The following is a 553,330-nucleotide window of genomic DNA, read 5'->3' on the forward strand; positions in this document are numbered from 1 at the left end:
GAGGCCATCCTTTTAACTACTCTCAGATACTGTCTCGTTCTTAGAGTATATCACTTGCACCAGCTCAAGACTTCTTTAAACCGAGAAAGTGTGGAAAGGCAGCAATGGCAAAGGAGCAGGGCGCTAAGGTAAACTGCCAGACTCTTGTGTCATCTGAAATCCCAGCCAGATCACATTTGCCTTCTGTAAGCCACATTTTTCCCCATCCCTTACAGTCCTCTTTGGACTCACTGCGTATGTATGTATGTATGTATGTATGTATTAAAAATTTTGTTACCTTTTTGTTTTCTTCTATTAGTTTTTCCTATTTTGGGGCTATCTTCTTGCACATTTGACTCCAAGCGGACTTTGCAGGCCCGCCTATTTCCTGTTTTTCCCCCGTAGGGGCGGGGCAAGGCGGGGCGAACCTGCGCAGTAGCGGCCTCAGAGCCGCCCCTTGACTCCCGACTGCGCTTGTCCCATCCGGCTTGCCGTCCTCGCGACCATGGCGGCTGCCGCGCTTTCCGCGTGGCTGACCCTGCAGCCGGGGACCAGGACCCTGCGTGCTTTCTGTACCTCCGTGTCTCCGGCCACCCGCTCCGCGATACCAAGCCCTCGTGAGTGTCTGTCGCATCCCCTCCGGGCTTTGCGGGAGGTGAGAGGGCGGAACACCGAATCCATGCTAGCCGCCGCGGTGGCGGAGTCCGCACCGCCTTGGGGAAGCCGGTACGTCCTTTGCTCCCGGTAGCAAAGCCGCAGGTGTGGGTCTCTTTTCTGTACCCCTGTCATCGGATTTTTAGTCGCTGATTTCTGCTTCTGGATGGGCTGGACGTTGCGAGCTTTCTGCCCCCAGCCCCTTACAGTGACCCGCGCTTTCTGGTCCTCCCTTTGCGCGGCCACTGGCACAGGGTCACGCTAGGTACTGGTGCCGGGTGATGTTTGTTGGGCAGTGCTGAACCATGGGTTTTCTCGAACGTTAAGAGAAGCATACAGCTCTCGTGGGACAAATTGCCGCTCTGAATTCCAGCCCTAGGTAGGCCACCAAATGGGATGACCTTCATTCAACAGACATCATTGAGATGACCTTCATTCAAGACACTTGTTCTTACTTGGAAGAATCTGTGGAAAAGACAGATCTGTTAACGGAGTCACACCATATGCAGTGTGAGGTGCTGTAATGGAAGCGTGAATAGAGTAACGGGCATTGAGGAAGAGCCCTCGGGAGGGAATCGGGAAAAGCTATGTCAAAGAGGGGGCGTGTCCAGTCATTCACCAGGTGCTGTCCAAGCTACCGTCTGTACAATCGCTAATCTTTGTATTACCAAGAGTTCAGTCTAGGCCACCATCTCTCACTTCTACAGTAGTTTCTTTACTGGCCCCTATTTCTGCTCATGCTCTCCTACCTTGAATTCTCATAACTAGAGTGAAGTATTCACACTTGATCTTAGCCAAAAGGCTGAGAAGCGATAGAGTCAAGTATTCAAAAAGCGAATCTTACCTTGCCACTCCCTTGTTCAAAATCTGTGAATGATTCCTCATTGCTTTAAGATAGGATAAATTCCTTAACTTGTCAGAGTGGCCCTTTATCGTCTTAATGATTGTGTCTTGTAAGTTTTTTATTCGTTCTGTAAATACTTAACTCCTACTGTGTGCTGGGTAGTGTTCTCGATAATGGGATATAGCAAGGTCTCTCACCTCATGAAGTTTATATTGTTTTGGGTAAGTCAGAGTATAAACAAAACAATGTCAGTACAGTGTCAGGTGGTGATTAGGGCTTTGAAGGAAAATAAAGCAGGGTATTGAAAATGATAGATTGGAGGAGTACTGGCTATAGGGTAGATAAAATTTGAGTAGTTAGGAAAGACCTCCTTGAGGAAGTGACATTTGAGCAGAGCTCATGGCATGGTATCATGCCAAGATCTGGGGCGAATAGCATTGTTGACATAGGGATCTGCAAGTGCAAAAGCCAGGAATTGAGAACAAGCTTAGGGGTGTGATCAAGGAAGAGAAAGAAAGTCAATGAGGTAAATGAACATAGGTAAGTGGTAGTCTTAAGATGTCAGAAAGAGGGCGCCTGGGTGGCTCAGTGGGTTGAGCCTCTGCCTTCGGCTTAGGTCATGATCTCAGGGTCCTGGGATCGAGTACTGCATCAGGCTCTCTGCTTGGCAGGGAGCCTGCTTCCTCCTCTCTCTTTGCCTACTTGTGATCTCTGTCTGTCAAATAAATAAATAAAATCTTTAAAAAACAAAAAAGATGTTAGAAAGATAAGTAATGATCTGATCTTGCACGGCTTTTAGGATTTTATTTTAAGTTTGGGATTATACTGGAGGGTTTTGAACATGGAAGTGATATAATTATTTATTTCAGGAGAGGAGGAGCAGAGGGAGAAGGACAAGCCGACTGCTGAATGTGGAGCCTGACGCAGAGATTGATCTCATGACCCTGACTGAGATCATGACCTGAGCCGAAATCAAGAGTCAGATGCTTAACCAGCTGAGCCATTCAGGCACCCCTGATTTATACTTTTAGAAGATCACTGACCCCTGGGGCACCTCGGTCGCTCACTCAGTTAAGCATCTTCCTTCTTTGACTTGTATCATGATCCTGGCGTCCTGGGATCAAGCCCCGCATCAGGCTCCCTGCTTGGTGGGGAACCTACTTCTCCCTCTGCCCACTGCTCCCGCTGCTTGGCCGCGCTCTCGCTCTCTCTCTCTCTCTGTCAGGTAAATAAATAAAATATTTTTAAAAAATCACTGTGTGAAGAACCAACTTTAGTGGGCTAAAAGTGGAACGGCTAGGAGGACTTAACTGATGGATTTGATATGGGGCATAAGAATAAGTCTCGGGAAGCAGGTTAGATTCTTATCCTGAGTAATCGGATTATTGGCAGTATCATTTACAGGGGTCAGGAAGTCTGGAAGAAGAAAATTAAGAGCTCTCTTAATGATGTATTGTAGTTGAGGTGCTTATTAAATATTTCCAACTTCTTTTCTTAATGTCCTTTCTGTTCTAGTCTTAAATTTCAGCTATCTTGAACTATTCCCATTGATTTTACATTTCCTTTTCTGTGTAGAAACTTTCTCACTTGCCTGTTCCCAGCGCTACCTCTTGCTCATCCTTAAGGTTTAGGCTTAAAATCCAGCTCTTCAGGGCAGTTCTCTCCAACTAACTAAGTTTTGTCTTCTGCTATAATAGTATGACTATTTATTGAAATCACTTGTTAAATATCTTATTTGACAGACCACATTCTGTGAAAGCAAGGTCTGTGTTTCTTTTGCTCATTGCTGCCTTCTCCGTTTCTGATTGAGTGAATAAATGAATTACTATCAAGGGATGAATAAAAATGTGTCAGATAAAGAAATGAGATGGGGAGGCAGAAGGGGTCAGAAACCAGACAGGTGGAAGGGATGCACATTCCAGGCAGAGGGGCCAGTAAGTTTGGAGAAAGTCCACAGGCTCTGGTACTGGAAGTGTAGTTTAGCTGCGGGACCTTGTGAAGGGAGATAAAGCTAGAGATAGAAGTGGTTCAGAGTGTGGAGAGTCCTATATGCAATCCTGTTGTCACCCTAACTCTTTTTCTCGGCTCTAAATGACCTCTAAGGATAATAATAGTACTTCCAGTTATTGTGAACAATAAGATTAAGTGAGATAATGAAAAGCATGTAGCATAGTGCCTGGCATGTGAAAGTGCTACATAATTATAGCACTGTATGCTGTGATGAAGCAGAACATTTAGAGAGACGAAAGCTATATACTGTATGTAAATAACTTACTGTCTTCTATAGTTATATGATTTATTAGGAATGGCCATGATTTTTGTTTTTACTGGCATTACTGTAACATTGGCTAATATGTTCTAATATGCAATACAGAAGGAAAAACAAAGGTTTTTGTTTTTGTTTTTGTTTGGTGGAACCAAATAATGCCAAATATGAGCAAGTATATTTATAGTTAAAACATTTCCATTCAAATATCTTTAAAGATGTAAAGTTCTTATTTCTAACTAGATATTTTAATTGGGAAAGTGAGTTTGATGATGAACCTTAACATTTATTAAAAATATTTCTTTAGGTGATTAATTCACTATATCATCAGTCACAATACATTTTTTATTTAAATAACTGGACTTTGGGGCACCTGGGTGACTCAGTGGGTTACGCCTCTGCCTTCCGCTCAGGTCCTGATCTCAGGGTCCTGGGATCGAGCCCCACATCGGGCTCTCTGCTCAGCAGGGAGCCTGCTTCCTCCCTCTCTCTCTGCCTGCCTCTCTGCCTACTTGTGATTTCTGTCTGTCAAATAAATAAAATCTTAAAAAAAATAGTAACTGGACTTTTCTTAACTATTTCTGACTTTTCATTAAGATGATTTAGTCCCAGAGCTTACAGAAAATGGATTATTGTTTCATTTTCATGAATACCTGAAATAATCTCAGAGTTTTGGGATCATGATCATTGTTGAACAACTGTACATATTCAGTTCTCTATAACTACTGTGTTGTCTTTTAGGTACAGCAGGCAGAACACCCAGATATGAAAGACCACTGAGAAGAAAGGTAAACAATGTGCTCTACTACATATTATCTTTACGATCTCTGAAGTTCTAAAGTGAGGCAGATATTGATGATCAGGCAGAAGAATGCTGCCCGAGAAGGCTTCACAAGGGGATGCGTACTTGGTTGGTGACTGCCAGAGCTTTGGCTCTATTCTTTGACTGGTTTTTGTCAGTACCCCAAGAAATGGATCATCTTTGAGAAATAGACTCACATATTCCTGGGAAATAGGTATATAAACTAGAATATAGAATTATTTTTGATGGTGCTTTTAATAATTATGAAGCCTGGGATGTGTGTATTAATCTCACCAGTTTGGTCTTACGCTGTAGGCAAGTCTATAAAAGAATCCGAATCCTAAGGTCACTTGTTGAGGATGGAGTCAGAACAGAGACAAATTATTAGATGGAAGTTAACTGGTACCAAATTATAATTATCTAGAGTAGTTATTTTCACAGGAATATTACCTTCTTCCAAGGCGTACACTACCGTAGTTTTGGTATTGCATTATTGGGCATTGCCAGATTTTGCTTCTTTAAAACCCTACTTTTATATGCCAGCCGTCCCCTTCTAATGAATACAGTTTTTTAAAAAATACGTGTATGTTAATGTGATTGACTAAACTGTCACATAGCTGTTCTCTGAAACTAGGAGACATATAATCTCTCATTATATATGTATTCAGTTAGTTTAACCTACTTACTTCTTTCCAAGTTCATATTATTTATTTCTTATTTCCTCTAGTTCTCAGTTATCAGTGTCTTCTCCTGTACTGACTTCCATCAATAAAGTTTTGAAAACTATTTTAACTTGGGAAACATTCACCACCTTACACTGGTTCAGCTTATAATTTTTCAACTTTATAGTGGTGAGAAAGCAGTACACATTCAGTAGAAACTGTTCTGGGAATTTTGAATTTTGATCATTTCCTAGGCTAGCATTATGCGGTATGAGCTTGTGCGATGCTGGGCAGTGTCAGTTAGGTATAGCCACAGAGTCATGAGGATAAATAACCAATATACTTAACAACCAGTCTGTACCTTATAACTATTCTTTTTTTTTTGTAACTTTCAGTACAGTATTCAATAAATTATATGACATATTCAACACTTTATTATAAAATAGGCTTTGTTTTAGAAGATTTTGCTCAAATGTAAGCTAATGTAAGTGTTCTGAGCACATTTAAGGCAGGCTAGGCTAAGGTATGCTGTTTGGTAGGTTAGGTGTATTAAAAGCGTTTTTAACTTATGGTGTTTTCAACTTAAACACTGAGTGTCCAATAAACCCATCATAAGTTGAGGAAGATCTGTATTTCAAAATACATTGTTACTCTTCAACAAAATGTAAAAAATTTGCTAAAAGTCTAAATCCACAGAAATTTTTAGTGAAGGAAGTGTGCTATTAAAGAAGATCCTTACCAGAAGCTTTGCAGAAACAGTGCAAAAATATTAGGTAGATTTGGTGTTTTTCATTTGAATAGCAGCAGCTTTATAAGAGGTCAGATTTTACATCAGTTGCAATTGTGCTTGTGTTTCTTTTTTTGTAGGTTTTTTGCTTTAAAATTAAAGATCATATTCATATTTAAAATACTAAACCATTTTATGTTCTATAGGCACTACCTCCTAGGACAGAGACAATGACTGTTGACCAAGATTGGCCTAGTGTTTATCCTGTTGCAGCACCATTTAAACCTTCTGCTGTACCTCTTCCCATTCGAATGGGCTATCCGGTAAAAAGGGGGGTGCCCATGGCAAAGGAGGGAAATCTAGAACTATTAAAGGTAAGGCCAATTGCTGATTCATTGGCTAAGAATTATTTCTAAAGAAATGCTGGTCCTCTTCCCACTCCTACCCTGCCTTGTACTTGAGGGTTCAGTATGTAGCAGCAGGTATTGTATTTTAGTTTAAACTTTTTTTCAGGTAATAATGGATGATACATTCTGATGGTCCATGGTTGAGAAGACTCAAAGAGTCCTGAGCATTTAAGAATATAACCAGTTGATCCTATGGCTTCCTTTCTGGCTTTTTCTTTTCTGTTGTATTTTTTCTACCTATATCTTTCAAGTGGAACTCAGAAAAATGAAATGACCTAATTTGAGATTGAGAATTGTGACTGAAATTTACCTTTTTTTTTTTGGTAAGATTTTATTTATTTATTTGAGAGAGAGAGGGTGAGGAACCATGCACACAAGAGAACACCAACGGGGCAAGAGGCAGAGGGTGCAGGGCTTGATCACGGGGATCATGACCTTAGCTGAACAGAGGCGCCTAAACAGCTGAGCCACTGAGGTGTCCCTGAAATCTACTTTTAAAGATTTTTATTTATTTTTGACACAGAGAGAGAGAGCACAAGTAGGCAGAGAGGCAGGCAGAGACAGAGGGGAAAGCAGGCTCTCCACCGAGCAGAGAGCCCAATGCAGAGTTCAATCCCAGAACCCTGAGATCATGAGCCGAGCCGACGGCAGCGGCTTAACCCATGGAGCCACCCAGACACCCTTGAAATCTACTTTTAAAGAGATTCTAAAACTTTCTGCCCAGAAAAGTAGAATATCATTTAATATTGTTATAGTCCTTCAACTTCTTTATTTCGTGAAGCAAAATATGTCATATTCAATGCTTCAGTTGGTAGCATCTATAATGATTTATGAACTATAAGCTTTTTGTTGAAGATTTTATTTATTTATTTTTGCAAGATAGAGAGAGCATGAACACGTGGGAGCATGAGCAGGGGGAGGGGAGGAGCAGAAGGAAAAGAAGACTCCCCACTGAGCAGGGAGCCCAATGCAGGGCTCAATCCCAGGATGACCTGAGCCGAACACACACACTTAACCAACTGAGCCACCCAGGTGCCATGAACTATAACCTTTTTAAAGAAAATATGAATATGTTTTGCCTGAGAAGGCATATCTTAGATGGTTCATGTTATATACGGTAAAATTGTCATAAACTGTGTTCTCCACTATATGAGAATCTTTTTCTTCTTTTTTTTAATTGGAAGTATAGTTAACACACAATTTTACATTAGTTTCAGGTATACAACGTAGTGGTTTCACAAGTTTTTGTGCTATACGGTGCTCACTACAAATGTAGCTAGCATCTGTCACCATACAGCCCTATTACAATATCATTGACTATATTTTCTGTGCTCTACCTTTTGTCCCTATGATTTACTTACTCCATAACTGGAAGCCTTTATCTCCCACTCCTCTTCACCCATTTCTCCCATCCCTCCATGTCCCTTCCCCTCCAGCCACTAGTTTGTTCTCTGAATTTAAGGGTCTGTTTCTGCTTTTTGTTCATTATGTTTTTAGATTCCACATGTAAGTGAAATCATATGGTATTTTCTTTTTCTGACTTACTTCACTTAGCATATGTATGCTACTTTTATATGCTACTTTTTTTTTTTTTTTTTTTTTTTTTAAAGATTTTATTTATTTATTTGTAAGAGAGAGAGTGAGAGCGAGCACAGGCAGACAGAGTGGCAGGCAGAGTCAGAGGGAGAAGCAGGCTCCCTGCGGAGCAAGGAGCCCGATGTGGGACTCGATCCCAGGACGCTGGGATCATGACCTGAGCCGAAGGCAGCTGCTTAACCAACTGAGCCACCCAGGCGTCCCTATATGCTACTTTTATATACATCGCATATATATATGTTTAGTATTGAAAAACCGAAAAACAAAAAATAATTTGCTAAAAGATGGTGGTTAAAAAATGAGATGGTAATATGGAGAAGGAGTTGACTGCTGCTAGAGAGGGGTAAATGAAATTTGGAAATCTGAATGTTTCAAGGGATAAAAGAAAACACACATTGAAGAAATTTATCATTTCTTTAAATGAAAGAAGGGAACTTAGTTTAGGGGTGTTTGGATAGCACAGTGGTTGAGTGACTCCTGATTTTGGGTGAGGTCATGATTTCAAGGTCGTGCGATCGAGCCCCACATTGGGCTTCGCAGTCAATGCGGAGTCTGCTTGAGATTCTTCTTCCTCTCCCTCTGCCCCTCCCAGCTGTGTGCACACATGTGCACGTTCTCTCTGTCTCAAATAAGTAAATCTTTAAAAAGCAGTTTCTACTGAGGGTTGCTGGGGGGAGGGGGTTTGGGAGAGGGGGGTGGGATTATGGACATTGGGGAGGGTATGTGCTTTGGTGAGTGCTGTGAAGTGTGTAAACCTGGTGATTCACAGACCTGTACCCCTGGGGATAAAAATATATGTTTATAAAATGGTTTCCCCTTGGAAAAAAAAAAAACATAGACAAAAAAAAAAAAAAGCAGTTTCTAGAACAGTATGAATCCATTTATGTAAAGTCATATACATGTATCTGTTTTTTAAAGAGATGTCTAGAAGGATGTTAACCAAAGTGTTAAGACTGTAGAACCTTGAATAATTTGTAGTCTTTTTGTATTCCAGGGAAATTAAGATGATTAAACAATAATCTCTGTCCTTGAGTGCTTTTAGTTTTACAACTAAAATATGTGTACCTGTAGATTTTTGGCAGGAAGAGTACTATAAAAACAGCATTTTTTCCCCCCACAACGGCCAGTCATCATAAGATACATCATGAATCTATATTTCCCAGAATTCATTTATTGAATTCATAACACATGTGACATAGAATTAATATTATAAAAACTAGATTTTATTTATTACAAGGTTTCTTGTGCTTAGGATTTAGTTTTATGAAATTTTTATTTTATGTTTTTGAGGTAGTAAGTGAATTTATCCTTTAAATTTCTCTATTTTAGATCCCCAATTTTCTGCATTTAACTCCTGTAGCAATTAAAAAGCACTGTGAAGCTCTTAAAGGTAAGTGATTGTTTCAGTATATGAACTTAACAATAACTTTGAACATAAAAATTTCATTTCTAATGATAAAGGGGTCAGTTCATCAAGAAGATATAACATTTGTTTATGCACCTAAATTTACGCATCTTAGTTTATGCACCTAAGATAGGAATACCTAAGTATATAAAGCACATATTAACAGAACTGAAGGGAGAAACAGATGGCAGTATAGCAATAGGAGACTTCAGTATACCATTTCCAACAATAAATGGATCAGTCAGAAAATCAGTAAGGAAACACTGAATATAAACTATATGTTAGACTGGATGGGTTTAGCAGATGTTTACTGAACGTTGCATCCAAAAGAAGCAGAATACAGATTCTTCTCAAGCACATATGAAACATGCTCCAGAACAGATCATATGTTAGACCAAAAGACAAGTCTCAACAAATTTTAAAATACTGAAGTCATATCAGGCACCCTTTCTGATCACAGTGGTATAAAACTAGAACTCTATTACAAGAAAAACCCAGAAAGTCTTCAACAAAATATTACTTAATCAAATTCAACAGTACATTAAAAGGATCATGTCAGATCAAATGGTATTTATTTCAGGAATGCAAGTATGGTCCAACATAAAAATCAGTCAGAATGATGTATCACATTAACAAAACAAAATTAGAAGAAAACATAGGCAGTAAGCTCTTTGACGTGAGTTTTGGCAATGATTTTTGGATTCGATACCAATAGCAAAGGCAACACAAGCAAAAATAAACAGGTGGGACTATACCAAACTATAAAGCTATAGCACAGCAAAGAAAACCATTGACAAAAGGAAAGGGCAGTCTACAGAATGGGAGAAAATATTTGCAAACTTCGGGTCAGAGGTTAATATCCAAAATATATAAAGAATTCATACAACTCAATAATAAAAAATCCCAGACAACTCAATTTAAAAATAAATAGAGGATTGGAAGAATTAATATTGTTAAAGTGTTCATACTACCCAAAACAAAGTACAGATTGAATATAATCCCTATAAAATACCAACAGCATTTTTCACAGAACTAGAAAGAAGCATCCAAAAAATTTGTATGGACCCACAAAAGTCCCTGAATAACCAAGAGTCTTGAGCAAGACCAAAGGTGCAGATATCACAGTCTCAGATTTCAGGATATACAATAAGCTACAGTAATCAAAACAGTATGATATCAGGACAAAAGTAGACATATAGATCAATGGAACGGGATAGAGAGTCCAGAAATAAGCACATGCTTCTATGGTAAATTCAGCTGTGACAAAGGAGGCAAGAATATGCAATGGGGAAAAGACAGTCTCTAATAAATGATGCTGGGAAAATGGGACAGCTGTATGCAAAAGAATGAAACTGGACCACTGGCTTAAGTCACACACAAAAATAAACTCAGAATGGATTAAAGTCATAAATGTGGACCTGAAATCATAAAACTGCTTAAGGAAAACATGGGCATTTCTTCGACATTGATCTTAGCACTATTTTTCTTGATATGTCTCTTTGGAAAGGGAAATAAAAGCAGAAATAAACTTTTGAGACCACCAAAATAAAAAGCTTTTGCGCAATGAAGGAAACCATCAACAAAATGAAAAGGCAACCTACTGAATGGGAGAAGGTATTTGCAAGTGATATATCTAATAAGGGTTATATAAAATATATAAAAAACTTACACAACTCAACACCAAAATATCCCAAATAATTTGATTAAAAAATGGGCAGAGAACCTGAATAGATGTCTTTCCAAGGAAGACATACAAATCATCAGTGGACAAGTGAAAAGATGCTCAGTATAACTAATTGTGGAAAGATTAGTGCAAATCGAAGCCACAAGGAGCTGTTGCCTCTCACCTGCTAGAAATAGTTACCACCCAGAAGGCAAGGGATACCAAATGTTGGTGAAGGTGTGGAAAAAAGGGAAACCCTATTGTACTAATGGCTAGGGATGTAAATTGATATAGCCAGTATGGAATATAGTATGTAGGTCCCTTAAAAAATTAGAACTCCCATGTGATCCAGCAATCACACTTCTGGATATATATATATGTATGTGTGTGTGTATGTGTATATGTGTGTGTATATATATATATATATATATATATATATGTTTTTTTTTTTTTTTTTTTCAAAAGAAAAGGAAACATGGTATTGAAGAGATATCTGTACTCTTCTGTTCACTGCAGCATTATTTACCACAACCAAAAAATGGAAACAACCTAAGTGGGGAGTGCCTGGGTAGCTCAGTCATTAAGCGTCTGCCTTCAGCTCAGGTTATGGTCTTAGGGTCTTGGGACTGAGCACTGCATTGGGCTCCTTGCTCAGTGGGAAGCCTGCTTCTCCCTCCCCCACTTCCTCTGCTTATGTTCCCTCTCTCAGTCTCTCTTTCTGTCAAATAAATAAATTAAAACCTTAAAAAAAAAAGTGGGGTGTGTGTTTGATATTATTTAGTTATGAGAAGGAAGGACATCCTGCCATCTGTCACAACATAGATGGCCTTGAGGGCATTGTACTAAATGAAATAAGACAGAGAAAAACAATTGGATTATTATTTCACTTACATGTGAAATTTGAGAAGGCTGAACTCAGAAGAGTAGGGGCTACGTGGGGGAGGGAGATGTTGGTCAAAGAATACAAACTTCCAGTTTTATGATAAGTTCTGGGAATCTAACATACAGAATAGTGATTATAGTTACTAATACTGTGTTCTCTACCTGGAATTTGCTGAGAGCAGATCATAAATATTCTTAACACAAGAAGAAATGGTAATTACGTGACACTGTGTTAGTGTTGTGAATGTAATCATGTTGCAACATATATTAAGTGCATCTAGTCAATATACCGTGTACCTTAAACTTACACAATGTTTTATGTCAACTATATCTCAATAAAAACGGAAGAACAAAACCTCATTTTTATTGTATTAAATTGTCTTATATTCATTGCTAGTTTCTCCTTTTTTTAGAAAAATTTTCAAGTTTTCAGTGAATTGTTAAGATGTCAAATCTGCAAGTTCCTTTTTTTTTTTTTTTTTTTTTTTTTTGCAGACTACTCTGCAAGTAGCTATGAATAATAAATAGAACCGGAAATTGTAGTCCTTGTTCAGGTAGACTAGGGACTTAATTGTTGCATTATAGATAGCACATACATAAAGTGATGGAAGAAAATATTGCAGAGTGTTGCCTATAGATAGAAGTCAGTATAATCCAAACTGAAGATAATGTAGAAAGATGCCAAGTCAATAGTTAGTAGAGTCAGTAATGGGATACTTTGCAGAGAGTTATCTTGAAGAAATTGTTTAAAATAAGAACTTCATAGTGATACATAGATGTGGTAACATCAAGTAGCAGAAAAACTGATGATGAAAAGCAGTAGTCTTTTATTTCTCCTTTCCCCTCAGCCCCTCATTTTAGAAGTGTTCTCTTTTAGTCATTGTTTAGGTCTGATAATTACTTGCTGAGAGTATATTTGCTTATTTTTTCCACATAGTCTCATATTTATGTATGTATGTATGTATGTATGTATGTATTTGACAGAGAGATCATAGGCAGAGAGGCAGGCAAAGAGAGAGGAGAAAGCAGGCTCCCCGCTGAGCAGAGAGCCGATAGGGGGCTCGATCCCAGGACCCTGAGATCGTGACCCCAGCTGAAGGCAGAGGCTTAACCCACTGAGCCACCCAGGTGCCCCATATAGTCTCTTTCTATACAGTATTTATTATATATTCTTTCTCTGTATATTTTATATATGTATAGTTATGTTAGTATATATATTTTTCATTATACATACGTAAAATGGAAGTAATCACCAGACCATGATTATATTGCCAGTTCTAAATTTATTGAATTTGAACAATATTTATTGATTCCTAGATATTGGCAGAGAGAGCATGCAGAGGGGACGGAGAGAGGAAGAGGGAAAGAGAATCTGAAGCAGAGGGTCACCTGGGTGGCTCAGTAGGTTAAAGCCTCTGCCTTTGGCTCAGGTCATGATCCCAGGGTCCTGGGATTGAGCCCCACATCGGGCTCTCTGCTCAGCAGGGAGCCTGCTTCCTCCTCTCTGCCTGCTTCTCTGCCTACTTGTGATCTCTGTCTGTCAAATAAATAAATAAATAAATAAATAATCTTAAAAAAAAAAAAGAATGTGAAGCAGACTCCTTGCTGAGTACAGAGCCTCACAGGGGACTCAGTCTCATGATTTTGAGATCGTGACCTGAACCAAACCAAGAGTCGGCTTAACTGACTGCACCACCCAGATAGCCCTCACTCACTTATTCTTTTTCCTTCCCACATGCACGGAGGTAAAGGCAAAGAATTTTTTTTTCATAGTTTTATGCATGTTTTCATATATACATAGACTCAATTTCTCATCTCATTTGCATTGGACTACATACAGAAGGACATTGGAATTGTTTTAGGTTCACAGTTGTTAGTGATTGGTTGTGTAGTTTAATTCAAGAGTTAGTACCTTTGAATGAATTCTTCATGCTAATTAAAAAGGAGATATATAAATGCTCAGTACACTTGTTAAGGCTTTTCAGAAAAGAAATGAAATGTAAAAGGAGATATATAAATGCTCAGTACACTTGTTAAGGCTTTTCAGAAAAGAAATGAAATGTAAAAGCTCTTCACAGGCTGGAAGGAGAAATAGTATAGTGATCATGATTATGATATAATTTGAGCTTTTGGAAGGGCCTTTTATTGAGAAATGTAAGGAAGAAATAAAGAAGTCAAAAAGTAGGAAGAATGACTTTACTCTTACATGAAGGAAGAACAGTTTCTCCTATCTTCTTTCATGTATGTGGTCTTTCTGGGATAGTAGAATGCATTTCTATCCTTTTAGTATGTTTCTGTTTATATTGGTGCCTAGTGATAGACTGTCACTGATCATTATTCCAGATTTGTTCCTTGTTTGGCACAAACCATGTAGCACTTTTTGATCCTTTGTGAAGCCAGTTAAGGAATGTTCTGCACTGTGATAAATCTCATTTTTTTCCTTTTTAAACATTATTTTGGAATGTGCATTTATAATCTAGAAATGGGTTTTTAAATGAGGTACTTCTAAAATACTTCATAATTCTTAAATGAATGGTTTTCATATAGCACATTCAGAAAAGTTGCATTCTATTTTAAGTGTTTAATCTTTCTTTGATTTTGTCTTTACACTTTTGCCAGCTTCTAGATTTAGCTTGTATCTTCCAAATAACTCAAAAGCTTTTAAAATATTTCTTCTCAATTTTCTTTTAAAGTAGGTCAGTTCAGATTTTATATCTAACTTGCAAGTGGAAACTCTGAAGCACAGGAAAGTTAGGTAATTTACCCAAACTTTAATAATCAGTGGTAGAAGTTAAGTAAAAACCAAGGTCTTTCGAAGTCTAGTCTATTGCTCTACCTATCAGATGAATAGGGGTCTATTATGTACTTTCCAGTTGGCTGTATTTTTTAGACATATAATCCGGTAATTTAAAAGTTGTAATTATCATCTGGTTATTGAAATGACTTATTCAAAGTTATAAAAAATAAAAGAGTCAGTACAAACCCAAGAACTCATAAAATTCTCCAAACTAGTCTCTTATAAAGTGCTTGGCAGTGTGGCATCTTAGAGTGCAGGATATTGGAATTGTTCCATGATGGGAATAAAATTTAACTTCAGTAATCATGCTCTTTCCATTTTATTTAAATGTCAGAATTGTGGAGCTACTTCTTTCCCCTCAAGTGTGTGAGTATTGCTCTCTTAAGCAGGGTGTTCAGGGAATGGTGTGAGCTATACTTAATTTGTTACCATATATTTAGTTATAAATCTTGGAGAGTCTTTGTGGCATTTTGCTGACTGGTATTAAAGCCTATAAAGGGAGCTAAATATAGTACCTACTATAAGAAAATTGTTAACTAGGGTAAAGCCTCTGCCTTCGGCTCAGGTCATGATCCACGGTTCTGGGATCGAGCCCCACATCGGGCTCTCTGCTCAGCAGGGAGCCTGCTTCCCTTCCTCTCTCTCTGCCTGCCTCTCTGCCTACTTGTGATCTCTGTCTGTCAAATAAATAAATAAAATCTTAAAAAAAAAAAAAAGAAAGAAAATTGTTAACTATAGGAAATGTTATTGACAAAGTACCTTTCACTGTCCCTTAAATCGTCACGTGGAAGGGTTCCCACATATGCCTGTGCTTGTGACCAGCCTCTCCTGCAGTCATGCTTTTTGGAGAAAGCACAGACCCCCTGAGATTTAATAGGTTTGACCTAAGAAACCAATTACTTTTAGGTATTCTTCGAATGAATGAAGATTCTTAGAATGCAGTGAAATTTCCATGGAGGGGAGGCTGATAGTGCCAGAAGTACATCTCAAGCTGAGAGCCCTCTACCTCACTAACTTTATAGGAATAGGGCAAAATGAAATCAGCTACCTTCTTATGGAGTCCCTCAATCCAGATAGCTGTAGGACATGCCAGGAGCTCTTTTTCTTTTCAGCCCCCTCTCCCCTATTCCCCACCCCTCCACTGAAGGCCTGAGTTTGTATGTGCTGTGGAGATGTGTGCTGTGGAGATAGACGGTGCACCACATTTTTGTCACGGTGCTTGAAACTTCCCATTGTGGCCCACTTCTCACAGCCAGTCCCATCTCCCCTTTAGGCTAGTTGTGTTGCCTGAATCTGAGGACAAGTCTGTTCCTTTTTCCATTTAGCTTCATTGGCACAGAAGTCACCTAGAGGAAACATGAGTTACTGTAAGGATCTATTTAATAATGCCCTAGACTGTACCTGTTCAGTTTGAGGCCCTATTCAGCTCAGTTTCTGAGAGAATGGAAACCATATCTCTCTTCTAAGAGCTCTTTCAGAGCCTTTTTCAGTTCCCCTCAGAACTTTAGTAACTTTCATTTGGGAATGAATTACTATTAACTGTTGCTTTTCTCAAAAATAATTAACACTCTGAGCACTATGAACTGTTTGCTTTTAGTTGGTGAGTGAGGGGGGATTAAACTGCCCCATAACTGGGTATGTGCAAAGCTATAATAAGCTTCTATCAAGTCATAGCTTCCTTTTAACAAAGCTTACTGCTCCTCACCAAACCCAAGTTATCTGAGTCTTTCATTTAATCACATTCCCTAACTAGGATTCATCTGAGAAGAAAAGGGGTGAAGGATGATGATGTGTTTGTGAGGTGCAGAAGAGAGTCTGCTCTTTCATTCCATGTAGCTCGAGAGTCATCTCCCTCAGTGATTTGGTCTGGTAGCGCACATTGCAACGAGAATGTACTTGGTGAAACTATACTTGAGATTATTTTTCTTAATTCTCAGATTTCTGCACTGAGTGGCCAGCTGCTCTGGACAGTGATGAAAAATGTGAGAAGCATTTTCCCATTGAAGTGGACACAACTGATTATGTTTCAGCAGGACCATCTATCCGAAACCCCAAAGCACGAGTAGTAACCTTAAGGGTAAGGAATATTTTTCTAAAAATAAGAATTATTATAATACATTAATTCAAAATAACATTTTGTATATAGAAAACTGATACTGTAGAAAATTTGGAAAACAGTGAAAATTTTAAAGTATTAAATAGAATTGCCTCTAATTCTACTACTTATAAATAACCTTGACTACTGGAATTCATTTTAGTATATATATAGTCAACCTTTGTGTATGTTAATAGGATGATACTATATTTGATTAGTTATTTGCTCTTTTTTATTTAACAATGTGAATTAAAATTTTTCCAAGGTTATTAAACATTCTTTAATTTTTTTATTGAAGTATAGTTGACATACATTATTATATTAATACCAGGTGTACAAGCTAGTGATGATTATATACATTACAAAATACTCACTATGATAAGTGCGGTTACCATCTGTTAGCATACGAAGTTAACACTCTTTAATATTATTTTTTTATTTTATTTTTAAGTTATCTCCATACCCAAGGTGGGGCTTGAACTCAAAACCCCAAGATCAAGAGTCACATCCTCTACTGACTGAGCCAGCCAAATGCCCCTCTTTAATATATTATTCATGGCTACATAGAATATAACGTAAATCAGGGTCTTTTCTATGCTAAGAGAGTGTTTGAGGCTGAACACTGATATATAATAAGAGACCAAAATCTGAATATTTGGGCTTTTTGTTTACTCTTTCAGAGATTTCTTAGGAAATAAGTGATAAATAAGAGTGGTTTTAATTCTCCTTTTTAAATATCTATGCCTTGTTTTTATCTTTTCTTTTTGTCTTTTTCATTAGGTGAAACTTCTAAAATAATGTTTATGTAGTCCTTTATGCTGTTCTATACAATGGATGTGCCTCTGGCTTTTAGCTTCTAAGTATACACTGGTATTCAGTTTGAGATAATAGCCTCTATTATGTTAACGATGTGTCCTAGTCCTATAGCATTTTTGAAATGATCTCCTTTGAATTAATGTAGTAATGAATTATATTGTTGTATTTACACTTACTGAAGTGTTCTGAACCCTGATTATTTCATAGTACATCATTCTTTTGCCTTACTATGGATCTGCTCTGTTAGCATTTTATTTAGGATCGTTTGTTGCTTGGAGAAACATTAAATCCCTGCTCTTACCCATCAGAGCATGTCACATACTATTGCAGTTCCAAGTGTCTTGCTGTAGTAACTTCCAAGTTAGTATTTGAAACCACTGTTTTCTCCGGTAAGAGTCTTGATCCACATGGCATAGCTTTCTCACACAGCAGTCACAGAGCAGTTACCTGATGGGTTTTTGTTTTTTGTTTTTTTTTTTTACTAAAAAAATTTAGATTTATGGAAAACTTTCAAGGATAGTTCACAGAATCCTCCTATATTTCACACCAAATTTCTTATGTTGTTAACATTTTTACTATTGTGGTACATTTATTACAACGAGCCAATATTGATACATTATTAATTAAAGTTCATACTTTATTCAGATTTTCTTTTTAAAGATTTTATTTCTTTATTTGAGAAACAGCACTCATGAGACAGAACATGAGTTGGAGGGCATGGGAGAGGGAGAGGCAGGCTTGCCGCTGAGCAGGAAGCCCTGTTGACACCAGGCTCTGTCTCAGGACCCTGGGATCATGCTCTGAGCCAAAGGCAGATGCTTAACAGACTGAGCCACCCAGGTGCCCCTATTCAGATTTCTTTAGGCACCTCTTGACTGTGGTGGTTTCTCAGAATTTACTTGTTTTTAGTGACCTTGACAGTTTTGAGAAGTACTAGTTATGTATTTTGTGGAATGTACTTCATTTTAGATTTGTTTGATTTTCTTCTCATGCTTAGACTGGTATGTATTTTGGGGAGGAAAACCTCACCAGTAAAGTGCCATTTCATCATATCATAGCAAAGGTAGAGACTCCTTTTTTTTTTTTTTACACTCAAAAAATTAGATTTTGTACTCCATGTAGTTTTTATTTTAAATCAGAACAGTCCATGTTTGGGGTGCCTAAGTGGCTCAGACAGTTAAGCGGCTACCTTTGGCCAGGGTCATGATCACAGGGTTCTGTGCTTTGGGCTCCTTGCTCAGCTGGGAGCCTGCTTCTCCCTCTACCCCTCCCCCTGCTCATGTGTGCTCTCTCTCTCCCTCCCTCCCCTTCTCTCTTTGTCTCTTTGTCAAATAAATAAAATCTTTTTAAAAAATGAAAAAGAAAGGGCTCCTGGGTGGCTCAGTGGGTTAAAGCCTCTGCCTTTGGCTCAGGTCATGATGCCAGGGTCCTGGGTTCAAGCCCCATATCGGGCTCTGCTCAGCGGGGAGCCTGCTTCCCCCTCTCTCTCTGCCTGCTTCTCTGCCTACTTGTGATCTCTGTCTGTCAAATAAAGTCTTAAAAAAAAAATGAAAAAGAACATTCCATGTGGACTGCAAAGATATGTTGACAGTCTCGCAACCATTTTTACACTATAAGGTAACAAGTAGATAAACTTTAATTTCTAGAAATATTATTAGAGGTACATCCATGTTTGATTTGTAATTTTCTTTCTTTGAAAGGTTTTGGTATCAGATTGTGCCTTCTTTATGAAATAAATTTACAAAGCTCGTCAGCCTTTTTTTCCCCCCTAGAATAGTTTAAATATCATAGCATTATATTTATATGTTTGGAGAAATTGAAAATATTAAAATCACAAAAGACAATACATGTTTACTGTATAAATTTTAGAAAATCTAGATAAAGGGGGGGGAAACCTTAAAATTATGCTTGGCCAACATTCCACAGGTTAATATAAATTACCTAGGGAGTAAGGCGCCTGGCTGGTTCAGTCAGAGGAGCATGTGACTCTGGATCTCAGGGATGTGAGTTTGAGCCCCATGTTGGGTATAGAGATTACCTAAAAATGTTTTTAAAAAATTTTTTAAAAAGTACCTAGGGGTAATTAATACCTGATATATTTTTAATAATTTAGTAAATGTTGCCTCTTTTTAATAATAATGATGATAATAACAACCAGCTGTTGTCAAGCTCCATGTTAAGTGATTTAAAAAATCTCTGAACTCAGAATCAGGAAATCTAGAATTTTGCCTTACTTTTTGTGGGCCTTAATCTTCAGTACCAGAATAGACATCTGGTTCCCTACTTGTTCTGTTTGTTTATTTTATTTTACATAAAAATAATCCGACTGCATTATTTGAAGTATCCCACAAGATACCACTTACCTATCAGGCCGCCATCCACTTTTGTCTCCTTTTTTTTAAGATTTTTTTTTAAAGATTTTATTTATTTATTTATTTGACAGACAGATAGAGAGAGAGATCACAAGTAGGCAGAGAGGCAGGCAGAAAGAAAAGGGGAAGCACTCTCCCGCTAAGTGGAGAGCCCAAAGTGGGGCTTGATCCCAGGACCCTGAGATCATGACCTGAGCCAAAAGCAGAGGCCCAACCCACTGAGCCACCCAGGGGCCTCCTGTCTCCTTTTTGTCTTATACCACCATGTGAAACCTTCATCACTTCTTTGTGTTCTTTTCCTAACTCACATCTGCCCTTCTCGAACTCTTTTCACTCTACCCACTGACAGTTGAAGCTCAGTGGTGGTGTCCTGAATGGTATTATGTAGTTCAAGGGTAAAAGTAGGTAAAACAGTGGGACTAAAGCATGTGCATTCCTGTGTGACTTATTTTTTTATTTTATTTATTTTTGGGGGGGAGAACATGAGAGAGAATCTGAGTTCACTTTGGGGGTATAGGGAGGGAGGGAGAGAGAATCCCATGCAGTCTTCTTGCCCAGTGCAGAGCCCAGTGTGGGGCTTGATCTCACAACCCCAAGATCATGACCAAAATCAAGAGTCAGATAGATATTTAACCAGGTGTCGCCTGGCATGATTTAAAGTAATATTGTGAAGCCAGTCAAATAGTATAAAGTACTATGTTAAGAGATACTCGGGGCCACTGGGTGGCTCAGTGGTTAAAGCCTTTGCCTTCGGCTTAGGTCATGATCTCAGGGTCCTGGGATCGGGTCCCGCATCGGGCTCTCTGCTCAGTGGGGAGCTTGCTTCCCCCTCTCCCTCTGCCTGCTTCTCTGCCTACTTGTGATCTCTCTCACTCTGTCAAATAAATAAATAAAATCTTTAAAAAAAAAAAGATACTCAAATTTTTAAATTCAGAGAAAGAAAGATGGTATCATATTTTTCTTGATAGTTATAAAGGTAGTGCTGAATTAAAAACAATATTTGTGTAGGACTTTTCTTTAAAAATGGCTTTCTTCTATTTATTCTCATTTATTCCTGACAAAAATCCTGTGAGTACTTTGTTTTGTAAATGAGGAAACAGTAAGATCAAGTGATTTAAGGTCACTTAGCAAATAAAGTTGCAAATCTAGAAATCAAACCCAGGTCTTGTCTTTTGTATATAACTATAGTTCTTTAACTGACGTACTGTGCTTCTAAATAGAGAAGGTACTTCACACAATTAGGTTTATTTCTCAATTTATGTAACTCTTAAATATGGGCATTTGAAAGTATATACATAAAACCATGATCTCCTATGATTTGAAATGTCAGTGTTGTTTTGTGGGATAATGTTAATACAGTATTGATGCTTTAAAATGTAGCAAAAGAAAAGTCCAAGCATTCTTGGAATTTTGGAAAAAGAATGGTAATGATTGCTGCTCAATTTCAGAGTCAGACTGTTCATCTAGTTTAATGACTACAATTTTGCAGTGCCTTTGAGTGCTAGCAGGTGGCGTGAGTGTACCACATAGCTCTAAAATATTTTGAGTTTCTGGCATAAACGCTGTATAATTTTTGAACATTCAAAGTGTTAATGTGAATGTTAGTTTTAAAGCAGTTACAATAATCAGCATTGGTGCCATTTTTTTTTTTACTACTTCTTACATAAAAAGCTAGAACACTTAAATTTTTTAAATTGTGAATTTTTAAATTTATTGTTGAAAATGATTACATTGAAGGGAGTTTTAAAAGGAAAAAAATCATTCCATTCTCTTATTCTAACGTAAAAACTATTCTTTGTACTGTATCTGTATGTATGCATTTGTACAAGTATGTTAATAATTAGGGGTACATTCATTTGACTATTTCCTTTTAAGTAATTCTTATTGTTAATAATCAGAATTATATTTCTTATACCTCAAGCTGATAACCTGGTTGTTGATACGTATTCTTTCCAGGGGACTGTGGTAATTTGCACTGCCTGCACATAGGACCATTCTGTAGGTTGATATTTAATAGTCAATGTTTTTCCTGCATTTATTCTTTAAAAGTATATTTTTATTTATTTATTTCCTATATTTTCTTAGTTCAAATAAAAATTCACAGTGCTTAAAAAAAACATGTATCCTTTCTTTTTTTCATTTATGTGTTCATTCAACAAATACATGTCATATGTTCTTTAAGTGCTAGGCCATCACCAAAAATGGGACTGATACCGTTCTTACCCTGGAGAGTTTGCAGGCTAGTGGGAAAAATGGAAAAATAAATAAGCTCTCCTGCTATAATGTCTTGAGGGAAGTGCAGGGTTATTGAAGCTAACGAGAAGTAGATGTGATTGTAAAATCTTATTGAGCCTTTTTTTCTCTTCATATAGTTATGAATTTTTCTTATTCTTAATGCCGTCCATGGAAAAACAGTGTGTGGCTTACCTTACTTAACTGTATTCTAGTATCTAACCTATTTTTCTATGTCAAGTCTAGTTTTCTTTTAGATACCTTCAATCCATGCCATAATTCTCTCCAAATTAAAAACTGTTCATGTAGTCCAGTGTTTCCCAAAATATGTTTTAAGGAAGACTAATTCCATGAACTGTCCCTTGAAAAATAGAATATGAGGTCAGATAAATCTGGAAATTGTTACATAAGAACCCTGCGTCTTGAAATTTCAGAATGCTCATTAGCATATTATCACTTCTAAGAAGTCCTTCTATAAAGAACCCAGTTTAACTCTGTATTATCTGAATATATTCAACAAAAATAGCCTTTTTAGAGAAATAATTCTTTGTTTTTTTTTAATATTTTATTTATTTATTTAACAGCCAGAGAACACAAGTAGGCAGAGAGGCAGGCAGAGAGAGAGGAGGAAGCAGGCTCCCTGCTGAGCAGAGAGCCCGATGTGGGGCTCGAGCCCAGGACCCTGGGATCATGACCTGAGCGGAAGGCAGAGGCTTTAACCCACTGAGCCACCCAGGCGCCCCGAGAAATAATTCTACTTAACAGCCTCTGGGACTAGTATTAACATTTTGAGAAATGTTGAGCTGAATTTCAAATGTCTTGATCCTTCATGAATGCTCTATACCATCTTCCATGAGATACCTGGACCTTTTAAAATAAATACCCCTAAGCAAGTTGCAATGATAAAAGTCTCATAATTGCATGGTGGAAATATCTTAAAGCATTTTTGTTTTATCCCAGTATTCTTATATTCCAGCTTTACTAATACTAATTGAGTTTAATTCTTAGTGCTACTCATAAGCTGTAATATCATTTATTTAAGAGACTTATTGGTTTTAACAGGAAAGGTGCTAATGCCCAGAACTTTCAACTCAAAACAGTTTCCTCCTCCTCCTTTTTTTTTTTTCCCCATGAGTAAGATCAGGCTTCATAATGCATGCCGTTTGCTAACTCTACATAGACAACGGTACAGGTTGCAAAAGTTTCTTTTTGGTTAGTTTAACATTAAATGATATTGTTACTGGGTTTTGGGGTTTTCTTTTCACTAAACAAAGTATCTGAAATAATTCTTTTCAAATAACTTTTTCTTGTATTTTTAAGGTTAAACTTTCCAGTTTGAATTTAGATGATCATGCAAAGAAGAAACTCATTAAACTTGTGGGAGAGCGATACTGCAAGACTACAGATGTACTTACCATCAAAACAGACAGGTAAAGAAAAGTTCAGCCAATTGGTCATTGTGTTGTTTTTATTGGTCATTGTGTTGTTTTATTATCTTCCAGTCTTCTGGCAGTCCTTTCCTTAAGAAATGACATTGAAAATCGGGGTATACATAAACAATGAATTCTGGTACACTGAAAAGAAATTAAAACAGTAAAAAAAAATCGGGGTAGCCTTATACATCAACATAAACTAACGTATTAGGTCAGTGAAGCTGTCCCATTCATGTGTTTATTTATTTTATTTTTTTCTTAAAGATTTCATTTATTTGACAGAGAGAGACACAGTGAGAGAGGGAACACAAGCAGGGGGAGTGGAAGAGGGAGAAGCAGGCTTCCCACCAAGTAGGGACCTGGGATCCTAGGACCCTGGGATCATCACCTGAGCCAAAGGCAAACATTTAACAACTGAGCCACCCAGCCACCTACATTTCATGTGTTTAATATCTTCACACTAGTCTACTGTTGCTGTCCTCTTTATGGACATGGAGAGGCTTGCCTAACTGCCTAGTTAAATTATTATTGTTATTTTTCAGTCTGGATTCTAATATATCCATGTGAATAAGACTCAGGGAAGATGTTAGAAGAGAACAAAAGTGTGATTTGCTAGTGATTAAGGTTTAAACTGATTTTTACAAAGTCAAAGATCTTTCAGTTCAAAATTTAAATGATTAAATACAGAAATTTAATTTACCCAGGCAATTTTGTAAATAAGAATTTTAGTGAATTTGCTTCATAAAAACAGTATTAAATTTACCTCATATGAATTTATAAATTGTGTTATTTGAGGTGAAGAAGGGTTATTGGTATGTTTTTACAAAAGGGTTATTTTATTTCTGTTTCTGGAAGGCGGGGAAGGGTAGAAGGAAAGGGGGAGAGAGAGAATCTTAAACAGGCTCCATGCCCACCACAGAGCCCAACACGGGGCATGATCTTGTGACCCCAAGATCGTGACCTGAGCAAAATCAAGAGTCAGACACTTAACTGACTGAGCCCCCAGGTGCCCCGGGATTATTTTATTTTTATCTTACCATATTTGGCTGTTTCTGAATTATGTCAAAATATAAAGACCTGCCTTTAGAGAAAAGCAAGTGGGGAGATATCTTCTCTCCCTTCCCATTCTAGTTTCAAAGCTCTTGGAAGTCATTTAAGTTTTATGTCCTCCTTCTTAATGGTGAGAAGAAGTAGTATGGCATATATAAATGAAGGCAATAATGAGGGGTGGAAAAAACTTGGGAACCCTGGTTTTAGAGTATTATAGTATGGGGGAAAATAGATTTGAGATATATTAGTAATATTCTTTTTTACTGTCTTTAGAAAATGTAAAATAAGGTTGAGTTTTTAGTTTGTGCAGCTTAAAAAATTACTTTTAAAGTGTTGCTCTTTGAAATTCTGTAAGTATCTGACAGAGTTTTTCCCTAAGTTTTCCAGTGTTGGTGGGTGTGGGTGTGTGTTTATGGTAGCAACTATTTAGAGAACTATTAAACCTAAATATGTAGAATAAGCAGAGTACTGTTAAAGTCACTTGTCATGTGATGGTTTTGTTTTTTTTTTTAAGATTTTATTTATTTAATTGACAGAAAGAGGGAGAGAGTGAGTCCAAGCAGGGGGAGCAGCAGGCAGAGGGAGAAGCAGGCTCCCCACTGAGCAGAGTCCAACATGGGACTCCATCCCAGGACCCTGGGATCATGACCTGAGCCAAAGGCAGATGCTTAACTTACTGAGCCACCGATATGCTCCTGTCAAATGATGATTTTATTTTATATTTAAAGAAATTGGAATTAATGATTTCCAAAAGCTTAATTTGTTATCTCATATTTATATAGAAGTTTTATCTAGTTTTAGGTCATTAATTCTATTTTAAATACAACAACTTCAGTATAGCATTGAATAGCATAGCTTATTTTTTAAAAACTTGGCTCTGGAGAAATCAAGATGAACGTTTTGATTAGCCACTGTCTTTAGTCTATCTCTATTTTTAAAATGAACTCAGTAGATACACTCACACTGTCCAGCAGACTCTTAGCCCCAAGATTGTGAAGGGCACTTGGATTGGACACAGTCATATTAAAAATAGTGTAAAACTATTATCAGATACAAATAACTCCCATTAGTGATGAAAACAAAGAGAAATAAAAGGTAGGATATTCCCTGAATATAGAGAATACCTGAATATAAGTTATCCTTTGTATTTAGTGTTTGTATATTTTGCAAATTATTTTATGTACTGAATTTTTAAAATTTTGACTTATTCTCTCTCTTTCTCTTACAGGTGCCCTTTAAAGAGACAGAATTATGATTATGCACTCTATCTGCTAACAGTTTTATACCATGAGTCTTGGGTAAGTGATTGTGTGTGAATGTTTAATAATTTTGTCAGTATAATTTAGATGGTGTTAACATTTCAAAACAGTCTGTGACAGGTAGTCAGTTGAGGATTTAATGAACCACTAAACTACAGATGAAATGTTATAAATAATTTCTACTGACATTGAAATTGAGGACCTTGAAATAGATTATGCAGTCCGTCTCAGTTCCATCTTACAGAAATCAGATGACCAAATACTAAATGCCTTTAAAATTCAGAGTTTCTGTCTTCGTTTAGAAGATCTGAATTTTTTTTTTTCTTTTGTTTGACTTTGGCTGAAAGTTATCAAAGTTATAGAAGGGAGTTCATCTGTATAACTCAAGAATTTAGAATGCATCCTGCTGTTCAAATAAACTTCATAACAAAGCCCCAAAACTTTATAGAAAGGTATTTTAAATATTTATTAAAATTTTTAGTTAACACATAGCCTTTTGTGTGAACATTTCACTAGTTTACATTAGGGACAATTAAGGGCAATTATTTATTTAACTTTAGTATTAAAAATAGTCTTGTGTCTGAGTTTTTTGAGATTTAATACAGGCATACACATTTATTTATAAGGAAGTTTTTGCTTGAGCATCAACTTACTACTTTAAAGTTGGTATCTAATAGTTTGGGTAACTCAAAGTTTTAAATATTATTTTTAAAAATTAAAATAATTTAAAATATGCATAAATTAATTTTTTTGCAGCTTGCCTAACAGACATGGGACTCAGTAGTATTTTCTATTAGGAACATATGAAGGAATGGAGATAGGAGAGTGTCATTCTCTTTAGATGTTTGAAGGACTTCATATTAAAGAAAGGTTAGATTTGTTTTTCATGACTTTTAGGTATTACAACAAGGTAAAAGCAATAGAGAAACAGACTTTCTCACTGAGTACAAACTTTCTAAGAGAGTCCTCTAAAGATGGAGTGTGCTACTTTTAATTGGTAGAGAACATTCCATCCTTTGGCTACTTAATGGAGATATGGTGGTGAAAGGATCACTCTCTGTGGATAGATAGTTGGATTAGATGCCCTTGGGAATCTCCTGCCATCCCTGAGTTGTTGTAATTGAGTAAACACATGCAACCATTCTCCAGACTGCTCACAGCATTCTCTTCATAATAACAGTAAAACTGTAGCACAAGAGCTTAAGTGGAAAATAAAAGAAAAGGAAATTTTGTTGCCAGGTTAGTAAAGAACAAAAAGTAGCTGGTAGCTTTTCTCTTCTGAGGTATTCTAATTATCATAATTTATCTGGATTTTCTAGTTCCTGGCTTCAGGAGCAACATCATAATAGCAGTTAATCTCTCTTTCCTGTCAGTTGATTTTATAAATGCCTTTGGCTTAATGTAATTAAGTTCTCTTTTGAACCAGCAACATGGTTGAATTAGCTATAGCTCTATGGCTGATCCTGAAAGAGTTAATACCAAACAATAAAAACTGACCAGTTTTGAGTCTCTTTTGCCAGCAGCCTGTAAAATGAATTTGCCCCAAAGGAAATGACAGGCATAAATAAATTCAGTGAAAGTTGACTTACTGGATTCTTTCTGTGGTTCCATGACATAGAATCCAAACAAGTTTGTATTCTGGATTCACACAAGTAGCCTTTGATCTTTAATGCTAATTACTTTGATGCCAGAATAAGTGGCCACATACATCTGTCCTAAACAGATATAATTAAATAATTTCTGTATTAAACTTGGCTCTTAATCCTTTCTAAATAAGTACCATCAATGAAGAAGCTTTAAGAGAATGCAGATGAGCCGTGAAATTTTGCGGAGCTGGTGGAACAGAATTTTTATTGAATTGAAGTTCTTTTTTCCTTCACTTTCCTTCCTTTCTGGAATTCAGACTTGAAATTGATGTTACCAAACTGGTATTTAATCAGATATTTAGAGAACCCCCTTTTAATCCGTTTCTTTATTTTTTAACTAGTTTCGGAGTATTTAATACCTAAAAGTAAGCTGCTCTTAATTTTCTGGCTTTTTAACCTTTTTGTGGAGGTTACCTCTAAGTGTTGAGGGGAAAGTAGTTGATTTTATGTAGCACACAGTTCGGAAACTTATATGAAAACGTGTTCATCTAGACTTGAGGATAAAGAAATTTACTACTGTATGCTATTCAAACAGTTTAACTTTGGAAGTATCAAAGTAAATGTTGAAAAGCATAGATTTCACATACCGTAGACTTCAAGCAGTGAGTTAAAGAATGGTTATGGCAGTGCTAGGAGGTGATGAGACATGCTTTAGACCATTTATCCTTCCACAGTTCAAAGAAGGAAAGAGAGTTGTAGAAATTTGTTTCAGTCTTTCAGTATGACATGTTGTTAGCATAGGAGTGAATTAACTTTTATCCTTTGGAACCTGATTGACCTGGATTTGAATTCCATTACTTCTTATGTAGCTTTGGCCAGCTATTTGGCCTCCTAGGTTCACTTTTCTTCTAAGTGTTTTCGGGTAGAATTTGCATGAAATGTCTGGCAGGTAGCAGGCTCTCAGTAAATGGTGGCTATTAAAATTATTGTTAATACTAAAAGGAAGAAAGATTTGTCTTTGGATTTCAAATTAATTTATTCCCATTTAGCTTGACAGAGACTTTATATAGGTAATCAGATCTGTACCCTGTTGTATTTGAATTTTTAGAACAGGTATCCTTCTCAGCATTCTGACATGCTGATAATAACAAAACTTCCTAGATTTTAACTTCGTGCCATGATATTCTTTAAAGCTTCCACAAGTAATCTGGTTAAGAAATGATCAGATGAAACATTTTGTAAAATGATTTGCACAAAAGATAGACACTGGAGGAAGAAAAAAACACTTACTTTCTAGAGATCTGAAATCAAATTCCAAGGATTCTTGAATAATTTGATATTTAATTACTAATAGTTCCTTTTTTAAATTTGAATTTTCAACTGTCTTATGTGGATTCCATGATAGTCTTATTGCTAGTCAAAAATACATCTAGCTTTATACTAAATTGGTTCTGGAAAGCCACATACCAAACTTCTGAGTCGGGTAATTTCAGACTCAGAGTTCATTTTTTTTTTTTTAAGATTTTATTTATTTATTTGACAGAGAAAGATCACAAGCAGGCAGAGAGACAAGCAGAGAGAGAGAGGAGGAAGCAGGCTTCCCACTGAGCAGAGAGCCCAATGTGGGGCTCGACCCCAGGACCCTGGGATCATGACCTGAGCCGAAGGCAGAGGCTTTAACCCATTGAGCCACCCAGGCACCCCTCAGAGTTCATTTTTAAAGAGTTCATTTTTGAAGTAAAGAGTTCATGTTAAAGTAAGAAGTTCAGGGGCAGTGGGGTGGCTCAGTTGGTTAAGCATCTCTTTTCAGCTCAGGTCATGATCCCAGGGTCCTGGGATTGAGCCCCATGTTAGGCTCCCTGCTCTGTGGGGATCCTGCTTCTCCCTTTCACTCTATCTCAAATAATAAAATCTTTTTAAAAAAAAGTTCATTTTTAAAGCAGACCTTATCGCAGATATATCTGATAATGAAGAGTCCTTTTGCAGCTCCATCATCACCATTTAATGTTTGGTCTGTGAGTTCCTTATGATGTGTGGAATACATGGAATGCACATATATTTCCAGGTGATAGTAAAGAACTCTTGAATGATGTTTGTAATGTTGTGTACTCTTTCCTGCATTCAGCAGTAATTTTGTCTTGTGTACCAGGTACAGTGCTAGGTATTGCTCAGACTATGAAAGTGAAAGAGCTCTGCCTTTAGGTACCTTTATTTCTGGAGAGAACCAGGAAGTTATAACGTAGTCTGTTTCACTCAGTAACGGAGGTAGGAACACGGTGCTGTGAGAGCCACCGATGAGTATTAATTCTCCCTGGAAGCTTCACAAGAACTGGTGACTGGTTCTGGAAGATAAATAGGAAGATGCAGTAGAGCAGTGGGTGAAGGACTCTGGCCTTGTGGATGTAGAGAGCCGGCGGAAGTTGGGTGTGGCCGGGGTGTAAGGCTGATAGGGCAGAGGTAAGGAGTTGAGACCAGGAAAACAAGTCAGAGCCAGGTTGTGAACAGGTTGTATGGCTTATTTACAGAGTGTAAAATTGTATCCAGAGGGCAAAATTGAGCCGAGGTAGCATTTTACTAGTTGTTTAAGAAAGTACCCCTTTCACTTTTTCAATGTTTATGAAGTAGTAAACCATCCGTATAGCAAATGTCAGGTGTGCTTTCATTAAAATGAACTGTTTATTGATTGATGGGGTAAAAGTTTACTGGTTGCCTATTACTTGCTTGGTGTTGTTGCATATGGGGTTTAATATATAAGGAGGAAGACTTTGTCTTTTCCATTGAGGAACACTAGTAGAAACAAGGTTTAGTAGTAAATATTACAAAAGTGTTGTTATATAGTTTACGATGTTGTATAGTTTACTATTTAATTTTTAATTTTTTCTACTTATTGTATATCCTTCAACACTTCAATTGATACCTGCTTTGAGCCTATTTTTTATGATATAATTGATGTATAATATTATATTTGTTTCAGGTGGTAAAGTGTAATGCTTCCATAACATATGTTATGAAATGATCACATTATGTCTAGTTAACATTCATCCACTCATCACTGCATATAGTTACAAATGTTTTTTTCTTGTGATGAGAACTTTTGAAATTTACTCTTAGTAACTTTCAAATATGCAGTACAGTATTATTAACTGTAGTCACCATGGTGTACATGACATCCCCATGATTTGCTTTCTAACTGGAAGTTTGTACCTATTAACCATCTTCACTCACTTTGCTCAACCCTAGCCTCTAGCAGCCACCAATTTGTTCTGTTGCTATACGTTGAGGTTTTTTAGATTCCACACATAAATGAGATCATATGTTATATATCTTTCTCTGACTTTTTTTCACTTAGCTTAATGCCTTCAAGAGCCATTCATGTTGTCACAGATGGTAGGAGTTCCTTTTTTTGGCTGAATAATAGTCCATAGTGTATATGTACGTATGCTTGCATACATACACTCTTAACTCTTTATCGGTTTATCCATCATTGTACACAGAGATTGTTTCCATGTCTTGGCTATTGTAAATAATGTTGCAGTGAACTTGAGGGTGCGGGTATTTTTTCAAGTTAATGTTCCTTTTCTTTGGATGTATACCCAGAAGTGGAGTTGCTTGATCTTGTGATAGTTATATTTTTAATTTCTTGAGGAGCTTCTGTACTGTTTTCCACAGTGGCTGTACCAATTTACATTCCCACCAGCAGTGCACAGAGTTCTGTTTTCTCCGTATCCTTATCAATACTTGTTATTTCTTGTCTTTTTGAGAATAACCATTGTAACAGGTGTGAAGTGTTCTTTCATTGTCTTTCATTGTCCTTTTGATTTGCATTTCACTGGTGACTGATGTGGAACATCTTTTCATGTGTCTTTTAGGCCATCTGTATGTCTTTGGAAAAATGGGTATTTAGATCTTCTCATTCTCAAATTGTTTTTCTGCTTGAGTTGTTATGAGTTCTTCATATGTTTTGGATATTAATTCAACAGATGAATTTGAGCCTTTTATTCTTTGCGTAACTCCTATCTCACATAAATAGCAAGTTATACTGTCTCATCTATATTGGTTAATAGGGCCCTTGACCACAGGCAGTTTTGCCATGTATGACTGGAAACAGTTGACTGTTTCCCATGTGTGTTTTTGTTATTCCATATATGTTTTGTCTTTCTGACTGATCATAAGGTCCTCATTAGCATATATCCAACCTTACTGTATTTTGTTCTTCATAGTATCTAGGTCAGTGCTATATAAGAACACCGAATGTTTAATAATAGTTGTCCATTCTTTTAGATTTCCATAGACCTTTTTTTTTTTTTTTAAGATTTTATTTATTTATTTGACAGGCAGAGATCACAAGTAGGCAGAGAGGCAGGCAGAGAGAGAGAGGAGGAAGCAGGCTCCCTGCGGAGCAGAGAACCCAATGCAGGGCTTGATCCCAGGACCCTGGGATCATGACCTGAGCTGAAGGCAGAGGCTTTAACCCACTGAGCCATCCAGGTGCCCGATTTTCATAGCCTTTTGAAGTAGAAGTCTTCAAAAGTAAGGTGACAAAGTATCAAACTCCCTTTTTAGTAAAAACGTAGCATACTTGTTAGATGTTAGCAATGATTAGCTTACTGTTCTAGCTTAATGATCTATTGATAAAATTGTTAATAATCAGCAATCATAATTGTGCCCAGTTTATAAAAAATATCTTTGCAACAGTTTGAGATACTTAATTTTCATGGATGTATGATTTATGTGTAGATTAGGTTTGCTTTTCATTTGATTATGTTTTCTCAAATATTTACAAAGTATTCTTAATTCCTTATTGTTTTGGAAGTTTTCCACAAACATTTGCTTCTATGAGTTTATTTCCTGATGCTAATTTATATTTGACTATGTTAGTATCCTCTGTATTATAGAAAAATAATGGCTGCTGTAACAGGGTACATCTTTTCAATGTGAAATGTATTTATGCATAAACTTCTGAGTAATCTAATTATGCATAAACTAATATTACAGTGTTTATTAAAGAAAAAAATAACTAAATACATTAATTGGATTCCCATGATGAGTCTGAGCATTTGTAGTAGAGCAGTAACAATAAAGAGTGCTTACTTGCTACCTTTTCCTTGATTCCAGGCAAATAGCACATCTGGCCTTTATTTAATTTATTTTTATTTTTATTATTGTTATTGTTATTTTTAGAGAGGGAGCAGAGAGGAGAGAAAGAATCTTTTTTTTTTCTTTTTCTTTTTTATAAACATTGAATGTATTTTTATCCCCAGGGGTACAGGTCTGTGAATCGCCAGGTTTACACAGTTCACAGCACTCACCATAGCACATACCCTCCCCAATGTCCATAAACCCACCCCCCTTTCCGAAACCCCCTCCCCCCAGCAACCTTCAGTTTGTTTTGTGAGATTAAGAGTCACTTATGGTTTGTCTCCCTCCCAATCCCATCTTGTTTCATTCATTCTAGGAAAGAAAGAATCTTAAGCAGGCTCCAAATCTAGCACCCAGCCAGATGTGGGGCTTGGTATCACAGTCCTGAGATCATGACCTGAGCCAAAATCAAGAGTTCGACACTTAACTGACTGAGCCACCTAGGCTCCCCTTGGCTTTCGTTTTAAAAGAAATTTTTACTCTTGCTCCAGGAGTCACCTGTGTCTCTTTCTTTTTTACCTTTGCTTTCCAAATGATCACCCTGGATAAAAATAAAAAGGAAACCAAAAAGGGGATGAGGAGTGAGAGAGGAGCTCCATTTTTTTTTTTTTTAAGATTTTATTTATTTATTTGACAGAGAGAAATAGTGAGAGATGAGCATGAAGAGCAGGGGAGAGAGGGAGAAGCAGTTTCCCGCTGAGCAGGGAGCCGCATGCCGGTCTCCATACGAGGATCCTGGGATCTTGACTTGAGCCGAAGGCAGACGCTTATCTGATTGAGCTGCCCAGGTGCTCTGAGGAACTCCATTTTTAAAAAGTGCTTTAAAATGGTGTCTTTTTTCTGAACACAATAGTGTTTAGTGTGTCCATCCATTTTAAATTAGTACTGACTTTGAAGATCGGGAATCAGATTTATCTGTTACAACCTCTTCATGATATAAATTGAGAAATCAAGATTTAGAGAGATACATAGTTTTTCTCAAGTTTACAGAGTTTGTTGGCTGAGGGACTCGAGACTTGAACTGCAGCTTCAAAGTTCATATTCTTCCCATGGTATCATATTTAGTGTTATTCAACTTTGACTTCCATTAAAACAGATTATTAAATAAGAGATGAAATCAAATCTGCACTTTAGCTGCTAGCTTACTATGTTCTCAAACTGAACAATTGACAGTTGAAAATTTATTTCCAGGGCACCTGGGTGGCTCAGTTGGTTAAGCTTCTGGCTTCAGCTCAGGTCATGATCCCAGTGTCCTGGGATGGAAAGCCCTCTATTAGGCGCCCTGCTCAGGGGGGAGCCTACTTTTCCCTCTCCCTTGGCCTCTCCCCCTGCTTGTGCTCTTTCTCTCAAATAAATAAAATCTTTTTAAAAAAAAGAAAAAAGAAAGAAAATTTATCCCCTAACCTGTTTTCAGGTAGGGGTTGCATTAGACTCACCTGGGAAGCTTTTTTTAAATTACGGATCCGTGAACTCTACATAATTAACATCTCTAGTGGTGAAACTCAGGAAGGTTTCATTTTAAAGTCTCCACAGAGGAGTCTGATATAAGTTCTGATTGTGAATAATTTCCCCAATCTTTGAATCTTCTTAATAAAGAAACTACACAGAAGGCTGGTATATCTCTTTTAAGATGGTTTTGTATATGTGTCTAGTATCAGTTAGTTGAGTGACTGCCTTCAGCTCAGGTCATGATCCTGGAGTCCCAGCTCCACAGGGAGTCCGCTTCTCCCTCTGACCATCTACCCTACCATCTACCCTCTCATGCTCTCTCTTACTTGCTCTCTCTCTCAAATAAATAAATAAGATCATTAAAAAAAAAGAAGAAGGGCAAAAAAATTTGTCCATGATACAGACTTTTTTGACTTGATGTGTTAGGCAATAGGCAGCTGTTCTGTATTCTTGGATGATGGCACAATTAAGGTGACACTTCTCTTTGCTGTCAGGGAAAACATCATATTACATCCTTTAAAAATATTTTCTCTTCCTGTTGCCTACTGCTACCACCCTGAGTCTTCATCATCTTTTAACTATAATAGCCTTATTGATTTTCCCATCCCGTCTATCTTCTGGATTTCTGTTAAAGTAATTGTTTCTAAAAAGCAAATCTATTGTGTCATATTGCTTTATAAAGTCCTTCAGTGAGTGGTTCCCTATTACCCAGGATAAAATCTAACCTACATAGCCTGTCTGTTCACAACAGTTTGCCACCTCATTACCAGTTCTCAGGAAATATAAGCTATGTATTCTGTATCTCAGCCGTAATGAACATAATGTGTTCTTTTATAACTTTACATATGCTGTTCTTTCTGCTTATGATCCCTTTTTCAAATTGATCAGCCTTGCCGATTCATATGAATCTTTTAATACACTTCAGATGTAGCCCGTCCTAGAAGTTATCAGTGTATCCTTTCCTCCTCCTCCTGTTAGCATTATTCTTATTGCTTCTATGGTAATTGTCTGACTGACCCTGTTAGACTGTGAGATTACTGAGGAGAAGGACGTATCTTTCATTTATTGTTGCATTCCCAACCCCGAGTACAATGTCTGACAAAATAGCATTCAGTAAATTTTTAAAAAACCAATCTGGGGGCGCCTGGGTGGCTCAGTGGATTAAGCCGCTGCCTTCAGCTCAGGTCATGATCTCAGGGTCCTGGGATCGAGTCCCACATCGGGCTCTCTGCTCAGCGGGGAGCCTGCTTCCCTCTCTCTCTCTCTCTCTGCCTGCCTCTCCAACTACTTGTGATTTCTCTCTGTCAAATAAATAAATAAAATCTTTAAAAAAAAAAAAACAATCTGAATTAAATTGAGTTCCTTGACATACTCAGTTAAACATTTGGCCATGGTAACTGAAAGAATTGGCAGTAATCTTTCTTTTTTTTAAAAATCCACTATGGATATTTACCTCTTCTTATTTTTTATGATTTTCAAATAACTTGAATTTTCTTCTAATGCTTAAACTGTTTTTTCCTCATGTAGCACAATGCCTTACTTATAATCATGAGAAGTGGAATATTACTGTGATTCATGTTCTAGGCAAAGGGAGCTGTAAATAAGATGGTAAAAGGTGACAACTTTGTGTGTTCAGTGGAACAGCTATTTCTTTGCCTTCTGTTACATCAGAATACACTGACCAATGCATGGAATGCAGTGTTTTTCTGTGTATTGAATTTATGCTTACAAGAGGACAAAAAGGTGATAGATGCAATTAAATTATTCTTTTGTTCTTTATATTCTTTTTTACAGTGTATCTGTGTTCCTTGGAATATGTTGTTCTGCCACTAAAAAGCAGTATGATTTAGCAAATTATTTAATGGGTCTGGGCTTCAGTTTTTGGTCTATAAAGCAGATAGTAATAGTACTACCTCATAGGGTTGTTGTGGAAGTTAAGTGAATTATTGTATGTATGGTGCTGACATACATAGTAAGTATTCTAAAGTAAGTATTCTAATAGCTATATTCATCCCATGCTGCTTTCCTCACCTTGGCCTCCATTCAGTTCCGTGATTATACTGAGGTCTTTGCTATCTCCAGGTCTTTCTGGATGCTCTTTTCTCTGCTGGGATTGCAGTCTTCCATTTGATTGGCTCCTACTCAACTCCAGGTTTCCTACTAGACTGGCAATTGCAGGACAGCACAGTGTGTGCCTGGCAGGGTAGTTGTGCAATAAAGATTTATTGAGCAAATGAATAATTGAGGCTTTGTAGAAAGGAGAACAGATCTGTAGAATGAAAGGTTGCTTCCTCTAGGGTTGTAGTCAGAGCCGGTTCTCTCGTTGTAGGCAGGGAAGAAAAAAGAGAGCCCAGATATGTGTATATGTATTATATACACACTCATACAAATTAAATGCTAAAATTATAAATGTTTAGTGGTTGAAGTATTAAAATAGGAGTCTATAGGTTAATCAAACTCTGCCTAAATGGTGATCAATTTAAGCTTAGTGATATTTTTAATTGCCACCCAGTAATTTGAAGATGATATTATTTATACTTTAAAATTAATATATTGCAGCTACACTTCAAAAGAAGAAACTCTTGGGGGCGCCTGGGTGGCTCAGTGGGTTAAGCCGCTGCCTTCGGCTCAGGTCATGATCTCAGGGTCCTGGGATCGAGTCCCGCATCGGGCTCTCTGCTCAGCAGGGAGTCTGCTTCCTCCTCTTCTCTCTCTCTGCCTGCCTCTCTGCCTACTTGTGATCTCTCTCTGTCAAATAAATAAATAAAATCTTTTAAAAAAAAAAAGAAAAGAAAAGAAAAAGAAACTCTTGGGGTGCCTGGGTGGCTCAGTTGGTTAAGCATCTCCCTTCAGCTCAGGTCATCATCCCCGAGTCCTGGGATCAAGCCCTGCATTGGGTTCCCTGCTCAGCCAGGAGTCTGCTTCTCTCCCTGCCCCTTACCCCACTCATGCTCTCTAACTCTTTTGCTCTTTCTCTTGCTGTCTTTCAAATAAATAAACAAAATATTTGGGGGTGCGGTGGAGAGAGACTGGTTGATGAGTACGTGAGAGTTTATATAGTGCTATCTCTTTTGTATGTGTTTGAAATTTTCTGTAATAGACTCCTTTAAATCACAAAAACAAAATGTATTTAGCCTCATAGAAAATGATTAACTTAGAGGTGCCTGGGTGGTTCAGTCAATTGAGTGTTGGACTCTTGATTTTTGGCTCAGGTCATGATTTCAGGGTCATAGGATCAAGCCCCCAGTTGGGCTCTGTGCACAGCACTAAGTTGGCTTGTCCCTCTTCCTCTGCTCCTCCCCCTGCTAGCATGTGCCCTTTCTCTCTAAAAAAAGAAAGAAAGAATTAGGAAAAAAAGAAAAGAAAAGAATTAGCTTATAAATTGGATTTTGGGGGCGCCTGGGTGGCTCAGTGGGTTAAAACCTCTGCCTTCGGCTTAGGTCATGATCTCAGGGTCCTGGGATCAAGCCCTGCAACAGGCTCCTTGCTCGGCGGGGACCTGCTTCTCTCTCTGCCTGCCTCTGCCTACCTGTGATCTCTGTCTGTCAAATAAATAAATAAAATCTTTTTTAAAAAATTGGATTTTGTTCCACTACATTATTATTGTATTTGAATAATGAGGATTTTTTTTTCTGTTTTTTATTTCATCAGCAGATGCCTAATACGAACAAGCATAGGTACCCTTTTTCTAAAATACTTGGATATGAAAACATTCATTTTTAGCCAGAGTACCTAGAGACATCCTGCTTCTCCCCGTACTGCCTAGCACATGGTGGGTTCTCAGGAAATGTTTTGTGAAAGAGTATGCAGGAGCAGTCACAGACCGAAAGGGAGTTTTGTCTGTTGAGCTCTTTCCTTGCAATTTATTTGTTGAAGAAATCTTGGGCTCTTGTTTGCTGTGGGCTTTCCCATCATTTGAATTCTGCTGATTGTATCACCATACTATAATTTTTTAAGTTGATAGTTGTATCTAGAGCTTCATCAGATTCTATTTTGACATTTTAAAAACTACTGTATAATTAGTATTGTGCTCTTCCATCAGGAAGTCTATGGTATCAGATTATTTTTGTGAAATTTAACACTATTAGTTCTTTAAGTTTGAAGTTATGGAAAAATTATGTTTTAGATGGTGAACATTATAGGCTTTTAAATAAACTTATTTGGGGCGCCTGGGTGGCTCAGTGGGTTAAAGCCTCTGCCTTCGGCTCAGGTCATGATCCCAGAGTCCTGGGATCGAGCCCCGCATCGGGCTCTCTGCTCAGCGGGGAGCCTGCTTCCTCCTCTCTCTCTGTCTGCCTCTCTGCCTGCTTGTGATCTGTCAAATAAATAAATAAAATCTTTTTAAAAATAATAAATAAATAAATAAACTTATTTAAGAAAATTGATCCAGACTAAATTTCCCAAAATTTGTTATTGCAAACTTAAAAAATAAGTTTTGATTTTTATTTGTATAAGACATTGTCTTATTCCATTTAGGTTGCTATAACACAGTACCACAGACTGGTCTGTTTATAAACAAAAGAAATTTGTTTCTTGTTTTTTTGAAGTTTGAGATATCTAAGATCAAAGCATTGGCAGGTCGGGTGTCTAGTGAGGGCTCACTTCCTGTTTCATAAACAGCTGTCGTTTTGCTGTCTCCTCACATGGCAGAAGGGGCAAGGGTTTTCTCTGGAAGCTCTTTCACAAGGGTGTTAATCTCATTCATGAGGGCTCCACCTCATGACCTATGCATCTCCCAAAGACTCCACCTCCAATGCCACCATTTGGGAGTTCCATTCCAACAAGAATTGAGGGTGGGCATGGGGGGGCGGAGACCCAAGCATTCAGTCTATAAGAAATATGTTAAGAGTTATCCTCCAAAGATTTGTTGGAACTTGTTAAGTAGAATCATTGGGAATCTTGGAGTTATATCATAAAATATAAAAAGATTTCAGAATCTCATAGTTATAATCCCATAGTACAGATCTGATATGTATAGCAATGTAGTTTTGTGTTGGTCTGTTTTGGCATTCATTAATTCTGACTTCTGCTCTATCTAGACTGTTATTAATCCTATCCAGCTCTTCCTTAGGCATAGCCATCAAGGCTTTTGATTGGGAACTTGGTTAATCAACTTCTATATCTGCTGTAGAGTCATTTGTACTTTTCAGAAGTTTTGAGCTTAGCTTGGTAACCTCTAACCTTGAAACAGAATCTGGTAGATGTTTTAAAAGGGTGATTGGGGTAGGGGGTGCCTGGGTGGCTCAGAGGGTTAAGCCTCTGCCTTCAGCTCAGGTCATGATCTCAGGGTCCTGTGATCAAGTCCCACATCGGGCTGTCTGCTTGGCAGGGAGTCTGTTTCCCCTTCTCTCTCTCTGCCTGCCTCTCTGCCTACTTGTGATCTCTGTCAAATAAATAAATAAAATCTTAAAAAAAAAAAAAGGGTGATTGGTTGTGCATTTAAAACACACTTCTTCCTTCTAGTGCGACTTTGTCTCCTAAACATTCTGAGATTATGGGGGATTTTACTTTGCTTTTTAGAGGTGTGATTATGATTTCCTAACTTCTCCATAAGTAACCCCAGAACTAAAACCAGTCATGTTTGGGATTCTTCAGTTCCAGTCTGTTTTATAGAGCCCTGTGTAACAGCTCAAATTTCACGTATTCCTCTATACCCAAGAAGAATCCTGCATTTGCCAAGTGCCAGTCTTGTACAGAATTGGAAAATGCCCTCAGGAAAGAAAATGTTTAAGGATTTTCAGAAGGATCCTTCTCACATCCTTGCAGCCTGGAATTCACATTCGTCTAGTCATCACTGATTCTGTAACTCTGATATCTTTTTTTTTTTTTTTTTAAGATTTTAAAATTTATTTTAGAGAAAGAGTGAGAGTGGGGGAGGGGCAGAAAGAGAGGGATTCCCAAGTAGACTCCCTGCTGAGGAGGAAGCCCTACTGGGGGCTCCATCCCAGGACCCTAAGATCATCACCCGAGTTGAAATCAAGAGTTGGGCGTTTAACTGACTGAGTCACCCAGGTGCCCCAAGGATTTTATATTTATACCTCTTAGAAATGAAAAATATTCTAACGTGACAAGTAGTATGGACAGTATTACTGCCTTTATATCATTGACAAAGATTAAGATGTTTTAGAATAGCTTCCTAATATATCATTTATAGAACAGCATCTCTTTTAGTTAGTTCTGTTCTCTCTTCACTGACAAGCTCTATTTGGTTGTTACTCATCTGTGAAAGCTTATACATTAATGAGTAGTAAAGATTTCCCTCTAAAAGTAAATATATTGATAATAATTAGCTTTTACTTTTCCTGCTTGAAAAACAGAGACATTCTAAAGATGCTGTAAAGATATTTTCTTCCATTTAACTCAGGACTTCAAAAAAGTAAATTTCTTTTTCTTGACAAGAATGCTATTTTGTGTGCGTGTGTGTGTGTCTGTGTTTTCTAATCTACATCTGATTAGACATAAAATGCCTATATCCAAAGGAGACTGCAGGAAAACTGGAGATAACTTAGTAAGAATAGGCAATTAATTGGGAAAATTTAATCAGTGATAGCATTTATCAAGAAGACATGAAGTTACAAGAATCACGAAAAACATTACCTTTATATCAGGGATAAGAAATAAAGACCTCTTGTTTCTTTAACTATTTTATCTAAACATTATAAAAATAATGATACAATTTTGTGAGTGGGAATAATTGCAGAACATTCGAACAATTTGGTTTGTGTTTATATTTACACTGAAAGTTTCTATTTATTGTTTGATGGGGGGGTAGTGATGCCCTTGACATAGAAACACATTTTGTAGGTAGGCTAACAAGGATTTGAATCCCACTCTCTTTCATTCATCTTCATAAGCTATGTTTTATTCGTAGCAAGCATTTATTTAGTGTTTACTCTGAGCTGGTTGCTCTAAGTGCATGGATATTCCTTACCTATTTTATTTTATTTTTATTCCTTACCTCTTTTAATTCACAGAACAGCCCTTGGAATCACTTCTTCTGTAACACAAGTCTGTCACAGTAGTAAGTGATGAAGCTAGGATGTAAACTGAGTTCCGTAAAACACCAAAGCCCATATTAAATATTGTGTCATACCACCTCCCTGTGCGATCCTGAGCAAATCACACACACACACACCCTAACTCTGTAACCCCCAAAGCTTTGGAAATTGCTAGTTTTTTCATAACTTATTTGGTGGCAAAATGAGACTTGAATGGATGAAAAACATTTATAGCCTTTGTTTATCCCATTTAGTGTGACTGCATACACGTTGCTGCAAAAATGGTGATGTATTTGATTTAGGGTGTCCTGTGGTTGATCTTCTCTGGAAATGTTAACAAAATATATGGTTTATGCACTGTATTAATTTTCTAATATGTAAAAAATTCTGAAATCAGAAACACTCCCAGGTGGCTATGGCCCCTATTTAACTTCCATATTACTTTATTTTCTTTCTGTAGAGATGTTAACATCAAACCCAGTAGGTTTTAATAAGAATTAGATGAAATAATTAATGTATGTAAGCATTTAAGGTCCGTGGCATATAAGTATTTAATTTATTGGTATTGTTACTATCATTATCTTGGAATTTATATTCAACTGTGCAGAGTTTGGATCCTAAAGTTATTAGAATTGTTGAAAACATGAGTTTTGTTTAGCTTGCAGCTGAAGCCCAACACTGCTTTGTGTCTGTGTAGGATTAGTAGGAAACTACTACTTACCACTGGCTATTTAACACAGTATGATTTTCTCCTGTAAGTGTTTGTTATCCCTTAGTGCAGTATTTCCTAACCTTTTTTGTGTCGCTGCACAGAGAAAAGTCTTTCCTGAGATCAGTGAAGGAAGAGGGTGCTTGTGCACCGCTGCTCCAGGGTCTCCTGGCCACCTGAGGGCCGAGGGAATCAATAGCATGGCACACTGTAACACTTTGACAAAGCAGCCTAGAATTGTGTACACCAAACATAAGCGGAAGATAAATGAAATGATGAAGATTACAGTGAATTTACTTTTGTTACCTCTTTTTTTTTTTTTTTTTTAAAGATTTTATTTATTTATTTGACAGAGAGAGATTACAAGTAGGCAGAGAGAGAGAGGAGGAAGCAGGCTCCCTGCTGAACAGAGAGCCCGATGCGGGACTCGATCCCAGGACCCTGAGATCATGACCCGAGCCGAAGGCAGTGGCTTAATCCACTGAGCCACCCAGGCGCCCCACTTTTGTTACCTCTTTAAGTATCTATTTCAGAATAGGTGAAAAAATCCACATAAAACTAGGTGAAAGTTATAATTTTTTAAATTGTTCATCTCTTAATTGTCTTCTAGCAGTCAAGAATGAAGTAGATTAGAATTTTTTTTTAAAAAGAGGTAGATTGACTGTTTTACATAGTGCTTTATATAATGTATTTGTTGGAATCTTAAGGATACTCATTTGTAAGTTAGAATTATGAAGAAACTATGACACTGTTTCATCATTTAAAGCACTTCTACGAGTAGATAGGACCAAAGAAACATTTAATTTAGGGCATTTGTTGTTTTTTGTTTTTTGTTTTTTTTAGATTTTATTTATTTATTTGACAGAGAGAAATCACAAGTAGACAGAGAGGCAGGCAGAGAGAGAGAGGAGGAAGCAGGCTCCCCGCTGAGCAGAGAGCCCAATGCGGGACTTGATTCCAGGACCCTGAGATCATGACCTGAGCCGAAGGCAGCGGCTTAACCCACTGAGCCACCCAGGTGCCCCGAGGGCATTTGTTTTTTTTAAGGGTCTGACATTTATTTTTTCCCCAAATATTACAGTAAAACGTAGGTAGGGTAGGATGATTTTGTCAGTTTTCTTTTTAATGTAAAATTCAGAGTTTGGCTGTTAGAAGTTATTTGCAACAGGCTTGTATGCACAGGATACAAGAAGTTGTTTCACATTATTCACCCACCCCGCCCCTTTGCCAAGCCTATGGGGTGAATCACAGCCAGATTAAAAAAGGAGTGTAGAGTTAATTCTCAACCAGATAATATGTTTCTAGAATGTTAGTTGAGATGTTTTCCTCAGCTATAAATTCAGGATAGGGAGGTGGGGCAAACAGTATATAGGGAGTTGTGAGTATAGCCCCTTTGGCTAAGGAATTTGAGGGTCAGGGAGACACTCCACATCCTATTGGTTTATCTTGAAGGAAAGGTTATTTAGTTTGAAGGATATAAACAGGATTTCTTTTTCTTGTGGTTCTTTGTGGAGGAGACTCTTTCCTTGCCTTCAGTTAACCCAAATGGGGTTAGCTGAGTCCATGGCATATCCAGGGGCCTATTTGCAGTTGGTGGGGCTCCTCTTTACCTTTTGAGGGATGCATTTCCTGTGCTTTTTCTCTTTTCCTTTTTTGTTTCTTAAGATTTTTTAAAACTTTTATTTATTTGATAGACAGAGATCACAAGTAGGCAGAGAGGCAAACAGAGAGAGAGAGAGGAGGAAGCAGGCTCCCTGCTGAGCAGAGAGCCTAATGCCCCAGGACCCTGGGATCATGACCTGAGCGGAAGGCAGAGGCTTTAACCCACTGAGCCACCCAGGCACCCCTCTTGTGCTTCTTCTTTTTTCATGGACTCGAATAGTGAGGTTGGGGACAGGAGGGAGGCAGAAGTGGAAACCGACTCCTTGGTACTCACTTAATTCTGAACAGACTTGGAGCTCTGTCTGCTCAAGTTGGGGTCTTTTTCAAGAGGAGTTTTCAGAGATAAAATAATTTTGACAGCCTTACAAATCTTTCTTTTAATACTTCAGAAATGTTCTAATTTGCGGGGTTTACCACCTTCAAAAGCTTTAAGAATATTGGATGATTCTGGGGCGCCTGGGTGGCTCAGTGGGTTAAGCCGCTGCCTTCGGCTCGGGTCATGATCTCGGGGTCCTGGGATCGGGTCCCACATCGGGCTCTCTGCTCAGCAGGGAGCCTGTTTCCTCCTCTCTCTCTCTGCCTGCCTCTCTGCCTACTTGTGATCTCTCTCTGTCAAATAAATAAATGAAATCTTTAAAAAAAAAAAAAAAAAAAATATTGGATGATTCTATAATAGTATATAGCTCAGAATATGTTATTTTGGAAATAAATATTGTTAATATGTTATATTATGTTAGAATATGTTAGTTTGAAAAGAATGTGGCTGGCATTCAGCACTTCATTGAACCAGGGCTTATTATTTATCAGCTGCGTTCCTTGATTTTTCACAGAATGTTACATCTTCATCTAAATCACGAATCTGAATTATATTACTATAAAACCTAACAGTGTTCCCTAAGATAGCATAGTAGTAACTTTTGTAAGAAAAAACATGTTAGTGGGGAGCCTGGGTGGTTCAGTTGTTAAGCCTCTGCCTTCAGCTCAGGTCATGATCCCAGAGTCCTGGGATTGAACCCTGTATCGGGCTCCCTGCTCCAAGGGAAGCCTGCTTTTCCCTCACCCGCTCCCCCCTGCTTCCCCTCTCTCACTGTGTCTCTCTCTGTCAAATAAATAAATAAAATCTTTAAAAAAAAAAAAGAAAAAGAAAGAAGAAAAGAGAAAACAAGTAGTAACAAAAATTGTTTCCCTTAGAGGAATAGAAAATAAAGATAATAACAAAATAAAATTCCAGAATATATGAAGTCATTAGGACTAAAAATCATGTATTACACATGTATTTTATATTTTTTATTTTATTGTAATGATTGGTATTCCTTGTCATCCCCACAGGCATGTTACAAAGATAAATACAGTCTTTTCTCAACTCTTTATTATTAACCTCAGAAATGTGAAGTGTTGATGTGTTAAGAGTTTAGGGATTAGAAAGCTGCAAAAAATGAGTTTTCTGTCTCTTTTGGGAAATAGTGTTGCTTTGTGAGTGGAATTTGCAAGCCAGATAAATTCTGTAGAGTTAGTGAGTGGTAATGTAGTAGTCACATCATAGAGTGTGGGGTCCTGAAACAGTTGGCGCAGGTGGATAGCAGTGCTGTAAGGGAGGGAAGTCGAAGTTCACATACAAAGTATCCATAGGGACTCCACATTTTGCAGATTCTCTTTCCCTAAAACAAAAACAAAACTTTGTTTTTGGATCGTATTTCTCAGATTTCAGAACTCATTTTTTTCCTTTCAGAAAACTGAAGAATGGGAGAAAGATAAGACTGAAGCAGACATGGAAGAGTATGTATGGAACAATAGCTCCTCTGAAAAAAATATTCTGGAAACACTTCTCCAAATCAAAGCTGCTGAGAAAAATCTGGATGTAAATAAAGAAGAGCTCCTTGCTACGAAAGAAGTTGAAGAGTACAAAAAGTCTGTAGTTAGTCTTAAGAATGAAGGGGACAATGAAAATACCCTTTCTCAGTACAAAGAATCAGTGAAGAAACTATTAAATCTAATGTGATTTATTTAGAAAAATCTCCTTGATTTAATTTTTATTTTATGATTTTTAAAAATCTCCTTGATTTAAAATCTCCATGATATAATTTTATAATTATCTCACTTTATATAAATTTGAAAATGCTAAAAAAAAAAAACCGTTTTTACACATTTCAGATTTTTTTTATTAGTTTCAGAGGCTTAGTGATTATTATTAGTTTAGTGATTCATCAGTTGCATATAACATACCCAGTGCTCATTCCATCAGTTTCCCTTTTTAATACCCATCCCCCAGTTACCTCATCACCCCACCCACCTCCCCTACAGCAACCCTCAGTGTGTTTCCTAGAGTTCAATGTCTCTTACATTTTGCCTTCCTGTCAATTTTCATCTTATTTTATTTTTCCTTACCTTCTCCTGTGTTCATCTCTTTTATTTCTTAAATTCCACATATGAATGAAATCATAAGGTATTTGTCTTTCTCTGACTTACTTATTTTGCTTAGCATAATACTCTAATTCTATCCACATTGTTGAAAATGATAAGATTTAATTCTTTCTGAATAAAAATACTACTGTGTATATATACCTCATCTTTATCCATTCATCTGTCAGTGGACATGTGGACGCTTTCCATATTTTGGCTGTGGTGGACGTTGCTACTCTAAACATTGGGGTGAGATGCCCCTTTGGATCACTGCATTTGTATCTTTGGGGTAAATACCCAGTAATGCAGTTGCTGGTTCATAGGGTAGCTCTGTTTTCAACTTTCTGAGGAACCTCCAAACTGTTTTCCAGAGCGGCTCACCAGTTTGCATTCCTACTAACAGTGTAAGAGGGTTCCCCTTTCTCCACATCTTCACCAACATCTGTTGTTCCTGACTTGTTAATTTTAGCCATTTTGACTGGTGTGAGATGGTTTCTCATTATGGTTTTGATTTGTATTTCCCTCATGCTGTGTCTGCAAGCCATTTGTATGTTTTCTTTGGGGTAAAGTCTGTTGGCGTCTTCTGCCCATTTCTTGACTGGATTTTTTGATTTTTGGGTGTTGACTTTAATAAGTTTCTTTATAGATTTTGGATACTGGCCCCCTTTTTTTTTTTTTAATTTTATTTACTTGACAGACAGAGATCACAAGTAGGCAGAGAGGCAGGCAGAGAGAAAGGGGAAAGCAGGCTCCCCGCTGAGCAGAGAGCCCGATGCGGGGCTCGATCCCAGGACCCTGAGATCATGACCTGAGCCGAAGGCAGAGGCTTTAACCCACCGAGCCACCCAGGTGCCCCAGATACTGGCCCTTTATCTGATAAGCCATTTGCAAATATATTCTCCCATTCCATAGGTTGCCTTTTAATTTTGTCAGCTATTTGCTGTGCAAAAGCTTTTTATCTTGATGAAGTCTCAATAGTACATTTTTGCTTTTGTTTCCCTTGTCTTTGGAGACATATCTAGCAAGAAGTTGTTGCAGCTGAGGTAAGGTTGCTGCCTATATTTTCTTCTAGGATTTTGACAGACTCCTATCTCATGTTTAGGTCTTTCATCCATTTTGAGTCTGTTTTTGTGATGGTGTAAGGAAATGGTCCGGTTTCATTCTTCTGCATGTGGCTGTCTAATTTTTTCAGCACCATTTGTTGAAGACACTGTCTTCTTTCCATTGGACATTCTTTCCTGCTTTGTTGAAGATTAGTTGACCATAGAGTTGAGGGTCCATATCTGCTCTGTTCTGTTCCATTGATCTATGTGTCTGTTTTTGTGCCAGTACCATGCTGTGTTGCTGATTACAGCTTTGTAGTAGATTTTGGCTTTATTTGCTGCTCTTTTCCCAGCTCCTTTAGGTCTAAGGTTAGGTTGTGTATTTGGGACTTCTCTTGTTTCTTTCTTTCTTTCTTTCTTTTTTTAAAGATTTTATTTATTTATTTGACAGAGAGAGAGAGTGAGATCACAAGAAGGCAGAGAGGCAGGCAGAGAGAGGGGGAAGCAGACTCCCCACTGAGCAGAGAACCTGATGTGGGGCTCGATCCCAGGACCCTGTGATCATGACCCAAGCCGAAGGCAGAGGGTTTAACCCACTGAGCCACCCAGGCACCCTACTTCTCTTATTTCTTGAGAAAGGCTTATGTTACTATATACTTCCCTCTTAGGACCACCTTTGCTGTATCCCAAAGGTTCAGAACTATCCTGTTTTCACATTTGTTTCCGTGTATATTTTGAGTTCTTCTCTAATTTCCTGATTGATTCTTTAATAAGGTGCTCTTTAACCAACATGTATTTGTGTTCCTTCCAATTTTTCTCTTGTGATTGAGTTCAGGTTTTAAAGCATGGTGGTCTAAAAATTTGCATGGTATGATCTCAGTCTTTCTGTACCAGTTGAGGCCTGATTTTTGATGCAGTATGTGATCTGTTCAGGGGAATGTTCCATGTACACTCAAGAAGAATGTGTATTCTGTTGCTTTAAGATGAAATGCTCTAAATATATCTCTTAAGTCCATCTGGTCTGGTGTGTCATTCAAAGCCCTTGTTTCCCTTTTCATCTGCTTAGATGATCTGTCCATTGCAGTGAGTGGGGTGTTGAAGTCTCCAACTATGATTGTATTATTATCAGTGTGTTTCTTTAATTTTATTAATTGGTTTGTATAATTGGCTGCTCCCAAGTTAGGGGCATAAATATTTACAGTTGTTAGATCTTCTTGTTGGGTAGACCCTTTTATTATGATACTGTGTCCTTTTTCATCTCCTATTATAGTCTTTGGTTTAAAAAGTCTAGTTTGATGTAAGGATGGCTACTCCAGCTTTCTTTTGATATTCATTAGCATGATAAATGGTTCTCCACCCCCTCATGCTCAATTTGGAGGTATCTTTGGGTCTAAAATGAGTCTCTTATAGACAGCATATCAATGGGTCTTGTTTTTTATCCACTCTGATATCATGTGTCTTTTGATTGGAACATTTAGTCCATTTACATTCAAAGTAATTACGTACGAAGTTATACCGTTGTATTTTCAGTCAAGTCACTGTTTCTGTAGATTGTCACTGTTCCTTTCTGCTGTTTGTTACTTTTGGGTTCTCTTCCCTCAAAGGATCCCCTTTAATATTTCTTACAGGGCTAGTGTAGTGGTCAAAAATTCCTTTAGTTTTTGTCTAACCTGGAAACTCTTTATCTCTCCTTCTATTCTGAATGACAACCTTGCTGGATAAAAGTATTCTTGGTTGCATATTTTTCTCATTTGGTACCCTGAATATATCATGCCAGTCCTTACTGGCCTTCCAGGTCTCTGGGCAAGTCCGCTGTCAGCTTTATGTTTCTACCATTGTAGGTTATGGACCTCTTGTCCTAAGCTGCTTTCAGGTTTTTCTCTTTATCTGAAATTTGCAAGCTTCTTTATTGTATGTCCAAACACAACTCCAAACTGAGAGTAAGGGGTTAGAGAACCATTTGTCATTACCTCGATCTTTTTATTGATTTTGGGGGGATGTCTCTGTCCCTCCTGGATTAAATGCCTATTTCCTTCCCTAGATTAGGGAAGTTCCCAGCTGTAATTTGTTCAAATAAACATTCTGCCCTCCCTCCTTCCCCTTCATCTTCTGGGACTCCTATTATCTGGATATTATTTTGCTTTATGGAATCACCGATTTCTGGAAGCTTTCCTTCGTGATTAAGTAGTTGTGTCTCTTCGGCTTACTTATTTTCCATTATTTTGTCTTCTATATTACTGACTCTCCTGTGCCTTATTTATTGTCACTTTCAGAGCCTCCATTTTTTACCGCATCTCAGTAATAGCATTTTTAATTTTGGCATGACTGTATTTTAGTTCTTTTATTTCTACAGTAAGGGATTCTTTAGTATCTTGAATGCTTTTTTCAAGCCCAACTTGTATCTTTATAATCATTGTTTCAAGTTCTAGTTCAGACATCTTACTTATATCCATATTAACTCCTGTTCTTCTTTCTTTTGTTATTAAGTTTCTCCATCTTGTTATTATGTCCAGAAAAGAAAAGAAGAAAGAGAGAGTAAAGACGACAATATTTCTAAGAAGTGGCCACTTTTCTCTTTGTAGCATTGCAGCATTTCTTTTATCAGATCTCTGGTTGAAAATGCAAGTGTTCAGAGTGATTTGATAACTATCTAGCTGAATTCCAGGGATAAGACTAACATAGGGTCCTTACTACTCCACCATGTTAACTCTAGAAGCCACATCACATTTAAAATATTTTCTCATACTAATGCATCATGGCAATGATTATTCAGCAGTTTTCTTATTTGTATGGCGTGGCAGTAGAACTGATTAGACGACCTGTGTGATTCCTTCTGGTTTGAAAGTATTTTAATTTTATTTCTGCCATCACTTTAATATTCATGTATATACATATGTTGTTATTTTATCTCCTATTTCTTTTTATACAAATTAGCACCTATTGGTTGCTTTTAAATCCAGATCTTCCTCAACTTAGGATGGGGTTATGTCCCAATAAATCCATCTTAAGATGAAAATATATTTAATACACCTAACCTACCAAGCATCATAGCTTAGTTCAACCTACCTTAAACGTGCTCAGAACACTTAACATTAGCGTACAGTTGGCCAGAATCATCTATCACAGAGCCTATTTTATAATTAAGTGTTAAATATCTCATGAAGTCTATTGAATACTGTACTGAAAGTTAAAGAATGGTTTTATGGGTACAAAGTGGTTGTCATTATACAGGTTGTTTACCCTTAGGATCACATGGCTGGATAGGAGCTTTGGCTGCTGCTGCCCAGTATCATGAAAATGTATCATCATATATCACTAGTCTGGGAAAAGATCAAAATTCAAAATCTGAAGTATGGTTTCCTCAGTATGTTACTGCTTTCACACCATTATAAATTCAAAAAATCGTGAGTCAAAATAAGTCAGGACCAGCTGTAATGACTTTGGTTATTTAGGAGGCTAAGTCCAGAATCTACTTCCCTGTATATAGTTCAGTGCTTTTTTTTTTTACATAACTACTGTCCACCCAATGCCTTTTCTACAGATGCCAATTCTGATTAGAAACAGGTTCTTGGAAGTATTTTTCTAATCTGAAAAGTTTGCTCCATTCCTCTCTTTTGGGCTCACTTTATGTTAATTCAACTCTGCTTAGCATCCTTCTTTCTGTTTTCTGGGGCTCACTTCTCCAAGCCAATGCTTGCAGAAAAGTGGAAATGGAGGTTAACTGGTATTCATCTCTTTAGATTCCCCAGTTAGAGTTTCTGCAGCTCAGAAAAGAGATGAGGTGTAAGACCTTGAAATTAATTGGAGTAAATGACAAAGTAAGACTTGTCCTATGAAACATTCCATTCAATTTAACTGTCAATTCAGTATTTTTATCTATTATGTCTACCACTTCCAAAGTTGTAAGTGGTTAAGTTAATTAAAATAGAATTTTATTTTCTATTGAGTTTAATTACTTGGAATTAATGAGTTTGTTACTTGTCCAAAACTTACTTTGCCTAACAGAATTAGAGAACATAAATGAAAGCCAAAAAAGAATTTGAAAACAGTTACCCAAAGGATTTATATGAAATGAAGGTATGATTTAGTATTAGCAAGTTCAAGAATCTGTATGTTATTAAGTATGATAAGATGACCTTGACTGCAAAAAGAGAGATACATTGTAACCCACTGCATAGAAATAGTAAATTAGGGTGCTTGGGTGGCTCAGTGGGTTAAGCCGCTGCCTTTGGCTCAGGTCATGATCTCAGGGTCCTGGGATTGAGTCCTGAATTGGGCTCTCCGCTTGGCAGGGAGCCTGCTCCCCCAACCCCCGACCCCCCCGCCTGTATCTCTGCCTGCCTGTGATCTCTCTCTGTCAAATAAATAAATAAAACCTTTTTTAAAAAAATAAAAATAAATAAATAATAAAAGTAAAAAATTTTTTATTAAAAAAATAAAAATTAAAAAATAAATTAAAATTAAAATTAAAAATTAAAAGCATACTTTAAGTGTATTGAAATGTTATATTTCTTAGAGATTCATGGAGTTTAAGGAATTTCAGATGCAGAAACAGTATTGAAGAAGGGAACATTTTGAAAATAGAGGTTGAGGAGAAATCCTTTGGGAACATGTAAAGAGATGGTAGGTTAGGGTCATCCATCTTTTGAAATAATACTATAATAATCGATAAAACAGAGGAGGTAATGCTGTGTAATAAAAAAATCTGACCTGGCCCAAGGGAGGTCTGGCCTTTGCTTGCAGCTTCTAGGAGGTAATCTATGTCATACCTCATAGGAATATCTTTGTTTAGGGTGAGAGCCAGTCACAATGGATTTTAGGGTGGGGCTGGCCACAACTGACAGTCTTAGCCATGCCGGCAAAACCACATGATTTAGAGGAAGGGGCATTAAGTCACCTGGGATCAGTCCACTTGGCAGCTGAGATCAACCACCCAGGCAATCACTCGGTCATACCCATGCAATAGAGCCTCTATAAAATCTTTGAACTGCTAAAGTTTGGGCAGGTTTCCCTGGCTGGCAGTACTCTGGGCATATTACCATACACTGGTGCAGGAAAAGTAACATATCTTGCCTCTAGGGGCAGACACCAGAAACTATAACTTTGGAACCCTCTGTGACTTCATTCTATGTGCTTCTTTCCTTGGCTGACTTTAATCCATATCCTTTCTCTGTGATAAACCATAACCATGAGTATAACAGCTTTCCTTGAGTTCTGTGAATTATTCTAGTGTATTACCAAACCTGAGGGTGGTTTTTCAGACAGACCTCCCCGCTCCAAATTTATACTTGGTGTCTCACAGAGCACTGTACCCTCTAGCCTTTGCAGTTTGGGTATCTCCAGGCAACTGATCTGAAGATAGGCTGTAGCACTGACACCTAATGGCAAAATCTTAGAGCTGTGAGATTAATACAGAACTGCCTCAGATAGAAAGCAGTTACGATCATTATAATTTTAGCAATAATTAAACTACTGTTTTTCATTAATCGGATCTTTACCCATCCTTTAAGATATTAATTGAGCCAATATATACAAGGAACATCATATTTATCCTTTAACCAAGTCTAAGGGATATTTGCTACATTGATAACACATTGACTGCTGACATCAAACTTAAAATTATATAACTCAGAAGTTGCTTAAACACATAGGCAACTAAGAAGTAGGATAAATCTGTTCCCTTAATTGTGACATGCTTTAGTTCTTTCTTTGCATATGTCTTCCCCAACAGTGGTAAGTATTTCATAATACTGGACAGTTACAGACTTTTTAAAAGAGGTCTGGCTAGTTACAATGTTGGGAGGATTTCAGTATTATCATTACTTTGCAATTGAGTTTAACAATCTTGGCCTTGGTTGTTGACTGGTTGTTGGCCTTGAGAATCTTTTATTGTTTCTTAAGAAAGTTTTAAATTCTATTCAGAAGTTCTCTTTTGGTCCTTGTGGCTTCCAGGAAGGACATGGTTTCTAGGCTCGGCGATTTTTGCTTCCTGGCTGACACTGGCCTGGTTGCATCTGCAGTCTAATAAATGTCTTCAGTTTATCTGATGGTCACAGATAGTGGCTGAAGAAGAGGAGTATGAGTTTGGTTTCTTACAAATGTAAATATGTTTTCTCAAATTATGGTCATTTTTATAAAACTACCAATTTTAGGAAATGAGCAAATTCTAAGAAACCCCAAGGAAGAGAAATGTTTTTCTAGCACCCCTGGTTTTTTGGAAACCTTTAAAAGCTTGTATGTAAAAAATAAAATAAGGTAAATTAAAAACTTGCATATATTTTAAAGAAAAATAATCTTTTAAAAGATTGTATAAATAATTTTTAAAGACTGCTTCCTGAGTTATTTATTGAAATATAATTTTAGGGTAATTTAAGTCTTTATATCCTCCCTATGTAATATGAATAATTTTTTTCCTAATGAATTGGTAAAGAAATTGATAAAATTTAATATTTAATATCATGACTAGTAAATAAGGGTAAGTTGATGACATTTTTAAAATCAGATTTTTATTTGTAGCTAATATTCCACTGATAGAGATTTTTTATATTTCTTCCTTATATTAAAAAAAGAAACAGGCATTTTTCCCCCACATAGTATCAACACTAGGGAAAGAAACAGAAACACCTCTTAAGCCACTGGACAGTTTGTTTTAACATAAGAGAGAACAATAATTTTTATTAATCCTGTAATAGGGCTTTCTTTTATCTATTCTTGCTTATTGGCTGTCTTTTAGTATCTCTCCTCACATTTAAAAAGAGTTTCAAGGGTTAGATTAAGGGTCTAAAGCTTAAAATCATTGGAGACTTGATTGAATTAAAGTGTCTGCACTTCAGGGTGGGGGTGGGGGTAGATCTGGTGTAAGATTTGGACAGAGCTCAAATACCTACAGCTAATGTTGGCACCTGGGAAAACACTACATACACGTGAGGGCTGTAAACTAAAACTCCCAAACTTTATTCAACAGAGATCAACACAATTCCAGTACCAGAGTTAAAGGCATGTCAACTTTAAAAAATGAAGATGGTTTAGGATTAAGAAGAATTAATCAATCGAACATCAAAACTAAATTTTTTTAAAAGGCAGCATTTGCACATGTGTTAGTAACTGTAATAATAGCACTTTTCTATCCAATCCACTAAAAGATTTTATTAACATACATGACAATTATTTGACCTTGACAGGAAACATATGATATTATGGTGTTTTCCTCTCTGTATTTTTTTTTTCCATGTTTTTTGGAGGCTTTTAAACTAACAGTGATTTCCAGCATGAACTTTTGAACCAGATATCTATTAAATCCTGCCCTCCCTAATATTAAGCTATGTGACTTTAGGGAAGATAGCCTCTCTCTTCTCATTTTCCTCATCTGTAAAATGTGATAATAATACTATAGTCATTTTAAAAAGTATATCTAATTCATAAAATTATATCCATGGGGGAATACATGTATAGCACTTAGAAGCATATCTCTCACACTGTGCTAAACAAGTGCAGGGGTCAGAATTTTGGAACTTTGGCAAAGGGTAGACTATTCACAAAATAGAAATGATCAAAGCAGTTAAATTTATGAAGATTATGGCCTTGCAATCCTGTGCAATATTTATTTTTTTTAAACAAACAGCCCTTGTCTTACAAAAAAACTAAAAACGATACCCTTGAAAGCTTACAATCTTGTAACTTTTACTATTAAGAGTTCTTCTTTAGAGTGTTAACTTTTTGACATGCCTGGATCCTGCCTTTCTCTGCCCTGGCTTATACTGGCCCTGCTGCTTTCTCCAGCATCCAGATGCTAGGATGATCATACAACAGCAAAGAAAGATGACAGAGGTACAGAGGGCCACTGGAGCCAGCCACATCTTTGAAGTCACAGATGCCCCATCAGGTGTCATGTCTTCATTCTCAGCTGTGTGGTTTCTGCTGTTGGACCCCTTGGTTTTATTTAGTAATTGCTTGCTACTGTTGAGTCGGGATGGAATAGGCCTATGAAAAGCTTTTGTGTCTATGGGAACAAAGAAAGGAGAAATAGTCTTGTTATCTGGATTATTGATGAAATCAGTGCTGTGTGACACCATATTTACCTCTGTGGTAATGGAGTTATTCAGGGAAATGAGTTTTGCCCAAGAATCTGTGGTTAACTCCTTGGAATACCTAGTACTGTTTGTGTTGACAACCAAATCTTGATGTGTGGTTGATGACGGCATCTCTGTTGATGGTAGCATTTGGTTTATCACTGTGGTTTGTTGTTCATCTAAATGCGTAGCTTTTAAAATCCTTAGTCTGTCCCGTGTGTTAGATGAGGAACGAGTATTTAGATATGTGGGACGTGATTGTTCAAAAACCAGCAAATCTGGATCTATACCTGAAAGATAAATAAGGCATCATTCATTTTATTTTTTATTTCAAGGAGAGAATATCAAAGCACAGCTTGGAGAAGTCTTGGGTTTGCCACCAAGTTAGTGAACTGAGCTTAAGTTCAAGTTCTACTATTGCATATTTCTGGAAGGCTTAGAAACGTACTGGCCACATTTGAATTTATCTTAACTTTCAAGAACACTTTCTGTTACAAACAGCTGGCTCCATCATGGAGGATTCTTTGTGTCTGCCAGGGCTTCTGGGTAACAATAGCCAATGTTAGTGCAAGAATTGCAAAAAAAAAAAAAAAAAACAGTAACCATTTGAGATATGTAGCATCTTAAAGTTTTAAAAAAATAAATAATACAGAAGTATAACTGTATTCAAAATCATGAGCAAAGCCCTCTGTCTCCTCCCTTCCCAGTTCCTGAAGGTAATGACTTTGTCTTCAGTATTTTCTCTCTTGTAAAGGAACTCCTTTCCCTCTGACTTCAGACACAAGCAAATATTGCTCTGTCTATAAAGGGGAGGGGAAAAAACTTCTCAACAGCTTTTCAGTTGTCTCTCCTATCAGTTTCTGTCTCTCTGCCTCTCTCCCTCTCAACATAACGATATCCATTTCCTATCTTTGTTGTTTGCCTTCTGCCATCTTGTTCCATCCACACTATTCTGTCAGAATTATGCTTCTGAGATAATCAGTAGTTTCCATATTTCCTGGCCACCTCATTGTTCTGACTTCTCTTTTACCCTCAATCCTGCTGGCCATCCTTTCCCTAAAATTCTCCTCTTGTGACTCCCTGGAATGCAGACTCTCTTGACACTTTATCTCAGATTGCCTGTTTCTCATTTTTTCTTTCTTTAGCTGGTTCTCTCCTTGGTTCAAACTGGTTGTGTGCTTTCCACAATCTTTAGTCTGTTGTCTTCTGCTGAGTTTTCCCTTCATCTCACCCCTTCACCACACACACACACACACACACGAGTATCCTCATCGGCTGTCACCATTATGTCAGTGGCACTGAAATCCGCATCACCTGTTATTTCCTCTTTCTCGGTCCCTGGTCTCATTGCTCCTGTGGTCTACTGAAGGTTCCCACCTAGACATCTCATGTCATCACTGAACAGTCCCAAAGCCAAAATCATTTTGTCTGGCTCTCTATCCCTTTCGGTGACCTCACCAATCTTCCATCACCCAAGCTGGAATCTATGTACTGCGGAGCAATCTTTGACTCCACTCTCTTCTTTTCCTTCATCCAAAAAGTGGTTCCTATCTGGTTCCCTCCCAATGTGCTGGTAATCATCCCTCCTCTTCATTGCAGTTACGGTCACCTTCTCCAGATCTAATGCTTCCCTGACTAGATATTCTAATTCGCATCCTGCATATTATTTTTCCAGACTAAAGGCAATCACACTCATCACTTTAATGATGACGTTCTCTCACTAAATTCCTTTGCTGGTTCTCTGTTGCTGACAAAGTCAAGTCCAAACACTGCTTTGTCCAAAACACTTTTGTAACCTGGCCTACCCTATCCTTACCCAGATTTTCATTGCAACCCCGAAAGTGCCCCTTTTGTAGCCAGATCTGTTTTCTACTCTCCCGTCGTGTGATACAGAACTCCTTGTCTTGCCTCTGCCTGGCCTCTTCCACGAAGCTGCCTCTGAACATAGGTTTCTTTAGTCTCCTCTTCTTTTGAGTGCTTGTACTTGAGGCAGTATCACACATTTTTGTATTTAATTAGGTTCTACACTAATTGTGAGCCTTGTCATATCAACTAGATTGTAAGAAACTCGAGGGCAGACATACAGCTGCCATCTTCTGCAATGCTGCTCCTGGACTGAATTAGGTGTTCAGTAAATACAACCAATGACGAAATTTAGCGCCTTTGTATCCGGATGGCAAAAATCTATTCTTTCACATTTACCAATTTGTACCATGTGTTTGTATACATGGGCAAGGCACGCTTAAATGTGTATTTATCTAAAATAATGGTTATCTTGGGACCATTGGTAGGCTAATGTATGTTAGTAAGTGCATTTCCTTGTCCTTGACATCAATCTTTGTAGAAGCCTTGTATACAGTGTCTGTCCATAGACCTCAAAACTGCCACTAAGCATTGTCTTTGTTCCTAGTAGTATGCTTAGCCCCTCCAGTAGGAATGCCTTCTTTTTTTTTTTTTTAATTTACTTATTTTTTTCAGCGTAACAGTATTCACTATTAGGAGTGCCTTTTGGGGCTTTTGCTAGGGGCTCCTGGAATATAGGAAATGCTTAAGCTCTTCTTTGATCACATACAATTTGTTATCATCTGGAATGAATTCATCAGTGCTGAGCATGCCAAACTAGAGCAAATTTATTTGTAGTTTTCTGCCCTGGATGCCCAAAACTTTTCCAGATAGAGATCATGGGAAAATAGTGGTTCAGGTTGTTACCAGCCAGTTTCTAGGTTATACATCTCTACTAGAGCGTTACCAACATTCTTCAGCATAAACACAAAATGCACAAATCATTACCTTCTGTTACGTTGTATAAAATGGCACTGGTTCCAGGCTCTAATATGCAGCTCTCCAGTGTGGGGCAGTGAACATGGAGGCAGTTGACATTGTCATGCATGGGATCATGGTAGAAGACAGCCACGTTACAGGAAACTGAAAGGAAAAGTGCATCTGCAGGTGGTTTTGGTTTCTCCCAGCTGGAAGAGCTCTGAGTAGCTTCTATTTCTTCCAAGAACATGGCATTCACACCAGTATATTGCAGGGCTATGTTCAGACATCTCACAGAACATGGTGAACTACAGTAACTGTTTCTATGAATGTGGAAAATGCCCTTTTAAAAGAAACTGTCCATGGATTTTTCTCTAATCTTTCACACATTCCATTCCACACAGGATTACCTGGAATCATTTTCCAATCCCAGGATTTTATGTTCATGAAAAGTTCAGTTGGCTACAGAAGCCCCTGGGGCTTATCAGATTTCTAGTTGCAGTGCCCTCTCAGAATGCTAATGCACCGGAGTTCACCAGAGAAAGAAAAACAAAAATCAAGTGACAGATGTTGTAACAAAAGAGGGAGTCATGGGAAGGCAAACACTGCAATTACTGGGAGAGGCCCAGATGGTAGAAAGGCAGCAGGCCAGGTGAACGCTACCCTGACCCTGATTATAGGGGAGCACTAGCCCCATTTGCAAATCACACATCCAACGGAAAGCCCATTCAATGTCCTTTAAAGAGGAAGAGAGTCCACTGACAAGGATGTGAACATATGGAATTCTAGTGGGTGGGGGTACGTCACTGATGCTATCCCCCTTCTCCTAAATAACTTTGCTCCATAAAATGCATCATGTTATTTCTGGAAACCCTTAAGTCTGATTTGCTGAGTGCCAGTATCCAGTCTGTCCTCCCTAAAGTGCAAAACAGACTTTCCTCCTGCTGCAGTGTAGTAGGAACCGTGCGCTGGGAAATATCCATTGACCAAAGGTATCAACTTCTTTAATAAAATAAGATTACAGAGGGATAGCATACAATTACCAGACCTCAGAGTATCCCTAAAGCTGTTGTGGAACTGTGGTTGGCCAAACCTTTGCTGCTTCTGTGTAAGGTTAACTGTGGGGAGCTCTCTCCCACCCCTCCCCCGTTACCTCTGGACCAGCCAGGAGGATAAAGAAGAGGGCAGAATTCAATGAATAATACATTGCTAATACATTTTAGACTACAAATGCATTCCTTAAAGATTGGACTGTCAAGTTTAAGGGAAAGGATTAAAAAATATTCAAATTTAGACATTTAAATTTTTGATAAGAAAGTACTTGATGCTGTAAAGAGAACAATTTTTAAAGAAGTTTTATATTCCTCTTCGTGTACATTTTAGAGTTCCAGCTCTGAACAGGTTAGTTATTGCAGGACTGTGGCTTTTTAAAGTTCTGGCTTCCAGCTAAAAACAGACGTGTGTTCGTGCCCTTTCTTCTGGAGGAAGAAAACCACAACTTGGAAGCTACAGAGGCTCTAAAATCATGGAATTCTACTGGATGCTTAAAGTATCCCTGGAAGTCCAGAGGACACAGTTTCCCTGCGATGGACAGTCAGGTAAATTGATACCATGGGAAAATGCTGAAAGGCACAACCCCCCCCCCCCACACACACACACACACCTTCCCTTCAGGCTTATGGGAGTTAGAAGCATCTTTAAGGTGAGAATCTAGATTGGCAACCTTTTCAAAAAAATTTCCCTTTGGGGCACCTGGGTGCCTCAGTCAGTTAAGCGTCTGCCTTTGGCTCAGCTCATGATCCCGGGTCCTGGGATCAAGCCCTGCATTGGGCTCCCTGCTAGACGGGAAGTCTGTTTCTCCTTTCCCTCTGCTGTTGCCTCTGCTTGTACTCTCTCACACACACACTCTCTCTCTCTCTCTCTCTCTCTCTCAAATAAATAAATTCTGTAAAAAAAAAAAAAATTCCCTTTAAAAAATTAATTGCTCTCTTGTGTGCCTGATTAACTTTCTAGGGCTTAGCCCGGGACAGCTTCTCACACTGTGGTCAGTTTACACCCTTGGGTAGCCTCAGTACACATCCCAGAAATCTGCCATGTGTACTTGGATAGGAGGCACTGGCAATTAATAAGTCAGTATCAAACCATGGAAAGAAAGTGTAGAAGAACCAAGAGAATTATTTTAACGTATTGTGTTGCTTTTGCTATTTCTTTCCAAGTAGCTTTAAAATCTTGGAAAAATGAAAAACAAATGAAAGTAGTCTTTAGACAATTATAACTGGAAATTCTGCAATAATGAAATGTTTTCCTTATTATAAACCTTGATCATATTACATGGGTGATGCTTAACTCTGATTCTGGATTTCAGACAAAAAAATCAGAATATTTAAAATATATATTTATTTTCTTTCTTTTTGCTAGTTGACATATATCTACCTATGTCCTTCAAAACATCTAAACAATCTAAATTCTTGCTCAATGCAACCCACATTTGCTCAACACAAACAAGCACATTTCAAAAATTTGAAATATTGAGATCACCAAAAGAAGTTTGAAAAAGAAATTATTGTATTATTTTTTGAAGCCAAATATGCCATTTTGGGGGGATGTGGAAATATTGTTAGTTAACCCTCGAGGAAATAGTTTCATTTAGCACTTTAGTGAAGAAAAGAAGATTCTGTGTTACCTGTGGGTTCCATGGCACTCTGGATCATCACCAGATTTGTAAACTGAGCCAGAACTGATCCAAATGGCAAAGTCAGTCTCAATCTCTCTCCTGCCTCCCCCATCCCCTTGTCTCTCCCTCATCTTCCCTAGTCCTGATCATCTGTTCCCTGCAACCTCTGCCTAGAGCTCCTTACTTAGGTCTTCATTTTCTAAGTTTCTCCTGATTTTTGCTCAGGCATATCATTGATACTTACCATCCTTCCTAAGGCAGCAGCTCCTGCTACATTTCTGGCCGGTACTTTCAGAATAATACTTCAGGAACTGAGCTCCCAGCTTCTGAGACTCCTCCAGGTCAATCAGAAGACCTGGAAAGCGACGGATCCAACAGTCTCTATAAAAAATGGTGGGTGAGCAGAGAGAGTCTGAGGTCCACCCCATGCTCAGCAGCAGCACCAAGGCTGTTTCCACCACTGCCACGTGCATTTCCGTGGTAGGAAGATCGGGCAAGAAGTCTGAGATCCAGACAGACGCCGAAGCTGACCATCAGGGTTGAGGACAGGTTCTGGAATTTCAAAGCTGTTGCTAAGGGACTCTCCTAGAGAGTCACCTTCTAGAAAAGTGAAGCCATTCTTTGACTGTATATTGATTTTTCTGAGCTGAGCCCTAGGTGAACATTTGACTTTCTGATGTTAATTCTGAACATTTTCCAGGCCATTTTGATACTCTGTCCCTTACCCTCTTGAAGATGTGGATTCTCTCCTCTGCTTTTCTTCTTTCTCTGAAAGTGAATAGTCACAGACACCTCTTCCTAAGTAAATATAAAGACAAGTGGAAATCCTAGCCCAGAGTCTTTCTGAGGAAAACAATAATTTAGTCACTTGACGTCAGATAAAGGAAGGATCCATTACACCAGAAACAAGACATGGTTTGTAAGGGGACTGTTGTATGGTTTTAAAGAAACCTGTGACTGCAGACTTTTAATTTTTAAATTTTTTTAATTTTTTTTAAAGATTTTATTTATTTATTTGGCAGAGAGAGAGAGAGAGAGATCACAAGTAGGCAGAGAGGCAGGCAGAGAGAGAGGAGGAAGCAGGCTCCCCACCAAGCAGAGAGTCTGAGGTGGGGCTCGATCCCAGGACTCTGGGATCATGACCCAAGCCAAAGGCAGAGGCTTAACCCACTGAGCCACCCAGGCGCCCCAACTGCAGACTTAAAAAAAAAAAATTTTCCCCCTATGATTTAAGTTCTGGTATTTACATTCACCAGAAAACCAGTTTGTGCCCTGGTTTAAATTTTTTGTTTTTATTAACAAAATAACAACAACAAAACCTTGAAAGTAAATGAAAACTGAAAATGAAAAAAAATTAATTTTGCAGTGATTTTGAAAACATTGAATGTGGATATGTGGATCCTGGTCACTTCTTGGAGCTAGGCATTCCCCACCCCCTCAAAGGTCAACCACAGACTTTCTTTAAAAAGAGAAAATAAAACATAACAGTGAAAATTGTGAAGAAGTTCAAAAAGTGGAAGGGGGGGGCACCTGGGCGGCTCAGTCATTAAGCATATGCCTTCCTCTTGGTTCCTGATCCCAGTGTCCTGGGATTGAGCCCCCATTGGGCTCCCTGCTCAAGCGGAAGCCTACTTCTCGCTTTCCCACTCCCCCTGCTTGTGTTCCCTCGCTCGCTCTCTGTCAAATAAATAAATAAAATCTTTAAAAAAAAAAAGTTCAAAATGGGGGCTTGTTTGCAAGTTATAAAAGATACTTCTTTGTGAAGCATATACAAAAATGCATAGTATCTCTGACTAAAGCAGGGACAGTTTCTAAGAAATGTGTATTAGGGAAATGAAATGGTTTTAAATTTCTAAGTTTTAATAAAAATCACTTCAATTGCAAGGCTAAAACATTCGAAAAGATACTAAAGGAGGCAAAAAATGGCCTCTCACTTTTGTGAAGGTTGTAGTTTCCATATCCCATGATGATGTCCACGTTGACAACGTAGTTCAAAATATGAAACTGTTGGGCTTTTATCCTATTTTTATACCAAGCATAAGTGAAAATCAGCCTTTCGCATAAAGTACGGCTGAACTGCTCTTTTAAAAAAAAAAAAAAAAGATAAAGCTTTTTCTATCCTGTGATCTCAGTTTCTTTCGTACCTTTTGCACAATGACTCATTCACTTACTTGGCACAAAAATGTTAACATTCTTTGAATTTTCATTTCTCTACCTGTTTTGTAATAATAGCCTATCACATATGCTTTAATTTTTAGAAATATATGATTTAATCATCAATAATAAGCAAATAATCAAAGGGCTGAATAACTTTAAAAACAAAACATTTTACTTTCTCCTAAGCAAAAATTATAACATGGATTAACTCCTAACCCTGCATAAGCCACCTAAAATATACTAAAAATGATTAATGTGTTATTCTATTGAACTTCTCATAGAAAACAAGTTTCAGTTGCTTACCTGCAAATAATCCGACCATTCTGTCTGTTCCAAGGAGAAAGGGAAGAGAGGTTTCCTGATGGCAAAGTAAGCGACAGGCGAGGAACAAAAAGATTACTCCCTTTTTCTCCATGAGGTTCCATAGATACAGCAATTAGTTCATGCCCCGGGGACATAAACCAGAAAGTCAGCTTTCTAACCTTCTACCCTCAGTGTCTTTCAATCACATTAAATGCAGTTTCTTTTGTGTGATATAGAATTCCTTGAAGTTCTCATGTATCCTGCAGGGATAATGGAACAACCCATAATTGCTTAATCCTTTTGCTGTCAATTGGTGTTCAAGTAAAGATCAAAGTTGCATTTTTTTAAAGAATCTCCAAATTCCAATGTAAAAGCATGCTTTAAAATTTTTTAAACTTTTTTTTTTTTTTTTTTTTTTTTTGTGATTGCATAAACATTCAGTTGGGAAACCAGGAACTTCTTGGAGCCAAATATTTTGAAAAGGAGAGATAGAAACTGGACTGCAGGGGCAGAGGGAGGAATCCACAATGGGCTGAGATATGTGGCCCAGAAACATCTAGTCTCAAAATTGTCCATGTGAGATGAAATTACAGAAACCAGAAAGCAATTCCAACTCTGAATAAAAAATTGCTATATAGGCTTTTATAGATTTTATCAAATATTGAGAACTGTTACACTATTGCAATGCAGTGATATATTGTATTTATTTCCAACTGAGTGCTCTTAAGAAGGGTTCAAAGATTGTATTCTTACCTTAAAAACCACATTTTTCTTCCAAGAGCCTGATTCAGTTGTTCTAGTCTGGGAACCAGAATTCTTAAAAGCGTCCCAGGTGATTTACTAAGATGTTTGGAAAACACTGACATAACACTGACTGCAAAAAAAATGGAAGTTTTACTTACATTAAGATGCTCAATCGGAATTAAATATGAACGATTTTTATTTTTTTTTAATATTTATTTGAGAGAGAGAGAGTGCACACATGGGGGGGGGTCAAGGTGGGGGTAGAGAGTGAGGGGGAGGAAAAACAGACTCCCTGCTGAGCAGGGAGCCTGACCTGATGGGGGTGGTATAAAGATGAAATGGGTTGGATCTCTTGTCCCTTCCCAGAGATCATGACCTGAGCTAAAGCCAAAAGTTGGATAGCCAATACACGGAGAATCACCCAAGAGACCCTGAGCCATTTTTAAAGAACTGTACTACTTTAAAGTCATTTAAATTGTCCCACATGCTTGCATGAAAGGAAAATATTTCAGTTTTGCTTGTTAAAAAAGAAAAGGAAATAATCTTTATTAAAATGTTTTGCTTTTTATTAAATTGATATATTTTTCACTTTAAATACCCAAACTTTTGGGGCACCTGGGTGGCTCAGTTGTTCAACATCTACCTTCGGCTCAGGTTGTGATCCCAGGGTCCTGGGATTGAGCCCCACATCGGGCTCCCTGCTCCATGGGAAGCCTGCTTCTCCCTCTCCCACTCCCCCTGCTTGTGTTCCCTTTCGTGCTGTGTCTCTCTCTGTCAAATAAATAAATAAAAATCTCTAAAAAATTTTAAAAAATAAAAATAAAATAAAAACCCAAACTTACAGAAAAGCACAAAAAGGAATAAAAACTACAGTCCTATAGTCTTAACACTTTCATTAACATCCTTCTAGACATCTCTATAGAAAATAGATATATATATGCCATTGTACGTAAATGGATTCATGCTGTTCCAGAAACTGTTTTTTAAAGATTTATTTATTTATTTATTTTAGAGACAGAGAACATGAGTGGGAAGGGCAGAGGGGAGGGAGAGAGAATCTTAAGCAGACTGCACACTGAGCATGGACCCCACTCAGGGCTCAATCCCACGACCCCGAGGTCACGACCTGACTTGAAACCAAGAACCTGATGCATAACTGACTCTGCCACCCATTTGTCCCTCCAGAAACTGTTTTCTAAATACCCAGGGTAAAATTATATTTTTCAGGGTTTCTAAAGAAGGATCTACATGTTTATCCTAAGTTGTAATGGCTCTCCAGTATTTCATTCTACGAATGTACCAAAATTTACTCTGTACTTCAGCTTCCTCAGCTATGAAGCAAAATAAAAAATTATATTGTAATCTACAAAATCACTGACAATAGTGCTTGGCATATAATAAATACTCAATAAATGCTGGCTACTATTACTATTATACGTTATGTTTTCTAATTTTTTATTATTAAAAGCAACAATGTAATAAACATCTTGTACTTAAATATTTTTTTTCTTCTCAGTCATTAAGGTTGTATTTTCCAGAAATTCTTAAAGAAACAGCCTGTGTCTGACACTTACTGTAGTCTTTTGTAAAAAGATCATAAAATATAAAGTGTCTGAAGTGAGTCATAGTACCACAAAGGCCAGTCTTTATTATTCATTGTTCAGTCAATAACAGATCTATAAAATTATACCACCAACTATATATGAGCAATATTTTCATAAGGCTTAGAAATAATATTTTAGATCTTTTATAAATGAGTTTATATTGCTTTGACTTTGCATTTCTAGCTCAACAGAAAGCTTACTGTGTAAATTATAAAAATGATTTGATCTTTTAAGATACTTCAAATCCTAAGTGACATTATTATCATTCTCAGGGTCAAAAAGCTTACAGGTTCAGTGCCTGGTATTGTCAGACTCACACCCCAGATTCCCTGCCCAAGCTAATCTTACTCTGATAATATTACTGTGCGTGAATTGCCTTTCTGATGTGCATCATTCTTTGAGTGTGATCTTTTTGGGTCTCTTTTTAGAAGGCAAGAAAATACCAGTCTGAGGCATATCCATGACGTTTGGAAACAAAAGCATCCATTGGTGAAAGATTCTAAGAGGACATGGAAGAGACTAAGAGCCTGTTCTTCTTGGCTGACCCACTGAATCTGGCATTGTTGCCAGTGGAGGCACAAATAAATCCCAAGTCCAAGCCTCTTTAATAGAGGATGTGCCTCCCAGCAAAATTTGCCAGTTTAGGGCCTAATACTAGAGGTGGCGCTTTACTTTCCCAAAGCGGTTGCTAAAGTCATGGTTGCCTACACCCAAGAAACTTAGAATGTCTTGACTGCACCCTTATTGAGAACAGAAGTGTGAGAAGTTGCTTGAGAATCATTACTTTTATCAGTAATGATTTAAAGTCCAAGAAACAAGGCGAAAAGATAAAGTTCACAGATTTAAAAACAAAAAACAAAAAACAGATGAATAAGGCAAGTCATAGATCCATCCTTGTCTCCTTCACTTTTCCCAGGGAGGCCAGAATCTACTAGAATTTTTTTCTATGTCTTTAATATGTTAGTTCCTTATCCATGGTGTTTTATAGAGAAGATAATGGAGGACAACTCACCACGAGGCAGTTAAGTTACATAGTGAGAAGAACAAATTAACCAAAAAGGTGCTGAAATGATTTCATGCTTTACCAATCTTTCTTCTCTGGTTTTTAATGCTTCCCCCCTTGCTAAGGTAAAATGTTAATCCGGTTGTAGGAGATAACTTGTTTCAAAAAGCGGAAATGTATTTATGAAGAAGGTGTCATTTAACAACTTGCCATTCCAGAAGACAGATGAAGCTTGTCCCCAAATACATCTCCTCCCCAAGTTGAGGACTATTACGGAAGAATCTTGGTCTGGGAAAAATTTCAAATTTTTTTTGTTTTTGTTTTTTGTTTGTTTTGTTTTTTAGGATAGGGTGCCAGTTCCCTCCCAATCCTTATCCCTCCATCTACCCAAAGATAACCTAACAGTATCCCTCTCACTCCCTTCTAAGATTAATTCATATCTCATGAACAACACGAGGTCTTCATTATTTGGCCTGAGCTTTTTACTCATCTCTTTGCAACGTCCAGTGAGAGAAGACCGGGAAGTTGCCCCTCCTTCATAGTCCTCATGGGCTGGGGAACATAGGGTGGCAAGAAAAGCCACTCGGTAGGCCAGTATGACTAAAGGCGGCCAGATCTTCTGCTCAGACCATCTGTCATGGCTAGCCCAACCAAATTGAAATAGGAAAAGCAATAACTTTTCGACGAGGTTTTAAAAGAAGTCACGTGTCCTCACTTAAATTGTCTTTCTTTTAATAGTATAAAAAGACTTAACGGGCCCCAGCAGCAAATACAAGCTCCTCTGCTTCCCGACCCGTTTCATCTGCTGTACTGTGCACCCCAGCGAGCCCTGCAGAACCTGCTGCCATCTGCCTGGACCTTCTTTCTGCAAGATGGCTCCTACACGATGACCCTGGCGAAGAATCAGCTCTAGGTGTCACCTGCGTGTGTAGGGACGGCCTATGTGCCTCAGGCCCCGGGACACTATGCCGGATTGGGCTAGATGGGCGATCCCAGATGTGATGTCATTTTGACTCCCAGGACCCCCGACTCCCATCATCCCGGCCCCCCCACGCCTGTTTCTTCTTCTCTTCTCTGTCTCCCCGCTCGTAAAGCAGCGCGGAAGAAACAGCGGACTGGCTTCACCTCGCCTCCAGTCCCCCTCCCAACCCGCGCGTCGCTGCGGAGCCCGCAGGCCGCAGAGCCGCTGCGCCGGGCGTGCGGGGGAGGCTGCGGGGACGTGGCCGCAGCCGGAGCGCCCGGGGCCGCAGCCGGAGCGCCCGGGGCCGCAGCCGGAGCGCCGGGGGCCGCAGCCGCAGCGCCGGGGCCCGCAGCCGTCCCCGAAAGCCGGATCGGCTCGCAGGTCTGGCGGGCGGCAGGGGTCCTGCGGGCGGAAGTGAGAAGCGAGGCGTGGCAGGAGGCTGCAGGCTGGGGGCTGGGATCCCCTCGGCGGCGGACGCGGCCCGGACAACCCGGACGAGGACGGCGGCCGCCTCCCGACGCCCGGCGCGCGGCCACCCGGCCTTTTTTGGCGTTGAGGCAGAGCAGACCGGCAGGGCGGCCGCTCCGGGGGAGCGAGGCTGAGCCGCCGCCCCCGGGACCAGGAGGAGGGGCTGCCTCGGGGGCGCCGCCGCGACCCAGATAGGCCAGGCGGACGCGGGAGCGGGCGGCGGCCCGTCGCCTCCCTCCTCCTCCGCGGCGCCATCCCTCGGCGCGCCCAACCCGGAACCCGGCGAGCGCGTGGGGGCGGGGAGGCGAGCGCGCAGAGCTGGCGGGCACCCCCGCGGCCCCCGGCCCCCCAGCCATGTCGGCCGAGGAGATGGTGCAGATCCGCCTGGAGGACCGCTGCTACCCGGTGAGCAAGAGGAAGCTTATCGAGCAGAGCGACTATTTCCGCGCCCTCTACCGCTCCGGCATGCGCGAGGCCCTGAGCCAGGAGGCCGGCGGCCCCGAGGTGCAGCAGCTGCGCGGCCTCAGCGCCCCGGGCCTGCGCCTGGTGCTGGACTTCATCAACGCCGGCGGGGCCCGCGAAGGCTGGCTCCTGGGCCCGCAGGCGGAGAAGGGCGGCGGGGTGGAGGAGGAAGAGGAGATGGACGAGGTGAGCCTGCTGGCGGAGCTGGTGGAAGCGGCCTCCTTCCTTCAGGTCACGTCTCTGCTGCAGCTGCTGCTGTCCCAGGTGCGGCTCACCAACTGCCTGGAGCTGTACCGCCTGGCGCAGGTGTACGGGCTGCCCGACCTGCAGGAGGCCTGCCTGCGCTTCATGGTCGTCCACTTCCACGAGGTGCTGTGCAAGCCCCAGTTCCACCTCCTGGGGGCTCCTCCTCAGGCCCCCGGGGATGTCAGCCTGAAGCAGAGGCTGAGAGAGGCCCGGCTGACCGGGACTCCGGTTCTTGTAGCCCTGGGGGATTTCCTGGGGGGCCCCCTGGCCCCACACCCCTACCAAGGGGAGCCCCCGTCCATGCTCAGGTATGAGGAGATGACCGAACGTTGGTTCCCGCTGGCCAACAACCTTCCTCCCGACCTGGTGAACGTCAGGGGTTACGGGTCTGCCATCCTGGACAACTACCTCTTCATAGTGGGCGGGTATAGGATCACTAGCCAGGAAATCTCGGCTGCGCACTCCTACAACCCCAGCACCAATGAGTGGCTCCAGGTGGCCTCCATGAACCAGAAGAGGTAAGCGCCCAGCGGGGCTGCTTCTGCTTCTTTTCCCGTTCCATTCATTCACTTGCTCACTAGTTCGTTCATTCCCTTGATGTTTGCTGGGCAATCGCAGGAGATTTTGCTGAAGTGGGAATGACATCTTCAGGAGTGTCGCTGGCCTGGACTCTGGCAGAGTTCCCAAGGAACTGAGAACTTGCGAGGAAGAAGTGGCCCCCGCCAGGTCAACTAACCGAGTACTTTCCTTGCAGGTCTCGCTCTTTCAGGCAAACTGCCTTTTTGCCTCTTTCCCAGTTGGGGGGTGTGGGGGTGGGGGATGTCTGTGGTTTCCCGGAAGGATACTGTAAAGGAAAACTTTTTTTAAGTTTGCTTTCATTTTTATCTTCTTTTTTTTTTTTTTTTTTAATTTTTTAGGCTCTAATCCTGATTACAGTGACAGACCGGGCTGTGACCTGTAATGCGGTCTTGGGAGGATTTTTGTTGTTGTTATTGACTTTGAAGCTTTCCACACTGGGGCCCCAATCTGTAATCAGATTACCATTAGAATTGTACCTTGGATTGTCTTTTTTATTTTGTATCCTCTCTTTTGCATCTCCCTTCCTTCCCAGACAGTTTCGTCTTTGTTCTAAAATTTGAGCCTGGCAGTGGTCACCTACAAAATTAGAACGTTTCAGTGCACCCAACCTTCCCCCTCCCATCCTCAAATCCCTCCCAACATGCCCTTGGGTGACATGAAGACAGGTAAAGGAGGAGGGGAGGCGAGGGAGAGTAGGGAATCGAGGTGGGAAAGGAGAAGGAAGAAGAAGGAAAAAAAAAAGAGCAGAGCAGATACAGGAAGAGATGGTAGGAAAGAAAGATGGAAGGACTCAAGATGGCCCAGAGCCATTCACACTTAAGTGGGGAGAAGAATCAGTATCATCCACGAAAGGACAGGAATACCCTTTTTTCTGCTACACTTGTATCCATCTCAACCCCCACATGGGCCCTACCCTGAAGTGTGGAACGCGTAGTGGAACGCGTAGTTGGGGGACTCACCACCAGGCAAAGAAAGTTGTAACTGGAATGGGAAGACCATTATACATACATACTTGACTTAAGGGTACCCCAGCCTAGGGGGGTGGGGGGAACAGTGGCTTTATTTCTACTCTAACATGAAATTCCTTTTGGAAAGTGTTCTTTTTTTTCTGGTGATAAAAATAATACATACTTATTTTAGAAAAGTGGAAAATGGAAAAGAATCAAGAAATAGAAAGACTATCACTCCTGCTCCCTCCCTCACAGAGGCAATACTGTGTAGAGATTGGCATGTTTTCTTCCAAGCCCTTTTTAGTGTATTATTTATACCACTGAGATGATACTGTATTTAAGGTTTGGTATCAGAAGTGTTATTTTTAGGCAAATTCTACAAGCTTTAATTGAGGTAACAAAGGGACATTCAGTGGTTACGAATGGTGCTCAGATTTGGGGTGGAAGGCCCAGCCGGTTGTCTGTCACCTCTACACACGTGTGTCCAGCTGTATCAACTGCTGCTCAACAGAACCCCTCCACCGCCAATCCAGCTTGAGCTCTAACATAACACCTCACAGAATTCTTATTTTTTTAGAGAAGCGGGGAAGGCCACAGGGGGAGAGAGAATCCTAAGCAGGCTCCGTGTCCAGCACAGAGCCTGACGTAGGGTTTGATCTCATGATGCTGGCATCATGACCTGAGCCAAAATCAAGTCAGATCCTTAACCAACTGAGTCACTCCAGTGCCCCCTGTTCTTTCTTTACAAATCCTTGATAGTCGTTTTTCTTTTTTCTTTTTCTTTTTAGGAATATTCTTTATGTCCTCCAGGGGAAAAAAAAAAAGGTATTCAAGTAATTCGTAAATACATGCTTAGAAAAATTACAGATGACACGAGAAACCACAGAGTGGAAGATATGTGTATCTACTGATATATATTTATATATTATACATTTGTAAATATATGTTATAAATATAAACATAAGTATGTTAATAATTGTTAGGGGAAAATGTTTGTATGTGTGTACATGTAGGGGTGTGTGTTCATCTTATATATATTTTTACCATAGGTTGATTAGGCTGTGCTGATTATTATGACAATTCCACTTGGAGAGTTTTTTCTGTATCAACAAATATCAATATACATAGAGCTGTCTCACTCATTAAGAGCTGTATTCTAGCCTTTGGCTGTATGGTAATGTAATCAGCCCATCCCAGTGAGCATTTAAGTTGCTTGTATTTGCCATTATAAACAATGCTATAATGGGATGCCTGGGTGGCTCAGTCGGTTAAGCATCTGCCTTTGGCTCAGGTCATGATCCCAGGGCCCTGGAATGGGTCCCATGTTAGGCTCCCTGCTCCTCAGGGAGTCTGCTTCTCCCTCTCCCTCTGCCCCTCCCCACACTTGTGCTCTCTCACTCGCTCACTCTCTCTTTCGAATACATAAGATCTTTTTAAAAAATGCTATGTTGAACATCTTGGCATAGATGTGCCTCTCTTAGCAGGCATTTTTCAGTAGTCCTAAATAACAAATTCCTGGAATCCCTGGATAGGTGGGCCAAAGTATATATAAGTTTTAAATTTTGGTAGCCCCTGCCAAATTGCCCATCAGAACATTGTTCAGATCTCCTCTCCTATCAACAGTGTCTGAGCTTGCCAGTTCCTGTACTCCTGCCAAGACAGGATATTATCATCATTTTATATTTTTACCAATCCAGTTGGCAAACACTGATGTGAATCTTTCTGCTTGGGAGAGAAATTTTTCCTCTCAGATGTTTATTGGCACTTTGTATATGTTTTATAAGTGGCCTTTGCCAATGAAAAATAAAATTGGTTTATCTTTTTCCTATTCAGTTTAGAAATTCTGTTTACATACGTAGAATCAATCTCTTGTCTCTTAGGTAATGTTGCACTGTTTCCCCCCTGCCTTTATTTTACTGGAAGGCCTCAAAAATAAAAATCCACAAAGTGACTAGGCTGGTGAAGTCAATGAGTAGAGGGGTGGGTTGGAGTGATGATGAATCGGAGAGCTGTCACCCCACCGCAAGAGGGCCCCACCCCTGTCACCCACAGCTTGTTGCTATCTCCAAGTATAGGAAGCATTGCCAGATAGCCAGATGCCCTGATTTTTAAAGACTGGCAACTTACTGCATTGAAAAAACCAACATCAACAATAACAGAAACCTTGCAGACCAAACAAACTGTAGGACAACACTGGCATTGTGAGCCTCCAATTTTGGACATCAGGTTTATCATGTATTCTTTTTTTTTTTTTTTAAATTTTAAATCTTTAATATGTAATACCTAATCTTCATTATAATCTTAAAAAGATCTCTTTATACAAATGTATCACGTATTCTTACATGAGGAAATTTAAATTTTGGGGGAGTCAAATTTGTCCTATATACTATTAGCTTTTTTTATTTTATTTTTTTTAAAGATTTTATTTATTTACTTGAGAGAGAGATAGTGAGAGAGAGCATGAACGAGGAGAAGGTCAGAGAGAGAAGCAGACTCCCCATGGAGCTGGGAGTCCGATGTGGGACTCGATCCCAGGACTCCAGGATCATGACCTGAGCCGAAGGCAGTCGTCTAACCAACTGAGCCACCCAGGCGTCCCTACTATTAGCTTTTAATCTTGCACAGGAAAGGTGTCTACAAGTTAAGAATATACAAATATTCATCTGTCTTATAATCTATTTTATGGTTTTGCCTTTTTACATTTATATTTGAATGTGTTTGGGATTTATTTTTATGTAAAGTATAATGTAAGGTTATAGCATGTTTCCTAAATGTCTCAGTGGCCTCAGTCCTCACTGTGATTTGCACAACCAGTTATCAGATGATAATTTTCCTGTTTCCATATTGACATATTGGCTTTTCCTTTACCAATAGCATACTTTTATTTATATTTATTTATTTATTTTTTCCAATAGCATACTTTTAAATTATTGCAGCTTGGTAAACTATTCTGTTGTCTCGTGGAATAGAGACCCATTTTTTTCTGTTTTTGTTTTTGTTTTTTTAAGATTTTATTTATTTATTTGACAGAGAGAGAGAGAGAGACATCACAAGTAGGCAGATCAGCAGGCAGAGAGGGGGGGAAGCAGGCTCCCTGCTGAGCAGAGAGCCCAATGCTGGACTCGATCCCAGGACCCTGAGATCATGACCTGAGCCAAAGGCAGAGGATTAACCCACTGAGCCACCCAGGCACCCCTTTTTGGTTTTATTTTTATTCTCTTAGCTATTCTTTGTACATTTTCCCCTTCAGAGAAACTTTAGAATCCAATTGTCAAGTTCTGTTGGAGTTTTGATTGATATTTATCAGTTAAGTTGGAGGAGGATTAATAGTTTCATAATACTTTGCAGATAGAAAAATTGTTTTTCCATGTATTTAGGTCTTTTGGTCTTTCAGGAAAGGTTTATGATCTTTGTATAGTCTGTATATTTTTTGCAGTTATTCTCAGGAATTTTCTAGTTTTTTTTTTAAACTTTTGTTTATTTATTTCTTTTTTAAGTAAGTTCTGGGCGAAGGTGGGGCTTGAACTCAAAACCCTGAGATTAAGAGTTGCGTGCTCCACTGACTGAGCGAGCCAGGCAACCCCGAGCTACTGTTTTTTTTCTACACAGATACTTTTTTCTTTTCTTTTCTTTTTTTTTTTTTTTTTTTTAAGATTTTATTTATTTATTTGACAGACAGAGATCACAAGTAGGCAGAGAGGCAGACAGAAAGAGAGATGGGGGAAGCAGACTCACCGCTGAGCAGAGAGCCCGATGTGGGGCTCGATCCCAGAACCTGGGGATCATGACCTGAGCCGAAGGCAGAGGCTTTAACCCACTGAGCCACCCAGGTGCCCCGACACAGATACTTTTTTCCACCAAATTTTAAAATTGGGTGCCATGTTGGAATTTGTAACCTTCTTTATCTCTCTCATACTTTGACTCAGATTTGAGGGTCAGCTCAATTGGATGTCCCTTTCTGAACTCTGAGTTAGGTTAAATATTCAAATTCTTTGTTTCTCTAGAACACTTTCCACCTCGAATTGAAGTTTTCTGCTTATGTTTGCTTCTCTCCCTTCCAGTCAGGTCCAGTTCATTGCTTCTGTGTGCCCCTACTGCTAATGTGGTATCCAATAATTCATAGATGCTCAAAATGCACCATTGTTTTTGAATTATGAACTATATCATATATTATTGTAATAAAAGTGACTATATTATTTTATTTTTTTAAATGTAATATTGTGAATATTTTTATCTTGTAACAGTCACTATCGTTATTTAGAATAGCAGAAAAATAATATTAGGTAACATTTAACTGAACATTTACTCTGTGCTAGGTACTGTTCTTACTGCTTTGCATGTATTATCTCACTTATTCTTCACAAAGACTGTATCAGGCAGGTTCCCATTTTACAGAGTCAGAAACCAAGGCATAGAAAGTCAAGTAATTTGCTAAGGTGTGTAGTAAGTAGAGTAACCAAAATGTAAATATCCATTGAATAGATATAACCATTTAGAGTATTTACAGTTTGGCTTATAGACTGGCAGTGACCATCTTCATGTGCATTTTTTAATTTTCTTAAAAATTATTTTCTTCAGATGGGCGCCTGGGTGGCTCAGTGGGTTAAGCCGCTGCCTTCGGCTCAGGTCATGATCTCAGAGTCCTTGGATAGAGTCCCGCATCGGGCTCTCTTCTCAGCAGAGAGCCTGCTTCCCTCTCTCTCTCTCTGCCTGCCTCTCCATCTACTTGTGATTTCTCTCTGTCAAATAAATAAATAAAATCTTTAAAAAAAAATTATTTTCTTCAGAGAAGTGGAGCACAGATGCTTTGTGCTGCTTTTAAAAATTTCATTACATGTGTTTGAGCTTCACCACAGCCTTCATTCATTTCTAGCGTCTTTCTAGTCACTATTGGGCAAACAACAAAGACAACATGGTTCCTGTCCTCAAGGAATTTAGATGATGAAACAAGTAAAAATGAAACTTAGAATGGGATTGTTTCTGGATAATGTATCTAATACAGTTTCTGGAAACACCAGAGGAAACTTAGAACCTTGAGGAAAAGCAGATTTCAGCCCCTGTGATTACACAGCATTTCACATCTGGCTTGATTCACTGCCTCTGTGATGTACCTTTACATCACAGTACCTTTACTGTTTTACTTTGACAAAGTGGTCAAATGCAAAGCAGCCCACATTCCTCAGCAACTGAATAGGGTGGTGATCTCAGAATCTTAAATAGTATGGCACAGGCAGGAACCCTAGCTTGAGAGATTCTGTAAAGCCCTTTGCACCCTGGATAAAATGGTGCATGTGACCAGTAGTGTTCCCCATCCCCACCCCCCGCCCAAAAAGGAAGAAAGAGATGTTAGTGTTGTGCTGGCACACTTGAAAATGGCAGTGTGAGTACACAGCAGAGCAGAGAGGCTGCTTTGAAGTCCAGGGATGCCCCACTGCCCAGTGGTCTGCATGTGGGTTTGATCTCAGGAGTTGTCAGGACATCTGTGCGAAAGTCTGTGTACCCACAACATTGCTTGCCCTCCCTCCTTGCTTCCATTGGTGATAACTTGCAGGAACTGGCCACTGTTGCAGCAATCCTGGTCGTTCATTTCTCCGTCTCTACCGTCTCTAGTCTCTCTGATTGCCCTGTACTTTTGCTCTGCAGTAGTTCTGTGTGTGAATACAAAGCCGGGAGAGAGTTAAACAAGTTTCCTGGCTGAGACGGAATTACTGTCATCAGCCTTAGCTATTCCCTTTTTCTCTGGGCCAAAGTTTAGTATTTGAGGGCATTTCTGGTCTCCTTTCTGGTTAAGGTTGCAGCCCGAGAATAGTGGGAAGGAAAGAAAACTATGTGTCTGTTCATCCCCCACTCATTGTGATTTTGTCCAGTAGTTGCTTCGTGTGCTCCAGTCTCTCAGACACCTAGTAGGTAGCGACCTGCTGGTCCCCAGGGGAGGTTAATCCATAGGGAAGTGGCAGAAGGTAGGCAAGAGGAGGAGGAGGAGGGGGCACAAGGACCTGAGTGCTCCACAAACTATATGTCTTTTCTGTGTGGTTGAGAAAAGATCTTGCCATTTATCTCTGATGTTTACTCCAATGGCAACAAACTTTTCTATGTAGCAAACCTTGACAATGGTTCCTATTTCTTGAGCTCTTAACTCTGGGCTACATGTTGTAGACACTGTTTTAGATGTCACTTCCTATTTCACACTCACAGCATCTCTTTGGAGTAGTCTCTTTTTAGATCTTTTTAATCTCTTTTTAGTAGTATTGGCTCCATCTTCCCAAGGGGAAATTGAGGATGAGTTTCATAAGTTTGCATGGTTACAGGGCCAGCACTCGAAGCCGCTCCCACCTCTGTGTCACCGGCCGCCCTACAGCTGTATACAGCTACTGTTGATCTGTGTAGCAGGGTTCAGCATGTTTCATGTCACTTAGTTTTTAAGGATTTGCTGAGCTCTTTATTTCCTTGAGGTGAAGTAGTAATTAAATCAGCATTTTTTCCCCTTTATTTCTATTTCTAAGTCAGTCAAGGATGTAGCTACAACACATCATTATTTGGTTTAAAAATTATTCTTTTTACCCCCTGAAGGTAGTATGTCAGGGATCAATATTAAGAAAACACTAGAGATGAATTTTTTTTTTTAAAGCCGTAGCTTGGATTCATACTTTCACCCTTCCAGTAGGTGAAGAGTGAAAGAGTTACTTTCAAAGAGTAGGAAATGAGGTGCTTCATGGTGAGAATTTATGGATGAGAGAGCACTTTGTATGTAATTCCAGAATACATTCCAGCCGGTGACTGTTGCAGTTAACAAATGACAAAGAGATCCTCTCAGAATTAAGAAATTTAGTCTTATGACACCCAGAAAAAGCATTCCCTCTTGTGACCCCTTTCTGCAGGTGTTCCCCTTTTCAACTCTCCCTGTGTGATATATGTTCCTTTCTCCACTTCACAGGTGGGGAAACTGAGGATGAGATGAACTGAAATTTAGTGACTTATCTAAGGTCACACAGCCATTGAGTGGTGGAGCTAAGATGTCCCCATGTGAGCCTGGGCTCTCAATCCTCAGCAGGACGCGTGTTCACTAAGTGGTCCGCGTTGGGGTGGCAGTTTTATCTTCAACTCAATATTGAAAAGCGTCTTCTCTTCAAGTGAATTTGAGCATGCTGGGTCTGGAGAGATGGAATTGTTTACTTTTAACTGCTTACTCATTCAGCCCTTACATGTTTACTTAGGACAAATGCTTATGCTGGATGAATATTAAAAACTGTTTTGATCTTAGAAAATTTACTATCTGTGTACCTTTGGGGAGCAAAAACAAATTGCAGACTGGTAAAATTTAGTCCTTATTTGCAAGCTTTATTTCCTTTGGTTCCCCAAATTTGCACACACAGAGAGGGCATCATGGTCAGATTTTAAGGACCATTGGCAGCAGGAAAAGTAAGCAACATGAAGTAGAGACCCCCCCGGTGGCTGCCACCCCAGTGAAGTCGGTTGGCATAAAATGTGACTGGCTGGCTAGGTGTAATGGACAATGTGAGGTTCTTGCTGAAGAGTACTCTGTTCACTTTGTCATTTGAAAAACAAAACAAAGACTCATTTAAACGGACACGTTGCAGGCACCTTTGAAAACATCTTACTGTTTTAGTAGGTGTAGGTGGCTATTACCCACAGGTCCTATGTCATGGTACATCAGTGTTGATTAGACTCCTGCTAGGAGATCACACATGGGCAACTTGTTCCCTGTTTCTTCCTCATCTACCCTCTTACCTGCATTTTTCAAATGTGGGTCTCCCCATTCTTTCTTAGGATATTGTTAATTTTGAAGACATTGTTGTATTAGTGGTAGATGTGGTCTCTAAATTTACATGGTCTACTTTATTGCAAACACTAGAAAACTAAGAAATTATAATGGTAGTATCTTATCTCAGTGTGGTACTTCCTGAGAAACTGTTGCCTGTAATGTCTTGACCATCCTGTGATGAGTATTATCCCCATACCAGCAATGGTGAATTGGTGTGTTTGGACTAGGGTCAGAGAGCTGCTTCAGGTCTTTCTGTTGCATTGTGCTCTGCTCACACTCCTGTAAACTTGAGACCAAGCACCAATCTGGGAGACTGACCCAAATGTGTATCCCATCTGGCCTTCAAGGAGTCATTAATTTCTGTGCGCTACACTGGAACAAATTAGTTTTTTCTTTTCAATTCAGAAGTTAAAAGTTACAAGACTTTTATGTAGCATCTGAAGCTGATGAGCAGTATTTGATTGTATTACTGAATATGGGGCTTAAAACCAGTGTCTTCTCCTTTTAAAATTATCTTATTTATTTGAGAGAGACAGAGATAGTGAGAGAGAGCATGAGCAGGAAGGAGAGGGAGAAGCAGACTCCCAGAACCCTGGAATCATGACCTGAGCCAAAGGCTGACGCTCAACCAGCTGAGCCACCCGGGTGCCCCTAAAATTATTTTCTATTATGATAAATGAGCATTTGTTGATTTAAGTATTTGTTAACATACGGAAGCCCCCCGTAAGGGTGCTGTATCAAAATATGTTTAGTTTGGTGCTTATGTAGCCCTTTGTATTGTGTTGTGAAACAGTATATAAGATGCCCTCGGATGGAGCGGTGGGATGGGGGGGCGAGAGATCTGCCAGGAGCACTTGTGGTAAAGGGGTCTTTGAACCACCCTCTAGCACCCACCCTTAGCATATGCACCATAGAAGGTGCTAGTGTGTACCTAACATGGAGCCTCCTCAATGGGGAGGAAGAATTGGAAACATGCTGAGTAGAGAGACAAGGGAGGTTATGCGTTCCTCCCTTAACACTTGCTCCCGCTGTTGAAAGAAATATTAAAATATTAAATATTAATATAAATTATTATTTAATGTTAATATTAATAAATTAATATTAATATTAAAATATCTTTGGTTCTTGGCATAAGGCTAAGCAAGACTACTCTTGGTTATATTGAGTTGCTTATCTCTAATTGCTAAGATTTGAAAAATGCTTCATTCTTGTGAATTCTGAGATAGGAGTGAAATTTGAGGTGTCATTTGGCCATTCCTCTGTCCCCAGGCAGAATGGCACCCAGCTTGGAGAGCTAATTTTCTTTAGATCTCCAGCACATTCCTCAGTCTGCTTTAGCAGTTCATGCCATTGCCTTCTTAATGGTTAAGAAAACTGACTCTCTGGGCCTTTGTATCTCTCTTTCAGGTCTAACTTCAAACTTGTGGCTGTTAATTCAAAACTCTATGCCATTGGTGGGCAGGCCGTTTCTAATGTTGAGTGTTACAATCCCGAGCAGGATGCCTGGAATTTTGTGGCACCCTTACCAAACCCTCTGGCCGAGTTCTCTGCGTGTGAGTGTAAGGGGAAAATTTATGTCATTGGAGGATACACGACCAGAGGTAAGTGAAGGGGCCAAGTAAGTGATCCTCTTCCACGTGAGCTTGGGCAGCCTGGGGAAATGCTCTGATGTACATATTGTAATTTCATACATTATATACTGGACATTTGCATATCTGGGAGGAAGAGAGTTGAGTATTACAAGGGTACTTTGGACAGAAGGGACCTTTGATCCCTTTGTGTGAGCATGAAAATTGAATGGGGTAGAGGATGTGATGAAGAGAATACGTATTTTCTTTCTGCTCTGGAAGCCCAGCCTTGTGAGCAGCTGTCTTGTGACTGGACTGGGTAAGTGCCATCCTTCTTCCAAACACATTTAACACTATGGAATTTAGGACCAGAACATCCTTGTGGATCTGTGTTTTCACTTTCTTCGTTCTTGAGCACAAACCTATCAGACAGTTTCCAGAAGCTCAGCTCAAGGCTGTTGTTCACATAGTGTAAGAGGATTACAAAAGACAACAATATAAGAGAACTTTTTCCTGACCAGAGGTGGGAGGTGGTTGTGCTTTTTATTAAGCTGTACTGTTTTTGGTGGGCATTTGGCATTGATAATTGGGAAATAAGTTTTCCCAATAGGTTTTTTACTGCTGTTCTTGGTAGATAGCATCTCACATGATAATGACAAACTTGGTTGTGTTAGGAGGCGGTGGGGGCCCACCAGATAGAAGTGTGTCTTGCCTTTTATCTCTCTCCCCCACTTGTGTCCGAGTTACCTCTTGGCCAAAGAAATTTATTTATTTTTTATTTTTTAAAAAAGATTTGGGAACCCTGGGTGGCTCAGTTGGTTAAGCAGCTGCCTTCGGCTCAGGTCATGATCCCAGCGTCCTGGGATCGAGTCCCACATCTGGCTCCTTGCTCGGCAGGGAGCCTGCTTCTCCCTCTGCCTCTGCCTGCCATTCTGTCTGCCTTTGCTCGCTCTCTCCCCCTTTCTCTCTCTGATAAATAAATAAAATCTTTAAAAAAAAAAAAAAAAGATTTGATTTATTTATTTGACAGGAATAGAAAGCGCATATCTTTTAGGGAGCCACTGTTGAACTCAGTACAGGTCCTGTGTTTATGCATCTAAGGGGAGAGAGGCAGTGACCAAGAGAAATGCATGGGACACAGTGAACTTTTTTGTTTTTTAATGCCCTCAATTTTTATCCCCGTGGAGCTAGTCCCAGTGCCTCTCCCTCATGACTTTCCAGTAAAGATAGGATGATTGCCAGCTTTTTGGGGTAATAAATAATTGAAAAAAGAGAGAGAGAGACCTAGCAACCATTTCTTTTACCTTCTACATTGGTGTTTGGGTACGGTGGTCAACTTCATGTGTTTAATGAAAACAAATGTTCTTACAAAGAACATTTGTTGTAAAGGCCTGTAAAATACATTGTTTGAATTTTAGAGATAAACCTCATATCTGTCAAGCAGGTTTATATAACTTGAAAAGTAAGCACAAATATGTAAGCAAGTCTGAAGAAAATGATTTTGTTTTGCTGGTGGCACACATATTTTTTCTCTCATTGGGATCCTACTGAGTAAAAAATTGACATGGGGTGGGCAATAAAATTTACGTTAATCTGTCCAATTCTGTGTGTGGAGAAAGCTGAATGCTCTCTATGTATGCTTGGTAAGTTTTCACCACAGTCTGGCCCATTATGACATCTTTGATTGTAGAATATGAGTATCTAAGGTAACAGTTGTCTAGTGCAACTAGCTGAACTTTGTGGGTTTCAAGGTTGAGCGGTTCACTTGAAGGAGTTGTTTTAGTTTTGGATATTATGATAATGGGAATCCCAAAATGTTTTGGTTATTTCGGTTAGCGTGTGTCTGGCAAGTGCGGTCATTCGAAGCTTAAGATCACAGCAAAGGTAGGACCTTCCAGGGACCACTTCCATTTTGCTCTCAGTCCTTTTGATGTATAATGGGCCTCCTCTAACCCCAGCCCCATGTGTGTGACAAAAAGTGGAGAACCTGGTCGTAGTTTAACATGTAGCTAATAGCGTCATAGCATATTTGACACCATAATGAAGAGGAGATAATGAAATATTTCCTGTTTTTAAGCACTTTGACTTGCTTTCTGAGATGTAGCATGATAACCCCAATGAATATTTCAAATTCTGTTTCTTACAAAGAACATTTGTTGTAAAGGCCTGTAAAATACATTGTTTGAATTTTAGAGATAAACCTCATGCCTGTCAAGCAGGTTTATATAACTTGAAAAGTAAGCACAAATATGTAAGCAAGTCTGAAGAAAATGATTTTGTTTTGCTGGTACGGCACACATATTTTTTCTCTCATTGGGATCCTACTGAGTGAAAAATTGACATGGGGTGGGCAATAAAATTTACGTTAATCTGTCCAATTCTGTGTGTGGAGAAAGCTGAATGCTCTCTATGTATGCTTGGTAAGTTTTCACCACAGTCTGGCCCATTATGACATCATTGATTGTAGAATATGAGTATCTAAGGTAACAGTTGTCTAGTGCAACTAGCTGAACTTTGTGGGTTTCAAGGTTGAGCGGTTCACTTGAAGGAGTTGTTTTAGTTTTGGATATTATGATAATGGGAATCCCAAAATGTTTTGGTTATTTCAGTTAGCGTGTGTCTGGCAGCTGCGGTCATTCGAAGCTTAAGATCACAGCAAAGGTAGGACCTTCCAGGGACCACTTCCATTTTGCTCTCAGTCCTTTTGATGTATAATGGGCCTCCTCTAACCCCAGCCCCATGTGTGTGACAAAAAGTGGAGAACCTGGTCGTAGTTTAACATGTAGCTAATAGCGTCATAGCATATTTGACACCATAATGAAGAGGAGATAATGAAATATTTCCTGTTTTTAAGCACTTTGACTTGCTTTCTGAGATGTAGCATGATAACCCCAATGAATATTTCAAATTCTAATTCTTACAAAGAACATTTGTTGTAAAGGCCTGTAAAATACATTGTTTGAATTTTAGAGATAAACCTCATGCCTGTCAAGCAGGTTTATATAACTTGAAAAGTAAGCACAAATATGTAAGCAAGTCTGAAGAAAATGATTTTGTTTTGCTGGTGGCACACATATTTTTTCTCTCATTGGGATCCTACTGAGTAAAAAATTGACATGGGGTGGGCAATAAAATTTACGTTAATCTGTCCAATTCTGTGTGTGGAGAAAGCTGAATGCTCTCTATGTATGCTTGGTAAGTTTTCACCACAGTCTGGCCCATTATGACATCTTTGATTGTAGAATATGAGTATCTAAGGTAACAGTTGTCTAGTGCAACTAGCTGAACTTTGTGGGTTTCAAGGTTGAGCGGTTCACTTGAAGGAGTTGTTTTAGTTTTGGATATTATGATAATGGGAATCCCAAAATGTTTTGGTTATTTCGGTTAGCGTGTGTCTGGCAAGTGCGGTCATTCGAAGCTTAAGATCACAGCAAAGGTAGGACCTTCCAGGGACCACTTCCATTTTGCTCTCAGTCCTTTTGATGTATAATGGGCCTCCTCTAACCCCAGCCCCATGTGTGTGACAAAAAGTGGAGAACCTGGTCGTAGTTTAACATGTAGCTAATAGCGTCATAGCATATTTGACACCATAATGAAGAGGAGATAATGAAATATTTCCTGTTTTTAAGCACTTTGACTTGCTTTCTGAGATGTAGCATGATAACCCCAATGAATATTTCAAATTCTAATTCTTACAAAGAACATTTGTTGTAAAGGCCTGTAAAATACATTGTTTGAATTTTAGAGATAAACCTCATGCCTGTCAAGCAGGTTTATATAACTTGAAAAGTAAGCACAAATATGTAAGCAAGTCTGAAGAAAATGATTTTGTTTTGCTGGTGGCACACATATTTTTTCTCTCATTGGGATCCTACTGAGTAAAAAATTGACATGGGGTGGGCAATAAAATTTACGTTAATCTGTCCAATTCTGTGTGTGGAGAAAGCTGAATGCTCTCTATGTATGCTTGGTAAGTTTTCACCACAGTCTGGCCCATTATGACATCTTTGATTGTAGAATATGAGTATCTAAGGTAACAGTTGTCTAGTGCAACTAGCTGAACTTTGTGGGTTTCAAGGTTGAGCGGTTCACTTGAAGGAGTTGTTTTAGTTTTGGATATTATGATAATGGGAATCCCAAAATGTTTTGGTTATTTCGGTTAGCGTGTGTCTGGCAAGTGCGGTCATTCGAAGCTTAAGATCACAGCAAAGGTAGGACCTTCCAGGGACCACTTCCATTTTGCTCTCAGTCCTTTTGATGTATAATGGGCCTCCTCTAACCCCAGCCCCATGTGGGTGACAAAAAGTGGAGAACCTGGTCGTAGTTTAACATGTAGCTAATAGCGTCATAGCATATATGACACCATAATGAAGAGGAGATAATGAAATATTTCCTGTTTTTAAGCACTTTGACTTGCTTTCTGAGATGTAGCATGATAACCCCAATGAATATTTCAAATTCTGTTTCTTACAAAGAACATTTGTTGTAAAGGCCTGTAAAATACATTGTTTGAATTTTAGAGATAAACCTCATGCCTGTCAAACAGGTTTATATAACTTGAAAAGTAAGCACAAATATGTAAGCAAGTCTGAAGAAAATGATTTTGTTTTGCTGGTACGGCTCACATATTTTTTCTCTCATTGGGATCCTACTGAGTGAAAAATTGACATGGGGTGGGCAATAAAATTTACGTTAATCTGTCCAATTCTGTGTGTGGAGAAAGCTGAATGCTCTCTATGTATGCTTGGTAAGTTTTCACCACAGTCTGGCCCATTATGACATCTTTGATTGTAGAATATGAGTATCTAAGGTAACAGTTGTCTAGTGCAACTAGCTGAACTTTGTGGGTTTCAAGGTTGAGCGGTTCACTTGAAGGAGTTGTTTTAGTTTTGGATATTATGATAATGGGAACCCCAAAATATTTTGGTTATTTCGGTTAGCGTGTGTCTGGCAAGTGCGGTCATTCGAAGCTTAAGATCACAGCAAAGGTAGGACCTTCCAGAGACCACTTCCATTTTGCTCTCAGTCCTTTTGATGTATAATGGGCCTCCTCTAACCCCAGCCCCATGTGTGTGACAAAAAGTGGAGAACCTGGTCGTAGTTTAACATGTAGCTAATAGCGTCATAGCATATTTGACACCATAATGAAGAGGAGATAATGAAATATTTCCTGTTTTTAAGCACTTTGACTTGCTTTCTGAGATGTAGCATGATAACCCCAATGAATATTTCAAATTCTGTTTCTTACAAAGAACATTTGTTGTAAAGGCCTGTAAAATACATTGTTTGAATTTTAGAGATAAACCTCATACCTGTCAAGCAGGTTTATATAACACTGAAAAGTAAGCACAAATATGTAAGCAAGTCTGAAGAAAATGATTTTGTTTTGCTGGTACGGCACACATATTTTTTCTCTCATTGGGATCCTACTGAGTGAAAAATTGACATGGGGTGGGCAATAAAATTTACGTTAATCTGTCCAATTCTGTGTGTGGAGAAAGCTGAATGCTCTCTATGTATGCTTGGTAAGTTTTCACCACAGTCTGGCCCATTATGACATCTTTGATTGTAGAATATGAGTATCTAAGGTAACAGTTGTCTAGTGCCACTAGCTGAACTTTGTGGGTTTCAAGGTTGAGCGGTTCACTTGAAGGAGTTGTTTTAGTTTTGGATATTATGATAATGGGAATCCCAAAATGTTTTGGTTATTTCGGTTAGCGTGTGTCTGGCAAGTGCGGTCATTCGAAGCTTAAGATCACAGCAAAGGTAGGACCTTCCAGGGACCACTTCCATTTTGCTCTCAGTCCTTTTGATGTATAATGGGCCTCCTCTAACCCCAGCCCCATGTGGGTGACAAAAAGTGGAGAACCTGGTCGTAGTTTAACATGTAGCTAATAGCGTCATAGCATATTTGACACCATAATGAAGAGGAGATAATGTAATATTTCCTGTTTTTAAGCACTTTGACTTGCTTTCTGAGATGTAGCATGATAACCCCAATGAATATTTCAAATTCTGTTTCTTACAAAGAACATTTGTTGTAAAGGCCTGTAAAATACATTGTTTGAATTTTAGAGATAAACCTCATGCCTGTCACGCAGGTTTATATAACACTGAAAAGTAAGCACAAATATGTAAGCCATCTTGCTAATGAACAGGGCCTCTAATTCACCGTGAGCTGTCTTTCCAAGTAGCTCATTTCGGTTGAGTTTTTCTTAGAGCTTGACTTAATTACTAGAGAAAGAGTTAAAATAACAGAGTTCTGGTTGCTAGTGCCATGAAAGTAGGAGATGTCATCTTTTAGACAGATCATCCTTTTAGCCTAAAGCAATCAACACTAAGGCTTCTTGTATATTTGTTGAATGGACATTCCAGATTAGTCCCTAAACTCCCCTGGGGTTTGGTTTCTCAGTCTGTGGGTCACCACCTCTCTTGACCTTCCATGGATTTCTTTTCACTTCCTGTCTGTTCCCTTTCCATCCCCATACCTGCTCTTAACTCTGTTCGCCCTAACTTTTAACATAAAGAATAGCAACTCTAAGCTGTTGTATTTCACTTAAAAAAAAAAAAAAAACTATATAGGAAAAAGTTGAAAGAAATAAGATATATTCAAATCATTTAAAAAGTTTTATAGAGACAGACGGCTCTGTACCAGACACTGTGTTAGGATCCTCCAATAAAAAGGAACTAAAAGTCAGTAGGTCAAGTAGTTATGTAAGGAGAGCTGAAAAGTACAAGTTACCGGGGGGCGGGGGTGGCAGGATGGGGGCCTGGGGGACGGCTTGGAAGGATGTGGTCAGCTTAAGCCAGAAGGATCATTCTGGGCCTCATAGTAACTCGAGAGTTTGGAGTCTTTAAGGACGAATTCCCCAGGCAGTGGGCGGACTCGAAAAGGCAGTGGGGGGAATTCTTCAGGAATGGAGAAAGTAATTCCTGTGTTTTGTGTGTTGGCCCTTAGGAAAAACACGAGTCTCCTTTGCGGAATGTGGTGAGTATGGATTGAAAGAAGATCTGGAAAGGGCAAGGCTTTGTGATTGCTGCTAGATGCGATGGCTATGGTACAGTTGGGGAAGGAGGGGCCTGGGCTGGATCTGGAAAGAAGGGACCAAAACTCTTGAACAGGTGCGGTAATGGGACTCAAAGTCCTTGCCAAGTCAGAGGTGAAGGTGGGGGAGGGTGTTGGAGGGAGCCAGTCAAAGGGAAATGCTCTTAGAGAGTTGGATAAAGTGAGGAGTCTGCCTGTGAAGAAGCTCAGGACGTGACCGTGAGTGTATTGCTAAGAAAGCCCTGTTGTTTGAGGTCTTCCCTCCCATCGTACTGTCTGTTATTCTTCGGGCAATATCATCCCCACTGTGTCTCACATGTAACCAGTCATGTAACCAGGACTGCACACACTCACATGTAACCAGGACTGCACACTTAATGCCACACCAGTTTATCCAGCAGCTTCAAGTCCTCCACCTTAAACTAACTCAAGCAACCTCAGACACGAAACTTTTAACAATTGACTTCCTCATGTTGAATTATTTTTTAGTAATCAGTATGTACCTCATACAAACTTATCACCTGTAACCTGTTCTGGTTGAATGTTTACATGGCTTTCTTTCTTGATCAATGAGCCACCTGAGCCCCAAGGATTGAGTGTCTGTTTTTGTAATTTAGAAGAGTATCTGGCACTTCTTTGTGCTAAATATTTGTGGAAGGAAGGAAGAGAAGAAAGGAGAAAAGGGAATTGAAGTTGAGGAAAGGGAGGAATTTGAGACCAAAGACTCCGATGCTTTAGGCACCTGAACTCTGCAGGTCAAAAGCTGAAGGAAGGCTCTTGGGTAAGCCTGTGGGTGGTTACGGAGGATGGTAATGGTTGTGGGGAGGGGAGTTGATATCAGTAAGAGGAAGAGGTCAGGGCAAAAGGGTGAGAGGTGAGTACATTCTTCCTTAAAGAAGCTGAAATTTAGAGGGAAGTTTGCCATTTGTAAAGGAATTTCAGAAGACATGGTGGGGAACGGACTGGGAGAGGACTTGCTTGAGTCAAGATCTGCAGAAACCTGTAACTTTGGGTAAATATTGCTTCTGTGGGGGAAATACTTCAATGTGAATTACTCTTAAACTCTCCCTCTGGGATGTCCCTTGGATCTGGTTTTCTGGGGAGATCCTCCCTAGAAGCCATAGCAGCAGCAACAATGAAATTATCATTATCTCGTTCATTCTCCAACAATCCTGTGAGGTTCGTATTATTATCTTCCCTATCTTCTGAACGAGGAGGGTTAAACTTGGAGTGGTTAAGTTGCATTCCTAATCCTCACATTCCTCCCAAGTGAGCCACTCATTCTAGCCACTGCAGCACTCACTAGAACCAGTCAAGTCTCCTGGGAACATCGGATCTACCGTCTGAACTCCTGAAACGCTGCCAACTGAAATCTGCTTCCTGAGTGACTCAGTATCTCGGCCACTTGGTCGAGCCATAGAAGTTCAACCAAAACCACACTACCATCTTGGGAATCTGTTGGTTTATACTACTGCCTTCTGACAATGGGCATTTGGGTTAATATTAAGATGTATTAAGATGTAATATTAAGATATATTAATATTAAGATGAATATTAAGATGAAAATGTATAAAAATAGAGTAAAATACAGTAAGAAGGGAGGAGGAGGAGGAGACCAAGAATGCCTTCAAATTAGGAACGCTAATACTGCTTAAAATTCGCAGAGAATATATTTCAGACTTCCAGACAACATACAAACTTTCAGCCCGAGTCAAGATGGTGGGTTGGAAGAGGAAGACATGACTAATATAAGAGTATGTGTTATATTTATTAGAAAACAATTAACTCATGGAGATTGTAGAATGGGGGCTGTCAAATGGTTAAAAAATCTGGCGATAGAGGGTGTCCTAATTCGAGGGAGTCTTGAGGTTGGATTCTCTTGCTTCTGTGAGAGAGTCTTTTCTTTCGTGCCAACTTATGAGGGCTCTCAGTGGCCTCCTTGTGGTGTGGTCTCCTGAGAAGTGAGGAGAGGACTTGCTGCCTTAGCCAGAGGAAGACCCACCTGAAGTTCACACAGGAGAGGGCCCATGTCCTGGAATGAGTGTCCTCCTTTTCCGGCTGACCTGATGAGACTGAGGAGGTCTCTACAGTGCTTGTCATTTGGTTGGCAGTTGACTGGTTTATCATCTGCCAAGAAAATGAAGGAGTTAAATATACAAATCCTGGATAACAATCTGGCTAATATTTACCACTTATAGAGTTCAAATCCTTCTATCAAAAATAATCCAACTGTAGGGGTGCCTGGGTGGCTCAGTGGGTTAAGGCCTCTGTCTTCTGCTTAGGTTATGATCCCAGGGTCCTGGGATCAAGCCTTGCATCAGGCTCTCTGCTCAGCAGGGAGCCTGTTTCTTCCTCTCTCTCTGCCTCCTCTCTGCCTACTTGTGATCTCTGTCTGTCAAATAAATTAAAAATCTTTAAAAAAAAATCCAACTGTAAATGCAAAATTTTAATACTTCAACACACATGGGGCGGGCGCAGTATCATAACTTTTCTTAACTTCCCTATCCTCTCTTCTCCTTCAGTGCTCCTCAGGATTTTCCCTTCAGCTCCACCCTGACCCCTTTCCTTCCTTTTTCCCTCACTCTCCTGCCACGTCAGGCGCTGAGGGAGGCTGACCTTGGTTTAAAGCAGGGAATAATGCTCCATGCATCATTTCAAACTGCCCCCCCCCACCACCAACCAGGTCCATCTCCTTTTTGCCTGTGAGGCATCTCTCTGCTCACCTCAGCAAGTTCATGTTCCCGAAGTCTTGGTGGAATCTGTGGAAACTGAATGATGCCTTCATGCTGGCAGGCGTAGGAGAAGTCCTGACAAGTATCATGTTCTTGATGACTGACCTGAGCTATGTCTAGAGGGGAGCTGCCAAACAACTGGGAATCTTCCTCCTGGGCAGATCCAGGGAATGCAGAGTCATCATCTTTGTCATCTTTCTGATTTTCTAGAAATGTCTCAAGCTTTTGTACAAGACTGTCTAGCTTACTGATAGTCAGTTTTCTGTTCTCTTCAGGGTACTTGTTGATCCACTGATTGCTTCCAGTTAGGTCCCAACTAGCTACGGACTAATTTATTTTAGAGAGAGAGAGTGAGCAAGTACGGTGGGGTGGAGTTGGGGCAGCAGAGGGAGAAGGAGAGGGAATCTTCAGCAGCGTCCCCACTGAGTGTGGAGCCTGACTTAAGGACATGGGGCTTGATCTCACGACCCTGAGATATGACCTGAGTCAAAATCAAGAGTTGGATGTTTAACCAGCTGAGCCACTCACGTGCCCTAAGGTGAAGTAGAAAATTACAAAAATTTTTCTAAATCCTAATACATATATTTCCCTGAGATAAGAGGTCAGTTCTCTCTTTTTTTTTTTTTTCTATAGCCAAGGGTCCTTTTTTCCTTCCTGTGCTCCCACCAGAGTGAATAACTTCTGAACTGGGAGTTTCTCACAGGTGAAGGTCCTTGGTCAGCTTAGGGATCGCTGCTGTGTTTTTACAAGTCTCTTTGAGAAAGGCATCTCTTCAGGGAATTCTCATGTGGAATTGGAGCAAACATACATGTCTTTACTCCACCTGACCTCTTGGTGTTTTAAAAAAAAAAAAAAGATTTAAAAATGAGAGTCATTTTCTCTGCCATCCTCATGAGGGATGGATTTCTTGGCAGAAACCGTTTTTTTTTTTTTTTTTTTTTTTTTTAACCTCTTGTCTTTTTGACTCTAGCTATTCTGACAGGTGTAAGGTGGTATCTCTTTGTGGTTTTGATTTGCATTTCCTTGATGATCAGGGATGTTGAGCTGCTTTTCACGTACCTGTTGGCCATCTGTATGTCTTCTCTGGAAAAAATTTTTGGCCATAAAATCAGATTTTTTTCTTTTTGCTATTCGGCTGTATGATTTTATGTATTTTGGATATTAACCTCTTATCAGATACATGATTTGCAAATGTTTTCTCCTCTTCTCTAGGTTACCTTTCCTGTGTGGGAGCTTTTTGGTTTGATGTAGTCCCACTGGTTTAATTTTGCTTTTATTGCCTGGGGGATTATTAAAAAAATTATGAGATGAGAAGACGGCAGCCAGACTGGAATGGGGAGAGGGTGAAGCAGTAGGTAGGGACCATTCATTTCAAGAGTCAGAGCTAGGTCTGTAACTTACGAAGAGCAGAGGGAAGGATTTGGGAATTTTTTACGTGTTGGTTTTGGTTAGGATTTTTAGGTCCGGAAGATTGTCAACATTTTATTGGCTGAGCACAAGGGAATAGGTGAATGAAGATAGAAAGGAAGGAGGCAGTAGTTGTTTAAAAGGCTGGGATAAGATCAATAAAGGTGGCAAGTTTTCTCTATTTTTTTTTTTAAGGTTTTATTTATTGATTTGAGAGAGAGACAGAGTGAGCACGAGCAGGGGATGGGGGAGAGGGTGAAGCAGACTCCTGTTGACCGTAGGTGGCAAGTTTTCTTAAGACAGGAGGCAGGAACAGGCAAGTAAGGTAGAGGAGAGCTCCCTGGGATTCTCTGTACGTAGGGTATGAGGTAATCTACTGAGATGAAGTGTGGCAGCACTAGGAATAGATTAGGGGAGGATTTTGTAGGGATTCTTAGAGTTTGCCATTGTGAAGAATGCGATAGGAACTAATGATGAAGACTGGGACAGCTGAGTAACACGAAGTGCCCATCAAGACAAGTAGCGGACAGTGGCAGCTGAACCAGCCCAGCTTTCTCTAGCAGTGCTTGCTACAGCCAAGTCCACACAACAGGGAGTTCCATAAGGGAAAAGGTGTTTTGGATACTATATTACTTTCCAACAGAAGGCAGGACTTGAGGCATCCTGAGATTCAGATAACTTAAAGACATTCAGTGTACATGGTATAAAGAGCAAAAATGTAAAAACCAAGTATATTGTTTCTTTGCCTTGTTTTTAAACTCAAGCAAGCACCGTATTCCCCCAGTCATTTAGAATATTCAAGTTTGGGCATGCCAGTTGAAAATAAGACAGATGCTAGAGAAAAAGGCTCTGTCTCTGGCAGGTGGGCTCACTTAACCAGGTCTGTGAGATGGGCTTTATTGTTCATGTGTGTTCATGTAAATGACGATGCCTCGGTGGCTGCGACAGTTCCTGGCACGTGGTGGGGATGTGATAAATATTCTTTCAATAAACATCTGTCTGTATGAATGAATGTCTGAGTTTATCCATCTGATTTTGAAGCAGTAGCTTTACCTGACATAGTAAAATATGAAAAATCCTGATTATATTGGTCATTTGGTAGCCCTGCCCTCATCCTTCAATGTATAGCTCTTTCTATCTTGATGGGTATGTGTTGCCAGAACTTTTAATAAAGTGAAAAGAAAATCTGCGTTGATGATCTAGGATACAGAAGTGCCGAGCAAGTCTATTAATGTACCCTACTTTCCCAGTGCGGTTCCCTATAGCATGTGTGGTGGTGACTCATGAATAATTTTGTGTTGATGGGTATAAATGGTTGTTCACTTATTTATCAAATCTTTACTTGAGCACTGTGTCCTGAGCTAAGTTTGGTAGAAAGGATTAAGAGTGGTAGCTTAGCTCTTGAAAAGCACAGTCGAGTAGTAATAACATTCCATGGCCTTAACTTAAGTGAGCTTGCCTGCCAAGTATAGCATCTAGTAAGATAACCCTGTGGTTCCATATGGTACCTGGTAGTAAAGGTTTAAAAAACAAAACAAAACAAAACAAAAACCAAAAAAGTGCTGTGGGAGTGTTTGATGCCATGATCGTGGATTTTTTTTTTTTTTTTTTTTTAAAGATTTTATTTATTTATTTATTTGACAGAGAGAGATCACAGGTAGGTAGAGAGACTGGCAGAGAGAGAGAGAGAGAGAGCGGGAAGCAGGCTCCCTGCTGAGCAGAGAGCCCGACGTGGGACTCGATCCCAGGACCCTGAGATCATGACCTGAGCCGAAGGCAGCGGCTTAACCCACTGAGCCACCCAGGCGCCCCCATGATCGTGGATTTTGCTCAGTAATCCTCCATGACCTACAGCTTTCATGTACAAGATCCAGGTATTTCATTAGGCTTTAGTGTAAAGGACAGCAGGTGATGACTCTCCGTGGGTGATGATTTTGTAGTTCTTGCTTCTTTCTCCTTTGGTGGATAGTAGAACTACTTGTCATGTTCAGGGTTGGGAGTGAGCAGGTTACACACCTCTAAATACACACTCCGTCCTTCTACAGAGTAGGCCACAGCGCTTGAGTCTTTTCTTTTTCCCGAACACCATTATTAAATTGTGGTAGTTTTCTAAAGATTTTATATATTTATTTGACAGAGAGATCACAAGTAGACAGAGAGGCAGGCAGAGAGAGAGAGGAGGAAGCAGGCTCCCTGCCAGGCAAAGAGCCCTGTGTGGGACTCTGAGATCATGACCTGAGCCGAAGGCAGAGGCTTTAACCCACTGAGCCACTCAGGCGCCCCCAAGACTTGGGCATTTGATTCTGCGTAAATTCAACCCCCACTGCCCCCTCCATCCCTCTCAAATACAGACTAAATGAAGCTCTCCCTCCTCTTGGCCTTTGTACATTTCTACACCTTGTTTGTTTCTATGTGGAAGCTCTTCCCTGTACTGTACATTCATGTGACTTTTCCCCTCACCTTTTACCAGGCTTTGACCAGTATCACTTTTATCATCGGGGTCTTCCCTTATTATTACATTAAAATTGTGACTCCCTGCCATTTGTTTTCTGCACAAAGAGCCATCACAGTGCATGATTACGAGCATGGGCTTTGGAATCGGGCTCTCTGGCTCCAAATCCTTTTTCTAGCTCTATGACTTGGATGCCCTTTCTATGGCTCAGTTTTATCACTTATAAAATGGTAAGTATTGTGTCGATAGGGTTATTGAGAGGATTTGATAGATTAGTGCATGAAGAGCACTTACAACAGTGCCTGGTACATAGTAAGTTAATGTTAACTTAATTCTCTTTCCTTGCTTTGTTTTTCCCATATGTCATGTACTATACATTTAAACTGTGTGTGGTTTCTTGCCGTCAGAAGTACAACTTTTCTTCTACTCATTTTTCTTTTTCTTTACTACTATATCCTCATCACTTAATTATGCCTGATATATAATAGGTACTTAAATATTCAATCAGTGAATGAATGAGCAAATGGGAGAGGGTTCTGTGGACTTCCAGGAGGCCATGGGATGGATTGGGCAGGGGTTGGTACACTTTTTCTGCAAAGGGCCAGATGGGAGATACTTTAGGTTTTGTGAGTTACAACTACTCAGATCTGCTGCTGGACAAGAAAGCAGCACAGATGATACATAAATGAAAGAGTGTGACTCTAATGAGACTTTATTGACAAAAACAGGCAGTGAGCCAGAGTTGGCTTATGGGCTGCCATTTCCCAGCTCTTGGGTTGGGAAATAATTCTTCATCTTGCTTTCCTGATTCTCTTTATACTTCCCCTAAGACATCTCCCACTGCAGCAATTAGTGCTGCACTGGGTCTTACAGAACTGATATAGAAGTAGTTTGCAAAGCACTGTATTACCCATTAATACTCAGCCTTCATTAACTGTACAAAATTTCCATAGGTCTTTTTAATATTTTCATAGTGCATAATGATGTTAAGAATATATTTTGTACTTTCAATGGTGTCATTTCAGGTCTCTGGTTTTGATGTTCTTTTTCCTCCAGCAGCCGAGGACACATATCTGTACTGCTGATAATGGCCAGAAGCATATATGCTATTAGTGAACAAGGGGGCATTCCACTTACTGAACAGCCAGTGCTATGACTAACTCCTCATCGAAACAGAAACCAACAGAAATTATCCACTAGATAGTTTAGTTTTTAAGAATTATGCTAGAGTCTTATTTTACCACAAAACTGTTGCCTGGCCCATAATTTTTACCACTCTTCCCAATCAATTTGGTATGCTGGTGGGTCCTTCCATTTTTAAGTACAGTACAATGTTGGCCATGTTGAATGAGTGACAGACTATGACATGTTAGCGTGAACCGCATAGACTTGATTGCTGTAATGAAAACACAGTGGATCGGAAATTATGTGTTCTGCTGCTGTGATGCATTGTAACTAGACGTTTAAGGTGAAATATAGGACTGCCATTGGTGGAAATTTTATGTAAGCAAAATGTTTCTTATTTCACTTCTTCTGACTTTAATCATATGTCATTGTCAGCGCTAACGGTTTTCCACTTGCTGTTTAACTATTTTCACCATGGGACATGTGTGCAGAGAGAACCTGAACCATACTCCCCAGGTGTTAGGGTTCTCCTGCCTCCTGTGTTGTCTCCTCTCTGTCTGTGACCCAGTGCTGCAGCCTCCAGTCAAAGTACGGTGTTCACACTCCCAAGACAACTGCTCCCTGTGTCCTCCAGAGTGGTGTCCAGCCACCTCTGGTAAAGGACCAGGTTTTTTGTCCTGCCTTGTTTCCAGTTCATCATGGATTGATGCTTTCTGTAAAATCCAATTTTAAAAAATCGGGCAGGCCAGCAACATGATCATTAATTGGATATCATGATAAGACCAAGTTACTATCAAATTTTCTGAATAATTTCTATATTTCACTCATAGTAGACCAGTAATAGTGAACCAGTTCACAGACCATATTTTATTTATTTTGTTTTTTAAAATTGTTTTTATTTTTAAAGTTTTTGTTTATTTGAGAGAGACAGAGGGAGAGAAAGAGTGGTAGGGAGGGTCAGAGGGAGAGAGAGAAAGCTATAGAGAGAGATGCGACTCCCCACTGAACAGGAAGCCCGACCTGGGACTTGGGGCTCTATCCCAGGACCCAGAGACCACCACCTGAGCTGAAGGCAGATGCTCAGCTGACTGAGCCACCTAGGTATCCCCACAGACCACATTTTAAGCCACACTACTTTAGAGCAATGTTTCTCAAATGGATTGACCTAGTGTGGGAACACTTTCTTGGGGTGCCTGGGTGGCTCAGTTGGTTAAACGTCTGCCTTTGGCTCAGGTCATGATCCCAGGGTCCTGGGATCGACTCCCAGGTCAGGCTCCTTGCTCATCATGGAGGCTGCTTCTCCCTCTGCCCCTCCCTAGCTTGTGCGCTCCCTCTCTTTCTCTCTTTCTCTCTCTCTCCCTCTCCCCTTCTCTCAGATAAATAAAAAATCTGTTAAAAAATATACTTTCTCACATCAAGATGCAATACATATGGATACCTCCCCCCCCACCTCCCCACCATATTGAAACCTCAGGAATGTCAGCTACCTAAGGGCAGAGATATTTTTCTTCTTTTTCCTTGTCTTTTTCACTGTTCTGTCTCCCATACCTGGCATGTGGTAGGCCTTCAGTCACTATTTATTGCATGCAGATGTGTGTGTATATCTAACTGAATTAAAAGTTTCACAAAACAGTTCTTAACCTTCTGGTCCACGAGACTCTCTGCTATTTTTGTTTTGTTCAAATACACATTGCCTTGCAGTCTGCTAAATTTATTTCACTGCCTTCTGATCTTGGGGTCATGACCCCCAGCTGATCAAATACTCCTTTAGAGAGTTTGTATAGAAGATGACTTGTCCTTTCCCTTCCTTTCCCCTTCCTTTTAGAGCTTTGAGTAGCGGGGACCCACCCTGCCCTCTGTAGGCCACAGTCTGGATCTTAAAGATTCCAGAACTGCTGACCTCTTACCAGCTCAAGCTAGGTTGGTAGACCTGGCAGGAAACTGGGAGACATGGGAGTTCCCAGGTTTCTAAGAGCTAAAAAGAAGAGATGGGTGGGGGTTAGGGTTAGAGTACATGGAAAAATCAGAAGTTAAAACCTGCTCAAGACCCCCTAATATTCCTCTATTGGGAACTAAGTTTGCAGACTCCTATAAATAACATCATCACAATGGATTTGGTTCACCTGCATTTTGAAGAGTGTGAAAATTTATATTGTAAGATTGTAGGTGAGAGCAACAGTCTCTTTCATCCCAAGTTATCTTAAAAATCAGGATGAAGAGACCAGTTTTTGACATATGCAGCTGAGAAGAAGGTCATACTATTCTATATGAATATGTTTATATATTCTATATATAAAGAATATATATAGGAATCTGGGAGCTAGAATCCTTCTGACAAAGATGTGCCTGTTTGAGGAGCCCCTGAAACACAGCTGTGCCGCAAGCATTCTTTCTACCCCATGAGATACGGAGAATGCGGACGTCACAAGTCCCCATTGTCACGGAGCTCACAGCTTAGTCAAGGAGACACATACTACAAAATTAGGGCTCTCCTGGACTCAGGCCCAGGGCACTCTAAGAGAGGGGCAAGAAGGCTGGGCGGCAAGGATGCCTGAGCTGAGTCTTGAAAGTAAGTGTCCTGGCTGGGGGATGAGGTCACTGGGTGATGGGCATTAAGGAAGGCACTTGATGGAATGAGCTCTCGGTGTTATTTGCAACTGAATCGACACGTTCTACCTCTGAAACTAATAATATACTATATATACTGGTGTGTTATAGTATATGATAATATACTATATGTTAATTAAATTTAGATAAAATTATTGTTTTAAAAAAGGAAGTGTCCCAGGGCATCTGAGGGTGGTCCAGACAGAGAAGGAGCAGCTCTCATGACCACACAGAGGAAAGAGAGCAGGTGCATGCTCAGGGAAGGATCTGCTGTACGGCAAGACAGGCAGGGATGGGTCCCTTGGAGGTAGTAGTTAAGTTGGGTAGAAGCTCATGAGAAGGGTCAAGGTTGGTGGTGCCGGTCAGGGCTGACTGGCTGGCTGATAAATCCCTATTGAGAACAACATGGATTCGGGGCTCAGATCTTACTTCTTGAGTGACCTTGGACAAATTGGTAACTTTTTGCAGTCATAATAGCTAATAATAGTAGATAAGGAGAGATGGGAGTTCTTTCACTTTCTCACAAGATCTGCAGATTTACTGAGACTTAAGACAGCCCGTTTTTCAAATAGCAGCAGCCCCCTTTTATTCAAGAAGTAAAGGATCTTGGCTTATTGTATGCACCTTTTTATCAATTCCCTTAAGGTTATCATTCCTAAATATTAATAGCATGGTGCTGAGAAGCTCATTTCCTTTTATCCTCTCCTGTTTTCCCTGGCTGTTTCATTTATCTGAGTACTTGCCAACTTTGCCCCACCATCTTTTGTGGGGCCTCATTTTAGCGAGCAAGAGAAGTAACTTTCACTAAGGTGCAGTCATTAATACTTCCTCTTTGATGCTCTGCCTTACAAATTCTCTGTCTGTGAGAGGCTGTTTCTGACTGTGTGTTTTTGTTTTTGCAGGTCGTTAAAATAAGTATTTTCTTATTGGCTTTGTAAATATTTGGTGAGTCCTCGTTGTGTTTGAGGTCATGATAGAAAAATAGAATATCTAAGACAACATACCAGGTTCAAGGGTGTTTGAAAATCCTACTGTCTAAAGATACGGATGAAGGACTTTAAGTATTTGATTATGGAAAATCTCAAATATATAAAAGTGTACAAAGAATAGTCTAATGTTACCACACATACTTATCACCCACCTTCGACAATGATCAAATCGTGGCTAATCATGTTTCATCTATATCGTTACTCTTATTCCCTTCCCCTTTATTGTCTTAAAGCAAATTACAGATGTATCATTTTATTAGGGAATATTTTGCTAGCAATCTTTAAAAAAAAGAAAACTCTAATATCATCAAATAGTGTTCAAACTTTCAATTATATCATCAATATTGCACCTACTTTATAGTTTGACAGATTTAAAAATGTATGTTGTAACATCAGGTATCACCCCTGCTGCCAGTAGCCTGGTCTCTCCTGTTTTCACCCACTTCCCATGCACCTTGACCTCCACTTCTTACCATGTTGCCTTTTCAAGTGATTCTGAATTAATTTTCTAGGGATGTTAGAGCGGATTGGAGATGAAAAGGATTTGAACTAATAGAGTAGAGAGGAGAAAGTATGTGATGACAGATACATAGCAGAGAACCAGAAAGCGGGGAGCATTACGTCAGAATCAGAAAATGTTGTGGACATAAGGACTTAGTAGTTGAAGTTTAAAGGGAAAGAGTTTTCCGGTTGAAACCTGAATTGCTTATTCAGAGCTGTTATTTTGGGATCAAAAGAAGCAGTGACTGGGGAGAGGAGTTCTATCCTTGTTTACCTTGGTAACCAGTTCCAACCTTGTCTTGGGTGGAGCTTGTTGGCCTCTTATGCTCTAGCACAGTGATTGAGTGCACAGCACGATCATCTGGACAGCTTGTAAAAACCCAGGTTGCTGGGCCCTGCCCTAGAGTTTCTCATTCAGTAAGTTTTGGTGGAGCCCAAGGATTTGCCTGCTATCTCGCTTCCAGGTGATGCTGCTGCTGATCCAGGAGCCACACCTTGAGAACCACTGATAGTTCCAACTCCTCTCCTTTGCTCTTTGCATTTTTAAAGTCATGTTATCTTTGCTGAGACTTTATTGCTGCATGCATTGGGAATCAGTGAATGTCTTGGGAGGGGGGGATTGATGAGAAGTCTGTGGGTAATTTATGTGAAAATACATTGTTTTCATAATGACCACATAATAATATGGCACTACCAGTCTGGTGGAATGTTTGTAAACATTCTCTCAGATAGAAATATTTCTTCTTTTAAGTGAGTTGTATTTGTTTCTAGGTATGAAGTTAGAAGTTCTCTTTCAACCTAAACATTTTAGTTAAGGAAAGCTGAGAAAGCTAGGACAGATGTCGTTTTTGCCCAGGTTTAGAACAAACTTACTAGTTTTCTTAGTCTGTCTTTCTTTCTTTCTTTCTTTCTTTCTTCATTCCTTCCTTCCTTCCTTCCTTCCTTCCTTCCTTTACAGAGAGACTGGGCAGCTAGCCTGCCTGAAAACATCACTCCGTTAGCAACCCAGGAAAAAACTGTGGTTTTCTGCCAACCCGTTAGCTACCACGCCCATTGTTGGAACTTTCCTTAATATTTTATCCTGTTCAAATCTACTCTAAATGAGTCCTGACCAAACTTGAAATGTACCCAAAACATACTTCTTTTTCTGTTGGGTCTTTCTTTTTTCCTTTAATATATGATATATGAATGTTATCCCCAGGAGATAGCTTTTCTAAGACTTCTCTAAACTTAGTTTTACTGAGCCATTGGAATAGGAAACCGCCAGACTGAGGACTCTTGCAAACAGAGCTGATCTCTGTTTAAATTACCCAACAAATAGGGTTTTCTTGAGTTTGAGCTATGACCTTAAACCCAAACCCCACTCGTTTGTTGTGGTAGTTGTATTTTCTGGTACTTTTTCCCTTCAGCAAGTCATTCAAAGTAGTAAATTATTAACCATTTAGAATTCAGAAATGAATTTGCTATCGTATGAGAATTATTGGCTGTTGAAGGTTTAATTTTCTAAATGATTTTGTGTACCCAGAAGACCGAGTTATAATCAGGAGGTTTCTGGGTAAGCAAAGAATTAGAACAAAGGGACTTGGATATTCTGAGTCTTTTATTTTGGACCTCAAGTCTATAATTGGTAGTTATTCATTATCCTTGATCTGTAACATCATTATAAGTCCATGCATTTCCTACTTATATTAATCCACTACAATTTTAGTTTTAATAATCTTCATCCCTAATTTTTTAAAAATTTCAGATGAAGTATATACATAGTGAAATGCACACATCTGAAGTGTATAGTTTGAGGAGTTTTGACAAATGTATAAACTTGTGTAACCAACTACTCAATCAACATATGGAACAGGAGGTCCTCCAGGATCATTTGCCACTTCCTGCAAAACCGTTTCCTATTTTCTATCACTATAGATTGCCTGTTCTTGATTCAGACAAAAGGAATTATATAGTACATCGTTGTTTAAGTCTGGCTTCTTTCGTTCAGCATAATGTTGCATGTGTCAGTAGTTCAGTCTTTTTTAATGTGGAGTAACATTCCTCTCAGTGTATTTGGAGTAATATTGTATTGAGTATGTAAGGATTCCAGGGAAATCTTCCTCTCAGAAATGGTTTTGGGATATAGGAAAATCTTTTTAGAGCATAGGATTTTCTGAAGCCTTTCCATTTTGCCTTTCTATTTTTAAAAATACTTCGATCCAGGCATGAAAGTTGACATAGTTTTATCAACACAGATGCTCGTTAAATTAAGCTGCCTCTGAAGTAACAAACGTGGAAATTCTATTTTAACATTAGTACTTTACCACTTCAGTTTGCTGTTTTTACTCCTCTGTGTAGTTCTTTGAAGTCCATTTGGAATTTATTGAGACTTTGTTGCCTTTCGGATGTGGAATATCTTGAGGAATATAACATGTGGACTTGAAAAGTATGTATGTCCTGCATTTGGGTCTTTCCTTATATAAATCAAATTAGATCAGGATGATTGATGCTGTTGTTCAAATCTTCTGTGTTATTGCTGATTATTTTTTTTCCTACCTTGTATCTGCCTTTGCTCTCCTGAAAGAGGGTTGAAAATGATTGGTGGGACAAAACAAAACCAGAAAAAGGACAGGACCATACACTTAAATCTAACCATATCAAAAATTACATCAAATATAAATGACTTATGTGATTCTCCTTTAATTGTGTTGGATTTTGCCTTATATATTTGGAAGCTCTGTTATTAGTTGCAAAAACATTTGCAGTTGTTGGGGCACCTGGGTGGCTCAGTGGGTTCAAGCCTCTTCCTTCGGCCCTCGTCATGATCCCTCCTGGGATAGAGCCCCTCATCGGGCTCTCTGCTCGGCAGGGAGCCTGCTTCCTCCTCTCTCTCTCTCTGCCTGCCTCTCTGCCTACTTGTGATCTCTCTCTGTCAAATAAATAAAATCTTTAAGAAAAAAAAATGCAGTTGTTATGACTTCCTGATGAGTTGATCATTGTTATAAACTCTGACTCTTCCTGGTAATACTTCTCAATTGAAAGCCATTTTTCTTATATTGATAAAGCTATGCTTTGGGCTTACTGTGTATATGGTATTTCATTTTGCATTCTTTTATTTTCTATTTCTTTATATTTAAAGTATAGCTCTGTTAACAGCATATTGTTAGTGGTTTTTGTTTGTTTTAGCTAGTCTGACAATCTCTGGCTTTTAATAGTGTTCATTCTGTTTATATTTAATATAATTATTTATATGAATTTAAATCTACCATCGTGCCATTTGATTTCTGTTTCTCCCATCTCCTCATTGTTCCATTATTGCCTTCTTTTGGATTGAGGATTTTATTAGTAATTCATTTAACCTAATTGGCTTTTTACTAATATCTCTCTATTTTGTAATTTTAATGGATTGCATTGTATATTCTTGTCACTGTCTACCATGAATTAGTATTAAACAGCTTTGTGTATAATGTAAGAGGTTTATCCCTTTCTTCCCTTTGAGCCAATAAGATTTTGATAGTCTTCATGATCCTAGCTACTCTCCATCCAATGGACTGGGAAGTGCCCACAGATAAAAGAGGTATAAAAATGAATCTCACTCATTATGGTTCCCTTTACTCAAGTGCTGAATTCCCTCCAGTTTCTACCAGCTTTTGTTCACTCTCCAGTTTCTTCAAAACCGTTTTTATATTTTATCCAGTGCTTTGTATTGCTATTTGTGGGGTAGTTTGTCCAATTAATCTACTCTACCATTATCCGAAGTGGAATTCTCATTTTGTCATGTTTAATAAACTAAGCACTTTTCTGAACCCATTACCTAACTCAAAAACTTGAACAGTAACCTTTATTTAACTATGTAACTCTTCCTCTCAGTCTGTTCCCCCATATCCCTGACTTGAGGTACCATATCCTGAATTTCATGTTACTATTTCCTCTTTTTTGTTTGCATTTATAGTTTTGTTGAATCTTACGTGTATTTCTAAAATATATTTAAATTTATATTGTTTTAACTCCTAAAAGTCTCACTGAATTTATTGGAGACTTATTTTTATTTGCTGTTATACTGCATAGATTTATTCACACCACACATATATTGTTTTAGTTAGCTTTGACAACTGTATGTAATTCCATTGTGTAAATATACCAGTTTATTCGTCTCTTGTGTTGGTTTGTATCCATGTTTTTGGCCTTGCAAAGAGTCCTACCATGAACATTTGTGTGTGTTCATGATTATGTACCTTGGAGTAAATACTGTTATCGCGAAAAAGAATATGTTGAAGTTTAGATGACAATGCGAAACTGTTATTCCAAGTGGTTAAGCCATTTTACATTTCCACCGCCATTCTGTAAGAGATTTTTTGAATCCACATCCTCTGTAATACTTGGTAGTGTCAGGTTTTTTTTTTTTTCCCCAGTTGACTAAGTATAAAATGGTATCACATTGTTGTCTAAAATTTCTTGTATATTTTTAAAATATATATATTTTTTAAAGATTTTATTTATTTATTAGAGATCACAAGTAGGCAGAGAGGCAGGCAGAGAGAGAGAGGTGGAAGCAGGCTCCCTGCTGAGCAGAGAGCTCCATGCAGGGCTCCATCCTAGGACCCTGGGATCATGACCTGAGCTGAAGGCAGAGGCTTTAACCCACTGAGCCACCACAGCGCCCCTAAAATTTCTTGTACTAATGACATTAAGCCTCTAAGTGTTTATTGGCTGGAGATAATTTCTATTATATATCTGTTCATGTCCTCACTTCTCCCTTTTTAAAATCAGTTTGTAGGAATTCTATCCTTTGACTACCACTGAAGCAGACCACCTATACTATTTTTAATTTATTAGAGATCATAGGCCTTTGAATCCATCATTCTCCCAGACCTACCCCATGTAGTTTGTAAACCCTTCTATACTCTTGACCCCCTTTTCCTGCTCCATTTTTCCCTTTAGCACCTACCTCATTTACAGTATTAAATACATTTTTTATTGACTGTTTAACTATTCCATGCAGGCTGTTACATGATAAGTAGAGAGATTGAGATAAACATCCATAAACATTTATTGCAATTTATTTATTTTAATTTTTCTTTTTTAGAAAGATTTTACTTGTTTATTTACTTGAGAGAGAGAATGAGAGAGGGCATGACCAGGGGGAGGGTCATTGAGAGAAGCAGACTCCTTGCAGAGCAGGGAGCCGGATGTGGGACTCAATCCTGGGACTCTAGGATCATGACCTGAGCTAAGGGCAGTTGCTTAACCAACTGAGCCACCCAGGCACCCCTCCTTATTGCAATTTAATATTGTCACTTATTAAACAAGTGCTTGGAAATTTAAAAAAACAATGGTTCTTCACCACTCTGAAAACCATGGTCTAGGTTCTCATACCTCCGTGTCAGAGCATTTGAAAGGCTCGTTGAATGGAACAGAGAAGAAATACATAACTATCTGTTGTCTGTGAAAAGTGTTCATGCTGCACATAAATACAGTTGCTAACAAAGATGAATATTTGTTTTTCTAATTCAGTGAGGTGGTGAGAGTTTTTCTAATATGAGCATTACTTTGTTTTATTAGCCATCGTTATAGCTGAGCCTGGCTTGAATTTCTTTGTGTTATTTTTATGTTTATCGTAGTATCTGGAGCTCTTGGAAGTGCTACTTTTAAAATGACAGGGAATGCAAGCCACTTAATTACATGAAATTCAGGGACTGCATGGTCTTCCGCTTGAACCTCTATGTTCTCAGTTGTCACTGAGTTTTGAGTTTTCATCCTGAACTGTGACTATTAAATTTGCTCCCCACCTCTCTGGACTGTGCAAGTAAATTTTTGAGAACTAGCTAAGTTCATAACCTTGCTTTGTTAACTCCTAATTGCTGGGTGATTGTAAACCCCTGCCTTGAGTACTTGTGTGCTATAGTTTTTCTACATAAAATGGTAGTGATACTTTACAACTTCTGAAGTTGACTAAAGTTCTGAGAAATCTGCAACGAAATCTCTAAAAATTATGAAATCAAAGCAATGCTTCATGATGATAGGGCATTTTATCAGAATGAATGCAGAGTAGAAAATTGATCCAAGAAGCTGTTTATCAGAACTGTAAATGTGTTCATAAAAATAAAGTGGTGAGATCTGGCTGCTTGGAAACAGTGGGCAAAGTTTTCTTTTAAACAGCGTATCCTTTATTTCCCAGACATTTGCTATACCACAGTATCTGCAAAGTAGCTAGGGCCCTATTTAGTCCTTTTAGGAGAATTCACATGGATGCTTAGTCTGGTATTTGAAGCACATTAATTAATATTGGAAATCACATAGTCTTGACTTTTTCTTGCTCATAATTAAACTTTTTGCAAGAATAATTCCAATATATTTTTTAACAGGTGAAAGAATGAGTAGATTATGTCATAATTTCAGCATATGCCTATTTTTCAGTTAAGATAAACAGAAATTTAATATGTATCATAGTGGAAGTCAGACAGACCTAGGTTAAAACCTATCTTTACTATATGTTTATTTGCTGTGTTTCTGTACAAAAATCAACAAACATCATTGATATCACCTATCTAATGGAGACAAATGTATCCATTTTATTGGGCTGTTGTCATGATTAGGGCTTATGAATAATTTGTGTCTATGTATAAGGACCACTATAGACACTTGTACATGGTAGTTGTTGTTGTATTACAAAATACCAGTGGTTTTGTGTGTGTGTGTTCTGTGTGTTTGCTAGTAAACCCTTTTGACAAGTCCTGTGGTAAATCCATCTACAGAAAAAAAAACAAAACAGAAACAAAGGCAAACTGAAAGAACAGAAATTGGGTGGGGCTGGTGCAGGAAGAAAGAAATCTCCTCTACTGAGCATTCTTCATGGCCCTCAGGAAGTTTCCACAGCCATCCCTGGTGCCTTCCACCGAGGCCTCGAGTTCTGTAGAGGACATCATGGAAACCATTCTACTGGACTTTCAACACCTTGCGTGCAAGATCTGAAACTCATTTTATTAACTGGTGGAGTGTGTGGTCTTGCAGTTAGGTAGACAGTCGGCCACTGCGTGTTAAGTGACTGAGGTAATTCAGCTCTGCCAGTTCAGAAAATTTCTCTTCCCTAGCTGACGTCTAAGTGGGGTTGTAATTTGGCCTTGAGCTGTCACACCTGCTTGGAAGCATGTGGCATTTAAAAGGATATAATGATAACATCATTGTTTTTTCAGATCTAGGTTGGAATTTGCCCTTGACAAACACAAAATGATGAGTGACGGAAGTGATATGTTGGCTACGGCGTTGGAGCAGATGGATGGGCTTATAGCAGGTAATCTGCGTCCTCTGAAAGATGGAATCATGACATTTACTCTGCACTTTTGGCTTTTTCATTCCAACTCTTTTATTACCTTTTCCACTTTATTTTCATTTATTGGTTGCCTTTAGATTCCTCGTGGTTTCACGTTAGCCCCTCTTCTCCATTTTATACCAATATCATTCTCAAACTTTGAAAATGTCTAATTCCATTTCCATACTGTGGTTCTGACTCAAGGAGAAAGAAAGTACTTCTCGGGCAACGCTCTCAGGTTCCCTTCCTCCTCGGGAGCTTTGTACTATCTGTACTTTACTGTACTCCCAATAAACCTTGCTTTGCTGCCCACCCCCCCCCCCAAAAAAAAAGTAAGTAAGTAAGTACATCTCATGGGATTTCGGTGCAGGTAGCAGCTGTAGGTCACACTTTGAAAGATACTGCTCTACCTAGGATCCATGGATATTCTGATCTATTCCCTTGAATTCGACATTTATTTTGCCACCAGTAACTCTCACTTCTATTTACTTTCTCAATTCTCTGCTAAGCTTTGGGTCTCTAACTGCCAATCAAATACCTCCTTTGAAATAGCCTATATGCATATCCATGTCATCACAGAAAGCTTTGAAGTCTTTTTCTTTTCTCAGAAGCCTTTCTAGTAGTCTTTATCTTATCTAGTTTCATAATCGTCCATCCACGCAGTTTTCTACCTAGAAATTTAAGTCACATTAGACCTTTGTCCCTCAGAGCCCCTGCTTAGTCAAGTTCTGTCACTTCTATCTCCCTTTAAAAATTCAGCTATTCCAGGCACCTGGGTGGCTCAGTGGGTTAAGCCTTTGCCTTCGGCTCAGGTCATGATCTCAGGGTCCTGGGATCGAGTCCCACATCAGGCTCTCTGCTCCGAGGGGAGCCTGCTTTCTCCTCTCTCTCTCTCTGCCTGCCTCTCTGCCTACTTGTGATCTCTGTCTGTCAAATAAGTAAAATTTTAAATTCAGCTATTCTTTTTTTTTTTTTTTTTTTTTTAATTGAGAGAAGGAACACAAGCAGGGGAGTGGGAGAGGGAGAAACAGGCTTTCCGCTCAGCAGGGAGCCCGATGTGGGGCTTGATCCCAGGACTCTGGGTCCATGACCTGAGCCAAAGGCAAACGCTTAATGACTGAGCCACCCACGTGCCCCTTAGCCATTCCTTTTTTTCCCCTCTGAAGTGTGTCCTGTCTGTGCTCTGCCGTGCTTTGTCCTGGCAACCCTCTCCCTTGATGTTCTTGGCACTCTTGCTTTCCCGCTGTAGTTCCTCATTCTCTAGACCACCAGAATTTTCTTTCTGAAACACAGATCTGGTCGTATTCCTCCCTTATTATGAATCTTGAGTGATTCTCTGTTATGGAAGTAGAGCAAAAACAGTGTAGATCATGACCTGCTTGTTTTCTCATCATGACCAGAGGGACTGAACAGTAGGTAAACCCTTTCAGATGCTTGTGCTCTCCTAGGGGTAGTGGCTCCTTAAGGTCTCATGTCACATTCTGTGTTTTGTCACAGGAGAAGTACCTTTATGTATTTAGGAACCCATGGTCATGAAGAAAGGTTGAAGGGGCCAGTGGGTGGGGTTGTCATCGATCTGATGGTCTGATGGTCAGGGTCGAGATGTGGGTAGCATCTACTGCTCCTCCATTCTAGCTACCTAGCCCCTGTTGCTTATCTTTTCTGGTCATAAATTTGACCCTACTCTGTTTCAGTGGTTTGAAGAAACCACAGGTGTTTTCATTGTCAGAGGTTCTTCCCTTGAATGCCATGGCAAGTCAAAGTTTGGCCTCCTTTGTTCTACTTGTATATCCCGAGACCAGATTTTAATTTGACCTCCTTTGTAGATTAGACCACATCTTGTGTACTGTGTTTAGTTCTTGGAATATCCGTTTCAAAGAGGTTATTGGTAAAACTTAAGAGGAGGTGACCGTGAAGGCGAAGAAACAACTTCATCTGGTAAGGAAGGAACTGGTTAAGTGTAACTGGGAAAGTATATTCTTGCTCAGGGCATGATAGATACTTTCACACAGTTGAAGGACTATTACGTGGAAAAGAGATTGGACTTACTGTGTCACAGTTTCGGAAAATATAACCAGAGCCAGATCCTAGGCTGTTATCAGAGGTTATAACCTCAAATTCTTAGTGGAACTCCGTAGGCAAGACAAGTGATGTTTCTGGACAGTAGTTGAGGACTGACGTTTTACATACTCTACTAGATGAGTATATTTGTTCCTTAGCCCTGGCAGGGCTTCAGGACCAACATGAGAGTTATTCGGAAAATCAAGACTTCCTGGGTCTCAGCTCACACTGACGCAGTCAGGAGCTTTTTGGGTAGGACCTGACTTTATTTTCTCAAATTACTATCAGTAGCTCTCCACCTAAGGTAGAGGGAGATGTGATTGCAAATATTTGAGGAGTTTTTCTAAATATGCATTTCTCCCCTATCCCTCACCTTGTTTTGTGATGGAGACTTAAAAGAGTAGAAGGTTATTGTGGGTACATCTATTGTGAATAGTATTATCAGGTGATTGTAGTGCTTTAAACTACTGGCATAGGACACGATAGCCTGTTTTGTTTTTAAAATGCTCTACTGTTCCTCCCTTTCCCGGACATACTCTCCTCAATTTCTATTTTTCTGGATTTTCCTCTCAGCCTTATATGGTTCCTGAGGGGAAGATCATGGGAAGTATTTAACATTGGGCCTAGCAGATCAGTGGTTACCATTTGGCAGATTACAGTTTGGCAGATTTGGGTCCTCATCATTTGGTCTAGTTCTTTGGAAGGTCAGTGGAATGGACTAACTGAAGGAAAATGCCTCTCTCTATGGTTGGAATTGATCAAGCTATGTGGCAACTGGAGAGAGAATTTACACATTGGTTCACACTTTTCTTCCCTTTATAAGACCCTCAGATTAATGAGGTGGTAGTCAAAATATCATAATTATTGACACTTAAAGTTAGTACTTCTAATTAATATGTATATTTGATAGACCAGAAAATAAAAATCAAAGAGATGAAGAGGTATATATGAGTGATTTCTGAGCAGGCAATGGGTTAGTTATGTACATTCAAGTCATAAAACGCTTTCCCTTATAAGTAATAGGGAAAGAAAGGCTGTAAAACTATTTTTTAAAGCTGATATTAGCAAGAGTTTTTGATGCTAGGCTGCAAACAAAATCATGGGATAAAATGTTAACACACACACACACTCCTGTACATACACAAATGTATACATGTAATTCATTGAAATTCTCCAAAGATTAAATTCTGGTAAATTAACCGGAAGCCAGTCCTGTTACCCTTGACATTATGCTATGCGGTTTCCACCAAATTGTGCAACTTCTTTTACAGGGAATTTCTCAAAATCTTATGGTACCTAAATTTATATTTTGGGGAGTACTTGGCTCTATCCACACTGCTCTCTACCTTCTTAGCCCTTATTTCCATGAGGTCAGCACATCTTTCACCAAAGTCCATTCATTATGTTCTTACCGTAATACACAGTTGACGTCCCTGTTAGGTATTTGGTGATTGATATTTACCATCAATTATATGGATTTTATTTTTGCACCGAATCACTATGACTTGGAGAGATTCGCACGACTCCTTTATTTTCTTTTCCTTTTTGCTTATTTTGATTATTCCTCACTGTGACTGGACTTGCTTGCCACCCTCAGCTTTAGGACATTATGTAATATAAACCCTGTTGTTCTCTCTGTGATTTTTTTTTTTAAAACTTAGGTTCTAAGGCCCTGGAATATTCCAATGGAATTTTTGATTGCCAGTCTCCCACCTCCCCGGGATTCATGGGAAGCCTGCGAGCTCTGCACCTTGTGGAAGACCTGCGTGGCTTGTTGGAGGTGATGGACACAGATGAGAAGGAAGGTTTGAGATGCCAGATCCCAGATTCAACAGCGGAAACACTCGTCAAATGGCTTCAGAGTCAAATGGTAGATAATGGCACATTACAGATCCTGCGCTCGGAATCTCTTGTGGCTTATTCCAAAATTTAGAACATAGAGTAGCTGATTAGAGCAACAACAACAAAAAAGTACAGGGCAGCAGGTTCACTGTGATTTTTATCCCTTAATGCATCCCAGTTCCCTTTAAGGATAATGTTAGTGTACATTTCATGGGCTCCAGCCCACCACCTGATTTTGCCTCTGAAGGTGGACTCGCTTTCTTGGATGACCTGCTGTGGCCTAGAACAAATAGTCCTGTAAAGGAAAGAACCTTGCACGTAATAGATGCTTTCTCAGTACTATTGGAAAATTTACTGTAAAAGGACCAAGAGCAATTCAGATAGGAAGCAGAGTGAATAGAACCTCCAAAGGCAGCGAGGCAGAGGTCTGCAGTATCTGATAGGAAGTGCCATCTAGTGATCTGTGGGGTCATGTCAGTTCTAGGGTGTGAGGGAAGCTATAGAATTGGGCTTCCAATCGCGTTCTTCTTCCCAGAACAGTGAAGCCCCTTTCTAGGCATCCGTCTCAAAAACAGATGGCGTGGAGGATCTGCCCTTTCCCTGAACACATTGGTATATACCATGGTTTTAATACATTTGGAACAAATAAAATCTAAAGAATGCCACTAAAAATATTGAGAGAAGAAGATAGAAAAAGTGTTCTTTCTGTAATACGAGTAATGCCACTGAACTATATGCTTAAGAATCGTAAAAGTGACAAATTTTCTGGGTATATCTTACCACCACCCAAAATGAGAACATTAATACTGTGATAAAACTGATGGTTGGATTGTATCTTGGCATTTCCCAGTGCAGGTGCTGGAGACAACAGACCTGAATTTCAATTTGGGGGCTGATTCTTAGAAGCTTGCATGATTTGGGGGAGATGTTTTAAGCTGTTTGTCTCGTTTCCTCGTTTGTGAAACAGGGACAATAGCTTCTGCCGCATGGGAGTGTGAGTTCCGGGAGCGAACTTATGAGTGCTTGTCGGTGCGCCTGGTAGACGAGTCGAAAATACAACACTGAAGAGATTGTAGAGGATGGAGGGGAAACTACGGGGTCCATCTGCAAAGAGGGAAAGAAAGTGTTGGCTCCAGTTCCGTGTCACTCCTACATGGTTCACTTTTTTACAAGACTACAGACATTTTTCAGACTATGGAGAAGCTTTTACAATATTTTAGAGACTTATTCTCAGTTACATAATTAAGATTTCATTTATGTTTAATGATAGCCACCTTGGGAGTCCATGTCCTTAAGACTGATATCGATCTTCTCATTAATGCCACTGGCCCTTTGCAGTTCTAATTACTTTGTCTGGGCCAGGAGACCCCCTGGTTTCCTGTCGGGTGTCGCGTCTTCCTTCCCTACTGATTTCTGCTGTATCATTCTTTCATATGATCAGAAGCTGGTTCAGAAGAAAGAAAATAGTCACATTAATAGTTTGTTACTTGTGAGGGGATATTAAATCACTAAGAATGAATTTGTTTGAATAAAGTAGCTATAGCTGTAACCTTCTAAACACTGACAAGTTTAAGACTCCGAAGTTCCTCTCCTGTGGTTAAAACAAAACAAAAACCCAAATCTGTTGAGTATGCCGTATTTGGTCAAGTACTGAGATAGAAGTATTTTCCTGTTAATAGAGATATTAATGGTGGAGAATTACATGCTTTATCAAGCTCTAAGTTCAAGAGGGCAAACAGAAAAATATGTCAAATTATTTGAGCCAAGCAAGCAGTTTCTGTTTGCTTTAGGTCTAACTCTATGAGTTGCCTAGAACATTCATACTAAGCTTTTCCCAATGGAAGACGTTGAGGATCATGACCTTGATCAGGGCATAAAATCCCACAAGTGACCAGTTACTTAGCAGCTTTAGTATGAGGCATTCGCAAAATCAGCAGAAATGACAAAAGTGCAGTTTTTGACAAAGTGAGTGGAACTGCGATGATAGAACTTCAAATCGGCATCGTGGCCGATAAGATAAATTGAAGTGTGCCTCACTGGCTTCTGACCTGATAAGTCACAATACATTTCCATCGTATTCCTACATTTAAAAAATAGGTCCTATTAATTGCAAGTGTATCTTCTAAAAAAGTTTTTAGAACAAGTTTCATAAAAATAAAAATACTCATGACTTCAGACGTGGGGCACATTCTCTCCAGTCCCTGACTCTCCGCCACATGACCCATTCTAGGCCTGCCGTCCCCAGAATCCCCCACTGCTCTCTGCCCAGCTTCCCTTTTCATGTGTGTCTCCAGGGAATGTTTGTTCCAGCTTTGGCAAACAAGGCCCATCTTAAGATTGGGTCACAGGGTCACAGATCATCTGAGTTCAGCAGTGTCTCACTGAGACATCCTAGCTCACGTGAAAGCTTCTCACCCCCAGAACACTTGTTTCTTGCTCCCGTTGGCTATTGAGTGAAGAAGAAGTGTTCTATTTCTGGAAAACAAACACTGAGAAAAATTACAACCCAGAAATAAAAGCCATATTTCTGATTTTCCCCACATCTGCTCTCTTGACTTGGAAAGTACAGGAGGTACTCAGGCTTATCCTGAGCTTCGGGCTTTGAAGCACTTTCTGGCGACTTTGAATAAACAGGCATCTTTTTCTAGGAGAGGGTCATGAGTGGGCTTTTTGGGTGTGACGCTGTATATGTGAGATGGATTTCTCCCTTTGGATTTCTTTTTGAGCAGACCTGATGAGATTTTGGAAGAAATAGACATCTTCCTGGAAAGATTGTCCGTATTGCCCCGGGTTCGTATTTATTTTTTAGAGTCATAACAGAAATTTCAGAGGAGACAATAAATGGTGTGTTTCAAGATTGATGGAGGCAGACCTGCTAGTACATAGCGTCATCAGCCAATCAGTGGGGACACTCCAGTGGGGACGCTCCAGTAGCTCCCAGTGGCAGTGCTGTTGCCCTGAGATCATTATGCACGGCACAAGGTGAGAGCCTCACCGCCCTGATTCCATCACACTTGGAGAGAGGACAGGGGAGTGGAGTATTGTTGCCTGGTGGTTTGACTTCCAGTGCTCTTGCCATCACGTTCATTTATTCTTTGGACAACAGTGTATGAGATTCCTTCTTGTGCTGGTAGGCCCTGGTGAAATGTGACTGTGGTGTTCGTGGCCTTCCTGTCTTTCTCCGTTTCTCCTCCTACTCCAGTATCTGGTAGAGAGCAGGCAAACAAATGTCTGCACGCAGCGGTAGAGAGGTAATGCTGGTTAGGGTGCACGAGGCCCTGGTGTGAGAGGGTTCTTTGAGTGGCTGGAGATAAATTTAACCAAAGGAGATTTAGAGGGCTGCGCCTTCCTTTTTTTTCCTTGATACAGAATTTTGAAAAATGTCATCATGAAATAAAAAACTGGATGGCAGTTTTTAAAACTAATTTAAAAAATAAGTGTATTGAGGGGCGCCTGAGTGGCTCAGTGGGTTAAGCCTCTACCTTTGGCTCAGATCATGATCTTAGGGTCCTGGGATCGAGCCCCACATTGGGCTCTCTGCACAGTGGCGAGACTGCTTCTTCCTCTCTCTCTGCCTGCCTCTCTGCCTACTTGTGATCTCTCTCTCTGTGTCAAATAAATAAATAAAATCTTAAAAAAAAAATAAGTGTATTGACTTTGGTGGAGACTGTGTATCTGTGTGTGTGTGTGTGTGTGTGTGTGTGTGTCTGTGTTATAGCAGCAGTCCAACTGTTTCTTAACATTTGTTGTCCTTATAAAATGGAACTGATTTTCTTTTCCATATTGTCATTTAGCTACTCAGCACTCTGATTTGGGAATGTTCTATTCAAACTGAGTTCTGTGTTAGAACAGAAGTTAAGTGTAATTGTGGCAAATCACTGCTTGCTTGTTGGTTTGGGATTTAGACAGGACAGCAGAGCTCTGGAAAGAACAAAGCAAAACGAAGCTGGGGAGAGAGGGTAGTCAACTGGAGACCAGTGCAAACCAACAGAACTAAGAAAATTAAAGGAAAATATAGCACGATACTTTAAGTGAACATAGCAGGCAAAACATTCCTGCCTACCTTGAAGTAGTAACCGTTGATATTGTTGTGTGATGGGTACTTAAGGTCTCTACTTTCAGATACAAATGAAATTTTGTATAATAAAACAGTTTTTGAAAGGGGGGCATGGGAAGCAAGATGCTAACATTTATTACATCTTTATACTTGATCGTGGGTCTACTTGACCATTAAAAGGAAAATAATATAAATAGAAGAGCTTCTATCTAGATGACTGTGGGTAAGGTATATTGTGCCTTTAGCATTATATGGAGCATCTGCTCCATGAATTCAGACAACTCATATTCCCAGGGGTGGTTGCTGGCTAACTTTTGGATTCTATAATTCTGTAAGGAATAGAGCCATTTAGACATTTTACCCGTCGTGCCAGGAATATCCGGCAAACACCTCAAGTTCCTTAATTAAAGTATCACTGTTGCATTCGAGCTGGATCCCTTGCCTTGCTTTTCCCTCCCAAGTGTCCCATACCCTCCTCCACATGCACTGTTAGTTGGCTACAATACTATTGAAATCCCCAAGCTGATGCTGATTTTGACTTAAACTTTCAGTTGTATCGAATGTGGTCAGGATGGAGTAGGAAGAGTTATTTTGAAGGCATCTCTGGGATTTTGAGTAAAGTAATTTGAGCTGGTGTTCAGTGCTTTGGATGTCAAATAGACTCAACAAGAGTTGATACTCAATGTATTTTTAATTCTCTGCCCATGATTTTATAAGAATCTTGGGAGAATCAAAAGAAATGTAAGGTAGTTTTGCCTTGAGGGACCATTAAGGAGAATAAGTGACCAACTCTTGTAAGGTCATGAGGAAGCCATCCATGGCAGAATATGGTGAAAAGCTAAGTGGTGAAGGACAAGACAAGACAGAGAAGGGAAACCAGTGTAGGGGCAGAAGAGAGTATGGCATAAGGTAAGAAGGAGGAGGTGAGAACTGGCTAAGAAAAATGGATTTGTAGAGGCCGAGAGGAATGATGAGTGAGTATAGTGGTGGACACACAGCCTTGGAGTAGATGTTGGAATGGCCAGTGGAAGAAAGTTCACTAGGAGGAAGAAACTGAGAATAGTATGGGTAGAGGTGGTAATTGTAAGTCTCAGGGAAGCAGGAAATTAAGGATCCAAAGGTTATGTGGAATAATGAGCTTTGAGCAGGAAGTAAGACTCAATTCCCCCAAGATGGCGGAAGAAAGGGAAGATGTCGGAGGCCATATATACTCTGCTTTGGAGAAGATAGTATGTAAGGGAGTTCATGCAAGATAGTCTCAAGTATAGTCCATTAAAAAGGCTCTGAAAACACCTCCTAAACATGGTAGCAAGAGGGAGTACAGGCTTCAGGTCAACCACGGAGTGAGAAGTGAGAGGGCCAACTTGCAACCAAGTGTTCATTCATCCTGTATTCATCTGATGGTTATTGAACACCTATCATTCGTTATTCATTCCATAGTCATTTGGTTTGAACTCACTGTGTGCCAGGTGCAAAGGCAAACCTACTCACAAAGAAGGCAGTTTGTTGGAAGAGGGGAACATATATGTAGCCACGTCTAACCTCATCTGTTCAGTGTGTTGCCTGCCACGATGAGGATTCCACGATCTGGAATCTCTAACTGGCCTATGAGTGAACAGGTAACTCAAGGAACACTTCACAGGCCAAGCCCAGGTTGAGCTGGACTTTACAGAGCGAGGAAAGATGAGGAAAGGGTGGGAAATACGGCCCGCGCCAAAGGAATAGAATTCGAGAGTGCATGCCACGTGGGGAGGTTTTGAGTGGTCAGGTTGGTGAAGCTTGGGAGTTGGAGGAAAAACAGAGGTGGTAAGGTATTTGCCTAATGGAATTTACCTCCTGCAAGGATTCTTAAGTCAAAGGTAACAGAATTGGCAGAAATAGAAATAAATGTGTGAAGAGACTAGACTTTCACCTGCTTGACTAGGTCAGTGCACTCCTTTAAAAGTATTTAACTACTCCATTGGTGATTCTTAACTTTGGCTTTGTTTTGCTGTGGTGACCTGTGGTCCTTTAAAAAAAGAACTCCTTGAGCATTATGAACTCTTGTAAATATCACTAGTCTCGAGAAGTGTGAGTATGTATGCTCATAGTGAGTCAGTTTTTAATATTTTGATTCTAAGATTGTTTTGTGATACTGATTTTGGAACATCTGATTTCCATTTCAAATGCAGTAGCTTCGTGAAACCCTTCTAGAACTTGCTATAGCAGCATTTCTAATCTTTCCATCGGAAGAAATAACAACTTTTACTTTTTATCCTCAGTGAACAGAAACCTTTTTTTTTTTTCTACCTCATGAAATGTATCTGTTTATAAAAGCACGTGGGGTTTTAAAAGCAGATGCCTGCTAACATTCATCATCAGAATGAGGAATTCAAAGCTGTAGAAGGCCAGTCTGAGTACTGCTTCAGATTGAGAACGTGTATCATACATCCTGGCTCTGTTCCAAAAAACTGTCCTTAAGAAATTATGTAAATTTCATTTTCATGGCAGTCCCTGGGGTTGGAAGTCTTTCAGGCCACAACTTGTAATGTATTTGGATACTTCGGTTTACAATATGACCAGAATTATGCAATGGTTATAGGGCAGGTATGTGGTCAAGCTGATGTTAAAAAACTTTATCCACTCTAAATACATGTTGCAGCCTTCCTCAATTAGCTTCTGATTCTTTTGTGGCCTCATGGGCAATGTATCCAGTGCATCTAAGTTTTTAGAAGCAACATGCTGCAATTTCCTTTTTTGTTAGCATGTGCATGTACGCGTGTGTGTGCGTGCGCTCAACACATGCCTTTTATTACTTCCAGAATTTATATGGGAAACTGCATTATTTGGAAAGGTAGTATAAGAATACCAGTTAATTCTGGAAAATAATAGATGTCACATCTGCTGTGTTCTTGGACGATAAGGTTGAGTTTGTGTTTCTCTGGTTTAAACCTGAAGTTATTTGCTCTTTTTTTTTTTTTTTAAGATTTTATTTATTTCAGAGAGAGAAAAAATGAGAGAGCATGCACAGGGAGGAGAGGCAGAAGCGGACTCCCTGCTGAGCAGGGAGCCTGATGTAGGACCCCATCCCAGGACCCTGGGATCATGACCTGAGCTGAAGGCAGATGCTTAACCAACTGAGCCTGCCAGGCGCCCCTGAAGTTATTTGCTTTCTTCATTGACCTCTGGATGGCCCTATCTAACTAATTTGAGCTCCAGTGGCTTTTATTTCTGTTGTAGTTGAATGAGGAATCAGGAAATTCTATTGGGATTACCCGTCATATGATTATGAGCTACTTACAGGAGATAACAAGGGACATATCAGATATACTGCTGTATTTCAAAATGATGTTTTTATATTGTGTGCTCTCCGTGAGTCTTTTTGTGTATCTCCTTAATGGCTTTTATATATGAGACAGCTGAGAAAAAGAAAAATGTGACTCGCTTTCCCAATCGGTGTTTCCTTCAGCATTTACACCATGCACAGACATGTCCGAATCTGATAAAAACGTGCGGGGCTGGAGGGAGGTGAAGAAAGTGAGCACGAATCTAAGCAGAGCCCCAGGCCAGTGCTGTGGTTGCAGGATGATACCTGTTTCCAGGCTCTGCAGGAGCTTGGCGTAACCTAATAGAGTTGAGCAAAGTCACAAAGAGTGAAGTCAGAATGGGAGCTAATAAAGTTCCTGGTAAGGTGTGGATGGGGACGGTTGGGGGAAGTAGTTGTGGACTGCTTCCTAAGCTTTCAGGGGAAGGAAGAAAGGCTTCAAAGACAAAGGGAAGGCTTGCCCTGAGATTTGGTCCTGAGTAACAGGGAGGAAGCTGATATGAGCTGCCCCCAAGGCCTCCTCTGTAAAGACAGGCGTTTGCAGTTCTGGGTTTGCAACTTGGGAGGAGAGGGGAGGCACATAAGGGCAGCCCAGGACATTCCCAGTGCCCCCACCCAGAAATAGCACAGATCATTCAGGCGGCATAAGTAATTTCTGCCTGACCACACACTCGCGAAACTTCGTATGACCCAGCTATGCGTCCCTGCGAGCATGTTAGTAACCACTGTTCCTTTTAGGTCATGATTTTTCTGCTTGATGGGAACTTGTCTGGTTTGGTGATAACATGCCTACCATGCCCATTTTACCTATTTTGAGGCAAATGGACCAAGTTTTAGACTCGTGTTTTCTAGCAGTGGTGGCAGCAGCTGGCTGAATTCTATTCAGGTTCCTTGGATTAAGAATGTATGCCATTTTATTTGCTCACAGTCGTTTCAGTTTTAAAGAGAGTCAAGCCTTACACATACTCCTTCATCTTTTCAGACAAATGGACACCTGCCCGGAAATGGAGAGGTGTATCAAGAAAGGCTAGCACGTTTAGAGAATGATAAAGAATCTCTCGTTCTTCAGGCAAGTGATTTTTAACAATGCTATTCTTCCTCCACAACATATTTACAAAGACCATTTTAAATTGGGATGGCATATTCAGATGCTTGGGAGCCAGATTGCTGATAGAAATAAGTGCTGATAGAAATAAGTACGTACACACAATAGGGAGTGGTGAGGACTGTGGTAGCACCAAAGTGTGCCTCCCCGGTCTAGAGTGAGCAGCCTCGGCTCCTCTGATGACAGCTACAGTGTCATCTAAGCTGACTTTCTGATCTGATCTGTCATCTTAGTTGATCTGGTGTTTTTAATTTACAGCATAAATTGCAATTTTATACCACAGATTTTCATAAACCTGAATGTTTTTGAATCTGAATCTATTTAATTTTCAATTTTAAAAATGATCCTGTGAGCTGAACAGAACAGAAGTGAGTAGTGGACTCTGGTTTAGTGGCTAAATTTGAGTTTTCTTCTTAATGTTTTAAATGCAAGAAAAACATTTTTATTTTGGTATTTTGAGTTAAGTAAATTGCAGTGTATTTATGGGATTGGTGATCGTGGGGAAAGACTCGCGTGTAGTCCTTGACAGCTTCTCTTTCAAACATAACTCCATTTCCTCTCTTAATCTCTAATACTACTTCCCACTCCCATTCCAACCTCCCCAAAATGATGATCTATGCACATACCCTCTCGCATAAAATGGTTGAAATGAAGTTAACCTATAACTACAAGGTATTGCATATCCCCAATCAGCCCTGACCTCCTTAAAAATTGGGAGTCTGCAGGTCAAGAAGCATCACTTAGATAGGATTGTAAAGGACTGCTGTCTTATTGACAGTTTTTTTTTTCCCCTTACAACAAATGGGTAGTGACATCATTCCAGTTTTTGTTCTATTTAGAGAAATAAAGTTTGTAGTGGGACCCAAATCCTTCCTAATCTATTGCAGTATTTTGCTCTATATACAGGTAAGTGTGTTAACAGACCAGGTGGATGCTCAGGGGGAGAAGATTCGAGATTTGGAATTTTGTCTTGAAGAGCACCGGGAGAAGCTGAATGCCACAGAGGAAATGCTGCAGCAGGTATGATCAGAAGCCGTCACTGAGGTGGGGTTTTCTTGCTCGCCTGTTTGAAGTTCTGCACTTGTTTGTTGTGTCCCCTCGGACGCAGCATTGAAGTTCATGATTCACCGAGACTGGCATATTTTAAGCAAAAACCGAGGGTAACAGGGTCTCAAAACACATGCATAACATAGAAAGCGTTCATGTAATTAGAATCTGGAATAAAATACTGATAGGATTATAGGTAGTTTTAATGTTCTTCTTTAAATTTGCATATGGTTTCCTAACCCCCAGATATGAGCATATATTTTATGATTAAGAAAAAAGATACGTACCATATGTGACTTTTATGGGGAAAAGAAAACAAACCCAAACTTGTAATACACCACACACACACACACACACACACACACACAGTGCTCGTAGACGAGAGGACCTATAATATAGCGGGTAGGGTACGTACTGGAGGGAGACTGTTTCAGTTTGAGTCCTTGCTCTGCCACATCCTTGCTGTATGACCTTTGGCAGGTTTTCAGCCTCTCTGTTCCTCACCTTCCTCATTTGTTGAACAAAGATAATTCCTGAGTTATCTTTAGTAGGAGTTTCTGCTTTAGAAAGTTGTTTTGAGGATCGAACCACATCAGAACAGTGCCTAACGCAGAGCGACCCTGTCAGCATCAGTGTTCTCATCAGGCTTTGAAGCCGTTAAGATTTCTGCATATCTAGAGCATGTACGTCTCCCCAGGAAGTAAGCGCACACTTAGTTCTGCTCCATGAAGGTTCACAGAAGCAGATAATATTTTCAAATTTTATCTGTTTAGTGATTAATCTTTACCACATTCCCGACTTGATAGGTACTGCTTTGCAGGGTAAGACACAATCATATGTGGTGATTTGTAATAAAACAAGTTTTGAGTGTATCTCTTAAATTCCAATAGGAGCTTCTGAGTAGGACATCCCTAGAAACTCAGAAGTTGGATCTGATGGCTGAAATATCTAACTTGAAGCTTAAACTGACCGCTGTGGAGAAGGATAGATTGGATTATGAAGACAGGTTCAGAGACACGGAGGTAAGTGATACCCTCCCCCTTAACATACATATGCGTGTGCATCTGTATATGTCATACACATATTTCCAGAGCAAGTTGAAATTCCTTGTAGGCGTGAGGGGGAGGTAGTTAATTGCTACGTGCTCTCGTTCATCCGTGCTCCTTTTTAGGAATAATCTTTAATTACATTGGCTTTTTTTACATTGACTTTTTAATCACTAAATGCTCATGGCAATATTTATTGTGAGACTTTTTGTTGTTCATACCTTTTTTTAAATTGTGAGACTTTTGATATGAAAGTTTAATGCTTTCATTAGTCTTTAGAAAGAACTTTTCACTTTGTGACATTTGGAGCTTCTCTCTTCGTCTGCCTGTCTGTCCTCCTGTCCGTCCTCCTGTCCATCTGTAGTGGTTTTCTTCATTATGGAAATAATGGGTTTAAGTGTATCACTTTACTAATAGCCATTTTTAAATTTTACTGATTATTTTCTATATAATAAGTAGGTTTGAAAATATGTACAGAGAACATGCTTTTATTATATAATCATAAAAATCAGATTTTTAGAGTTTATTTAGTTTGGCCTTCTACTTTTGGTCTCTTCCACACATAAATCATACCAATTAAATAAAGCTCACTATACTTTTGTGAAATTTGGGATAGATTCTACAACTTGAAGTACCCATTTTTGTGGCTAAACATGTTTTGTTCTTTGGACTGTTTTATTGTTAATCTGGGTCTTTTATTTGCTTATTATTTGTTGTTGGGAAAAGAGAGCATATCCGTTTGAAATCTGTTTATTTGGAAAAAATTTGAAGATCTGCAGGACTCCCTTATCTCCCAGGGAATCTCTTCCTTTCTCTCTCTTTTGTTTCCTCGGTTGGAGTATGGAAAGTTGTCATACTGCATTAGAAACTGCGTCCCAAGAAGCGGAGAGGAGAACTCATTTAAGTATTCTTCCCCCTCTGTTTTCTTTGCACACGTTTCTTTGAAGCCAACTCTGTACCATCATGATAACGGGGTCCCTTAGGTATGTTACTAGCTGTGGGCAAGTCCCACATAGACTGGCTTTAGTGAGATTTACTCCATTGCTATTTTCCAAATTCAATTTTCTGCCAAAATGGAACTGTAATGGAAGGTCTTGGCGTATGTGTTACTTCCTCAACAGCAAAAGGAAATCCCCAATTTAGTTCACGTTCAATCTTCAAAAGTTCTTTGTCAGTCACCTATATGAGCATGTTCCTCACTTGATTGAGGCTGGCGCTCTTAGAACAGAGCTGAGAAAGTCATCCAGTTTCTCTAAAATTGTCCCTTTTGTGCTTTCTTGAAAACCATTTGGATATTTTCCTCTATTTCCTCTCTGTCGTTCCCTGACTCCACACTTGCTGCATAACATGACAGAGTTCAGTCAACAGATGGACTGCGTGCCATGGAGGTTACTCTGGTGCAGGGAAAGACGTCGCAGTGTTCTGGTCAAGAGTTGGCCCTTTCCCTTGTGTCCATAAAGCTGAGGGGGAGTCATCCTGCATGACTGGTTAATTTGGATCGGGGATGTTAACCAAGCATTGGGACTAAATAGAAGTGGATGTGTTAGGATTTTTTGGTAAGACTCCAGAGCAGTAGTCACATCTCTTGAGTTTGTCTGCGTTTTTTTAAAAAAGATTTTATTTAGTTGAGAGAAAAAGAGCATGTGAGCGGGGGGAGGGGCAGGGGGAGAAGGTGAGGGAGAATCTCAAGAGACTTTGTGCTGAGTGAGGAGCCTGTCGTGGGGCTCGATCCCATAACCCTGAGCCGAAGATCAAGTCAGAGATGTAAGCGATTGAGCCACCCAGGTGCCGTGTCTGCATTTTTTTATTTTTTAATAAAACTTTTTTTTTTTTTCCTGGTGCTTCCTTCCTTTACTCATGCATTTTCAATCATAAACAAAGTGATCCTGTCATCAGACTTTCAGTAAACTCAATCCTTGATTTTTTTCTAAGATATTTAACACTATTGGTAAAATACCACATGCATATCTAGAGATTATAAACTATAATCTGATCAACCTCATTACATATAACAACAAATAAAATAGTCCTCAAAATTAAAACCGAATTGAATATGCTCTTTCCTATTTTTGTTCCCTTAATAAAATGTTTGGTGGGGGCGCCTGGTTGGCTCAGTCAGTAGAGTGTGCAACTCTTTTGATTTCAGGGTCATGAGTTCAAGCCCCATATTGGATCTGGAGCCTCCTTTAAAAACAAACAAAAGTTTCCCTGGCTGTTTCATGAATCCAAAATTCCTTAACTTTGTCTTAGAATTTTAGATTATTTGGAGATTAATTTCTAAGAAAATATTGGAGTGGGGAAGAAATACAGGCACTTCTGAAAGATTAAGGGTAAAAGTCTTGAAATCCTGGAATTTTGAAGACTTGCCTGGAATGGCTGATAGGAGATGCTTAACACTATTCAACAGTGCCCCCTTCTGGTAAGAGTACAGATGCCAGAAATTACGTTTCTGCGCAGCCTGAAGTTTCTCGGAGAGGGAAAAGGGACTAGTAACAGGGGTTTTCTTTTTATAAAGAACTGAATTGGAAATAATTTGAATTCCATTATTTTAAAGTCTTATATTGAGCTATTTCCAGATTTTCCAGCTTGAGTGACTGTGGATAAACAGGACTTCTTTCAGGTTGGAGATTTACATTCATACTTAGTGTTGCCAGAAGGGAAATTTGGGTAGGGTTTGTTTGTTTTTTAACAGAAAAATTATCTCAATTTATAATTGTGGTTTTTTTAGTTACTTCTTTTTGCAAGTTGTCACTGTTTCTAAAAGAAGAGTTAAAATAAGACAATACCAAATAGGAATTCAAAGCTGCTAGCCATGAAAAAGTGGCAAGATATATATTAAAAAGACCAGGAGATGAAGGAAGGTCACTAAGAATTCTAGTATGCAAGAATGATTAATAAATGGGGGATAAATAAATGGGAGAAACTGACTTTTTCCTTAGACTTGAATTCCGAACCTGTAGATAAGGAATCACAGCTAAAATGTTATTAAATGATGTCAAACAGTTCCCTTACTGAGGTACTGTACTAATAACAACTGTACTAGGGGCACCTAGGTGGCCCTGTCAGTTAAACCTCTGACTTGAATTTTGGCTCAGGTCAGAATCTCATTGAGCCTTGCCTAGGACTCCATGCTTAGCGGGAGTCTGCTTGAAACGTGTCTCCTTCTTCCCCCCTCTTTAGGAAAAAAAAAAAAAAAGAAAAAAGAATTATAATAATAACTAATGAGTAATTATTATATAGTACTGTTAAGTAATTTAGGAAAGGCATCCCTCTCCCCATGTGTGAATCATTACTCATAGGAGTTTAGTAAGAAAGTTTTATTTCTTATTGTATTGCTTCTTTTTTATGGCATTTTTGTATAGTTCTGTCATCTGTTTATTTGTGGCTCAGGAGTAGAGGACTTGTAAAATGAGGAATAAAAACATGTTAAGCATTGGTGGAGTCTTGATGGTTTGTAATAAAAAAAGAAATCCTTTCCACAGTATTTGAAGTTGGTATTGTATGGCATTCTGATTCCCTTTTCCTACTGTCTGGGCTCTAGACAAAAATATGTTACTGTTTCTTAGAACACTTAGACAAGTTTTGCAAGCAAATTAGTTTTTGTTTTGTTTTGTTTTTTTAATGTGAAAGAGAAAAGCTTCTGGCTGTATTTGTATTATGAAAACCTTAGGATTATTTTCTTTTTTCTGTTCCAAATGTAACATTCATGTTATGACAATGTATTTGTAAATTACAGGGCCCTCATCCACCCTCAAGCTGAGAATCCTTGGTTTAAAAGGTTTACATTTCAAAAAAAACAATAAAAGGATTTAAATTCCATTCCATTCTCCCAGACTGGGTTGATGAACAATCTATAGTTTTGTTAGACAAAGGAAGAAATTGTAAAAATATTTTTACAAATAATCCACAGATCACTGAAAAGGCCCTAAAAGTAATGGCTTTACTAAAGAAAAATTTTCTAGTTAATTTTTTAAAGTTGGAATCTATATGGTGATTTTTAGTCCAGAAATAGCTGATGATTGATGTATGCGATTGGCTACCTTTGTTAATCAAAATTGAAAGTCACCTTTTAACTCTTAAGCATAGGAGACAAACTGAGGGTTGCTGGAGGGGTGGGGGTGGGGGGATGGGGTAACGGGGATGGGCATTAAGGAGAGCAGTGATGTGAAGAGACTGGGTGTTGGGCGCCTGGGTGGCTCAGTGGGTTAGGCCGCTGCCTTCGGCTCAGGTCATGATCTCAGGGTCCTGGGATCGAGTCCCACATCGGGCTCTCTGCTCAGCAGGGAGCCTGTTTCCCTCTCTCTCTCTCTGCCTGCCTCTCCATCTACTTGTGATTCCTCTCTGTCAAATAAATAAATAAAATCTTTAAAAAAAAATAAAAAAATAAAAAAAATAAAAAAAAGAGAGACTGGGTGTTATATAAGACTAATGAATCACTGACCTCTACCTCTGAAACTAATGATACATTATATGTTAATTATTTGAATTTAATTTTTAAAGAATTACCTTTGATTTCCATAATCTCATGATTGTGGGCCAGATGCATGGAGAATTTAAAATAGTGTTTTAACTAGAAAGATGCTTTGGGCCTCAGGGAGATACATTTATTTCCATTTGTCTGATCCAATTCATACAACCCAAACCCAGGGGCTTGTTGACTAGGTTTCCAAGCTGCTATTTTGGCCTACATAGGTGTGTTGTTGCTTTCCTGATATGTTTCATTGTTCCTCCTTTGACAGGGGCTAATGCAAGAGATCAATGATTTGAGGTTAAGAGTCAGTGAAATGGACAATGAAAGACTTCAGTATGAAAAAAAGCTGAAATCAACCAAGGTAAGCTTTCTCAATGGCAAAAATGTGTAAACAGCCTGACTCACTTACCTATGATCCATAATACAAGTTCTCAACTCAATAGATGATAAAGAAGTTATCTTACAAGTGAATGAAATTTCCCCCCAAGCTGGAGACTTTCTTGAATTTGAACACCACTATTCTGAATTTTTAAAAATTGGGGCTTTAACTAATCTAGTGAAACATAACCTGTTATTTCTGTTAGTTAACCTAACCTCCTTTATAAACCGATACTATTTTCTTGGATATTTAGGCTTGTCTTTTTCTATCTGTGGTTTCTTTCACACCTCTGTCTCTCTACCAGTCTTTAATGGCCAAACTTTCTAGCATGAAAATCAAGGTGGGTCAGATGCAGTATGAAAAGCAGCGGATGGAACAAAAATGGGAGTCCCTGAAGGTGTAGTAGACTTTGGGTAATGGGGTCCTGGGCCTGTTTGCTTTCTGGCTTGCGCTGTTTTGCCGTGATAGTGTTTTTTAGTAGCATGTGCATTCATCGTGTGTGTGTCCTCTGTTTTTTTAAAAATACATTTAAAAAAGCTGATGGAAGGGCCAGTGCGATCCCTGATGTTGTTTTCAGAAACATATGAAATAATTAATGAAAAATAATAAATGGGCAAAATAAAAATATTCATTTAGAAATTTGATCTCATCCTCTTAGAGTATCTGAGATCCAAGCTTGGTAAAATAGTTGTAAAAATGAACCTGGAAAAAAATATCCACTTTGCATCAGACTGCTTCTTCCTTTGGGACTTTCTTACAGGTTAACTGTATCGTGACAGTGAGTTGAAATTACTGCTGTAAAGAAGCTTTTTGCCAGTGCTACTGAAAATTCCTTGTACTTGGGATCCATGCCTATCATAAGTAAAAAGTATAGGGCCAGCTTTCTTGCTTCTTTGGAGATCTTCTCATAGTACTAAACACAATACCTACCTTAAGAGACTGAAAATAAAATGTTTATCAGTTATAAAAATACACTTATTAGCACTGCAGAGCTTTATTTTCTGTGCTAAAATACAGCCAGCAAAATTTCAGTTTGCTAAAGCTAATTCTTCACCAAAATTAAACTGAAAATTTAACATTAGTAAATAGAATATTGGACTTGGAATCTTTAATAGCTACATAGTAGACAAGAAGGGGGGGATTTAAAATCTGTTAAATCTTTTTTCCATTGTTGTGGGAGACTCTGTCCTTCTATTTTGGTGATGAAGATGAATTAGTTAGTCCCATGATTTGGCTAACATTGTTCATCACTTGCTACCTTACCCATCAATTAAGCTCTGCCTTGTTCATGCTCAGGGAACATGAATGCCATCTTGAAATACTAAATAAATCTCAGTCAAGTCTTGATATATATTTTCCAATTTGCATTTTATTTTGCTTTTATGACACTCGGGGTCTAATTCGATTATCATCCTGGATTAACTGGGGGAGGGTTTTTTTTTGTTTGTATAACATAAGCTTTAAAACTTAGGGCTACTCAGGTCCTAATTACACTTTAAAGCATTTTGTTTTAATTTGGTCACACAGAAACTTGAAACACTTATTCCAGAATTATTAGACATCGACCTTCATTAATTGTCTTGCTTCCTGCTTCCTCTTGCCACTGTCTGGTTTCTGAAGTCTGCATCTAGATTCCTATCGTTTTTTGTTTCATTCCCAAAAACTCATTATTGACTTAAGAGTTAACATGCTCCCTGAATATTCTCCTTTAGTCATAATTCCCTGTTGTAAAACGAGCTTATCATTTGTAGGACGAACTGGCATCTTTAAAAGAACAGCTGGAAGAGAAGGAATCTGAAGTAAAAAGGCTACAGGAAAAACTGGTGTGCAAGATGAAAGGGGAAGGAGTGGAAATTCTCGATCGAGGTGGGCACATACATTTGACATTTGTTCTCTTACTTTCTTAGAAACCTCCCTGTGCAGCCCTCCCTTCCTCCCCACACCTGCAAAAGAACCCCATGTCAGTGGTGAGTCCTTTCAGAGAAAGGAGAAGGGTGGCGGAAACCAGCTGAGGCCAGGACAGCAGGGCCTCCTCCGAAACTCTTCCCTGTGCCTGGGGATCTAGTAGCTTCCTCTTCAGCAGCTGGAGGAGAGCAACTCTGTACTTCATGCGGTGTTTATTATGCATTACTAAGTTGTGAATTCTGTTGAGACAGTTCTTGTTCTGATGGCAGTACAAGGAAGGGATAGAAAGCATTAAAAGGGAACATTATCATGTCCCAGGTTTAATCTCCCTCTGAACTGAACTTGAAACAGCACGAACTAAGAGATTTAGAAACCGTTCCTACACTTTTGAGAGAAGAGAGGAAAGGACTTTGCATCTTTGGAAGATCAAGGAAAATTTCTTATGGTGGACTGAGCCCTCAACCTGCTAGAAAGCAAAAATAATCCTCTTTTTTGAAAACGTGTGTGAATTTATCAAAAATTTTTCTCATAACTGAGGAAGTTTGTCTTGAATATTGTATGGACTGTCATTTTTAATACACGTTATATGTGATAGAAAATAACTTGAATGAAATGTGTTTTTTATGTTATATTTGGAAATATAAATGCACAGAACACCTGACAACACTAGGTTTGATTTAACCTTTCTTTGCTATTATAAATCACTGTGGCATGCAAACTACAAAGCAACTTCTGACTCTTGAAACTAAAAATTCCATTGAGTGTAGCTTTAGTACATTTTTATGTGAGCATCGGTAACCTCACTGTCTGAATAATGAAGGGCTTCAGTTAGGTTACCTATAATGTCTTTCTTGGTTCTAGAATACCCTGGCTTTATATCCCTGTAGTTGTAATTCCCTATGGATCAGAAAGCTAACTCATCAACCATTGAAGGATTTTCCCCCCCTTGTGTATTTTGGCATATAATAGAATTCTGGCGTTGTGTTTTTTTGTTTTTTAAGGAAGCTCTACACTCAACATGGGGTTGGAACTCACCTCCCTGAGATCAAAAATCACATACTATATACTGACTGAACGAACCAACAAGGCATTCCTAGATTTGTGTAGTCTTTAAAGGACGTTCACAGATAGGTCATGCCTTTAGGGTTTTAAGAATAAAATGGAATCATGTTGTGGGCTAGAGGACGTGTTGGAGTAGTGGTTCCCAAAGACGGACACCGGTCTATGAACTGCTTATCGCCAACACACAGCCCGATAAACACAAGAGTCGGGAGCAATGTTTAGAAACTTCATAGCAATCTGATGTTGGCATAAGATCTCACTGCGTGATCAGTGGACTCATCTCATTGAACGGGAGGTAGACCATGTCAGAGTCATTGAATTTGAGTGGTGAGGTTCATGTGTCCTAAGCCAAGTGCTGGGCACATTCAGGAAAGCCATGTGCTGACCCGTAATGGAAACATCACTAATGGTGTTTTCACCCCGTAGAGTATAAGGACTGCTTGTATTCCACAGACCTAACTTTAATATGCCAGGAAATCAGGGTTCACAGAGAAGAAGTGACAGAGGTAGGAACTCAAATCTAGGTCTTTGGATGAATTATATTCTCTTTCTAACCTTACACAGAGCATCATGCATTGCAGTACCATTCCTAAAGCCACAAAATAGTGTTTAATATTCAGTTTTTATAGGGTTAGCTTCTTTATCTTAGGCAAAAGACTAAATAATAGTACTTTTAAAATATTTATTGTTGTAATGTATATACTAACTTCCAATTCGATGGGTTTTCCTGCACAGATGAAAATTTTAAAAAGAAGCTCAAAGACAAAAGTAAAGTAAAGTACAAAAGTAAAGTACTACTTGGACTGTTCTTTGCATGTGTTTTAAAAACATTTATCTCACCAAAGATGTGAAGTTGCTTCATCGATAAGCTCTCCATTTCTTCAGAGTGCACAAAATAGAGCGTATATAAACAAACAGTAAAAACAAGGAGTAAAAGGTCATTTTGCTGATCCCCCCCCCCCCCCCCCGATTCAGCCCTTTTGCTCCACAGGGTATAGCAGAACACCCAGAGTAACAGAGGGGAGGAAGAATTTTTTTTGTAGTTCGGGAGACAGAGTATCAGAGGAGAAAATTACTTTTCAAGGTTTTGTAGCCCACTTCTTCCCTGAGATCTACATTAGGAACTAAACATACCCTGTTGGTGTTAGACAAGAGATTGTACCCAGGCTGATTAACAGAACCCAGATTATCTAATGCATCATCGAGATAAATCATTAATTAATAGACTCTTTCCTCCAGATGTTGAATTCTTACACCCAGAGAATTGGGCATCAAAAAAAAAAAAAGGCAATTTCTACAGAATATACCTTCATATTGAAAGTGTTGTATCAGTGATGAATGATGCATTTTAAAACTTACCTTAAGTAGTAGTTTGTTTGTTTGTTTTTCTCAGAAGCAGGTAACCTTAGCTCAATTTTTTTTTCTGTTTGAATTTTTTAAATTTGTGATTTCGTTTTAGGTTGACATTTCATCTTAAAATATTGGTTCTTTTATTATTAAAGTAATGTGCTTTTGTATTTGACTGTCAAATTTTAAGGAAAATCACATTTACCTTTTAAAATAGTGTCAGAAATGATGTTTATAGATGAAGCAAAGTACTTATCCTTCTGTATGGAACCTACAACCAACTTCATAGCATGACTGCTATAGATGCCACATTCCATCAGGCTCTTGCCATTCATGCCTCCATCTTGGTTAAAACTGAGTATCCTGTCCTCTGCTTATGTCATTGTGTACACCGTCCATCGCTTTCGCCCACTGCTTTCTAGGTTTCTTGTTTCTTTTTTTTTTTTTTAATTGAAAAGCTGTGTTTTCATGGTTGTAGCACTGAAATTTCACCTTCCGTGTTCTCGTGAGGATTTTGTTATTGCTTCGAGAGAGGGTAGTTAGCTCTGACCCATATTGTTTGCTTTCTGGAGTGATAACTATTCAGGCGACATGGAAGGTGTTCATTTTTCAGATTTTCCCCAAAAGAGGATATGGACGGTAAACATTTCATTAAAACACTTCAGTCTGAAGAGTCAGCCCCTTGTTATTGTCACACACCTTAACAAAACTGACTTCTGACGTGTTCTTGTGATATTTTCAGATATTGAAGTGCAAAAAATGAAAAAGGCTATGGAATCTTTGATGGCAGCAAATGAAGAAAAGGTATCTAGATGAAATTAAAGTATTTATGTGGGTGTGTACCACCATTTTGATCATTCCATGAGTTTTCTTGAGATATGCCAGGTTGGAAGAACCCTACACACTACTGATGTTGAGGGACAGCCGTTCTGCCTTTCTACCTTCATGTGCCTGCTCTCGGTGATGGCAGTTGTCATTGTGACTGTGTGGGTAGAGTGGTGACCGGCAGCACTGGGTTCACTTAGATCTCCCTCTCCCACCTCCCTGTGAATCTGGAAAAATGTTCAAGCCCTCAGATCATTTCTTTATATTCAGGTGGGAAATGAGAGAAAGGATACAGTCCATAGTGCATCCTTTCTGGGCTCGCATGAACTCTGAAAGGGGTGGTCCCTGACAACTGTTAGCTTCCCAATGAGGTTAATTTTCTTCATATCATTTTCTTCACACTCCTGGATTCTTTCACATGAGGGATTGTCTCTGTTCTCCTGAGAGGTGAGATACGAGAACAGAGGCATCAGTACCATGAAATAAAATATGGCCCTAGGCTGTCTTTTAGCTTTGTTGGCCAAATGCCAGGGACTCCAGAGTCTTCTTTCCTGTTGCTTCACTGATTTCATTCTGATGAGAGCAGGGAAACAGTGTCCTCTAAAGCAAGGTGTTTTTTCATGGCCTACCTGATCAGCCATATACCCAGCGGACAGCAACAGTCGGGTTCAGCTCGCATCATCAGAACTACTCTTACACCTCATGTTACTCAATGAATAGAACAAGGAGGCATTTTCCCAAGAAAAGAGTCATTTCAAGGAAGTAAAAAAACAAGCAACTGCCAAAGAACTTTGCCTTGATCTTTTTGTCTCATCTTGTTTCTTTCTCTAATTCTTGTGTTCTCTGTTTTACTCTATAGTTTTGCCGTTCATTCTCTTTATTTGCTCTTTATTAGGAAATAAACTCATTGCCCTCTCCACCCACCTATATTTAGGTTTCTTTTTGCTAGTCTTTACCACTGTGGAATAAAAAGGAAAGTCATTAGCAAGGGGCCCATGTAGTTTTTACTTTATGTTTTTTTTTTAAGATTTTATTTATTTGAGAGAAAAACAGCGAACAGGGAGCTTGATATGGGGCTTGATCCCAGGACTCTGGGATCACTACCTGAGCCAAAGGTAGACGCATAACTGACTGAGTCCCCTCGGTGCCCCCATAGCTTTTACTTTTAAAAAAGTAATCACAAATTCATTTAGTCTTAATTTCTCTCTCTCAAAAAGCATCAATAACAAACAGATCTCCCAGTGTTGACTGAGGGCTTACTAGACATTCAAACTGCTTTAGGAGCACCAACGCTGACATAAGTTTTTAGTAGTTCCAGAAGGCTTCAAAGAGGTTGCATTTGAGCAAAATCTGAGGAAAGGCAAGAGTTGTTTATCAGGAAAACGAAAGCTGCTAAGGAGAGTATCTATGAACTAAACATGTCTCAAAAGCCCAGACTTGGCACAGCCTAGTGCATGTTGGGAAAGTTCAGAATGAGATAAGGTAGAGGGGTATATGAAGCTAACATTTACACAGGTTGACAGGGTTTTTGAAAACCTTATTTTGGATTTGAGGGCTCCTGGGTGGCTCAGTTGGTTAAGCACCTACCTTTGGTCAGGTTACGACCACAGGGTCCTGGGATTGAGCTCCACATCAGGTTCCCTGTGGGAGCCTGCTTCTCCCTCTCCCTCTGCCCCTTCCTCCTGCTTCTTCTTCTCTCACTCTCACCCTCTTTTTGTCTCGAGTAAGTAAAAGTCTTTGAAGTAATTTTTTTGGGGGGGATTTGAGAACAAGTTTCTAGTTTGAGTAATGAGGTGAATGATAGTGCCCTCAAAGAGTTAAGGGAATCTAAGCTCAAGTACCAGGGGCAAATAATGAGCTTAATTTTAGAGACATTCACTTCGATGTGCTCATGGGACTTTTCAAAGGAGATTTCTCATAGAAAGTTGGAAAATGAATCTAAATTTGGGGGTTAATGTATAATTATAGATGGGGTAGGGAATGAACCCAGTCCATTTTAGGAAAAATACAGAATTATAGATTTTCGGAGACTAAGCTATAGTTGATATGTAAATTAGCTTTTGCTCCATGACAAATCACATTTATTATTTCTCATACTTCTGATGGTTGATTAGTGGGTTCTCCTGGTCTGGGCTGGCTTTGTTGATCTCTGCAGTTAGCTGGTGGGTGGGATGGGGCTGGATGGTCTAGGCTGGTGTGACTCACATGTCTAGTGGTTAACATCCTTGCGTAGATTGGGCCCATCTGGGATGTCTCTTTTCCAAATGATATCTCGTCTTCCATTAGACTAGCCTGTGCTTCTTCACATAGTGAAGGTTCCCTGGAGCAGAGAGAGAGGGCAAACCCTAACCACATTTGTTGATATCTCTTATTGACCAAAGCAAGTCACATGGCCAGGCCCAAAACCAGTGAGAGAAGAGCTAGGGAGCCCATTTTTTTAGGATCCACCAGAGTGGGGATAAAGGACAAAATCTTAAAGCACTAACATTTTATAGACTGGGCTGGGTAGATAGTGGAAGTAGAATATCTATCTGGTCAAGGAATTAAGAAATCAAAATAGAAGAAAAGAAAGAGTGGAAAGAAAAGTGAAGGAAAAAGGAGGAAAGAGTGGGGTCAGTCAAGTATCAGAGGTCAAATTAGAAAAAGGATGAAAAGTTCTCTTATTTTTAGTAAATATGAAGTCTCTGATGACTCTGATGACTAATTGGTACAACTTTGGCTGAGTGTTTTGAGAAGAGAAAGGCCAGATTATGATTGATGACAGCAGGTAAAGACAACAGGTGTAGTAGATCTTTCTTTCAAGACCTGCCCATAAGTTGGAGAGGAGAATAATTAAAGTTGATTTTTTTCTTGTTTTGTTTTTGTTTTTGTTTTGTATCTTATTACCTTGTTTTGTTTTTGTTTTTAAAGATGGCAGCTGAAGGATAGGATCTCTAAATTTAGAGGTACTTTTTCTCTATCTCTGATGTACGTAGGAAAACTGGTAAAATGTAGATATTACCAGTTTTACTAAAGTTTAGAAATATTCCTTGAATAATGTAAATAATTCATGTCTCCCTATTCTTTGTGTTGCAATTACTTTTACTGTTTAAAGTCATAGTTTAAAGATGACAATTTATTTTATTAATAGGATCGGAAAATAGAAGATCTTCGACAGTGCCTGAATAGGTACAAGAAGATGCAAGATACAGTGATACTGACCCAAGGTAAAAAAGGTACTGTAGCTCTATAGGTTTTTCTACTTTACTTGATTTTAAGTGGCTATGAACTTTAACATTTGTTTTCATTTTCCTGGAATATCCATTATTCCAAAATAGTTTGTTTATTCATTTATTCAACAATATCATTAGGAAACAATATCACACACTTTCTTGGTGAGTAGGCCAAAGAGAATACTGTGGACTGGTTGGTCAAGGAGAACCTCTGTGTGGAGTTCATCAGATAGCATTCTAGACAGAACAGTGTGTTCTAGAGCCTGTGGGGAGGGGCATCTGGGTGGCTCAGTGGGTTAAGCATCTGCCTTCAGCTCAGGTCATGATCCCAGGGTCCTGGGATCGAGTCCTGCATTGGCCTCCCAGATCAGCAAACAGTCTGCTTCTCCCTCTACCCTTCCCTCCTGCTTATGCTTTCTCTCTCTCTCTCAAAAATTAATAAGTAAATTTTATTCATTCATTCATTTATTTATTAAAAGAGCCTATGGGGAAAATGGGCTCGGTGTATTTAAGAAGTAAAAAGACCGTTGTGACTGACTGGAAGGAAGTGATCAGGGGGAGAATGAGAGGAGATGAGCCGAGCGGATAGAAGTTAGCGTTGGCCAGGTCAGGCAATGTGAGGCATTCAGCTCTGTGAGCCCAGAGGGATCCACTGAAGGGTTTTTACAAGTCTGCGGCATTTTCGTAACAAATGGACCATATTGGGAGGAGGGAGCAGTATCAGAAGAAGAGAAGCCAGTCAAGAGGCTCTTGCAGGATTCCAAATGGAATGTTAATAATGGTACTGATTAGAAACACATTTTGGTGTTCGAACTAACACAGTGGTGTGACGAATTAGATGAGAGTGAAGAAGAGGAAAGAATCAAGAAAGACTGATGTTTTTGACTAAAGCGACCGGGGTGGGGGGGTGATGATTCCATTTACCAAGGTAGCGAAGCCTAGTGAGGGCGCACTGAAATGATTAAGGGGGGTTGTGTTCAGCTTTGAATGTGTTAAGTTAAAACATAAAATAAAACCAAAACCATAAGACATCTAAGTAAAAATAGTCACGCTTTGATGGGGATTAAGGAGTGCACTTGTTGGGATGAGCACAGGGTGATGTTGGGAAGTTTTGAATTACTATATTGTATACCTGAGACTAGTATTACACTGTATGTTAATTAGAATTAAAAACTTAATAAAATAGTTATGCCTTTTGATGTGGTATTATTTTATAGGTGCATGGTTCAGTTGGCCATCCTCAAATGTGGAAAATCTCTGGGGGTCATTTAAAACAAAAGTGTTAAGAACTTTGGAAGTTTTCTCATTCATTAGCAATGCAAGGTGGGGTTATTTGCTCTAAAAGTAAACATGAGTAATAAATTTTTTCAGAGATACTTGTGAAATACTCAGATTTTGGAATTTCAATTTCGATGAGTTCAAAAAGAAAGAAAATCCTACTTCAGACGAGGATTTCTGAGAGGAGAAAAAAAATGGATCTTCATCTTATTTTCCACAGGACTTAGTGTATGTTAAAATTTTAAATACCCAAATGAGCAAGCAAATGAACCTCTGTCAGTGTTCTTATAGCGATTCTCATCACTCAGCATTTTCTCTGCCTTCAAGAGAGTGTCTCTTTTTAGACAGTATTGCAAATTAACAAGTGATTAATTTTTACGTAGTCATAACATTCATTTTTTTTTAAAGATTTTATTTATTTATTTGACAAAGAGAAAGATCACAAATAGGCAAAGAGGCAGGCTGAAAGAGGGGAAAGCAGGCTCCCTGCTGAGCAGAGGACCCTGAGATCATGACCTGAGCCGAAAGCAGAGGCTCAACCCACTGAGCCACCCAGGCACCCCTGTAGTCATAACATTTAAAAAAGTATTTGATTTTATAGAATCTCAATACTGTAGTTTTTATATTTAAAAATCAAAGGAAAACATTAATTTCTATAATTATGAAACATAAGAAAATCAAGAAAAGAGGTATTCTTCATAATTGCACTGACATGATCATTTTTGTCAGTTTCGTGGGGTTTTTTGTTGTTGTTGTTGTTGTTTGTTTAATCTGGTTTTGTTTTAAAATAGACTCCATGACCAGCATGGAGCCCAACATAGGGCTTGAACTCACGACCTGGAGATCAAGACCTGAGCAGAGATTGAGTCTGACGTTTGGAGCACCTGGGTGGCTCAGTTTGTTAAGCGTCCGACTCTTGCTTTCAGCTCAGCTCATGATCTTATGGGTCGTGAGATCAGGCCTTACCTTGGCTCTGCACTCAGGTGGAGGCTACTTGAAGATTCTTTCCTTCTGTCCCTCCCCTGGCCTGTGCGTGCATGCAATGCTCTCTCTCTCTCAAATAAGTAAATAAAGCTTAAAAAAAAAAAAAAGAGAGAGAGAGAGAGACACTTAACCAACTGAGATACCCAGGCACCCCTCCTGTACTTTTTTTCATCTTTTTTAATGCATATAAAATGTGTAGAAAAAGGAGGTTGTTTTTCGTTTTCTTTTCCAAAGTTAATTGTATTATTTTACATTGCCAACAGCAATGTATCACTTGCCAACACTTGGTATGGTATTTGAAACTTCACAATCCTGTACATTTGATATGATTTTGATTTAATTGGTTTAGTGTTTAAGTATTCTCATCACAAGTCCCTCATGATGAAAAGTATTGGACATCTTATCATGTACTTACTGACATTTGTATATTAAAAAGAGGGAGTTTTTAACCACCATTGAAAATTATGTCCTGTTCTAATGAATAGTTTATAAACAGTGATTTCTAACTAGTATTTGCATTTACTTAGTCCTTAGAGAATGCGAATAATACCTACATTTTAATGAAATTAGAATAAATGCCTAATAAAAATATAAGAAGGTAAGTCTAGTTAACAGCTTTAAATGAGTTTAGGATTTTGTACTATTCAGAGAATAGTGTTTTAAGCATCATTTTTTGGTTTTAAAAAAGAATATCTGACATAGTTGTTCAGCAGCTAATCCTTTTCATTGCTGAAGATGTAGAAGTAGTTCTCAAAGTTGGCCGCTTTCCTGGGTATGTGGTTGCATTTGTCCGTAAGGCTGTTCTTTCTTCTTTAAAATAAATGGCACAGAAGGATCATCTTAAGGAATCAGAAGATTGCCTATTGTTGTTTTTTCTTCTTTATATGTATGTGGTTTTTGTTTTGTTTTGTTTTGTTTTGCTTTAAGAACACAGAAATGATGATGTGAGTGCTGTGAAATGTGTAAACCTGGCAATTCACAGACCTGTACCTCTGGAGATAAAAATACATTATTAGTTTATTAAAAATTAATAAAAAAATAACGACACAGAAATGATGAATGATGAATATTGAGTTTCTCATGGTGACTGTGTTGCTGTTCAGAATTAGTTTGTTGTACCACCGATATTGTCCAGCTTGGTTGTTTCTGAACTGAAATTTGTAAAGCCCCAAATTCTGAAATAGCTATTAATACCACCCTCAGGCTCCAGGTGCTCATAGTTTAACATTTCTCCTAGAGGTCCTCTTGTTATTTTTCTAAGGATTTCAAAGGAAACTCACTTTTGATTTTTGAGGATGGGAAAAATTTTTATATTCAGTTGGTATTCTTCCTCCAAAAATGAAATGTAAATGAAAAGCTGCCATTCTTCTCCTTTTCCTAGACCAAGATGGCGACTTTGACGGTCTGCTCACTTCTGGTTCCGTCTCCACTTTGCTGGATGCGCAGGGTTTTAGTGACCTGGAGAAAAGTGTATCATCTACACCAGTCACGGGATCTCCCAGTCGTGACCCATTTAACACAAGTGTTCCAGAAGAGGTATTTACAGACTCTCAACATTATCTTTGTAGTGAAGAGACTGTGTCATTGAAGGTTAAAATGCTGTTGACAGCAGGAAAGACCTGGGATCTTTTCTCAGTGTGGCTACTGACTGAGTCTTAGCAATTTTCATGTCAAAACTCAGTCTCCTAGGACTTTATTTGAAAGATTGTTTTTTTCCCCCCTCTTTAATAAATAAATACCTTGGGCAATGTCAAAATTGCTTAAATAATTCAGGAAGAACATGGAAGAAAGATGTCATCCTAAATAGATTACAATCTACACAATAATAATCTTTATTAGTAAAGAACAAGTAGGGAATAAATGAAGAGGGATAACGTGAGATTATATAAAGAAGTTGGTTTTAGTCACTTCCAATGTTGTCTCTGAAAAATTCTGGTCTAAAATCTTCCCTGACTTCTTTAGACTTGGAAAAAAGCAGCTGGACAGGAATATTTTGTCTTGAACTCATTTACTTTTCTTTCACACATCAGACTGGTGCCAAAATCTGTTTCCATTACCTATTGCAAACCACCCCAAAAATTTGTGGCTTGAATGACAGCACTTGTTTTGCTAACAAATGTGTGATGTGGGTAAGGCTCAGCAGGAGCATTTCTTCTTCGCTCCACTGGGCAATAGTTGGAATGGTGTGAAGGCTGGAGGCTTGAGTCATCCGAAGGCTACCCATTTTTATATCACATGGTTGGTTGGTACTACTGTTGGACAGGACCTCAGCTGAGGCCCTAGCTGGAAATACCTGTGACTCCCTGGCTTTCTTCTAGCAGAGCGTTTAGATCCTAAGGATGAGCATCCCAATAAGAGGACTGGGCATATTTATATCATCTTTTATGCTATGACTCGGAAACCCTGTGGCATCTCTTCTCCTGTAGTCACAGGCCCACACACATTCACAGAGAGGAAACAAAGACCCTACCTCTTGATGGACAAGTAATATCACATTTGAGAAGAACACATGGGATGGCATATACCCCTACGACCATATTCGACCAGTACAACTGCCCTCCACTCTCTGGCTACAATCATTTATATCCCTCCCCCATGCAAAATGTCCTCATCCCCTCGTCAAAGACCTCTTGGTCTTATTCCAGTCAGGCTTCCGCATCCCAAGACCTTGTCATCCAGACCCGGTCAAGATGTAGGTGCAGCTGCTCAGGTTTGGCTTCTCGAATAGCACTCCATTCCATGTAAAGAACCAGGAAATTCAAGGTCAAGTCATTTGTCCCCTACACACCTGACATGCAGTGGTGGAATGGGCATAGTAACTACTGGGCATTCCCATTCAAGAAGAGGGAACATAGACATGGAAGACACCCACGTATCATTAGTCAGTAGCAGTTCCCAAATCCAGCCAGGCTCGTGTGGCCAGTTCCTTGACAGGGCCCAGACCTTTGGGCTCTTGGTTGTTCCTTGGGAGTCATCTTTCCATTTCCAGGAGAAAGAACCTGTAATTGCAGATGAGTTGTTTTCTGCAAAAGTATCTATACGGGTCTAGGGCCTTCTGCCTTCTACTATCTCTGTCCCTCTTGGTTCTGTTTGGTATAATATTTTATTCATTTGGCATTTCTTATGAATCAATTTATAATCCACTCCGTCAGGTAAAGGATATCCACAATTATCTTCACCATAAGACTTTCTCTATCTTAAGTTTTCTGTATGGCTGCTATGGAATATCCCTCTGTTTTTAGAGTTGTCGAACTTTTTGAAGGTTTCAATGAGACAGCTGTACCTTAAGTCTTCCTGAGGTCTTAACCTAGGCACACCCGTGGCTTCCTGACAGCACCTCCCTCTTTGCCCTAGAACTTTTAATTTTAGTGCAGTGTACTGTCTAGAGAAACTGGGAATGGGAAAAATTGTTTTTGTTATTGTTGTTTTTGTTTTTTAACTAAATAGTCTTGACTACCTTATGTTTTCCAATTCCCCCTTTGGTCGTCTTTCCTTTAACATATTACTGTATTCAGTGAAAAAAAAACCAAGTGGCATCTTTTCTTTTCCTATCTATTCCTGCTGATTACCTAATGAGAAAATGAAATTTGAATTGCATGAAAATGAATTCAAGGAGGAAACATTTCTCTCTTCACTATAGGAGAGGGCTAAAAGATGTCAGTCATAAGGATTACTGGGTAGGGGAAATTGGAAGGTGGTGATCAAAAGGTACGGACTTCCAGTTATAAGACAAGTGTGCTGGGGGTATAAGGTACAACGTGATGACTATAGTTAACACTGCTGTCTGTCTGGTATGCTGGAAGGTTGCTAAGACTGTAGATCCGAAAAGTTCTCATTGCAAGGAAAAAAATGTGGTTTTTTTTCCTTTCCTTTTCTTTTTTCTTTTTAATTTATACGGTACTGCATGTCAGTGATATCCCAATAAAATTGGAAAAAAGAGGCAAAGGATTAGTTAAGGAATAAAAAATATTTTAGAGGGGGAAATAAAAAATATGTTAGAGGGGAAAATCCCCTAATTGCTAATTATATTTCTACTGAAGGGAAAAATAACATTTGACAGTCAATGAGTATGCTTGCTGCCTATTTACAGAATGGCAGATGTTACATGTAAGATTTGCCCAGATAGTCTCTTTAAAAAAAGTCTTTCCTATGTGAACTGTACTTTAATGAGATTTTTCGTTTGGAACCAGAATGATTTGATGAGGATTGAGTGTGTTCAGCCACATTGTTAAAGAAGAGCTAGGAGGGAGATTGGAGTTGGGAGTTAAAGTCCTAAGTTCAAAACGAAATCAAGGAAATGGATCAGTTTGTTAGTGGGCCATTTCCTTCCCCATGTTAGGAACCCGGGGAGCTACTGTGAACTTGACAACACAAGGGATGATGGCTCAATAATTCGCCTAGAACTAATCATAAAGATTCAAATTAAAAAAAAAAAAAGAAAAAAGATAGTGAAGTAATCTCCTATTTTACAGCAATAGGACTTCTTAAAGAACAAAATTCAGGGGCGCCTGGGTGGCTCAGTAGGTTAAGCCTCTGCCTTCGGCTCAGTTTATGATCTCAGGGTCCTGGGATCAATCAAGTCCCACATTGGGCTCTCTGCTCAGCAGGGAGCCTGCTTCCTCCTCTCTCTCTCTCTCTCTCTCTCTCTCTCTCTGCCTACTTGTGATCTCTCTCTGTCAAATAAATAAATAAAATCTTTAAAAAAAAAATTCAGCTGAGAAAATTTTTAACACAGGGATGATGGCTCTGTAAATTGCCCAGAACTAATCATAAAGATTCCAAAAAAAAAAAAAAAAAAAAAATCGCGAAGCAACAAGATCGGACTTGTTGTTAAAGAACAAACTTCAACTGAGTAAATTTGCAACATCTTACTGGCTTTATTCAGCAATTTATGAATCAGGCAATGTCCGTTTTAGCAGATGGAAAGGAACTCTACGGATCTGTACAAAATGAAGGGCTTTTTTAGGCCGAAGGAAGCAGGAGCAGAGGATCAGGCTGGTCATTTGCTGGTTGGTTAAGTAGGGTTACTTTCCTTAATGTGCAGCAAAGAGAAGTCTCGGGGCGGGGTGGGTCAGGTAACTTACTAAGGGCAGGCAAGTGCCGATTGGTTGACCTAGGTCTGCCTTTTCTGGGAGTGCCGAGCACGGAAACTTAGCTAAGCTTGGGTTTACTGACATGGAGCTTAACACGAACCACTCCGTCTTGGGCCCAATCAGATTATTTCAACAGACTTCACATGTTATAACCTCTTAGTGTCAAGGAATGAGACCACCGCTCAGTAACTGGACAAAAAACCACAGAGCTAAATGTATTGCTTATTTAGTTACCTCGGTGAACTTTGTTGGTCAGGGACAGTCTCTTTGATCATATGTGGGGCATGTGGGGTTGCTTGGAGCTCAGGGATTGAGGGACTCTCAGAGGCTAGAGAGAGTTGACATCCGCTGTGGATGTGTGGTTACAGAAGTGAGACTGTCATTGATTGATTGGCATCTAGAAGTGTGTTCCAGGTTGTAAGTCCCTACCTTCCTGGCTGACTTCAGAAGGAGGGACGGTCACTGATTGGTTGGTTGACTGGCAGACTGAATTCACTGAGGAAAATTTTATTTTTTTATCACAATATTTTTTAAGTGATTCATGTATTGTAGTTTATGATGGGCTCTTACACCATACTGCTCTACAGTCATCGAAAATTATTTAACCCCAGAGTATAAAATTTCTTCCATAGATTCCATCCTTAGGGTACACAAAGCATTTGTTTAGGAAGGTGTTTTTAGGCATTTTTGTTGTTGCTGCTGTAGTATTATTAAGCCAAGTGTTTTAAGTGGTATCCACAAAGAACTGGTTTGGGGGGTGCCTAGGTGGCTCAGTCGTTAAGTGTCTGCCTTCTGCTCAGGTCGTGATCCAAGGGTTCTGGGATGGAGCCCCTCATCAGGCTCCCTGCTCAGGGAAGTGGGAAGCCTGCTTCTCCCTCTCCCACTCCTCCTCCTTGTGTTCCCTCTCACCATGTCTCTCTCTGTCAAATAAATAAAATCTTAAAAAAAAAAATCTGGTTTGAACAACATTCTATATTAGACTAGTGATAGAAAATAAAGTGAAAACAGGTGTGTTTACAAAGCACTTTACCCAAATCTCATCTCAAATCATGACAACCCTGTCAGGTAGGCATTGCCATTCTCATGTTACAGAGGAGAAAACTGGTGCCCAGTTAAGTGACTTGCATAAGGTTAGAACCAAAGTTTTTACTAGGGCTTAAAGTTGTCAGGATCAACTATTGACTTACTTGATGGTATTATGTTTTATTCAGAACCAAGTTCAAAAATGACCTTCCTTGGGGCACCTGGGTGGCTCAGTGGGTTAAGCCTCTGCCTTCAGCTCAGGTCATGATCTCAGGGTCCTGGGATCGAGCCCTACATCGGGATCTCTGCTAAGCAGGGACCTGGACCTGCTTCCCCCCTCTCTCTGCCTGCCTCTCTGCCTACTTGTGATCACTCTCTCTCTGTCAAATAAATAAATAAAAACTTTAAAAAAAAAATGACCTTCCTCCAGAATGTTTTCTCTGACTTTAACAGTCATTGATGTTTATATCCAGAGACCATTTTATAAATAGAAGAATAGTGTTTTTAAACATAGGTGTATGAAATTTTTTTGATGGACCATGTAATTGTCTCCGTTATTTTTATTTTATCTCTGTGACTTCTGTCTTATTTATTGGATTTTTTACTTTCTCTAATTACATTACAGTTCCACACCAGCATCTTGCAAGTTTCAATCCCTTCATTACTGCCAACATCTAAGGGCCTGGAAACGTCTGAAAGCGCAAAATTGCCTCCTCAACCAGAGACTTCATTCGAAGAAAGGTATGTCATTTATGACCCAACATTGCAATATAAATGTTCAGCAGAGTAGATCAAGCAAACACAAGAGTGCATTGCAATTTATTTACAGACACAGGTTTTACTGTGAGAGGCAAGAAACTGTAAGGCATGTGCCAGGGGACCAGTGTAAATCAATCACTACAGTCAGTTCTGGATTATTGAAATAAAGGGTGTGAAGCAAGAAGTCCTAGGGCAGGAGTCCAGGGAGGTGTGGTGTTCAGGTTAGAGAGAGATTTTAGGGGACTCAAGTTTTATGTCCTAAGTCATGGGGAGCCGCCAGTGGGTCCCAAGCCCCATAGCAATGGTCATGTGGCCCAGGCTGTTCGGAAGAAGGATTTGGGACAGGGATACAGTAGTTTCTCCATTAACAAGTAGAATTTTGAGGGAGCATGTTCTCAATTACTTAACCTTATAATGAGACCAAATAAAAGAAAATATAATAGAATATTTTAGGGGCACCTGGATGGCTCAGTGGGTTAAGCCTCTGCCTTTGGCTCAGGTCATGATCCCAGGGTCCTGGGATCGAGCCCCACATAGGGCTCTCTGCTCGGCAGGGAGCCTGCTTCCTCTTCTCTCTCTGCCTGCTTCTCTGCCTACTTGTGATTTCTCTGTCAGATAAATAAGTAAAATATTTTTTTAACCAAAGAAAATATAGTAGAAAATTTTAAAAGAGAGGGGCAGCTGGGAATCCTCAGTAAATTCAGCAGCTGACTCGATCTCAGCTCAGGTCTTAATCTCAGGGTTGTGGGTTCAAGCCCCATGCTGGGCATGGAGCCTGTGTTTAAAAACAAAACAAAACAAAACACACATGACTGTTTTAAAAGAGAAATTGCTTCCCCAGCACAATTTTTTGTTTTTTTGACAGTTCTGCTTACTTAGAATATATATGGTCTTTTACTTGTGAAGCACACACATTCCATTTTTTTTTTCCTTTTCTTTTCTTTCTTCTTTTAGTGATGGAAAAATAATCCTTGGTGCTTCTGTTGAAACCCAGCCGTGCGATAGTCTTTCGTAAGTCATGTTCTTGAATGTGGAAAATGTCATTGATACCTGGGAGAGAGAAAGCTTCTGACAAACTCACAGTGACCACTGTGAGAAGCGGATGACTGAGGCCTGAATACATTAATGCAGGTGTGGTGGTTGGATGTCAGGGAAAGGGGAGGTTGTGAGTTAACAAAGAGATACTTGCTCATGGACTGTTATCCATTATCTCGTGCCAAGTGTTTGCACGGCTTTAGCCTTCCTTCATCAGTTTTCATGTGAAGTGCAGTGCTTTGAATTTCAGGTTTGCACTGGCTTGCATTTTGACCCTAGCAGAAAAGAGTCACAGAGAATGATGTAATGGCTGGAAAGGCTGCAGTAGTTTTTTGCATTCTCCATGTAGTAAACCGGTCCATTATCTATGTTTATCCAAGTTCAAGTCTGAATTAGGAAAATCTCTTACCAGAGCAGTATTCAAAGATGAGATCTTCTCTTTTCTCACCAATATCTTTTACTTTATTTGATACTGGACAAGTCTAGTAACTTATGTACACATGAGTACATGAGAATTGCCTTTTAAAAGTTTGTGTATGTGTGTTACTCTGCTTCTTAGAGCTTTTTTCTCTCTCTAAACTGGTCACCTGTTCCTGACTTCCATTTTTGAAAAGACAGCCCTGTACACTTGAATGCTAGTTATGTGAAAGGGAAAAAAATCTCTGGATGTTTACAGTGTCACTTCGCCTTTGCAAGGATAGCAAACAAATTATTATGGTCAGCCAGAGGGATTTTTCTTGTATGCCTCGATCAGAACTGTAAAATGAACTACTTGGCCAGATTCAGAAAATGGATTCCTTTGTGAATTGAAAAGTAACACTTCTGTCCTTTATTTTAATTACAAGGATTATATATAAATAGTATGTGAGTGTTTTAGAAGTTCCCTGGTATATTAACTAAAATTTAAATAAAAATAAAAAATAAAAAAGTTCCTGGTCTAAATGTATACATAAAAGGATACACCACTGGTCCATGGAAAAATGCTGGTTTATTTTCAAATGTTGACATCACAAGGAGAGTCCTAAGTGTTTTTCCAGCTATTCTAACATGTGTGGGACATTTAGAGTTATTGGCAGGACAGTTAACCACCTCTGCTTTTAAAAGAACTCAATGTTATAATTTAGTAAAGCACATAAGTGACTGCCTGAATCCGGATTTTCTTTTATGACCAGGATTCAACCCACACACAGTTTTAGTTTCTTTCCAAGATATTCTCCTAAGAAACAGTGGCACCAGAGCCACTTATTATTAATCCTAATTACTATTATTGTTATTTTTAGAACTTCAAGTCGGCAAAAGTCCAGCAGCCTGGGCAATCTGAAGAAAGAGTCATCAGATGGGGTTGGTTCTGTGTTGTTTCTCTGTCTATTACCCTGAGACGCAAATATTTAGGGATCCTCACATTTTCCCATTTTCCAAAGAAAACTCTCAAGAAGAGTTTGAGGTTTCTCTAATGCAGATTTATTAGATACCACAGTTAATGGTAAATATTAAGAAGGGTGAATATGAACAGTTGAAACTAGTGTATATAATCACAACTGAAGACTAATTAGCCATTATTGGAAATAAATGGAACTGAGATTGTATAGCTTAGAAGTAGATAAAAGTTTATTTTAATTTCTAGAATTGTGTGTAACAGTTTGTGAATATATGAAGCCATTCCTATAACAATCTAAAATATTATTGTTTTGAACAGGAAAAGGAGTCTGTTCAGAAGCCTCCAGAGGTAATTTTTATGTCCAGATTACAATGGAAAAATGTTTGTGATGTCTGATACATGGGATTGCTTAACTGTCTCCAAAAAACCCAAACTCAGAACCTCCAAAACATGTTATATGAAAGAAGCCAGATACGAAAGATCAGATAGTCCACGATTCCATTTATGTGAAGTATGTAGAGTAGATAAATCCATAGAGACAGAACACAGTTTGGCGGTTGCCAGAGATGGAGAGGGAGGAACGGAGAGAAACTGCTTCCAGGGGGAGGGGTTTAATTCAAAATGATGGAAATGTTTGGGAGCTAGGTGGAGGTGGCAGTTATATAACACCGTGAGTGTACTTAATGTCCCCTAATTGTTCAGTTACTTTTTATGTTTCACCTCAATAAACTGTTGGGGAGGTACAAAAAACAGACAAAACCCCCAACTCTCAATCAGGCTAGTGATATTCTTAATTATCATATTTGGGCTTCCTAAGACCTCACAAAACATCCTTAGGTCACCCGCCCGAGAACAGCTGTTTATTTAATATAACCACTGTGTATACAGCAAACATTTTGGTGTTCTGTTTTTTTGTCTTTTTTTTTTAAAGACCTCATCAACAAGGGCTCTCGTTCTTCCTCCAATTTTCAATCATTAACTCTGTAAAGGCTACCTTCTGGTAGGCCACTTCCAGATGCACTCCCTTGACTGCTGGCTCTGAATGCCTTGAGTTGTAATGTAGGTGTCCCCGATAAGGCACGGACTGTGCACACAGCTGTAATTACAGGCATCCTTTGTCCTTTTTTGTCTTGCCAATTCAATAAATGATTAAATGATTTTGACTTCTGTGGTGAGACATAGGTAATAGTTGCACTAAACTGTGGCATCTATAAACTTGTAGTTACGATGAGCAATAAATTCAGAGGATAATATAACCACCTTCAAAGCTTGTGTCCCCTCTCCCCTTTCTCTACCTCTGCAAAAACAAAAACAGAGGGCAGGAGATGTTAGAGGAATGAGGGCATGCAAATCAAAGCATCTTTGGATCCTACTAAAACAATATAATAGATCATGTTACTGGAACTGCTAATTCAAATAACGAGAAAGCTAAAAAATCAACAGTACTTAGAAGTATAACTTAATTACAGTTAAGTTTCGCGATAAAGACCTTGACCTATTAGAGACAGCCAAAGAATCTTCTGAATCGATGAAGAAAAATTTAATTATAACAAGTTTAGTTTTGGTGTTAAGTGTATCAAGCATGTCATAGCGTTTGAAAATTGGTGATCCATGTCGGGTAACTTGCAGGCAAGGTAATGAATATGTCTCAGAACACCCTCTCAAAAACAAAATGTTTAACGGTCACTGGTTGTGTCCTCATTTGACTAGTAATTCCTTGAGTAGAATATTTAAATAACGAGTAGAATCTCTTTCTGCTGCTGGTGTAGAAGCTTGGAGATAACGCCTACTTTGCACAGTGATTATATTACGCTGGGCTTCTGATGCAGTTACGGTACAAAGACTGTGAACTGCATTGTAGCCTAGTCCATGTCATAACCATTCGAAAAATAGGAAGCCTGCTGGTATTCTGGTTATGCAGTACCTTATTTCCATGTCATTGGGGGAATGAGGCAAATAAAATAAAGCTTGAGAATTTCTATGTCCTAAATACTTCACATCTGAAGCATGCCGGTTATAGGTCAGTGATGAACATGTTTTTGTTGCTGCTCTTGCTTCCTAAGTAGCTTTCAGAACTGACTTTCTAAATTGTAATATGGTGCTTGGTGTTCATAATCAACTTACCAGTTCTGTGATTCTTTTAAATAAAATCACATGTGTAACAGATCAGGTGTTGTGCCCAGCGTGTACTCCTAATTGTGCACAGCCACGCTGTGTTCCATTTATTATTACTTGTCTTTTAGGATAAAGCTCCTGTAGAAAGCAGCCCATTCAGGGGCCTCCCTCCGAAAGCTCCGGGGCGTGATGCATCCGTGGACGACAGCCCCTTTGGCACTCGGAAAGCCAGATCATTCTTTGGGCGTGGCTTTTTTAAAATAAAAAGTAACAAGAGGACAGCAAGTGCACCAAACTTGGGTACGTATGGCCAGCGTGCTTTTGCTTTAATTCACTCAGGACGAGGACAAGGTCAATCCCCTCCCTTCCCTGGTTCATTGATCTGTGTGTTTCTCGTTCTCAGAAATGAAGGTGAATGAGCTGGGGGAAAAGTTTGCAAGAAACTGCCCCCTTGGGTTTAATTCGGTGGTAAAGATAGCTCTGTGCAGGCCATCACCCTGCTCTTCTTGTTGGAGTATAAGGAAAGACCAAAACCCTTGACACTCTCTGACTTCATTGTAAACAGCTTCTCATCTGTTTCGAAAGTGGACCAATTAACCCCATATTGTTCCTGCTAATGGAGTCTGCGATGTTGGAAGCACAGCGCAGTGCTTGCCTTTCCTCCCCCTGTGTGTATTTTGTGAGTAGGACTTTGAGCTGTGTTTCATTTTGTCATTCTCCTGTGTTCTCTCCATTGGGCTGCGTGTGATTGTGTGCGTTGTTGGGATATCTGAAGATCGTAAACGAAGTGCCAGTGCACCCACCCTAGGTATCGTACCCCTGCATGCCAGCCTTCGCCAGTGCTGTCCTCCAGGCTGACTAATCCTTGCTCTTGGCATCTGCGATCTCTAGAAAGCAAGCTGGCAGCGATCAGAAAATGTTGTCCTCGACTCCAGAGAGTTCCTTCCAACTGCTGCTAAAGTGAACTCTCTGGAGAGCCTTTGCTTCCCAGCCTACGTGCTGTTTTAACCCCTGCTAATGACACCTTGCCAGGAGCTCTGGGAGGACCCAGAAGCGCACGGCACCCTCAGAGTCCAGGGCAGGACTCTCCTGCCTCGTACCTTCCAGCTTTCTCACCCTTCCAGTGCATCCTGTCTCACACTAACTCCCAGGTCCTGACAGTTCCTTCTCCATGTCTCCATTATCCCCAGAGAGCAATGTTTTCAGCCAAATCGAGAAGTCTGTAGAAGACATTGCAAATGATTGCTTTAGACTGACTTTTCTTAAGGGAATGTTCTTCTGACATTTATTGCTTTGAAGATGGAAGTGGCATTTAGTGACACTGGAGGAAGATTTCTGGGATATTTAAGGAGCCTCCCCCAGAGTGATTTTAGGAGAGGGGAAACTCCGTTTTCCTTTTTAAAAGTGTGGGGCATGGGAGGGAGGAAACATCCTCAAAACAAAAAAATGAAAACAGGATGCTTTTAGAATGAGGGTGAGTTAGGCAACATTTTCTGGTATACCCGTACCCATGATGGCTTTGGGGTTTGGATGGAAAGGTTCCTTTGGATTTTCCCTGAGATACCCATACACCAACTCATGTGGGTCAGCACAGGTTACTTTTCTCCCTTTGCAGTCTTACATTTCTAGAATACACATGGGATAAATAAAATCCAGACAACATTTTCAAATGTTTTTGCATCTTTCTTAGAAGAAATACATTGATAATGCTAAGAGCCCAGTGCTGCTTATTATAACCTATAATCACAGCTGTGCTTCGTAGAAAAGTCAACCTCTGCAACTTTTGTATCTTGCTGAAACACCATTTCTGTGATTTTTGTACAACTTTTTCTTTCCCGTAAAAGTGTCGTCTCACACTGAGGAAACAGTACTGCTTGTGTTTGTTAGTGGGGGATCATGTCTTAAGGGGCAGGTAAAAGAATTAAGAAATAGAGAATGCTGGGAGAACTGGGCGTAGCAAATTTGGATGTTACTCTTTCAAGGCAGAATCAACAGACACTGATTTTATATCAAAAGAAAAATGTGTGCATATCCAGTACAGTCTTTTCTCAGTAGGACATAGCAAGTTATAAATAGGAATAACTCTCTTGAAAAAAGACTGCCAGGGCTTGGTGACTAGGATCTGATGTAAATGCCAAAGGAGAGGAGGGAGTGAAAAGAAAATGCCAAAGAGTGTGAATGGGAGTAACAGGAAGAATATTAATTAGTATCAAGGGAATATTGAATAAGAAAATCTAAGAGAATTCTTCTGAGAATTGGATGGATTTGTTGAGTCTAAGATGTTCCTGGCACAGCACATTGGGAATATCCATAAACGTTCAGATCCTGAGTCTGGGGAGAGAGATTAGGACCAGAGATTGTGATACTGGCTGCTTATGAATGAGGGAAGCCATCATTTTGTGCCAGGCACGGAGTGGGTGAACTTGTTCAGAGATCCTGCTGGCAGGAGCCTAGAACAGAATCTCGGAGTGGAAGAAGAGGAGAAAACAGGTCCTATAGCAGAGAAGAAACGATCAGATGACAGATCTGGGAGATTGTCCTAACAAGATGAAGGAGATGATGTTTTTGAAGAATGTGGGAAGAATGTCAGCAGTACCAAGTGCTGCAGAAAAATCGAGATTAATTTAAGTGATCTCAGATCACTTAAAGAATGTGGCAATCCTATCCCACCTTTGAACTTCAAAGAGGTGGTAATTTGTGAGTTAATGAATTTAGGCACAATATCATATGCGATATTATACACATCATTCACTGATACACAGCAGACGGTAAAGCAGAACATAAATTTGTGTTCCATCTGTAATATTTGTAGGGTGCTCTTTACAGACCAACAGAAGAAGAATTTGTGAACAGTTGCTAAAGTTAAGAAGGGTAGCATCTAGTCATGTTCATTCCGTACTTTAAAACTCACCAAGTATGTATTCTGTTCTTGGAATAGCTGAAACAGAGAAGGAGACAGCTGAGCACCTAGATCTGGCTGGTAGATCTTCCCAGCCGAAAAATTCGCAGATATCTCCACCATCGCCGGATTCCAAAAAGAAATCCAGAGGTATCATGAAACTCTTTGGAAAGTAAGTAACACAGCAGACAACCGGAGGGGGCTTTGTGTTGTGTGTTGCTCAAATGTAGGAATAAATGGAAGATTGCCTAGAAACAAGTATGCAGTTGTAAGGCTTTGCTGTTCCTTTGATGGAAGGAAGATTGTGATCTGGGATGCACTGACTCACTGGGTCTCAGTTAAAGTGTAAATCCAGACGTCTTTTCTGACCATACATAAGCAATGTTCTCATTAACTTTAAAGTCCTAAGGTCTCCTCAGGTCTCTACAAGGCAATGTGATGTTGTTTCTTCTATTCAGACTTAGGAGAAGTCAGTCAACTACATTCAACCCAGATGACCTGTCTGAGCCTGAATTTAAAAGAGGAGGGACAAGGGCAACTGCAGGGCCACGACTGGGTTGGTCTCGAGATTTGGGACAATCTAACAGGTGAGAAAAAATGAACGAATGGACTTTGACATCTCTACCCACATGTCCAGGCTATGAGCACTTGCAATGTTAGTATTGTCCCTGGGCTGAGCAGTAGAATCCCTTGCTTACCCCTTTGCCTGGCAGAGGGGTCCGTCATCTTTAGCGCAGTGCGGGTTGGCAGTGGTTGGTGAAAATCATGCAGAAGATGAGGGCTACGTGAGCCAGGGGAGGAACCAAAGCTAAAGTGTCAGCAACATCTGTGTAAGAATGATTCTTTTGACTTCAATCTGACTGAGAAAATAGTTACCCCAAGTACTCTAAAGCATAGCTCTAGAGAGATGGGCTAACATAGCGGTTAAGAGTAGGTTCTAGAGACAGACTGCTTGGATCTGATTGCTGGCTTGGCTGCTTCCTGTAACCTGGGTGACCTTTGAGCAACTACATCCATACTCTATGCCTCCGTGTCCCCTGGTATGAATTAGTCTAATTATGAAGATTAAAGGAGTTAATATGCTTTGAGTATCTGGTAAATAGTAACTGTTCAGTGAACGTTAATGACTAATGGATTCTGTGAACGCACCTACATAAATTCATTAAGACACAAATTCTAACGGAATTTAATCAGGATTAAATAATCCTGAATTTATCAGGACTATGTAATGCTTTATCTGTTAAGACTCTAGGAACTTTTCCTACACCCTTACCACAATTGAGGGCTGTTTTGAAATTACTGTACTGACCTACTGAGCATGAGAAGGATGGGGTTGGCAAACATCTAGCACAAACCATTACACTTAGTCTTTGGAACATGGTCTCTCCTACCCTCGCAGAAGACTGGCCACAGGTTTTATCAAGGAGGAAACCCTGGCTTTCTCCAAACATATGAAGGTCTCATTTGCCATGTGTTCTCTTTATACACAGTAGAGGATCTCCTTGTGCTGTTTTAAAAAAAATAAAGAAAATTTTTGTTTATCTACATTTTTTCCCCCCAAAGAGGAACATGATTTACATGTCAAAGTAGAAAATTTGACCCAGAAATTACTGTGATTATGTTTCCCTGTACTCAGTGATGGCATGTTGCGCTCTTCTCACTGATAACCATTTGGAGAGAAACCATAATTCTGCTACAGTTCAAGTTAGACTTGATTTCTTTCCATCTAACCTAGTGTTTTCTGTTTAGAAATTCAGTCTTCAAACCACGTTGACTGAAACTAGTACAGTGACTTGACTTGTTGGTTCAACTTGTTTTTCTTCCACAAATATGTTTCTTGCTCAATCATATTGAATCTTTTGTGGTTTCATTTGAAATGAAAGCTGTGGTCCTTTTGAGGTAACTTTCAATGCCAGTACCACCTCCCCTAAACATGGACTGAAAAGTAAGCTTTTCACGGTCAAATAGGGCATTACTAGGGAATTTCTACATTAATTCAGTATAAGTTGGTCAACCTTGAGAAGCCACAGGGCTGGCTTGGAATTGTTCTTCACACAGTTGTTCGTTTTCTTATAGTGACTTGGATATGCCATTTGCCAAATGGACCAAGGAGCAGGTTTGCGATTGGCTTGTGGAGCAGGGCTTGGGGTCCTACGTGAATTCAGGCAAGCACTGGATTGCATCTGGCCAAACACTTCTGCAGGCTTCTCAGCAAGATCTGGAGAAGGTGACTGCTTCTCTGTTTTGTTTAGACAATGGCTACTGAGAAAGAGAATATGATTGTAGAATTGTTTTATACTCCAGAAAGGGTCGTGGGGGGAGCCAGTCAGTACTCTTGAAAAACTGTGTTTTCTGCTTCACACTTTTTTTTTTTTAATTTAATCGCATGGATTTAACAAGAAGGACCTGATCTTAATGATTCCTTATGAAACATGTAAGCCACTGGCTATTTTAATGAGAAATAATTGTATAGACATAATAATAAACCTTAAGCTCATATTTCTCAGAATCTTTGTGAGGCTTTAGCATTGGCCCAACTTCTCAGTGTAATGTATGCAATTCAACTTTACTTTGCAAAAAGGAAAAGGAAAGAGCCCTACATCTTACGTCAAATTATTTAACATATTTCCTAATTGTTTAACCTTTTGTACAGAAAGAATAGAATTCCAGTCTGGCTGAGGAAGGGGCCTACTAGGGAATGGAACATCCCACTAAACTAGTTGCTGTGGTCTTGGCTTTCTAGGGGCCTTTTGTTCAGCAACATTTCACCAACTTGACTTGGCATGCTGACTGAACAGGATTGTCGGGTCTTTAACACTGGCTTCGTTTGGGGGGAGCTGGCATCTTTTGCCAGTGGCATCTAGCCCATAGTGACAGAATGGTCAAACCAGTGTTTCTGCTTATTATTTCAGGAACTTGGGATTAAGCATTCACTTCATCGAAAGAAGCTCCAGCTGGCACTGCAAGCCGTGGGGTCTGAAGAAGAAACCAACCATGGAAAGCTGGATTTCAACTGGGTTACTAGTAAGAGATTTTAAATTCACTCATTCATGAATGAGTAAATGAGTGACTGACTGAATGAATGAATAAATGAATGAAGCTGCTTTTTCTTTTGAATCACAAGTACAGGTGTTGCGTGGCTTACTAACAACACTGATTTCTCTCCTATAGGGTGGTTGGATGACATTGGTCTCCCCCAGTACAAGACCCAGTTTGACGAAGGACGGGTAGATGGTCGAATGCTCCATTACATGACTATTGTAAGTGATTGGTTCCTGGGAGTTGGGGAAGGGGAGTGTCAAATTGCTTTTCTCTGGAAAGACACAGAAATAGTGAGCAAAATACATTGTTTTCACAATGATTCCACCAGAGTTTCAGGGTGTTGCCTTAACTTGAGAAGAGCCAGAAGAGTTTCTGTTAAGTTGAAGTCAGAGGATTTGGTGATTGCAGTACCGTTGGGAAATTTAAAACTTGGATTTAAGCTGTATGAAGGCTAATCTAAACTCAGCTCTCCAGGAAGATGGTTTTATGTATATTCGACAATGTAGACACTGAAGTGCACGCTTTGAAGGGGTAAATTTTCGCATAATTTTATATGCGAATTATATGTTATGAAGATGCTTTGTTTTATTTTATTTTAGATTTTATTCATTTATTTGAGAGAGAGAGTAAGATAGAGCACGAGCCCGGAGAGGGTCAGAGAGAGGAGGAGACTTTCACTAAGAAGGGAGCCTGATGTGAGGTTTGGTCCCGGGACTCTGGGATCATGACCTGAGCCAAAGGCAGCCACTTAACTGACTGAGCCACCAAGGCGCCCCTCTCCTAACGATGTTTAAAAAATAGAGTGTAGAGTGTCGAAGCCCTGGGGGTTTCTGAGTTACACATTCCTATATGCAGTGACTGCTCAGAAGAGACCACCCTTTTGACCTGACATCTAGAGACCCGTCTCCTCTCCTCCCTTCTGCTTTGGAGAATGTTACCCAAAACCTGCCTCCTTTCTCTCTTTAGCCCCGTTCCACTAGGGGAGTAATCGCAGAGGCAAGAAGTAGGCTGAGGTGGACTCTCTGATTCCTGCATTACTGTTCCGTATTTTTATCCTTCCATCTAAGAGGTAGAAGGACTTTACAACAGTGGAAGAGACGGTTTCCAGGAGAACTTGTTCTAGATTCCGCAGTCCTGTTAGTGCACTGCTGCTTTAGATTCTTTTCTTTAAAAGGCCTTTTGTGAGCTACGCTCTGGAACCAACCCCGAGAAGTATCTTCTTTAAGTTTGTTGAAAATTTGGGGCATCTGGGTGGCTCAGTGCGTTAAGCCTCCGCCTTCAGCTCAGACCATGATCTCAGGGTCCTGGGATTGAGCCCCGCATCGGGCTCTCTGCTCAGCAGGGAGCCTGCTTCCTCCTCTCTCTCTCTGCCTGCCTCCCTGCCTACTTGTGATCTCTGTCTGTCAAACAAATAAATCTTTTTTTAAAAAAAAAGCTGTTGAAAATTTCAAACAGCTTATTTTTCAATGTCAAAATTGTGGGGTTCCTTTCATGGGATTCATTTTCTTCTCTGTCATTGAACCAAAGTCCGTACCTTGGTGGGCACCTGCTTGTAATAACACGAGCGCGTGGCACATTGCATGTATACTGTGTGCCAGACACTCTTCCAAGCTCCGTACTCCTATGAATACTCCAGTTTCAGCAAGCCTTGAGGTGACATTCTTGTTATCCCCCAGTGTTTAGGTGAGGGAATGAGAAACTTGAGAAATGGGGTAGCTCAACCAAGTTTCCACAGCCAGAAAGCAGTCAGAAGTCACAGGGTGTTTGAACCTAAGATGTTTCCAGATTCCTCCTCTTAATAGCTCAGCCTGCAACAAATTCAGTAAATACTTGCCTGCTTGTCTAGGTAGGTATGCTTCTGCACGAACGTGAGTAGATTCAGGCTTAAAACCACAAGAAAAGTGCACATAAATTTTGTGACTATAAAAGAGTAAATCATCTTAGACAATTAGACCTCAAAAGTTCTGAGTCACAAAAATACCTATTTGAACATGGTATCCTGGGCTGGATCCTGGAATAGAGAAAGGACCTAGTGGAAAAACTGGTGAAATCTGAGTAAAGTCTGTAGTTTTAATTACCATTTTTTTGTTTATGTTAATTCCTCAGTTTTGATGACTACATTATGGTTATAGAAGGTGTTAACCATTAGGGAAAGCTGAGTGAAGGATATATGGAACTATTATCTCTCTTTGGCAACTCTTTGGTAAATTAAAATTACCTAAAAGATTTTTTTAGGGGCACCTGGGTGGCTCAGTGGGTTAAGCCCCTGCCTTCGGCTCAGGTTATGATCTCAGGGTCCTGGGATCGAGCCCTGCATCAGGCTCTCTGTTTAGCAGGGAGCCTGCTTCTCCCTCTCTCTCTATGCCTGCCTCTCTCCCACTTATGATCTCTCTCTCTCTGTCAAATAAATAAATAAAATCTTAAAAAAAAAAAAAAAAAGAAGAAGAAGAAGGCGGCGGCACCTGGGTGGCTCAGTGGGCTAAGCCCCTGCCTTCGGCTCACGTCATGATCTCAGGGTCCTGGGATTGAGTCCGGCGTCGGGCTCTGCTTAGCAGGGAGCCTGCTTCCTCCTCTCTCTCTCTGCCTGCCTCTCTGCCTACTTGTGATCTTGCTCTGTCAAATAAATAAATAAAAATCTTTTAAAAAACAAAAGATTTGTTAAAAAATCTAAAAATAGTATCTGTTTTGATTTAAAACAGCCCTCTAAAAAAAATCTCTCAAGCTAAAATAATTTGCATTGTATTTACATTGTAATCACGTATTTAGATTTTTTTAAATCTGAAAAACTTGAATTAGTTGAAACTGACCCACGTGGAAATGTTTTGAATGGGTGTCTCAATCTTAGATTAAAATGTGTTGAATGCCTTCTAACTTACCATAAGGAAGTGCCTTAAAGAAATTGATCCAAAAAAAATTCAGGAAATAATTTTGCTGAGTAGCTTTAAGAATTTAAGCTGATTGTCCAATATTTTTATTTAAAAACTATTTCTATAATAGATTATCACCCCCCCCCCACCAACAAATGTGTTTATCAGTAAGGTGTGTCTAAAATGGATATTTTTCTTGTTTTATTTTCTGGGTGTGTTTGGAAATAGACTGGTGCTTATCTTGACACTGCCCTCCACATCACCTTCTGAAATAATTTGTTTTGGTGTGTTTGGTATGTTTGAAATGTTCCCAATAACCACAGACAGGAAAGTTACACCTGGAAGGAACTGATGGTGATACATGTTGCTACTAATAACTTCTTCCTGTCTCCTTTCTCTTTAACTCTCACCAAAACCTTCTCATCGATCAACATAATTTTCCCAAAATTATTCACAGACTCTGCTGGATAGAGCATAATAATCAAGAACTAGAGATTCCTTGAGGCTTGGGGAATACTATAACAGAGATACTTTTCTGATTTTCTCCCAAATGGTGATGTGCCTTAGTTCAGCAAACCTAGTTCTGCTGTCCTCACTGAACATCATGTGCTCTTAGCTCTTTGCTTTATCACACCAAATCAAAGTGTAACCCAGCCAATTCCTTTCCAACTGTGCTCTACAGAGCTGTGGGGTCTCACGATCCTGTTTCAAAGTGTCTGGAAGAGAAACAGGTGAAACTTGGCTTCTGTTGATACAAGACTAATTTTTTGGTTGTTGTTTTTAATTTGGGGTCCTGGAGAGGATTTTGTTGGGAACAGGAAAAAAAGTGTTCTGTTACCAAATAAAGGGTTTGAAAATACAAGCGCTCGAGGCCTGTTGGTAGAGGGGTTTCCTAGTCTTACTTGTTTTCTGAAATTTCCCTGAGAAGGTCCTCCTGCTCTAGGCCAGCTCAGTGAACTCCTCTTGTTGTTGTTGTTGTTCTTTTTTTTTTTTTCAGGATGACTTACTGTCTTTGAAGGTCGTGAGTGCGCTACATCATCTCAGTATCAAAAGGGCTATCCAGGTCCTGAGGATCAATAACTTTGAACCGAACTGTCTGCGGAGGCGGCCGTCTGACGAGGTAGCACCTGAGGTTGAGATTCCCGCTGCATGCGCTCTCCATGCACGGGACAGCTGTGCGGGCAAAACAGACACATGAGTCTTCATGGGCGGCAGGGAAGGCTTCTGCCATCCTCAGAGCCTCAAGTCCAGCCTCATTACCTTCTCGGGCTTTATTTTCCTATATCCCCCCCATTGTGATGGCTCTACCTGTGTAACCACAAAGATTGTGTTTTAATTTCCCTCCCTCCTTTTCTCGGGTGTCTCTTATTTTCTTGCCTCCTTAAGCCACAGAGTTAAATATCACTCTAGAGACTTGTATTCCTAAAGCACTGCTTCATGAGTTTGTGAAAAAAGCTTGGAACACTGGCACGGATGCCTCAAAACAAAACTGAGATTAGCAGACCCCTTTTCACCTTTTCTGTAAATACTTAGTGGGATGTCGAGGGAATTGTGCTCTAGAAGGCAGACTTTGTAGAAGGTGCAGTTTGAGTGTTTGGGATCCCACAGTCAATGGACTAACGCTCCTTTTATTTTGTTTTACTTTTTTCATAAAAAAGAAAATGTTCCAGATTTCATTGTTTATGCACCACACCCAGTGTTCCATGCAATACGTGCCCTCCTTAATACCCACCACCAGGCTCACCCAACCTCCTAGCCCCCTCCCCTCCAAAACCCTCTGTGTGTTTCTCAGAGCCCACAGTCTCTCATGACTGAAGCTCCTGGTGGTTGTTTGTTCTCACAGAACAGCGTCACCCCGTCCGAAGTTCAGCAGTGGACCAATCACCGGGTGATGGAGTGGCTGCGCTCCGTGGACTTGGCAGAATATGCCCCCAATCTCAGAGGCAGTGGTGTCCATGGTGGGCTCATGGTAAAACTCTCTTTTAATTGAAAAACTGACTTCTCATTTTGTTTCCATCAGTCAAATGAGTTAGGACATTATCAGTTTGCTTGTCATAATCCTAGCACCATCAAAGTGAGCCCTCCTGTAACCATTTCTAGGGAGTCTTTACTTTCCGAGTATTTTTCCCCATCATGTATTTGTATCATGTAGGGTTAGATCAGATTTCAATCCATTGTTTCTTATCTTATGTGACCATCTGGCCACTGGTTCTCATGTGAGGCGCAGCACCAAAGGCGTGAAACACCTGCCACATCCAGATTCTATTTCTGCACAGTGATATAAGGAGTCGCCTTCCAAAGGCTCCACTTTGGGGAGCTACAAGCCCTAACTTTGGAATGCATGGATGTTGGGAACGGCTCTACTTCTCACTGGCTTAGGCAAAATAAAGATCTATAGCTTGAAAATCAAAGTCCATGCTCGGTCTCTCTGGGCTGTTGCGGGATCATTGGTGATGACTAAATGAAGGAACTTTGCCAATTACAAAGCGCAGGGCAGACATGCATGATACACAGTGCCTTAAATGACTTTTTTTTTTTATAGGTTCTAGAACCTCGTTTTAATGTAGAAACAATGGCTCAGCTGTTGAACATCCCACCAAGTAAGACCCTCTTGCGAAGACATTTGGCTACTCATTTCAACCTTCTGATCGGGGCCGAGGCCCAGCACCAAAAGCGTGATGCCATGGAGTTACCAGATTATGTACTCCTGACAGCCACGGCCAAAGTGAAGGTTGGTTTAGGCTTCTGTCTTCTAATAACTGGTTAAAGCAAAAACTAAAGCTGGGGCTTGGTTTTGACCTGACTGTCCCATTTTCTGGAGTTTACTGAGTCTTGTGGATAGGTTAATGGTCTGTGCATCTTTAAGAGTAATTAAGAAAATGCATTTTTGCAAGTGTCTTTCTGGGGGAACCTTTGCTCACGTTTATTCTATTAGAGTTAACAGTGATGAAGAGGATGACGTTGGGATGCAGTCAGTGTATTGCCAATGCAGAGTCCATGACTTGGGCTCAAACATTGATTGCAGTTGTTCTATGGATAAATCCAGCAGAAGAGGAAGATTTCTCACACAGATTCAACTTGTCTGGCTTGCAATGAACCAATCTTGCAAGTTAGAAAAAGATACTTAAGAAATGACTCAAGGTAGACCAACAGAGAATGGCTGTTTCCGGGTATACCCAGATTCATGGGTCATACCAAATTCAGATTACATTTTCTTCTTTTTAATCATTTCTCTGTGAACTCTTATGAGTCTGTTATCTCAACCAACTTAATGTGGAGATAGAGTTTATCAGCTCTTCTGCAAATTTGTACTAAGTTCTTTGTATATAGAAATATAGATATTTCTCTCTCTCTCTCTTTTACCTCCTCTACCTGCCTGACACTTTCTCATTAGCTCCCTTTCTCTCTTAAGAGATCTGCCAGATTTGAAACTGCTCAAAGACTCTGTTCTATTTAAATTCTCACCATCAGCCTGATCACCGTGTGCTGAACTGATAGTCTCAGGGACTATGCAGTGACTCAGATGGAGTTTCTCTTCCAAGTATCATTAGAAATTCTCTCTCCAAACAAGCGAGGATTCCTTTAGCAACCTCAGTTCTGTTATGGAAGCATAGCGGGCATACAGGATAATCATAGCTTCCCCTGAAAAGAAAACACAGTTAGGACCATTCTCTTTTCCTGATCTGAGATGGGAAAACCTTGCAAAACTGGATTCATCCCTGAGAAATATCATTGCATTAAGTCCTGTTTAATCAAAAACTAAGGCTCTTGGCATTTTTTTGCGTATCACCGTGACTGCGCAGCTAATTGGGGTGAATAAGTAGAACAAGCTTAATCTTCTGAGATTCATAATCTGGATCATTTATTATATTTGGGCACATCAATCATACACACACAGGGTGCTTTTATTTTTGTCACACCAATTTAATCATCCAATTGCTTTTCTCTGTAAATGGAGTGAATATTTGAATCATGCATATTCTCAATTCTCTGCCATATGAGTTTTATTAAATCCCTGGATGTTTGCTTTTCTTTTAAAGCCAAGGAAACTTACCTTCGGCAATTTTTGGAATCTGAGAAGGAAGAGACAGGAAGATAGGGAAGAATATATTTGTCCTATGGAACTGGGACATCCATCAGGAAGTACCTCTAAACCTGGATTGGACATGCGTCTGTATGACGAAGATGATTTGGACCGGTTGGAGCAGGTAAAGGCAATAGGACATGCCTGTTTTCTTTCAAGTTCCTCCAGCCATGAAACACTAAATGGAAACTTGATGCACTGTGTCTACTAATCAGTTTTTTCTCTAATATCTGAAAATATAATAAGAAAATAATAGTCAATAGCTTCCCAGTTGCTTGCTATGTCCCAGGCACTATCCTCAGCAGTTAACGTATGTCAGCTTTCACTGACAGAGCCTTGTCATCCTCAGTGTAGGGGGAAGGAAACCGAGGCACGGAGAGGCTGAGTAACTCACCTGAGATAGAAGAGCAGCTTGAAGACCTGGGCTTCCAAGCTGCCAGGCTGGGCTGCTCACTGATGTTATACTGTCTCTGGGTTATGGAAATCTGTGTATTAAGTCAAGTGGAAATACACAGCTCATGTAGTCTTTTTCAATGCAAAGTCCTGGATTTGAGTATTGCCCCCTAGTCACCAATCCTTTGATGTCATTGTCAATATCAGAGCATTAGGCTAGAGGTGCCAGGAAAGGGACATTTTGGCTCATTCTTAGCCTCTGGTTGCTGTAACGAAAGGAGGTATCCCCAGAAGTGTTCTGTTGCTCCCAGCCCGTTTCATATCACTTGCATTATTTCTTCTTCGACTTCTCATTTTGCTGTCCTTTCTTTGAAATGATGCAACCGAGTAGGTCACGTGATGGGTGTGTTCTTTACAGATGGAGGATTCAGAAGGCACAGTGAGACAGATAGGGGTGTTCTCCGAAGGCATCAACAATCTAACGGTAAGTCTGTAAAACGAAGTTATAATGTTATTCTACTGGGGCACCTGGCTGGCTCCGTTGGTGGAGCGTGCGATTCTTGATCCCTGGGGTTGTGACTTCGAGCCCTACGTTGGGGGTAGAGATTACTTAAGATATGAGGAAGTGGTGATGCAACATGGAGGCTTAAGTGGGTAGAAGAATAAATGAAACAAGATGGGATTGGGAGGGAGACAAACCATAAGTGACTCTTAATCTCACAAAACAAACTGAGGGTTGCCGGGGGGAGGGGGTTGGGGAGAAGGGGGTGGGATTATGGACATTGGGGAGGGTATGTGATTTGGTGAGTGCTGTGAAGTGTGTAAACCTGGTGATTCACAGACCTGGGGATAAAAATATATGTATATAAAAAATATATGTTTATAAAAAATAAAAAATAAAAAAAAAAAAAATGAGAAGAAGTTTAAAATAAAAATGTTATTCTAAAAAGATATTTAAAATAACCCCAAAGGACTGCATGTTTTAACGGAGCGTGTGTCGTGCCGAGCTCCTGCTTCCTGTTTCATGACCCCATCCCCTTGTTTTCCAGCACATGTTAAAGGAGGACGACATGTTTCGGGATTTTGCCGCCCGTTCCCCCAGTGCCAGCATCACTGACGAGGACTCCAATGTTTAATCTGAGCACTTGGACGAGCATGAGGAGCCCCTTGGCTTTCCTCCACCTGATTTTTCAAACAACTCAAAGAATCTAGAACAAACAACAGATTATATACAATTGATCATTCCACCTTCTCGGAAATGGACACGGAGGCCTGGGTTGCGGGGGACAGCGTGTGCCTATTCCGAGGACGCCATGAAAAATGAGACACTGGTGAATGAGAGTGTAGTGGTCTGTCCTCTATTTAATGTAAAAATCTGTGATATATTTAAAGTGTTGCATTTAATATGAGTGTTTTACTGTAGCGTTTCACGTTCCCATTCAACAGTACCCAGGATTTGGGGATCAGGAAGCAGTGCGTGGATGATCTCGTCACGTCAGTGTGACAACACTGTAGCTGTCAGCATAGGACATTACATGCTTTCAAAATCCGTGTGTGGAATTTCCTCAAGTGTTCCACGTGCCTGCTAAATGCCAGCGGCCACCTCCACTTGCCACCTCTTGTCCTATTTTATATATTTTTCTAAATACGTGTATATATTTAGTACATAGAAAATAGAACTTTTATTTTGTGACATACAGGAGATGATGAAAAGCAAATGCAGTGCTCCAAACAGTCATATACCAACTGGTCCTCGAAAGGTTGGGATGATCTCTCCTTCTCCAAACTGAATTTTAATGATATTAAAAATGATGTTAATATTGATCATCCCAACTAAATTAGGGTATATGAAATGCCCCTTCTCTGATGACACATCACCCAGTTAATTGTTGAAGAGTTGAAAGTTTCAGCCTTCATCTTGGATCCTTTAGCCTCAAAAGGAAGAACACCAGGGACATTTGAATACTATTAACTCAAATGAATTCAGAAGTTCCCCCCCAAATTTGTAGAAATTTCTGAAGAAATCAGACCCAAACAAAAACCTTCACAGTATTAAGCTGCTTATTTTCCTTCTTGCTGAGTATCTCATGACATCAAAATACTAACCATCTACCTACTGTTATTAATTGTATATTTCTCAGGCTATCAGTGGATGGGATTTTGTTAAGCTGAATATGCATCTGAACATTTCGTCTCAGAGTTCAGTAACGCTGAGGCTGCACAATGAGTTTTAGAATGGCTATATATTGATGAGAAAACGTAATTCATGTTTTTAGCACAGGGCCCAGATGACATTTATTTCTAAAGGAAATAGCGGTGGCAAAAACTTACTGTGTTTATCATTATTTTTAGGGGTAGTCGAAAAAATAACCTATTTTTTATTCACTACTACATCACTTCCCACGATAGCCAACATGGTAAAGACACGTCACAAATTGGTGTGGGGAGAGGCAGTTCAGTATGTGCCCATGGATTTGCTTATAAATTCTATTTGAATATCAGTGGTGTGATCTTGCAAGTTCTTAGCAGGTTACCAAGCTTTTCAGCAAGGGCCTATAATACCAAATTACTGTTTATTCGTGACTAAAATGATCTGATGCTAATAATAATCCTTTACTCTCTACTATTCATTGTCTGGTAACTGTATTGGACTCTTACATACTAGTATTTTTTTTAATGTGAACATATGTCACCATTTGAAAAACAATTTCTTATTCAGACCTGGTTAAAAAAAATATGCCAGAAGACTGTTAGAGATGCCAAATATTCTTTATTCAGGGCAGTGTAACATAACTGATGATATGTGATAAAGTTAAATTTTTTTTTGATGAGATATATTTTATTTACAAAACATTGTGCACTGCTGGTTTTAACATATGAAAAGAAATAAAGTCAGTTGATAATTGTCTCCTGTTTTTATGCTCTGTGACTTTATTTTCCTTTGTGCAGAATACCCAGTAGGCTTTATTTCTGACCTATTAGAACAGTGACACAGATGCTTTATCATTTGCAAACTCCCATAAATTTCATGGGGGAGGGTTATAGCATATATTGACAGGTAGAAATTTGAGGGCTCTGAGGAATTTCTGTACAAAAGGAAATAGGCAGCTGGACTGGGTGGGGCGTAAGGAATCCTAGCAGAGGGGTTATTAGAAAAGCAAAGGGAAATGACTCGCCATCAAAGTTGAAGAAGTTCGTTTTAGAGGGAGATGTATATTCCTTTAAAGAACTAAATACTGTCTTTAAGTAAAATTTGAAAAGCGGAAACCTATCTTGGAAGAGATTGCCCAATATTAGAAGTGGAGTGAACATCGCTAGAGAAGAACAGATGTTTTGGTGAGAGTTAATCATCTCTAACTTAATAAACCAGCAGGAATGTGTGAATACAACACACCTCATTGGCAAACAGAGAGACCGGGCATGTTTGTTTAGCTGTGTGTCTATGTGCTCAGCTACGCCACGTCAATGCTGAGTCGGAAAACTGGGACTGCATTACCAGACATGACTTCACTGTAAAACACTGTAAAACTTCTCCGAAGAAGTCATTCTGCATGAGCTTCATACGTTTGATCTTCGGAAGCAGTATTGATCAGGTGCAGAGGAAATATGGGGCAAAACTCATCGCAACAGTTGCCTCCGAAGGACAGCAAAGAGGATTCCAGCATCTGTGAGGTTGTCAGCGAGGCTATAGTCCATGCAGCTCGGAAAGTGAGGGAGTATCTTGGATTCGAAGATCCTCTGAGCAATCTGTGCCCAGCTTCCAACACTCTGAACGAGATCTTCTTAATCCACTTCATCACTTTCTGCCAAGACAAGGGAGTGGATGAATGGCTCACCACCACCAAGATGACCAAGCACCAAGCTGTACTGTTCGGGGCAGACTGGATTTGGACTTTCTGGGGAGCCGACAAACAGATCAGGCTTCAGCTGGCAGTGCAAACTCTGCAGATGTCTTCCCTCCCTCCTGTGGCATCTCAGCCCTGTGACATGTCCCCTCCAGAATCCAGGGCAGGGGGGTCTTCCAGGAAGAGAAGTCGATTTGATAAGCTTGAAGAATTCTGTCACTTGATAGGAGATGACTGTCTGGGCTTGTTTATCATCTTTGGGGTGCCAGGTAAGCCCAAAGACATCAGAGGAGTAGTCCTGGACAGTGTCAAAAGTGAGACCGTGCGGGGCCAGTTGCCAGGACGGAAGGCCGTGGCACAGTTTGTCCTGGAAACGGAAGAGTGTGTGCCCATCAGAAAGCTGCTGGGGAACTGTCTGAGTAAGAAAGATGGGCTGAGAGAGGTGGGCAAGGTTTATATTAGCATCATCTGAACTGGACGTGGGCAAAGAGACTAAGGCAAAAAGGAAAAAGTATTTCAGCGAGCTCATCCACATGCATCATCCCAGCATGGGATTTTTTTTTTTTTCTCTACCCACCCTCCATTGCAAGAAAATAATCACCTGGATCAAAGCATATAATGTCATGACAACAGGGGGGAAAAAACCCTGCTCATATTGCAGGGAAAATTAATTTATTCAATAATAAAAATGAGAGGAGAGAATAAAGTCAGCCTTGAAGTTTGATTTGCTAAGAAAAAGTCTTTAATTGTTTAATAAGTCTAGAACTGTAAAGTGTAAAATGTATTTTTACTGCTTGGGTGGGAGGTGGCAGGGTGGGGGATAAGCTGGTCCGTGAGACTACAGAATGGGATTAATTACACTGACAGCACCAGTTCGATTCAGGACTCCTAAACAAAACCTCATTCCCTCTCTTCCTGTGAGCTCTGCCCTTGATCCCATCTCCTCCCCAGCTGCTTTCTCCGCGCACAGAGACTCTTGGTAGGATTCACTTTGGGACTTGCTTGAAGTGTCCACTTTCCCTATGCGTTAAACACAGTGACCCCTGAGGTGCCTGGGTGGCTCAGATGATTAAGCATCTGCCATCAACTCAGGTCATGATCTCAGGGTCCTGGAATTGAGACCCACATCAGGCTCCCCGCTTCTGCCTCTCCCTCTACTACTCTGTCTGCTTGTGCTCTCTCACCCGCCCTGTCAAATAAATAAAACATTTAAAATAAATAAACAGTGACCCCTATAGCAATCCCTCGTAATGATGATTAACATGTATCCACTTATAAAAAGCATCTTTGCTTAAAAGCCTGGGTGGAATTGTAACAGTAGTAAAAGAGAGGAAAACTAAGTGAAGCAAAAAGTGCTTAGGAATGTAAATGAAAGATTCATTCACATGATTGGTAAATGCCTAGTTTTATGTCAGGTGTTGTCCTACACCCTTCCAATCCAGTAGTAAGAACAAAGTCCCTACTCTTAGCGATTTCTCTTTTAATGATGGAAGACTGACAATTGACAAATATATGATTATATAAAATGCATCTTAAAAATATATCTAGTGTTATGTGAAAGCACGGATAAAGGGATAGAGAGTGAAGGGGGTACTACTATATATGGGATTTAGGTTAAGGAAGACCTCTGAGAAGGGATAATTGACCAGAGATCTGAATGAAAAGGGAGAGCATTAGTACAGAGAGATCTGGGAAAGAATGTTCTAGGGTTAGAGTACTGCAAAGGCAGAGCCTGAAATGGGAGCAAAGTCAATGTGTGTAAAGCAAAGCAGAGGCGGCTGGTATGAATGGAGTCCAGGGAGCCCGGGAGAGAGTGATAGGAATTGAAATTGAAGTACCCAGCAAATGAAGCAAGCAAATCACCCTTGTGAGGACCCAATTTTATTGTGAGTGATAAAGGGACAGACAGACATGCCTTGATCACATTGATCAGACTTACTCTTCAAAAAAAATTTCACTTAGGCACCTGGGTGGCTCAGCTGGTTAAGCCACTGCCTTCGGCTCAAGTCATGATCCCGAGTCCCCGGGTGGAGTCCCGCATTGGGCTCCTAGCTATGCGGGGATTCTGCTTCTCCCTCTGACCTCTTCCCCTCTCATGCTCTCTCTCACTCTCTCTCTCAGATAAATAAATAAAATCTTTAAAACAAAAAACAACACCTCACTTGATTACTGGGTGGCGACTAGGCTGTAAGGAGGAAAGAGTGAAATCCGAGCCCATGGGAGCAGCTGGGAAGCTGTTAAAAGAGTTGAAGGTAAAGCATACAGCGTTTGCTGATGATTGGATGTAGGGATGAAATCTACCACAATTAATGCTGTATTTCCAAACATCTTAAATATTAAGGATGCAAGGGAAGAAATAAAGGCACACACTTTGAATGAGCCTGGAAGCTACCCTGACACTCAAGTAATGTTTCCTTGGCATATGTGGACCCTATCTGTAGCAATGCTGTGTCAAGGAAACTATCAAGAAGATGGTTAGGGTAGTAAAAACAACATTCAGTTTGAAATCAGAGGTGGGTTTGAGTTGAATTATCTTAAAAGCAGAGTCTGGTAACTTAACTCTTCATTTTCTTATCTGTAAATGGGGATGAGTTCAATTAATTTGAAGGAGATGATGCTTGTGATAACATTTTTCCATACTAAATTATAAGCTAACAATAATTTTGGGAACTCTAGTACAAATTGTAAATATTCGTGTTCTAAACAACTGGAAGATATAAATCAAAGACTTACCATGTCTTCTTTTTTTCGTGAAAATAAAAATGTGAAGGTTTTGCTGATTTAAAAAATATTGTATTTTTTAAAAATCTGCATTCTGCTGTAAAAAAGTATGGAAATACAGAAAGTTAAGCCTTCAGGAGTCTCACCCTCTCTCCATACCCACTCTCTCCAGTTTGCTGGAGAGTTAACATTAAGAATATTGCTTAATTAACAATTCTGCTTAATTAAGAATTTGCTTAAGAAATTTGCATAATTAAGAATTAAGAATTTTGCTATTAACTAAGACGTTTTGAAGAAGTTTTAACTAAAAGTAGCTCTCTGACAGAAAGTCACTGGATTAATCTGGGTTTTAGATATAATAAAACCCCATTATAAAAATCCTTAATATTTAAAATTATTCCACGCAGCATTGGCTATAATTTGCAGGGCCATAATTTGGTAAGAAAGCTGAACAAAAAGTTTTTATCCTAAGTGAGCAACTGCACTTTTAAGAATTCTTCCAACTGAAAAATTATGTAAATCTTAGTGACTCCTAGGTACATGTGTTACTGTTTACACTGCATGAAACATATTATTGCCTGCTGACAGGATTGCAAATGAGTTCTTTTAATTCAGAAGGAACCTTACTGTACTTGATGTCTGGGAAAACAGTAAGTATTTTTCTAGGTCCTCTAACTCTGGTCATGTCTGTCCACTAACGTCTTAGGGAGATAGTAAGACAAAAAGAAAACACAGGAGGGCAGGGCGAGGACAGGAGTCTCAACTTCCTGCTCAGAAACCGAGAGATCCCTGAATATAAAGTAATTCTGTAAAGATTCCTAATTCTTTTGTCCCTAAATTTGTATGGTATAGGTCTTGTAATTAATTCACTGTACTAGAACATACAAACTGGAGAGTACAAAAATCACAGCTGTATTGACCATGAGCTTAATTCCAATGACCACCATTTATTTATTTTAAGATTTTATTTATTTATTTAGCAGAGAGAGATCACAAGTAGGTAGAGAAGCAGGCAGAGAGGGAAGCAGGCTCCGTGCTGAGCAGAGAGCCAGATGCGGGACTCAATCCCAGGGCCCTGGGATCATGACCTGAGCTAAAGGCAGAGGCTTAACCCACTGAGCCACCCAGAGGCCCCATGACCACCATTTATACTCTGCCTTCTGCAACATAACTACTTAAATCACAACAGCTCTGAGGAAGATCTTACGGTTCCATTTTCCACGAAACTGAAGCTCAGAGATGTTAGATAGATTTTCTCCAGAACACAAAAAAAACAGAGCCTGGATTCAAACCCCATACCCATCTGACCAAAAGGCTGTACTTTTAATCTTAAAAACAGAGGAGACGGTAGCTCACCATGTGAAGACAGAAGCAGGGATTGGAGCCATATATCTACAAGCTCCTGCAAACCATCAGAAGTGAGCAGAGAGGCATAAACAGATTCTCAGAACTTCCAGAAGGAACTGTTAATCTTAAAACTGTCAATTATTTTACCAGCAAAAATGAGTTTACTGGGGATTAGCAGAGACTTGCAGTTTAGGACATGAATGCTACAGCAAAACCATTGGCATGTATGGAGAACAAATGAGAGGACTGCTTTGTTACAAAGAAGGGAGTTGGGAGGGGCTGTTATGGATGAAAAGTCCTAGAGAGTAAACTGGGAGTTTGTTGAGGCATGTTGCCTTTTCGTTAGCTAATCGTGACAGTCTCTTACTGACTGGGCTGTTGCTGGGGTAGGAGAACAACTGTCTTTTCCTGCGGGGCTTAGTAAACTGGTATCCACTGGCAAGACTTGCAAGGTGCTCTCTGTTCCTGGTGGGGTCTGTACTTGCTGGCTAGTGGTAGGATGTGAGAGCTCCCTCATCTGGCCTCTAGACTTCATTTTAAATGATATTTCCTTTTATTGGATATTTTCTTTTATTAATTTTCCTTTTATTAATTTCCCCTGCTAACACCTGGATTTGGGGTTTTTCGCATCTAGAACTGGTGAGAGAATAAATGTTATTTTAAGTCACTCAATTTGTGGTACTTTCTTAGGGCAGCCCTAGGAAACTAGTACATTTAACACACTGTACTTCTGCTTTGGAACAGTTATGGGATGGTAAAAGGCCAGGAAAGATAAGAATGGTGATTATCACGAATACTTGTCCCTATCTGCCAATTACCCTCCCCCACCCCCCAACAATACTGATTGATGTCCATAGCACAAGGAATGCTTGCACACACACTACTCTGGGACACCTGCACCCCCCTGCTCTACTTGGTATGCTTACCAAGAGTCAGTCGTGTTGGTTCCCAGTTATTCCTGTTACTGTAATTTTGTACTTTGGTTAAATATTATAGTACCTATTAAAAACAATAGAGGATAATTTTTTAATGGTTGTACATTAATCCATCCTAGGGTTGTCAAAATAGGTTTCAATCCAAGATGCCTCGAGGCAGGAAGACCTTGAACTCACCTCCTTTACAGACACACAAATCTACAACTTTTTATTGAAATAGAGGAGGGCAGAAAAAAAAAAAATCTCATTTTAAAAATGACCATTATTGGGGCGCCTGCGTGGCTCAGTCATTAAGTGTCTGTCTTTCTCTCAGATCATGATCCCAGGGTTTTGGGATTGAGTCTCCAGCCCCGCTTGGGGCTCCCTGCTCAGCAGGGAGCCTGCTTCTCCTGCTCCCCCTGCTCATGCTCCCTCTTGTGCTCTGTCAAATAAACTTTTTAAAAAAATCCTTAAAAAAAAGAAAGAATGACCATTATTTTTGAGGTCTTGATGAGGTCTTTTTGTAATTCTAACCTGATCTACAAAGGAGCTAACGAAATCATTAATAACAGTCACAGCCTATGCACACAGGGCGCTCACTGTAGGCTAACAGTTCACCCAGAGCTTTCGCTATATTTACTTGATTAGGATCAACCCAGCCAAGAAAAAATGAAGTCAAGTTTTAAACAGAAGTAGTTTGGCTAGAGGCCATCCTTTTAACTACTCTCAGATACTGTCTCGTTCTTAGAGTATATCACTTGCACCAGCTCAAGACTTCTTTAAACCGAGAAAGTGTGGAAAGGCAGCAATGGCAAAGGAGCAGGGCGCTAAGGTAAACTGCCAGACTCTTGTGTCATCTGAAATCCCAGCCAGATCACATTTGCCTTCTGTAAGCCACATTTTTCCCCATCCCTTACAGTCCTCTTTGGACTCACTGCGTATGTATGTATGTATGTATGTATGTATTAAAAATTTTGTTACCTTTTTGTTTTCTTCTATTAGTTTTTCCTATTTTGGGGCTATCTTCTTGCACATTTGACTCCAAGCGGACTTTGCAGGCCCGCCTATTTCCTGTTTTTCCCCCGTAGGGGCGGGGCAAGGCGGGGCGAACCTGCGCAGTAGCGGCCTCAGAGCCGCCCCTTGACTCCCGACTGCGCTTGTCCCATCCGGCTTGCCGTCCTCGCGACCATGGCGGCTGCCGCGCTTTCCGCGTGGCTGACCCTGCAGCCGGGGACCAGGACCCTGCGTGCTTTCTGTACCTCCGTGTCTCCGGCCACCCGCTCCGCGATACCAAGCCCTCGTGAGTGTCTGTCGCATCCCCTCCGGGCTTTGCGGGAGGTGAGAGGGCGGAACACCGAATCCATGCTAGCCGCCGCGGTGGCGGAGTTCGCACCGCCTTGGGGAAGCCGGTACGTCCTTTGCTCCCGGTAGCAAAGCCGCAGGTGTGGGTCTCTTTTCTGTACCCCTGTCATCGGATTTTTAGTCGCTGATTTCTGCTTCTGGATGGGCTGGACGTTGCGAGCTTTCTGCCCCCAGCCCCTTACAGTGACCCGCGCTTTCTGGTCCTCCCTTTGCGCGGCCACTGGCACAGGGTCACGCTAGGTACTGGTGCCGGGTGATGTTTGTTGGGCAGTGCTGAACCATGGGTTTTCTCGAACGTTAAGAGAAGCATACAGCTCTCGTGGGACAAATTGCCGCTCTGAATTCCAGCCCTAGGTAGGCCACCAAATGGGATGACCTTCATTCAACAGACATCATTGAGATGACCTTCATTCAAGACACTTGTTCTTACTTGGAAGAATCTGTGGAAAAGACAGATCTGTTAACGGAGTCACACCATATGCAGTGTGAGGTGCTGTAATGGAAGCGTGAATAGAGTAACGGGCATTGAGGAAGAGCCCTCGGGAGGGAATCGGGAAAAGCTATGTCAAAGAGGGGGCGTGTCCAGTCATTCACCAGGTGCTGTCCAAGCTACCGTCTGTACAATCGCTAATCTTTGTATTACCAAGAGTTCAGTCTAGGCCACCATCTCTCACTTCTACAGTAGTTTCTTTACTGGCCCCTATTTCTGCTCATGCTCTCCTACCTTGAATTCTCATAACTAGAGTGAAGTATTCACACTTGATCTTAGCCAAAAGGCTGAGAAGCGATAGAGTCAAGTATTCAAAAAGCGAATCTTACCTTGCCACTCCCTTGTTCAAAATCTGTGAATGATTCCTCATTGCTTTAAGATAGGATAAATTCCTTAACTTGTCAGAGTGGCCCTTTATCGTCTTAATGATTGTGTCTTGTAAGTTTTTTATTCGTTCTGTAAATACTTAACTCCTACTGTGTGCTGGGTAGTGTTCTCGATAATGGGATATAGCAAGGTCTCTCACCTCATGAAGTTTATATTGTTTTGGGTAAGTCAGAGTATAAACAAAACAATGTCAGTACAGTGTCAGGTGGTGATTAGGGCTTTGAAGGAAAATAAAGCAGGGTATTGAAAATGATAGATTGGAGGAGTACTGGCTATAGGGTAGATAAAATTTGAGTAGTTAGGAAAGACCTCCTTGAGGAAGTGACATTTGAGCAGAGCTCATGGCATGGTATCATGCCAAGATCTGGGGCGAATAGCATTGTTGACATAGGGATCTGCAAGTGCAAAAGCCAGGAATTGAGAACAAGCTTAGGGGTGTGATCAAGGAAGAGAAAGAAAGTCAATGAGGTAAATGAACATAGGTAAGTGGTAGTCTTAAGATGTCAGAAAGAGGGCGCCTGGGTGGCTCAGTGGGTTGAGCCTCTGCCTTCGGCTTAGGTCATGATCTCAGGGTCCTGGGATCGAGTACTGCATCAGGCTCTCTGCTTGGCAGGGAGCCTGCTTCCTCCTCTCTCTTTGCCTACTTGTGATCTCTGTCTGTCAAATAAATAAATAAAATCTTTAAAAAACAAAAAAGATGTTAGAAAGATAAGTAATGATCTGATCTTGCACGGCTTTTAGGATTTTATTTTAAGTTTGGGATTATACTGGAGGGTTTTGAACATGGAAGTGATATAATTATTTATTTCAGGAGAGGAGGAGCAGAGGGAGAAGGACAAGCCGACTGCTGAATGTGGAGCCTGACGCAGAGATTGATCTCATGACCCTGACTGAGATCATGACCTGAGCCGAAATCAAGAGTCAGATGCTTAACCAGCTGAGCCATTCAGGCACCCCTGATTTATACTTTTAGAAGATCACTGACCCCTGGGGCACCTCGGTCGCTCACTCAGTTAAGCATCTTCCTTCTTTGACTTGTATCATGATCCTGGCGTCCTGGGATCAAGCCCCGCATCAGGCTCCCTGCTTGGTGGGGAACCTACTTCTCCCTCTGCCCACTGCTCCCGCTGCTTGGCCGCGCTCTCGCTCTCTCTCTCTCTCTGTCAGGTAAATAAATAAAATATTTTTAAAAAATCACTGTGTGAAGAACCAACTTTAGTGGGCTAAAAGTGGAACGGCTAGGAGGACTTAACTGATGGATTTGATATGGGGCATAAGAATAAGTCTCGGGAAGCAGGTTAGATTCTTATCCTGAGTAATCGGATTATTGGCAGTATCATTTACAGGGGTCAGGAAGTCTGGAAGAAGAAAATTAAGAGCTCTCTTAATGATGTATTGTAGTTGAGGTGCTTATTAAATATTTCCAACTTCTTTTCTTAATGTCCTTTCTGTTCTAGTCTTAAATTTCAGCTATCTTGAACTATTCCCATTGATTTTACATTTCCTTTTCTGTGTAGAAACTTTCTCACTTGCCTGTTCCCAGCGCTACCTCTTGCTCATCCTTAAGGTTTAGGCTTAAAATCCAGCTCTTCAGGGCAGTTCTCTCCAACTAACTAAGTTTTGTCTTCTGCTATAATAGTATGACTATTTATTGAAATCACTTGTTAAATATCTTATTTGACAGACCACATTCTGTGAAAGCAAGGTCTGTGTTTCTTTTGCTCATTGCTGCCTTCTCCGTTTCTGATTGAGTGAATAAATGAATTACTATCAAGGGATGAATAAAAATGTGTCAGATAAAGAAATGAGATGGGGAGGCAGAAGGGGTCAGAAACCAGACAGGTGGAAGGGATGCACATTCCAGGCAGAGGGGCCAGTAAGTTTGGAGAAAGTCCACAGGCTCTGGTACTGGAAGTGTAGTTTAGCTGCGGGACCTTGTGAAGGGAGATAAAGCTAGAGATAGAAGTGGTTCAGAGTGTGGAGAGTCCTATATGCAATCCTGTTGTCACCCTAACTCTTTTTCTCGGCTCTAAATGACCTCTAAGGATAATAATAGTACTTCCAGTTATTGTGAACAATAAGATTAAGTGAGATAATGAAAAGCATGTAGCATAGTGCCTGGCATGTGAAAGTGCTACATAATTATAGCACTGTATGCTGTGATGAAGCAGAACATTTAGAGAGACGAAAGCTATATACTGTATGTAAATAACTTACTGTCTTCTATAGTTATATGATTTATTAGGAATGGCCATGATTTTTGTTTTTACTGGCATTACTGTAACATTGGCTAATATGTTCTAATATGCAATACAGAAGGAAAAACAAAGGTTTTTGTTTTTGTTTTTGTTTGGTGGAACCAAATAATGCCAAATATGAGCAAGTATATTTATAGTTAAAACATTTCCATTCAAATATCTTTAAAGATGTAAAGTTCTTATTTCTAACTAGATATTTTAATTGGGAAAGTGAGTTTGATGATGAACCTTAACATTTATTAAAAATATTTCTTTAGGTGATTAATTCACTATATCATCAGTCACAATACATTTTTTATTTAAATAACTGGACTTTGGGGCACCTGGGTGACTCAGTGGGTTACGCCTCTGCCTTCCGCTCAGGTCCTGATCTCAGGGTCCTGGGATCGAGCCCCACATCGGGCTCTCTGCTCAGCAGGGAGCCTGCTTCCTCCCTCTCTCTCTGCCTGCCTCTCTGCCTACTTGTGATTTCTGTCTGTCAAATAAATAAAATCTTAAAAAAAATAGTAACTGGACTTTTCTTAACTATTTCTGACTTTTCATTAAGATGATTTAGTCCCAGAGCTTACAGAAAATGGATTATTGTTTCATTTTCATGAATACCTGAAATAATCTCAGAGTTTTGGGATCATGATCATTGTTGAACAACTGTACATATTCAGTTCTCTATAACTACTGTGTTGTCTTTTAGGTACAGCAGGCAGAACACCCAGATATGAAAGACCACTGAGAAGAAAGGTAAACAATGTGCTCTACTACATATTATCTTTACGATCTCTGAAGTTCTAAAGTGAGGCAGATATTGATGATCAGGCAGAAGAATGCTGCCCGAGAAGGCTTCACAAGGGGATGCGTACTTGGTTGGTGACTGCCAGAGCTTTGGCTCTATTCTTTGACTGGTTTTTGTCAGTACCCCAAGAAATGGATCATCTTTGAGAAATAGACTCACATATTCCTGGGAAATAGGTATATAAACTAGAATATAGAATTATTTTTGATGGTGCTTTTAATAATTATGAAGCCTGGGATGTGTGTATTAATCTCACCAGTTTGGTCTTACGCTGTAGGCAAGTCTATAAAAGAATCCGAATCCTAAGGTCACTTGTTGAGGATGGAGTCAGAACAGAGACAAATTATTAGATGGAAGTTAACTGGTACCAAATTATAATTATCTAGAGTAGTTATTTTCACAGGAATATTACCTTCTTCCAAGGCGTACACTACCGTAGTTTTGGTATTGCATTATTGGGCATTGCCAGATTTTGCTTCTTTAAAACCCTACTTTTATATGCCAGCCGTCCCCTTCTAATGAATACAGTTTTTTAAAAAATACGTGTATGTTAATGTGATTGACTAAACTGTCACATAGCTGTTCTCTGAAACTAGGAGACATATAATCTCTCATTATATATGTATTCAGTTAGTTTAACCTACTTACTTCTTTCCAAGTTCATATTATTTATTTCTTATTTCCTCTAGTTCTCAGTTATCAGTGTCTTCTCCTGTACTGACTTCCATCAATAAAGTTTTGAAAACTATTTTAACTTGGGAAACATTCACCACCTTACACTGGTTCAGCTTATAATTTTTCAACTTTATAGTGGTGAGAAAGCAGTACACATTCAGTAGAAACTGTTCTGGGAATTTTGAATTTTGATCATTTCCTAGGCTAGCATTATGCGGTATGAGCTTGTGCGATGCTGGGCAGTGTCAGTTAGGTATAGCCACAGAGTCATGAGGATAAATAACCAATATACTTAACAACCAGTCTGTACCTTATAACTATTCTTTTTTTTTTGTAACTTTCAGTACAGTATTCAATAAATTATATGACATATTCAACACTTTATTATAAAATAGGCTTTGTTTTAGAAGATTTTGCTCAAATGTAAGCTAATGTAAGTGTTCTGAGCACATTTAAGGCAGGCTAGGCTAAGGTATGCTGTTTGGTAGGTTAGGTGTATTAAAAGCGTTTTTAACTTATGGTGTTTTCAACTTAAACACTGAGTGTCCAATAAACCCATCATAAGTTGAGGAAGATCTGTATTTCAAAATACATTGTTACTCTTCAACAAAATGTAAAAAATTTGCTAAAAGTCTAAATCCACAGAAATTTTTAGTGAAGGAAGTGTGCTATTAAAGAAGATCCTTACCAGAAGCTTTGCAGAAACAGTGCAAAAATATTAGGTAGATTTGGTGTTTTTCATTTGAATAGCAGCAGCTTTATAAGAGGTCAGATTTTACATCAGTTGCAATTGTGCTTGTGTTTCTTTTTTTGTAGGTTTTTTGCTTTAAAATTAAAGATCATATTCATATTTAAAATACTAAACCATTTTATGTTCTATAGGCACTACCTCCTAGGACAGAGACAATGACTGTTGACCAAGATTGGCCTAGTGTTTATCCTGTTGCAGCACCATTTAAACCTTCTGCTGTACCTCTTCCCATTCGAATGGGCTATCCGGTAAAAAGGGGGGTGCCCATGGCAAAGGAGGGAAATCTAGAACTATTAAAGGTAAGGCCAATTGCTGATTCATTGGCTAAGAATTATTTCTAAAGAAATGCTGGTCCTCTTCCCACTCCTACCCTGCCTTGTACTTGAGGGTTCAGTATGTAGCAGCAGGTATTGTATTTTAGTTTAAACTTTTTTTCAGGTAATAATGGATGATACATTCTGATGGTCCATGGTTGAGAAGACTCAAAGAGTCCTGAGCATTTAAGAATATAACCAGTTGATCCTATGGCTTCCTTTCTGGCTTTTTCTTTTCTGTTGTATTTTTTCTACCTATATCTTTCAAGTGGAACTCAGAAAAATGAAATGACCTAATTTGAGATTGAGAATTGTGACTGAAATTTACCTTTTTTTTTTTGGTAAGATTTTATTTATTTATTTGAGAGAGAGAGGGTGAGGAACCATGCACACAAGAGAACACCAACGGGGCAAGAGGCAGAGGGTGCAGGGCTTGATCACGGGGATCATGACCTTAGCTGAACAGAGGCGCCTAAACAGCTGAGCCACTGAGGTGTCCCTGAAATCTACTTTTAAAGATTTTTATTTATTTTTGACACAGAGAGAGAGAGCACAAGTAGGCAGAGAGGCAGGCAGAGACAGAGGGGAAAGCAGGCTCTCCACCGAGCAGAGAGCCCAATGCAGAGTTCAATCCCAGAACCCTGAGATCATGAGCCGAGCCGACGGCAGCGGCTTAACCCATGGAGCCACCCAGACACCCTTGAAATCTACTTTTAAAGAGATTCTAAAACTTTCTGCCCAGAAAAGTAGAATATCATTTAATATTGTTATAGTCCTTCAACTTCTTTATTTCGTGAAGCAAAATATGTCATATTCAATGCTTCAGTTGGTAGCATCTATAATGATTTATGAACTATAAGCTTTTTGTTGAAGATTTTATTTATTTATTTTTGCAAGATAGAGAGAGCATGAACACGTGGGAGCATGAGCAGGGGGAGGGGAGGAGCAGAAGGAAAAGAAGACTCCCCACTGAGCAGGGAGCCCAATGCAGGGCTCAATCCCAGGATGACCTGAGCCGAACACACACACTTAACCAACTGAGCCACCCAGGTGCCATGAACTATAACCTTTTTAAAGAAAATATGAATATGTTTTGCCTGAGAAGGCATATCTTAGATGGTTCATGTTATATACGGTAAAATTGTCATAAACTGTGTTCTCCACTATATGAGAATCTTTTTCTTCTTTTTTTTAATTGGAAGTATAGTTAACACACAATTTTACATTAGTTTCAGGTATACAACGTAGTGGTTTCACAAGTTTTTGTGCTATACGGTGCTCACTACAAATGTAGCTAGCATCTGTCACCATACAGCCCTATTACAATATCATTGACTATATTTTCTGTGCTCTACCTTTTGTCCCTATGATTTACTTACTCCATAACTGGAAGCCTTTATCTCCCACTCCTCTTCACCCATTTCTCCCATCCCTCCATGTCCCTTCCCCTCCAGCCACTAGTTTGTTCTCTGAATTTAAGGGTCTGTTTCTGCTTTTTGTTCATTATGTTTTTAGATTCCACATGTAAGTGAAATCATATGGTATTTTCTTTTTCTGACTTACTTCACTTAGCATATGTATGCTACTTTTATATGCTACTTTTTTTTTTTTTTTTTTTTTTTTTAAAGATTTTATTTATTTATTTGTAAGAGAGAGAGTGAGAGCGAGCACAGGCAGACAGAGTGGCAGGCAGAGTCAGAGGGAGAAGCAGGCTCCCTGCGGAGCAAGGAGCCCGATGTGGGACTCGATCCCAGGACGCTGGGATCATGACCTGAGCCGAAGGCAGCTGCTTAACCAACTGAGCCACCCAGGCGTCCCTATATGCTACTTTTATATACATCGCATATATATATGTTTAGTATTGAAAAACCGAAAAACAAAAAATAATTTGCTAAAAGATGGTGGTTAAAAAATGAGATGGTAATATGGAGAAGGAGTTGACTGCTGCTAGAGAGGGGTAAATGAAATTTGGAAATCTGAATGTTTCAAGGGATAAAAGAAAACACACATTGAAGAAATTTATCATTTCTTTAAATGAAAGAAGGGAACTTAGTTTAGGGGTGTTTGGATAGCACAGTGGTTGAGTGACTCCTGATTTTGGGTGAGGTCATGATTTCAAGGTCGTGCGATCGAGCCCCACATTGGGCTTCGCAGTCAATGCGGAGTCTGCTTGAGATTCTTCTTCCTCTCCCTCTGCCCCTCCCAGCTGTGTGCACACATGTGCACGTTCTCTCTGTCTCAAATAAGTAAATCTTTAAAAAGCAGTTTCTACTGAGGGTTGCTGGGGGGAGGGGGTTTGGGAGAGGGGGGTGGGATTATGGACATTGGGGAGGGTATGTGCTTTGGTGAGTGCTGTGAAGTGTGTAAACCTGGTGATTCACAGACCTGTACCCCTGGGGATAAAAATATATGTTTATAAAATGGTTTCCCCTTGGAAAAAAAAAAAACATAGACAAAAAAAAAAAAAAGCAGTTTCTAGAACAGTATGAATCCATTTATGTAAAGTCATATACATGTATCTGTTTTTTAAAGAGATGTCTAGAAGGATGTTAACCAAAGTGTTAAGACTGTAGAACCTTGAATAATTTGTAGTCTTTTTGTATTCCAGGGAAATTAAGATGATTAAACAATAATCTCTGTCCTTGAGTGCTTTTAGTTTTACAACTAAAATATGTGTACCTGTAGATTTTTGGCAGGAAGAGTACTATAAAAACAGCATTTTTTCCCCCCACAACGGCCAGTCATCATAAGATACATCATGAATCTATATTTCCCAGAATTCATTTATTGAATTCATAACACATGTGACATAGAATTAATATTATAAAAACTAGATTTTATTTATTACAAGGTTTCTTGTGCTTAGGATTTAGTTTTATGAAATTTTTATTTTATGTTTTTGAGGTAGTAAGTGAATTTATCCTTTAAATTTCTCTATTTTAGATCCCCAATTTTCTGCATTTAACTCCTGTAGCAATTAAAAAGCACTGTGAAGCTCTTAAAGGTAAGTGATTGTTTCAGTATATGAACTTAACAATAACTTTGAACATAAAAATTTCATTTCTAATGATAAAGGGGTCAGTTCATCAAGAAGATATAACATTTGTTTATGCACCTAAATTTACGCATCTTAGTTTATGCACCTAAGATAGGAATACCTAAGTATATAAAGCACATATTAACAGAACTGAAGGGAGAAACAGATGGCAGTATAGCAATAGGAGACTTCAGTATACCATTTCCAACAATAAATGGATCAGTCAGAAAATCAGTAAGGAAACACTGAATATAAACTATATGTTAGACTGGATGGGTTTAGCAGATGTTTACTGAACGTTGCATCCAAAAGAAGCAGAATACAGATTCTTCTCAAGCACATATGAAACATGCTCCAGAACAGATCATATGTTAGACCAAAAGACAAGTCTCAACAAATTTTAAAATACTGAAGTCATATCAGGCACCCTTTCTGATCACAGTGGTATAAAACTAGAACTCTATTACAAGAAAAACCCAGAAAGTCTTCAACAAAATATTACTTAATCAAATTCAACAGTACATTAAAAGGATCATGTCAGATCAAATGGTATTTATTTCAGGAATGCAAGTATGGTCCAACATAAAAATCAGTCAGAATGATGTATCACATTAACAAAACAAAATTAGAAGAAAACATAGGCAGTAAGCTCTTTGACGTGAGTTTTGGCAATGATTTTTGGATTCGATACCAATAGCAAAGGCAACACAAGCAAAAATAAACAGGTGGGACTATACCAAACTATAAAGCTATAGCACAGCAAAGAAAACCATTGACAAAAGGAAAGGGCAGTCTACAGAATGGGAGAAAATATTTGCAAACTTCGGGTCAGAGGTTAATATCCAAAATATATAAAGAATTCATACAACTCAATAATAAAAAATCCCAGACAACTCAATTTAAAAATAAATAGAGGATTGGAAGAATTAATATTGTTAAAGTGTTCATACTACCCAAAACAAAGTACAGATTGAATATAATCCCTATAAAATACCAACAGCATTTTTCACAGAACTAGAAAGAAGCATCCAAAAAATTTGTATGGACCCACAAAAGTCCCTGAATAACCAAGAGTCTTGAGCAAGACCAAAGGTGCAGATATCACAGTCTCAGATTTCAGGATATACAATAAGCTACAGTAATCAAAACAGTATGATATCAGGACAAAAGTAGACATATAGATCAATGGAACGGGATAGAGAGTCCAGAAATAAGCACATGCTTCTATGGTAAATTCAGCTGTGACAAAGGAGGCAAGAATATGCAATGGGGAAAAGACAGTCTCTAATAAATGATGCTGGGAAAATGGGACAGCTGTATGCAAAAGAATGAAACTGGACCACTGGCTTAAGTCACACACAAAAATAAACTCAGAATGGATTAAAGTCATAAATGTGGACCTGAAATCATAAAACTGCTTAAGGAAAACATGGGCATTTCTTCGACATTGATCTTAGCACTATTTTTCTTGATATGTCTCTTTGGAAAGGGAAATAAAAGCAGAAATAAACTTTTGAGACCACCAAAATAAAAAGCTTTTGCGCAATGAAGGAAACCATCAACAAAATGAAAAGGCAACCTACTGAATGGGAGAAGGTATTTGCAAGTGATATATCTAATAAGGGTTATATAAAATATATAAAAAACTTACACAACTCAACACCAAAATATCCCAAATAATTTGATTAAAAAATGGGCAGAGAACCTGAATAGATGTCTTTCCAAGGAAGACATACAAATCATCAGTGGACAAGTGAAAAGATGCTCAGTATAACTAATTGTGGAAAGATTAGTGCAAATCGAAGCCACAAGGAGCTGTTGCCTCTCACCTGCTAGAAATAGTTACCACCCAGAAGGCAAGGGATACCAAATGTTGGTGAAGGTGTGGAAAAAAGGGAAACCCTATTGTACTAATGGCTAGGGATGTAAATTGATATAGCCAGTATGGAATATAGTATGTAGGTCCCTTAAAAAATTAGAACTCCCATGTGATCCAGCAATCACACTTCTGGATATATATATATGTATGTGTGTGTGTATGTGTATATGTGTGTGTATATATATATATATATATATATATATATGTTTTTTTTTTTTTTTTTTTCAAAAGAAAAGGAAACATGGTATTGAAGAGATATCTGTACTCTTCTGTTCACTGCAGCATTATTTACCACAACCAAAAAATGGAAACAACCTAAGTGGGGAGTGCCTGGGTAGCTCAGTCATTAAGCGTCTGCCTTCAGCTCAGGTTATGGTCTTAGGGTCTTGGGACTGAGCACTGCATTGGGCTCCTTGCTCAGTGGGAAGCCTGCTTCTCCCTCCCCCACTTCCTCTGCTTATGTTCCCTCTCTCAGTCTCTCTTTCTGTCAAATAAATAAATTAAAACCTTAAAAAAAAAAGTGGGGTGTGTGTTTGATATTATTTAGTTATGAGAAGGAAGGACATCCTGCCATCTGTCACAACATAGATGGCCTTGAGGGCATTGTACTAAATGAAATAAGACAGAGAAAAACAATTGGATTATTATTTCACTTACATGTGAAATTTGAGAAGGCTGAACTCAGAAGAGTAGGGGCTACGTGGGGGAGGGAGATGTTGGTCAAAGAATACAAACTTCCAGTTTTATGATAAGTTCTGGGAATCTAACATACAGAATAGTGATTATAGTTACTAATACTGTGTTCTCTACCTGGAATTTGCTGAGAGCAGATCATAAATATTCTTAACACAAGAAGAAATGGTAATTACGTGACACTGTGTTAGTGTTGTGAATGTAATCATGTTGCAACATATATTAAGTGCATCTAGTCAATATACCGTGTACCTTAAACTTACACAATGTTTTATGTCAACTATATCTCAATAAAAACGGAAGAACAAAACCTCATTTTTATTGTATTAAATTGTCTTATATTCATTGCTAGTTTCTCCTTTTTTTAGAAAAATTTTCAAGTTTTCAGTGAATTGTTAAGATGTCAAATCTGCAAGTTCCTTTTTTTTTTTTTTTTTTTTTTTTTTGCAGACTACTCTGCAAGTAGCTATGAATAATAAATAGAACCGGAAATTGTAGTCCTTGTTCAGGTAGACTAGGGACTTAATTGTTGCATTATAGATAGCACATACATAAAGTGATGGAAGAAAATATTGCAGAGTGTTGCCTATAGATAGAAGTCAGTATAATCCAAACTGAAGATAATGTAGAAAGATGCCAAGTCAATAGTTAGTAGAGTCAGTAATGGGATACTTTGCAGAGAGTTATCTTGAAGAAATTGTTTAAAATAAGAACTTCATAGTGATACATAGATGTGGTAACATCAAGTAGCAGAAAAACTGATGATGAAAAGCAGTAGTCTTTTATTTCTCCTTTCCCCTCAGCCCCTCATTTTAGAAGTGTTCTCTTTTAGTCATTGTTTAGGTCTGATAATTACTTGCTGAGAGTATATTTGCTTATTTTTTCCACATAGTCTCATATTTATGTATGTATGTATGTATGTATGTATGTATTTGACAGAGAGATCATAGGCAGAGAGGCAGGCAAAGAGAGAGGAGAAAGCAGGCTCCCCGCTGAGCAGAGAGCCGATAGGGGGCTCGATCCCAGGACCCTGAGATCGTGACCCCAGCTGAAGGCAGAGGCTTAACCCACTGAGCCACCCAGGTGCCCCATATAGTCTCTTTCTATACAGTATTTATTATATATTCTTTCTCTGTATATTTTATATATGTATAGTTATGTTAGTATATATATTTTTCATTATACATACGTAAAATGGAAGTAATCACCAGACCATGATTATATTGCCAGTTCTAAATTTATTGAATTTGAACAATATTTATTGATTCCTAGATATTGGCAGAGAGAGCATGCAGAGGGGACGGAGAGAGGAAGAGGGAAAGAGAATCTGAAGCAGAGGGTCACCTGGGTGGCTCAGTAGGTTAAAGCCTCTGCCTTTGGCTCAGGTCATGATCCCAGGGTCCTGGGATTGAGCCCCACATCGGGCTCTCTGCTCAGCAGGGAGCCTGCTTCCTCCTCTCTGCCTGCTTCTCTGCCTACTTGTGATCTCTGTCTGTCAAATAAATAAATAAATAAATAAATAATCTTAAAAAAAAAAAAGAATGTGAAGCAGACTCCTTGCTGAGTACAGAGCCTCACAGGGGACTCAGTCTCATGATTTTGAGATCGTGACCTGAACCAAACCAAGAGTCGGCTTAACTGACTGCACCACCCAGATAGCCCTCACTCACTTATTCTTTTTCCTTCCCACATGCACGGAGGTAAAGGCAAAGAATTTTTTTTTCATAGTTTTATGCATGTTTTCATATATACATAGACTCAATTTCTCATCTCATTTGCATTGGACTACATACAGAAGGACATTGGAATTGTTTTAGGTTCACAGTTGTTAGTGATTGGTTGTGTAGTTTAATTCAAGAGTTAGTACCTTTGAATGAATTCTTCATGCTAATTAAAAAGGAGATATATAAATGCTCAGTACACTTGTTAAGGCTTTTCAGAAAAGAAATGAAATGTAAAAGGAGATATATAAATGCTCAGTACACTTGTTAAGGCTTTTCAGAAAAGAAATGAAATGTAAAAGCTCTTCACAGGCTGGAAGGAGAAATAGTATAGTGATCATGATTATGATATAATTTGAGCTTTTGGAAGGGCCTTTTATTGAGAAATGTAAGGAAGAAATAAAGAAGTCAAAAAGTAGGAAGAATGACTTTACTCTTACATGAAGGAAGAACAGTTTCTCCTATCTTCTTTCATGTATGTGGTCTTTCTGGGATAGTAGAATGCATTTCTATCCTTTTAGTATGTTTCTGTTTATATTGGTGCCTAGTGATAGACTGTCACTGATCATTATTCCAGATTTGTTCCTTGTTTGGCACAAACCATGTAGCACTTTTTGATCCTTTGTGAAGCCAGTTAAGGAATGTTCTGCACTGTGATAAATCTCATTTTTTTCCTTTTTAAACATTATTTTGGAATGTGCATTTATAATCTAGAAATGGGTTTTTAAATGAGGTACTTCTAAAATACTTCATAATTCTTAAATGAATGGTTTTCATATAGCACATTCAGAAAAGTTGCATTCTATTTTAAGTGTTTAATCTTTCTTTGATTTTGTCTTTACACTTTTGCCAGCTTCTAGATTTAGCTTGTATCTTCCAAATAACTCAAAAGCTTTTAAAATATTTCTTCTCAATTTTCTTTTAAAGTAGGTCAGTTCAGATTTTATATCTAACTTGCAAGTGGAAACTCTGAAGCACAGGAAAGTTAGGTAATTTACCCAAACTTTAATAATCAGTGGTAGAAGTTAAGTAAAAACCAAGGTCTTTCGAAGTCTAGTCTATTGCTCTACCTATCAGATGAATAGGGGTCTATTATGTACTTTCCAGTTGGCTGTATTTTTTAGACATATAATCCGGTAATTTAAAAGTTGTAATTATCATCTGGTTATTGAAATGACTTATTCAAAGTTATAAAAAATAAAAGAGTCAGTACAAACCCAAGAACTCATAAAATTCTCCAAACTAGTCTCTTATAAAGTGCTTGGCAGTGTGGCATCTTAGAGTGCAGGATATTGGAATTGTTCCATGATGGGAATAAAATTTAACTTCAGTAATCATGCTCTTTCCATTTTATTTAAATGTCAGAATTGTGGAGCTACTTCTTTCCCCTCAAGTGTGTGAGTATTGCTCTCTTAAGCAGGGTGTTCAGGGAATGGTGTGAGCTATACTTAATTTGTTACCATATATTTAGTTATAAATCTTGGAGAGTCTTTGTGGCATTTTGCTGACTGGTATTAAAGCCTATAAAGGGAGCTAAATATAGTACCTACTATAAGAAAATTGTTAACTAGGGTAAAGCCTCTGCCTTCGGCTCAGGTCATGATCCACGGTTCTGGGATCGAGCCCCACATCGGGCTCTCTGCTCAGCAGGGAGCCTGCTTCCCTTCCTCTCTCTCTGCCTGCCTCTCTGCCTACTTGTGATCTCTGTCTGTCAAATAAATAAATAAAATCTTAAAAAAAAAAAAAAGAAAGAAAATTGTTAACTATAGGAAATGTTATTGACAAAGTACCTTTCACTGTCCCTTAAATCGTCACGTGGAAGGGTTCCCACATATGCCTGTGCTTGTGACCAGCCTCTCCTGCAGTCATGCTTTTTGGAGAAAGCACAGACCCCCTGAGATTTAATAGGTTTGACCTAAGAAACCAATTACTTTTAGGTATTCTTCGAATGAATGAAGATTCTTAGAATGCAGTGAAATTTCCATGGAGGGGAGGCTGATAGTGCCAGAAGTACATCTCAAGCTGAGAGCCCTCTACCTCACTAACTTTATAGGAATAGGGCAAAATGAAATCAGCTACCTTCTTACGGAGTCCCTCAATCCAGATAGCTGTAGGACATGCCAGGAGCTCTTTTTCTTTTCAGCCCCCTCTCCCCTATTCCCCACCCCTCCACTGAAGGCCTGAGTTTGTATGTGCTGTGGAGATGTGTGCTGTGGAGATAGACGGTGCACCACATTTTTGTCACGGTGCTTGAAACTTCCCATTGTGGCCCACTTCTCACAGCCAGTCCCATCTCCCCTTTAGGCTAGTTGTGTTGCCTGAATCTGAGGACAAGTCTGTTCCTTTTTCCATTTAGCTTCATTGGCACAGAAGTCACCTAGAGGAAACATGAGTTACTGTAAGGATCTATTTAATAATGCCCTAGACTGTACCTGTTCAGTTTGAGGCCCTATTCAGCTCAGTTTCTGAGAGAATGGAAACCATATCTCTCTTCTAAGAGCTCTTTCAGAGCCTTTTTCAGTTCCCCTCAGAACTTTAGTAACTTTCATTTGGGAATGAATTACTATTAACTGTTGCTTTTCTCAAAAATAATTAACACTCTGAGCACTATGAACTGTTTGCTTTTAGTTGGTGAGTGAGGGGGGATTAAACTGCCCCATAACTGGGTATGTGCAAAGCTATAATAAGCTTCTATCAAGTCATAGCTTCCTTTTAACAAAGCTTACTGCTCCTCACCAAACCCAAGTTATCTGAGTCTTTCATTTAATCACATTCCCTAACTAGGATTCATCTGAGAAGAAAAGGGGTGAAGGATGATGATGTGTTTGTGAGGTGCAGAAGAGAGTCTGCTCTTTCATTCCATGTAGCTCGAGAGTCATCTCCCTCAGTGATTTGGTCTGGTAGCGCACATTGCAACGAGAATGTACTTGGTGAAACTATACTTGAGATTATTTTTCTTAATTCTCAGATTTCTGCACTGAGTGGCCAGCTGCTCTGGACAGTGATGAAAAATGTGAGAAGCATTTTCCCATTGAAGTGGACACAACTGATTATGTTTCAGCAGGACCATCTATCCGAAACCCCAAAGCACGAGTAGTAACCTTAAGGGTAAGGAATATTTTTCTAAAAATAAGAATTATTATAATACATTAATTCAAAATAACATTTTGTATATAGAAAACTGATACTGTAGAAAATTTGGAAAACAGTGAAAATTTTAAAGTATTAAATAGAATTGCCTCTAATTCTACTACTTATAAATAACCTTGACTACTGGAATTCATTTTAGTATATATATAGTCAACCTTTGTGTATGTTAATAGGATGATACTATATTTGATTAGTTATTTGCTCTTTTTTATTTAACAATGTGAATTAAAATTTTTCCAAGGTTATTAAACATTCTTTAATTTTTTTATTGAAGTATAGTTGACATACATTATTATATTAATACCAGGTGTACAAGCTAGTGATGATTATATACATTACAAAATACTCACTATGATAAGTGCGGTTACCATCTGTTAGCATACGAAGTTAACACTCTTTAATATTATTTTTTTATTTTATTTTTAAGTTATCTCCATACCCAAGGTGGGGCTTGAACTCAAAACCCCAAGATCAAGAGTCACATCCTCTACTGACTGAGCCAGCCAAATGCCCCTCTTTAATATATTATTCATGGCTACATAGAATATAACGTAAATCAGGGTCTTTTCTATGCTAAGAGAGTGTTTGAGGCTGAACACTGATATATAATAAGAGACCAAAATCTGAATATTTGGGCTTTTTGTTTACTCTTTCAGAGATTTCTTAGGAAATAAGTGATAAATAAGAGTGGTTTTAATTCTCCTTTTTAAATATCTATGCCTTGTTTTTATCTTTTCTTTTTGTCTTTTTCATTAGGTGAAACTTCTAAAATAATGTTTATGTAGTCCTTTATGCTGTTCTATACAATGGATGTGCCTCTGGCTTTTAGCTTCTAAGTATACACTGGTATTCAGTTTGAGATAATAGCCTCTATTATGTTAACGATGTGTCCTAGTCCTATAGCATTTTTGAAATGATCTCCTTTGAATTAATGTAGTAATGAATTATATTGTTGTATTTACACTTACTGAAGTGTTCTGAACCCTGATTATTTCATAGTACATCATTCTTTTGCCTTACTATGGATCTGCTCTGTTAGCATTTTATTTAGGATCGTTTGTTGCTTGGAGAAACATTAAATCCCTGCTCTTACCCATCAGAGCATGTCACATACTATTGCAGTTCCAAGTGTCTTGCTGTAGTAACTTCCAAGTTAGTATTTGAAACCACTGTTTTCTCCGGTAAGAGTCTTGATCCACATGGCATAGCTTTCTCACACAGCAGTCACAGAGCAGTTACCTGATGGGTTTTTGTTTTTTGTTTTTTTTTTTTACTAAAAAAATTTAGATTTATGGAAAACTTTCAAGGATAGTTCACAGAATCCTCCTATATTTCACACCAAATTTCTTATGTTGTTAACATTTTTACTATTGTGGTACATTTATTACAACGAGCCAATATTGATACATTATTAATTAAAGTTCATACTTTATTCAGATTTTCTTTTTAAAGATTTTATTTCTTTATTTGAGAAACAGCACTCATGAGACAGAACATGAGTTGGAGGGCATGGGAGAGGGAGAGGCAGGCTTGCCGCTGAGCAGGAAGCCCTGTTGACACCAGGCTCTGTCTCAGGACCCTGGGATCATGCTCTGAGCCAAAGGCAGATGCTTAACAGACTGAGCCACCCAGGTGCCCCTATTCAGATTTCTTTAGGCACCTCTTGACTGTGGTGGTTTCTCAGAATTTACTTGTTTTTAGTGACCTTGACAGTTTTGAGAAGTACTAGTTATGTATTTTGTGGAATGTACTTCATTTTAGATTTGTTTGATTTTCTTCTCATGCTTAGACTGGTATGTATTTTGGGGAGGAAAACCTCACCAGTAAAGTGCCATTTCATCATATCATAGCAAAGGTAGAGACTCCTTTTTTTTTTTTTTACACTCAAAAAATTAGATTTTGTACTCCATGTAGTTTTTATTTTAAATCAGAACAGTCCATGTTTGGGGTGCCTAAGTGGCTCAGACAGTGAAGCGGCTACCTTTGGCCAGGGTCATGATCACAGGGTTCTGTGCTTTGGGCTCCTTGCTCAGCTGGGAGCCTGCTTCTCCCTCTACCCCTCCCCCTGCTCATGTGTGCTCTCTCTCTCCCTCCCTCCCCTTCTCTCTTTGTCTCTTTGTCAAATAAATAAAATCTTTTTAAAAAATGAAAAAGAAAGGGCTCCTGGGTGGCTCAGTGGGTTAAAGCCTCTGCCTTTGGCTCAGGTCATGATGCCAGGGTCCTGGGTTCAAGCCCCATATCGGGCTCTGCTCAGCGGGGAGCCTGCTTCCCCCTCTCTCTCTGCCTGCTTCTCTGCCTACTTGTGATCTCTGTCTGTCAAATAAAGTCTTAAAAAAAAAAAGAAAAAGAACATTCCATGTGGACTGCAAAGATATGTTGACAGTCTCACAACCATTTTTACACTATAAGGTAACAAGTAGATAAACTTTAATTTCTAGAAATATTATTAGAGGTACATCCATGTTTGATTTGTAATTTTCTTTCTTTGAAAGGTTTTGGTATCAGATTGTGCCTTCTTTATGAAATAAATTTACAAAGCTCGTCAGCCTTTTTTTCCCCCCTAGAATAGTTTAAATATCATAGCATTATATTTATATGTTTGGAGAAATTGAAAATATTAAAATCACAAAAGACAATACATGTTTACTGTATAAATTTTAGAAAATCTAGATAAAGGGGGGGGAAACCTTAAAATTATGCTTGGCCAACATTCCACAGGTTAATATAAATTACCTAGGGAGTAAGGCGCCTGGCTGGTTCAGTCAGAGGAGCATGTGACTCTGGATCTCAGGGATGTGAGTTTGAGCCCCATGTTGGGTATAGAGATTACCTAAAAATGTTTTTAAAAAATTTTTTAAAAAGTACCTAGGGGTAATTAATACCTGATATATTTTTAATAATTTAGTAAATGTTGCCTCTTTTTAATAATAATGATGATAATAACAACCAGCTGTTGTCAAGCTCCATGTTAAGTGATTTAAAAAATCTCTGAACTCAGAATCAGGAAATCTAGAATTTTGCCTTACTTTTTGTGGGCCTTAATCTTCAGTACCAGAATAGACATCTGGTTCCCTACTTGTTCTGTTTGTTTATTTTATTTTACATAAAAATAATCCGACTGCATTATTTGAAGTATCCCACAAGATACCACTTACCTATCAGGCCGCCATCCACTTTTGTCTCCTTTTTTTTAAGATTTTTTTTTAAAGATTTTATTTATTTATTTATTTGACAGACAGATAGAGAGAGAGATCACAAGTAGGCAGAGAGGCAGGCAGAAAGAAAAGGGGAAGCACTCTCCCGCTAAGTGGAGAGCCCAAAGTGGGGCTTGATCCCAGGACCCTGAGATCATGACCTGAGCCAAAAGCAGAGGCCCAACCCACTGAGCCACCCAGGGGCCTCCTGTCTCCTTTTTGTCTTATACCACCATGTGAAACCTTCATCACTTCTTTGTGTTCTTTTCCTAACTCACATCTGCCCTTCTCGGACTCTTTTCACTCTACCCACTGACAGTTGAAGCTCAGTGGTGGTGTCCTGAATGGTATTATGTAGTTCAAGGGTAAAAGTAGGTAAAACAGTGGGACTAAAGCATGTGCATTCCTGTGTGACTTATTTTTTTATTTTATTTATTTTTGGGGGGGAGAACATGAGAGAGAATCTGAGTTCACTTCGGGGGTATAGGGAGGGAGGGAGAGAGAATCCCATGCAGTCTTCTTGCTCAGTGCAGAGCCCAGTGTGGGGCTTGATCTCACAACCCCAAGATCATGACCAAAATCAAGAGTCAGATAGATATTTAACCAGGTGTCGCCTGGCATGATTTAAAGTAATATTGTGAAGCCAGTCAAATAGTATAAAGTACTATGTTAAGAGATACTCGGGGCCACTGGGTGGCTCAGTGGTTAAAGCCTTTGCCTTCGGCTTAGGTCATGATCTCAGGGTCCTGGGATCGGGTCCCGCATCGGGCTCTCTGCTCAGTGGGGAGCTTGCTTCCCCCTCTCCCTCTGCCTGCTTCTCTGCCTACTTGTGATCTCTCTCACTCTGTCAAATAAATAAATAAAATCTTTAAAAAAAAAAGATACTCAAATTTTTAAATTCAGAGAAAGAAAGATGGTATCATATTTTTCTTGATAGTTATAAAGGTAGTGCTGAATTAAAAACAATATTTGTGTAGGACTTTTCTTTAAAAATGGCTTTCTTCTATTTATTCTCATTTATTCCTGACAAAAATCCTGTGAGTACTTTGTTTTGTAAATGAGGAAACAGTAAGATCAAGTGATTTAAGGTCACTTAGCAAATAAAGTTGCAAATCTAGAAATCAAACCCAGGTCTTGTCTTTTGTATATAACTATAGTTCTTTAACTGACGTACTGTGCTTCTAAATAGAGAAGGTACGGGGCGCCTGGGTGGCTCAGTGGGTTAAGCCGCTGCCTTCGGCTCAGGTCGTGATCTCGGGGTCCTGGGATCGAGTCCCGCATCGGGCAGAGAGCCTGCTTCCCTGTCTCTCTCTCTCTGCCTGCCTCTCCGTCTACTTGTGATTTCTCTCTGTCAAATAAATAAATAAAATCTTTAAAAAAAAAAAAAAATAGAGAAGGTACTTCACACAATTAGGTTTATTTCTCAATTTATGTAACTCTTAAATATGGGCATTTGAAAGTATATACATAAAACCATGATCTCCTATGATTTGAAATGTCAGTGTTGTTTTGTGGGATAATGTTAATACAGTATTGATGCTTTAAAATGTAGCAAAAGAAAAGTCCAAGCATTCTTGGAATTTTGGAAAAAGAATGGTAATGATTGCTGCTCAATTTCAGAGTCAGACTGTTCATCTAGTTTAATGACTACAATTTTGCAGTGCCTTTGAGTGCTAGCAGGTGGCGTGAGTGTACCACATAGCTCTAAAATATTTTGAGTTTCTGGCATAAACGCTGTATAATTTTTGAACATTCAAAGTGTTAATGTGAATGTTAGTTTTAAAGCAGTTACAATAATCAGCATTGGTGCCATTTTTTTTTTTACTACTTCTTACATAAAAAGCTAGAACACTTAAATTTTTTAAATTGTGAATTTTTAAATTTATTGTTGAAAATGATTACATTGAAGGGAGTTTTAAAAGGAAAAAAATCATTCCATTCTCTTATTCTAACGTAAAAACTATTCTTTGTACTGTATCTGTATGTATGCATATGTACAAGTATGTTAATAATTAGGGGTACATTCATTTGACTATTTCCTTTTAAGTAATTCTTATTGTTAATAATCAGAATTATATTTCTTATACCTCAAGCTGATAACCTGGTTGTTGATACGTATTCTTTCCAGGGGACTGTGGTAATTTGCACTGCCTGCACATAGGACCATTCTGTAGGTTGATATTTAATAGTCAATGTTTTTCCTGCATTTATTCTTTAAAAGTATATTTTTATTTATTTATTTCCTATATTTTCTTAGTTCAAATAAAAATTCACAGTGCTTAAAAAAAACATGTATCCTTTCTTTTTTTCATTTATGTGTTCATTCAACAAATACATGTCATATGTTCTTTAAGTGCTAGGCCATCACCAAAAATGGGACTGATACCGTTCTTACCCTGGAGAGTTTGCAGGCTAGTGGGAAAAATGGAAAAATAAATAAGCTCTCCTGCTATAATGTCTTGAGGGAAGTGCAGGGTTATTGAAGCTAACGAGAAGTAGATGTGATTGTAAAATCTTATTGAGCCTTTTTTTCTCTTCATATAGTTATGAATTTTTCTTATTCTTAATGCCGTCCATGGAAAAACAGTGTGTGGCTTACCTTACTTAACTGTATTCTAGTATCTAACCTATTTTTCTATGTCAAGTCTAGTTTTCTTTTAGATACCTTCAATCCATGCCATAATTCTCTCCAAATTAAAAACTGTTCATGTAGTCCAGTGTTTCCCAAAATATGTTTTAAGGAAGACTAATTCCATGAACTGTCCCTTGAAAAATAGAATATGAGGTCAGATAAATCTGGAAATTGTTACATAAGAACCCTGCGTCTTGAAATTTCAGAATGCTCATTAGCATATTATCACTTCTAAGAAGTCCTTCTATAAAGAACCCAGTTTAACTCTGTATTATCTGAATATATTCAACAAAAATAGCCTTTTTAGAGAAATAATTCTTTTTTTTTTTAATATTTTATTTATTTATTTAACAGCCAGAGAACACAAGTAGGCAGAGAGGCAGGCAGAGAGAGAGGAGGAAGCAGGCTCCCTGCTGAGCAGAGAGCCCGATGTGGGGCTCGAGCCCAGGACCCTGGGATCATGACCTGAGCGGAAGGCAGAGGCTTTAACCCACTGAGCCACCCAGGCGCCCCGAGAAATAATTCTACTTAACAGCCTCTGGGACTAGTATTAACATTTTGAGAAATGTTGAGCTGAATTTCAAATGTCTTGATCCTTCATGAATGCTCTATACCATCTTCCATGAGATACCTGGACCTTTTAAAATAAATACCCCTAAGCAAGTTGCAATGATAAAAGTCTCATAATTGCATGGTGGAAATATCTTAAAGCATTTTTGTTTTATCCCAGTATTCTTATATTCCAGCTTTACTAATACTAATTGAGTTTAATTCTTAGTGCTACTCATAAGCTGTAATATCATTTATTTAAGAGACTTATTGGTTTTAACAGGAAAGGTGCTAATGCCCAGAACTTTCAACTCAAAACAGTTTCCTCCTCCTCCTTTTTTTTTTTTCCCCATGAGTAAGATCAGGCTTCATAATGCATGCCGTTTGCTAACTCTACATAGACAACGGTACAGGTTGCAAAAGTTTCTTTTTGGTTAGTTTAACATTAAATGATATTGTTACTGGGTTTTGGGGTTTTCTTTTCACTAAACAAAGTATCTGAAATAATTCTTTTCAAATAACTTTTTCTTGTATTTTTAAGGTTAAACTTTCCAGTTTGAATTTAGATGATCATGCAAAGAAGAAACTCATTAAACTTGTGGGAGAGCGATACTGCAAGACTACAGATGTACTTACCATCAAAACAGACAGGTAAAGAAAAGTTCAGCCAATTGGTCATTGTGTTGTTTTTATTGGTCATTGTGTTGTTTTATTATCTTCCAGTCTTCTGGCAGTCCTTTCCTTAAGAAATGACATTGAAAATCGGGGTATACATAAACAATGAATTCTGGTACACTGAAAAGAAATTAAAACAGTAAAAAAAAATCGGGGTAGCCTTATACATCAACATAAACTAACGTATTAGGTCAGTGAAGCTGTCCCATTCATGTGTTTATTTATTTTATTTTTTTCTTAAAGATTTCATTTATTTGACAGAGAGAGACACAGTGAGAGAGGGAACACAAGCAGGGGGAGTGGAAGAGGGAGAAGCAGGCTTCCCACCAAGTAGGGACCTGGGATCCTAGGACCCTGGGATCATCACCTGAGCCAAAGGCAAACATTTAACAACTGAGCCACCCAGCCACCTACATTTCATGTGTTTAATATCTTCACACTAGTCTACTGTTGCTGTCCTCTTTATGGACATGGAGAGGCTTGCCTAACTGCCTAGTTAAATTATTATTGTTATTTTTCAGTCTGGATTCTAATATATCCATGTGAATAAGACTCAGGGAAGATGTTAGAAGAGAACAAAAGTGTGATTTGCTAGTGATTAAGGTTTAAACTGATTTTTACAAAGTCAAAGATCTTTCAGTTCAAAATTTAAATGATTAAATACAGAAATTTAATTTACCCAGGCAATTTTGTAAATAAGAATTTTAGTGAATTTGCTTCATAAAAACAGTATTAAATTTACCTCATATGAATTTATAAATTGTGTTATTTGAGGTGAAGAAGGGTTATTGGTATGTTTTTACAAAAGGGTTATTTTATTTCTGTTTCTGGAAGGCGGGGAAGGGTAGAAGGAAAGGGGGAGAGAGAGAATCTTAAACAGGCTCCATGCCCACCACAGAGCCCAACACGGGGCATGATCTTGTGACCCCAAGATCGTGACCTGAGCAAAATCAAGAGTCAGACACTTAACTGACTGAGCCCCCAGGTGCCCCGGGATTATTTTATTTTTATCTTACCATATTTGGCTGTTTCTGAATTATGTCAAAATATAAAGACCTGCCTTTAGAGAAAAGCAAGTGGGGAGATATCTTCTCTCCCTTCCCATTCTAGTTTCAAAGCTCTTGGAAGTCATTTAAGTTTTATGTCCTCCTTCTTAATGGTGAGAAGAAGTAGTATGGCATATATAAATGAAGGCAATAATGAGGGGTGGAAAAAACTTGGGAACCCTGGTTTTAGAGTATTATAGTATGGGGGAAAATAGATTTGAGATATATTAGTAATATTCTTTTTTACTGTCTTTAGAAAATGTAAAATAAGGTTGAGTTTTTAGTTTGTGCAGCTTAAAAAATTACTTTTAAAGTGTTGCTCTTTGAAATTCTGTAAGTATCTGACAGAGTTTTTCCCTAAGTTTTCCAGTGTTGGTGGGTGTGGGTGTGTGTTTATGGTAGCAACTATTTAGAGAACTATTAAACCTAAATATGTAGAATAAGCAGAGTACTGTTAAAGTCACTTGTCATGTGATGGTTTTGTTTTTTTTTTTAAGATTTTATTTATTTAATTGACAGAAAGAGGGAGAGAGTGAGTCCAAGCAGGGGGAGCAGCAGGCAGAGGGAGAAGCAGGCTCCCCACTGAGCAGAGTCCAACATGGGACTCCATCCCAGGACCCTGGGATCATGACCTGAGCCAAAGGCAGATGCTTAACTTACTGAGCCACCGATATGCTCCTGTCAAATGATGATTTTATTTTATATTTAAAGAAATTGGAATTAATGATTTCCAAAAGCTTAATTTGTTATCTCATATTTATATAGAAGTTTTATCTAGTTTTAGGTCATTAATTCTATTTTAAATACAACAACTTCAGTATAGCATTGAATAGCATAGCTTATTTTTTAAAAACTTGGCTCTGGAGAAATCAAGATGAACGTTTTGATTAGCCACTGTCTTTAGTCTATCTCTATTTTTAAAATGAACTCAGTAGATACACTCACACTGTCCAGCAGACTCTTAGCCCCAAGATTGTGAAGGGCACTTAGATTGGACACAGTCATATTAAAAATAGTGTAAAACTATTATCAGATACAAATAACTCCCATTAGTGATGAAAACAAAGAGAAATAAAAGGTAGGATATTCCCTGAATATAGAGAATACCTGAATATAAGTTATCCTTTGTATTTAGTGTTTGTATATTTTGCAAATTATTTTATGTACTGAATTTTTAAAATTTTGACTTATTCTCTCTCTTTCTCTTACAGGTGCCCTTTAAAGAGACAGAATTATGATTATGCACTCTATCTGCTAACAGTTTTATACCATGAGTCTTGGGTAAGTGATTGTGTGTGAATGTTTAATAATTTTGTCAGTATAATTTAGATGGTGTTAACATTTCAAAACAGTCTGTGACAGGTAGTCAGTTGAGGATTTAATGAACCACTAAACTACAGATGAAATGTTATAAATAATTTCTACTGACATTGAAATTGAGGACCTTGAAATAGATTATGCAGTCCGTCTCAGTTCCATCTTACAGAAATCAGATGACCAAATACTAAATGCCTTTAAAATTCAGAGTTTCTGTCTTCGTTTAGAAGATCTGAATTTTTTTTTTTCTTTTGTTTGACTTTGGCTGAAAGTTATCAAAGTTATAGAAGGGAGTTCATCTGTATAACTCAAGAATTTAGAATGCATCCTGCTGTTCAAATAAACTTCATAACAAAGCCCCAAAACTTTATAGAAAGGTATTTTAAATATTTATTAAAATTTTTAGTTAACACATAGCCTTTTGTGTGAACATTTCACTAGTTTACATTAGGGACAATTAAGGGCAATTATTTATTTAATTTTAGTATTAAAAATAGTCTTGTGTCTGAGTTTTTTGAGATTTAATACAGGCATACACATTTATTTATAAGGAAGGTTTTGCTTGAGCATCAACTTACTAATTTAAAGTTGGTATCTAATAGTTTGGGTAACTCAAAGTTTTAAATATTATTTTTAAAAATTAAAATAATTTAAAATATGCATAAATTAATTTTTTTGCAGCTTGCCTAACAGACATGGGACTCAGTAGTATTTTCTATTAGGATCATATGAAGGAATGGAGATAGGAGAGTGTCACTCTCTTTAGATGTTTGAAGGACTTCATATTAAAGAAAGGTTAGATTTGTTTTTCATGACTTTTAGGTATTACAACAAGGTAAAAGCAATAGAGAAACAGACTTTGTCACTGAGTACAAACTTTCTAAGAGAGTCCTCTAAAGATGGAGTGTGCTACTTTTAATTGGTAGAGAACATTCCATCCTTTGGCTACTTAATGGAGATATGGTGGTGAAAGGATCACTCTCTGTGGATAGATAGTTGGATTAGATGCCCTTGGGAATCTCCTGCCATCCCTGAGTTGTTGTAATTGAGTAAACACATGCAACCATTCTCCAGACTGCTCACAGCATTCTCTTCATAATAACAGTAAAACTGTAGCACAAGAGCTTAAGTGGAAAATAAAAGAAAAGGAAATTTTGTTGCCAGGTTAGTAAAGAACAAAAAGTAGCTGGTAGCTTTTCTCTTCTGAGGTATTCTAATTATCATAATTTATCCAGATTTTCTAGTTCCTGGCTTCAGGAGCAACATCATAATAGCAGTTAATCTCTCTTTCCTGTCAGTTGATTTTATAAATGCCTTTGGCTTAATGTAATTAAGTTCTCTTTTGAACCAGCAACATGGTTGAATTAGCTATAGCTCTATGGCTGATCCTGAAAGAGTTAATACCAAACAATAAAAACTGACCAGTTTTGAGTCTCTTTTGCCAGCAGCCTGTAAAATGAATTTGCCCCAAAGGAAATGACAGGCATAAATAAATTCAGTGAAAGTTGACTTACTGGATTCTTTCTGTGGTTCCATGACATAGAATCCAAACAAGTTTGTATTCTGGATTCACACAAGTAGCCTTTGATCTTTAATGCTAATTACTTTGATGCCAGAATAAGTGGCCACATACATCTGTCCTAAACAGATATAATTAAATAATTTCTGTATTAAACTTGGCTCTTAATCCTTTCTAAATAAGTACCATCAATGAAGAAGCTTTAAGAGAATGCAGATGAGCCGTGAAATTTTGCGGAGCTGGTGGAACAGAATTTTTATTGAATTGAAGTTCTTTTTTCCTTCACTTTCCTTCCTTTCTGGAATTCAGACTTGAAATTGATGTTACCAAACTGGTATTTAATCAGATATTTAGAGAACCCCCTTTTAATCCGTTTCTTTATTTTTTAACTAGTTTCGGAGTATTTAATACCTAAAAGTAAGCTGCTCTTAATTTTCTGGCTTTTTAACCTTTTTGTGGAGGTTACCTCTAAGTGTTGAGGGGAAAGTAGTTGATTTTATGTAGCACACAGTTCGGAAACTTATATGAAAACGTGTTCATCTAGACTTGAGGATAAAGAAATTTACTACTGTATGCTATTCAAACAGTTTAACTTTGGAAGTATCAAAGTAAATGTTGAAAAGCATAGATTTCACATACCGTAGACTTCAAGCAGTGAGTTAAAGAATGGTTATGGCAGTGCTAGGAGGTGATGAGACATGCTTTAGACCATTTATCCTTCCACAGTTCAAAGAAGGAAAGAGAGTTGTAGAAATTTGTTTCAGTCTTTCAGTATGACATGTTGTTAGCATAGGAGTGAATTAACTTTTATCCTTTGGAACCTGATTGACCTGGATTTGAATTCCATTACTTCTTATGTAGCTTTGGCCAGCTATTTGGCCTCCTAGGTTCACTTTTCTTCTAAGTGTTTTCGGGTAGAATTTGCATGAAATGTCTGGCAGGTAGCAGGCTCTCAGTAAATGGTGGCTATTAAAATTATTGTTAATACTAAAAGGAAGAAAGATTTGTCTTTGGATTTCAAATTAATTTATTCCCATTTAACTTGACAGAGACTTTATATAGGTAATCAGATCTGTACCCTGTTGTATTTGTATTTTTAGAACAGGTATCCTTCTCAGCATTCTGACATGCTGATAATAACAAAACTTCCTAGATTTTAACTTCATGCCATGATATTCTTTAAAGCTTCCACAAGTAATCTGGTTAAGAAATGATCAGATGAAACATTTTGTAAAATGATTTGCACAAAAGATAGACACTGGGGGAAGAAAAAAACACTTACTTTATAGAGATCTGAAATCAAATTCCAAGGATTCTTGAATAATTTGATATTTAATTACTAATAGTTCCTTTTTTAAATTTGAATCTTCAACTGTCTTATGTGGATTCCATGATAGTCTTATTGCTAGTCAAAAATACATCTAGCTTTATACTAAATTGGTTCTGGAAAGCCACATACCAAACTTCTGAGTCGGGTAATTTCAGACTCAGAGTTCATTTTTTTTTTTTTAAGATTTTATTTATTTATTTGACAGAGAAAGATCACAAGCAGGCAGAGAGACAAGCAGAGAGAGAGAGGAGGAAGCAGGCTTCCCACTGAGCAGAGAGCCCAATATGGGGCTCGACCCCAGGACCCTGGGATCATGACCTGAGCCGAAGGCAGAGGCTTTAACCCACTGAGCCACCCAGGCGCCCCTCAGAGTTCATTTTTAAAGAGTTCATTTTTGAAGTAAAGAGTTCATGTTAAAGTAAGAAGTTCAGGGGCAGTGGGGTGGCTCAGTTGGTTTAAGCATCTCTTTTCAGCTCAGGTCATGATCCCAGGATCCTGGGATTGAGCCCCATGTTAGGCTCCCTGCTCTGTGGGGATCCTGCTTCTCCCTTTCTCTCTATCTCAAATAATAAAATCTTTAAAAAAAAAAGTTCATTTTTAAAGCAGACCTTATCGCAGATATATCTGATAATGAAGAGTCCTTTTGCAGCTCCATCATCACCATTTAATGTTTGGTCTGTGAGTTCCTTATGATGTGTGGAATACATGGAATGCACATATATTTCCAGGTGATAGTAAAGAACTCTTGAATGATGTTTGTAATGTTGTGTACTCTTTCCTGCATTCAGCAGTAATTTTGTCTTGTGTACCAGGTACAGTGCTAGGTATTGCTCAGACTATGAAAGTGAAAGAGCTCTGCCTTTAGGTACCTTTATTTCTGGAGAGAACCAGGAAGTTATAACGTAGTCTGTTTCACTCAGTAACGGAGGTAGGAACACGGTGCTGTGAGAGCCACCGATGAGTATTAATTCTCCCTGGAAGCCTCACAAGAACTGGTGACTGGTTCTGGAAGATAAATAGGAAGATGCAGTAGAGCAGTGAGTGAAGGACTCTGGCCTTGTGGATGTAGAGAGCCGGCGGAAGTTGGGTGTGGCCGGGGTGTAAGGCTGATAGGGCAGAGGTAAGGAGTTGAGACCAGGAAAACAAGTCAGAGCCAGGTTGTGAACAGGTTGTATGGCTTATTTACAGAGTGTAAAATTGTATCCAGAGGGCAAAATTGAGCCGAGGTAGCATTTTACTAGTTGTTTAAGAAGGTACCCCTTTCACTCTTTTAATGTTTATGAAATAGTAAACCATCCGTATAGCAAATGTCAGGTGTGCTTTCATTAAAATGAACTGTTTATTGATTGATGGGGTAAAAGTTTACTGGTTGCCTATTACTTGCTTGGTGTTGTTGCATATGGGGTTTAATATATAAGGAGGAAGACTTTGTCTTTTCCATTGAGGAACACTAGTAGAAACAAGGTTTAGTAGTAAATATTATAAAAGTGTTGTTGTATAGTTTACTATGTTGTATAGTTTACTATTTAATTTTTAATTTTTTCTACTTATTGTATATCCTTCAACACTTCAGTTGATACCTGCTTTGAGCCCATTTTTTATGATATAATTGATGTATAATATTATATTTGTTTCAGGTGGTAAAGTGTAATGCTTCCATAACATATGTTATGAAATGATCACATTATGTCTACTTAACATTCATCCACTCATCACTGCATATAGTTACAAATGTTTTTTTCTTGTGATGAGAACTTTTGAAATTTACTCTTAGTAACTTTCAAATATGCAGTACAGTATTATTAACTATAGTCACCATGGTGTACATGACATCCCCATGATTTGCTTTCTAACTGGAAGTTTGTACCTATTAACCATCTTCACTCACTTTGCTCAACCCTAGCCTCTAGCAGCCACCAATTTGTTCTGTTGCTATACGTTGAGGTTTTTTAGATTCCACACATAAATGAGATCATATGTTATATATCTTTCTCTGACTTTTTTTCACTTAGCTTAATGCCTTCAAGAGCCATTCATGTTGTCACAGATGGCAGGAGTTCCTTTTTTTGGCTGAATAATAGTCCATAGTGTATATGTATGTATGCTTGCATACATACACACTTAACTCTTTATCCGTTTATCCATCATTGGACACAGAGATTGTTTCCATGTCTTGGCTATTGTAAATAATGTTGCAGTGAACTTGAGGGTGCAGGTATTTTTTCAAGTTAATGTTCCTTTTCTTTGGATGTATACCCAGAAGTGGAGTTGCTTGATCTTGTGATAGTTATATTTTTAATTTCTTGAGGAACTTCTGTACTGTTTTCCACAGTGGCTGTACCAATTTACATTCCCACCAGCAGTGCAGAGTTCTGTTTTCTCCGTATCCTTATCAATACTTGTTATTTCTTGTCTTTTTGAGAATAACCATTGTAACAGGTGTGAAGTGTTCTTTCATTGTCTTTCATTGTCCTTTTGATTTGCATTTCACTGGTGACTGATGTGGAACATCTTTTCATGTGTCTTTTAGGCCATCTGTATGTCTTTGGAAAAGTGGGTATTTAGATCTTCTCATTCTCAAATTGTTTTTCTGCTTGAGTTGTTATGAGTTCTTCATATATTTTGGATATTAATTCAACAGATGAATTTGAGCCTTTTATTCTTTGCGTAACTCCTATCTCACATAAATAGCAAGTTATACTGTCTCATCTATATTGGTTAATAGGGCCCTTGACCACAGACAGTTGTGCCATGTATGACTGGAAACAGTTGACTGTTTCCCATGTGTGTTTTTGTTATTCCATATATGTTTTGTCTTTCTGACTGATCATAAGGTCCTCATTAGCATATATCCAACCTTACTGTATTTTGTTCTTCATAGTATCTAGGTCAGTGCTATATAAGAACACTGAATGTTTAATAATAGTTGTCCATTCTTTTAGATTTCCATAGACCTTTTTTTTTTTTTTAAGATTTTATTTATTTATTTGACAGGCAGAGATCACAAGTAGGCAGAGAGGCAGGCAGAGAGAGAGAGGAGGAAGCAGGCTGGCTCCCTGCGGAGCAGAGAGCCCAATGCAGGGCTTGATCCCAGGACCCTGGGATCATGACCTGAGCCGAAGGCAGAGGCTTTAACCCACTGAGCCATCCAGGTGCCCGATTTCCATAGCCTTTTGAAGTAGAAGTCTTCAAAAGTAAGGTGACAGGGGCACCTGGGTGGCTCAGTGGGTTAAGCCTCTGCCTTCGGCTCAGGTCATGATCCCAGGGTCCTGGGATCAAGCCCCACATCGGGCTCTCTGCTCTGCAGGGAGCCTGCTTCCTCCTCTCTCTCTGCTTGCCTCTCTGCCTACTTGTGATCTCTGTCAGATAAATTAAAAAAAAAATCTTAAAAAAAAAAGTAAGGTGACAAAGTATCAAACCCCCTTTTTAGTAAAAACGTAGCATACTTGTTAGATGTTAGCAATGATTAGCTTACTGTTCTAGCTTAATGATCTATTGATAAAATTGTTAATAATCAGCAATCATAATTGTGCCCAGTTTATAAAAAATATCTTTGCAACAGTTTGAGATACTTAATTTTCATGGATGTATGATTTATGTGTAGATTAGGTTTGCTTTTCATTTGATTATGTTTTCTCAAATATTTACAAAGTATTCTTAATTCCTTATTGTTTTGGAAGTTTTCCACAAACATTTGCTTCTATGAGTTTATTTCCTGATGCTAATTTATATTTGACTATGTTAGTATCCTCTGTATTATAGAAAAATAATGGCTGCTGTAACAGGGTACATCTCTTCAATGTGAAATGTATTTATGCATAAACTTCTGAGTAATCTAATTATGCATAAACTAATATTACAGTGTTTATTAAAGAAAAAAATAACTAAATACATTAATTGGATTCCCATGATGAGTCTGAGCATTTGTAGTAGAGCAGTAACAATAAAGAGTGCTTACTTGCTACCTTTTCCTTGATTCCAGGCAAATAGCACATCTGGCCTTTATTTAATTTATTTTTATTTTTATTATTGTTATTGTTATTTTTAGAGAGGGAGCAGAGAGGAGAGAAAGAATCTTTTTTTTTTCTTTTTCTTTCTTTTTTTCTTTTTTATAAACATATAATGTATTTTTATCCCTAGGGGTTACAGGTCTGTGAATCGCCAGGTTTACACAGTTCACAGCACTCACCATAGCACATACCCTCCCCAATGTCCACAACCCCACCCCCCTTTCGGAAACCCCCTCCCCCCAGCAACCTTCAGTTTGTTTTGTGAGATTAAGAGTCACTTATGGTTTGTCTCCCTCCCAATCCCATCTTGTTTCATTCATTCTAGGAAAGAAAGAATCTTAAGCAGGCTCGCTCCAAATCTAGCACCCAGCCAGATGTGGGGCTTGGTATCACAGTCCTGAGATCATGACCTGAGCCAAAATCAAGAGTTCGACACTTAACTGACTGAGCCACCGAGGCTCCCCTTGGCTTTCGTTTTAAAAGAAATTTTTAGTCTTGCTCCAGGAGTCACCTGTGTCTCTTTCTTTTTTACCTTTGCTTTCCAAATGATCACCCTGGATAAAAATAAAAAGGAAACCAAAAAGGGGATGAGAAGTGAGAGAGGAGCTCCATTTTTTTTTTTTTTTTAAGATTTTATTTATTTATTTGACAGAGAGAAATAGTGAGAGATGAGCATGATGAGCAGGGGAGAGAGGGAGAAGCAGTTTCACGCTGAGCAGGGAGCCGCATGCTGGTCTCCATATGAGGATCCTGGGATCATGACTTGAGCCGAAGGCAGACGCTTATCTGATTGAGCTGCCTAGGTGCTCTGAGGAGCTCCATTTTTAAAAAGTGCTTTAAAATGGTGTCTTTTTTCTGAACACAATAGTGTTTAGTGTGTCCATCCATTTTAAATTAGTACTGACTTTGAAGATCAGGAATCAGATTTATCTGTTACAACCTCTTCATGATATAAATTGAGAAATCAAGATTTAGAGAGATACATAGTTTTTCTCAAGTTTACAGAGTTTGTTGGCTGAGGGACTCGAGACTTGAACTGCAGCTTCAAAGTTCATATTCTTCCCATGGTATCATATTTGGTGTTATTCAACTTTGACTTCCATTAAAACAGATTATTAAATAAGAGATGAAATCAAATCTGCACTTTAGCTGCTAGCTTACTATGTTCTCAAACTGAACAATTGACAGTTGAAAATTTATTTCCAGGGCACCTGGGTGGCTCAGTTGGTTAAGCTTCTGGCTTCAGCTCAGGTCATGATCCCAGTGTCCTGGGATGGAAAGCCCTCTATTAGGCGCCCTGCTCAGGGGGGAGCCTACTTTTCCCTCTCCCTTGGCCTCTCCCCCTGCTTGTGCTCTTTCTCTCAAATAAATAAAATCTTTTTAAAAAAAGAAAAAAGAAAGAAAATTTATCCCCCTAACCTGTTTTCAGGTAGGGGTTGCATTAGACTCACCTGGGAAGCTTTTTTTAAATTACGGATCCATGAACTCTACATAATTAACATCTCTAGTGGTGAAACTCAGGAAGGTTTCATTTTAAAGTCTCCACAGAGGAGTCTGATATAAGTTCTGATTGTGAATAATTTCCCCAATCTTTGAGTCTTCTTAATAAAGAAACTACACAGAAGGCTGGTATATCTCTTTTAAGATGTTTTTTGTATATGTGTCTAGTATCAGTTAGTTGAGTGACCGCCTTCAGCTCAGGTCATGATCCTGGAGTCCCAGGATTGAGTCCCGCATTGGGCTCCCAGCTCCACAGGGAGTCCGCTTCTCCCTCTGACCATCTACCCTCTCATGCTCTCTCTTACTTGCTCTCTCTCTCAAATAAATAAATAAGATCATTAAAAAAAAAAAAAGAAGGGCAAAAAAATTTGTCCATGATACAGACTTTTTTGACTTGATGTGTTAGGCAATAGGCAGCTGTTCTGTATTCTTGGATGATGGCACAATTAAGGTGACACTTCTCTTTGCTGTCAGGGAAAACATCATATTACATCCTTTAAAAATATTTTCTCTTCCTGTTGCCTACTGCTACCACCCTGAGTCTTCATCATCTTTTAACTATAATAGCCTTATTGATTTTCCCATCCCGTCTATCTTCTGGATTTCTGTTAAAGTAATTGTTTCTAAAAAGCAAATCTATTGTGTCATATTGCTTTATAAAGTCCTTCAGTGAGTGGTTCCCTATTACCCAGGATAAAATCTAACCTACATAGACTGTCTGTTCACAACAGTTTGCCACCTCATTACCAGTTCTCAGGAAATATAAGCTATGTATTCTGTATCTCAGCCGTAATGAACATAATGTGTTCTTTTATAACTTTACATATGCTGTTCTTTCTGCTTATGATCCCTTTTTCAAATTGATCAGCCTTGCCGATTCATATGAATCTTTTAATACACTTCAGATGTAGCCCGTCCTAGAAGTTATCAGTGTATCCTTTCCTCCTCCTCCTGTTAGCATTCTTCTTATTGCTTCTATGGTAGTTGTCTGACTGACCCTGTTAGACTGTGAGATTACTGAGGAGAAGGACGTATCTTTCATTTATTGTTGCATTCCCAACCCCGAGTACAATGTCTGACAAAATAGCATTCAGTAAATTTTTAAAAAACCAATCTGAATTAAATTGAGTTCCTTGACATACTCAGTTAAACATTTGGCCATGGTAACTGAAAGAATTGGCAGTAGTCTTTCTTTTTTTAAAAAATCCACTATGGATATTTACCTCTTCTTATTTTTTATGATTTTCAAATAACTTGAATTTTCTTCTAATGCTTAAACTGTTTTTTCCTCATGTAGCACAATGCCTTACTTATAATCATGAGAAGTGGAATATTACTGTGATTCATGTTCTAGGCAAAGGGAGCTGTAAATAAGATGGTAAAAGGTGACAACTTTGTGTGTTCAGTGGAACAGCTATTTCTTTGCCTTCTGTTACATCAGAATACACTGACCAATGCATGGAATGCAGTGTTTTTCTGTGTATTGAATTTATGCTTACAAGAGGACAAAAAGGTGATAGATGCAATTAAATTATTCTTTTGTTCTTTATATTCTTTTTTACAGTGTATCTGTGTTCCTTGGAATATGTTGTTCTGCCACTAAAAAGCAGTATGATTTAGCAAATTATTTAGTGGGTCTGGGCTTCAGTTTTTGGTCTATAAAGCAGATAGTAATAGTACTACCTCATAGGGTTGTTGTGGAAGTTAAGTGAATTATTGTATGTATGGTGCTGACATACATAGTAAGTATTCTAAAGTAAGTATTCTAATAGCTATATTCATCCCATGCTGCTTTCCTCACCTTGGCCTCCATTCAGTTCCGTGATTATACTGAGGTCTTTGCTATCTCCAGGTCTTTCTGGATGCTCTTTTCTCTGCTGGGATTGCAGTCTTCCATTTGATTGGCTCCTACTCAACTCCAGGTTTCCTACTAGACTGGCAATTGCAGGACAGCACAGTGTGTGCCTGGCAGGGTAGTTGTGCAATAAAGATTTATTGAGCAAATGAATAATTGAGGCTTTGTAGAAAGGAGAACAGATCTGTAGAATGAAAGGTTGCTTCCTCTAGGGTTGTAGTCAGAGCCGGTTCTCTCGTTGTAGGCAGGGAAGAAAAAAGAGAGCCCAGATATGTGTATATGTATTATATACACACTCATACAAATTAAATGCTAAAATTATAAATGTTTAGTGGTTGAAGTATTAAAATAGGAGTCTATAGGTTAATCAAACTCTGCCTAAATGGTGATCAATTTAAGCTTAGTGATATTTTTAATTGCCACCCAGTAATTTGAAGATGATATTATTTATACTTTAAAATTAATATATTGCAGCTACACTTCAAAAGAAGAAACTCTTGGGGGCGCCTGGGTGGCTCAGTGGGTTAAGCCGCTGCCTTCGGCTCAGGTCATGATCTCAGGGTCCTGGGATCGAGTCCCGCATCGGGCTCTCTGCTCAGCAGGGAGTCTGCTTCCTCCTCTTCTCTCTCTCTGCCTGCCTCTCTGCCTACTTGTGATCTCTCTCTGTCAAATAAATAAATAAAATCTTTAAAAAAAAAAAGAAAAGAAAAGAAAAAGAAACTCTTGGGGTGCCTGGGTGGCTCAGTTGGTTAAGCATCTCCCTTCAGCTCAGGTCATCATCCCCGAGTCCTGGGATCAAGCCCTGCATTGGGTTCCCTGCTCAGCCAGGAGTCTGCTTCTCTCCCTGCCCCTTACCCCACTCATGCTCTCTAACTCTTTTGCTCTTTCTCTTGCTGTCTTTCAAATAAATAAACAAAATATTTGGGGGTGCGGTGGAGAGAGACTGGTTGATGAGTACGTGAGAGTTTATATAGTGCTATCTCTTTTGTATGTGTTTGAAATTTTCTGTAATAGACTCCTTTAAATCACAAAAACAAAATGTATTTAGCCTCATAGAAAATGATTAACTTAGAGGTGCCTGGGTGGTTCAGTCAATTGAGTGTTGGACTCTTGATTTTTGGCTCAGGTCATGATTTCAGGGTCATAGGATCAAGCCCCCAGTTGGGCTCTGTGCACAGCACTAAGTTGGCTTGTCCCTCTTCCTCTGCTCCTCCCCCTGCTAGCATGTGCCCTTTCTCTCTAAAAAAAGAAAGAAAGAATTAGGAAAAAAAGAAAAGAAAAGAATTAGCTTATAAATTGGATTTTGGGGGCGCCTGGGTGGCTCAGTGGGTTAAAACCTCTGCCTTCGGCTTAGGTCATGATCTCAGGGTCCTGGGATCAAGCCCTGCAACAGGCTCCTTGCTCGGCGGGGACCTGCTTCTCTCTCTGCCTGCCTCTGCCTACCTGTGATCTCTGTCTGTCAAATAAATAAATAAAATCTTTTTTAAAAAATTGGATTTTGTTCCACTACATTATTATTGTATTTGAATAATGAGGATTTTTTTTTCTGTTTTTTATTTCATCAGCAGATGCCTAATACGAACAAGCATAGGTACCCTTTTTCTAAAATACTTGGATATGAAAACATTCATTTTTAGCCAGAGTACCTAGAGACATCCTGCTTCTCCCCGTACTGCCTAGCACATGGTGGGTTCTCAGGAAATGTTTTGTGAAAGAGTATGCAGGAGCAGTCACAGACCGAAAGGGAGTTTTGTCTGTTGAGCTCTTTCCTTGCAATTTATTTGTTGAAGAAATCTTGGGCTCTTGTTTGCTGTGGGCTTTCCCATCATTTGAATTCTGCTGATTGTATCACCATACTATAATTTTTTAAGTTGATAGTTGTATCTAGAGCTTCATCAGATTCTATTTTGACTTTTTAAAAACTACTGTATAATTAGTATTGTGCTCTTCCATCAGGAAGTCTATGGTATCAGATTATTTTTGTGAAATTTAACACTATTAGTTCTTTAAGTTTGAAGTTATGGAAAAATTATGTTTTAGATGGTGAACATTATAGGCTTTTAAATAAACTTATTTGGGGCGCCTGGGTGGCTCAGTGGGTTAAAGCCTCTGCCTTCGGCTCAGGTCATGATCCCAGAGTCCTGGGATCGAGCCCCGCATCGGGCTCTCTGCTCAGCGGGGAGCCTGCTTCCTCCTCTCTCTCTGTCTGCCTCTCTGCCTGCTTGTGATCTGTCAAATAAATAAATAAAATCTTTTTAAAAATAATAAATAAATAAATAAACTTATTTAAGAAAATTGATCCAGACTAAATTTCCCAAAATTTGTTATTGCAAACTTAAAAAATAAGTTTTGATTTTTATTTGTATAAGACATTGTCTTATTCCATTTAGGTTGCTATAACACAGTACCACAGACTGGTCTGTTTATAAACAAAAGAAATTTGTTTCTTGTTTTTTTGAAGTTTGAGATATCTAAGATCAAAGCATTGGCAGGTCGGGTGTCTAGTGAGGGCTCACTTCCTGTTTCATAAACAGCTGTCGTTTTGCTGTCTCCTCACATGGCAGAAGGGGCAAGGGTTTTCTCTGGAAGCTCTTTCACAAGGGTGTTAATCTCATTCATGAGGGCTCCACCTCATGACCTATGCATCTCCCAAAGACTCCACCTCCAATGCCACCATTTGGGAGTTCCATTCCAACAAGAATTGAGGGTGGGCATGGGGGGGCGGAGACCCAAGCATTCAGTCTATAAGAAATATGTTAAGAGTTATCCTCCAAAGATTTGTTGGAACTTGTTAAGTAGAATCATTGGGAATCTTGGAGTTATATCATAAAATATAAAAAGATTTCAGAATCTCATAGTTATAATCCCATAGTACAGATCTGATATGTATAGCAATGTAGTTTTGTGTTGGTCTGTTTTGGCATTCATTAATTCTGACTTCTGCTCTATCTAGACTGTTATTAATCCTATCCAGCTCTTCCTTAGGCATAGCCATCAAGGCTTTTGATTGGGAACTTGGTTAATCAACTTCTATATCTGCTGTAGAGTCATTTGTACTTTTCAGAAGTTTTGAGCTTAGCTTGGTAACCTCTAACCTTGAAACAGAATCTGGTAGATGTTTTAAAAGGGTGATTGGGGTAGGGGGTGCCTGGGTGGCTCAGAGGGTTAAGCCTCTGCCTTCAGCTCAGGTCATGATCTCAGGGTCCTGTGATCAAGTCCCACATCGGGCTGTCTGCTTGGCAGGGAGTCTGTTTCCCCTTCTCTCTCTCTGCCTGCCTCTCTGCCTACTTGTGATCTCTGTCAAATAAATAAATAAAATCTTAAAAAAAAAAAAAGGGTGATTGGTTGTGCATTTAAAACACACTTCTTCCTTCTAGTGCGACTTTGTCTCCTAAACATTCTGAGATTATGGGGGATTTTACTTTGCTTTTTAGAGGTGTGATTATGATTTCCTAACTTCTCCATAAGTAACCCCAGAACTAAAACCAGTCATGTTTGGGATTCTTCAGTTCCAGTCTGTTTTATAGAGCCCTGTGTAACAGCTCAAATTTCACGTATTCCTCTATACCCAAGAAGAATCCTGCATTTGCCAAGTGCCAGTCTTGTACAGAATTGGAAAATGCCCTCAGGAAAGAAAATGTTTAAGGATTTTCAGAAGGATCCTTCTCACATCCTTGCAGCCTGGAATTCACATTCGTCTAGTCATCACTGATTCTGTAACTCTGATATCTTTTTTTTTTTTTTTTTAAGATTTTAAAATTTATTTTAGAGAAAGAGTGAGAGTGGGGGAGGGGCAGAAAGAGAGGGATTCCCAAGTAGACTCCCTGCTGAGGAGGAAGCCCTACTGGGGGCTCCATCCCAGGACCCTAAGATCATCACCCGAGTTGAAATCAAGAGTTGGGCGTTTAACTGACTGAGTCACCCAGGTGCCCCAAGGATTTTATATTTATACCTCTTAGAAATGAAAAATATTCTAACGTGACAAGTAGTATGGACAGTATTACTGCCTTTATATCATTGACAAAGATTAAGATGTTTTAGAATAGCTTCCTAATATATCATTTATAGAACAGCATCTCTTTTAGTTAGTTCTGTTCTCTCTTCACTGACAAGCTCTATTTGGTTGTTACTCATCTGTGAAAGCTTATACATTAATGAGTAGTAAAGATTTCCCTCTAAAAGTAAATATATTGATAATAATTAGCTTTTACTTTTCCTGCTTGAAAAACAGAGACATTCTAAAGATGCTGTAAAGATATTTTCTTCCATTTAACTCAGGACTTCAAAAAAGTAAATTTCTTTTTCTTGACAAGAATGCTATTTTGTGTGCGTGTGTGTGTGTCTGTGTTTTCTAATCTACATCTGATTAGACATAAAATGCCTATATCCAAAGGAGACTGCAGGAAAACTGGAGATAACTTAGTAAGAATAGGCAATTAATTGGGAAAATTTAATCAGTGATAGCATTTATCAAGAAGACATGAAGTTACAAGAATCACGAAAAACATTACCTTTATATCAGGGATAAGAAATAAAGACCTCTTGTTTCTTTAACTATTTTATCTAAACATTATAAAAATAATGATACAATTTTGTGAGTGGGAATAATTGCAGAACATTCGAACAATTTGGTTTGTGTTTATATTTACACTGAAAGTTTCTATTTATTGTTTGATGGGGGGGTAGTGATGCCCTTGACATAGAAACACATTTTGTAGGTAGGCTAACAAGGATTTGAATCCCACTCTCTTTCATTCATCTTCATAAGCTATGTTTTATTCGTAGCAAGCATTTATTTAGTGTTTACTCTGAGCTGGTTGCTCTAAGTGCATGGATATTCCTTACCTATTTTATTTTATTTTTATTCCTTACCTCTTTTAATTCACAGAACAGCCCTTGGAATCACTTCTTCTGTAACACAAGTCTGTCACAGTAGTAAGTGATGAAGCTAGGATGTAAACTGAGTTCCGTAAAACACCAAAGCCCATATTAAATATTGTGTCATACCACCTCCCTGTGCGATCCTGAGCAAATCACACACACACACACCCTAACTCTGTAACCCCCAAAGCTTTGGAAATTGCTAGTTTTTTCATAACTTATTTGGTGGCAAAATGAGACTTGAATGGATGAAAAACATTTATAGCCTTTGTTTATCCCATTTAGTGTGACTGCATACACGTTGCTGCAAAAATGGTGATGTATTTGATTTAGGGTGTCCTGTGGTTGATCTTCTCTGGAAATGTTAACAAAATATATGGTTTATGCACTGTATTAATTTTCTAAAATGTAAAAAATTCTGAAATCAGAAACACTCCCAGGTGGCTATGGCCCCTATTTAACTTCCATATTACTTTATTTTCTTTCTGTAGAGATGTTAACATCAAACCCAGTAGGTTTTAATAAGAATTAGATGAAATAATTAATGTATGTAAGCATTTAAGGTCCGTGGCATATAAGTATTTAATTTATTGGTATTGTTACTATCATTATCTTGGAATTTATATTCAACTGTGCAGAGTTTGGATCCTAAAGTTATTAGAATTGTTGAAAACATGAGTTTTGTTTAGCTTGCAGCTGAAGCCCAACACTGCTTTGTGTCTGTGTAGGATTAGTAGGAAACTACTACTTACCACTGGCTATTTAACACAGTATGATTTTCTCCTGTAAGTGTTTGTTATCCCTTAGTGCAGTATTTCCTAACCTTTTTTGTGTCGCTGCACAGAGAAAAGTCTTTCCTGAGATCAGTGAAGGAAGAGGGTGCTTGTGCACCGCTGCTCCAGGGTCTCCTGGCCACCTGAGGGCCGAGGGAATCAATAGCATGGCACACTGTAACACTTTGACAAAGCAGCCTAGAATTGTGCACACCAAACATAAGCGGAAGATAAATGAAATGATGAAGATTATAGTGAATTTACTTTTGTTACCTCTTTAAGTATCTATTTCAGAATAGGTGAAAAAATCCACATAAAACTAGGTGAAAGTTATAATTTTTTAAGTTGTTCATCTCTTAATTGTCTTCTAGCAGTCAAGAATGAAGTAGATTAGAATTTTTATTAAAAAGTAAGAGGTAGATTGACTGTTTTACATAGTGCTTTATATAATGTATTTGTTGAAATCTTAAGGATACTCATTTGTAAGTTAGAATTATGAAGAAACTATGACACTGTTTCATCATTTAAAGCACTTCTAAGAGTAGATAGGACCAAAGATACATTTAATTTAGGGCATTTGTTTTTTTTAAGGGTCTGACATTTATTTTTTCCCCAAATATTACAGTAAAACGTAGGTAGGGTAGGATGATTTTGTCAGTTTTCTTTTTAATGTAAAATTCAGAGTTTGGCTGTTAGAAGTTATTTGCAACAGGCTTGTATGCACAGGATACAAGAAGTTGTTTCACATTATTCACCCACCCCGCCCCTTTGCCAAGCCTATGGGGTGAATCACAGCCAGATTAAAAAAGGAGTGTAGAGTTAATTCTCAACCAGATAATATGTTTCTAGAATGTTAGTTGAGATGTTTTCCTCAGCTATAAATTCAGGATAGGGAGGTGGGGCAAACAGTATATAGGGAGTTGTGAGTATAGCCCCTTTGGCTAAGGAATTTGAGGGTCAGGGAGACACTCCACATCCTATTGGTTTATCTTGAAGGAAAGGTTATTTAGTTTGAAGGATATAAACAGGATTTCTTTTTCTTGTGGTTCTTTGTGGAGGAGACTCTTTCCTTGCCTTCAGTTAACCCAAATGGGGTTAGCTGAGTCCATGGCATATCCAGGGGCCTATTTGCAGTTGGTGGGGCTCCTCTTTACCTTTTGAGGGATGCATTTCCTGTGCTTTTTCTCTTTTCCTTTTTTGTTTCTTAAGATTTTTTAAAACTTTTATTTATTTGATAGACAGAGATCACAAGTAGGCAGAGAGGCAAACAGAGAGAGAGAGAGGAGGAAGCAGGCTCCCTGCTGAGCAGAGAGCCTAATGCCCCAGGACCCTGGGATCATGACCTGAGCGGAAGGCAGAGGCTTTAACCCACTGAGCCACCCAGGCACCCCTCTTGTGCTTTTTCTTTTTTCATGGACTCGAATAGTGAGGTTGGGGACAGGAGGGAGGCAGAAGTGGAAACCGACTCCTTGGTACTCACTTAATTCTGAACAGACTTGGAGCTCTGTCTGCTCAAGTTGGGGTCTTTTTCAAGAGGAGTTTTCAGAGATAAAATAATTTTGACAGCCTTACAAATCTTTCTTTTAATACTTCAGAAATGTTCTAATTTGCGGGGTTTACCACCTTCAAAAGCTTTAAGAATATTGGATGATTCTATAATAGTATATAGCTCAGAATATGTTATTTTGGAAATAAATATTGTTAATATGTTATATTATGTTAGAATATGTTAGTTTGAAAAGAATGTGGCTGGCATTCAGCACTTCATTGAACCAGGGCTTATTATTTATCAGCTGCGTTCCTTGATTTTTCACAGAATGTTACATCTTCATCTAAATCACGAATCTGAATTATATTACTATAAAACCTAACAGTGTTCCCTAAGATAGCATAGTAGTAACTTTTGTAAGAAAAAACATGTTAGTGGGGAGCCTGGGTGGTTCAGTTGTTAAGCCTCTGCCTTCAGCTCAGGTCATGATCCCAGAGTCCTGGGATTGAACCCTGTATTGGGCTCCCTGCTCCAAGGGAAGCCTGCTTTTCCCTCACCCGCTCCCCCCTGCTTCCCCTCTCTCACTGTGTCTCTCTCTGTCAAATAAATAAATAAAATCTTTAAAAAAAAAAAAAAAAGAAAGAAGAAAAGAGAAAACAAGTAGTAATAAAAATTGTTTCCCTTAGAGGAATAGAAAATAAAGATAATAACAAAATAAAATTCCAGAATATATGAAGTCATTAGGACTAAAAATCATGTATTACACATGTATTTTATATTTTTTATTTTATTGTAATGATTGGTATTCCTTGTCATCCCCACAGGCATGTTACAAAGATAAATACAGTCTTTTCTCAACTCTTTATTATTAACCTCAGAAATGTGAAGTGTTGATGTGTTAAGAGTTTAGGGATTAGAAAGCTGCAAAAAATGAGTTTTCTGTCTCTTTTGGGAAATAGTGTTGCTTTGTGAGTGGAATTTGCAAGCCAGATAAATTCTGTAGAGTTAGTGAGTGGTAATGTAGTAGTCACATCATAGAGTGTGGGGTCCTGAAACAGTTGGCGCAGGTGGATAGCAGTGCTGTAAGGGAGGGAAGTCGAAGTTCACATACAAAGTATCCATAGGGACTCCACATTTTGCAGATTCTCTTTCCCTAAAACAAAAACAAAACTTTGTTTTTGGATCGTATTTCTCAGATTTCAGAACTCATTTCTTTCCTTTCAGAAAACTGAAGAATGGGAGAAAGATAAGACTGAAGCAGACATGGAAGAGTATGTATGGAACAATAGCTCCTCTGAAAAAAATATTCTGGAAACACTTCTCCAAATCAAAGCTGCTGAGAAAAATCTGGATGTAAATAAAGAAGAGCTCCTTGCTACGAAAGAAGTTGAAGAGTACAAAAAGTCTGTAGTTAGTCTTAAGAATGAAGGGGACAATGAAAATACCCTTTCTCAGTACAAAGAATCAGTGAAGAAACTATTAAATCTAATGTGATTTATTTAGAAAAATCTCCTTGATTTAATTTTTATTTTATGATTTTTAAAAATCTCCTTGATTTAAAATCTCCATGATATAATTTTATAATTATCTCACTTTATATAAATTTGAAAATGCTAAAAAAAAAAAACCGTTTTTACACATTTCAGATTTTTTTTATTAGTTTCAGAGGCTTAGTGATTATTATTAGTTTAGTGATTCATCAGTTGCATATAACATACCCAGTGCTCATTCCATCAGTTTCCCTTTTTAATACCCATCCCCCAGTTACCTCATCACCCCACCCACCTCCCCTACAGCAACCCTCAGTGTGTTTCCTAGAGTTCAATGTCTCTTACATTTTGCCTTCCTGTCAATTTTCATCTTATTTTATTTTTCCTTACCTTCTCCTGTGTTCATCTCTTTTATTTCTTAAATTCCACATATGAATGAAATCATAAGGTATTTGTCTTTCTCTGACTTACTTATTTTGCTTAGCATAATACTCTAATTCTATCCACATTGTTGAAAATGATAAGATTTAATTCTTTCTGAATAAAAATACTACTGTGTATATATACCTCATCTTTATCCATTCATCTGTCAGTGGACATCTGGACGCTTTCCATATTTTGGCTGTGGTGGACGTTGCTACTCTAAACATTGGGGTGAGATGCCCCTTTGGATCACTGCATTTGTATCTTTGGGGTAAATACCCAGTAATGCAGTTGCTGGTTCATAGGGTAGCTCTGTTTTCAACTTTCTGAGGAACCTCCAAACTGTTTTCCAGAGCGGCTCACCAGTTTGCATTCCTACTAACAGTGTAAGAGGGTTCCCCTTTCTCCACATCTTCACCAACATCTGTTGTTCCTGACTTGTTAATTTTAGCCATTTTGACTGGTGTGAGATGGTTTCTCATTATGGTTTTGATTTGTATTTCCCTCATGCTGTGTCTGCAAGCCATTTGTATGTTTTCTTTGGGGTAAAGTCTGTTGGCGTCTTCTGCCCATTTCTTGACTGGATTTTTTGATTTTTGGGTGTTGACTTTAATAAGTTTCTTTATAGATTTTGGATACTGGCCCCCTTTTTTTTTTTTAATTTTATTTACTTGACAGACAGAGATCACAAGTAGGCAGAGAGGCAGGCAGAGAGAAAGGGGAAAGCAGGCTCCCCGCTGAGCAGAGAGTCCGATGCGGGGCTCGATCCCAGGACCCTGAGATCATGACCTGAGCCGAAGGCAGAGGCTTTAACCCACCGAGCCACCCAGGTGCCCCAGATACTGGCCCTTTATCTGATAAGCCATTTGCAAATATATTCTCCCATTCCATAGGTTGCCTTTTAATTTTGTCAGCTATTTGCTGTGCAAAAGCTTTTTATCTTGATGAAGTCTCAATAGTACATTTTTGCTTTTGTTTCCCTTGTCTTTGGAGACATATCTAGCAAGAAGTTGTTGCAGCTGAGGTAAGGTTGCTGCCTATATTTTCTTCTAGGATTTTGACAGACTCCTATCTCATGTTTAGGTCTTTCATCCATTTTGAGTCTGTTTTTGTGATGGTGTAAGGAAATGGTCCGGTTTCATTCTTCTGCATGTGGCTGTCTAATTTTTTCAGCACCATTTGTTGAAGACACTGTCTTCTTTCCATTGGACATTCTTTCCTGCTTTGTTGAAGATTAGTTGACCATAGAGTTGAGGGTCCATATCTGCTCTGTTCTGTTCCATTGATCTATGTGTCTGTTTTTGTGCCAGTACCATGCTGTGTTGCTGATTACAGCTTTGTAGTAGATTTTGGCTTTATTTGCTGCTCTTTTCCCAGCTCCTTTAGGTCTAAGGTTAGGTTGTGTATTTGGGACTTCTCTTGTTTCTTTCTTTCTTTCTTTCTTTCTTTCTTTCTTTTTTTTTTTAAAGATTTTATTTATTTATTTGACAGAGAGAGAGAGTGAGATCACAAGAAGGCAGAGAGGCAGGCAGAGAGAGGGGGAAGCAGACTCCCCACTGAGCAGAGAACCTGATGTGGGGCTCGATCCCAGGACCCTGTGATCATGACCCAAGCCGAAGGCAGAGGGTTTAACCCACTGAGCCACCCAGGCACCCTACTTCTCTTATTTCTTGAGAAAGGCTTATGTTACTATATACTTCCCTCTTAGGACCACCTTTGCTGTATCCCAAAGGTTCAGAACTATCCTGTTTTCACATTTGTTTCCGTGTATATTTTGAGTTCTTCTCTAATTTCCTGATTGATTCTTTAATAAGGTGCTCTTTAACCAACATGTATTTGTGTTCCTTCCAATTTTTCTCTTGTGATTGAGTTCAGGTTTTAAAGCATGGTGGTCTAAAAATTTGCATGGTATGATCTCAGTCTTTCTGTACCAGTTGAGGCCTGATATTTGATGCAGTATGTGATCTGTTCAGGGGAATGTTCCATGTACACTCAAGAAGAATGTGTATTCTGTTGCTTTAAGATGAAATGCTCTAAATATATCTCTTAAGTCCATCTGGTCTGGTGTGTCATTCAAAGCCCTTGTTTCCCTTTTCATCTGCTTAGATGATCTGTCCATTGCAGTGAGTGGGGTGTTGAAGTCTCCAACTATGATTGTATTATTATCAGTGTGTTTCTTTAATTTTATTAATTGGTTTGTATAATTGGCTGCTCCCAAGTTAGGGGCATAAATATTTACAGTTGTTAGATCTTCTTGTTGGGTAGACCCTTTTATTATGATACTGTGTCCTTTTTCATCTCCTATTATAGTCTTTGGTTTAAAAAGTCTAGTTTGATGTAAGGATGGCTACTCCAGCTTTCTTTTGATATTCATTAGCATGATAAATGGTTCTCCACCCCCTCATGCTCAATTTGGAGGTATCTTTGGGTCTAAAATGAGTCTCTTATAGACAGCATATCAATGGGTCTTGTTTTTTATCCACTCTGATATCATGTGTCTTTTGATTGGAACATTTAGTCCATTTACATTCAAAGTAATTACGTACGAAGTTATACCGTTGTATTTTCAGTCAAGTCACTGTTTCTGTAGATTGTCACTGTTCCTTTCTGCTGTTTGTTACTTTTGGGTTCTCTTCCCTCAAAGGATCCCCTTTAATATTTCTTACAGGGCTAGTGTAGTGGTCAAAAATTCCTTTAGTTTTTGTCTAACCTGGAAACTCTTTATCTCTCCTTCTATTCTGAATGACAACCTTGCTGGATAAAAGTATTCTTGGTTGCATATTTTTCTCATTTGGTACCCTGAATATATCATGCCAGTCCTTACTGGCCTTCCAGGTCTCTGGGCAAGTCCGCTGTCAGCTTTATGTTTCTACCATTGTAGGTTATGGACCTCTTGTCCTAAGCTGCTTTCAGGTTTTTCTCTTTATCTGAAATTTGCAAGCTTCTTTATTGTATGTCCAAACACAACTCCAAACTGAGAGTAAGGGGTTAGAGAACCATTTGTCATTACCTCGATCTTTTTATTGATTTTGGGGGGATGTCTCTGTCCCTCCTGGATTAAATGCCTATTTCCTTCCCTAGATTAGGGAAGTTCCCAGCTGTAATTTGTTCAAATAAACATTCTGCCCTCCCTCCTTCCCCTTCATCTTCTGGGACTCCTATTATCTGGATATTATTTTGCTTTATGGAATCACCGATTTCTGGAAGCTTTCCTTCGTGATTAAGTAGTTGTGTCTCTTCGGCTTACTTATTTTCCATTATTTTGTCTTCTATATTACTGACTCTCCTGTGCCTTATTTATTGTCACTTTCAGAGCCTCCATTTTTTACCGCATCTCAGTAATAGCATTTTTAATTTTGGCATGACTGTATTTTAGTTCTTTTATTTCTACAGTAAGGGATTCTTTAGTATCTTGAATGCTTTTTTCAAGCCCAACTTGTATCTTTATAATCATTGTTTCAAGTTCTAGTTCAGACATCTTACTTATATCCATATTAACTCCTGTTCTTCTTTCTTTTGTTATTAAGTTTCTCCATCTTGTTATTATGTCCAGAAAAGAAAAGAAGAAAGAGAGAGTAAAGACGACAATATTTCTAAGAAGTGGCCACTTTTCTCTTTGTAGCATTGCAGCATTTCTTTTATCAGATCTCTGGTTGAAAATGCAAGTGTTCAGAGTGATTTGATAACTATCTAGCTGAATTCCAGGGATAAGACTAACATAGGGTCCTTACTACTCCACCATGTTAACTCTAGAAGCCACATCACATTTAAAATATTTTCTCATACTAATGCATCATGGCAATGATTATTCAGCAGTTTTCTTATTTGTATGGCGTGGCAGTAGAACTGATTAGACGACCTGTGTGATTCCTTCTGGTTTGAAAGTATTTTAATTTTATTTCTGCCATCACTTTAATATTCATGTATATACATATGTTGTTATTTTATCTCCTATTTCTTTTTATACAAATTAGCACCTATTGGTTGCTTTTAAATCCAGATCTTCCTCAACTTAGGATGGGGTTATGTCCCAATAAATCCATCTTAAGATGAAAATATATTTAATACACCTAACCTACCAAGCATCATAGCTTAGTTCAACCTACCTTAAACGTGCTCAGAACACTTAACATTAGCGTACAGTTGGCCAGAATCATCTATCACAGAGCCTATTTTATAATTAAGTGTTAAATATCTCATGAAGTCTATTGAATACTGTACTGAAAGTTAAAGAATGGTTTTATGGGTACAAAGTGGTTGTCATTATACAGGTTGTTTACCCTTAGGATCACATGGCTGGATAGGAGCTTTGGCTGCTGCTGCCCAGTATCATGAAAATGTATCATCATATATCACTAGTCTGGGAAAAGATCAAAATTCAAAATCTGAAGTATGGTTTCCTCAGTATGTTACTGCTTTCACACCATTATAAATTCAAAAAATCGTGAGTCAAAATAAGTCAGGACCAGCTGTAATGACTTTGGTTATTTAGGAGGCTAAGTCCAGAATCTACTTCCCTGTATATAGTTCAGTGCTTTTTTTTTTTACATAACTACTGTCCACCCAATGCCTTTTCTACAGATGCCAATTCTGATTAGAAACAGGTTCTTGGAAGTATTTTTCTAATCTGAAAAGTTTGCTCCATTCCTCTCTTTTGGGCTCACTTTATGTTAATTCAACTCTGCTTAGCATCCTTCTTTCTGTTTTCTGGGGCTCACTTCTCCAAGCCAATGCTTGCAGAAAAGTGGAAATGGAGGTTAACTGGTATTCATCTCTTTAGATTCCCCAGTTAGAGTTTCTGCAGCTCAGAAAAGAGATGAGGTGTAAGACCTTGAAATTAATTGGAGTAAATGACAAAGTAAGACTTGTCCTATGAAACATTCCATTCAATTTAACTGTCAATTCAGTATTTTTATCTATTATGTCTACCACTTCCAAAGTTGTAAGTGGTTAAGTTAATTAAAATAGAATTTTATTTTCTATTGAGTTTAATTACTTGGAATTAATGAGTTTGTTACTTGTCCAAAACTTACTTTGCCTAACAGAATTAGAGAACATAAATGAAAGCCAAAAAAGAATTTGAAAACAGTTACCCAAAGGATTTATATGAAATGAAGGTATGATTTAGTATTAGCAAGTTCAAGAATCTGTATGTTATTAAGTATGATAAGATGACCTTGACTGCAAAAAGAGAGATACATTGTAACCCACTGCATAGAAATAGTAAATTAGGGTGCTTGGGTGGCTCAGTGGGTTAAGCCGCTGCCTTTGGCTCAGGTCATGATCTCAGGGTCCTGGGATTGAGTCCTGAATTGGGCTCTCCGCTTGGCAGGGAGCCTGCTCCCCCAACCCCCGACCCCCCCGCCTGTATCTCTGCCTGCCTGTGATCTCTCTCTGTCAAATAAATAAATAAAACCTTTTTTAAAAAAATAAAAATAAATAAATAATAAAAGTAAAAAATTTTTTATTAAAAAAATAAAAATTAAAAAATAAATTAAAATTAAAATTAAAAATTAAAAGCATACTTTAAGTGTATTGAAATGTTATATTTCTTAGAGATTCATGGAGTTTAAGGAATTTCAGATGCAGAAACAGTATTGAAGAAGGGAACATTTTGAAAATAGAGGTTGAGGAGAAATCCTTTGGGAACATGTAAAGAGATGGTAGGTTAGGGTCATCCATCTTTTGAAATAATACTATAATAATCGATAAAACAGAGGAGGTAATGCTGTGTAATAAAAAAATCTGACCTGGCCCAAGGGAGGTCTGGCCTTTGCTTGCAGCTTCTAGGAGGTAATCTATGTCATACCTCATAGGAATATCTTTGTTTAGGGTGAGAGCCAGTCACAATGGATTTTAGGGTGGGGCTGGCCACAACTGACAGTCTTAGCCATGCCGGCAAAACCACATGATTTAGAGGAAGGGGCATTAAGTCACCTGGGATCAGTCCACTTGGCAGCTGAGATCAACCACCCAGGCAATCACTCGGTCATACCCATGCAATAGAGCCTCTATAAAATCTTTGAACTGCTAAAGTTTGGGCAGGTTTCCCTGGCTGGCAGTACTCTGGGCATATTACCATACACTGGTGCAGGAAAAGTAACATATCTTGCCTCTAGGGGCAGACACCAGAAACTATAACTTTGGAACCCTCTGTGACTTCATTCTATGTGCTTCTTTCCTTGGCTGACTTTAATCCATATCCTTTCTCTGTGATAAACCATAACCATGAGTATAACAGCTTTCCTTGAGTTCTGTGAATTATTCTAGTGTATTACCAAACCTGAGGGTGGTTTTTCAGACAGACCTCCCCGCTCCAAATTTATACTTGGTGTCTCACAGAGCACTGTACCCTCTAGCCTTTGCAGTTTGGGTTTCTCCAGGCAACTGATCTGAAGATAGGCTGTAGCACTGACACCTAATGGCAAAATCTTAGAGCTGTGAGATTAATACAGAACTGCCTCAGATAGAAAGCAGTTACGATCATTATAATTTTAGCAATAATTAAACTACTGTTTTTCATTAATCGGATCTTTACCCATCCTTTAAGATATTAATTGAGCCAATATATACAAGGAACATCATATTTATCCTTTAACCAAGTCTAAGGGATATTTGCTACATTGATAACACATTGACTGCTGACATCAAACTTAAAATTATATAACTCAGAAGTTGCTTAAACACATAGGCAACTAAGAAGTAGGATAAATCTGTTCCCTTAATTGTGACATGCTTTAGTTCTTTCTTTGCATATGTCTTCCCCAACAGTGGTAAGTATTTCATAATACTGGACAGTTACAGACTTTTTAAAAGAGGTCTGGCTAGTTACAATGTTGGGAGGATTTCAGTATTATCATTACTTTGCAATTGAGTTTAACAATCTTGGCCTTGGTTGTTGACTGGTTGTTGGCCTTGAGAATCTTTTATTGTTTCTTAAGAAAGTTTTAAATTCTATTCAGAAGTTCTCTTTTGGTCCTTGTGGCTTCCAGGAAGGACATGGTTTCTAGGCTCGGCGATTTTTGCTTCCTGGCTGACACTGGCCTGGTTGCATCTGCAGTCTAATAAATGTCTTCAGTTTATCTGATGGTCACAGATAGTGGCTGAAGAAGAGGAGTATGAGTTTGGTTTCTTACAAATGTAAATATGTTTTCTCAAATTATGGTCATTTTTATAAAACTACCAATTTTAGGAAATGAGCAAATTCTAAGAAACCCCAAGGAAGAGAAATGTTTTTCTAGCACCCCTGGTTTTTTGGAAACCTTTAAAAGCTTGTATGTAAAAAATAAAATAAGGTAAATTAAAAACTTGCATATATTTTAAAGAAAAATAATCTTTTAAAAGATTGTATAAATAATTTTTAAAGACTGCTTCCTGAGTTATTTATTGAAATATAATTTTAGGGTAATTTAAGTCTTTATATCCTCCCTATGTAATATGAATAATTTTTTTCCTAATGAATTGGTAAAGAAATTGATAAAATTTAATATTTAATATCATGACTAGTAAATAAGGGTAAGTTGATGACATTTTTAAAATCAGATTTTTATTTGTAGCTAATATTCCACTGATAGAGATTTTTTATATTTCTTCCTTATATTAAAAAAAGAAACAGGCATTTTTCCCCCACATAGTATCAACACTAGGGAAAGAAACAGAAACACCTCTTAAGCCACTGGACAGTTTGTTTTAACATAAGAGAGAACAATAATTTTTATTAATCCTGTAATAGGGCTTTCTTTTATCTATTCTTGCTTATTGGCTGTCTTTTAGTATCTCTCCTCACATTTAAAAAGAGTTTCAAGGGTTAGATTAAGGGTCTAAAGCTTAAAATCATTGGAGACTTGATTGAATTAAAGTGTCTGCACTTCAGGGTGGGGGTGGGGGTAGATCTGGTGTAAGATTTGGACAGAGCTCAAATACCTACAGCTAATGTTGGCACCTGGGAAAACACTACATACACGTGAGGGCTGTAAACTAAAACTCCCAAACTTTATTCAACAGAGATCAACACAATTCCAGTACCAGAGTTAAAGGCATGTCAACTTTAAAAAATGAAGATGGTTTAGGATTAAGAAGAATTAATCAATCGAACATCAAAACTAAATTTTTTTAAAAGGCAGCATTTGCACATGTGTTAGTAACTGTAATAATAGCACTTTTCTATCCAATCCACTAAAAGATTTTATTAACATACATGACAATTATTTGACCTTGACAGGAAACATATGATATTATGGTGTTTTCCTCTCTGTATTTTTTTTTTCCATGTTTTTTGGAGGCTTTTAAACTAACAGTGATTTCCAGCATGAACTTTTGAACCAGATATCTATTAAATCCTGCCCTCCCTAATATTAAGCTATGTGACTTTAGGGAAGATAGCCTCTCTCTTCTCATTTTCCTCATCTGTAAAATGTGATAATAATACTATAGTCATTTTAAAAAGTATATCTAATTCATAAAATTATATCCATGGGGGAATACATGTATAGCACTTAGAAGCATATCTCTCACACTGTGCTAAACAAGTGCAGGGGTCAGAATTTTGGAACTTTGGCAAAGGGTAGACTATTCACAAAATAGAAATGATCAAAGCAGTTAAATTTATGAAGATTATGGCCTTGCAATCCTGTGCAATATTTATTTTTTTTAAACAAACAGCCCTTGTCTTACAAAAAAACTAAAAACGATACCCTTGAAAGCTTACAATCTTGTAACTTTTACTATTAAGAGTTCTTCTTTAGAGTGTTAACTTTTTGACATGCCTGGATCCTGCCTTTCTCTGCCCTGGCTTATACTGGCCCTGCTGCTTTCTCCAGCATCCAGATGCTAGGATGATCATACAACAGCAAAGAAAGATGACAGAGGTACAGAGGGCCACTGGAGCCAGCCACATCTTTGAAGTCACAGATGCCCCATCAGGTGTCATGTCTTCATTCTCAGCTGTGTGGTTTCTGCTGTTGGACCCCTTGGTTTTATTTAGTAATTGCTTGCTACTGTTGAGTCGGGATGGAATAGGCCTATGAAAAGCTTTTGTGTCTATGGGAACAAAGAAAGGAGAAATAGTCTTGTTATCTGGATTATTGATGAAATCAGTGCTGTGTGACACCATATTTACCTCTGTGGTAATGGAGTTATTCAGGGAAATGAGTTTTGCCCAAGAATCTGTGGTTAACTCCTTGGAATACCTAGTACTGTTTGTGTTGACAACCAAATCTTGATGTGTGGTTGATGACGGCATCTCTGTTGATGGTAGCATTTGGTTTATCACTGTGGTTTGTTGTTCATCTAAATGCGTAGCTTTTAAAATCCTTAGTCTGTCCCGTGTGTTAGATGAGGAACGAGTATTTAGATATGTGGGACGTGATTGTTCAAAAACCAGCAAATCTGGATCTATACCTGAAAGATAAATAAGGCATCATTCATTTTATTTTTTATTTCAAGGAGAGAATATCAAAGCACAGCTTGGAGAAGTCTTGGGTTTGCCACCAAGTTAGTGAACTGAGCTTAAGTTCAAGTTCTACTATTGCATATTTCTGGAAGGCTTAGAAACGTACTGGCCACATTTGAATTTATCTTAACTTTCAAGAACACTTTCTGTTACAAACAGCTGGCTCCATCATGGAGGATTCTTTGTGTCTGCCAGGGCTTCTGGGTAACAATAGCCAATGTTAGTGCAAGAATTGCAAAAAAAAAAAAAAAAAACAGTAACCATTTGAGATATGTAGCATCTTAAAGTTTTAAAAAAATAAATAATACAGAAGTATAACTGTATTCAAAATCATGAGCAAAGCCCTCTGTCTCCTCCCTTCCCAGTTCCTGAAGGTAATGACTTTGTCTTCAGTATTTTCTCTCTTGTAAAGGAACTCCTTTCCCTCTGACTTCAGACACAAGCAAATATTGCTCTGTCTATAAAGGGGAGGGGAAAAAACTTCTCAACAGCTTTTCAGTTGTCTCTCCTATCAGTTTCTGTCTCTCTGCCTCTCTCCCTCTCAACATAACGATATCCATTTCCTATCTTTGTTGTTTGCCTTCTGCCATCTTGTTCCATCCACACTATTCTGTCAGAATTATGCTTCTGAGATAATCAGTAGTTTCCATATTTCCTGGCCACCTCATTGTTCTGACTTCTCTTTTACCCTCAATCCTGCTGGCCATCCTTTCCCTAAAATTCTCCTCTTGTGACTCCCTGGAATGCAGACTCTCTTGACACTTTATCTCAGATTGCCTGTTTCTCATTTTTTCTTTCTTTAGCTGGTTCTCTCCTTGGTTCAAACTGGTTGTGTGCTTTCCACAATCTTTAGTCTGTTGTCTTCTGCTGAGTTTTCCCTTCATCTCACCCCTTCACCACACACACACACACACACACGAGTATCCTCATCGGCTGTCACCATTATGTCAGTGGCACTGAAATCCGCATCACCTGTTATTTCCTCTTTCTCGGTCCCTGGTCTCATTGCTCCTGTGGTCTACTGAAGGTTCCCACCTAGACATCTCATGTCATCACTGAACAGTCCCAAAGCCAAAATCATTTTGTCTGGCTCTCTATCCCTTTCGGTGACCTCACCAATCTTCCATCACCCAAGCTGGAATCTATGTACTGCGGAGCAATCTTTGACTCCACTCTCTTCTTTTCCTTCATCCAAAAAGTGGTTCCTATCTGGTTCCCTCCCAATGTGCTGGTAATCATCCCTCCTCTTCATTGCAGTTACGGTCACCTTCTCCAGATCTAATGCTTCCCTGACTAGATATTCTAATTCGCATCCTGCATATTATTTTTCCAGACTAAAGGCAATCACACTCATCACTTTAATGATGACGTTCTCTCACTAAATTCCTTTGCTGGTTCTCTGTTGCTGACAAAGTCAAGTCCAAACACTGCTTTGTCCAAAACACTTTTGTAACCTGGCCTACCCTATCCTTACCCAGATTTTCATTGCAACCCCGAAAGTGCCCCTTTTGTAGCCAGATCTGTTTTCTACTCTCCCGTCGTGTGATACAGAACTCCTTGTCTTGCCTCTGCCTGGCCTCTTCCACGAAGCTGCCTCTGAACATAGGTTTCTTTAGTCTCCTCTTCTTTTGAGTGCTTGTACTTGAGGCAGTATCACACATTTTTGTATTTAATTAGGTTCTACACTAATTGTGAGCCTTGTCATATCAACTAGATTGTAAGAAACTCGAGGGCAGACATACAGCTGCCATCTTCTGCAATGCTGCTCCTGGACTGAATTAGGTGTTCAGTAAATACAACCAATGACGAAATTTAGCGCCTTTGTATCCGGATGGCAAAAATCTATTCTTTCACATTTACCAATTTGTACCATGTGTTTGTATACATGGGCAAGGCACGCTTAAATGTGTATTTATCTAAAATAATGGTTATCTTGGGACCATTGGTAGGCTAATGTATGTTAGTAAGTGCATTTCCTTGTCCTTGACATCAATCTTTGTAGAAGCCTTGTATACAGTGTCTGTCCATAGACCTCAAAACTGCCACTAAGCATTGTCTTTGTTCCTAGTAGTATGCTTAGCCCCTCCAGTAGGAATGCCTTCTTTTTTTTTTTTTTAATTTACTTATTTTTTTCAGCGTAACAGTATTCACTATTAGGAGTGCCTTTTGGGGCTTTTGCTAGGGGCTCCTGGAATATAGGAAATGCTTAAGCTCTTCTTTGATCACATACAATTTGTTATCATCTGGAATGAATTCATCAGTGCTGAGCATGCCAAACTAGAGCAAATTTATTTGTAGTTTTCTGCCCTGGATGCCCAAAACTTTTCCAGATAGAGATCATGGGAAAATAGTGGTTCAGGTTGTTACCAGCCAGTTTCTAGGTTATACATCTCTACTAGAGCGTTACCAACATTCTTCAGCATAAACACAAAATGCACAAATCATTACCTTCTGTTACGTTGTATAAAATGGCACTGGTTCCAGGCTCTAATATGCAGCTCTCCAGTGTGGGGCAGTGAACATGGAGGCAGTTGACATTGTCATGCATGGGATCATGGTAGAAGACAGCCACGTTACAGGAAACTGAAAGGAAAAGTGCATCTGCAGGTGGTTTTGGTTTCTCCCAGCTGGAAGAGCTCTGAGTAGCTTCTATTTCTTCCAAGAACATGGCATTCACACCAGTATATTGCAGGGCTATGTTCAGACATCTCACAGAACATGGTGAACTACAGTAACTGTTTCTATGAATGTGGAAAATGCCCTTTTAAAAGAAACTGTCCATGGATTTTTCTCTAATCTTTCACACATTCCATTCCACACAGGATTACCTGGAATCATTTTCCAATCCCAGGATTTTATGTTCATGAAAAGTTCAGTTGGCTACAGAAGCCCCTGGGGCTTATCAGATTTCTAGTTGCAGTGCCCTCTCAGAATGCTAATGCACCGGAGTTCACCAGAGAAAGAAAAACAAAAATCAAGTGACAGATGTTGTAACAAAAGAGGGAGTCATGGGAAGGCAAACACTGCAATTACTGGGAGAGGCCCAGATGGTAGAAAGGCAGCAGGCCAGGTGAACGCTACCCTGACCCTGATTATAGGGGAGCACTAGCCCCATTTGCAAATCACACATCCAACGGAAAGCCCATTCAATGTCCTTTAAAGAGGAAGAGAGTCCACTGACAAGGATGTGAACATATGGAATTCTAGTGGGTGGGGGTACGTCACTGATGCTATCCCCCTTCTCCTAAATAACTTTGCTCCATAAAATGCATCATGTTATTTCTGGAAACCCTTAAGTCTGATTTGCTGAGTGCCAGTATCCAGTCTGTCCTCCCTAAAGTGCAAAACAGACTTTCCTCCTGCTGCAGTGTAGTAGGAACCGTGCGCTGGGAAATATCCATTGACCAAAGGTATCAACTTCTTTAATAAAATAAGATTACAGAGGGATAGCATACAATTACCAGACCTCAGAGTATCCCTAAAGCTGTTGTGGAACTGTGGTTGGCCAAACCTTTGCTGCTTCTGTGTAAGGTTAACTGTGGGGAGCTCTCTCCCACCCCTCCCCCGTTACCTCTGGACCAGCCAGGAGGATAAAGAAGAGGGCAGAATTCAATGAATAATACATTGCTAATACATTTTAGACTACAAATGCATTCCTTAAAGATCGGACTGTCAAGTTTAAGGGAAAGGATTAAAAAATATTCAAATTTAGACATTTAAATTTTTGATAAGAAAGTACTTGATGCTGTAAAGAGAACAATTTTTAAAGAAGTTTTATATTCCTCTTCGTGTACATTTTAGAGTTCCAGCTCTGAACAGGTTAGTTATTGCAGGACTGTGGCTTTTTAAAGTTCTGGCTTCCAGCTAAAAACAGACGTGTGTTCGTGCCCTTTCTTCTGGAGGAAGAAAACCACAACTTGGAAGCTACAGAGGCTCTAAAATCATGGAATTCTACTGGATGCTTAAAGTATCCCTGGAAGTCCAGAGGACACAGTTTCCCTGCGATGGACAGTCAGGTAAATTGATACCATGGGAAAATGCTGAAAGGCACAACCCCCCCCCCCCCCCACACACACACACCTTCCCTTCAGGCTTATGGGAGTTAGAAGCATCTTTAAGGTGAGAATCTAGATTGGCAACCTTTTCAAAAAAATTTCCCTTTGGGGCACCTGGGTGCCTCAGTCAGTTAAGCGTCTGCCTTTGGCTCAGCTCATGATCCCGGGTCCTGGGATCAAGCCCTGCATTGGGCTCCCTGCTAGACGGGAAGTCTGTTTCTCCTTTCCCTCTGCTGTTGCCTCTGCTTGTACTCTCTCACACACACTCTCTCTCTCTCTCTCTCTCTCTCTCAAATAAATAAATTCTGTAAAAAAAAAAAAAAATTCCCTTTAAAAAATTAATTGCTCTCTTGTGTGCCTGATTAACTTTCTAGGGCTTAGCCCGGGACAGCTTCTCACACTGTGGTCAGTTTACACCCTTGGGTAGCCTCAGTACACATCCCAGAAATCTGCCATGTGTACTTGGATAGGAGGCACTGGCAATTAATAAGTCAGTATCAAACCATGGAAAGAAAGTGTAGAAGAACCAAGAGAATTATTTTAACGTATTGTGTTGCTTTTGCTATTTCTTTCCAAGTAGCTTTAAAATCTTGGAAAAATGAAAAACAAATGAAAGTAGTCTTTAGACAATTATAACTGGAAATTCTGCAATAATGAAATGTTTTCCTTATTATAAACCTTGATCATATTACATGGGTGATGCTTAACTCTGATTCTGGATTTCAGACAAAAAAATCAGAATATTTAAAATATATATTTATTTTCTTTCTTTTTGCTAGTTGACATATATCTACCTATGTCCTTCAAAACATCTAAACAATCTAAATTCTTGCTCAATGCAACCCACATTTGCTCAACACAAACAAGCACATTTCAAAAATTTGAAATATTGAGATCACCAAAAGAAGTTTGAAAAAGAAATTATTGTATTATTTTTTGAAGCCAAATATGCCATTTTGGGGGGATGTGGAAATATTGTTAGTTAACCCTCGAGGAAATAGTTTCATTTAGCACTTTAGTGAAGAAAAGAAGATTCTGTGTTACCTGTGGGTTCCATGGCACTCTGGATCATCACCAGATTTGTAAACTGAGCCAGAACTGATCCAAATGGCAAAGTCAGTCTCAATCTCTCTCCTGCCTCCCCCATCCCCTTGTCTCTCCCTCATCTTCCCTAGTCCTGATCATCTGTTCCCTGCAACCTCTGCCTAGAGCTCCTTACTTAGGTCTTCATTTTCTAAGTTTCTCCTGATTTTTGCTCAGGCATATCATTGATACTTACCATCCTTCCTAAGGCAGCAGCTCCTGCTACATTTCTGGCCGGTACTTTCAGAATAATACTTCAGGAACTGAGCTCCCAGCTTCTGAGACTCCTCCAGGTCAATCAGAAGACCTGGAAAGCGACGGATCCAACAGTCTCTATAAAAAATGGTGGGTGAGCAGAGAGAGTCTGAGGTCCACCCCATGCTCAGCAGCAGCACCAAGGCTGTTTCCACCACTGCCACGTGCATTTCCGTGGTAGGAAGATCGGGCAAGAAGTCTGAGATCCAGACAGACGCCGAAGCTGACCATCAGGGTTGAGGACAGGTTCTGGAATTTCAAAGCTGTTGCTAAGGGACTCTCCTAGAGAGTCACCTTCTAGAAAAGTGAAGCCATTCTTTGACTGTATATTGATTTTTCTGAGCTGAGCCCTAGGTGAACATTTGACTTTCTGATGTTAATTCTGAACATTTTCCAGGCCATTTTGATACTCTGTCCCTTACCCTCTTGAAGATGTGGATTCTCTCCTCTGCTTTTCTTCTTTCTCTGAAAGTGAATAGTCACAGACACCTCTTCCTAAGTAAATATAAAGACAAGTGGAAATCCTAGCCCAGAGTCTTTCTGAGGAAAACAATAATTTAGTCACTTGACGTCAGATAAAGGAAGGATCCATTACACCAGAAACAAGACATGGTTTGTAAGGGGACTGTTGTATGGTTTTAAAGAAACCTGTGACTGCAGACTTTTAATTTTTAAATTTTTTTAATTTTTTTTAAAGATTTTATTTATTTATTTGGCAGAGAGAGAGAGAGAGAGATCACAAGTAGGCAGAGAGGCAGGCAGAGAGAGAGGAGGAAGCAGGCTCCCCACCAAGCAGAGAGTCTGAGGTGGGGCTCGATCCCAGGACTCTGGGATCATGACCCAAGCCAAAGGCAGAGGCTTAACCCACTGAGCCACCCAGGCGCCCCAACTGCAGACTTAAAAAAAAAAAAATTTTCCCCCTATGATTTAAGTTCTGGTATTTACATTCACCAGAAAACCAGTTTGTGCCCTGGTTTAAATTTTTTGTTTTTATTAACAAAATAACAACAACAAAACCTTGAAAGTAAATGAAAACTGAAAATGAAAAAAAATTAATTTTGCAGTGATTTTGAAAACATTGAATGTGGATATGTGGATCCTGGTCACTTCTTGGAGCTAGGCATTCCCCACCCCCTCAAAGGTCAACCACAGACTTTCTTTAAAAAGAGAAAATAAAACATAACAGTGAAAATTGTGAAGAAGTTCAAAAAGTGGAAGGGGGGGGCACCTGGGCGGCTCAGTCATTAAGCATATGCCTTCCTCTTGGTTCCTGATCCCAGTGTCCTGGGATTGAGCCCCCATTGGGCTCCCTGCTCAAGCGGAAGCCTACTTCTCGCTTTCCCACTCCCCCTGCTTGTGTTCCCTCGCTCGCTCTCTGTCAAATAAATAAATAAAATCTTTAAAAAAAAAAAGTTCAAAATGGGGGCTTGTTTGCAAGTTATAAAAGATACTTCTTTGTGAAGCATATACAAAAATGCATAGTATCTCTGACTAAAGCAGGGACAGTTTCTAAGAAATGTGTATTAGGGAAATGAAATGGTTTTAAATTTCTAAGTTTTAATAAAAATCACTTCAATTGCAAGGCTAAAACATTCGAAAAGATACTAAAGGAGGCAAAAAATGGCCTCTCACTTTTGTGAAGGTTGTAGTTTCCATATCCCATGATGATGTCCACGTTGACAACGTAGTTCAAAATATGAAACTGTTGGGCTTTTATCCTATTTTTATACCAAGCATAAGTGAAAATCAGCCTTTCGCATAAAGTACGGCTGAACTGCTCTTTTAAAAAAAAAAAAAAAAGATAAAGCTTTTTCTATCCTGTGATCTCAGTTTCTTTCGTACCTTTTGCACAATGACTCATTCACTTACTTGGCACAAAAATGTTAACATTCTTTGAATTTTCATTTCTCTACCTGTTTTGTAATAATAGCCTATCACATATGCTTTAATTTTTAGAAATATATGATTTAATCATCAATAATAAGCAAATAATCAAAGGGCTGAATAACTTTAAAAACAAAACATTTTACTTTCTCCTAAGCAAAAATTATAACATGGATTAACTCCTAACCCTGCATAAGCCACCTAAAATATACTAAAAATGATTAATGTGTTATTCTATTGAACTTCTCATAGAAAACAAGTTTCAGTTGCTTACCTGCAAATAATCCGACCATTCTGTCTGTTCCAAGGAGAAAGGGAAGAGAGGTTTCCTGATGGCAAAGTAAGCGACAGGCGAGGAACAAAAAGATTACTCCCTTTTTCTCCATGAGGTTCCATAGATACAGCAATTAGTTCATGCCCCGGGGACATAAACCAGAAAGTCAGCTTTCTAACCTTCTACCCTCAGTGTCTTTCAATCACATTAAATGCAGTTTCTTTTGTGTGATATAGAATTCCTTGAAGTTCTCATGTATCCTGCAGGGATAATGGAACAACCCATAATTGCTTAATCCTTTTGCTGTCAATTGGTGTTCAAGTAAAGATCAAAGTTGCATTTTTTTAAAGAATCTCCAAATTCCAATGTAAAAGCATGCTTTAAAATTTTTTAAACTTTTTTTTTTTTTTTTTTTTTTTTTGTGATTGCATAAACATTCAGTTGGGAAACCAGGAACTTCTTGGAGCCAAATATTTTGAAAAGGAGAGATAGAAACTGGACTGCAGGGGCAGAGGGAGGAATCCACAATGGGCTGAGATATGTGGCCCAGAAACATCTAGTCTCAAAATTGTCCATGTGAGATGAAATTACAGAAACCAGAAAGCAATTCCAACTCTGAATAAAAAATTGCTATATAGGCTTTTATAGATTTTATCAAATATTGAGAACTGTTACACTATTGCAATGCAGTGATATATTGTATTTATTTCCAACTGAGTGCTCTTAAGAAGGGTTCAAAGATTGTATTCTTACCTTAAAAACCACATTTTTCTTCCAAGAGCCTGATTCAGTTGTTCTAGTCTGGGAACCAGAATTCTTAAAAGCGTCCCAGGTGATTTACTAAGATGTTTGGAAAACACTGACATAACACTGACTGCAAAAAAAATGGAAGTTTTACTTACATTAAGATGCTCAATCGGAATTAAATATGAACGATTTTTATTTTTTTTTTAATATTTATTTGAGAGAGAGAGAGTGCACACATGGGGGGGGTCAAGGTGGGGGTAGAGAGTGAGGGGGAGGAAAAACAGACTCCCTGCTGAGCAGGGAGCCTGACCTGATGGGGGTGGTATAAAGATGAAATGGGTTGGATCTCTTGTCCCTTCCCAGAGATCATGACCTGAGCTAAAGCCAAAAGTTGGATAGCCAATACACGGAGAATCACCCAAGAGACCCTGAGCCATTTTTAAAGAACTGTACTACTTTAAAGTCATTTAAATTGTCCCACATGCTTGCATGAAAGGAAAATATTTCAGTTTTGCTTGTTAAAAAAGAAAAGGAAATAATCTTTATTAAAATGTTTTGCTTTTTATTAAATTGATATATTTTTCACTTTAAATACCCAAACTTTTGGGGCACCTGGGTGGCTCAGTTGTTAAACATCTACCTTCGGCTCAGGTTGTGATCCCAGGGTCCTGGGATTGAGCCCCACATCGGGCTCCCTGCTCCATGGGAAGCCTGCTTCTCCCTCTCCCACTCCCCCTGCTTGTGTTCCCTTTCGTGCTGTGTCTCTCTCTGTCAAATAAATAAATAAAAATCTCTAAAAAATTTTAAAAAATAAAAATAAAATAAAAACCCAAACTTACAGAAAAGCACAAAAAGGAATAAAAACTACAGTCCTATAGTCTTAACACTTTCATTAACATCCTTCTAGACATCTCTATAGAAAATAGATATATATATGCCATTGTACGTAAATGGATTCATGCTGTTCCAGAAACTGTTTTTTAAAGATTTATTTATTTATTTATTTTAGAGACAGAGAACATGAGTGGGAAGGGCAGAGGGGAGGGAGAGAGAATCTTAAGCAGACTGCACACTGAGCATGGACCCCACTCAGGGCTCAATCCCACGACCCCGAGGTCACGACCTGACTTGAAACCAAGAACCTGATGCATAACTGACTCTGCCACCCATTTGTCCCTCCAGAAACTGTTTTCTAAATACCCAGGGTAAAATTATATTTTTCAGGGTTTCTAAAGAAGGATCTACATGTTTATCCTAAGTTGTAATGGCTCTCCAGTATTTCATTCTACGAATGTACCAAAATTTACTCTGTACTTCAGCTTCCTCAGCTATGAAGCAAAATAAAAAATTATATTGTAATCTACAAAATCACTGACAATAGTGCTTGGCATATAATAAATACTCAATAAATGCTGGCTACTATTACTATTATACGTTATGTTTTCTAATTTTTTATTATTAAAAGCAACAATGTAATAAACATCTTGTACTTAAATATTTTTTTTCTTCTCAGTCATTAAGGTTGTATTTTCCAGAAATTCTTAAAGAAACAGCCTGTGTCTGACACTTACTGTAGTCTTTTGTAAAAAGATCATAAAATATAAAGTGTCTGAAGTGAGTCATAGTACCACAAAGGCCAGTCTTTATTATTCATTGTTCAGTCAATAACAGATCTATAAAATTATACCACCAACTATATATGAGCAATATTTTCATAAGGCTTAGAAATAATATTTTAGATCTTTTATAAATGAGTTTATATTGCTTTGACTTTGCATTTCTAGCTCAACAGAAAGCTTACTGTGTAAATTATAAAAATGATTTGATCTTTTAAGATACTTCAAATCCTAAGTGACATTATTATCATTCTCAGGGTCAAAAAGCTTACAGGTTCAGTGCCTGGTATTGTCAGACTCACACCCCAGATTCCCTGCCCAAGCTAATCTTACTCTGATAATATTACTGTGCGTGAATTGCCTTTCTGATGTGCATCATTCTTTGAGTGTGATCTTTTTGGGTCTCTTTTTAGAAGGCAAGAAAATACCAGTCTGAGGCATATCCATGACGTTTGGAAACAAAAGCATCCATTGGTGAAAGATTCTAAGAGGACATGGAAGAGACTAAGAGCCTGTTCTTCTTGGCTGACCCACTGAATCTGGCATTGTTGCCAGTGGAGGCACAAATAAATCCCAAGTCCAAGCCTCTTTAATAGAGGATGTGCCTCCCAGCAAAATTTGCCAGTTTAGGGCCTAATACTAGAGGTGGCGCTTTACTTTCCCAAAGCGGTTGCTAAAGTCATGGTTGCCTACACCCAAGAAACTTAGAATGTCTTGACTGCACCCTTATTGAGAACAGAAGTGTGAGAAGTTGCTTGAGAATCATTACTTTTATCAGTAATGATTTAAAGTCCAAGAAACAAGGCGAAAAGATAAAGTTCACAGATTTAAAAACAAAAAACAAAAAACAGATGAATAAGGCAAGTCATAGATCCATCCTTGTCTCCTTCACTTTTCCCAGGGAGGCCAGAATCTACTAGAATTTTTTTCTATGTCTTTAATATGTTAGTTCCTTATCCATGGTGTTTTATAGAGAAGATAATGGAGGACAACTCACCACGAGGCAGTTAAGTTACATAGTGAGAAGAACAAATTAACCAAAAAGGTGCTGAAATGATTTCATGCTTTACCAATCTTTCTTCTCTGGTTTTTAATGCTTCCCCCCTTGCTAAGGTAAAATGTTAATCCGGTTGTAGGAGATAACTTGTTTCAAAAAGCGGAAATGTATTTATGAAGAAGGTGTCATTTAACAACTTGCCATTCCAGAAGACAGATGAAGCTTGTCCCCAAATACATCTCCTCCCCAAGTTGAGGACTATTACGGAAGAATCTTGGTCTGGGAAAAATTTCAAATTTTTTTTGTTTTTGTTTTTTGTTTGTTTTGTTTTTTAGGATAGGGTGCCAGTTCCCTCCCAATCCTTATCCCTCCATCTACCCAAAGATAACCTAACAGTATCCCTCTCACTCCCTTCTAAGATTAATTCATATCTCATGAACAACACGAGGTCTTCATTATTTGGCCTGAGCTTTTTACTCATCTCTTTGCAACGTCCAGTGAGAGAAGACCGGGAAGTTGCCCCTCCTTCATAGTCCTCATGGGCTGGGGAACATAGGGTGGCAAGAAAAGCCACTCGGTAGGCCAGTATGACTAAAGGCGGCCAGATCTTCTGCTCAGACCATCTGTCATGGCTAGCCCAACCAAATTGAAATAGGAAAAGCAATAACTTTTCGACGAGGTTTTAAAAGAAGTCACGTGTCCTCACTTAAATTGTCTTTCTTTTAATAGTATAAAAAGACTTAACGGGCCCCAGCAGCAAATACAAGCTCCTCTGCTTCCCGACCCGTTTCATCTGCTGTACTGTGCACCCCAGCGAGCCCTGCAGAACCTGCTGCCATCTGCCTGGACCTTCTTTCTGCAAGATGGCTCCTACACGATGACCCTGGCGAAGAATCAGCTCTAGGTGTCACCTGCGTGTGTAGGGACGGCCTATGTGCCTCAGGCCCCGGGACACTATGCCGGATTGGGCTAGATGGGCGATCCCAGATGTGATGTCATTTTGACTCCCAGGACCCCCGACTCCCATCATCCCGGCCCCCCCACGCCTGTTTCTTCTTCTCTTCTCTGTCTCCCCGCTCGTAAAGCAGCGCGGAAGAAACAGCGGACTGGCTTCACCTCGCCTCCAGTCCCCCTCCCAACCCGCGCGTCGCTGCGGAGCCCGCAGGCCGCAGAGCCGCTGCGCCGGGCGTGCGGGGGAGGCTGCGGGGACGTGGCCGCAGCCGGAGCGCCCGGGGCCGCAGCCGGAGCGCCCGGGGCCGCAGCCGGAGCGCCGGGGGCCGCAGCCGCAGCGCCGGGGCCCGCAGCCGTCCCCGAAAGCCGGATCGGCTCGCAGGTCTGGCGGGCGGCAGGGGTCCTGCGGGCGGAAGTGAGAAGCGAGGCGTGGCAGGAGGCTGCAGGCTGGGGGCTGGGATCCCCTCGGCGGCGGACGCGGCCCGGACAACCCGGACGAGGACGGCGGCCGCCTCCCGACGCCCGGCGCGCGGCCACCCGGCCTTTTTTGGCGTTGAGGCAGAGCAGACCGGCAGGGCGGCCGCTCCGGGGGAGCGAGGCTGAGCCGCCGCCCCCGGGACCAGGAGGAGGGGCTGCCTCGGGGGCGCCGCCGCGACCCAGATAGGCCGGGCGGACGCGGGAGCGGGCGGCGGCCCGTCGCCTCCCTCCTCCTCCGCGGCGCCATCCCTCGGCGCGCCCAACCCGGAACCCGGCGAGCGCGTGGGGGCGGGGAGGCGAGCGCGCAGAGCTGGCGGGCACCCCCGCGGCCCCCGGCCCCCCAGCCATGTCGGCCGAGGAGATGGTGCAGATCCGCCTGGAGGACCGCTGCTACCCGGTGAGCAAGAGGAAGCTTATCGAGCAGAGCGACTATTTCCGCGCCCTCTACCGCTCCGGCATGCGCGAGGCCCTGAGCCAGGAGGCCGGCGGCCCCGAGGTGCAGCAGCTGCGCGGCCTCAGCGCCCCGGGCCTGCGCCTGGTGCTGGACTTCATCAACGCCGGCGGGGCCCGCGAAGGCTGGCTCCTGGGCCCGCAGGCGGAGAAGGGCGGCGGGGTGGAGGAGGAAGAGGAGATGGACGAGGTGAGCCTGCTGGCGGAGCTGGTGGAAGCGGCCTCCTTCCTTCAGGTCACGTCTCTGCTGCAGCTGCTGCTGTCCCAGGTGCGGCTCACCAACTGCCTGGAGCTGTACCGCCTGGCGCAGGTGTACGGGCTGCCCGACCTGCAGGAGGCCTGCCTGCGCTTCATGGTCGTCCACTTCCACGAGGTGCTGTGCAAGCCCCAGTTCCACCTCCTGGGGGCTCCTCCTCAGGCCCCCGGGGATGTCAGCCTGAAGCAGAGGCTGAGAGAGGCCCGGCTGACCGGGACTCCGGTTCTTGTAGCCCTGGGGGATTTCCTGGGGGGCCCCCTGGCCCCACACCCCTACCAAGGGGAGCCCCCGTCCATGCTCAGGTATGAGGAGATGACCGAACGTTGGTTCCCGCTGGCCAACAACCTTCCTCCCGACCTGGTGAACGTCAGGGGTTACGGGTCTGCCATCCTGGACAACTACCTCTTCATAGTGGGCGGGTATAGGATCACTAGCCAGGAAATCTCGGCTGCGCACTCCTACAACCCCAGCACCAATGAGTGGCTCCAGGTGGCCTCCATGAACCAGAAGAGGTAAGCGCCCAGCGGGGCTGCTTCTGCTTCTTTTCCCGTTCCATTCATTCACTTGCTCACTAGTTCGTTCATTCCCTTGATGTTTGCTGGGCAATCGCAGGAGATTTTGCTGAAGTGGGAATGACATCTTCAGGAGTGTCGCTGGCCTGGACTCTGGCAGAGTTCCCAAGGAACTGAGAACTTGCGAGGAAGAAGTGGCCCCCGCCAGGTCAACTAACCGAGTACTTTCCTTGCAGGTCTCGCTCTTTCAGGCAAACTGCCTTTTTGCCTCTTTCCCAGTTGGGGGGTGTGGGGGTGGGGGATGTCTGTGGTTTCCCGGAAGGATACTGTAAAGGAAAACTTTTTTTAAGTTTGCTTTCATTTTTATCTTCTTTTTTTTTTTTAAATTTTTTAGGCTCTAATCCTGATTACAGTGACAGACCGGGCTGTGACCTGTAATGCGGTCTTGGGAGGATTTTTGTTGTTGTTATTGACTTTGAAGCTTTCCACACTGGGGCCCCAATCTGTAATCAGATTACCATTAGAATTGTACCTTGGATTGTCTTTTTTATTTTGTATCCTCTCTTTTGCATCTCCCTTCCTTCCCAGACAGTTTCGTCTTTGTTCTAAAATTTGAGCCTGGCAGTGGTCACCTACAAAATTAGAACGTTTCAGTGCACCCAACCTTCCCCCTCCCATCCTCAAATCCCTCCCAACATGCCCTTGGGTGACATGAAGACAGGTAAAGGAGGAGGGGAGGCGAGGGAGAGTAGGGAATCGAGGTGGGAAAGGAGAAGGAAGAAGAAGGAAAAAAAAAAGAGCAGAGCAGATACAGGAAGAGATGGTAGGAAAGAAAGATGGAAGGACTCAAGATGGCCCAGAGCCATTCACACTTAAGTGGGGAGAAGAATCAGTATCATCCACGAAAGGACAGGAATACCCTTTTTTCTGCTACACTTGTATCCATCTCAACCCCCACATGGGCCCTACCCTGAAGTGTGGAACGCGTAGTTGGGGGACTCACCACCAGGCAAAGAAAGTTGTAACTGGAATGGGAAGACCATTATACATACATACTTGACTTAAGGGTACCCCAGCCTAGGGGGGTGGGGGGAACAGTGGCTTTATTTCTACTCTAACATGAAATTCCTTTTGGAAAGTGTTCTTTTTTTTCTGGTGATAAAAATAATACATACTTATTTTAGAAAAGTGGAAAATGGAAAAGAATCAAGAAATAGAAAGACTATCACTCCTGCTCCCTCCCTCACAGAGGCAATACTGTGTAGAGATTGGCATGTTTTCTTCCAAGCCCTTTTTAGTGTATTATTTATACCACTGAGATGATACTGTATTTAAGGTTTGGTATCAGAAGTGTTATTTTTAGGCAAATTCTACAAGCTTTAATTGAGGTAACAAAGGGACATTCAGTGGTTACGAATGGTGCTCAGATTTGGGGTGGAAGGCCCAGCCGGTTGTCTGTCACCTCTACACACGTGTGTCCAGCTGTATCAACTGCTGCTCAACAGAACCCCTCCACCGCCAATCCAGCTTGAGCTCTAACATAACACCTCACAGAATTCTTATTTTTTTAGAGAAGCGGGGAAGGCCACAGGGGGAGAGAGAATCCTAAGCAGGCTCCGTGTCCAGCACAGAGCCTGACGTAGGGTTTGATCTCATGATGCTGGCATCATGACCTGAGCCAAAATCAAGTCAGATCCTTAACCAACTGAGTCACTCCAGTGCCCCCTGTTCTTTCTTTACAAATCCTTGATAGTCGTTTTTCTTTTTTCTTTTTCTTTTTAGGAATATTCTTTATGTCCTCCAGGGGAAAAAAAAAAAGGTATTCAAGTAATTCGTAAATACATGCTTAGAAAAATTACAGATGACACGAGAAACCACAGAGTGGAAGATATGTGTATCTACTGATATATATTTATATATTATACATTTGTAAATATATGTTATAAATATAAACATAAGTATGTTAATAATTGTTAGGGGAAAATGTTTGTATGTGTGTACATGTAGGGGTGTGTGTTCATCTTATATATATTTTTACCATAGGTTGATTAGGCTGTGCTGATTATTATGACAATTCCACTTGGAGAGTTTTTTCTGTATCAACAAATATCAATATACATAGAGCTGTCTCACTCATTAAGAGCTGTATTCTAGCCTTTGGCTGTATGGTAATGTAATCAGCCCATCCCAGTGAGCATTTAAGTTGCTTGTATTTGCCATTATAAACAATGCTATAATGGGATGCCTGGGTGGCTCAGTCGGTTAAGCATCTGCCTTTGGCTCAGGTCATGATCCCAGGGCCCTGGAATGGGTCCCATGTTAGGCTCCCTGCTCCTCAGGGAGTCTGCTTCTCCCTCTCCCTCTGCCCCTCCCCACACTTGTGCTCTCTCACTCGCTCACTCTCTCTTTCGAATACATAAGATCTTTTTAAAAAATGCTATGTTGAACATCTTGGCATAGATGTGCCTCTCTTAGCAGGCATTTTTCAGTAGTCCTAAATAACAAATTCCTGGAATCCCTGGATAGGTGGGCCAAAGTATATATAAGTTTTAAATTTTGGTAGCCCCTGCCAAATTGCCCATCAGAACATTGTTCAGATCTCCTCTCCTATCAACAGTGTCTGAGCTTGCCAGTTCCTGTACTCCTGCCAAGACAGGATATTATCATCATTTTATATTTTTACCAATCCAGTTGGCAAACACTGATGTGAATCTTTCTGCTTGGGAGAGAAATTTTTCCTCTCAGATGTTTATTGGCACTTTGTATATGTTTTATAAGTGGCCTTTGCCAATGAAAAATAAAATTGGTTTATCTTTTTCCTATTCAGTTTAGAAATTCTGTTTACATACGTAGAATCAATCTCTTGTCTCTTAGGTAATGTTGCACTGTTTCCCCCCTGCCTTTATTTTACTGGAAGGCCTCAAAAATAAAAATCCACAAAGTGACTAGGCTGGTGAAGTCAATGAGTAGAGGGGTGGGTTGGAGTGATGATGAATCGGAGAGCTGTCACCCCACCGCAAGAGGGCCCCACCCCTGTCACCCACAGCTTGTTGCTATCTCCAAGTATAGGAAGCATTGCCAGATAGCCAGATGCCCTGATTTTTAAAGACTGGCAACTTACTGCATTGAAAAAACCAACATCAACAATAACAGAAACCTTGCAGACCAAACAAACTGTAGGACAACACTGGCATTGTGAGCCTCCAATTTTGGACATCAGGTTTATCATGTATTCTTTTTTTTTTTTTTTAAATTTTAAATCTTTAATATGTAATACCTAATCTTCATTATAATCTTAAAAAGATCTCTTTATACAAATGTATCACGTATTCTTACATGAGGAAATTTAAATTTTGGGGGAGTCAAATTTGTCCTATATACTATTAGCTTTTTTTATTTTATTTTTTTTAAAGATTTTATTTATTTACTTGAGAGAGAGATAGTGAGAGAGAGCATGAACGAGGAGAAGGTCAGAGAGAGAAGCAGACTCCCCATGGAGCTGGGAGTCCGATGTGGGACTCGATCCCAGGACTCCAGGATCATGACCTGAGCCGAAGGCAGTCGTCTAACCAACTGAGCCACCCAGGCGTCCCTACTATTAGCTTTTAATCTTGCACAGGAAAGGTGTCTACAAGTTAAGAATATACAAATATTCATCTGTCTTATAATCTATTTTATGGTTTTGCCTTTTTACATTTATATTTGAATGTGTTTGGGATTTATTTTTATGTAAAGTATAATGTAAGGTTATAGCATGTTTCCTAAATGTCTCAGTGGCCTCAGTCCTCACTGTGATTTGCACAACCAGTTATCAGATGATAATTTTCCTGTTTCCATATTGACATATTGGCTTTTCCTTTACCAATAGCATACTTTTATTTATATTTATTTATTTATTTTTTCCAATAGCATACTTTTAAATTATTGCAGCTTGGTAAACTATTCTGTTGTCTCGTGGAATAGAGACCCATTTTTTTCTGTTTTTGTTTTTTTTTTTTTAAGATTTTATTTATTTATTTGACAGAGAGAGAGAGAGAGACATCACAAGTAGGCAGATCAGCAGGCAGAGAGGGGGGGAAGCAGGCTCCCTGCTGAGCAGAGAGCCCAATGCTGGACTCGATCCCAGGACCCTGAGATCATGACCTGAGCCAAAGGCAGAGGATTAACCCACTGAGCCACCCAGGCACCCCTTTTTGGTTTTATTTTTATTCTCTTAGCTATTCTTTGTACATTTTCCCCTTCAGAGAAACTTTAGAATCCAATTGTCAAGTTCTGTTGGAGTTTTGATTGATATTTATCAGTTAAGTTGGAGGAGGATTAATAGTTTCATAATACTTTGCAGATAGAAAAATTGTTTTTCCATGTATTTAGGTCTTTTGGTCTTTCAGGAAAGGTTTATGATCTTTGTATAGTCTGTATATTTTTTGCAGTTATTCTCAGGAATTTTCTAGTTTTTTTTTTAAACTTTTGTTTATTTATTTCTTTTTTAAGTAAGTTCTGGGCGAAGGTGGGGCTTGAACTCAAAACCCTGAGATTAAGAGTTGCGTGCTCCACTGACTGAGCGAGCCAGGCAACCCCGAGCTACTGTTTTTTTTCTACACAGATACTTTTTTCTTTTCTTTTCTTTTTTTTTTTTTTTTTTTTAAGATTTTATTTATTTATTTGACAGACAGAGATCACAAGTAGGCAGAGAGGCAGACAGAAAGAGAGATGGGGGAAGCAGACTCACCGCTGAGCAGAGAGCCCGATGTGGGGCTCGATCCCAGAACCTGGGGATCATGACCTGAGCCGAAGGCAGAGGCTTTAACCCACTGAGCCACCCAGGTGCCCCGACACAGATACTTTTTTCCACCAAATTTTAAAATTGGGTGCCATGTTGGAATTTGTAACCTTCTTTATCTCTCTCATACTTTGACTCAGATTTGAGGGTCAGCTCAATTGGATGTCCCTTTCTGAACTCTGAGTTAGGTTAAATATTCAAATTCTTTGTTTCTCTAGAACACTTTCCACCTCGAATTGAAGTTTTCTGCTTATGTTTGCTTCTCTCCCTTCCAGTCAGGTCCAGTTCATTGCTTCTGTGTGCCCCTACTGCTAATGTGGTATCCAATAATTCATAGATGCTCAAAATGCACCATTGTTTTTGAATTATGAACTATATCATATATTATTGTAATAAAAGTGACTATATTATTTTATTTTTTTAAATGTAATATTGTGAATATTTTTATCTTGTAACAGTCACTATCGTTATTTAGAATAGCAGAAAAATAATATTAGGTAACATTTAACTGAACATTTACTCTGTGCTAGGTACTGTTCTTACTGCTTTGCATGTATTATCTCACTTATTCTTCACAAAGACTGTATCAGGCAGGTTCCCATTTTACAGAGTCAGAAACCAAGGCATAGAAAGTCAAGTAATTTGCTAAGGTGTGTAGTAAGTAGAGTAACCAAAATGTAAATATCCATTGAATAGATATAACCATTTAGAGTATTTACAGTTTGGCTTATAGACTGGCAGTGACCATCTTCATGTGCATTTTTTAATTTTCTTAAAAATTATTTTCTTCAGATGGGCGCCTGGGTGGCTCAGTGGGTTAAGCCGCTGCCTTCGGCTCAGGTCATGATCTCAGAGTCCTTGGATAGAGTCCCGCATCGGGCTCTCTTCTCAGCAGAGAGCCTGCTTCCCTCTCTCTCTCTCTGCCTGCCTCTCCATCTACTTGTGATTTCTCTCTGTCAAATAAATAAATAAAATCTTTAAAAAAAAATTATTTTCTTCAGAGAAGTGGAGCACAGATGCTTTGTGCTGCTTTTAAAAATTTCATTACATGTGTTTGAGCTTCACCACAGCCTTCATTCATTTCTAGCGTCTTTCTAGTCACTATTGGGCAAACAACAAAGACAACATGGTTCCTGTCCTCAAGGAATTTAGATGATGAAACAAGTAAAAATGAAACTTAGAATGGGATTGTTTCTGGATAATGTATCTAATACAGTTTCTGGAAACACCAGAGGAAACTTAGAACCTTGAGGAAAAGCAGATTTCAGCCCCTGTGATTACACAGCATTTCACATCTGGCTTGATTCACTGCCTCTGTGATGTACCTTTACATCACAGTACCTTTACTGTTTTACTTTGACAAAGTGGTCAAATGCAAAGCAGCCCACATTCCTCAGCAACTGAATAGGGTGGTGATCTCAGAATCTTAAATAGTATGGCACAGGCAGGAACCCTAGCTTGAGAGATTCTGTAAAGCCCTTTGCACCCTGGATAAAATGGTGCATGTGACCAGTAGTGTTCCCCATCCCCACCCCCCGCCCAAAAAGGAAGAAAGAGATGTTAGTGTTGTGCTGGCACACTTGAAAATGGCAGTGTGAGTACACAGCAGAGCAGAGAGGCTGCTTTGAAGTCCAGGGATGCCCCACTGCCCAGTGGTCTGCATGTGGGTTTGATCTCAGGAGTTGTCAGGACATCTGTGCGAAAGTCTGTGTACCCACAACATTGCTTGCCCTCCCTCCTTGCTTCCATTGGTGATAACTTGCAGGAACTGGCCACTGTTGCAGCAATCCTGGTCGTTCATTTCTCCGTCTCTACCGTCTCTAGTCTCTCTGATTGCCCTGTACTTTTGCTCTGCAGTAGTTCTGTGTGTGAATACAAAGCCGGGAGAGAGTTAAACAAGTTTCCTGGCTGAGACGGAATTACTGTCATCAGCCTTAGCTATTCCCTTTTTCTCTGGGCCAAAGTTTAGTATTTGAGGGCATTTCTGGTCTCCTTTCTGGTTAAGGTTGCAGCCCGAGAATAGTGGGAAGGAAAGAAAACTATGTGTCTGTTCATCCCCCACTCATTGTGATTTTGTCCAGTAGTTGCTTCGTGTGCTCCAGTCTCTCAGACACCTAGTAGGTAGCGACCTGCTGGTCCCCAGGGGAGGTTAATCCATAGGGAAGTGGCAGAAGGTAGGCAAGAGGAGGAGGAGGAGGGGGCACAAGGACCTGAGTGCTCCACAAACTATATGTCTTTTCTGTGTGGTTGAGAAAAGATCTTGCCATTTATCTCTGATGTTTACTCCAATGGCAACAAACTTTTCTATGTAGCAAACCTTGACAATGGTTCCTATTTCTTGAGCTCTTAACTCTGGGCTACATGTTGTAGACACTGTTTTAGATGTCACTTCCTATTTCACACTCACAGCATCTCTTTGGAGTAGTCTCTTTTTAGATCTTTTTAATCTCTTTTTAGTAGTATTGGCTCCATCTTCCCAAGGGGAAATTGAGGATGAGTTTCATAAGTTTGCATGGTTACAGGGCCAGCACTCGAAGCCGCTCCCACCTCTGTGTCACCGGCCGCCCTACAGCTGTATACAGCTACTGTTGATCTGTGTAGCAGGGTTCAGCATGTTTCATGTCACTTAGTTTTTAAGGATTTGCTGAGCTCTTTATTTCCTTGAGGTGAAGTAGTAATTAAATCAGCATTTTTTCCCCTTTATTTCTATTTCTAAGTCAGTCAAGGATGTAGCTACAACACATCATTATTTGGTTTAAAAATTATTCTTTTTACCCCCTGAAGGTAGTATGTCAGGGATCAATATTAAGAAAACACTAGAGATGAATTTTTTTTTTTAAAGCCGTAGCTTGGATTCATACTTTCACCCTTCCAGTAGGTGAAGAGTGAAAGAGTTACTTTCAAAGAGTAGGAAATGAGGTGCTTCATGGTGAGAATTTATGGATGAGAGAGCACTTTGTATGTAATTCCAGAATACATTCCAGCCGGTGACTGTTGCAGTTAACAAATGACAAAGAGATCCTCTCAGAATTAAGAAATTTAGTCTTATGACACCCAGAAAAAGCATTCCCTCTTGTGACCCCTTTCTGCAGGTGTTCCCCTTTTCAACTCTCCCTGTGTGATATATGTTCCTTTCTCCACTTCACAGGTGGGGAAACTGAGGATGAGATGAACTGAAATTTAGTGACTTATCTAAGGTCACACAGCCATTGAGTGGTGGAGCTAAGATGTCCCCATGTGAGCCTGGGCTCTCAATCCTCAGCAGGACGCGTGTTCACTAAGTGGTCCGCGTTGGGGTGGCAGTTTTATCTTCAACTCAATATTGAAAAGCGTCTTCTCTTCAAGTGAATTTGAGCATGCTGGGTCTGGAGAGATGGAATTGTTTACTTTTAACTGCTTACTCATTCAGCCCTTACATGTTTACTTAGGACAAATGCTTATGCTGGATGAATATTAAAAACTGTTTTGATCTTAGAAAATTTACTATCTGTGTACCTTTGGGGAGCAAAAACAAATTGCAGACTGGTAAAATTTAGTCCTTATTTGCAAGCTTTATTTCCTTTGGTTCCCCAAATTTGCACACACAGAGAGGGCATCATGGTCAGATTTTAAGGACCATTGGCAGCAGGAAAAGTAAGCAACATGAAGTAGAGACCCCCCCGGTGGCTGCCACCCCAGTGAAGTCGGTTGGCATAAAATGTGACTGGCTGGCTAGGTGTAATGGACAATGTGAGGTTCTTGCTGAAGAGTACTCTGTTCACTTTGTCATTTGAAAAACAAAACAAAGACTCATTTAAACGGACACGTTGCAGGCACCTTTGAAAACATCTTACTGTTTTAGTAGGTGTAGGTGGCTATTACCCACAGGTCCTATGTCATGGTACATCAGTGTTGATTAGACTCCTGCTAGGAGATCACACATGGGCAACTTGTTCCCTGTTTCTTCCTCATCTACCCTCTTACCTGCATTTTTCAAATGTGGGTCTCCCCATTCTTTCTTAGGATATTGTTAATTTTGAAGACATTGTTGTATTAGTGGTAGATGTGGTCTCTAAATTTACATGGTCTACTTTATTGCAAACACTAGAAAACTAAGAAATTATAATGGTAGTATCTTATCTCAGTGTGGTACTTCCTGAGAAACTGTTGCCTGTAATGTCTTGACCATCCTGTGATGAGTATTATCCCCATACCAGCAATGGTGAATTGGTGTGTTTGGACTAGGGTCAGAGAGCTGCTTCAGGTCTTTCTGTTGCATTGTGCTCTGCTCACACTCCTGTAAACTTGAGACCAAGTACCAATCTGGGAGACTGACCCAAATGTGTATCCCATCTGGCCTTCAAGGAGTCATTAATTTCTGTGCGCTACACTGGAACAAATTAGTTTTTTCTTTTCAATTCAGAAGTTAAAAGTTACAAGACTTTTATGTAGCATCTGAAGCTGATGAGCAGTATTTGATTGTATTACTGAATATGGGGCTTAAAACCAGTGTCTTCTCCTTTTAAAATTATCTTATTTATTTGAGAGAGACAGAGATAGTGAGAGAGAGCATGAGCAGGAAGGAGAGGGAGAAGCAGACTCCCAGAACCCTGGAATCATGACCTGAGCCAAAGGCTGACGCTCAACCAGCTGAGCCACCCGGGTGCCCCTAAAATTATTTTCTATTATGATAAATGAGCATTTGTTGATTTAAGTATTTGTTAACATACGGAAGCCCCCCGTAAGGGTGCTGTATCAAAATATGTTTAGTTTGGTGCTTATGTAGCCCTTTGTATTGTGTTGTGAAACAGTATATAAGATGCCCTCGGATGGAGCGGTGGGATGGGGGGGCGAGAGATCTGCCAGGAGCACTTGTGGTAAAGGGGTCTTTGAACCACCCTCTAGCACCCACCCTTAGCATATGCACCATAGAAGGTGCTAGTGTGTACCTAACATGGAGCCTCCTCAATGGGGAGGAAGAATTGGAAACATGCTGAGTAGAGAGACAAGGGAGGTTATGCGTTCCTCCCTTAACACTTGCTCCCGCTGTTGAAAGAAATATTAAAATATTAAATATTAATATAAATTATTATTTAATGTTAATATTAATAAATTAATATTAATATTAAAATATCTTTGGTTCTTGGCATAAGGCTAAGCAAGACTACTCTTGGTTATATTGAGTTGCTTATCTCTAATTGCTAAGATTTGAAAAATGCTTCATTCTTGTGAATTCTGAGATAGGAGTGAAATTTGAGGTGTCATTTGGCCATTCTTCTGTCCCCAGGCAGAATGGCACCCAGCTTGGAGAGCTAATTTTCTTTAGATCTCCAGCACATTCCTCAGTCTGCTTTAGCAGTTCATGCCATTGCCTTCTTAATGGTTAAGAAAACTGACTCTCTGGGCCTTTGTATCTCTCTTTCAGGTCTAACTTCAAACTTGTGGCTGTTAATTCAAAACTCTATGCCATTGGTGGGCAGGCCGTTTCTAATGTTGAGTGTTACAATCCCGAGCAGGATGCCTGGAATTTTGTGGCACCCTTACCAAACCCTCTGGCCGAGTTCTCTGCGTGTGAGTGTAAGGGGAAAATTTATGTCATTGGAGGATACACGACCAGAGGTAAGTGAAGGGGCCAAGTAAGTGATCCTCTTCCACGTGAGCTTGGGCAGCCTGGGGAAATGCTCTGATGTACATATTGTAATTTCATACATTATATACTGGACATTTGCATATCTGGGAGGAAGAGAGTTGAGTATTACAAGGGTACTTTGGACAGAAGGGACCTTTGATCCCTTTGTGTGAGCATGAAAATTGAATGGGGTAGAGGATGTGATGAAGAGAATACGTATTTTCTTTCTGCTCTGGAAGCCCAGCCTTGTGAGCAGCTGTCTTGTGACTGGACTGGGTAAGTGCCATCCTTCTTCCAAACACATTTAACACTATGGAATTTAGGACCAGAACATCCTTGTGGATCTGTGTTTTCACTTTCTTCGTTCTTGAGCACAAACCTATCAGACAGTTTCCAGAAGCTCAGCTCAAGGCTGTTGTTCACATAGTGTAAGAGGATTACAAAAGACAACAATATAAGAGAACTTTTTCCTGACCAGAGGTGGGAGGTGGTTGTGCTTTTTATTAAGCTGTACTGTTTTTGGTGGGCATTTGGCATTGATAATTGGGAAATAAGTTTTCCCAATAGGTTTTTTACTGCTGTTCTTGGTAGATAGCATCTCACATGATAATGACAAACTTGGTTGTGTTAGGAGGCGGTGGGGGCCCACCAGATAGAAGTGTGTCTTGCCTTTTATCTCTCTCCCCCACTTGTGTCCGAGTTACCTCTTGGCCAAAGAAATTTATTTATTTTTTATTTTTTAAAAAAGATTTGATTTATTTATTTGACAGGAATAGAAAGCGCATATCTTTTAGGGAGCCACTGTTGAACTCAGTACAGGTGCTGTGTTTATGCATCTAAGGGGAGAGAGGCAGTGACCAAGAGAAATGCATGGGACGCAGTGAACTTTTTTGTTTTTTAATGCCCTCAATTTTTATCCCCGTGTAGCTAGTCCCAGTGCCTCTCCCTCATGACTATCCAGTAAAGATAAGATAATTGCCAGCTTTTGGGGGTAATAAATAATTGAAAAAAGAGAGAGAGAGACCTAGCAACCATTTCTTTTACCTTCTACTTTGGTGTTTGGGTACGGTGGTCAACTTCATGTGTTTAATGAAACCATAGCCCCCAGAGAATTCCTGTGTGTGCATATGTACCTCTGGGTGTCTGTGTGTCTCTTCTCTTAGGAAAGTAAATACAGTTATTTACTTTTGAACATTTCTAAGAATTCTGATTCCTCCCTAGATTTTGTAACCCAGAATGCACCCTGTGGGCTGACATAATGCACACATATCCCTTGGCTTCTCTTGTGACCAGGAGCTGGGAAGCACTGACAGGCAGCACTGAAACCCAAGAGTACTGTGCTGGTAGATTTCCTAGTTTTTCCATGACCCTGGCTGAGCAAATGTTCTTTAGATTTGACCTGGAAAACCCTTGTTTGTGTGTTTTCTAGTTTCTCAAGCCACTACTAATGTACCTTCTTCACTCGGGCCACCCATGGTGATTCCTGCCCTGGATTCCCCGAGCCAAATACTTGTGATGGGATGGTTGGGTGATGTGGATGGATGAGTGTTTGTGTAAGGGTTGAAAACGGGTTTTCTGAGATGAGAGGGCGGGACAGTTCCTTGTACTCTGAAACACCCCTCCTCTTCTGTGTAGGATCTTCCCAGCACTTCCTAATAGTTACCTGGATTTAAAATAAGGAATCATAATTGTCATAAAACAAAATGCAGGGCTCAAAGTTGGGCTCTTGGCTGGCTGACTTCTTAAGTTAGATAGACTTTTAAAATTTAGGAAGTAATAGTTCATGATTTTTATGACAGCTGTTTGATTATATTGATTCTGTAGCAGGCATTGTGGAAATTAAAGGAAACTCCATAGAAAGTAGTAGTAACCACTCAAGGGAAGAAGGGTGATTTGCTGAAGTTCAGAATTACCTCTCAATATAAAAGAAAAAAGGTTATTCCACCAACTCAAACCACCTCATCATGGTCTGAGCCCTTGTTGGGTGAGGAGAGAAAACATTTACAGAAGACCTGGGAAGACCTTCAGACCTGGAACGGAGAAATAACTCCTTTATTCATGCGGTGGGAAGCCAGGTTACTAAGGAGCACTTCTGATACATTGGAACCAAACTCCCTTGGACTGTCTCTGGAATGAGTTTCTTCACAATACCTCCAATAAAAAGAAATACAAGGAGGTATTAGTGTGGGTGGAAAAGAGAGGGACTATTTCCTAAAGCTGTAGCAATTCTGAAATTTCTATAAGTGGGGGGACGCGTGCACACACAGGGCTCGGTCTTCTTTCTGTTCTTTCTGTGCCCTCTACGAGGCCTTCCACTTGATACCAGAGGGGGGGGTGGAGCTTCTTCATCTTTGCTAACTGTGGGGTGGGTCCCTCTGTGTCAGGAGGAAGTATTGTACCCTTTAGTTCCACATCTCTTCCCAAGCTGAGTTGTCTCTTACACTGATGGATTTTGTTGTTTGTTTAAGCAACAACAACAAAGAGAAAGTTCATTCTTTCAGATAACTCAGAGCATTTTTTCTGCTGAGGCTAAAATATGCCACTTATTCTTTCCTAGAGGAGAAGAAGATAAAAAAGAACAATTAAAAAAAGAAAAATGAAACTAGTTATTTTATATTTCACAAGCATTTTTCAAAATGAGAGTAGGCAGTGTTTTTCCTTAAAGCAGCTGAGAATTCAAGATAATGTTAGAGTAGCCTTTGATCTACTTTCTGATTTTATCCACACAAGAACCAGCCATCTCTGGGGAAGCATGCTTCAGGGAGAGGGAAGGGCCTTTGTGAGTATGTCTCTGCTGTTGTAGTCGGGACATCGAGTTGCCAAGTGATTCTATGGCTTGAAGGCCACAGTGAGAATTTCTGGTTTTTTTCCTGACTTGCAGTTGTGTGTTGTTTCCTTTAGACTAACCCCTGAAGATCTTGCTTGGCTCACTTGTCTAATTTAGTAGAGTCGCTTGTCAAGAGTAGATCCCTTGGGGCTTCGCCTGACACCTGTATTAACACGTCAGTAATTCTGTAGTGATTGAGGAGAGTTCCAAGGCTCTGATTCTTTTTACATTGGACTGGTGATTCTGAAATGCTCCAATCACAGCAGGCCGTGTCCTGGCTCTCTTGATTCTGAGAGCCTCCCAGGGAGGGGACATCCCCAGGGGGATGGTTCTAAACAGATGATCTCCCAGCCTTACTGTTGTCCCAACCTCTGCTTCTCTGGAGTCCTTTTGCCTCTGTGTGACCAGATGGTCTAAGCGGGGGCAGATGTTATCACAACGTGCACGGGCAGTGGTGCTCCTCACGGCTGTGTCCTCATTTGGCTTCTTTCTTTCTTTCAGACCGCAACATGAACATTTTGCAGTATTGCCCCTCGGCCGACATCTGGACACTGTTTGAAACCTGTGACGTCCACATTCGCAAGCAGCAGATGGTGTCTGTTGAGGAGACCATCTACATTGTGGGCGGCTGTCTGCATGAGCTGGGGCCCAACCGGAGGAGCAGCCAGAGCGAGGACATGCTCACGGTGCAGTCCTACAACACGGTCACACGGCAGTGGCTCTACCTCAAGGAGAACACGTCCAAATCGGGGCTTAACTTGACTTGTGCACTCCACAACGACGGCATCTACATCATGAGCAGAGACGTGACCCTGTCCACCAGCTTGGAACATCGAGTTTTTCTCAAGTACAACATCTTCTCAGATAGTTGGGAAGCATTCAGGCGTTTCCCAGCCTTTGGACACAACTTGCTGGTTTCCTCTCTTTATCTGCCCAATAAAGCAGAAACATGACTGAACCGACTTAGTATTTAAAAGAAACCTGGTTCAAGGCAGAAAAAGAAAAAAAAGGAAAAAGTAGTGTCCCATTTCCAGGGAGGCTAATTTCTAAAGGGAAAAAGTGGGTTAAAGTAGGTCACATGTACAATAGCTGTAAATAAGCTTACTTGAACTAATTACTTGAAAACTTGTGGAGAAAAGAGACCAACTTTGTTATTTTTTTAATTATTGATTTTTAAATGATGGGAGCAAATCCATGATACTATTTTCATCAAATATGGTACCCTTGGACCAGTGACTGAAACTGATCAACAAAAAGAAGATTCATTGTGTCTGCTTTAGTAAAGGACCAAAGTCGATTGTTGACGTGAATGGTAAAGATCATTTTAAAATCCGTTTTATTTAGGTCACTTGAAATATCATTAATACCTTAAGTGAGAGATTTTTCATTTACTTGAGATACATTTATATTAACACTGTCATTCACCCCTATTCTCCCCTATTCATACCCACATATACTTCCGGTGGTTTAAAAATAGGGTTCTGTGTTTATTTTATTTGCACACTACTTTCCAGGAAACTTACAATGATGGAGCCCTAGAGTGAGTCCTTACAAGCTTCAGTCCTCCCAGAACCTTTCTTAAAAACCTTCTCAGCTATTTTTCCAAACTTCTTTTGCAATTATGTGTACTGAATAGACAGGTGTAACCTCTTATTTCATTTTGGTGGCAGATTGCAAATTTATGTGGTCAGATAAGTTGCATTGCTAGGCATTCTGTATTGTTTAAAAGAGAGGATATATTGTTTAGAAGGATGGATATATATATATTTTTTTTTCTTTTTTTGAAATCAAGTCTTAAATGGGAAGGGAAGACCAAATAAGAAAAAAAAAATTGCCTTTAAGAGTTACTTTTGATGAATGTCTTTGACTTAGTTCTGTTTTTAAGATAAGAAAAATAAGTTCATCATCTTTAGATCAGACATCTTTCTAATTTAACCTTAGCCTTTTAATTCACGCTTTGCTTTTATGAGGGAAGGTGAGGATAGCTGTGGAACTTTGCTGCTAGAGAGGGAAGAAACTCTTGTGGAATAGGAATGGCCTCTGGTGGTATCTCTGAAATTCGGGAAGTTTCTCTGCTTGCCTTGGTCATTGAGTCAGATGGAACCCAGCTCCAGCAGTTGTCAATAAGTCAGCTAACATGAATATATAAAGTTTCTGCCAGTCATAGCTCCATCCCTTTAAAAAATATATATACTTATAGAAATGTTATTCTTTCTGAGCGTCTCTGATCTTTTGTAATAGGATGGTGAAGCTGGGAGCTGGAGTCCATCCTTCTACTCTAACATTCCAGTTACAGTGCACCTCACTTTAAGAATGTCCTGCAGAAAAACAAAAAACTGTCATGGCAAATCCACGTGTTCTGCGAGGCTACCCAGCGCCTTGGGTAGGCATTCACCTCGTGGACATGGTGCAGAGGACCGGTCACTTTGGCAGAGCGCCCCAGGTTCTCACAAGGTCACTACAGGGTTTCTTGACAACCATGGCCTGCGAGCAGAGTGAAAATCAGGGTCTGGTTGTAAAAATTCTATTTGCACAACTTTTTAGGAATACTTCTATTAAGTAAATTGAGGCAAGCCTTTATTGTGGATCTGGGAACAGCTCTTGGATCTTGTCACCAAATAATCATATTGGTACTCTACTTACATTACTTAAGGGTTTCTAAGCCATACCCATTTATTCTCAAATACTCAGCCTTTTTTTTTTTTTTTTTTAAGTCTGAATTGAAATCTTCTTGGGGATGGTACTTTAATAATAGATTTATATTAATTTATATTCATTATGGAATTGAATTTCCAGTGACCTATAATTTCATTGCATATATTTAAAAATCTAATTTATTTTAGATAGTGTTAACTTTTGTTGCTACAGATCTTAACTTTTTTAAAGCTTCACCTTGTATATTCTGAAGAGTCTAGCCAGTTGAATTAGTTCTGGACAATTAGACCTTAGCTTGTAAATAACCATATCATTTAAATGTAATATTATTGCTGCCAACCAGTTCTCTTCCTGGTTACATTCTTTGGGTCTGTTTCCCTCATGCCAACAATTAGATTATTGGACCAAGTGAAGGCATACTCTGGTCCACAAAGCTCTTTTTATAAACCAGGTTTGATGTGTGTGTATGTGCATATTGTGTGTGTGTGTGTGTTTGTGTGTGTGCATGCACGTCCTGGCATATTGCTCTAAGATACCCAGACGTCTAACAATATTTTTGTCACTCTGGACTGCCAGCCGTACTTGGGCGAGGAAGAATGTGTAATAGGAACTGATCTGTGGATTTGGGTCATCATGTCATCATTCTTCCTGCTGTGCACATCAGCTATGTTGGCATTCTGAGGATAATTTTAATTTAGCTCTATTCTCACATTGGTGCCAATGTTGTAGTGAAGACTCTACCTATGATGAGGGAATGTTGTTTTGAAAAGTCCCTGTCATCCCCCAGGACTTTGCTTTTTTTTTTTTTTTTTTTTAATTAAGTGTTTAATAGTAGTGTAGTTAACATACAGTGTTATATTAGTTTCAGGTGTACAATGTAGTACTCTTTGATAATACGCTTCTGTTTTCTTCCTTTCTCTAAATGCTGCTTCCTTCTTTTCTGACCTGCTTCTTAGGGGTGCCAACCTCCCACAGTAGGGAGGAGAGTTAGCGGGAGGACCCCTGCTGGTGGGAGCCACCTTGCCAGAAGAAACCCATTTTATGAAGAATGGTCTGGGAGGCAGAGGGAGGTTGGTTCTCCCTGTCATTCTTTCTGGCTTTCTTCATAACATTCTTGGTTTAAGAGGCCTCTCCCCTTAGCATCCTTGGAAGTTTTTCTGATGAAAGAGTAGGAGTTGATTATTTCAATAGTGTGGGTTAAGTCATAACAATGAAGTACTGAGAAGGTTTTGGATTCTATTAAGAAACAAATAGATTAAGATTAAGCATGAATACCAAAGAGAATTGAGCTCGGCCATGTTTTCTTGAACCAAAATCCCAAGTAATTCCAAACGCCTTAGATGTCAGTTAAAGTTTTACTGAGATGGACAAAGCTCTTTTTCTTCCAAAAGGAATTAGAAGGAAATGCTTGTTTTCTTTCAGTAAAGAATTACTTAATGAGCATTGTGGATGCCATGTTTTCAGATTTCCAGGTAAAGTCATGACCCTACCTGTTTGGCCGCAGAGGTAAATTGAGTGGAAAGGCCTTGGCCTTCTTGATCAACCAGCGTCTAATGAGCCGTGGCTTAATGCAGAGCTCTTGTGAGGCAGCATAGTGACAGAAAGGGAACATGGGTGAGTTGTTGGATGCCTTTTCCTTGACCAGGGGTGGGGAATATATAATGTCTGTGTCACCGTTCTCTGATGGTGGCATCATGAATCAGAAGCACTCCCTTCCTCAGTGCCAGGAATTGGTCTCACAGTCCATGTCATCAGAGCTCCCTGGCAACCATTGCCCAGCCATCAGAGTGAGATGAATGAAGTCTCTTTCTCATCCTGCCTTAGAGGAGTGAATGAAATAGTGAGTAGATACCATCCAGAATGGCTTTTTAAAAATTTTATTTTATTTATTTATTTGACAGGGATCACAAGTAGGCAGAGAAGCAGGCAGAAAGCAGGCTGCCCGCTGAGCAGAGAGCCTAATGTGGGGCTCAATCCCAGGACCCTGAGATCATGACCTCAGCCGAAGACAGAGGCTTAACCCACTGAACCACCCAGGCACCCCCCAAGAAAGGCTTTGAAAGCATTGAGCTGATTCAGCTCCATTCCCTGGTTCCCAGAAATACTGAAAGTCTGTTGTGTGCAGGACAATATTAAGAACTAGGGATATAGATGTAAATGAGTCATGTCCCCTGACCTGGAGAGCTTACAGCCTTGTGAAAATGTTTGCCATATCATTGTAACCCATGTCCTCTAAGATGCCCACCTTTGTCAGGCATACTGGGGCTCTGTGGCCTGGCTGCCTCTCGTCTATCCACTGCTTCATGACCTGACAATTCTTATGAACCAGCTTTTCTCTAAATTTGAACATCACAACCTAAGTTCTAAGGGTTTGCTTTTTTTCTCACTACCTTTCATAGTCTTCTCTGTACTTCATTTTTCAAAAAAAAAAAATATGATCTGCTTTAAAGATAATTACTAGGCACACAGCTTATGTGGCTAAGGGCTCAACAGCTCAATCCCTTGAGCGGGGCGAGCAAAGTCAGGGAAGTGAATATTGGGGGAGAGGGGAGCTCTTCACATGTGTGTTTGTACCTATGCCTTTAAAACACTTCCATAAAAAGCATTACTAAATGGTCATTAAGACACTGGTCCTGACGGAAAGTCGGTTGATGCTACCTGTGTGATCACTTATTAAAGGGTGGTTTTCTGTCCTTATGTTTCATTCATGTAAGAATATTTGCTGTTTTTCATTCTCTTATGTTAATTTAGGAACACGGTATAAAATACATACCAGTGGACATAATGCTAACTTCTGCACTTGACATAACCATTTTTATCATTCCTCTAGAACACATTAAATGTAAAAGATGGTTGATTTTGAGGAGCAAAAGGCCGCTGAGATGATTTTGGTAGGGTTGGCTGCTGCTTTCTCAAATGGATGTCACAGTTTGTTCCTAGTAACGAAAAGGAAAATGTAATTTGCATTATTGTGTCATTTTTCTAAGAAAAATCTTAATGGGGTTCTTTAGATGTCTCTACAATGTTTTCATATGTAGTGGTTATTTTAGAAGAGTGGATAATCTGTAGAATGAACAATTATGTTTTGTTATGATTGACACTTTGTTAAAAAGGTTGTATTGTGTCTTCAAGTATGGCTTAAAATGTAAACATTATGATATGGTTCGTTCAAATACAATGATGCCTATGATGCCCTTACTCAAATAGCATTTGTTCTGTGTTTATAACTAGAACCGTAGAAGAAAATCTCTTCAAATAAAATAGTTCAAAATCTTAGCAATCTAAATTGTTGTCCATTAGGTACGATGTACCAGCCATGTGGTTGGAGCTGTGCGGAACAGAGAGGACACGGGTCCCTCAGGTGGGGGCTCTTGACCCACAGGGAAGATTAGATTAGCACAGAGGGACCAGCTAGAGAGGCAGTAGTCCTGTAGGAAGATGGGTCAAATGGGGTAGCAAATGTTGCCAGAGCCTTTAGTGTTTGGAGAAGAGGGATCTGGGAGGAGGAACTCTGAAGCCTTAGAATTCTGATGTCTCAATCCCACTGTTCATCAATTACAGTCCGCCACAATCTGTTCCACCGTTTTCTAATGTTTCCCATTTCCTTTAAACACCCCTCACTCCAGGAAAACTGAAACATACAACTCCTTGCCTTTTTTTTTTTTTTTTAAAGATTTATTTATTTGAGAGAACAGGGGAGGGGGAGGAGAGAGAGAGAGGAAAGAGAATCCCAAGACGACGTCCCGCTGAGCGCAGAGCCTGATGCAGGGCCCGATCTCACGACCCTGAGATCACAACGTGAGCCGACCCGAGTAGAAGACTTAATTATTTGAGCCATCCAAATGCCCTACAATCCCTTGCTTCTGAGGTTTGCGGGGTTCCTGGAGGGGGCATCATCACAAAATGGGGTTCAGTTACTATATGACATCCCACGGATGTCCATTCCCTTCCATCCTTTGATTGCCCCATGTGCAGGAACTCACCTGCCCATACATTCCCCCTTATACATACAATTTTAAGAATGATCCGTCTTAAGATAACACTGGTACCTCATAAGAAACCCGACATACCCGCCTTTATAGTCAAAAATCAGACCTAGCTACTGCACCCAGGGACATCACAGCTTATTGCATTCCAGTCCAGGGTTGTCAGGGGATGTCCATTGTGAATGTCCCTGGGTGATCACTCAGTTCTGACAATCTATCATGAATAATTCAGATTATTTCCTACATACTCAAGACACATGAAAACAACCACACCAACACAAATTGAGCTCCTACTCTGTGTAAGGAACTGTAAGCATTTAAAAAAAATTATTTTTAAGATTTTATTTATTTATTTGACAGGCAAAGATCACAAGTAGGCAGAGAAGCAGGCAGAGAGAGAGAGGAGGAAGCAGGCTCCCTGCTGAGCAGAGAGCCCGATGTGGGGCTTGATCCCAGGACCCTGGGACCATGACCTGAGCTGAAGGCAGAGGCTTTAACCCACTGAGCCACCCAGGTGCCCCAGAACTCTACGCATTTTTAAAATTGAATTGATTTCATCCTCACAACAATCCCATGTGGTAAATACAAATATTATCCCACACCTGAGTGGCTCAGTGGGTTAAAGCTTCTGCCTTCGGCTCAGGTCATGATCCCAGGGTCCTGGGATCGAGCCCCACATCGGGCTCTCTGCTCAGCAGGGAGCCTACTTCCCTTCCTCTCTCTGCCTGCCTCTCTGCCTACTTGTGATCTCTCTCTGTCAAATAAATAAAAAATAAAATATTAAAAAAAAAAAAAAAGAAACCTGAGACATACAGGTCACACATTGCTATTTGGGAAAAGGGAGAAGGAAAAACTAGTCACTGGTCCAAATTGTATACTTCTTCCTGCAGGTAAGGTCTAGCAAGGGCTCCCTGTTCCAAAGGTGGTAGGATTCCTGGTTAGCTAATCTGGGAACCACTTCTCCTGCCTTGCAGCTGGATGTTCCATGGGCCTCCCTGGGTGCTGTGCCCAGACGGTAGCTCTCTTCCCATTGAAATGGTTATTGGACAGATGGGTGTGTGGAGAGAACCTGGGAATTTCTGTAGAGCCTGGGGGATCATCTGTTTACAGACCAGTAACATTTCCTTGGCGATAAAACTCCTTTAAGAACTCGGCTAGAGCATGGTGGATCTGATCTCTGGAGACCCTGTATGCTAAAGGCCCAGATCTAGTAGGGCCTGGGTTTTTAGACTTGAAGCCCATCTTTGTGGTATCTGTATTCCTGCCTATACTCTTTACCCCTAGCTTAATGACTCTTCCTCAGCTTTGGGAAAACCTACAGTAGGGGTTTGCCCTTGCTGAGGTGCATCCCAGGGAATGCTGCTTTCGTAGAAATGCTTGCTTCTGTGTGGCAGAAGGTGTTTGGGAGGGGTTCTGGGCATGAATTCCCACTCTGTTTCTTTGCCTGCTCTGAAGGCCCACTCCTGCTATGTTTTCCTGTTTGTTCATGCACCTTTGATGGGAACAGAAGTTCTGGCTCTTCTGCAAGGCACATATTATCTGACCTTCCGCTGCCGCCTGGCTGCGGGCAGAAAAGGGAAAAGCCTGGGCTCCAGAGCAAAGTTGGCTGACTCTGCTTCCCAGTTCTGCCACTTTCTAGCTGTATAGCCTTGGTCAGATAACTGCATCTCCCTGGGCCTCAGAGTTTTTTAACTGTAAAGTAGGGATAACCACTGTCTCCACTCTGTGGAATTATTATGACCATTGAATGAGGAATCCAGGTGAAGCACTCAGTAGACATGAGCTGTTATGACTATCAGAGCTGTTGGTGGTTTTCTTTATACCTTCAAATGGGCTAGCGCGGCCAGCATCTTCTGCCCTTCTTAAAATACCTTACTGAAGCTATTAAGAGGTAGCTGACAAATTCCATGATCCTGATGTGTTTCTGTCATGTCTCCCAAAGAACGGGCTTGAAGGCTTTGAATCCCAAGATAGAGCAGTATCATCAGTTACCTTGCTTCTCTCATAAGGATGATGGGGAATCCTGCCTATTCCACCCCTCGTCTTTATTTAGATGGTCCTGTATTTCAGTGTTAGATAGTTGGAACATCCCATCCCAAGGACCAAACTCTTTTTATTTTAATTTTTATTTTTTTGGTTTGTTTTTTAAAGATTTTTATTTATTTATTTTGAGAGAGAGAGTGAGAGAGAGCATGAGAGGGGAGGTCAGAGGGAGAAGCAGACTCCCAATAGAGCTGGGAGCCTGATGTGGGACTCGATCCCAGGACTCCAGGATCAAGACCTGAGCCAAAGGCAGAGGCTTTAACCCACTGAGCCACCCATGTGCCCCTCCTGTGCTTTTTCTCTTTTCATTCCCCACTGAGCAGAGAGCCCAATACGGGGCTCGATCCCAGGACTCTGGGACCATGACCTGAGCCAAAGGCAGTTGCTTAACCAACTGAGCCACCCAGGAGCCCCTAAGGGCCAAACTCTTAATCAAGCCTTTGAAGGGACCAGCTCAGGTCATGTGTCCATCCCTAGGGTAACTGCTGTGGCTAGGGAGGTTGGAGGAAAAGCTCCAGGCTCAACAACGTGGAATGAATGAATACCAGATAAGAGGGATTCCTCTTGCCAGAAGAAAGGGATGTCAACTGTTGTATCCTGAAAAGACCGTATGAACAATCTGTTGCTGTTGCTCGAGCAGAGCTAAGCTTGTTATGCTAATTGCAGTGGGGAAGGGACATCACCTTGAGTCTGAGCCATGTCTCAGAAGGAGGACGTCAGGTTTCCAGGCCTGGGCTGGATGATCTTAAAGCAGACTTTGAGACTGTGTAGTTTATGATATGGCAGCTTTGGGCACAACACTTTGTGGCCATATTGCAGTGAGACCTTGCAGCTGGCCTTGATGAGTAAGCTATGAGTCTAAGCTGTGAGTCTTAGTGAAGTGAGCTAAGTACTAGCTTCATGGTGTTATGAAAGATAATTACTTATGACAGTTACATAATAGTTCTTATGTGTGTTTCTTATTCTTGTTCTAGATTGCAGTTTCCTTGATGATACAGTGTTGTATTCATTCTTTATAATCCTAAATCAGGGAATACAGCAAAGTCTTGTACATAGCAGGTGCTTAACATCTTTGTTGAATTTGGAAGGTCTTGAAGCCTAGTTGGGTTTTCTAAAAAGAAATGTAGGTTTTGGTATATCCAACCATACAATTTCTTTAAAGGAATTAATTTAGTATTTTTTTTTTTTTGATCAGTAACTTTTATTAGAAATACCTTGCAGTAAGCTGGTGCAGCTACTCTGGAAAACAGTATGGAGGCTCCTCAAAAAGTTGAAAATAAAGCTACCCTACAACCCAGCAGTTGCAATACTGGGTATTTACCCCAAAGATATAAATGCAGTGATCTGAAGGGGCATGTGCTCCCCAATGTTTACAGAAGCAATGTCCATAACAGCCAAACTATGGAAAGTGCCTAGATGTCCTTCGACAGATGAATGGATAAAGAAGATGTGGTTTATATATACAATGGAATACTATGCAGCCATAAAAATATTGCCATTTGCAACGACGTGGATGGAACTAGAGAGTATTATGCTAAGCAAAATAAATCAATCAGAGAAAGACAATTATCATATGATCTCACTGATATGTGAATTTGAGAAGCAAGGCAGAGGATCATAGGGAAAGAGAGAAAAAAATGAAATAAGATGAAACCAGAGAGGGAGACAAACCATAAGAGACTCTAAGTCTCAGGAAACAAACCGAGAGTTGCTGGAGTGGAGGTGGGTGGGACGGATGGGGTAGCTGGGTGATGGACATTGGGGAGGGTATGTGCTATGGTGAGCACTGTGAATTGTGTAAGACTGATGAATCACAGACCTGCACCCTTGAAACAAATATATGTTAATTAAAAAAAAGACACCTTCATTTTAAATATATATATATATATATATATATATATATATATATATATATGAAATACCTTGCAGTGTACTTTTCTCTTCTACCATAGTACATAACTCATCAAAGAGGTGGGAGAAAGGTATCCAAATTGGTAATGAAGAAGTCAAACTCTCTCTCTTCACAGATGACATGATTCTTTATATGGAAAACCCAAAAGACTTCACCCCCAAACTACTAGAACTCATACAGCAATTCAGCAACGTGGCAGGATACAAAGTCAATGTGCAGAAATCAGTGGCTTTCTTATACACTAACAATGAAAATACAGAAAGGGAAATTAGAGAATCGATTCCGTTTACTATAGCACCAAGAACCATAAGATACCTGGGAATAAACCTAACCAAAGAGATAAAGGATCTGTACTCGAGGTACTACAGAACACTCATGAAAGAAATTGAAGAAGACACAAATAGATGGAAGACCATTCCATGCTCTTGGATCGGAAGAATAAACATTGTTAAAATGTCTATACTGCCTAGAGCAATGCCATTCCGATCAAAATTCCACCGGTATTCTTCAAAGAGCTGGAGCAAATAATCCTAAAATTTGTATGGAATCAGAAGAGACCCCGAATCACTAAGGAAATGTTGAAAAACAAAAATAAAGCTGGGGGCATCACGTTACCTGATTTCAAGCTTTATTACAAAGCTGTGATCACCAAGACCGCATGGTACTGGCATAAAAACAGACATATAGACCAGTGGAACAGAGTAGAGAGCCCAGATATGGACCCTCAACTCTACGGTCAATTAATCTTTGACAAAACAGGAAAAAATATACAGTGGAAAAAAAGACAGTCTCTTCAATAAATGGTGCTGGGAAAACTGGGCAGCTATATGTAGAAGAATGAAACTCGACCATTCTCTTACACCGTACACAAAGATAAACTCAAAATGGATAAAAGACCTCAACGTGAGACAGGAATCCATCAGAATCCTAGAGGAGAACATAGGCAGTAATCTCTTCGATATCAGCCACAGCAACTTTTTTCAAGATATGTCTCCAAAGGCAAAGGAAACAAAAGCGAAAATAAACTTTTGGGACTTCATCAAAATCAAAAGCTTCTGCACAGCAAAGTAAACAGTCAAAAAAACAAAGAGGCAACCCACGGAATGGGAGAAGATATTTGCAAATGACAGTACAGACAAAAGGTTGATATCCAGGATATATAATGAACTCCTCAAACTCAACACACACGAAACAGGCAAACATATCAAAAAATGGGCAGAAGATATGAACAGACACTTCTCCAATGAAGACATACAAATGGCTATCAGACACATGAAAAAATGTTCATCATCATTAGCCCTCAGGGAGATTCAAATTAAAACCACATTGAGATATCACCTTACACCAGTTAGAATGGCCAAAATTAACAAAACAGGAAACAACATGTGTTGGAGAGGATGTGGAGAAAGGGGAACCCTCTTACACTGTTGGTGGGAATGCAAGTTGGTGCAGCCTCTTTGGAGAACAGTGTGGAGATTCCTCAAGAAATTAAAAATAGAGCTTCCCTATGACCCTGCAATTGCACTTCTGGGTATTTACCCCAAAGATACAGATGTCGTGAAAAGAAGGGCCATCTGTACCCCAATGTTTATAGCAGCAATGGCCACGGTCGCCAAACTATGGAAAGAACCAAGATGCCCTTCAACAGACGAAAGGATAAGGAAGATGTGATCCACATACGCTATGGAGTAGTATGGCTCCATCAGAAAGGATGAATACCCAACTTTTATAGCAACATGGACAGGACTGGAAGATATCCTGCTGAGTGAAATAAGTCAAGCAGAGAGAGTCAGTTATCATATGGTTTCACTTATTTGTGGAGCATAACAAATATCATGGAGGACAAGGGGTGTTAGAGAGGAGAAGGGAGTTGGAGTAAATTGGAAGGGGAGGTGAACCATGAGAGACTATGGACTCTGAAAAACAATCTGAGAGGTTTGAAGTGGCGGGGGTTGGGAGGTTGGGGTACCAGGTGGTGGGTATTATAGAGGGCACGGATTGCATGGAGCACTGGGTGTGGTGAAAAAATAATGAATACTGTTTTTCTGAAAATAAATAAATTGAAAAAATTAAAAAAAAAAAAAAAGAGGTGGGAGAAGTTTCAGCTTCTGGTAGTGCTGGAAGGGAAATTTGCCCTCAAACAGCAGTGCTGCTGGTGCTTAGGAACCCTAGAGCACTGCAGGAAAATGGGAATCTAGCCCTATTACTTTGTTATCTTCTTGTGAATGGAATCAATATCAGGGCTTGAGTGATAGTATTGTCACTTAGAGAAGTGACTTTGTAAAATCTGAATTGAATGCCACAAATTTGAATTGAATACTAGAAAGAGAAGTAGAACACTAGACAGATATTGTTGCTGGAAAGTGTTTGACTTAGTGACAGAAGGCCAGTTTCCTGCCTGTGGTGTGATTCCCGCCCTGCCCCGCCCCGGGGGTGGGGGTTGCTTGGAAAGGGCTTCCTGAAGGATGAGGAAACCCATGGAATAGAGAGTGCACTGCTCACATCACTTTCAGCCCTGGTAGATGTCACCAGTGGTGCTGGATGAAAGGACAAGGGTTCTAAGAAGAGACACTATGATACAAGTGGTGTGTGGCTTGAGGTTTTCTCAAGGTCTAGTGTGTATGTATATGTTTGCCTGCTTGCCTTATTTTAACAAAGTTTCTGCCATTAAAGCAATGTCTTCTTGAAAGTCTGGAGAGGAGGTTATTGTATTAGTTTCCTAGGCTTCTGTAACAAAATAATCACAAAGTGGATGGCTTAAAACAACCAAAGCTTACTGTCTGACAGTTTGAGCCTAGAAGTCCAAAATCAAAGTTTCAATAGGGCCACGCTTCCTCTGAAACCTGTAGAGGATTCCTTCCTTGCCTCTTCTAAGTTGAATGAGTTTGCTGGCAACATGGGGCTCCTTGGTGTGTAGCTGTGCTAACCCAGTCTCTACCATTATCCTCATGTGGTATTCTCCTTGGATTTTTCATGGCTGTCTTAGGAAGTCACTCTAGACTAGGAGCCCACCCTACTCAAGTGTGATCATACTGTAACTAGTTACAGCTCCAACAACTCTACTTGCCAGAAAAGCTCCATTCCTTGGTACCTGAGGCTAGGACCTCAATATCTTTTTCTGGGGGGAACACAACTCAACCAATAACAAATACTGAGTCTTCTTCTAAAACTTTATAATTGTTACTATTTTTTACATAATGTGATTCGTGGAGAGGGGGGCCCAGTTCATGAAAGGAGGTCTGCTTTGAGTTGCATCCTTCCCCAGCTCCCCACCTCCTCATCAGGGAGCATCTTTTAATAATTATAAATCTAAAAGAACAGAATAAATTTGTCCCCTTCTGTTAATTGTGCTTTGATTTCTATTTAATGAATTAATTTGGATTTCTATTTTTAATGACAAACAAGGTATGTTTCTTAGCTAAGTGTGTGAGTTAGCAGGTTTACATGATGTTCGTGAATTTAGTGCTATCAATGCCCAGTGTCCCACATAGAATAATTTCTGCCTCCCTTGAATACCTGGAAGGTACCCACCAATCAAAATTCTTTTTAAAGCACCAGGTACAGGTTCTAGCTAATTGAAGAGGGAGAAGGAGAAGAAGAAGAAGTGGGGGGAGAAGGAAGAAGAGGAGGAGGAGGAGGGGGAAGAGTTGGAGGAGGAGAAGGAGAAGGAGGGAGGGGGAGGGGGAAGAGGAAAAAAGGAAGAACAGAAGGAGGAAAAGTAGAAGGAAGAAGATGAGGAGAAGGAGGAAGAAGAAAAAGGAGGAAGAGAAGAAGAAGAGGTAGAAAAAGGAAAAATTACTAAAAAGTTATATTAAAAAGTTATATACTAACAAATTATTAAAATTTTTTAATAAAATAAACAAATAAAATTACTAATAAATAATGATTAATTATTAAATAATTAATAATAAATTAATAAATTAATTTTTAAAATTAATAAATAAATTTATTAAAATTAAGATTTTATTCATTTATTTGACAGAATGTGCATGAGTAGGGGGAGCAGTAAAGGGAGAAGCAGCCTTCCCAGTTAAGCAGGGAGCCCGATGTGGGGCTTGATCCTAGGACCCTGGGAGCTGAAGCCGGACATTTAACTGACTGAACTACTCAGGTGCCCTCAGCTCAGTATTTAAAAGGGAATCAAAGAAGCTGTGGAACTACAGCAGCTCTGGGAATTGGGAACTCAAACACAATCTCATCAGGGCTCCACCCAGGAGATAGAGGAACTCTAACTTCAGGACCCACATCATCAGATCAACATGGAAATTCAAGGAGTGAACATCCTGACTGTCCAGCTGGAGCCCTGTGCCCATGCCAGGACAGGGCAGGGCACCTTGATGGACAGTCTCAGGAAGACTGTGCCCAGGGTGGGAGGGTGATTCTCCAGAACAAACCAACAATTAAGCTATGGAGTCAGGGCAGCCCTGTTCCCATCCTAGGAACCATCTGACACAGTTATCTTATGTTTCCGAGTACCAGACATAGTAAATCTCTAGTTCTGTGGAGGCACTCATGGGAAAAGAGAGGTCACCAAAGGATTGTTCCATAACTACTGTTGGGCACAGCAAAGATGGCGCTGGCCTGCCTTCTCTTCCGGCTAGAAAAGGCGCCACCATGGCAGTATTGGCGCCAACGTGGCGGTTTCGGTTCCGCATATCTCTGATATTTCCTCCTCTAGCCCAACACACCCTACCCAGTTACTGACTACGTAACCAAACCCCATAGGCTCTCTCCCCGCTGACCTCATATCCCATCCCCTACCCAATATAAGCTGCAACCCCGCTCAATAAAGTGAGATCCTACTTCGACAGATCCCCCGAGTCTGGTGTGGTTCGATAATGCGCCTGGACTCGTGACACTCGCCATCCCGCTCAGCCCCAAGGGGAGCTACCGGCTGGCCCGGACGCTCTCCTCGTGCCTGTCGGCCCGCAAAACCTACCGGAGTCCGACAAACTACCTTAAGAATATTGGGGGGGGGGGGAACCAGATCCAATGCCAGGGTTCTAGCATAGTCGATATCATAACAATGGCTGCTGATTTATTCAGTTCTCTTATCTGAATAGCCAATTGGGATAAAGAACAGAGGGGGCGGCTCATTGGTCTACTGGGATGATTCTCGCTTTGGGATAAAGAACAGATAAGGAGCATTTTTAACCCTATTTATTTTATCTTACTGGAATATTCTATAGCCCAAACTCTGACAATCTTCTGAGACTTTCACTGTGAACATACTCTCTTGAATCAACAACGGGAACATTCTGACCTTTTTTCCATCTGGTTGGTGCCCACAGCAATGCCATCTACTTCTACTATCTTAATCTGGGTCACTTTATGACTTTTGTTTTTTAAGATTTTATTTATCTATTTGACAGACATAGATCACAAGTACGCAGAGAGGCAGGCAGAGAGAGAGGGGGAAGCAGGCTCCCTGTTGAGCAGAGAGTCTGATGCGGAACTTGATCCCAGGACCCTGAGATCATGACCTGAGCTAAAGGCAGAGGCTTAACCCACTGGGCCACTTAGGCACCCCATTTTATGACTTTCATAGGTCCTTGGCACTTTTGCCTTCGTGTGCCTTCTTTTCTGTAGAAGATATTAAAAATTATATCTTTTGATTATGTTGGTGTACAAATATAATCCAGGATGGAATCATTATTATGTAGGTCTCTCTCTTGATATTAAAAGACATTACAAGTAAAACATTTTTATTGGCCTCAAAAAGCCCAGGGACACTGAGCCCACGGTGCCTCCTAGGAATGGCAGCCTTGTACTCACAGTCTGAGTGAGACATCCTTTCTCCACCTCAGCACAGCTCTGGGAAGGATCCGGAACCCACAGCCAAAGGCCCCCTTCTGAGAAGTCTGTGCTCTGTGCTTGGGCAGCCTGAATGCAAACAGCTGGCGACCTGGCCTCAGCCTCACCTTCACCCGTGTCCTCAGTTGTGGAGTGCAGGTAAGGATCTCAGGTACCTCACTGATTTCCTAGCAAGATCCCCGGAGAAAATGCACACACTTCCCACAGGCTCTTACATATGGTGGATACTCTGCGTAGGACAGGGACACGTACTTCTTGTGACCACACTTCCTAGGCTGTGAGTGCGATAAGCCCCCAGAGGGAGCTCCTGGAGGAAATCTGGCTGATTCTTGGATGATCAGACACCTTCCGTGACCTGACACACCTGCAGAAGGGGTCTGACGAGGAAGTCCAGGTGGATCATAGGTTGTCAATGCGGTTCCTCCGAGACAGCTCGGAGGAAGACCTTGAACTCTACGTTATGTGTGTGTATGTATGTATGTATGTGTGTATATATATATATATATATATATATATATATTTTTTTTTTTTTTTTTTTTTTTTTTTTTTAAAGATTTTAATTATTTATTTGACCGAGAGCGCCAGAGAGGGAATACAAGCAGGGGAAGTGGGAGAGGCAGAGGGAGAAGCAGGCTTCCTGCCCAGCAGGGGGCCCAATGCGGGGCTGGATCCCGGGACCCTGGGATCACTACCTGAGCGGAAGGCAGACGCCTAACGACTGAGCCACCCAGGCGTCCCTGTACGTTACATTTTGAGGCGCCCGGGGAAGGCAGGGAGCAGAAGCCGCGGATGAGACCGTGTTTGTTGGGAGCGCCGGCGTCATTGCTGGGTTCCAGGTTCAGGTAAGGACACCCAGCCGTCCTCTCAGAGGGCCGCCGGCACCGCGGGGACACACGTCGGTAACAGAGCGGGGTGCCGCTCTCCGGCTTGCTCCAGGCGCCAGGCAGGTGGGTGAAGGTCCAGTTCCTGCGCTGTGGCAGATTCATGCTCAGGGGTCCCGCGCTACTCAAGTCTGAAGAGAAAGCCTTGGCCTCTGGTGTTTTCCCGCTCCATCTTCAGAGAGGTGCGTGGGTGTTTTCTGGTTGTGCTGAGGCTTTTTTGGTCTGAAGTCTCTTCCGCTCTCGAACGGGGTCTCGAACTTCCCTGGTCTTGGAGGCGGCTTTGTGAGAAGGGGGTCCACGTCACATACTCCCGATGTTGTCGCCTGGCTTCAAATGTTTCCCAGCGCGGGGCCGACCGGAAGTCCCTGTCAGCATGGCGATTGCAGTTTCTCTGGAAGTCTCTCTTCCGGGTCCTTCTGCGGCTTGTACGGTGGGTCCGGCACCGCTGTCTGAAGTGCTGGGGTGGATCTTCCAGAGACGCGGCTCTGACCAAGCGGCACCGCTGGGGACACGCGCCAGGTAAATCCTGTCGCCCCGGAACCCACTCTTCTGTTTCGGTCTGGACCCAACCCACACAGAGAAAAACCCACATGGAAAAAGATTCAGTGCTTGAGAGAGAAAACCGGAGAAAATTAGCCTCGGGTCAGGTTTGTCTGCATGCAACAGAAACCCTAAAATAACTGTCCCTCGAAGAAGGTGGAGGTTCTTTTTCTCGAAACTGAAACCTGGAGGTGGGTCGCTCAGAGCAGCTCCAGCCAGGGGTGGCCTGGGGGTGGCTTGTTCCAGCTTTTGAGAACCGATTGCTAGCGTCTCCGCCCAACTCCAAGTTCAGGGGCGTCCTAGTGGCAACCTGAAAGTGGCCAGGGTGGAGTATTTATATCTCAGAAACTGGCAAATGTTACAAATCAGGGTTTCGTCTTTCTGAGAGCCTGTGGTTTAACGTTTAACAGCCCGCCACTGGGTAGAGTTCTGTAGAAGACTGGAGACACCCAGGAGATTTCCATCCTCCTGCTCCACGGCCTTTGCATGTGGCTCCTATTCTTATGGTCCAAGTTGCTGCAAAAGTTCCAGACATTAAATCACACGTTCCAGCTGGCAAGAAGGAATCAAAACAAGAGGGGACAGATAGCTATTGGGCAACAGTAGAATTTTAAAGAGGTTTCTGGGAAGCTGCTCTACAGCACTTCTTTGGTCAGCACTTAACTACATGGCTGTACCTAGTTGTAAGGGAGGCTGGGAAGTGTAGTCTTTATCTGGGGATCCACCTGTGAAGCTTAAAGGTAGGGGTCTCTGGGGGACAGAGATCTAAGATACTCCAGGGCTCTCCACCCTGTATAATCTCCTCTGCTGGAGTATGGGTGGATCTTGCAAATATGATACCACTCCTGTGATTATGTTGTGTTTGAAATTAATCAGCTTTAAGATAGGAAGATTATCCAGGTAGGCTTGACCTCTAAATCGGGTATAGAGGTTAGAGATGGAGGAAGTTAGAGATAAGCAGCAGGAGAAAGTTTCAACCTGTCTTTGCTGGCTTGAAGATTGGGGGCGGGGAGCGGGCTCTGAGGCAAGGAATCCAGGCAGATCTAGGAGCTAAAATCAAGATATCAGCTGGGTTGGGCAGCCTCTGTGAGTTAGTTAGTGGGGGCTGTTTTAAGCCGCTAAATTTGTGGTAAATTGTTATGCAACAAATGAAAACAAATACAGGACCTATTACTATGGAAGAAAAGAAAAATAGGTTTTGGAAAATGCAACTTGAAGTCTTTGACTCAATACATGAAAACCTCCAAATGTGTTGAATGTGTTGGAAGCAGAGGTTGGTGAGACCTAACTCCCTCCAGGCATCTGTGGCCAAGATTAGGTTCTTGCAAAATTTTAATGTGGAGAACACTAGTGTCTCTCATGATTGGGGTCCTTGGACAGAACATATACCTTGAGCCCCTATTTCCTTTCCTACTCTGGAAATCTTTGCCCCATCAGCTGGAGGTCTGTCATCAAGTAGCTTTTCAAGCTGTCTTTCTGCTAGTCCAAGTTGTTTTAGTGTGGAGGGAGCCACCCAAGGAGAAGCCCTGCCCTTCCTCTCACCCATTTGTGCCAGAGAGGAGGATTGAGTGTGTCCAGGGGTGGGGAGAGAGGTTTGGCCCCTTTGCTCCCCTACTAAGAGTTCCCCTCTCAGTGTGTCTTTGCTCTGCGTCCCTCTTCCTTTTGGAGTGAAGAGAAGCAAGGGTGTGGTCAAAAGAGGACTCTGTATTTCCATTACTTAAAGCTTAGGACTTGGGCGTTCATTAGTTACAGGGCACCCCCCCCCCCGTCTTCTTTGTGTGACAAAAATCTTCTTTAATTGGAACTATTACTTTTTATACTTTCCCCCTCACCCTCAGAATTCTACAATGGCTCTGAGGATCTCCAGCTCTTTGAAAATTTTGGAGGAAAATTGTAGAGGTGATGCTGAGATACTTTGTCACCTTATTAGTCATAAGGAGTACCGAAAGAATAGCTGTCACACACTGAGCTCTAATTGTGTGCCAAGCATGGTGCTGAACACTCTGTATTATCACAATATACTCCAGATGGTACATATTACTAAATAACTTGTCCAGTTCTACCCACTACTAATTGACAGAGTTGGGACTTGAACCCCTGTCTGGTTCCAAAGTTCCAAAGTAGTTTCAACTACTGTGTGATTCCCAGAGGAACTGCTCAGTCTGAGACAATGGAGAGGTCTGGGATGTATTTTCCTGATAATGACAAAGGATTAATGCTCAGGCAGCAGAAAGAGAGGTGTGAGCAGATGGACAGTAAATTGGAATAGGGACGATTTTTAAAGCAGTTGGATTAATCTGGGATTTTTTTGTATAGGTGGTAGCCTTTCCAGAGGAATCGCAAATATGACGCCAAAATTCTTGATGAATAAGAATAATAATGAAGGGGTGCCTGGGTGGCTCAGTGGGCTGGGGCCTCTGCCTTTGGCTCGGGTCATGATCTTGGGGTTCTGGGATTGGGGCCCCGCATCCGGCTTTCTGCTCAGTAGGGAGCCTGCTTCCTCCTTTGTCTCTCTCTGCCTGCCCCTCTGCCTACTTGTGATCTCTGTCTGTCAAATAAATAAATAAAATCTTTAAAAAAAATAATAATGAAAAGCTTTAATATAGATATTCTTGGAAGTGGAGTGAGAAAGGAAGGAGCATACTATACAGTGTACTGTGAAACGTTAACCATTGTCTTCACCATCACCTCTGCCAGGGTACCACATGGCAGTCGTGTGTCCTGATCTCACCTGTCCTCTTATAATCTCCCTAATTTCTCAGTTTCCCTTCTCTTTCCCACCTTTTTACCTCTTCAGTGGGTAGCTCCATATCCTTACTAACATGACTCATTTAGCCTCTCCTTCAGATGTATCCAGTAACTCCACACACTGCCCTCCTTAGAACCAAAGTGACCCAAGAACTCCCTTGAAATGTTGGGAAAGCAAGAAGCTGTGAAAGGTTTGCTGCAGTATATTTGTACCCATCACATTAGGAACTACAGCCATTGTCAGTGCACAGAGTATGTGGATACCTGGGCACCTGACATTGGGCATATATCTCAGGATCTTGGACTCAATCATGTGGTATCCTAGTATGTGCCAGATGCTCCACTGGGTGTCAGACATTCAGTAGTGTCCCAAAAAGACATGGCACCAGCCCTTGGGGGTACATTTTTGGGGGAGTGAGGATACAAATTGTGATGATGCTCTAAGGTGAAAGAAAACCATTATTAAAGTGAATTATTAAAGTGAATAATAGGAGGGAAATCGACCTTTTTAGGAAGGGACATTGAAGCTGAGGGATGAGAAAGAGCCAGCCAGGAGAAGAGACTCTATTACCCCACAGATGGAAGAGCATGTTGAAGGCCTGGAGGAAGGTAGGGCCTTGGTGAATTAGGGGAGCGGAAAGGACAGAGCAGGCTCTGGCTTAAGAAGCAGGTGTGGGGAACAGGCAGCACATGCAAGGTTTTAGGTCACACTGAGATAGAGTAAGCTTTTTATAATTGGTGTTTAGATATGATTTTTAAAAATCTGCATATTCCTGTGGTTGCTGTAACAAAGTACCACTAACCATATGGCTTAAAACAACAGAAACTTATTTTGCCTTGGTTCTGTAGGCTAACAGTTTCAAATCAAGGTCTCAGCATGGCCATGCTCTCTCTGCAACTCTGTATAGAATCCATCTTTGCCCTTTCGAACTTGTGGCTGTGGCCTGCAATCCTTGGCATTCCTTAGCTTGTGGCTGTGATGCTCCAAGTACAGTCATCCTCGTACGGCATCCTCTCTCATCCTGACAACAGGCATGTTGGACTAAGGGCCATACTACTCTAGTATGACCTTATTTTAAGTGATAACATCTGCAATGACCCCATTTCTGTAGAACACTGTAGTCTGAGGTACTGGTGGTTTGGTCTTCAACATATATTTTTGGGGGATATAATTCAACCCATAAGAACTAGTGAGGAAATAATATATTCTATCATGTAATGCAGAAATTGACTTTTTTTTTCCTTAGATACTTAATTGTTCCAAAGCTGTCAGTATTTTAATTTGTAGTGTATTTTGTGCTAACTTGACTATGGTAAATTCCTAATCAACATGTGGGATATGTTGCAATTATAGTTGACCCTTGAACAACACGGGTTGAACTGTGTGGGTCCACTTATACACAGACTTCTTTACAGCACAGCACTGTAAATGTATTTTGTCATTATTTTTTTAATAACCCTTTCTTTTCTCTAGTTTAGTGTACTATAAGAATATCATATGTAATGTGTGTAACATACAAAACATGTATTTGACTGCTTATATTATTGGTAAGGCTTCCAGTCCACAGTAGGCTGTTAGTAGTTGAGTTTGGGGGGCATTGAAAGTTATGCATACATTTTTGACCATGTGAAGTTAGAGGAGGGTCAGTGCCATCAACCTCCACATTAGCGAAGGGTCAACTGTATATTATAGTGACTGCCATTGGAGTACAAACCAAATAGGAATCTATATCCTAAGAGAAGCTTCCAACCTAATTCAGGGGCAGACATGGAATTAATGCACTTAGAGAAAAGAGAATGTCCATAATTTGCCTTATGTTCAGATCCAGAAATGAATGCAGTAGAGCCTAGAAATAGATGGGAGGTGGGAGGTGGATTGCATTTGCCAGGAAGTTTTTGACTGTCAGAGAAAACTCAAAATTAAATGGCATAAACAATAAAGGGGATTTTGAGATAGAAGATAAATGAAAGCTCTGAGCATGTGATATATAATTAATTGAGGTAGGAAGATCAACGAGCAAGCTTTGAGGTAATACCAACAAGAGGTTCTGAAGTCCTGAAACAGGAAGGTAGTGGAGGAAATGGATGTTTTTGGAGACATTATGAGGAAGATCTCCAGCATTTGATGATGGGTGATGGGAATCAATGATTATTTCAAGATGTTGATTCTGAAAGATGAAAAGTACTGTAGTGCTACTAACAGAGAAGGAGGGCTGGGGAGGAAGGCTGGATTATGGGACATAGAGAGAAGGAATAGTGGGTTTCAACCACTTTGACTTTAGAATAACAGTAGACTATCAACAGGGAGCTGGATAAATGCAGCTAGAGAGAAGAGTGTCAGGTCAAGAAGTGAACCTCAGTGACATCCACGGAGGAGAGGTTGAAAGAAACAAGGGCAGTGCAGTGTCAGAGTCAAGAAAGGTATTTCCAAGGGGAGTGGTGTCAAAGCCTATGGGAGTCATGGTCTCAGTAGATTTAAGATTCAGGCCTAGAGATTAGAATAAGGAAGATAATTAAACATGGATGAAGGTAAAAAATGGTCTATATATAAAAGAAATGAAATCAAACATGACTGGTATGGTGGAAGCTGTTGGTTGCCTCCACCATAAATATTCCTTAATTCTCCCTTGACGTATTCATTATCTGTTGCCAAAAACTTTGTGACTTAAAGCAACATACACTGATCATCCCATAGTTTCTGTGGGTCAGAAGTCTGGGTATCCTTTCTTTAGGGTCTCACAGAGCTGGAGTCAATGTGTTATCTGGCTGCATTCATATCTGGAGACTTGACAGGAGAAGAATCCACTTCTAAGGTCACTCAGGTTGTTAGCAGAATTTACTTCCTGTGATTCTAGGACCAAGAATCCTGGCTTGTTGCTGGCTCAGCTCCTAGAGAGCAGCCTCAGTGCCTTGCCATGTGATCCTCTTAACATGGCTGCTTATTTCTTCAAAGCCAGTTTGGAGGAGAGAGTCTCTAGAATGAGTCTTAGCAAGATAGAATCATATGTAATGTAACATAATCACTGAGCTAACATTCTATCACTTTTTTCATATTCTCTTGACTGGAAGCAAGTCACAGGTCCCACCCACACTCAAGGAGAAGGAATTACACACAAGTGTAAGAGCCAGAAGGTGGGGATCTTTGGCGGTTACCTCGGTGTGTCTGCCATACTTAATGACCTCAATTTTGTTTGGGATCTTCATGTGTCTAGTTGTAGATCATGTAGATCTAAGCTAACTGTGATACTATTTCATGCTTTCTCAGTCTCTCTTGGAGTGAGAAGGGTTCATGTGAACCATGTATGGCAATGACAACTAAGTACAGGTCTCTTCAGAGATTCTGGAAAATCTTTTGGGTTCTCATAAATGGCAAGGGATACAGTTGGCATCACTCTTTCTCCTTTTTAGGTCTCCAGTGTGTATGTAATTAACTGGAACTACAGCAGCACAGGACCAAGAGCAAGAAGTCAAGAGAATCACAGGGATTATGGCCTTATGACTGATGAGCTGCTGAACTCACACTAGTAATACTTATAGCTGGACTTCTCGGTATGTCAGAATAATTCATTTTCATTTGTTTAAGCCACTGTAGCATGTTCTCTGTTACTTGCAGCCCAAAGCATTCCTAACTGATACAATTGGCCATGATTTTTCTGCCCTCAGCTCTGAGTAATTATGTGTCTGACTAAAGAAGACAGTTTTGAGGATCTCTGCTGAGTCTGGGATCTCTGTTCTCTGAGTATCTTGGTGTATGAAGATGACCAATGTGGCTCTGGTCATAGCTGTTAAACTAGGAATGCACTCTTGACCCAAACTGGACCAATCTGATTCTCTTTTGCATTTAAACTGAGTGACATAAGAATAGGCTGTTGAGAGTTGAGTCACATTAATTCCAGAGCTTTGAAGCAAAGGTTGGTGCACTTCTGCAACTCAGTTCCTGGAGGTAAGTTCCAGTCCTTACGGAGGCCTGGCTGTTCAGCTTTTCATTGGATTCCATGAAAGGCATCTGTATCCTCATAGGCTATTTTCTGCCTGAGAAAGATAAATTCTCTACTTATAAGAAGTATCAGCTGGGAAATGTGGTATACTGAGCCCTTCATAATCTGGTGTTTGCTTCTTTCTTGAGCCACATTTCCTTCACTCATTCTCAGTTCCAGTCTTCTCGTCCTAGCAAATCCTTCCTTGGAAACAGATAGACTAGATAGACTACGGCCATATTATGGAACGCTTTGCATACAAGGCTTAGCATTTATTTTATATGTAACAAAGAAATGTAAAAGAATTTTATGCACAGATTTACCCCTTGGAGCAAGGGGTACACAGACTAATTTATAAGCTTCTAAATAGCTCAGAAAATACATGACAAGTGACTGAACTAGGGTGGCAACAATAGAAATAGAAAGGGGCACTGGCTCTCAAGGGCTTATTGTGAAATTTTCAGGAATTTTATGAGCCAGCTATTAAACTTTTGGTAGTTTTAAATTGGCCATAGTGGGAATATTTGCATCACAGAAATTGGCAAGCAATACAAATTAGGTCTTTAAAAAAATCTTATTTTGGGGAAAGTCATTTTACTAGAACACCACTGAGGAAGATTTCACAGAGACGTTTGGGTAGAACGGACAGACCTTGATAATTGGTTAAGGTGCATGTGGGGTTGAAAAGTTGTAAAGATCACTCTGAATTTCTTACCTGAAGTTGTAATGCTAAGTGACTGGGAGGACAAGGAAGTTGCTAGCTAATAGTGGGAACACCAATGGGAGACCAAGTTTTGGGGTAAGATGATGAATATAATTTGCTGCATGTATTTGGGGTGTAATACAACATAGATGTGGCTCATCCAAAAAAGAAATGGAAGGATCTCTCAGGCCTGGAGGGTAGACTTAGAATCATGTGCGTAGAAATGGTGGTTGAAGCTTTATGAATGGATACATCTTCCGAAGATGAGGATTAGAATGAGAGAGCGGAAGAACGAAGGGACAGGCAGGAGAAGAGAGCACTGAAGGAGACTGAGCAGTCAGGGGCTACCTGTATACAGAACAGAGGCACATCCTTTTCAAGTCTTCATTCTCATTTTTCTGCTGGACATTTTTTGGTCTTTTGCTCTTCTTTAGATCCTAGGTTCTGGAGAAATTGCCTATACCAAGTGGTCTCAACTCTATTAGACTCAACACTTCTTTTGAATTTGTTTTACAATATTTTCTTTACTACTTTGAGATAGCAAAGAATATAGAATATGAAGAATATAGCCACCCTGCACACTTCATTAAGAATCAATATGATGGGGCGCCTGGGTGGCTCAGTGGGTTAAAGCCTCTGCCTTCGGCTCGGGTCATGATCCCAGGGTCCTTTGATCGAGCCCTGCATCAGGCTCTCTGCTCAGCAGGGTGCCTGCTTTCCTCTCTCTCTCTCTGCCTGCTTCTCTGTCTACTTGTGATCTCTCTCTGTCAAATAAATAAAGAAAATCTTTTTTAAAAAAAGGATCAATATGATGCACTGTTGGTAAGAGAAAGAAAAAAGGAAAATGATTTATAATCAAATAATGTCTATCAATCTGTAAATGTTGGGGCACAACTGTCCTAAAAAAGACAGTAAAGCTGCCAGAGAATTTGATCTACCAACAATCCTTGCCCTGTGACAGCTGCAAAAGCAGCTTGATAAAGGTGTGTTGTACCTGTGACTCAGACACCGGTGATGGCCTTGCCATTGGGGACATGGATTTCCATAACTGTAAACAACCCTAGGCAAAATTTTCAGTGGAAAAAGAGGACAGTCTTCTCTTGATTTATACAGTAGTTGTATACCTAGAAAGTTCACTGTAGAACTGAATTACTTTGCAAAAAAACAGTGAACCCTATCTGTAAAATAAACTTATATTCTAGGTAAGAAAATTATACACAGAATGTTTCATCTGTGCATGTCTTTGGACAACACAAAGTTTCTAGGATGCTGGACAATTCGTTGTCTCAGACTGTTCTGTTTACTGCAAAATATCTAATGTTGGAACTAGTGTGCCCTAAGTGTAGGAAAGAGAATGACTAAAACACCCTGCCAGTTTCCAGAATGCCCTCTGTGGGGCGATACTGTCTCCGTTGAGAATCCCAGGTCCTGCTCAGCAGTTTTGGTGATAAAAAGGCAGAGATCAGGTGGCACTAACCAGTGTATAGACACCTCCCATTTCTGGGGAACTTGGAGCAGATGGATCTGAGAATCTGCCTGCCATGAGGAATAGGCAAAGGCTCATTAGTTGGAAGGCAGGTTGCTCCTTCAAAAGTGAAGAGCCTTTGATAGAGACCTTGAGAACTGGAGTTTAAAAACATTCTTAAAAAGAAATTAATAACAATGTAAGCTTATTGTAAAACCCACCTCCTCTCCCTCACAGAGTCAAGAAGGCAGCAGAGGCATTTACTGCAGATGCCTCTCATCCTCTTAAGTTCTTCTCCTGCTTTTAACAAGATTTAACAACATTAAAAAAAAAAAAAAACCAAACCCTCTATTAACTCTAATTCCTGTCATTAACTTTTTAAGATGAATATCAAACAGGTTCCAGAGAGATCTTTCTATCTGAGATCCCCCTGCCCCCCAACACCCACCTCCGGCTTCGGACCATAGTGTAAAGATAGGGCTGGGAATAGTTGCCCACCTTTCTTACACTTCACCCCTTCTTGCTCACCGTCTTACGACCAGCGTATTCTCTTCTGTCTGGTACAGTTCAGAACTGTCAGCCCTGACTCAGCAGCCGCTCCCGAGAGAGGGCAGCAGGAGCGAGGGTGGCAGCAGCTGGACACGCTTGCAAATCACCTCCTTCTCCAAGTCTAAATTTCACAAACACATACTTTCACAGCTGCTAAAAACACACATTGCTTCTTGGCGTCTAAAAAATGCATTTTCGGACTCCTTGGCTTTAATTAAGAATCTCAAATAGTAGAGTAGTTAGTTTGCTGACGTTGGGGGTGAGCCAGCGCCCACGTGGTCAAGGAGCTCTGCCGTTCCCACCCTCACCCTTCACATTTCCAAAATTAGAGCATTCGAGTCAAAACGGGAGATGTTCGTTGGAATAAATGTCATTCACAATATGTGACCACTTGTGAGTAGCTCCTGCTTCATTTAGCTATGGATTAATCTGAAAAGGGAAGACAAAAGAATAACTTTGAATAGCTATCTTTTTTTTTTTTTTTAAAGATTTTGTTTATTTATTTGACAGAGAGAAATCACAAGTAGATGGAGAGGCAGGCAGAGAGAGAGGGAGGGGGAAGCAGGCTCCCCGCTGAGCAGAGAGCCCGATACGGGACTCGATCCCAGGACCCTGAGATCATGACCTGAGCCGAAGGCAGCGGCTCAACCCACTGAGCCACCCAGGTGCCCTTTGAATAGCTATCTTTGGAAAAGAGGTAGATCACTTATGTGTACTATTTTGTCCATAGGATCAGATGTTTGAGGAAAATACTTCTTGTTTTCTGTTATTAGCATTATGCTTTCTTTTGCATTGGGACAAGGAGATTTACTTTACCCCCAAGACCAAAGCAAAACAAAACAAAAGGTCCTACCTCTACTACTTACTACTCACTCTAGAGAAGTATGATTCCTGTTAATGTACAAGCAATATTGCATCGGTGGCCCAATTTGACTGCTAAATTGGCACTCCATTTTCACTCACTAACTTCTCTCTTCTTGGAAACACAGTCACTCCTAATACCTAACTCCTTAATCAAGTGATCATCTTCTTCAACAGATGTATTGCCAAAGGTAGCCCTTCTCAGACATGAATGTGCATCTAATTCACCTGGGCATCAAAATGAAGATTTTGATTCAGTAGGTTGAGATGGAACTTGGATTCTGCTTTTCTAATAAGATCTCAGGTGATTCAGATGCTGCAGGTCACAGACCCATGCTCTGGAGTGGAAAGGTATAGTAGAGGAATGACAGATGGAGCTAAGGGGAAGATTACCTTTCACAGAGCCATAAGCCACCTGGGAAAATAAGATAGCCAGGAAGAGGTGAGTAAGGGTGTGTATATGTGATGAAATATTTATGTATATGAATATAAGATATGCATGAATCTATAAGCTAGCTCTGTTTAAAAATGGCATCATTCACTAGATGTTTTGCAAAAACATTTAAAAAGGTGGTATAAGGGGCACCTGGGTGGCTCAGTGGGTTAAGCCTCTGCTTTCAGCTCAGGTCATGATTCCAGGGTCCTGGGATCGAGCCCCGCATCAGGCTCTCTGATCAACACGGAGCCTGCTTCCCTTCCTTTCTCTCTGCCTGCTTCTCTGCCTACTTGTGATTTTTGTCTGTCAAATAAATAAATAAAATCTTAAAAAAGACAAGGTGGTATGAAGCTATTAGAGATGTTTTATAGCTAGTCTGTAATACTTAAAGTGTCATAGCTTAAAATGAATTAAGACCTATAAAATGCTTAGCATAGTGCCCGACATCTTTAAGCCTGATGTCAGCATTACTTATGTTTATAAGTAATACTTATACTTTACTTTACTGTCTTTCTTATAGTTTTATGCTGGTTCTAGATTTCAAAGGTCTTGGAATTAGAATGGAAAGGAGTTTCTTGGAGAAAGAGATTCTTCATGATTGATAAAGGACAATCATGGGGATAGTCACAGAGAAACAAATCAAAAAGTCACCACTGTCTTTCTAAAGCAGCCCTCTGCCTCATAGTGACCATCTAAGACTGAGGAAGGACTGGAAAGTAAGATCTTTCCGGAGTTGGCAGGATGTGGATGAGCCTCAGCGTGAGAGGCTGCAGTGGCTTCTAATCTCAGTCACATTGATAGTCTGAGACTCTCCTGACAGCTGAAACTTCATGTATAAAAAAATGGGGGGGGGGTGACGGCAGTTTGGTTGGTTAGAGTTTCCCTCTTAAAAATTGAAAAAGTAAAGACATGATTAGATTCAGCAATAATCAGCAGTAATTGAATTTTAGTGAGAAAGCCACCAAATTACAGCAATTTGCAAAAGGTTTCTCCTTGTCCCAAATCGGATTAGTTCTTATGCTTACTTAAAAAAGAGGTTGCTTGTATCAGATAGCATAATTAAGTGGGATTTGGTGTTATAAATGAGACTTTTTTATTCCATATGGTTTTATTGTTCTCACACCCTTTTAAATTCTGAAGTCTTGTTTTCCAATGGAGCTTGTAGTCTCTAATTAAAGCTGGTATAACTAACTTTATAAATTTAAATGTTTGTAAGTTCCTAGGGAAAGCTTACCCCTTACTCAGCAAAACCATTAGTATACAAAGCAACTACCATCCACCTAGTGGTAAAAATCTGGATTGCAAGCATCACGCTGACGTTGAGAGGCTGCAAACCGCTTTTGAGGGGTTAGCCAGACAAATCCCAGCAGGGCCCATGTGTGGTCATTCCTCTGTGGGGTCAGTGGACCCAAAGAAATGTGGGCTATTCACGCACTGCCTTTGAGACTGGAGTTATCTCCTGGAAAAGTACGTTGCTTATTCCCTTAAGAATTCACGAATATGTGTCAGACCTCTCTGTGTATGGGAGAAAGATAGATAATACTCTAATTATCATGACTGTGCTCAAAATAATTTAGTACCTTCCCAAGTTTGCAAATAGAACAGAAGAAACGAAAGACATATTTAAAAGCTATTACTATTGATAGAGCTTATCTAAATTGCAGTGACAGATCATAGTAAAAATTAGAAGTAGGTGGCTCACAGGATGTTTTATACCATTTAGATTCTTCCTTATTGCTTCATATTGGGAGGCAGTGTAATATGATAGAAAAAGCACTGGTAATGCATCAACTTGGTTGGAGGGCTTTGGCAAGCTCTCTGAGCCTCAGTTTCTTCATTTTTTTTTAATTTTTAATTTTTAATTTTTTATAAACATATATTTTTATCCCCAGGGGCACAGGTTTGTGAATCACCAGGTTTAAGAGAGAGGGGAGTAGTCTCTTCATTTTTAAAATGGGATAATGATGTGGAACATAAACTGTTAATGAGATTCACATAGGTAAAGCAATTAGTACATTGTGATCACAGAGCCTCATTCAGGGAGCAACGGCAAAGGTTCTAAGTTTTTACTTAGTTTTTGTCTATTTGCAAGGAGCTCAGCACCTCCAAGGACACTATCCTCGATGCCCCTAGGTTCATGAGCTCAGCACTGAGTCAGAGGAAAGGAGGTTGCTTTCTGATTCACAGTTCCACTTCCTGAGGTTCCTTAGTCATCTGAATTGGTCCAGACAAGGCTGCCCTTACTGAGCAATGTTCGTATTCCATTTTGAGTCAAGTTACATTATTTACTGATAGTCTTGCCTGGATGTAAATGGTGTTTGTGTATTGGTGCACGATGTGGCCAAGGTAACACATATGTTCTTCTGAAGCTGGCTTGTATTGTTTTGGAGAAAGTTATGACTAGCCGCAGAGAACTGGAAACTGTCTTTCAGCTTGGAGGAGCAGCGGAAGTTGGTGATAGGTGGAGCAGAAGCTGACTAACTTGCCGCGTAACCTCGGGGGAGGTGTTCCCTAACCTCTGGGTTTGCCACCTGCGCAGTTGAAGCCTGTTGCTGCCCTGCTGCTGGGGAGGGGGATTTACACAGTGGTTTCCAAGCACTTTGATTCAACATCACATTTCAAAAACGATGGCCACATTTATGGCTGTCAGCACTCGAGACGATTCCAGTGGTGAATAATTGGAATTATGTGAATTTTGATTTATGATTCAAATGAAAAGAACGTATGACCACAAGAGTTCTAACTAAAAGTTAGAACTAAAGACACTAAAAGTGTCTTTGTCTAAAAAAAAAAAAAGGTGCATAACACTGTCCTTCTTGTTAAAAACGGTACATGCTCAAGGCAGAACATTTGGTGTTTGCACAGCATAATAAAACCAGTCACCCACAGTTAGGTGCAGTTAGTGAACCCTAGTGCACCCAGGACCGTCCCAGTCCAATCAGCACCTCCTTCACTCTCAGAAGTGTTCCTTGAGGACAATAGCGGATGTGGCCATTTTCTTCTTTCCCAGAGGTAACTACGTGCTCATGTCAGCCGATGTCTCTAGATTCCTTTCTCCAACAAAAGGTCAGAGCAACAAGATGAGTCTGTGTGCCGGGGAGCCCAATAAACCAGTTCCGGAGTTTGCCTGGGCCACATGCAGCCCTGTGAGTTTAAGAAAAGACTTTACAAAAAGTGAATTACCTTCTTGTTACTTAAAATACATCAAATAGTAAACTGTGGCATATCATTTCTAAAAGTGTAAAAGAGTACACGATGCATCTTACGGCACCTCTACCTGACTCTCCAGAGGTAGTCATCTTAGGTTGGACTGGTTACTTCACCTTTTTTGTATCTCTGTCTCTCATCTGTAAAATGCACATTGTAAGCTCATCTCACATGGACTCATCTATATAGACCTCTTGCCCCAGCACAGGTTCTGATGTATAGTAAATGCTAACAAATGGTTATTAATTCCGTGATGACTGGCGTACTCTTTTGTAGTCTGCTTATTTTCATTTAGCAAGTATAGAGAATGGTTTCTTAACCTCATTTGTAATAAATAAATCCCCCAGTAAATATGGAAATGTGAATTTTCTGAGGGGCCTCTATTCAAATGTTGTCCTTAAGCAAATATTACCAGGCTCAATAAGCATCTCCCTGCTAGAAGCTGGTCCTTCCAGGTGGGGTTTGGGGCAGTCTGGGTGTGTGGGAGGCAGTGGGGTGGGACATTTACACTGCTGTTTGTGGTGTACCTGTGCAGTCATAAACAGAGAGCTTCAGTTTCCATCTGGCTCCTCTTACTGGCACTCAACTCGCATTAAAAAGAGAGAGAGAAAGAAAGCAATGAAAAAGAAAGACCTCTAAACTCCTCCGTGGATAGGATCAAAACCAAATTTGGTCCCACAATTCCAGGTTCTAATGTGGTCAGCATGAGGCAGGAGATGAAGTTTTCTAAAATAAAAGAACCCAAGCGAGACACATTTTTGACTGGAAAGAAGATCAGTTCTTGTCAATTCTCAGTGATGAGAGTTACTCACTCTCTAGTCAAAACATCCCACCGAAACTGGGGATTGCTGTCCTCCCTTTCCTGTTGCTTTATTTAGTTACAGTCAGTTACAACTTGTTTTGTCACATCAGGCACTAGGGGGATGCCTCCGTTATCCTCAACAAAATGGAAACTTTGGTTCAGAGAATTTACTCTTTTTAGGCTCTTCCAGCCCCCTGTCTCTCCTCTCCCAGGCCCCACCCTGACTGTCTGTCACATTGGGTTTGAAAACCTTTTCCTAAGCTGGAGATCCAGAGTTGAGCTATGGCAATTAGAACACCCACCTCCCATCTTTACTCACTCCTGTATTTTTTTTCTTGGGCTCTTTTAAGTGGATTAAAATCCAGTCTCCCCTTTACTCCCAGGTTGGGAAAGCATGCAAAATAATAAACACTAGCATGTTTTCCAAGTGTAGAGCTGTTCTGGCACCAAATGTATATCAAGAGGAGTCTATTCGTTAGACATTTTGGCACACCAGTAAGAACAAAGGATTTTTAGCTACCTGAAGACTAATGGGGTGTGGGCCTGTGTTCCTTTCTCCAGAGGTAGCATCTTGACTCTAGATATTTATGACTCTGCATGTTCATGTCCTTTATGTGCAGAGAGTGACATGTAGCAATTGAGTCTTAACGATTACATTCCATGTCTTTTAGTAAAATGCATCTGTAGATAAAAAACCCTTTGACCACACAGACATTTGTTTTTAACCACATGAATGCGACACTTCAAAGAATTTGTTCTCTATTGGCTATCTTTATTTGTTATCTATTGCTGCATAACAAATTACTCCAAAGCTTAGCAACTTAAAACAACAAACACTTATTATTCACACGCTTTTTGAGGTTCAGGTATCCAGGAGCAACTTAGCTGGGTAATATTGACCCAGAACCTCTTGTGAGGTTTCCGTCATGATGTCAGTTGGGGCTACAGTTGTCTAAAAACTTGACTGGGCTGAAAGATCTGCTTCCAAGCTCAGTCACATGACTATTGGTTGGAGGCTTAGTTTTTTACCACATGGGCCCTTCCATGCTACTGTTCACAACATGGCAGTTGGTGATCTCCAGAGTGAGTGATCCAAGAGAAACAGAACAAGACAGAAGCCACAGTATCCTTTATAACATAATCCCAGAAGTGATATAACACCACCTCTACAGTCTGTTGGTCACACAAATTCTGGTACAGGGTAGAAGGAGATTGTACTTGACTGTGAATGATACAGTGCCATCTTGGAATCTGGCCACCATGGTCTGTCCTCTGGGTTCTAATAATTTATATCCTTTCCACATGCAAAATACACTCATCCTGCACTTAAGGTCCCCCAAAGTCTCATCCTATCATAACATTCATTCAAAGTCTAGAATCCTGTCATCTAAATGAGGTCTGGGAGTAGACGAAGCTTGTCAGGTGTAGTTTTCCTATGTATAGCTCCTCCAGTGCTGTTCCTCTCTTTGCAGACCTGTGAATTCTATGACAAGTTATCCACCCCACCTCTCAACATGCAATGTTTAGATAGGTGTAGGATAACCACCGTAGATATGTCTGTTCAAAAATGGGGAAGTGGGAGGCATGCAGGAGTCCCTAGCAGTTCTGAAGTCCAACCAGACCAATATGAAAGTTCCTTGATTAGGATTCAGTCATGCCCCTGATTAGGAGTTACTCTACATTACTCTTGGCTCTGCCTTCTGGGCCCTTGGCTTTGTACCCTCAGTACTTCCTTTTTTTCCTATGAGAATTAGCATGTGTTTGCATCTGAGTGTTTTTCTCAACTACTTCTTGTCAGTTGAGATTTTGGGGTCCAATGACCTTTTTTTTTTTTTTTACTTCGTCCTCTTCCCTGTGTTCTCTTTTTAGTCCAGGCTGAAATCACTCTTTAAAAACTTTAATGGGCCTTCTATGAATGCTGTTGGGGTTTACTTCATTAAATAAAAACTCTTACATCTCTCTGAGAGACACCTTTCATTTCTTTAAACTTCTAGTGAAGGACAATGTCCCTAAGCACTGTAAAAGTCTTGAAGTTTGAATGAATCTGTGAGTAAAACTCTTAATATCTTTATGGAGCCTTTAGTCAGAATGAACAGTATTCTGAGGCACAATGTCTTCCTGGAATTATTCTGCATTGGAGTTTGGCTTGAAAGCCCTTTCTCAAATTTATCATTATTTGTCATCTGGAATGTTCATATCCATTGTTTTTAATAGTTTCCCAGTATGTTCAATTTAATGGTCTTTTGTAGAACAACCTTACCTCCTATAAGCAGCAAGAGGAAACCAGGTATCACTTTAACACTGTGGCTAGGACTATCATCAGCTAGAACCCCCAATTCACTGTGTATATTTTCTACTTCCCCTATAGCTGCACATGACAGTTTTGCTAAACTTCCTGCCACTATCCTAACAAAGATCTCTTGTCATCGCATTTCTAATGATATTTTCTTTAATTTCCTTTAAGTCCTCGGTGACACTATCCTCAAAATCCAAAATGATGTGAATAGTATATTCAAGGCACTTAAATTTTTACTAACGCTTTCCTCAAAATCCTTACAGCTTTTCTAGTTTTCACCCACTGCTCTATTCCAAAGCCATTCCTACATTTTGGAATTTGCTTTGGTATTCCACTTCTGCACAACAAAATCTTTGTAATAATTATCCAGAAGAATATTTTTATTCCCAGTTCCCAACATGTTTGGGGAATGAAGACTCAGAAGGTTGTGACTTGCTCAAGGTTACACAGCCAGGTTGTGGAAGAACTGTGACTCAAACCTAAGAATAATCAACTCCAAAGCGCATCTTTTCATAGTACCATGCTCTCTCTGGAAGAAAAAAGGCATATAATTTATAAACAATGTGCAATTGCTGAAGTCTTGACAGGGCCATAAAATTACACAATTCTAGGTGGTAGCATTAAAAAGTTGTAACCCACTTTTTATTTTTCAGTGCAGAGGCCCTGGTCTATAAATGACCCCATTTTAGAAATGAAGAAACTCTGATTTCTCAGGATCACACAGCTAAGAATTAGTAGAGTCAAGATTTATACACGGTTCAACTGATTTCAAAATAATTCTTCTTCCAAGTGTCCAACCAAGCCCATCACACTTATTCATTCACATTTTTAAATATATATATATTTTTATTATTCATTCACATTTGAATGAATGTCAAAGGCATTATGTTTACTAAGGAGGGACAAAATGAGACTAAATATATGACCTTAATAAATTCTTTGTTTGGGGGGTTCCTCATCTCTGTAAAAGGGAGAAAATGGTGGATTTCCCATAGGGTATCGTCATGAGTGAATGAAGCAATGCCTATAAAGTTTAGCATTGCTCAGCCTGTTGTAAGCTTTCTATAAATGTCCTCATATAGTCAGTACTCAGGAGATTTGCACTGTAGCCCCAGGACTGGTTGGTAACCTCAAATTGTCAAGGCCCTGCTTTAGATATGCTTCAAAACAAAGAGGAAATGATCCATTCTGGACATCATGGTGGTTTGACAAGGGAAAATGAAATGAGTTACATGATGACTATTGAGCTCTTCAGCAGAAAGCTATTCCAGAGGTCTGGCCTTCTATATCACCATCTCAGAGGGTATGAAAGAACCTCATTCTGAGTTTGTAAGGTCCCTTTGGCTCCAGCCAGGAGCCCGCGCTTCATTAAAAACTGTGAGCTGTGCCAATTTGTCTGGGGCTTTATGAGGTAGATGAAAGAGGGCCTGGGAAAAGACTATCAGTTGCACCCTGGCTCAGGCTGGGTGTTTGCCCCCCAGACCCGGGTGGTGAGATGAGGGCACCAGCTCACCCACTTCGCTTCAGGCTGGGTTGCCCTCAAGTTCCAGGGCATTGATCCTGCCCCTAAGGCTTGGCATGTGGCTCCAGCCTTGTCCCCAGGCCTCTTGAGGCTCTGCAGTCAGCCTCACACTTTCATGGGTTTATTCTTGGTGGCAACTGGTCTTACAAGGTAGGAAAGTATGAATTTGGAGCTTTGTGGTCATTTTTATGTAACAATGTTTTAATACATAAGATGTTAGAGTCAAGCTTTCTATGCTTTCCAAATGGTGTCTGTATTTTGATTTTTAATGTGCTCCTGAACAAGGCTGTCTGCCAGCACAGGCCAAATCTGGTTAAGAAGGGCTCCTGTACCTGGAAAGGGTCCCTTGAGAAAGCACTTCAAGTCATTTATCCAGTGCTGGCTGGCTTTGCTCTTGGCTTGGAGACTGTCAACTTTCCACCAGACCTGCCGCATAGTAGAGCACATCCTCTCCGAGAGGGCAGGAGAGCCAAGGAGAGAGCAGGTTGCAGGAACGTCGGCTATAAAGCAGATGTTATTAGTGGACCTTGGGTGAGGTTGGGAGGCTGAGTACAGTAAGATTATTTCAGCCTCCATGGTGGGCCACAAGACTGTGGTCGAGAAGGAAAGCTACTCCCATTTGGCCAAGCTTGGCATCCTGAGAATCCCCAGATGAAGAAACACTTCTGCCCGGTTTTTAAATTCAGAGCTTGGGTCTGGAAGGAGTGATGTTGATGAAATGCAACATTTGGGCCACAGCCTTGAAAGCTGTCAAAAAGACACCAGTGGAGAACTAGGAGCAAGCCGTTCAAATGTCTCATGACCACCCAGTTTTCATTTTGCTTTGATTATTCTTAAAGTAAGAAGGCTGATTTGCAACAATAACAAGAAAGGAAAAAAGAAAGAAAGAGAGAAAGAAAGAGAGAGAAAGAAAGGAAGGAAGAAAAGAAACCAGAACTGGTGGAAACTGTTTTTCTGTCATACAGTGGGGGGAGCCTCACTATGTGAGTTACAACCATGTTGCTGGGACTGTAATTGAGGTTAGGATATATGCCCCACATTTGATATGGGGAACTCAAGGTCTTCCTCCTGTAACTCTGATAATTCTGATGTCTTTACTCTGAAGGGGAACATGGGTAATTCAGTGTTCTCCCCTGCCCTGACCCATGGGGTCTAAAGAGACTCTTTGGTATATGGTAACATATACCCACTGGTACCCATGCGATAACCAAACAGTTGCCCAATACTTTGTGTTTGGATTGTCTTTCCTCCCAGAGAATTAAAATCCAGGGCAATTCTTTGGCCGGGAATTTGACTCAGCTTTAGATAAGATCATTCTACATCATTGGGGGTCTGCAGTTCTTCTGAGTACTTCCTGACCAACCCCCTGGTTAAATGTCTTCCTTGATACTTCATTTTGCCAAGGGTCTCCCTCCCACCCCTTTTATTCATGTATCCCCTTCGGAAGATTCTATTAAAATGCTCCAATGATCATTTCTAGAATTGGGCCACATGATGAAACAATGAAATTACCCCATTGAGCTGTGTTTATTGAAGACACAAGTCCTGTGACTGTATGTGTAATGGATGACAACTTGGACATCCAGAGAGATTTATGCAGAGCAAGGCAGAGAATATACCACAGGTGGAGATGTTTCTTAGTGATTTGTCTGTTGTGCAAAATTTCCTTTTCAAAAGTGAATTATAATGTTTTGCCACCCTTTTAAAATTCATTTTTAAATGAAATATAATTAACATACAGTGTTATATTAGTTTCAGGTGTACAACATGGGTCAACAGTTCTGTACATTACTCAGTGCTCTTTAGAATGAGTGTACTCCGCAGTCCCCATGACCTATTTCATCCATCTTCCACCCACCCCTCCTCTGGCAACCACAGGTTTGTTCTTTTTATGTAGGATTCTTTGTGCCTTTTATGTTATTGTTCATTTGTTTTCTTAAATTCTACATCTGAGTGAATCATATAGTTTTTGTCTTTTCTTTGGCTGACTTCACTTAGCATTTTATCTTCTGGGTCCATCCATGTTGTTGCAGATTTTTCTTTTGACCTTCTGGAACAGGACTGATTTGTGAGGCTCCATTTTGTCTTTCAGGCCAGTCACCAGAAGTGAGCTCTGTGCAGTGGTACAGCTCCTTAAGCTGGATGGGGTGTTTAACTGAGAAAGGGTTGAAAGGACACATCTCCCACTTTCCGTACCTCCCTGATGAGAAGTCCAACTGAGACGCTCCAAAGCCTACATGTATAAAACAGGAAACACGGAGAGAGACTGGAAGCCAGGACACATCCATGAGAAGTATTTTTAACCCTCAGATTTAAAGTGTGTGGCTATTGAACCCTGAACTCACTGCTCTGCACGTTTGTTCATTTTGTGGTCCTTTCCTTCTGTACTTGTGTTGTCAGTGCTAGTATTCAGAGTGGTTTCTCTTTCCTTTTGTGATCTGTGATCATTAACTGCAGGGCTTTGTTCCTTCAAAGTTAGGAGCCGGTAGTTAACCTTTTCAGATATAACCAGAGTGGAGATTAACCTAGAATAAATAAGGCTGGGATTTAATGTAGAGAGCAGCATGGAACTAAGAAGTTAGAGATAAAGCTGGGCCCTGGGGAAAAACCTGAAAGCCAGATCTTTGGTGTGTTTTCTCCACCTTTCTGCATTTTTCCTCTCACACAGAGTGCAGTTCTGTGTGCTGTCTTTGTCTTACCATCATTTGAAACACAAGTCCACACTAAACTAACAGTGATGAAGTGTGTCTTCCCAGGGGCTTCAGAGGTAGAAAGAGTCTTTCTTCCCAGGGACTTCAGAGGTAGGAAGAATACTACGTGCAGAGGATCCTGCTTAACTCCAGCAGAAATTGTCTAATGATGGACTTGGATTCTTGTGGCATTTAGTTAACAAAGGTTGAAGGGCAGGTTTTTACAGTGAGCTCCAAAATCTAAAGTATTGTCCACTCAGATCATGTATAACATCCTACTCAGAGCTTCATATATTTTCTCTCAGTGTGACATAAAGGTGAACAATAAAGGAGCAACTTCCCCACTAATTCTCACATAGGAAATTGAGGGAATTGAGTTTAGAGACTAAGAAGAGACTAGAAACCATGACTGATTTTCTTTGTTTGCTTTGAGGGTGGAGGTTTAAAACAATAGATATGTAAAAAACAAAACAAAACAAAACCAAAACCAGATATGTATTCTCTCATGGTTTTGGAGGCTGTAAGTCCACTGGTGGGGTCATATTCTCTCTGAAGACTTTAGGGGAGGACCCTTCCTTACATCTTCCAGTTTCTCATGGAAACCATCGCTGTTCTGTTTTTTTGTTTTGTTTTGTTTTTTTAACTGAAGTGTAGTTGACATACCATGCTACTTTAGCTTCAGGTGTACAACATAGAGATTTGACAAGTCTGTACATTATGCTATGCTCATCACAAGTGTGACTACTGTCTATTGCCATATGATGCTATTACAGTACCATTGACTATCTTCCCTATGTTGTACTTTTCACCCCCATGACTTATTCATTCCATAACTCGAAGCCTGTATCTCCCACCCTTTCATCTGTTTCTCCCATCCCCCACCCCATTCCCTCTAGCAACCATCAGTTTCTCTGTATTTATGGGTCTGTTTCTGCTTATTTATTAATTTGCTTTATTTTTTAGATTCCATGTATAAGTGAAACCATATGGCATTTGTCTTCCTCTGTGTGAATTATTTCACTTAGCATAAACATAACACCTCTAGGTCAATCAATGTTCCTGAAAATGGCAAGATTTCATTCTTTTTTAATGGTTGAATAATATTCCATTCTCTCTATATACTCAATCTTTTTTATCCTTTCACCTATTGATGAACACTTTGGTTCCTTCCATATCTTGGCTATTGTAAACAATGCTGCAATAAACATAGGGGTGCATATAACTTTTCAAATTAGTGTTTTTGTTTTCTTTGGATAAATACCCAGTAGTGGAATTAATGGACCATGTGGTAATTCTATTTTTAATTTGTTGAGGAAACTCTGTACTATTTTCCACAGTGGTTGCACCAATTTGTGTTCCCATCAACAGTGTAGGAGTATTCCTTTATCTCTAAATCCTTGAAAACACTTTTTAATATTATTATTTTTTTAAATTTTAGCCATCCTGATAGGTGACATCTCATTGTGGTTTTGATTTATATTTCTCTGATGATTAGTGATGTTGAGCATATTTTCATGTGTCTGTTTGCTACCATCACGGGTTTTCAAGCTATTTTCTTTCTGCTGTGTGACATTAATACCTACTTGTTATTTCTAGAAAGTAGATCTCAGACTGTCTTAAATGAAAGCTTTTAGTGAGGTGTTGATAAATTAATATTGAGTGATCACCAGCAAAATCACCTCCCTGCGCTTCCACTATGGTTATAAGAATTTGGAATTACTGCTTTCTCTAATTATGATCAGGTATTAAGCATACATTTTCCCCCTAATTTGTATATTCTGAGAATTTCTAACTATATCAGATATTTATATTGGATATAAACTGACATTTATAAGTTTGCTGTTGAAAATTAATGTATTGACTTTTTAAAAAAAAAATATATATATATATTTATTTGACAGGCAGAGATCACAAGTAGACAGAGAGGCAGGCAGAGAGAGAGAGGAGGAAGCAGGCTCCACACTGAGCAGAGAGCCTGAAGTGGGGTTCGACCCTAGGACCCTGGGATAATGACCTGAGCCAAAGGCAGAGGCTTTAACCCACTGAGCCACCCAGGTGCGCCAAAAATTGTTGTATTATGAATGAAGATAAATGACTCAAATATTGTTTTGATAAACTGAAAACCAGTGTATAGAATTACTTGAACTTTCTACTAGGTACTGCATATTAGTTTTCAGTATTCAGTAGTCTGTTGTGCTGTATGATTTTAAAGTACCAAATCATCATATTTTACTTGGAGTAGTATGTTATTATTTAAAATAGTTGAAATCTGAATAAATTCTGTCTCAAGATCAAGAGCAATGACTCACTTTTTCAATTGAAAGGAAAAGACCATCTGATGCACAGTCTACAAGTCTAGACAGATCTTTTTGGGCAAGAAGCAATAAAGCAACTGTATTGTGTTGAAAAGTTCTGTTGCAAGAATATTTCTCATTCTTGTTGAAAGGTTTTTCAAACCAGTGGAATATGAACACAGCAGTACTGATTTCTAAACATGATGAAACAAAGATGAAACAAGTCATAAATTCATTCTTTGAAACAAAAGCTATAGGTTGGTGTCAACTGAACAGTTTTTACAAAAAAAAGTTCAAAAAAGAACTTAGAATTATTAAACAGGAGATAGTGTTTGAAGATGTAAAAGCCAAAGACTATTAGAGCCAGAAAAAGCTTTTTGCAGAAGCTGGAAAATTTTTCATGAAAATGGTTGTGTGGTTTAAAGATGACAAGCTGCTTTTTTTAAAAAATTGCATTTAAAAATATTAAATAATAGCAATTTCTTAACTTTGTTCATTACATGTTTTCCTTTTCATTTTAGTGACATTGTTTTTGAATATGAATTTATTTGGAAGTACTTTATTTTAGAATGATAATGTGTACTTAATGTTTACATTTATATATATAAATTTTTATAGGAGATGATTTTAGCGACATTTAATAGGAGATAATTTAAGTACAATTTATGTCATTTTTGTCCCAATACTGATTTCTGCTCAGAAATATGCTAATTTTTATTTTTAAAATAGTTTTGACTTCAAAAATTTTTTCAGGCTAAGCCCACTATTCAAATAATTTGCATTCAGAGTTTAAAAATATATCTGTTAGGGGTGCCTGGGTGGCTCAGTTGGGTAAGCATTCAACTTTTTTTTTTTTTTTTTTTTTTTTTAAGAGAGATTGACAAGGGGTGGTAAGAGGCAGAGGGAAAGAAAGAATTTTTTAAAGATTTTATTTATTTATTTTGGAGAGAGCAAGAGAGAGAGAGAGAGAGATTGAGCACAAGTGGTGGCATGGGAGCAAAGGGAAAAATACGTTCCCTGTAGAGCAGGGAACCCCATGTGGGGGTCAATTCCAGGGCCCTGAGACCATTACCTGAGCCTACGTCAGATGCTTAACCAGATGAGCCACTAAGGTACCCCATGTGTGACTTTTGTTTTTGGCTCAGGTCATGATCTCAGTGTCATGAGATCCAATTCCCCAAATGGTTCCATGATGGCCATTGGAGCCTAATTAAGATCCTCTCTCCTTTTACCTCTCCCCTACTCATGTGCTCTCTCTCTCTGTCTCTCTTAAAAAAGAAAAAAAAAGTTATCTGTCATTACAATATGTGTTCAAAGAATTTTATCATCACCATATTACCAAGATGGAAACTGGGAACTGTGGGATACATCTGGGATACTAATGTCATGTTTATGTAGCTATTGGTATAATTAAATGATGTATAGTTGCTGTTTCATAAAAAATCTAGTGCCCATGACCCTATTAATGTTTCAACTAATTCTAGTGGATTGAAAATTTTTTTTCTTTCTTTCTTTTTTTTAAAAAATATTTTATTCATCTATTTGACAGACAGATCACAAGCAGGCAGAGGGACAGGCAGAGAGAGAGGAGGAAGCAGGCCCTCGCCGAGCAGGGAGCTCGATGTGGGGCTTGATATCAGGACCCTGGAACCATGACCCGAGCCAGAGGCAGAGGTTTGAACCCACTGAGCCACCCAGCCACCCCTGGATTGAAAATTTTTTGTCAAAATATTACCTGCAGGTAGTTTTGAGAAGTCAAATAATGTTAACTGGCTTATTATGGGCAACAGTAGTTGCTTGTTTTTCCACCCTTACCCCTGTACTGATGCCCAGTACAGGGGTACTGAACTCCTTTATATGTATTTTTTGGCATTATCTTAAATTTCAATGTCTTCTCAATTTTATTTATTATTTGACTTTCTTCAGTATACTCCTCAGTTTCTGCTCAAATATAACAGTCTTCCCATTGTTGTGACCATGTTAATTTTGCCCACTAAGCCTAATAGTATGCTATGGTTATTTTGCTTTGGAACAATTTTTCCTTCTACCTGGAGGTAATATTACCGTGATGATGTCATTTCATCTGTTTAGTTTTATAAGAACACCTGACGAATTCGCCCTCCACCTCCCAATAGCTTCACAGAAAGCTTATCAGTACTTTTCCTGCCCAGCAACTCTGCCAGATACTTTTTAAACTGATATTATTTATTTGAGAGAGAAAGAGAGAAAGAGAGAGAGAGAGTGAGCGAGTGCACAAGCAGGGGGAAGGGCAGAAGGAGAGAGAGAAGCAGACTCCCTGCTGAGCAAGGAGCCCAATGGGGGACTCCGTCCCAGGACCCTGGGATCATGACCTGAGCCCAAGGCAGACACTTAATTGACTGAGCCACCCAGGCACCCCTGCCAGATACTTTCTTACTTCCATTCCTCTTGTCTCCACTGAAGGGGGAAGATACTGAAGGCAGCATCTGTTTACTGTGTACATTACCCTCTGCTTTTCCGCACCTCTTGTCTGGAGTCTCCCTGGTTTGGTTTCTTCTGGGGAAAACATTGCCAGAGCACAATCCGCACCTTCTATGGCAGGGATTGGAGGGGAAGAGTGCCCTGGCAGGGTGGGGTGGGAGGGGGAGCACCAAGGCCCAAGTGTTCCTTATGTAGACTTCTATAGAGACCCTCTCTTTTCAGTCACTGGCCTTATCTCTAACAGGCGCCTTGAATTCTGAAGTTTTCTGGAGATTTTTTTTTTTTAATAAAATTTTTTATTTTTTATAAACATATATTTTTATCCCCAGGGGTACAGGTCTGTGAATCCAGGTTTTTCTTAAAGCTGTATCTCTCCTTCATGCCACCTGCCTCACCATTTCGGGTTCTGAGTTTGTTATTTCCCCACTGTGAAGTCATTTGCAGTTTTCCTATTCACTATTGCTGTTTTAATTCAGGACTATAGGTAATTTTAGTTTCATCAAAAATACATAGTGATTTTCTTTTTATTTGCTTTGTTTTGAGATTATTTTTGAGAAGGGATTGGAGCTTTATTCTTCCAACTTGGAACTGGATGCCTTTTATAGATTTTTTTTAAAGACTTTATTTTTTTTTAAGATTTTATTTATTTATTTGACAGAGAGATCACAAGTAAGCAGAGAGGCAGGCAGAGAGAGAGGGGGATGCGGGCTCCCTGCTGAGCAGAGAGCCTGACGCAGGGCTCGATCCCAGGACCCTGAGATCATGACCTGAGCCAAAGGTGGTGGCTTAACCCACTGAACCACCCAGGCACCCCAGAAGGCTTTTTTTTTTTTTTTTTTTTTTTTTTTTTTAGTATAGTTGACACACAATGTTACATTAGTTTTAGATGCATAACGTAGTCATTCACCTTTTCTATGTTATGCTAGGTTCACTACAAGTGTAGCTACCATCTTTCATCTAACAACACTATTATAGTACCATTGACTATATGCCCTTAAAGACTTTGTTTCTATTTTCTGGCCTGCAGCCTATGGTGTGATGGTCCAAGTGGTCCTTCACCCACAGGGATTCACAGGATTTCTTTATATTCAGGACATGTTCTGGTTCAGGCTCTTTGGTTCGGTTCTCTTTTGCAGAGAACAGGTAAGTCAAGTTCACAAAATCTAAGTATGAGCTGAGCCGCTGGGTCTTGGATGTGGCTGAGACTAGGGAAGCTCTAAACAGGAGCTCCTGGGCAGCTTTGAGAGGACTGCACCACAACCACCCCTGTTCTGTTGTCATTTCACTCAAGAGTCAGATTCTAAGCAGAAAAAATCTGATTGTCTAAACCAGGATCACAGGCCTGTTGCTTGAGCATTCTTAGCCAAAAGAAGAGGAAGGGTTGTTGGCAGGCAAAACAAAGCAAATAAATAAATAGATGTCCACCCAGGCGATAATTTTATAGGGTTGGAAAGGTTATTGGAAGCTGGCTTTGCTTTTTTGAGATCTTTCAGGCAAAATTCTCCTTGGCATGTCTTAGGGCTACTGGCAGGTCACTTTTATTACAATGTGCCTGCTTGTTACAGGCTGTGACCTTAGAGACACTGCATTTGCCACCAAAAACTCATCTGAATTCACAGAGGAAGACTTCTTGAAATGGTTTCCATAGGCTGTTTTGGGCTAGAATTCTTTGGAGCAGAATTAAGAAATCCTTCTAAGAAGAACAGGATTTATTGATTTATTTGAATTAATTAGTTAATGATTTTTTTCACTGAAATTTGAACAGTTCCTTTCTAGGAAGAGTCCCTGACATAATCTTACACTTTTAAGTGGGGACAAAGCACAACTCTACTCCAGGGTCCTGTGAGGGCTCAGGGTCATGCATTTCAAGTTTACAGGGCAGTCAACAGAGCAATTTATGACCCAAAGCTTCAGAAGTCAGCTTGACTCAGGCCTTTGAGAGAGGGAGGAAGAACAATCAAGTGTATTTTCCTAAGTCCTTCACTTTGCAGATGAAATGGTAATCTTTGTAGCCAGGCACCCATCTAAAATAACATCAATATTTCGGTCTCGAGGGGCAAACCAGTCTCAAACGTTTGTGAATTGTCAGCATAATTAAACCAAGAGTTTGGCATAGCCCAAAGACATTTCCCAGAAACTTTAGGCCCCAGAGAAGAGTTATGTCAAACAGATAGAACAGTTTCAGATTTCTTGAGAAAAGGAAAATTACAGTAATATTTATAAGGGGAATCTGTACAAATCCAGTGTTTTCCTAAAGTCATCAGTTCTCAGACTTCAGCATGAGAGCGCTTTTGAATAAATAATCTGGAGTTGGTGTGAATTTTTGGTGTTTGGAAAATTTATTAACAAAGTTAACCTCCGGAATATTGCCCTCTTCTGGAAGTACTATTAAATATCTTTTTAGCAAAAAGGCAGAATAATACAATATGAACTCACAGATACCAGTTCTTTTCTCTTAATGTCCCTAATCAAATGAACATGCATCAGCCAACCAGCAGCTAAGACATAAATAGAAATGTCGCGTTTGAAATGCTGCCAAACTTAGGGCTTGATAACAGTAATACACACTGAGCAGTTTAGCTGTTTTCAAAAGACTTGGTTGTTGGCAGACTGCTGTAAAACATTGTTTATCTTAGATAGCCCAAGCAATCCATAGTATAATTCTCACTTTCTAAAAGAGGAAGCTGAGCAAGCAAAGGAAAATATGAGAGACAAGTATCAAATCTAAGGAAGGAATGAGGCAGGCCCCAAAATGATTTCAGTTTGTTATTGCCATTGGATGTGACAGGGCCCCTGAGCCCCACGTGTAAGATAATGTGACCTGAATGAAATAGACTGAATTCAGCAAAGAAGAAATGTAAATTAATGGTTGGGGAGATTCCCAGTCAGCACAATTGTACTGAAGATTGGAAGAGATTATTTTCTTGTTTGATTTTTTTTTTTTTTTTTTTTAAAGACAGTGGCACTGAGATGGGGTTTGATCAGTCTTGTCAGCTAAGTGGCTTGAAAGAGGTGGGATAATTACCCTGGGTTGCAGCTGCCTCGAAGGAAGTACCTTGCTTTGCTGAGTCATAAGAAGTCCTGAGCAAGGAATTTGTCCTTTTCTGATGTTAGCATCAACAATTCCATGATGACAGGGTGATGTCTGGTAATTTCTGGATAAAAACAAATTTAAATGAATTGTCACCTCAGCTATATTATGTTGTTATGTTTTATGTGTCCCAACTCAGATCAGTGAATATTTTTGAGCACCTCCAATTTTTTTTTTTAACTAACCCTAGTGTTAATATCAATGCTTCTAGAGTATTTATAATAATGAATTTCTTGTGAAATTTAGCATGCAGGTCATTAATCCCTTTAAAGTACAATTTAGTGCAATGTTTCATGACAGGAAGTGAGCAGGATAATAAAAACCTTTACCACTTAAAACCACACTTAATATTTTTATGGCCTAGTTGGCCTGACAAAATATTCTCTGTGAGTCATCACTTCAAAGTGGGTCCTGGGAACTTATTTTAAACACATAACAGTAGGCCTCATGTCCATTGTATATGGTCCTCACAAACTTGAACTTCTCAGGCAAGACCTTTTAAGAGGAACACTGTAGAATGTCCTCGTGTGTCCCATGGTCTAGGAAACCATGTGACGAGGTGCCTGTATTTCAAGACTTTCAATTACATTTTTGACAGCTCAGCCCTGCATCGTTTTACATTTACTCAAAACTGACCACATTCTACTGACTAAAGAAGTCATAAAGTCTTATATGATCCTATATAGCTTGTTACAGTTGAAATAATTCTGTCAAGTTCATTAACATAATGATTTAACTTATGGCCCCTTGCAAAATATGGGTTGAGAGAAGAACCAGTTTGCAATGAACTAGTCATTGCCCCAGTATTTGGACAATAGCCAAGACAGCCCTAGCACAACCTTTTTTTTTTTTTTTTTTTTTTTAAAGATTTTATTTATTTATTTGAGAGAGAGAGAGAATGAGAGGAAAGAGGTCAGCGGGAGAAGCAGACTCTGTGCCAAGCAGGGAGCCTGATGTGGGACTCGATCCCAGGACTCCAGGATCACGACCTGAGCTGAAAGCAGTCACTTAACCAACTGAGCCACCAAGGTGCACCCCCCCCCCCCTTTTAAAAGATTTTATTTATCTAGCACCACTTTTAAACTAAAATAAGCAAAGACAGGAATATAGAAGACTCTTTGGTTTGGGCATAGGACTTTCTAACCTTACTGCCACTATTGTTAATAGTAATATCTTAGTCTCTTCTTATAAAGCTCTTGATAATGTAGCAAAGTGATCATAGTCAGAAATATGTTCTATTGACCTTATCTAAATCTTACAACTTGAAAGCTATTTCCTCCTCTTTTTAAATTTCAAAGGAAATGCATTCACTCATAATTTAAATATTATTGATTGTGTATACTCCATGCACTAGACACTATTCTAGGCACAGGAGATTGAATGGGGACAAATGGAGTCCCTGTCTGATAGAACTTAAATTCTGGTGAATGTTAACTTATGTAGTATATTCCTTTTTACCTGGGAATGTGACCAGTTTGACCAGCCAGAAACCACTGTCACCCATCTACAACCTTCCAAGTTCCTTAAAGGAAGCCATTTATTAAAACTAAATGATTATCTTCTGGCTTTCTTCTCCCTTCACAACTTTTGAACCTTTCCCCGTACACCCCCAACTTTGAGCTACCCCAAGTGTATATGTTGCCTCTTCTTTTTTATTCTCCTAATATCCTAAAAAAGAAAAGAAAGTAGAAGGCAAACAAACACAAAAAGCCCATAGAAACAGATGCTCGGGGATGTTGTTATCCATTCTATGTCTTTAGGAATAGAAGCATTTTGAGAGCAGAAGCTAGGCCTATATTTAAGTAGACCTACGTGGGTTGGTTCATTCATTCATTCACTCACACAGTAAACATTCAAAATTATTTATAGGGATGTCTAAACTGTAGAAATGCACAAGGAGAAAGTAACAGAGTCCCACTGCACAGAATTAGCTCCATTTAACATCTTGGCACAATTGCTTCTGGTCCTGTAAACATTTAACATGAGGGATAAGAGCAAACATCATCCTAATAATAAATGCTAACCCTGTTCAACAGTATTTAACTCAGTCACGGTACCCATTAAATGCTTAATTATATTAATTTACTAAGAAGCAGAATGAATGGTTTTCACAGAAGTTTCTAAAAAACATTGTTTCTCTGAGATGCAGCTGAATGACTTGCTGGAGCTCTTACTACAAAGGCCTCACCTCCCGAGTCCCACTTCAGGGTCCTCACCACTCTGCCACAGAGCTTGTCTGTGTACATACGAGAATAACCCGGCAATGGCTCTTCTGTTATCTACAAAATATTTGGGTGTGGGTTTGGCGGTTGGACTCTACTGAATTCAAAGACTCTTGTGAACGCAGGCTTAACCACAAATGATTAAATACACATACACACACTCTCACTCTCTGTGTGTACACACATGTGTGTGCTCGCACGTGCACACACACACACACACACACACACACGCCCCACTGGCTAAAATAATTACAAAATGTTTAAAATAAATCATTTTTGACAGTGATTGCCCCTGGGGGAGGGGTAGCAAGTTACATTGGGAACTGCCCCAATTTCTTCTCAAGTCATGTATCCACTGGCTGGGAGGAATTTCCCAGCAAGCCTCTTCTGTGCATTTGATCCCCTGGCAGTCTTATTTTAGGGATTGAGTGTGTCTGAGTTCAGCCTGATAAGTGACACAGAGGGAGAGGATTTCAGTGCTGCTGATGTCTCTTGCAGGGAAAGGGATATTTTTCTGTCTGGGTTGGGGTTGTGGTGGGGTGTTAAGTAGGGCAGATTAGCTCCAGGTGCAGCTTGTTTCATTTCTTGCCTTCTCTCCTCTGTTCTGAACCAAGTATAGGACCAGACATGTTTGGTATGCCCTTCCCCCTTGCCCAAGTGGCAGACCGGGCCAGTGGAGCTGATGGGGCTGAAGGCAGTGAGAATCCTGATCTGAAGCCCTGTTTGACTGCAGGCCAAGCGTTTCAAACAGCAGGCCTTTCATAGCTTGGAAAACCCCTGCTAGACCTGCTGGACATGCCACACAACCACATATGGCTCAGCTCGTGTCAACAGAACTGATAACCAAATTGGGCTTCTTGGCTTCCTATCCCAAGTAGCCTTGCCAACCCACTACCCTCTGAGTCCCAATTAACATGCGGCTATGCTAGAACCATGAGGTGGGAGCTGAGTGTTTGTTTACCACATAGTTAACAGGCAAATACAACTTAATCACAAGGAAAACAGCTTTTATGAGAATCATCTTGAAGTTCTTCTACAGCCCTAGTAAACCCTCCAGGAAGCCAAAATCTAAAATTCCCTCGCAATTTTGTTGCTGTTGGAGGGGAGGCCAGTAGGGATAGGTGGAGAAGTCAAGGATCTTGCTTTTTGATCATCTCCAGCCACCAGGTTAAGCGAACGTCTCTCCTCATTCTGGAGGCCTAAGAGATCACCTTGTAGGAGACTTCTGTGGTGGCCTACAGATGACTTTGGAAAGAAACACAAGTTATGGAGAAAAAAAAATTCTATCTTCTAATCAGACCCCACTGAACACCAGGAAGTTTTCACATACTCTCTCTGTCCTTATTCTGTACATCTTGTTTATTCTTCTTTACAAAGGAGAAAAGCCTTGGTGAGGTGAGTCACTTCTGAAGATTGTGCAGTGTAAGAGCAAACCTGGGATTTGAACCCAGGCAAACTCCATTTATTTCCATTCCACTTCTTGTTCTATCAGAAGATCTGGATTCTGGTTTTGGGCCCAAGAGTTACTAGTCATTGGACTATATCCCCTAATAGCTTAACATCAATTTCTTTATTAGTAAAGTGTGGTTGTGGGAGAATCAGATTTGCCGATGTAAAGTTGTCAAGCATTATGCCAAGCCCAGGGGTATTACTCATATTAAAGAAAGGAGTACTCCAGGGCTGGGCAGTGGCCTCTCAGAGTCACAATTTATCATTGCAAGACTTGTGGGTTAAAAACAAAGAATGGATGTTTTATTTGAAATTCTGTTTTTTAAATTAGTAGACATTTTATTAAACATTAAGAATAAGTTTTAAGACCTGGGGTACTTATCTGTCTTTTGAGTTTATAATATAATCCTTGGGAACTCAAACTTAAGTGTTCAACAAAAGTCAATCATGGTGAGAGGTGGTGGACTATAGACATTCTTAATTACTTGCCCAACACCATTTTCCTTTCTCTTTCCTAATAAGACCTTAATTTTGTTCATTTTTCCTCTCACTTGCATACTCACCCCATCCCTAGGTTCAGAGGACCAAACCTCAGGGGAGGTTTGCTGGGCTTTCTGGGAGAATTGGAATTTCAGCCCATGTTGGAAGATATGATCATTTTTCAGACTGTGTAAGCTATGCCTACTGAAGTTTTGCATGTGGGTTTAAATCATCTTCCCACGTAAAGAATTATTTTCTTTCCTCTTCAGGTATACAAATAAAATTGTATCAATACCATCACTTATTAAAGCTAATTTTTAGCTTTATCAAAACATGAGAATATATAGAAAGTCACAGTCTTACAGTTAGATTTTCTGGTCTTAATGCAGTGGTGACATGCAAGCTGAATAACTTTACAGTGCTGAGGGTCTACGAGATTAAGTGAAAAGGGGTGGCAGTAGAGATTATTACTACAATTCTAAATGGGGTGGGGTTGAAGGAGTTGAGGGACAAAGAGAATCTTAATTGGGGTCTGGAAAGATGATACAAATTTGTGTAGTTGAAGAGCAACAAAGGTCTTTTTAGAATGGGAAAATAGCTTAACAAAAATCATAGAGATAGAAACAAGAAAGGCATTTCTGAAAAAGGAAGTTGACTCCTCATTTTGGAAGATGAATGTGGTACTCAAGGGTGTACCTATCCAGTTAAAGAATACTGATTTTAATCTCTGCCAGTGGGGGTTGTTGAAAGTTTCTGAGTGAGGAGTTACACGAGGACACCATTGTTTTAGGGAAACTCAGTTGAAGATATTGGGCAAAAAAAGTCCCCCAAAGTATGTTGGGTGCTATGGGCTGTTATTAATTCCTTACATAATAATTTCTTTTAAGGTTGGGTACCTTTTTTCCAGGTCACTTGGGCTTTGGAGCTGTGTTAATACATAGCATCATGGGTGAGACTAGGGCTCATTTGCTTTTTCCAGTTTCTTACTTTCTCTTTGTCTCTGCCTCTCTCCATCTCTAACACACTCATCTGATGATACCTACATACACACACACAGACACACGTATCCCATTTCCCTTTCTCCTCCCTATCTCCATCAAACAGACTTGCTTTTCCTTATTACTGTCCACACCCTCCATCTTTTTTTTTTTTCTTCTCATTAAACTTCTGTTTTAATGGATCTCAAAATTCTGTGACAGATTTTTGGTCAAGTTGTTTCCATTAAAAAGTACTGATTTTAAAAACTAATAACTTAAAACTGCCACATACACACACAAACACAAATGGTCCACAAAACATTCTCCTTTCCTTCTGAGGGTTTTACGATGCATTGTTATCATTAACCAGTCTTTTACTATTAAACTTAAATGGCCAATTGACACAAACAGTTCTGAGACCGTTCTTCCACCGCTGATTAAGACTGGGGTGGCAGGTATTGGGGATAATATTCATTTAGCCTCCTGAGCTTTCTGGGCAGACTTGGTGACCTTGCCAGTTCCAGCTGCCCTCTTGTCCACTGCTTTGACGAAACCCACAGGAACCGTCTGTCTCATGTCACAAACAGCAAAACGGCCCAGAGAAGGATAGTCAGAGAAGCTCTCAACACACATAGGCTTGCCAGGAACCATATCAACAATGGCAGCGTCACCAGATTTCAGGAACTTGGAACCATCTTCCAGCTTTTTTCCAGAATGATGATCTATCTTCTCCTTCAGCTCAGCAAACTTGCAAGCAGTGTGAGCTGTGTGACAATCCAGCACAGGTGCATATCCAGCACTAATTTGGCCTGGATGGTTCAGGATAATCAGCTGAGCTGTGAAACCAGCTGCTTCCATTGGTGGGTCATTTTTGCTGTCACCAGCCACATTGCCATGATGAACATCTTTGACAGATATGTTCTTGACATTGAAGCCCACATTGTCCCCAGGAAGAGCTTCACTCAAAGCTTCATGGTGCATTTCAACATACTTGACTTCAGTTGTAACATTGACTAGTGCAAAGGTGACCACCATGCCAGGTTTAAGAACACCAGTCTCCACTCAGCCCACAGGGACAGTACCAATACCACCAATTTTGTAGACGTCCTGGAGAGGCAGACGCAAGGGCTTGTCAATTGGACGAGTTAGTGGCAGAATGCAATCCAGAGCTTCAAGCAGTGTGGTTCCACTGGCATTCCCATCTTTACGGGTGACTTTCCATCCCTTGAACCAAGGCATGTTAGCACTTGGCTCCAGCATGTTGTCACCATTCCAACCAGAAATTGGCACAGATGCTACTGCGTCGGGGTTGTAGCCAGTTTTCTTAATGTAGGTGCTGACTTCCTTAACGATTTCCTCACATCTCTTCTGGCTGTAGGGTGGCTCAGTGGAATCCATTTTGTTAACACCAACAATTCGTTGTTTTACACCCAGTGTGTAAGCCAGAAGGGCATGCTCACGGGTCTGCCCATTCTTGGAGATACCTGCTTCAGATTCACCAACACCAGCAGCAACAATCAGGACAGTACAGTCAGCCTGAGATGTGACTGTAATCAGGTTTTTGATAAAGTCTCTGTGTCCTGGAGCATCAATGATGGTCACATAATATTTGCTGGTCTCAAATTTCCACAGGGAGATATCAATGGTGATACCACGTTCACGTTCAGCTTTCAGTTTATCCAAGACCCAGACATACTTGAAGGAGCCTTTTCCCAGATAGTTCTTTTGTCAATCCCACCACATTTGTAGATAAGATGACCAGTAGTGGTAGACTTGCCCAAATCTACATGTCCAATGATAACAATGTTGATATGAGTCTTTTCCTTCCCCATTCTGGTTTAGGTTGAGTGGTGATTTTCACGACACCTGTGTTCTGGCGGCAAACCCGTTGCGAAAAAGGCACACCCTCCATCCTTGATTCCTTATTTCCCCAGTCAGTTCTTTTTCAAAAAAGATCAAAAGAAAATCCTGGAATTAATTTCCCTTTTTAAATATTTTATTTATTGAGAGCCTATTGTGTGCCAGATACTGTGGTTGCTTTTGGAGACACCAAGTTAAGACATGGTACCTATCTTTCAGTGTTAGTATAGTGCAGAAGATGAACAGTATAGTACAATGGGATAAGAACCCATTAACAAATATGACCAATAAGTATGAATCCATTACTGCATTGATCCAAAGAAGCCAAATCCTTTCTTGTTTTTTTTCTTCCAGGAAACTGGGACACAGTAATGTCCCTATTTGGTTAGTCAAATGTTTCTCCTCAGGACTTGGGATCTTGATTTAGTGAAGCAAAGAACCTAGGAAAGAAAGAATTCTTTTTAGGTAGAATTATTCTGGTGCTAAGAATATCAGCGGCAGCATAGACCAGTGCTGGTCCTGACTGCTGTACCATTATCTTTATTATCAGACTGGTCCTCTGGGGGTAATTCTAGCTGTGACTCTGGCTGCTTTGGCGCTCTTTGTTCTTACTAGTTTACTGAGTTTGTTCTCAAGCCTCTTCAGCCATCCTGGGGCCAACCTCTTATCTCTTCATACATTTTTATTTTTGGCAGAGCTCAGAAGTGCTTTCTGTGGCTTACAACCAAGCACCCCAGCTATTAGTACAAGGAGTGGCTACAAACTGTCAAGGAGATTAGTGCAGGGGAATTTGAATCTTGTTGGACTAAAAGCAGTGAAAAACCCAGCAAAATTTAAGGGATGGCAAACTGTAGCACATGAAATAGAATGAAGAAATAACTAAGTTATGGTTTATATTAATGGGTAATAAAGTGTGCATTAAAGGCCATAGACAAGGATGATGGGCATCAGAAATGCAATAACCAAAAATAGCCACTACTAGTGGCCCTGAATGGCTTCAAGAAAGAGAACATGAAGTTCAAGCTCCTAAATTACTAGCTTAGAAAAGAGAAAAAAATAAAACAAGATGAAATCAGAGAGGAATAAAAACCATAAGAGACCTTTAATCTCAGGAAACAAACAGGGGTTGCTGGAGTGGAGGGGTGTGGGAGGGACAGGGTAGCTGGGTGATGGACATTGGGGAAGGTATGTGCTATGGTGAGGCTTGTGAATTGTGTAAGACTAATGAATCACAGACCTGGACCCCTGAAGCAAATAATACATTATGTGTTAATAAAAAATGCTTTTTAAAAAAGAATACCCTTTAAGGTGATGATATGGTAATTAGCTTGATAGTGGTGAGTATTTCACAGTGTATACATATAACAAAACGTTGAGTTGTATACCTTAAATCTGTAATTTTTATTTGTCAGTTATACCTCAAAAGAAAAAAAAAGCTGGGAAAAAAGAATACCTTTTATACCCACCCTCCCCCAAAGAGCCTCAGCCTGAAATTTAGGGAATTTCTTATGATCGTGCTAAAATAATTTATCTCCTTCAGCGATAGTACTGAGATTACTGTAGACTAAACAGATTTGATATGGGTTGTGCTAAATTACAACATCAGTTGAATCTGCAACCTTACCAGATCTTTTATTTAATAATGAAGATGTACATTGAGAAAGAATGGGATCCAGAGAATGGAAAAGAAAGGTCATCCAACCTCAAGTAAGTTCCATTTGCTAGTTGTGGTAGGTAGAATAATACTCCCAGCCATGTCTTAATCCCAGAACCTACAAATATGTTACTTTACATAGCAAAATGGATTTTGCAGATTGGCTAAGGACCTTGAGATGTGGAGATTATCCAGAGAGGCTCAGTTTAATCACATGAATCATTAAATGTGAAGAACCTTTCCCAGCTGTGGTCAGAGGGAGACAGGGCCATGGAAGAAGGACCAGAGAGTGATGCAGCATTGCTTACTTTGAATGTGGAGGATGGGGACCACAAGCTAAGAAATGGGGGCACCCTCTAAAAATTGGAAAAGACAAGAAAATGGATTCTCTCCTAGAGTCACCAGAAGAGAATACAGACACCTTGATTTAAGCTCTGTGAAACTCATGTGGGACTTCTATCTTACAGAATTGTGAGATAATACATTTTGGTAATTTGTTACAGTGACAATAGAAAATATACCACCCAAAGAAGTTCCTTCTCCATTTATTGATAAGGTTGTTCCTTCTTAGATCACATAACTCTTTCCCCTAAGGGATTAACTTAAAAGGAGAAATCTTTATCCTTATGTCTGCCTCATCTACCACTTATTTTCTTTGGATCTATAAGCAAAGTTACATCCTAGTATAGCAAAATATAGGCTCACATTTGGGAGAAGAGTGTTACACACCAGTAAAGTAAGATTAAAAATTTTATATCAGCAAAAGTCTGGAGAATATGTGTGGGCATGAATCCTGAAGGGACTATACCGTGTAGAGATGAGTATAATTTTAAGTTACACACCAGTAAAGTAAGATTAAAAATTTTATATCAGCAAAAGTCTGGAGAATATGTGTGGGCATGAATCCTGAGGGGACTATACCGTGTAGAGATGAATATAATTTTAAGTCAGCCTAATTTCTTAAGGTGGTGCAATTCCCAGGGAGTTCAAATTCAGTTGAGTAGCTTGAAATACTGGGTGAATTATTATTGACTGCTCACTTGAGCTACTAAAACTCAGGCACAGTGATGTCCTATTTTGGATTAAATGTGGATGTCATAAATTTCTTGGTATAATATAGTGGAAGGAATTCTAAGGTTTAAGAAGATAAGAAAAGTTGTATTGGATTTATAATAAATGACTTACCTTTCACATGAGAGCCCAGAAAATATTTCCTTCTCTAAGACCTTAGTAAATATATCATTTTATTTACTTTGAATTGTGCCTTAGTAAAATGTTTTCTATAGTCCAGGAGTGCTGGTGGAGAGTCTGTATTTATTTATTTATTTATTTTCAAAAGATTATTTATTTATTTATTTGACAGACAGAGATCACAAGTAGGTAGAGAGGCAGGCAGAGAGAGAGGAAGGGAAGCAGGCTCCCCGCTGAGCAGAGAGCCCGATGCGGGGCCTCGATCCCAGGACCCTGGGATCATGACCTGAGCTGAAGGCAGAGGCTTTAACCCACTGAGCCACCCAGGCACCCAGAGAGTCTGTATTTAAAAGGTGCTCCTGTGGGCACCTGGGTGGCTCAGTGGGTTAAGCCGCTGCCTTCGGCTCAGGTCATGATCTCAGGTCCTGGGATCGAGTCCCGCATCGGGCTCTCTGCTCAGCAGGGAGCCTGCTTCCTCCTCTCTCTGCCTGCCTCTCTAACTACTTGTGATTTCTCTCTGTCAAATAAATCTTTAAAAAAAAAAAAATAAATAAAAGGTGCTCCTGGGTTTCCATGAAAATGGCAGGATCTCAGGATGGCAGAGGCCAAGTAAAGTTATTTACCTCAGGGACATGGTCACCAAAATGTTCCTCAGGATAACTAATGAGCATATGGTCCCCACATCTGAGATAGGTCATCAATCCAGTAATATTCTGCTTTATTTGCATAATAGAAAAAACTAATGAATAAAGATCTGACCTGACCACCCTGGCAAAGATCACTCTACTTCTTCCAACCCCATGCCTGGGTAAATTTGTAGATGGAGAGCCCCTGAATAAAAAGGAGGCTAGTGGATATTATTGAAGGTGGATATTAAAAACAACAACAAAAATGATATACTCTGAATCTTCTTACTATCTCTCCTTAAAGGGCACTGTTCCCATTTACTGGGTAATTGCAAATCAGGGAAAGGATTATATCAAGGCTGTTCACAATTACTGGACACTGGCTTTGGGCTAACACCAACATGTGACTTATAACATCACTGTAGGCTACCAGCCAGAGTGGAATCTTATAAGCATCAGACGAAAATGGAGCTGGACCTGAAAATGCTCAATGTTAGGTCTAGCTGGACCCTGAATCACCCCCAGGTTGCCTTCTCAGATCATGAATAAATCACCAAAGCAAATACTCTTAACATCAGGCACAGGTCTCACATGGGCTATTTTGATAGGAAAGATCAGACAAATTTAAAATGAAAAATAAAATAGCAGTAGTAAATAGTAAGTCAGAAGTAAAACTGCATCCTGGGGGAAATTTAACATGAACATATCCCTTCACTTTGTCTATCTGGCCTGCATAGAATGTGGATGGGTTTTGAAGAAAAGCAGAGAGCATAGTGCAAGCTTATGTAGATGTCGGCTTCAATTATGGTGGTTGTTACTGGTGATGCCTCTTTTCTGGATAATGTAGTCATTCACACCTGTTACACAGTTATTAAGCCATCTAATGCTTACCCCTGGATTCCAGCAAGCTGACAACGTCAGAAAGCATCAGTTTTCCTCTGGTTGCCTCAAGATTATAACTACTCTGATTCTGTGGCACAATTTAGTCCCCAGGGATCTTTGTAGTCTCTCCATCCTTCAACATCTACTGTTCTGCTACATCAGTTATAACATCTGACTATCCCAGAGGGAAGGAGGAAATAAGATATAATCTTATTGCAGGGTGAGAGAAAACTCCTATGAAAGCACAAAGACTGACATACAGTGTCCTTTCTAAAGTCCAGGGGTCAGTGGGCATGTTAGACTAGCTCTTCCAGTGAAGCCCAAGGAGATACTCATTAAATCAGAGGCACAATACTTGGTGTGGCCTCTTTGGGTTTGGGAGAGAATATGCACCACATTTGGATGTGTGACTTATAACTATTTACCAAGAGACCCAAAAAGCTAACACCTTTGAGAGGAACCCAGAGCAGGAAGGCTCTCTAGCTAGCCTGTGGTGTAGTATAAACAAGCTGTCACTTGGACCTCCTTTCAGTGGACATGTGAATACCAAGATGCTGGAATGGAACCTATGGAATGGAACAAAACTTGACCTTTGTGTCACCACAGCAGGAATCCAAGAGACTTGGAATAAGTCATGCTTTCTTTAGCAGGTAACTTTTTCCTTTTGAGAAATAGCTTTAAGTTAGCTATAAGGTACTCTTGTCCTTGAAACTAATGGTTTTGCTGCTTTAGAACTTTTTGTCACTCAAGGAAAGAATGTTTCCATCAGGTTGTGTAGGTTGAACATTGCACACTCCATGGACCATGTACTTTGGAGCTTGCTATATCAATATTAAGTTCAGTGCTGATATGGTTTTGGATCATCTCCCTTTGCAGAGTGCCTGAGTATATTTGTGGATATATGTAGGAACAGCTGAATTCTGTTAAAGAGAAAAATTATTTTTGTTCTTTGTAGTTTATAAATGGAAAATCTATTTTCTTTTTTTTTTTTAATTAACATCTAATGTATTATTTGCCCCAGTGGCACAGGTCTGTGAATTATCAGGCTTACACACTTTACAGCACTCACCATAGCACATACCCTCCCCAGTGTCCATAACCCAACCACCCTCTCCATATCCTGCTCCCCCCCGAAGCCCTCAGTTTGTTTTGTGAGATTAAGAGTCTAATGGTTTGCCTCCCTCCCGAGTCCATCTTGTTTCATTTTTTTCCTTCCCTACCCCCTAAACCCCTCCACTTTGCCTCTCAAATTCCTCATCAGGAAAAGATCTATTTTCATTGACAGTTGTCATTTTTTAACAGCTGCCTATGACATAAACTCATTTTTTGTTTTCTCATGAAGCTTGATGGGAAGCTGAGTCCGCCTCCCATTACAAGGTTGAGAAAACCACCTACTTGTTCTCTGGCTTCTCTGGAAGTCATGGTCCTGTGATGTGACCTCACATGGCAGCCAATCAATCACACTCACAGGATATTGAATCTGGACCAAGTGATGCGAATGAGAAATGTGGTGGAGATTTTATTCTGCAGGGAGTAGCAATGGCAGCAATATCTAGCTTGTGGGAGAGACAGTGACAGAGGAATGAGCAGCAGTCCCTAAGGCCCAAAACTGTCTTGGGAGCCAGTACAGTGTCTAGTATTTGCTGAAAGAGGCAACTGTTCTCCAAAGACTGGCTTGGTAGAATGGTTTTGGCTGCATGGTCTCCCTTTGTTCTTATCTATCTTTTAAGCCTGGTTTTCCAGCCTTCCCAGAGATCCTGTGGGCTTCCTAATAATCACTCAGTTAGTTATTTTACTTTAAGTAATCTAGAGTTGGTTTAAGTCATCTAGAGTTATTTGCAACTGAGAACCTTGACTTGGAGGAATGCAGAGAATCAAGATGAAGCTGGATAGGTAGATTAGAATTATGTAATCAAATGAAGGTTTTCAAATTATCTTTTTGGTAGCAGTGTTAGGAATAGACTGATGAGAAGGAGAAAATGAAGGTGGGGGAACAATTAGGAGGATGTTGCAATAATTTAGGTGACAAATGATAATGTCATAGAAAAATCACAGTGGTAGAGGAGCTGGAGAGGAGGGGTAGATTAAAAAATATTTAGGAGATAGGACATCAGGAGTTGTCTGGATTTGTACGGTACAAGAGAATGAAGATTCTAGATGACTTCATGTTTCTAACTGAACTTAAAAGATGGATAGTGGTGCCTTTGATTGAGTTAGGAAGGGCAGGAAAAAAAGTGGACTTTTTTGAGAAGAGAATTTAAGCTGTGTTAAGTTTGAGAGGCTCTTCTCCAGGTGGAGATGCTCTTTAAGCAGTTAGAAACATGGAACAAGGATTTAGCAGAAATGAGTCACTGGGAGTCATTGTTGCTGTGTTAGTTGGAGCCAAGTAAGTAGAGGAGATTCTCATGGAAAGTGGAAAAAATATGAACTTGTTTATGAATTTGAATATACTAAATTGATAAGAACCACTTATTTGTTATGTCTTTGTGTATGACGCTCTAAGTGCCCACAGGGCCTTTTCATGACTTTCATGGGCCCTAGTTGTCTCTGGATGCCCACACACTGTTGCCCACACCACATCTCCCTTGCACTTACCATTCCAGTACACAGCACCTGTGGCTCTGCTTCTCAGTCTGCATCAAGGCATGCCAGAAGCGGCAGGGGGCAGCCCTCAGCCATGATGGATGAGTATCAAAAGATAGATATTCTAGATTCCTCACTCCTTAAATGGAATGACTTGGAAACATATTTATTCTTCTGTATGTCCCAGAGTTACTCAGCAGGAGTTACCCTCAGTTGCCTCCAGAGGTGAATTGTTTGATTATACGCTATTGATTTTGGCCACTTTTTTGTCCTCTTTTCATTCCCCACTAGTACTTCTTGGGATCATCTCCCAAGTAAACTATTTGCAATCAAATCAGTGCCTCAGGATCTGCTTCTGGGGGAATCCAAACTTAGCCAGCCTTCCTATTCTTCCTTGTCTTCTGAGGGCGGACCATTTGAAATGTATAAACTGCTTATATCCTTTCTCATCTGCTGCCATATGTTCTGTCTTATCCTATGCCATTTTCTCTCAGTGCTACCCATCTATAATCTCTCCAAACAGACATGAAATTATAAATTAACCTTCTTGACCCAAAAGACACAAAGGGATAATAGACACCTGGGTAAAAATTCCCTCATCTATTCTAGGAAACAGGTGTAATGATAATCATATTTTGTATTTACTAAATCTTTCCTTCCGAGGAGTTCAAAGTGTTTCTTATGAATCCCCTGTGGGTACGAACAGTACTGGCTTTTAACACAACTGTAAATTATGTAAAGTGCAAATTATATGAAATTAAGCTTTAGAAAATGTTCTGTTTTCCCTTCAAGTGGCCTTCTCTCTGCTCCTTTTGCACCATGCCACCTGGACCCCTTCCTGCAGCCTCATTTCTGTTATCAACCACCCTATTCCTTCCTACCGTAATTTTTCTTAATCATTTTGCCAATCTCAGCTTAAGGGGTGATTATTAATACTATTAATATGGTGTTATATTCTTCAGGATTTTTTGCATTTTAATAGGACACATTTACAAACCGAAAATCCAAAGAAATGAAATTGAGTAGCAGGGTCATAGACAGATAAGAACTTTTGATCAAAGATGGTAATCTATATGATCTCAAGCTGACTGATGGGGGAACTTTCAAGAGAAAAAGTCTAGGCTCAAGTAGCTCCAGCTACTTCTGTTCAGAGACAATTTAAAAAAACAAAAATGAAACAAAAAATGATGGGGGAGATCACATGTGAAAAGTTCTGTACATTTCACTACCCAGAGTGAATTAAACTTGCATGTTTTAGGTTAAGCCTTATTGACTATTTCCTGTGTACAAGGCACTCATGGGAGGCAGAAAGAGAATGCCAGTGGATGACCACATTTCCCGTCTTGCTGGAGCTTACTTGTGATACCTTTTTCTTATCTTGGAGTTGAAAGAAGACTTCGGCTTTCAAAATGGGCTCAAAAATTGGCAACACAGGAGAGAGGGGGGACTTCAGATCTGATTGTAATTTAGAGTGTCTGCCTGAGTTAAAGAAAATGCTACATTTCCAAATAAGAGAGTTTTAAAAAGGCATCTCCTTTTCCTTAAGCCCTATACTTAGGTAGAAAGGGTATAGTGCTTAAAGAGCATAAAGCAGCCAGGTCCTTCCACAATCCTTTTTCAAAAATAATGAAGGTGAGAGGATAGAAAATTCTTCCCAAATATATCTCCCTTAAAATGTGCTCCAGAAAAGAAAGATATTGATTGAAAAATATCACAAACACATTGTTTTCCTCTCCCTTTCCCAAATGTAAAACACCAACTTCAGGGGGAAAAATATTATGCCAGCAACTTAGCAACACAAACAACCAACTTTCAAACCTAACAGGAATTTCCCTGCCTTGGGGAGGAGAGCTCCCTCTTTCCTGGGTATAGTCAGGTCTTCCTGTTATAGACAACTGTTCAGTGCTGCTTCTCAACACTGTGGAACAAATGCTTTGTTAGTCCAGTGCCCCAGAATGTAGTCATCAGAAAGTTTATTTTCAAAATGTTTAAAGGCTGGAGAGGCAATCACCCCATGTTGGGGCTTTCTACACCCCTAGGCCTTCTCTGACCAAATTGATCCAAAGTCTATGAAAAAAATATATAATTTTTTTTCCCAGTGACCATAACAACTATTTCCATAAAGAGGTCCAGATGTTTAATTTTTCCAAAAGAAATTTTAACAAAAACAAAATAAAAGTAACTGAGGAAGGATCATTTTTCCATTGACTTCTTACTCCAAATGGGACTGGTTACGCCAGTCAAAACCACAGATTCACTTCTCTCAAGTACTCATCTTTTCGTCTTTTCTGGTCTCTGCCTTGACACAGGTGTTTTCCCAGAATGCCTCTGGCCAGGCGTTTGCAGCCGCTGAATTTAATTTTAAGAAGCTGTTTTTGAAAGGTGAGCTGTGGACAGCTGTAGGTTGTCACACTTTCTCTCCAGCACTCTGGGCCTAATAATAAGTAGAACATGGTTTCATCAGCTTGAGCTACATTTTCCTAAGTCAGTTAGGAAATCCCCTCATCCAGTGCTCTGCAAAAACAAACAGTTTTAGAAAGAACTGGTTTTCAAATAGGCATTGGCCCATTCATATCTGCCATAAGTAAGAAGGATTGGTTTGGGGAGATGAGAATAAATTGGGTTAAGGGACCAGAGTGGCAAACAGTCATTTAAAATAGCACCAACCCAGCCTTAAAGTCATGCTTTTGAGTTTTTATTGCTCTCCTAGTTTTGATGTCTAAGCTTAGAAGGAGTTTCTCCTCCAGAAGACTCCAAAACTTCTTATGATTTTTGTTAAGATGAATTTCTGTGGTAATAGTGAAGGCTGGAGGCCTCTCTGTGAATAGTAGGATACCTGGACACCTACCTGGACCTTCTTGCCATCCAGCACCATAAAAATAAGAGATGTCTGTGGGTGTCCCATAGCTTGTTTGGTTAATGCAATGGCTCATAACTAAAATGCCAGTTTAACCACCAGTTTGTTTTGCTGGTGTTTGGTTTATACATAAACATGAGTGGGAAGGGACCAACATTTTTTTTTAAGCATGAATTTTATTTTTATTACTGCTGCTTTGTTTTTTGTTTCAAAGGGATGGCATGAACTCAGGGTACAACAGCTGTACTCAGCCCAGCTGGAAAGCCCTGGATTTTGAACTCCTATTTCTTAAAAAGGGTTGTGTATTCAACATTCAAGTGCTGTTACCCATCTCTATTTTATTTGCCCTACAGCTCCTTGTAGAGCAGAATCCAAGACCACCTCCAGCTCAGACAGATGGAAAGGGCTCAGAACTGGGACATGCAATTTAGACCATGACATCTCTTGAGGATTTAGGCTGCTATCCTCAAGATTCTTCTCACATGCCCTTATTTTTTAGGGGTACATTTAAGTACTGTTTTTGCATCACTCCTGTCCTCTTCCTACCTCATAGATTATATCCCCAAGGAATATAGTTCTGGTCCAGCTTGACACATCATCTTAATATGTTGTGTCCATTAGAGGTGTAGGTGGAGTAGGCTGGGACTATAATACACACAAAGTAGACACTTGAAAAGTACTAGCTAACATACATGATGGATCACAAAATTATTTGAATGATGAATGGGTAGACCCAAGCAAAAAACCTAGTTTCTATGTTATTTCCTAAGGCCATTCAATATTTCTTAAAAGATCAGACACATAGGCCTAACCCTGATCACATCTAATCCTGAGGTATATCTAGAAGAAGATCAGGTAGGAGATGGGGGTGGGAGGAGTGCAGCATTGATTTATCTTTCTTGTTTTGTGTTCCCTTAAAAAATTTTTAAAGTGCAAGTATTCTTTTACCGAAATAAAGTCCTGAGTGTAGTGACTGGTAATTCGTGACAAAAATATGGTTTGTGATGATGAATTTGAGCCCAGCTGGAATAATCTAGGGAAATTTTAAAGATTAATTTTTCCAAGTGATCTCATCAATTCTCTCAGAGAAGAGGGAATCAAGGGTCCTGTGGTCCATAATGGGTTTCTACTGGGGATTCTGGCCTGAGCCAAGCATATTTCTTGAGGATAAGTTGTATGTGTGGTGTGGTTAATACAAGATGTAGCATCTTCAGTAGAAGATGAAGCTGAGGCCGATTTTCCGAATGAGCTGTCCATTTGAAAGGGCTGGGAAATCATGGAAAAATATGTGTACATGCTAATGAGATGAAAACCAGGGAGATTAGACTAGAATGAAAGTCCAAAACAAGGAACAAGTGGCAAAGTTGAGAAATAGCCTGAATGGTGAGAAAGTAATGGCAGCAAGTTTTTATGGGGTGATAGTGGTTTTGGGTGTGGCGCAGGAGAAAGCCATTAAATGCCCCAACTTGGTGTGAACACTTCTTAAATTTGTTTCTAGGAAAAATAGATTGGAAAATCAATTAACCAAGAATTATGGGAAGATGAAAACAATGAGTAGGATCAAAAAAGCGAGGGAAATAAAAGAGGATATAGTTAGAAGGTAACTCATCCCACTGGAATAAAAATATAGTATGCAAGTCATTTCGTAGCAGTGCAATCAAGCTTCCAGAGTAAGCAGTTTTCTACCAATGCAGACCGGTGTAAGGCACAATTATGGGTTATTTGGAAGGAGTTGCAGTATTAGCAGCCTAAAGGTCAACTATTCATAATTGCCCTGGTGGGAAAAGACTTCAGGATTTATTTTCTTTTATTTTTAGAGATTTTTCTCTAAGTTGTAGGAGCTCTATCCAAGATAGGGGACACATCAAGTATAGACCTAAAGACCAGCTGATCTAACTAACAGTGACTGATGATGACTTACAGGTAGGGCCCAGGAATGTGTTCCTTCATGGTTGCTATTAAAAGTTTTTATAGTTACAGGGGTGCCTGGATGGTTCAGTGGGTTAAAGCCTCTGCCTTTGGCTCAGGTCATAATCCCAGGGTCCTGGGATTGAGCCCCACATCGGGCTCTCTGCTGGGCAGGGATCCTGCTTCCTCCTCTCTCTCTGCCTGCCTCTCTGCCTACTTGTGATCTCTGTCCGTGAGGTAAATGAATAAAAAAATCTTAAAAAAAAAAAAAGATTTTTATAGTTACAGGGTACCTGGGTGGCTCAGTTGGTTGAGCAACTGCCTTCGGCTCAGGTCATGATCCTGGAGTCCTGAGATCGAGTCCCACATCGAGCTCCCAGGTCTCCTGCTGACCTCTCTCCTCTCATGTTCTCTCTCTCGCTCCTCTCAAATAAATAAATGGAATCTTAAAAAAAAAGTTTTTATAGTTACAATATTTTATTCTTTTGGATAGAAACAGTTTATTAATTTCAAACAGTTTATTAAATTCAAGTTATTCATCAGTACTTTTAATATGAATCTAATTCTCTGCTTTAAAATATATATTTTAGTCTAGTCTGTTTCCAGATATATTAATATAAATTTGAATTAAGGTCTACTCTTTTCTGGTTAGAAAAATATACATGCTCATCAAAAAAAAAATTTCATGTAATACAAAGGTGTATAAATTTAAAAGTCTTTACTAACAATTATTATGAATTAGGTCAGTAAATATCCATGGAACATCTACTACATGTTAGGCTCTGAACCAAGGTCTGGCATAAAACAACGAGTGGAAAATAGCTTCTGCCCTCAATAAGTTACCATTCAGAACAAACTTTCAACTGAGGAGTCATATTGGAGTCGTTTAGGATCTATTTAAAAATGTTGATATCTCTGTCCCTCTATAGCTACTGAGAAAAATCCTCAGTGAGCACACCAAGTTAAAAATTACTCAGCTCTCTGGTTCTTTGAAAAGATAAACAAAAATCAATAAACCTCTAGCTAGACTCAGCAAGGAAAAAGTAGAGGGGGTCTAAATAAATAAAATCAGTAATGAAAGAAGGGATGACACCATGGAAACATAAAAGATAGTAAGAGACTATAAATAGCTGTATGCCAACAAATTGGAAAATCCAGAAGAAATGGATAAATTCCTAGAAATACTGAAGACTGAATCATGAAGAAATATAATATTTGAATAAATCAATTACAAACAGTAAAATTGAATCGGTAACTTAAAAACTCCCCAAAACAGGTCTGGGGCCAGATTGTTTCATAGGTGAATTATATCAGATATTTAAAGAAGTTAGCACCTATCTTCAAATTATTCTAAAAAATTAAAGGGGAAAAAGCACTTCCAAATTTGTTTTATGAGGCCAGAGTTACTCTGATGCCAAAACCCAAGACACCACAAAAAAGGAATATTACAAGACAAAATGTCTGATAAACATAGATGTAAAAATCCTCAACAAAATATTGCCAGACCAAATTCAAAAATACCTTAAAAGGATCGTATACCAAGATCAAGTGGGATTTATTTCAGGAATGCAAGGATGGCTCAACATCTACAAATCAACATGATATACCACATTAACAAAACAAAGAATTAAAATGATATAATCATCTCAGTAGATGCAAAAAAGCCCTTGACAAAATCCAACATCTATTCATTTATGATAAAAACTCTCAACAAAGTGGGTATAGGAATGTATCTCAACATAATAAAGGCCGTATATGACAACTCATAGCTAACATCATACTCAACAGTGAAAAGCTGCAACCTTTTCCATGTGACCAGGGACCTGACAAAGATGCCACCTTCTCCACTTTTTCTTTCTCTGAGCTACGTAATAGCAACTTTACTCAAGATATTGGTCACATTATGTAGAACATAATATTAGAAGTCTATGCCATAGTAATTAGGCAAGAAAAAAGAAAAGGCATACAAATTGGAAAGGTAGAAGTAAAAAACTGTCACTATTTGCAGATGACATGATAGTATATAGAGAAAACCTAAAGGACCACCAAAAATCTATTAGAACTAATAAATGAATTAAGTGAAGTCATAGGATATAAAATTGACAGATATTAGTTGTATTTCTCTACATTAATATTGAGTTATCATAAAGAAAATTCACAAAACCATCAGTTGCAGTTTCATCAAAAAGAATAAAATACCTAGGAATAAATTTAACCAAGATCTGTACTCTGAAAACTCTAAGACATTTATGAGAGATACTGAAGATTGCACAAATGGAAAGACATATTGTGTTTATGGATTTGAAGAATAAATATTGTTAAAATATTTATACTACCCCCTGAAATCTACAGATCCAATGCAATCCCCATCAAAATACCTATCGCACTTTTCATAGAACTAGAACAGAGGATCTTAAAATATGTATGGACCCACAAAAGACCCCAAATAGCCAAAGCTGGAGGTATCCTGCTCCCTGATTTCAAAGTATACTACAAATCTATAGTAATCAAAACAGTGTGGTCCCGGCACAATGACAAGCATAAGATCAATGGATTGAGTAGAGAGCCCATAAATAAACCCACATATATATAGTCAATCTATGACAAAGGAGGCAAGAATGTATAGTGGGGAAAAGACAGTCTCTTCAATAAATGGTGTTGGCAAAATTGGACAGCGACATGTAAAGGAATGAACCAGGACCATTTTTCTTATACCATATGCAAAAATAAATTAAAAATGGATTAGATTTGAATGTAAGACTTGAAATCATAAAACTCCTAGAAGAAAATGTAGACAGTAAACTCTTTGACATTGATCTTAGCAATATATTTTTGGACCAGTCTTCTCTGATGAGGGCAACAAAGGCTAAAATAAACAAATGGGACTACATCATACTAAAAAAAACTTTTACACAGCAAAAAAATTAAATAATTTTAAAAACCAGCAAAACCAAAATACAACCTACCAAATGGGAGAGGATACTTGTGAATCATATATTTGATAATGGATTAATGTCCAAGATATATAAAGAACTTAAACAATTTCTCAAAAAACAAAACAATTCAATTAAAAAATGAGTAGAAGACAGACATTTTTTTCCAAAGGAGACAACAAGAGGGCCAGCAAGCATATCAAAAGATGCTTAGATTCACTACTCATCAGAAAAGTGCAAATCAAAGCCACAGGGAGCTATCACTTCATGTTTTTCAAAAAGACAAATGTTACCAAAAAGACAGAAAAAAACAAGTGTTGGCAAGGATGTGGAGAAAAGGGAACTCTTTTGCCCTGTTGGTGTAGATGTAAACTGGTGTAGCTACTCTGGAAAACAGTATGGAGTTTCCTCCAAAAAATTAAAATTAGAACTAGTATACGATCCAGCAATTCCTCTGCTGGGTATGCACCCAAAGAAAACAAAAACACCAACTTGAAGAGATATATGCACACCAATGCTCATTGCAGCATTATTTACAATAGCCAAGATATGGAAGCAAACTAAGTGTCCATCGATAGATGAATAGATAAAGAAGAAGGGATATCTATTTTTATCTCTAGCTACTTGGCTCTCTGCTGTCTGTCTGTCTATCTATCTATCTATCTATCTATCTGAAATAGAAAATTACTCAGCCATAGAAAAGAATGAAATCTTGCCATTTGAGACAATACAGATGGACCTCAAGGGCATTATCTAAGTGAAATAAGTCAGACAGAGAAAGACAAATATTGTATGATTTCACTTGTATGTGGAATCTAAAGAACAAACCAACCAACCAAAACCAGACTAATGATATAAGAAACAAGTTGTTGGTTACCAGAGAGGGAAGCAGTTGAGAGGTGGGTAGCTTAAGAGGTATGAACCTCCAGTTATAAAATAAGTCATGGGAATGTCATGTACAGCATAGGGAACATGGTCAATAATACAACCTTGTATGGTGACAGGTGGTAACTAGATTTATTATGGGGATTATTTTGTAATGTCTAAAAATACCAAATAATTATGATGTACACCTAAAACTAATAGGATATTGTAGTATTATATTTCAGTTATACTTCAGTAAAAAAAATTATGCAGATTTAGAGTGCCAAGAGCCATTAGTAAGAGTTCACTATTCCTTCTCACAAATTTTACTTATATGAGTGGTTTTTAGAACCCTGAAAAGTTTTGCAACTCTTCTATCTAGGGCTGTTAAAAATGCATGGAGTGACATTATTTTGCCTCTACAAATGGGAAGGAGTCAAAAGATAGTAACATCATTATTATAATGAGGTTGTCATGTTTCCATGTCTTACTATACACATTTGAGGACAGTGATCAGCAAGAGTGTTACGTATAGGAAGAGAAGGTAATAAAGATTATACCTACATGTACATTGAAGTACTTAATTTTAATTAACTACTATGAATATTTAACCAATTCATTGAGTTATATAGTGAACTCATCTCTTTAAAGACTGTAATATTATTCTATACTGGGGAACTTTTTTTTTTTGATGCCTGTTGAGATTTTATGGTCCTTATTGTAATTAACTAAGTATAATATTACAGAACAATTTGGAACATTTTACTGCACTTTCAATTCTGGTTCACTTATTTACTCATTCAATAAACATTCTTTTGCATGCATCACATGCCAGGTACTCTACTAGATGCTGAAGAAACAATTACATAAAACACAGACATGCTTCCTTCCTTCCAAACTTACAGTCTAAAAGCAAACATGATTAATATTCAAAGATGATGAAAACTCAAGGTTTCATCTAAGAAGGTTTCCTGCTAAGAAGATTTAGCAGGAGTCCCTGTCTGACTTAGTAGGTCAAGTATGATGGGCAGGGAACATTCAAGAGGGAATGACTTGTAAGAGGAGATCTAAATGATAAAGGGCATAGGGGGAGGGACACTGGAGACAGTGTTCTTCTCAGCCTTTGTGAAGGCCCAGATGGAACAGGTAGCTTGATGTATATTATGAAGAATGGAAACAAGTGCAGAAGTGCAGTATGACTGGATCATAGAGTGTGAAGAAATAGACAGTGGCCTATCCTGGAGTGCATAAAAGGGCCATCCTAAAGATTTTCACTTTTATCTTAAGGGAACTAGGAAACTAGTGAACCTTTTCATCCATGGAGGGTCTTACTCATGTTTTTGAAAGATCTTTGATTGCAAAGTAGAGAGTGGGTTAGTGAAGAGCCAGTCTGGACATAGGAGACCAGTTAGAAGTGTGGCAGAAATGTGAATGAGAGATGGTCATAGCCTGCAACAGCCATTAGCAGACAGCAGCCAGATCCCACCTGCTGCCTGCTTATTTGCTCACATATTTCTATGGCTGCTTTTGTACAGCTCAACAGTGGAGTTGAGCTGTTGAAACAGAAGCTGTTTGACTCATAGAGCCTTAAATATTCATTATTTAGCTCTTTACAGAAAGAGTTTGACAACCCCTGGACTACTAAAGGGAGGCTATAGAAATGAGAATTCTTTTGTAAATACACGGACAGAAGCAGATGACTGTTAGGGTATGGCTTGCACAGCTGGGTAGATGAGGGAGCCATTTTCTGTGGCTAGTATTGTGGAATTGGAGTGATGTGTCTGTGCGTCTGTCTGTGTGTGCATGTTTGTATGTATGTGACAGCTCCATCTTTTTTTTTTTTTTTTTTAAATCTTTTATTTATTTATTTATTTATTTATTCGACAGAGAGAGATCACAAGTAGGCAGAGAGGAAGGCAGAGAGAGAGGAGGAAGCAGGCTCCCTGCTGAGCAGAGAGCCCGACGCGGGACTCGATCCCAGGACCCTGAGATCATGACCTGAGCCGAAGGCAGCGGCTTAACCCACTGAGCCACCCAGGCGCCCGACAGCTCCATCTTTATGAGGAAAGTTAGAATTCACAGTGCACTTTTGCTGCAAAATAGCTTTGGTGAGCCCTGGTGTGGGACTATTGTTATGTGCCTGAATACATGGAGGTCATTTTTTAATACTTCTTTATAGCTTCAGAAAGTACAAGAGTTGTATTTATTTTCCGTATTTGTTAAATAAGGTGCATACAGTGAAGAGGACTTTGATTAACTTTATATATGCTCAGTCTGAATATTTGATCTGTCTAGCACACTTCGTATTTAATCCCAGAGGACTTGTTAAGGGAACAGGACATATTGGTGAATCTAAAGTTCTGTTCCTTTATCTCCTTTCCTAAAGCCAACTGAGAGGTGGTTTCCTGTATTGGGAAGAATCTTACCCTCCGACTTGGTGATTTATGATTCTGTTAGTTGCATCTGTTTATTTTGCTTCCAGCCAATTCATGTTGGTTTTAAAGAAATATAAGTACGGCAAGAGGAAACATTGAAAAGACAGAGGAAGGAAGACTTTAGGATATGGTAAGTCTGAGAAGAATTTAGGAAAACAGAAGCTCATCTGGGTCAGAGGGGTGAGGGAGGTGCTCAAAATAGGAAGCCCAGAAGATAAAGAAATAAGAGGAGAGGGAAATGGGGGAACAAGTTGTACAAAGCCTTGTTGAACCAGGCCTGAATCCAGTCCAGATTGACCCTTGATCTCATCCAAGTACTGTTCGGTCCCTTTACAGTTTGTAAGATGTGATGGAACCGCAGGCCAGAGTGGTGTGGCCACAGGCCATGGACCTTGGGGAAGCATTTTGCCAGTGGGGCAATGTGGGAAGACAGATTGCCAAGCTGGCCAGACGCTGGTCTCTAATGCTGTGTAATGAAGGCTAAGTGACAGACGGATATCCACTTAACTGCTGATTCCATCTCTCCACACCCTGTTATCATCCTTCGGCAGCTTTGTAGAAGGCAAATTTTGCCAGAAAATATGTTTTAGGTTACTTGATTTTTTTTCATTCCCAGTCATTAAATAACTTCCTCTTTTCCTTCATTCGATGTCCAGGTAAAAAACTTGAGAGGGTGCCATTCTGGAGCTGTCCATCTAGTCATTCCTCAGAGATTTCAGATGGTGTTTGTGGAAACTGCCAACAGGAAGTAGTAATTCTAAAGACCTTAGGCCATTTTCACACAAGGAACCCTCTGAAGCTCGAGAAGCTTTTGTGGACTGAGTGTGTGTGTGTGTGTGTGTGTGTGTGACCTTGCAGAGGGACTGGACTCAAATGGCTTTTCTGTGTGATCACTTGTCTCTACTTTTGAGTAAGCCAACATTACACTTGTTCCAATCATTTTGGCTTTTATATTTTTTGCTTCTGTGAGCTCAATAAATTTTCCGCCATTGGGGTTTGAGATTAGAGGGTTTCAAGAAATACAGAAGCTAAAGAGGCTAAAAATTAGAAATAAATCTCTCCTCAGGAACTCTCTCTCTCTCTCTCTCTTTTTTTTTTTTTAGAAGTAAAAATCTCTCTTCGCTGAAAACCAAACAGAAAACAACACGCACACACTTTTGGTGGCATATGTCTTGTTTATGAGCTTTTAAACATTAACAACTTTGTCTAACCCATATAAATGTAATAAAAATTAGAGGGGACTCTGGAAATCAAGAGCCAGGATATTCATATGCAGTCTTTAGGCAATTGCAAGTAATTGTATAGTGACTTGATGCTGTGTAGGAAGAAACAGAAATAGAAAATGCTCTGAGAAACTGGGTGGTAGTTTCTTCCAAGATCCCACAGGCTTATTTGCCATCACAGTGAAAAACAACTCCCACTTCCATGAGAAGAGGGCAACTCCTTCTTTCGGTAAATGCAAATGACTGAGATGGTTTCCTAATAAATTAGCTTCATTTACCCCATGTTGAGCTCAGCTACCTTGCACACTTTGTTTTCTTGTCCTTACCTCTGCCCCATATCTCCTACTCTTTCTTCTTTTCCCAAATGTTTATTGAGTTTCTTTATAAGTTCTACATGAGTAGGTCCAGGGATTATAGCTATGAATCAGGCAGGCATGCCTTCATGGAACTCACAATCTATACTTCTGGGAAAATTTTCTTATGTTCTTTCTCCTTAAAAGTGCCCTGGGTGTGGTGCATAAACAATGAATTCTGGAACACTGAAAAGAAATTAAAAAAATAAATAAAATGTAAAAAGACCTATAAAAGGGAATAAGAGGAAAATTAATGCCAGAAAAAAATGCCCTATACATAATGTCTCATAATTAAATTACTTGTTTCTAGGTTATGGTTCTTTTTTTGTGCAGAGTGTATCCAAAATAAATGTCACACACAAAAAATATCTGCCATAATAATGTTGATAATTCTCATAATATGCAAATTTAAGCTCTGTGGAAAATTCATTATAAGTGTGATTTACTATAATGTCAAGTTAAAAAAGAAATGTTTATTTAGTGATATACTCTAAAATGCTTTCCATTTCAGTGGACACACACTAAATAGTTTCCAAAATCCTTTGAGGACTATCCAAGGAGTTTTGTGTGTGAGAGTTTGTTTTTTTAGGGGTTCTAGCAACAAAGGTTGCTGTCCCCAGGAGAAACGTTGTAAGAAGAGTCCTCCATCTTGGAGAAGGGAAAGCATGATTTTTGGGCGACACCCTGTCTATTTTAAATCATCAGAGAGGGGAAAAATATTTGTCTCTAAGACTGTAATTTTCCAGATGACGCCATATTGTTGCACAGTTGCCATATCATGAGAAAGAGCATTCTTGTGGTTTCTGTACTGGAAATCCTGTAGGAATGCTATTTCTGGCATCTTTCATAATGAAGCCAGGCAAGTATGGGGAGCAGACAGGCCAACCAGATACAGTTTGTGGTCTCTTGGCATTTTAGAAAAGTCCCTTCAACACGGCATTAAAAAAAAAAAAAAAAGATTTCTCAGTGTATGAGGTATTGAGTGGGATGGATGATGAGGAGTAGGGGGTGGAAATATTAGTTCAGGTCAAATCCCAAAGCAATGGTCTGGTCAGACATCCAGAATTTCATGCAAATTATTTTCTCATAAAATAATTTTAGACCTCCAATTTTGTCTTTTTAGTACAGAGTATAAATATCTCTTTTCAAAATTAAATTTTGATAGCTAGAGATCATAGCTTAGTATTCACTATGATAAAAATAAAAGTGACTAGATGGGTAGATAGATATTCAATAGTAGTTTTTCAGATGGAGTTTGGTTCCTATGAAAACCTACTTTCTGAATCTGAGCTGAGTGTCATATTTAAGGAATTAATGACCAGGTTTAAAAAAATTATACAGAATTCATTTTTGAAATAGGAAAAGCATGATTTTTAAACTCTGGCGACGTTTTGTCCAGGTGACATTTTGTCCAGGTAACAATTTTCTCTTCAACTTAGAGAGTTACCTTACCGTGCCATATCTGAATAGCAGCTTCAAGAAGTGCCTCCGGATTGTATGCAGTCTTTCTCCTCTGAGGTGAAGATATTATTAAAGAAAGCACAATACTCTTAAAATGTTGTTTAACGCCAGTATATAAATTATTTTGAGGACACCATTATTAGAATTAGAAGACATTTCCTAGGCATTTCTGACATCAGGATGTAGAACTAAATGGTACCAAACCAACAACTGAATTACAGATGAGCTAAGCTTCTTTCATATCGAGTGTTTTTTTTTTCTTTTTTGCCAAGTAGTCTCTCCTTCCTTCCTCCCTCCTTCCCTTTCTCCTTTCATTCCTTTCCTCTCTCTCTCCCCTCCTTTTTCTCTTTCCATCCCATGTCCTGCACTATCACTCTCCCTATGGTGATACAATAGCAGAAAAATAAGAATAGCCCACGGTCAGGCCCCAAATTTGCTCTTTCTCTTCTTTCCGGCTCCGTGCTGCTGTGGGTAGGTTGGGGAGATAATAAACTTGGGCCCAAGGGGAGGGTGTGGAAAGACCATATGGTTTCTCTGGCAGTTATTGGGAGTAGCGTTGACAGGCTTGGGGGAAAGCCGAGGTCTGAGTCTCCTGTGCCAGCAGGAGGACCGCAGTGACTGACGCAAAGCCCTGGACAGCAGGAGTGAAGGAGGGAGCCTCTGGAGGCCAAGACTCCGGAAGGTTTGGGTTTAATGCCTACTTAAACTATTCAAGAAAATAACCTTTAAATGGAAAAATCCCTTTCTTTTTATTGGGGAGGGTGGTCCCTCTCTTTTAGGCTATTCTTAGTGAATAAGAAGCCTGTGGTTTTTTTTTTTTTTTTGCATTTATTAGTATAATTAATGTAACTAAGGAATTTTAAATGCTAGCTAGGAAGAGCTCCTTTGTTGAATCATAACTTCACTAGACTGGTGAAAGAGAGAGGTTGTGTACAGCTAGATCCTGGTTATCATTTGAAAAATTGGCACTTTTAACAGAAAGATGGAAAATGTTTCTGAAAATTTCTATAGCTACAGAGAGAAAGATGGTAAATTAAGAAGTGAGGGTGTTAAGAGAGTTGGGGAAATGGTGATTGGGCCCCAGCTTTCCATTTTTCATAAGTAAATTAAGAAAGCAACAACTGTTTTTGAGAAATGACTTAGTGACTGCAAGAAGTAGGATCCTCCAATAAATTTCTACTCTGAGGCTCTTGGGCAGGTTCCTGGTCTGCTACGCAACTATTGGAGAAGGGTCTGTCAGCTGCTGAGTTTCCTTCAGGGGGAAGAGGGTTCTTGGTGTGTTCCTAAGCAAAAGTAAGTTAGAAGACTGCCCCTTGTCCTGGCTCCCGGCTGTTCAGAGAGCCAGTGGAAAGAAGAAGTAGACCTAAGGGGACTTCATATGGGAAAATTTTGGTCCCCTCAAGGGCCAATCAGGGTCACACATCATAGCCAATTTGTGGACCACCGAAGATAATGTGCTTCCTCCTATTTTCATTGCGCCACTTATTCTGTCTGTTCTGCTTCTCTCCTGGGTTATTATAAACCTAGAAGACAGATTCTCACAGAAACCTGAGAGAAAGATGGCAAGGGGGGAGGCAGAGGTTATTGTGTTTAGAGTCCTGGTAAGATTCCTTTAAGTCACTCCCTGATTTCCTTTTGGGTTGGCCTGTTTCCTTTAATATCCTGGACAGTATAATTATTTGCATGGCTGGTCAGAAAAAAATGGCAGACTTCAATAAAAGTACCAATTCAGTTAAAGTCACAAAAAGAAATAAGAGGCTATCACAATTATAAGTCATCTATCTGCCAGCTGGACAAGTATATTCTCTCTTGATTGGCCATCCAGAGAGTTTTCAAGGATTAACAAGAAGAGTTAGTGAGGAGATCTGTGGTCACATAGGAATTTGCTACATATCTTGTGGGTTTTTCTGGAACTAGATTTGTTTCAGTGGAAAATGTGAGACTGGATTAATGCCATTTGCGGAATCTTGATACCTTGATCTCAGCTAAATCTACAGGCCTGAATTTAAACCTATGTAGGATTGGACAGTGCTTCTGATGACAGCTAGACCAAAATATTATGAAATAATGGAAGAAAAAGTACAACTTAATGGTAGAGAATTAGCCTCTGAATTTCTGGTTCACCCCTCAAAATGGAAAAACTAAGTGCAATAGCTAATGATCTTTTTGTAGCTCATGGGAGCAAAATTGTGAATGCATTTTTGTTCATTGCTCTTCTTGATGTAAAGATTTAAAGTTATAATCAGGAAACAACAAAACTTATGTATCACAGATAGTCTTTGATTCCTAGAAGTATTGATGTGGTCTTGGAGTGTATAACATTTTCTTGAAACTGCCTAATAACCTTCCAGGAAGAGTCCTCTTTTTCTGGGAAGGCCTGTTCTGCATAATGTGGGTTTTGACAAGGGTAGATCAATCTGTTAAGATTTAATAATTTTTGATCATTTAACAAGTTTGGGCAAACAAAAACATCGCAAATTATGCAGAGTTTTCATTATGAAAATTATGAGAGGTATACAGTCCCCTTTTGTACTCATGCACTGATTTTTCTCTTTGGGGGGCTGATATGTTTGTTTCCAAGCAAAGCAATTTGATTCATTTTCTTTATTAAATTGAAAAAGAAGAAAAAACGCTACAACACTTACAAATTCAGCTTCCTCATGTGACCTTTCAGAAGCTGAAGAATATGCAAGGATTTAATTATAATGGTCTAGCGGGGAAATCAAACCCTCTTTCTGTTATGATGCAATTAAGTACCTGTCAAACTCAGGCAACCCTTAATTTTCCTTGAGTGAAAGCAGTTGATGAACTTAAAACTAATCTTACCCTTAAGGCTTTCTTTATGAAAACCCTGTAATTAGAAATAGAGGTTCATCCAAACTTAAAAAGGTTCCCCCCCATCCCTGGAAACTACTTTTTTTTTTTTTTTTTTTTTTTTGACAAATGCTGTAAGATTTTGTAGTTTGTGTCAGGGAGAGCAATCCCAGCTTGAACCAGAACCAAGCAGCAGCCATGTGTGGAACTGTAATTGCTGTGATGAGAGGGTATATATTATCTGATGTTGTTATCTATGACCTGACAGCTCCAAGTGTGGTCAAGGGACTAGCGGGATCTGCCTCACCTGGGAGCTTATTAGGAAAGCAGAACAGGACCTGCCCCAGACCCACTGAATCAACAACTGCAAGTTAAGAACTCCAGATGCGTCTCTGGATGGCTTAATCCTTAGCTTCTGCCTTTGGCTCAGGTCATGATCCCAGGGTTCTGGAATTGAGCTCTGCATTGTCAGGCTCCCTGCTTAGCAGAAAGCCTGCTTCTCCCTCTCTCACTCCCCCTGCTTGTGTTCTCTCTCTCTGTCTCTCTCTCTCTCTGTGTCAAATAAATAAATAAAATCTTAAAAAACAAAAGAACCCCAGATGCCTTGAATGTACACTAATGCTAAGATGCACTGGCTTATAATACTGAGTGTTTTGTTGTTGAAAAGGTGAACTTTAACTAAGTTGACTGTTCTTAGTGGAGGGAAAATTTGTAAGTCAAAGAGAAGTTTTATTTCTTGAATCTTGGATCTAATATCTAGGAAATGATTATTGCCAAAAGAATTTTTCAAAGCATGGTCCTACTTCCAGGGGGTTGCATGAGAAATGGCTTTGGGTTAGATTCCAGAATATCTTCTATTTTTTCCCCAGTTTGGACAGGGAGTCTAGATCTCTGCTCCACAGGGCAAATGTGGCTCTTCCTTATTTTTTTTCACTGGAAGTGTAATTTTCACGCAAGAGTGTCTGACTGAAAGTGGTTGTTCAGTAAGTCTTTTTTGAACAACAAATCATTAGATATATTCAGGGCATAGCTAGTTCTATAAAATAAAACATAGGGTACTCTATCCTTGATTCTGTTTCTCTTTCTTGGGCTACCAAAGTGTGAATAACTCCATTATGGTGACTGTTATTTTGTGATAATTTATTTTTTTCTTTCTTCCCTACTATACTGTTATCTGTGTCTTATACAGATCTAGCAAAATTTGGTTATTAAAAAATGAATTTTTCAAAAAAAGATTGTGGCAAAATATACATAACATAAAATTGACCATTGTAACCATTGCCAAGTGGCATTAAGTACATTCACATTGTTTTACAATCATCACCACCATTGGAACTTTTCAACTTATAAAATTAAAATTTCATACCCATTAAACAACAACTCCCCATTCTCCCTCCCCTTAGCCCTGGCAACCACCACTCTACTTTCTGTCTCTGTCAATTTGATTACTCTAGATAACTCCTATAAGTGGAGTCACACAGTAATTGTTGTTGTTTTCATGACTGGCATATTTCCCTTAACGTAATGTCCTCAAGATTTGTCCATATTGTAGCATGTATTAGAAATTCCTTTCTTTTAAATTAAAGGCATCTGAATCAGCAAAGAAGAAGTCAAACTCTCAGTCCTTGCCAATGCTATGATACTTTATGTGGAAAACCCAAAAGACTCCACTCCCAAACTGCTAGAACTCATATGGGAATTCAGTAAAGTGTTAGGATATAAAAATCAATGCACAGAAATCAATTGCATTTCTATACACCAGCAACAAGACAGAAGAAAGAGAAATTAAGGAGTCAATCCCATTTACAATTATACCCCAAAAGATAAGATACCTAGGAATAAACTTAATGAAAGAGGCAAAGAATCTGTACTCAGAAAACTGTAAAGTACTCATGAAAGAAATTGAGGAAGACACAAAGAAATGGAAAAATATTCCATGCTCATGGATGGGAAGAACAAATATTGTGAAAATGTCTATGCTACCTAAAGCAATCTATACATTTAATGCAATCCCCTATCAAAAATTTTTTAAAGAAATGAAACAAATAATCTTAAAATTTATATGGAACTACAAAAGACCCTGAATAGCTAGAGGAATGTTGGAAAAGTAAGCCAAAGTTGGTGGCATCACAATTCCAGACTTCAAGCTCTATTATGAAGCTGTCATCATCAAGACAGTATGGTACTGGCACAAAAGCAGACACATAGATCAATGGAACAGAATAGAGAGCCCAGAAATAGACCCTCAACTCTATGATCAACTAATCTTCAACAAAGCAGAAAATAATGTCCAATGGAAAAAGACAGTCTCTTCAACAAATGGTAATGGGAAAATTGGACAGCCACATGCAGAAGAATGAAACTGGACCATTTCCTTACACCATACACAAAAACTAGACTCAAAATGGATGAAAGACCTCAATTTGAGAAAGGACTCCATCAGAATCCTTGAGGAGAACACAGGCAGCAACCTCTTTGACCTCACCACAGCAACTTCTTCTAGAAATACCACCAAAGGCAAGGGAAGCAAAGACAAAAATGAATTATTGGGACATCATCAGGATCAAAAGCTTTTGCACAGCAAAGGAAACAGTTAACAAAAACAAAAGAAAACAAACAGAATGGGAGAAGATATTCACAAATGACATATCAGATAAAGGGCTAGTATCCAAAATCTATGGAGAACTCATCAAACTCAGCACCCAAAGAACAAACAATCAGATCAAGAAATGGGCAGAGGACATGAACAGACATTTCTGCAAAGAAGACATCCAGATGGCAAACAGACACAGGAAAAAGTGCTCTACATCACTCAGCATCAGGGAAATGCAAATTAAAACCACATGAGATTGTACCTCACACCCCTCAGAATGGCTAAAATTAACAAGTCAGGAAATGACAGATGCTGGCGAGGATGCGGGGAAAGGGGAACCCTCCTGCACTGTTGGTGGGAATGCAAGCTGGTGCAGCCACTCTGGAAAACAGTATGGAGGTTTCTCAAAAAGTTGAAAATAGAGCTACCTTATGACCCAGCAATCGCACTACTGGGGATTTACCCTAAAGAAAGAAATGTAGTGATCTGAAGGGGCACGTGCACCTGAATTTTTATAGCAACAATGTCCACAATCTATATATCTATAGATATAGATATAGATACACATACATACACACACAATGGAATACTATGCAGCCATCAAAAGAAATGAAATCTTGCCATTTGCAATGACGTGGATGGAACTAGAGGGTATTATGCTGAGAGAAATAAGTCACTGAGAGAAAGACAATTATTATATGATCTCTCTGATATGAGGAATTTGAGAGGCAGGGTGGGAGGTTGTAGAGGGTAAAGAAGGAAAAAATGAAACTAGCTGGGATCCGGAGGGAGACAAACCATAAGAAACTCTTAATCTCACAAAACAAATGGAGGGTTGCTGCGGGGTGGGGAGGTAGGGATAGGGTGGCTGGGTTATGTACATTGGGAAGGTTTGTGCTATGTTGAGTGCTGTGAAATGTGTAAGCCTGATGATTCACAGACCTGTACCCCTGGGGCAAATAAAATATTATATGTTAATTTTTTAAAAAGAATTAAAAAAAGAATAAAAAAAAGAAATTCCTTTCTTTTAAAAGCTGAATGGTATTCCCTGGCATTTATATGCCATATTTTTCTCATCCATTCTTCTGTCAGTGGATACTTGGGTTGTTTCCACCTTTTGGCTATTGTGAATATGCTGTTATGAATCAAGTGGACAGTTACCTGTTTGAATCTGTGCTTTCAATTCTATATACCTAGAGTGAATTGCTGGATCATATGGGAATTTTAATTTTGGAGGTAATCTCCATAGTGTTTCCCATAGCTGCTTAACCATTTTTACGTTTCCACCAGCAGTGTACAAAGGTTCTAATTTTTCTATAACCTTGTCAACATGTGCTATTTTTTTGTTTTGATAATAGTCATTTATTGGATATGAGATGGTATCTCACTATGGTTTTGATTTTCATTTTCCTAATGGTTAGCAATGATGAGTATTTTTTCATGTGCTTCTTGGCCATTCATAGACTTCTTTGGAGACATGTCCATTCAAATCCTTTACCTTTTTTAAAATAGGGTTGTTATTTTGTCCTTGAGTTGTAGGATTTTATATATTTTTAAATATATATTTATATATTCTGAATATTAACCCTGTATTAGATATGTGATTTGTAAATATTTTCTCCTATTCCATGGGTTGCATTTTTATTCTGTTGATAGTGTTCTTTGATGCACAACATTTTTATTTTGATGTAGTCCAATTTATCTATTTTTGTTTTTGTTGCTGCCTATACATTTGGAGTCATTTCCAAGAAATCATTGCCAAATTCAGTGTCCTGAATCTTTTCTGCTGTGTTTTATTCTTGGAATTTTATGTCTTACATTTAAGTCTTTGATCCATTTTGACTTACTTTTTGGTGTGTATATTTTGACTTAATTTGGCCTATGGTAAAATTGGTCCAATTTCATTCTTTTGCATGTGGATATCCAGTTTTCCCAGCACCACTTGTTGAAAAAACTATCCTTTCCCCATTGAACAGTCTTTGCACCCTTGTCAAAAATCATTTGGCAATATATGTGAAGATTTATTTGGGGGCTTTCTGTTCTCTTCATTTATATATGTTTTTAATACTAATGCTGCACTTTGATTACTGTAGCTTTGTAGTAAGTTTTGAAATCAGGAATTATGAGACCTCTACCTTTGTTCTTCTTTTTCAAGATTGTTTTGGGTATTCAAGGTTCTTTGACATTCCATATGAATTTTGGGATGGGTTTTTCCATTTATTTAAAAAACTTCAAGATTTTGATAGTTCAACAATGTTTTTTGAGTATATACATGAATGAATCAATGAATGAATTTTTAAAGCTAGTTTATGCCTAGAGTTATGGAAAACATGTCAGTTACAAAAATCTTTAGCAACAATTTTTTTAAAAATTTAATTCCATTATAGCTAACATACAGTGTTATATTCATTTCAGGTGTACAATATAGTGATTCAATGATTACTTACATTACTGAGTACTTATCAAGATATGTGTACTCTTAATCCCCTTCACCTATTTCACCTATCCCACATCCACTTCCAGTTTGGTAACCACCACTTTGTTCTCTATAGTTAAGAGTCTGTTTTTTATTTCTCCTTTTTTCTTTGTTTTGTTTCTTAAATTTCATGTATGAGTGAAATAATATAGTATTTTTCTTTCTCTGACTTACTTTGCTAACCATTATATTCTATAGATCCATCCATGTATTGCAAATGGCAAAATTTCATTCTTTTTATGGCCGAGTAATATTCCATTGTGTATATACATGACATCTTCCTCTTCAATCATTCATCTATGGATAGACACTTGGCCTGCTTCCATAATTTGGCTATTTTAAATAATGCTGTAATATTTAGGGGTGCATATATCTTTTTGAATCAGTGCTTTCATATTCTTTGGGTAAATACCCAGTAGTGGAATTGCTGGATTTTATGGCAATTCTATTTTTGATTTTTGAGGAACCTCTGTATTGTTTTCCAGAGTGACTGTACCAGTTTGCATCCCACCAACAGTGCAGGAAGTTTCCTTTTTTCTCCACATCCTCCTCAACAATTATTTTGTCTTGTGTTTTTGATTTCAGCCTTTTTGACAGGTGTGAGGTGATATAGCAACAATATTTTAAGTAGGCAAGCTTTCTCCATGAAAGATTATTTTTTTCATTACAAGTAAAATTTTATTTTACTTTACTTTGCCTCCTTATTTCTATTTTTCAAAAGGATTTGACACAAGTCACAAATGAATGATACAGGGATAAAATTGAAGCAGTTAGAAAGGTGGTAGATAAGAGAATAAGAAGTTGGAAGGGAGGAAGGGACAGCCTCTCTATTTTGTGCATTAAGCTTGGTTTTATGTTTCCAGGCAACTAAGCAAAAGGTGAAACAACAAGGCAGTGCAGCATCTCAGTATGGAATAAGAGGAAACATTTCTTTTGTTTATCAAGAGAGAGATTGTGAGTACCAGCCTTTCACTTCTGTCTCTTCCTGTGCTAGCCCTGATGGCTAGGACTGTTGGGCTCCTCACCTGGGCTTGATCTTTTATCAAGGCTGAGAAAGCTCCATAATTAACATAACAATAAGGATTTCAGAATAGGAACACTTGGATAATCTCAAACCATACTATGATAACTACCACTGTTTAAAAGTTACATTTTTTCCCAGTGTTTACCGTGGCTCACACATTGACATTTACTCCTAACACCACCCTATCAAATAGGTTATAGATTCTTGCTATTTATGTTTCCAACCAAGGACATGGTGCACCAGTGTTAAGCAAAAGGCTTCTAAGTCCCAGCTTTTATTTGCTTGGTGGTGGCCTCACTCAGTACCTGAGCTGATATATCCAGATCCCTATTATCAGTACTACAATTGGCCTTCTGCCTTGTCTCCCTTTCCTGGGGTGCCTTTTTGGCACCTTAGCTATTCTTCCAAATTCAAATCAATCTTAAGACCAGGTCCTACCTTATTTTTGCTCTTCCTTAGTCTGAACTTTAGCTCCATTCCAGAATTCCAGCTCTTTGTTAACACTATTATTTTGGGCTGATACTCCCCACCATATATTTCTGCTCCATATTCATCATCACTGTGGCATATGACTTACTGGACATGTTTCTATTCCTGGTCCTTTATGTTGACTTTGCCTGAATCATGATGGGTACTAGGTCTCTTTACAGAAGGTCTCCCACCAGGGTTTGTTCTCTGTCTTCCCTTGAGGAAATTGCAATGGTTCATTAATGAATTTAAAAAAATAATGAACATTCTTGACCCTTTCTTATACTGGGCATGGATGAAAATCAATGGGATGATGTTGAATTGATTCCAGAAGACACAGTCTAAGTTGTCCAGGAAGCTGACTCTGAGGACAGTCTATAGTGTTGAGAATGTTTATTGAGTATGTCCTTGGATAATCTTCTATAGATGGGAGTGGTTGAACACAGGATGGGGCTAGAAGAGTAAGTTTAACCGAGATGCAGTCCCTTCACCCTCAGACCACCCCTTGGCGAGTTTTAGAGTGAAAATAGCTTATCAAGAATGCCTAGGACTTTCTCTCTTTGCCTCAATCAGTCATTGGTTGTGAGCTGCTCCTGAAAGGGTATGACGTTGGGCCAATCTGGAGTTCAGGTGGTCCCTGAAACATCTGACAGCTGGAAGCTGACTGCTGATGATAACTCCCAGCAGCTGGGCAACAAGACCTTCCTTGAAGGAGGATCTGGTAGAGCATTTCTGTGTGTATCACACTCTCGTAGTAACTGAGACCAAATTTTCCAGGTAAGATATGTGATTGGACATGGCTTAGAGAGATGACCTTTAATCCTCTAGAGTATAGACTATTTCATAGAAGCTCTTGACTGGGGTTATACAACAAAAAACTAGAGATGAACTTGTTGTACAGTGCCAAAATGGAGATATTCATGGTGAAAGGAGCAAAGGTGCTCCTCATACATTTAGCTATCAGGCATGTACGTAAAGGAGTTACAGTTGGCTATAAAAATCTAAGTTTTGATTATATTACAGAATATTTTTTGCCCAGGTTTGGAAACATTCAACCTTTGCAAAGAATAACTGTATTTGAGGTGAAAAAGGCGTTTGTTGTTGTTGTTTAAATTAGGAAATATATATTTACATTTGGATAAATACTACATTAAATCTTGGAGTGCTAGACTGTTAAGCAATGAAAATTGGGTGTTGATCAGGAAAATAGTTAGTATAAGGGTTATTTATCATCAACTCTCTTGTAAATTAGCTTAAATGGGTCATACGGAATTTTTGCATCTCAGTGGACCTGCCAAGATGATTTAGTAGCAAAATACATGATTAAATAGGGTGCCTGGGTCTCTCAGTCAGTTAAGCAGTTGCCTTCAGCCCAGGTCATGAACCCAGGGTCCTGGGATTGAGCCCCATATCAGGCTCCTTGCTCAGTGGGGAGCCTGCATCTCTCCTGCCTGCTGTTCCCTCTGCTTGTGCTTACTCCCTGTCTATCTCACTTGCTCTTCCTGTGTCAAATAAAGAAACAACATCTTTAAAAAATATATATACCATTAAATAAGTTAATCCATTTGATGGTATTTTTGGTATTATTTATCTTTTATTTCTCAGCTTTAGCTGAGGTATGTCTGGAAACAATGATTATTTGTGATACAGAGGACATTAAATTGTTCTTTTGCTGCAAAGCTAGGTCCTGAAAAAATGTAAAATCTTCCCCTCCTTTTCTTCTTCATAGATTTAACATTACATGTACAAAATACAAATCGTAGAAAAGTCAAGCAGTGCAGAGATGTAAAAAATTAAAAGTTAATCTCTTGCCTTTCCCATTTGATTGACAATTTCACATTCTAGAAGTAGTCATTCTTGATAGTTTTTTTTTTTTTTTTATACTTTTTTTATTTTTTATAAACATATATTTTTATCCCCAGGGGTACAGGTCTGTGAATCACCAGGTTTACACACTTCACAGCACTCACCAAAGCACATACCCTCCCCAATGTCCATAATCCCAACCCCTTCTCCCAAACCCCCTCCCCTCGGCAACCCTCAGTTTGTTTTGTGAGATTAAGAGTCACTTATGGTTTGTCTCCCTCCCAATCCCATCTTGTTTCATTTATTCTTCTTCTACCCACTTAAGCCTCCATGTTGCATCACCACTTCCTCATATCAGGGAGATCATATGATAGTTGTCTTTCTCTGCTTGACTTATTTCGCTAAGCATGATACGCTCTAGTTCCATCCATGTTGTTGCAAATGGCAAGATTTCATTTCTTTTGATGGCTGCATAGTATTCCATTGTGTATATATACCACATCTTCTTGATCCATTCATCTGTTGATGGACATCTAGGTTCTTTCCATAGTTTGGCTATTGTGGACATTGCTGCTATAAACATTCGGGTGCATGTGCTCCTTTGGATCACTACATTTGTATCTTTAGGGTAAATACCCAATAGTGCAATTGCTGGGTCATAGGGCAGTTCTATTTTCAACATTTTGAGGAACCTCCATGCTGTTTTCCAGAGTGGCTGCACCAGCTTGCATTCCCACCAACAGTGTAGGAGGGTTCCCCTTTCTCCGCATCCTCGCCAGCATCTGTCATTTCCTGACTTGTTGATTTTAGCCATTCTGACTGGTGTGAGGTGATATCTCATTGTGGTTTTGATTTGTATTTCCCTGATGCCGAGTGATATGGAGCACTTTTTCATGTGTCTGTTGGCCATCTGGATGTCTTCTTTGCAGAAATGTCTGTTCATGTCCTCTGCCCATTTCTTGATTGGATTATTTGTTATTTGGGTGTTGAGTTTGCTAAGTTCTTTATAGATTCTGGACACTAGTCCTTTATCTGATATGTCGTTTGCAAATATCTTCTCCCATTCTGTCAGTTGTCTTTTGATTTTGTTAACTGTTTCCTTTGCTGTGCAAAAGCTTTTGATCTTGATGAAATCCCAGTAGTTCATTTTTTCCCTTGCTTTCCTTGCCTTTTGCGTTGTTCCTAGGAAGATGTTGCTGCGGCAGAGGTCGAAGAGGTTGCTGCCCGTGTTCTCCTCAAGGATTTTGATGGATTCCTTTCGTACATTGAGGTCCTTCATCCATTTTGAGTCTATTTTTGTGTGTGGTGTAAGGAAATGGTCCAATTTCATTTTTCTGCATGTGGCTGTCCAATTTTCCCAGCACCATTTATTGAAAAGGCTGTCTTTTTTCCATTGGACATTCTTTCCTGCTTTGTCGAAGATTAGTTGACCATAGATTTGAGGGTCTATTTCTGGGCTCTCTATTCTGTTCCATTGATCTATGTGTCTGTTTTTGTGCCAGTACCATGCTGTCTTGATGATGACAGCTTTGTAATAGAGCCTGAAGTCCGGAATTGTGATGCCACCAACGTTGGCTTTCTTTTTCAATATCCCTTTGGCTATTCGAGGTCTTTTCTGGTTCCATATAAATTTTAGCATTATTTGTTCCATTTCTTTGAAAAAGATGGATGGTACTTTGATAGGAATTGCATTAAATGTGTAAATTGCTTTAGGTAGCATAGACATTTTCACAATATTTATTCTTCCAATCCAGGAGCATGGCACATTGTTCCATTTCTTTGTGTCTTCCTCAATTTCTTTCATGAGTACTTTATAGTTTTCTGAGTATAGATTCTGTGTCTCTTTGGTTAGGTTTATTCCTAGGTATCTTATGGTTTTGGATGCAATTGTAAATGGGATTGACTCCTTAATATCTCTTTCTTCTGTCTTGCTGTTGGTGTAGAGAAATGCAACTGATTTCTGTGCATTGATTTTATATCCTGACACTTTACTGAATTCCTGTATAAGTTCTAGCAGTTTTGGAGTGGAGTCTTTTGGGTTTTCCACATATAGTATCATATCATCTGCGAAGAGTGATAATTTGACTTCTTCTTTGCCGATTTGGATGCCTTTAATTTCCTTTTGTTGTCTGATTGCTGAGGCTAGGACCTCTAGTACGATGTTGAATAGCAGTGGTGATAATGGACATCCCTGCCGTGTTCCTGACCTTAGCGGAAAAGCTTTCAGTTTTTCTCCATTGAGAATGATATTTGCGGTGGGTTTTTCATAGATGGCTTTGATGATATTGAGGTATGCGCCCTCTATCCCTACACTTTGAAGAGTTTTGATCAGGAAGGGATGTTGTACTTTGTCAAATGCTTTTTCAGCATCTATTGAGAGTATCATATGGTTCTTGTTCTTTCTTTTATTGATGTGTTGTATCACATTGACTGATTTGCGGATGTTGAACCAACCTTGCAGCCCTGGAATAAATCCCACTTGGTCGTGGTGAATAATCCTTTTAATGTACTGTTGAATCCTATTGGCTAGTATTTTGTTGAGTATTTTCGCATCTGTGTTCATCAAGGATATCGGTCTATAGCTCTCTTTTTTGGTGGGATCCTTGTCTGGTTTTGGGATCAAGGTGATGCTGGCCTCATAAAATGAGTTTGGAAGTTTTCCTTCCATTTCTATTTTTTGGAACAGTTTCAGGAGAATAGGAATTAGTTCTTCTTTAAATGTTTGGTAGAATTCCCCCGGGAAGCCGTCTGGCCCTGGGCTTTTGTTTGTTTGGAGATTTTTAATGACTGTTTCAATCTCTTTACTGGTTATGGGTCTGTTCAGGCTTTCTATTTCTTCCTGGCTCATTTGTGGTAGTTTATATGTTTCTAGGAATGCATCCATTTCTTCCAGATTGTCAAATTTATTGCCGTAGAGTTGCTCATAGTATGTTCTTATAATAGTTTGTATTTCTTTGGTGTTAGTTGTGATCTCTCCTCTTTCATTCATGATTTTATTTATTTGGGTCCTTTCTCTTTTCTTTTTGATAAGTCGGGCCAGGGGTTTATCAATTTTATTAATTCTTTCAAAGAACCAGCTCCTAGTTTCGTTGATTTGTTCTATTGTTTTTTTGGTTTCTATTTCATTGATTTCTGCTCTGATCTTTATGATTTCTCTTCTCCTGCTGGGCTTAGGGTTTCTTTCTTGTTCTTTCTCCAGCTCCTTTAGGTGTAGGGTTAGGTTGTGTACCTGAGACCTTTCTTGTTTCTTGAGAAAGGCTTGTACCGCTATATATTTTCCTCTCAGGACTGCCTTTGTTGTGTCCCATAGATTTTGAACCGTTGTATTTTCATTATCATTTGTTTCCATGATTTTTTTCAATTCTTCTTTAATTTCCCGGTTGACCCATTCATTCTTTAGAAGGATACTGTTTAGTCTCCATGTATTTGGGTTCTTTCCAAACTTCCTTTTGTGGTTGAGTTCTAGCTTTAGAGCATTGTGGTCTGAAAATATGCAGGGAATGATCCCAATCTTTTGATAACGGTTGAGTCCTGATTTAGGACCGAGGATGTGATCTATTCTGGAGAATGTTCCATGTGCACTAGAGAAGAATGTGTATTCTGTTGCTTTGGGATGAAATGTTCTGAATATATCTGTGATGTCCATCTGGTCCAGTGTGTCGTTTAAGGCCTTTATTTCCTTGCTGATCTTTTGCTTGGATGACCTGTCCATTTCAGTGAGGGGAGTGTTAAAGTCCCCTACTATTATTGTATTATTGTTGATGTGTTTCTTTGATTTTGTTATTAATTGGTTTATATAGTTGGCTGCTCCCACATTGGGGGCATAGATATTTAAAATTGTTAAATCTTCTTGTTGGACAGACCCTTTGAGTATGATATAGTGTCCTTCCTCATCTCTTATTATAGTCTTTGGCTTAAAATCTAATTGATCTGATATAAGGATTGCCACTCCTGCTTTCTTCTGATGTCCATTAGCATGGTAAATTCTTTTCCACCCCCTCACTTTAAATCTGGAGGTGTCTTCGGGCTTAAAATGTGTTTCTTGGAGGCAACATATAGATGGGTTTTGTTTTTTTATCCATTCTGATACCCTGTGTCTTTTGACAGGGGCATTTAGCCCATTCACATTCAGGGTAACTATTGAGAGATATGAATTTAGTGCCATTGTATTGCCTGTAAGGTGACTGTTACTGTATATGGTCTCTGTTCCTTTCTGATCTACCACTTGTAGGCTCTCTCTTTGCTTAGAGGACCCCTTTCAAGATTTCCTGTAGAGCTGGTTTGGTGTTTGCAAATTCTTTCAGTTGTTGTTTGTCCTGGAAGCTTTTAATCTCTCCTTCTATTTTCAATGATAGCCTAGCTGGATATAGTATTCTTGGCTGCATGTTTTTCTCGTTTAGTGCTCTGAAAATATCATGCCAGCTCTTTCTGGCCTGCCAGGTCTCTGTGGATAAGTCAGCTGCCAATCTAATATTTTTTCCATTGTATGTTACAGACTTCTTTTCCCGGGCTGCTTTCAGGATTTTCTCTTTGTCATTGAGACTTGTAAATTTTACTATTAGGTGACGGGGTGTGGGCCTATTCTTATTGATTTTGAGGGGCGTTCTCTGAACCTCCTGAATTTTGATGCTCGTTCCCTTTGCCATATTGGGGAAATTCTCCCCAATAATTCTCTCCAGTATACCTTCTGCTCCCCTCTCACTTTCTTCTTCTTCTGGAATCCCAATTATTCTAATGTTGTTTCGTCTTATGGTGTCACTTATCTCTCGAATTCTCCCCTCGTGGTCCAGTAGCTGTTTGTCCCTCTTTTGCTCAGCTTCTTTATTCTCTGTCATTTGGTCTTCTATATCACTAATTCTTTCTTCTGCCTCATTTATCCTAGCAGTTAGAGCCTCCATTTTTGATTGCACCTCATTAATAGCTTTTTTGATTTCACCTTGGTTAGATTTTAGTTCTTTTATTTCTCCAGAAAGGGCTTTTATATCTCTCGAGAGGGTTTCTCTAATATCTTCCATGCCTTTTTCGAGCCCGGCTAGAACCTTGAGAATTGTCATTCTGAACTCTAGATCTGACATATTACCGATGTCTGTATTGATTAGGTCCCTAGCCTTCGGTACTGCCTCTTGTTCTTTTTTTTGTGTTGAATTTTTATGTCTTGTCATTTTGTCCAGATAAGAGTAAATGAAGGGGCAAGTAAAATACTAAAAGGGTGGCAACAACCCCAGGAAAATATGCTTTAACCAAATTAGAAGAGATCCAAAATCGTGAGTGGGGAGAAAGGGGATAAAAAGAGGTTCAAAAAGGAAGAAAGAAAAAAAAAAAAAAACAGAAAGAAAAGAAAAAAAAAAGAAAAGAAAAGAAAAGAATTTTTAAAAAAAGAAAACACCTAAGAAAAATGTAAAAAAGAAAAAATATATATATTAGATAAACTAGTAAAAAATCATTAAAAAAGAAAAAGGTAACAGTTAAAAAAAAATTTTACCCGAAGGCGAGAAAAAAAAAAAAATGAAAAAGAAAAAGTCAAATTAACTGCAAGACTAAAAAAAATCCCAGGAAAAAAGCCATGAGTTCCGTGTTTGGCTTTCTCCTCCTCTGGAATTCTGCTGCTTTCCTTGGTATTGAAACCGCACTCCTTGGTAGGTGAACTTGGTCTCGGCTGGATTTCTTGTTGATCTTCTGGGGGAGGGGCCTGGTGTAGTGATTCTCAAGTGTCTTTGCCCCAGGCGGAATTACACCGCCCTTACCCGGGGCCGGGGTGAGTAATCCGCTCGGGTTTGCTTTCAGGAGCTTTTGTTACCTGAGCGCTTTCCGTAGAGTTCCGTAGGACGGGAATACAAATGGCGGCCTCCTGGTCTCCGGCCCGGAGGAGCCGAGAGCCCAGGGCCCCACTCCTCAGTGCGCCCTCAGAGAACAGCGCCCAGTTACTCCCGTCTGCCTGACCTCCGGCCGCGCTCCGAGCTCACCGAGCCTGCGACCGGTTCAAGGTAACACCGAGCTGCGAGCTTACTGTCGGCTCTGTCTCTGTAGCCGGCTTTCCCGTTCCAATACCCGCAAGCTCTGCGACACTCAGACACCCCCGATCCTTCTGTGACCCTGCGGGACCTGAGGCCACGCTGACCCCGCGTGGGTTTCGCCCCGGTTTAGCCTCTGGAGCGATGTCCCTCAGCGGAACAGACTTTTAAAAGTCCTGATTTTGTGCACGGTTGCTCCGCTGCTTGCCAGGAGCCGGCCCCTCCCCCCGGGGTCTATCCTCCCGTCGCTTTGGATTCACTTCTCCGCCGGTCCTACCTTTCAGAAAGTGGTTGTTTTTCTGTTTCCAGAATTGCTGTTCTTCTTCTCTTCGATCTGCCGATGGATTTTCAGGTGTTTGCAATCTTTAGATAAGCTATCTAGCTGATCTCCGGCTAGCTGAAGCAGTCTCAGCTTGCTACTTCTCCGCCATCTTGACTCCTCCCCCTCTTGATAGTTTTTGATGCATCTTTCCAGAGATTTTTGTGCTTTTAAAAGCATACACACACACACACTTTTATTTTTTAATTTATTTTTTAATTTTTTAAAAATATTTTATTTATTTATTTAACAGAGAGAGAGAGAAAGATATCACAAGTAGGCAGAAAGGCAGGCAGAGAGGGAGGGGGAAGCAGGCTCCCCGCTGAGCAGAGAACCCGATGCAGGGTTTGATCCCACGACCCTGAGATCATGACCTGAGCCAAAGGCAAAGACTTAACCCACTGAGCCACCCAGGCGCCCTTATATACCCACTTTTAAATATATCTACAGGTGACCCTTGAGTAGCATGGGGTTTTAAGTGTGCAGATCCCCCACACAGTTGAAAATCTATGTACAACTTTTGGCTCCCCCAAAACTTAACTATTAATACCCTACTCTTGACTGGAAAACTTTTGTTAACAATCAATTAGCACATATTTTGTATGTTTTATGTATTATATACTGTATTCTTACAATAAAGCAAGCTAGAGACAAGAAAATGTTATTAAGGAAATCATAAGAAACAAATACATTTATAGTACTGTACTGTATTTTTTAAAAAAATCCCTGTGTAAGTGTATCCATTCAGTTCAAACTGTATTGTTCCAACTGTGTGTGTGTTAGTGAGTGGCGGGAGGCACAATACTACATGCATTGTTCTAGAACTTGTTTTATTCAGTTAATATGTAACTTGTACATCTTTGGATAGTGATATATATGGATATAACTACAGTTTTAGAGGGTACAAAATATTTCATTGTATGGATATAGCAAAATGTATTTACCTAGTGGCATTCATGCTATTTTGAGTCTTTGTTCCTACAGTTTTTCTATGAACATATATTTTTATGCCTTTGTGTGATAGCTGCCTTTGGGTAAACGCCTAGAAGTAACATTGCTAAGACATAAAGTATATGCATATAAGACTTTTATATATATTGACAAACCACTCTCCAAAACACGGCCAATTTATACCCAATCAGTAGAGTATGGCAATTTCTCCAACATGTTGCCAACACTGGGTGTCTTTAAATGTTTAATCTTTACTAGCCTGTTGGATGAAAAATAACGTTTTCTTAATTTGATTTGTATCCTGTAATTTTGATTATGGTTGGACATTTTTTTGTTAATATTTGTTCGTCCTTTTATTTCTTCACTGAATTATCTGGCCTTTCCTTTGCCCATTTTTTCTATTGGGTTATTATGTTTTGTTTGTTGATTTAAAAAGCTGTGTGTGTGTGTGTGTGTGTGTGTGTGTGTGTATAAATCCTTTCATAAATAAATGTAAAGGATTTCATTATAACATTTTCTGAAAATTTAATACATGTCTATGGTATACAAAAACAAAAGGGTAAATCATGAAAAATAACCCTTATACCTCTTTCCCTCGTCTACCTAGTTGTCCTCTTGGAAGGAGCCATTGTTAGAGAAAGCTTTTTTTATATTGTCCCAGAGGCATACTAAGACATTTGTAAGTTAGTATATAGAGTAAAATTCTGTTCTTTTAGATCTGTTCATTCTACATTGCACTCTATAGAGACCATAAGGCATTTGCCGAGATTAAAAGAGAAGAAATTACCTAAAAAATTCCCAAGTCATATGCTGTTAGATTCTTTTTTTTTAACAGAATTTTAAGATTTATAATAATAATATTTGTAAATCATATGGTCCTAAAATTATTTTTAACGAAGATTACTTTCTTAGGATTTGGTATCATTTTATTCTTGTTTTACTTTCATTTTTAAGTAATCAAAAATATAATAAGTATCTAGTCTACTATCAACATGAAATAAAAAATATTAAGAATAACTTACATCTTCCTATGAAGTAATAATCTACCTGCTCTGATGCCCTATCTCTATGCTTGTTAATAACCATCTGAGTTTTGTTTTTCTCATCTTGTGTGTGCTTGTAGGCACACACATACATGTGTATTTTTATCACATATACATATATTTTAGTTTTAGTTGTTTTTAAGTCTATAAAGTGATATATTTGGGGATTTGCCTTTTTAAATATTATTTTGCTATGATTCATCCATATTCATTCAATATTCAACAAATATTTATTGAGGACCTCATATGAACTAGAAATTTTCTAGATAGGCAAAACACAAACATTTCTTTCCTACATGTTAGTTGGGGAGACAGACCATAAAGAAGATTAATAAGTATAAACAATATTCCATAGTGATAAATGCTAAGGGAAAAAAATGAACAAAGGAAGATATGAAATGTTGAGAACAGAAGGTTTAATTTTTAAGTGGGGAGATGGGCAAGAGTTCCTTGAGATGGTGACTTTGAGAAAAGTCCTCGAAGCAGTGAGGGAAGCAGCTATGCAGGTGTCCAGGCAAGAGGATTTCCGAAATCGGCAGGTAGAATAGCCAGTGTTAAAGCACGGAGTTGGCCTGTTTGAGGAATAGCAAGGAGCCTGGGGTGGTTGGAGCAAAATGAAACAACATTGTCAATAATTGTTTATAATTGACTATAATTATTTTTTATAGTTTGCTTATTGACATGAGGCTTGAAGTAGGGTTCATACCATGTAATTAGTTGATATGATCTTAAGACTTTTTAAATAAAAAGATTTTCTTTCTGTCTTTTTTCTTGAAATTTATTTTCCAAAAAGGAAAAGAAGTTTCATCCATCCAGTATAATTTTTCATATCCTTTGGTGAGATATTATTTAACACATATATAACACACAGATATTTTGGTGAGATATTATTTAACACATTCCTATGTTTTCTATATTTCTTATAAATTGATAGTTGTATTTAGAGGCTTTACCAAAGTCGAGATCAATGTTACTGGCATGAATACTTCATAGGTAACTATGTCTTATGTTCATTGGGAGGTACATAGCGTCTGATCATCACTCTTTACTTGAAATTTTCAGCTTTGATGCTGAATACCAAACTCCATTAGTTTACTAGGTGTTATGAAATGGTGATACTAATTTTTAAATTTCTCTTCATTTATTAGCCAAAATATTTTAAAGAGAATTTTATTTGCATCAACATTTGATTTTCCAGTACAATTCTTTTTTTTTTTTTAAGGTTTTATTTAGGATTCCATGACTCCACGACCATGACCTGAGCTGAAGGCAGACACTTAATGGATTGAGCAGCCCAGATGCCCCTTCTGGTACAATTCTAATAGGAAAAGCAGAATAAATGCTTAGCTCCCTTGCCTTTACTTACCAGTTTTCAAAATAATTGTGTGGGTTTCCTAGCATTTTTCAAAGGCGCCTCCTAAGAATGTAGTGGATCTTGTTGATCTCTTTCCTGAACTAGTGCACCCAACTCTAGTTGTGCTGACAGAATACGTCTTCTTTTTCTGGAGAATTGCTTTTGGGCAATTTCCTGGCCTGGGAGGTGATACTTCTCCCACATAAGAGGTAGCCGTCAGACAATGACTATGCATGTTACAGACCATATGTTTTCATCCTCCCAAAATTCATGGTAAATCCCAAAGTCCAATGTGATCCTATTTGGAAGGGGAGCCTTTGAGAGGTGATCATAAAGTTGGAGCCCTCGTGAATGGGAGTCGTGCCCTTATAAAAGAGACCCCAGAAAGCTCCTTCACTCTCTTCTGCCACATGGAAACATGGTAAAGAGATGGCTGGGCGTAGGCTCTCATTAGAACCTGACCATATTGGCATCTTGCTCTTGAACTTCCCAGCCTGTATAATCGTGAGGAATAAATTTCTGTTGTTTGTAAACCACCCAGTCTATAGTGTTCTCTTGTAGCAGCTTGAATAGATTAAGACTGACTTAAGTGGGCTTTCATAAAGCTTTTGACCCCTGCCTCTAGGTTGGAGAGAGGAGGGTGGCACTCTCTGTTACAGGTGCTCCTCCAAGGGACAATGCTGAAGCCAATCTGTACTTGAGGGTCATCAGCATTATTGAGAAGTTCAGTGGTCACTGTCCTCTACTGACTGTGGATGATGATAGGAGATGCTGCTCCTTGGTAACAAGTGGGATAATCGTTTCAAAATAACAGAAGACACAGGGTTATACTTAACTTTCAGAAGGAAATGGGAGTAATTGCTATAATGCACAGCAAGGATGGAACGGCAGCCAGGAGGACTGATTCACTGACCTATGGAGATAAGTAATAAAATAGGGTCTTGAGAGCACTACAATATGACATTTGTTATTACACAGCCAAGAAGGATATTGGTTAAAAATGTAAGCCAAAAAATCAAGAAAGGATGAACAGAAAGCTAAAGTCTGCCTCTGTAGTGGAAAGCCATGAGTCTTTGCCCAATTTCTATTAACTAGTCAGTAGGCAAACTCCAAATCCATCGATTAAAGGGAAACTGGGTTATTATGAAGAAGGCCCTTCCAGTCACTTCAGTGACACTCAGCACTGATTTGGACCTACACTGGGAAAGAATACACAGATCTTTCAAGGTCTATAGATATACAGTCTAAGTTGACACTGATACGTGGGCCCCAGATCCAGCATGGTTGACCTCCTCCCCCATCTTTTTTTTTAAAGATTTTATCTATTTGACAGAGAGAGAGAAATCACAAGTAGGCAGAGAGGCAGGCAGAGAGAGGGGAGAAAGCAGGTTCCCTGCGGAGCAGAGAGCCTGACGTGGGGCTCGATCCCAGGACCCTGGGATCATGACCTGAGCTGAAGGCGGAGGCTTTAACCCACCGAGCCACCCAGGTGCCCTCCCTCCCCCATCTTATGTTAGCACAGAAGTAGTAGTGCTGGGTTACAAAGGCAAGCAAGGCCCAATGGGGAGATAGGACCATCAGTTGGAGGACCACAGCTGTGTCCAACGCTAGCCTCCTGGTGGTGTGATACTGAGAAGTGACCTCCCTTGGCTTCTATTTCTTTATTGTAAAATAAAGATGATGATTTCCGCCTGGACTATCTTTTTTTTTAAATATTTTATTTATTTATTTGACACAGAGAGAGAGAGAGAGATCACAAGTAGGCAGAGAGTCAGAAGAGAGAGAGAGAGAAGCAGGCTCCCCGTTGAGCAAAGAGCCTGATGCAGGGCTCGATCCCAGGACCCTGAGATCATTACCTGAGCCAAAGGCAGCAGCTTAATCCACTGAGCCACCCAGGTGCCCCCTGCCTGGACTATCTTAAAGAATTTTTGAGACATCAGACTACATAATGAAAGTGAAAGTATTTTGTAACTGCCAAGTGCAGTCCAAATGCAAATCGTTATAATCTGTACCTCCCATTATATTACCTGTCTTGGGAATAAAACTGAAGGCTGTATGTTCTTGTTTTATCTATTTAATGCTATTTAATGTAAATTGATTGTAGCAGTGAGCAAGAAATAGGTAAGTCAAACCAGTTGTATTACCCTATCAAACCTTATACTCCATTCTCGATCTTAAGGCCCTAACAACCTAATGCCCTTTTTTCTTTTTTTTAATGTGAGTAAAGCAATAGAAGTTTGTTAAGTGAAGATACAGAAAAAGCTTTCAAGAATGAGAGGGGTCCCAAGGGGTGCCAAAGAGGCCCTTTTGGGTTGGTCTTTTATAGAAAGTGAACCAAGGAACTTACTTTTTTTTGGGGGGGGGACTTAAATTTTTTTAACATCTCTATTGATAACACCTTCAATGGTTTACTTCTATTTTTAGGGGCTAGTTATTCTTTTGTTAATCACAGGTGATTATTATAAAGATACAAACACCTAGGGCAGAGTGGCCCTCCACCCCACATGCCTTTTTTATCATTTTTATTTATTTATTTATTTTTAAGATTTTATTTCTTTATTTGATAGAGAGAGAGAGAGAGAGAGAGCATGCACAGATAGAGCGGAAGGCAGAGGAAGAGGGAGAAGCAGGCTCTGCGCTGAGCAGGGAGCCCCACACTATCTGGGAGCTCTATCCCAGGACCCTGGAATCATGACCTGAGTGGAAGGCAGCTGCTTAACCAACTGAGCCACCCATAAGCCCCCACACACTTTTTTAAAAAGACTTGTGTGGCTGTTGGTTGAAATCTTCTAACAGGCTCCTTCAGAAATATGTACCAAGATGTAAAATGTAAGATCCGATGTAAAATGTAAAAAATTCCTATCTTTTAGGAAATTATATGCTAACAGATGTCCATGTAAAGATATTAACTGCAGCATTATTTTTTAAAAGATTTTGTTTATTTATTAGAGAGAGAGAGAGAGAGACACACACGCACAAGGGGGAAGGGCAGAAGCAGAGGGAGAAGCAGACTCCCCACTGAGCAGGGAGCCCAATGCAAGCTGATTCTAGGACTCTTGAGATCACAACCTAAGCCAAAGGCAAACACTTAACTGACTGAGTCACACAGGTGCCCCTGCAGCATTACTTTAATAGCAAAATAAAGGGGAGGGGCAGATAAAAACTACAAAAAAGAACTGGTTACATAAATTATGTTAAATAGCTAACAATAAAGTACTATGCAATGTTAAAAAGTTGCTAAAGATCTATAATTATTTACTTTGAAAAATGACCCAAACATGTTAAGTGGAAATTGTAAGTTATAATATGAATAATGGATCTCATTAACATATTTAGAGAGACTTGTCTAGAAAAGACCCTTACCAAAATGTTAATAGCATTTAGTTCTGGGTATTAATGTTTCAGATCTATTGATACTTTTCATATTTTTCTATATGGTTTAATTTTGTTTTTAAATGAGAAACATTTTAAATAAGCCTTTCCTATTTACTGTTTAGGTAGTTTACTTTTCTCCTTTTCTTTGACCGTTTTGAAACTCCTTATCCCTTTAAAAAATGTGCTATTCTCATCAGTTATTTCTGTTACTTTATTAAAAAAGTTTATTTCGGGAGATTTTAAGAAAGAAAAAAATTTAGTATGTTTGTAGTTTCTGATTTTTCATGCTATCGCAGTCTTTATTATGAAAAATTGTTTGTTTGAATTCTTGTTCTTAAAGTTAATTTTTAAACCTCAGGAACTTAGGTATAGTGTTTCAAAGTTATAACTAATTTAATTCAACATGGAACTCACTACTTTGCAATTGTTTATTTTCCACTTCTATCGTACAAGTTAAAAATTACTTAATGATTATAAATAACATATTTCTAGAGGAAGAACTTTTTAAAAAAGTAAGTCTTGGTGCTATGTTGAGATATAGTTGTGAATTCTTTATTTTTCCTCTAAGAATTTTCTATAGAGCGCTCCTAGATAAATATGAAGTTAAGTAGCAGTGAAGAGGGGATAGTAAATAGACACACCATGATGTTCAAAAGCTATTCAGCCCAGTCTTTGCTAGTTTTTGCATCACAAATTAAATGATGAATATGAAAGCTGATAAAAGGAAAGAAAACACAGAGGACCAGCTTTGGTTTGGACACTCTACCAGGGATTTTACGTGACTGTATTCAGCTTTTACAACAGATCCCTAAGGGATTTATTGTCCCCACTTTCTGGACGAAATCCAATATCCAATATTGGACCTGTAGTAAATAATACGGCCTAGATCTGATTCCCAAATATGGCCCTCTCCAGTTGCTAAGGCTGTGAAGTATTTATTTATTTAATTTATAAAGTATAATTAGCATACATTGTTATATTAGTTTCAAGCGTACAACATAGTGATTCGACAATTCTATACATTACTCAGGCTTCATCACGATAAATGTGGTCACCATCTGTCACCAACATTACAGTGTTATTGATTATATACCCTATGCTATATTTTTCTTTTCTGTGATTTATTGTATAACTGGAAGTTTATACCTCTTAATCCCCTTATCTATTTTACCCATCCTCCCACCTACCTCCTCTCTGGCAACCACTAGTTTGTTTTCTGTATTTAAGAGTCTGTTTTTGTTTGTTTGGTTGTTTTGTTTTTAGATTCCATGTATAAGTGAGATCTTTGGTATTTGTCTTTCTCTGTCTGGTTTTTTGCGAGAAAGAGAGAGAAAAGAGCGAGAGAGCGAGAGAGCGAGCGCAAGCAGGGGGAGGGGCAGAAAGAGAGGCAGAGAGTCCCAAGTGGACTGTGTTGAGTGGGGATCTTGACTTGGGGCTCAGTCTTATGACCCTGAGATCATGACCTTAGCCAAACCTGGAGTGGGACTCTTTTTTTTTTAAAGATTTTATTTATTTTTTTGACAGAGAGAGAGAGATCACAAGTAGGCAGAGAGGCAGGCAGAGAGAGAGGAGGAAGCAGGCTCCCTGCTGAGCAGAGAGCCCGATGTGGGGCTCGATCCCAGGACCCTGGGATCATGACCTGAGCTGAAGGCAGAGGCTTTAACCCACTGAGCCACCCAGGTGCCCCCCTGGAGTGGGACTCTTAACCAACTGAGCCATCCAGGTGCCCCGATTTTTTTTTTCCTATTTTGAGGAGAAGGATGCTTTAGGAACTCACTCAAAGAAAAAGTGTTTTCCTCCTCTCTCTCTGCCTGCCTCTATGCCTGCTTGTGATCTCTCTCCGTGTCAAATAAATAAAAATAAAAATTAAAAAAAAGAAAAAGAAAAACCGTTTTCATTTCCACAGATAGTGAATACCACTTTAAAATTTGCAAACGCATAATTCCCCTTTAGGGCATAAGAGAAGCCTTGAAAAAGCTAGGGATTTTCCCTTTCAACTGTCACAAACTCCTTTTTCTCGGATCGTGAAATTAGGTTCTTGTATAACCCCTACTTCATAAATATGCTCATTTGGTTTTTTTTAAAATAATTATTTATTTTTTATAAACATATAATATATTTTTATCCCCCAGGGTACAGGTATGTGAATCACCATGTTTACACACTTCACAGCACTCACCATAGCACATACCCTCCCCAATGTGTTTTTTATAAAAACAGAATATATCTTTCCTTTCTTCAAATTAGTGAAAATATCATTTCACCCCCTGTGTTTTTTAGTTTTGAGATGATTTAATCTTATGGCTTTTTTTCTTTAATACATGCTGAATGTGCCTTGCTTTTGTAACTGTCCTTCAGTCTTGAATCAGTAAGATGATATTTTGTCTGTAGTCATTAAATTCTTGATATTTCCTATTGTAAGTATAATTCTGGTGTCATATTTCAGCATATGTCAAATATGTTATTTATAATCATTAAGTAATTTTTCATCAATACTAACTGTTAACTGGAATTTGCATCTATTTTCAAGAAAAAGAACAGTAGCTCTCTTTCTGGGTTAGTTATGAAAAGGAATGGAATGACATGAAAATTCTTCTGTAGAGCATCCTAAGAGAATCAGCTAATATTCAAGTCAATACTGAATGAGAATCCCAGGTGTTCTATGCTCTAAAGGAGAAATTATATAAACTTTAGCAAATTTTAGCTACATTCTTTAAATGAAAGTATTTATGCAGATGAAGCTTCTTAACATACCTGTTGGTCTCTGGGCAAATATGGAAATTGAGAAATACAAAAGCTAGTTTAAAAGTTGACAACGCCACAGTCACAATTCTCCAGCCCTAATTCTGAACCTTTGCTATGACAATATTAACATGTTTTCAGATGGTCCAGAACCATAGAATTTCAAGGTGGAAGGAGTTTCAGATATCATCGGTTCAATTTCTTTATTTTGTAAGAAATAGAATTTATGTTCGAAGGAAGCTTAAGTGGTTTTCCTAGAGCAAAACAGAGTTAAGGCTGAAACACATTTCTCTGTGAACACATTTCTCCAGAGGGGTATTCTGTTGTCTGGTCCATTGTCCCTGGGATGTTCTGAATCAGCAGTAAAACTGCATCAGATAAAATGAAATGAGTTGAGGGGAGCCTGGCCGGTTCAGTCAGTGGAGCATGCAACTCTTGGTATTGGAGTTGTGAGTTCAAGCCCCACGTTGGGTATAGAGATAACTTAAAAATAAAATCTTCAAAGAGTTCTTTAAAAAATGAACAGTGGAGGTCGAAAATTCATTCATATTAGTGTGAAATATTAACCCCCCCAGAGTTATAATACCCTATATTCAGTAGAAAAAGTTCTTAAAAAAAAAAAAATCTTAAAACCCAAACAAAACATGGTCTTTAGTTAATAATAATATATCAACATTGACTCATTAGTTGTAACAAATGTTATCATAGGTAAGATCTTAACAGCAATACTGGTCATAGGGTCTAAGGAAACCCTCTCTACTATCTTCAACTTTTCTGTAAATCTGAAGCTATTCTAAAATTTCAAATTCATTTAAAAAATAAATTTTGACACTTTATTGAAATATTGGTATGAAATCTTTTTCTTTAGGAGTTTCCCGAGAAAGCACTTTAGATAAATGTGAAGATGAGAAGTAAAGGGAGGCTAAATGGGCAAATATTGAAAATGTTCATTTTCTCCTTTCTTCTCTTAAAGGCTATGCAGTCACGATATATGGGCAATAGCATTGGAAATGATTTAAAATACCAGAGTAAGAGAGTCTTTAAAACATAAATCAAGTAAGTTTTGTGCCATAAAATAGCAAAATATTGACAATTTTTTAATGTTTTAAAAATTGAGATATAATTGATATATTAGTTTCAGGTATACAACATAATGACAGTAGTTGGATATATGAATAATGGTCACCACAGTATGCCCAGTACACATCTACCACCACATAGTTACAATTATTTTCTTGTGATGAGAACTTTAAAAATATATCCACTTAACCACTTTCAAATATATAATACAGTATTGATAACTATAGAAATTATACTGTATATTATATCCTCAGGACTGGTTTTATAACCAGAAGAAGTTTGTGCCTTTTGACCTCCTTCACGCATTTTGCCCACTCCCCACCCCGTGTCTCTGGCTATCACCAATCTGTTCACCATAACTATGAGTTCATTAGTTTGTTTTGTTTGGGTTTTTATTTTGTTTTTCAGATTACATATATAAATGAGATCTTGTGGTATTTGTCTTTCTTTGACTTATTTCTCTTAGCCTAAGCCTCTGAAAGTCTCTCTGTGTTGTTGCAAGTGGCAAAATACCCTTTTATATATGCAGCTGAATAATATTCCAGTGTGTGTGTGCGTGCGTGCGTGCGTGCGTGTGTGTGTGTGTGTGTGTGTGTGTTTATTTACCCATTGATGGACAGTTAGGGTCCATCATAGGGCTTGAACTCATAACACTGAGATCAAGACCTGAGCTGAGATCAAGAGGTGGATGCTTAACCAACTGAGCCACCCAGATGTCCCAGTGTTTTCATTTCCTTTGGATAAATACTCAGAAGTGGGATTGCTGGATTATATAATATTTCTATTTTTAATTTTTTGAGGAGCCTCCATACTGTTTTCCATAGTGGCCACACTAATTTATGTTTCCACAAACAGTGCGAAAGTTTCTCTTTTTACCACATCCTCACCAACATTTGTTCTCCTTTCTTTTTGATAATAGTCATTCTAACAAGTGTGATGTGATATCTCATCACAGTGTTGCTTTGTATTTCTCTGATGACTGGTAATGTTGAGCACCTCTTCATGTACTATTGGCCATTTGCATGACTTCTTTGGAAAAATGTCTACTCATTTTTCTTTGGAAAAATGTCTACTCCTCTGTCCATTTTTTAAATTGGATTGTTTTGTTTTGCTATTGAGTTGTAGGAGTTATTTATATATTTTGGATGTTAAACTATTATCAGGTATATGGCTTACAAATATTTTCTCCTATTTGGTATGTTGCCTTCTCAGTTTGTTGTTGGTTTCCTTTGCTTTGTAGAAACTTTTTAGTGTGATGTAGTCCCTCTTGTTTATTATTTGCTTTTGGTGTCAAATCCGAAATATATCACCAAGACTGATGTGAAGGAGGACACTGCCTATATTTTCTTCTTGGAGTTTTATGGTTTTGGGTATAATTATGTTCAAGCCTTTAATCCACTTTGAGTTAATTTTTGTGTATGGTGTCAGAGAGTGGTCCAGTTTCATTCTTTTGCATGTAGCTGTCCAGTTTTCCCAATGCCATTTTTTAAAGAGACTGTCCTTGACTCCATTGTATCATATATATATATATATATATATATATATATATATATATATATATATATTTGTCTCGAAAGCATGGAGGTTGGGGATATTCAAAGATATGATTCCTCCTATGACAGTCATTTACTTGTAGAGATTATATCTGTGTAGACTGGTATTTGGGTTATAGATGATACGATCCCAAGGTATGTTTCTTTTCAGTTCCCCCAACCCCTAAAATTTAGAAGGACTCCTTGATGTAGTTTGAGACTTTCAGATGGCTCTGGTCATGTGAGAAGGTGGTTAGAGGGATAGGGACACTTCTTGAGCTTCAGGGTTTTGGACTACAAATGTTACCAGGAAACATGGTCCACTTATAAGCATAGTTGTTGTGCTCTTCATATTCATCTCCACTCCCAATCCCTTCCCAAAGTTATACTCTGAGTAACAACTTGAAAAACATTTTAAATCATGGATTAATGTACATGTAGAATTCAAGTACATCTCAAAGTGAGTATGGGTTTCTTTGTGTAGTGCTTTTTTAGTTTTTGCCAACTAGTATGACACGCCTGTCTGTGCCAAGTAGTACAACTAGCCCTGTTTGTTTATCTTCTCAGACTGATATTTTTTACTCCCTCATCCCCCAAAGCAAGCTATAGCGTTACATGGGTGTTATATTTTTCATGCAAAATTGTCTGTCAGCATTGACTCCTAAGTCAGCAGCAACTTTTCCCTTCATGTTCTAGCAAAGGAAAATGTGAGCTGAGTATGCTTGAATTTTCAGTCGCTTGCTCAGAAGCTGTAACTATGATGACTCTTCATCCACACATGTTATGGCTTGAGAGGCTGAGAACACAACCCAGGCTTTGTCAACATTGTCAGCCAAGTGTGTGTGTATAGGATTCATCATCCACCTCTCTGTACAGCTCTGGATCCACATACCTTTCTTTCTAATTCCAGGTACCCTACTTCCAGACTTACAGTACCCTCGGGGATAGACCTTATTTTCAGACTAAAGTTTACACTTAACTTTAAAGTATGAGACAAATGATAAATGATTTACCAGTCATACATATGGAAAAGGTCAGATATACATAAAGGAACCAGAATATGGTTCACAGGATAATTTATTCCATTATTTAAAAATATTTCTTGAGTACCTGCCATGTGCTAGACACTGCCCTAGACACTCAGTAAATGACCAAGTTAGGTCATTTCACATTGGACCTCACAAATATGTATTTGTTCTGATACTTCTATTTGCCCCTCATCCTTCTTTATCCTTGTCTAAGCTCTGGAGGGCTAAAATGTATAGACTACATCCGAAGGATGTTTTCATCCTCTGGCCTTCCATTGTGTGGGCCGATGAAATACATCATTGGGAGATTGGAGGGTGGGAAGAGAGAGGTTGGGTATTTAGTCCCAAGCTTCTTCCTTAGGGGGAATTGCAATTCCTGTTAGGTCCTTCAACAGCCTTCCCTTCATGGTTTCCTTCAGAATTAGGGGTGGCTTAGGGGAACAAGTGCAGCCCTTATACTAGCCCTGCGCTCTCTGCCATGCCTTTCCCACTCTCTTCCCTATTGCCTTTATGAAAAGTCCCTTTATTGGATTCTCAAGTTGAGCCTCTGCTTCCTTCCAGAATCCTGGCAAGAGTCTGATGCTGATGATGATTACTGGCATAGTAATAATAACTAATACTGAGCATATACCATGGCCTAGGAACTATGACTTTCACGTAGATTACTTGAGTATATCTAAGACCCCAATAAAGTAAATATTATTACCTTAACATTGGCAAATAAAGAGATTTGGTAATTTCCCCAAGTCCGTACAGTTAATAAAATGTAGAAGCAAGCCCTATGACTTCCAAGTTCATGCTGTGAACTGTCCTAGCATCTTTTGTACCCCTTTCTGTGTGCTCCGGCTCTCCACAGACGCTGGCTCTCTGCACGTTGCAGTCCTGTCACCAGCATGCAGACAGAGCAGGGCAGCTCATCATCCTCTGAAACATCTCCTATCTAGCAACAGGAACTCTGTGATGTTCCATTCCATCTTGAGATGTGGAATTGAGAACATACAAGTGCTTTTGTTAATTATTGTTTCTGGATTTGAAACACTGGGACATAGAATACCCTTTAGATCTTTATGATAAATTTAGTTACATGGCAAATCAATATATAGAAGGGCTTCTCCTGCTACTAAAATCAGCAAAGTTAGAAGAAGAAATGACCTAATTATAATCCTAAATACAGATTCAGGTGGAAAATTGGTACATCCTGACTTGTATTTCACAGCCTCAGGTGGCTTTGGTAATTAGCCTGGGGGTGCTATGTAAGCATAGCCTCCAGGGACAATATGCTACCAGAGCATATGACATCGTTACCTTCCTCAGTAGAGAATCTTCCAAGGTGTCAGTTTTCACATATGCTCTTTTCCAGTATTATCATCTATCTGACTTCTTGAAAGATATTTTAAGTGCTTGTAGGATAGACACACAAAAAAAATTGAGCTCCTTATAGAAACATAAGTATACTGGGGAAGAACAGAAGGTGCATTTGCTACATGTTGGTGAAGGTTTGTCTCTTAGACAATTCATAGTTAAGAAAATAATCCAATCTTTAATATAGATTTAATAATAGATTTGGACTCACATAACTATACATGTGTAATTTTTATCCTTGTGAATGTGCCATCACGAGGCACATCTTTTATTTTCTTCTCTCTCTGTTGCTCCTCGTGTGTGTGTGTGTGTGTGTGTGTGTGTGTGTGTGTGTATTCAGGTCTAGGTTGAAGCTTCCTGGGAATTCTCTTCATCATATTTCAGGAATCTGGGAGTGTGAGCTCAGATATGTGGCTTTCAACATCTCTCAAATGGTTCTCTTCATATTTAATGTGATTCACCAATCATCCCCTGAGTTCCTACTGCAGGCATAGGCATAGTTTCCTACATGGAAAGCAAAAGGATAAAGATGTCAGAACCTTAACACTAAAAACTGATTTCACCTATATGACCGTGGGTGATATTCATTGAAAATGAATGCTCTCTGGTTAGCTGGGGAATCTCTTGACCCTGTATATTTTCTTAACTTATTTAAAATGATGATATCTTCTATGAGATTGATTTTTTTATTTTTTTTTATTTTTATTTTTTTATTTTATTTTTTTTTTTTTAAGATTTTATTTATTTATTTGTCAGAGAGAGAGTGAGTGAGAGCGAGCACAGGTAGACAGAGTGGAAGGAAGAGTCAGAGGGAGAAGCAGGCTCCCTGTGGAGCAAAGAGCCCGATGTGGGACTCGATCCCAGGACGCTGGGATCATGACCTGAGCCGAAGGCAGCTGCTTAACCAACTGAGCCACCCAGGCGTCCCGAGATTGATTTTTTTTAATTGGAAATTTTAGACAGCGAGTGTTTGGTTAAGATGGGCCATTTACAGACAAGGTGGTAAAAGCTCTTTAACCCTTTACAGTATCCATCTTAGTCTTTCCTCTCTAAAAGGTAATGGTAACTAGCAAAGCAACTTTCTCTCTCTGGTTAAGACCCCTTCTATGGGATCTTGTCTTCTCCAGGTACCACCTCTTCAATTCTCTCCATTATGTTTCTCCATGTGTCTGATGGATAGCTCAGCTTTCCCTCTTCATGTCTTAATTAGAGATGAATGAATGAAAAATACTATAGGGACTGGCAAGCCTTGACTTCTTTTTCTCTTCTTTTTTTCTTATTTTCACTGTTTGCTGCTTTTGAGGGCCACAGTCTCCAAGTTTACACACCCAAGTCGCAGTAGGAGGTAATTTCTAAATAAAGTCAACATTAGACCTTTGACTTTCCAGTAAGTTATTTTCCATGTTTGCCGGTGCTTTTCCCTTTGGCTGCCTTGTCTTCATGTACTGTGTAGGTTTGATTTCTAAGGTTCGTATTGGAAGTTACTCCTTTGGGTTTTTTCCTTGGCATTTTCAAAGGCAGGAAAGAATTTCTCACCTCTGGAGTTCTACTCTGCTGCAGGTAAAGAATTTAACAGCTATGGGGGTGATAATTAGAGCCAGTAATAACTTGACTGACCTACTCTAGGTACTAACTTGTACAGTAGATTTCTCTTTCATGTTGTAAGATGGTTACTTAACTCTACACATGTGTTACAGCCCCCAGTGTTATAGGAGGAGTTGGGGATCTTTGGGCTTAGAGATGTGAGGCAGCAGAATTCACAGAGAAGACACCAAGGAGTACCTTGGAACTAGGTTCCACCAGCCCAAGCCAGAAGCCTCAGGATCTTCCTCAGTTTCTCTCTTTCTCTTACTCTGAGATTCAATGTCACCTCTGAAGTGACTGGAATGTGACTTCCTTTTCCATCCCTACATTTACCATTAATACAAGTCTCATCTTTTCTCATTTGGTTTAATTATTGCATAGGCTGATCAACCTACCACTTTCTGCCCAAAGAGCAGAGATGTTTTCTAAAATACAAATCTTGCCATGTATCCAACTGTGGCCCAAGTTGCACCCATGCTAGGATAACCAGACACATATCTTAAAGTTCTTCTGTTGCTTCCCATATTCTAATAAAGCATAGCCACCCTCTATGGCAGTATCTCTTCACCTGTTTCTTTACCCAGACACACCTGAGGGAAGTGGCATATTCACAGTACCGATGGCTAGGGGGAAAAAAGGGAGAAGCAGCATGAGGTAAAACTAGGATATGTGTGTAAAAATCCACAGTGTAATTTTGATATACCTCCTAAAGGAGAGGAAGGGAGATGACATGCTTCACACCCAACTCCCTTTGGGAACAATGACTTTAAGGCACCAAAAAGAGAGAGACACTCAACTTGGTTCATTAAAGCTCTAATCACACCAGACAAAAATCTCCTTTTTCAAAAATATCTTCCTAAGTACTAAAAAGAAATTAAAACTCATTAACCCTTTGTAGACCTTTTGTGAGCTTGTCCTGGCTTACCATTCAAGCTTCACACTTGTGTTCCCTTCTCCAACTATGTGAAACTCACAGAGGCATCTCAAGCACCACACTCTCTTCTCTGCTCATGCTCCTAGCATTCACACTTACTTTTCTTGGCACCTATAGTGCTCATCCCTTTTTCTGGTTAATTTTTCTGGTTAATTCTCATCCATCCTTTTGGTTTGCTTGGAGTGTTCCTGTTATAAACTCGTACTTCCCCATACCTTAGCACTTACCACAGTATGGTAATTGCCCTGCAATTTGATGGTCTCGGCTTCCACAATCCAGGTAACATATCTCTTTTGCTTATTGTGGATTCCTGGGCATTCAGCCCACCATCTGGTACATAATGGGTGCTTTTTACCTGCTTCTTATATGAGATAATGGGGAGAACAGCAGAGCAATAAACAAGGAGAATACAAGAAGCCCAGCGTTATCTACAGGACATGTTTCTGATCCTGTCCTAGCTTCTTCTCTCACAGGAGTCCTGGGCTCTGATTCAGTCTGCATCTTGTCTTTGCCATGTTCCATCTATGAGGGCTGGTTTGATTCTGAAGGCAGTTTGTGTTTGCTCTCTAGTTCTTTTACTTCTATGTGAGAAGCACTGTTTTACTTCTGTGACATTCAGGAATGAATCTACTAGGTATTTTGCTTCTTGTTTTTCTCATGAGGTTTGGCTTTCTGGCATGCACTCCTACAATCTCTCATGGGAAGAGCATGCTCCTTGTACTATTGCCCTTTCAGCCTGTGCCTCAAGATGGAGACTTATGGAATAGACCAAACCCCAACTGTAGCCTCAATAAGAACTACCCAAATGAGGTGCAGACCCAAGAGTCAGAAAAGAGATGTCTCTTGTTGTTGGCCACTGAGATATTTGTTGTTTATTACTTGACATAGTTGTAAGCAATAGATGACTAACGTGCCATCTGAATGTAGGGTGTGATGGGCTGTCATTGACATGAAAGTAAAACACTTCCTTAGGCACATAAAAACTGTGGATTGTCTCACTCATCACCCATTCCAACCTCATTTTAGTATTATAGAATCTGGGAGAGCTATAAATTACATTTTCGAGATTCTCTCTCTCTTTTTTAAAAGAGATTTTATTTATTATCTGACAGAGAGACAGCGAGAGAGGGAACACAAGCAGGGACAATGGGAGAGGGAGAAGCAGGCTCCCCGCCGAGCAGGGAGCCCAACATGGGGCTCAGTCCCAGGACCCTGGGATCATGACCTGAGCCAAAGACGGATGCTTAATGACTGAGCCACTCAGGCACCCCACATTTTCCAGATTCTGGAAATCACAGCTAACGTTTAAAATATAATTTAGGTTCCATCAATCAGGTGAAACTGTGTGAAACTTGAATTTAGAACTGAGATGAGGCAAGGCATCCATTTTTGTTGGTGCAGATCCTAGTAGATCATGGTGGAAACGTCCTAACTGGTGACTGTTTGCGTAGGAGATGGCAGAGTTGCTTACTGTAATTGGGGGCCTGGATATTTTAGTCGGATCCTTTGTCTACTCTGCTCCAATCTCTCAGTGTTTTTATGAACTACCTGAAATTTTAGTATAAATTCCTTTCTGCTTAGGTTAGAGTGATTTCTATTTCAGCTACAAAAATCTAATAAAATCATACAGTAGGAATTTCAAACTATAAGCTCATAAAAATCATAGAGTAAGAATTTCAAACTAAAAATTGAGGCTGATTCATCACAGGCTCTCAGTCACCTATGGGATAAAGGCCAGCTCCCTCACAACTTGGCTCCAACCTACTTTTCCAAACTCTTTTCTTACATCCTTTCTCATCTGTCACAAGCACCAGCTGTACTGAGTTGTTAGACATGCCCAAAGCACAACATGCCTTTTCTGAGCCTTTGACGTGCTCTTGTCTCTACCTGCAATTTATTTTTCAGTCTTTGGTTCATTTATTCAGCAAATGTTTATTGACAATCCACACTATGCCAGGCCCTGTGCAAGGCACTGCAAGTACAAAGATGAGTAAACAAGGCTCCTGTATGCAAGGAACTCATAGTCTAGTGTGAGAGAACAACATATAAATAAATAACTATAATGATTCCTATTAAGTGTTAGAATGTGAGTTTGAAAAGGGTTCTGGGGCAGTGGAAGAAAAGAGGGACTCTCCCTGAAGACTTGATATAAGTGTCCCAGAGAAGGCAATCTGGAGCTACATTTTATAATGTGAGTAGTATGGGAAATTGACTGAGCACAACACATTCTAGAAAATGCTGAGGATCAACTCAGGTGTCTACAGTAGGGGAATGAAACAAAATGAAGTTGGATTCTAATTGCAAGTCACTTAAAAAAAAAAAGATTTATTTATTTATTTGGCTAAGGGAGACACTGTAAGAGAGGGAACACAGGCAGGGGGAGTGAGAGAGGAAAAGCAGGTTTCCACTGAGCAGGGAGCCCAATGCGGGGCTCCATCCCAGGACTCTGGGATCTTGACCTGAGCTGAAGGCAGAGGCTTAATGACTGAGCCACTCAGGGGCTCCTGCAAGTCACTTTTAAAGCAATACTGTAGGTTCTGGTAAGCAATGGAGAGTCCATGGAGGTTTTTCTATAAGGGAGTAATCTGGTTAAATTACACTGGAGGCTAACTCTGGTGGCCATATGGAAGGACGAGAGCAGAGGAGACAGAAAACCAAGATAGAATTCAGGAGGTGCTTACAACACAATGAGACTTGGAATTAATGCAGGAGCTGTCAGAGGTAGAGAGAAAGGGGTCAGTTGTCACAAATGTGTTCTTAGGAGAGAATGTAGAGGGCCTGATGAACAGTTGGATCTGGGCAATAAGAAGAGAGAAAAGCTGGAGTACCTGAATTTCCAGCTTTGATTATTGGCTAGATGAATACAAGTATTGGTAGCACTCAATAGATATAGATAAAATGTCTGCAATTGGTTTCACACACCAAGACAGAAGAAATAAAGAAAGAATCTAGGAGGATTTTGTGTGTGTGTGTGCATACATACACATGTATGTGTTGGAGTTGGGGGCAGAAAAGGTGATGCTCTAGAGTGTTTCCAATATATAGGAAGAGTTCTGGGGAGAGTTCAGAACAGAAGTTATTTGTTGTATTTGGGTATAGTCCTCATACAGGAGGATGAGAGTGGGTAAGATTGTCAAGGCATAGTGTGTAGAGTGACAAGTAAGTTGGTCTGGGATAAATGTTTGGAAATACCAACAGATTACAAAAGAGTGGAAAGAGGGCTCAGAGGAAACGGAAAGAATCCAAGGGGGAAAGATATTTTAAGGGGGAGGAATCTAGGAAGATTGCAGAGTCGGTGGATCTAAAGCTCTTCTTATTCCCATGAACACACCTACGTAACAGCCAAGTCAGTGCAGCTAACTCAGAAAATGACAAAAGATGGGGAGAACAAACTTTCCATAGTTAATTGTAGAGAGGAGACCACATTGCAAAGGGTAAGAGGGGTGGAGATGTTGTCAGGAACCAACTTCCTGGTGAGACAAGCATATAGAATGGAGAGGAGCAGACCCCACACCAGGCAACAGGAATCTGCATTAGGAAAACAAGTCCCTATAGCCTCTGGCTTTGAAAACCACCAGGCTTAACTCCCCAAGTTGTTAAATTAGTGGTGCTTAACTCTTGGTACTTTAAAAATTAGCAGGCTTATCTCTGAAAGAGCCAAAGGGTGATACAACTGAGACCCTGCCTTTAAAGGGACAGCATAATAAACAACTTGACAGAGATAAGGCATAGAATCAGCAATTTGAACAACTACCTGGGCTATATGTGAAAGAGATTTGTTTACCATCTCAAAACATGTGCAAGAGGGGCAGCGATCTTTAGGAGACATCTCCAAGAACAAAAGACATGGCAGATGCCATTTCTTCCCTGCCCCCACCCCCACCCCGGACTAAATGGCTGGATACTTTCAGGAATCAGTGTAAACACTTTCCACCTATCTTGCTAACACCACATGACCTGCCCACCCTGGTCTCCTGCAGATCCATCCCATCCAACTCACCCAACTTGGCAGACATCCCTACAAAGTGGTTTCTGTTGCCCACACATCCTGTAAGCAACCAAGCTGAGACTGGGGCCAGGCATCTGATCTGGTTGCCAGTCCTGCCCAACACTGAATGCCTCTTAGGGGACAATGCAAGGAGAGTGCCCTGCAGTTGGGTGTGACCACAGCCCTAGCAGATGGGCTGAGGGCAGTTATCTGGTCTGTGTGCACTACCCAACTATTAGCCCATGGGAGCCCAAGACCAGCTCCTTAACTGCACAGGGAACACGCCTTTCCCCACCCATGTGTCCACATAGGCAAAGTGGGTCATTGCAGCCAACTGGATGGAAAGCATACAGGGCTCAGTCATAACAGTAGAGTACACACAAGCCACATAGGAAATATCCCTGAAGCAACTGGTTCTGGTGAATAAGGCACATTACACCACAGGACCTCCTCTTTATTAGGCCATTATTTCAAGATCAAGAGATGTAGCTGACTTTTGCATTACACAGAAACAGACATAGAGAGTTAGACAAAATGAAGAGACAGAGAAATATGTCCCAAATGAAAGAACAAGACAAAACCACAGCAAAATCAATGAAATGGAGATAAACAATATGCCTGATAAAGAATTCAAAGTAATACACTTGAGAAAGGAGCAGAGGACCTCAGTGAAAGAGAAGACATAAGCCAATTAGGAATGTAGAATTCAACAACAAATTAAAAATACATTAGAGGGAATAAATAGCAATTATAGGAGGCAGAAAAATGGAACAGCAACCTGAAAGACAGCATGATGGAGAGCAACCACGCTGAACAGCAAAAAAGAAAAAGAATAATAAAAAATTAGGCTAGATTAAGGGAACTAGAAACATCATTAAGTGTAAAAACATTCATGCTACAGGGATCCCAGAAGAGAAAGAGAGAGAAAAGGGGACAGAACATTTATTTGAGGAAATAATAACTTAAAACTTACCCAATCTGGAGAAGGAAACTTATGTCCAGATCTAGGAGGCACATAGAGCCCTCAACAAAATCAGCCACAGCAAGATACAGTGCAATTAAAATGTTGAAAAGTGGTGATAAAGAGGCAATTTTAAAAGCAGGGAGAGAAAATAAAATAGTTACAAGGGAAATCCCATAAACCTATCAGTTGAGTTTTTAGTAGAAACTTTGCAGGCCAGGAGGGTTCTGATATATTCAAAGTACTGAAAGGAAAAAACAGAAAAAACTTGCAACCAAGAATACTCTACCTAGCAAGGGTATCATTCAGAATAGAAGGAGAGATAAAGAGTTTCCCAAACAAAACTTAAAGGACTACATGACCACTAAGCTAGCCCTACAAGAAATGTTGAAGGGAATTCTTTGAATGGAGAGGAAAGACCATAAGGAGGAGCAAGAAAAGTGGGAAGCACAAAAGCAGTAGAATTAAGTGTGTCTATAAAAATCAGTTGGGAGGGGCGCCTGGGTGGCTCTGCTTTTGGCTCAGGTCATGATCTCAGGGTCCTGAGATCGAGCCCTGCATTGGGCTCTCTGCTCAGCGGTGAGCCTGCTTCCCCCTCTCCCCATCTCTGCCTGCTTCTCTGCCTGCTTGTGATCTATGTCTGTCAAATAAATAAATAAAATCTTAAAAAACATCAGTTAGGGGATTAAAAAATAAAAGGATGTAAAATATGATACCATACATCTAAAACATGGGGGAAGAGGAGTAAAGAGTGGGTTCAAACTAAGCAACCATCAACTTAATATAGATTGCTATATGCATAAGATCTTATATATGGACCTAGTGGGAACCACAAATCAAAACACCTGTGGCAGAAGAGAAAAGAATCTAAATATATCACTAAAGAAAGACATCAAACCATAAGGGAAGAGAGCAAGAAAAGAAGAAAGAGAAGAACTATAAAAACAATAGTAAAGCAAGTAGCAAAATGGCAATAAATACATATCTATCAATAATTACTTTGAATGTAAATGGACTAAAGGCTCCAGTTAAAAGATGTAGTGTGACTGAATGGATAAAAAACAAGACTCATGGATATACTGCCTAGAAGAGACTCATTTCAGATCTAAAGACACATACAGATTGAAAGCAAAGGAATAGAAAAATATTTGCCATGAAAGTGGAAGAGAAAAGAAATCTGGGGTGGCAATACTTACATCAGACAAAATAGACTGTAAAACAAAGACTAACAACACACAGAGACATTACATAATGATATAAGGAACAGTCCAATAAGAAGATATAACATATAAATATCTATACACCTAAGATACAGCACCCAAATATATAAAGTAGCTATTAACAGATATGAAGGAATTGATAGTAATACAATAATAGTGGGGGACTTTAAAATCCCACTTACATCAATAAATAGATTATCCAAACAGAAAAGGCAACAGTGACTTGGAATGACACATTGGACTAGATGGACTTAGCAGATACATTCAGAAGATTCCATCCAAAAATAGTGGAATACACATTCTCTTCAAGTGCACATGGAACATTCTCCATAATATCACATGTTAAGTTACAAAACAAGTCTCGTAAATTTTAAAAGATTGAAATCTTATCATGCATATTTTCAGACAATAACAGTATGAAACTAGAAATCAATCACAAGAAAAAATCTGGAAAGAACATAAATACATGGAAGTTAAAAAATATGCTACCAAACAATGAATGGGTAATTATGAAATACAAGAAGAAATATAAAGAATACATGGATGAATGAATGAAAATAAAATAAAAACTGTCCAAAATCTTTGAGATGCAGCAAAAACTGTTCTAAGAAGGAAGATTATAGTAATATAGGCAATCTCAAGAGGCAAGGAAAATCTCAAGCAACCTAACTTAACACATAAAGAAGACCAAACAGGGGCGCCTGGGTGGCTCAGTGGGTTAAGCTTCTGCCTTCAGCTCAGGTCATGATCCCATGGTCCTGGGATCGAGCCCCGCATTGGGCTCTCTGCTCGGCAGGGAGCCTGCTTCCTCCTCTCTCTCTGCCTGCCTCTCTGTGTACTTGTGATCTCTCTCTGTCCAATGAATAAATAAAATATTTAAAAAAAAAAGAAGACCAAACAAAGCCCCAAGCCAGTAGGAGGAAGGAAATAATATAGATTCAAGCAGAAATAAATGAAACAGAGACTAAAAAGCAAACAGAACAGTGAAACCAGGAGCTGATTTTTTGGAAGGATGAACAAAATTGATACACCTTTAGCCAGATTCATTTTTTAAAAAGACTCAACATCAGAAATGATAGAGCAAGGTATAACAGCCATCAGCACAGAAACACAAAGGATTATAAGAGAACTAAGAACAACTAAGAAGAAATGGATAAACTCCTGGAAACATATACCCCTCCCAAAATGAGTCATGAAGAAATAGAAAACGTGAAAGGACTGCTTACTAGTCATAAAATGAATGAGTAATCAAAAACTCCCATGGAGCACCTGGGTGGCTCAGTCGTTAAGCAGCTGCCTTTGGCTCAGGTCATGATCCCAGGGTATTGGGATCCAGTCCTACCTCAGGATCCCTGCTTGGCAGAGAGCCTGCTTCTCCCTCTCCCACTTCCACTGCTTGTGTTCCCTCTCTCACTGTGTCTCTCTCTGTCAAATAAATAAAATTAAAAGACAAAAAAAAAAAACAAAACCCAAAAAACTCCCAACCAACAGAAGTCCAGGACCAGATGGCTTCACAGGTGAATTCTACCCAAAATTTAAAGAAGAGTTCATACTGATTCTTAAACTATTTGAAAAAACAAAAGAGGAAGGAAAACTTCCAAACTCATTCTATGAGGCCAGCAGTACATTGGTACCAATCCCAGATAAAGACACTACAAAAAAAGAAAGCTATAGGACAATGTCTTTGGTGAATATGGATGAAAAATCCACAACAAAATGTTAGCAAACCAAATCCAACAACATGTTAAAAATCATTCACTGTGATCAAGTGAGACTTATTCCAGGATACACTGGTGGTTCAGTATTTGCAAATCAATCAACATGATACATCACATCAACAGGAAAAAGAATTAAAAAAGATGCAGAAGAAGCATTTGATAAAGTACAATATCCTTTCATGAGAAAAACTCTCAACAAAGTAAGTTAAGAGGGAACATACATCAACAAAATAAAGGCCATAAATAAAGAACCCACATCTAATATCATTCTCAATGGTGAAAAGCCAAGAGCATTTCCTCTAAGATCAGGAACAAGCAAGGAAGTCCAATCTTGCCACTTTCATTCAACATAGTACTGGAACATGGACTTCCAGTACTATGTTGAATGAAATCAGATGAGGAAAAGAAAGAAAAGTAATCGAAACTGGAAAGGAAAACAAAACTGTCACTATTTGTAGATGACATAGTACTATATATAGAAAACTCAAAAGACTCTACCAAAAATTAGTAGAACTGATAAGTGAATTAAGTTGCAGGATACAAAATCAATATACAGAAATCTGTTGCATTCCTATACACTAATAATGAAGTACCAGAAAGAGAAATTAAAAAAACAATCCCTTTTATAGTTTCACTGAAAATAATTAAATACCTGTGAATAAACTTAACTATGGAGGTTAAAGACCTGTACTCTGAAAACTATAAAGCACTGATGAAATACATATATTCAATTAAAGACGACACAAATGGAAATATTGTCCATGCTCATTGGATTGGAAGAATTAATATTGTTAAAATGGTCATACTATCCAAAGCAATGTACAGAGTTAATGCAATCCTTATAAAAATACAAACAACATATTTCACAGAACTAGAACACACAATCCTAAAATTTGCCTGAAACCACAAAAGACCCCTACTAACCAAAGAAACCTTGAAAGAGAACAGAACTGGAGGTGTGTATCAAAGTCTTAGATTTAAAGATTGCAAAGTTGTAGCAATCAAGAATATGGTACTGGCACAAAAATAGACACATAGATCAGGAGAACAGAATAGGCAGCCCAGAAACAAACCCATTGGCTAATATTAAAAAAGAATAGAGTACCTTAACATGGAATTACCATATGATCCAGGAATTCCATTATTTCATATTTATTCAAAAGAAGTGAAAACAGTAATTTGAAAAGATATATATGACCTTACGTTTATTGCAACATTCTTTTTTTTTTTTTAAAGATTTTATTTATTTATTTGACAGAGAGAGATCACAAGTAGGCAGAGGCAGGCAGAGAGAGAGAGAGGAGGAAGCAGGCTCCCCACCGAGCAGAGAGCCCGACGTGGGACTGGATCCCAGGACCCCGAGATCATGACCTGAGCTGAAGGCAACAGCCTAACCCACTGAGCCACCCAGGCGCCCTTATTGCAACATTCTTTACAAAAGCCAAGATATGGAAGCAACCCAGTGTCTACCTATAAATGAATAGATTAAGAAGATGTGGTGGATTTATACAATGAAATATTACTTGGCCATAAAAAAAGAAAGAGATCTTCCCATTTACAATAATATAGATGGATAAAGTTAGTTATCATTCCTCTTTTCTGTATTGGTAACTTCTCCCATTCTAAATAAGACATACAATGTTGTTTAGAAAGAACATGGGCTTTGGAGTCATTGTTAGTTTGACTTGGGAGTCAGTTGGCCCAGGGTTCAAACTTTAGATCTATTACCTACTCCCTGAGTGACCTCTAGGCAACAGTGTCTTTCTATTGAAAAAAGGAAATAGATATGCCCAATTTACGTAGTTGTTGTGAAACTAACAGAAAGCCTTCTAGCACAATGCTAGTTATATAAAACTCTGGCCAAGTGCTTTAAAAACAGTGTAACTATACTGAGTGAGGGTGCTAACAGAGATGGTGGTGATGGGAACAGCTTTTCTGTTACTTCCTTTCTCTCCATTCTCTCCTAAAAAAAAAACCTTCCCTTTATCCCTAGGCTCTCTAGAAGGACTACCCCAACTCTCCTATTCTCACCTGGGCCCCAAATTATTAAATATTAATGTATTATTACCCTCTTCTCTCCAACTCTCAGATCCTATTCATTCCTCTAACACAAAGCTAGAATGAAGTTGCTCTTGCCAAGGGGGCAAGGCTCTCCAGATTTTCAAGCCACTGAACAATTTACAGTTCTTACTCTGCAGCAGTAAGAACTTCTTGGCCCTATAGATGTCTCCTTCCCCCCACCCCAAATGCTAATCTGGTCTCCCTGTATCCTTCCTTAAGTCCCCTTGGTGGTTTTTCATTGCCTTCACCCCACATGGGGGTCCTGCATAGCCTCTCAGTCATGACTCATCCCCTTACTTTCTCCATGCCAACCACACTGATTTTTCTCTCTTTTTCTTTTAAATTTTATTTATTTATTTATTTATTTATTTATTTATTTATTTATTTATTTAACAAAGAGAGAGAGTACAAGCAGGGGAAGCTGCAGAGGGAGAGGGAGAAGCAGGCTCCCCGTTGAGCAGGGACCCAGACGCACCCAATCCTAGAACCCTGGAATTGTGACCTGAGCTGAAGGAAGACTGACTGAGCTACGTAGGCACCCCTGATTTTTTTTTTTTTTAAAGATAATCAAATAAACAAACTTGCCACAGGACCTTTGCACATTTGAATTCCTCTACTTGGAAGACCTTTCCTTCCTCTCTTCACCATAAAAAGCTTCTGGCCTTTCAAATTTCATGTCTAGCATTATTATTTTTTGTTTTTTCAGAGAAGCCTCTTCAGCCTTCTTATTGGGTCAATATCCCCATGCTAGGTTTTCACATTATCAAGTACCTTTCCTTTATAGCTCTTACCATAGACAATTTTTGCCCCTGTCTCCCACTAGACTGTTATCTCTGGAAAGAGAAGGACCAAGACTATTTTTGCTCATTGTTATCTTACCCCCAGAAGCTAGCATGTTGCTTAGCACATGGTAGGTGATCAATAAATATTTGTTTAATAAATGAATGGTTTCATAAATGAACAAGGCTTTATTAGTTGCCAACCATATTATATGCCAGATTCTTTCATTAAATAGGAATAATATCAGATGATTTATAATGTCCCTTCAAACTTTTTGTCTATTTTTTGCATGAGGAAAAATTCATTTTTAGACTCTCACTTCTTCATGCCAATAGGGCTTCTTGTGCCAAGAGAGTATGCCATTTATTTTAGCCCTTGAATGTTAACTCATACTATTAACCTAGTTATGTAATTCTAGGCAACAAAGGTAGGGTTTGACTTAGACAGACAAAGAAAAAGGATCCTTAAGTTAAATTCAGAAAAAAATTAGCCACTGGGTGGCTCAGTCAGTTAAGTGTCTGCCTTCAGTTCAGATCATGCTTTCCAGGTCCTGGGATTGAGCCCCATGTTGGGCTCCCTGCTCAGTGGGGAGCCTGCTTCTCTTTTTCTCTCTCTCTCTGCCCCTCACCCCTGCTCATTCTTTCTCTTTCTCACAAATAAATAAAATCTTTAAAAAAAAAAAAAAGAAAAAAATGTAGAAGAATAGTTTATAAAAGTAGATAATTAGTTTCTTTGACGAGGGGCTCCCGTGACTTGGAATGCCCTAACAATAAGAAATACATGGCATGATATGAATTTAACTGTCATGAAATAAAATAGAAGACATTATAGCAAACACACCATGACCAACAACAGCAGATTTGTTTTCACTGTTGGAAACCTTGAAATCATGAATGGATCTATGAATCAATAGCCCCACTTTTTCTTAAAGACACAAGAGAATATTTTTAGAATATGTCTTGATAGGACAATTTTTTAGGGGGGAAGGGCAGTGGAGAGGAAGAGGGAGAATCCTAAACAGGCTCCATGCCCAGCATGGGGCCTGATGGAGGGCTCCATCTCACAACCCTGAGATTATGAACTGAACCAAAGTCAAGAGACGCTTAACTGACTGAGTCACCCAGGCGCCCCTTGATAAGCCATTTCTGAGAATTACAGATACACATATTAACAACTCCCTTAGTATGTGAAGAAGTGTCTCTTTTATTCTTTACAGGATCCTGAAAACTTCTAGTACAGTGGAAATGTATATGTGGGGACTTAATAAACCTCATCACCTTTTGAGCTTCTTGCAGCCCATTCTGTTTTTAAAGGGATGGATCAGTATCCCTTTAGGTATTCGGTACTTAAAGGTATTGTTACTGAACCTAACATAAAGTAATATGTGACCTTGAATTTCTTATTACATGTCTCTCTGTCTTTCCACCACTTCATCCCAGAATTTTGTATGCTGCCCAGACCCTATTTCTCTTGATTGATGAGTTTGCAGCTTTTCACAGTAGTATTTTGGAGTAAATCAGTTGTAGCTCCCAGTTATGAAAATGAATACTGACCTCTCTTTTTCTTTAAGTAACAAAAATTTTTCATCTTAGGTGTTATAATTTTAAAGATAATTATAGCTTTAATCCTCAATTTTTAAAAAACCACATACAGTCTTTTTCACTTTCTACTTTTCTTATAATCTTAATGTTTTTAGCCTCTGACTCTGCTGGAGCTACCTTCTTATAATATCCATATAAAATGTCCCATGGGAAGATGTGTCTTTCTTAAGGATCCTGAGGATGCCCGAGGTGAGAGTTGGAGAATGGGGTAGGTGTTTCCAGCAAGGGAATGAGAAGTTCCCAGTCCGCACACCATGTGAACATACAATCCTCCTCATGACTTTAGCTCTGACTGCTTCTCTCTGTGCATACAGCTTTGCCCTGTCATTTTCCAAAGCCCAGTACAGCAAAGTTGCCCTTGGGAATCTAGAGCGGGGATAACAGCAGGGCATCGGGGGGATGACTTTTCCTTAGACACTGCCTCCATTCAGTCAGACACCCTTGTTCTACCAAGGTAATTTCTACAACCTCCTTATCTGCTGTGAGGTCTCCAGGTCAATGATCCAGTCTCTCAAAAGGTACCATCTGAAAACTCTAAGTCCCTGTTACCACACAAAAGGGAGAGGTTCAACTCTGGCCTTCTTCCTCAGTTCTGGGCCAAACTTTACATATCTAAGAAGGCCAGTTAGCAAGCTCCTCCAAAAGCAAACACAGAATTGATAGGTTTGGAAAAATTGGGGGCAATATTCCTCTGGGTAGGCCAAATCTGATTTGTTAACAGGCTGCCCGTATTTACCGCACACGCTCTCCTGTTCCTGCCAAGAATTCCTCCAGGAAGGAATCCTGTTTTCTTTTTTCTCTTACATTAAAATGGCACTGATGATATTATTATCATGTTGTTATTAATAACCTAAAAATACAAAATCTTGTGGAATACTGATTTGACATGTTAAAATTAAAAATAGAAATTTTCTTACAATGAAATTTCTTTTCCATCTTGAGTCTGAATGCTTCTGCTAAAGTGTATGGTACTCGTGATGCTTGCCAGCAGGGCTTTTCAATCTTTTTGGTATTACATCTCTTTTTTATTTATAAATAGAAATATCTGAAATATGTGAAACGATACACCAGGCACATGGAAATAGAAATGAAATGGTTTATCTCATGGGACACTCAGAATGGTGGAGGAGAGAGAATACATGTTAAACCATATTCTTTAGCCTTAAGAAGAGAAATCTAGGTTAGAAATATCGAGAAAATATATTGACAGACCATGCCTTTGGAGTGAGAAAGATCTGGGGTCCAGTATCTGTTCTGTCTGTAATTAGCTGGGCAAGTCACCTTGGACAATCCTGTCTGTATGTACCTGTTTCCTCATTTATAAAATAGGGATTTTAATACTGCTGAGAGTTATAATGAGGATTAAATATACTAGGAATGTGTCTGGTATGTGACAAATGTTTCATAAATACCAGGATCCTTCCGTTCTCCCTTTATCTCTTCTTCCTTCCAAGGTGGGGTGCTACAGCAGTTCCAAAACACAGAATTCTATAACTTAGAATCTCTTGTAATTAAGATGAGTAAAAATTTTTTATCAAAAGGGGTATATACACACACATACATATGTATGATTTTTTAAATAGAGGATAATGTAATTTAAAATGTTTTCTCTTTGAGGAATGGGAGAGAATATAGTGGAAAAGAAAGAGAAGCCAGGCTTTGAATATCCTCGTTTTATTTATTTGACTTTGAAACTGTGAAAATATTTTATATACTTACAAACCAAGATTAAGTTTAAAAATTACATAGAATCCTAGCCTTTTTTCAGCATGTCATTTACAGCTAGAAATAAATCGTGGTAACACAGATCAAAGCTGAATCTATGAAAAGGAGAGAATATGCTGCTATTCTCTGAGGTTTTTTTGTTGTTTTTTTTAAATTCACATTTTCTTTGCTTTGCTGGGTAGTGTTTGGTTTATTTAGTTGTACTTCATAAGTGAATTTACTCACTTGTTTCCTTCTTTTAGATAAACCTGTATCATATAAATCTAAAAAGAAAAATAATTAAAAAAATGAAAAATAATCCTTAGACAGGGAAGAGGAAATGAAACAAAATTAACCTTACTGTGTTATCAGTTGTTGGCAGAAAGGAATTATAGTAAGTGAATTTAAACCTGGTAATTGGACAATACATCCATAGTGGGATATAGCCTAAGCAGAGGAGAGAACAACATTTTTTGTAAATACTTTGCCAAGAGTCAGTCACCTGAGACTGTTGTGTGTGTATTGTGGGACAAAGCAAATGAATAATTATATGACATTCTGAATAAAATTCCAGGATTCTCAGCTTCAGAGATATAAGAGATTAAGTAAAAATACTTAAAATTCAAATAAGAAATATCAGTTGAATTCATGAGGAATTTTATCTTCAAAGATTTTTCCAACTTTGTCCACTTACAAGGCCTAGAAACAGTAGCTAACCTATTAGCAATGGACAGCTTAATGCCCACATTGTTGTTTTTAAATATCATTTTCCACTAAAAGGAACATTGGACCTTTGTAGAAATGTCTGAATTCAAGTCTGGGGTGGGTGATGTATAAGACAAGCCTAGAATATCTTGTTATATCAGAAAGAAAGGAAGTAAGTCATGGGACAAAAAATATATACAAAGATTTGGTCATTGTGTCTGGTTCCTGGCACAAACCTAAAACCTTTGCAATTTCTTGATAGGAGTGTTTTTTGTTATTTGTAGTAAGTTCCTTTCAACCACAGCAGAGTTTATGCTAATGAGCTGACTCTTTATGGCTCCTTAATAGAACTGGGATGGTGGCCGATTGCCAGAGGAACAGAGCACAAGATTAGATGGTTGGCACTTTCAACCCCACTTCCTTCTAACCTCCAAGGAGAAGAAAGTGGCTGGAGGTTGTGTTCTTTCTTCAAGGGCTAGTGATTTAATCAGAGTTGCCCACATAATGAAACATAGATGGAAACAGAAAGAATGAGGATGAGGGAGCTACTGGCTTGGGAGGATGGCGTGCCCATGGAGGGCTTGGAAGCTCTGTGCCCTTCCCCCTGTGCCCTATTCATCTCTTTATTTGGCCATTCATTTGTATCTGGCTGATAACAAGTTATTATTGTACATACAGAGCTTTCCTTGTTCTGGAAGTCATTCTAGCACATTTTTGAACCTGATGGTGTGGAGGGGGAAGTCGTAGGAACCCCTGAATAAATAGTCAGCTGGACAGAAGTTTGGACAGCTTGGGCACCCCATTTGTAGCTGGCCTTTGAAATGGGAGCAGTCTTCTGGGACTGAGCTCTTAAACTGTGGTGTCTGTACTAGCTGTGGGCAGTGTCAGAATTGATTAGAATTATAGGACACTCAGTTGGTGCCAGACAGTTGGAGAACAGTTGCTTGGAAAAGCAAAGAGAAGCTGTCAACTCAGGGGCTACATTGAAGAGATTGCTACTAGATAGATGTGGTAATTTAAGTATTAATGAGAATAATGACTGCAAGTATGCTGAACTCTTAGTTCATAATCATCATAGAAAAAAAATTACTCCTCATTGGAGGATGCTAGAAAACCACCCTGTTATTTTAAAAACTATTTTAAAAAATCGAGCATTTATCTGGACTTCCCTATGTAAATTGTACTACTATATAACCAAATAGAAGCATTGTAATTAATAAATGAAGAAATGATAGAATTAGAGTATCCCTACAATGTAACTTCCATTGAATTAGTGGATCTAGGCATTCATTCCACATCACAGGAGGCTAGCATTACAAAAAGAGAGATACTCAGAAATTATATAATTTTTAGGGGAAGAACTTAACACCACTTACAAAATATTCTTGCCAAAAGACTTAAAGACTTGATCAGGTCTTTAGATCCAACTAGAATATATAGGAAGTACAGGTAATAGTTTGTTAAGACACACCATGGGGATGCAATCAACAAGATCCTGACTCTATTTCTCCCACAAATAAATTGGAAGGGGAGAAAAAAGAAAGAGGGAAAAACCTACATACTGAAAGAGACCTAAAGGATATATTTGGATCTTATTTGGATCTTAATCCAAAATAAACTGGATCAAAATCCGACTTACTTGGATGTTAATCCAAAAGAACAATCTATTAAGACCAAATGAACATAAAAGTCATTTGTCACATTATGAGACAGAAATCTTGAGTGTAGCTTCATTTTCTGGAAAGTACACTCTGTAACAATGATCAGCATGCAGGATATTTATTGGAGAGCGCTCCTGGGAACAACATCTGTAGAGGAAGGGAAAACCCCAGGACTGGATGGAGGAAGAAGCTGGGCTGTGTTGTAGTTATGGCAAGGCCTCTGCCAAGCCCGCAGGAAGCACTGAGCCGGGATGGCTTCTCAAAGTAGTGCCAGTTGGGGTATTTGTCTTTCTCTGACTTATTCACTTAAACTTATATCCCACAGATCCATTCATGTTGTTGCAAATGGCAAAAGCTCATTCTTTTTTATGGCTGAGTAATATTCCATTGTGTAGATATACACAACATCTTCTTTATTCATTTATCTTTTGATGGATACTTGGGTTGCTTCCATATCTTGGCTATTATAAATAATGTTTCAGTAAATACAGGGTTACATGTATCTTTTCAAATTAGTTTGTTGTTTGTTTTCTTTGGGTAAATAACCAGTAATGGAAAGACTGGATTGCATGATAATTACATTTTTAATTTTTTAAAAAAGATTTTATTTATTTATTTGACAGACAGAGATCACAAGCAGGCAGGAGGCAGGCAGAGATAGAGCTGGGGGGAAGCAGGCTCCCTGCTGAGCAGAGAGCTCGATGCAGGGCTTGATCCCAGGACCCCGGACCATGACCTGAGCTGAAGGAAGAGGCTTTAGCCCACTCAGCCACCCAGGTGCCCCATCATTTTTAATTTTTTGAGGAAACTCCATACTGTTTTCCACAGTGGCTGTACCAGTTTGCATTTCCAACAGTGCACAGGGTTCCCTTTTCTCCACATCCTAACCACACTCGTAATTTCTTGTGTTTTTTATTTTAGCCATTCTGACAGATGTAAGGTGATATCTCACTGTGGTTTTGATTTGCATTTCCCCAATGACTGTTGCTGTAGAGCATCTTTTCATATGCCTGTTGGCCATCTGTATGTCTTCTTGGAAAAATGTCTATTCAGTCTCTCTGTTCATTTTTTTAATTGGGCTATTTGTTCTTTTTGGTGTTGAGTTGTATAAGTTCGTTATATATTTTGGGTATTAATCCTTTTTTGGATATATCATTTGTGAATATCTTTTTCCATTCAGTAGGTTGCTTTTTCATTTTATTCATGGTTTTCTTCACAGTGCAAACGCTTTTAATTTTGGTGTAATCCTAATAGTTTATTTTCTGCTTTTGTTTCCCATGCCTCAGGAAACATATCTAGAAACATGTTGCTAAGGCTGATACCCAAGATACTACTGCCTATGTTTTCTTATTGGAGTTTTATGGTTTTAGGTGTTACATTTTGAGTTTTTTTGTGTGTATAGTGTAAAAAAAAGTGGTCCATTTTCATTCATTTCTTCATTTCACTCATTCATTCGTTTATTTTGCATGTAGCTCTCCAGTTTTTCCAGCACCATTTATTGAGGAGACTGCCTTTTCCCCATTCTATATTTGTGCCTCCTCTGTCATAGATTAATTGATCATATAAGTGTGGCTTTACTTCTGGACTCTCTATTCTGTTCTATAGATCTATGTGTCTATTTTTGTGCCAGGACCATATTGTTTTAATCACTACAGCTTTGTAATAGGTCATAAAATCTAGGATTCTGTTACTGCTAGATTTGTTCTTCTTAAGACTGCTTTGGCTACTTGGGATCTTCTCTGGTTCAAATTTTAGGATTATTTTCTAGATTAGTGAAAAATGTTGTATTTTGAGAGGGATTACCTTAAATATGTAGATTGCCTTGGATAGTATGGACATTTTAACAATATTGATTCTCCTAGTTCATAAGCATGGGATATCTTTTATCTGTTTGTGTCATCTGCAATTTTTTTCATTAGTGTTTTATAGTTTTCAGAATATAAGTCTCTCACTTTCTTGGTTAATTTTATTCCTAGGTATTTTCTTTTTTGTGGTACAATTTTAAGTGGGATTGATATCTTGATTTCTTTTAGAAATTACTTTTAATTTTCCTTTAGAAATGATTTCATTATGGCTATGTATTAAAAATGAGTCCTTATCTTTTAGAAATAGAGACTAACATATTTACTAATGAAATTATATTATGGATGGGATTTACTCCAAAATAATATCAGTACAGGGAGAATGGGTATGGGAACATAAATGAAACATGAGTGGACAATTGTTGATGTTAGGTGTGAGTATTTGAGCTTTGCTACACATTTTCTCAACTTTTGTGTATTTTTACATTTTTCATTAATAAAAAAATAGAAAAGGGTGACGGAAACAATTAGTTATAAAACAAATATGTCAGTTAATATGGCATAACGTGACATTTTTATGAATAGGATTAATGGTTGTCTTAATATAATTATTCCTTTCTATGTAAAATGCTAATAATTAGAGATCCATATTATATTTTAATTTTACAAAGAAATAGTAAAAAAAAAAATAACAGGAGAGGGATGAATTTAGGTTTGAAGGAGGGACAAATGCCCTAGGAAATAAAAGGTTATTAAGTATCAGATTACCAGAAAAGACTATTGTGGGCATCTTAAAAATGGAACAGACATGCATCCTTCTAAGAAGCCTCAAGTGAAATCTGATGGGAGGCAATTAGGGGAATTGTAACCCTCTCATTGTCTTTCATGTTGTAGAATGTAGCTGGGTTTCTTTTTTCTTCCTTTCAACACAGGGTTATTATTTTTTCTCTTCAAAGGGAAAAGTGGCTTTTATGTGTCCCATGAACAAAAGACAATTTTTGTTCTTGGTAATGAAATACTTGTACATCTAGTTTAAAAACCTGTGATAAATAAAGCCAGGTTAAAAATAGCAGAGCATTAATGTCCAAATGTTTTTTTAAAGTGAAAATTCTTACATATAGCATATTTCCTGACTGTGCTGTTTCTAATTTCTGTTTTAGTTTCTGCTCTTATTGTTAGGAGAAAGGGATCATAAAAGCTGCAGATAATGTTACCCAGAGTTCTGCTCTATTATTCTGATTCAGCAGGAAGAGTGTGTGAGTGTGTGTGTGTGTGTGTGTGTGAGAGAGAGAGAGAGAGAGAGAGAGAGAGAGAGAAAGACTGAAAAACATTTGGGGAAAAAAAAAGCTTAAATTAAGTTTATAATCCACATAACTGTTTCAATGGCACGATAAGGTAGATTTGTGAATATTGTGTACATCATTAATAATTGGAAAATATGCCACATTGCCCATGCTTCATGCCATTCTCTGTGGGGGACTTGTCTTCACACTAAAAGGATAAAAGAACATCTGTTCCCTGGCAGCTTTGGCCTCCCTGGGGCCTAATTTGGCCCTCTCTATTTGGACCAGATTCCTCCCCAAATGGGATGTGGGCCCTGCATCCTCTAATTAATCTTGCTATATTTCTTGCTCTTTGCATGGCTACTTTTCTTCTAACCTTCACTTTGGGTCCTTGTCTCAGATGTTATGCCAAGATAAGTTGAGAGAACCTATTGGTAGGCCAGGAGAAAATCCAAAGGTCTCATGGGCTTTCCGAAACATTAAGGTTTTAGTGCTAAGTAGAGTAAAAGCAGAATATTAATGCTAATGCTCTAGAAATCTCCACTGAACCAAAAATTTCTCATATTTCACTGCCATTATTATGAACACCTTGGTCATTCATTAGTGGGGAGGTTTGTTCTCCTCACAGCAGGTAGGTGGGAGATACCCTACCACTGAAAGAGACTCCTCACCCAGAACTGGGAAGAAAGTACTGTGTTGGCAGCATTGTCTGCTTCTTGGTGGTGCTCATGCCACTCGGCTACTTCTTTTCCTACTTCAATTCTTTGCTCTCCTCTCTGCCATTTTCCCCATTTCCCCATTGCTGCCTTTACCCGCTTTCTTCTGTCACATCATTCGTTCCCTCCCATGCTTCACTCACCCATGAGGGGGCTCAAAGCCCAAGTGTGAAGTTAAAGGATTCTTCTTGGGCCCCATTTCTCTCCCTTTTATTCCATCCCCCTCCTCACTGTCAAACATGCTTTCTTACCCTCCCCCATCCCAGCTTCCTGGGAGCAGAGGGGCTGCTGAACTCAAGGAGACCCTGAGATAGAAATAACAAAACTGAGCTCTCCCTCTGTAGTATCCATGTTTTAATGATTGTCCCATTGCTCCCATTTTCACTCTGCGCCCTCCTCTTCATTATCCATCCTTCTTAATTTTCCTTCTCATCCTGTTCCCTTCTGATTGCTTTGGTATCACCAGCTTCCCCATCTTTGTACCAAGTACCTGCAATATACTTTATTCTCACTTTTGCCCACTGTGTGCTTCTAGTACTTCTTTGCTGATGACTCCATGACTGCTAGAGTTCAGGGTAGCCCATCACCTCTCAAACATGGCTTTCTTGGCATTCTAATGCCTGTCAGCTTTTAAAAATTTGTGTCTGAATAAAAGGAATAAGAGTATTTCCTTGTGACTTGTTTTGTAGCTACATAGGACTCCCAGATTAACAATGAACTAATGAGCTTGCAGTAGAATTAGAAGAGTAGAGGCAATTATAGGCCACAGCGATTTAAAGGGAACAAGAGATGTATCACTTAGGATCTTTGGTTGTGAGAGAAAAGATATACTTTCTGGCTAACAAAGGGGAAAGGAATTTATTGAAAGGATCTGGAGTAACTCAAAGGAAAAGGTAAACAAAGAGTCATCACCACAGGGTTAAGCACAGGGGAAGTTCTTGGGGTCTGGGCAGCAGGAACTATGGTATAGACTCCTTAAGGCACTGTGACCTGATAAAATACTGCCACCATTTTCCCAGTCTCTGATTTACTCTGCTCAAGGTACAAATGCCAAAGTGAGAGAATATGATGAGACAAGCTCAGATCATAAGCTCACTCTTTCACTGGTAAGAGGTGAGGCACTGTCAGGACAGGAGTGTTTAGGTCCCTTGATGGAAGCACAAGCAGTAGGGATCCAGAAGGAGAGGAGAGTTCTCCAAAGTAAAATCATGATGCTATGATCAAAAGAAGAGGTGTTAGGGGCGCCTGGGTGGCTCAGTGGGTTAAGCCGCTGCCTTCGGCTCAGGTCATGGTCTCGGGGTCCTCGGCTCGAGTCCCACATCGGCTCTCTGCTCAGCAGGGATCCTGCTTCCCTCTCTCTCTCTCTCTCTGCCAGCCTCTACCTACCTGTGATCTCTCTCTGTCAAATAAATAAATAAAATATTAAAAAAAAAAAAAAAAGAAGAGGTGTTAGATGCTAAGTGGGAAAAATGCCTAGTGGCCCTGAGTTGAGAAATATGTAGATTCAAATGAGGATATTCATTCATTTTTTTTTAAAGATTTATTTATTTATTTTAGAGAAAGAGCATGTGTGCACCTACAGGAGGAGGGGGAGAGGGAGAGAATCTTCAAGCAGACTCCCACTGAGCACAGAGCCCAATGCGGGGAAAGGGTGCTGATCTCATGACCCATGAAATCATGACCTGAGCCAAAAACCAAGAGTTTGTATCTAGTGAGAGTAGTGCCCTCTCCCCACTCCTTTTTTAAACACAGGAAGCCAAGACATTAGGGTTCACATTCAAGGTGAGGCAGTCAAGAAAATTCACTGATTAGGAACAGCAAATGTAATATAACCCGATGAGTCAGTATATGCTAAATGCTTTCTGTAAACTAATTCACTCCCCGAAAACAACCCAGAGAGGTAGGCATTATCATTAATCTCATTTTACAGAGGAGGAAACTGAGGCCCAGAGAAGTTAAGTAGCTTACCCAAGACTACACAGCTGGGGCCATATATAACGAAGTATGAACTCTAACCCAGGCAGTGTGAGTCAGGCTGCACTCTTATACACCATGCCATCTATCTCTGAAACTTCAGGTAACAAAATACACTTCTATAACAAAATATTTAAAGAAAATGTAGGGCTCTGATAATCTCTCCTGTTTGGGAGAGGGAGCAATGGACACAGAGACATTTTCAGTGATAATCATTTCTCCCATGTGGACCCAACTTGAGGATTTTATCAATAAACACCTGCTCCCATCGAAACAGAACACACCAAGACTGAAATCACTAGCATGCGAAGACACATCCTCACGTCCTGGGAAACCAGCTTCATGGTTTTATTTCCTAAGGGCCGTTATTCGAAAGTACGGTCATTTTATTTTTAGTTTCCTTCAGATTATACCCCAGAGCACATCTCTTCACTGTCTCTCCCAGACACTCCTCTGCTTTTGAAAAAGAGAAACACTGAACCTTCTCTCCTCCACACTAAAAGGCCTTTGTCCGAAACCACACATGTCGATTTTAAACAGAAAATAATATTAAAGCACAGAGCTTCCTTTATGTGCTCCATGCAGCTCTCTGAGTGCCTGTGTCTCTGGATTTATGATGTGCTCTCCACTTTCCACATGCTCAGTGCTGTTTTCCCACATTTGAAGGAGAAATGATCAAGAGATTTGTGCTGGAGTAAATTTATTCTGTCTTGAGCTGGGTGAAGGTTCCAAATTCACCACAGCATGGAAAATATAAATGCTGTAAGCATCGTGCTTCCTTCCCAGACACTGAAGACAGGCAAACAGCGGGCCCACAGCAGACATGAACATTGCATTCTTGTAATCACTCTCATGCTCAGAGCTGCTTTGGCTTTTCTGAATCAAGAGACAGAAACCTGAACAGATTTCATGACCCTAGCACTGGGTTTCATATTGGGGGAAAAGCGTCTTCTGTGCCCTTTATAACTCCTCGCTCTCCTGGGGAATGAGAGAACCATGAGCTTCGGGGAGTCCGAACGCTGAGCTGGGGACTTGCCCTGGGTCTCAGGATAGGATGCTGGAGTGAGCCATTGAGGAGTATGTGAAGTAGACATTCACTTCACATACTCTTCAAGAAATTAAACTTTGGAAATGAAAGGCACAGCTTGGGGAATATAGTCAATGATGTCATAATAGTGTTGTGTAGTGACAGATGGTAGTGACGCTTGTGGTGAGCATAACATACAGAGATGGGGAATCACTCTGTTGTATACCTGAGACTAATGTCACATTGTGTCAACAATACTCAAATAAAAAATTAAAAAAAAATTAAACCAATGACTCTCAGTCATAATCTTAGAAGTATATGGCAATCTTTAAAAATGAGAAGCTTTGGCAAGGGGGGCAGAAGCTTGGAAATCCTGATTTCTTCCCAGGGTGTCAGGGTGCCTCAGTCTTCCTGCTGACCTCCACATGTCAAATAGCTGTTCATCTGCTCCTATCATGTCAGAAGCCTTCCTTATCTATTGGACTTGGTCCAGAAGAAGTCAGTCATGGACCAAACCGTTTGGGCCAGGGTATTAGCCACCTCGTTTTTGTTTGAGTCGGGCCACTCCCCATTACAAAGCATCTGTATTATATGAATTTGGTTAGGTCAGACTGTCCCAGTTTTTAAGCTCCTCATGTTTTGCTGCTTTTCTCCTGCCCCTTTACTATAAAAACCACACATTTGTTAGTTTGTTTCAGTGTCCTAACTGGTAGGACAACTGGGTAAGGACAGACAATATTCTGCCTTTTGGTGATATGTGGGGCAAGACCAAGAATACATTTCATCTAAAAGGAGGGACAAATATCAATGGAGGAAGATATGGACTATCAAGAAGAGATGCCAAAACTATTGATTATCTTCGTGGAAAAAAGAATGTAAGACCTTTGCTTACTAAATTCCAGGCTAACTAAAAACCTAAATGGGAAAAATAAAAACTCTGAAGCTTCTAAATAAAATATAATGTTCCATTCAGAAGACTTTCTTTATAGAGGACACAAAACACTGCACAACAAAATTAGAAAGTTAGTAAGTTTGACTACATTTAAAAAATTTTTTTAATAAACATATAATATATTTTTAACCCCCGGGGTACAGGTATGTGACTCGCCAGTTTTACACTCTTCACAGCACTCAAGTTTGACTATATGAAACTTAAAATTTCTGTAAGGCAAAGCAAAGATATATAACCTAATTGAGAAGATGCGCTATAGCCCAGGGAAGATATTTGCCACACACTTACACACATACATACATAAACAAAAGCAGAGACCTTTCATGCCTTCCTGACGTGGATCCTATACCTCCCTCCTCACTTTCTTTTCTCCAGCCAGACTAGCATCCTCGGTGTTTCTACAACCGAAGAAGCACTTTCCTACCTCAGGGCATTTGCTCTAGCTGTTTCCACTGCCTAGAATGCCCTTACCCCAGATAACCACTTGGCTAATATCCTCACTCTTTTTAAGTCTTTGCTCACTTTCTCAGCGAGGCCTGTCCTGAACATCCTGTTTAGCTCAGCAAACTGCCCTGTTCTCCTAATCCCAATCTTTTCACTCTGCTTCTTTATTCCATAGCACTCATTTCTTCTCACAACTATGGCCCCTATTTATGTATTATGCTTAATACAGGTTTTCCACATTTCCTTCCATTAGCGTCAAAGCTCGTGGGGGCAGGGATCATTCTCTATTTTGTTTACTGGTGTAACAAATACTAGCCACTAGTATAACCACTCAAAATATTTGTAGGAACCCAGAAATATTGGAATGAAAGAATGGATGGCCACTACTGGAGGTCAGAGCTTACCCATCATTGTGTCACAGTACTCTGATGGGCTACCAATGGGTTAGAGATGTGCTGGGACATTGACACTCTCAGCCCTTGAGGCAGGGTCTATGGCAGAAGACCTGGACAGCTGTGTCTTATTGTATGTGGCCTCCTCTGTTTATCTCAATGTTCCTCATAATATTGCTGACTTCCCATGTGCCAGGATGTTTAAAAGTTCAAGAAACACTGCAATGGCTAAGCTGTGCCTTGCCTTGTGAAAACACACACATTGTCCACTTTCACCCTCTTAGGTAGAATGCTTGGGTTACTCCCTGGAAGTGCCTCTGTATTTCCATGTCCATATTCCCCCAGTTCAATCAAGCATTGGTTCAATGACGATGTGTGTCGTTGATCAAAGAATTTTTTTTTTAAACAGATGATTTTATGCCATTAGCTGCATATTTTAGAACATAAAGAATGTATGTTAAGTGAATAAAAGAATTAATATGTAATAAAGGAGTGGGGGAAATATTTAAAATGTTAAAATAATTGGTGGTGTGGAGTGCAATGGTGAGAAAATTAGGTCTGAAAGGTGGTATGAATGTTTATGCCTGGTTGCTCTGATGGAGGTTCCTTAAGAGGGAAGAAGTGTGGTCAGGGAAGAAGGGCAGATAATGGAAGATCTTCCATACAAAGACATCAAAGTCTAGGGATCTGCTTCCCAAAATAATTCTCCTGGCCCGCTTATTTATCACAAAGAGAACTCTTAACATCCCTTCTAGGTTTATCCTAACCTGAGTATAAGGAGGGTCATAGTACTAGATTTTTCTGTACTAGGTTTCTAAAAAAAAAACAGTATCATGGGGCAATAGGTAAGGTGTTGGCTGCAGGGTGAGTGGGTATTCAACCAGAACTGTAAAGGGCTGACAGGCGATGAGCCAGAGATGGAGAATCAAGACCAAAAAAGCCAGGGGAAGCCTGGGAAGTTGGTTGGATTTGGGAGCGCCCGGAATCTGGCAAGCACTAGAGATCTTGTGGCCAAGAGTTAGGCGGAAGCCAGGAAACTCTGGGTTCATGAGGTGAAGGCTAAATGGGGTGGGGAGCAAGAGTTAGGAACAAGGCAGCAGGAACCAGCAACAGGGATGTCTTGAAACCAAGACAACTACTTCTGCCAAGAAGCCTCAGGTATGCCTCTTGCCAAGGCAAAATGCAGCATCTGGAACTGTGCTCCCAGGCCTGCAGGTGGGAGCGGTGTGAAGAAGCTAGCATGGCTCAATGGCCAGGATGGAACTACATCCAAGGGAAGGTTCTGGCGTTCAGACTCTCTGAGAAGTCATCTCCCTTTTCCTTTTTCTAGATTTTATGCAGCATGGAAGGATGAAAGTTATATGTACTGTGACAACCTGTTTGGAATTTTGGGGGCAGTCATCAGTTTCAAGCATTCCATCCCCTAATGGAGGTGGCCCCATATTGCTTCCTCCTTTGGCATCTCTCGTGTTACTCTGATCCCTTTGAACCTCACTTTGATTTAGAAACTTTGGGACACACATGCCAGTAAGCCAGACATAATGCACGATCTCTAATGTCCCTTCAACAATAGGGTATGGCTAGGGGAGTCCTGACTGTCAACTCTGAGGACTCAAGGCAAGGTTGGTAATGTGTAAGTGGGGGGGAGTTCAGGATGGGACACACTCAGGATCTGACTGTCATGCAAAGGACCTAGGTTCTCTATTTGTGATTTTAAGAATCAGTTGATGTAATAAACATGGTTTCTTCATCCATCTATCCAATTAATATTTACTGAATGCCAGGTCTGTGCTTCTTCCTACCAGTGTTAACCTGACTCTTGGACAAGCCTGGATTTTTTAATTGTGCCATTGAACTCCTTTTCCCTTTAGCTGACACTTAGCTCTCTGAATGGATTTTGCTGTAGCTTTATGTTATTCTTACCTCCTGCAGGCTTTTCTGGTATCTTCATTTCTAATCACTAGGCAGGCATCTAGAAGTTGGCTGCTAGCCTTCCATGTTTTTTTTTTTGGGGGGGGGGGTTCTATTACATATTCCAAAACAAGAAGGCATTTCCAAGGAAGATGAAAACTCAAGGAGTGGACAAAGTAGCCTGTACTCCAGCTCCAAAGACATTAGGACTTGGTATTCCTGCCCCTTTGAGCCATGAAGGCATATGCTACTTAGGTGACATGATTGGACCCTGGGGACAGATGTGTCAGATCAAGTAGATCTGATCTGGCAAAAGATAACTAGAAGAGACAATAATAAGGATGGTGATAATTTGGGAGTCACTGTAGCATAGTTATCAGGGAGGATGCAGACTTAAAAGTCAAGAAGACACAAGTTCAAATAACAGTGGTGACACTTACTATCTGTAATCCTGACCAAGTTTACGTAACGTTTAGGTCTTAATTTCTTCATCTTTGATATGAAAATAAGGACACCTACCTCAGAGTGAGCATTGCTTTGAAGATTAAATAAACAAGGTCATGTATTTGAAGTGCCTGGAGGATGAGTCATGTGGTCACAACAAAAAGTTGGTGCTTACTAAAGGGCAGGTTGTAATCGGCATAACTGCCTGTACTGAGCAACTATGATGCTCTAGATTGTCACTGCATGACAATGTTTACTGTCACCCAGGGGGTAAGACTTACTCCATTTACTCCATAGAACTGAGGACCCTGTTGCTTAGGGAAATGACATGAATTATTCGGGGTCACACAATAAGAGATAACTGGGCCAGGCAGATGAGTACAGGAAAAGCAAATGAACATTTATGGAACACAGTACCAAATACTGTATCAGATGCACTATAAGCATTAATTCATTGAATTATAATAATCCTAGGAGATAAGCATTACAATCCCATTTTATATGAGGAAATCGCAATTTTATAGAGGCCTAGATGTAGAGAGTTAGGATTCTAGCCCAAATCCAGCTGTTCCCAAAGATTATGATCTTTTCATCTTGAAAGGAAGGAGGGAAGTTAAGGCTCTGACTTTGTCCATCATGAAATTAAGTTTGTCCATATCTCCTCTGATGGTTTGCTTTGCTTCCATTCTCAGACACCCCATTTGTACCCCAGTAAAAGTGAGACCTGGTCTCCCAGGGGGATTAAAGTCTGTGGGCATTCTTGATGCCTGGTCACTGAGAGAAGCAGTATCCTTGGTTTGTGGGGTCCAGGCAAATGTGTCATATCATTTAGAGCAGATGGTGTCCAGACCTGGGCACAACACCAAGCTTTAAGAATGACAAAGAAAACCCCCTATTTTGGGTGCCTGGTTGGCTCAGTGGGTTAAGCCTCTGCCTTCGGGTCAGGTCCTTGGATCGAGTCCTGCATCGGGCTCTCTGCTTGGCAGGGAGCCTGCTTCCTCCTCTCTCTCTCTCTCTCTCTCTGCCTGCCTTTCTGCCTATTTGTGATCTCTGTCAAATAAATAAATAAAATCTTAAAAAAAAAAAAAAGAGAAAACCCCCTATTTTATCTCGAGAAACTGAGAATATTACTTTTCAGGAAAAAAAGTGAAAATAAATAAAAAGGAAAGAGAAGGAAACTCAGGTCAGATGGGGCTACTTAAGTCTGGCAAGTTGCCACTTTAGCTTGCTCTCTTCCCAGGATGGCTCCATCCTGATTCAGAATCTTCTAGGGCTTCCATAGACACTGGCAATGTGACTACTAAAGGAAGCAGGAAGAGAAAGTAGAGTTCTTCACCAGGTGTGCTGTGACAAAAAGCAGGAGGGTGAGGAGGCCAGAAGAAAAACAAGTGCTCTTGGAAAGTCTCCATCTGATTTCTGTTTATGACCCTCACAATGACAGGAGTGGGTTCGTTGGTGTGCTCAGAGGAAGGGGGTCTTATGCCCCAGCCCTGTGCTGGGACTTTATTTTCATTTACTGAGCATTAAGTACATAGTTATCAAGTACCTACTGTGTGCTGGATAGAATACAGCTGTGAGGACTCAAAGTCACTGCCCTCCTGGGCATTCTAATGGGAGGGAGCGGCCTTAGACAATTAACTAAGTAAGTAACATAGAGTATGTTGTAAGATGATAACTGTCCTGAAGAAAAACAAAGTTAAAAAAAAGTGGGGATTGGTATAGGTACAGGCTTCCAGGGGGAAAAAAGTGGGGATTGGGAGTGCCAGTTCAATCACTTTGAGAGAAAGGTATTCTTATTATCTTAAGTTCTCAGGCAAGGAAACGGAGGCCAGGAGGAGTTCAGTTCTTGAGGCCACATAGCCGAGTAGTGAAGTTTCAGCTATAAACCAGCTCTGTTTGAATGAAGCTTATAATCTTTCTTTTTAATTTTTGAAGTGCCAACTTTTTATTTTAAAGGACATTAAAAAAATCCTACCATCTGTTATCACCATCATTCTATAAAATAAATGATTAAAATCTTTAGCTTTTTGTTGCTCATTTTCTTCTTTATACTTCTTTGCTGTAGCTGTGTGTTGAAACAAAGGAAGATTGGAAAGGGCAAGACAATTTCTTCTTCAGAAGTCTTTTCTAAGGGCCTGGTGGGCGGTGACAGAATTCCTTAGCGTATGCCAATAGAGAACGAATGTACACTATATGGGTCAGTTAAGAAATGCTCTTTCTCCTGCTAGAAGCAAAGATGTTTTTGAGGTCTGCATTTCAGCCTCAGGGCCGAAGATGAGCTAGAACAAAAATTCAAAAAAATTCTATTTAAGATAACTTGTATTTCCATTGTGTGCAAACGCATGGGAGAGTTTGCATTAAAGTTCTGAACTTTGCTGTTGACAAGCATTGTTACCAATCAGTAGCCCATATCCAGCATTGTGGTCATCATTTGATCTTTTATTAAAGAAAATTCTTCCAAAAATATTAATTTAAAAATTAATGTCAACACTTTCTGACATTCCATCCCTGAACGCTGAAGAAGAAAAAAGTTTTAGAGTTTTTTAATAATCTTGGTAAATATTATTTGAACTTTACTTCAAGCCAAAACAAGTTTCATGGGGGAAAAAAAATCCTTTCTTTGGCCATGGGTAATAAATTTGGCCAGGAGGGCCTGGAAGCAAGAAATTGAACATGCTAAATACTAAGTGGGCATTCATACCCACGGACATCAGGATTTTCAGAGACATTTATTCCATTCCCCTAAAATGAGACATGTTTTCAAGAAAATCCTCAATTCTTGTCCACCATCTTTTTGTCTCCTTAGTAGGTGTGCGGATATAATGCATGGGCTTTTTTTTTTTTTTTAAACATTTGGCGGTTAATAAAAAAAGCCACTGACTGGACACATTATCCAGTGTTCTTCATGTTTGGTGGAAAGAAGAAAGAACTGGGAGGCTAATGATTCACTCTAAATCCAAACATCTCTCTCCAAAATCAAGTTTTTTTAAGGATTAATGAGCATGTGTGTATGTGGGGGGTAGACATGTGCGCGCGCGTGGGCACATACGTGTACGTGTAGCAAGTAATGTGTCAACTAAGTTTTCCATCTTTTCCTGTAAATGGAGCTTTTCTTTTTTTTTTTTTTTTCTTCACTGTGGCTTATGAGGAAGAGATCTCAAGAGTTTGAAATACCAGATAGGATTCCACAAAAAGAGGGTGTTTACTTTCTTTTATCCGCTTGAGTAAGTAGAGCACAAAGGAAGACAGAGAAGCAAAAGCAAGGGAGGAGGAAGAGGGTGGAAGGACAAAAAGAAAAGTGGTTGGGGGTTATCGGGGCTCTGGATTGGCTCAGAGGTGCAGAAGAATGAAAACCCCTAAAGAACTGGCCACTAATTCTTTCAACCCCGGGTGCCTGCTAAACCCAATCCAAGAAAATGAGTACAGAAGGTGAAATGGATTTAGTCTAGCAACATTACCTGGTAAAAGAAGAAAACAATCAACTTTTGTTTCCTCCCATGATAGAAGTTAGATCTCTTCCCTGTGAAGCATGGGAGGAGAAGCCACTTAACCTGGGCTTACAGTCTGACTCTGCTCTCTCCAGCTGGTTGGCCCTGGACGAGCCATTTGGAATCCTTCACCTACAACACGTTGGCAGTAATATTACTTTTCATTCCTAATTCATACAGTTGCCTTGAGGACCAAATGAAATAATTTGTTGTATGTTCTTTCAGCAAAGTTTATCAGGTACCTGTTGTAAGAAGATGGACAGACTCCTGCCTCATGAACCATACTTTCTAGGTATATTCTAAGTATATTTCAGTATATGTTGCAATGTATGAAATATGTATATATGTATATATATGCACATATATAAATGCACACGTATATACACATATATACATACTATTCAGTATAGTAATATACGGAAACATACTTTATTTTGTGAAGATAGTTATTGTGTTACTATCACATGTAGTAGAAGTTAATAAGAGCATCTTCTTGTGGACCACACAAGATGTGTATTTGTGTGTAGATATGTAAATGATAAACTTAATTTAACAGCATATGTGGTTGGTTGGCATGTTACCTCCCTGACAGTTGGCTACATCCAGCTTATTTCTATTCATTTAAGTTTCCCAGCAGATAACTGGTGCTGTCATAAAAAGAACACCTTGGGAAGAGGAGCAGGAACATTTGTAGGTAACCCAACTGAAGATTGCTATTAACTGCTTCGGTCAGTTTCAATAGAACATTCATACCCAGAGAGGGTCATTGCTCTCAGACTCACTGAGTCAGATGCTGTAGATTGCCTTTCTTTAGCTGGGGCATTGCCTTTCTCAAAGGCAGTAAAATCACTGCTATGGTTGTTAATATCTGAATAAAATACAGTCAGAATTTGCTCTTGCCAGAAACTGCAGGGTTTCTGGAAAAGGATCAAGAGTCTCTTAGCCTGTCTACAGCCATACCACCCTGAACGCGCCCGATCTCGTCTGATCTCGGAAGAGTCTCTTAGCCTTCTTGCCCTCATCCATTCCTATTCCAGTTTTTTCAGATAGTTTACCACAAGGTGGAGGTAGCCAAAGTCAGGGGCAATGGAGGTTCATTAACTCCCAGAACAATCACCCTGGACCTGACCCCAGCTGTTGGGAGTGATGAGAAAGAGGAGAGGAGAGATGATCCTGTCAGGGATGGAGATTTGTCAAGTGAAAAATAGTTCTGTAAATTATTCTTATTTCCATTTTGTAGAAATGAGAGTGAAAGTTCTGGTTAAAGATCTAATAGAGGTGATTGTGAAGACATACATTCTTAGAATTACTTTTCTTTTGCAACGTTCTATTCCCGAAAGTTGTGATGTTGCCCTATGGTGCTTGTTGCATGATATTTTAAGTTTGCTCTTTGAAAGCACTTTCCTTACCCATCCAATTTCCACAACCACATCTCTCCCTGGACACCAAAAAGAAAAAAAAATCAATGTGAAAAATGGGAGGAATGGAATGAGTAGAATGAAGTATAGCATTGATTTTATTTCATTCTGTTTAATCCCATCTGTACTACTACTACTAATTGTGCTAATAATCCATAGCACTTAGTGACTGCTGCGTGCCAGACATTTGTTAATTGCTTTACATGCTTTATTTTAATTAGTTCACTCAACCTCCTGAAGTAGATTTGAGTAGTATTCCCATTTCACAGTTGAGGGAACAAGCTTAAAGAATGGAATAGCTTGCCCAAGCCACCCAGCTGGAGAGTGTGAAAGCCAGGATTTGAAGCTATGACTTAATTCCATGGTGTTAATCACTTAGCCATTCTGCCTTGCCTTAAATTCCGTCTTTAACCTCTTCTTCCTTTCTTTCTTTCCACCCTACTCCTCAACTGTAGTCCTTCACGCCCATCAGATAACTAAAGAACCAAATGGTAATGTTAACTAAAAACAACAATCTAAAAAAGTAAAATCTAAAACACACAGAACATCAATATTTTTTCTTACTCTTCTAAGTTTGCAGAGACATATGTATCATTTCATGATGGCTCAAGAGCAGAGCCAGTCTTTTAGTTAGACTGTAGCAACCCTACAGTGGGCTTAAATGATAACACTTCTTGCACATCCTCAAAGCAGATTTTAGGCATGGAAAAGAACTTGCACTTATTAGGGTCTGGTTTCTAAAGGCTTTGCTCTTGCCAAGAACAGCACTGTGAGATGATTACGGGCCATTGGTGGTCTATGGCAACCAAAGTGACAGGGCTTTTCATTGCTTCCCAAGAAGAAAGACAGCAAATATCTGAAGACTTAAATGAAAAAAATTCCAACTTGATTAAATGAAGTAGAAAACAAAGAGTTGAGTGATGCTTCCAGAAAGATTTGCAAAAGTGAAAAGAGCAAATATAAGTGACTCTGAAAAAAAATATAAAATACCCCAAAGAAACGTCTCCATACTTATGATGAATAATGTCTTGAGTGTTTTTTAAAGCAGTAGTTCCATTGGCTGGGAGTGGTTCAGCTTGTTCCATTGGGATTGGGGTGGTCTAAGAAAGGGAAGGGCTTCCATGTTTCAAAGTTGGATGGGGGTGTAAAGAGCATGGCTCCAGGTGAGGGAATGAGCAAAAACAATATGAATTTACAATGCGCTAATCCTACATACAGCCTCTACCAGATGCCAGGCTTGAATTAGATCAGCATGGAAAATTTTGGTTTGCCCAGTTCACTGCATCTCATCTGTGTGGGGCATTTAAAGTATATGTCTGGCAGATGTATTTGGACTATTATTAAGTTATATGGTGAATATATAAAATCTATTTTTTAAAAATTGATACTTAATATTTTTGCCAGCAATTCACACATTATCCACTAAACTGGAGTGGAGACATGGTATTATGCCCTTTACAAGCTCTTTCTTCTCATAGGCTCAGCCAGAGGTCTCTCCACAAGTATAACAATGGCCTCCAGGCTCGGAAGTAGAAGCCTGCTCCAAGAATTCCCTTACTACTAAAATCACAGAGTTTTCTTTTCTTTCTCCTTCATTCCCTTTTTCATTCCAGTTGCACTGCAAATTCCACTGGCCTAGACCTCCTCTAAGGGGATGTCTGGTATTGTGTCTTGGTGTCTTGGAAAGAAAAAAGGTACGAGAAAGAGTTTCTCTCAAAGGCAGCCCTCTCAGTTATTTATATTCCAGACCAGAGGCAGATATGTCTCCATACTATGAGCATGTGAACAAGAATAATATCTTCCTATGACTGGGTGTTAATGTACTTTTCTAACTTACTGAATCATCAACAGTAATAATAGTTTGGTATCAATGTGACTTTTTCACTTACAGAGGATGCTAAAGATTATTTCTAAGTAGCTTCTGAGCACTTCCCATTATACTTAACTGCTGGCACACTGCAAGTGTTCAGAAAATGTTCATTCCCTTTCTCTCCTTTCATTTATCTTTTTCTTATTTTCTCATTCATTTCTCCTCCTCTACTTCCATTTTTCTTCATTTTGCCAATTTTTATCTTTTCTCCTTTCCTTCCGCTGGTGGCCCTCTGACTTGGAGAAGTTCCTGAGGTCTTCTGTCTAGACCTGTGCTGTTCAATATGGCAGCCACCAGCCCCAAGTGTCTATGGAGTACTAGACATATGGCTGATTTGAGATGAGCTTTGAGTGTGCAGTGCACCCTAGATTTAAAAGACTCAGTATGAATAAAGGACAGAAAATATTTCAGCAATAATTTTCATAATAATTACATGTTAAAATGATATATTAGATATGTTAGGTTAAATAATATATATTAAAAGTAATTTTGACTTTTTCTTATTACTGATTTGTGACTACCAGAAAATTCAATAATTTAATTTAAAAAATTTAAAAATTTCTCTATGTGACTCACACTTTATTTCTATTATAAAGTGCTGACCTAGACTATTTGTGGGGAGGTTTTTTTGGTACTAAGAGAATGATCTGTATATTTGAAAGGCAGCAGATTGCATTGCCCAATCATTGGCAAATTGCATAAATTTACATAACTTTCTTTGGCTTATACAGACCTGGAGATGGAAGAAGATCCAATATTATTCTCCAAAATAGTGTCTTATCTTTTATTTTTTTGAGAGTGGTAGATATATGTCCACTACAGCATTTTCTCATTCAATGTTGGGTATATTCTCCTAGCCCTGAAGATTTTATTGAGATTTAATAACTGTAGTATGCATTAAAAGAGCAATATAAAAACTACGTATCCTAAGCTACATATGTCTTCCCATCACCATAAAGAATCATACTGTGCCTCCCTTGGGAATTCTTCCTCTAAGTTAAAACTGAGAAAACAGTTGGACACAGCCAATAGTTAGTGGCTTTATCCAAGTTACAGATGCTTTGACAGGTCAGAGTTTATCAAATTATAAATCCTTTGGTGATATACAACAATAAACCAGTACGGAGAAAAAGTACAATTAGACTGACTGACAGACATTTCAATTTTTCTTGAAAATCCAGATTAGTAGATCAAAAACAGTAAGATTTAAGTGGAAACATTCTCAGAAATATACTTTATAGCAATTGAGATAGTCAAATGTTTTTGCCAATGTCTAGTTGGGTGAATTAGGTCAAGTCACAGAATTTAACTCTGTCTTGTGTATCTATTTTTAAATATTTATTCACTTTTTAAAATGGAGGTAATACCTGTTCAATGAGAACAATGGATTGAGAAAAATACATAAACCCTTAACAACAACAATTCAAGAGGAAGGAAATGATCACTAAGTAGAAATGCAGGCAGTGAACCATAAACTTTTGAATTTGTTGTCTGGGGGAGCAAAGTTGGTAAACTACTGATCTAGGATAATAAGTGGATGAGAATCAAAAAGAATATTCTGAATATGTGGGTTGGGGAGGAGAGTGGGTGATGGAGGCGGTTAATAAGGGAAGGGTAACTTCTCCAGGTGTAAAATTGATTGCAAAGCAAACATAATTAAGACATAGTAGACCTTCAAGAACATGGAAATCGCTGGAACAAATAAATGGTCCAGAAATTCGTCGAAGACAGGGAACAAATGATCTTTTTAGCCAGTGGTGCTGAAACAACTGGATATCAATATGCAAAAGAGTGAAGTTGGACCTCACATATGCAAAAAGTAACTAAAAATGGAACTTATACCTAAATGAAAGAACTGGGAATATAGAACTCTTAAAAGAAAACATAGGCATAATCTTTGTCACCATGGATTAGGCAATAGTTTTTTAGAAGTAACACTAAAAGCATAAGCAACTAAAGAAAAATATAGGTAACTTGATCTTCATTAAAAAAACATCACTTTTGCATTTTAAAGGACATCATCAAGAACATGAAAAGACAACCCACCGATTGGGAGAAAATAAAGGACTTGTATCCAGAATATATAAATAATTTTTTTTTTTTATCATGAAAAAACTGTATTTAGATTTAGCCAGCTGGACTCAGTTTAGATGATCCCAATTTTGTTGGCAACATCCAAAGCATCATAGTCAGGGGCCAGCCGAACGTATGCCTTCTTCTCTCCATCAGGCCTGATTAAGGTGTTGACCTTGGCTACATCAATGTCATAGAGCTTCTTCACAGCCTGTTTGATCTGGTGCTTGTTGGCCTTGACATCCACAATGAACACAAGTGTGTTGTTGTCTTCTATTTTCTTCATGGCTGACTCAGTAGTCAGGGGGAACTTGATGATGGCATAGTGGTCAAGCTTGTTTCTCCTGGGGGCGCTCTTTCGAGGGTATTTGGGTTGCCTTCGGAGACGCAGAATCTTGGGTCGTCGGAACGTAGGTGATGTGCGGATCTTCTTTTTTTTTTTGTGACTGTGGACGCCTTTCAGCACCGCTTTCTTGGCTTTCAAAGCCTTTGCTTTGGCTTCGGCTTTGGGAGGGGCAGGGGCTTCCTTCTTAGTTTTCGGCGCCATCTTCCAAAAAGGTATAAATAAATTTTTTAACTCAAATACAAAAGGACAAATAGTCTAATTAAAAAATGAGCAGAAAATTTGCATAGGCATTTCTCCAAAGAAGGTAGGCAAATGGCCAATAAGCACATAAAAATGTATTCAACATCATTAGTCATTAGAGAAATACAAATTAAAACCACAATGAAATACAACTTCAGATCCACGTGCATGGCTATAATAAAAAAGATAATAAGAAGTGTTGATGAGGATGTGGAGTAATTGGAACTCTTATACATTGCTAACGAGATTGTAAAATGATACAGTTGCTTTGTACACAGTACAGCAGTTCCTTAAAGTTAAGCCATATGATCCAGATGTTCTATTCCTTGGTATATACCCAAGAGAAAAAATATCTATATATCTACATATCTATATATACACACACATGGAAACCTGTACACAAATGTTTATATTTATATTATTTATGATAGCCAAAAAAGTAGAAGTAAGTCAAATGACCATCCACTAATAAATGGGTAAGCAAAATGTATATACATATAGTAGAATCTTATTTTATTTTATTTTTAAAAAAATGTTTATTTTTTATAATATAATCTTTTTTTAAAGTATTTTTTAAAGGATTGTATTTCTCTGACAGTACAAGTAGGCAGAGCAGCAGGCAGAAGGAGAGGGAGAAGGAGACTCCGTGCTGAACAGAGAACCTGATGTGAGGCTCCATGTGGGGCTTGATGCAGGGCTCAATCCGGGGACCCTGATAACATGACCTGAACTGAAGGCAGATGCTTAACAAATTGAGCCACCCAGGCAAGATGCCCCTACATATATTAGAATCTTTTTTATTTCCCCCTAGGCAAAGAACTTTATTAATCTTATTTCAAACTTTATTCCCAGGCTTCTTCAGCTTAATAAGCTGCAAAGAATGAATTGTGTATAAGCAAAAACTGAAAAGAGCTGCAGTGTCCAAGGGGCTTGGGCTTAAAAATATTAGAGATCTAGATTTTATCAGATCCATGAACAAAATTTTAAAAAGCAGTCATAAAATAGCAGCCCCCAGTAACTTCTTTAAGTTTTATCTTCTTCAGAAGTTGACTCAATTCAGTTTGCTTCATTCTTGGAAGCTTCATCAAAATTCTCCACAAGATCTGGAACTTCATCATCATCATCCTCTCCGGTAGCAAGTGGTGCTTTTCCATCCACAGATTGTTTGGGCAGAGCTTCAGCCAGTCTTCTTAAACTAGTCAGACTGTCTGCACCAAGTTGGTTTAAGATACTGGGTAGCATTTCTGTCAGCTGCTTTGTCTCAGTATGGCCTGTAATGGTGAAAATGTTCGCTGCCAGCGATGCCTGAACTTTGGGGTTGTTAAAGTGGATCACTGTTCCTTGGTTTGTGAACATATTCACTTCTTCAATACCAGAGATATTGTTTACCCCTAACTTCTTTAAGGAGAATTGAAGTTTTTTTTTTATCATCTGCTGTAGCTGTTCTATGAACCACCTTCTTCTTTCAGCGAGCAGTTCCTTTCCCACCAATGCGCACTTGTGCTTGCACTTTGGAGAGTTTCTCCTGGTTCATGATAGTTTCTTTCATCTTGTTGGAGCGGAAATGGGACCGCACGGGGGACTAGGGTTGGCGCTCAGGGGGTCTCGGGCAGACCAGCTGAGATTAGGTGCCCATATATTAGAATCTTATTTGGCCATAAAATGGAATGTAGTACTGATACATGCTACAACATGGATGAATACGGGAAGCAAGTGAAATAAATCAGTCATAAAAAGGCCACTTTTGTATGATTCCATTTACATGAAATGTCCAGAAGAAGCAAATTCATGGAGACAGAAAGTAGATGAGTGGTTGCCAGAGGGTAGGGAAGGGGAGGATGGTGAGTAACTGTTAACAGTGGGTGGTTTCCTTTTGGGGTGATGAAAATGTTCTGAAATTAGGTTGTGATGATGGTTGTGCAATTCTGAATGTACAAAGCCCACTGAGTTGTGCCCTTTAGTGTGAATTATGTTTCAATAAACTTGCTATTAAAATTAGTTCATATAAATGGCTTTAATATATAATTGAGGCATTAAGAATAGTGAGGAAAGATTATTTAATAAATGGTATGGGGACCATCTACTTTACAATTTTGAGAAGGTAATAAATTTGTATCTACACTGTGCTTCAAAATAAATTTCAGCGGGGTTAAAGATTTAAGCATCAAAATTGAATCATAGAAAAAAGCAAAACAAGAAAATAGAAATAAATATTTATACAGCACTTATATATGAAGATAAAATAAATTTCGACACTTAGAAACAATAGAAGAAACCACAAATTAAATGATCAATATAAAAATGACCATGTTAAAAACAAATATATAAAAATTAAGGAGTATATGCTATATATAGAAAAAACACTAACAAGAAAGGAAAATAGAGTGGCATTGCATATTGCACAAGTATGACTGACAAGGGTTAATATCTTTATTATAGAAAAAATAATTTGGCAAGATGTAAAAATAGGGCTGAGGATATAAACAGTGAATGGGGGACTAGGGTTGGCGCTCAGAAACTCCTACAATTCAAGGCAGGACAAAAGTTGCATAATAACATTTGTTATAAAAGGCTATGTGCTGTGGTTGTGCAATAAAAAGAAATATCTATTCAGTCTAGGGTAGGGAAATAGTAAGGGGCAGTGTAAATTAAATGCGGAAAAATATTCATCCATGCATGTAATCAAAGGTATGTGCCTTAATAATTACCCATTCTTCATCTATTAAATTAGCAGACATTATAAGTCTTAAAGAGGATGTGAAGGAATGGTGAAAGTGGTATATTTGCAAGCAGAGATAATCAATGTAAGGCAGATTAACATTAAATGATAATTCTGTCACTTATAAGCTATGCAATCTTGGGTAACTAACACAATTCTGAATTTGTATTATTAACTCTAAAATGGTGATGATTCCTACCTTGTAGCATCGATATGAGGACTGGTATTAAGTTCAAATAATCTAGCTGAGTGCTTGGCATGTACTAACTGTTCAACAAAGTAACGAATATAATATTACTGTTGGTCTTAGAAAGAAAAAGAAAGAAAGAAAGAAAGGGAAAGAAAGAAAAAAGAGAAAGAAATTAATTTAGCAATCATTAATAAGACCATAAGCAATTTGTAAAATAAAATGTTTATATTAATTGATCCAGTAATTCTATTTCTGGCAACATAAATCCTAAGGAAATAATCACTAATACTATTTTTATGGCATTATTTAATAGGAAATAATGTACCATTGTAAGAATGGTTAAATAAATTATGATTCCACTTGCTGGGTGGAAGGATGTGACTGCCCCATGAAGAATGATAATTATGTAGACTATGGAGCTTTCCTTTATAAAAAATTGACACTTCTGTGCACAAAGAATACAATCTACAGAGTGAAAAGGCAACCTGTAGAATGGGAGAAAATATTTTCAAATCATATATTTGATAAAGGATTAATATCCAGAAAATATTAATAGTTCCTATAAACTCAACAACAGTAGGAAAACAACCTGATTAAAAAATGGACAAAGTACTTTAATAGACATTTCTCCGAAGAGAAGAAAATGGACAAAAGTACTTTCAAAGCAGAATCTTGAAGAAATATTTACATCCCCCTCCATATTTGTTGCAGTATGATTCAGAATAACCATGACATGAGAACAATCTAAGTGTTCACCAACTGATGAATATGATATATTATACATATATACACACACACACATACATGTATATGTATACATTTTCTTTATGTGACACATATATGACATACTATGTCACAAAATGTGATATCATATACATGATTATATATATTCCTTTGCATATATATGTGCAGTGAAATATATATATATAGGCAATGAAATATTACTCAGCTTTAAAAAGGAAGAAAATCCTGCCCCATACTACAACCTGGATGAACCACGAAGATATTATATTATGTGAAATAAGCCAGTCACAAAAAGGCATGTGCTGTATGATTCTACTTCTATGAGGTATCTAAGGTAGTCAAATTCATAGAAACTGAAAGTAAAATGGTGGTTGTTAGGGGTGGGGAAGTTGTTGAAGGGCTGTAGAGTTTCAGTTTGGCAAGATGACAAAGTTCTGTCCCAACAGTGTGAATATAACAACACTATTCAATTATACACTTAAAAATGGTTAAAATGGGGACACCTGGGTGACTCAGTGGTTTAATCCGCTGCCTTTGGCTTAGGTCATGATCTCAGTGTCCTGGGATCAAGTCCCTCATGGGGCTCTCTGCTTGACAGGGAACCTGCTTCCCTCTCACTCTCTCTGACTGCCTCTCTACCTACTTGTGATCTCTCTCTGTCAAATAAATAAATAAAATCTTAAAAAAATGGTTAAAATGGTAAATTTTATATTATGTGGTTTTTTTCCACAATTTAAACAATTTTGTACAATAGTAGATATGAATTCAGTGCTTGTCACTGTGCTGGGTGCTACAGCAGGAGGAAAGGTGACTTTGGGGAGGTAAAGGCCACATGATTTATACAGGGCCATTTGGAAGAAGCAAGGAGAAGATTGAAAAATCTTTTTTTTTTTTTTTTTAAGATTTTATTTATACAAGACCAGTGCTCTAACCCCTGAGCTATGGAGCCTTCCCCTAAGATTTTATTTATTTATTTGATAGAGAGATAGAGAGCAGAAGTAAGCAGAGCAGCAGGCAGAGGCAGAGGGAGAAGCAGCAGGGAGCTCCATGCAGGTCTCCATCCCAGGACTTGAGCCAAAGGCAGACACTTGACAGAGGCACTCAGGCGCCCCCATCGAAAATTTTAAAGCATGGATAGAGGATGATTCCATTTACATTTAGAAATATGGGTCTGACTACAGTGTGGAAAATGGATTTGATGAATATTAAATTGTTCACTACAACTATGTAAAAATATGCATGTGAAGGAAAAAACTAAGGGAATTAGTTTATGTTTCCCTTAATTAAAAGAAAATTATTGTTCTTGTCTTCTCTAACCCATAAAGGGTGTAGCCAGCAAAGCCACACAATTTGAAATTTGTAGCAGAATTCTATACCTTTCTCTGGCTTGGCTTACCCTTCCAGTCATGCCAATTGAAGTCCACTTCAGAGGCTGAGTGTCTCCTGTGCTGCCACCTAGTGGTATCTTCCAAGCTGTCAACAGGAATTAAGATTATGCCCATGACATTTTGTTTCATGTCAAATAATCACAGCCCAATCTAAGAATATGGTTGACATTATTCTAGTACATAACCTTAAAGTATGTCTCTGAATACTAGTCTTGATTGGAAGTGGTTGGAGGATGAACCTAGTGATCTCCTTAAATCCCTTCCAGCTTTCTTTCATGTGGCTTAAATTGGAAATAAGATTTTTTTTTTTTTAAATCTGGAACTTTTATATTATCATGGCATAATTCACAATAAGAAATTCTGTTGTTTAGGGCTTTTAAGATGTCAGTATTTAATAATTGAAAGACACAAGGGATTTTATAAAACAAATGGTTTTTTAGATCTAGCTATAATGGCTAATTTTTTAAAATTGGCAAATTCTATATTTTCTGTTCCAACTTGCTATTTTGCAGTTAGAAACTTGCTAAAGTGTATGATCAGATAATCCTCAAGGACCAAAAATGGTATACTTTGAAATTCAAAAAAATATATTTTAATATAAGAAAGTCTGTGGCACTTACTAATTAATAATTTTTAAATATGAAATAAGGTAAGGATTTTATCCCATAATTCAAAACTATGTTGTAATTAATAGGAAATGTTAATTTTTTTCAGAAGAAAATGTAGACCATACACATCAAACTGATATATTTCAAAATCTTACTTATGCATCTGGGATTTTCCCCCCTTTCCTTTTCCTTTTATCAGTTGAAAAAACTATGTAGCAAACTATTCTACTTTTTAAATTCCCAAAGGATGTCTCAATTTATGAATGAATTCTTATTTTACAAAAAAACAAAACAAAAACAGAGTATTTGGATCAGATTGTTGGCTTCCAATTCTGACTATGACCTTTGTGGATACCTGTTGCTTGGACAATGAGTTTAATGATTCTTATCTGCAACATGGCATAAAAACCCTACTGACTTGTAGGGATTTTGAAGGATTAAATGAAATAATGCATACAAGGCTCTTGAATTCAGTGCCTGATTTGTAAGAAATGCTCAAGCAATCTTAGCCAACATTATTACAAATGAAGAGAATCTGAACGTTGGTAATATATGGCTATGGATATTAAGCCTTCTATAAAGACTTACTATTGAGGTAAATTCCTATTAAAATGTAGTTATCTACAATAAAAAAGAGAATCTATGCTAATTAAATAGGTCAATAATTATCAAAGCAGCATTATTAAAAAATCTTCAAGCACATCAGTGGTATGATTTCTTTAAAGCTTTGTATGTCTGTCTGTTGAATAATTGACATTTACTTCCAGTAACTTCTATTTAGGAGTAGTTGTTTGGAAGAAATGATGATCACATATAGATACCAGAGTCTCTTCTTCCTTAGATATCCATCCTGTACAGAGTGTTCAGAATAGAGACAAGAAAATGACTCAGATAAGACCTGTTATAGAGTTTTAGTTAAAAGGCTATAATAATTCAAATATTACATGAAATTTATTCCTACTCCAAAATACTTAAAATAACCTCTTGTACACCAGTACCTTTTATTTTATTTTTTTTTTTTAAGATTTTATTTATTTATTTGACAGAGAGAAATCACAAGTAGATGGAGAGGCAGGCAGAGAGAGAGAGAGGGAAGCAGGCTCTCCGCTGAGCAGAGAGCCCAATGTGGGACTCGATCCCAGGACTCTGAGATCATGACCTGAGCCGAAGGCAGCGGCTTAACCCACTGAGCCACCCAGGCGCCCCACCAGTACCTTTTAAGTAAAGCTTTAATAACTCTTGAATTAAATGATATTTAGTTAAAATTTAAAAGTCATTTTGGGGTGCCTGGGTGGCTTAGTGGGTTAAAGCCTCTGCCTTCAGCTCAGGTCATGATCCCAGGACCCTGGGATGGAGCCCCACACTGGACTCTCTGCTCGACGGAGAGCCTACTTCCCCTCTTTCTCTCTCTGCCTGCCTCTCTACATGCTTGTGATCTCTGTATGTCAAATAAATAAATAAAAATATTTAATTAAAAAAAGTCATTTTAACAAACAAGCCTTCCAAATGTCATTTGAGGTTTTTTAAAGCCTTGATTGTTGCTCCCCATGTTGCTTAACAGGGGAAACAGAACAACTGAAGAATCTTTCATGATGCACTGTAACAGAACTAAAAATATGTACAGAATAATTTAAGCACAGAAATCAGACGGATGCAGAGTACAGCTTAGAGTTAGGAATAGAGTAAGGAAGTCATCTGAGGGATGTTCTGGAAGGTGCTATGTTGGCAAAGTTCTGGATTGTTGGAGACACTGTCATGGACTGTCATGGACTGAGTGAGACTCTGACAAGTGTCAGGCTGGTCCAAGGAGGCTTGGTGGACGGAAAAGTTGCCATCTCTGTTGGACCCTGAGAAACAAGGGAGGATGGTCAAAGTGGCCAAGCAGGGGAGACGGAGTGGGCAGAAATGCAGAATTTGAAATATACACTGTGTGGTTTGGCCAAAGAAAGTATGCCTGGATGGTGCCTCTTCTAAACATTAGAATTAAATCTCAGATCCCAGTGTGCTGATCTAGACTCTGAGTTCCTGAAGACAAGATTGCACTGCTTATGAAGAAAGCTACTCTATCCACTTATTTAGTCATGTTTACTTAACTTACTATGTAGCAGAAACCATTCCATACACTAAAGAACATGACATAATCCTCGCCTCAAGGAGCTTGGTGGTGATAGCTAATGTGAACTTGCAGTTACAGAGCAGTGTGATAAGTGCTCAATATGCTTTATAGCAGAATGCTTAGAGCAAGGGTTTTGGCCTTATTTGGACCCGTGTTGTCATGTGACCTTGGGTAAGTTGCTTTTTTTTTTTTTTTTTAAGAATTTTATTTATTTATTTGACAGACAGAGATCACAAGCAGGCAGAGAGGCAGGTAGAGAGAGAGGAGGAAGCAGGCTCCCTGCTGAACAGAGAGCCTGATGCAGGGCTCGATCCCAGGACCCTGAGATCCTGACCTGAGCCGAAGGCAGCAGCTAAACGCACTGAGCCACCCAGGTGCCCGGGTAAGTTGCTTTTTAAGCCTCATGTTCCTCACCCATAAAATGAGGACACTAACAAATCCTATCTCATTTAGGCTATCATGAAATTTATGTGATATGATGCCAGACAAGTTCTTAGCATAATTCTGGCTCATGGGGAGTACCTAATACACATTATCTATACATGGAGGTATGAGATATACAGGAAACAGTCTACTTATGGGAAAGTCAAAGATGTAATAGAAGATGCAACATAAGACCCAAAGAAGTTAGCTTGACAAAGATAGGGACATAGGGACCGGGAGAGAGGAGTAGTTCTAGAGGAGAAAAATTCTAGAGGCAAAAGAGAGAATAAAAGGTGCATTGAGGGAGCTAGAATTAATGAATAAATGAACATGTCTGCAGAGGTTCGCAGGTCTTTGATTACGTGGGGTCGTATATTGTTAATAGAGTTGTTCAAACTCGCCAAGCACACCTGCCCCATGGGCAATTGGCATCCCCTTTGCTTGGAATGCTGTTCCTCCAGATACCCACACACCTCTCTCCCTTAATTCCTTCAGGCCTTTGTTCAAGTGTCTCCATATGTGCAAAGTCCCCCTTGACCACCCTGGATAACACAAGGTTTAGATGGGGTGCTGCTAAAATATGCAATTCAGGAGTCAAACATTAAACCATCTTTATGGTTTAATTTCCTCATGTGCAAAGAATGGTTAATAATACTGATGCAAAGGGTGTCATAAGGATTAAATGAATTCATAGCCCTGAAAGAATGATTGACACATAGTAGGTACTAGGTAAGTATTGGCTGCTCTTATGGTTACTGTTGATTTATTGTTGTTCCAAATAATGTTGGAGCCATGCAGTTGGGCCCATTCTGCAGATGAAGTCACCAGCCCTTTTGCTATACACTGCCTGGGGGAAGTTGCTAGAACCTAGAGTCTATGACAGGGATTTTTTTTTTTTTAAATTTTGTTTTTGCAATTAGGAAGTGTACCAAGCACATCAAAAAGAATGTACAATTATATAATGAATACCTGTATACCCACTACCTGGCTTAAGAACTAAAACATTACAAATACAACTGAAGCATCTTAAGATGTGGTGGTTCTGATTTCTTTGCTATTGTCCTAAAAGCTGTCCTGCCAGCTTTTTCCAAGTGAGCCATTTGGAAGCTATTTCTGTGGGATGTTGTATGGGAAAAGGTGTTATGTGAGAAAAAGGTTGGGGAATTGTGTTCTATTTCATTTGGGAAGAACTGGATTTTAACAAAATAAAATAAGATTATTTTCTGCAGGATGACTCAAAGCTTTCCAAACTAAACACAGGACCCCCCTTTTTATGCCATGTTTATGCCATGTCTTTTGAGACTAAGTTTCAGGCAAAATAGTTTGAGAAACACTAATTTATGCTACAGCTATCAACTCTGAAAAGTACTAGTAACCTGACTATTTTCACAGCATTCCAAGAGGATGGATTAATTTTAACTATTAAGGAAGAAATAGGACTTAATGTTTAATCATCTAGTGCCAAGATCATAGCTAAATGAGCAGCTCAACTTTAATAACCATGGAAGAGTCTATGGCCTGATTATTTACATTTCAGTTTTCCCTATAATCTTGGTATTTTACTCTATCCACATTTTCCCTGCTCTTGATACTACTTTTAATTGTCATTATATGCTCTGTATTACTGTAATCTCAAATTTCCATGGAATGAGGCAGGAATAAATTCATGAAACTCAAATGAAGTACACCTAGTTGTATTCACCCCAAAATGCTAAATTTTACAGTGCTGATTTAATGACTATTGAACATTTCTTTTGGTTCTTTCTAAATCTAACATTGATTAATAGTGAGATTGGGCCATTAGTATTGACGTAAGCCAGAAGTTGGACTGCAGCCACACCATACTTATAAATTCAGTCATTTCAAGGTTATGTTGTGGGAGAAGTCAGGGTCAGTGATGATCTGATGGATTGGAAGATGGGTGGGGAAAAAACTTCTTGGAGCAGTTGGTCCTTGAGCTGTGATTTAAAGAGGAGAAACTTGTGGTTTGGTTGTTGTTCCATAGATATGGAAAAAATTGAGCAAAAGCGCATGGCCAGCAGAGGAAGAACCAGTGGAAGGAGCCGCATGACAATAAATTTAGTTGATCTTGAAGTGAAGCTAGGTTAGAGTAGGAGATGAAAACACTTAGAAAGGGTGGGTCTACCTGGGAGGAGCCTTTGAAAGAAATACTCAGAAATTTGTGTTTTGGCTTACAGTGTAACAGGAAATCCATGTAAGGCTACATACAATTCATTAGAGGGTATAGTCAAATTGATGAACAAGAGAAAAAGAAAGAGCAAAGAAATGACTTTAGAAATTGTAGCCTGTGAACATGATGTACCGGAAAATATTTATTATGCAATTTATTTGAAAATATTAAGCTGTATTTATCGAATGGTGAGTTAACAATTGGTTATGCCAATGGGGGGTGGGCAAAGTTTATAAAAACAAAGTAATAAGGTAAGTGCCCACAGTCAGGAGGGTGGTTTGTTAGAGATTTCCTGTGGGAAACTCAGGAGGAATAATAACATATACCCCCATATATATATATATATATATATATATATATATAGTGTGTGTGTGTGTGTGTGTGTGTGTGTGTGTGTGGCACTGCTCTGACAAATCTCCAGTGAAAAGTGTGGGGCAGATAAGATCCTTGCCTTTAGGGAGTTTAAAAGTTGTGAGTTACACATTTGTACCCATTCAAGAAATTCTTACTGAACACCTGATATTGTTCTGGCCATATCGTATTCTAGTGGGGCTAGTTCTCATGGTGTTTACAGTCTATCAGAATACAGAGAAGTAGGTGGGCAATTACAACACAGCATAAGAGGAATGCCTATAGGAAAAATACAGAGAGTCGGGTAAAATCACAGAGTAGTATAGCTGTGCAGGGTGTTAAACGTCAGTGAACATGTGCAAAATGGAACAAATTGTGTTTTTAAAACTCAGGGCATATGATTGTGATTGACGGACTATTTTCATAGACATCTTGAGGTGGGGTAAGTGAGACACCTCAGGACTCTGCTTGAATACTAATAATGAATCACTGAATTGCATTCTTAGGAGGTGAGGCTGGTTGTCTTCAGGGCTTTCCTTCAGCTGGACTGAGATTGCAAATCTGATACAGGGGAACCGTTCACAGGCAATGCAAGAGAAGCAAATTTTTGGCTACCTCAAGCAGTTTCCCCTTTCTACTAACTCCCCACAATAGCATATGGCTTCTTTTCTATTTAATAATTATTGATTTGAAGAGGCACTCACTGTTGGTTCATTTTTCTTGGTCTTGATTCCATTCTGCAGTGTGCTATAGGAGTGCGTGAGTGGGGCACTGTGATGGTTAATTTTCTGTGTCAACTTGACTGGGCTGCAGGGCACCCAGATATTGGTTAAACGTTTCTCCTCCTCCACCTCCTCCTCTTTTTTTATTGTAGTCACCATCTGGCACCACACAGAGTCATTACAGAATTATTGGCTATATTCCCTCTGCTGTACTTTTCATCCCTGTGACTTATTTATTTTATAACTGGAAGCTTGTACCTCTTAATCCCCTTCACCTCTGGTAACCATCAGTTTGTGCTCTGTATGTATTTATGAGTCTGTTCTTGGTTTGTTTATTTGCTCATTGGTTTTGTTTTTTAGATTCCACATATAAATGAAATCATATGATATTTATCTTTCTCTGTTTGACTTATTTCCCTTAGCATAATACCCTTTAGGTCCATCTGTGTTATTATGAATGGAAAAATCATATTGTTTTTATTGTCTGGGTCATTTTTCATTGTATTTATATATCCCATTTTTATCCATTCATCTATTAATGGACATTTAAGTGGCTTCCATATCTTGGCTTTTGCAAATAATGCTGTAATAAACATAAGGGTACGTATATCTTTTAGAATTAGTGTTTTCATTTTCTTTGGGCAAATATTCAGTGGAGTTACTGGATCATTTGGTATTATGATTTGTAATTTTTTGAGAAAATTCTATACTGTTTTCCCACAATGGCTGTACCAATTTACATTCCTACCTCAGTGCACAAAGGTTCCTTTTTCTCCACATCCTTGCCAACACTTGTTATTTTTTGTCTTTTTGATGCTAGACATTCTGATAGGTAAAGTGATATTTCATTGTGGTCTTAATTTGCATTTCCCTGCTGATTAGTGATGTTGACAATCTTTTCATGTGTCTGTTGGCCATCTGGATGGCTTCTTTGGAAAAATGTCTATTCAGGTCCTCTGTTTGTTTTTAATCAGATTATTTACTTTTTTTGGCATTGAGTTACAGAAGTTCTTTATATACTTTGAGTATTAGCTTCTAATCATCAGATATATTATTTACAAATTGATAGTTTGCCTTTTCGTTTTGTCGATGGCTTCCTTTGCTTTTATCTTGGTAAAATTTTTGCCAGGTTCTTTTGCATGTTGCTATCCTGTTTTCCCAACACCATTTATTGAAGAGACCGTTTTTCTCTTTTGCATATTCTTGCCTCCTGTGTCATAGATTAACTAACCATATAAGTGTGGGCTTATTTCTGGGCTCTCTATTCTATTTCATTGGTCTATAGGTCAGCTTTTCTGCCAGATTTACACTGTTTGGATTACTATAGCTTTGCAGTATATCTTGAAATCTGGGATTGTGATACTTCCAAACTTTGGTTTTTTTTTCTCAAAATTGCTTTGACTGTTCAAGGTCTTTTGTGTTTCTATACTAATTTTAGGATTATTTGCTCTAGTTCTGTGGGAAAATACTATTAATATTTTGATAGAGATTACATTGAATCTGTAGCTTGCTTTGGATAGTATATTATTTTAACAACATGAATTCTTCCAATCCACGAGAATGGTTTTTTTTTTTTTTTCCCCATTTGTGTCATTTTGAATTTCTTTCATCAATGTCTTATAGTTTTCAGAGTACAGGTATTTTAGCTCCTTGGTTAAATTTACTCCTGGGTATTTTATTCTTTTTGATATAATTGTAAAAGGGATTATTTTCTAAGTTGCTCTTTCTGCTACTTCATTATTAGTATATAGAAACACAACAGATTTCTGTATCTTAGTTTTGTATCCTACAACTTTACTGAATTCATTTATTTGTTTCAGTAGTTTCTGGTAAAGTCTTTAGAGTTTTCATCTATCATGTCATCTGCAGATAGTCACAGTTTTACTTCTTTCCCACTAATTTGGATGCTTCTCAGTTCTTTTTCTCATCTGATTGCCACAGCTAGGACTTCTAGAACTATGTTAAATAGAAGTAGTGAGAGTGGGCATCCTTGTCTTCTTCCTGATTTTAGAAGAAAAGCTTTCAGTTTTTCATCACTGAGTATGATGTTAGCTGTGAGTTTTCATATATGGCCTTTATTCTGCTGAGGTATGTTCCCTCTAAACACACTTTGCCAGGAGTTTTTAATCATGAAGTTAAGCATTATTTTTGAGTATATCTGGGTATTTCTGGATGAGATTTACGTTTGAAACTCTCTTTCTCTCCATATCTCTCTTTCTCTCTCTCTCTGTATATATATATATATATGTGTATATATATGTATATATACACACACACACACACATATATATGTCTGTATAATCTATATATAATCTATATAAATCTATGGCCTCTCTATATAATATATATATAATATATATAAATCTATGACATAAATCTATATATACTTATAAATCAACTAATCTATTATGAAGGAGGTAAGAATATTTAAGAAGAGAAAAAAAGGCCCTAAAAGAAAGAGAGAAATTGATTGATATACTATAGGAAATGGAGTCACAGGATTATGGAGGCTAAATCCAAAATTTTCAGTTGGCAAGCTTGAGACCTAAAAGAACTGAGGTTGTAAGTTCCAATCTGACATCAAAGGCCTACATATATTCCATGGGTTTTATTTCTCTAGAGAACTCTTAACTAATATAGGCACCCCATATTACTGGGCTGGGGAGGGAGGTAGACAATGCTTGAAGATGTAGTAGTCTGTCTGGGATGATAGAAAAAAACTATAAACTCACGTGTCAATTGCCAGAGGAAGTTATTGCAGCCTTGGAAGCTGTGTGGTAGCAAGAAGTCCCAGAAGAGACTGCCTTCTCCTTTAAACTTGACTTAATATAAATGAAAAGTGTGTTACTCCTTTATCTCATTATCTCATTTATCTGTTATCTTTTTTTTTTCAAAGAGTTTATTTATTTATTTGACAGGAGAGACACAGAAAGAGAGAGAGAACACAAGCAGGTGAGTGGGAGAGGGAGAAGCAGGCCTTCTGCTGAGCAGCGAGCCCAAAGAGGGGCTCGATCCCAGGACTCTGGGATCATGACCTGAGCAGAAGGCAGATGCTTAATGACTGAGCCACCCAGGTGCCCCATATCTCTGTTATCTTAAAATGATCTTAGCCGCTCAAATAAGTTTAGCTGCTCACAAACATTTTCTGAAGTGGAAGGATTGCTGTTGGAGAAGAAGAGAAATTCAGGAAAAGTCAGAAGTCAGGCTTTCTTTTTAGAACCTTTTAGATCCAAGTGACAGAATCTAACCAAACTAGTTTAAGAAAAAGGAGGTTGTTCCTCCTTCCCTGCCCCTTGCCATATAGCTAAAACTTTTAGGAGTGGGTGGATCCAAGGCACAAACCATGGTTTCATGGTTATCTTTTTTCATCTCTTTTCTCTGCTTTTCTTTATAAGTTGGCTTCTTTCCCTTTCTATACTAGTTTCCTTCACACAGTTGGGGCGATGATAAATACAAGAAAAATGTAGACATTTTTCTTACAACCTAAGAGTGAAAAGAAAGCCGCAACATTATTACCATAATGCCCAACTAAAAAGTCCAGGGAGAACTCTGATTGGTCACTTTTGATCATGTGCCCATCCCTAAACCAATCACTATGGTCAGGGATAGTGGAGTTCTCTGTTTTACGAAGTTTGGGTCATTTGCCCACTCTGTGGACTGGAAGGTTGTGTTAACCTTCCTGTCTTCCCAAAACGATGGACTAAAGAAAGGGTGGACACCTTACATGGAAGATACTGTATTACCAGTTGATTTTAAGAATCGTAAGTCTAATGTTTATAAAAGAACATATGTTAAAGATTTACTCTATGCACTAATTAATGAGGGGACTGATGGATGTTATAACGTGTTCAAAAAAGATTGAAATGAATATGCAAATGGAGGCAAAACTTTTTTCCAAGTGTGGGGAAAGAAGTCAGTACATCCTCTACTAGACAGGACAAAATTGTAGACAAGAATTATTTTACATTGCTGTCGGTTACCTACAGTTCACGGCGTTATAAAATACTTTCCCCAGAATCAGAATCTGATAACCTACAGGAGTTTCCTCTAGAATCTAGTTGCATAGTTTTCAACTGGAAACACAAATATTTTCCCTACACTGGGAAGACAAACAACATGTGTTCCTGAAACAAGGGATGTAGTATTTGAAGGAGAAATATTTCTCCTAATACCAGGTGGTACCAGCAGAAAGTTAGGTAAAACTAGGATTGCAATAAGTAACCTATTGGTTCTTTGAAATAGTGTGCCTCAGTTGTCTCTGTGTCTTGTGTTCCTAACACATGAGATGTTTATTAAGTGTGTGCAGTGAGTGTTAAATAGGGCACCTGTTATGTGGACTTCCTCTTGAATAATAGGAAAGTATCCCTACCTTTATGTAACCTAGACCCTTTCTGGAGCTCTTAGTTCTTGACTAGCAGAAAAGCCCTGTAATTTTTATTACTACAAAGCTCTTTGCATTTACTTAAAACATTAGTTTTAGTTTGTATTATGGATTACTCAAAGTAGACTTATTCTATGGCGATATTGTTTCTGTGATGGTTGGCTACATTAGCACTAAACAAGCACGAGGAGTTATTATTATTGTTACGATTTAACTAACATAAAAGGTGATAGAAACTGTCTGGAATTTGCATTGAGGTACAGTCTATGTCAAATACAAGAAATGCAACTTCCACCTCCAGTGAATAGGGATATTTCCAGATGACCCAGTCACTTTCAACCAAGATACGTATTTACTGGCCAGTTGGCTGCTGCTAGGCCAATTCTCAAAGAAAGACATAAGCTCAGTAGGAAATAATGGCCAAATAGTTACATCTATATCTGTATCTCTGTCTATAGTATAAAAAAAGGTAAAACAGTTGTAGATTCAGCATGGCATCCAAAGAGAGTAAGTATATGAACTGCAAGCCCAACAAACCAATCAGTTTAACATAGTCTGCTGGACATTTACTTTTCAAGCTAATCACCTCTTAATTGTGAAACTATTGGAGAGAGTAAGTATATGAACTGCAAGCCCAACAAACCAATCAGTTTAACATAGTCTGCTGGACATTTACTTTTCAAGCTAATCACCTCTTAATTGTGAAACTATTGGAGAAGGTGATATAAGGACAGCATCAGACAACCAGGATAATAGTCCTCCCCAGAAGAAGATAGAATTGGATCTGCCTTTAGGTTAGAGTAGCCTTCATTGCTTGGGCATACGAATCTATGTGATTCTTGGAAAAGAATCTCCTTGTCTCCTTGGGACAAGGAGAACCGTTATGAGAACGATAGCCCATTGGAGCAACATGGTCAAACAGTCTAACATAGTAATAGGTAAAGATATCATCTCCCCTGTTCAGTGCATCAGTAAAGTATGTGCAGCCGTTACCCTAAAACTTGTGTATTCTTTTGGGCAATAAAATGTATATCTAATTGCATATCTCTTTAAAAGACTAATTTAGTACTAAATGAATGAGAGCTTTGAGCAAGCAGGATTCTTCACAATTAGACTGAGAGCTATGAAAATGGAAGAATATGTAATTGATGAGAAAAGGTAGGCAGTTTCAGACTGAGGGAAGTGGGAGAATTCAAGAGGTTGCAGCAGCCAATGCTTTCAAAACCAAGTCAAGCCAGCACCTTCAGGAGCTGGTATGTTATCTTCACCTTTGCCCCAGCTGGTTTCCAAATCAAAAGAGGCAGACCTTCCAGTCCGGCCCTGTTTGTTCTCTCCACAGCGCCCTCCTGTGACGAAGGCATTCTTCTTTCCTAAATCAAGTTGATCTCAATAGAAACATTTTCTTGTTCTCTTTCTGTGTAATTTCAAAATAAATAAATCACTAACCAAAAGCCAGTTTAGAGATTAAAGCCCACTGAAAAGAAACCATGAGGGCACCCTCATTGTTTGCCCTGTGTGGGCAGTGGATAGAGGAGCATGCAGAGCCTGGCCCACTCCTCTGTTGGCCAGGGAAATAATTAACTGCTGAGATTATTTCTGCCTGTGAAATGAAGGAGGGGAACCGCTCTGTGATGTGCCAAGTGTTCCCATAGAAAATCAGCATTCTCTAGGGAAGTAGGGGGAGGGAGAGGGAGGCTTGGAAAAACTGAATATTGGAGTCTTGGAGCAGGTTGAGAGGTAGCAGGAGGGGAAAGATTTCATCTCTGAGGTGGTCCCATTTTAAATATGTTTTAGCCTTCTTACAGAAAGTGGTTCTCTGTATACGTTTACACACCCGCCTGCCAGCCAGCGCTCCCTCACCCTCCTCTGCCTCCCTCCTTTTAAAGCAACAGCTGCTCATTCATGGGACTATGCAAACACCTGGGCTTCTTGGCTGCAGGCATATGCCTGTGTGTGTGTGTGTGTGTGTGTGTGTGTGTGTGTGTTTGATTGAGAGAAAGAGGGCACACTTAAAAATGAGTTTTGTGGAATATAGGTAATAGCTTTACAAGATGCCACGAAGGACAGTAGCTGGTAAAATGATACCCTCAGAGGAGGCAGAGAAGGGAACAAAATAGGATTGTGTCAGACCTGTGATTTAACTGAACTCACTGAAAGTAAGACAGACATAGTTTTGTCTAAAAGAAGTTGATTCTGAAGCAAGCTTTACTGCAAAATTTGTATCTGGTCCATGGAGTACAGACTTGGGAGGGCAGGTGAGGCGTGCTTGGAGTCCTGTTTGCTATGTGAGCTGCTGGGTGATCTTGGGTAAGACTTCTAATGCAAAGCTGTCTCATCTGTAAAATGGAGACATAGTATCAGGGATGCTTGGAAGGATTAAATAAGAGAGTGTCAGTTTGATAGTGCAAGCTCATAAAAGAACAATATGAACTCTGTTATATATTGGCTTGGTGTTAGGCTAATTTATTCTTTCTACCATTCTGGTTGGTATAATGGCATAAAATGTTGTTATAGAATAAAATTGCCAATTCTTGAGGAACAGGGCAATTAGAATCTCTTACTGTATCATCTGAAGAGAAACACATCCTCCTTAAGAAAACATTCCTGCTTTCTAGTTTCTTTTACCTGTAGGTATCTATGATGCAACTCTGCAGTATATTGTTTTGTAGTATGCGTTGATTCAAGGGTCCTACTAAAACTCATGATAAATGAAAAAAAGAGTAATGTGAATATAGAATTACTAGATCCAATATGGTATGGTTTATTATTGTTTTGCATATACTTTGTAGAACATGAGACTCAATGTAGCCACTTCCCATCAGTCTTTCAATGGCGACCCAGGAAGCTGTAACCACAATTACCTTGCTCTAATGGAAGATGGATGAACGATCTTTCAGACCCCAAAGCAATGCAGGTTTGGCAAGAAGTAGGAGTCACCATTAACAATCCAGTTTTTCAGATGTGACACATTTTATATTCCAATTTTTAAATGTCTTCCAGGTTGTAGGAAAATGTAATGACATTTTCTGGAAGACATTTTGAAGTTTAACTAAAATGCAGTTTTGAAACATATATATCCCTTGGGCTTTGCAGTTGTAAATATGAGCATATCAGGAACTTACACAGAGATGTGAATGTTCTCATCCTGATGTTGGGTAGCTCTGGTTGGGAACTGTGTACATTAATCTTTTGACAAAATAGCAGTGTGCCTCTTTTGCACAACTGGGCCCTGTGGGTAACTTCTGTGCGGTGTATTCATAGGAAGAAAACCTGATATTTTAAATTCTCCTCCCTTCCTCTGGGAGGTCGCTGTGTACTCAACAAAAAACCCTTGCTTCTTGTACTTACAGAGCTGAAAAAATTCATATTAAACCAGAGGCTAAAAAACAAAGGCACTCTGGTGAACAGTTGACAACTTAGAGCAGTTATTCTCCAAGCTTCTTGTTACTGGAATAAGAAAATGGCATGACCTGGGAATCTGAAATACTCAAAACGCTGATCCATCTCCTACCTCTGGCAGACATTTTCCTCAGCTCTTCTTTTCAGTTGATTCATTCGGAAGCTTAAAGAACTTTTAAATTTTGTTCAAAGATTATTTATTGAACACCCGCTATGTACTAATCCTATTATTTGGTATTGGGTAGTATGTGTTGAATGATAAGGTTCCTGTCCTTAAGAAGTCCACAAAGTAATTAGGGAAGTAACATTGGCAACTTGGAAGGAATAGCATTTCTCTTTAGGAGTTAACCCCAGACCTGTGATATGTAATTCATTGAAGTAATACCTTTAGTCTTTGGAATCTTTGTAGCTACCAGTGTTTAATACCTCCCCTGGCATGTTCAGTCCTTGGACTAGCTTACCAGTAGCAGGATTTTGCTAACTATATAGTAGACTCTTTAGTAATAGTCTTGTTCTTAACACCTGCTGGGTTATTAAATAAAGGGAAGTGGCAAACATTTGTGATTGGAATGTCTCTGACCCTTTGTTTGAGGAAGGGATGGTGGCTCTGCTGGGAACACTTAGAACTCTCAATAAAAGTGCATACTATTTACAGAAGATGAATCCTCTCAGCCTCAACACATTATTTCTGCCCAGAGCTGATTGTATTTTTCTGTGGACTTTGTGGTCAAAGGTAAAAATAACAAACTGTATCTTACAGTTTGAGAATTAAGCTCTAGAACTAAACTCAAGATTATCCTAAAGGTAACACCCTGTGATGGTGCACATATTTTCTCATTTCTTATAAAAGGCATTAACTTGTGTTCTTGAACCACTAATGAGCATCTATTAAACCATATTTAAGAATGGACTATAAGATACAATTGAAGTTCTACTTGACTTTGTTCTTGTTGGGTCCATTAGTATATGACTTGAAGGAACTTTTTGAATTTTAAGAAGCTTAACTCCCTTTGTTTTTGCTTGGTAAATACAGAAAAATTCTCAATGCTTTAAATATTTAAATTTAATAAAATTTAGTATTATATTAGTTGTTAATATATTTTAGAATATATTAAAAATAAAATAAATTTAATGAATTTAAATAAAAATGCTTTAAGTGCTTGATTTGCTCAACTGATACTCAGAATAGGTAATAGAAAATTAAAACCAAATTCATAACCATCGAAATGTATGATTATGCTGTCTCCGAAGGTGTCAGTTTCACCATTATTTCTAGAATTGATGCTACCTGCATTCCAAACTAATTTTTGTAACAAGGAAGGGAGATGCCAGTATTCACTTTAAATTTTTCAGGACCAGTAGCACCTGGGTGGCTCAGTTGGTTAAGCATCGGGCTCTTAGTCCCAGCAAAGGTCTTGATCCCAAGTTGGGATCATAACTTAACATAGCCCTGAATATATTCATTGTGTTGTAGGCACAAACCTTTAGAATGTACCTGTTTTACAATAATGGCTAAGGAAATACAGAGGAAAGGAATAGGGGCTTCACACTTAACTATAATTTCTTGTCTTTTGCTTGGAGTTGGACTCCCCAATATCCATGACTATATCTTAGATGTCTAATTAAGTATCAGATTTCTGTTTGAATGAAATTGGAGGAAGTTAATAGTGAATTAGTGGATTAGGTTTTCTTAATTCTAGAAAACTTAGTCCAGCTTACCCTTATTTAAATTGTTATTGCTTTATAAACATTACTTATCTCAAGGCTGAACAATATTCATTTAGACTATAATTTGCTAAGAGTTTATTTATATTTAAACACTTATCTTAAATTATATATTTCAGTTTTTCCTTCATAGAAAATGACAATGTCATAAAAAAATCACCATTTGTTCTTAAAAGGCTTTTTTGCTTCCTTCATCTTCCCACTCCATGCCTTATCCTATGATTTTAGTCTTTACCACTGCTAGAAGACCTTTGTATGACTCTAAAGACACTAATTGTATTAGTAATGCTTTGGTGAGACTTGCTAACCATAAATTTCCATGTGCCCTCTTCCTCTTTTTCTTTTAAGGGATGGGCTATTTGTGAGGGAAACCTTAAAGATGACCTGAATCTGATACTTCCTTACCTTAATGTTCAAGTAGTTACCAAGGCAGTGTTAAAAAACATATTTTTCATGGGAACAACTCAGATGGATTTGGCGCAATCTTAAGATTTAGAGTTTTAGATGGAGTTTTGTAAAATGTGGTCATATCTGTTGTTATAGCACTCCAAACTAGGTGCCTTATACAGGCTTAATGTATTGGCCTTCAATATTTGAATGCTACAAACTGTATCCAACAAATTCATATATGAAACTAAGCACAAATTCTAGAATTTGCTTATTAACATAGGTTTGCATTTCTTACCAAAAAAATACAAAGATGGGTCCTGTTTTGAAGGCTATGGGGCTCAAATGAAAGCATGAATAAATTCAGTCTGAATATTTGAATATCTCAGAAACATTATTCTAATCACATAGAGCTCAGACCAATCTCTCCCTTTGTGTGTATTTCCTTTTTAAAATGTTCATAGAATTTTGGATCATGTATCCAGCATTTAGTTGTTTCTTATAAGTGTATGTATAATCTACTGACTAGGATGAGAGAGTCTCGGGGGCAGTTACGGTATTTTACTTCTTGTGCATCTTCCAAACATCTAATAGATATCTAACAGGATTGGGAGCATTAACAGAATACTTCCTAAATATGGGCTTGCTTGATTCACAGACTTTCTGTCTTGTTGTATTGTTTTACTGATGGGTGGGTCCTGAGCTGTGGACAGTTAAAGAAAAAATTCTGTAGAAGAAAGTCTGTTTTCATCTGAACACAGAGGTAGGAACAAATAGGATGATAGTCATAGTGGAAAGGTGATTACATATGGCATCACACCATTCTATTTAGCAACCCAAGTCCCTGGAATCCTGAGTGATACAACAGGAAAGCAGTCTTCTTCAGGGAAGGTTTTTTGTTTGTTTGTTTGTTTGTTTTTTAAGATTTTTTTTACTTATTTGACAGAGAGAAACACAGCTAGAGAGGGAATACAAGCAGGGGGAGTGCCAGAGGGAAAAGCAGGCTTCCCACTGAGCAGGGAGCCCGGTATGGGGCTCGATTCCAGGAGCTGGGATCATGACCTGAGCCGAAGGCAGAAGCTTAACCCACTGAGCCACCCAGGCGCCCCAGGGAAGGTTTTTTTTGAGCTGATATATATTTCCCACTCTATCCCTTTCCCTGGTAAAATTCTCAATAGCTCTTTTATGCTTCTTGCTGTTACCAGTAAGAGCAAGATCTTTCAAAATTAAACTTTACATTGGTGAAAATTACCCCTGGCCTTCAGGTTCCTGATCTGCCTTTCTCCGTTTTCTCAGATCTGGCTAACTCTCTGGACTGAGTTTCTTGAATCTTTTCTCCTGACTTCTCTGCCCTTTTTCTGCTCTCTTCCTTCTTTACTTCAAATTAGACATACTTCATAAAAGGATGTCTAAGTAGTTCAGCCATTCTATTGAATTGAACTTCACTATTGGAAAAAATATATTTTAAGTGGTTTTTAACTAAAAGCTAATATGAAAATGTTGGAATATATACCAATATAAACATATTATACTTACGGCTATATTCAAATATAGTTAAAAATATTACATCATGTTCCTTCTAGTAGAAATTTTAAAGGGTATACATAATTCACTTTCTGAGTCATGATGTAATTTAGATTATATTTTATTAGACATTCTTTACAAATTTAAAATACTGCTATTTTTACATGCACAAAGGAAAATCAGTTTGGATAATTATATTTAGGCATTATTAAAATCAACCACAAAATAGAGACACTTTATTGTGTCATTTATCAACATACTTGATATGTATATCTAAAGTGCATTATGTTACAAAAAATAGAGAAATTCAGCAGCACCAAGATACATTTACAAAATAAATACATCAGTTGACAAAATAAATTATGGTAAATGTGATAATAATAATTGGATTAGCCTTGGCAAAAAAAAAAAAAATATTCACAATGACCAATGTGCAGTTTCATAGAGCAATGGGGAAGACAGTTTTATTCCAATGCATTTACAGTATTTACAGACAATAAATATTTCTAATACTTTCCATATGTTCACTATTACAGAATCCTGTAATATGTCCTCTGAAGGTCTTTGCTAAAAATTTCAATGCCTCCTGAAAAGAGAAGGAAGGGAGAAAAGAGGAAAAAGAAAATAGGTTAATTCTCCTTAACAAGTGAAAAGGCATAAAAAATAAAGGAATACAGAATTACAATGGAAAAGATTCCAGGGATTTCTTGTAAATATTCCCAGTAGGTGGTATCAGTGGGATCTGCCTGACTCTCCAGAACCTTTGCTGCGGGCAGGGTCTTCAGCATGATCTAATGATCAGTGTAGTACAAGAAGAGCAAAGGCTTGGTTTCTAATTCTATATAATGTCTGAAAAAGGAGACCCTGGGGGAATTTTCCAAAGCTGCCAACTGGCAAGTCTGGGAAGAGAAGGCACACATTTGAGAGTGGAAATAAGACTAGGTTGTGCAAGCCATCATCAAGTACACCTTGCTAAAAGCTTATTCCCCAGAGATGCCTGACATGGGTAATCCAAAGGTTGCTTATTCTGTTCAGGTTTCCATTTGGCCAATCTCTCACTAAGATAATGGCTGTTAGGAGAGTAGAGTGTGTGATTTGGAGTAAATGTTGGAAGGATGTGTAATTGAGCAGTATGTTTGGTTGGTTATTTGATGATATCAGTCATTGCTTTAGCTGTCCTTAAACACTAATGAATGAAATTATTTTTGGATTTTAGCTTCTGAAGTCAAAACTAAGAACTATTTGTCTCTCACTCTGCTGGTTTTTGGAATTGATCTGGAATTAGAAATTGGGAAAACCCATATTAAATTAGAGAAAAAGAATCAATTAACTTAAAAGTATAAAATAGCAGTTTTTCACTGTTTATTACACAGAATAAATTACCACCTGAGATTCACATCTCTTCCAACCCTTTCTACAACATTGTAGTGACAGTATTTTAAGATGGGCTGGCAGCATTTTTTCTGCTTTTCTCTCTCCCTTTCTCTTCTTTTGTGTGTCTATTTCAGTGGTGTCTAAAAGAAGCACCTATGGAATGGAACTCAACTGGCTGTGCCATTGCATTAATAGCCAGAGTGTGGGCAGAGTTTTACATGGCAGACCCATATGGTGGTGAAAACCACGGAAGAGCCAACTTTTGACAACTTAGGAACTTCTCATGCAGCTTGAAGAAAGATAAGCAAGTTGAACATTTAGGATGCTTTCTTGTCTTAAGAAATTGACATCTTCACTAATCATTTTAAATATTTTTTTTTAAAGATTTTTATTTATTTATTTGACAGAGAGAGATCACAAGTAGGCAGAGAGGCAGGCAGAGAGAGAGAGAGGAGGAAGCAGGCTCCCTGCTGAGCAGAGAGCCCGATGTGGGACTCGATCCCGGGACGCGAGATCATGACCTGAGCCGAAGGCAGCGGCTTAACCCACTGAGCCACCCAGGTGCCCCTTCACTAATCATTTTAATTAGAATGGCAAAATAGCTCCTAACTGCAGAGAAAATAATTTAAGATTAACATTTTTAATGGTGGATGGATGTATGTTATGAAGAAAACATAAAAGGTGACTGTAAAATTCAATAATTTGTGTGCTATATCAATTTTAAAATGTTTTCATGTCGAATAGTATGTAGTGAATTGAACTTAAGGATAATGCAAACAAAGAGGGAATGATGAGTATTTTGAACAATTATTTCCTCAGAAGGAAGGAAAGAAAAAAGAAATAAAGGACCAAGGAAAAGATCTTTTAATTATATTTCCCCTTGTCCAGCCAGTTTGCTTGTTATAATGGCACGTTTTAGAATAGCCAAGTAAAACATATAACATGGCCTGAAAGTGTGTGTGTGTGTGTGTGTGTGTGTGTGTGTTTGTGCATGTGTGTGACAACACTTTAGAGTCTCTTTTGAATATTGAAAACTTTTGTATTATTTCTAAGTCAATATTTACCGAGGCAAAATATATGTTCTCAATTAAATGAGTCCTATCGTATCTGGACATCACATTTACAACATCAAAAATTCCAAAATGTGATTTCCAACATTTGAACTATATACTTCCAATGGGTTCATGTGAGAGGAGCCAGACAGTTTTAGCTCAGTAGTTTCTCTTAAGAAATACTACATATATTTTACTACAATTCGTGCTTGCCATATCATCAGATTACTGTATAATTATGCAAAGAGACTAAAGAGAGGACACTAATAAAAGATCGGTTGCTTACAAAACTGTAACCTAGTTACTCTGAAAAGATTCTGTTTGGATTAGAACACTTGCATGGCCCCATCGAGTCTCATCAGTACACTCTTGAATCTCCCCGATCTTCCCTGCACCTCTGCTGGGTTGTACTGGGAGAGGGCCAACATCCGGCTGCCAGACAAACAGTGCTTTCCATGAACATCCCTCACAACCAGGGAACAGAAAGGAGAAAGCAGAAACATTCTATTTCTTTTAGTCCTAGGTCTGGATTTGATTAGGCCACTGCCTAATTTTTACTAGATCTCCCTTAACATAGGGGTAGCTTTGGGCATAAGAATTGATGAGTGCTGAATTTCATTAAATTCCCAGATACTTCAGAGCATTGCAAATCCTAAATAAATGAAATCCATAAAAAAGTATACTTTCGTTTTCAGAATTCTAATAAATGTATGTACACACACACACACACACACACAGAGTACAACAATGGATAAAAATGGGTTTTGGCAATAAAGTTCTTGCATTAGTTATAAATATGTAGTTAGGATCCTTTCTTAAAATACATTGAATATGTGCTCTTGGCCAAGATTTACAGGGTTTGTTACCCGTTATAGATCCATTAGATACTTCCAGAATAGGTCATTCACTCTGCTAAAAGTTTCTCTAGTGTCATTACTCCTTAATTACTGCAGTGGAAATATTCATCCAATATAATTATCATTTTATAAGCTATTTAATGATGAGTTTTGTCAACTAACTCAAAGAGAGAAGTGATGCTAAGTAGGTCCGTACTCCCCCTTGAAACATCACCCTGTAATTTTATCTCTACTAGTCAGTGGAAAGCCTGGAGAGGTAACAAGGGATTGTAATTAATGAGATCATTAGCTGCATATGACACGTCCTTGTGTGGTTTCCTCTTTCTTTCAAACCCCACAGAAGAGCTAAACTGAAAAGTAAAAAACAGAAAAGATTGTGTTGGTGGAAATGTCTGAATTAAGAGGCAGCACTAAACACAGTGCTGGACCAAATATCCAGAGATGGGGAAGCAAATCCAGTTCTGAGGACTACCTATCCCAGCTCCCAGGGCTGTTCAGATCCTTTAGTCATGGAGTACCTTGGTTTTCTGGTTTATAAAATGAGGTTAATATTTGCTGCTTTTTCGCCTCATGCAGACACACATATCCAGATAGATAGAACAATCATTATTAGATCTAAAAGTACCCAAACAACAAGTTACACGTTATTGTTTACTATGACAAGCATTTAGCCCATGTCATCTTGTTTAATCTTTGCCCAGCTCTATGAGGTTGTTACAGTTATTATCTTCACTTCACGGAAAAGGAAAGTGAGTCTTAGATAGACTATGTAACTTGCCCAAGGTTGTGAACTTTAATAGGTTCAGACCTATTAAGACTTGAACCTTAAGGTATCTGACCCCAAAGTCAGTGAATGCCATTACCATTTGCATCTGTGAGCCAAGAATGAACAAGCCATGTAAATGTGAAGTCTTATTATTCCTACTGCAATGCCCTGGAAAATTATTTCAACTTCCCAGTGGATAAATGGATATATGAGAAAAACTTATGTCCTTCCCAAGTCAAAACTTAAAAATTTTCCGAATTCATGACTATTTTTTCATGGGTTGGTAGAAACCAGAGTTAAATTCAATTAAATAAATTGAGAGTGTGTGTTTAAATGTTTAACATTTATTTAAATGAAAAATAAAGTTAAGGTTTAATTAAATATAATTAAATGGAAAATGTGACTGGCTCAGAATTGTCTATGGTAGGGTATTGTTTTGTAGTGTTTGTAGATCATATCAAAGCCTTCTATGTTCACCCCTGAAGTGAAAAAAAAAAGTTAAGAAATGACAAAATGATCAAGAAAGTTTGCCAAGGTGCGAGAGTAGGGAAATGAATAAACTTCTGCAGCAAATGATGAAGGTGGTCCTGGGTTTCTGAAGCCAGACTTAGAAGAGAAGTTCTTTGGTACAGTAGTAAAGGATTGGTGTTGGGGTTGCGATGGTGGACGAAGAGAAACAGGTTATCCAAGCCCTGTTTGTGCTTAGGTGGTGGGAGGACACTACTTGAGGGCAGATAATATGCTGAACTGTCTTGTTTTGTAAGCTTTTAAACTGTGGAGCAATGGATAGAGGGACAGAAAGGGAGGACATTCAAGATTTGTTCAAGCCATGGCGGGTGAAAGGAAGGGACACCACACAGCTTAGAGCAGCACCAAAGAGAGGCTATGGGGCACAGAAGCCAGTTACCGTAAATTGAGCTCCAGCGATGTCGCAGAGATGTCATATGGGTGGTCCCCTTCTCGCCCACTCCCAGCCATGCCAGTGTTTAGCCAGGCAGACCGAGTTCGCCGTTTCTTTTTTTCCTGCTCCTTGCGTTTTCCAGGTTTGCCTTTCTTTTTCTTGCCAGGTGTCTTCAGTGGCTGCTCTTTGTATGTCTCCACCTTGTTGGTTTCCTGAGTTAGGTATCTGCCCTCATCGTCAGACCCAAATCGGACGGGGTGGTTCTTTGTGTTGGGAGCAGGCTTGGAGTTCGGGGATACCTCCGAGGTAGCTCTGATTTCAGCTGTGTGGATTTCTGCGATCAGGTGGTGAAGGAAGAATCGTCGCCGTAAGTCTTGGATAGATTTCCCCTTGTCATGAAGGAGCTGATGTTCAGACACAGCTCTTTTGCTTTAAGAAAAAAAACAGCAGGGGAGGAAGAAAAGGAGAATATTTTAGTTGTTGGTATAGACCTCAAAGACAAGAGGAAGGGCCTTTGATAACGCAAAGCATACGCTGGAAGGGCAGCAGGCTTGTGGATCAGGGAAAGAGCAGAGAGGGAAAGGAAGTGTGGGCAGTTCAGAGTCTGTAGCCCCAAATCCCATTTATGCCGCTCTCTAGGTCTGTGGCTTTGGTGAGAACATGCCCCTCTCCATTTAAAAGGCAGGGGTCAGATTCGGAGATTTCTATGCTCTCTTCTCAACTTAAAACATTATGATTCTGTAATTTTCAGCAATGGACAGAAAAAAACGAGCTTCTTTTCATGTTTTTCAGACTTATGTTGGGAAAATAAATCCAGATGTCCTAGCTGTGAAATTAAAAGGAGGCTGAATTTACTTGAGTACTCACCCGAGTGCACAGCCACGTACACACGTGCGCACGCGCGCACACACACACACTAATCCCCTATTAAGAAAATAATAATACTGAATCTCAGAGAACAGCAAGCTTTAAGAAGAAAGGCAAACAGAAGCTTAAGATGAAGTGAGCAGTAGAGGCTGTCTAGGGAACTACCTAACAGACTGAATTTTAATACGAGGAGTAGAGTGCAGGCTACCAAGAGCCTATATTTGAAAGCCAAGTGTCAGAGAGAGAATATGTGTATTTTTCTGTAAAGTAGTGGGTGGTCCCTTTAAAGTGGGTTTCTTTGTGTTTAAATTGAGATCATCCTATTTTTTCTGTGCATCGTTATTTTTTTTAATTTAGAATTTCAGAGGGTATTATCCTTAGTATTAAATTGAGATATTCACTTTTCTACTTGTTCTCTTTGTCTTAAAAAATGTCTCTAGGAGCAAGTATGAAGTGGCTTTTCTGTTTAAACAACACTCTAATGAAGTGTAGTGGAAGAGAATGTAGTGGAAGAGAATCAACTAATTTCCCATCAATCCTCTTAGGTGGCACCCTGACTCTTGTTTAAATGTCCATCCACATATGCTTGTATTATTCTTGTGTATATTATTAACCATATGCAGGGATTGCATACCTGAATCAGTCATATCATGCCTGCTTCAGCTGTGCCTTACTTTACTCCAATTTCTGCCACTCTGTAACTCTTCCAAATGGTTCACTGTCAAGCATCTGAGGGTGTTCACAGGGCTATCTCCCATGTTGTCTTACCTCTCTCTCACACAGTATCTGGGTCCCTTATTTGTTTATATTTAACTCCTCAGAGAAATATGAAAATAAAAATAGCATTAACTTCATTTTATAGATAGGGAAGTTGAGGTTCAGAGAGATTCAATGACCTGCCTTTGTCCACAAAATGAAAACAGAACCAGGGATCCAAAAATCAGGTCCTCTGATTCTGAGACCAAAGACTGCCTTTCAGTGACCTCAGTCCTTTCTTCTGTGGAAGCAGAAGTGTATGTTGAGGAAACAAGAAATGAAGGGCATAGAGTAAAAAGCTTGCAGTGGGAAACATGAGGACAGTGGGCAAATGGATAGCAATTTATCGGTTTACTTGAAGATCAAGCTTACTTCTCCAACAAGGCCATTTTCATCCCCCCAAAAAAGGGTTTCTAGAGTTTGGATTATCACTGGGGGAAATCGAGAGATGTCACAGTCATATTGTGAATCAAAGTAGAATAAGACATGAAAATACAGGCATTATTTCTCTAGACCTTATACCCAGAATACCAGCTTCCTTTTAGTGTTTTAGTGTGTGGACTGACTTTAAGCCATGCAGCTTGTTCAAAAAAGACATGACTTAATGGAAAGGAATTTAACAGGAGCCTGGTTTAAATGAGGCATGAAGGAGTCTCTCTTCCTTTTTGAAGGTGCCACATGTGACTAGATTAAAATTCACTTACTTTATGGCAATAGTTAGTATTCTGGAAACTTTTAATAATATACAAATTTGAGGTTTTGGTACAAATATATTTATACTCTCTAATAACATTCTTGAAGAATAAGTGGGAATTAATTGCATATTTCATTAGTGTTGCAGCTTCATAAGATGTATCCTTTAGCAAAATGTCCCATTAAAGTTGTTCTTAACCAGTGATCATTTATAGGACCTGGGGCTTTTCTTTCTCAGTTCCTGGAAGATAACCACCCGATCTGTATTCCTCTCCAAATGTATAATACAGTCCACCCTAGCTTAACTTGAAGCCAAAACTTTTAATGGTTGGTCTGTTCTAATCAGGCCACCACTGCTTATGCCCCCTCTGGCTGGCATATATGCCTGTCATCTTGGCCAGCCTGTCAACTGTGAGTCACAGTGCCTTCTTAACCCAAGCACTGCACTTTCCCAGGATGGTTCTCATGAGAAAAGGAGGGGTCAGTCTATCCTTCTGTTTTATAAAAAGTTTACAAAGATGGCACAAGTCTGTTCAGTTTAAAATAGTGTCTCTCTTGTGAGGTACCAAGCTTCTTTCTGCCTTTAGGGGCAATTGTTAATATAATATTAGAAAACCCAGACTTTCTTAAATGCTAAATCTCACAGATTTTCTTAAATGATAAATCTCAAACACAAGGAACAGCTCAAAGACTTCTGCATTTAAAATATTGTGAAGAATGAATTTCTGATTGGGCAACTGCACTGGAAGATCAGGGATTTAATATTATCTTTATCGTCAACAAGGAGTAAGATGCCTGGAGCATTTTACTTATTTTCAAAACAAGACATGAACTCACACAAGGGTAAATAACTAGCATGTACAAACTAGATATACACAGGTGGGGAGCAATGAATCCAAAGTAAGGAGGCTTTCCACTTAGATAATTCTGAAATATTTATGTGATAAATACGGTCTCAATAATAGTCTATTAATCTATACATCCGCAAACATCCCCTAGCCCAGTGGTTCGCACGGCGTTTGTTACAATCCCAATATGGTATGTTTATGGTCTCCTTTGATTACTGTAAGAACATTTTCAGAAATATGGGAGAAATGCTTAAAATAGGTAACTATAAATTCAGTCAAAACATAGCTCTTCTGCTCTAAAGAAAAATCACTCTCCAGGGAGTTTTCAGGGAAGAAGAGAAAATTGAAGGAGCTATCAAGGAACGCAGGGAGCAAAGGGAGTGATAGGACCGCCTCTTCCAGCACAGAAAGGAGCAGCAGGCTTGTGTTGAGGCTCAGCTATTTACGAAGGAGTCTGGGTTTGAGAACAGTTCTGTGGTACATGCACGAGTCAGGGTTCGGGTGTTAGAGTGAAGATGACTCACCACAAGTCCCTTCCAACCCAAATGACTCAGTCAAAAGTTATGCTTTTCATTAAATGGAATAGACCCAGTCTGGCTCCCAAACAAATCATCCAATTATGTTTTAGGTTCTGAATCTACTGGAATTCCCTCTCTAACTTAAACACAAAGGTTGCTACCTGCCGAAAGTCATGTTCATGTTCATGGCGACAAGAATGTCTATAGGCCTCACTTTCCAACCTCCAATTTATTCATGCTCTAGCCCCATTAGTTAAAATCTTTTGGACTATCACAACTTATAACTGCCTCCTCTGCATGGCTTAGGAAGTGTTATTGTTGTAGTAGTCACCCCCTGCCTCCACCCCTCAAAGTCAGTCCCTAGTTAGAAAAAATATCTAAAGCAATTTCTCTAATACTTGGTGTAAAAAGCAATTGGGGAGTAATATGATTTGATTATATGTTAACATTTCTTTCAAGAAATTAGGTTGATTTAGTGTAATAGTAGAATAATGTTTTGTCTAGCACGCAAAATTTACTGTTACTTGGCAGCAATGCAAAAATAATGACTTGTTTTTTTAAACTCCATTTGGCTGTAATAATTTGATGAAACATCTTCATCTACTGATGATTTCAGCCTTCAGGAAAAACCATGGCTGTAATATGATGATCTATTAGCCATTAACTATAAGAATGTTTTGTGGTAGTTTTATAACCATCTGCTGAGTGTGAGTGTTTAAGTACAATATTATATTTCACCCACAAACAAAACTGTAACAGAGTCTCTGGCTGTTAAATAGTTTCTGATGTGTATTTGCAAGGTGCAACAAAGAAAGAGTTAAAAATAGCCTTTAGGACTACTTAGCACTATTTTTATGTCATAACTGTGGATTTAATCATGGTCCATTTACTGTTTCTCAAAAGAGAAAACAGGTATTTCTCAAGCAACTGTAAAGAAAAATCTGGCTCTGTTTCAAGACAGTATTTTTTGGCCAGTATTTAAGCATGCTTTTAAAAATTCACTCTTCATCTATATCTATATCTACATCTATATCTATATCTATATATGGACTTTAAATAATTTAATAAAGAGGAAAATGTCTGAAGACAATTTTCAGAAATACATCAGTAAAATGTTGATTTGAAGAATACAATGCAGCTTTATCTTCAGTACAATGTTCTACACAATTTGCCTTAGGAGATTCGTAATAGATTTTCATTTTGGTGCCAAGGTTCAGACATGTCTAAAGTAATTTCATTTAAAGATTTTCTGCTCTAATAATAATAGACCAAGGGCACATATAAAACAGTTGCCTTTTTGTATACCCTTGGGAATTTACAAGGAAGCACCATGAACTCCATTGTAAATATTGGATATTGCTATTTTTATTGTTAGTGTAAAAGCCCCTTAATTCCTTCTCCAGAGGGAAACTCCTCTCAGTTCTCAATGTTTATGGTTTTCCCATCCTGAACAGAGTCTGCAGCTTAAAGATCACCCAAAGATGGCATTACACACATTAAGGTACTTCTAGGTCCAACAGATTATTAAGATAGTGTTACTCAGCTTTTCTTCCAACTTGCAGTCATACAACATGGTAATATTTCTCTGGTGTGCTTGGATGTATGATTATGTTAAAGTCAAAATTATCCTTAAAAGAACCACCAAATAAGAATGCCAGAATACAAGTTTTCGGTCTACAATACAAACATTTGACTCCAGATTAAAGAACTGTTAGCAATAAGTCCAAGAAAAAACAATTTTCCTCACCTAATATTCATTTTGGAGTTAGGCACGCTAGCGTTTCTGAACTGTATCAATACTAATGTTGGAGTTGTGCCATTGCAAAGTTGTTACTACTTTATTATATAATATGCGTTCATTATGTAATGTGGTTCATTTCATATGCTTAAAATTATGTCATTCATAATAAAGTTTGATGTAAGGCTTCTGCTTTTCACACACAAACTGCCACCCACATTCAGTCTGTAAATCAAACGCACACAGACCTGTGTCCCCTGGCTCCCTCAGCGTCTTCCGAGTTATCCGTCTCCTGTAATCCTCAGCGTTTCAAAACCTTCCCAGGTCCTGGAAGTATAACCTTTTCCTTTCACTACAGACAGATGATCTTTGTCCAGAGGAGATTCTGCGCTCCCTCTTATGGAAACTCATGGAAAATTTGTCTCTTGCCTGTCTCCCTTTGAGGTTCAACCAGTGCTCCCGCCGGGGTTGAAGGCACTGTCTCAGCCCCCGGCAGGTAACCGGCTTTCCCCGCTTTTTAACTCGGGCAAGGAGCATCAGTGACCGCTGTGAGCCCTCGGCAGCGCCCCAGCCTGGCGGCCTCTCCCACTGGCCCTCCCAGCCCTCATCCGGCGCCCCGAGGAGGACGGGGCACTTACAGCCGGCGGCCGAGCTCCTCCACCGAGCGCCCGCAGGAGGGCACCGAGTAGCTCAGCAGGAACACCGCGACGCTCCACTGCTGAACCAGCCTCCGCAGCATCGTATCCTCTCGCTCTCGGGACCTGCAAGAGTGGAAAGGGGCCCGAAGTGTCAGTCCGGAATCTCCATCTCCCGGGACTACCACGCTCCCCGTTTTAGCTGGCTCTCACTTAGCCTCTCCGACACCAAGGGCATCTCCCAAGTTGCAAAGAAAATAAAGAAAGAAAGAAAGAAAAAAAAACTTTCTCTGAAGCCTCTCAGCACTTACTTATTTAGGAATCAGCTACCGCAACTGTGCTTTTTCCAAAACCACACAGGCAAAAAGGGACCAAAAGGAAAACAAAACAAAACAAAAATCAGAGACGTTCCTCTGCAATGATAACCACAATGAAATGCTTTTATATATGCATCAACGATGAGCAGCGTGTTTACACGTCTTCCCTATCAATGTCTAATTAAATTTAGCCGGCAGTTCTCCCAGGTTCGTGGAGCAGAGCTAAGCCCTTCCTAAAAAGAGAAGAAAGTTTCCCTCCTCTGAAGTCAGCTTCTTTGCGAACTAGGCCGTCTTGTTCCAGAGCCACTTGTAGAGACCCACATATATATACATAGCTGTCTACCTCCTCTGGTGGGCTGGTTGCTTCCGGAAAGTTGATTCCACACACCCTGAGAACAAGTTTCAAGTGCGTGTGTCGTCGATCAGGAGGGCCAGGTGGCAACGAGGGCGGGTTAATAGCGGCGCGGAGGGGAGGCGGCGGCCCGAGCGGCAGGGCTGCGGCGGCCCCGCTTCACGGGCGGGGAGGCATGCTGGCCGGGCGGCGCAGGTTGGAGGCGAGTTGAAAGCCTAGCAGAGGAATGTTCACACGCTCCCAGGCAAACCTGCCGGAGAAGTGAGCTAGTCGCAAAGAGGTGGCGCCCTTGGAACGCGCGCGGGGCGAGCAAGGGCGCGGGCGCGCGGGGGGCGGGGGCGGCGACGGGCGGCCCGAGCGGGCCCCGGGCGGCCAGAGTTAGCAGAGGGGAGCTCTGAGCTGGGAGTGTACTGCGAGCGGCTGAGCTCCCCGCGCCTCCGGTTCGGCGGCCCCCGGCGCTGCCCCGAGGTCCCCCGAGCCCCACCCCAGAGCGCCGGTCCCGCGCGCCGTCCCGGGGGCCGGAGGCGTGGGCGGATCTCCTAGTGCCCGCTGGGTCTGACCGGCCCCAGACTGCACGGCGGAGAAGCGCGCTGAGGTCCCCGAGGGCGTGCGGGCGACCCGAAACAGTCACCGCTCCCGGCGCGTCGCGCCAGCCGCGCCCGATTGGACGCGCGGCAGCCGAGGCCGCTGGGGGCGAACCGGCAAGACCGAGGCAGAGGAGTAAGGGGCTGGAGAGCGTGGGCGCCCGGAAACCTCCGCGGGGAGGTCGCGGGAGGGTGGCCCTTAGCTTTAAGAAACCCTAAGCCGCCCGGGAGCTTGGGGAGCGACACGGGAATCCTCCTCCGTGGCCCTTTCCGGGGACCAGCTGAGTGGGGAGCATCGCCTAAGGCGGCGGGGGGGGGGGGGGGAGCGTTCGCTTAGAAGAGTAAAAAAGGTTCCAGACTTCAGGTCGAGATTGCATTTCTTGCTGTCTTAGAATAGTGAGGACATCTGGAGCTGGTCCAAGAAAACCCGCATACGTGATGGAGACCCTCTTTTTAATTGCCGAGGTGGACGGACACTCCTGGGGAGCGCACGCAGCCCCTTCGCCCACCGACTAGAGTCTAATCCACCCTTTCCCGACAACCTACTCTCTCACCCCCACCCCACCCCATCCCCCGCCAAGTCCCCTGTTACATATTCTGGGATGACTCTATCCGTGTCGCTTCAGCCCGCAGATGAAGCGGAACTATCGCTGTACGCGGCTCTGCCTCGGAGAAGCGAAGGGAAAGCAGGGGGTTCTTCCCAAAGTACTGGGCGGGGAAGAAGACTGCTCTGAATTACTGGGCAGTATCATCTAGGAAAGGATTGCAGCGGATGTGAACGCCCGCCCCACGGATTCCTCTATCTTTCTGAAATGAACGCGGGTAATTGGGGACCATTCAAGGGATGTTTGTGTTCTAGACATACAACCCCACTGGTAGATTTCAATGCGCTGTGTGATTTGGAGATGTGAGGTGATTTAGGGAGTCTGACCTTTGATCAAGTCTGGCTTCCTGTCTGATGCACCACGGATTTTACCGATGGTGGGTGAAATAGCGCCCTCTCCCCCGCTGATCTCGGTTCCCTTTCCCACTCGTTAAGTGCAGATAGCTAGCAGTTAATATTAGCTCCTTAGTTTGGGTGACAGTCACCCCTTCTCACAAGTTTCTTTCTCCCTCATTTGATTACTCTAAACTCCATACTTAAAAAAACTTGGCTTCCTCCCACTGGAAAAAAAAATCTGGGAATTTCCACAAGTTCCCTCGTTTAAGAATTTCTAAATGTTAGATCTGTTTGCATTGCATGAAAAGACAAAGTATCAGCACTCAGAAATGTCAATCTTTGAACCTCTGACACTTTCTGATTTATAGTAAATTTTTTCCAAAAAGAAGCAGGAGCCTTAAAGCAAGCATTACATCTGAAGGGGGGGAAATCTGTAAACAAAACAAAACAAAAATGTAAATCACAAATGATCTATTTAACACTTGCAAGTTGTTTAATATTAAAATGATAATATTTGCTTCCACAATAAAAAGCCCAAAAGTACGTGGCCAAATTTGAAACTACCCAGGCTTTAAAAAGTCAACCCTCTCCCAATAAAAGTTGAAGACATAGGTTGAAAATATTAAATCACTTATACTGTAAATAAATTCATTATGCTCTCAGAATATTATAAATTAGAGGCTGCCATCAATAGGCTACTTTGATTTATGTTGCTTTTTCTACTAATGAAACAAAATGGACCCCCTCCCTTTCTTTTCCCCACACACTTTTCTGGTGTTAATGGCAAAAAATCTAACCAATATTTTTAGAATTTCCTCCCTCCACAAAAAGAGAAAATATGGACACAGGAAAAACAAATAGTCTTTATATACTTGGACTCCTGAAGCTTCCTAATAATGTATTACTTCACCTTTTCCTTGATTTACAGTCTTCTCTGCTCTTCTGGCCAAATGAAGGGAATCTTCTCAGCGGTCTCTTCCAGAAATAATTTTTGTTGATGTTCCTCAGAAAACTAAAATTAAGTCTTAAATGAATTAAAAACTTCCTAAGAAGGCTCTTCTGTTCTCACTAAGGCAATTATTAGAAAGCAGTTATATGTGCTAAGCTGCCCAGTTTATTACCTTGAGTAGAAATTCTCCTCAATATATACTCAGGACCCTGACTTTTAGCCTTTCTGAAAAGGATATTTTCTGACATCATAATCGTTCCCAGTATAAGTGAATAACCTTCAGGATAATGCTGAGAACACATGACTACAAATGAGATGACTTCACACTAGCAGGGTTTGGGGTTTTTTTTTTGGGGGGGGGGTGTTGCTTAGGCATGGTGTGAGTGCCAATAGAGGCTGAATGCTTGCTTAGGCCTTGCTATCACTTAAATGCACCTTAGCAAATAGGAGGATCTAAAGGCCTGTCCTTAATCTGAAGTATTTCCATGTGAAGACAGGTTAGCATTGTGAGATCTACACCTACACGAATGCCTAGCCCATGAGCAAGCTCCAAACTTCCATCTTCCAGTCCCCAATCACAGCATTATATGCCAATTTTAAGAAGAGATTTTCAAAACTTTTAAGTACACTTTTACTCCTAAATTCAAGTTAAAATAACCAATTGATGGATATCTCCAGGGATATCTTCTATTGCAATTAAGTTTAAAACCCTAACATTTATGTTTAGCTTTTTAATCTCTCTTTTTCCTCCTCAGCCCAAACAAGCAAACAAACATACAAACCAAAAAGGTACCTATAGCTCCTTAAACAATGCACCTGGGCTCAGAAATTCCCTTATAACCAATCAGCATCCCTTATCTTATTACCAATAACATTTGTCAGTCTGTAGCTCCAAGCTATTTTTCTAAAATCCTATGAAACCAAACAACTGAACTCAACCCTTCTGCTAACTTTTTCTTTGTTTACATAGAGAAGTTTGCAAAATTACCTCAAGTAAAATTATTTGATTCTATTAGAATGTGGTCTGAGACTTGAGAGGAGGCCATTGCCAGCTGACATCAAGGTAGCAAAAAAGAGGGTGTAATGCATTTAAATTCCAAGTAGGTTTAGGAAAGGGTGTATGATTATTAAATCTGTTCCTAGTTAGGTGATAAGACCCAAACAGAGGCTATCTTCTCCAGGAATAGGGCTGGCTGCTGACATCTGCAGGAACTGCCTCAGGGAGAAATGCCTAGACATGCAACTGGGCTGATGGATTCTCTTATTGGAAAAGTGGGTTTCACTTGATCCTCACCCTTCCCTATGTTCTGGGCCATGTTCAGCTTTCCCCAAACATGACCAGAAAGTTTAGTAATGAAGCACTTCCCCCCCAAGACCACAAGCCCATGTGAGCTGAGAAGGTCTTTAGGAAATGGAGGTCTCTAGGGGCCAGTTCTCCAAGGTCAGGTACCTTCTAAACCTATGACCTCCATAACTCCTCTGAGGAGTCTTCTGGCTAGGGATAGTGCTCGTGTGTGTGTGTGTGTGTGTGTGTGTGTGTGTGTGTGTGTGGTGCGAGAGGGTGAGGTGGGAGGGTGGGGGAGGGGTGTTAGGAACAGGAGTCCTGATGTCCTGGACTGATGCCTGACAGATGCCCTTGGCTGGGCCGAGTTCTTGGCTCCTCAAAGTAGGCAACTCTGAACTTGTGCGAGACCACAGGGAGAGTCCCACCTGGCTCAGACGACAACCCCTCATCCCGCAACTGATCTCCGGTGGGGGCGGTGCCACACAGCCTTCCTGGCCGGTTCCCAGCTCCTCTGTGAGTAGAAGAATCATGCTTTCTTAAAGTGTGAGTCCTGCTGTTTGCAAGGCGCTGCCCTCGGGAGTCACTTGGGACCTCGAAAACTGTTTACTTCCCTAACGCCATTCTCTACCTCTGTAAAACACGGCAGCTCTCAATCTCTCCCCAACGCAGCACCCGAAGTAGGGTGCCCATCTCCTCTGGCATAAAGACATCGGGCACCAGATGGGCGTTGTGTCTCTTTCGCTTTCAGCTTGTGGTGACGGTGTCTTCGGGTTCTGCCTGCTCTTCCTAGGACTCTTGTCAGAATTAAGGCCTCTGGAAAGCGAGCATGAAAGCTGCAGGCTCTCTCTCTGGGGTCTCCCGGCTTGGTGGTTGCGCGCCGGACTCAGCGAGCGAGATGTGTGTCTCCCAGGGAAGCAGTCCCGGGCTTGGCTCCCGGGGATACCAGGCTTGCTGAAAAGTTCAGAGGCCCGAGAGCCCCTTGGAAGTCTAGCTATGTTTCCTGGGTTTTGGGGTTTCCTTCCCTGAGAATTTGGATTCCGGATTGTCGCGCAGAATCCGTTTTGTCCCAAGCGGTAGAAATGAGGCCTTCGCGCCCCGCCCCATCCCGCTGGGTTTTCGCGTGGTTTCGCTCCCGGGTATACTTTAGAGTCGCTGGCCTAGCCCTCCAGTCCCTCGCAGGAGGGCCCCGCTACTGGCTGCAGGCGAAGGGAAACTTCGGGAACAATATGACCCGAGGACAGGGTCCGAAGGCGCGAGCGAACTTCCTCCAAGAGGGGCTCACCCCTCCCTTCTCCCTCCTGGTCAATCTATGACTCAAACTTGACATAAGCCCCTGGCAGACGGTGACGATAAATTACCAGTGGGGGTGGGGGAAGAGAAGGGTGGGGGCAGATGTACCCCACCCTTCCACCACCACCCCCTCCGGGGCCCTGTCCTGGTCCAGGTCCGGGGCCCCACGCGGGTGTTCAGGGACGACTCCCTCTTCCTCCAGCCCTGGGAGTAGCCCTCTGCCAGCCCGCCTCTCCCGTCCGTACAGCTCCAAGAGCCCCGGGGTCCGTCTGTTTTATTTCATTTAACACGATCCGCAAAGCCAAGGCGGGGTGAGGGGCCGCACCGGCGAGGAGAGGAAATGAAGGGACGTGGAACAAAGTTCTCTCTGCCAACTCTCACCATCTGATTCTTAGAATCCGGTGGTACCTTAAAGGACTGATGTGAGGGCGAGGAGGGTTATTCTCGAAGCCCGCTCTGTCTATATATAGCTGCTCAGTGGTTGCAGTTGGCGATCGCGGGGTGGGGGTGGGGGGTGTAGACGGTGGAACACATGGCATCTCTCCAGGGCATAAAAGTCAACCTCGTTGGTGGCTCCTGTGGAGTTTGTGAACAGCTCGGAGCTGGCTGGGGGAAGCCAGTGAGCTGTCCATGGTGGTTACGAGTTCCTGCGTGTTCGGGCTGTCCTGGTGAGGCCCGGACCCTCCCCTCGCCGCGCTTCCTCCCGCGTACCCGCCCCCCACCAGCCCGAGCCGCGACACCCTCCGGCCCGAGGCTGCCGGCGACAGAGCAGGTGCGCGCGGGGCACGAGGCAGGATGTGTTCGTTTGCACAACTCCGGGACGCGCTGTCGCAGAGGCAGATTTCCAGAGATAGACGCAAAGAAACTCTTAGAGTCCAAATTGTGGGTTTCCTTTTAGTTCCTTCCGGAAGGTGTCTCCCCCCGCCCTCAGGCAACATTTATCCTGATTTGAGAAACGTTGGTCATCCAGCAGCCTCCTTCCCTTCCCTGTTCTAAGGTTCTGTTCTCAAAGGAACGAGCGCGATGGTCTTGTTAATGCTTCCTCTATCTGTTAAAGGCATCCATGAGCTGAATGCTGGAGAGTATCCTTATGGGAATGTCCACAAAACCGCTTTATTGACTGGGGACACTGCTGCTGGAGATTGTCAGGTGTCTCAGGTTGGGGCTCTTCGTAAAATATTACTGCTCAGGGGGGTGAGTTCTTTATTATTCACCAGAGCCCTGAACCCTGTGATTTTCACTTCTTAACAAAGGAGGAAACAAAGAAATTTCCATGTAATATGCAACATTGTAGGTCCATTTTGCCCAGTTCTTGTGATATATTCTTATGAAGAACTGTTTATGAACTTAATTAAGCTTTTGTATGTATTTAAGGAGAAAAAATGTTTTGCCTTCCTAATTGTCACCACCTTTTACATTTTTGTCTTTAATTTCTCTTAGCAATTCCCCTCACTTACCTCTATTGGCCATCTCTCTCCAACTGAATAACAAATTCCCTTAAATACCTTGAAAATCTACAAAATATTATAAACAGTTATAGCTTTTATTGAATTTTGTGTCTTTATTTATGGGGAGGGCATATCTAACATCCAGTACCTAACAGATATATATTTATTTACATATTTCTGCATAAATCAGAAGACATCTTATTGAAACACATTGCTTGTTGCTTTTACCATTCTTTCTTATGGTGGTGCAGTACTTTAAAAAAAAAGAGATAGAATGTATATGTTTATAAACAACCTTGAGAATGCCTGATGTAAAATAGAAAGTGTGATGATTCAATAATTTTTCATAGCTTTTCTCTCAGTATCTGGATCTACAGAATACAAATAGTGAAGAAAAATGGAATCTTTCTATAAGTTCTTCTAAACATTTTCCCAAGTCAGTAAAATTGATATAAACCTTTACTTTCCCTTTCTTTGACAATTTATAAAAATAAATGAAATAAGACTTAAATGTGTACCCAGTTCCTTGAAAATTATGAAACTGTCATAATAATATTTTAGTATGATTATTTTATAACTCAGATTAGGTTTGTTCTATTAATTCTTTGATAGTGAAGTTCCCCCATACATCTCTTTACTCTCCTTTCATAGAAAGGAGAAGAAATAAAATGATATAAATAAATTTTATTTTTTATCCCTTATCTGCTCATAACTTGAGGTGCTTTTTCCTCCTAACTCCTCTCTATTGGTGCCTTAGTATTTTCCTCTGTCCCATGGTGATACCAATTGAGAATTCTCCCTTCAAAGTTTATCTAATTCCCCCCAGTTTCTTTATTTTTTAAAAAAATTAGCTTTCCCCAACTGCTCATTTATTAGATTTTTAAGATCTCATTCTTTAATCTGCTAAACTTTATACATTTTTTAGAGAGGGTTTTAATCATCCTCACCAGCAGCTCTGTTAAAGCTGCTGGGACCCCCCCCCCCCCCCACTTTCAACAGTTAAACATTCAATTGATTTAATAGTCTATGAGCTACAAAAGAAAAAAAAAATCTATCAGTCTCTCCTTTGTGTGCTTATCTTCCCAATGTACCCAACACTGCTATATGCCCAGAGTTGGTCTTCTGAAGATATCTGTGGAATTGAATTGTAGCTCTTCCTACCTGCACTTTTGAGAAATGAAAGCATAGTTTTAATTATCTTAGATCTGTTTTTCAAAATTCATTTATGTTGCACTTTGATCTCTATCGGGAGCCTTTCATAAAGCATATTCTTTTTAAATTGTAGTGGATTTGGGGGCATCCTGTGTCTCATTCAGTCTCAAAAGTTTCTGTGCTTAAGTTTCAAAAGCTTAGTGCTTGTATTTCATGCTTTTCCTGAAGATATTTCCCCCTTCATTTCATTTGTGCTTCACTACCCAGAGAGTGTGAATGAGGGGGGAAGTGTGGACTTTTGATGTATCATAATATACTGAAGTCAATTACTATGTGAGAGTACTTATGTTAAGAAAACTGACCTTAGCAGAATTTTGTTGCACTTTGTTCCTTTAATTCTCATCCTGCTAAACTGTAATTATACATAAAACTGCCAAAGTATTTTTAATGGTTAAAAAAAAAAGGAAGCTGCTTTTTGTGGAAAGGATTAAAAATTTTTTTTTGTCCTATAAACACAGGTCATATTCTTTGTAAAGCTGTTCTTAACAGGCAAAAATGTACATGTCTATAGCAGTTAAATTACTCCTCAAAAGACCTATGATGGCCTTAAATGGAGCAGGAACTCAAGTGTGGTTGATATGGTTCCAAAAACCCTCATTTTAAAAGAGTTTCATTGTCGAGGTGCACCAGGATGTTCTTCTAGTTCTATAATACACAGTCTGGGCATCATAGCCACATATTTCCCTCATCTCATTCCAACCCCGGTGTGGTAAAACCAAAGAGACACAGGATCAAGGAGAGTCTGAGGATTTTGCAGGGAAAGGGCTGTGTAAGTACAGTGAGTACAGATCTTTAAGATCTTCCCCAAACTTCTAAACAGTTGAGAAGGTAGCTTGTTTGCTAAGTAGTGCAAAGTGTCTCCAGGTCTATCGCTGGAGCTGCTGACATAATTAATGATTTCATTCAGAGCCTGAAAGAAGGTACTTGTATTCCCTCTGGCATGGGCAGGCCAAGTTCATGTCCAAACTCTAATACCTTGGATTGATTTTAGCCAACAAGACTGTTGGTCCTCTTGTTACACACCCAAAACTTGAAAGCCAAATATTATATTAGGCTATGATACTTCCCAGCCTTGAGGAGGTTGACACATCCTAAATATATAAACAGCCACTATTATCGAAAGACGAATTACATTCTGGTGAGAGATTCATTACTCCTAGGTCAAACTGGGAAAAACGAAAAACCATTGAATACCCCCAACAACCACCAAACACACAGCAAACTACTTTAAAAATCAATATTTTCCACTAAACTTTACATGCAAAAAAAAATTTTTTTTCTTGTCCCATTTTACACTATGAGGTTAATGGCAATCCTTGAAAATTAATTATGGTACTGAAAAGACTTTAATAACATTTCTGCTAAAAATAAATTGGAGGCAGAGCATTGCCCTGGATTCATGATTGCTTACATCTGGTTTCTATTTCTGTGATTTTCATTTGGTTCTCAGAGAGTTCATTCACAGTCATCACAAGTTTTGTTTCCTGTGCTCCAAGGGGAGAACTTGTCTTGATGACCCATGTATTTTTCATCTGAATGCTGCTCTTTTCTACATTAGGGGATGTAGAAAGGAAGAATGAAAAATATATCAGGTCTAATCCAAGCAAACCAAAACCTGAAAGCATCTTTTAGCACCTGACTTATCCAGAATCCAGTGGCAAATAACAATGAGGAAGTCACTCCATCGCAGACCCTTGTTGAATGAGTTACGGGGGAAAAAAAGAGAAAATGGAAGGAAGAGGAAGAGAAGACAGAAGGAATAGAAAGGAAGGGAAGAATGAAATAAAAAAGGAATTAAAGGAAGGGCTTCTTTATCAGTAAGAATCCCCATGCCCACCCCATCATTCTTCCCATTGCCCATAAGACATGGGAAGGTATTTTTCTTTCTTACCATGTTAACTTTCAGACCTTTTTCAAAGAAGGGGATGAGCTATCCTGGCTGCTGGTTGAAAAATCTCTTAACTCCTTCACATACTTAGGGAGGGGCAGGATATTATAGGAGCCTTCATACCTGCTGATCTGGACTTGTGTAGACCAGTTCGACTCTAGCTTATAATTCTATTATCTTTTTGCACCATCCAGAATATCTCAATTGTTTTCCTCTATGTAAGCAACATCTGCCCCTTTCTTGAGATGGTTATGTAATTCCTACTCCAAAGTCTCAGGAAACCTCTTTTCACCATGCCATATGATTTTCCTAAATTTCTTTCTTGTTGATGTCCCAGAAATTTAGTCTCCAAAATATCTCAGATGTTATCTACATTCAAAAATAATTACAAATATTATTGAGCTCCTATACTTAGGATGGCAAGAACTTCATTTCATTTATGATAGATTGCTGCCCCAACTATGGTGGATAATTACTAGAACTAAGGCTTGAATTCAGTTTTGTCTGACACTACATAGCCTCTGGTATGATGTTGGCTCTGGCTGCTACATCTCATATCCGCAAATCTGTTAGCGTTGATTTGGCCGATATGACTGGTTAGGCAACTGTGGTCCTCTCTCACCCACCCATATGGGTTCCTGAATGCTATCTATTTAGTTGAAGAGATTAAGAAGAACCCTTCTTTGATCAGGGTTATTGAGGCACTAAACATCCTTGCTGAAAACAGACCAAAATAAAAAGAACATCTTTTTTTCTTTTTTATGCTGATTGCCTGATCTTATTATTACACTATACAGATAGTCCAACAATCAATTTTATCTGATGGTCTTATGTCAGCATTTATTGAGATTCTACTTTATGCTAAGTTCTACTCTTGGAACTTCATTTTTTTTTTAAAGATTTATTTATTTATTTGAGAGAGAGAGAAAGAGAGTGTGTAAGCGGTGGGTGGGTGGGAGGGTGCTGTGGGGAGAGGACCAGAGGAGAGGGAGCAGGAGGAAAGAGACTCTGCACTGAGCCTGAGGCGGGACTCAGGCTCCATCTCAGGATCCTGAGATCATGACCTGAGCTGAAATCAAGAGTCAGACACTTAACTGACTGAGTTACCCAGGCATCCCTACTCTTGGAATTTTAAAGAAAGCCGTATGCATTTGGATTATTGCGCGAAGGCCAATGGAAATGGCTTGTCAAGATTTCCTTTCAAAATCACACTCGGACCTGCCCCCTCTCAGTTTTTGATAAGGGATATAGTGTATTTTGGAAATACGCTATATTTTTGAAAAAATCATGTGAAAAATATGTATGCATCTTTGGGGAAATTGCTATCAAATATACCTTCACTTAAGTTATTGATCACCCACTGTGTCTAAGCCTTGTATTTTAAAAAAGCCATTACCTCATGATTCTATTTCTTTCTTTATTGCTTAAGCTACATTCTTTTTACCTTTTTGTTTTAAGTTACTTCCAATCTTGTTTGGAAGTAAGCAGATAAAAAAGGAAAATCTAGTATGAGTTTGAGATATAGTGTCAGGGCTATTTTCAGAGAACATAAAGTATTCATTTGTTCATTCAGACCTTCACAAATATTTCTTGAATATCTACTAGGCCAGACATTCTGGTAGGTTCTGGGGTTACACTAATGACATGGGACTTACAGTTTCTGTAGAACTCCGAATCTCTTAATTCTTATTTACTAAATATTTGACTAATATTTTTATCATAAATCTTTAAATTCTGACATATTAAATATTTTACTCACATTATTTATTATCTATCTCCTCCTACAGGAATAAATACAAACTTTGCAAAGGCCAACATTTTGTAGAAATTTTTTTATTTTTTAAAGATTTTATTTATTTGTTTGAGAGAGAGAGAGAGAGTGAGAGAGGGAACACAAGCAGAGGGAGTGAGAAAAGAAGAAGCAGGCATCCTGCCGAGCAGGGAGCCCCATGAGGGGCTCGATCCCAGGACACTGGGATCACACCTTGAGCGGAAGGCAGATGCTTAAGACTGAGCCTCCCACCAGCCCCAGAGGCCAACATTTTTGTCTATTTTTGTTGTACCTCCCAAGCCTAGAGCAGCACTTGGCATATGTTTGGAAGTCAGTAAAAAAACTTTTTTAAAAATATACATTCAATTTAGTTAACATGTAGTGTTGGTTTCAGGAATAGAATTTAGTGATTCATCACCGACATATAACACCCAGTGCTTATCACAACTAGTGCCCTCCTTAATATCCACCACCCTTTATCCTAGCCGTGCCTCACACCTCCAGAAGTCAATAGATGTTTCAAAGGAGAGGAGTAATAAACATTAAAAAGTGCAAGTAGTTTTCCTTGCAATACCCATTGTGGTACATTTACATTTTTACATTATTTTTAATAAAACAGATTTCTACTCTGAGTTGACAATTTTCCTCATGAGTGTCACTCACTTATATCAATAAACTAAAAAATTATCAATAAATGAAAATAATGTCTCATTAAACATAACAATGTCTTGATATATCCTATGTAATAATCAGTTAGAATTGCCCAGAAATGAATTATTTTTACCATCAAAGGCAGGTCCTCTTTTCATTCCTGTGTGTATTCATTTTACCTCCCAAACTATGATACAATTAGATTAGTCTCTTTAATCAGATGACATAGTCAGAATGGAGAATATTATTTTGCCACACCCCAGTAAGGATCCTTGCTAGTGGGAAAGGCTGGCTATTGTCCTTTGAGTGATTCCATCATAGCTGAATCATTAATCAACCAAAGCTTTATGTATGTTGATTTGTCTTTTTTTCCTACAGTAAAGAAATACACTTTACTGTTATGGCAGATGAGTTGGACAGAAGAGTATCATACCTGAGTCAGTGCCCCACTCCTTTCCCTAACTGCCACATTCAATTGTATAATAATGCCTATGAATGCATTTTTCAGTTATTTTTTGAAACCACATTTTCCCCTCAAATGACCTGTTATAGCTGTGGTTTAAGTGTTACATTCCCCATACAATAGCTCTGAGCAATAGCCTTCCACTTCACCATGGAGTTATGAGCTTAATATATTTGCAATGTTGATTCAAAAGAATGCAGGATTATATTAAAAACCTAAAAAAAATCTGATCTACAAAATCCTATCTCATATAATAGTATATATTGCCTTTCATTGGAGTTTCAGACATCTGCGAATGCATGAAACCTTATTTTTTTTTCAATCCTGACAAGAGAGGCTATTGCCTAGAATCATAGGTTAAGACCTAAAATGCAAGCAACATTACCTTGCCTGTCAAAAGCACATCATTAGATAGAAATTGAAAATCATAGTTGCTGTCCTGTCAGTCAGCAAGGATCTTGGCCTACAGTCCTTGGCAAGAATAGTGTTTGAATGGAAACCATCTCAAGCTCTCATGGATGCTTTTAGAAGAATAAAAGTTGGCAATATTTTTCCACAGAAAGCCAAGGGTCATGGAAACTCATTTTCCTATTATAAACTGGAGATAATAAAGCAGCATGTACTTAAGTGTTAGTTTTAAAAGGTTCAAAGTTTCATTAGACAATCCTATTTTTTTTTAAAGATTTTATTTACTTATTTGACAGACAGAGATCACAAGTAGGCAGAGAGGCAGGCAGAGAGAAAGAAGGGGAAGCAGGCTCCCTGCTGGCAGAGGGCCCAATGCAGGGCTCGATGCAGGGCTCCATCCCAGGACCCTGGAATCATGACCCGAGCTGAAGGCAGAGGCTTTAACCAGCTGATCCACCCAGGCATTCCTAGACAATCCTATGTTTAACAAAGCATCATTCTCTTGATTTAAAGGATGGAACTCAAATACCGAGAGCATCAGTGAATGCATAAATAGTGAGAAGTAGGGGAAAACTGAGTGCTCAGCCATTTCAATGGTAGAATATTCCCTGGTGTCACTTAGCCAGCCTTTAAGCATATTGTCCTTTCCAATTCTCCATGGGAATATCGCTCATTCATTAGGTACTCTCAAATGTCCCTTAAAGAAACATTATTGTGATCTTACATTAAACAAAAGAGAAATAGACAGGAAGGGAAAGCCATAGTCCCCACGTAAAGGAAGGGGCACCTGAATTACAACCTGTTGACTTTTAATTTTTGGTACAATTGTTTAGGCAATGAGGACTATAGTTTATCATGAATGTATATTGGCAATGTCAACAATGGAAAGAGTGAGTGAAAGACCTAGATTTTAGTCCTTCTCTTCTTTTTAATCAGCTAGTTTTAGGGATTTTAAAAAGTCACAGAATCTCTCAGAGTCAGGATTTATTCACTGGTGGAATGGGGATAGTTTTAGCACATACTTCACAGAATGTCACAATGATCAAATGAAATAGTACCTGTGAAGTTACTTTTTGGGGTGTAAATCTAATTGAAATATTTAATTAAATGCATATATTACATTTGGCCATCATTCTATATAGAAATACATAGATATTAACTGAAATTATTCACTCCCCAGGCATTCAGATGAGCATTTGATAACACACTGGGACAATTAGACAATGAAAATGACCTTAAGATTGAGATTTTTTTGTTTGACTTTTTACTCTCTTGATATTTTCCTTCATTTGCTTGACAAATATTAGCATTGTGTGAATCAGTTCAGGGGATGCCATCCTCCCTGATTCACAGTATGAACACCATACTGAATGTCTTTCAAATTAGGAGTAGCTAATTGATTTGTAACAGGGGTTGGTCATTTTTAATAGCTGCTCTTACCTAAGCATCACTGTTTGGGTCACTATTTCAGCTGTGGCTATGACAGTCCCTGAGGCATTCCATGAATCAGCAACGTTCAGTTTAGGGGAGAGACAGTTTGACCCTTGGGGTAACCATGGTATTTAAGGACTTCTCAGACATAACAACAAACTTCGAGTCTGGGGACAGAATAGAGAGATGAGAATTACAAGTCAAAGAATAAGAACCAAAGGGCATGAATCCCTATGTTTAGCAAATATCCTGTGCCACAAGGGAAGGGGAAAGAACCCGAATCTTTTAACTAGGGGAATTAAATAAGAGAAGAGATAGTAAGGAGAAAAAGGGAGAAATCTGAAATCACTTAGAGAATTTTATTTAAACATACTATTTGTGTGTATATCTGTCTGAACATGTTGCAGTTTTGATATTCTCTCCTAGAGGATTTTCAACCCACTAATTCTTTTTTTTTTTTTTTTTTTACCCCACTAATTCTTAAGAATGAGGAACTATCTGATGGGTAAAGCTGAAAGGAAAAGTATTGGTAAGGTCTTATAAAAGTCTAAATTTCTGTAGGTAGTGCTTGTCTGATTTAGGGAATGCATTCCACGCCCCCCCGCCCAACCTAAGCCTGTACCATCCGTTGTAAGGAGCATTAGAATTCCAGCTTGTAAGTCCCTGCTTCTGGGCAATACTTGTGGTTGGAGACACAGGGAGGAAAGTATACTAAAACCAAAGGATCTCTGCTGATGCACACGTTGGATATGGACCACACCTAGCTTGGAGCCTTAATTAGCTGTCATAAAGGTTAATCCTGGAAAGAATGAATGAGATTAACAAGTCATCATTTTTTATTCGATGGAGTTTCCATTATATAAGGCTAACTTCATAGGATATGTAAATATGAAAAAGACACCATTTATTCCCTGGAGGGATTTACAGATTTTTGTGTTGGAGGGGGGAGGATTAGGCCTATATAAAGCAATTAAGCTTTCCATTTTTACTCCTTTTCTATCAGAGGTATAATGTGAATAAAAATAATCTAATCCAATGCAGTGTCATTTTCCAATAAGGAAGAAAGGACATTTAGAGGTCTCTACGTTTTTTGATGTCACCAGACTTGTGGTGGAACCGAAAGAACCCGATGTGCCAAAGCATACAAATACCTATTCCTAGAGAGCAGGGCTGAGTTCTGACACCAAGTATTTATTTCATCAGTAGTGATTAGAGTGTACCATCTCTAGGAAAAAATTATAATTTAGAAGGATTATTTGTTTAGGAGATACCATTGGTTACCTAACTTCTTTTTTGTTTGGTTTGGTTTTGGTTTTGGTTTTTCATTAATTTTTTAAAAAAATTCCAGCATAGTTAATATACTAACATCTTTTTTTCACACATACTACCTCCTTTCCTTTTTTTAAAAAAAAATTTTTTTCAGCGTAATACTATTCATTGTTTTTGCACCATACCCAGTGCTCCATGCAATCTGTGCCCTCTCTAATACCCACCACCTGGTTCCACCAACCTCCCACCCCCCGCCCCTTCAAAACCTCTCAGATTGTTTTTCATAGTCCACATTCTCTCATGGTTCACCTCCCCTTCCAATTTCCCTCAACTCCCTTTTCCTCTACATCTCCCCCTGTCCTCCATGCTATTTCTTATGCTCCACAAATAAGTGAAACCATATGATAATTGACTCTTTCTGCTTGACTTATTTCACTTAGCATAATCTCTTCCAGTCCCGTCCATATTGCTACAAAAGTTGGGTATTCATCCTTTCTGATGGAGGCATAATACTCCATAGTGTATATGGACCACATCTTCCTTATCCATTCGTCCATTGAAGGGCATCTTGGTTATAGCCATTGCTGCTATAAACATTGGGGTACATATGGCCATTCTTTTCATTACATCTGTATGTTTGGGGTAAATAACCAGTAGTGCAATTGCAGGGTCATAGGGAAGCTCTATTTTTAATTTCTTGAGGAATCTCCACACTGTTCTCCAAAGTGGCTGCACCAACTTGCATTCCCACCAACAGTGTAGGAGGGTTCCCCTTTCTCCACATCGTCTCCAACGCATGTTGTTTCCTGTCTTGTTAATTTTGGCCATTCTAACTGGTGTAAGGTGGTATCTCAATGTGGTTTTAATTTGAATTTCCCTGATGGCTAGTGATGATGAACATTTTTTCATGTGTCTGATGGCCATTTGTATGTCTTCATTGGAGAAGTGTCTGTTCATATATTCTGTCCATTTTTTTATATGATTGTCTGTTTTGTATGTGTTGAGTTTGAGGAGTTCTTTATAGATCCTGGACATCAACCTTTTGTCTGTACTGTCATTTGCAAATATCTTCTCCCATTCCATCAGTTGCCTCTTTTCTAATAGGACCCTGATTTTATTCAGGCATCTACTTGCTCTGTGTGACTTCATTCTGCACGGTGGGTGGGCCCCAGTCCTGACCTCAGCCCTGGGGGTAGGTCCTGGCTGGTCCAAACCGATCATAGTGGTCCTAACCGTTTACCAGTGATTGGTTCAGGATAGGCTTGTGATCCAATTCTGTTCAATAATGTCTTAAGTGGAGGAAAACTGAGATATTCTGGGAAGTTTATTTGTTCCTAAGAGAAGCAGAGAGAGTCATCATTAACTTCTGTAAACACTGTTGTATCTGGATATGATGCCTAGATCTATGGCAGCTATCTAGTTCTCAGTCTGAGGATGAAAATAACCTACAGAGGCAGATCTAAGAGGGTCTTAGAGAAGCAAAGTCAAGGTCACTATGTGACACCTGAAGACTGACCTATCTGAGATTTTGATAGGAGAGATAATTAATGTTATAAATATAAGACCATGTTGGGTCAAATTTTCTATTATTTGCAGCTGAGAAATTTCTAACAGATACAGTTACTTTGTTAGGGAACCAGTGTATTCATGATTCTTATTGGTGTTCTGTAGTTCAGAAGAACCCACTTTAGCCCCTGTCCATATCTGAAGCCCATTTTTTATCCAGGCACCATGAGATTCAGCAGATGTGGATGTCAGTGCTCATCTAATTGAAGCCCAGGATACACCTTGAGATGGAGAACTCAGAAAGCAATTAAATGTCAGACTTATTCCTGTGGAAGTAGTAAGTTGTGCTGAAGGAGGAGTTGAAGTCAGTTGGTCTGGGAGACTTTTGGGGAATGACATACATGGGAATCTAAGTTTTAAAACGTCCATCCTAGGGGCCCCTTGGGTGGCTCATTCGATTAAGCTTCCAACTCTTGATTTTGGCTCAGGTCATGATCTCAGGGTGGTGAACTTGAGCCCAGTGCCAGGCTCCCCACTGCCTGTGGATCCTGCTTAAGATTCTCTCTCTCTCCTTCTCCTTCTGCCCACCCCCCTTCCACCCAGCCCCATGATGTGAACTTTCTCTCACTCTCTCTCAAATAAACAGATAGATAGATAAATAAATAAATGAATGAAGTGTCTTTCCTAGTGTGATACATTGAAAGTCCAAATTAGCTAAAATTGTTCCTCCATTCTGAGACTGCTTATTACAATCCCTCAGTAAATTACTTTGAATATGTTTCATAGTCTTATGTGTTAGGCTGGTGGAAACTATAAGACAGGTAGACAGAGGTAGAGGCATTTGTTCCATTTTATGATCTTTTAGGCACCGCTAATCAGTTTTTCATTAGATGAACTATAACATCATAACACTGGAAAGTCACTCCTATTCTTGGAATCACCAATGGAGGTAAAACATACTTCATTTTTTTCTAAAACTCTCTTTTTTCCCCTAATGTATTTACCTCTCTAAATTTGGGCTGCTGTTCATAATTGCTGTTGGGCAAGTGGCAATTATGATTTAGCTGTCATTGCCTGTTCACATGAACCAACACTCATAGAATTAACACTGGCAGTTTAGAAGAAATTCCTAGGGACAATAGTGGAGCATTCTTTTAAGAAATGCTACATCATTAACAGTCCCAGTGATACAAACAATGATATTGTGTGCCAAAACATAGACATGGTTGATTCTGAGTCTGAAAGTCATTTAGAAAAGTCACACTTTGAGGGACATCCAGGTGGCTCAGTTGGTTGGGCATCCAACTCTTTTTTTTTTTTCATGTGTCTGTTAGCCATTTGTATGTCTTTTTTTTTTTTTTCAATATAATTTTTTATTTTTTTTATAAACATATATTTTTATCCCCAGGGGTACAGGTCTGTGAATCGCCAGGTTTACACACTTCACAGCACTCACCAAAACACATACCCTCCCCAATGTCCATAATACCACCCCCTTCTCCCAAACCCCCTCCCCCCAGCAACCCTCAGTTTGTTTTGTGAGATTAAGAGTCACTTATGGTTTGTCTCCCTCCCAATCCCATCTTCTTTCATTTGTTCTTCTCGTACCCACTTAAGCCCCCATGTTGCATCACCACTTCCTCATATCAGGGAGATCATATGATAGTTGTCTTTCTCCGCTTGACTTATTTCGCTAAGCATGATACGCTCTAGTTCCATCCATGTTGTCGCAAATGGCAAGATTTCATTTCTTTTGATGGCTGCATAGTATTCCATTGTGTATATATACCACATCTTCTTGATCCATTCATCTGTTGATGGACATCTAGGTTCTTTCCATAGTTTGGCTATTGTGGACATTGCTGCTATAAGCATTCAAGTACACGTGCCCCTTTGGATCACTACGTTTGTATCTTTAGGGTAAATACCCAATAGTGCAATTGCTGGGTCATAGGGCAGTTCTATTTTCAACATTTTGAGGAACCTCCATGCTGTTTTCCAGAGAGGTTGCACCAGCTTGCATTCCCACCAACAGTGTAGGAGGGTTCCCCTTTCTCCGCATCCTCGCCAGCATCTGTCATTTCCTGACTTATTGATTTTAGCCATTCTGACTGGTGTGAGGTGATATCGCATCGTGGTTTTGATTTGTATTTCCCTGATGCCGAGTGATATGGAGCACTTTTTCATATGTCTGTTGGCCATCTGGATGTCTTCTTTGCAGAAATGTCTGTTCAGGTCCTCTGCCCATTTCTTGATTGGGTTATTTGTTCTTTGGGTGTTGAGTTTGCTAAGTTCTTTATAGATTCTGGACACTAGTCCTTTATCTGATATGTCGTTTGCAAATATCTTCTCCCATTCTGTCAGTTGTCTTTTGATTTTGTTAACTGTTTCCTTTGCTGTGCAAAAGCTTTTGATCTTGATGAAATCCCAATAGTTCATTTTTGCCCTTGCTTCCCTTGCCTTTTGCGTTGTTCCTAGGAAGATGTTGCTGCGGCTGAGGTCGAAGAGGTTGCTGCCTGTGTTCTCCTCAAGGATTTTGATAGATTCCTTTCGCACATTGAGGTCCTTCATCCATTTTGAGTCTATTTTAGTGTGTGGTGTAAGGAAATGGTCCAATTTCATTTTTCTGCATGTGGCTGTCCAATTTTCCCAGCACCATTTATTGAAGAGGCTGTCTTTTTTCCATTGGACATTCTTTCCTGCTTTGTCGAAGATTAGTTGACCATAGAGTTGAGAGTCTATTTCTGGGCTCTCTATTCTGTTCCATTGATCTATGGGTCTGTTTTTGTGCCAGTACCATGCTGTCTTGATGATGACAGCTTTGTAATAGAGCTTGAAGTCCGGAATTGTGATGCCACCAATGTTGGCTTTCTTTTTCAATATCCCTTTAGCTATTCGAGGTCTTTTCTGGTTCCATATAAATTTTAGAATTATTTGTTCCATCCAACTCTTGATTTTGGCTCAGGTCATGATCTCAGAGCCCTGGGATCCAGCTACACATTAGACTCCACCCTCAGCACAGAGTCTACTTGAGGTTTTCTCCTTCTGTCCCTTCCCCAACTTAAGCTCTCATTCTTAAATAAACAAAATCTTAAAAAAATGTCAGACTTTGAATGTGAAAAACATACCCAATATATTTTATGAAAAACCCCTATGTTTATGTGTCTAACGTGTTTTTCATTAAATTTGAAATAAACATTCTAAGTTATAAGAACATATCATTTCATAGCTTTATTGGAAGAACTAAAAATTATTTTAAAGTTATGTGAAATAATGGTGCCTCTTTAAGTTGATAACATCTTAGATCCAAAGAAAGTTGGTAACTAGAAGCTCAGATCTCTTTGTTACTGAAGAACTGCACTTGATCTTATCCAAAATGCTGAGAAGCAATGTTATTGAAGAACTAGATGCTTCATCTACTACACTTACCAGAAGGGTCCTTCCTCTGAGCACAGTCACCTCTTATGTTGCTCTTTTTGAGTCAGTCTATCAAGGGGTCAAGGGAGTACTCCTAATGGATGGGACTCAGTCACATGACTTCTTCCTAACTATAAAAGAGTTTGGGGATGTGATTTCCAATTTCTGAGGTAGAAAGATGAGACTCAGGATATGAGTATATCCCAAACTGTAGAAAAGTAGCCATGCTTCAATAAAGAAATGACTTTTGAGTGGACTTCAAAGTTCAGATGCTGTTTTTAAAAAGTAGAGATGAGAACAGAAGATATCAGTATGGAGACAGGAAAGCATTGCCTATGTTTGGTTAGAGGGAAAAGTATTGTACATTTATGGGGATTATCAGAAAGTTACACTGTAGCTAGATAGTGACAAGTCTTGGATTTCAGTTTTAAGAGTTTGTATGGACCATATGGAACCACTAGCCTGGGAAAGTAGAAGATGCTATGGCTGCTTTAATACATGGACTCCAGAATAATCCCAGAAGGACAAGATTGTCTTCAAGGATACATCTGGGAATTTAGAGGTAGTCTACTTTCAAACATAATTTTCTTTGCAAATAGATTTTTGGGGTATGAAAAAATATATACTTAATTAGGTATATATTTAGATATATATACCTCATCATCTCCTAAGCAACTTTCTCTATGATGTACTCACATTGTATGATTATTTTCTAAAAAACAGTCACTGTGGGATTTGGTATGGATATGGATTCTATCTCTTATGTAATTCTCTATCCTTTCTTCTACCCTCTAGCAAGATAATTTGAGTTGGTTTGAGGTTTGGAAGAAATGTTGGAATATACCATGATTCAGCACGCCATCTTCAATATTGAAGGAGTGTTAACATAATAATTTCTTCCTCTTCTTTTTGTTCTTTTCTCCTTTTGGCCTTTAATCCATAATTTTTATTTCATATCTTAAAACTTATAAGTAATAATCTATTGTTGGGTCTATTGTTGGAAGAGCTGAATCTGATCATTTCAAGAAGTACTGTCTCATATATTCGCATTACCAACTTAGCTCTCTATGAAGGGTGCACTGAGAAAAGTAGTGAAACACATGGTTTTTGTTACCAATAAATCAAATGGTTGAAGCATCTGTAGCTATTTGTGATTTTTCTATTACTTTAAAAAATAATTCACTATATGCAAAATTTATTAGGTGCCTTTTCTTTTTTCTAAATATGCCACTAATGGCAACTACTAATTCTGACACTATGACATTAAAAGCTGATGTGATTAGTACTGTCTATACCATGCACTGTCTTTTTGTTCTTTAGCCTTGCTGCTGCTGACAATGGCTGTTTCTATTTGCAGATGTCATCTCAGTTTCACAATCTGCCTGATTCTTTTGTTTCCAGGGTCACTCATTTTATCAGTTTCTAAATAAACACTCTAAAACATAGCGGCTTAAAACAACAACCATTTTTGTTATTCATGAGCTATGAGTCAATTGGGTGCTTCTGCTTATCTGAGGCAGACATGTGAGTAGCTAGGCTCACTCTTGTCTGGGGTCAGCTGGTGACTTGGCTAGTGATCATGTGCGAATGCAGGTGGCCACATTCATTTGGGTAGTGGTTGTCTCACTGTGGGGAAGTTGGGGATGACTGGGCCACATGCCTCTCATCAGTAGTCTCCAAGCTGTCAGGCTTGTGGTGGCCCAGGTGCAGAACTCTCATATTGCAACTTCTTCCATATTCTATCCATCTCAGTCACAAGGCCACCCTAAATTCAGTGGGTGAGGAAATAGACTCCACCTTTTGATGGAGGAGATACAAAGTACGGTGGCCATTTTTGCAACCTACTGCAATCTTTTTCTCTCAAGGTAGAGTACCTGCCTGGAATGTCTTTCCCTATAGTTTCCCAATTACAAAATCTATGCTATGCAAAGTTGTTTTTCCTCTCTTCATGTTGTTTATGGCTGATTTTCTCTGGCTATAGGTTGGAAATTTTGTTCTCTTGCCTTCTTACACACTCAAACAAATACCCCCTGGTCTGACCAGTGTGGGTAGTGTAAAGAACATTAAGCCTTTGGTTTTATTTTGATGTGTCAAGATGCAATGGGAAAGTTTTTGCAAGTAAAGCCTCTGCCACAGTTTTAGAAGTTATGCTCTACAGAAGGTCACCTAGTTGAGGTGCAGTGGGTATTCCACTTGCCAGAACTTGGCATCCTTGCTTCTTTCCTATGAAGGAAGGATCATCTTTTCCAAATTCATATGTGGACAACATATAGGCCCCTGGCATCCTGATTAAGAGTTCTTTGAGCCCCAGTTTCATCAACCTCAAAAGGGGGGGGATCTTAACTAAGCACACTTTCTTGATAAAAACTTTCAATAAGCTGGATATCAAAGGAATTTACCTCAATATAGTAGAAGACTTGTGTGAAAAGCCCATAGCTAATATCATACTCAATAATGAAAAGCTGAAAGCTTTTCCTCTAAAATCAGGAATAAGGCAAGGATATCCACTCTTGCTAATTCTAATTTCCCAAATTGGAAAGGAAGAAGCAAAATAATCTTTGCTTGCTGATGACATGATCTTATAGGTTGAGAACCCCTAAGGATTACAAACAAAACCATTAGAACTAATAAATGAATTCAATAAAGTTGTAGGATATGAAATAAACATACAAAAATCATTTCTATACACTAACAACAAATTACCTGGAAAGAAAATTAAGCCACATGTCTGATATGGGGTTAATATCCAAAATATATAAGGAACTCCTAAACTTAATCAATAAATAGCTAAATAAATAATTAGCTGGATAAATAAATAAACAAAACCATTTAAAAGTGGGCAATGGACTTCAATAGGCATTTCTCCAAAGACATACAAGTGGCCAACAGATATATGACAAGATGCTCAACATCACTAATCATCAGGGAAATGTAAATCAAAACCACAGTGACATATCACCTCACACCTGTTAAGATGGCTGTTACCAAATAAACAAAAGATAAATGTTGGTGAGGATGTGAAGAAATTGAAACTCTTGTACGCTATTGATGGGAATGTAAAATGGAGTGCAGCTAGTATGGAAAACAATAATGGGATTCTTTTAGAAATGAAAAATGAAATTACCACAGAATCCAGTGATCCCACTTCTGGGTATATATCCAAAAGAATTGAAATTGGAATTTTGAAGAGATAGATGCATTCACATGTTCATTGCAGCATTATCTACAATAACCAAGATACAGAAATAACCTAAATTGTATCTACATATGAATAGGTAAATAAAATATGGTATATGTATTCAATGGAAGAGTATTCAAACTTAAAAAAGGAGGAAATCCTGCCATATGTGACAACATGGATGAACCCAGAGGACATTATGCTAAGTGAAATGTTGGATTGTTAGAACGGCAGTTGTCAGGAGCTGGGGGTTTTGGGGAAATGGGGAGTTGCTGTTTAATAGGTATATAGTTTTAGTTAAGCAAAATGAATACATTCTAGAGATCTTTTGTACAATTTGGTTCCAATAGTTAGCAATTGCATTGTGCACTTAAAAATTTGTCAAAAAGGTGGATCTCATGTTAGGTGTTTTCACCACAATAATTAAAAAAATTCTTGTGTGGTGCATAAACAATGAATTTTGGAACACTGAAAAAAAATGGAAAAAATTATTAAAAAATTCTTTTCAGCAGTTGTCGTTGTCAAAGGTTGTCATGGGAATTCAATGATACAATTCCCATAAATCTTTGAAAAAAACTAAAGTACAACAAAACTACTTGGTTGCTATTCTTCTTTTTTTTTTTTTTTTAAAGATTTTATTTATTTATTTGACAGAGAGAAATCACAAGTACACTGAGAGGCAGGCAGAGAGAGAGAGAGAGAGAAGGAAGCAGGCTCCCTGCTGAGCAGAGAGCCTGATGCGGGACTCGATCCCAGGACCCTGAGATCATGACCTAAGCCGAAGGCAGCGGCTTAACCCACTGAGCCACCCAGGCGCCCCTTGGTTGCTATTCTTATTGCTGTTTTGATACTGATGGATGGCTTATATTTTAGAATCTCCCAGTAATTAGTGTGCTTTTCCTATTTTAAGGATCACTCATCGTGTCCAATGAAACCATTCAGGAAGACAGTATAATGTATTTATTGCCATTATTCAAGCAAACAGCAATTGCTAAGCTTCTTTTGTGTAGTCAGCAACGTTCAGGCACTGTGTGAAATAAAAGTATGAGATGGACATCACCCTTGTCTTTAAGCAGTTTAATAATCTTGTTAAGAAAATGAAGCTGTCACATACAAGACAATTAACAAGGAATGAAATAGAAATGAATCAAGTAATATTCAGTCTGAGGGCCTGACTGAAGTTCAGACAAGAAGAATCCTGGAGGTATGAGTGTTGCACAAAATCTTGGAAAACATGGGACCTGAGAGTTTGGAAGAGCTGGCTCACTGCAGAGCAGTAGCTATGGCTCCTCTATTCGTACCATCCTGCTTTTTAAGCTCTCCGAAACTATAAGGAACTTCTTGATTTAGTTGTCAGTCATTATACCGTATGTGGTTTAAAAGCAAAATTCCTTCTATAGCCTGCAAAGAAATTTCTCCCTACATGTAAGGTTTCCTTAGTACAGGCTGGTGCATGACCTTGGCCCTTTTTTAGATTACAGAATGTTTTATAAAATCTTTACAGCCAGTATAACTTCTGACAGGAGGATATCTCTGATCTTTGGATGATAATCATCAGACATCTACATTATTTTATTATGCTTTCAGAAGATGAGCAGTTATTAAGTAGATTTACCCACAGATACACATCAATCAGCAACCAAATTAATTGGCATCCTCATTTCATAGTATTTCTTTTTCCTTCAACGGTTTCTTTTTTTTTTTTTTTAAGATTTTATTTATTTATTTGTCAGAGAGACAGAGAGTGCATGTGTATGCCCAAGCAGAGAGAGAAGCAGACTCCCCGCTGAGCAAGGATTCCCAATGTGGGACTCAATCCTGGGACCTTGGGATCAGAACCTGAGCTAAAGGTATATACTTAACCTACCGACCCACCCAGGTGTCCCACTTTCAACAGTTTCTTAATGCAGTGTTTCTCAAATTGTGTCATATTGGTTAAAAACGCAAGTTCCTGAAACCTATCCCAGGCCTTCTGAATTAGAATCTTTGGAGAAGGCATAAGAATCCACATTTGTTTGAGTGTCTCATACAACCTTTTGCATATCAATCATACTTTAGTGTTTGCTGTGCTTATAAATATCCTGATGTCCCCTCCACCTCCTACCTCTGTCCCTCCTTCAAATAAGATCTCTGAAATTTGACTGAGGCATCAGTGTTTTTAAAACTCTGAGGTGATTCCAATATACAGACAAGGTTAATGGCTTAATAGCAGTAACTTTCAAACTTGAAGGTGCACATGAACCTGAAAATCTTCTTAAAATACAGTTCTGATTTTCCAAAGTCTGGAGTAAGGCCATAAATTCTGCATTTCTAGTAAGTTCTCACATGATGCAGATGCTGCTGGTTGATGGACCACAATTTGAGTAACAAAAGCTTAGAAAAATACCACTGCAAAATTGTTCCATTCTTCACCGGCACAATCGTCTATATGGCTTCTACGTGATTGGACTGAATTCCTTGTCAACTCATTTATGACATAGCAAGAACTGTTCAAAAGGATCCTTTTGCTAGCTTCCCATAAAAATTGTATTTTTCTCAAACCTCTTACACTGGCCCAACAACCTTATGTCTCTACTCTGACCTCCTCTCTTACTGCTCCCTCTAAGCTGGCCTTCTTTCTGTTCCTCACATATGCCAGCTAATTCTAGCTCCAGGCCTCTGCCTTACTGTTTCCTGGAAAGCTCTTCTCCCTGTTATTCACTGCAAGTTTGGCCCTTTCTGTCCTTTCAGACCTAAGGTTCAATGTTGTTTTTGTAGTGGGCCCTTCCCTGACACCTTCCTCCCCGCCATTGCAAGCGTACATTGTCTGTTCCATCATCATGGTGGGTTGTTGTTTTTCTTTTTTTTAATAGAACTTACTATCTGAAATTCTGTTGATTTATTTCTTTACTTCTTAATTTGCCTATGTCCCTACTCCACCCACACCATCATGCAGGCCCTCCCAGGATACAGGCCTAGTTTATCTTGTTCACAGACACCCAGGGCCTGGAACAATGCCTGCTATATGGTGACCGATGAATAAATATTGCTGAAGGAGTGAATGGTAGTCTGTAACCACCTAGAGGAGAGGAATCAGAACCTGTCTGGTGTTTGTTTAAAATGACAGTTTCTGGGTCCCAATCTCAGAATATTTCAGTGCTTTTGGGATGGGCTTCCAAGACTCTAGATTGAGAACCAAAGTGCTGAAGTGTGTGTGTTCCATTCTTGAATGATTGAATTTTCTTGGATGATAGCTATGGATTAGCCTTAGCTATTAGAATTTCTTAGTTCTTTTAGAAAGGAACTACCTCACAAAAACTAGAGTTTTTTCACTTGGCTTATGAGCTAGAATGGATCTTGATGTGGTTCCTAAACCATGAACCCCATGTCAGAATGTACCTCTGATCTACTGAGGCAATATTTCTGGGTATCATTTCCACTGGTCTTTTTTTCTTAAAAGATATTCAGGTGATTCTGATGAGCATTCAATTTGTGCAGCTGCAGAGGGTGAGGAACTTGTTATAAGAACTGATGGGACATGAAGCATTGATGTTAATTCTCCACATGCATATACGTAAAGACTGAATAACACGCTGTATCTGATAGAAATGCTTTCTGGGCAAGCAACAACAACAAAATCTGATTAATGGTAGATTAAACAATAGGTGCTTTTTCCCTCTCTCCTAACAAGAAATCTGAAGTTAGGTGTTTGCTGGCATTGGTTCAGTAGTTCTGCATGCCACCAAGCATTCAGAATGTTCCTACCTTTATCTTCCACCATTCTCATATGCTTGTTTTCTTCCTCGTATTTCTAACTTTGTTTGAATAAAGCCAACATGGCTTTAGGCTTCACATTCACGTTTAAGGCAAGATGAAGTATGAAGGGTTCTTTTTCATTTTTTTTTTTAATCTGGAAAGAAAAATCTCTCCCAGGAGCCCCTTCCAAAGATTTCTTGCTTTTCTTTGTCCCCAGCTGTAGGAAGTCTGGGAATGGGACCTCCCATAGTGGGAGGTGGCTAATGAGAAGGGGACCTTGAAGCGTCTTTAAATAGCCAAGAAATAGCACCTACTACACGACTGTCGAAGGAACACTGCCCAGTCCCAGATGAAGTCCAAGAGACCCTCTCTTGCTCCATTCAATCAATGCCTTTCTAGGATTATTTTTCTCTTTACCTAGAGAATTTTACCCAAATGATGGATTCCTACTTCCAAACTTCTTAAAAATTGAGATATAATGATATTTTTAACATTATATTAGTTTCAGGTGTACAACATAATGATCTGATATTTGAATACATGGTGAAATGATCATTACAGTAAGTCCACTTAACATTCATCACCTCACATTACACATTTTTTTCTTGTGATGAGATTTTTAAGATCTACTCTTTCAAGAACTTTCAAGTATATAACATACTATTATTAACTATAGTCCCCATGCTATACATAATATCTCTAGAAATTATTTGCTTTATAACTGGAAGTTTGTACCTTTTGAGCACTTTTACCCATTTTCTACAACCCCCAGCCTCACCTCTGACAACCACTAAGCTGTTCTTTCTAAGTTCTGGGTCATTTTGTTTGTTTGTTTGCTTGCTTGCTTTAAGATTCCACATTTAAGTGTAATTATATTTGTCCTTCTCTATTTGACTTGTTTCACTTAGCCTAATGCCCTCAAGGTTCATTCATGTTCTTACAAATGGCAAGATCTTCTTTTTTATGGCTAAATAATATACATTGTGTGTGTGTATATATGAATATATATATGTATATATATATATATCATATTTTCTTTATTTATTTATCCATATTTACCCATGTATTTATTATTCATGGATACTTAGCTTACTTCCATGTCTTGGCTATTATAAATAATGCTGCAACGCATATGGGAGTACATGTCTTTTCAATATAGCGTTTTCATCTCCTTTGGATACCCAGAAGTGGAATTGCTGGATCATATAGTAGTAGTTCTTTTTAAAATTTTTTTAGGAAACTCCATACTATTTTCTATAATGGCTGCACCAGTTTACATTCCCACCAACAGTGCAGGGTTCCCTTTTCTCCACATCCTCACCAACACTTGTTATTTCTTATCTTTCTGGTAACAGCCATGCTAACAGTTGTGAGGTGGTATCTCATTGTGGTTTTGATTTGCATTTCCCCAGTGATTACTAAACCCTTGATTTACCTCTGGTGGTAACAGCAACAACTTACTACATGCCAGGCATTATTTATAAGCACTTTATGTATAAATTAACTCATTTAATCTTCACAACAAATTTCTATAGTAGATCGAATTATTATCTCCAGTTAACAGATGAAGACACTGAGGTACAAAGAGGCAAGTTCCCTCAGCGAGTGAGTGGTAGGATGGGATTTAAACCCAGATACTTTGGTTCTAGAGTTCATGCCTTTAAGCATAATACTGTAGTGCACTCCCATCCTTGTGTACTTAGGAAAAAGTCAACAGACTTAAGAAGCATAATTGTGTCGAACAAAATTAGGCTTCATTTGTTGCTGAAGGAAGGGAAATACCCATCAGGTGAACAGTGAGGCATCTCAAAAGGGTAAACTAAGGAAGGGTACTTGAAGGGTTTTGAGGGCACAAGTCAGTCATAGGAAGGCCTTAGCAGGGTTAGCTCAAGAATTTGTAAGCTAAGTGAGTTATTAGACTACTCCATGGCCTTACCTTTAGAACATGTGAATCTGTCTGGAATTACTATTAGAGCAATAAGGTCTGAATGAGCTAGAGTTAAGAGAGTTTGAGCTTAGATATTTTGTCTTCATCTTATTTTTCTGTTTTGTGAGTTGTGCAGATTTGCAAGTTGTGATTTATGTCTCGATTCTTAGTACCTTCCTCACTAACTAACTGCCAGCAGAGCCAGTTTTCATCTGTCTGTCTCTCCTTCCGGTTATTCCTCCACCTAAGTGGAAGGATACACCATTCTCCTTCAGGAAAATGAGGAATCCAAATCTGTACTACTGTTCAGTTGGCTGTGCTCTTGTACCGAGTGTTGCTGTCTTAACTGACAGTCCTTCTGATTCTTCTTGTTGGGTAATTATTTACAGCATCTTCTGGACAGAAAGTGGCTCTAGAGTTATTCACGCTTAGTAACTGCAGCACAGAAACACCAAGACAAAAAGTATGTAAGCAAACATGATCCATATGTTTCTTAAGCTACTTTAATCTTTTTTTCAATAGCCATGTGGCCTTTTCCTTTGCTTTGCTAGAGGTAGTTCAACTTTGTCCCTGTCTGGAGGTTGAAGCCTATTTCTACTAATTGTTGGGACTAAGGATATTGGGTGTAGCATGGTGAAAAATAAGAGTGTCTACTAATTACTTAAATTCCTGAACCAGTACATAAGGCAGAAAATAACCAAAAGGATAAAGAACAAAAACTTGCAGAGAACTATGTGGCAATCCGTGCCGTTGGGCATCTGGGGTCTTGGACGTAAGCCATCTACTTCACATTGTCTCCGGCTTTGGGGCCAGAACAGCCCTGTGAATCTTGTCTTCATCATAGATAAATTCCCAAAGTGATGTGGCAATGGTATCTATGAGTTTATTCTCTCTAGTAGCAATGGTCCTTCTCAGAGATTCTTTAGATTCTTTCCCCCACCCTAGAAAACTAAATTTCTTCAATACTTTAGTCAGCACTCTTAAAGATACATGTTTTGCCCAAGAGAAAGGGGAACTCCATCACAAGTACCAAGAAAAGGCTCTGAGTTCATGTTTTGTGTACTTAAGGTCAGAACTACATCAGTGCAAACACATAACCGCCTATTTGAATATACAACATAAAAGGGCAATCCATCATTAATTTCCCCTAAAACACACTTGCACCTGCAGACTTCCTGGAGGTTTTTCTTCTTTTTTTTTTTTTTTTCTTTAGGGGGAGTGTCTTGAAGTACAGGGACTCTCAAGCACCTGGAGGCCTATAACTGCAGATGTCTGCCTGAAGGCAGAGATTTGATCAGGTTGATGAAACCAGCATGGTATGTCCTAACAAAACAATGATCTACAGAGATTATAAAGCTTGAAGTGGTTTTAATTCTGAAGATATGCAAACCCTATGCTTGAAAAAGAGATGGGAGATTCCATAACAAAAGTATGAAATGATTTCCAAATGTGTACCATCAAGAACTAGGATTTGGTTGACATTAAGGATTTTGTTTTACACATATTTATTCTGTGTTGCTTGAATATAATAAGAGAATCTGTGATGGTCTCAAATATGGCTTAAGTAGAGAAGAAAAGAAAGTTATTTACTGCTCTGCAGTTAGGATCTCTGCTATTGTTAATACTCCAGTCTAGGAATCTGAAATTTCCCCAGAATTTAAACCAAGTATTTCAGGGTTGTTGTTTTTTTTTAATTTTTAAAAAGATTTTATTTATTTATTTGACAGAGAAAGATCACAAGTAGGCAGAGAGAGAGGGGGTTGCAGGCTCCCCACTGACCAGAGAGCCCGATGTGGGGCTCGATCCCAGGACCCTGGGATCATGACCTGAGCCAAAGGCAGAGGCTTTAACCCACTGAGTCACACAGGCACCCCCAAGTATTTCAGTTTTTAAAATTTAAAAAAAAAATCAATATTTTCTTTTTAAAAATTTCTGAAAACTTTTTGGCTACCTAAAATATATCAAAGAACAATATTTGAAATAAGTCAGCACAATGAAGTAAATTTCATTCGCTTAATAAATTATTTTCTGTTTAAAACAGAAGAGGACAGTTTAGAGTTAAATCAGCCAAGTTGCTTATTTTATTTTTCTAGATTTATTTATTTATTTATTTGAAAACAAGAGAGCACATGCAGGGGGAAGTGGTAGGGGGAGAGGAAGAAACAGACTCCCCACTGAGCAGAGAGCCCAATGTGGCACTCCATCACAGGATATCCCAGGACCCTGGGATCATGACCTGAGCCAAAGGCAGAGGCTTAACCCACTGAGCCACCCAGGTGCCCCCAAGATGCTTATTTTAAAAGCTGTTCAGGGGCTCCTGGGTGGCTCAGTGTGCTAAGCCTCTGCCTTCTACTCAGGTCATGATCTTAGGTTTCTGGGATCGAGTCCCGCATTGCGCTCTCTGTTCGGCAGGGAGACTGCTTCCTCTCTCTCTCTCTCTCTCTGCTTGCCTCTCTGCCTACTTGTGATTTCCCTTTGTCAAATAAATAAAATCTTAAAAAAAAATAAAATAAAATAAAAAAAGCTGTTCACTTTATCTATCCTTGATTGTCCTTTTCTGATTCCCTTGTAGCCCCCTTCTTTTGTTAACAAACCTGACCATTGTGCTAAATTACTATAGTTCGGGGCTCTTAAGTGAGATTCTTCATGGTACTACGTAAAAATTAAGTATTTAGCAGGCTTAGTCATACCATATAATTGCAAAAGTTTTTAAGTCTGGGTCAACTTGAGCAAGTTTATTCTTGATTTATGTGCTACCTCCCAAAATATGTCAAGGTATTATTTGCTTTTAGAATAGCTTACATGTCCCTTTGCAGAGGAGTAGTGAGGCAAACATACTGATTGTGCACTCACCTGGGACCATAAGACCTGCATTTTGGATTTTGGTCACACCAATTTAAAGAATTTAACTCCTAGGGTCACATATTATTTACTGATACTGATTTACTTCTCAGATTTGTTCTGAATTATTTTCTTTCTTTTTTTGAGCCTAAGAACAGGAAGACCAAAACCTTTTATGCCTCTGACCAGCTAAATGCAGACAATTAGGTGAAAATGCCCCTTTAAACACAGGTTTGAGCGTACCAGTTGTTATTCTCAGACTTACCTAGACCCAAGGGTTATCCTCAAGAATCTCCTGACTCATGCTATAAAATCTTCAGAAATATTTACTGGAAAAAATATTTAAATTCTGAGTCAGCTATCATATAATCTCTCTCATTATTTAAATTGTATACTTGGAGGCCATGATGCTCTTCATAGTAGTAAGGTGATACAATATAGGACTGATGTGTGATCACTTACGTTATTTCGCTGCAGGAAAACTAAGAGGCATCTCACATTGGAAGAGTCAAATGTTCTTTGGCTGATTTTTAAATATTCTTTCAGATGGACTTATTCTACTACTATCAATAATGCTTTCAGCTAACTCCACAGAGAATGGATAAATATCTACCCAGCCAACAAATCGGCATATTCAGAAAGGATCCTTTTATTTATTTATTTAAAGAACTCGATGTGTTTTCCTATATTCATCCCCCAACCAAGGAAGAGATGCAAATTGAGATTATTAAATAATGGTTCCAGGCTGTCTTTTCTTCTCTAGCTGAGTTGATCAGCTGTTGTTTCTCTCTGGGGTGGAGTGGGGCTGATAATTGCCCCTTCGTTGTGCCTTGTGATTGAGAAAAAGCTAATTTTAGGAGGTGGGAGGATGAGCTGATTGGATCGCTTTGAGACCAGTTGAGAGCACACATCCTGCTCAATATGCAGACTTTTTCATACATGCCTCACATTTACTCATCGCTCTTTTGTATCAACACTGAAAATGGAACTAAGAAAATTTAAGAGTTAACTGCATATAACTAATTGAAGCCATTAGTGGACGGAGTGCTATCTAGGAAGAGACAAAGCTTTTTTCCTGAACATTTGATTACTGAGCAGCCAGAAATAGAATGTTCCCAAGCTAGCTTTGAATAGAAGACTAGAGAAGTTCTGTTTTAACTAGGACTTTGAAAAAAGTGGCATTTTTTAAAACCTTTGTTTTCAAGAATGAGCAATGATAAGACCGAATGGACCTGCTATGGAATCAGTCTATCCCTAAGTCACAGGAAAATGTAGTGATAAGAACCTAAACCATCCCCCTCACTAGCCTCTTGTCTCTCCCCATTTTTGTTTACACTCCACTTTTATGCCAAGTTATCTTTCCAAAATTCCAATCTAACCATGCTTTTTTTCTGCTTAAAAGTCTTTGATGGGTCCCCATTCCCTTAGAAGATGAGGTCCAATCTCCTCAGCTTGACATCTGAGATCTTTCATAATCTGATCCCAATCAGAGTTTCTAGATTCTTCCTTTCCGACCCAGATTGTCTGCAACCACATGAAGCTTTTCCTTATCTCCTGAACACACTGAGTCCTCTGTGCAGTTCTCTGTATTTGGAATGCCATCTCCACACCAAGGTCTATGCATCCCAGATAGCAACTCCTCTGAGGAGTCTTTCTCTCAACTTACTTTTCCCCATTATGCTCAGAAAGAAGAAATAATACCCCCACTCTGAACTTGTCACATGGCATTTTTGGTTATTAGTTACATAGTCATGAGTCTGTCCTACAAAACTGAATTCCTTGATGGAGAGGATAATATAATATTCATCTTCATTACCCAGGTTATTGTGCAGATGTGGTCCATAACACATACTCAATCACTGCTAAATTTCAAAGTGTTTTTTAAACAGCAGATTTGGGCAGGATATGCTGCAGATGTGTGATAGTAGTTTTTAAATATTGACTTATTTATTTTTGGTTCCCATTACGTATTCTGTTAGAGCAGTGCTGTCCAGTATAAATATAATGTAAGCCACAGATGCAAGCCACATATATAATTTAAAATTTTCTAGTAGCCACGTTAAAAAAAGTAAAAAGAAACAGGTAAAATTAATTTTAATAGTATTTTTTATTTAACTAAATATATCCAAAATCATTTCAACATGGTATCAACATAAAAAGATTAACAAGATATTGTTTTTTTTTGTTTTGGGGGGGTTTTTTTTGTTTTGTTTTTGTCTTTGAAATTCATTATGTACTTTTCACATCTCAGTTTGGGTTAGCCACATTCCAAGAACACAATAGGCCCATGTGGTCTATAGCTACCATACTGGACAGCACCGCTCTTGAGATTTCTACTTTCATTCAGGAAGTCGCTGGTACTCTGTAGTAACCACTTTAATCGTGGGATAACAAACCTGAAAGAGAAGAGCAAGAACTTTTTTCCCCTGACTTTTGAGTTTCAAAATTTAGGTCCTTGAGGGGAAAGAAAAGCTGCTTGCAGAGGAAATGAAATAGATTTGGGGGAAAGATCATGACGCATAAAGGAGGATTCCTGTGGCATTCTCCTACAAGTACACACATGAGCAAAGTGTCCCTATGGCTGTGGTGGGGTGGGGGGCGGGGAATTTAAGAGGAAGCAGAAAGTGAACTGACATTTTACTTCAAGGCATGAGTCCTTGAGAATGAAAGCCTCCTACTTCACTCTCTCAGGTTCAAAGGAGGAGGCCAACTGAAATTCAATTTGGTTTTGGGGATTTGAGAGTAGTGGAGGCCTGGCTTCTCTTTCCTGGGAAGATCTGAGGAAGGTGGCAAGGAGAAAGTCTGCTATGTATTGTGTCCAGGTTGATGGACCTGGGATGGCCTCACAGAATTTCCACATGTTCTGGAGCTACCAGAGAGCAGTGCTGACATGGAGATGGCCTATTCACAGTTCCTTCAGGTTTTCTGTAGCCTTTTGTAAGAGAAACAGAAGGATCCCGTTCCCCAAAAAGGGAAAAGCATGGATATTAGCAGAGAGTGACTTAGACAGACAGGTATAAAGATATAGACAGACAGACAAGCAGATTAAACACCCAGACATGGAGGAGCCTTGTAAGTAGGAGGGGGGAACAACCAAACAGTGACTTGTATGAATGGAATCAAAGATCAGATAGAAACAGGACAACAGGACAAATGTCTTCGTGGATAGGTGATGACGCTTATAAACTGGTACTCCCCCCACCCGGCTTTGGAACCACATAAAATTTTCTAGAAATTAGACACAACTCCAGAGGGAGAATGGCAGGCCTATATTGACTGGACTTAAGCTTCTCCTAACCAAAGCATGAGAGTTTATAATGAAAATTAGGTTCAGTTATAGAAAAATATAGGAAGCTACATCTCTTTTACAGCTGGGCTTCTGGACAAAGATTCATGATGACCATGGATATTCTGGACACCTGACAATTTGGCTGTATTTTTTTTAACATTATTTAGAATATAGTCTTATTCTTACCCTTAAGTATTTTATTCAGGAAGGCCTTAAAGTCACAAGAAGAATCTGGAAATATTTTCAAGTATACATTATAATTAACCATAATTGAAAGTGTCCTTTGGATTGAGAGCAACTAAAAATAGGAAGACAGGTAGAAAAAAGGAGAGAAATTAAAATATAGATGATGTTGAGTGTTGAGAAATACAGGTTCAATGAAATTAACATTTGTCTCCAGTGCTCTAGAGAAGTACTAATCAGAGACAGTTATCATCTTTCTACAAGGCTTCAGTGTACCCTATTGCTCTTGCTACCTTGCTTTAGGAGTTCTTGGAGAGAGAAGAGAAAAATCTAAATCTTACAAAAATGAGTTATCTGTTATAGATTTCTCATGAAGTATGAACTAGAGATCATTGTCCTGAATTCAGAAGGAATAAGTGAGTGCCCTTAGCTTATTAAAAAACAAAAAACACTATGCTTTATCTAACTCTCATGGATTGTTGGAAGTTAGAAGACTGAGGAGGAATGCAGGTAAACTAAGTTTAGATTATGGATAGAACATATTTAAGAACCAAGATTTGATGAAGCATGATATAAACTCTAAAGTTGCATAAGTGTTAGCTCTCAAAGACTTATGTCATATATGTTTGAAATCCTCTGCTCTTCCCAATCCAAAATAGAGAAAGAATGAAATCTCACTAGTTTCTGAGTAAAGATCTTTAATCAACCAATTCTGGAGAAAAAAGTTGATTCTAATCATCCTGTAAGTCTGTCTGATCCAATTGGTCAAGAACAAATAGAGATGCAGAGCTACCCCAAAACTCGGAAAAATACAAGGGAATTAATAGGGAAGTGACAAATTGAGAACATTGTAAGAAAACCTACCTCAGATGACATGACCCCTCTGGAAATTAAATATATTGAAAAATTTTTTAAAACTAGAAAAAGAGAAACTAACTTACCAAGAAAAGAGTTGTCCCTAAGTTAACAGAGGTGCACACTGCCTCAGAGGACCTGCTTTCTTTCTTTTTTTTAAAATATTTTATTTATTAATTTGACAGAGAGAGATCATAAGTAGGCAGAGAGAGAGAGAGAGAGGGGAAAGCAGGCTCCCTGCTGAGCAGAGAACCCGATGCGGGGCTCTATCCCATGACCCTGAGACCATGACCTGAGCTGAAGGCAGAGGCTTAACCCACTGAGCCACCCAGGTACCCCAGGACCTGCTTTCTTATTTCTGCCATCCTCCCTAAGGAAGCTACATTCTCCCCCCTCCTCCCCACACCACCAGGGGCTTGTTAAAGACTCTTTTTTTCTTTTCTTTTCTTTTTCTTTCTTTCTTTTTGGGTGGGGTGACATGAAGGGGAAGAGAATGCAAATGTTCACTTGTGGGATGGGAGGGAGTAATGCTGAATAGCAGATGTCTGAAATCTTTCAAGAGATCTATTTTAATTATTGTTTGTGATGGGAATTGCCAATGTTTTTTGCTGTCTCTTGTTTCTTAAAAGATGAAATGGTAATTTCAGTTGTCTCAGAGATTTCTTAAAGTTTGTTTGTTTGTTTATGTAGTAATCTCCCTGCCCAGTGTGAGGCTCAAACTCATGACCCTGAGAGCAAGAGTCCCAGCCCTTCCAATTGAGCCAGCCAGGTACCCCTGAGTTCTCACAGAGGTTTCTTAACAGCTAGCAAAGTTAAGGAATTAGAACCTACACAATCACAGAACATTCATGAAGATGTTCATTCTGTGCCCATGTCAATATCTTCTCCTTTCGGATCCAATTCATTTTTATGTTAGTTGTAGCAGCATTGAATTGGTAGTGGTAGCAGTAGTAGGAAGCGGAGTATTGAATATTTATTGAGACTTTATTAAGTGTCAGACACTTGGAGCAAGTACCTAACTTGGAGCATATAATTTGATTTTCATTATAACTATTATTGTCATTCTTTTTTTTTAATTCTTTTTTTTTTTTTAATTTTACTTATGTATTTGAGAGATAGAGAGCAGGAGCAGGGGGCAGTGGGGGAGGACAGCAGGAGAAGCAGACACCCAACTGAGCAGGGAGCCCAACAAGGGGCTTGATTCCAGGACTCCGGGATCATGACCTGAGCCGAAGGCAGAGGCTTAATCCACTGAGCCACCCAGAATCCCCTATTATTTCTATTCTTACTCCAATTTTAGAGATGAATAGACTGAGACTTAGGGACATTAAATAACCTTGCCAAAGTCACACAGACCACAAGTGGCAGAGTCAGCAGTCTGTCCTTGAAACTGTTGTCTTTCATCTTAACATGCAATATTGGGTGCCTACTACAACCAGGATTGGACACGCAATTTACAGGGTCTGCTGCAAAATTAAAATGTGGGGCTCTTAGTTCAAAAATTATTTAAGAAGACCAGGGAAACAGATATATGCATGGGAAACTTCCTATTATTAAGCTATCTTATTAAGACAAAGCCACTGAATTCAGACAGAACCATCACCCAGCTTGGGGCTTCCACAATCACTAATTATTGTTTGTAGTGAATACAGTAATGGAAGGACCTCTCTTGATTGCCCTTTTTTAGCTTCATTGGTTGAGAAATAGGACAAGGGAGTCTGAGAGAAAGAGATAAAATGTGGCCTTACCACTGAGAAGCTGATTGGGCAAGTGGCCGCAGATGTGTAGTTGAATGGGCTTGCTCTCATTTGGGTCCTGACAGAAGAATCCAGCTATCTGGTTCTGGAACTGGGGGAAAATGGGGAGCCCTGCAGGCAGCCCATGGAGGACGACCTGCCCCATTCAGCCCAATGCTCATGGAGAGAGGAATAGACCCAGTGGAAATGCTCAAGGTCTTCTCCAAAGGAGCAGAAAGGGCAGAAGAAATGGGAGTGAGCAGAGGGCTGTCCAAATTGTTGTCCAGTAAGCTCCCTCTAGACGGAATCACAAGGAAGGCAAAAGGACCATCCCTCCCATCAGGTCTCAAAATTTTTGTGGTAGGGTAGTTAGCTAACATTTTGATCTGAGTACCAAACCTTTACTTTCTAGCATGGAAGTAGGTTTTGTTTGTTTGCTTGTTTTTTTCACTAATTCCCATGATTTTATAATTCTGTAATTAATTTTGAGGAATGGAGTCTCTAATCAGAATATCATTCTCCCCAATTTTTCAGTCCTCAAGGAGTAGGAAAAAGCCTTCTTGTTTATAGGCAGTGAAAAGCCTCTGATTTAGCCTTCTAAAGGCAAAAGGTTTAATTTTAATGTTCTAGGTTAGACTATAGAATAACAACATTCAGTGAATGGAGATTGAGTGGGGAAAGTGGAAGAAGACACTAAAGCTCTCTTTGTTAGAGATGTTTATTATCCTAGTAATTAGAAAATTAACAAAGAAATACTTTAAAATACTGGACTCCATAGTGGACTTTTTTCTCCTTCTTTTAAGTGGATGTTATGAAAGTGTTTCATTTTTATTTATTTGTTTACTAATTTTATGAGAAAATTCCAAGGGTGGTTTCCATTGTGTGTGTTTCTGTGTGTCTGTGTGTCTTTGTGTCTATGTGTGTGTCTAGGACAGTGTCTCTAAAAGTGTACTTTGATTCTTGGACTACTGCACCAGAATCACCTGGGCAATTGATTAAAAAATGTACATTCCCAGATTCCATCATAGAAAATCTGCAGAAATTTGCATGTATACTATGCTTCTTAGGTAAATCTTTTGCAAACCAAAGCTTCAGAGACCCAGAAATCCATTTAAAATGATTCAGAAATCCATTTAAAATGTAAAATAGTCAGTAATTTGTGGTGGATGGGACATGGGTCTAGAGACGGTAATGGTATGAGAGTTTGAAAGAGAAGGCATTCACCCTAGGCCGGATGGTTGCTGAGGCTTTGAGCTCAGGGAGAACAGATTTGAGCAGAGGGAAGGAAGGGTATTTCACACCGGGAAAGAGCAAAAGCCCTAGGTAATGTTAATAGAAATCTTCTTCAGGAAGCAGGAGATCTATATTTTGTTTGTGGTTGGATGGGAGGTAGAGGTAAGAGCACGAGATTCACTGATCTTTTCTGTAATTTTCTTGTTCCTAACTCAGAATGGAAAGCAGTCCCTCTCATGGGCCTCCATAACAGTCATCCTCTTGGTCCTACATAGATGGCATGTAAAGAAGGAAATGATGGAGGTAGATGTTATCTAGGAAGGGCAGTATTACAGTGGAGATGTTGACTGATTCCATGGGAGAAAGAGAGAGGCCAGGCTTCATCATATCCATGACATGCTGTCCAGAAAATCCCATGTGTTTGCAAGACCAAAGGCAATGAATGAACCCATTTATCAGACTTCTTTGAAGCCATAATTTGGGGCTTTCAATAGTTTCTAATTTGGGAATCTACTTTTACCATCAATCTGTACTTCATGTCAGCTCCCCTAATGAACCTTTACTCCCATCACCTCTACCCCCAACCTGTGAGCACCTGCAACGGAAGCCCCTTCCCTTAGGAAAGCAGAGGCAAATTTGAGGCCTGTTCTTGGGTTTGTTCAAAGCTGATCTGTAAAATCAGCAAGACGAAGGTTGGTAAAATAAACCCATAAACCAGGAACCTGTTTTAGAAACACATTTTAAAACGTATTTACAGGATTCTCTGACTCCACCCATTTCATATTTTGCAGCTAGGGTAGAGCACTTTTTCTATTTAAGTTTATAGTATCATTAAAAAGAGAAGGGTGAACCCACAATGAGGACTGTGTTTTTATTTTAATATTATCTTTAAATAAAACACATTATTAAATTTCCACAGGCTGAGGTGTTGTTTTATTTATTTTCACACTACATTATGAGCCCAGGCCTGAGCTCTGGCCACAAAGACTTATGAGTTTTAGAGAGCTGCCTGGCCTGGCCCAGGCTCAGAACCACTGAGGTGGCCACAGACTTTAGAGCTGTGGTACAGAGCACCTGCGAAACTACGTGAGTCATCTTCCTTACTCCAGATTCCCACCTGCCCCAAGCCACTCCCTTTCTGTCTTCCCCCTACCCCCATTTTTTTTTTTTTTTTTTGTAATGTAATTCATTTTTTCTGTCTGCCAGGGATATAAGAAGAAAGTAGGTGAACAGCACCTGCTTTGATTCTGGGGTAACACAGGAAACCCTAAAATAAATATAATACTCAGACCCATACAAGACTATTCTACTAATTGGCTCTGTCCCAGGGCCCTTTGAGACCACCTACACATTCAGTTCTTTCTCTCAAGGCCGGCCTTCCCTGAATTCTGTTCCCCCTCTACTTTAAGAACTTGTACACTTGGGGGTGAGACTAGAGGGTAGTAGAAGGTAGGAAAAAGATCAGAGGTCAGCACACCATGGACAGCACATCTTTCCATGAAAAGAAACCTGAGATTTGACCCTCCCAGGTGAATCATTCTGACTGTGGACCTGCTGTGGTTAGTGGCAGCTCTGGGCCAAGGCAAAATGGTAGCACAGGAGACATTTATTTGAGTGTCTCCTGCACTGCTTCACACACTCCTGGCTCTCCAGAGTTCTCTGTATTCTATGGTGTCTATTCTGTTCTGACAGACACACCAAAAGATCATGGAGACCAACACAAGGAAATTGCCATAGACTATGGTGTCTTCCTGGCTTCCCAGCTTGGATGTTTCTCCTTGAGGACAGCAAGCCTCTCTCATATTTTCCTGTAACTTGCATGGTATATGCCACACACCTAAGCATCTAACTTATTAAGTGCTCAGTAAATTTTTGTTCATTGAGAGCAAAGTTTTGTTTTGTTTTAGTTTTTTTTTAACCGAAATCTCATGGTAAAATTTCAGTTACTGTGACATGAAGATGGAAGGTATTTGGGGAAAAGAGAACCTTTACACTTCCAGTCACATGTGTGGTGTTCTCATAGAGTATGGAGAGCTAGAAGCTTCTCAGAACTATAAGGATGTCTGTTGGGGCTGTGATGGCCCAAGTCTTCTTATGACAATGTTAGTAGCAAAGATGAGGCCTAATGATTGGGTAGAAAATATTGGGAGATGGGGAGAGCTTCAGGTCTTCTGAAAAATATCTGGATTTCTTCTTTAAAAAAATACTCTTCCCACCATCCAAAACTAACCAGCTTGCTTGGGATCATAAGTGTTATAAATACTTGTGTTTTTATTCCTTTGGACCTTTGAAAAGGAGCAGATATTTGAAAACTGCTTAACAGTCTGTATCCATTATTTAATTACTTAAATTAATACTGCGTGGGAAAAATGTAACCTTCTGTAGTAATTTTTATACCAGACTCTAAGATGTTTGTTGAAGTGCCATAGTTTCTTAATCCAAATTAGTGTAATTAATTATTAGCCAATTTTTCCATTGTTAAAGTATTATTTTCATTGCCAGCTAGAATTACTATGTTCATTTGCATCACAAAATTTGTAAGTGGTTTGAAAAAATATGAAAACATCACAAAACTTCCCTTGAGATTCACTGGATACATATTGGGATAGTTTTTATTCCTCTGTGTAAAAGATGGAGAATTTGGCTGTTCTATTAATTCTTACCTCAGCAGAATTTTTTTTTTCAGACTGGAATTAATTGCTATGCTAGAAATTATTTTTCTCATTCTATAAGGGGCAGTTTCTAGTTCAGAGTTCATTCCAGTGTTATGTCTGTTTTGCAAAGTGTATAGGAAATAGAGCCAGAGATCTTTGGAAATTCCACTATGGTCTAGTAGCTAAAGAAAATAGTGACAACTATTTTCCCAGTAATTTGTTCTGTCTTATTTGTTACTGTAAGAGGAAATGCTAATTAAAAAGCTAGAATGGTTGAATATATGGTTTCCTTGTAAGTGTGCAATGTTAATTAAAAAATGAAAGAGAACTTTAGATTTTAGTTATTTTTCATGGTTTCTAAGTTAAATTTCAAATTACAGGAAGTTCCTCAATATATATTGTAGCTCTTCATGGAACAAAAACATATTTCAATTAGAAAGAAATAAAGTAGGTCAAGTTACTTAAATAAGAATCAACAATGCCTAATTCAAAGCCCTGAGGCCAATTTATTTTACTGTGCCTCTCATCCCTGTCATCCTGAGCCAAGACCCAGTGGCAGAACTTTTGATTGTCTATCTCCTAAATGCATAGATTGATACTGCCCCGTGCTTGCTCCTCCTGATCTATTTTCTTCCCACTATGCCTTCTGGAAACCCATTTCACTAGGTCCCAAGATGAATAAATCTTTTTTTTTTTTTTTCCTTAGCCATAACCCCATGAAGTGTTTTATGTGGTAAATGCCTTCATGAGCCCACTCATGAGGTGCCCTGAGAGAATAGGATCAGAGCTAAACTGTTCTAGATAAGAAGGAAGAGAGGTAGATGTAAGCAATCACAATGAAAGGGCAGTGTCTAGGAAGAGAGAATGAGACTCAACAGCTCGTGACCTGCTGAGTAACTTGGAAAGACTTATCTAATGAGGATGTTTACAAAGAAGTGTTATGTCCTGAGTGACTATCCATGGTAAATCTCAAATTCTTAAGAAAATTTTACATGTTTAATTGATGTTCTATTTAGTAGTTCTTCTTTGTGGGGAGATGGTGAAGAAGTATAGAAATCTTACCTAAAGTCTGACGTTGAACAAAAAATAAAGTTGTCCTGGATTTACTGTGTCTCATAGGTCTTGCCTTTTGATCCCTGAAAATTTCTTGAAAGAATAGCACACTAATTGGTTCCACTTCCACCTCTAGTTTACCTGGTTCATTAACCCCTAGTCAACTTAACCCCTGTGTAGCTAAACTACTATTAGTAGCTGTAGATGATTGACAAGGTTGTTCTCTTATCTAGTCTGCTCTCCAGAAATACAGGCTCATATATCTATTTCTACCTGGATGTTAAATAGGCCTGAACTTATCTTGAACCTTCTAGGTTCCTTATCAAAGCTAACATGTAAAATGCAAACTCTTATCTTCCTCCTCCTTTCCCTAAACCTACTCCTCCTCAGGCTTTCTGCAACCTAATGTCACCAGTATCAATGAGGTGTTATAAGTTGGACATCATACTAGACTCTTCGATCACCTATTCAGTCATCAAACCTTACTGAATACTTTTAACACCTGGGTTTAGCTCTTTATAATTTCTCACTTAGAAAACATGCATGAAATGTATGACTCTATTTCTTAATGAATGGCTTTATGTTTATATTCATCATGAGTGGGGCGCCTGGGTGGTTCAGTGGGTTAAGCCGCTGCCTTCGGCTTGGGTCATGATCTCAGGGTCCTGGGATCGAGTCCCACATCGGGCTCTCTGCTCAGCAGGGAGCCTGCTTCCTCCTCTCTCTCTGCCTGCCTCTCTGCCTACTTGTGATCTCTCTGTGTCAAATAAATAAATAAAAAATCTTTATATTCATCATGAGTTCCTTGATGGCAAAAATTGTCTTACTTATCTCTTTGGTTATCTCTCTAGAGTCTAGCACTTAATCCATTATCTATTGCTACATCACAAACCATCCCAAAACTTGGAAGCTACAAACAGCACTTCCTTACTTGCTCATACTTCCGTGGGTCAACAACAGGTCCAGAGCTCATTTGTGATATCTGGTCTCTGCACTACAGGGTATTGGCTGAACTTGTTCAATGGAAGGATGGAGGAAGGACAGCATGGCATGGTAGCTAAAACACTGCATGAAGAATCCTAGTCCCAATTTGACCCGGGGCAAGCCACTTTGCCTCTCTTACCCATGTTTCTTCACCTGTAAAGAAAAGGTACGGGACTAGGTTTAGTCCATGGTCTTCACTGAGCTAACATTTATGACTCTATAGCTATTAATCCTATTATTATACCACAGGTAGTAATAATTGCTTGCTACTTGCTTTCTTGAAATGACTTGATTTCTCCATGTGTGCACATTGTTAAGGAAAAATCATGTTGGTACTCATTTCATGGGAACATCCCAAATGGTGTTTTCTATTGTTAGTCAGCCAGCTAGAAGCAAGAACATGCTCGTAATAGGTATTCTTTCAGCAACTTTTTTTTTTTTTTTTAGTGGTTCCTTTGGAATGACTATCAAGACTTTCTATTTAACACTATTAAAAATGTAATCCCTGTTCTGAAATACAATGGAGAATGTATGGGCTTCCTCTTTATTCAACCCCCGTAATGGAAGCAGTTGGGAAAATATTGCTGGATACTTAGGGAAGAGATTAGGTTTGCTTAGAATTGTACTTACTTTGCAAAATATATTCTTTTAACTCGGTTCAACTTTTACTCTGTTTGGTATAAATCAAATAAAACATGTCAACCTATGAGTTTGCAAAGGCTTAATTGCCAGGTATCAAGTAAGTTATTTCCTCTGCACACTGAAAATAATATTTAATCTTTCAAACCCTGAAAAGATCTTCAAATTACATAGTAGGACAGAATTGAATTATATAAATATTGTTTGGGTTTTAGTTTTCCAATAACGTCTTTAATATGAAACAACATAACATACTACTGATTTTTTTTTTTTAAATTTTCTGTTCGACATCAGTTTATACTAATGGTGGTAGGATGAATGGGGAAGGTGGAAGGCAGGATTGGTAATTGTTCTAGAGGTTTAAGTTCACTGTATCTGCCTTCATCTATTTAGATAAGTTGTCTTGTGATAATCATACTCAAACTAGTCAAGCTGGTTTTATTTAGATGGCATTTCTTTTAAAGGGACCTACATGAAAAGAGGTGTTAATAAACCTTGAAAGAGAATCAGATGCCGTGAATTCACATCACTCATACTAGGTAAGTCTCAGAGCTGTATTAAAATTAACAACTTGGTTCTGTGAGTGGACTAACTCCTAAAATGAACAATGGTGTTATGTGAGTCTTGCTTTTAGTGAATGACAAAACAGCTAAAAATACAAAGCATTGAAGTGGAGCAAGGAGGATTAAAGTACAGGTCACATCCTGAGAGAAAAAAGTCTGTGGGGGAGGAAGGGGGTGGTTGCATGGAAGGGAATGGGGGGGGGCGGGTAGCGTCCAGCTGGAAGCAACGATGCTGTGGAGTTCATCTAGCCATTAATACTTACAGTACATCCTGTGCTGAGGTAGCTGTTGCTGTGACAAGTTTAAAATAAAAAGACATCATGAGTAAGTAATGTAGTAGAGTTTATCTTAAGGGTGTTAGTTTTTTTTCGGGGAGGGAGGGGAAGTGAAGGTTGAAGGAGTAAAGGAGTCAGCTTTAATTAGCATCCAGATGGTTTTTCTAGACAGTTAATGGCATCTGCCTAACTCCTTGAATAACGTCCTAGTATTATGTATGGCTTACTTATTATATGGTAATCTTTATTGTTACTCATTTATAATCCTCCTACTTCCAAAAAGGATTGGAAGCAGTGTATAATGAAAGATACAGATACAATAAACCCCTCCAACCATTAACAGAACAATAAAAGGTAAGAACTAATTATTAATAATAGCAGAAGTGGAGGAAATAATTATATTAGAAACAAATGGAGGAGGAGTTACTATAGCATGGAATTTCTTAATGGTCAAGACAGGAAGCTTTGGTAAGTTGAAAAACAAATTTTTGTCCTCCAAATAACCTGAGCAATTTAGATCATTTTTTGAGAAGAGTTAAAGCAATTTAATAACCACATTGAAGAATGTTTGAGAAATGGTTAAAAACAATCTCATTCTTGCCTCTCTCACAGAACGACTTTTACTTTTTAAACCTAATAACTTCTAGCTTTTGCCCTTATGCAAACATATTTTAATATTAGGACAATCACACTGTATTTTGCTTTTTTTTCCCTTCTCATTGGCTAAATATTTTTCACGCTTTACCAATGACAGCATGTTATTGTTTTTAGCCTACAAAGTAGTCAGTCGTGTTGTTATAATGACCTTTGCTTAACCATTTCAGTTTTGTTGACATTGTTCCTAATATTTTACTATTGTAAAGAATACTTTCATGCATGTAACTTTTTTCCCTCCCAAAGGATTACTTCTTTATTTAGTCAATAAATACTGATAATTTTTTGTATATGCCAGTCAGGGGCTATGCACTGGGGACACAGAGGTAAATATTTTCAAAGTCCAGAGGAGAAGTGAGAAATTTTCTTGGGCAAGGAGATACCACAAAAGGCTTCACAGATGATATGATACTCAAATAGTCCCTAAGAATAATAGTAATGAAAAAGAGTGCTTGCCAAGTTTCTTTTTAGATAGGATTCATCAGATCACAATGTTGATACTATAAAACATTTCCTTCCTTTCCTACATTTTCAAAGTATTTGTGTTATTATTAAATTCAAAAAATTGAGAATGCTTAAAATGGACTTCAATTTGCTCTAGTTTACTTAGATTACCTTTGAGGATAATATAGTATCTGCATAGATTCTGTTTGTGGTCTCCCTGCTTTCGCCTCTATGGCAGGACAAGGAAGAAAGAAATAAGACTTGAGAGTCTCATTTTTGCCATTTGTTGGTGATATAAATTAGGGTAAATCATTTAATCTTGCTAAACTTTAGTTTTCCCAACAGCAACATTAGAATAACAAATTGCTTGATTTTTGGAAAGATTAAATGAGAGAATGAATAAAACATCTGGAATATGACAGGTCTTTTAGGAGTAACTACTATAGCGGTGGAATACTGATATTTTCTTTGTAGGGTTAAGGAGTACTTTATGTATGTTAACCCTATGTCCTGTTTGGTGGTAATAATTTCCCCAACACACTGTTCTTCTATTTTCAATTTACAGTAGAAGAATTTTATATTTTGAGAGATATTTACTTTGGCTTTTATTTCCTCTATGTTTTAAAGTTGGGCAAGTTATTGTTCTGTTCAATATTAGAATTTCTGATAGCTTTTCTACTGTAAGATTACGTGCAATTCTCTAAACCATCTGGGATCTATTTATTCTAGCATACAGAAATGTAATGTTTGACATAGTGAATATCAGTTGAACTTTTATATACATTTTTCTGCAGTCAAACCTACTGTCTCAAAACATGGGAGTTCAACACTGCTAGTATTTTTTTTTTCAGTACCTGAAATCACAGATTTCCCACGTAGGTTACAATAAACCTGTTGAGATAGGTTCTTCGGTTGAAATTGCAGACTTGATGTGAGATCAAGGAAATCATAAAGGCTGAGATAATATTTACAGAGTTATTCATGTCGACAAACATTTATTAGCTAAGGTTCACTGTATATTTACTTGTCATAAGCATTATAAAAAAAGGTAAACATTTCTTAGAACTGTATTACAGTCTGAGTCTAAAAACTTAGATAAAAATTTTGGGCAGTTGCAAGGTCTAAGTTCCCTAGTCTGGAAATTTAAATTCAATTTTTTGATATGACTTCAAAATGCATCTTATGTATATTTAAGAGATGAAAGATAAAGGAGGAGCCCAATCAAAAATTAGGGTTTTGTTTAATGGAAGAAAATTCCTTTGCAGGCCAGCTTTGACTTATCAATGCATCAATTTACCTAACCTCAATTCCCACAGCTTTGAAATTTAGACCAGAAGTTCTCAAATTTGAAGAGTTTTTCTTTCCTATATGCCTTTGTATGTTAGGCTTTCTACCTCTAATGGACTTTCAAGTTTCAGAGTTCTGATCAACCTCTGGTGTTTGTAGACCCAACATAAATAAACAAACAAAAAAACTTCTCTAAAACCTTTAGATATCATTGCCAACTCTTTCCTTTAATAATTTCTGGAGTTTTATATGTTTTCACTATTGTATGAAACCCATTGCATAGGTCTGGGGGGGGGCGGTATTCACTGGCTTTGGAGCAAGGAGTTTCAAATCAGATGTGGGCTTAAGTTCTAGTTCTTCCATTTATTAACAGTATAGCCTATGCAAGTCAATGACCTCTCTATGTCTCAATTTTCTCATCTGTAAAATGGGGTCAGTAGCAGTATCTTGTAGTGATATTTTGAGAAATCAATGAAATGAAGCATATTAAATATTTAATTTAGTTTCTGACATATAGATACAAGACATATGCTACTTTTTGTTTATATATAACTATTTCCTCCACCCCAGTTATCTATTGTTTCATAAAAATACGCCAAAACTCAGTGGCTTATGATGACAAACATCTATTATTTCAGTTTCTACGGATCAGGAATCTGAGTACAGCCGAGTTGGGTGCCTATGGCTCAGAGTTTCTCAAAAGACTTCAATGGAGATACTGGTTGGGGATACAGTCATGTTAAGGCTCAACTAGGGGAGGTTACACTTCCAAGCTCACTAGTGTGACTATCAGCAGGTGTTAGATCCTCACCCTTTTTGGCCTGAGGTATCTGTTCCTTGTGTCATGGGCCACTCCATAGGGCAGCTCACAATATGGCAGTTAGCCCCCTTAACAACCATCCAGTGAGATGGGATGTCCAAGGCAAGAGTTAACACTGTTGTTTTTTGTTTTTGTTTTTTGTAATCTAATCTTAGAAGTATCAGCCCATCATTTTTTCTATATCTTGTATTTGTTAGACTACGAGGTCCAATACACTAGGTCCAGTCCACATTTAAGGGGAAGAAATGACACAGAGTATTGAATATCAGGAGGAGGAGACCATGAGTCCCATCTCAAATGCTGCCTAGCACAAGGAGGGGTGGAGCTTCCTAATTTCTGTGTTTTTATACTTTCAGTGCATGGAATGACATCTGGCTCAACAGATCCTTACCTTTATGGCTAAGAACTTTTTCTTGGTTCTGGAAAGTATAAGAGATTCTTAGTTATCAGCTACCTGCACAGTGTTGTTTTTGTTCTTCTTCCATAGGGTAATAGCTATTACCAAAGTGTGACATCCACAAAAAGGGGAAGGCTATTGGCAGCAGCCTGCTCCACATCTTTGTAATGGGAGGGATGGACTGCCAGATAGCGTGCATGAAGAAGGATTTAAAAAATGAGGGGAAATTTACATACATCAGTTGTTTACCTGAAATGGTTTTTTTTTTTTTTTCTCTGTCATGGACTTTAGATTGTGGAAAGAGAATGAGCTTTGTATTCCTTCTAAAAATTATTAGCTGTTGCTGCATTGAAGGGCAAGAGAATTCAAATGATATGTTACCAGTTAGGACAAATTTCTTTTACAATACAGCACCTGGTTGTATACATCTGATTGTAACCATGGTTCATGTTGACCAACCTCCTACTAGCTGGCTAAATAAATTCCTAACATGTCAGGGATGAACCTCCCTCAGAGAAGCCCTGGGTTTATGACTCCCAAGCAGAAATCTTGTTTCATCTGATGTCAGAGAGTGTGGAGGGATGCTGATGGAAAAATGATGCTTGGTAGCCAGCTACTTATTTTCTTTATTTTAGTTTTCCTGCAGGGTAACCACAAAGTCCCTGGGTAGACCACTTAGAAAATATCCCTATAGTCTCATGAATGTTCATTTTCCCCATTGTTCTTTTGAACATTTTCCATGTGGTGGCTAAAAGTTGTTAAAGCAGTGTCTGATAGCTATTTTTAAGTATTTAACCAGTGGTAGGTAGAATTGAGGAATTGTTTTCTTTCATAGTCTAGGCATAGGAATGGTACACAATAGATCACCAATAAATGGAAGCTTCTGTAATACTATTATTACTATGCTTTCCTCCCAACAAGCCTCTCATGATTATTTCATGGCAACTAATGATCATGTTCTGTTGTTTATGCATTTATATATAGACAGAGAATCCCAGGGTAATAAGCAGTAGACATATGAAAGCCCCTCAGTCAGAGGGCCACCTTGTCTGGGGTGCAGACCTCTTTTTGTTGTCCATGATTGCTTTCTTCTCTTTCTATACGGAGTCTCTAGACTAGCCATTCTGCTAGACTAGCCAACTGACAGTTCACAGAGCTTCTTACCATCCACCTCACCCCACAATTCCAGAGTTTTCTTCTTTGTTTCTCCTACAGAGCAACTTTAGATGCGAGGCAGCTAAGACTCTTCCTTCCTCTTCAGAGTCATAGAGCATCTATTTCCATCCATCTACCCATCCATTCGTTTATTTGTACATTTGTTCATTACTATCCAGAAAAAAAAAAAAATGATAGGGTTCTTGGGTTCAAAGAGTTAGCAGTCTAGTAGGTTTGATAAGAGGTGAGTATAAATAATGGTGACACAGAACAGTGTGGGAGAGGCAGTTCGAAGCAGGAGTCAGTGTCCCAAGGGATTGGAGAGGGAAGGTCACTGCTGCCTGAATTGATCAGAAAAAGCTTTGTAGAAAATGTGTGATGGGGAGGATTTTGTCAAGTTGAAATGGTGGGGAGGACCTATTGAAAGGTGAGGAGAACATGAAGAAGTGGGAATAAGCCATGAATGGAAGATGGAGAGAAGTCCAGTGTGTGTGTGAGCAGGGTGTGGTGGGAAGAGCAGGTCTGTGGCATGGAGACCGGTTTTGGGTCCCAAGCCTTCTGGATGGAGAACAAAACAGTGCTGAACTGGGACAGAGATGCCCAATGTATTACTTAAGCTTTCTAAATCTGCTTCCTCACCTGGAAAGTGAGGTTGTTTACCTCAAAGAACTGTTAGGAGAATCAAATGAGACAGTGAGTGTATTGTGGCAAGATAATTTTTAAAATATTAGCTGAGGTTCTTCCCCCTACTGCCATCCATAAGTTCTCCTTCTCTGTGTTTATTCCTACCGCCTTCTCCTTGCAGTAGCTAGGCCTATTCCTTGTCTCAGGGCAAGAATGTGGCAGAGCACAAAGAAGGGAAAAAAGGGAGTTTCTTCCTGTTTCCAAATCCCACAGCCTTAGGGGAACGGAACAGATTATGGAATTATCCAAATGTTTGAGAATCTTATAATGTTAGTACTCTCTAGATTATCTCCTGGATTGCCCCCAGGAAAGATGGGGTGGAGATAGTGAGGCACTGGTCCTAAACAGCAAGGTTTCATGTGGTCTCCTTGGTAGGTGAGCTCTAAAAGCCAGGAAGAGGACATGTGGATAGAGTCCCTGAAAACTACATAGCCTTAGAAGGGAACCGCTTTGCAGTGAGTATTGGCAAACAGGGCCACAGGCCCACAGAGAATCCCATACTCTCATTTAAAGGGGAGCCACAGAATGACTGAGCTGCTCCAAAGGGTGGAGCTCACCTAAAGTGGCCAGGAGACAGGGGCTCCCGCTGTCTCAGGGCTGAGCTGGAGATCAGTGCCGGAAGGCCCATAGATTGCTAAAGAAGGACACAGCACGAGGAGGACCAAGTACTTCCTCAGACCCTATAGCAGCTTGATATTGGGTGAACCTTCAGATCTCCCCTATAAGCCTGAGAAAAGAGGATTTCAGCTGAACTGAATTTGAATAATCAAATTTCTATAGCCCCAAGCAATAGAACTCAAAGTAGGAGATAAAGTGTTATTAAAAATAAATAAATAAATAAATAAATAAATAATAAAACATTTCCTTGCATATCAGTGTTGTGGCCCGAGATAGACATCCATCATAGTAACTTTAAAAACCTGAAATTGACACACAACGTGAAGAACAAAAATGAAAACAAAGCTGGAAAGCGAGGGGGAAGAGTGGAGGGTTTGCTGCCCTGGAAAAGCATCTGAAATAGAGCCCTGGCTGCTAGGATTCTTGAATTCCCTATTCTCCATCTCAGAACAGTAAAAACCGTGGCACAGCTGTTCTGGTCGTAAAGGGCAGCTATGTAGGGCAGTATTCCCAGAAGCTTTCTGTGCTCCCAAATCAGCTCCATAAAAAAGTAAGTGTTCTGAATATCAGGCATGTCGATACTGACAACCACAGAAATTCAGCCCTGAACGTTTTTATCTTTGCGGCAGATGGTGGCCTGTTTGTGAAACAGCATTTCTCAGAGCAAGGATGCTTTTTGACACTTGAAATAGCTGAGACCACTTATAATCCGTAAAATTAGAGGAAGCGTCAGCTCTGAGAAAGCCTTCAGGGCAACTTAACTATTAACACCAGATGCCCTGTGGAAAAGCACCTTTTTGTATCTGGAGCTTTCTTCCATTCCTTAAATGGGATTATGAATTGTGATTAATTCATATTTATTGACGACTCCCTCTGATTCAGACAGCATGAGAGGGGCTGGTCGTACGACAGTAAGAAGGCAGAGATTCTTTCCTCAAGGAACCTCAATAATTTTATTTTTTTTAAAAGATTTTTTAAAAATTTATTATTTGTTTGACAGAGATCACAAGTAGGCAGAGAGGCAGGCAGAGAGAGAGGAAGGGAAGAAGGCTCGCTGAGAGCAGAGAGCTTGATGCGGGGCTTGATCCCAGGACCCTGGGATCATGACCTGAGTGGAAGGCAGAGGCTTTAACCCACTGAGCCACCCAGATGCCCCATGGAACCTAAATAATTTTAATAGGATATGTTAGTAACAATAAGCCTATAAAGTAAGTAGTCTTATTCCCTTCATTTTACAGATAAAGGATCTGAAATTTAGATAAATTAATGAAATAGCTAGAAAAGGACAGATCAGAGACTGGATCATTTGAAATTGTGTTCTTAACCACAACACTGTAGTGTCCAGTGAGGGATGGAGATCAGCAGTTTTGGGATTACAAAACAGCATAATGGAAGCTCTGATTAGGAGCTGTTTAAGATCTTGAGAGGGACTTTGATCTGTCAGAGGAAGGCAGGTGCTCCCTAAGAACTGAGAGATTGCCTTACCAGTCTCAGAAGGACAGGGTGGGGTTCCTAGAGGAAGCTACATTTATCATAAGAATTGTCAAACTGAGCACCTGGATCAGAGGATTTACTATGGGTCCTGGGTCATGGCCATTAGGATTTATTCTTCAGTCTCCAGTCTATGAAAGTTATGTTCAAAGCATACACTTTTTCATATTTGTCCTCACTGGAGCAAGGATAGCTGCGTTTCACTGGGCCTGAATTCTTTAGTACCCCTCTTCTTATGCTGCAAATATGACCAGAGAGTATTCGTGTTTACTGGATGTGGATACTACCTAGGGGGTAAGGCAGTGGGTAGGGCCAACATGGCCAGAGCCTGCTGCTCCTGCAGGCAGCACTATGGCCCTGGTCCAACGCCCAGCCCATGCCGACAGCCTCTCTCCCCATCTGTGTCGGCCAGCCTCCAGAAGCACCATGAGATAGATGAGATGGGTCTGTCTGAGGCCACACTGACCCTGCCTAACCCTTGACCAGCAAGTGACCTCGCTGAGCGTTCATGGGGAATTCAGACACAGCCAGGGAGGAAGCATGCTAGGAGAAAACAGTGTGAGGCAGTAAAGGACTGTCATGAGTGATGTGACTTACAAAGGAAGGAAAAGGTAAGACTGTTTTGAGATAAAGTTTGACACAGAAAACCAATATTCTCACCTTCTAGTCTTAAACCCTTGAAAGGGCCTGGGAATTCCTGTTAGCATTACTGTTGCCACCCACCCTTTGTCTTCTCTTATTAGATCCCCGTTTCCTCACACGTGAGAATCAAAGACAACTAAGTCCAGTTACTGAATTATGTTTTCAACAGTATTGACAACAGATGTCTCAACACATTCCAGAAATTACTATATATATTTATTTTTGATGTATATTTATGAGGTCTAGGTTCAAATACACGTCTACCGGGTGGAAGGCAAAAATCCTCTGGTGCATCATTTGCTCTTTTGATTGCAAATATGCAGTATTTCAGCTACATGTGGATCATATATGTTCAGGAAAGAAGATAGTCTGGGGCTCACACCACCATTGTTAATGTTTGTTCGGAAAATATTAGAAATTAACCACGTTAGAACCAAATTTTTGTAACACATTAACAAGGAAATAGCATACATATGTTAAGTAGTTGTGATTTTTCATTAAGTCTATGTTCTTGGGTGTATATGAGGGGTCATCCGGCGATGGGCACCACATTGACAGTGTAGCTGTTGATGATGAGAGGAATAGGTCTAGCTCTCCAGAAGTTAATGCAGTTGTTTAATGCTCAGAGGGGAATGGGGCCACCCTCTGGGCTTTTGTGGCTTGCTTATGATGTTTTAAAGAGGCCTGCCAGGAACAAAACAGGCCCTATTTGTGTAATTGTAAGCAGATCTGTAGATCCTTTATAGCTGAGATAATCTATACAAGGGAAGGGCCTCTCTTTATTCTTTAGAAGGGAACCAGGACCTTGTTTCCCTGCTCTGTAGCTGTCCATTGAGGCTGGGTACCATGCAGCTGTGTTTCCTGCTAAGCAAATGGTCAGCATTCAATAATTCACTGATTAGTCAAGCCTTCCCAAATTAGTGGCATGAGATAGGTCAGTCAGCAGTCTGTTATTAGTGTCTGTACAATTTGGGCTAGGCAGAGTGCCCTGAGAGAGGCCGAATGTGTCTGGGGGAACTTGGAAATGGGAATCAGGGAGGCAGATTCCAGACCTCTACTTTTGAGAAATGGCATGGCCTTTGCCTCCTATCTCACCTCTTCAGGAGCAAGATTCCTGTAAAACACATCACAATAGTGTTTTCAAATTGAGGTGACTGGTAGTATAAGTTTGGTGGAGAAGAACACAGATTCTGGAACTCTGAACTCAGGTCTGGCTGTCATTTGATAGCTTTGTAACCTTCAGCAAATCCCTAGTCCCAGAGCCTCTGTTTTGGTAAAACACGGAAAGAGGCTATCTCACAGGGTTGTTACGAGGATTAGAGCCTGGGACTCTTTATAAAGAAATGTCCTCTATCATGGCTACTTTTGTGTTTTCTGGAACTCAGTTCTATAAATACATTAATTTTAATATCATGTTAAAGTGTATTTCTGATTACTGAAACAACCCATGAAAACAAAAATATGTTACATGTCAGCGTGCAACACACCGACAATGATGACTTTTGAATCTGTGCTATTTAACTATTTTCTTTGTGGCATGGGGACAAAGTTTTTCCTGGCAGATCTTGTAACTGTATTTTTTTTTAAGATTTTATTTATTTATTTAGAGCATTTATTTATTCATTTAGAAAGCATGAGTGCATGAATAGGGGGAGGAGTAGAGGGAAAGGGACAAGCACATTCCCAGTGGAGCAGGGAGCCCAACCTGGGGCTGGATCCCAGGACTCTGGAGCTGAAGGCAGACACTTAACGAACTGAGCCACCCAGGTGCCCTTTGTGACTACATTCATATTGATTAAGAATCTTAGTGTTTCTTAAGATACAGGCCTACACATATACTTCTGGCACAGAATTGTACAGGATGCTGCATTACTATAGCACACATGCCAGAATCTCAATTAGAAGACAAAAAACCATGGGGTGCCTGGGTGGCTCAGTGGGTTAAGTGTCTGTCTTTGATTCAGGTCAGGATCTTGAGGTCCTGGGATCAAACCCTGCATCGGGCTCTCCACTCAGTGGGGAGTCTGCTTCTCCTTCTTATTCTCCCTCTGTGATCTCTCGCTCTCTCTCAAATAAATAAATAAAGTTAAAAAAAAAAAAAGTAAATGAGTGACAAGAAAGCCAGCCGGGTCTGGGCACTTCAGTGTCTGATGCTGGGGTGTCTGAGCTGTACACAGTGGACCTCTGACATGTCACATCACATTCCATATGGTATAGTAGAGAGTTTTTATGCACTTCATATATTTTAGATGCTTCTAATCTGACTTTTGTGTTTATCATAAAAGACGTGTTAGATATCGTTAGTGATCTGACATTAAAAAAAAATTCTGCTTTTCTTCTTATAAACTTCCAGATCAGCCTAATGAGAAAGAGTCCTGAGCTTCTAGGAAGGACTATTACAAGAACAATAACAACAAACTATCACTCACAACTACTTACTCATGCAAACCAGGGTTTCCTCAACATTATGAAACCAACACAAATACAGAAATAAACCAGATCCTGAGTCTTATGTAAGACTACAACTATTACTCTCAATAGGATTTTTTTTCTTTTTTGTGTTCCTTAAAATGACCAATTTTCCCCCCTCAACTGGCTTAAAATAAATGAATATTATGAATTTGTACTTATAAAAATGCATTTACCCTAGCAAAACAGACCTTTTGGTATTTTATGATGGAATGACCACTATCTTCATTGGCCTGGGAGAGTCCCAGTTTTAGCACTGAATGTTCTTCATCCTAAACCCATCAAATGTCCTGGTCAAATTGGATGGCTGGTTGCTCTGTTTATGTATCAGAGCTCTGCAGTAAGATTTAGTTTCTGAAAAGGATCTTGCTACTGAAAGTTTTTTTTTTTTAAATTACTGATAGATGATTGACTTTAGTGAGCAAATAATTTATTATCCAAACCTGGACATCTTTGAGAGTGAAAGGGACATGAATGGAACAAAACACAAACCCTATCTTGACGGTTCCTTCCAATTCTAGAAGGCTAGTATCTCACACCATTTTATGCTTAGGGGTCATGGATCTGAGCATAAATTCACACTCTTTAGTTGATCATAAATAGAAAAGGTAAACAAGATGAGCCAGTAAAGAATCTTGACTAATACCTGGTAACGCCTTGGAACTGGTTGGTTCAAAGATAAATCCCTCATGTCAAATTACTTTCTTGTGATTCACTTCATTTCTCATCGAAGCTAAATGAAAAGGAAAAATGTTAATTAAAGGTTGTAGTAAGTTAGGCTCCAGTTGACTAAGGCTTTATTTTGTCTAAACCAATCTCTAGGGTGAATAAGCTAACTATTCCATGAATGAACAAAATTCATGTGGTCTGTTACCTCTGCATAATCTGAAGGAAAAATAAATGTCCAGCTACTTGCAAACTTCCTGTCCCCAGAAGGACTGGTGGTTGGAGGAAACCATAAGGGGTACGACACCCCAGCTCCTCATACCCATGCCAGCTATTTATAAGGCAGCATGCAGGATCTAGTCCTTCAGTAAATGTGCTTTGTATGAATCCTGTCCACACATATGAGGCTCTTCACTGACCTTTCTTAAACGGCTTTATTTAAAAATGTGACCATTACTAACTTTCTTAGCTCTGAATCAGCAAACTCCCTCACCTCCCCTCTTTTTTTTTTTTTTTTTTTTAATTACTGGAGGGGTCCTCAAAGATCATCTATCCTTCGTCTGCAAAGGTAGACATAATAGCATGAAGCAGCAGGTCCAATGCTGTCCCATCAAAGTAGATGAGGTGCCCTTGGTAATTCTGCCACGATATGGTTTCTCCCACTTTCAGTTTTTCACCCTAAATATGATTAGGCTGCTTTTCAGGTCATATAGGAAAGCCTTACCCACTACTACTGAAGAATGTATACTCTCCTTTTTCTTTTTTTCTTTTTCTTTTTGTATAGCTATATTTGTCTATTGTCTTTAAATATATTTGGGAACAAGGAGTCTTTTCTGGTGAATGACACATTCATGTGATCATTGTGGGATATACTCTACATTTTCAGTCTTTTTCTTTTTTCCGGGTTGAACATCATGAAATTATTTAAATGATGACAGATGAGCATCACACTTCAGCCTTTTTCTTCGTGTTTCATTGCTGTCAGCATTGGCATGGAACTACTTCATCACTCTGATTCACCCGCTGAATAATCTGTTCCGTCTCCGGTCTGTTTCCCCAACTTTCTAACACCTTACTTGGACTGTTTTAGGTGATTCCAAGACCCATTGTATTTCTACAGAGAAAGCATCCAGCACAGTTGTGAAATTCCTGAAGAGTGTAATTCCCTGAGCTGTGGATTTGAACATTGTGTGTGGGATTTATATGTGGATTTAAATATATGGATTTAAATGATCGCTCTGTAGATTAAAGTGCATATATAAATAGTTGATCAATTAGATTAATATAATCTATCAAATAGATTAATATAAAAATGGATGGATGCTCTGTGTGTGTGTGTGTGTGTGGGCAGGACTAGCGATTCAGCGATTGGTAATTCAGCGATCTAAACAAGGAGGGACTTGTTTTAAATAGTTGCAAGTTAGCACCCACATAGAACGGACACATCACATGGTCAAATCATTGGCTGAGCAGAGCTTGATCACCAATAATAAAAACACTCATGTTTATTGAATGTAAACATATCCACTCTGCCACACGCTTTATATTTATGACTCACTTTATCCTCATGACACTATTGAGGTAGGTGCTTTTATCGTCCCACAGAATTTAGGCATGTTTTCCAAGCTAGCCAGATGTAGAACCTCAGTGACCAAAAGTCCTTGTTTGCCTGAGACTGAGGGGACTCTCAGGAAATGAGACTTGTGGTGTTAACATCAGAAACGTCTCATGCAAACCAGAACAAAGGGGTCTCCCTCTCAGCGTGGCCAGACACTGAAACAAGGAAGTTGGGTTTCAGAAGGTGCAGTGCTCACTATCACATAATTCTGCCTCTTGGATGAGTTCAGTACTAAGTCACAGTCTCCAATTTGCATGCCTTGACTTACTCCCAAAGTGAATATTTGAGAACTTGAATAAGCCATTAATGTTAGGGTGGCCTTGGGAGCATCCTCATTGACAAGGCTTTCCTGCTGTCTCTTCAGTTGCATAAACCTGAACATATCAAATGCTCTTATGTAAGTCAGCTCTAAATTACTATTTTCCCTTTTCAGGGTGTAATTTCTTGAATCCCTTCTCTTGTTTTTTCCTAACTTACAAACCCCAATTCCTGAAGTTTAGTGTTTCCAAGCACTACTTTATCCCCACATAAGGAGGGAGCTTTGCTGAAGTTGCTTTGTGCTGTGGAGCTCGCTGTATCAGGCAGAGTTTTCTGCCTATATGTGACTCTAATCTCCTGGTTTACATGATTAAGCATGCAGAAAAGTCAAGGTTTTCCTCTCTAATCCCTAAAAGAGGAAGACTTACGTGCTTGCTTTCTTCTAGAAGCATTGTTTCTCCTTGGATTCTGAGCTCTGGATTGGAGTTACTCTTTCATTTCCAAAGGAGAACTCCTTTGTGCAGAACTCCTTAAAGACCCAACTTTTGCCCAAATATCTCTCATGCCTGGGTCCCAGAGCTCCAGAGGCAGCATTTTACTTTTCAAAAAAACGAATTGTGACCAAGTTCTTTCTTAGATTGTGCTGAGATTTGTCATTTGCTATACCATCAAATCACTCTCCTGCCTTCTGAAGCCAAAATGCATAAACTGCTTCTCTTTCAGATACTATGAAGGCAGCGTGAATGTCTCCCTTTAACTTTTTCTTCTCCAGACTGAAGAGTCCAGTTCCTTCACTTCTCTGTATCAGTGGCTTCCACACATCTTTTTTTCAAATGAAATCTAACATTGAAATAAGGGGTGGAATCAGTGTTTAATTAATATATAGTTATTTTGTACGTTTACATTTATATTATGTCCTTATTGTAAAGTCAGTTAAGGAGAGTAATGGGACTACACATGAAAAACTTTTTAAAAAATTGAAATGAAGGCTTAGAGACTTGCTGCAAAGTTGCATCAGCATCCATCTATCTTCTATACCAAGGAGATCCTGAGTTACAAATAGTATTAGTGTTTTAAAGCAATTCTCATTGCAATCTGAGGATTCTCTTTAATTAAATAGGTGCACATGATTGAAAGAGAATTAATGGGGCATTTTTGTTTCCAAATTTCACTGCCAATATCTATCAGTTGCTTACTTTTCTTATAATGCCTAATAAGCCTATAATGCCTAATAAGCTTTCCATAGAAAGCTCACAGTATGTGCCAAAGCATATCTTGTCACCTTTCATATCTTGTCACTATGACTCAACCGGTCATGGCTGTCTCTTCCTTTTGTACCATTCATTATTATATGTGTGCGTGTGTATGTATATATACATACATATATGTATATACATAAACACACACATATATACACAGATATATATGTGTGTGTGTATATATATATATATATCATGACAAAGGCATGTTGGAAACTTGACATGCATTTGAATGCGGCATACTTGTACTCAACTCTAGAGCAAAAACATAGTCATAATTTTATGCAAGCAGTTATATGTAGAACTGGATTTTGTGGGTCAGTAGGGAGATTCTGAGCGAGTTTTATCCTCTTTACTATTCTCTGTATTTTCAGGATATTTTACAGTAAGCATATCAACTTTTAGAAATTGTTTTTTTCTGATTTTTAATTCTCATTATGCATGTCTCCCTACTCTAATAATGTAAAAATAATTCCATAATAAATTACTGAGACATCACTAATATAAGTACAGAGTCAGAATCTGGGAATGTTTTTTCCTACTATGTTTTAGGTTTTCTTATAGGAATATGCAATATTTTTGATAGTTCTTTAATCTTTTTTTAATGTGGTAAAATTAAAGAATTACTACTGAACATAGACATTTTATTCAGGACTGCATTAAAAATCTGGTGCAAAGTTGCAGCATTTCTGGTAATATCTGCAGGTAATTAAAAGACATGACGTGATGTGAGGATAAGCTTCACTCCAAGTACACAGTGATCATGTAACCTGGCCGTGCAATGTAATAGGATGAAGGTCTGCAATGGGTCCAGTCTCAATACTTATTATGTTTGAATATTTTTATTTTAGTTTTAAAATACTTAAAGTAAAACTTAAAGTAAAATTCAAATTAAGCATTTGCAAACCCAGATAGGTTACTCCCTGTAACCTACTCTGAAAACCCATGATCTGTAGTTTAAGTAGTTTAAGGTACCTATTCCACCAAGGAGGCTAAATTGTATTTTATACCTCTAGATAATTTTAGGTTATGGAGGATATTAGTTTGCTAGGTCTTCCATAACAAAGTACCACAGACTGGGTGGCTTTAACAACAGGAACTGATTTCCTTACAGTTCTGGAGGCTAGGAGAGTGAAGTGTCAGTCAGCAGGGCACGTTTCTCCTGAGGCCACTTTCCTTGGCTTGTAGATGGCCGTCCTCTCCCGGCATCTTCACAAGATCTTCCCTCTGTCCATGTGTCTGTATCCAAATTTCCTCTTCTGATAATGGCATCATCTTAATTGAATTGGGAGCCTCCCCACACCATGATCCCACTTTAATTAATGACCTCTTTATCTCCAAATACAGTTAGAGTCTGAGGTACTGGGATTTAGGACCTCATCATATGAATTTTGTGGGGGACACGATTTGGCCTACATTGGGGAGCATTCTTGATATTCTATATACTTGGTAAAGAAATGTTTTCCCTTCACAGAAAGCCATACCCAACTTCTCAATTTTTATTTAGTTACATGTTTGTGTATAGCCACATTTGTAGAAGTAAAAGGTACAAGTGTTTACGCATCACTTACTCTGCACTCATACAAAATTTTTTAAAGTCTCTAAAGAATCATGTGACATTTTAAGGAAAAAAAAAAAACCTGTTTTGGGGGTTCTGGAATGACTTCACCTTTGGCTATTTGCAATTATCACACGAACTTGTGTAAACCAACCAGTATCAAGTTAAAAGAAAATCAGATCAATGGTTAGAAAAATCAAAACAGATGCTCATTAGATTCGTCTAAGTCAGAATTAACTCCACCTTTCAAATTTTGTGGGAATTGTGTTTAACATCTGCAGAACAAAGCAAATACATTTAATTCGCCACAGCCTCGAGTTTATAGTTCAAATTTGGCTTCTCTGATCTGTTATATTTGTGCTAAAAAGCTGAGGAAGTAAGTTATAAAAGCAGAGAAACTAGAAATATTAATTTTTCTAGTCCAAGATAATCATCCTCCTTAGCTTTCACTTTGTATAACTCCGGGAAGTTTTCGGTATTAAAAAAGGAATACTATCCACTCTCAACTTACAAACCAGCCATGTTCCAAAAATTCATTTGTAAGTCAGTTATTAAGCACTCTCAAGACATTTTCCCATAGAAACAATGTTATTTATGATGATTACACTTCTAGGCCAACCCATAAAATCCGGTTTAATGCTCATCACCCGAAGTATGGTATTGATAGTAGAGTGCTCTGAGACCGGCTTACCAACTAAAATACTGCCTCAATGGAAAAAGAAATAGTGTCATGAGGATAATATATATTTTAAAATCTATCAGTGTGCTTTTCTTGTCTGCATTTCTCTCCGATTTGCCAGAGGCATCCGTTGATGTCAGGGGGGTTGGGGCTTGTTACCGCAGGAATGCGAAGACTCTGTATTCAGCTTTTGACAACTGGAGTCAAAGTTTTGAGACTATAGGCTTGGAATCTAGAATTTATTGACAGAGAAAGGGTTTTTTAGTTTCTTAACCACTCATTACAGAGCCTGATATCTACAAGAGTTAGACCTTAAAGGCACTACAGCCAAGGCTGGGTAGAGTCCAGAGTGCCAAGGAGGAGGGCCTCTCATGGCAGGAAGGGTGGAGCAGCCCAGAGGAGGAGACACAGGCAGAACCAGGAGAGACAGAAGGCGCGGGGTAGCGAGTCATTAGATCTTGATGTTAAAAACTGAGGAGGGACTGAGATGGATTAAAGGAAAAGCCAGAAGAAGGGAGGCTGTTTCCTTCTAGGCGTCATTTTGAACTCTGGCAGGGAGACAACCGCCCAGGGTGGCCAGCAGCACTGTCCTTGGTCCAGTCCAACTAAGCGGAGAGTACAGATCTCAGGCTTACCCTCAGGCCCTCAGCGTACTCCCTGGAGTGTGTCACTGCCGGGACGTGCCCGGAAACCCTGCTGGGGAGAGCAGTGCAAACCAAAGGCTAGACACTGATCCAGGACCCCCGGAGGATGCCCCATGACTGCCAATTCACAAATGTGTGAGATTCATTTCTTGCTATGGCCCCCAACCCCCAGCAGAGTGGGGGAGGAGGGCTCATTGGGGGATTAGAGTAGGTATATGAAATAAAGGAGATTTATTTTCTTTCCATATCTTTGTATGTTTCATTTATCATTTTAAAAGCCCCACTGTGTGCTTTGCCTCACTTAATCTTTGAACGGTCCTATGATAATATATATTATGCCTTTCCAACTCAGGAAATTGCAGCAATTGTGCCCCAAATTTCACAACTTCAGAGGGAGAGCATGGGATTTGAATCAAGATGAGTGATGCTCTGAAATGTGTGCTTTTTCAAAGAATTCACTTTTATAGTTTGGAGTATCTGGATCACATATTCCCTTTATCTCCTTTTATTCTGGGTGAAGGAAAAGGGTAGCCTGATGGTGAAGGGATGAAATTTACTGAACCATGGAGTGAAGACTGAGGCCAACGCCTCAAGCTGATATAATTTCCCAGTGCTGATTCTCGGTTCTAGGATGTTTTCTCGATACTTCAATTGTTTGTTCAGGGATTCACATATCTACATTTTGTTTTCATTGCCACCACCTGACCAAGACCTCTCTCTTCTGTACATTCTTAAACTCATTTTCCTTAATGTACGTTTGCAGTGTGGCAGTATTCTGAAGGGTGTATAATGTTAGAGGACAATTTGATGTATCTTCCTGGAGATTCAATTTTACTCAATGATAATTGAGCCATTTAAAAAAAAAAAAAGATTATTTTAGAAAAAGAGAGAGCGGGGAGGGGTAAAGGGAGCAAGAATCTTCAAGCAGACTCCCTACTGAGCACGGACCACCCTGAGATCATGACCTGAGCTGAAACCAAGTCGGCTGCTTAACCCATTGAGCCACTCAGGTGCCCACCATTTAAAAAAAAAATTCCTGAAAGGGATCTATATAAGGGGTGGGTGAGTAAGGAAGTAAGCATGGTGTGAAATTTTAAGGTGCAGTACAAGATTGCTAGTGAAAGTTGCTTTGGGTACAATCCTAACCTTGGGGTATATGCTTAATTAACTCTACTATTTAGGATAGTGTATTTGGATGGAAAATTTATTGAATCAGAGTGCTAAAGGGAACATTTTTGAGGTTTCCTTAGAGGCTTTTCTGCTAAGAATAGTAGGCAAGTCAGGTTTTCCCCAGAAAAGTAACTAGGACAGGGATTTACCCCAGGAAACCAAAATATAGATGGAGAGTGACAAAAAGAAAAAAAAATTAAACAATAATTTTAAAAACTTAGCACTTACTTAACCAAGAATAATTAGCTAAAATAGGAAGCTACCAGATGGCCCAGCTTTGTTATTAGAACCCACCTGTGAGCTACATTATAAATTGGGTTGCTTGTTTGAGGGAACTCTGTCTGTCCTCCTGTCAGCTGCCCTTCTCCAACTTTAGAACTGCCAGTGAGGATCCTGCTCCCCTGATCCCTCCAGTCTCAGCCCCCAATCTTTCTTCTCCTCCTCACCCACCCCAATCAGGTTTGCTTGAAAAGGTTTGTGCAGAGGCTACACATAGGACTTTATATGCACGAAAAGAGTTAAGTCATTCAGCTGTCACATATATGGTGCTTTTCTTGGTTATTTCTGGATGGAAAGGGAAAATGGTCTGGGGAAGATGGAGGAGAGTGGTGTGTAAAATGCAGGTGTTGATAATACTTTAATAAGTGGGATGGCTGGAGGATGACAAGAATAAAGTGGCTTTGTGGGGATTTACCCCACCCCTGCCTCACTCTCTTCCCTTGTCTTGGCAGCCCTCCAGCCCCCATAGGATGGAAGCAGATGCCTACAGATGATCCCTGCCCTAGACAGCTATGATGGGACGATTATGTGAAGTGACATATGGTAGGATTGTTTGTAACAAGACACACCACTGGCTCTCCCTTCAACTCTTATAGGGCCTGGAACCCAGATTCTGAAGATTCAAATGACTACACAGTGGCAGATATTCTGATTTGCATAGAATGCTCATTGCTGATTAACATACAAAAGGAAAAACACCCCGAACCTGTTCCTGTGGCATTTTGTTTACCAACTCTCAAGTATTTTTTTTTTTTTTAAGGATTTTATTTATTTATTTGACAGACAGAGATCACATAGGCAGAGAGGCAGGCAGAGAGAGAGGAGGAAGCAGGCTCCCTGCTGAGCAGAGAGCCCTATGTGGGGCTCAATCCCAGGACCCTGTGATCATGACCTGAGCCAAAGGCAGAGGCTTAACCCACTGAGCCACCCAGGTGCCCCAACTCTTAAGTATTCTTAGAGCTAGATGACACAATGGTGTTTAATACCTGTTTGTCCTTATGTCTTTATTCCCCCTTTGACACCCAAAATGCCAGGTTGTGAAACCCATTACCTCCTAGACTTTATGTTAATTAGGTTAGATAAGCATTTACAGTGTTTTGCAGAGTCCCTAACACACAGTTGAGTACCCAGTGAATTTAGTTTCTGTGCCTGTCTGTATTTTTACATTTTGTTTATTATGATATTTTGACATCTTAAAAATCCCTTTTGGCTGGGAAGAGATTGCCTTCTCTGGGTTGATCAGTTCTTAGATTTAGCAAAGGGCCCAGCAGGGAGCATGTCTTTGGTATGCAGACTAACCAATCTAGAGCCACACTTCCTTTCTCTGGCCCAGGGACCCAGGAGGCAATATTCTTCTGCCTTACTCATCCCAGGGCCAGGTATCAGACCACTAGAGACCACCCTATTGCAACAGATCCAAACCCAAGAAAATTAGCTGGAATAGCCAATCCTAACCTATCTTGTCATGCCTTTCCTTTCCAGCTGAAACTCAAAGGTGTGGCGTACACCCTGCCCATACTCTCTCCAGTCTTCTGCCTCCTGGTGTCTTTTCCACGTGGTCCTGTGTGCCATGCTGTGCCTCCTGCCTCTAGGACCTGTGAGTACAATACATTTTGTTGTCCTGAGCCTCTCATCTGTCTCCTCTTGTGGCTGCACCTGACTGACCATCTCATAAATGAATGCAAAAACAGTTGGTATTTGAGTAAATGCTCAATTCATGGTAAGTACATGGTCATTAAAATCTCTCTATATTCATCAAATACCTGGAAGCCCTGGATATTGTAAGTGCTAGAATAATGACATGTATTTTATTCTAGTCCCGAGAAATCTCTATACCTTTTTACATGGCATTTTCTTCCAGATGGTTTGGCTACAAACAATTGTTATAATGAGATATAACTAGTTAACAAGCCCAACAATATGAAAGCTACAGTGGAAAGTCATATAATGTCCTTTAACTGATTGCCAAATTTTCAAATTTTGGTTAGTCAAAATTTTGCAAGATTTGACCTCAATGGGTTGTGGATAGGAGAAAAATTCCAAAGAAGATAAAATTGGCTTCAACAAAAGTGTGTATTAACTTGTTATTGTCAGTGAATCAACTTGCCACTTATGACTGAGAAGTCAGGCAAAACCATGAAGGATACCAAGATTTCAGTTAGATACCATTTTAGCATCCATAAGACTTGTATAGACCTGGCAGGATGGAAGCGGAAAAAGAAGGAAGGATAGAGTGAGGTTCAAAGGGTTTTAGAGTTAAAGGGGTGCCCAGGCCAATCAAGGGGCCAGTTTGGGTAGTAGTTTCAGACTCCTTTGACATGAAGAGGAATGAGGACCACATCAAAGATGAGGCCAGGAGGGCCAGGAAACCAATACTTCTTTAAGTTATGTGGTCTTTGTTATAGGCTAGAAGTGGGCTTAGTGTGTTCCCCTAGAGCTGCCAACAAGAACCCAGGCAGCATCCTGGGCCAAGTCTCTGGTGGAGATGTGAACTCAGTTAGTCAAGGAGGTTTCCTAGTGGGTATATTTAGGATTAATTATAGATGATTAAGAAAATCAAGCACAGAGAATTAATACCTTTTTAAATAAATAATCTGGTATAAGTATTATTTAATTTTGGAAGATTTAGGAATATTTTGGTCTATTCAATAACAGGTTAGCCTTATAATTATAATTTAAAATGTATACTTGTGTAATTGATTAGATTTGTTCTTTTAAGTTAAACCTTACTAAGTTTAGAGTATTGGAAGACCTGAGAAAACATAAAACCCATCATATCTGTAAATCTAATTTATTAGAATGTTAAGATTCTAAAAGCACTCAGAAAATTATTGTCAACATAGCAGTACTTAAAAAAATACATTAAATGCACTAATGCATTTAAAATTATTTGAAAGTGTTTAATTTAGCAAAGTTTGTAAATGAAATAAATTCTAAATTTTTTTTTAAGAAGTTGCTAGAAGTTTTTAGGGTAAAAAAATAAGATTTCCAAAGTAAATGTAAAAGCTTTAGGTTTTTAATTTTGTAACTTCAATAAATTGAAAATTTTTTAAAAAATTAAGTGAGCTTACAAATAATTTTTTCTGCCCAATAAAATACTTCAGAGCTCAAAAAGTCACATTCATGCAATTATGTACATTGAAAACAATGAAAAACCCAATAGCAAATTGGTTTTGCTGGAATGAAGAAGATAGGTGAATTTAAAGAATATAATAGGGGCACCTGGGTGGCTCAGTTGGTTAAGCGTCATACTCTTGATTTCAGTTCAAGTCTTGATCTCAGGGTTGTGAGTTCAAGCCCTGTGGTGGGCACCACACATGGCACCTACTTAAAAGAACAAAAAAAAATACAAGTAATACATCAGGAGAGGTAAGTGGTGGTTTCAGATCAAGCTGTCTCCTGTATTGGTATAAGAGAATATATTGTGAGAATTCCTCCATTTATTAGGCAAACTTCAACAACAAAGTACCACTTTAAATTTTAACGACTCACAAAATGATGGTGATGCCAGGTAGTTGGGGGGACGAAGTATTGCTAGTGACAAATCTGAACTGGTATACCTTTTCTAAAATAATATGACAAAGCATTTCAGGAACCACAACGTGTTCATAGTTTGTATATCTGACCCAAATTGCACTTCTTGACATTTATCCTAAGGAAATACTAAGAAAAGGGAGATTTGTATACGTGACGACATTAATTATAGAGTTATGTAGAGGATAAAAATTGGAAATATTCCAAACATTCATGAGAGTCAGTGAGCAAATTATGCTAAAAACATACAGAATACCATAAAATAATTAAAATGAAAATTATAAAGACTGTGAAAGAACTTGGGGAAATGTCTAGAATATAGGAAAAGGGGGAAATTCAGAAAACACAATTCTGTGCTAGGATTTTATATATATGATCAGGAGAATATGGAGAAACGGGTTAGTTTGCCTTTGAAAGTGTTTTGTATTGTTACAGTATATATGCAGTATATATACGGTATATATACAATAAAAAGTTCTCCAGGCCATACTTTATAATCTGTTTTTTGTTAGCCTCCTATTATAGACCTACGATATATCAATTCATTTACGTTTAATTCAGGATTTCAGGAATTTACAAGTAATTTTATCCTGAAAAATTTGATAACTCCTACAGTTATAATATTTACTGGAATAGGCATCTGTTGCTATTCTGCCTCATATCATCTTTTTTCTCTAGTAACAGAATGCACACTGTGATTCAGAGAACAGCCCTACCTCCACTGGATTTAGTCTTCCTAGTCCTGCCAGCCAAAATGTTTGACCCTCCTTGGCTAGCCAGAAAACATTTTTAGTGTCTGCTTCTTATTGCCAAAGAGTTATGCTGGTTCCTTTTGATTCAGAAATCTGGTTTTTCAACTTCTACTTCATTTTCAGAGTTATTCTGTATCATTCCAAAAATTTCTATCTTTGCTCATGTTAGATTTCCCCCATTGGTATATTTAGATGTTCCATATTTTTTCAGAATCAGTTCTAATATCCTCCAGGCTATTCCTACAGAAGCTATCAATGTGAGTGTCCCAACAGAGTTGGGAAAATTAGCAACTATTCATTGCTCCAAGTCTTCCAAGAAGTGACTGCTATTCTAAATATCAGAAGTCTATTGCCTAGTATGAGGTGTGTTTCTTTGGCCAAAAAGACTATATGCATGGTCAGATGTATGGGCCGAATTCAGATCTTGTCCCTGCAACTTACTCTATGTATGAGCTTAGGAAAGTTACTTAATTTCTCTCTCCTCTGTCTTGCAAGCCTGTTGTTGCAAGTATAGGGCAAGATATGTAAAAAGCTGAGAACAGGATAAATAACCAATAATATATCAGCTTTTGTTATTTAAATTAAAGTTGCTTTAGGGGTGCTTGGGTGGCTTGGTTGGTTAAGTGACTGACTCTTGATTTCAGTTCAGGTCATGATCTGGGGTGGTGGGATGAAGCCTGCACTAGGCTCTGTACTCAACAGCGGGTCTGCTTGAGATTCTCTCCCTCTCTCTTCGTCCCTCCCCCTGCTTATGCATACCCATGCTCTCTTTCTCTCTCAAGATAAATAAATCTTTTTTTTTTAAAGTTGCTTTAATTTGCAGTTTTAAAAAGACAAAGTAGTTTAGATACTCTTCTGATGACTCATCAGAAAAATAATGTGCAAGATAATAAAAGCCAATTTGACATATTAGTTATTATATTTATTTGTGATATCTTGTCTTTCCTGTTAGATTATATACTCTTTTAAAAGCAAGTTCTCAATGAGGTTGAAGACACATGGGCCTAACGTGTTTTTGCACATGTGTTAGTCATTCAGCAATATTTACTTAATGAATTAGTTCAAATGCATGCTTTAGTACTCATTATGGACTAAGCATTGTGCTAGGGACGGAGGACACAGAAGAGTAGAGCATGGTCCTTTTTGACAAGGAGCTTCAAGTCTGGTGAGGAAGATGCACACATATTCAGTAGTAATACAAGTTAACACTCTGGTGAGTGCCAGCTAGGAGATTCGTTTACTCATTATTTCATCACAAGCAATCATTCAGCAAGTGATTGTTTACTGCTGACTTGGCACCCCGCAGGATGCTAGGAATGGAGATATATTACTGAACAGGAAGGATGTGGCCCTGGCCTTTACTTTCTAGAAGGTAAGTTCTATGGGAGTGCAGGTAAGAGAGTCCTCAATTCTGACTTTGATGTTGGAGAAGGGTTCTCATAGGAGGGAGCACTGATAAGTACGATTTCTGTCAGCAGCACTAAGTTGGAAAGTACACTTCAGGGAGGGAGAACAGTCCCACAGCGCTGTGAGAATATATGATATCTTTGAGAAACGATTAACAGCTGGGTATTCTAGGGCTCAGGATACATGCAAGGAGCTCCTATGAGGTTCTTAAAGTTCATAAGACTGTTTTTTCATCTTTGTGGTCTACAGTGCCCAACATATAAAGAGGCTCAATATATTTATTGAGTACATGATTGAAATAGGGGAATGGAAGTAGAATTAGATTTAAAAAAAAAAGTGAGGTGCAGATGATAAAGTTCTGAGTGTGAGATGCTCAAGAACTTGGATATATTCTGAAGCCCTGGAGGGTTATCAGTGTTTGGAGTAGGGGAGTGAAACAGTCAGATGAATGAAAATATAGAGAAGCAGACAAATGCATGATATTAACATAAACCAAAACACTGGAGCTGTTGAAAAACAGAAGTGAGCCATTCTGCAAACACGTGGGTTGTATGTGTTGTACACTGACAATATTAAAGTGGAGACTAGCCATCTGTTGGGGACGTGGTATGGTAGATTCTCTCACTCCATTGAGTAAGAGTTTGGATCAGATGGCATTTCCACACTCCCACACTAAAGACTTCAGTTAGCTTCTGAAGAACTAATTTTTTTCTTAGACCAGCTGGAGACAATCTCATTGTTTTGTTATGGTATGCCCTTTCCTATTTTCAGATCTAATCAAAATGTAAAGAGTGGAGTCCTTTAAGAATGACATAACTAATGAATTCAGGGAAAGATTTGGATACTAGAACCTTCCCTTGTGCTGTTTTATGCAAATTAATAGAAATGTCTATGATAATTGGATGCTATTTTGGGGCAGTGGAATTGGCTAATTTTTCAAAGTACCAGGAAAGAGGATGATTTTGGCTCTATGGATGATCCTTTTGTTTTAGGAGCCTTGGGCAGGGGCTGGCCAGGTAGAAGGATTGAGTAATAAGGTGTACTGTGGCTTATTGTTAAGCCTTGTTGTGCCTCACCTTTGCAGGGCCAAATGTGCAATTTCTGAGGATAAGGTGTCCAGGTGAGAGCTGTTTCAAGTTTTCCTTCTTTCTCTCTCCAGTCCCAACCTCCTTTCTTTTAATTAACAGTGAAACGTGGAAAGAAAATGCTGACGAATCCCTCCTCTCGATATACCCTTTCTCTACCCCAGTAAGAATAGGGATTCCCGGTTGGAAGGTGTAGTAGATATTTGCTTTCCCTCAAGACACACAATGCTGTAATCTCTCAAAAGAAGTAGAGCTGACAGAAACCACACAGTCCATTCAGAACACAAGAGGAATGTAGGGTAGTACTCTTGCTAACAAAGAAAGGCATCTCATCTAATACTGATGGATTTGTTCACCTCCAGGTTATAAACATTGGCATCAATTCCCTGTTTCAACTTTTCTCTTTTTTTACACTGTTTCACATTTCTCTCATGTACAAAAGGAAACACATATATGAATGGTAGAAAAGGTAAATAACAATAAAAACAGATTAAATACAGATGGAAAAACAGTCCCCTCCAAAACAGTAAATATGAACCTTTTCCTAATTTAGTTTTATTCTACAGTGTTGAATGAGAGGTAGACAAATGTGAAACTAGAAACAAAATATGCTACTTTTCAATTTAAAATAAAGAAAAAAATGCTCACTTTTCTTTTTCCAGGTTAAACTTCTTAATTTTGCTTGTATGTATAGTATATAGAAAATGTAGCTTTAGAAATTATTGGATCTAAGTAAATTAAAAGGAGCTTTACTATCAGTTATGAATATAGTTGATCCACATTTCCCTTCAGATCTTTCCCTTGATCTAAAATGATATATTGAGGAAAGGTTTAATCCATGTACTATTGTCTTTTTGGTTAGGACTGCTATATTTAAATGATCTGTTTGGGTCTGAATTGGTGGTTGAGTTGATGGTACTACCAACCAAACTGATTAATGTCATGATGAAAACCATGAAAGGTAGCAATTCAGAAAGAGAACAGGAGTTCTAGCCCAGAGAACACTGCAGCCTCTGTTGTATATTCTTGTTCTAGAGTAAAACAGGAGTCAGTACAGTTGACTTGTTGACTCCAAAGCCTTGAGTTTGCTTTGTCCCTTATGTGGTCTGCCCCTTACCCATTATGCTGCCCAAAGCCTCCCTGCTTCCCCTGAGTGGGAGAGGACTCCTCCTGGAGCACTTCCCACAGGAAGTCCTGTCCCAGAGAGCACTACTTTCCAGCTCAGCAATGTTTTTGTTCCTGTGGAGTGTGTTGGATTTGCTCCTTTCAGGCTAAGAGCCTTGCTCCATCCCCAAGCAACCTGGTAAACTGATGTGATTAGGGATATTCATGTGTCATATCATGTGTCATACTCCCAGGTAATCATACTGGCATTTTAACATGTCCCTCCTGGAAACTTGCTTTCACTCTGAGGAGTAACTAATGGAGGTAGTGGAAGGGTACTCAGTATCAGTCACGGCAGGAAGCTACTTGGATCAAAAGCCTCCAAAGAATTTGTTTCTACCTCTTTTCTCTAGTTTTATACCTATTTGCCCAAAACTGGACTGAAAAGGACGCTCCTATAGTGGAAAGTTATTTTTTTCCCCATAGATCTTCTGTATATTGGTCTTTCCATAGACCAATTTTGGCCATCAACAATCTTGGCTCTTACGATGGTGGCTACACCTTTCCCTTCTGTCCACCACAAAAAGGATTTATCAACTACCTTATCAGATCAGACAAGTGTCAACGTGTAACCACCTTGGTCATTGCTTTTCATTAATACCTGAGGATGGACTTATATTAGGCTCTTAATGAGGTTAAAAAACCCCAGCCTCTGACTACTTATCTCCTGGTTTAAGTCTTCTACCGTAAATGGATTTCATTCTTCCTAGTGTTTTATTAAAATTGGTTAGCTTGTATGACAGCTAATAATTCTAGTTTGTGGGAAGGAATTAAGTGGCTTATGTTGTACTTTGGCAGGAGTACATTTAGAAATGAAAGCAGACTCAAAGCACTCTGATTAATCTAGGGAAACGAGCCTCCTTCCCCAGTGGGGTTGCTGTCTGCCTTGGCAGACTAATTCCTGATGCCAGAGCCTGATCTTAGGAATTTTTTTGTCTTTTTTCTCCCCATCCTCTTTTGTTGTTGTTTTCTTGGAAGAATGAACTAAGCACTACAGTCATGGCAATTTTCCTGTATTGAATTAGGGTTGTGCCTTCGTTCTTTCTGAACTTCCTTTGATCTGGATGTTTTGGCTGCCCTTGGGGCAAGGATTGAGCAGCTGCAGCACCCTGAGCAATGTTCTAAGGGATGCTACCTGTCCCTGTGCCACCTTGCTCACTCTTCCTGGGATATAAATGGTACACCTAGCATGGGACCCAGTAAGTTGAGCTTGTTACAAGAAAAAACGACAGAGTCATCATAGAGCAGCACACTGTGAGTCTGTTCTGAGCAGCATGGTAATTTGGACTGCAGCTGCTCCAGTTATAGCTAAATCTTACCAGATGACATGAGAAAAACTGAATTAAAATAAATAGACTTGAGCCCACGGATCCTTGCTGAGAATAATGGATTACATAAGGGGTGCTATTTACAGACTCAAAATGCTAAAATTTCAGCTATGAACGTGGTACTTCCTTAGTTGATTTTTGTAGTGAATTCATATTCTGCAAATCCTCGTATGAATTATAATAAGTAGAAAGGCCAGTTCTTAAGAGAGCAGCATTGCATATAATATCAGCAGATGTAAGGATTAGCAACAGCTTCTGTTTGGGAAATGACTTGGTAGGTTGGACAGCAGACACCAAGGCTTTCATAATAGGTCATCGGTGTAAATTCAGCACAGCCAGTGATGGATAAATGTCACTATCCATATGGCTTGAGTCCTTTGGAAGTATGTCTCACTTCTGGCCTTATGAGGCAAGTACATATTGGCTCTGCTATGCTGTGGTACCAAGTTTGGGAGAAATAGAAATAGAAAGAGTACCTCCAGTCCTAGGAATCTATGATCTGATTTGAGAATCACATTAACATTATTAGATGTTATCATCACCACTTTACAAGTGAAGAAAATGCAACTCGAAGAGATTAAGCAACATGGCCAAGTTTACGTAGCCACATGGCACAGACACAGTCAAACCCAAGGTCCCCAGATGCCTACGCTGGCTCTGATCCAACTCAAGTTGAGCGCAATGTTGATTTCCCAAATCTGAACTTTTCAACTCTTGTAGGATCTGAATCTTTGAAAACCCTAATGCTATTATCAGGAGTCTGTGAATCCACTGGTGTACCAAATATGCCTGTGGCTTCAAAATATCTTCTACATAGATGCATTAATATTTTTCAAAGGTATATAAATGGCCTTTTGGTTAGTTAAAATAGAAACTCATTTAAATGTTTCTCAATACCTGGTAGTAGTATCTGATTCTGTATTTTCCTAAATAATATACACCAAAAACATAACCACAATTTTGGGGGAGGATATGTGTTGATGACTGTTTTTTAAGATAAAGAAAAAATGGCCTTCATATGCAAAGATATTGACAGAATCAATGATCTAGTATTACAATGCTAGAATTTGAAATTATGTTATTTTGTTGCACCTTATTCGTTCTCTTTGTTGCCCAACTTAAAGGATTTTATACTGCAAGGAGGAGGTTGCATTTATCTTCTTCCATTCAAATCTCCCTAACAATGATGAGTCAGTCATTCCACACATATGAAAGGAACTGGGATAAAGACAGTAAAAGAGAAGTTTCTCCATGTCCTTCACTAGCAACTAGAAACATCTGCTAAAGACAGTTGATGCTAGACAAAAGCTCACAGTGCCTTTTGACATTCTTTAATCATGAGGCATCTTCATACCTGGGCATCGAGGGCCACTTTCTAACCTCTCCTCAAAAACAGGAAACAGAGGGCGGCTCAAGAAAGATGCAGACAATCTCTGAAACAAACAAACAAATAAATGGAAATTTAATTGGTAGGGAGATAAATAATTTGTGAACCTGCATTTGTGTGATTTGGTGAGGTTGGTTTTCCCAAATTAAAATTTTGTAACATGTCCATGATGGGCCGTCATGGAAAAATAAAAAAGACATTAAGAACTCCCTAATTTCCAAGTGTTAGAAGGCCAAAGAGACCTTTCTTCAAAAAGACATCCAACATTTTGAAGCCAGGATCTCTCTGTGGTAATCTGGGTGTGTTGTATTGGACAAGGAAGAAATGTGCTACACCCAAAAACCAGCTTAAAACATGCCTAAAAGTGCCCACACATATAAAAGGCATCAAGAAAGTCCCCATGGAAAAAGAGACCTTGCATCCAAGAGTGTTAGGGGAAATAGTCACCCTTTCTCATATTTCTCTTGAGTTGGATATGGCATCTTCTTGATCCAAGTCCATAAGTGTGTGAGAGGGGAAAAACCCAACCAGTGGACCCATTACCTTCGCAATAGGGGCTTTAAACCACCTTCCAACCTCGAGGCTCTTTTTATCCAACTGTCACTCTAATTTGAACCTGCTTCCTTTTTTCAATACAGTATTTGACTGGACACCAACTTTCAACAAAAGTTGGTGAAGGGATATGTCCCTCTACTCCTGGCGTAGAAATCTAGAAAGCACAAAAAAGACTTGAAGTTCATTTGAAAATTTCAGATACAAGTGATGTGGTCCTTTGGAAAACACTTCCCATCTCTTTTCCTTCAAGAGTAGAGTTTTGTCTGTCTTGCTCACTGCTAAATCCCTAGCACCTAGAAGACTTCCCAGGCCCTGGCAGATAGTAGGCATTCAATATATATTTGTTGAGTGGATGAATGAATCCATCTCAGTCACGTATCTCTTCTTACGATTATGTGATGAAAAATGCAGGCCTGGCAACAATTGTTAGGCGAGGCTGACTTCCACTGGCAACCTCTTCAACTGAAGAAAGGATAACTAATTGCCACCACCGCTAGTTTTATGTCAGCCTTTCATCATGAAAACTGTTATTTTGCTTCGGTAGCCAGGGATCAAATTAGGTAAGATTAACTAATTGAATTATTGTTAAGTGAATATTATGTTTCTGATATTGGGCATTTATGGGCTCTTGCATTGTTTCTTGCCTTGATGGGCTCAAAGAGACAGCCTAGAGGAATTTGAGTGTGGTTCTATACTAAAAACCTTTGCGTAGAACTACAGTCTTGTGATTTTTCTTGTATTTAGATCTATTAACCAAATCAAAATGATTCCATTAATTTTGGATAACTTAATTTGTTTTTTTATTTGTATTTTTATATTCTCTAAATTGTATCATGGGTGTATTTTTCTAATCAGAAAAAAAGAAAGTGAAGACATTAACCACTCTACCTAGGACTTCAAATAGAAAGTGGCATTTAGAAGGCATACCCTAATTCTCTTCCTTTTAGGGCCTGAATAGCATATTCAGCTGCAGAGAAGAGAAGTAGAACAACATGCTTTGGGAAAGAATGCAAGAAACGTGATCACTTTAGTTGACTGGCCTGAATTGGCATTTGTAACAGTTGTTCTGGTTTCCAAACTTTGTGGAATTTGTGGCCATGCTGACCATTCTGGTAAAGGAAAAAGGGCTGCGTTTCATAGAAATTCCAGGTTATAGAGAAAACATCTGAGACCAGGTCAAGTACAATGCCTGACTATAGCAAGTGCATTTCTGAGGCATCATGGTATGAGTGAAAAGAGTAGGGGTTCTGGGGTACATGTACGAATCTTGACTTTCTTATTTATTGCTCTGTGACTTCAGTAACTTACTTATTTTAGCTTAAGTCGATGTGTCTGAAGAGAGAGAGCATACTATGATTTTCCTTCTATCATCATAAGGATTCAGTGTAATAATATACTGGAAACATCCTGCATAAAACTTGGGGTACTGTGGGCACTCAATTTGGTGAGTTCTCCTTGACCTCATAAGCATGTTCTAGGTCCATAGGGGAGATATACTCTTCCTCTGATGCCTCCCTAAGGAGGGCAGGTAATTAGAAAATAGTTATCCTAACGTCTTTATCTTCATTTAGTCATTTGAAAACTAGCCTTGAAAGCTAAGGTATTTTGAGGCCTCATCTGTGTACATGTGAAAGAGATATTCGGTAAAGGTGTAAACATTAGATTTTTACTTTTCTTCAAAACTGCTGTGAACTCCGCTTCAACCTCTGCTAGACAGAGGAGGAGATGCATTAGAAAACCTATTAATCCTGAACCCTCTGCCAGGGAAATAGAAAGGAGGGAGTCAGTTTGTTTTGTTTCGATTAGACACATTTATTCCTGCTCTTTAGCCCATTGACATAATGATAAATGGACAAAAAAATTCAAATATTTTAGTAAGCTAAGACCAAAGTGTTGAAATAATCTTCTCCCTATTTTAGAGCAAACACAGAGAGAATAAAGGATTTAACAGAAATAGGGAAGGCGTTGAGTGACTAAATCAAGGGTGCCAAAAATACGGGTTCATGAAAGAGTTCCATCAAGGGGGCAGGTATTTAAAAACAAAAATTTTCAATTTGCAAATGAATTAAAAATGGTGTTTCTCAATTTCAGTTCCCTTGAAGCTTTTAAGTGTATTGGCACTTGTTTTTGTTCCTCAGAACCTGAACTCTTTCTGGTGAGGGTATAGATGCCTACAGTTGCAGCACATGACCTAGAGTGAGGCTCTTGGATGGAGCTGAGTGAGGCCTTGGTGGGGATGCCAGTGGCAGTGTCATACACCGATTATTCACATGGAACCATCCATGGCTCTTCATCTTCCTTAGTTCTGGCCTTTTTTTCTCCCAACCTTTTGTTCTCAGCCTTCCTATTGATTATGTTGTGTAAAGAAATCTTAGTAATTTCCTTTTTTGCTTAAGGAAGTCAGATTGTATATCTATTGCTTGCAACCAAGACCTGACTTAATAACATAGTGAGTTTTGAAAAATCGCCTTTACATTAAACTTTTTGAGTATATCTTTTGTAAGGAAAGAAACACTTACGCTTAAGTATGAAAGGAATATAAAGGAGAGTAGTGGACAGATTCAAGTGAAGTTCATCTGTAGAGATTTCCCAGAGGTATGTTTTAATAGCGGTTGGAAAGCACTGAAAGACATGGATAAGCCTGGAGAGGTTGGGAAGGTAGGCCTGTCAGTTATATCCAGCTTGGTTCTGGTTCATGAAGCCATGAACATTTTTTTTTAAAGATTTTATTTATTTATTTTTCAGAGAGAAGAGAGAGGCAGGCAGAGAGAGAGATAGGCTCCTCATTCAGCAAGGAGCTTGACGTGGGACTCGATCCCAGGACCCTGGGATCATGACCTGAACCAAAGGCAGACACTTAACTGACTGAGCCATCCAGGCATCTCGGGCATGAATCGTTCTTTAAAAAAGAGGAAATCTTTTAAAAGAGAATGAGAGCTGTTGAGTGTCCTCAAAAAGAGGCCTCCAACCTGATTTGTTGGGTGCCATTTTCTATCCAACTCCCTGCAATCACTCACCAACTGCCACTTGATTTCAAACCTCTTATTTCTGTGAGACACTGCAGAGAAAGCGGAAGTTGGCCAATGCAAAGAAACACCTGGAGCCCAACGACATCTTTCTTCAATTATGTTTTTGACTTGGACAGGGAGTGGAAATTCCACTGAGGGCCCAGCAGGTGATCTCCTCTGGGCTATGGACAAAGGCCACATGCTCATGCTACTAGTTAAGCTACCTGTTTTTGTGTTCCAGCCAAACATAATATGCTACCTATCTGAATTGAAGACAGTGAGTCATGCAGCCTCAGAAACTCACTTTTGTGAGAGGATGTGTATCTGTGCCTGTGTGTGTAATCTGTTCATGGCCACAAAATAACATCACTGACTTTCTGGAAGGTAATTAGACACCATGTCCCTAAGGGCATGGGAGAATCCCTTAAAACTGCTGGAAATCATCTTGTATGAGGGTTTGCTGTGCCACCAAGGAGTGAGACTTCTATAGCCACTAAAGATTGGACTCTTCTAGCTCTTAAACAGTGGGGGTACAATAGAGCCCTCTGGAGAGCTCTAGGCTTACTTCCTCCTTGCATTTGTTTTCTGGTCCTCAGCAATTGTCAATACTTCGAATCAAGGTGGTTAGGACTGGGAACAAAGGATTTCTGTTTGAATCTTAAGATTTTTAAGATAAAGAAATGGCAACTTCAGGTGATGACAGGGCACACAATTGCTATTGAAATTCAACAGGAAACGTTAAGAGCATACACTAGAGTCTTCGCTTTCCTGGTGCTCTCAGTGCATATTCTGTTAATGGGCGGGTGAAAACTTTGATGTCAGGATGTTCAGGAGTGTGTAGGCATACAGTCGGCTGTGCGTTTAAGAAATTGGTTAGTTCCTTTACTCCGTGTTAACTTTTTGTGACTTTTTACTGTTATAATTTCAAAAATGTTGAAAAGTGACAAGAAATAGGACAAGGAATTCCTATTTGCCCTTTATCCAAATTCACTGATTATTTATAGTTTAACCTATTTAGTTTATCATTCTCTGTGTCTGTGTCCATGCATACATACACATACATACAAATAATTATATATATATGTATATATGTAATGTTTTATATATATATATACACACACACATATATATGTAAACCTTAGTACAGTTATCAGTTTCAGGAAAATTTACTTAATACTAAACCTTAACTACTATCTATATTCCAAGATTTTTATTATCCCAATATTATCCTTTATAAGATTTTTTCTATACTGTACAGAATCCAGTCTAGGATTATGTACAGCATCTAGTGGTTTTGTCTCTGTAGTCTCCTTTAATCTGTAATAGTTCTTCTGCCTTTCTTTGTCTTTCTTGACCTTGATATATTTGAAGAATATCTATATTACTCTTTAAAGTATGGTGCCCCTACTTTTGTCCTCTTAACTATTCTAATTGTTCTCATTGCTAAGTTCCTGCTACATATTTCAATCACTGACCCTTTGGCTCCCTTAACTCTATTAATATTTGTGATTTCCTATTTCTTCCTTCTCTGTATCCTGTAGTGAGATTTTCTGTACTCTTTATAGCAAGAGAGGAAAGTGTTCCCGGTCAGCACTTTGAAGTACAATAGCAGACAGTAAAGACCATCCATGTGCTTACTTGCACTTGATTGTATTGTTCTCTTCCTTTAATTGATCAAATGATTTAACAAGGTACATCTTTCTTTAAAGTACAGAAGTATATCTATCAAGAAAACCTAACACAGTGTGTATAGCACCCCCCGCTTTCTCTTTAAAAATCAGGCCCATTTGTAAAGATTTCAGCAATTAGACACATTAGAGATGCATATCCCCAAAATTATTTAGGATCTGAATTCATTTGGGATAAACTCCTAAATATCAGGTAAATGCAACCACCCATATGTTCTCATCTTCTTACTTCTTTACACTAAATAAATTAGGCAAGGCTCTCAGTTTTGTTCCTATAAGTTTTCTCCTTAAGCAATTTCTCTTTTTGGAAACACTTGAAAGAAGGGGCAACTCTATCCCAATGGGTTCCAAATGATCAGTGCTTGGCATTCCTTAACCTCACTCTGTAATCTTTTCTGAGCTCAGTGGTAAGTCTGGCAATTGGTTCTTGGCAATATGCAAGATCAGCTTATTACACCAATGTCAGAAAACAGGAGAATCATATATAGAAATAAACTCTTAATAATTACTCCTGTTTTTATGAAATCTGAGTGAAGTCACGATGGTCAGAGTCAAATGAAAATCTCTTTAGCATTCACTGTGATCTCTGTGAGAATGAGACTCAGAGTTTCAGTGAGGAGTCCTAATTTATACCTCAGACCCAAGCTTCCTGAACAGTCTGGGCAAGTTATTTTTTCTGTTTAATTTCTTCCTTTGCAGAATGGAAATAATTATATCACTGAGATAGAATTATGATAAATCTGTGAAACTGCTAGAAAAATGGTAGCAAAGACCCAAGCACAGCGTTATAAATATTCCTTCGGGGTCATGATCATTTATGAGGTGTATTGTGAGCAGCTGACACTGATTCACACAAAAGGCAGCTTACTGACAAAGCCACGTTCACCTCCATTTATTTAAAGACACTTCTGAAAGAGATGATGATGGACGATGCCTGTAGGTCTGTGCTGTCAAACAACCTGGATTAAGCAGACCGGCATTGTGATGAAGCTGGCATTTGTGGTGGCTTAGAAAAAGATGAGAGTCATCTGTGAGCACTCTTAAACCATAGTGGGGACTTTTCTGGGCTTGGTATGTGTTGCCTCCTTTCCACATCCCACAAATGCACAGAGTCTTGGTTGCAGTGCTTATGGTGGGGGACACACACAGCTATGCATGTCACACACATACACCCCCTCATATGCCATGTACCAATCACTGCCTTTCGTTCAGTCCCTCATTGCCTCTCCTTCCCACTGTCCCACCCCCACCTGCACAAGCCAGCCCTCTTTAGTAGCAAACCTGTGTGGACCTTCCCACCATCCCCCCTCTCTCACTCTTTCTCTCAGTTTCTCTCTCTCTCTCTCTCTCTCACACACACACACACACACAAACATATCCAGCTCTGCTCTTATCCCCCCAGAGTCGACTTCTAGGTAACAGCCATCTATACTGCTGAACTAATATATCTGATGAGATCATAAACGATAATAGCTTCTTTTTTTTTTTTTTTAATTTATTTGTTTGACAGACAGAGATCACAAGTAGGTGGAAAGGCAGCCTGAGAGAGAAGAGGAAGCAGGCTCCCTGCTGAGCAGAGAGCCCAATGTGGGGCTTGATCCCAGGACCCTGGGATCATGACCTGAGCGGAAGGCAGAGGCTTTAACCCACTGAGCCACCCAGGGGCTCCTCAACAAAAACTTCTTGCTGTGAATGCCTTATAGCATCCTGGCAGAACCAGTAAAGAATACTTGTCAGCTGGAACGTTTTTGGCCTTTAAATCACACCGATTAGGTTGGTAGTTTTTAGGGGGCTAGTTCTGGGTCACTGCACTTGTTCGCTAATAAAGGAAACATTTTGACTAAATGCAGTTCCTGGAATAGAGCATCAGGTGCCACCATTCTTGGTGAAGAAGTTGAAATTCAAGGCTAAAACAATGGAGAGTTACAATGACTCACTTTGTTCTTGAGCTCCCAAGTCTGGAAGATTCTAGATGATGCTCTGTTGCTCATCTAGGATAATACTCATGTCTTACAAAAGTAGAAGTCCCTACTAAGCCAGACAACAGAGTCAGTAAGAGTCTCTGTTAGGTCAGAATGAATTGCTGTTTTGATACTGTTAAAAAAAAAATGATGAAGGAAAATAGCCAATTTGAACATTGAGGGGTTTTGTTTGTTTTGTTTTTTGTTTTAGAATTGCTATATACTGTGACCAGCAGTAGTGTTTGATTTTTAGGCTTAGAAAGTATAGGTTTCTTCGTTCATTAATCTTTCCCTGTTACCATCCTCTTTCCTTAGTAATTCAGATTTCCATTCTCTTTTTTGCTCACATGTATTTTCCTTGTATTCTGGTTCCCCTCTTTAAAGCTTCCTGAATTCCTTTCTTTCCTTTTTCACATTCATCCTTTTCCCTTTTAAAGAATGTTTGCCCACCTTTATACCTGATTTCAACTTTTTAAAAAAAATCTTGCAGTCCATCTTATCTTCTTCTCATCTAACTTAAATGCATCTTCCAAACATAAAAAGAGTGAGTCATACTCTTCTCAGCCTCATTATAACAAGTTGTCACTGAGTCAAGGAAGTGGAACAATCGGCTGTATGTTGGCATGAGCTTTACCTTCCAGCCACTTTGGGCTCACCACTGAACACATGCTTCTAAAATAAAGTTGACCTGATCAGCACACTGGCTATGAAGGATATTTCTAATTCACACCACAGTTACCTCCCTGCTTTTGTGCAACCATGTACAGACTCTTTATCCGCACACAAGTATTTATTCTTACAAATGGGATTTGATATAGCCTTTAATTTGCAGTTTGCCTTCAAGGAATTTAGTTGCAGTACTTTTAGATATGCTCCCTCAACTGAATCAGTTTTAATAAAACATAAATTAGTGGATGGGGGCTTAAATTTGCCAATCCAGATAAAGTGTACAGGATCATTGTAATGTGAGCTTTCTAAATAAGAATTTGCTGGAATAAATATGATGCCTTGGGGAAAAGTTGGCAATATCATCAACTAATTAAGGAGAAAGAAACAATGACACCACCTTTGGAAGGAATCTAAGATGCCATATAATTCCACTTTATTCTTGGGAAGCCTTGATGACTATGACATAGGTGATCCAGATAAAACATTAATTTCAAGACCTTGAGGGAGGGAGAAATTGATTTGTTTCCAGTTCCAGAGCATATCGGTGGAGGCATCAAGACTTGATCTCAGTTCTTGGCAATTTATACTACAGAAGTTTGATTCTCCCTGTCTCCCCGCATCCCCCCCCCCCCCCACCGAGAATGATACCTTAAAGTTACATGAAATTCTTTATTCTTTTTTTTTTTTTGAAGATTTTATTTATTTATTTGATAGATAGAGATCACAAGTAGGCAGAGAGGCAGGCAGAGAGAGAGAGGAGGAAGCATGCTCCCCGCCGAGCAGAGAGCCTGATGTGGAGCTCAATCCCAGGACCCTGGGATCATGACCTGAGCCGAAGGCAGAGGCTTTAACCCACTGAGCCACCCAGGTGCCCTGAAATTCTTTATTCTTAAAAAAAGAATCTTTATGCAGTCTCAGAGTAGAAGCATCTTTATGGTAGCTCTCTGGCCACCCAATCCTAAGTATTCACTGAGATCAACTCATATGAAGGCATGTGGTAGAAAATAAAACACTTGGAACTCTTTTTTTTTTTTTTTTAAAGATTTTATTTATTTATTTGACAGAGAGAGATGACAAGCAGGCAGAGAGGCAGGCAGAGAGAGAGAGAGAGAGGAGGAAGCAGGCTCCCTGCCGAGCAGAGAGCCCGATGCGGGGCTCGGTCCCAGGACCCTGAGATCATGACCTGAGCCGAAGGCAGTGCCTCAACCCACTGAGCCACCCAGGCGCCCCCCACTTGGAACTCTTTGATCTGACATTGTTATGTTAGCATATTGATGACGTAGACCCCTTTTTTTTCTTTCTGGCAACTCATTTTTTAGTAACCTTGATATATCCTAAACATTTGTTGAAAGGAGAATAACAACTTTATTTTGAAGTTGGACAAAATTTCGCTAGCCTGGAAGTTATTAAGTGGTTTGTCTCCTGCTTATACCATGAGCAACCATTTATATAAAGGTAATGATAATAGGAAGTTTCCTAAACAATTAGAGTATACTATAATTTAGGTTCATTGGTTCATATTTGTGTGCTTTTAAAGGTTTGGGGCAAATTCAGGCAGATTAAAGAAGCCTTATGCTGACTCATTAGGCCATCCTCACAGTTCACGGGCATGCACAATCACAAATACAAGAGTAAAAAGCAGAATTTAGAGTGAGAAGGGACTCCCTTGTTCTTGTGCTCAAACTCCTCATCAGGATGCTGAGGCCAAGACAGCTCGCATGAGGTCTTCTGACTCTGAAACTTGTACTCTTCTCTCTGTTGCCTGCTAAGATGTTACCAAATAAATCAGATTTCCCTAAAATTAGGAGGATATTGGTAATTGCTTTTTCAGAGCTGAGCGGTTTTTTCCTCCGGTCTTTCTTAGGAAGAGGACTAACATTGGCTGGCAAATTGGCCAAGACAAGATACACAGGATATGGCTGTAGAACAAGGCATATTTCCTGTGTGGAGTTTACTGGCTTAACCAGAAATTGCATCCTTCATTTCCTACTAAGTTGTGAGTTAAATCTTTCCACAATTTGGCACGTAGGACCAGATATCTGTGTAACACTTGATATCTGTGAAAATGGACAAGAGGTAGAGATACTCCAGGAAAAGGAGAAATACAAAAAACGTAGTGGTTGGCTTTTAAATGTACTGAATCTGAAAAATCCACAGGATTAGGCTGATTTTTCAAGTCCAAAGAAAATCTTCACACCATTCCATTTATAAACCTAGATGGAACCATATGAAATGGCCTATTTTATAGGTTTAAAAATGGTCAAACATCAGTAATATCTTATAGTTCTACCCAATACTAAGTCACAGAGTTCTGTAGGTAAGTGGAATGTACCTATACATTTCAAATGACCATGGGTTTTGCATTCCTATTAGTCTCCTTCAGAGTTAGTTGGCTATAGTGAATTAATAATTGATCCTGAAAAAAAGGAGTGTAGAAGCCCTAATCCTGGTCTGTCCCTTACTTGTGTCTAGACCTGACCTCCCATACCTGCATGTTTTTACCCCCACCACTGCTTTCATTTCTCCAGGATAATCTTATGATGTTGCCAGGAAGCCGGCTGCCTACCTCCAAAGCCGTCTCACTCTGCTTGTACGCAGCCTGTCTTCCCCCATGCCTTGTCTGTCAGTTTCCCTCTTTCATTGTTTTCCCACTGATGTGCTCCTAGAAGTGCTCCGCCATCTCTTTGTTCAACATGCTCCAACACTTCTGCTTAGCTAAATGATGGCTAATAGCAGTGGGATAGGCTGCCAGCTATTATGAGTACTTTGTGGGGGAGTCTATCTGACCTTTTTATTATACAGAAGCCTTAAGCCAGTTATTAAGGGAAGAGAAACTGAAAAGGAAACCATATGAAGAAAAAAGTGGCAAAGCAAACCTACTTCTAAATCTGCCGACCTTTAATTATCTCGGAAGCAAGAACTTCCTCATTATGAATGAGGGAAGAAAATAAAGTTGAAGGCTTATCACCTAATGATAACCCTGTGCTGGCATCAATTACAGGTTATCTGTATGACTGTACGGGGATGTCGATTTCAGGAGCTCAGACCAGACTTTAGTGGTCAAGAAAGTTACTCACAGAGTGATACAGAAAGGCCGATTCAAAAGCAGACTTTGCTAAAAAGGGCAATAGTGCTTTGTAATTCAGGTTTGGGTCTTAAATAGGTGCTGTTACCTCAGACGGTGCAAGGGTTGATGTGTATTTGAAATGTCTAGATTCTGCTTCTTGAGTGCTTTAAAACCCTACCCCCCCAACCAAAAGTTAAATTCTAAACTGTGCTCACCTTTATCTCCTTTCCTTTCAGTACATAGGAGAAATTTTGTTCGGAAAATACCAATGTTGCTTTGGTAAATGGTAAGAAGAACTTATTTGGACTTTTCGAAATATATCTTGCCCCCACCCTTTGAGTCTTCACCCAAATCACTCACTAAGCCGAAACTTTTTTGAGGTTGAAAGTGTCTGATTCACTTAATTATTAATTATTATTATTATTCCTTTGGGCACACCTCTGCATTTCAAGATGTATTATTATAAACGTAATCATTTCCAGGCCAAACACAGACAAAAAGTCTTGGAAGAACAGAATTTTTGCAGACTAAAGATTTTCAGAAAAAAATTGGATAAGCCATGCACGAGCATTTAAATTTCGGGGTGCTTAAAATAGAAAGTATAAAAATGTCTCACTAGCCCAAATCCTCATCTGACCCAGATCTTTTCATGGTTATAGACCTTGAAGTTTGCCCTCCATTAGTCTGTCAAAGACCCCCATGTTCTATTCAGGATTGATTTCTTGGTTTTTATAAAATACAAGGGTCAGTTTCTCTAAGGAAGTTGCTGTTTATTTGGTAAGCCTTACTAATCCTTTTCCATTATAACAAAAAGACAATACGGCTTATCAAAGAAGTAAAAACAGACTGTTGCTGGATATTTTCACATTCTAACTGGCACTGGGGTCTTGTATGTTTTGTTTTCATGAGATATCTAGGTTTACATGAATAATACACTGGGAGGTTTGGTTGATTTCTCAAACATTATTTTTGGTAGTTACAGAAACCAAACCCAAGAGGAATGTATATGTTTGTGACAATTTAATTACATTTCTATGGGCATAGGAGAGGAAACATCATTAAATCAGTACTTTAACACACCTCGTTAGGGTGAAGCTAAGCCATAGTCTGTATGTTTTGAATCAGGTTCTTGTTAAGCTTTTTAACATTTTTGATACTGTCATTCAAAAATATTTTGTATTCTTTTCTTTTGCTATTTATCTGATTTGACTCCAATCCATTTTGTGGTGTTGGCTGGCTTTTTGGTTTGAGTCAAATTTTCCATACAACCCAAAACTTCTTTGCTCTCACTCTGAGAATGTTCCTGAAGTCAAGAATAGAGAGCTGAGGAAGAGCTTGTATTAACCTGTCTGGGAAGCATGTTTGTGACTTTTTTTTTCTTTTTTTTTTTTTGGTCTTCCTTTTTTCCTCCCCTTCTTTTAATAAAACTAATAACCTGAGGTCTTAACTGAAATAATGGCGATAATAAAAGTGGATCTGAAAATGCATGTAGTGGGGCACCTGGATGGCTCAGCCAGTTGAACCTCCAACTCTTAGTTTCAGTTCAGTTCATGATCTTAGGGTCCTGGGGTTGAGCTCCACTTCTGGCTCTAAGCAGAATGGGGAATCTCCTTGGGATTCTCTCCCTTTCCCTCTGCCCCTCCTCATGGTATGCACGTGCTCTCTCTCTCTCTTAAAATAAATATATCTTAAAAAAGAAAAGAAGAAGGAAAAAGAAAAGAAAATGCATGATAGCTACTAATCACGCTGAACTTTCTAGTTGCTCACTTGTCTTGGGCTTTTTAATTGACAGAGCAGGCATGCTGGGTGTTTGGAGGTGAACTGATCCATGCCTGGATTTATGTGGCCCAGAAACCAAGTGTACTTTTTGGCAAGTGGGAGAGTAGAGGGGTCTGCTCTCTTCTGCTGTGATTGGGAATGATATGCTGCTGTGAAGTTCATTCTGGGAGAAAAGTCCATCTCCAAAGGACAGTTCACTCTGCAGCAGAATCACAAGTGCCTGTCCTCTGGTACCTCAAACACAGAACTCAACCAGTTATCTGGACAAATCAAACCACAGTGTTTCATACTTTGATGTCATCTTGAAATGTCATGGATAGTGAACCCATGCATTTCTCTTTCTTGCCATATGCTTTGTGTTCCCCTAAACCTCATTTTACCAGTTTACCCCTTTTTCCTAAAAAATGTATAGTCTTCTTGTGGTTGCTTTCTTGGAGCCTCCTGAAGGTGTGTGAATTTGGTAGACTTACTGCTTCTCTCTTTTTTTTTTTTTTTTCAAATGACATGTAGTTCTCCTTGAAACAGCATTAAATTAAGTGATCCCTATATTTTAATTTATTAATATAGGAGAGGAGTGTGGGAGAGGAGTGGAAGGGAGTAAGGAAGTGGAACTGACATTTCCTGACTGATTGCAATGGGCCAAGCATCCTGCTTGGTGTTTTGTGAACATCATCTCATAAATAATATAATTAAGATAATTTTAAATCATGAGGATAATTACCCCCATCCTCTATCTTAGTTTAATTAGTAGATACAACTCCATGCTTTTGATCTACCTTAGGATGGCATTCTATGGATCAGACTTCTTCTCACGCCAAAAGAATATGAAATTGTAGCTATCATAAATAAAACCAGTCTTTAAATTGCTTTGTATACACAAACTGAGCAAACTTTATTGTTTATAGAAGCAGTATATCATGATGTATAGCTAGGAGCAAGGCTTGAATTCAGATTAGAACTTTAATGCTGACTAGAGTATGTGAGTTGATCATCTTTTCTGTTTCTTATCAGTACAATGAAGATAAAAATAGTATCTACTAATGTCTAAGTGAAAGGCATTTTATTATTATTAAGAATATTATTATTTATTATTATTAATTATGATCATCACCACTATTATTAAATCTCCAACTCAATGGCATAAGCAGATACTGGTTCTTAGAATGTAAAACTAAAAATGAATGTAAACAAGATTATAAAATCAAGGATAAGGTGGGTTAGGAAAGACTATATGGAAAAGGGACAATAATCTCACAAATTTTTAACAGTGTTTCATATTCCTCCTTTCTTTTCTATTCCCACTGTTAGCTGAAGGCCCACCACCTCATACCTGAATCAGATGGTATCTAGCTCTATTAGTGACTTCTGAATTTTATTTACCTGCCTTATCATTCTAAAATATAGCTTTCACTGCATCAGTCTCTCTACTAAAAATCCATGTGCCATTTCCCTTCTGCCTATCTGTTAAGCCCTCATTCCCCAATGGAGTGGTAAAAGCTTTTAGGATCTGACTCCAGACTCCGGTTACTCTGCTTATTAGGGTCTCTAGCATGAATATCCTATTTCATTTGACCTGTAGCTTTCATATGCCGATTTCTTCCTTCTGTCAGTCTACAACATACATCCCTATGTTCCCTTGCTTGAAATTCTTTCCCCTTTTCTCTTCATCTATACAAATTCTATCCATCTTCCAAGGCCCATATCCTTTGTGTTATTCCATGTTAGACCAAACGCTGAGTCTAAATAGAGTGAGTATGGGCGGACCTGTAAATATGATGGGATAACCCTATCCTTGATTAGGCCATTAAAGTAATGGGATGTCATTCCTGTATTAGTGTGACAGTACTTAAGCCTCTGTAGTAAATTGGCTTTCAGAGATTTGAAGGAAGAAGAGTGCTTTCCTGCTGGTCTTGGAGAAGCAAATTGCTATGTTGTAGAGAGAGCCATGGGACAGGAAACCGAGGATAGCCTATGGGGTCTGAGAGCAATCCCCTACTGACAGCCAGTCAGAAAGAAGGCACCTCAGTCCCCTAACTGCAAGGCGTTAGAATTGGCAAACAACCAGTGAGTTCAAAAGAGGACCTGAGCCTCAGATAAGATCACAGTCCCAGCTGATAACCTTGATTTCAGCCTTATGGGACTCTGAGCAGAGGGCCCAGCTAAAATGTGCCAGACTCCTGCCCCACAGAAGCTTTTTGTAAAATAACAATCTGTATTAGTGGCAATTTGCTACAAGCCATAGACAATGACTACAGTGGGTAATTTGAAGTCTCCTTAGACCATGTTTGTGAGTTCTGAGGTTTAGTTCCTGGTAGCACAGATGACTATCTCATGGATTCATTTGTGTATTTTCCCATGAGTGGCACAGGTATTATTTCTGTCTCTGAAAACATTGAGAGAAGTAGAGCAACTATAAGTGTTATGAAATAAAGGATTTATGGTAGGAATCAGATTTTACACAATTGTCAGATGAGCTGGGAAATTAAAGTTCAGAAGGGAGAGTTGGAGAATTAGAGAATAATGAGACTCACCAGCTCAGCAGCAGGGGCAGGGATGGACCTCTTTCTTAGTGACAAGAAGGGACAAGAAAAACAACTTATTCCTTACCTTGAACCTCTAAAAACCTCAGAGATGGTGGGCTGACATTTGTTTGAAAGCAACTTTATTGAAGTACAATTAAATACAACATTTTAGCGTTTGGTTGGATGCATTTTAGCAAATATATACACTTGGGTAACCACCACCACAACCAAGATCTAGAACATTCCATCACCCTAGATAGTTCCCTTGTATCCCTATGTAGGTGATAATTCTCCTTCCTTGGGCCCAGGTAACTATAACCCTCTTTCAGTCACTCTAAATTAGTTTTCCCTGTTTCAGTATCTCCTATGTATAGAAGCACCCTATGCCCCTTTGGTAATCAGTTTCTTTCACTATCATAAGGTTTCTGGATTCTTCCATATTGTTGTTTGTGTCAGTATTTTGTTTCTTTTTGTGGCTGAATAGCATTTCATCATATGGATGTACCACAGTTTGTTTATTCTTTCAGCATTTGATGATTTAGGATTCAAGTTTTTGGATATTATGAATAAAGTTTCTGTGCACATTCATGCACAGTGAATACTTAGGTGCAATGGGCTGGGTACTATGAAAAGTATATGTTTGACTTTATAAGAGACTGCCAAATATCTTTGAAGTGATTGTACAGTTTTATACTTCCATCAGCAAAATCTGAGAGTTTATTTGCCTCATTTCCTAGCCCAGATTTTGTATTCTCTCTCTTTAATTATATCATTACAAAATATAAGATACTATCTGGTGACTATCATTTTTATATCATTGCTAACTAATAATATTGAGTATATTTTTATGTACTTACTGACCATTTATGTGATTTCTGATGCATTTTCCCACCAAGCACTTAAAAAATTAGATTGTTTGTCCTATTTTGAGCTCTAAGAATATTTTAGATTTAAATCTTTTGCACTGCAAGTATTTTCCCCTGATATGTGACCTGACTTTTTAATTTTTTAAAAGATTTTATTGATTTGAGAGAGTGTGAAAAAGCGTGAGCAGAGGTGTCTTTCAAAGACAAATTTTTTAATTTGATGAAGTACAACTTTTCTATGATTAGTGACCTTTCTGAGAAATCTTGGCCTACTCTAAGGTTGTAAAGACTTTGGTGGTTCTTTCAGAACTTTTGTAGTTTTAGTCTTTATATTTTGGTCTATGATTTATTTTGCATTAATTTTATATGGTAAAAGCAAAAAGTAAAGAGAATATCCTTTTCTGCTGAATTTCTTTGGTAACTTTTTCAAAAACACTTTGCCATAGAATTTGAATTCATCTCTGGACTCTTTATTCAGTCTCATTGGCCTGTTTATATATCTAAACATATGACAATACCACACTTCCCTGATTACTTAAGCTTTATAATAAATCTTGAAATCAGAGTGAGTCCTCCAATTTTATTCTCCTTTTACAAAATTGCTTTGGCTAATACAGGTTCTTCTGAATTTTCTTGAAATTTTAGAACCAGCTTTTTAATATCTACAAAAAAAGGGAAAGCCTTCTATCTGGGGTTTTGATTGGGATTACATTATGTCTGAAAAATTCATTTGGAGAGAATAATATTTTAGCAATACTGTCTTCCAATTCGTGAACTTGATATATCTCCCCATTTACTTAGGTCTCCTTCAGTTCCTCTTGAATTTTTTTTTTTACAGTTTTCAGTGTGCAATAAATCTATTTATAGATTTCATTAAAATATTAAATATATTTTAAGTATTTAACATTTTGGGTGCTATCATAAGTAATAGTGTTGTTTTATTTTATTTATTTTTAACAATTTATTTATTTATATGAGAGAGAGAGAGAGAAAGAGTATGTGGGGGGCGAGGGGCAAAAGGAGAGGGAGAAAGAAACTTTAGTAGACTCCTCACTGAGCTCAGAGCCCATGTAGAATTCAGTCTCAAGGCTCTGAGCTCATGACTGGGGCCAAAACCAACAGTTGGATGCTTAACTTCACCACTCAGGGGTCCCAATAATATTGTTTTTTTAATTCTATATTTAATTAATTTCTTTACTATTAGTGTAGAGGAATATGGTTAGTTTTTGTAATTTGTAGCCTTTGTATACTGAAATCTTGAGAAAATAATTTGTAACTTTTTAAATATTCCTTATATTCCTTATGATTTCTACACACACAATCATTCAAATGAAGACTTTTTTTACTCCCTTTCCAATATTTTTGACTTTTAATTCACTTTTCTTGCCTTATTGCGTGGTAAGACAGTGCTGAATAGAAATGGTGAGAATGTGCATTCTTGTCTTATTCCCAAAGGGGGAAGCATCTATTCTTTTACTGTTGTTATAATCTTAGTAGTAGGATTTTTGTAGATGATGTTTATCAGATGGAAGTAGTTGACTTCTACTCCTAACTTCCTGAGAATTATTATCATGAATGTATATTGCATTTCTTTTCAAATAATCCTCTATGTGTACTTCATTCTGTTAATATGATAAATTATATGATTGAAAGTTAAATCCACCTTGTATTGTTGAGATATATCCCCAATTGGTCATGATGTATTATACTTTTTAAATATTATTAGATTAATTTTATTAATAATTGGTTAAGAAACTTTTTGTTTATATTCATGGGGAATATCAGACTTTAATTTCTTTTCTTATAATGACTTTGGTTTTGATATCAGAGAATTTCGGCCTCATAAAATAGGTAGGGATATGTTCCCTCTACTACTATTTTCTAAAAGAGTTTGTGTAAGATTGTTATTATTTTGTCTTTAGACATTTGATTAAATTTAGTACTAGAAAAAAATTGGCTGGGAATTTTCTTTGTTGAAAGGTTATTAATTTCAAATTCAATTTCTCTAATATCTATGGGACTATTATTTCATTGTGGTCAAAGAACACATAATTTCAATAATTTCTATTATATTTCTATTTCTATATTTCTATATTTAATATTTTTATTAATTTCTATTATATTGAATTTCTATTATATTGAAACTTCTATTATATTGAAACTTTCTATTATATTGAAACTTCCAGAATATACTATATTTTAGCAATCATCCCATGTTACTTGCTGAGTATGCTTTCTGGTAGTTTGAGTATAGTATTACGTAAGTATTAAGTCAAATTGGTTGGTAATGTTGTTATATATATATATATATATATATATATATATATATATATATATTTAATTTCTATATTTCTCTCTATATATATATACCTGATTTTTTGTTTATCTTCCTATTCTATCAGTTGCTGAGAGAAAAGTGTTGCAGTCCCCAGTTATAATTATTGATTGGTCTATTTCAGTTGTCAGTTTTTGCTTTACATATACTAAAGTTTTGAAATCAGTTACACTCATGTTTAAATTATTGAGTTTTATTTATGAGTTGACTCATCAATTATGAAATGTCCTTATTTATTTCTGGTAATGTATCTTGTCTAATTTAACTGATATAAGCACTAGAGCTTTCTTATGATTAGTGTTTTCATGACATATCATTTAATATCTTTTCACTTTAAATCTGTGTTTTTATATTTTATGTGAGTTTCTAATAGACAGAATATCATTGGGCCTTATTTTTTAGTTCAGAAAACATTGCCTTTCCTCCCAGCAAGCAGAAGTCCAAAACTAGGTAGCATCACAGGGGAATTCTACCAAACATTTAAAGGAAACTTAATAACTATTCTTCTCAAATTGTTCCAAAATAGAAGAGGAAGGGAAACTTCCAAATTCATTTTGATACCAAATGATACCAAAACCAGATAAAGACACCACACACACACACACACACACACACACACACACACACAAGAACATAAATGAAATAATCCTCACAAACTGAATCCAGCCATACATTAAAAAAAAATCATTCCCCACAATCAAGTGGGATTTATTCCTGGGTTGTCAGGGTGGTTCAGTATTCATAAGTCAATCAATGTGGCACATCACATTAATAAGATAAAGTATAAAAACCATATGATCATTTCAAGAGATGTAGAAAAGGCATTTAACATGATAAAAACTCTCAAGAAAGTAGGTTTAGAGGGAATATACCTCACCATAATAAAGGCCATGCTTTATATATATGTGTATATATATACACACATATATGTACACACATATATATAAAACCCACAGCTAACATCATCCTTAATGGTGAAAAACAGCTTTTCCCCAGAGGACAGGAATAAGACAAGTATCTCCACACTCAGAACTTCTCTAATTCAACATTATACTGGTACTGGTACCGTAGCCACAGCAATCAGACAACAAAAAGAAATAAAAGCATACAGATCAAGTAAAGAAGAAGTAAAACTTTCAGTATTTGCAGAGGACATGATACTATACATAGAAAACCCAAAAGACTCCACCAAAAAACTGCTAGAACTGATAAATGAATTCAGTAAAGTCACAGGGTACAAAATCAGTGTACGGGAATCTGCATTTCTATACACCAATAGTGAAAAAGCAGAAAGAGAAATAAAGGAAACAATCCTATTTATAATTATACCAAAATAAAATATCTAGGAATAAAACTAACTGAAGAGGTGAAAGACCTATTCTCTGAAAACATAAGCACTGATACAAGAAATTGAAGACATGGAAAGACATTCTATGCTCATGGATTGAAAGAACAAATATTGTTAAAAATGTCTATGCTACTCAAAGCAATCTCACACTTAATGTAATCCACATCAAAATACCACAGCATTTTTCACAGAACTACAACCATCTAAAATTTGTATGGGACCACAGAAGATCCCAAATGGTCAAAGAAATCATGAAAAAGAGAAATGTCAAAATTCTAGACTTTAAGTTATATTAGAAAGATACAGTGATTAAAACAGTATGGTACTGGCACAAAAATATTCTATTTCTCAGAATAGAAAACCCAGAAATGAACCCATAACTATATAGTCAATTAATCCTAACAAAGCAGGAAAAAATATCCAGTGGGAAAAGAACAATCTCTTCAATAAATGGTGTTGGTAAAACTGGACAGCCACATGCAATTTCAGGTCTAATAAACTGGACCACTTTCTTATACCACATACAAAAATAAATTCAAAATGTAAAATGGATTAAAGACCTAAATGTGAGACCTGAAATCACAAAAATCCTTGAAAAGAAAGATAAAAACCTCTTTGACATTGGCTATAGCAACTTTTTCCTAGATATCTCTCATGAGGCAAGGGAAACAAATGCAAAGATAAACTATTGGGACTACATCAAAATAAAAAGCTTCTGCACAGTGAAGGGAACAAGCAACCAAACTAAAAAGGAACCTACGGAATGGGAGAAAATATTTGCCAATGACATAACAGATAAAGGGTTATTATCCAAAATATGTAAAGAACTTATACAACTCAACACTGGAAAAACAAATAGTCCAATTTAAAAATGGGCAGAAAACATGAGTAGACATTTCTCCAAAGAAGACATCCAGATGGCCAACAGACATATGAAAAGATGTTTATCATCACGTACTGTCAGAGAAATTCAAATTAAAACTATAATGAACCTGTCAGAATGGCCAAAATCATGTGGAGAAAAAGGAACACTCTTGCACCATGGATAGGAATGCAAACTGGTGCAGCCATTGTGGAAAACAGTTTGGAGGTTTCTCGCAAAGTTAAAAATAGATCTGTCCTATGATCCAGCAATCACACTACTGGGTATTTACCTAAAGAATTAAAAAATCACTAATTTAAAGGGATTCATGCACCCCTATGTTTATAGCAACATTAGTTAAACAATATCCAAGATATGAAAGCAGCCCAAGTGTTGTTAATTTTTTTTTTAAGATTTTCTTGATTTATTTGACGGAGATCACAAGTAGGCATAGAGGTAGGCAGAAAGAGGCAGCGGAAACAGGCTCCCTGCTGTGCAGAGAGCCTGATGTGGTACTCAATCCCAGGACCCTGAGATCATGACCTGAGCTGAAGGAAAAGGCTTAACCCACTGAGCCACCCAGGCACCCCGTGTTGTTAATTTTTAAGTCTTCTTTGACTGATGTGGATAAAGATACAATACACACAGACACGAATATTATTCAGCTATAAAAAAGAATGAGATCTTTCCATTTGCAAATACATGGGTGGAGCTAGAGAGTTTAATGCTAAGCAAAATGTCAGTCAGAGAAAGACAAATACCATATGATTTAAGAAACAAAATGAGCAAATGGGGAAAAAGAGAGAGAGAGAGAGAAACCAAGAAACAGAGTCTTAACTTCAGAGAACAAGCTGATGGTTACAGGCAGCGTGGGGGATGGTGGTGGCAGGACGGATAAGATAAATAGGTGTTAGGGATTAAGGTATGCACTTATTGTAATGAGAATGAGGTAATGTATGGACTTTTTGAGTCACTATATTGTACACCTGAAATTAATATAACACTGTATGTTAACTAACTGGAATTAAAATAAGAACTTTAAAAAAAAACCACAAAAAACACTGCCTTTCAATTGATAATTTTAGTACATTTACATTTAACATAGTTAACAGTATGATTTTGTAATTGTGCAAAATATTCATCTCTAACTTATCACAATCTGCCTTGAAAGAGTATTATACCTCTTCATGTGTAATTTAGGAACCTTAAAAGAGTATAGTTCCATTTCCCCATTTTTTGGTTATTGCTATCATATCTTTTACTTCTATGTTTATTATAATTCCCCAGTCCTTTGCTATTATTTTTACTTCAACTTTTCAATTAATTTATAAGAAATGAAAAATGAGAAAATATCTTTTATATTAATTCATAGATTTATAATTTTGCTTCTTTTTCTCCTATATGTAAATCTAATTTTTCATATAATTTTATTTTCTGTTAGCCTAAAGAATCACTTTTAATATTTCTTATGATATAGGTCTACTGGTGACAAATTCTCTCCAGTTTTTGGAAAAACTTTATTTTTGCATTTCTTAATGTAAGAAGTCAGCACACATTATCTCTGCTCCTCTATGTGTACTATAACTTTCCCCCCATGTGGCTGCTTTTAACATTTCCCTTTTTATCTCTGCTTTTCACCAATTTGATTATGGTATGTTTTGGTATGATTTTCTTTGTGCTTATCTTGTTTGGGCTTGTTCAGCGTCTTGGATATATGGTTTTATAGTTCACAGTATATTTGGAAAATGTCTATTATTTCTTCAAATTTTTTTTCTGCCCCATTCTCTCTCGTCTTCCTGAGGCTTAAATATATGTTCGATCTTCTGATACTGTCTCACTTACCAAGGTTTTATTAATTTTTAAGCCTTTTCTCTCCACTATGCTTTGGTTTGATAGTTTCTATTCTCCAGTTGATAATCTGATACAATTATAATTATCATTATACAGTTAAATTCTAATAATCTAGCTGTATTAGTTTCCTATGGCTGTCATAAAAAATAACCACAGGGACGCCTGGGTGGCTCAGAGGGTTAAGCAGCTGCCTTCAGCTCAGGTCATGATCCCAGCGTCCTGGGATCGAGTCCCACATCGGGCTCCTTGCTCCGCAGGGAGCCTGCTTCTTCCTCTGACTCTGCCTTCCACTCTGTCTGCCTGTGCTCGCTCTCGCTTGCTCTCTCTCTGACAAATAAATAAATAAAATCTTAAAAAAAAAAAAATAACCACAAAATGGGTGATTAAAAACAATAGAAATCTATTGTTTTCATAGTTCTGGAGAAATCTGAAGTCAAGTTGTCAGTGAAACATATTAGGAAGAAACTTTTGTCATCTTTTCTGGCTCCTGGTGTTTGCTGACAGTCCTTGACATTCCTTTTCCCATAGAAGCATTGCTCCAATCTCTCTCTCTCTCTTTTTAAGATTTTATTTATTTATTAGAGGGAGAGAGAGAGAGACAGAGAGCAATAGCAGAGGGAGAGAGAGGAGCAGACTCCCTGCTGAGCAGAAAGCCCCATGTGGGACTTGATCTCAGGGTCCTGGGATCATGACATGAGCTGAAGGCAGATGCTTAACTGACTGAGCCACCCAGGCATTCCAACATTGCTCTGATTTCTGCCTCTACTGGCACATGGCCATCTTCCTATGTGTTTCTTGTCTCTTCTTGTAAGAATACCAGTCATATTGGATTAAACATCATTTTATTCCAGTCTGATCTCATCTTAACTAATTACATGTGCAATGACCCCATTTCCAAATAAAATTGCATTATGAGGTATTCAGGTTAGGACTTCAGCATATCTTTTTGGAGGGCACAGTTGAAGCAGTGAAATTTTCATTTAGATATTACTTTTTTTTTTTACCCTTTTAAAAGTTCACTTTGAGATATATTTTCCATTTTTTCCTTCATATTATAATAGATGTTTTCAACAATTGTTTGCTAACTCTTTCAACTCTAACATTTCTGACTCTGTTTCTGCTGACTGGCTTTTTTCCTGGAGTTAAGTCTTGTTTTCCTGTTTCTTAATTCAATGTCACACGTTGTAAATGTTCTTGTTTTTGAGTGCTGGGTTCTGATTGTCTTCCTTGAAACATTATTGAGCTTTGTTCTGGTAAGCAGATAGTTAATTGTGGAATAGTTTAATCCTTTTTTAGGTTGGTTTTTTTTTTTTTTTTTCCCAGCCTTTTTTAGGATGGGCCTAGAATAGCCATTACTCAAGAGCTAGTTTAATCCTACTACTAACACATGACTCTTTTGGAATCTCTATTGATTTCCCCCAGTGTTCAGGGAGGTCTCTCTTTTCTGGTTGATCAGAACCCGAATAGCTCCCTGTGTGAGCACTGGGAATTGTTCATCCTGTCACTCTCTACTAGTTTATCTTTGCCTAGCATCATGAAGATTCTCTCCGTACATATACAGCCTATTAATCAACAAAAGACTCAAGGGGACCTGTAGTCAGGTTTCTAGAGTTCTCTCTCTCTGCATATTTTCCTTCCTTCTGGTATTCAGTCCCACAAATTTCTACTTCCTTATCCTCCTCAAATTCAGATTTCTGCCTTTAGTGCTATAGGCTGGTAAGTGCTTCCAGGCAGAAATCTAGGGTGATCCTAGACCTTGTCTTGTTGTTCCCCTCTCTTAGAGATTACAGTCTTTGTTGCCTTTTTTTTTTTTTTTAAGATTTTATTTATTTATTTGACAGACAGAGATCACAAGTAGGCAGAGAGGCAGGCAGAGAGAGAGAGAGAGAGAGAGGGAAGCAGGCTTCCTGTGGAGCAGGGAGCCCGATGCGGGGCTCGATCCCAGGACCCCGAGATCATGACCCGAGCCGAAGGCAGCAGCCCAAACCACTGAGCCACCCAGGCGCCCCGCTTTGTTGCCTTTTGTCTTAATGTTTGATCAGTGCTATTTCATGTGTTGTATCCAGTTTTATGATTATTTATGGTGGCAGAAGGGTAAGTCTTACACCAGTGACTTTTAGATGAGCTCCTGACTATTTGTGGAATTGATTGCTCATCTTCAAGCACTTATGTGTCTTCTTAGGCTTTTTACTCACCACATTCAATCAGCATATCTTTAATATATTGGGAAAGTGTTCTGTAGAATGAAGAAGATGACCAAAGTCCTGTGGACTAAGTTATAATTGAGAGTAGAGAATTAATACAGCCCTGAGGAGTTGTAGAATATTGAATGTATATTGATGATTCTTCAAGCTGAACCTTCAAGTTAAAAACAAGAAGCTTCTGGTGGTCTTTACGAACAAGCTCAAGAAAAGTAGTACAGAAACCAAACAAACAAATAAATGTTCACCAGCTTAATAATTGTGTACCGGAGAATGTGTTATATTGTTCCAGTAAGGAGATTACATCTGTAACAGCAAGTGCAGTTTGAGTCATCACTTGATTAAGTTTATGATCATGCACTGTCATTTTTCAGAATCCATCTGTCTTATGTACAGGCTTAAGAGGCTATTATTTTTTTAAAGATTTTATTTATTTTACAGAGAGAGAGACACAGCGAGAGAGGGAACATAGGCAGGGGGAGTGGGAGAGGAAGAAGCAGACTTCCCGCTGAGCAGGGAGACTCATGCGGGGCTTAATCCCAGGACCCCGGGATCATGACCTGAGCTGAAGGCAGACACTTAACAACCGAGCCACCCACATGCCCCTTAAGAAGTTATTTGAGGGATATCTGGGTGGCTTAGTCAGTTAAGCCGCTGCCTTGGCTCAGGTCACGATCCCAGGGTCCTGGTATCAAGTCCCTCATTGGGCTCCTTGCTCAGTGGGGTGCCTCTCTCTCTGCCTCTGCCTGCCACTTTGCCTGCTTGTGCTCTCTCTCTCTGACAAATAAATAAATAAAATCTTTAAAAAAAAGTTATTTGAATTGCAATGTGTTAGGAATCACCACTTACATATCATTCAAGTCCTTGATGATGGCACAAATCTCTACAGTCCTTCTAGGCACATGGTGTTGCTATCAGTTAATATTTTGGTGGGCATGGGAAAAGTTCTAGGGGTTTCCACCTGGCTTTTCTTACAATAATAACCTTCACTCCATAGGTCAGAGAACAAATATGTGGGCTTCTACCAGTTGCTGAGGTTATATATTTCAACTATGCCTTCTGAAATCTTGAAAAAAACTGTGAAGTAGTTTTGGAGACCCACTGGCCCAACGTGAGACAAACCTGGGCTAAAGTTACACAGATTACCTGATCTCTATTAACCCCTACTTTAACTGGTGAGCCAGTGTCTTTGGCTCTAAAGAGTTAATGTCAGTTTAGAGTCAATGTCAAGTAATTTCTTTAAAAAGTGATTATTTTCCCTTCTTCAGTCTACAGTCACCAGGATAAGTGGCTGTGGTTCCTTTGGGGAAGGTCAGGAAGAAAAATTACAGTAGTAAGTCAATGGCAGTAATCCAGAGTTCTTCTTTAGGCTGAATGCTGGCTTCTTCTAGAAGTGTACAATATTCCCAGGCTACCTTTATCCCTAATATTCTTATACATATATTCATATTTCAATATATTCCACCCAAACCAAGCTCTTTTTTCAAAGTGGGAAATAGGGATGAAATGCAATTATGTGAGTCTGAACTCTTACCTTACTCATTACTTCTCACAATCCTTCAAGCTGGATAGATTTCTGCTTTATTTTCCTCCATTATAAAGGGCCTTTTCCTACAGCATATCCATCTCTAGATGGCATCTCATCCTTCTCCTCTCCCTAATCTGTAAAGGCTGATAGGAAACAATGTAGATGGGCTTACATATGAGGAAAGAAGAAGTAATATTTTCCCCATTACAACTTTATTAAACACTTACTAAAGTTTTTTTCTCTTCCATACAACACTTGGCGCCCATCACAGCGAGTGTTCTAAAGTTTATTTTGATGTAAGCTAAACTATGTACTTCCTAAGAACATGGAGTTGTTATTTCATTCTCAATCCTTATGCCTATTATACTTTTGGCACACGATGGCACAAATTATATTTTGTTGAATGCAGAGCTTGAATGCTTGAGTGCAAATGTAAACTAGTGTTATTATCAGCAAAAAGCCCAAGTTCTAATTGCAAAATGAAGATGATTATCCTAGGTTTGTAATGACTGTGGGCCACTATATTGAAAATGTTTTTCTTACTAGCCAAATCAGGAATCCTTCATGTAGCCTCAGGAAAAAAAAGTCTTGATAAACTGAAACCAATTATGTGAAGAAAGAGTTATCCAAGCTATTAAAACAACGATGGCCTGCCTTCCCATCTTTTGTAGGACAGAACTCAGAGAAACACTAATAGTTTTAATGATTCCATGTTTGAAGTCTGAAGTTCTGTGAATGAGTCACCTTTAGCATATTTAAGTTTATTAACTCTTTTGCTTCTGGCAATTTATTTTTAGAAGCATCTTCCTTATGATCCAGTTGGGGAGTCTGGTAAGCAAGTACTAGAGCCATGTCAGAGTTCTAGAATCAAAGGGAAATGTAAGAAAGAACCGACTTCCGTGGGTGGTTAACTTCCTACTGAGGAAAGGAACTCTGAAGTTTTTTGGAGACAAGAGAAAGAGTATGGGAGAAATGTGTAGGGAATATGGTAGAGCTAGAGCTTGCCTTCTATAGCTAAATGTCTACCAGTTGGGAACACACTATGTCCTTCCTTCATTATACTTTAATCCAAGGCAGAGGACTGAGGCACTAGCAGGAAAAAGATCTAAGGTTCCCTCCAAAAGGGAAAATAAAATTCTACTTCAGTTTTTCCTTTATTGTGCCTCAGATTTCTTACTCTTTCTCTGCTTTGGGGTGTTTAATCAAAAGTGTCCATGACAGGAGGGAATATGTATATTTTATTCATCATCTATCCCCACATGTTTGTTCATATAAATACAATTTAATATAGTTATTCAGTTTTAAATTTTTATTTATTTTTTTTAATTTTTAATTTTTTATAAACATATAATATATTTTTATCCCCAGGGGTACAGGTCTGTGAATCGCCAGGTTTACACACTTCACAGCACTCACCCAAGTAAAATTTTATTTTTTTTTAAGATTTATTTATTTGAGAGAGAAGAGTGAGAGAGTGGGTGCAAGGGCAAAGGAGGGGAGAGGGAGAATCTCCAGCAGACTCCATGCTGAGGGTGGAGCCCCATGCAGGGCTCAATCTCATAACCCTGAGATTATGACTCGAGCCAAAATCAAGAGTTGGACGCTTAACCCAATTGAAAATTTTAAATGAAATATATATCCATGCATTTTTTTTTTTAAAGGCAAGCAGTAAAGAAGAGTATGAAATACAAGGTGTTTGTCCCCACTTCCTTAGCCCCTTTCTTATTCCCTGCCCCAGACCACCAAACAATTCCTGGTTGTATTTCTTCAGGTGATTGTCTTCAGATTGATATATCAGTTTTATATATCTTTGACTCTGCATTATAAAAGATGAAGACTCTATTTACCTTATACCATCTCAGTTTTTATAGTTACATTACTTGCTTTGGACAAGTTTTGGTTGAATGGGTGAGTACACAACCCAGTTTCTTTCTTCTTTACCCAAATGATGATATCTTCCTTTCTAACCCACTGGATGCCAGCCATCCAGCAAACAGTGAAAGAGCTTCCCATGCTGTGCCATTGGGTTTTTGTGTTGATAAAAACCCTCTAATATGCTCAGTGATCTCCTGGTTAATTGTAAACCAGTACTCTTCTAAGAAACATCTGAGTTTTATCAGGTCCCAAGCCATTAATTGAAAGGAGGAAGTCCTAACACTAGACCTTTAAAACATTTCATCTTGCTCTTTAAATTCTCCAGGATGTCTTGTAGATTCCTAGTGAGCTGCAGATTCAGGCTGAGCAAGACAAAGACTGTGGAACTTAGGCTTAGTGACTCTGGTTCATCAACTGTTTTTATTATGTCTGTATTCTGAGGCTTTCTCTTTGGCTGTTGTTGGATGTATCAAAACAAAACATCTCCAGGAAAAAATATCAAAGGACCTAAAATTAATGTGTTATTTCAGATTTCTTCTACGCTAGCAAAAGAACGTCCCTCTCTGACTAATGTCTGATAATACAAGCCTCACAGGCCAGCCCCTTTAACGTGCTGATTTAGGGCTCATGCCCGTTTTCCTCTCTCCTCTTTTCATCTTTGTCTCTCTGATGCAATCAGCATGCTGGCCTTAGGCTCACCTCAGTTTTGTTTTATTTTTTAAGGAAAAAAACTTTTGGTTTTTCAAGTGAATTTAAGATTAAACTTTTCTCCTCTTTTACAACAGATTCTCTAAATCTTAGAGTTGGAAAGTTTTTATTGAACTTTTTGCCTTAAAGTCACAGAGAAGTAGATTCTCAGCAGTGATCTACTTTGGTAGCCCCCTTTGACTCTGAGCCATGGTGTCTTAAGAAAAGTATACAACTCAGAATTGAAAAACCAGGTTTGGCCTCTTCACCTGCTGTGTGACTAGGGGTAGGTCACCTCAAGTCTCTGAGCCAAAGCTGTCCCAGCTGAAAAACAAAGTTAATAACACAGTACTTAACTCACAGAGCTCTTGTGCTGGTGCACGGGGCGTGCTCAATAAACTTAACTCATTTCAAATTTTCTGTGTCTGCAATCAAGTTGTTGATCTTTTTCCCAATTCTGCCCTCCCTCCAACAACAACCCAGATCTGTTCATTTCTTTGTCATGCTTGACACTTTCTTCCTCACCTCAGATCTAATATACCAGCAAGTCCTCTTGGCTCTGCCTTAAAGATATATTCCCAGTTTAATACCTTAGACCACTTCCTCTACTGCCACCATTGTCCGAGACGCCATCCTCTCTCACCTAATTATTGCAATGACCAAATAACTGGTCTCCCTATTCTACCCTTGCCTCTCTAGCATCTATTTGAAAGAGAGATAATCCTTTAAAAAGTGCGTCTGATGATGTCACTCCTCCACTCAGACACAGCCATGATTTCTTGTTAAGGCTGATCTCCACCTGACTCATACTGGAACTAGGGGTCAGTTGTTAAAATACTGAAATCCTTCCATCTCTATTGATAGATAGTCTTTACCCAAAGTCCCCTTTCCCTGATGCTCCCCCTCAGTTCATGATCTCCCCACAGCACACCGGCTCAAGGGATAAAGCTTGGCAGTTCAGGGGGCCCTCCCTGCTGCTTCCGTGCTCTGACCGGACATCTATGCTGTACATCTATGTTGTATCTGCTGTTAAGCATTTTGAATAACACCTGGGTTTGTCCTCTCATTCAAAATAAAAGCTAAGTCTCCACATTGATGGGATTCTTTGTTACATTTTTTACTTCATGTTCCACTACTCCCAAGCTTGTTCATTCCACATAAGCCATGAATATCTTTTGGCATTTCTTCTCTCAAGCTAAGTATCCTTCCTTAGGGCCTTTGCCCTTGCTCCTTCCTCTGCCAGTAGTGCCCCTGCACCACATACCCATCTGACTAGCTCTTGTCCTTCTTGCAGCTATCTGCTCAAATATCACCTTCTCAACAAGGTATTTTTAGACTGCCCTGACCGTAAAATAGAAACCCTGCCCTCTTGCCTATTGGTATACTCTAACTATTGTTCTCCATCATAATTTTTTCTCCACAGCATTTATCTCCACCTGACATGCTTTATATTTCACCTGGGTATTCATTTATTGTCTGTCTCTTTTCTGCCCACCAGCTAGAATGCAAATTCCCTCAGAGCAGGAATTTTGTCTGTTCTGCTTACTATTTTATCTCCAGTGCCTAGAGTATCATCTGACAGTAAGTTCTCAATACATTTTTGTTGACTGAATGAACTATTCAGAGCCTAGTTTTCTTATTTAAATGATACAGAATGTTATACATCCCAGATAAACTGTGAAGATTAAATAAATAATGAGTGAGTACTGTGTAAGGTATTAGGCCCTGAGTAAAAGTGAGCAGTCATCAGTCTCCCCTTGTTGATAAATATCTGTGGACCATAAGTACCAACGCTAATAGTACTGCCAACAATAGTCTCCAGGTTTGAATTATCTCTAAGTATTCGACTCTCATGTTCTGTGTGGCCCAGCCCTGAATGGCATGTTGTACTGCATGTTCCCTAAATCCTGAGTGGACCAGAGAGCCTTCCCAAGGCATCAAGACAAGTCGTGTGGGTCAGTGGTCATGGCAAACACATGGCGCATTTTTATTGGCTCTTTAATGCTTCTCCTGTGGGCCTGTGCAGGAGCGGGGACAGTGTCAGCAGACATTTGTGCTCTGGTATTCGCATCAGTAAGCCCTATAAAGGGAAGATGAAGCAGAAGAGGAAAGAGTAGACACCTGTTTTATTCTCCATGTCTGGGAAGAGAAGTCCAACAGTAATAATAGATTGAGCATCTGGCAATGTCTATATAACTTCACAGGAATGTTTTTAAAATTTAAAGATTTGCTTCAGGAGACCTTTTGGAGACATGATTAAGGATCATGGGGAAAGTATGCAGGGAGTTTTGGATTGAAAAACATCTAATCCTACTGAATCCCCATAGCACCGGTTCCACTGAACTCTATTATCCATTCTCGTGTCTTTAAAAACAAATAAGCAAACTCAGCACACACACACTCCATACTGTGTGTTTGGAGTCTAGAAGGTAGGGCTTGTTCTCAGGGTAAATCGAAGTAACCCTACTTAAGACCTCGGAAGACATATGGGCCACTGAAAGTCACTGAAAGTTCTAGGTTCCCTAGAACCTCACACCCTTTTTAATTCAGAAAAGAGATTTGGCGTTTTTATTATCCTCTTAAGAGTAAACAAAGGAAAAGATAAAACACTCTTACTAAAGTTATTGAGAGTAGCCTGCCTTGTTACAGATTCCTTTCTCCCTCTGTACCTGAGGAAATAAGGGATTTTGGCCTCCCTCCTGAATCAGTCATAAGTTTGTGGCAAAACAGCATGATCCTGGAGATTAGAAGGTGAGTCTTGCTTCCTGGAGATTAGAAGGTGAGTCTTGCTTCCCAGACCATTATCACAGGGTCTAGAGCCCACCACTACCATGCATACATGCATAGTTGACATGGGTATCCTTTCACCAGTTATAAGATAAATATTTAATTATGTAAGGGTCAGAGTCTTTAGGTTTACACAATGATACATAGCTTTAAGTTAGTGGAAAATAATTTTGGAAAGTAGATCTTGGTTTCCATGTCATAAAATATTTCTCTCTAGTATTTTGTCCTGACAGCTCAAACAAATATAATATGAGAATACTACCTGTGGCTTATTTTTTTTTCTTTTGGTTTTTAATGCTGAATTTATAATCTTCTCTAACTTTGGGTGACCACACATATTTAAAATTCTTCTATCAATTTGATTCACTGCCACATTTCCTTCTGTGTGGAAAAGGAAGTTACAGACCTCAAATAGCTTTTACATTGTCTGTGTGATAAGTACACTATACATATGGGATATCAGATGCCTCATTTCAAGGCTGCTTTTGACATAGCTGCTGTTAATGATTCTTCCATTTGGGAATATTTCCATTCCATACCAAAAATCTATTGAAAGGGGTGAAGGAAAGTGGTGAAAATGGACACTCCACAAATGCCAGCAAGTTTCCCAGTTGGCTAGGATCACTACATCATTCCAAAAGGGATGACGGGGTGGGAAGGTTGGGGGGGGGTGGTAGGATTTGGGGGTGAGGGTAGAAATAAAAACAAATTTTGGCAGACCCAAGTTTAGAAGAAAAACAATACTTTCACCGAATTTAGCCTCTGCTCTCTGTCATAGAAAATTATAATAAGTACAGGAGAATTGCATTCAATTTTGGTCAAGTATTATTCTTGGAATATGCATTAGTCAGAATTGGCCTCATTAGGAGGGCACTTTTTGAACAGCTATGTAGTGGTTCACAAAGCATGCAGACTCCTGAGAGGGTGTGATTCAAAGTTTAACAAGCTTATTTCACGTTCGAGAACATTTACATTTCAAACCAGGACTCAGACCTGGGCTGATCCTGGACCCTTACATGACCAGAAGAGCAAATAACATTGACATATAAACATGCAGTGACATTATCAGAACTACCACGCCCCATTAATTACAAACCGATCTATTGACACCACAATGTGTGTACTAGGCTTCTTTTTTTCCCCTCCTTATAAGTCAACAAATGAACCTACAAATGCATTGAATTCACATAGCAGTCTACACTGAAGCACATGTTTTTATTTTGCTTCCCTATTTATAATCTTTATTTTGAAAACAACAATTGTGGTTTGGATTTACTGAGAGGTTGAATGTTACACATGTAAGGGCTCATAACATTTTTTTTCTGGAGGCTCTTAAATCATTTTTGGCTATATTATCTGTTTTGTCATCATCACATCAGTATAAAGTAGGTACAGCATGCATTTCTAAACACACTTAATGGATGGAGAAAATGAAAGGTAGAAGATTAAGCAGTTTGCCCGAGCAAACAGTCAAGTTTAGAGGTATTTGGGTGACTTAAAACTGGGCTGCAGAGTAGATCCAGAGAGGCTTAGATGAAACCCTTGCCTACTTTTTACCCAGAGCAGAAAGACTCAGCCAATTCAACATTGATCATATCCTGTATCTTGATACTAAGGCAAATTCAGAAATGTGGAACCCAGAGTAGAGAAGGCCAAAGCTCCAAAAATACCAAATTCGTTTACCTGGAGGAGGTGCTTTGGGGAGAATATGGGAGCCCTCATCCAAGAGCAAAGATATTTCCAGCCGATTTGGGCTTCTTCCTAAAAGCATTGCTGTTGCCCTTTACTTCTACAAAGCGAACAAAGTAAGGTTCACACAGGTCCTACCAAACTCTTACGTCTTCAGGACTGGTGCTGATTTCAACCCTAGCAGGAGGAGCTTTCCTCGGTGACCACCTATAGAAAAAGCCTGACGTCCTTGAGACCACTTGAACTTCTGTCCAGATTTAAGGAGTGTACATAAGTTAGTTAAAGCTTTTTGGCTCCCTCTGAGGTTGCAGAAAGAATATCAGTAAAGCTGGGTTCCTTCACTGGTGCTGATACACACAGCCTTTCTCACAGGATTCTAGCATTCTTGCCTTTGGCCCAAGCCACGACGTGCCCAGGTGTGTGTAACTCAGCACTAAAATTAATATCTATGAACCTTTTCAGTCCTAACATATTTGAGTTCAAGTTTATTTCGGTAATTAGGTTTCAGGCAGGTTTTTATTTCTTTTGAACCAAGTCATCTAGTTTTCATCAAAGAATCTTGGGTAACTTTGATTTTTAATTCTCAGACACCCAACTCGTTGAACCACCTATCCTGACTCAATACCCTGCTATTTTATTCCATATAAGGCCTTGAAATGTACTCACCTTACTCAGTGAAAATCCCTCTGGGATGGGGAGCTGCCAGCACGTTAGAAATGTGATCTAAAGTCACTCTGCCCGAGGTTGGTCATATCCAGGTTAGAAGATATCAGGTATAAAATGAGAAAAAAAAATATTATCTCCCACACTTATCAGACCATCTTCTTATAAGACTTTTTCTTGTTTAGTTTTTTAGTTCATTTCTTGGTTTTTCTGGAAAAAATGCTGCAGTTATGTTGCTCACGCAGCCAAAAATCTGCACTTAATTGGGCACATAAAAAAATAGCAGACAGGAAGTCTATTTCCTCACAGAGAGATATTGTGGTTTATGGAATCTGCTTTCGTACTGCAAACCCAGCGCCATTATTTTATTTTTTAATACACTCCTGGTAAGATGTCTCCAACAACCCAAAAGCCATTTAGGTGCCCACCAGAATCGGTATCATCCCAGGTAGAGTTACTTGATTCTCAAATATTAGTTTAATCTGGTTTGATTTTGAATCCTTCGTCAGCTCTTGCATTTTTCTGGATGCTGGAGAAATTGAGAATGTCATTTTTGTGTATGCACTAAGAAAGTTATACATATTTGTGAGAGAGACCGCAGCATCCCCCAAGCAGGGCTGCATGGACGTTCCATGAGTTCTGGGAAAACATTTAAGTTGCCTGTGTAGCTTCCCCTGCACACACCCTCAGTCCACTCCCCGTGGGAGCCAGGAAGCTCCCTGCAGTGTATCAAGTTACAAAGGGGAAGGAAGCCTTTATCAAAAGTTAAAGATGCTTACTTTTCCAGTTGTCTTTCCATCTCCTTAGCCTTACCCTTTACATTGTTCCTTTGTCATATATCCCAACTGTATTGAAGTCATAATAATCACATTTCTAAGAAGACTGAGGAACTCAGCATTTTAGAGCCCAGGGTCCCATGGACAGATGAGGAAAGGGAGACAAAAAGGAGTTCGTGATCCTCCTTTTTTCTGAAGACGCGGGGCTCCAGTAGCAGAGACAGGACTACAATCTGATGTTTCCCCTGACACCACGCTGCCTTTGTGTGAATGGAAAAATAAAAACGAATCTACTGTTGTCCTGTCTCTCAGTTTGAGCCATAAGACAGGGTACATTTGGTTCCAGGCACTTTCTATCTGCTAGTCTTGGGCACAATGCCTCATAAACTGGAAAAATTATATAAGCCCCAGTCCTTCTGAGGGCATGTGAGAAACTGCCATTTGTTTTTAGCAACCTAGACTCATAAGGTTAGTGTAGGCCTAATCCCACTTAAAAGTTAAATGAGAGCTTTTGTGTAATTGCCTTGCCTTTTAATTCAGACTAAGCCATAGGTAATCAGGTCTCTCCCTAATACCCTGGCTTTATAGAAACCCCAATCCATTGCTTTGTGCAGGTATCACTGGCCTCAAACTGCAATTCTCTAATGCTCATGGTCAACTCAGTCCCTGAAGGGGATTTACATCATGCTGTATTTCCACGTAGTGCTTTGTCTGGGACTAATTTTGACACTTTGCCTGCCAGGGAAGATAAAACTTGGGGTCTTTTCTCCAGTTGCTGCTCCATCCAGATTCGACCAGGCCCCTCATCAAGAGGATCAGAGAGCTCAGACACAGTCTCAGTTTCTCAAACTTGTCTCTGATTCTTTGGCTCTATCTTCAAAGGAATAAACCAAACAGGAAAGAAACTATTGCATATGGTCATGGCTGGATGCATTTTAATTTTGTACTTTTTCTCCCTTTGGTGGTTATATAGAAGGGAATCATATGTGGGGCTCAGTATCTCTGCCAGCTGATTTGGGGATTTGGGGGTGGGAAGTAGAGCTCCCCTACTTAACAGGAATGATGGTTCTGGATTTTCTTGGATTGTTCTGTCCTGACTTGGTATTAACTACCTCATATAGAAAGGGAAAACTAATGATACTTATTATCATTTATCATCAAGTTCCTACTACTCCTCAGGGCTGGCTCCAGAATCTTCATCTATATTATCTTCCAAATTACTGTAGAGGGTATGTTTCCTTACCTTTATTGTATAGGTGAAGGGGGAAAAATCTAGTTCTTTCCCATCACCCTTAGGATAAAGTCCAAATCTCTTAACAGGAAGGATCAGGACCGTACCACGGTGAAGGGTACAAATTATACAGTTAGGCCGCTTGCGTTTGAATCCCAGATCTGCCACTTACTAGTGGTGCAAACTTAGGCATGTTCTTCAAGCTTTCTGTGCTTCAGTTTCTGGATCTGTAAATGGAGACAGAACCTTATGTGGTTGTTAGAGAGTTAAATATTTAGCAAACTTAAAGTGCTCCGAATAATACCTGGTACATAGTTCTAAATGTTAGCTAACATCATCATCATCATCATCATCATCATTCCTTTTGGTAACAGGAATGTCGAATGAGACTTTATTATCTCAGGTTTCAGCTAAAGTTGGGAACACTAGCTGAAAAGTACCCCGATATTTTAAAGAGGAGCTCCTAGATACATTTCGATAGGACTTATGCACATATAGCTGAGTGGTCCTGATTCTCTCACCTCTATCACCACTTATGCAGAGAAAAGATTAAAAATTCAAGAATACTTTGAAGTGGAAAATTCACAGGATTAGTATGTTTTATTTTTTCTTTTCTATTCTTTCTCCTAATAATTCTCCTCCTCCCCTCCTCCTCCTCCCCCTCCCCCTTTTCTTCTCCTTCTCCTTCTTTTTTATGGATTAGTGTGTTTTCAGTCTAGTGGGTAGAGCCATGATATTTCCCTAAAACAAGCAGTAGGCTTTAAACATTGTGAGCTCCCGGAAAGGAGACTAGGACTTTTATCTCACCTAGAGGCTTGCTATGCTGGAACATCTGTAGGTTGCTCTGGCATTGCCCGTGGATCAGACCATGAAGAGAAGATTCCGGGAAGTCTGACAACCTGGTGAACAGAGAATTTCATGCTTACTTCTTCCCCAGTGGATTCTTTGGTTTTTTTTTTTTTTCCCCTTAATTCCAGTATAGTTAACATACAGTATTAATGTTAGTTTTAGGTGGACAATATAAAGATTCAACAATTCCATACATCACCCAGTGCTCGCTCCTTAATTGCCTTCACCTATTTCACCCATCCCCAGTCCCCCCTCCTCTGGTAATATTGGTGGTTCTCTATAGTTAAGTTATGTTTCTCTTGGTTTGTCTTTCTTGCTCTCTTTTTTCCCTTTGCTCATTTGTTTTGTTTCTTAAATTCCACATATGAGTGAAATCATATATTATTTGACTTTCTCTGACTGACTTATTTCACTTAGCCTAATACTCTCTAACTTCGTCTGTCACTGCAAGTGGCAAGATTTCATTCATTTTTATGGCTGAATAATATTCTGTGTGGGGTGTGTGTGTGTGTGTGTGTGTGTATACATATCACCTCTTCTTTATCCATTCATCTATTGATAGACGCTTTGGTTGCTTCCATAGTTTGGCTACTGTAAATAACACTATTATAAACATAGAGGTGCATGTGTCCCCTTGAATTAGTGTTTTTGTATTTTGGGGGTAAATATCAGTAGTGCAATTACTGTATTGTTTCCCTGGTGGATTCTTAAGGAGGATCCTGCTTCGGTAGCATGAGGAAAGACTGCTTCATGTGGTGAGGACCTGTGAGGTTCCTATGTGTCAGGTGGATGCCTGGAAAGCTGGGTGGGCTTGGATCATCTTAAGATACTCAGCCCTGGGGGGAGACTGTCAACATTGGGAGACTGGAGGTATATGGCCAAGGTCAAAGAGAAGGTGACAGGAGTGGTCTGGAAAGTTCACTAACCATGCAACCTGTGGCTGTGGAGTCCCATGAAGAATGTACATCTCTGTCCCATGAAAGAGCCAGCATCTGAATGCCCATGATAGCCAGCCAGTCAGCACTAGAATTCACTCTGGAGGAACTACAACATTAGGACCAGTTAGGTTAATGTATGTACTTTTATTTGTATTTCTCTATGCTCCTCTTCCTCTTCCCTAATCCTAGAAAGACAACAGATGAAGAGGGAAAGAAAAAAAAACATGATACCTTATCTAGTGCAGATCACCAAATCACATCTCAGGTCATTTGAAAATTGAAATTTTAATTTAGATCTAGCAAGGTTTTTCCCAATCTAAAAGTGAGTCCTAATAAATGAAATTAAGTTGTTCTTTACTAAAAAGTAATCTAAAAGTTATGAACTCTGCTTGAAAGGTCATCAAGGAGCAGGGAAGAAGTATGTATCAGAATGTATTTGAATTCTTAATGTGAGCAACTATATATTCTCAATAACTTGCTCAAGACTACACAGCTTAAATGGCAGCATTTGAAAATGAACCCATGTCTGATTACCAATGCCATGGCATTTTTACTCCATGGAATTTCCCCTGAAATTTAATGGTAAAATTAACCAGAAGAATTCTGTTAAAATGTACTGCAACTCATAAAAGCCTGGCTAAATTTGCATAACCTATTCAAAATGCCTTATAGAAATAAGCAGGGATGATTAAAGTATTTCGGCAGCCCCTTAACATATAAGCCATGGTACCTTAGGGAAGAATATCTAATCATAGAAGAAGGACTTTGGAATGACATCACAGCTAATAAATCTCTCTCTCTCTCTCTCTCTCTCACACACACACACACACAATACATATGTGTGTGTATATATGTATATGTATATACTCACATTTATAAAAACTATAGAATAAAAGAATTGTAGGAACATGGAGGCACTAGTCAAACTCGCTATTTTAAAGATGACACTATTTCTAAAGAGATGAAGCTGTTTCCTTAAAGTCTCAAGAGATTAAGTAGCAAAGTCTTTAGTCCAGGTCAGTTATTTCCCCAGTTCATGCAGCTTAGGTACTGAGCAGAGGCAGAGGAGATGTGTTTTGGGCAAGGTGTCACGGAAGAACTCCCTTCTAAAGTTCGAGGTGTGACCTCTCACCCTCGGGTGGCTACATGAAATCTTAGTGAAAAGAAGCAGACTTAGCTGTAAAGTTGAGTTGAAAGAGTGATCATTCTTGGCCCACTCAGGCTAAGTCAACATATTGTTGTGGACCTAAGGACAACTTGGAATGCTGTGGCCCTACAACCAGGAGCTGAGCCTGTGACTAGGATTAAGTGGATCACCCTCTTTTGACAGATGAGTGGGCTACAATTTAACACCCTTGTCAACATGGGGCAGGAAAGTGGCAGAGAGGCTCCACTACAAAGGAGTGTTTCCTTGGGGAATCTATGCGGCACTGAGGTCCTTGTAAAGACCAGAACACTTAGTCTTAAAATCTATATCAAGATCAGAACCTTCACTGTGATTACTCACACATGGAGCTGAACAGAAACAAATGGTCTGGAAGGCATTCTTATAATTATAAGGGAATTGTATTGCCAGAGAAGCCAGAAAACCAGCCTGCCAAAACCTGTAACAAATCAACCCCACTTCTAGATCTATAAATCGACATCAAGAAGAAGCAGAGTGTGGAAGTTGTGGTGACCCTAAGGAAGTAAACTCTCCAGTGTCTGCTTCAGAGGCAGCCATGGGAGACAATGGACAAAAGAAACCCTCCCAGAGAGCTAAAGCCATAGCTGCCAGATGGGTTGACTGAAGGACTCACATCACCAGCAGGACAGGAGTTTTCACAGTTCCTTTCCAACATGACGTGATCATTTTCATGGATTGATGACAGCTGTGTGCTTTTCATTTTCCCTTTTCCAGTGGGAATTTTATTTCTGTCATCCCGTCCCTACTCCTTCATTTTTATTTTGGGTATTCAGGGTCAGATGATTTGTCTATTAATTATAGACCACCATTTTATAAAGAGCCATGTTAGGATCCTTGATGTAGAGGGCAAATCTCATCCAGAGAATCCTCAACCTTGGCCTAGACGCAGGAAGTGGATGAGGTTTTGGGATTGTATTCCTTGGGAAGGCATGAGGATATTCTCTGTGGAGAATGAATAATACAAACATGTTCAAAGGGATGGAATGTGGCCAAGATTACCAGCTGTCCCTCAAGACCCGTCCTTTGCCCCCTTGTAGATGGGGCAGCTATGTGAAGTTCCACCTAATGGGTTGCACAGAAGCAAAGAAAAAAATTTCATACCCATGTCTCCCTTAATGGAAGGGATAAGTTCTTCCTTCCTCCCACCCATTGCTTGGAATGCAGATGTCATGGGGAGCTACCTGAGACCTTGCAGACAGAGAACACACTGGCAATAGTAGATCTGTAAGGCAGAGAAGCCAAGTCCTTGGACAATCTTGTGGAGATTTGGACTACCTGTCTTTGGACAGTTACATGAGAAACAGTTTTCTATTTTCTTTATGTAATAGTTATATTGGGGCCTCTGTTACATAGAGTCAAATTTTTATCCTTTCATTTATGCTTATATTATACAACCTTTAATACATGCTACCAAGGAGTTTACATTTCAGACCTTTCTTTGAATCCTTAAACACTAAGACCAATTCCCCATACCTTCTGGACTAAATAATATAACTAAAATGTAAACCTTATGAGGTCGGAGATCTTGTGTGCCTTGTTCATCACCACTATATTCTTGGTACATGGTAGGTACTCAGTCTTTGTTCCTTAGCTCCATGCTCATAAATTATCATTTAATTAACCAGCTCAGACATGTTTATTAAGTACCCAGTAGTGTGAGATTCTGTGTTTGGAGATTGGAAGAAGAAGGAGGAGAAGAAGGAAGAGGAGGAGGAGGTAGTGGAGAAGAAGGGGGATTTATCACTTACTGAGTACTGAGCATCACTCCAAGTGTTTTACACACACAGTATTTATATATTTAATCCAAATCATAAATCAACAAAGCAGGCTCTATTAGCATCCCCATTTACATATGAAGAAATCAAGGCACTGAGAAGGTAAGTGACTTCCCTAAGGTCACACAGATAATAAAGGGAGTATCTGGGACTAGAACCCTGGTAGTTTGCCCTGGAGCTCCCCTTCCTAAGCATAGCACTCTACTGCCTTTCCAAAGAGGAGGAGGCATCATTTTTCCCATTAAACAGTTGATCCAACCTCCAAAGACCATAATCTCTCTAATGCAAGTTCTGGAAAATGAAAGTTCATATTTGACAATCACAAAGCCCATTTTAGACAAAAAGTATTATGCATTTGGTTTAAATAGCAATTATTTTGTCAGATAGTAATAGAGCTTCCCAAATGGGTAATTTTAATGCAATGGAATTAACTTTCTAGCTCATAAACCTATTTTCTAATTTTACAAACTAACAATTTGATTTCCTGGTCATTAAAAAAAGGAAATTTTAGAGTCTTTACTAATCGTTTAATAATACTTTTGGCAAAATTATAATACTATTTTTTCTTTTGATAACTACTCTTTATATAAACCAAGTAAAGGAAATAATTCTCTTCCAAAAATGTCCAACATAATATAAAAAGGCATGTAAAAAATAATTACTTTCTTTAAGAAATTAAAAAGGATTTTTAAGAAAGATAAATATAGTTACTCAACGTATAATTCTCACATGAAAGACTAGCTGCTAAATATAAAACCGCTTATAAATTAGATGCAATAAAAAGGAGGTAGAAGACAAATTGCTTATATTCAGAATGCTTAAAATAAACTGGACAGTTTCTATCATGTAAATGCTCTCACCATGGCCTCTCTCAGGCTACCAAGGCAAGGTCACTGGACACAGAGTTGGGAAGAAAGGTGCACAATCTGGGTCCATTGCTCCAAGGACCCATTGCTCCTATGAGTAGGCTCCAAGGCACCACTGGCTCATTAGTCAACCACCACATTTCAGATACAAACACAAGTGCCGACTCTGTGTCTGGTATTGTGCTACACATTTGAACAGGACCTACAAATAGAACATAGCCAGGACTGTAAGAGTAAGAATGTTTGGTGTAAGTTCAGAGATGCATCTCTTGAGCAGAGGGATTTGGAAGAAAGGTAAAGGAGGCTTTGTCCTCCAGAAGTTTAGGAAAACAAGACAAGCACACACAAAACATTGCTTGTGCCACGTGCAGACAGCATTAGTGAGCAGGGCCCACTGCACATTTCAGGTGCCCAAATGCATCGTAGTCCCAAATGAATATGAAATGCAAGCCACAGTCCTTCCTGTATAGAAATGTCAACCTTCATTGACATTTAAAATAAAAAGCATAATTTTTTTTTTAGATTTTGTTAAGTACCCATTTTAATTAGTTTAGCCCATCTGCCCTTGCATTGTCAGAACTTGTGTTACTGTTTCTTTCATCAGCCTTCTCCCACACCAGAGGTGGCAAAACTGATGCAGAAACTTCTTGATCTGGTTTAGAGAGACAAAATCCAGATCCCTCTGGATTGATTTTGAGAGTTACCATCTGAGTTAATCTGGGCCCATTATATTACACAGTCCACCTTCAGTGTGAGAGTGGAAGTGGAGAGTACTGAAAGACTCAGAAGGATAACAATTGTGATTTGCAAACTGTCTTCAGAGATCACTTAAACGTACAACAATACCTCAGAGATATTGCAGATTTGGTTTCAGACTATTGCAATAAAATTGATATTACAATAAAACCAGTCAAATTAATGTTTTAATTTCTCAGGGCATGTAAAATCCTTGTTCACACTCCACTGTAGTCTACTAAGCATGCAATAACACTGTGTCTGAGGAAACAAGGTAAATTCCGTAATTCAAATGCTTTATTCCTGAAAAATGCTAACCATCAACTAAGCATTCAGAGAGTTGTATTGTTTTGCTGGTGGAAGGTCTTGCCTTGATGTTCATAGCTGCTGACTAATCGGGATGGTGATTGTTGAAGTCTGGGGTGTCTGTGGCAATTTCTTAAAATAAGACAATGAAGTTTGCTCATTGATTGGCTTTTCCTTTCATAAATGTCTGTAGCACGTGATAGCATGTGATAGCATTTTCCCCACAGCAGAGCTTCTTTCAGAATTGGAGTCAATCTTCTCAAACCCTGCAGCTTCTTTACCAATTAAGTTGATTAATATTCTAAATTCTTCTTTTCGTTTCTACAGCCTTCATGGCATATTCTCCAGGAGTAGATTCCATCTCAGGAAACCCCTTTCTCTGCTCATGCATAAGAAGCAACTCCTCATCTGTTAAAGTCTTATCATGAGATAGCAGCGATTCAGTCCCAGCTTCAATCTTCACTTCTAGTTCTCTTGCTATTCCCACCACACCTGCAGTTACTTTCTCCACTGAAGTCTTGAGCTCCTCAAAGTCATCTGTGAGGGTTGGAATCAACTTCTCCCAAACTCCTGTTCATGTTGGTATTTTGACCTCTTCCCATGAATCAGGAATGTTCTTAATGGCACTTAATGGTAGAGTGGTGAATCCTTTCCAGAAGCCTTGCAGTTGACTTTGCCCAAATCCATCAGAAGAATCACTACTTGTAGCAGCTATAGCTTTATAAAATGTACTTCTTAAATAATAAGAGTTGAAAGTCAAAATAACTTCTTGACCCATGGCTGCAGAATGGATATTGTATTAGTGGGCACACTGTACATTGCACATTTGTACATTGGACATGTGCATCTCCATCAGAGTTCTTCGGTGACCAGGTGCATTGTTAATGAGCAGTAATAATTTTGAAAGATGTCTTTTTTCTTCCTGAGCACTATGTCTTAACAGTGGGCTTAAAATATTCAGTAAACTATGTTGTAAGCAGATATGCTGTCATCTGGGTTTTGTTGTTTCATTGATAGAGCACAGGCAAAGTAGACTGAGCATAATTCTTAAGGGCCCTAGGATTTTCAGAATGGTAAATGAACGTTGTCTTCAACTTCCAGTCACCAACTGCATTAACCACTTACAAAAGAGTCAATTTATCTTTTGAAGCTTTGAAGCCAGGCTTGGACTTCTCTAGCTCTGCGAGTCTTAAAGGCATTTTCTTCCAATAAAAGGCATTTTGTCTACATTGAAAATCAGTTGTTTAGTGTAGTCACCTTCATTGATGATCTTACTAGATCTTCTCACTTCAGCTTCTGTGTCAGCACCTGCTGATTCGCCTTGCACTTTTATGTTATAGAGATAGCTCCCTTCTTTGAGTCTCATGAACCAGCCTCTGCTAACTTCACACTTTTCTTCTGCGGCTTCCTCACCTCTCTCGGCCTTCGTAGAATTGAAGAGAGTTAGGACCTTGCTTTGAATTCGGCTCTGGTTTAAGGGAAAGTTGTGGCTGGTTTGATCTTCTATCCAGACCACTGAAACTTTCTCTATCTCAGCAATAAGGCTGTTATGCTTTATCATTCATGTGCTCACTGGAGTAAGACTTTTAATTTCCTTCAAGAACTTTTCCTGTGCATTCACAACTTGGCTAACTATTTGGCACAAGAGGCTTAGTTTTTGGCTTATCTCCGTTTTCAACACTCCTTCCTGACTAAGCTTAATCATTTCTAGCTTTTGATTTAAAGTGTGAGATGTGCAATTCTTCTTTTCACTTGAATACTTACAGATCACTGTAGGGTTGTTAAGTGGCTAATTTCAATATTGTGTCTCAGGAATAGGGATGCCCGAGGAGAGGGAAAGAGATGGAAAAAGAGCTAGTCAGTGGAACAGTCAGAACACACACACCATTTATCAATTAAGTTTGCTGTCTTATGTGGGCACAGTTTGTGATGCTCCAGAACAATTATGACAGTAACATCAAGGATCACTCATCACAGATCACCATAAGAAATACAGTAATGAAAAAAATTGAAATATTGCAAGAATTACCAAAATGTGACACAGGGACATGAAGTGAGCAAATGCTGTTGGAAAAAATAGACGTGCTTGTTGCAGGGTTGCCACAACCTTCAATTCATAAAAAACATAGTATCTATGACATGCAATAGAGTAAGTGCCTATATTGGGATTTATGTATGGTGGTAAAGACTCCGCTTAGTTTAGCAATGCAATTTTTTGTGTGTGGCAAACAGGCAAGGAGTAATATGTCATAGCTTTCTTCATCTATAAGGAATCTGACGTTTTGCCAAATCTCTTTTTGCTGCAATTCTAGTATTTCCTTTTGGCTCTATAGAAAAGGATGATGAAAAGAGAAAAGGAACAGCAATTTATTAAAATAAAACTCAGAACCTCCGCCCTCAACTTTTCAGTTAGGCTTGTTTCATAGCAGCTCCTGGACTCAATGACCACACCCTTTGACATGCTGTCCATGCTTTAATGGAAGAGAGTGTTCAGCTTTCCTGGCCACTGTTGGCCCTGACAAGAGTCCATCTGGTATTTTGAAAATGCAATAGTGCTATAAGTGAAAGAGTGAAAACCAGGGAGCAAAACTAGAAGCTGCTTGATCAGCTTGATTTTTACCCTTGATTTTCACCCTTGATTTTCCTTCCAAAATCAACCTTGGAGATTCCTAAACAGTATCATTTAAAGACAGCTATCACCACCATCCCATTTCCAACTGGTGGGGCCCTCACCTCTTTTCCACTATCCAAGTAGAGACGTGAACACATTCCTTTTCTTCTTAGTTAATTAGAGACAACATTGAATTGCTCTCAAAAAAACCTTTCGCCTTCCCCATCTAAATAGTAGCTGCTGTATTAAAAGATAACTAATGATTTGAAAAAATCATTGGCAAACTTAAAAAATTCATCAAAATGTGAGTTTTCCAGTACAGATTTCTTATCAAAACCTACTTAATGTTTGTTCCACTTTAATTTGGCTGGAACATTTAATGGGGTTCTTGGGTTTTAGCCTCTTTTCTCAACTTGAATTTACTAGCCGTTTGGACATTAGACAACCTTACACAAACCCATATGGTGAGCGTGTTTCCAATGATCCCTCTCCAAATAGATTTGGTGAGCTCCCCATCCTGCCAATAGCACCCTGTAGTCTTCCTCTGGCCTGTTTTTGAACTCCAAGCTGGTTGCCTCTATGCCTAGGATTCCCCATACTTCTGCATTCTGTGACCTCCGAGCTCTGTGAGAACTTCTGGCTAACTGGATGCAGAAGGAACTTCTGGATCATCCCCTAAAGGCTTCTCTCCTGGGCTTTCATACATTATTACCCCATATTGGGGATCTTTACTTTCCTATTCACTGCCAACCCCTTTCACCTCCCTATCTCCTGCAAAGGATGGCTCATTCTTCTTTTTCTTGTCCTTTTTCTTCTTTTTTTTCCTTCTCCCTCTTTTCCTTCTGCTCTTTCTCCTTCTCCTTCTTTTCTTTCTCCTCTTCCTGCTACACCTCCTTCCTTTGCTTTAGAAACATTTGTAATTTCCTTGTAGAAATAAGACATTTGATACAAAAATTTTAGTAAGTATTTGTGAAAGACTCCAAAAGCAGGTACAGTGATTTGCATATTAAACTAAAGAACAATCCTATTCAGTGCCCTTATCT

At 39.2% G+C, this 553,330-nt stretch overlaps 9 protein-coding genes and 3 pseudogenes across 29 annotated transcripts; 5 read left to right on the forward strand and 7 right to left on the reverse strand.

Annotated features, from left to right (window-relative positions):
* The first annotated feature begins 429 nt into the window (after positions 1-429).
* On the forward strand, positions 430-65,070 carry LOC131839873 (small ribosomal subunit protein mS35). 4 transcript variants are annotated; one of them, XM_059187595.1, is made up of 8 exons: positions 430-596; positions 4,485-4,531; positions 6,141-6,308; positions 9,267-9,327; positions 16,622-16,761; positions 23,520-23,629; positions 25,911-25,980; positions 59,190-65,070. In XM_059187595.1, exons 1-8 carry the CDS (start codon positions 485-487, stop codon positions 59,361-59,363), a joined length of 882 nt encoding a protein of 293 aa, XP_059043578.1. In that variant the 5' UTR covers positions 430-484; the 3' UTR covers positions 59,364-65,070. The 4 variants fall into 4 exon arrangements, with proteins under 4 accessions (XP_059043578.1, XP_059043579.1, XP_059043577.1 ...); XM_059187594.1 differs by lacking the exon at positions 59,190-65,070 and adding an exon at positions 45,214-45,818 and having other exon boundaries at positions 433-596; XM_059187597.1 differs by lacking the exon at positions 59,190-65,070 and adding an exon at positions 45,214-45,818 and having other exon boundaries at positions 467-705.
* Positions 53,732-60,903, reverse strand: LOC131839871 (MANSC domain-containing protein 4-like). The gene is made up of 3 exons (XM_059187591.1): positions 60,675-60,903; positions 57,787-57,921; positions 53,732-55,286 (listed from the first exon to the last, which is right to left on the reverse strand). The coding sequence occupies exons 1-3, from the start codon at positions 60,901-60,903 to the stop codon at positions 54,628-54,630; spliced, it is 1,023 nt and encodes a 340-aa protein (XP_059043574.1). The 3' UTR covers positions 53,732-54,627.
* Positions 65,071-67,891: 2,821 nt separating the features above from the next.
* On the forward strand, positions 67,892-162,932 carry LOC131839864 (liprin-beta-1-like). Of its 12 annotated transcripts, none has more exons than XM_059187555.1 (30): positions 67,892-68,896; positions 105,292-105,389; positions 109,130-109,338; positions 117,654-117,740; positions 118,683-118,796; positions 119,714-119,845; positions 124,609-124,701; positions 125,024-125,116; positions 126,471-126,585; positions 128,422-128,454; positions 129,776-129,837; positions 132,989-133,073; positions 136,714-136,868; positions 142,074-142,189; positions 143,162-143,218; positions 144,523-144,583; positions 144,939-144,968; positions 146,864-147,035; positions 147,511-147,543; positions 149,674-149,806; positions 150,093-150,221; positions 151,711-151,861; positions 152,547-152,658; positions 152,806-152,894; positions 156,541-156,663; positions 157,387-157,512; positions 158,086-158,274; positions 159,584-159,751; positions 160,439-160,504; positions 161,070-162,932. In XM_059187555.1, the coding sequence occupies exons 1-30, from the start codon at positions 68,025-68,027 to the stop codon at positions 161,154-161,156; spliced, it is 3,990 nt and encodes a 1,329-aa protein (XP_059043538.1). In that variant the 5' UTR covers positions 67,892-68,024; the 3' UTR covers positions 161,157-162,932. The 12 variants fall into 12 exon arrangements, with proteins under 12 accessions (XP_059043538.1, XP_059043539.1, XP_059043540.1 ...); XM_059187556.1 differs by having other exon boundaries at positions 132,989-133,064; XM_059187557.1 differs by lacking the exon at positions 147,511-147,543.
* A 152-nt stretch (positions 162,933-163,084) lies between these two features.
* On the forward strand, positions 163,085-164,337 carry LOC131839879 (rab15 effector protein-like). The gene has a single exon (XM_059187609.1). The coding sequence runs from the start codon at positions 163,627-163,629 to the stop codon at positions 164,335-164,337; it is 711 nt and encodes a 236-aa protein (XP_059043592.1). The 5' UTR covers positions 163,085-163,626.
* A 5,640-nt stretch (positions 164,338-169,977) lies between these two features.
* Positions 169,978-234,219, forward strand: LOC131839875 (small ribosomal subunit protein mS35). 4 transcript variants are annotated; one of them, XM_059187603.1, is made up of 8 exons: positions 169,978-170,147; positions 174,036-174,082; positions 175,692-175,859; positions 178,818-178,878; positions 186,173-186,312; positions 193,271-193,380; positions 195,662-195,731; positions 228,340-234,219. In XM_059187603.1, exons 1-8 carry the CDS (start codon positions 170,036-170,038, stop codon positions 228,511-228,513), a joined length of 882 nt encoding a protein of 293 aa, XP_059043586.1. In that variant the 5' UTR covers positions 169,978-170,035; the 3' UTR covers positions 228,514-234,219. The 4 variants fall into 4 exon arrangements, with proteins under 4 accessions (XP_059043586.1, XP_059043587.1, XP_059043585.1 ...); XM_059187602.1 differs by lacking the exon at positions 228,340-234,219 and adding an exon at positions 214,349-220,029 and having other exon boundaries at positions 169,980-170,147; XM_059187605.1 differs by lacking the exons at positions 169,978-170,147; positions 228,340-234,219 and adding exons at positions 170,167-170,185; positions 214,349-220,029.
* LOC131839872 (MANSC domain-containing protein 4-like) lies at positions 222,882-230,051 on the reverse strand. The gene is made up of 3 exons (XM_059187593.1): positions 229,823-230,051; positions 226,937-227,071; positions 222,882-224,436 (listed from the first exon to the last, which is right to left on the reverse strand). Exons 1-3 carry the CDS (start codon positions 230,049-230,051, stop codon positions 223,778-223,780), a joined length of 1,023 nt encoding a protein of 340 aa, XP_059043576.1. The 3' UTR covers positions 222,882-223,777.
* Positions 234,220-237,040: 2,821 nt separating the features above from the next.
* KLHL42 (kelch like family member 42) lies at positions 237,041-257,191 on the forward strand. Of its 2 annotated transcripts, XR_009357055.1 has the most exons (4): positions 237,041-238,045; positions 248,230-248,423; positions 251,762-252,572; positions 255,817-257,191. XR_009357055.1 is itself a non-coding variant. In XM_059187588.1 (3 exons), the coding sequence occupies exons 1-3, from the start codon at positions 237,174-237,176 to the stop codon at positions 252,211-252,213; spliced, it is 1,518 nt and encodes a 505-aa protein (XP_059043571.1). In that variant the 5' UTR covers positions 237,041-237,173; the 3' UTR covers positions 252,214-257,191. The 2 variants fall into 2 exon arrangements, 1 of the variants encoding a protein (XP_059043571.1); XM_059187588.1 differs by having other exon boundaries at positions 251,762-257,191.
* Positions 257,192-303,501: 46,310 nt separating this feature from the next.
* LOC131839868 (elongation factor 1-alpha 1-like) lies at positions 303,502-305,224 on the reverse strand (annotated as a pseudogene).
* A 91,654-nt stretch (positions 305,225-396,878) lies between these two features.
* Positions 396,879-397,386, reverse strand: LOC131837959 (large ribosomal subunit protein uL23-like). The gene has a single exon (XM_059183610.1). It carries the CDS (start codon positions 397,384-397,386, stop codon positions 396,913-396,915), a length of 474 nt encoding a protein of 157 aa, XP_059039593.1. The 3' UTR covers positions 396,879-396,912.
* An 851-nt stretch (positions 397,387-398,237) lies between these two features.
* Positions 398,238-398,992, reverse strand: LOC131837960 (transcription factor BTF3-like; annotated as a pseudogene).
* Positions 398,993-420,408: 21,416 nt separating this feature from the next.
* Positions 420,409-433,245, reverse strand: PTHLH (parathyroid hormone like hormone). 3 transcript variants are annotated; one of them, XM_059185845.1, is made up of 5 exons: positions 433,144-433,245; positions 431,959-432,217; positions 431,302-431,424; positions 425,250-425,672; positions 420,409-420,879 (listed from the first exon to the last, which is right to left on the reverse strand). In XM_059185845.1, the coding sequence occupies exons 3-5, from the start codon at positions 431,400-431,402 to the stop codon at positions 420,870-420,872; spliced, it is 534 nt and encodes a 177-aa protein (XP_059041828.1). In that variant the 5' UTR covers positions 431,403-431,424; positions 431,959-432,217; positions 433,144-433,245; the 3' UTR covers positions 420,409-420,869. The 3 variants fall into 3 exon arrangements, with proteins under 3 accessions (XP_059041828.1, XP_059041829.1, XP_059041830.1); XM_059185846.1 differs by lacking the exon at positions 433,144-433,245 and having other exon boundaries at positions 431,959-432,309; XM_059185847.1 differs by lacking the exons at positions 431,959-432,217; positions 433,144-433,245 and adding an exon at positions 431,610-431,949.
* A 116,449-nt stretch (positions 433,246-549,694) lies between these two features.
* LOC131839793 (tigger transposable element-derived protein 1-like) lies at positions 549,695-552,959 on the reverse strand (annotated as a pseudogene).
* Between the last annotated feature and the right edge of the window lie 371 nt (positions 552,960-553,330).

This window comes from Mustela lutreola, chromosome 8 (genome assembly GCF_030435805.1).
Source record: "Mustela lutreola isolate mMusLut2 chromosome 8, mMusLut2.pri, whole genome shotgun sequence".
Classification (NCBI taxonomy): domain Eukaryota; kingdom Metazoa; phylum Chordata; class Mammalia; order Carnivora; family Mustelidae; genus Mustela; species Mustela lutreola.

Excerpts from the sequence above, each read along its gene's own strand:
- LOC131839873 (XM_059187594.1), top strand. The coding sequence starts at position 485 with ATGGCGGCTGCCGCGCTTTCCGCGTGGCTGACCCTGCAGCCGGGGACC. Across the intron at positions 597-4,484 it reads CTCCGCGATACCAAGCCCTC|GTACAGCAGGCAGAACACCC; the intron begins GTGAGTGTCTGT and ends GTTGTCTTTTAG. Across the intron at positions 16,762-23,519 it reads CACGAGTAGTAACCTTAAGG|GTTAAACTTTCCAGTTTGAA; the intron begins GTAAGGAATATT and ends TGTATTTTTAAG.
- LOC131839871 (XM_059187591.1), bottom strand. The coding sequence starts at position 60,903 with ATGCACGTGGCAGTGGTGGAAACAGCCTTGGTGCTGCTGCTGAGCATG. Across the intron at positions 57,922-60,674 it reads CTGCTGCCTTAGGAAGGATG|TTTCCTGTAACGTGGCTGTC; the intron begins GTAAGTATCAAT and ends TTTTCCTTTCAG. Across the intron at positions 55,287-57,786 it reads TTTATACAACGTAACAGAAG|GTATAGATCCAGATTTGCTG; the intron begins GTAATGATTTGT and ends TTTATCTTTCAG.
- LOC131839864 (XM_059187555.1), top strand. The coding sequence starts at position 68,025 with ATGTCGGCCGAGGAGATGGTGCAGATCCGCCTGGAGGACCGCTGCTAC. Across the intron at positions 143,219-144,522 it reads CAGCCGTGCGATAGTCTTTC|AACTTCAAGTCGGCAAAAGT; the intron begins GTAAGTCATGTT and ends TGTTATTTTTAG. Across the intron at positions 147,544-149,673 it reads TGCCAGTGCACCCACCCTAG|CTGAAACAGAGAAGGAGACA; the intron begins GTATCGTACCCC and ends TTCTTGGAATAG.
- LOC131839879 (XM_059187609.1), top strand. The coding sequence starts at position 163,627 with ATGGGGCAAAACTCATCGCAACAGTTGCCTCCGAAGGACAGCAAAGAG.
- LOC131839875 (XM_059187602.1), top strand. The coding sequence starts at position 170,036 with ATGGCGGCTGCCGCGCTTTCCGCGTGGCTGACCCTGCAGCCGGGGACC. Across the intron at positions 178,879-186,172 it reads GCACTGTGAAGCTCTTAAAG|ATTTCTGCACTGAGTGGCCA; the intron begins GTAAGTGATTGT and ends CTTAATTCTCAG. Across the intron at positions 195,732-214,348 it reads TTTTATACCATGAGTCTTGG|AAAACTGAAGAATGGGAGAA; the intron begins GTAAGTGATTGT and ends CTTTCCTTTCAG.
- LOC131839872 (XM_059187593.1), bottom strand. The coding sequence starts at position 230,051 with ATGCACGTGGCAGTGGTGGAAACAGCCTTGGTGCTGCTGCTGAGCATG. Across the intron at positions 227,072-229,822 it reads CTGCTGCCTTAGGAAGGATG|TTTCCTGTAACGTGGCTGTC; the intron begins GTAAGTATCAAT and ends TTTTCCTTTCAG. Across the intron at positions 224,437-226,936 it reads TTTATACAACGTAACAGAAG|GTATAGATCCAGATTTGCTG; the intron begins GTAATGATTTGT and ends TTTATCTTTCAG.
- KLHL42 (XM_059187588.1), top strand. The coding sequence starts at position 237,174 with ATGTCGGCCGAGGAGATGGTGCAGATCCGCCTGGAGGACCGCTGCTAC. Across the intron at positions 238,046-248,229 it reads GCCTCCATGAACCAGAAGAG|GTCTAACTTCAAACTTGTGG; the intron begins GTAAGCGCCCAG and ends TCTCTCTTTCAG. Across the intron at positions 248,424-251,761 it reads TGGAGGATACACGACCAGAG|ACCGCAACATGAACATTTTG; the intron begins GTAAGTGAAGGG and ends TCTTTCTTTCAG.
- LOC131837959 (XM_059183610.1), bottom strand. The coding sequence starts at position 397,386 with ATGGCGCCGAAAACTAAGAAGGAAGCCCCTGCCCCTCCCAAAGCCGAA.
- PTHLH (XM_059185845.1), bottom strand. The coding sequence starts at position 431,402 with ATGCTGCGGAGGCTGGTTCAGCAGTGGAGCGTCGCGGTGTTCCTGCTG. Across the intron at positions 425,673-431,301 it reads GAGGAGCTCGGCCGCCGGCT|CAAAAGAGCTGTGTCTGAAC; the intron begins GTAAGTGCCCCG and ends TTTTTCTTAAAG.